The 575209-nt window shown below is 49.6% G+C and overlaps 5 protein-coding genes and 3 long non-coding RNA genes across 10 annotated transcripts in view; 4 read left to right on the top strand and 4 right to left on the bottom strand.

Annotated features, from left to right (window-relative positions):
- Positions 1-141604: 141604 nt before the first annotated feature.
- WDR1 (WD repeat domain 1) lies at positions 141605-186354 on the top strand. The gene is made up of 15 exons (XM_043572966.1): positions 141605-141863; positions 142311-142432; positions 155136-155226; positions 159874-160021; positions 161063-161243; positions 168774-168851; positions 169421-169501; positions 169725-169958; positions 172550-172637; positions 174367-174523; positions 175802-175889; positions 179386-179496; positions 181635-181808; positions 183539-183683; positions 185248-186354. Exons 1-15 carry the CDS (start codon positions 141848-141850, stop codon positions 185352-185354), a joined length of 1821 nt encoding a protein of 606 aa, XP_043428901.1. The 5' UTR covers positions 141605-141847; the 3' UTR covers positions 185355-186354.
- Positions 186355-199901: 13547 nt separating this feature from the next.
- On the top strand, positions 199902-456815 carry SLC2A9 (solute carrier family 2 member 9). Of its 3 annotated transcripts, none has more exons than XM_043572969.1 (13): positions 199902-200246; positions 234482-234582; positions 241881-241979; positions 267763-267923; positions 284298-284422; positions 298285-298430; positions 337968-338100; positions 371675-371862; positions 383588-383698; positions 397819-397920; positions 401070-401145; positions 434589-434716; positions 454952-456815. In XM_043572969.1, the coding sequence occupies exons 2-13, from the start codon at positions 234520-234522 to the stop codon at positions 455204-455206; spliced, it is 1587 nt and encodes a 528-aa protein (XP_043428904.1). In that variant the 5' UTR covers positions 199902-200246; positions 234482-234519; the 3' UTR covers positions 455207-456815. The 3 variants fall into 3 exon arrangements, with proteins under 3 accessions (XP_043428904.1, XP_043428903.1, XP_043428902.1); XM_043572968.1 differs by lacking the exon at positions 199902-200246 and adding an exon at positions 221740-222279; XM_043572967.1 differs by lacking the exons at positions 199902-200246; positions 234482-234582 and adding an exon at positions 239267-239412.
- LOC122479041 lies at positions 332713-334834 on the bottom strand. Its single transcript, XR_006296217.1, has 2 exons — positions 334640-334834; positions 332713-333018 (listed from the first exon to the last, which is right to left on the bottom strand). It is a non-coding gene; the product is annotated as an uncharacterized LOC122479041 (long non-coding RNA).
- A 35743-nt stretch (positions 456816-492558) lies between the features above and the next one.
- On the bottom strand, positions 492559-494707 carry DRD5 (dopamine receptor D5). Its single transcript, XM_043572970.1, has one exon. The coding sequence runs from the start codon at positions 494526-494528 to the stop codon at positions 493104-493106; it is 1425 nt and encodes a 474-aa protein (XP_043428905.1). The 5' UTR covers positions 494529-494707; the 3' UTR covers positions 492559-493103.
- A 14203-nt stretch (positions 494708-508910) lies between these two features.
- Positions 508911-543500, bottom strand: OTOP1 (otopetrin 1). The gene is made up of 6 exons (XM_043572971.1): positions 543051-543500; positions 532493-532629; positions 528515-528573; positions 521766-521896; positions 517119-518047; positions 508911-509401 (listed from the first exon to the last, which is right to left on the bottom strand). Exons 1-6 carry the CDS (start codon positions 543445-543447, stop codon positions 509231-509233), a joined length of 1824 nt encoding a protein of 607 aa, XP_043428906.1. The 5' UTR covers positions 543448-543500; the 3' UTR covers positions 508911-509230.
- Positions 543501-544970: 1470 nt separating this feature from the next.
- LOC122479045 lies at positions 544971-546837 on the top strand. Its single transcript, XR_006296218.1, has 2 exons — positions 544971-545292; positions 545709-546837. It is a non-coding gene; the product is annotated as an uncharacterized LOC122479045 (long non-coding RNA).
- Positions 546838-555270: 8433 nt separating this feature from the next.
- Positions 555271-566414, bottom strand: TMEM128 (transmembrane protein 128). The gene is made up of 5 exons (XM_043572977.1): positions 566282-566414; positions 564620-564761; positions 560520-560678; positions 557343-557451; positions 555271-555903 (listed from the first exon to the last, which is right to left on the bottom strand). The coding sequence occupies exons 1-4, from the start codon at positions 566376-566378 to the stop codon at positions 557352-557354; spliced, it is 498 nt and encodes a 165-aa protein (XP_043428912.1). The 5' UTR covers positions 566379-566414; the 3' UTR covers positions 555271-555903; positions 557343-557351.
- An 8-nt stretch (positions 566415-566422) lies between these two features.
- Positions 566423-575209, top strand: part of LOC122479050 — a 16473-nt gene continuing 7686 nt past the window's right edge. Inside the window, exons 1-2 of the long non-coding RNA XR_006296219.1 lie at positions 566423-567456; positions 567879-568035. This is a non-coding gene — a long non-coding RNA (uncharacterized LOC122479050). The remainder of the gene's footprint in view (positions 567457-567878; positions 568036-575209) is intronic.

Raw genomic sequence — 575209 nt, forward strand, 5'->3', positions numbered from 1 at the left:
GCACTGAGTCTATAATGATAAAAAAAAAAAAATTAAAAACCAGCAAGCCCTAAGGGGGAGTAACTGATTTACAAAATAAGCTCATCAGTAAATTCAAATGCCCAGTTTTCAACAACAAAAAAAATCACACAGGGTACAAGAAAAGCAGGCAAATATTGCCCGTTCAAAACGAAAAAATACCCCAGAAACACACCTGATGGCAGATCTACCAAAGATCTTAAAACAATGGGCTTAAAGATGTTCAAGGAACTAAGGGAAGATGTGGAGAAAGTAAAAACCCATTAACAAAATGGAATTATCAACAAAGAGAAAAGCTAAAGAGAAGTCCCAAGAATTCTGGAACTGAAAAGTATAGCAACAAATGAAAAGTTCACTAGAGGGATTCAGAGGCAGATTTTAGCAGGCAGAAGAGTCAGAGAACCTGAAGATAGGACAATGGAATTATCAAGTCTGAGGAAGAGAAGGAAAAAAGAACAAAAGAGGTTAAGGCCTAAGATGGCAACATAGGGGGCTCTCCTACCACAGACACACCAAACTTATAAGTATACATGGGAGCAACTCTCTGAAAGGAATCAAGAAACTCGCTGAGTAACTTTTACACATCAGGCAAACAAATGACCACATTGAAATGGGCCACTGGCATCTCTCTGGATGGGCCTTGTGTACATCTGGTCCCCTGGCTTTTGCAGCTGCCACCCAAGAAACAGACCCTTTAATTACCAGGCTCCAGTGGTGAGCAGGGCTTGCTTTCATGAGCTCAACAGGACCATGCTAACAAGAAACAGTTCTTAACTAGCTACCCACTGGGGGCTCAGAGCAGGGATAGCAGACAGAAATTCCCACCTCCTAGTATTTCCCTAAAAGAGGGCTATTTACTTACTCTAAAAGCTGTTGCATACAGATCAGGTTTCTAATTTAGCACACAGAAAGGGGCTGACTGCTATCATATCCAGAGACCAGAGACATCAGGGAAGCCAGATGCTATCTCCTCTTTCTCTTCATAGCCCACTTCAAAGTGCCAATATTTCTCAGTAAGGAACTTGTGCAAACATCAAGCATTCTAGCTTTTGCAGCTGTCACCCCAGGGATGCATCTCTTGATCACCTGGTTCTGCTGAGCGCTGAGGCTTGTGTTGACTGGTCCTACGGGACTGTACCAAACAAATCAACAGTTCTTAACCAGCAATACCAGGGTTCAGTGCAAAGCAGACAGAAACTCCCATCTTTCCAATAAGGAGGTCTATTCACATACTTTAAAAGATGCTGAGGGTAAGTCTTCTAAGTCAGCACAAATCTAGGTACTGAAATACTTTCCTTGGGGGTATTGATAGGGTCTCCTAGTAGTTCAGGGTGTGCCAAGACCTAAGAACAAAGAAGCCAGCTTGTATAATCACAAAGGATTGAAAAACCACCAAGAATAGCCAGGAGAGACCACTAGAATAATTAGACACCAAAAAAACAACCTAGAAGAAATTAACTCCTAGAAATTTGTAATCTTCCAAGACTGGATCATGAATAAAGTCTGAGTAGACTGATTATTAGTAAAGGTAGTAAATCAGTAATCAAAAACCTCCCAGCAAACAAAGGTCCAGAACCAGAGGATTTCACAGGTGAATTCTACCAAACAGTCAAAGATTTAATACCTATTCTTTTCAGACTCTTCCAAAAATTGAAGAGGAAGGAAACTTTCTAAACACACTTTACAAGGTAGCAATATCCTGATACCAAAACTAGACAGGACCACCACAAAAAAGAAAATTACAGGCTGGATTTCATTCCCAACTCCCCCCAACAGCAGGTGTCTCCATAAAGAATATAACCTGCACAAAAGTACACAAGTTGGTCCTGCAAGACTCAGAAGTCACACCCTCCCAGCACGATTTCCTCTGGATTCAGGGGCAGGGTATAAGAAGAGGCCTCCTCTTCAATCATCATGATACTATGCTGGAGGAGATCTACTGGTTAAGAGCACAACCATTTCACTCAGTCCCTGGTGGCCAAATTAGAGGTTCAATCCATTTCTCTCATTTATATCTAGTCATCATTAGACCCACAGTGAGTACTGAAGGCTGATTGCAGTCCAGTGCTGACATGTTCAAGAAGATAAAGAATTAGTATTTACTTTTAAAACTTATTAAGCTTTCTAAGTCAGCTTCTACTCAAAATTAAATCCAAATTCCAAGCAGCCCACATTCAACACCCTCTATAAACGAGACAGTAAAGTGATTTCAACATGGAGTCATGGAACATCACAGGGCAATCCTTCCATGATGTCACAAAAGGCACCAAGGGGATGTGTAACGCCCACCTTCAACGGACACTGAACACAAGCATCAGGGCAAATAACATGGTCATGTTGAAATACATGTGCCATACAAAATACAGCAATCAAACCATGAAATAGACGCTTGGCCCAAAGGATATTTATATATATTATTAGAGACCAACACCTACAGAAGAACAGAAGGAAGTGTATTTGTCTGAGGGAGAGGTCAACTGTGACACAGACCCAACCAAGTCTCAGCCCGTCACAGTTGTCCCAGTTGGACAGAGGTCCCTGACCTTTATAACACAATTTCAGTCAGTAGATGTGCTAGGAAGGGCATTGCCTCAGTCGGGTGATTTTCTCCACTGGAGGAAAATCCTGAAATATCCCTTGCAGCTGCTGGAGCAAGTAAGTCTACTGCTGGGGGGTCTGGGCAGTGTTGTCCTTGCCCACCATGCCAGAAATCCCAAATAACAAGATAAATTTTCCCTGGGAATCTTGTTGGAGGCTTGTCCACAAATGGCTAAAATAGCTTCTGATAAAAAGGAAACAGCAGGTCCCCAATAGAGTGAACTTATGCTAAACCCCACATCAGCCAACCAAGGCTTAATACCTAATTACAGTCATCCCCATCCCCAGGAATGTAACTTTTACCAAGTCAACCCGGAAATACCTAAACAGCACTACCGAGGTAATCCACCTGCTAGAGCTCATTTCTGTTACTAGATGGGATGCTACCCAATGCATGATTCACTGCACAAAGCCAGATTAATCTGTAGGTGTACTCAGTTGAATTTGTCATCTAACACCTCCCAAAATTAAAATTAGTATCTCCTGTCCTTCAAATGGTGAGCATATAAACTGTGGTATATTCACACAGTGAATACTATCAGTGATTTAAAAATGAGCTATAAGCCACAAAAAGACATGGAGGAATCTTAAATGCATATTACATAGTGAAGGAGACCAGTCTGAAAAGGCTGCATACTATATGATTCTAATCATATAACATCCTGAAAAAAAAAGCTAGGGAAACATAAAAACACATCCGTTGCTGCCAAAAGCTGGCATGGAGAAGGGGAGGAGAAGATGAACAAGTGGAAGAGGAGAGTTGAGGCAACTATTCTATAGGATGCAGCTGAGAAGTACCAGAATAATGTCCACGACATGCTTTGGCATATGGATTGTTTTGAGCTAAAGGTCACAGAGAACCAGTAGATGCCTGAAAAGCTCTAGAAACCAGGTATGTTTTCCTTTTATAACAGAAATTTACATTTTTAAAGAAAATATCAATTTGTAGAGATGTCTCCTTCTCCTATAGCAGGAAGAGTAAGACCTAATAACTCTTGCCAAAGACTTAGAAATTTGCCAAAGAAAGCAGAGCTTAAATCTGCATGATAAATGTTACTAAACAACCCCTGTGTACCCCACTTATTTCCAATCACCTTCACATACCTTACCCCCCTGGTCCAGAAGCCCAGGTCACTTTCCCTTTGTTTTTGCCTGCAGGAGATATAAGCCCAACTTCAGCCACACCTCTAAACTTGGTTCACTCAATCTGTTTGGCCAATCTCATCTACAGGGCCCCAACTGGAGAACATGAGTGGGTAGAGGAAGAGACTTTTTTCCTCTTGGTAAATGTGAAACCAACACATTAGCAAATTCTTGACCATTCTACCCTAAAGCAGCTCTGGCTAACCAGATCAACTTACCCAACAGCCCAGATTCCCCTAGGCACCTGCCTAAGTAAAGAAATTGAAGTCAACATAAGGGTAACTTATCAATCAAGGTTTCAGCCAGACTTAAAGCTTCACCTGAGAACCTCAGAATTAAACTCACCACACACAGTATCCATCAGATACTCTGTTACCTTGATGATAAGCTCTTCAGAGCTTGCCATCCCTGTGGACACATGATGCCCATTCTGTCTCTGAACACTCACTCTGTGGACACTCTCATGTTTCACTCTCCTCAGCTTCTAGCTCCTGCTCTCTCAGATTACCTCCCAATGGTTACTAGCACACAAGCTCTCTTTTCAGGATTTGCTATCATGGAAAACCCAGGCTAAGATATTTGGATACAGGAGTGCCACAGAAAGCAAACCCCTGGGACAAGATTTTAGAACAATATTACTGATAAGGATCCCACTTCTGATGGTGAACACCACAGCTTGTGGTAACATCACCATTAGTGAGATTCGTGGTAGATTGGGATGAAGAGCAGCGAGAAGGTAAAATGTTGACTTGCAAGATAGCTAAGTCACCTGAAAGGTGTGGGGCAATGATTTCTAGATCACGGTTTCTAAATCAACAAATAAGACTCCTTGTAACTAACTCCACAATCCCTGTAACTAAGACAGTGACAGACTCAGGTTAGTTGACTTTTAATAAAAAGCACAGTATACAAGAGCAATTCCTGGGGCGCCTGTGTGACTCAATCGGTTAAGTGTCCGACTTTGGCTCAGGTCATGATCTCAAAGTTGGTGGGTTCCATCTCCACGTCAGGCTCTGTGCTGACTGCTCAATCTTGGAGACTGCTTTAGATTCTGTGTCTCCCTCTCTCTCTCTGCCCCTCCCCAGCTTGTGCTCTCACTCAAAAAAAAATTTTAAGAGTAATTCCTGCAGCTCCTAAAGTTCCAGTCCAGAATTTATTTGTATGAATTCCCAGAATCTGGAAAGAAATCGTTTATCCATGGAAATAATTTCAGGACTTGGCTAACGTGTCCTGGCAATAACAACCTCTAGCTTCAAGACCCATTAAGAGGTGACACATCTATAAACAAAGCTGACAGGTCTTTTATTTTTCCAACTAGCCAAACAAGACAGCCTATGTAGTCACAGGTACAAACTGAGTGAAGGGCACTAATTTAACACTGATGGGTTTAATGGGAGTCTGGGTCTTACCAAATGGATCACCTCTGGGCCTGACAGTATGACCCAATAGGACAGAATCCCTAGTTCTAGGTATGTTCACTTGTTGTCCTATGGCCAAGTGTTTCACCTCTATTAGGAACCAGTAACACACCTCAAGCTGTTTCTCAAGTAAAGTACAATTCCCTGCTATAGACATCAAGGATTTCCTCCAGAATCCTAGGGACCTGTGCAGTGATTCTCCCACTGAGGTTTGCCACAGCTCCATGCCACATCTTTCCAAACCAATGACCTCTCCAGCACGAGAGGATCTGCAAATCTCCCAACTAATCCATAGCCTGGTCTGCCTTTCCACAGAGGAGAAAAGAACCTTTTTATGAACTACCCCATAGGCCCTCCAGCTCTTACACTTAGCTACTAGCTGCTCACCAGTAATGTTTAGGATCTCATGATCTGCTTGGAGATTCTAAGCAGCAGCCAACCCACTCCACTGTCCCTGTAGTCTACTTCCAGGTCTTTCAAATGCCTGAATCATGCAACTGAAACAGCATTTCTCTCCACCAGGCCATATTCTCAGACCACCACCAATAAAAGTTTTAGCCATGAATATCTACCTTCTTCCATGGACTATCCTCCCTCCTCACAGGTAAATCTGAGTAAAGAGGAAGTCCGCTCATTTTTTTTCTTAAATTCTACCTATAAGTGAAATCATATGGTATTTATCTTTGTTTTCACTTAGCATTATACTCTCCAGTTCCATCCATGTCATTGCAAATGGCAAGATTTCATTCTTTTTATGGCTGAATAATATTCCATCATATATATACACACATCTTCCTTATCCATTCATCAGCCGATGGACACTTGGGCTGTTTCCATAATTTGGCTACTGTAGATAACACTGTTATAAACATCAAAGTACATGTGTCCTTTTCAATTAGTATTTTTGTATTCTTTGGGTAAATACCCAGTGGTGCAATTGCTGGATCATAGGGTAGTTCTATTTTTTGAACTTTTTTAGAGATTTCCATACTGTTTTCCACAGTGGCTGCACCAGTTTGCATTCCCAACAGTGCAAGAGGGTTCCTTTTTCTCCACATCTTTGACAATACCTGTTGTTTCTTGCTTTGTTTTTACCCATTCTGACAGGTGTGAGGTGATATCTCATTGTAGTTTTGACTTGCATTTCCCTGATAAGTAACAGCATCTTTGCATGTGTCTGTCGACCATCTGTAGGTCTTTGGAGAAACATCTGCTCATATCTTCTGCCCATTTTTTGTTGGATTGTTTTTTGGGTGTTGAGTTTTGTAAGTTTGTTATACATTTTGGATGCTAACCCTTTATCAGCTATGTCATTTGCAAATATATTCTCCCATTCTGTTGATTGCCTTTGAGTTTTGTTGTTTCCTTCACTGTGCAGAAGTTTTTTATTTTGATGAAGTTCCAATAGTTATTTTTGCTTTTGTTTCCCTTGCCTCCGGAGACATATCTAGAAAGAAGTTGCTATTGCAACGTCAAGGGGAGGGGGGAGGGGAAAAGGAAGATCAAAAAAGACTCAACTACAGAGAACAAACTGAAGGTTACCAGAGGGGAGGTAGGTGGGAGGATGGGTGAAATAGGTAATGGGAATTAAGGAGTGCAGTTGTTTTGATGAACACTGGGTGGTATATGCAAGTGTTGAATCACTACATTGTACACCTGAAATTAATATTGCACAGTATGTTAACTGGAATTTGGAGGAATTCCAAAAGAGGAGGAAGTTTGAATGGAAACATCTTAGAACTAGAGTCAATTTGTCCAGCACCTTTGAAAAGCCAAAGGCAATTTGGAGTTAAACTTGTATGAATCTGGTTAGGGGAAACATCTATATAAGAGAAAACAGAGGGAAGGCAGCTGGAACAGACAAGAGGCTCCAGACCATGACCTTGAGTGAAGGAGAAAGGGAAAGAAGATTGGGTGAAAACAGTATGGACAGGGTGGAATTGAAGGAAGTTTCAGCAAGGTTGCTGAGGAGTCCTTGAGCCAAAAATTGCTACCAGAAGAATTGGTTTACCAAGAACAGGAGTGTTGGTGCCTCTGCCAAGCTCAGCTGGGAGTAGTCTTTACAAAGTGCATCCTTCAGGATAAATGCTCTGATGGACTTCAGAGCTCAGAGGCTGGAGTCCTTTGTCATTTATACTTCCTGTACACTCACAGTCACAACAGCAGTATAAGTTTAAGATGATCTTAAACCAGGCCATTAGGGAGTTCTCCCCAAGGTTGCCCCTCAGAGGAGTTCTGCAACTCCCAGAAATGAGTGTACCTTAGAATCACCAGGGTGCTCAGTGATTGGCCAGGAGCAGCCCATGAGGAGAGTATTCTCAGCACAGACACAGTGATGGAGAGGCTGAGGCTGCTAGTCAATAACACTCCAAGCAATCAGGGATATGGGAAGTACATTCTTACGATCTCACAATGAATTTCCTTCAGACCACTATGAATCCTAGAGTCCTAGCTGGGATAAACATACACTGAGCCACATTCTGACCCTTACATCTGCCCTCACACATGGAAGCTAAGCACTAATGGCCCCTGAGAACTAAAAAAACAAGACAACAGATTCCTGGACATCTGCACTCCAACCAAAGCACATTCCCCAATAAGGGACCTATTAAGGCAACAGGATGGCAAAATCAGGAGGCACTTGTTATGATTGACCTTTGCCAACTTGCTTAGAGTTCTGTGAGAGTGGGAATCTTAAATGCATGACTAAGAACTATGGCAAATAGGCAATTATATGTTGGGCATTTGTTCACTGATGTATTATAAACACTTAAGACCTCTTAGACACTTAAATAATACAGGAGCAGGCCTAATAAGTCTTATCACAGAATACATACTGGAGAGAAAGGCTAGGGGAGAAAATCTTCCAGCCAAAGCATTGAAGTGTTCAAGTCATTTCAGTCACCATTCTAGAGAAAAATGGCAATGAACATAGGAAAACCTTATAGCTGGTTAGATATCTTAGTGACTGTTTAAGACTGTGTACTAGACAAAAGCCCTATGCACTAAATGTCCATCAAAAATTCTTCAGTCATGGCTCAAATTGAATACCAGAGAACTTCTACCAGGGAACAGGTCTTATCCAAATGTTTCTCTTCATTTTGGCAACCACACAAAAATTCATAGTGGATTGAAATCAAATGTAATAAGTTAAATATGGCCATTTTTAGACATCAAAATATAGGCAGAAAAGTAGCCAACTTGTGTCCCCCCCCCCCAAAAATTTAATAAAAATGCTAAAGATCTAACCTATAGAGTAAGGTAATATTTGGAAGTGGGGTCTTCGGAAGGTAGTTAGGTTTACATGATGTCTTGAGAGTGAGGCCCACATGATGGGATTAATGTCCTTATAAGAAGAGAGACCAGATCAGGCTTTATCATCACTGTGAGGACACAGTGAAAAGACAACCCTCTGAAAACCAGGAAGAAGGCTCAGTCTCACCAGGAACTTAACCTGCCTTCACCTTCATCTTCATCTTTGACCTTCTAGCCTCCAGAACCATGAGAAATAAGTTTCTGTTAAGCCACCCAATTCATAGTTTGAGTGTGGGCTGGCCTTGATGACTTGTTTGACCAACAGGATGTGGATTTCCTTGGACCTCCAAAGTTACATCATACAAAGCCTTGCAGCTTCTGCCAACCCTCTTGGGTTCCAAGGATGAGCATTCCAATTGCCATGTTGTGAGAAAGCCCAACCATCCCCCAGGGAGAAGTCCACATAGGAGAGGGCATAAGACCTCTGGGCCAAGAGCCTCACTTCATTCCCAGTTGACAAGCAGCACCAATCTGCCATCCCTGTTAGTGGGCCAACCCACTAACCCCTCTGAACCATTCTAGCTGATGCCACATGGAACAGAGACCAGATGCTCAGCCGAGCCATTCCTAAATCACAAGATTGTGAGCAATAGAAATTTGTTTTAGGCCAATAAATTTTCCTGTAGTTTGTCACATAGCAGTGGATAACTGGACCAACCTATAAATGTAACCACTACAGAGAATCCTTCAGAAATGATGCACCCTTGGGGCGCCTGGGTGGCGCAGTCGGTTAAGCGTCCGACTTCAGCCAGGTCACGATCTCGCGGTTCGTGAGTTCGAGCCCCGCGTCAGGCTCTGGGCTGATGGCTCAGAGCCTGGAGCCTGTTTCCGATTCTGTGTCTCCCTCTCTCTCTGCCCCTCCCCCATTCATGCTCTGTCTCTCTCTGTCCCAAAAATAAATAAAAACGTTGAAAAAAAATTTAAAAAATAAAAAGAAATGATGCACCCTTAGATATGACAGAGTATGCTAGAGGAAAAACTTCAGGAATAGAAGGAATACAGAAGAAACTTACGCCATAGTTTAATTCAGTTGGTTTTTTACAACATACAAGACAAAGTGATTTTCGAGCATATTCCCCAAAGGTTAACATGAAAAACATTTATACTAGAGGGAAACCCTCTAAATTGATGGAGCTAAATTTTTTAATTTGATGAAACAATCTGAAATTTTTAAATAAAGTTTTACTCATGTCCTTAGCAAAATTAAGAGTATCTCTTCCTTCTGACCTCTCCACAAACAAAACTTTTACTAATAAACCTCATAGGAAATATCGCTAATGCCAAAATATAATCTAATCCTATGATAAGCTCAATCCTTTCAATTTTTTTAAAAAGTCATAACTTTGGGGCCCCTGCGTGGCTCAGTCAGTTAGGTGTCCAACTTCAGCTCAGCTCATGATCTCACAGCTCTTGAGTTCAAGAGCCTGCATCAGGCTCTGTGCTGACAGCTCAGAGTCTGGAGCCTGCTTTGGATTCTGTGTGTCTCTCTGCCCCTTCCCACTTTTACTCTCTCTCAAAAATAAATATTAAAAAAATTCTTAAGTCATAACTTTGTCATTACTTTTCTGATCTTGCATGGTCTATAAAATCTTTCTGGTTTTATGCTTGTGTGGACCAAGATTTGGGAATCTGCTTAAAATATCTTTTAAACACAAGAATCAAAAAGATTCCTCATTTAAAAGAAAATATACTCTATTAACTCATTTCTCATATAAATACTATAAAACAATCATTGTTCAAATTTGAATCCAATTGAAAAAATTCCACGAAGATGTTTTATTATTTCTATTCATGGTCTGTTTTATATTCCACATATATAAAAAGTCAAAGTATAGTAACAGCAAATGATGCTAGGATAAAGTAGCTAAGTGAGAGATTAGAAATAGAACTGTAGCTCTCCCCCGCCCAAGGGGGCACACACAGGAGTGGGGACAAAGGGGAGGGAGAGAGACTTTTAAGCAGGGTTCACACCCAACACAGAGCCTGACTCGGGGCTCAATCCCACAGACTGTAGGATTATGAACTGAACTAAAATCAAGAGTCAGATGCTCAACTAACTGAAACACCCAGGCGCCCCTCTTATTTCACTTTTTATGGCAAAGTAAGTTCAAGTTACAACAGATTTTAACCATAAAAGACAAAGGGTATAAGGACTAAGAAAAGCTAAAAAAAAAAATTTTTAAGTCTGTGAGTGGGGAACAGCTTTTTAATTATGAGAGAAAACCCAGAAGGCACACATTTTCAAGTTGTAGAATTTTCAAGTCTTTCAACGAACAAAAGAAAGATTTCTTTAATAAACCATAAAATAAAAAAGAAACCAGCTGAGGAAAGTACTTGCAACTCAAATGATAAAGGACTTTATTTTAATGTTTATTTTTGAGAGAGAGAGAGGACTCGAACGAGCAGGGGAGGAGCAGAGAGAGAGGGAGACACAGAATCCGAAGCAGGCTCCAGGCTCTGAGCTGTCAGCACAGAGGCCGATGTGGGGCTCAAACTCATGAACCATGAGATCATGACCTGAGTGGAAATCAGAGGCTTAATTGACTGAGCCACCCAGGCGCCCCTAGGACAACTTTAGTTAGCATATAAACTGCACCTCCAAATCAATAACGACATGACCACACAATTCACATAAAATAAAACCCATATAGCATATAAACTGCACCTCCAAATCAATAACGACATGACCACACAATTCACATAAAATAAAACCCAAGTGGATTTTAATTATATAGAAAATACTAAATCAGGGGAAATTTATTAAAACTAAGAGTACATGTGGGACCCAGGCAACCCGGTTGCCTCCTGATATTTCCCTATCCCACTGTGACTGACTGGCCATGTACAACAGCCAAAGGCATCTGTTTAGAGCTGGTGGTGGTCTCCAGCTCCCTGACCATGTGGAACTGAACCCTGTGGAGGTGACAGCTGAGGGGAAGGGAATGAAGAACAGACGTGGCAAGGAAGGACGTTAAATACCGGTTAGTTTTTGTTCAGCTACAGTGATGGAGGCTGCCATTGATCCCAGTAACCTTTTCTAGAGTTTCCGAGTGAGACATGCGCTGGAGCCAGAGAGGAAATGCCTCCACACTTGTGGATCCTGGGTCACAGGTATCTGGGATCTACTGCAGGTGCCACAACTGATGGAAAGCCGGAGCTGTTCTACTTGGAGCTCTGTGGCTGCGAGGCCACGCCCCCCAGTCTGCTACAGCCAATGACGGGGTGCAGCAGGGATACTGAGGCCCACCCTTAGTCCTCTGATGGCTGCTTTGACTCAAGGACTCTCAGTTGGGGCTTGAACCTTGCCTGGGCTCTCTGGGTCAGACTTTCCAGTATGGTCTGACGCCTCTTCCTTCCTGTGCCCTATTTTCTCATTCCTTCTATTAAAACTCTTGTTCCTTTAATCTCTGGCTAGGCCTCTCAGAGAACCCAAACACACTCAACTGAGAAAACAGTAGGAGCCAAAAAAGTCAAGGATTCTGCCTTCTCATTTAATTCATCTTAGGCACATCCCACGTTCCTTCCCACAGAGCTGTTTATAGACACCTAGAATAGCTCGTTAGCATTACTAAAACTATAGACCAAGCAACCATTTGCAATGGGGCCAGAAGGCATTGTGGTACATAATCCCATTCTCCTGTGCTTATCTGAAATTTCTCAAGTGAACATCTCCTTCAACAAACATGTGGTTGGCACTAAGAGTATTAAAATTCCCATTTTTGGAGATCTAGGCATTGTACATGTTTTTTGTTATATATCACCTGCAAAAGTCAATAAAACATCTGTAGAGTTTGGAAATAATGAAATTGTAACTGTGGCAGGGAATGTACAGATAGAAGAAAAGTATCATGGAATCAAGACTCATAAAAGGTAGGTCTAAGCATCTGTGAGGATTGGTTCAGGTAAGCCAGGAGTGAAAGTGCCCATCAGTACACACCCACTTAAAACTCTGGCCTGAGACTTCACCTGGGAGCATTCTGGCTGTGTTTCCTCCACCTGGAGTTCCTCAGGAGGATTTCCACAGGCAAAAATGGTTGACCTTGACAACACTGTGACATAAAGGTCCCAAGGAGAAAGTTGGTCATTTCACTAGGGTGGTCCCTTAGGAAGCCAGGGACTCACCTCCCCACTTCTCCAAAGAGGATTTCACAAGACAGATGGTGGTTCAGAACCTCCTGGCCTTTCTTCCCCATGTTCCCTCAAGGGCATGAGGCTGGTGATTTAAGCACCTATGGACCTTGCTATTCTTGGGCAGCTTACTTGCACATTCTGAGGTTATGATAAAAACTTCACAAGGAGTAGCAGTTTGAAGTGAGGCATCTCATGTATAGTATGCTGCAGAAAATATATTGTCTGAATATAAAAAACATCACCTTGCTCAATTAGCTTGTAGATGCTGATTGATATAACCAAGAAATCAGGGCTAGTTTATTAAATAATATGGACAGAGAAGTACACTTCAGGATCAATGCCTATTATAGGATGAAAAAAATAAAGGAAAACAAGAATATCCAGTGTTGAGTTACTGATCTAGTTACTCCTGAAACAGGGCAAACACTGTGAAGATGAGAAAATCCTCAACATACATCGCTCTCTCACTTAAGGAAAGCCATTACTCAAAGGAAACTATAGGGTAAGGCTTTCCGACAGAATAATTTCTATTATACAGCCCAATTACTTCTGGAAAAGACAGCACAAAGGACAACTGCCCAATCAGGAAAGACGAGAAGTGGCAAATAGCATTTACCATCTGAATGTCTGAATGCTAGGAGCTTACCCAACAGTTTAAATATCAAAGATCATCATCGAGGAAAGATTTTCCTAGTTTTCTACTAACCCCTGTGGACCATCCTTCAATGGGACAAATCTGATACATGTTCTAGGTTGATGTCTCCCCACAAAATCAAAACCCATGAAAAATAGACCCACCTCCCAAAGAAAATATGTTACTTGAAGGTACAACCACATATGAATCCCCTACCAACAAAGACAGGATACTTCCATGGGATCAACTTCCAATGACTGAGAACTCAAGATACAAGAGCCTTGGGTAAGTACCTGAATGATGTAGGCTCACAGAAAATACTGCCACATAACCAGCATCGAGTCAATGTGTCCAGGAGTAAGTTGGAGCTAAACTCCGTTCCAGGACATCCAAAGGTTAATGCTCCTACCTGTAGCTTCACAGAACACAGACAGAAAGGACCCATCTGACAAATGGAACAGGAGTGTCAGGCAGGCAAGTGTTAAAGGATGACCCAGGCTATCTCCAGCAGGGCTGGTAGGATGAGAAGCACACTCCAAAATAAGACCCCTGCAGGCAGAGTCCAGCAAAATAGCTCTGAAAGCCTTTGCCTTCGTAGGCCAGGCCAGTCACTAGTGCAACCCCACCTCCAGGTTTCAAACCCATCCCACATGTCCTTCTGATTCAATTTTGGGAGTTTCAAGTGGGAAGGAAGCACTTCCCAGACCAGGCTTCACCAGAACACATGGGTAGCAGGAAGAGCACAAGATCATAGCATGGAATAAACTCTCACAAACAAGCATCATTTGTTCACATTCAAGTGACTGACCATTCTTAGAAGCTCAAGAAATGGGGATGTGATTCACTGACAAACGCTGAAAGATACACCATTTTGATCATATATCCTAAATGAATAAGAATATAATAAAGTACATTTCTGGAAGGGGAAAAGGATGTCCATGTAGTGACATGTGTACCATTAGAAGGGAGTCAGATATAGTGTAATATTCACACAGGAATGGAACACCTTATTGTCCATTCCATTCCAACTCAGGAAGGGAATATTGTAGATTTATTCCACAATGTTCTTTGCAAATTCATATCAAATTTTTGGTAATACTCCAATATAACCTTATTTTCATGAAGGAATAGGAAGTTTGAAAAAACAGGAAAATCATTCATAGATATCAAGGTAAACAGATTTATCAGAATTCGAAGGTGCCTTGATTTTGGCTGACATACTGAGAGGCAGAGATGGGGGTCTGTAAAGAATCTCTTCTCAGGAGAGGAAAAACAGAGTCCATCACAAGATGATGTCCACTCACCTATGCTATATGGATAACCTTGCTAATGTAGACCTGTCCCATTTCTACTGAAATGGGAACTCAGGAGGTTGGGTATTCTTCAGGGATGGGTGGGCATGTGTGGCAGAGACTGGGGTGCTCTGGGATACACCCTCCAAACCCTGTGCTTTCAGCACATCTAGAGGGCAGCACCAGGCCTGTTGCCCATGTTCCACCAGAAGACCCTCTTGTGATGTGTGTCAAGTTCTGTCCCAAAGCTCTGTTGGAAGTCTTCTATGAGAGATCAACCCCAGGCACAAGGTTCTTGTCAGATGTGCAGGGCGAGTACCACCTCCACCAATGGTATAGATGGAGTTACAGGTGAGTACTTGGCTCCTGTCCTTCCAGGAAGGATATCTTGCAACACATTATATATGATTGGGGAGACAGTGCCTGCTGGAAATTACAGAGTGAGATGACCAGCTCAATGCTGTGTCCATTACTGGCTGTTCTCATTTAATCCCCCATTCATCACTCCAGCCCCTGTGCTACCTGGGTAACTTCCAGTAGAGTATATGCCCTAAGTCCAGGTCTGAGATTCAGAACTCCAAGTCCAAACTAAGATATTCAGAGTTCAATTCAGGTTTCAGAAAAGAGGACTCATTCATTTATTGACATGAAACATTGGGTGTAAAACAACAGAAGGAACAACTTGGGGGAAATTATAGAGTATCAAGAAAAATAGAATGAGGAAAATAAAAAAAACATTTGATGAAAACTTTGGAATGACAAGAAAAACAGGAGACTAGCCTGGAATCTTGTCACCCAGAGATGGGTGACATTACTCTAACTCCAAGCTACTTTCCAAATGATCTTTGTGACCAGAGTCTGAAACCTATAAAAGTCAGGGCACTTGGAAGTTGGTACCACAGAGAGTTCACAATATATACCCACTAACAGGCCCCTGTTTTGGACAATGTGGACAACCTCTTACTTCCAGGACCATCCTCTAACCTCCAGCATAGCTTGGGCACATGAAAATGTAAGTAGCTCTTTGCTGGGATAATCCCATCCACTGGACACCTCTTAGAAAATGCGTCAATGTTGAACAACAGCGGTGATAGTGGACATCCCTATTGTGTTTCTAACCTTAGGGGGAAAAGTTCTCATTTTTCCCCATTGGTGATTACATTATCTGTCAGTCTTTGTTAAATGGACTTTAATTATGTTGAGGTATGTTCTTTCTATCCCTATTTTGAGGGCTTTTATCAAGAATTTCAGATGCTTTTTCTGTATGTATTGAAAGGATAATATGGTTCTTATCCTTTCTGTTATTAATGTGATGTATCCTGCTGATTTGTGGATATTGAACCACATTTGTAGCCCAGGAATAAACCCACTTGATCATGGTAATTCTTTTAATGTATTCTATTTAATGGATTCAATTTGCTAGTATCTTGAGAAGTCCTAGCATCAGCAACAAGACACCAAAAAGAAAGGCATATAAACTGTCAAGGAAGAAGTCAAATTTTCACCCTTCACAGATGACATGATACTCTATGTGGAAAACCCAAAATATTCCACAAAAAATCTGCTGGAATACAGGAGTTCAGCAAAGTCACAGGATATAAAATCAACATACAGAAATCGGTTGCGTTCCTACACACCAATAATGAAGTAGCAGAAAGAGAAATCAAGGAACCAACCCCATTTACAATTGCACCAAAAACCATAAAATACCTAGGAATAAACGTAACCAAAGAGGTAAAAGATCTGTATGCTGAGAACTATAGAAAGCTTATGAAAGAAATTGAAGGAGACACAAAGAAATGGAAAAACACCCCATGCTCATAGACTGGAAGAATATTGTTAAAATACCTACACTACCCAAAGCAATCTACGCATTCAAGGTAATTCCTATCAAAATGACACCAGCATTCTTCACAGAGATAGAACAATTCTAAAGTTTGTGTGGAACCAGAAAAGGCCCTGAATATCCAAATTAATCCTGAAAAAGAAAACCAAAGTTGAGGCATCACAATCCCCGACTTGACGCTGTATTACAAAGCTGTAACCAAGACAGTGTGGTACTGGCACGTGCGCGAACACACACACACACACACACACACACACACACACACACACACAGGAATCACATCACCTCATGAAAACTGCCTTTGGCAAACAGTTCACTCTCTGCTCATCTACATTACATACAAGTTGGGGGCAAAGGCAGTTGTGTTTATAAGTTTTCTCTGACCATGAAGAAATTCTAAGAACACAGATGACTTACAGCCATCATCAGACCCAACATTTCCTCACAGCCATATCAGACCTAAACGTTTCATATCCTACTTAGTGGACGACCCCAGTGAGACAGGAATGAAGTCACCAAGATACCTTAAATAGCAGCAAAGGAAAAGCAGCTACATCAAAAGCAAACTGAGTTATCACTGGTGCTAATTTCTTTGAAGGACTGGTTGAGATCCCAATGAGGGCCTCCTTCAACAACCTAAAATGCCAGTGAAACATGAAGAGAAATCTTCTAAGTCACATGAGAGTTATACTTTGAAAGGGATGTAGTGGGAAATACCTACACATTGGGTGATTCACTTAACCACTTGGTGATCAGCCAATGGCACATGCCAGGAAATGGACAGTTTACACTAGGTCCCATCTATGGCCCCAGGGGATTACACAAGAAAGCTGGTATCATACTGTCTAAACAGACCCACATCTACTGAGCACGAGTCCCCACATGTTCAGTGTTTGGAGAACTCAACAAAGACCAGCTCAGTTCTCTTAGCAGTTAACAGGGAACATTCGTACATAGAACATGGTCTCCTGTCATAAAGAGGAGGACTGTGCGTTTTGGGGGAGGACTATTCACACAGAAGTTGATTAGTCTCTTATTTGCCATCTTTAAGTGACACACGGTCTGTTGAGTGGTTTCTAAATCTAGGTTTTTGTCACTACAACTGAGAAACCATCTTTGTTCAGCAAAAGAACATCACACATCAAAGCACAAACATTCCAGGGGCCCTTTTAGGTATGTGGTTAGTGATGAAATATAGTGACTGGGAGTGAGCTGCTGCTCCCTCATTTTCTTGCTGAAGGACTCACAGCTTTTTACAGCCATTTCAACTTTGGACAGAGACACAGGAGCTCTTATTTTCCATTGACAAGCATCAGAGAGCAAGTGTGGGTTATTATAACCTTCCAGTGAATTTTGACTCTAGGGCTCTCTCCACTCTACACAAAGGAGGACTAACTTTCCATCCTGAGACACAACATCAAGGAGAACCATCACCAGCAGTAGAATCAAGGTACAATAGACCAGTGATGACAAAGATGGCTAGCTGAAGCAAAAATAGTCTGAAAGGCTCTATTCTTGGATAAGAAATGAGTAAAAGGCAAAAAAAAAAATCAGAACACAAAAGAGAACTCAAGCACCTTACTGGGAGACAAAGAAGAAATCAATGATTGGAGCTATAGCAGGCCAAGACTTCACTACAGCTTACCATTGAAGACTCCAAATAGGCTTATGGTGCTTCTCTTTAAGGCATGAAGAATTCCAAGTACACACCAGGAGGTGATTACAATCTCCCAAATCTATGGAAACATTAGCAACTGGAACTCCCACTCAGCACAGTTGTCTAAGCTGAATTGATCTGGTACCTTCTGTGAGGGAGATCAGGACACTGGGCACTCCAGACTGGCAGCGGTCTCATCTGGGGTCCAAGTAAACTCTGTCCACTGGCTGAACTCTCACCAGTTTTACCATTCTGAGGGGCTAAGATACATAATCTCCTCCTCCCACGAAAAGGTTTATTATTTCCATTTGGTTCATGGCTTGGGAGAAGGCCCCAGAATGGATAAAAAGCTGCCTAGTGGCTGCGGGGGGGGGGGGGTCTCAGGCAGCAGCTCTGACACCAGGGGGGGCCTCTAGGGGGACCCCTCAAAGGCTGCTGGGTTCCAGAAGCTCCTAGTGTTACTTGAGGGTGAACCTCTCAAAGAGAGACTTACCCAGCCCATCCTGGGGCTAGGCAGCCTGCAGTTTGTTCAGGTGAGTGTCCATGTTTCTTGATTAGTTTCACCTCCTTATCTAGGAAGTGGCTCCCCAGGAAGTAACACAGGCAAGAGTCTGCATGGGCAGAACTCATGGGATACAGATCCAAAAGGGCCTTGTTCAGGTTCTTCTCCAGGACCATGGCAGCTTTGATGGTGTCTAGGGTTTTACCCAGTCATCTTGGGATGGCTTCTGCACATCTTGGATACCATGTTGATTTATCTTCAAATGATGCTAGGTACACTCACATTTCTCCTTGGCCAACTCATGGAAGAAGTGATCCATGCCCTCTAGAGTATATCATCACAGTTGAAATAGAAGCCCAGAGAGAGGTGCAAGAGGCTCAAGATGCATGTTGACCACGTAGTTGATAGCAGCTGCCACTTGGGTGGGAACACTTCTGAGGAATTAGCAGCTCATGACTGATTGTCAATAAGGAGCAAGGCTAAAAAAAAAAAAAAATGGTGTCCCCTGCTTCTGAAGGCCAAATGATGGCTAAGAAGGATGGTTTTAAAGGTTAGAAAGGAGGTTGGGAGGGTGATCAGAGACTAGAAGAAGGGACATTCATGGGTCTGTTCCATCTAGACACTGTTGAAGAGACAGATCCATTGAGCCACCAGATGCACTGTTGGTGCATGATTCTTTGTATTACAGGTCAGTGAGGTTTCTGCTTCACAGTCTTGTTGACCAGCAGGAGGGGAGATCTTCATCCTCCTACTAACAGCATGTTCCTTATGTAAAAACAGTCCCAGCATTATTTTCCTCTTATTACAGCCATTCCTCAGGACCTGTGAACCATTCTCCCCAGAAAAGCATCACCGAGAATAAACCACAAGGGACCTAATACCTAGAAGGTATGACCAACTGCTGCTTCTCCTACCGAGAAAAAGGTCTCTGGCTTGTGGTTTGGAGACTAGCTCAGTTTGTCCCAACAGTGTGACACTGTGGGATTGTGATGGTTTTAGAATTCATCTCAAATGTATCAGACAAGCCTGAGCACAGAAAACAAGATACAGTTGGTCTATGATGAGCATTGTCTCTCATCTGTCAGACACGATATAATAACCACTGGTGCCAAAAGAATTCAGAAAAGTTAGAGGACATCCAATCTAACCTTCTAACATTTAGGGATTTGCTTCTTCTGGGGGAAATTTCAAGGCACAGCACCTGAAACATCCCAGCTTTGGAGGAAATCCAGGTACAGTACAAAATGGTATTAAACCCTTGTGAATGTACCTTAGTCCATTAGAAGGCAAATATTTTAAACCTAGCACCACTGTGACTACACATGTTCAAGAATAATAGTTACAATAACTCAAGGTCCAAGAGAGTCACCTTAAGGGCACCATATTTTAGAGATAACCTATCCTCTACTCTGTAAAAAGATTAATAGGTTGAGAAATTAAAATATGCAGTCAGTATTGTCAGAAAAATGAGTGGATATTAGCCCAAAAACCATAGACAAAATATAGAAGGAAACACTCAGCATTAATATAGTAATGTGGGGAAATACAGGCAATAGAATGAACGTGGCTGAAGATCACAAAGGAGTCTCACAAGAGTTAAGAGAAAACTAAGAGCAAAAGTGTGGAAGACAAAGGGGCAGATTTTTTTCTTATTGCTCATTCAAAAACCCTTCTCCAGGGGCTCCCAGAGTGCAAGGGGAGAGGGTGATATAGTACACTCAGGCCTTGGGGTTCAGGATCCCATCCATGGCCATGGATTGTGGTTAATTCACCTATGGACCCTATTGTGCTCAGAGAATTCATTTGAGTTACAGCAAGCATCATTAGGAGTAGAAAGAAATAACAGACTGTTCTTTATGTGTTTAGGAAACAATGGGTTTCCATCAGTATAAAATGGCATCCTTATTAAATAAAGCAAATGCAGACTTTTGATCCAGATCCTATTGACAAATCAGGACTGAGTGTGTGACTAAACCACACTTAAACGCTGGCATTTCTAAGGACTAAAAATTGGACCTGGAATATCCGGAGTTGAATTCCTGACATAGTCAGTCCTAGAACATGGCAGATAGCACAGAAGATCATGAAAATCCAGAAAATGGTTCTGTGTCTCTTGTAAGTCCATCAATGCAGAAGAACCACAGGACTGGGTGTACAGATGGAAAAATTTCAGATGAAAGCCACCATTTGCAGAAAAGGCAGTAATGACAAGGAATAATCTGTGGCCCTTGATTAAGGCAGTCACCTTCCACGTGACTTATCTCGAGACCAGGAAGCTCAGACCTTGTCTTTGCATCACAAGTAAGCATCAGACAAGGGATTGCCTAATGAGTCGAGTCCACCAATTCATCTTCAACTAACTCATCCCCACAAGGAAAGTCAGGACTAGTTTCATTAAGAGGACACCTGTGTCAATACCTCCAGGCAATTATATTAAGTGTTATAACTAAGAACATCATGGCAGGATCCACTAGAGGGTCAGCCCTGTACACAGCATGGATATATCCTGAACCTTAGACCTTCACCAACCCAAAGGGAAGTCATGACAGAAAAGGCTGAATACCTATGGTCCATTTACCATGGATGGACATGTCTGGGGAAGAAGATCCAGTTGACCCAGGTCTATGAAAAATGCTGCCAATGTAGTAGACGTTGAGAATTCTGTATAAATTGGAGTACTCACCTCTTCTAAGGCAGCTATATAGTAAGACCACTCACCTTGGCCACCCCAAATATGCAGGGAAGGACTCATTTTTGTGATGTGGGAACAATGATATCCATTAGACAAATATTAAACTCCAAGACTGTGTCCATCAAGGGCTCAGGTGGTGTGTATGAATTCCCATCTCCCCTCCACAGATCTGTGAACAGAAGTCAAAGCAACATTTCTTTGGAAAGACTCCCCTTAGAGCATCAGCACAGGGTCTAGTGAGGCCATGCGCTCAGGTAAGGCTGTGCCAAATTTGTATGTGAGACACGATGGAAAAAAACATCTTAGTCCCCCTCATGACTCAACCATGGGAGTTTCAAATGGGAGAACAGGATAGCCCCATTAGAAATAAAGTGAGCTGAAGGGGAAGGTGTAGGCTAGAGAACAGATTACAATCTTCCCTATCAAAGTAGAAGTTGTTCAAATTGAGTTCTAGCAAGAAACAAAGCAAAGCAACCTCCACGCCCAGTCTGGGCAAGATGAAAGCTTCTCTCCCATATGTAACAGTTCTTAACACTGAGAAGTCTTCACTGTCCCCTGGTGTCTGGAGAACGATACATTTCAGGACATATGAAATTTTTAGGTATGTTTGGAGAAGGAAACTATTGTTTCCCTGATCTGGCTGTTATAAGCAACCTATTCCACCTCCAGGACCCATCAAGATGGGACCCATCTTGGCCCATCAAAGGTAGCTCAGGACTGTGAATAGAAAGCAGCTCTTTGTTTGGAAGCCCTATCCCAGTGGATACCTCTTAGAGGGTGCACCAGTGAAAATGCTCCAGGAACATGCCTTGGCTTTTGGTCTGACATTCCTAGAGTTCAGACAGTTAGCCTCAGTCAGTAACAAGGATAATTAAAGAGAGGAAGCCACCTCCTTTAAAAGAGTATGATCCTGAAGGTTGTCACTTCTGCTTACATTTGGTGGCCAGTACATAGTTATAATAGCTAACTGACATAAGCCAGGTAAGTCATCTTTATTCATGTTGATTCATGAGCAGCACAGGTGGCCCAGTAAGATATTACAGGAATACAAGTTCCTTCTCCATCACCCTTTAAGGTCTTCTCCTGGATCAGGTAGTACAGGATAGGTTAGCAAAAAAAAAAAAAAAAAAAAAAAAAAATCCCAAAGTAGAAATCCAACTGTGAACAATCACACACTGGCCATCTCACCTTCCAGACATGTCCAAGTTTGAAAGGTTTCACTCAAAAGTAGTCTACAGTTTAGGGGAAAGAGTATAAGCTACATGACCCCCCTCAGTATGGTACAGGTGTCTTCACTAGTACTGCCTCTCCCCAAAAGGAATTTCCTTCTTCTAAGCTATATTATTTCATGCAAGTTAGGCTGGGGCATCAAAAATCTCCATGGACTGGGGAAAATTCTAGGAACCAATAACTTGCAGTAAACAATGAACAGCTAAATGCATAAAATTCCTCAGATCTGATCAGTAGAGGTTCCTATGGAGACAGGAGAACATTACCAAAGTCCCTGTAGACAACTAGAGAACACATCCCTTCAAACACTTGATTTTATCAAATGACACTAATTTGTGTGCGTGTGTGTATTTTACTTTTTAACTTACACCCAAGTTAATTAGCATGTAGTACAATGATGATTTCAGGAGTGTATTCCAGTGATGCATCCCCTATGTGTAACACCCAGTATTCATCTCAACAAGTATCTTCCTTAAAATGCCCCCCACCCATTTAACTCCTCCCCCCACCCACAACCCTTCCAGCAACCCTCAGAGTGTCCTCTATATTTAAGAGTCTGTTTTGGCCCCCTCCCTGTTTTTATATTTTTTGCTTCCCTTATGTTCGTCTGTTTTGTATCTTAAATTCCACGAGTGAAGTCATAGGATATTTGTCTTTCTCTAATTTTGCTTAGAATACACTCTAGTTCCATCTACATTGTTGCAAATGGCAAGATTTTATTCTTTGATTTCCAATACTCCGTTGTATATATGTACCACACCTTCTTTATCCATTCATCTGTCGATGGACACTTGGGCTCTTTCCATGCTTTGGTTATTGTTGATAGGACTACTATAAACATTGGGGTGCATGTGCCCCTTCAAAAGAGCATACCTGTGCCCCTTGGATAAATACCTAGTGATGCAATTGCTGGGTCATAGGGTAGTTATATTTTTAACCTTATGAGGAAACTCCATAATGTTTTCCAGAGTGGCTGCACCAGTTTGCATTCCCACCAGCAGCGCAAAAGAGATCCTCTTTCTCTGCATCCTTGCCAACATCTGTTGTTGCCTGAGTTGTTAATTTTAGCCATTATGACTGGTTTGAGGTGGTATCTCATTGTGGTTTTGATTTGTATTCCCCTGATAAGTGATACTGAGCATTTTTTCATGTTCTGCTAGCCATCTAGATGTCTTCTTTGGAAAAGTTGTCTATTCATGTCTTTTGCCCATTTCTTCACTAGGTTATTTGTTTTTTGGGTGTTGTTTAATCAGTTCTTTATAGATTTTAGGTATTAACCCTTTATCTGATATGTCATTTGCAAATATCTTCTGCCATTCTGTTGGTTGCCTTTAGTTTTGCTGATTGTTTCTCTTACTGTGCAGAAGCTTCTATCTTGATGAGGTCCCAATAGTTCATTTTTGCTTTTGTTTCCCTTGTCTCCAGAGACATGTTGAGTAAGTAGTTGCTGCGGCCAAGGTCAAAGATGTTCTTGTGTTTTCTCCCCTAGGATTCTGATGGTTTCCTGCCTTACATTTAGGCCTTTTTATCCATTTTATTTTTGTGTATGGTGTACAAAAGTGGTCCAGGTTCATTCTCCTACATGTCACTGTCCAGTTTTCCCAACACCATTTGCTGAAGAGACCATCTTTATTCTAGTGGATATTCTTTCCTGCTTTGTCAAGATTAGTTGGCTATACATTTGTGGGTCAATTTATGGGTTCTCTATTCTGTCCCGTTGAACAAGTGTGTTTTTGTGCCAGTACCATACTGTCTTGATGATTACAGATTTGTAATACAGCTTGAAGTCCAGGATTGAGATGCCTCAAATTTTGGTTTTCTTTTTCAGGACTGCTTTGACTATTCAGGGTCTTTTCTGGTTCCATACCAATTTTAGGATTGTTTGTTCTAGCTCTGTGAAGAATGCAGGTGTTATTTTGATAGGGATTGTAGTGAATATATAGATTGCTTCAGGTAGTATTGACATTTTAACAATATGTGCTCTTCTAATCCATGAGCATGGAATATTTTTCCTTTGTGTCTTCAGTTTCTTTCATAAGCTTTCTACAGTTTTCAGTGTCTAGATTTTTCACCTCTTTGGTTAGGTTTATTCCTAGGTATTTTATGGGTTTTGGTGCAATTGTAAATGGGAATGATTCCTTGATTCCTCTTTCCATTGCTTCATTATTGGCATATAGGAATGCAACCGATTTCTGTGCATTGATTTTATATCCTGAGACTTTGCTGAATTCATGGATCATTTCTAGAAGTTTCTTGGTGGAGTCTTTTTGTTTTTCCATTTAGAGTATCATGTCATGTCCAGTGAAAGTTTGACTTCTTCCTTGACGATTTGTATGCCTTTTCTTTGTGCTGTCTGCTGAGGCTAGGACTTCCAATACTGTGTCGAATAACAATTGCAATAGTGGACATCCCTGTCGTGTTCCTGACCTTACAGGGAAAATTGTCTTTCCCCATTGAGGATGTTATTAGCAGTGGGTCTTTCATATATGGCTTTTATGATCTTGAGGTATGATCCTTCTATCCCTACTTTCTTGAGGGTTTTTAATCAAGAAAGGATGGTGTACATTGTCAAATGCTTTCTGTCTATTGAGAGGATCATGTGGCTCTTATCCTTTCTTTTATTGACGTGATGTAGCTCATTGACTGTTTTGCAGACATTGAACCAGCCCTGCATCCCAGGTATAAACTCCACTTGGTCATGGTGAATAATTCTTTTAATGTATTGTTGGATCCTGTTGGCTAGTATCTTCAGGATTTTGCATCCATGCTCATCAGGGAAATTGGTCTGTAGTTCTTTTTAGTGGGAACTTTGTCTAGTTTTGGAATCAAGGTAATGCTGGCTTCATAGAATGAGTTTGGAAGTTTTCCTTCCATTTCTATTTTTTGGAACAACTTCTAAAGAATAGATGTTAACTCTTCTTTGGTAGAATACCCCTGGAAAGCCATCTGGCCCTGGACTCTTTTTTGGGGGAGATTTTTGATTAGTAATTCATTTTCTTTACTGGTTATGGGACTATTCAAATTTTCTATTTCTTCTTATTTAGGTTTTGGGAGTTTACATGTTTCTAAGAATTTGTCCATTTCTTCCAGATTGCCCAATTTATTGGCATATAATTGCTCATATTATTCTCTTATTTTTGTTTGTATTTCTGCAGTGTTGATTATGACCTCTCCTCTTATTTTTTTAGATCCTTTCCTTTTCCTTTTTGATCAAACTGGCTAGGGAGTTATCAATCTTGTTAATTCTTTCAAAGAACCAGCTCCTGTTTTCACTGATGTTTTCTACTTTTTTTTTTATTTCAATAGCATTGATTTCTGCCCTCATCTTTATTATTTCCCATATTCTCCTGGTTTGGGGTTTTACTGTTCTTTTTCCAGCTCTTTAAGGTGTAAGGTTAGATTGTGTACCTGAGACCTTTCTTCCATCCTTAAGAGGGCCTGGATTGCTATATGCTTCCCTCTTGTGACCACCTATGCGGCATCCCAGAGGTTTTGGGTTGTGGTGTTATTTCCATTGACTTCCTTGTACTTTTTAATTTCCTTTTTAACTTCTTAGTTAGCCCATTCATTCTTTCATAGGATGTGCTCTAGTCTCCAAGTATTCGTTGTCCTTCCAAGTTTTTTCTTGTAGTTGATTTTGAGTTTCATAGAGTTGTGGTCTGAAAATACACATCAAGATCAATATATCTTGATCTTTTTTACTTGTCGAGGGCTGATTTGTGTCCTAGTAGGGGATCTTTTCTGAAGAATGTTCCATGTGCACTTAAGAATATGTATTCTGCTACCTGAGGAGGAAATGTCCTGAATATATCTGTTAAGTCCATCCAGTCCAATGTGTCATTCAAAGCCATTTGCTTTCTTGTTGGTTTTCTGCTTAGATAATCTGTCCATTGCTGTAAGTGGGGTGTTGAAGTCCCGTACTATTATGGTATTGTTATCCATGAGTTTGTGCTTGATTTACATATTTAGGTTCTTTCACATTGGGGGCATAAATGTTTACAATTGTTAGGTCTTCTTGGTGGATAGAAATCAATTTTGTTGTTTTTTTTATAAATACAGGAATTTATTTCTCATAGTTTGGAGATGGGAAGTCCAAGATTGGGGTACCAACATGGTCAGGTGAAAACCTTCTTCTGGACCGCAGATTTCCACCTTGTGTCCTCACAGGATGGAAAGCGTTAGGGAGCTCTGTGGGGTTTCTTTTATAAGGCACTAATCCTATTCCTGAGGGTTCCACCCTCATGAATTAAGCCCTTCTCAAAGTCCCCATCTACTATACCATCACCTTTGTGGATTAGGATTTCAACATATGAATTTTGGGGGAGTACCACATCATCTTTAATTGATACCTTAACTTTGACATGCTTCTATAAACTGTCTCTATTAAATTCCTTTCAGTTAAATATAGTCGATCTCTGAACAACATAGGTTTGAACTGAGTGGGTCCATTTGTATGCAAATGTTTTGACAAATACAGTATGGTACTGTAAATGTATCTCACTTCATTTTTTAATATGAAGTTTACTGTCAAATTGGTTTTCATACAACACCCCATGCTCTTCCCAAAAGGTGCCCTCCTCAATACCCATCACCCACTCTCCCCTCCTTTCCACCCCCTCAACCCTCAGTTTGTTCTCAGTTTTTAAGACTCTCTTATGTTTTGGCTCTCTCCTTAACTTTTTTTTCTTCCCCTCCCCCATAGACAAGTTTCTCAGGATCCACCTAAGAGTGAAAACATAAGGTATCTGTCTTTCTCTGTATGACTTATTTCACTTAACACTCTCCAGTTCCATCCACGTTGATACAAAGGGCCATAGTTCATTCTTTCTCATTGCCAAGTAGTATTCCATTGTGTACATAAACCACTATTTCTTTATCCATTTGTCAGTTGATGGACATTTAGGCTCTTTCCATAATTTGGCTATTGAGAGTGCTGCTATAAACATTGGGGTACAAGTGCTCCTATGCATCAGTACTCCTGTATCCCTTGGGTAAGTTTCTAGCCGTGCTATTGCTGGGTCATAGGGTAGGTCTATTTTTAATTTTTTGAGGAAACTCCACACTATTTTCTAGAGCAGCTGCACCAGTTTCTTTAACAAATGGTGCTGGGAGAACTGGACAGCAACATGCAGAAGGATGAAACTAGACCACTTTATTACAACATTCACAAAAACTCAAAATGGATAAAGGACCTGAATGTGAGACAGGAAACCATCAAAACCCTAGAGGAGAAAGCAGGAAAAAAACCTCTCTGACCTCAGCCACAGCAATTTCTTACTTGACACATCCCCAAGTGCAAGGGAGTTAAAAGCAAAAGTGAACTATTGGGACCTCATGAAGATAAACAGCTTCTGCACAGCAAAGGAAACAATCAACAAAACTAAAAGGCAACCAACAGAATGGGAAAAGATAGTTGCAAATGACATATTGGACAAAGGGCTAGTATCCAAAATCTATAAAGAGTTCACCAAACTCCACACCCGAAAAACAATCCAATGAAGAAATGGGCAGAAAACATGAATAGACACTTCTCTAAAGAAGACATCCAGATGGCCAACAGGCACATGACAATATGCTGAACGTCGCCCCTCATCAGGGAAATACAAATCAAAACCACACTCAGATATCACCTCATGCCAGTCAGAGTGGCTAAAATGAAATCAGGAGACCATAGATGCTGGAGAGGATGTGGAGAAACAGGAACCCTCTTGCACTGTTGGTGGGAATGTAGACCTCTTAATTTTGATATACTGCCCTTCATCTTGTTACATTCTTTAAGATATAGATCGTCTGCTATCAGTGTGGCTACTCTTTGTTTTGGCGACCATTAGCGTAACATATGGTTCTCCATCCCCTTACTTTCAATTTGAAGGTGTCTTTAGGTCTAAAAATGGTCTCTTTTAAACAGCATATAGATGGATCTTGTTTTCTTACCCATCCTGTTACCCTGTCTTTTGACTGGAGCATTTAGTCTATTGACATTTAGAGTGAGTACCCAAATATATGAATTTATTGCCATTACGTTGCCTGTAAAGTTAGAGTTTCTGGTGGTGTTCTCTGGTCCTTTCTAGCCTTCATTGCTTTTGGGTTTTTTGTTCCCTCTCCCTCTCATTTTGAATGACAGCCTTGCTGAATAAAGAATTATTGGCTGCATATTTTTCCAATTCATCACATTGAATATATCCTGCCACTCCTTTCTGGCTGGCCAAGTTTCTGTGGATAGGTCTGCTGTGAACTTGATCTATTTTTGCTTATAGGTTAAGGACTTTTTTCCCTTGCTGGTTTCTTGATTCTTTCCTTGTCTGTGTGTTGTGTCAATTTGACTATGATATGCCTTGTTGATAGTTTTTGTTGAATTTAATGGGAGTTCTCTGTGCTTCCTGGATTTTGATGTCTATGTCTTTCTCCAGGTTAGGAAAGCTTTCCAGTATCATTTGCTCACATAAACCTTCCATACCCTTTTCTCTCCTCATCTTCTGGGGTTCCTATGATTAGGAAGTTATTCCTTTTTAATGAGTCACTGAGTTCTCTAATTCTTGTATCATGTTTTTCCTTAGTTTCCCTCTTTTCTGCTTCATTATTCTCCATAAGTTTGTCCTCTGTATCATGGATTCACTGCTCTGCTTCACCTATCCTTGCCACCGTGGCAACCATTTAAGATTGCATGTCAGTTATAGGATTTTTAATTTCATCCTGACTAGATTTTACTCCTTTTATCTCTGCAAAAAGGATTCATGTTTTCAAACCCAACTAGTATTCTTATTATCATGACTCTAAATTCTGGTTCAGACATCTTGCCTATATCTGTGTTGATTAAGTCCCTGGCTGTAATTTCTTCATGTTCTTTCTTTTGGGGTGAATTCCTTCCTTTCTTTTGGGTGAATTTTATCTCAGATGGGGCTGTTTCCAAACCCCTCACTTCTGAGGGCCCTGCAGCATGGGCCCACTCCAACCCTCTGATGGAGGGTCTGAGTAATGGCCAAGTGCCAGCCCGCCCCCCAGGAACTTTCACATGACTGCACTGTGGTAGATGCTCAGAGACTGTGGCTGGGTACCAGTCTGCCCCAGAAAAAGTTCACACAATCCTGTAACAGCAGCGTTTCAGGAATTATGATAAATCACAACACACATCTGGCACCAGGCTTCGCCACCCCTTAACCCTTGTTCCAACACCAAACATGGCTGTTCTTTGGGGCCCACTGGCACTTTGCTTGTGGGGAGGCTGCATAGCTTCTACCAAATATCCTCTCAAGAGAGCTGCCTCTCCCCATGTGGCCTGAGGACCCATCAGACCTTGCTGTCTGCTCCTAGGGATTTGTCCTTCCCACCAGAGCTCCACCAATTATCAAGCTGAGGAGTTTCAGATTCTGCACTCCCCCATTTATAGAGTCCTAATGGGATTCAAACCCTCTCCTTTACCCCTTTCTTGTTCAGTCCTTTACGGGTGCTTCCACTCTCTCTCCAGCTGCTTTCAGAGGTAGTGCTTTTCCTGTACTCTCCCCTCTGTCTCCATCCTCTCTCAGCAAGCAAACACAGCTCCCTACCCTCCGTGGCTTCTCTCTCCCTCAGTTCACTTCTCTGCACCACAGACCTGCCAAGTTCTGTGGCTCAAGTTATACAGATTATTGCGTTAATCCTCAGATCAATTTCCTAGGTGTGCAAGATGGTTTGGTGTTGATCTAGCTGCATTTCAGGGATCAGGGAAGCAGAAGAATTCCATGCTGCCCCACCATCTTGGCCCCTTGCCCCTCAAATGACACTAGTTTTTAATTTCTCATCTCTAAAATTGAGAATTAAAATAAATTGGCTTTGTTGAAGCCAAAAATTGGTGGTCATTTGTTATAGCACCAGGGAGATTACAGTACTGGTCTAAAATTCTTATTTCACATTCTACATTCAGGGGAATCCATACTGACCACTGAGGTTTACTATATTTTTGTAATACTGGGATCATTCTTTCATAGGCAGCACTAATCAAGAGGAGAATAGTCACAAGATGATGATACTGGTTAGCATCCCAACCTAGAATATTAAAAAGGTGTTATGTACAGTATCCATTTAAAATGCGGAGACAAATGCCTTGAGATAAAGCTTGTTTAAGAGAAAGTAAATATTGAAAACCCAAAGTTTAATTTTTTTTTAATTTTTGAGAAAGCACGCACAGGTGCTAGTGGGGAAGGGACAGAGAAGAGGGAGCTGCTGAATCTGAAGCAGGCTCCAGGCTCTGAGCTGTCAGCACAGAGCCTGACACGGGGCTCAAACCCACAAAGCACAAGATCATGACCTGAGTTGAAGTCGTTCACCTAACGGAGCCACCGAGGTGCCCCTTGAACACCCAGAGATTTAATGATAACTAAATATGCATTGAAAACCTTCCCACAAAGTATTCTTCCTCAGCCCAGAAATTTCATTCCTAGATTCCACCATGAGTTCTGACAGAAACATACCTATCACATGCAAATCATTCCAGTGAAAGGAAGTGATTTCCCAAAATTTTTCTTCCCTGACTACCAAGAGGATTAAGATGTTGGTGCTCATCTTGTGCAGGTTTATCACCAGTAGCAACCAGAATCACAGCTGCATTGGCCCATCCCTGAGAACATCACCTTATGCACTGAGTGTGGGATACAAGGGAGTCACTCAGATTTGGCTGTACAAATCCTCCAGATCTTCTGGGGGTTGGAGTGGTGTCCAGTGGGCAGGGACCCATAAGAAACTGCACTCTGAGTCAACCTGGGAGGATTCCTGAGTCCAACCCAAGGAACCTTTACCTCTCAGCACCCAGGGAAAAAGAATGACTAATACGCAAATTGAGAACACTTTTAATAACCCTTAAAGTTACATTGTCAGCATAATTATCAAGGGACTGGGAATAAAAAGGGACAGAATGTTTGCATTTCAATCGTTCAAACTCTCCTCAAGTATCCCCACAGAGCACAGTGGAAGGAGGTATAGACTTTTAAGTTGTTTGGTTCAGTTTCCTTGATGGTCCTTGACATGATGTTCTAACCTGTGGACCTGCATTCTCAGAGTCATCACTCACAATGGAAAAAAGAACCCACAGATTAAGTAAGCCATTGCCTAAATGTTTCAACACTTGAAGATATGTAACTTAGTTCCCCAAAGAAACACTGGAAGAAGGATCACAGCTAGTGCTGTGAAAACCAGAGACCTGAGATTCCAGGGGTGCCAGCCTTGGGGGCAAGATTGGATAAGCCCAGGCTCCCAATGTACACTGCCCATGCAGTAAACATGCTGTAAGACTTGTCTGGGCTTAAATCAGAGATAAAATCTCCTCAGCATCCAGAAAATAAGAGAGCCCACTGGCCAATCTCAAGTACTCTGAGAATGGGATAATCTCAGTTCTGACACTTAACAAGAACATCAGACAAATTAAAGAGATCTTAGACTGGGACATAGGGGGATTGGCAGGAGGAGGATCACAAAACCTTCATGGACTCCTGTGGGAAAGTCAACCCCAAATAGCCATGGGAGCCTTCACTTTGGTCTATCAGCAAAATGTATAAACCACTGTGATCCAGGGTTAGTCCTTGCAGCAAAGGCAGCAGGACAAGCTTTTAAGACACCCCTCAACTGTGCTTCTGAGTCAGTCCTGAGTACTTTCCATGCCAGGCTTTATTAGTATTCATAGGATGAAATGTAAAGATAAATGTCAGAATAGGGAATTAGATTCTTCTATCCAAGACCATATATTAAATTGAAGAGAGAAGTGGACAGTTCTGAGAAGCTCAAGAACTAGAATTATTAAACTAAAATGTAACAATTTTAGATCACATTATCCCCTAAATAAGTTACAACTAGAAATATAGTAGTAACTGACATATTGAAGTTTACACAGGAATTAAACCTAAAACCCCAGTATCCATTCCACTGCAATGTAGGAAAGAGATAATGTAGATTTCTCCCATAGAAGACTGCTTCAAAAAAAATCACTACATTTGAAGCCAATTAAACATTAGCTAGTACAACATCGTTATATTCCTAGACATATATTTTTTAAAAAAAGAACCGACTGAGCCACCCAGGTGCCTCCGTTAAGTGTCCAGCTTTGGCTCAGGTCATGATCTCACGGTTTGTGGGTTCAAGTCCCATGTTGGGCTCTGTGCTGATAGCTCAGAGCTTGGAGCCTGCTTTGGATTGTGTCTTCTCTCTGCCCCTCAACTTGCCCTGTCTTTCAAAAAACATTGAAAAAAAATTTTTAAAACAATAAAACTACCAATAGAATCCAATGAAAGCTTATGAATCTTTTCCTTTCATTAATTGTTCCTATTGCTGTACAGATGTTGGAGTTTGCTGTAGTCCCATTTGATTTTTGTTCTTATTGGTTGTGCTTTTGAAGTAATTTCCAAAAAAAAAAAAAAAATCAAGACATTTGTCAATGAACTTAAGTTTTTTTTTCCTAGGATTTCTATGGTGTCAGGTCTTACGTTTACATCTCTGATCCATTTCAAGATCATTTCTAGGAGTCATGCATCAAATTTAATTGTTCTGCATGGTTTTATCCAGTTTTCATAGCACTATTTGTTGAAGACACTGTGCTTGGCTCCCTTGCCAAGTATTAGTCGACCATATATGCTAGGATTTAATTCTGGGCTCACTGTTCTGCTCCATTGGTCTCTACATATGTGCTATGTACCATACAGTTTTTATTACTATGGTTTTGTAGTATTAGTTTGAAATCAGGAATAGGATACCTCTCACTTTGTTCATTTTCCTTTTAAGTGCTTTGGCTATTCAGTCTTTTGTGGCTTTCACACAAATCATAGGATTTTTTTCCTTCTATTTCTGTGAAAAAATACCTTTGGTATTTTGATGGGGATTACACTGTATCTGTAAATGGGAACATGGCCATTTTAACATTTATTCTTCTGGTCCATCAACATGGGATGCCTTTCCATTTGTGTCTTTTAAAATTCATTTCAGCAAAGTCTTATAGTTTTCTTGTACAGATCTTTCACTTCTTTGGTTAATTTTTAATATCTTATTGTTTTGGGTGTTACTGTGAATGAGAAACTTTGATACCGCCTTCAAGCTTCATCATTAGTGTAAATGAATACAACTGATTTCTGTGTGTTCATTTTGTATCTACAGATCGAAGGAGGATTTTGCAAACCATATATTGAATAAGGGGGATGTATCCAAAAATCTATAAAGAACTTTAACAGAAAAACCATCTGATTAAACAGGAAAAACTAAATACACATTTCTTCAAAGAGGACATTAAAATAGGCTAAAAGGCACGTGAGAAGATGCTCAACATCAGTCATCAACAGGGATATACAAAAAGCAACAATGAGAGAGCACCTCACACCTGTTAGAACAGCTAATACCAAGTCAAGAGGAAGGTTTGACCAAGGATGTGGTGAAAAGGAACACTTACGTTGATGGGAATGTGAATTGGTCTAACCCTTAGGGCCAACAATATGGAGGTTTCTCAAAAAATTAACAGGGCTACCATACAGCCCAGCCGTTACATTTATGGGAGTATAGCCAAAGAATATGAAAGCAGAAATTTGAAATTTTTATACAGATAAAAATACATTCTCATTTACCACAGCATTAGTCACAATAGCCAAGATGTGGAAATGACCCAAATGCCTATCAATGGATGAACAGATAAATGGATGTTGTATATACACACGATGGAATATTATTCAGCCATGAGAAAGGAGGATATCCTGCCATTTGCAGGATGGACCTTCAGCACATTATGCAAAGTGAGAGAAGTCAGAAAAAGCCTAGTATGTATCACTTATATGTGGAATCTTAAAAAGCCAAACTCCTAAAACAAAACCAAAGTTTCACCACCACCAGAGAGTAAAGCAGTGGTTACAAGGGGACAGGGGTGATAGAGAAGACTGATGTCTAAGGGCACCAACTTGTAATGAATACTAAGTAAGCCATGGGGATCTAATGTACAGTACATTGACTATAGACAACACTGTACTTTAAGCATATGTGAAAATTATAATGGAAATCATACCAACTTGTAATGAATACTAAGTAAGCCATGGGGATCTAACTGTAGACAACACTGTACTTTAAGCATATGTGAAAATTATAATGGAAATCATACCAACTTGTAATGAATACTAAGTAAGCCATGGGGATCTAATGTACAGTACATTGACTATAGACAACACTGTGCTTTAAGCATATGTGAAAATTATAATGGAAATCATACCACTATATGTATCAAAATAAAACTATATTGTGTACACTCTAACACTATATACCTTAAGTTTTGTCAAATTATATCCAATTAAAAAAAAATCTCCAGTAAGTAGAATTCTAAGTTACTCAAAACTCTGGCAGACAACATTAAGACACAGAGATGGGAACGAGTCTGAGTGGGCTGAGGAATCTATAATAAAACTTATCATAGGAGCAGGAAACAGACACTATCACACCAAAAAAAAAGGATGTCAGAGACCTAAGTTATAGAACTGAAATATCCTTGCTACAGTGTGATTCATCTTTACCTTTCCTACTCAAAGGAAAACCTTGGAGCATCTGCATTCTTCTGGTATAGGTATGCAAGTCTGCAGAAGCTAGGGTGCTCTGTGACATCTTCTAGATCCCTTGACATAATACATCAGTGAGATATTTTACTTCAAAAAACTGAATAAAATTAGAAAAAAAAACAGAAAAGACAAACTTTCCACCTGTTTTGGTACACCTGCAGCCCTCGTTCCTGGATGTGCCTATTCTCAGGTTAACTCCCAGCCACCTTCCTTTCCACCTGTGTGACTAATGATTGAAGACTACCGTTCTGGATCACACGAGAATGGGTACTCTTTCAGGAATGATAGACACACCCAAGTTCCTATCTGTGTGTCAAGAACATGGTCTTATAACCTCTGGGACCACCTTCTCCCCCTTCAAATGTAGCTTATCTATGGGAGAATAGATCTTTGCTGGGACATTCGGTGATATCATGTAGAAAATACACAAGAACCCTCAAGGTACACTCCTGTTTTGTGCTGCCTCCCCTAGCCAATAAAAACATTGGAAGAGGGAGTCTACCCCCTTTTAAAGGGACCAGTCTTGAAGATCAGACATCACTTTACCCACACCCCATGAGCAGTCCTTATTTATGTGACCCTAGCTGAGAATAGGGACACATCAGCTTTATACAATTTGACTCATGAGGAACATACACAACTCTAAAAAATATAGAAATAGTCCTTTTTTCATCCCCTCTTTAGCTGCAAATACAGCTGTTTTCTTCTAAATCAGGCCACAGGGAGAAGGTTAGAAAAAAAAATAGACAAATCCACCGGAGAATCAACACCCCACTCATCCCTTCTGGCTGACCTTTCTCATAGATTTCACTCCAAAATAGATGGCTGTAATTTCAGGTAAGGAATAGACCTCTCATTTCCAGTTTGGTGGGAGATTGCTTTGCACTATTGCAAGAGGGAATAGGTCTCTTCACTAATTTCTTCTGCAAAGATACAACTTACTTTACATACGTACATTGTTCAAATTTGAAAGTGTGGGTGGGTCGACAGTGATAACCATAAGGTATCTTACAGGGAAGAATCCTAGGAACCTACAGTTCTTCATGGTCTGAGCCTAGATTATCCATAAAATTCTACATATCCTATTTACAGGTATCCTCATGGAACAGAGGGAACAATGTCAATGTCATGTCAATATGGAACATGTAGTATGTACCCATACTTTACAGAGCTGCTACATCGTTAGAAAGGTAAATATATGGTGACATTTGTGCTCACTTGTAGCAGTGATGCAGGTCAGCACGTCCTCCTTAAGAGGAGAGTAGAAAAATGGTCCAGTCCCATTGGAGAGTAATGCTCTGAAAATGGCTGTAGTGGAAATTAACCACATGAGTAATTCTTCAAACTAGAGGGTTACTTCTCACTGATAAAACATTCAAGAAAAAAGGCAGAGTTTACATCACACAGCTATCAGATATAAGGGGCATATAACCCAAATTTTTCCTCACAGTGATTATGGTGCTTAGAGGAAGTTTCCACCACCCCCCACATATGGTCTTCTACAAAGAATTTCATTTTTCATATAAGATGGGGAAAGGAACAGGGGGAATGGCCATAATCGCTGATGGAGAACGAATTCCAATATAAAAAATAACCAGGATCTAAGAGCATAAAATTCTCCAAGTTCTATTCAGTAGAGGACCCCAATGATGTCACCAAGGTACTTTTAATAAGAAGCAGATAGGGTGGAAACAGGAGATAGGGCACAGCTACATCAACATGACAAGGTAAAATATGATCACTTATATTCTTTTGTCACTGTGTGAGGGGTTAAGTCCCAATCAAGTGCTCCCTGTGCAGTCAGTCACAGACAGGAGGGCAGGGCCACCAGCAGCACCAGCTCTGGAGACCCTGGAATAGGCTAAACGATGGCTTTAGTGAAAAATACTCTGTTTCTCTATAACAAACCACCACCTACTTAGTGGCTGAAGACAATGCCCATTATCACATGGTTTCTGTAGCTCAGATTCTGGGCACAGATTAACTGATTTCCTCAGGGTGTTACAAGAGGCAAAGTTGATACCTGCACTACATTTCCATCTGGAGGATGGACTAGCCAAAATATCACTTGTAAGATCAGTTGTTGGCACAGTTCTTTGTCACTGTCCCGTTAAAGCCAGAGTGGGAGACAGCATCTCCATTGATAATGGAGTATCCATCCTCAGCAAATACCTAATATGTCTTTAAAAGATTTCTTACTGGGGCATCTGGGTGGCTCAGTTGGTTAACGGCCGACTGTGGCTTAGGTCATGACCTCACAGTTCATGGATTCTCCAGGTCGGGCTTTGTTGATAGCTCAGAGACTGGACCCGCTTCAGATTCTGTATCTCCCTCTCTGCCTGTCCCTCACTCACACTCAGTCTCTCAAAAATAAATGCTAAAAAAAATTTGGGGGGTTGGGGCAGCACGCCTGGGTGGCTCAGTCAGTTGAACGTCTGACTTTGGCTCAGGTCATGATCTCACAGTTGGTGGGTTCAAGCCCCAGGTCGGGCTCTGTGCTGACAGCTCAGAGCCTGTAGCCTGCTTTGGATTCTGTGTCTCCTTCTCTGCTCCACCCCCGCTTGTGCTGTCTTTCAAAAATAAATAAATGTTAAGGTTTAAATTGTTTAAGATTTCTTACTACATAAGTCAGGCCTACCCAGGATAACCTCCCTTTTGGCTATTCAAGGTCTTCTGATCTGGGACTGCAATACATCTGCAAAATCCCATCACCCTTGTATTACAAGGTCATCTAATTGTGTTCCTTACAAGAAGGGGCAGAGATCCTGAGGGCCATCTTAGAATCCTGCATACAATAGCAAATGTTCCTTGATAATGGCATTATCTTAGCCTTGACAGAGGCGAAAATCACTATCTAAAGGAGAAGAGCTGGGGGAATATATAAGGGTATAAGGTGATGACTTCAAATGTCACATGAGACAGTAAATTGAGTCAAATTGAGAAGTGACCCAGCTGATTGGTAAACTCCTGGATGAGTGTTACAGCAGAGTCTCAGTGTGCCCATCTGAGTCACAGTCTTTATTGATGAAGACTTTAGAAAGATGTGCTCAGCAACCCCACATCCAGATTGGGTGTTCTGAAGAAACCACTTCAATTCAATCTTGAGTCAATAGTTCAAGCATTGCTACATATAATGAAGGCAACATCCCAGAATTCAGCTACAGCCCTCTTTAGAAGCACCAATCTGACTGCTTCAGTGGAGGAAGGAAGAGGTTCCATCAACCATAACTGCTACAAACATTCATCCCAGGAGTCCTGGACTTCCCAATGCCAAGGGCCCTCACAAACCTGAGTCTCCTGGCACCTGAAGGACTGCCTCTGTAGGAGATTCACTGCCTCAGGAGAACCACTAGACAAGGGTGGGGCCCTTTAGACCTTATAGGGTCTCCACATTCTGAGACACACGTTAGTTTGTGCAACTCTACACCTTCTCCAGGGAAGAAGATCCTAGGTAATATCTCTTCCTTAATGTCCTACCTGATGAAGTTGGTACCAATCTTCAGTATGGCTCAGATACAGCTATGCAAATCCAGAGCACTGTGCTCAATAGGAGGACAGTTTCCAAACATCTGTAACAGGTAAGCCTGAGTCCAAACAGACTAGAGCTCAGAAATTTAACTTTTACTTTAAGTTTCCTTCACCCCTCCTCCACAGACTGGCCCCTGGACAGAAGTCAAAGCAACTTAACTTTGGAAGGATCCCGAGAGCATCACGACAGTGTCTATTCAGTCCATGCCACTAAGTTAGCTTCTGCCAAGATTTGCATATAAGGAAATTCTCAGTCTCCCTTCTGACTCAACTATGGGAGTTTCAAATGGAAAGACAGTATAGCCTCATTACACATCATGGGAGTTGGAGAATGTGGAATGTCCTAGACCAAATCTCAATCTTTTCTTTGAGAAGTGTATGCTACTTTAAAACACCAATTAGTGCCAGCAAGGAAAGGCAACACAACCTCCATTCCCTGTATGGGGAAAAATAAAGACTCCCCCAGATGTAGTGGTTTTTCACTTAACACCGAGATGCTTTCAGTATCATCTTGCAATTGGCGTCTGAAAATCATACCTTTTAGGAAACACGAAACTGAATGGGTGCTTCGGAGGAACCAATAAGGATGTAGGAGTTTTCCCTGACGCGGATGTTACAAGCACCATATTCTACCTGCAAGACCATCTTCTCCCATCAAATGTAGCTCAGCACCATGAATAAGCAGTTCTCTCTCAGTCGGGACACAGACTCCCTGGGCTCATAGTGTGCTTATCACTAAGGAGCAGAGATTCAATTCCACTGGAGACTCACACTTTACTGACAGTAAAGCTAATGGGAATGGGACTGAGTAAAGCAGATGGGAATGAGACTTCTTAGATCTGGCTAGAGAGGATTCCTGCCTCACAGTCAGCAGTGTCCCAGAAAAGTAGAATGCTTATCATCATGCACCAGGAAACCAAGCCTAACATGGTTGGATAAGGATTTTCTCCCAAGGGACCCATCCTCCAGGACATCAGAAACCCATTCCCCAGAAAAAGAACCACCAAGCACAACTAGAGAAGGATTAATCTGGGAAGGCACAAGTACAGCACATACCCTACCTAAAGACACACACGTAATTACCTCACAGGATATAGTGAGGCCCAAGTGGGGTGGTACTGTGACCACTGGTACAGTTAGAGCACTGCTTCATGTCTCCAGGGCCTGGCTACCTGGAACAGACAGCAGTGCCCTCAGCCTGTATCAAAACTATCAAGAAACAAACTTCAGAGGCACCTGGGTGCAACTTTCTTACTTTCAGTCCTGTACTTCCTACATATACTCCCAGGAGATACAGCTGGCACATGGCAAAGATCACCCATTATTTAGCAAAATCTATTTGCTAACAGGCTGGAGGTCTGATCCATGTTTTTGAGCTCTTACTCTAACACACATTTTTAGACAGTAACCAAAGCCAATGAAAAATGGAATCCACAGATCAAAAAAGGCCACCATGTGTAAGTACTACCACATTATGATAAAGACTCTTTATCAATGAATACATTGCACTATGAGATCAACTTCCAGTGACTGAAAAGCCAGATATTTGAGCTCAGGGGGTATGAGCCTTAGGTAAAGGCCTGAATGTCATGGCCTCTGGTAATTCTTGCCATGTAGTCAAGGTCCAGTGAGTGTGTCCAGGAAGAAGTTGGAGCTAAACCCCCATCTAGGACATCAAAAGGTTAATGCTTCCACCTAAAGCTTCACAAATACTTATGGATGTACAACACCTCTCAGACAATAGGAGTATTAGGCAAGTGTTCTCGGATGACCTACATGATCTACAGCAGGGCTGTCAGGATAGAATCCTGTTCCAAAAGGAGACCCCTGTAGGCAGAGTCTGTTAAAATAGTTGTGGAAGCAGAAGAATGGGAGAAGAGCAGAGTGAATAAGAAGTTTGAGGAATAGGACAAAAGGTGACATGATGAAACTTAGAATCATAGCAAATAGGACATTTTAGTCTCTTCTGTCTGGGCCATCCTAGAACCTTCTCTCAGACCTGGCTGTTTTTACTCTAATTTTGAGTCACTTCCCATTCCAAATGTGTAACTGGTTTCTGAGGCCTGTAAAACTTAGAGCACATGAGTGTGGGGGGTCTGGACGGACCTACTAACAAACCCACTAAGAGTGTAACAACACTTCAACTGGTCTTAAAGGTTAACTTGCTTCAAGCTTAGGCACTCTGCTTGCATACCTAAGCCCCTTATAGTTTGTAGAGCTTTGAGATTTTGTAGACCACTGGCCTTGAACAAAGGCATCAGACTTTCCCAGAAAATAAGGCCTGATCGCATTTGAAAAACACTGCCATGGATGCCAGTAAGTCCGTTCAGGGTCATGTCAACAAATGATTAACTACTGAGCACTGTCTTCTCCTGCACATAGCCCCCTCACCATTTCCCATTCCTGCTCCTTTAAAAACACGCAGCTTCACCTGGAGGGACAAGATGGTCTTTGGAATGTTAGTCTGCCATTTTTCTAGGTTGCTGGCTTCCAGAATAAAGCAACCTTTCCTTTCGCCCCACCATGTCTCTTGAGTATGAATTTAAGTGGCAAACAGCCAAACCTCAGTTCAGAACCTGTCCTCTGTCCAGTAATAACAGGTCCTTGATATGTAGGTTGCAGACTCCTAAATCCAGGACCATCTTCCCCCTTCAAATGTAGCTAGGGTGCATGAAATCTATAGTATCTCTTTGCTCAGATGTCCCAGAGTCCACTGGACACCTTAGAATATGCACCACACTATAGGCCACAATTTACTGGCCATTCCTAGAGATAGTAATTCATAGACTCAAGGAGGATATTGGAGAAAAGAAACTACTACCTTTTCAAGTACAGGATACTAAAGGGTCAGACATCATTCATCTAACATAGCTAGAAGCTAATTACCTGATACTACTAATGAGACATAAGCAGGGAAATCTTTATTCTGTTGACCCACAAGGAACTAACATGATCCCGTAAGAAAAGATATGGGGATATAGGTTCCTCTGAGATCTCTTCTTCCTCTTCTGTCTTATTACCTTCAGTCTTTATCAGGCAGTACAGAGCAATTAATTACCTAAGAGCAGCCAAAGGATATTTCTATCTAGGAGATGATACCACATACCTGTCATGAGATATAGAGGGAAAGGACATGCTCTCATTTCTACTTCAGTGTGGGATTGACATGCTTTATAAATGGAAATGCCTTCCCTTCCTCTGAGTGATTTCCAAGATGCATCATCCACCAATGTCTGAGGAACTGCCGGACAGTTTCAAGTGTGTGACCTTGTGGAACAACCTGTTCTTCACAAGACAAGCTGTAACTCAAGGAAGTCTGCATTCTGCTCAATCCAAAAGGAAAGAAACAGCACCAGAGACAAAACCCACAAGGCACTGATGGCTTTGTGGGAGCTGGGCAGTGACTATGTCAGAATCCCACATGATGCTTCACCAGCAAAGTATTTGTAAGGATTCACTTGGCCCTTAGGATATCCATCCTGTGTTACCACGTTACAAAATGAACAGGCTATTTGAAGCGAATGTTACTGAAGTACCTTTTATGTGCATAATGATGTATCAGATTCTCCTATCCCATGACCAGTTCCTAGACCCTGACCCCAGCTGCAAACAAGAACATCAACATCAGAACAAATGGTCTCATGAGGAATCTACCTGACTCCGAGGCATAGGAATAGTCCTCATTTTTAGTATCTCCCTCTTTATGTCAGCTTGAAGTACAACTGTTTTCTTTTAGAGGAGGTTGTATGGGGAAGCGTAGAAAGAGGAGGCCCAAATATAAATCCACTGGAGAATGAATACCACATCTCTCATCCCTCCTTGCTGATTTTTTTTTTAACTTCTAAATATTAGGCCACCTAATATTTCAGGCAAGTTTCTCTGTCAAGTATATTTTGGTAGGAGATTACTTAACAGGAAATAGGTCTCTTAGTATCTTTTGTAAAATGTAACATTCTCTGTCTTATTTTGACTCAAATTTGGAGGTGCGAATGGGTGAGGACCATCATAAGCCATCTCTTATAGGGAAGACTCCTGGAAACAATCAGTTTGTCATGGCCCAAATTAGACTTAACAAAATTCTCCCCTATTTGCAGAGATCTTCATGCAACACCAGTAACAATGCAAAGATCAGGTCAGTAACAGGCCTGTAATTGGACTTAAAGAGCAACTACATCAGTTGCAAAGGACTGTGTATGGTATCACTAGTGCTCACTTCTCATATGAGTGAGTTCCATGTAACGTCCTTGGGAGGATGGGAAAAGAGTAGAAACTGACAAAGGAATTCTAAGCACAGCCAACCACAAGGGACTAAACTCTTCCCATTTCGAGGAGGATCCCATAGGACAATGGTGCTGTCACCAAGGTACTTTGAATAAAGAGCAGATAGGGTGAAAATGGACAAGGAAGGGGAAAAATGATTAGGTCTCTAATGTAAGAATTCACCATGGGATTCTTCACCTAGAGAACTTGCCAACATGTGTGGGGCTTCCAGTTCTTGTTAGGACCTCCATTTTCTGAGACTAAGGTTAAATTGTGCAACCCTACACCTTCCCCATGGAAGAGGAGATCAGCATTGTAATAGCTTTTTCCAATGTTCCACCTGATGGAGTTGGCACTCATTTTCAGTATGGCTCAGATACAGCTATGCAAATCCTCGCGAAAAACTCAACAGAATGACACTTCTAAACAACCTTAATGGGTAGACTTGGTTTGAAACTGATCAGAGCTCAGGGATTTGCATTTCACATTTGTTAATCACAGACAGCCTCAAGGGATTTAAGTAGCAAACCAGCTTTTCCTAGATCTCACCATATCCCAAGTTGAGCATGGAAACAACCCAAGTCAATACAGCTTAAGAATCCCTGGTCCCCCTGTTTAGCTCTTTTAGTACTCATGTAGGTTATCATCTACTAGAAGAGTGTTGTCCAAAGGCCAGGAGATTACAGAACTAAGTATCCCAAGGACAGCCACAGAAAATTTCTCTGCTTTATACTCTTTCATGTCTCCTTTACCCCCTTACCAGAAATCAGTGCTAGTTCCATTAAGACATGTATTTTAGCTAAAATCAACACAAGAAACAACAGGTGTTGGTGAGGATACAAAGAAAGGGAATCCTTGGGGCGCCTGGGTGGCGCAGTCGGTTAAGCGTCCGACTTCAGCCAGGTCACGATCTCGCGGTCCGTGAGTTCACGATCTCGCGAGATCTCGAGTGATCTCGCGTGAGTTTGAGCCCCGCGGCGGGCTCTGGGCTGATGGCTCGGAGCCTGGAGCCTGTTTCCGATTCTGTGTCTCCCTCTCTCTCTCTGCCCCTCCCCTGTTCATGCCCAAAAATAAACGTTGAAAAAAAAAATTAAAAAAAAAAAGGGAATCCTTTTACACTGTTGGTGGGAATGCAAACTGCTACAACCACTATGGAAAACAGTATGGAGGTTCCTCATAAAGTTAATAGTTAAAAATAGAACTACTCTATGATTTAGCAATTGCTCTACTGGGTATTTACAAAAAAAAAATCACAAGAACACTAAATCAAAGGGATACATACACCCCAATTTTATATAGCAGCATTGTCTAAAATAGCCTAATTATGGAGACACCTGGCTGGCACAGTTAGACATCTGACTCTTGATTTCTGCTCATCATGATCTCACAGGTTCATGGGATTGAGCCCGGCATCAGGCTCCATGCTTATAGCAAGGGGCTTGCTTGGAGTTCTCTAAATGAACTTAAAGTGTTTTTAATAAAATAAAATAGCCTAGTTATGGAAACAGCCCAAGTGTCCCATCAGCTGATGAATTGGTAAAGATGTGGTATGTGTACACACACACGCACAAATATTACTCAGTCATAAAAAAATGAAACCCTGCCATTTGCAACAACTTGGATGGAGCCGGAGTGTTATGGTATTTGTCTTTCTTTATGTTGCTTAGCATAGGATTTCATTCCTGTGGAATTGGAGAAACAAATGAGCAAAGGAGGGAAAGAGTCAAACTAAGACACAGGCTCTTAACTATAGAGAACAAACGGATGATTACTGGAGGGGAGGTAGGTAGGGACGGATTAAATAGGTGATGAGGATTAAGGAGTATACCAGTTATAATGAGTACTGGGTGTTGTATAGAAGTGTTGAGTCACTATATTGTACACTTGAAACCAGTTATACTATGTTAACTGGAATTTAAGTAAAAACTTAAAATTTTTTGAATCAAGTATCAAATATCCAGGATTCCTATAATAGAAACTAGATACAGAGGGCCCTTGAAAAACATGGCTTTGAACTTCATGCGTTGTCAGATACATTGGAAAATATGAGATTTTAATGGAAAATTTGAGATGTGCAACAATTTGAAAAAAACTACATAGCCTTGAAATATCAAAAAATTAAGAAAAAGTGACTTATCTCATGAATGAATGGATACTATTTTATCATGGGCTACCAGGATACACAAAAGTTATAAAAAGTTAATCACATGCACAAACAAACAATATCTGGCACTGCAGCTGAAATGTAAACCTGAAGATACAGTATTAAATCACACTGTATAAAAATAACTTTAGTCGATACTGTACTCATGTAATAATTTTGTGGTCATCTATTGCTACTGCAGTGAGCACAAGTGTCCCAAGTATCTAAACATGCCATGTGATGGTAATCATCTCTGCATGATCAGTTGGTCTCTCCAGTAAATTGGCATGGCAGTAATAATGTGATCTTTTGTGCATCTCATATTTTTCATCATGTTTAGTGCCACACCATAAACCTGGAGTAACATACCAGGTAACCCATACAAAGTGATACTAGTGATGCTGGAAGTGATCCCAAGCAGCAGAGAAAATTCAGGACATTACAAGAAAAAGTTGAATTGCTTTAGCTGTCCTGTAGATTAAGGTTATACAACAGGCATGGAAACCTTGAGCTTTTTGCCAATGCCTTTTTATCTTGTAGTAAAAATACAACTTTTTTTTTATAGGTACAGGATGGCTAGAAGAAAAGCATACTATAGACTCCAAGATGACTCAAGAAAGTTATTACAGGACAACTTAAGGCTAAAGGAAGGTGAAGGACCTAAAGCTGGAGAATTTAAGGTCAACAAGGGATGGTGTGATAAGTTTAGGAAGAGGTTTAGCTTAAGAAATGTCAATGTAACAGGAGAAGCAGCTTCTGCAAGAGGTAGTTCCCAGAAGCCATCAAGAAAGTCGAAGAAAGGATATCTGCCTGAATTGGTTTTTAAATACAGACAAAAGTGCCCTATTGGGGGGAGGGGGTGGGTGGGAATGCCCCAAAGGCCATTAGCAAAGAAGAAAAGCGAGCACCAGCATTGAAGACCAAAGAGGTTAGGCTAACTCTGTTTTCTGCAAATGTAGTCAGGTTTCTGTTCAGGATTGCCCTTATCTATAAAGCCAAAAATGCCTGAGCCCTGAGGGAAGTGATAAACACCAGCTGCCAGTCTTCTGGTTGTATAACAAGGCCTGCACACCAGAACACTTTTTTCTGCACTGGTTCCATTGATGCTTTGTCCCTAAAATCAGGAAGTACCTTGCCAGTAAGGGACTGCCTTTTAAAGTTCTTTTGATCATGCCCCTGGCCACCCAGAACCCCAGGAGTTCAACACCAAAAGCACTGAATTATTCTACTTGCCCCAAACTTGTCTCTAAGTTAGCCGCTTGATCAGGGGGTCATGAGTACCATGAAAGTTAATGAGCCTTCTAAACATAGTACTGTATGGAAAATATTGTCAATGTTATGGAAGAGAACCCCAGTACAGAGATCATAGAAGTCTGGAAAGACTTTTTCCAGATTCAAGATGCTAATGTTCCAGAAAAAGCCAAGAAAGCTGTCAGGCTTCCAACAAATTCCTACTGGGGAAAACTGTCCAGATATCGTGTAAGACTGCACAGTATCGATGCCAGAGCCAATCAAAAACGTCATGATAGATTGTGGATATGCCAAAAAAAAAAGTGGGGGTAAAGGATTCTAAGATATAAACCTTGGAGGAATTTAAGAACTAATAGACACCAAACCACAGGAATTAGGTTACTTGATGGAGGGGAGTGCTTCCAAACCATTAGCAGACAGTAAGAAAACCTAGAAGCTGTGCCAGAAAACAGACATTGGATAATCTGGCAGAAGGGCTGTGATTACTCAAAGCTGCTTTTGGCTTGTTATGGCACAGACAAAAAGGCCACCAGCCCAACTGGACAGTCATGAACTAAGAACAGTGCATGAAAACTTTCACCTAAGCACAGTGCTCACCTTATGCAGATGCATTACCTATAGGGACAAGAGTAACAGATGTATGTGCCATTCCTGGGGATATCACTATACACTGAGTGTGGTGGCAAGAGAGCCATTCAGATCTGACTACATGAACTCCCTCCTCATCCACCAGAGGATTTAAGTTCAGGTTCCCTCTATGGTCTTTGACATGTGATTTCAACACATGTGGACTCACATTCTCAGAGTAAGCACAAGTGGAAAAGAAACTCCACAGATTAGAAGGACTGTCACCTGAGTGCTCCACCCTTTAAGATATTACATTTAGTACCAAAAGGAAAACCATTGGAAGGAGGATCTCAAGACAGTGTGATGAAGACCAGAGATCTGAGATTCCAGGTATGCCAGCCTTGGAGGGAAGACTGGAATGGCCCAGGATCCCAATACACTGCCCATGCAATCAACATTCTTTGGATTTGCCTGGGCATTAGTCATAGAGTCTCGGCATCCAGAAGAAATCCCACTCAGCCAATCTCAGTACTCTGGATGGGAAAGACCCCTGTACTGACATAGGAGAATTAGGCAGACAAAGGACATCCCAGGCTGTTCCATGGGGGATTGGCAGGATGAGGATCACACAAAACCTTCACAGACACGTGTAGGAAAGTCCACCACAAATAGCCTTGGGAGCCTTCACTGTGTCCCATCAGCATGGTATATAAGCCTCTGTGACCCAGGGTTAAAGACTGCAATGAAGGCAGCAGGACAAGCATTTCCAACACACCTCACCCATGCTTCTGAGTCAGTCCTTGGGGTTTCAAATGATACGACCATCCCTCTCAGCCCAGGCTTCATTGGAATTTACGGGGCTAAGATGAGTGACAGGATGGTATTTAAGCCCTTCCCTCCACAGAAAGACCATAAATTTTCTTCAACACTTCTTAGAAGCTCTAGGATAAGAATCCTTTATCAAACTAAAAGGTACCAATTTTAGATATTCTTCCAGAAGTGATAATATAATGATTTGCATTCTACTAGGGAAGCAGTAATTGGTATTAAAATAATCACACATGAATGGTAACAAACTTCAGCAACCAATCCATTGTGATATGGGAAATATTTTTTAATGTTTTAGTTGACAGAGACAGAGAGACAGAGAGAAAGCAGGGGAGGAGCAGAGAAAGACAGAATCCAAAGCAAACTCCAGGCTCTGAGCTGATAGCAGAGCCTGACGCAGAGCTTGAACTCATGAACCATGAGATCATGACCTGAGCCAAAGTCAGACACTTAACCAACTGAGCCACCCAGGTGCCCCAGGGGGAAAAAATATTTACATTTTTCCCAGATTAATTCTTGAAAACCTTATTACATTCAAGTCAAATTATAGAAATTTGTGATGGAAATAAATGATATTTGAAGACAAAGCAAAGCCACCCACAGAACCCAATGAAAGCAAATGAATCTCTAATAATCAGAATTCTGAGGTACTTGATTCTGGTAAACATTACTGGGAGGCAAGACACACTCAAATCTCAATGAGATTAGGAGTCTAAGGAAATTCTTCTTGGGAGAGGAAAAGAGACGCCATCACAATATGGAAGTTATAGACCTCAGCTATGGAATCGGAATAGCCTTGCTGCAGGCAGACTCGTGTACCTTTCCTACTGAAAGGAAAACCTAGGAAGACTAAGACCATGTCCTCCTAAAACAGTCACCAATTTTCAAACTCTGAAGAAAATTGTTGAGCATGTGAAAAATAGATCCATGGAGGTGTTGGCAGTAGTGAATGAGTCTTTATTCAAAGCACATGGAGAAATCCTTTAATCAAGGATTCCTGTGTCAGATTTGAAGTCTTACAGGAGGTATCTGACCATCAAGAGGAGAGGGAAGCTTTGAGGCAGAATTTATGGGAGTGGGATTTCTATGACCCTTGCTTGGCCCTGAGTGACCAAAGAAATGCAGAGGTCATTCTCTCAAAAAAGAATATTTACATTTTTGCTTACCTCCCCCACTTCTCCAGAGGCCTCTACAAGGCAGAGGGTGGTTCAGGAGACCTCCCAGCATTTCTACCTAAGTTCCCTCCAGGGGACTAGGCAGGTGACTTATGCACCTATGGACCTGCCTACTCTTGGGCAGCTCATTTTCACATTCTGAGGTTATGATAGAGACTTCATAAGGAGTAACAAATGTAAGTGAGAAGTCCCAACGTATTTCATACTGCAGGAAATCTTGACCAGCATCTCTAAGCTAATTGAGAAAGATGGTACTTTGTATATTCAGATAATACAACTAAGAAATCAGGGTAATTTATCAAAGAGAAAGAACGTACACTTCAGGATCGATGTCTATGTGATTCTACTGTGATGACTGAAAAAGAGTAACAGGAATATCCAGTGTCGAGTTCTGGATCTAGCCACTCCTGAAACATGACTAACCATGGGAAGATTGGAAAACATACATCACTTTCACCTAAAGAGAGTCACAGGGTAAGGCTTTCAGGTAGAATTCCATGACACATGCCATTTACTTCCAGGAAAGGCAACACAGAGGTGGGGGTAGGGGAGTACACTGCCCAATTAGAAAAGGTTACAAGTGGCAAATAGTACCTACTTGAGTATTGTCTGGAGGCCAGGAGACTACAGAAGTATCACAAGAACAACTTACAGAAAATGTTTCTGCTCTACGTTCCCTCATTTCTTCCCCACCCCCACCCCCTGGCCCCTTCAAGCAAAGTCAGGGCTGGTTTCACTAAGACAACACCTGTGTAAACATCTCCAGGCAATCCCATCAGGAGCCAACCTACAAGGTCAAAGGGGAAGTTGCTTTGTCAGAGGTAATATTTACCAGTGGGTCAGCCCTACACACAGAATGGACATCCTGGGCCAAGAACCTCAGCCCTTCTCTCTCTCTCTCTCTCTCTCTCTCTCTCTCTCTCTCTCTCACTCACTCACTCACACTCACAAAGGGAACCCATGGCACAGGAGGTGAAATTTTGCAGCCTAAGAGCCATTGGTGTGGTTTCCTGGGGAAGACCTAGTTGATCTGGACCCATGACAACTACTGCCCATGTAACAGACATTCTGAGATTTTAATGGAATTAAATTTAGTGTATCTTCAACTCTTCCTTCCACAAATAGAGCATGAATAGATCATATTCAAGAGAAGTAGACAGTTCTTAGAAACTCAAGGAAGAAAACCACATATAAAATTAAATTTTTCAGTCCTATTCTCCTCTAAATGATAGGAATATAGTAGTGTGCCCCATTAAAAATGCAGTAACTGACCTATTAAAGCATTCATGCATGAATGGAAACCTAAAACCTCAGCATCCATTCCCCTACCATAACAAAATGTTTTTCTGAATAGATAGATATTGTAGCTTTCTCCCACCATGTTTAAGATTAAATTTTAGATAACAGTGTTCTAATTGTGAATGAAATAGAAAGCAATGATTCCTTGGAAAGGAAGCAAAACCACCCCTATAGAATCCAGAGACAGCAAATTAATCTCTATTAGGATTCTAAAGGTACTTAATTCTGGCGGACATTATTGGGAGGCAAAGATGGGAACAAGGCTAAGGGGGTGAGGAATGTACAAGGTATCTGTTCTTAGAAGAGAGAACAAGATATCACAAGAAGATTAGAGGTCAGAGATCTTGGCTGTGGAATCAGAAATAGTTTTGCTGCTGTAGGACAGACGAAAGGAAATTTCCTAGTGAAAGGAAGATTTAGGAGTACTTCAATTCTTCTGGAATCTGGACATTTCTGCAGCGGCTGGATTCTCCTATGACACATCCTTTAGATCTTTTTGGCATGGTAGGTATGGTTCCCCACCCACCCCCCAATATTTTGAGAGCACATATGCAAGTGAGGAGAGGGGAAAAGAGTGGATAGAGAATCCCAAGCAGGCTCCTTGCTGTGAGCATGGAGCCCAACGTGAGGCTCAACTCCATGAACCACGAAATGATGATTAGAGCTTAAATAGAGTCAGACACTTAACGGAGCCACCCAGACACCCCAACAGGGAGGTATTTTAGTTGAAAGGAGACACTACCTAAAACCAGAGAATCTCAGGAAATAGGACAGAGTTCTAAGAATAGACCTTTACTTCAGCCCTCTTTGGGCAGTTGATGCATAATCAGACTTGGGATCAGGCACCACACCACAGGGAAGCTCAGACAAGGAGGGCCACACAGAAGTCCACTGGGAAATAAGCCAACACAGCCCTGTCATACCTCTTTATAGACATGCCTATTTGTTAAATGTGTCCCTCTAGGCTAGTCTGCTAGGATTTCAGGTTAAAGAATATGTCCCTCATTTCTTCTTCCTGGGTGATTGTTATATGAAAGTAAAAGATGTCTTCATAAGAGGAGAGGTGGAGGGAATGTGTCCACAGCCATTATAAGCTGCACCTGACCAGGAAGAATTTCAGAAAATATACTTTACAAACTTAGAATTTTGTGTGGGAAGTCTATTTGTGGGGGTCATATCAACAATAGAGTACAGAAAGTGTCACCAGAGGTGTGAGTGACAACCACATCAAAATGGACAGTAAAACATATGGTGTATCCCTAGTGCTAACTTCTTGCTATAGGAAAGCTGAAGTCCGTGTGAAGTCCTCAAACTAAGATGGGGAGAAAAGGAGACCACTTTGAAGTCACATTGGAGTAATGTTCTGAAAATGGTTGTAATGGAAGTTAACCACATCAGGTGTACTTTTCTAAACTAGAGTATCACCTCTACTTGATGACACACATCAGGTAATGTACACAGTTAAATACTGAGAGCCTACCTGTGGACCATCCATACTGAGATGGATTATCTAGGACCAGCTGATATCATCTTGCTTACCTACGCCGAGAGAATTTACTTTCTATCCTGAGTGCTTCAAAATATCATCAATCTCCATAGAACCAAGAAACAGATTCTGAAGGTCTGATGTCATAATCCTTATACAGGAGAGTCTCGGAATAGGCAGAGCATACTGATGTACCGAGCCAACAAAGTCAGCAGGGAGAACAGTCTTCAAGTTGACCCTGGGGTCCTCTGTAAATGAAGCCAGGGGAATACAGGATCCTCCTTGAGTTAGCTACCTCCAGTCTTCTCCTGGATCAGGGAGCACAGGACATTAACTGAAAGAGGCCAAAGCAGAAATCCACCGGGGGAACAAACCATCACCGATCTGTCATCAGATCTAAGGTAGATGCACATATCCCTCATTTTTTACTTCAGTGGAAGACTGTTGAAGATTGTTGTTCTTATGTAAAGAAAGGAATTGGTGTCTTTACAAGTATTTAAAGAAATCCTGTCTTCTACAAAAAGGCAATTTATTCTCTCCTCACTTGTATTACATTCTTGCACAATGGGAAGAAGGGGAGTGCCAGGAACTCTCTGACCAAAGAAGAAGTATAACGAACTACCCACTAGGGTCTAAAAGCATAAATTTCTCCATATGCTATCCCTTGGAGTCCCCTAATGAGACAACAGTGATGTCATCTGGGAACCTTCAACAAAGAACAGATAGAAAATAGTTAAGAGCAGCTACATTAGCACAAGAAAAAAAGTCATCAGTAGTGCTAACTTGCCATCCTATGAGTGGTTGAGGTCCCAATGAAGAGCTCCTTCAACAACCTAGGGAAAACTCCAGTCTCTTGAGGTTTTACTTTGAGAAGGGCTATAGCAGAATGTAAACCCCCCCCAGTGGCACACCTAATTACCTGGTGTCCAACAGCCAATGGCACGTGCCAGCAAATAGAGGTTACATTATGATGCTACTAAAACCAGTAACCAAAGGGCTAATGGCACTAGTAAGTACAGCTGCAACATTTCACCCAAACTTTTGTTTGCTTTTAAATATTCCTGACTCTCCTTCCTTGGGCAGAATTTGAGGCCTGCTCTCCCATCTCCTCATTGGCTGCCTTGAACAAACACTTCCCTTGCTGCCCACTCCAGTGATTGTCAGCCTAGCATGCAGCAGAGCCATAGCTAGTTTCAGTTACACTACCTATGGGCCCATGGGATTGAACAGGCCAGAAGAACATCCTTTTATTGTTCAGAACAGACCTTAAGCACATCAATCTCCTGATGCCCACTGACAAGAAGATCAAGACCAGCATTGTTAAGTCTAACAGGTCTCCTCACAATGAACTCCCCCGATTAAGATGATCGAGGCTTCTGGGGGAGAACCACTTTACAACTCCTGACTCTTTCCATCTTTAAGTGATGTACAATCTGTTGTGTGCCCGCTACAGCTGGGTTTTCCCTGTAACAACTAACAGACCTTTTTACCAGGTACTGAACATCAGTCACCGGGGTGTGAGCATCTTAAGGACCCCTCCCCCTAGGGCTGTGTATTAGGGACATGAGGGCAATGGGAACAAGCTTCTGTTCCCACATCTTCATGAAGGACCCAAAGCTTTTCACAACCACCTCAGCTTTGGACAGACACTGAAACTGGAGTTCTCATCTTGACAGACTTCAGGGAGAAACATGGATGTGGTCACAACTTTCTAGTTAATTTTGACTTTAAGACTTTCTTCTAGGGGCGCCTGGGTGGCGCAGTCGGTTAGGCGTCCGACTTCAGCCAGGTCACGATCTCGCGGTCCGGGAATTCAAGCCCCGCGTCGGGCTCTGGGCTGATGGCTCAGAGCCTGGAGCCTGTTTCCGATTCTGTGTCTCCCTCTCTCTCTGCCCCTCCCCCGTTCATGCTCTGTCTCTCTCTGTCCCAAAAATAAATAAACGTTGAAAAAAAATTAAAAAAAAAAAGACTTTCTTCTAGCTATACAAGAAAGGACTAACTTGACATCCTGAATATGACATAACATCAAGGTAACCAGTCACTAGCAGGATCAAGGAACAAGAGATAAGTGATGACCAAGATGAAATAGAGTGAAAGTAGTCGAATGTGCTCCCACCATCCTTAAATAAGTAAGGAGTGTCCAGCAAAGACTATATGCAAAAGAAAGCTGAAGCACCTTACTTTGAGCCAACATGTACTCCATTTGTTGGAGCTAGGACATGCCAAAACTTCCTCACAACAGCCTATCATTGAAGATGCAGAACCAGCTCTGTTCTCTAAGGAAGAAGGAAAAGTTTGGAATATACACAAGGATGCAATTATAAGCTCTGAAGTCGGTTTCCATAGGAACAAGACAATGTGAATTTTCCCCTTAGCAAAACTATCAAGGCTGAATTGATCTGGCCCCCTCCTTCGGGATGGTCATGACAGAGAACCCCAGACTCAAAATGAGTCTATCCCTGAGGACCAAGTAAGACCCTCAGTCCACTGGATGAATTCTCACCCACTTTTCTACCAGAATAAGATATAGGAGTCCTCAGAGCCCACAGCCTGCCCAGTGAGGTCCTGGCTTCACAGATGCTCGCTGGTCAGCAGAGCTGCCAGGACAAACCAAACCCTTTACCCTTACAACACCAAGATTGTGGAACAGGGGAAAGCCCTAGAACTGTTCATTTCCTTATTATAGCATCCTTCAGGACTTTTGGTCCAAGCTTCATAGGAAAATATTGCCAGGAATAATCCAGAAATGAACTAGAGCCCAGAAGGCATGACCAGCAGCAATCTTTCCTGTTAAGAACAGGCCTCCCATCAGTTTGGGGTAAAAGGTCAGTTATTCCCAGAAGTGTGACACTGTGTGACTAGGATGGTTCCAGAATTATGTTCATGTCTCCCAGATGGGTCCTGGATGCTCAGAGGAGGTACAAAGTTGCCCATGAGTACTGTCCCCCACCTCTCTAGAAATTTATATTGCTATTGATCATACCAAAGGCATTCAGAAGAACCACAGGGGGCATCCAGGTCCAATTTTCTAGTATTTAGGTCTCAGGTTCCTCCCAGGGAAAGTGAACAAACAGCCCCTAAAACCACATCATCTGAGAATACCCAGGCACTGTACCTTTTTAATTTTTTTAATGTTTTTTAGAACCTGTACCAGAAACAGGGAGTCTTGTCTAAAGCAAAGCCTGAGCATTACATTTTTTCGTCTTCTGACATCAATCCCGGAAACAGGCTTTCCCAAGAAGGATCATAAAACAAACCCAGAAAGGTGGTCAGATCTTCCAGGTTTTAGGAACAGTAGCTTCCTCGACAGAACCAATGACTCATGCTTCCTAGAGTCTGAAACCTAGCAGGGTAACATTGACGGCTTGAAAGGGATTCCTAATTCCAGGCCATGTCTTCAGATAGAGTCCTAGATGCCCAGAGCAGAAAGTACTGCTGTTGACCAAGAGGAGCACTGTCCTCAGCCTGAAACAATTATGTTGCTGGTGGTGTCAAAAGCTCACCTTAATGCACATTTGGCAGCAACCTTCCCACATTCAAACTGCACTTCCTATTGTACTTTCCAGTAGGCACATCTTAATGACACTTCACCAGTCTAATAACATCCATCAGCTTAGCAAATAGATTTACATCAAACCCGTAGTCAACACCCTGTGGACATTCCCCATGTAAGTGAGCTAAAATCTTTTAGAGCATCAGGAAAATAAAAAGCCTCACTGAAGAGAATTTGAGATGGTCCAATGAAGATGATGCATAAGGTCATTTAAACAGAGTGTCAGAGGAGGTAAAGGGATTCCTGGACTGTGGCCGTTAGGCCCTTAGACTCCTGGCAGGATGGGGATCATATACTCCCCAAAGACCTACAACATGGGAAAAACCAAAGCAAAATAGCCTGAAGTTTTCTCCTTGGCCAGTGTCTAGTACAAACTTATACTTCAGGTGAGACTCTGCATGGCACATAGCTAGCTTCCTTCTGATTCAGTCCTAGGAGTTCTAATGAGAGGTCAACCTCCCAGGTCAGGTTTCACCAGAATTCAGGTGGTTGAAGATGAAATGTGGGAGAACAAGACTTAAACCCTTCCCTACACAAAAAGAGCTTAAATCACACACAAATGAGAATTCAACAGGTCTTGAAGCTCAGACGACAAACATATCACTAAGTGATGACTTCACATGGTCTTCCCATCTAAACCATTACTAATATAGTGAAGCTGGTACTAATAAAATGCATTTATGTATTGAAATATTCACACAGGATCCTAAAACTAACATTCTATTCCAACATAAGAGATATTGCAGAATTCTTCTATTTTTCCTTGATATGTCCTATCATTTTCATGATCAAAGAAATATTGAAATACACATCGCTCAAAATATTATCTCCGTTTAAAGGAGACTTTGTTAGGACTAAAACTTGAGAATCACAGGAAAAGAGAAGACAAAAATCCCCTATGCCTGTGTGAGTAAAACCTTGAGCCTGTTCTCCTGAATGGGGCTATTCTCAGGCTACCTTTGAGCCCCATTCCACTCCGTCTGTGTGGCTGGCACCAGAAGACCATACACCTTGGGGCACATGAAAACAAGGGCTCTGGAGAGAATATAGACGTACCCACTAACTTGTCCATGATCTAGAGGTTACAGAGGATCTTTCCACCTCCAGAACAATCTTCTTTCAATTGTGAGTCAGGACCATGAGTGGAGGAATAGCTATTTGCCAAGAGGCCTAGACCATTGAACACCTCTTAAAAAATGAAAGAACAAGAAAGCTCAAACATTCCTCTCCCTTTTGATCTGCCATTCCTAGAGGAGATCACTCTTGGCTTCAGTCAATAAGGAAGACAATAGAGAGTAGAGGCGACCTTCCATAAAGGAGCACGATCCTTAAGTTCAGACATCATTTCTGCTGCTACTCTATAGCACAGCATGAAAAGACTGAACTAAAACTAAGTGCAACAGAGCAAAGGTCTTAATTCAAATAGACCCACAAGGAACTAAGAAGAACCTACTAAGCAGAGGACTATCACTGATATCCTTACCTTCACTCCCACCTGCCTTTACCACCTGTAGTCTTCTGGATCACGTAGCACAGAGCACACTAGCCAAAGCAGAAATCAAAGAGCAACACACACACACTCACACACACACCTTTCCTTCTTACAGACTTCCTAATGCTTGGATGCCTTACTCAAAGCTAGTCTACAGTGGTTTGGGAGTAAGGGATGTAATGCTCATTTCTGCTTCAGTTGGGGGATTTCTGTGAATGACTATGTAAAGACAGTATTGTGAAGAAAACAACCTGCTACAGAGAGACTGTATTCTAGTCCACTTAAAAATGATCCCAATTAGAGGAGGATCATCAGAAGCCATCTCTGGCTAAAGAATTCTGGAAACACAGTTCCTATGGCTACCAACCTAGATCTCGACACAAAATTCTCCATAACTTACCTAGTGCAGGTTCTCCATGAGACAGGGGTAATGACACCAATGTTCTTCAGAGCAGAAGATCAGGTAGAGTGCAATCATAGGTAAGAGACGCATAAAGATGAAAATGACAAGCAAAAATGTGGTTATCACTAGTTTAAATCTGTTACTGCATGAGTGGTGGAGGAAGGGATGAGGTTCTCCTTGAACAATACAAGACGATAGGGAGAAATAGGAAACTAATCCGGTGGGAGGATACTTTGAGAACAGTTGTAGTGGAAATTAACTACATCTTATGTGATTTCCAGATAAGAGTGACCTCCACCTAATGCCATGTACAAAGTTTAAATCCTGAGATCCCTTATGTGGGCCCATAGGATTCACTGGGACAAGTTGATATCGTGTTACTGTTTTATACAGAACCTAGTCTCCTGGGTACCCAGGGTTGAGGTGCTCAGTGACCAAAAACCATTTAGTCCTGTTCTCTCAGCAGTTGACAGGCAGAAGCTCCCACACTCAACAGGTCTTTGATGAGGACTAGGTGCTCTGGAGATTACTCAAGTTCCTGTAACTTATACACAGAAAATGTGAGACAGGGTCTTCTAAACAGATTTTCCCCAATTAACTGAAAGACCTCCTCAAAGTCCTGTTGAATATCATTTGTGAGAGCTAAAGTGTTTCAGGGATTCTCCCAGGGATGTTGGTTAGTGGTAACCTAACCTAGAGACTGAGACTGAGTTTTCTGCTTCATCTTCCTGCTGAAGGACCTACAACCTTTTGCAGCCATGTCAGTTTTGGACAGATAGGATTTCTTCCACTCACAAATATACATCACCAAGCAAGTGTAGGTATTTACAACATTCCTGTTAATTTTGATTCTAGGCTTTCTATACCCTAAATAACAGAACTAATTTTCCATCCTGAATGTAACATCAAGGTCCAGTGGTCACCAGGAATAGGATCAAGGAACAAGAGACAAATGACGACAAGATGAATAGCTATGTCAAAGTACTCTAAACAAGCTTGATTCTTTGTCTGGGAAACGATTTCTCCTTCTATCCTGAATGACAGCCTTGCTGGATGGATTATTCTGGCTGCAGACTTTTCCCTATTCAGCACATTGAATATATCATGGCACTCCCTTGTGGCTTGCCAACTTTCTGTGGAGAAGTTTGCTAGCCTTATGAGTCTTCCCTTGTAAGTTAGGGACTTCTCCTTTGTCTTGCTTTTAGGATTTTTTTCTTTACTGCTTATTTTGCAAATTTAATTACAATAGGTCTTGGTGTTTGTCTTGCTTTTGGTGATTTTGATGGGAATTCTCTGTCTCCTGGATTTGGAGGATTGTTTCCTTCCCCAGGTTAGTGAAGTTTCAACTACTATTTCCTCGAATGAACCTTCTGTCCCTTTTTCTCTTCTGGAACTCTGTCCCTTTATCTCTCCTTCTGGAACCTCCTATGATATGAATGCTATCTTTAATGGAGTTCTTGAGCTAACTCTATTTTCATGATCCATTATTCTTTTGTTCAGCTTATTTTCCATGATTTTATCTTTATCACTTATTCATTCCTCTGCTTTTTCCATCCTTCTAGTCATGACATCCAGTTGGTTTCAAATCTTATTGCATTTTTGATTTCTGCATGTTTACTCTTTTCTCTACAATGAGGGTCTCTCAGGTTTTATATGCTTTTCTCAAGCCCAGAGAGTGTCCTTAGGATGGTTGCTTTAAATTCTCTATCAGGCATTTTATGGATATCTGTTTCGATTAGATTCCTGGCCATGAACTTAGGTTATTTTGGGACAAATTCCTCCATCTTGGCATTTTGTCTACCTCCATTCTTGAATGTGTAATGTTTAGCTGCTAACAAAGACAATATGCAAAACTGAAGTGCCTTGCTAGGAATCAAGGGCTCCATTAGGTGGAGCTATAACATGCCAAGATTTTTGTTCACAAAAGTCCACCATTTAAGGTTCAAACTTCTAGCTCTGTTCTCTAAGGCATGAGGAAGAATTACAAGTACATACCAGGAGGCAATTACAAGCTCAGAAATATGTTTCCAAAGAGTTCATAAGCAACTTGAACTCCCTCAGCAAAATTATCTAGACTAAATTGATCTGGTTCCATATATAGGGGGGAGTCATGACACAGGACACTTTAGACTAGAAGTAGTCTCATCCCTGAGGACCAAGTAGACTAAAGTCCAGTGGTTGAATGTTCACCAACTTTACTAAAGCCAGAGGAATTAAGATGCAGGAGTCTTCAGACTCAGATGTCCAGTGAGGTCCCTGCTTTGCACAAGCTGGTTGGGCAGCAGGACTGCCAAGAGAAGCAAACTATCTGCCCTGCACACTAGCAAAACAAGTTCTTTGTGAAAAACAGCCTCTTATGAAAATTACAGCTCTAGTATTACCTTCCTCTTATTACAGCCATACTCGCAGCCATTCTCCACAGAAAATCATTGCCAAGACTAAACTAGAAATGGCTAATGCCCAGATGGCATGACCAACAGCTTCCTCTCCCACCCAGAAAGTCTCTCCTCAATCAGATTTTTGGGCCAAGAGTCGAGTAATTCCCATCATTGTGATCCTGTGGGACTTTAGTGGTTCCCTAATTTCTATCCATGTCTCACAGATGCACCTTGTCTTCCCAGAAAAGGGATAAGGATGCCGATGATGAGCACTGTCCCACTCCTGCCTTCTACATTCATATGCTATTGGTGCCAAAGAAATTCAGAGAACAGCAACAGAGGGCATCCAGCTCCAACCTTCTAGCCTTTAGGTCTTTGCTTCTCTTGGAGAAGTTCCAATAAACAGTATCTGAGATTTCATTTTCAGAGGACACTCAGGTACCACAGAGTTTCACATTTAACCCAAGTGGACATCACCTCAGCCAAATACCAAAAAGTAGTAGTATTTATCAATAGAACCTTTCTGCCAAGATATATGCTCAGGTAGGGGCCACCACAAGCACTCACAGCACAAGGTAGCAAGTACCTAAAGGGCATCAATTTAAGAGAACTTAACCTATTCTCCATGAAGAGGTTAAAAATCAAGAAATTGAGATAGAGCCACAATCCTCAAAGCAGCAGATATTAGCCAGAGAATATGAAGTCATAAAGCAGATGGAAATATTTAGTTAATGGGGCACCTGGGTAGTTCAGTCAGTTAAGCATCCGACTTCTGCTCAGATCATGATCTCACCACTTTTCAGTTAAAGCCCTGCATCGGGCTCTGTGCTAACACCTCAGAGCCTGGAGCCTGCTTCAGATTCTGTGCCTGTCTCTCTGCCCCTCCTCTGCTCACACGGTCTCAAAAATAAATAAAAATTTGTAAACAAGAAATATTCAGCCAATACCCTATAGAAAGACATGGATAAATGACAGAATAAGTGTGGCTGAAGATCATTTGAAGGAACTCTGTTCAAAGCATCAGGAAAAGTAAAGGCTAAGATTTACAAGACAGTGTTTTCACTTCAATCACTAGACACCCGTCAGGACATACCCAGAGTACAAGGTAGAGGACAGTGTAGATTTTCAGGCATTTGAAATTAGTGTCCCATCCATGGAAGACAGTTCATCTATGGCTCATGTTGTACTGAGACAAGTTATCTGAATTCTGAAGAACTTTAAATACAAGTCACAGGAGGATATTTCTCTATATCCTATGTCTAGAAAATAATCTATTTCTATCAGAAGATATCATTGTTATACAAGGAAATAGGTTTTTATTTTGATTTAGAAGGACAGACAGAGTTTAAAACAATAGCACATTCAAAATAGTTAGCTTTGTGAGAACTAAAAAAGAGACCTGGAAAATCCAGTGTTGAATTCCTGATTCTAGTCAAACTTGATTGATGCCAAGTCACTCAGAATCAGGAAAACCTGTATGGAACTGAACAAAGATACATAGATCAGTAGAACAGAGCCCAGAAACACACCCAAAATTATATGGTCAGTCTATGACAAAGAAGGCAAGAATATACAATAAGGGAAAGACCATCTATTCAATAACAGGAACCCTTGTACACAGTTGGTGGGAATGCAAACTGGTGCAGCCACTCTGGAAAACAGTATGGAGATCTCCTAAGAAGTTAAGTAGAACTATCCTACGATCCAGCAATTGCAATAGTAGGTATTTACCCAAAGAAAATGAAAACATTAACTCAAAAGATATATGCACCCTTATGTTTACGGCAGCATTATTTACAATAGCTAAGGTATGGAAGCAACCTAAGTGTCCATCCATAAATTGATGAACAGGTGGTATATATATGTATATACACCCATATATGCACACACAATGGATTATTCATCATAAAAAAGAATGAAATCTTGTCACTTGCAACATGGATGGAACTAGAGAGTATAATGCTAAGTGAAGTCAGAGAAAGACAAATACCATAGGATTTCACTATGTGGAATTTAACAAATGAACAAACAGTGGAAAAAAGATACCAAAAAGCCCAGACTTTTAAATACACAGTACAAAGTTGTGGTTGCAAGAAGGGATGTAAGTGGACAGAAATAAAGGGGATTTAGAATACACTTGTCTGGGCATCTGGGTGGTTCAGTCGATTAAGCATCTGACTTGGGCTCAGGTCACGATCTCACAGTTTGTAGGTTTGAGCCCCGCTTTGGGCTCTGTGCTGACAGCTCAGACTGGAGCCCACTTCCAAATCTGTGTCTCACCTCTCTCTCTCTCTGCCCCTCCCCGCTCACACTCTCTCCCCTTCAAAAACAAAAAGAAAAAAGAAAAACTTTAAAAAAAGAACACACTGGTCTTGATGAGCACTAAGAAACAGATTTTGGGGGAACCTCCATGTTGTATACCTGAGCTAATATAACACTATGTTAACTTTATACTTCAATAAATGGTGCTGGAAAAACTAGACAGCTACATGTAAATGAATGAAACTGGACCACTTTTTAATGTAATATACAAAAATAAGCTCAAAATGGATGGCACTTGTGATGAGCACTGGGTGATGTATGCAAGTGATGAATCATTGAATTCTACTTCTGAAACCAATATTGCACTGTGTATTAACCAGCTAAAATATAAAAGTTTAAAACATGGATTAAAGACCTAAATGTGAGACCTGAAACCACAGGAATTCTAGAAGATAACACAGGCAGTGATTTCTCAGACATGGGCTGTTGCAACATTTTTCTGGATAGGTCTCCTCAGGCAAGGGAAACACAAGCAAGAAATTAAACTACTGGGACCATACAAAAAAAAAAAAGCTTTTGCAGAAAGAAACCAACAAAAAGACAACTTACTGAATGGAGATCTTTGCAAATATATGATAGAATGTATTTGCAGATGAGATTTGATGAGGATTAGTATCAAAAATATATAAAGAACATGTACAACTCAAATGATCTAATAAGTGGGCAAAGGACCTGAACATTTTTCTGAAGACACAGATAGCCAACAGAAACATGAAAAGATGCTTAACATCGCTAATCATCAGGGAAATGTAAATCAAAACCACAGTGAGATATCACCATGTACCTGTCAGAATGGCTAAGAAAAAGACAAATGTCCAGGATATGGAGAAAAAAAACCTCTTGACCTATGCTCTTGACAATACAAATTGCTACTGCCACTGTGGAAAACAGTATGAAAGTTCCTCAAAAACTGAAATACTATATGATCCAATAATTCCACTATTGGGTATTTACCCAAATAACATGAAGACATTAATTTGAGAATATGCATCCCTGTCTATTGAAACATTATATATTATAGTCAATATATGAAAGTAACTTAAGTGTCCACTGATAGACAAATACACGATGGATTACATAGCCATGATAAAGGATTAAGGAGTCCACTTGTGATGAGTATTGGGTGTTGTATCGAAGCATTGAATCACTATATTGTACACTTGTAATATCATGTCAGCTGGAATTTAAAAATTTAAGTTTTTAAAAAGAGATTGTGCAATTTGTAACAAGAATGGATGTAGTGGGTTTTATGCTAAGTGAACTAAGTCAGACTGAGAAAGACAAATACCATGTAATTTCACTCATATGTGAAATCTCAAAGTGATAAAGCAGAATCAGACCTACAGAGAACTGATGGTTGCCAGAGGGGAGTAGTACGGGGATGGGCTAAATGGGTGAAGGGGAGGAGATACAGGTTTCCAGTTATGGAATGGAGTAAGTCATGGGAATAAATGGTACAGCATAAGGAACATAATTATATTATAATAGTGATGTATGGGGAACAATTGGGAGCTACACTTGTGAACATAACCATGCATAATTTAGTCAAATCACTATGTTATATACCTGAAACTAAGGTCACATTGCATCAACTTTATTCAGAAAAAAATTTTTTTAATCAAGAAAATCTGAGAACTAGCTTTTCTAAAACATACCATCAATCAAGAAGGACCACAGGACTGGGCTTACCAATGGAATAACTTCTGGTGGAAATCCCCCATTCTTAGAGAAGACAGTTCAAGGGGAACCTGCCTACTCACAAAAAAAAAAAAAAATGAACAGCATTCTGTGGCCCTTAAAGAAGGCAGACACTGGCCACATGACTTGTCTGGAGGCCATGAGATGCACTGTTCCTTCCTCATAGGACATCAGGCAACAAGTTTTCCTAACTGGATAAATCCTTCATCAACCAGCTCACTCCAACAAGGAGAGTCAGGTTCCATTAAGATGATATACATGTGATAAGACCTCCAGGCAACCATGTCTGGAGTCCAAATCAAGATCATCAGAACAGAGGGGGAAATGCCATCAGATACAGGATTTGCCAGTGAGTCAGCCCTGTACACAGCATAGACATTGCTGGACTTTAAACCTCAACCACCACCACCACCCTCAAAGGCAGTCCAATGTACAGAGGGTTGAAAAGGGAGATCTGGATCCACAAGTTTCATAGATAAGAGAAAGATCACTTGAGTGACCCAGGTCCACCTTAAATCCTGCCCAGGTCACCAATATCCCTGGGGGTAAAATGAAAGGTCTCTCTCCAAGAACAGACATGTGGTAGGAAACTCCACCTGGACCATCTAAGTACTTTGGCTTAAAAATGATCATTTATGGGCCCTAAGGAATAGGAGTTTCAGGAAGACATGGGTCAAAGAAGGACCTAGGCTTTGTCCAGAAAATAGGAACTAGGATGATGGGGAGAAGGGGGCAAACACCACCCACAGCTGTGGGCAAAGTCAGAGCCAAATATGCTTGGCAGCTGCTTCCTCTACAGGCCATCACAGGGCCCAGTCAATCCCAGCACACAGCCTAGGCCTGCCAGAGACTGCAAACAGGAGAAGCTTACATATACTTTTCCTTTCCCATACAATCTTAGTTTTAAAGGAGGGGAATGGGGTAGCATGCCCAGACTAGGCTCACTAGAATTAATGGGAGCTAAGGTAAAACATCAGGAAAGAATGCTTATAAAATAAACAGCATCAATTGTTCACATTCAAATCAGATCTAGACCTTTCTTAGAAAACAGAAGTTGTAGATCACATTTCACCCTAAATACAGAGGCATATAACAGTGAAATGCAACAGTTGGCATATTACCATATTTGCATGAATATGGAAATCTAAACTTGATCTCTATTATATGCTAAGAAATCAGAGTTGAATTCTTTTATAACATTTATCTTAGAATAATCCATGACTTGTAATGAAGATCTTAGATGAGGTGTATTTAGCTTTATATCCTTAAATATATAGTAAAACCTTGGACTGCAAGTAATTTGTTCTGCGAGTGTCCCGCAAGATGATCAAACATTTCTAACTTTAGCTTAATAAATGAGCCATGTCTTTCAATAGGAGTGGTAGTGATGCTGAACATCACATGACCATAAATGAGCCAATCGCTCTTCTGATTGTGGGTGATCACCTTCCATGCTCAGATGCTTGGTCTCAGACCTCAGTGTTTGGCAGAAATCAGTGTTTGTTTTTGTTTGTTTTTTTTACAATGTTGAAAGGTGCCCACAACTGGCACTAGTTTATTTTTTTGTCACTTCGAAGCACCTATGGACTGTCCTTTGCTTTCCCATTTCCCCTAAGCATTGCTTCGGAATGCTTTGCTTCATACTAGGTCAGGCTGTCTACAGATATAGACCCTTTCCTCTGCTGCCTACTTGCCAGTTACATTAAATACAGTATGTGACAAGAGTTTATTAATACTGTAGTCAACACCCGTGCAAGCATATACAATGGCCGCCATATAGAAAAAGATTCCACTGAGCCAACAGATAGCAGTGATTCCATTAGTGAAAGTTGTCCTACACAATAATCCTCTCTTGTCTCCCTCACACCAGCCACGAAGGTTTTCAAAAGTGTAGGAAGTGTAGGTTATTTTTCTTTATATTTTTTATTTTCTTCCTTGCATTACAGTGTTATAGTCATTTTTATAGGGTTTTTTTGGATTGTGGAACAAGTCAGTTATTTCCTATGGAAAATTCACTTTGATACACAAGTGCTTTGGATTACAAGCTTGTTTCCAGAACAAATTATACTTGCAAGCCAAGATTTTACTGGTATTTCCATTTTCTTTTAACGTGGAAGAGAATGAATCCTAGAGACCAGTCATCTTTTGAATACAATGAGAATCTGTTGTTCATTTTTGGCATCCTAAGATACTTAATACAGGCAGGCACTGTGGGACACAGAGGGGACAAGGCTGAATGTGATCTAAGAGAATGTAAAGAGTATCTTCCCATAAGAGGGGGGGAAAGCCCTGATCACTGGAAGATAGTATAGGGAACACCTTGCCGTAGTAAATACTGCACCAGTCCCTCCTCTGCCTAAAGGGAAATGCAGGAGGTTGGCATTCTACTAGAAGTGTTGGCTGGCCCAATGCCACACCCTGACCATCTCGGTGCCCTTGTTTTCATGCAAAGCCACAATTCAGCAGTGCAAAGAAATGGATGGATGACACAAGGAGTAATTGCAAAGAACATAGTCAATAGAGTTACTGGTAAAATACCAGACTCTTCACCCCATTAGGGACAATTATGAGATGCATTCTACATAATGCCTCCTAAAGGTCCCAAATGGGGCTGAGCTCCAGTCACCTCTGTAGGTGACCAGCTTAATACTACCCACTTCGGTAGGTAACTCCCTTCAACTTCCCACAGGTTCAACTCTGGGCTTCCTGGGATCACTACAAATAAAATACTATCAAGTAGACCCATATCATCCCCCCAGAGTGTTGACATCCTAATCCTCTGAACCTGTAGACCTGTCAGGTTACATGACAAAAAGAATTTAAGCAGAAGGAATGAGGGTTGCTAATCAACTGACCTTAAATCAAGGAAATCATCCTGGATTATGCACATGGCCCAATGTAGTCACAAAAGCAAAAAGGTCTAAGGTTCAGATGCACAGGTCCAGAATTTTAAGCTAAAAGAGGCCACAGCCAAAGACTTCTGAAGGCTTCTGTAAGGTGCAGGGAGGAGAAACAGTCCTCTGATGCCACTAGAACAAATGTCACTTTGCCCACACTTTTTCTCTAAGAGACCCATTTCAGATTTTGTACTTCCAGAACTCTAGGATAAATTTGCCTTCACTTATGCCCCTAACCTGGTGGTCATTTGTTACACAAACACAGTAAGTTAATCTAGTACCTGTCCAAAATTCTTATTTCAGGATCTATGTTCAGGGGAATCCATACTAACTCAAATTTATTTCAAACAATAGGCCTCCTAACTATTGTTTTCCTGGCAGCACTGATGAAAAAACTAAGACAATAAAAATAGCAACATAACCTCCTAGCATCCCAACCTAGAAAGGAGTTTCATGGAGTTTAGTTCAAACATGCAGGCTTAAGTAACTTGACTCAAACTATTGAAATTTACTGTAAACATTTTACATGAGTAACTAAACACACAACTAAAAACCTTCCCAAATCTCTGGACCTGGGTTATTTCCTTATAAGATTCTATGACCAGTTCAGCTAGAAATGCATCCATTATATTCAAATTATTCCAGAGAAATTAGTCTTTTTCTATTCCTTAACAGGTACTCTTCCCAGGTAACCAAGTGAATTGCCTAAGACTACTAATCTCATTCTCAATTTCTCCCCCAGAGCAGCTAAAATGTACAAGAGGTCTTGTATTTGACAGTGGATGGTGAGGTCCCTACTTCGCAGCAGTGGATCAATATGCTCTGACAAACAGCTTTGAGTCTTTCTCTAACCTCAAAGAAATCTCAGAGCACAAACGTGAAAGTCCTGGAATGCAAGACCAGCAACTGTCAGCACAACACAGAAAGTAGTGCTAACTCACATTTTACCCCATCGGCAGGCCCAGGGTTCCAACACAAAGATGCTAAGGATTGACTCAGAATGCTACTCTTTGGAGCACTGGGCCTTCCTACCTAGAGAAGACACTGGTGTTGACCACCATCAGCACTGTCCCCAGACTCCTGGAAGTTTCAGTGTCTCTAAAGGAATCAGAGATAAAGCAGGAGCTTCTACTCTGTGCTTCCTACATTCAAGCCTTCACCCCCTCTGGGTGAATTTCCAAGATGCAGCACCTACCTGTGACCTGAGAAACTGTTAGGGCAGATTCACATCTGTCACTTCAAGAAACAATCTGCTACTCACAAGGTGAGCTGTGATGAGGGCATATCTGCTCATTAGTCTAAGGAATCACATAAGGATTGAGGTCATGGACCAGACTTGCTTAAAAATGGCAAGGCAGTTCTTTGTCTAATCATAGAAGGGTGATGGTTTCAGGTCTCTCCATGTACATCTACTTCCCCAGTCCTGATGGAATAGAAATTCATAGGATGGGTGGGGAGAGGACGACAGTGCAGGAAGCCTGTGATGAGTAGACTTCAGCAGACTCTGAAACCAGGCTGCCGAAAAGTTTACCAGGTCCGGGCTAAGAAATTACCCTGCATGTGTGCACCAACTTGAAAATGCTCAAACGAAATTCAAAGAAGCACTTCACTGCAGAGCTGCTCACTAGGAGATGGGCAGTGACTATGTCAGGATCCCACAGCATGCTCCATCAGCTATATGGCTCCAAGGATTTACCCATCCCTTAAGAGATTCCAACCTGTGTTGTCATGGGTTAATGAACAAAGGTGTTTTTAAGGCCCATAGGACTGGTGTAACTTTTCAATATAGCATAGTATTGGAGCCAAAGTATCTTACTCTGAAGGTAGAATTGCCTGCTCATTTTAAGAGACTACAGATCATTACAGCCTCCACAGAACCATCTAGAAATTATTCACATCAGAAACAGGAAGAGGTCTCAGGGAAGAATATTTTTTGATGGGCAGATTTAAGCCCTTCACCTTGAGTTGCCTGCTGTTCTAGCAGGTGAAGCAAAACTCAGGAACCTTCTTTGACAGCCTCTGGTCATCATGCAATTCTTCCCTGGGTGGTTTTATGTTCTGGTTCTCACAGGGCTATTGAGGGTGCAAGAGTGCTCTCACTGGTGCTGACCATCTGCTGCTTACCTATTATTTTTCTGCACAGAGCCCGTACTGCAGGCTAATAGAGGTAGGACCTGAAATCTACCTACAGCTCAATATCCTCCCTACAAGCTATGTGGAAACCCAAGCATTTCCCTATTCACTGTATGCAAGAAGAGGTCGTTGGGCTTAGGGTAAAATGCAGTGAAAGAGGCTCAAAGCTCTGTACTTTGGCAAAGCTCAGTTTTGTATAAACTGCTTATACATTGGATGAGATTGGCAATTCTTATGTCCATAAAAGAAGTTTTCAGTCCACCAGGGGAAACATCAACATTGGACTCAGAGCTAGAGTCTGATAGGGATATCAACACTGGACATATCACATGAGACTCCATGCTCAGCCCAGCATCACAGCCCCGTATGCCATGCCCTCCATAGGTCATAATCTTCTATGCACTGAGGTGTGAGATTCCTGGGAAGCCACACACAAACTGCCTTCATGCTGAGGCAGAGGAATCTAGCAGACCAAGCTCAATGAGCTTATACTGCAGTGTGCAGACAAGGGCTGGGAGAGAATCTTCCCAGAGGACTCCTTCAGTCAGACCTGCAAGTCCCACATATTTCTAAGCAACAAGAGGGAAGACTGGAGTCTGAACTTAGGGGAAGTAGCATTTGAATAACCTTAGGTTGTCACCACCCTCAATGATTATTTAAGAAAAGCAAAACAGTTAATGTGACAATGCTTCATTTTGAACCCTCAGCTGCCCCTGTCAACAGGTCCCCAGTTAAGATAAAGGGTGGCCAAGGACTTTATAGCATTTTGGTAGTAGGTTCCCCTCCACAGCATTGGCAGGTGGTGAACACCTATATGCCCTGCTGTGCATGACCACTCACCTGACTCTCTGGGTTATAGAGAGCTTCATGAGAGTAGTAGTTGGCAATTGACTGGGTCTTCTGTTTTACACATTCAGAAAATACTTGATATCCATCAGCATTAAATGTCATCCTTATTGGCAGAAAATATATCTGAAGAAATAGCTGAAAGCTTCCCAAATCTTGGGAGGGAGACAGATCCAGATTCAGGAGGCACAGAGATCCCCCACAAATTCAACCCGAGGTCCACACCAAGACACGTAATTAAAATGGCAAAAGAAATAGTGACAAATAATTTTAAAGGTTGCCATAGATAGAAGAGACAGTTACAGATAAAAGAAACACTATAAGGCCATCAGTTGATTTTTCAGAAGAAACTTGGCAGGCCAGAAGGGAGGGGCACAATATATTCAAAGTGGTGAAAAGGAACAATCTGTAGCCAAGAATACTCTAACCAGCAAGGCTAACGTTCAGGATAGAAGGAGAGAGATACCCAAGCAAAAAGTTAAAAAGGATTTATGACCACTAAATCAGCTCTCCAAGAAATGTTAAGGGGGACTGAGTGGAAAACAAAAACCATGAGTAAAAAGAGTAGGAAAAACACAATGTATCTGTAAAATTCAGTCAAGAGAAGCACAAAATTAAAGGGTGTAAAATAAGATACCAAAGAACTGAAGCATGGAGAAGAGAGTAGTAAAGAATGGGTTCAAAATAAAGTGACCATCAGCTTAATATACAGTACTATATACAGAAGAGGTTATATATAAACCAAATGGTAACCACAATTCAAAATACAATATAGAAGCAAAAATAAGGAATTCAAGTATTTTGCTAAAGAAAGCCAACAAATCATAAGAGCAAGAAAGGACGAGAGAGGAACTACAATAAGACTCATCTATATGCTGTATACAAGAAACTCATTTCAGACCTAAAGACATAAATACTATATGATTTTACTCATGCGAAATGTAACAAATGATGGGGGGGAAAGGCAAACCAAGAAATAAACTATGAATTAAAGAACCAAATGATGGCCACCAGAGGGGAGGTTGGCGGGGGGAGGGGAGGATGGGGACTAAGGAGTTCACTTGCTGTGATGAACACCAGATATTGTATATAAGAGTTGAATCACTATATTGTACACCATTTGTTAATTGGAATTTCAATAAAAACTTAATAGAACTACCCTATGATCCAGCAATTGCACTACTGGGTATTTACCAAAAGAATACAAGAAACAGACTCCTACCTATAGAGAGCAAACATAGTCACTAGAGGGGAGTTGCGGTGGTGGGGGGGGGAGAGATACAGGTGAAATATATGATAGGGATTAAGGAGTGCACTTACAAGCACTGAGTAATGTATAGATTGTTGAGTCCCTATATTGTACACTTAAATACAACCCTGTATGTTAACTATACTGGAATTAAGTTTTATAGAAAAAATTCCTTAATTGGTTTACAGATTTTGATCCAAGCTTAGTTATAAATCAGGGTTGACTTATCCTCAGTCTGGGCCTAGGAGTACAATTCGAGATCATTAACTCTCTTGAGCACAAAAACAGGAAAGAACTGGAATATCCAGTGTTAGTTTTCTGATTTAGTCACTCCTGAAGCATCCCTAACTGCTAAGATCAGAAAACCCTAAACAAAAACATCCTTTTCTGAAATAGAAGTAGTAAAAGTCATGATTGACTTTCAGATGGAGTAACTTCAATAACTCATCCAGAAAGCAGCACAATTTCTTTCACTAAAATTGGTCTGCGGCCCTTATCACTATCACATGGCATAGGACTCTTCTGGTAGCCAGTAGACTACACAAATTGTTCCTGAACCAGATGAAAATCAAGTCACAAGCATAGATAGCTTTACCTTCATTCAGTATCCTCAACCCACTCATACTTTGAAACATCAGAGTTGGGGTTCCATAAGGAAGACATCTGTGTCAAGGCCTCAAAGCAACCGAGGCTGTGGCTCCACTGGAGATCAGCTCAAACAGGGAAGCCCTTCCTGATTGTTGGATGCCAGCATGACCAACTCAGACTATCGCTGGGTTCTTGACTTTTACTCTTCACCACACCAAAGGAAGGACACTAAATGCCTAGAGTCAGCCACAGGTGTGGAAGTTGACTCTGATGACCCAAGCCCACAATATAAATATCCATGTTAATCAACATTCAGTGGGTCTTGTTTAAGGTAGATAGGTGGAATGAAAAAAAAAAACAAAACACTTTTTGGACCATGAAAAGGTGAACCCGCACTTCCCCTCCCCCATGATCTCAGATAGTCTGGGATGAAAAGAACTTTGGGAAAAAAAGGAACAGGACTGTCTGGTAGAAAAAGAGGACCTAGGCTTGTCCAGCCAGGGCTCAGATGAACATCAGAACTCTGCCCTCATATATACACACCTCAGTGAGCACAAGTCCAAGCAAAATAGCTTTAGCAACATTAACCTTAGATGGTCACGACAGGATCTCAGCCAACCACACACCTGGGTTAGGCCCTGCCAAGGACTACAAGTGAAAGAGGCTCTGATCATGTTACTTCTTCCTCCTTGATTTAACACATGGGCCCTTCAGTAGGAAGGGAGCACACCCCAACATGGTCTCACTAGAAGACAGGAGCTGGAGGTAGTAGAGAGGCAGAAGACTTCAACTCTTAACCACACACCAACACCCACACACCTATAAAATGCTCGAGATCCACCTTAGATAAGAGACTACGTATACATCTCTGAACAATGCACATTCATCATTTAGATTTAAACGGGAGACTGGAGTCAAACAATCCTTAGAATCCAAGGAAAGTAAAGATATTCTCCCATTATCAGAATTATGAGTCATTGCTTTCCAACAGGCATTGCTGGGAAGCAGAAATGGAGGCAAGGCTGAATGGGATGCTTAGCCTCAAGAGACTCTTTGTAGGCTAGAGGAAATGCCACCATGAGAAAAGGATGGATGTTGTGGAGTCAGCTGTGGAGTCATGTAGAGCCTTACTCCAGCAGGCACTGAGCCCATCCTTTCCCTGGAAGGAGAACCCAGCAAGTTAGGCATTCTTCTATAATGACTGGGCAGATGTGGCCAAGGCTAGGCATGTACCATGCCCCACTCTGCCCACTTGTTTTAGGTACAGCTGTTATGGACAGTGACATGCCTGTTGCCTGCATCCCACTAGCAGCTCTTCAGTTTTGTTTTGTTTTTTAAGCCTTTGGTTCAACAAAACCTCAAGATTGCTCAGCCTTAGGCACAAAGTACATCCCTTTGAGCCAACCTTGGTAGGAGTGGCAAACAACTCATTACTGAGGCTACTATTGAGTAAGACTCAGTATGTAGCTCTGATCAGAGGAAGAGAAATTCAGAATCAACATGAAGAACCACTTTCCCACCTCAAAAATCTCACCTCATCGTGCTAAATAGCAACCTCAAACTCCTTGTGATGAAAACTGTCCAGGCTGAATAGATTGGACTCCTGAAACAGGAAAGACACAGGACACCCTAAACATATAATGGTCTTCTCCCTGAGGACACAAAGGATGTATGGATCTACTGGTAACATCTCTGTAGAAGTGTTCCTGGCTCACAATTTTGTCTCACTGTACTTAAGCCTAGATCAATGATACTATGGTGACTGGAATGGTTTCATAACTCTGTTCCAGGTCTCTTGGACTCCATCTTCTCAGAGGAGGGGCTGAGACTGGCCATGTCAGGCACTACCCCCAAACTGAGGCAATCATATTTCTGCCCAAAGCAAGTTTAAGGGGACACCTAGTTCAACTTTCTGCATTCGGTCCTTTGCTTCCTCCGTATAAATTTAAGGTACCACCCTTAAGACATTATAGCCCCTTCAGGTCTGAAGGCAAATGTGTGGGAGCCCTGAGAAGGAGAATGCCCCAGGGTAACAGTCAATATTCCCCCACAAAAATCAACATCTAGTAACAATGTCTGGGGTTAACCTGGAGTGCTAACCTCTTTTATAGTACAGCTCTGATGAAAAACATCACCTTGACCATCCCAAGTATTCTGGAATGGAAAAAAAAAAAACCCTTAATGAGACAAAGATAAGAATGTCAGATAGGCAGGTTGAAACACCAACCCAGGCTGTATCCAGTGGCGTCTCATGATGTGTGTCACACACACCCTACACACAGAGACCTGGGATTTTAAGTCAAAACAAAATAGCTTTGGAAGAATTTCCCCCTGCAATGTCAGCACAGTGGAAGACACACTTCCAGAATAGCAGGGAAATGATCTCCAAAAATCTACACCATAGCAGGGAGAACATGACCCCCCCAAAAAAATTTTTTTTAGAAGTCACAACTTTTCCAGGACTCTGGAAATTAACCAGATGCTTGCAACAATCTAAGGAGTATTAAGTACATTTTTTTTCTTGAATTCTTAAGAACAGTGAGCTTTGTGGCATTTTAACTTGTCCTATTTCAATTATTCCAATCTTCTCCCCAGCTCTGCAGTAAACTTGAAAACTAGCACCTTACAACCATGGTAGCTGTGGAAAACAGCCTATCAGCTACTCCAGGGGGGAAATTGGATCTTCAGGGTCTTGGATCTTCATAAAAATTCCTGGCCCCAGAAACTAGGAACTATTTAAGATGTCTGGCACTTTCCAGTCCTATTCTTAAAAATGGACTTTAGTTGACCTTAAAGTTGGCTTACTAGAAACAGCCCTATCCCTTCTGTGTTTGTCAAAAAAGAAAAGTCAACAGTAATTAACACACTTCTGAGGCCACATTACCAGATGGGGCAAACAAGATACTAATCAAAAACTTAGAAGATGAGCAGGAGATGCTCACAGGGGACTTTGAAATCCTCTAACATACTTCTGGTACTTTAGAAGGCCATATACATATGCATGGCCTTGCACACCTTTAGGAAAGACCTGAGAAAGCCCTAGTCCTCTCCTTGCTGACCTTGAGGTTCTCACAGTGCAAAATAAAGGCTAAGGCAGAGTTATAACTGACACATACTTAAAGCTGTACCCCAACACACACAGAGCTCCTCATCTACAACTGAAAGACTTCTTGGTCCAAAGCATCTGAGGAATTAGTTGTCCAATCTTTAGGTGATTAAGGTAACTGAGCAGAAAGTTCAGGGTCTGAACATAATAAAGACCTCAAATAAGAAAAGTCACTGAACACTGGGGGTAGATGAGTCTAATTTCCCAGAGTTACCAATAATCTCTAGATTTGCTGATCATTTAAAATATCCAGGTTAACAAAGTTAAAGCATACAAAGAATCAGGCCCATACAGGAAAAATTTAGTCAGTAGACACTGTCCCTAAGAAAGCCCAGATGTTATCCTTACTATATTAAACTGGCTATTTTAAATATTTTCAAAGCAAAGGAAATCATTTGTAGAGTATGAGAACTGCATGTCATCAGGTAGATCAATAGGGGTTTGGTTTTTTTTTTTTTTTTGGTAGTTTAAGGTTTATTTTTGAATGAGAGAAAGCGAGCGCACACAAAAGCAAGTGTGCACGAGTGGGGAAATGGGCAGTGAGAGAGGGAGACAATCCAAAGCAGGATCCAGGCTCTAAGCTGTCAGCACAGAGCCTGACATGGGGGTTGAATCCATGAACCATGAGATCACGACCTGAGCCAAAGGCAAATGCTTAGCCAACTAAGCCACCCAGGTGCCCTCTACAGAAGTTTTTTTGCGTTTTTTTTTTTTTTTTTTTGGTTTTTTGTTTTTGTTTTTGTTTTTTTTTACAGAACCATATGGAAATTTTTAGTTGAAAAGTTCAATAAATTCACCTAAGAGGCTCAATAGCAGATATGAACTGATAGAATCAAACAAAGATAGGTGTTGAGATTATAGTCTGAGGATGAGAAAAAGTGAGCAAAGCCTCAGATACCTGTGGGACAACCAAACATACTAGCATATACATAATGCTAGTCCAAGGAGAGGATAGAAAAGGGAAGAATATTTGAAGAAATGGTTATAAACTTCCCCATTTATCGACACATCCAAACTATTCAATGAACTTCAAGTAGAATAAATGTAAAGGGACCCAGAGCTATACATGTCTGTTGAAAGACCAAATCCTGAAAGCTAAACACTAACCCATGACATACAAAGGATCCTTAAGAAGCTTGAACCAATTTCTCATCAGAAACCAGGGACACCAGGAAGTGGAAGAACTACATATTCAAAGCATTCAAAGACTTTCAAGCAATAGTTCTTTATCTAATTAAAATGTCCTTGAGAAGTAGAGCTAAGACACTTCTAGATAAATAAAAATGGAGATAACAGAGGTGACAATCCCTTCTCTCATCCTACTTTCCTTGACTAGACCAGTTGTGGCACAAAACAAGACCTTGCATATTACCTATAATGGCTCCTTGATTAGACACAGAGCATGGAATAATGCAGTCCTTGAACTGAAAGTCTTCCTCAAATCTAATTTATTCCTTCACAGCAAGACATGCCAGACAAAATGAGGAATGAAGATGAACTCAGGCTGGGCTTGCGTTGTTGACCGTTTCTGCAAGAAAGGAGGCATAGTTATTCCCTCGGGGGACAAGCAAGTCATGGTAGATGAGGTAATGTGGAAAACAGTGCTTCCTTTGCATGCCCTTTTCCTTATTCTTCAGTAAGAGGGAGCCACATAAGCATATTTACTCTTGCTTTAAGTACTAAGACATCTATCCCTGGGTTAAAATAGAAGATTGGATTTCAGTTCACTCCAAGTAAGAGCACCTGCACCTGGTCCTGATGCAATTGAAGTGAAAAGAGGGAGTATCTACCCTGTCAGGCAAATTGGAAAAACAGAGCATCCCACTGACCAGGACTGAGGGTCATTTCTAGGAAAGACTCATAACTGAAAAGTTATTTTGGATAGAGTTCCTCTTGTGGTATCGAGCCATCAAGTTCCTCCTTGCTCAGTCTGGCTGCTTCATGTTACTGGACAGTTCATTCCCACAGAGCATGCTGAAGAAATAACAGGACAAACCCAACAGTGCACTTCTCTTGCTTGGAAATCGACCAAGTACATAATCTGGATCTCAGGAGAGCACATGAACAGAGCTGCCCCTTCCAACTCATCGGCCTATGAGGAAAAGGAGTCATTGTTGTCAAACAGATCTTGGCAGCATTTGCTAACAGACTCAAAAGCGGTCTATGAGAGCATCTTGTCATCTGGCACTGCTGCTTCATGGAGCTGTGGTTCATGCTTAAGTACTGGTTTCTCCCAGGAAGGACTAGTTTAAAGAAAGCTGGGCAGGCACCCAATACAAACATGCCCTGGACAACAGCCTAGCACATGAGCCCTCTGGTGTTCTCAATACCACACAATTCAACATTTGGTTGTGAAGTTAGTTTTTACCCTTTGGGAAAGGCAGGACAGAATAGAGACACTCCAGAGTAGAATGAAGACAATTCTGGGAGGCAGTAGGTAGGTCCCTCTCCAAATGTCTGCTGAAAGATGGAGAAATGCAGAGCTGATCTTATGGCTTCAAGAGAAAACCTTCTTTCTGGTAATTGTGTTTCCCTGTTGTCCCCAGGAGATTCCTGTGCCCTTTCACAGTGCACTCTGGTCCTTGAGGAGCCTCACCTTGAGGTTTTCTTGGTGTCTAACTGATAAGAGCCAGTCATTCATATCCTACAACTCAAGAATGGTAGTCCCCTAGCAGGGGAATTCTAGGAGAATTTGAGGAGAAATATTGACATGTATCAGTTATTACCATCTCTTGACTAACTCTGACTAGTCAGGAGAACTTGAGCCAATTTGCATTGATTTCACCAGTGGATAGCCTACATCAGGAGAGTCTGGGCCAAGGAAATCCAAACATTTTCCCATGTAGAATTCCGGGAACGCATTACATTGCCATCAGCCCTAACTACTAGACTCTATGTTTTAACAGGGTAATGTTATCACTTCTCTCCACTTTATAAACTTTAGTTAAAAAAAAAAAAAAAAAAAACAAAGCCACTACAATTATACCCAGAAGATATGACCCAAATGATTAGCTGTCTGTTTTAAAACTAAGATAATCTCACCAGAGCATTTTTGTAACAACACAAGTATCTGGGCAACCCTGAACATCTGGGGATAAAGTTATTAAATGCCTACAACTCTAAGATTGATTTTAAATTTTAAAATATTTTTGAGAGATGAAGCACAACCAGGGGAGGGGGCAGAGAGAAGGAGACACAGAATCCAAAGCCGGCTCCAAACTGTCACCACAGAGCCCGACATGGGGCTTGAACCCACGAACAAGATCATGACCTGAGCCAAAGATGCTTAACCGACTGAGCCACCCAGACACCCCTTCAAAGAAAGAAATTTGAGTCCATTGATCAAAAGCCACTCTAATCTCAACTGAAGTCCAACTGACCAGCACCTTCCCCCTCCCTCTGCATGCTTCCAGAGAAGGAGATCTCCCACAGTGAAGTTGGATAAGAATGATAACATGGTTAGGTCCCTGATTAGCTATCTGGCTCTGATGCACATGGCATCCAAGATATACCCCAATTCTGAGCTTCTGTGCTGGGTCAAAAGCAACTTTCAATGGCTTCTCTTGAAGGCAAAAGCTGGAAATTTCACCCAAAAAAACAGGTCTCCCTCTGAATTTTTTGGATCACTCACTTTAAAATACATTCCTAGTCAAGGATTGAGTCCTTTGGGCAGGTTTTTACTACGTAATAACATACTTTATTCTGTGGGGAGGGGGTTTCTCCAAGTAGATAAGAACATAGAGTGCACCTCCTTAAGTGGTCTCTGGTTCATCTACTCTATATCCAGGTAAGTATTGGTTTGATACTATTCAAACCTTATCCTCAAGATCCTCTGACCATCTTATCCTCAAGTCCAAAAAGTTACATAAAGAATACATATTCTGAGCTGATCATCTGGACAGAAACTGGTTCAAATTTTAAACACAGAGGAACCTATGGTCTAAGCGTCACCAGCCATCCAGGCTGTAAGATAGCCCGAGAGGTTATAATGAGACTTTAGGGACTCATCCAGACCTGATAGGGATAAGGTTACCCATTCTGGCTACTCCTCTCACACAGTGGCCAGCAGTAGCCATTCCCCAACCTCCAAGGTCTTATAGTCAGACACTTGAGCTCCTCATGGTACCAAACACAAACTTCTGTAGGTCCATCTGCTAGGAGGCCTACAGGACACAGACTATCACAAGCTCCCAGACAGGGTCGGAGTACTTACTCCAGACTGAGATGCTAAGAAGTCTTTACTATAGCCCCCAGCTGCAAATAAGAAAAACCAGCACCTCATGGGCCTGACTGCCTGTTTCTCATACAAACACTGGGTTACACCCTTCATCTGGTTGCCTGTACCTCTGAGCCATTCTGCTTGCTTTGACTCAATGCCGACACCTTCTCTTGAGCCTATGCTGAGCATATTCTTTCTATCCAGGGCTTCCTACACAGAGCAATGTGGGATGCTGATAAGAGCCTGCTCTTCAGGCAGACATGCATGACCTACAAATATCCAGGGGATGTTAGCATTCTCTACCAGCCAGTGAAAGAGAGGCACTTCTTCCCATTGATCTTCAGAGGAAAACAATCATTCTAGAGGCTTCTGGAAGGTTCCAAGAAATCAAGTCCCTCTCAGCAACCAGCTCAGTATATGCCCATGTTGACTCCTCTCTTCATTTCCATTTCCTCAGACTCTCCATTCCTGTCACTGGGAACTGCCTGTGAAGCCTTTGGGGGTCAAGGCTTAGCTTTTAGTGAGGAGACCAGGCTAGGACTTTGTAGCAAAGTTTATAACCTTGATCTTTTGAAAGTCACTCTAGTAAGAGGATGTGCATACCCCCAGGAGGTCCCATTTTTATGATAAATAATGCCTCATGAAAGCAGGTGGATAGATGTGGTCTGTTGAAAGGCAAAATACTCTACAGGGAGCTGAGGCTTTTCTGTAGCCACCCCCATCCCCACCTCAGTCATTGCTACCAGGAATCCCCCAACCATGAAGGCTCATGCCCAAGGCTGTGGTTAAGCAAGGGGGAGGACTTTCATACTCCCCTTCTAACCAGCATCATGGTTTAGAACTTGAGTTCTCCCAACATGTACCAGGTATTTTTCCCCACATAATGTCCTTGGGTACACATCATGGATATCTACTCTGCCTTAAAGACTTAAGGCTGAAGTTCCGGGTGGCCAGTGTTTAAGGAGATTCCAGTGCTAGGTAGCTTTCCTGGCTCAAAGGGAAATCATTCTCTGACCATTCCAAAGTTTACTTTGACCTCTAGATCATCTTGAATATTGAGACCATAATTTACATTCATGAACTTCTGTGTGGTTCATTTAGAGCTCAAAGGAGGCCAAAGGCATGTAGGTCAGAGCACAATGTCAAACCATGCAAGCAGCTTTTTCTGTAGACCTGCATTCCCAGGGGCTGTTTGGACAGATTGGAGAAAGCTCTAGATCCCAGAGTAAAAGCATTAACCAAGCAGAAGAGTCAGAAGACAAGGAGCCACTTGTTTTCCTGGGACCTCAAAAGAAAAGTTATGAGACAAACTTTTTCCATGTAAAGTCTAAAGTTAATTCAAAGAGGAAACATGTCATGGTACTGAGATTGCCTCATTTTCCATTTGCTTCCTAATTTAATCCTGTGCTAAGTTCTGCAAGTTGCTCAACATCCTTGTCGTTGAAAGCATCACCAGCACATGAAGAGAACAAAAGCTCTGATTATCTCCTACTGAATCTCTTAATGTTTGAGAGCTTCAAGTCCTGACTCACACCTGTAAGCTGGACTCCCTGAATTCATTCATCCTTGCAAAACCAAGCGTTTACCCACAGCAATCCACGTGAGAGTTCCCCAGACAAGGTGCTACTGCTGCCCCACGACACTGGTCATCTGCTGAGGTAATAAAAGCTCAGGTTTGGACAAGGAGTGTTTCAGAATATAAATATAGGTCTTAGTAAAGCGTAATTTCTAGGGTACCTGGGAAGCTTAAGTTCCCATTATAAAATTGACATGATATCCAGATCAGTTCAAATAAAGAATACCATAAACATTTTAAAAGGTGGCAGAACACGTACCCCAATGTTTATAGCAGCACTTTCAACAATAGCCAAGTCACGGAAAGAGCCTAAGTGTCCAACTGATGAGTGGATAAAGAAGTTGTGGTTTATATATGCAACACATGTGGTTTATACTACTTGGCAAGGAGAAAGAATGAAATCATGCCATTTGCAGCAACATGGATGGATGGAACTGGAAGGTATTATGCTGAATGAAGTCGAAGACATCACGTTCTCAATTCATATGTGGAACTTGAGAAACTTAACAGAAGACCATGGGGGAAGGGAGGGGGAAAAGAATAGTTACAGAGAGGGAGGGAGGCAAACCATAAGATACTCTTAAATACAGAGAACTGAGGGTTGATGGGAGGGTGAGGGAGAGAGGAAAATGGGTGATGGGCATTGAGGAGGGCACTTGCTGAGATGAGCACTGGGTGTTGTATGTAAGCGATGAGCCACGGGAATCTACTCCAAAAACCAAGAGCACACTGTACACACTATATGTTAGCCAATTTGACAATAAGTTATATTAATAAATGGTGGCAGGACTACTACAGTGCCATGCAATCCTTTTGAAACTAAAGCACTAGGAATCTAGCACTGAGTACTAGGAATCACTAGGAAGCACAGACCTAGCTTCTCTACTGGCTTCTTGGAAGAAACATTCCATTATTTTGAGATGCAGAAAAATCATTTCTCAGTTTCTATAGTGTGTCAAGGACCTCTGGAAGTGATTTGACACCAGCATTCAGATTCTCAAGCAGAACACCGTTCAGAAGCCCACATACATGCATGACTTCACTTCAGAAAGTCTGTAAGCCCCAGACAGATATTATCTATTCAGAAGTAGGGATAACAGGACCTCCCACTCCAAAGATGCCTGCTCTTTCTGAAGTATCAATGAATTTGGCAACAAACTCTAGTTTGTAATGGACAATGAGGGGCTTTTTCCCAGATCCCCTCAGATCCCGTTTTACCAGGAGGTACCGGGAAACTACTGGCAAAGACCATAGAGCTGTTTAGCCACTGTCAAGTTTCAGTTATACAAGAGGAATAAGTTCTAGAGATCTGTTGTACAACATCACGCCTAGAGTTAAGGCAGCATTATGCACTTAGAACAAGACCTACTGTAACAAATTTAAGTTTTAGCACAACAACAGAGGAAACCTGCAGATGACCTAATGTTGGTTAGGACTTCACACAATTGGTATTTGTACCAAAACACTATATTAGTCCTGCTACTGAGGGAGGGAACATTCACATGGCCAAACCTTAGGAAATAAAACACACAGGAAAAGTCCAAGTGAGAAACAACAAGAAGTTGACTCTTGAGCAACACAATCCTCATTCACGTGGTGTAATCCCAACAGTAAGATAGAAGATAAAGTCAGACTTGCAAGACTAGTTTCAGCAACACTCTTGTTGCAGTTGCCTTTAGTTGGCGTGTACCACAGCACACCTTCACTAAGTTCGTGGTTATGCCAACTGTCCTCCATGGCAAGAAGTCCACAAGGATCTTGTCTTGGTGCCCCACCTGCCACCACACTGCTATATGGTATTAATGGCATTTGTAGGAAATAAACAGCAAGAAGCAAGCACCTTAGAGGACTTAGCAATACGTATCAGTACCAGAGGCTGGAGATAATCACCTCCTGGAAGTCCAGGGTTGACACATCAATTGAGCAGATCAGAACACTCCCTCTAAGGTGAAGGGCAAGTTACTAAGACCTTCCACCACGCACCAAGAAGTAGGTGATCCAATTCCTGGTCCACCTCTTCAGGCTTTGGAAACAAACTTATGAGTACCACTCAGACTCATTTACCAGGTTATCTACAAGCTGTCAAATAAGTAGAACCCAGAGCAAGAGTACACTCTGTAGCAGGTGTTAAGTTGCTCTGCCTTGGGCCTTATAAGCACAGCACTCAGATACTGGACTTTCCATGGTTAACAGAGGTTATATAGAGCCTCGTACAGTCCTAGTGATTAAACAAAACACACACACACACACCCACAGATGAGTAGGGTACCGAAGCAAGACCATGCCTTGTTCTTGTGAATAACTGCTGGATTGCTGTGTGACTCCATTAGAAACCAAATCTTGACCATGGGACACCACATGACCCTAAGATTTGATAGATCAGATAAAACCCAGTACATGGATGTCTCAGTTCAGAGTTAGGCAAGCACCACAATGTTACATCATAAAAACAAGTATGACATTAAACACCAAATATGAATAACTCCAAAAAGCACAGTGTATTCCATTAACAGGTAGTTCAGACTCTCCTAGTACCCTTTCCCTCCCCCATTCATTTGCCAGCCTTCTCTCAAACCACCTATTGCCTCTTGGGGTATTAACAAGGAGGAAAACATGCAAACCTGGGTTATGGCTGCATTCAATGGAGGGTTTGAAAGGGAGTGGGAAATGGAAAGCCCTCCCAGTGGCAGATGGTCAGGCAGTTTTGCCCACTTCACAAAAGGAGAGAGAGGACATAGTCTATTTTTGTAAGCAGAGATCTGAAACAAGCAAGATTGAGGATATTAGCCAGTCTCTCAAGCCAGCCCATGCTTACTCACAGGGGATCATGGAGACAGGAATGAGAGCAGTCACAGGGTAGGCTCCCTAGGAAGATGGAGAAAAATGTAGGAAACTTAGAGAATCCTCTTGGGGCATTACTACCTGGGGAGGGAAAGGAAGCCAGATTGGCAGAGGGTGAAGTTGAACTGCAATGCAACCTCATTAAGGCTCAGCCATAGGACATGCTAAATCTAGGATGGCCTTTCAGGGTCATCCCAAGTTACAATGGCAGGGCCAGGCTATCCTACTTCCACACTGATTGGGGCTGGATATGGGTCAGGCACAGTGCCCAGGGGTAGAGGGGGGCTAGGGGGAGGACACTCAAGGCAAGCACAATGGAGGGTTATATACAATGCTGGTCTGCCAACTATCATTCCAGAAGAGAAGGCAAAAATGTCTTCAACTGTTCAGCTAGGATCTGATCAGAACATCACAATGCCTACCACAAAGGCCATACATAGGCCTCAGTGGCAGAAGCTCTTCCTCTGTGCTCAACTCTAAGGACTTAACGGTATACTCATGTCTAGGGTCTAGAGTAGCCTCAGTAAGAGGTTCTTCTGGCTCTGTTGCCCCAACCTTGTCCTTGAACAGTGGTAAACACCATGGTAGAGCATTCCATGGGGCACCTGGGTGGCTCAGTCAGTTAAGTGTCCAACTTTGGCTCAGTCCATGATCTCGTGGTCTGTGGGTTCAAGCCCCGCATCAGGCTCTGAGCTGATAGCTCAGAGCCTGGAGCCTGCTTTGGATTCTGTGTCTCCCTCTCTCTCAGACCCTCCCCCAAACATGTTGTAGGTCTCTCAAAGATAATATTTAAAAAAAAAAAAACAAAACACCATGGTAGAGCATTCCAGACCTGCTTAGGTAGGCAACCAAGACTTCATGTTATTTGTGAATAAAGGACAGTTTTGTGCTCAGGTCTCCACCCAAGTCTATATGCAGGTCTCCCTCTGGAGACATTCAGGAGGCTGCAGCCTGTGGCTCTACTAAGCAACTTGATTTTTAAAGGAGGAACACTCAATTAACAATGTTACTGGAGTGTGCCCAGTAGCCCCATGGACCTGCCTCTTGCTTCAACAGTGTTTGGAAGGAACAGACCTGGAGACACCGCTTTTTCCAGCCTCTGGCCATCCTCCAACCTCTTTTCTAGTTGCAACAAGGACAATTTTCTCAGCCATCCTCGGCCTCTGCAACCAGCCAACATGGTTTTGAGCTTTGCTCCTTATTACCAGTCAACCATGATTGTCAGAATTAGTCCACTGAGGTGAAAGTCACCAGCAACTACCTAGTCAATCTGTACCTGCAGGCCTCCTACACCTACTCTGGGTTTCTGTTCCAACCACGAGGACAGGGCTTAGAGGGTGTGAGCCATTTCCCTCATGAATTGGTCAAGGAAAAGTACAAGGGTGCTGAACGTCTCTTGAAAATACAAAAGCAATGCAGTGGTCACACCCTTTGCCTAGACTTGCAGAAGCCATCCCAAGATAAGGAGGGTTAAATCCTGGACACCATGAAAGCTGCCATGATCCTGGAGAAGAACCAGAATAAGGTCACTTTGGATCTGTATGCATGGGTTCTACCCGTGCAGACCCCCTAATGGAGTTACTTCATAGTTAAGGAGGTCAAACTCAAAGATGTGCAATCCTGGGTTTCTCTTTAAAAAGCTTCTTCTCAAGCATGACTAGGAGCATTCCAAGCCCAGTGGCCTTTGAGGGGCTTCTGTAGCATCCCCCCTAGTGTAAGGGCTGCTGTCTAACCCCTCCCTGTCACCACTAGGTAGCTTTTTTAAAGTTTATTTTGAGAGACAGAGCACAAACACCAACACTAATGAGCATGTGGGAGAGGGGGGAGAGAGGGAGAGAAAGAATCCCAAGCATGGTCTGTGAGCCCGAAGCAGGGCTCGATCTCACGAACCAGGAGATCATGACCTGAGCCAAAATTAAGAGTCATATGCTTACTCCTCTGAGGCACTCAGGCACTCCAACCACTATGCAGCTTTTTAACTACCCTGGAGCCTTTTCTCAAGCCGTGGACCAAACGGAAGAGCTTTTAGCAGAGGAAAAATAAAAGGTGACCAGAATAAAGTCATGCTATTATTTGTATGGGCCATGTTTTCTGAAGCACATAAGTATCTGAGAAAAGTGGATTTTACCCATGCAGATTCTTTTTCTCATTACTCACCTCTGTGAGAGTTGACAGGGGTAGGACCCTGAGGTCTAGAACCACAAGAGCTCTTATCCCAACTGTACTCCCACTAAGTGAATGACTTAGTAGAAATTTTGTAGTATTGCCCAGCTGAGTATGGGGGTATCCTTGCCACTTCCAGGGAGAGTAGATCTGAAACGTTGAGGGGACTCCAGCCTGTGTTACTCTAGAAGCACATTCTCAGGCAGGGTCACCTACTAACTGACCCCACACAGGAGTGATGACCAGAACAGTATTGTGGCCCCACCTCCTCAAGTTTAAATCCCCTCTAGATGCCACCTGTTTCTCTGCTCACCTTTATAATATTCCAAGAGACTCTAGGGCACCATGCCTAGTTTTCATTATTTTCTTTGAAACCAATTACACCTCTTTTCCTAAGCTCCATGAATCAAGTTTCTTCCTTTAACCCTAAACTGTTCAGTACTAAAATCAGTTATTTCTATTCCCTATTATCTAACCTATCACAAATACTTCATGTGACTGACCACTGCTTCCTCCAAGAACCACTTTCTGGAGTTGACTTCAAGAACACACTTTGGTTCTATCGCACTTACCCTGCTTCTCAGCACTGTTTAGTGTCTCCTACTACTGCAGATGTCTTAAAGGCCATAAGCAAAATTTGTAGTGTTTTACCAACTAAACAGCAATTCCAAGTTTACTTGTGATCCAAATCATAGAGGAAGTGGGGAGATAAGCCCCATCAGTGGGAATATTTGAATCTGATAGTAGAGATTCCTGCTTACAAAGTTTCATGTTAGTAATTGTGAGCAGGTGAAAAAAATCTCTTGAAGTTATAACTGCTGTCTACTCCATCTTTGAGATGTCCCATTATAGGAGTATTTATTACATCTAAACTTCTACTAACTATAGTCCCTTATAACTGCTATACAGTTTGCCTTTTCTTTACTGAGGTCTCTAGAATTGTCCCTTCAGTTGAACTAAGATTTTCCACATTTTCTATTTGGCTACAAGACCCAATGTAGCAATATAGCATTTGGCTTAACTTGCATGAATTTCAACAAGATATATACAGTCACCCACCATAAGTGTTTATAAGGCCTTTTAAAAACCTAAAGTCAACCTAAACACATGTCCAGGAGGCAATTCTGGGCAAGGCACTGTATCTAATCTGGAATTCACTGACCAATGGAGACTCAAGGGATGGCCAAGCAACTTTAGGTAGGTAACAAAGGAATTCAGAGTTACCTGCAGAGAGCTTTCTAGAAACTTTAGAATCAGAAATTGGGAGGTATTCAGTTATTTCAGATACTTCTGAAACCAATAACCTCATTAGATAATTACATCTATGTGGTATTCATGTCACCCCCTCTTTCACAGGACTTTTCCAGAAAGGGGAGTGAAATGCTAGTCATCAGGAAAGCAGAGGGCTGAAGTTCCTTTCCAGTTCCACCAATGCTCACAGAACCTCTTTGTGGTGACAGCAAGAGCAAGCAGGCCCTATAAAGGCCTATCTGCACCGCCCCCCCCCCCAAAGCCTTATGTAGCTCCCATCCAAAACTAGACAGCTGGGGTCCCAGAGTTCCTGAAGGTAGACAAGGTAAGCCATTGCCAACTAGAGGCTTCTCTCCTGCACATATTCCATCTTGAGCCATGGAGTGCAACTATTAGGTATACTCATCTATAGCCACAGCTTATCTCACTTTGGGACACCCATAGAGGTACATGCCTATTTCATAATGGCATCTATTTAAGGAAAACTTCCAAAATCCTTCTATGAAGGCAGCATTACCTTGATTCCAAATCATAGAAAGACCCCACTATGGAGAATAACAGGCCAATATTCCTGATGAATATCCCTGAAAACTCGCCTAGGCATTTCCACGGCCTTGCTTTAGTGTATTTAAGCTACATTAACAGGTTGCAGCAATTCTCATACTAGCAAATCAATTTCAACAGTACATTAAAGGCATTATTCACAATCAAGTGGGATTTATTCCTGGGCTTCAGGGCTGGTTCAATATTTACAAGTCAACATGATACACCACGTTAATCAATCAAAGAAAGGATAAAAACCAGATGATCCTCTCAATAGATCAGAAAAAGCATTTGACAATACAGCATCTGTTCTTGATAAAAACCCTCAACAAAGTATGGATAGATGAAACATACCTCAACATCTTAAAGGCCATATACAAAAGACCCACAGCTAAGATCTTCAATGGGGAAAACTGAAAACTTTTCCCCTATGGTCAGGAGCAAGACAACGATGCCCACTGTCACCATTACTATTTGGCATAACACTGGAAGTCTTAGCCTCAGGAATCCCAAAACACAAAGAAATAAAGGGCACACAAATCAGCAAGAAATCAAACTGTCTTTGAAGACATGATATTCTATGTAGAAAACCTGAAAGACTCCACCCAAAAATTGCTGGAACTGATACTTGAATTCAGGAAAGGATATAAAATCAGTGTACAGAAATCTGTTGCATTTCTATACACTAATAATGAAGCAACAGAAAGAAATCAAGGGATCGATCCCATTTACAATTGCAACAACAAAAGAACCCCACAGAAAATACCTAGGAATAAACCTAAGAGAAAAGATCTGTGTGGTGAAAAACTATAGAATGCTTATGAAAGAAATTGATGCAAATGGAAAAATACCTTCCATGCTCAAGGATTGGACAAACATCATTAAGATGTCTATACTACCCAAAGCAATCTACACCTTTAATGCAATCCCTATCTAAATACCACTAGTGTTTTTTAGAACTAGAACAATCCTAAAGTTTGTAGGAAACCATAAAACATCCTGGATAGCCAAAGCAATCTTGAAAAGGAAAAACAAAATGAAGCATGATTCCAGGTTTCAGGCTATACTACAAATCTGTAGTCATCAAGACACTATGGTACTAGACAAAAACAGTCACACAGATCAATGGAAGAGAATAGAGAACATGAAAATGGACCCACAACACATTTTGGACAAAGAAAGAATATCCAATGGAAAAAAAAGAATCTTCACCAAAGGTGTTGGGGAAACTGGACAGTAACATGAAACTGGACTACTTTCTTACACCACACACAAAAATTCAAAATGGATGAAAGACCTAAACGTGAGACAGGAAACCATCAAAATCTAGAGAACACAGGCAGCAACCTCTTTGACCTTAGCCGCAGCAATGTCTTACTAGACACCTCACTGTAGGCAAGGGCAACAAAAAGCAAACGAACTATTGGGACCTCATCAAGATAAAAAGCTTCAGCACAGCAAAGGAAGCAATCACAACTAAAAGGCAGCCTACAAAATGGAAGATGTTTGTAAATGACATACCAGATAAAGGATTTGTATCCCAAATCTCTGCAGAACCTATCAACCTCAACACCCAAAAAACCACCCAGTTAAGAAATAGGCAGAAGACATGAACAAACATTTTTCCAAAGACATCCAGATGGCTGACAGATACATGCAAAGATGTTCAACACCACTCATCAGGGAAATACAAATCCAAACCACAAGATACCACCTCACACCTGTCATCATGGGTAATATTAACACAGGAAACAGGTATTGACGATGTAGACAAAAGGGAATGATCTTGCACTTTGGTGGGAACACAAACAGGGGCAGCCACTCTGGAAAACAATGTGAAGGTTCCTCAAAACTCAAAATAGAAGTACCTTACAGTCCAGCAATTGCACTATTAGATATTTACCCAAAGGATACAAAAATACAGATTAAAAGTACATGCAACCCAATGTTTATAGCAGCATTATCAACAATAGCTAAACTATGGAGACAGCCTAAATGTCCATCAACCGATGAAGGATAAAGATGTGGTGTGTGTATATACGTATATGGAATATTACTCTGATCAAAAAAATGAAATTTTGCCATTTGCAAAAGTGTGGATGGAACTGGAGGGCATTATACTAAGGAGAATAAGTCCAAGAAATACAAGTATCCTATGATTTCACTCATACATGGAATTTAAGAAACAGATGAACATGGGAGAGAAGGAAAACCACAAGAGAATCCTAATGCCAGAACAAACTAAGGGTTGATGAAGGGAGGTGGATAGGGGATGGACTAAATGGGTTATGGGTATTGAGGGCACTTGTGATGAATCACTGAATTCTCCTAAAATCATTTCACTGTATATTAAAATTTTTAAATGGCATTTCTTAATAGCAGTAACATGTGATTAGTGTTCCCAGGTTAACTTGGTCAAAAAGGCCAGGGTCTTGCAGGATTTTAGAGGAAATAGGAGTAAACACACTCTTGGCCTTGTGCTCATAAATCAAACTGACCCTTATATTTCTAAGAAGAAATAACTAGAGGCATGCCAAGGACCCCCACAAATAGGGTTAGCTGCACAGAACCCATGGATTGGCCACCAACGGGAAATGGGAAGGTTCACACAGCTACAGAGTCTACCATGGTTTGGAAGCTCACCTATGTTTTTGGTTACAAAAGAAAACTTTACAAGGAATTGACAGGACATAAACTGAAAGATCTAACTTTCTCCATTCTCGGTCAAAGTGATCTAGTTCAAAGTCGTGAGCCCTGATTACTCAGAACAAATGTTTTTATGTAATTTGGATTTACCTTGGAAAGATGACTTTGTCACTGGGGAGCCTGGATCTCAAGGATACCTTGAGACCACTGAGTATTTAAGAATCAAAAAGATCTGGAAGACCAGGAGTGACTTCTTGTACTATAGAGTGGTATAGTCACCATGAGGGTTTAATTGAATTATGAAATTTCTGGATGGAACTGATGTTGTCACCTTAGTAAGAGGATCTTTATTCCAAAGGGACCCTCAGCAAGAAGTCTCCCAGATAAAATCATCTCAAAAAAAAACCTACCTGCTTGCTCAGGTAAGAGATAAATGAAGAGGATAGGAAATTGCCTCCAGAAAAGTTGGAGGTGTGGGACCTAGGCAAATGCCTTGATCATCATCTCCTGGTGACTGAAGAGCAGGACCTTTGCTCAACAATGCTGTTCATTCCCCATGCCCCGAAGAAAAAGGGATATGTTTTCATGACAAGGACTTCCCTGAGTAATGACTTCCAGACAACCTAACTGGTAATGGCTCAATCTGAGATAAAAAAGCCATCCACTGACATGTCCAGCATGAACACTAACAAGGGGTTCTTTCCTAGGCCACTCTCAGACATCACTAACTCTCAAAGTTCCTCTTCCTGCTCTATCCCATCTTCTTTTGAGTGATGTTAACATAGGTCATGCAGAGAAAACATTGTTTCCAAATACTTGTCATTAATATTCCCTGTACATCCAACAGACTGGTTTAACCAGGGATTGATCAGAGCTGAAGACCCTTATGGGACACTGAAGATGTAGGAGGCCCAAGCTGTTTGAGAGTGAAGCAACTTTTATGAACCATATGGAAATGAAGAGGGAGAGTTAACATCAGCATCAACCCAGCCCTCAACAGACCCAAGTCTTGGATGCCATTTAACTCATTTGCGAGTCCCATCATTTGGTGCCACTTGTGGCCTTAAAATAGGTCTAGAGGCTGGAAGTCCTTGTGAACAGAATCTGGCGTGTCACATCCCAACCACGATGGACTCTGTACGATATGGCAGTCAAAAGACCTCAGTATATACTTTCACAAATCCTAAGAACTTTTAAAGAAGCCATGACTTAAAGATGGAATGAATCTTGGATCTTGAAATTTTGAGACAGTCATTCCTCTAAAGGAAGTATAGATATAAAGAGGCAATGTTTCACGACAGTCTAGTACCATAGCAAGAGAAGAAACCCTTGAGGAAACAAACATGACCAACCCATGGCTCCCAGGCAAACGAAAGCAGGGTTGGCTGAAGCAAATTCTCAGGGGCCCATGAAGGCTGGGAAGTGGCCTCATTTTAGGGTAAATGAGGTTACCAGAATTTGCCAGAAGTCATTAAGACCTGGTAAGATAGGTCAGATGGCTTGCCTAGTGTTTCTGATCTGAGAACATTTCTTCATACTCCAGATTAGGATTTTTAAAAAATCTTATTTCAGGGGTACCTGGGTGGCTCAGTTAAGCATCCAACTTCAGCTCAGGTCATGATCTCATGGCTTCTGAGTTTGAGCCCTGTGTCAGGCTCTGTGCTGACAGCTCAAAGCCTGGAGCCTGCTTCAGATTCTGTGTCTCCCCTTCTCTCTGCCCCTCCCCTGCTCACACACTGTCTCTCAAAAATAAACATTTTAAAAAAATTAATACTATTTCACACTTGTATTAGAAGACTTTTAAAGGGGAGAAGGGAAACTAGTTAAAGACAACAGCAGCTACCTAGGTCCATGTCCCTATTTGCTTCAAAACCAATATAGAACAAGTGAAACTACACAAAAACATGCCTCTAAAGTAACTGGAGGAAAGAGTGCCTGAGGTTAGTCATTTTTAAGATACCAAAGGCTGGAAAGCAGTTTCTCCTGCTACTTCACTATTGTGAGCCTCTACAAGGAGCATGAGCAGGCCCAGAGAAATGGTGAAGGAGAAGAAACTGGTAAAGGCTCAAGGAGGATATAAAACCACCATCAGAAGATCTAAATGCACCTCAAGTGTGATCAGACTTAAGTGGCCTAGCAGGGCAGGGCACCATCAGCAGTATACACGATTTCAAGGGTCACTCGTTAAGAAGACTAGCTTCTGGAGAGAAAAATAGTAATGGGAAGAGTAATAGTAATGGGCACTGTTTGACAATCGAGTGATAATGGAGAAAAAAAAGACATGTAGTGGGAAAAAAAGCTTCCAAAATCTCCCAGCCGTCGATATAATCATCTGGCAGCTACAGCACGTCATTTTCTGAGCAGTCCTCTTGGACTATTGAGGGTAGACTGAGCCCTACTGTTTTTGGAGATACTTCCTCAAGTGCAGGGATTTTATCCCGTTACCCATGATCCAAGGATTCAACACATTCTCTGTACTGAGGCTCCAGATATCGTATATATGCCTTTGTTAAAAACAATATAAGATTCAGAAATGGTTGTCTGTTCAACCTGAAGTTCATAGAAGGAAATCCTTATCCTTTATACTCCCAGAAAAGTCCCCAAATCAGAGGTCTTCCATTCAGAACAATTTGGCCAGAAGAAAGTTGGCAAACATTCACAGCCAAGCACCTGTGTCTATCATTACTTGCAGTTGTGTTGGTAGATTGTTTTAAAAGCCAATTGTAGGAACAGAAATAGGGTTGGCAGGAGAACAGTAAGAGGGGTTCCCCTGAAGGATGTAGGGTGTAATACAGTAAGTCCTGATGATCAATGGTAGTGCTCAGAAAGGCATCACCTAGATTCCTCAAGGAAGAATGTGATGCCCATTGCTGCTTAGAGTGCTGTCAGCCCTTTCAGATCTGAATTACCTTTGTTACAGAGCACGATCTTGCCCACAGTCAGTCCCTCTAGGGATGTCCCACATGCAGTGACCTATCAGTGAGTATATAAAAGCCAGGTCACTTCAGCCCAATGTGGAATATTTACTCAGGCAATTTTAGCTACAGTACCCTTGTGGGATCATTTGAAACAGGTCATACAACTGAGCAAACTATAGTACTAAGGTTAGAAGTGATGGGGGGGGGGGGGGGAATGGTACATAGACACTATGAAATGCTCCAATGAGAAAACAACAGGTTTCTGGGGTTCTGAAACATGCCATCTTCAGAGAATTCTTTTGTTAAAGAACTCCTACTGTTACTGGGCCTTGATAGAGAGGAAAGGTCCAACCACACAGCCACAGTTTATCGTTAGCTGGGTTCTGTCAGACCTATGGCCTAAGGCTGGATGATCCCAGCCACAGTCTGTCATGTTTTGGAAGTAGTATATATGGAACTGAACACAAGAAGGGCCAGGACACAAGCAATCTTATACCTGGTTATATCTGAACAGGTATCACAGACCCCCATGTCTCTACTATTGCACTAGACACCCCTCCCACAGTTCACTCCTTTGCCCAAATGTGAGATCCACTACAAATAGCTTAATGAAGGAGAAAAGGCTGGATTTACAAATGGGTCATCTCAGTAAGTGGGTATAAGCTGTCAAGGAGGCCTGCTGTTCCAGAGCCTCACTCAGGAGTGGCCTTGAAAGACCAGGATAAGGAAAAGTCATTCCAATAGGCAGGTACATTGCTAGAAATTCTGCCTATTTTATGTGGAAAGAGATGTGACCAAAGCTGGGTCTGGGTGTATTTATGACGCATGGGTAGTAGCAAATGGCCTAGCCAGCTAAGCAAGAACATGAAAGGAAAAGTTGGAAGACTGGAGAGAAGGCTGTCTGGGTAGAGGATAGATAGATATATGGGAGTAGGCACAGATGAAGATGTTCAACTGATTTTGCCAGTTGATGTTCATCACACTAGCAAGTACCATGGTGGCCAAGAACACAATAGCCATGGATGCAGAGATAGTCGCTGTTCGTGGGCACAGCAGTGAGGGATTCCACTGGGCAAAGTTGATTCAGCTGCTTCTACCACCTCTGAATATCTGACTTGCTAGCAGTATTTATCAGTGCTTAACATCCCAACATAACATATACCTTATGATGGCAAAACAACTCACCAGCTGACTGGTTTTAACAGGAAAAACACATTGGCCAGCTGCTGGCTCAAAATTTGAATACTTCATATGTGCCCTTGGCAGACCACCTCTGACAATGCTTTAAGGACAGGATGACGTCCTCCAGGATGAAGCACACATTTTAATTCAAGTACTTTTTATGGCACTTTGTCACCAATAAGAATACTTAGAACCAAGGGGCAAAAGCAAAAGTAGCCCCACTTGCCATCATTCCCAATGACCCACTTGAAGAATGTGTGCTTTCCTTCTATGCACTTTTAGGGACCAGGAGCTTTAACTCTACAGAGCCCCCAGGAATACTTCCTTCCAGGGGTCATGGAGTTCTTCATATCCATACCACCAGGAAAGGAGAGTCCTCTTGTCACAGATAGTTGACTGATCAGCCTGAGAACATAGGGCTAGTGAGACACAGGTGGGATAGAAGGAATAGGTTTGGCATATCAGTGGCCACTTGGACACTAGTTGGTACTCCTTTCCCAACTGTGAGAAAAGGCAGTGAGCAATCTCAACCCGAAAAAGACACGGTGACCAGGGGCTCAGACCTCCACGGGAGAATACTTGGCACCACCTCTGGTTGTCAGCCTACCAAAACAGCAGGTCTATGGGGTTGACTTAATGCTGGTTAAGTCTTATAAAATGTTTTGTTCCTCTTGCAATGGCCATTCTAGACAAAAAGCTGTGGATAGAGTAGGGCATGACTGGCAAAGAATGTCAAGTTGGAGCTGCTAGAAAGGATACACTGATTCTGTGATAGCACAAGGAGAGAAAAAAAAAACCCAGGCACCTTGTAGGGGATCACCTCAGACCCTGGGAGGTACAGGGGGAGTGGCAGCCATAACCTTCACCTTTCAGGACAGCTTCTGGGAACTTCCTCCACAAGAAATACACCCAGATCTGTGAGCACCAGGAATTTAATGGACTACCAAGTCTGCCATCCCCTGCCAGAAAGCTCTGACCACAAGACAGCAAGGGATGGTCCCTGCCACTCAACCCCCCATGAAAAAGACCCTTCCAGATGCCATCCGCACCTGCATTCTCAGTCGTGTCATGGGGTAGATGAACAAGAACTAGATTCCAATGTCCAGACCAGGACCTTAGAGCTTGCCAGCTGCTGGGAGGCCTGGTGGATGACCATGGTCCTACTGTACTTTGACTAATGTAATTCCCACCTGGGGCCAGGGAATATACAATTAAGTAATGACTGTTTCCAGGGGCACCATGTATGCATTCAGGACTGTTTACTGGGTGAAATTCAGGCATTAGATTCCTTTCCTCATGCGAAAACACTGATTTGTGCCCCTTCCAGGGAAGGGGGGGGGGGGGCGGAAAACAGACTTTGGCTCTTTCCAGAGTCCCATGTCTCAATATTATTTGAAGAAGGACAAAGTTATACAGCTATGTTTCAAAATAGTTGCCCATTCTTAGCTCTGTACAAGTAAATATCTTTGCTACAGCCACCTCCTAGGTAGCATGGTTGCCCCACTCTACAGGTTCTCCCTTGGTCAGCACCTGCTCCAATTCTCACTTAAGTACAAGAATGGGAATTCCTGAGGAAGATCAGAATTGGTGGTTAGAAACAATTGAAACTAGTGTTTAGGGACAATTTAAAAGAAAATGCTTGGCTAATGGCACCATCTCTGAGAATGATACCTGTCCTTTCACCTGCTGTGATGAGTGGTATGGCCATCAAGGCCAGGGGTAGAGGTAGCAAGAGGTATGCCCCTTTATTCCATCTTCCTTCCTGGCTAGAAAGTCAGCAGTCATTTTGGATCATGAAGTGACCTTAGCAATAGAATCCACCCAGAGTAAAACAACAGAATAGAGGAACTGGGAGTCTCCTTTACTGTGCAATGCTGTACTCACCTTCATATTCAGGAAATCTGGATATAGAATTCTTAAAGAAATTACACAATCTCCATTAGGATTATAAAAGTGTTTCCCATCCTCCCTGAAGTTGGTGAAAAACAGGGGAAGATTTATGTTACTGGGGTGATAAGGGTCTCTTCTTTCTAAAGGCAAAACAGACCCATTTGGATGGGTAAAATTTGATGTATGGCCAATGGGTAGGAGAGATCCCTTCCCAGCCAGACTTCCTGCAAATATGAACTACATAGGTCTCTGAAGGAGGATGCAGGTTTTTAGGGTGCTTTTGAGAAATCTTTCTTATGGCCAATACTAGAAATAACCAACCTTGAAGCCACCAAAAAGGAGGATTGGTGTGCTTCATGCTATAATGCATGCTACCAAGCATCAACTCTGTGGTCCCTCCCAACGTGGGTACAGAGCTTGGAATCTGCCATCTCCCCCACATCCTTTTGGACACATGTCAGTATTTATGGCAAACAGTCGAGTTAAATGAAAATGCTCAAGTACATATACACATAGCTTACATTAAGATGCTTGGATAAAAAATGGTCCCAGTTCTAAGTCCCAACCACCTGACAGAAGAACTCTTCATAGACTTCCAGCATGGACCTAAACTTTATAACCTGGGACTTTGTTGGCTACACATTTGAAGGGGGTGGTTAGTAATCACCAGCCCTGCTAGAAGCTGCAGAAATATGCAGTTAATGCTAGAGGCATCATGGCCTACAAGTATCTGTTCATCTCCAGAGGTGGCTCAGTACCTGGACGGCTCCCAGAGTCCTTGGCCTTCATGTGGGTTGGCAGAGAGAAGCACACAGGGTTTTCAGGCTCAATTCTCACTCTCTAGGGTCCAGGTTCAGTGTGACTATGATGTAAAATGATCTCAGAGTCCTCTAGACTTCAATCTATGCATCCCATAAAGACCAGGTGAAAATACAGCAGCTTCCCTCCAAAACTTGTAGCTCAACTATCTAGATTCTCCCAAGAACGTGGCCACAGGCCTAGAAGTCTATAATTGCAGAGGAGGGGAGAGTGGTAAGGGAAGAAAAAAAAGGGAGTCTTTGTACACTGAGAATTCATCTTGCTCACTCCTTTGAAGGGTTTGGGCTGATATCTACCTGTTCCATTGATTCTAGTTGTAGACCATGTGCTTACAAATGGAAGTTCACACAGGTGGTTCCTTCCAGTCCTCTCTTGTTAGAGAATTAGTGGGGCAGAGGAGTAGGAGCTATAGCCACAGTTGTGTGCTCTTCCTTGAGAGCTTCCAGGGACAACTGGCTTCCAAAGTTACCTTTGGGTAACTTCACCCAGAAGACGGCAGCAGACCAGACTCTTGAATTAGCTAGATGCCTTCTTCCCTTTCTGCAAAGAGGGGCCTTCACATTTGGGACAAGAGAACATAACAAGGGATCCAATCACTTAAAGACCTTCTCACCATCCCCAGCCACACTAAGTGACCAGAACCAGACTTTTCTGATTACTAGAACTTGGAAACTGGAGAAAATAGGACGAAGAATAGTGATGTCTTTTGACCCTTATTGCCCCTCAATGTTCCAAAAGAGAGGAAAACCTCTAAAGACACAGATTAAAGAGTCCTCATTGAATGTAACAGCTGCTAGTTGTATGCACAAGCTAGCTAATGCACTTGTTATAGCTTGGCTATCTCTAGTGTACATGTGACCAAATGAAAGATATCTAGAAGTTGTGCTGTATTCTTCAGATCTTGGTCAAAGGTTAGAACAGCATATTTTTAAGATTATCCTTTTAAGATGCAAAAAAAAAAAAAAAAAAAAGCTAGGTGGATAGTGTAGTCTCTTATCCAATACCTATTCTTCTTGCATAAGATTCAAACTGTACAGTTTCCCCCCCAAAATGCTCTCATGCCCTTGTGCACACTATCTACACTCCTTCCCCACAGCCTGTTACCTCCCTAATATCCTACAAGGGTTGCGTCATATGGACAACATGATCTTGGGCATTCCTTGGAGTAAAGAATTAAACATCTCCCTCCTGCAAGCTCAGGCTTTGGTAAAGGTAGTCAAACCCTCATTTCAGTTCACAAAACTCCTAGTCCTAAAAAACTGAGGCGACATGTATGAAATTAAAGCATCAAGGGAGGGGGCAGAGATTTCTTCAAGACGACTTGGGACACTAGAGAAACACATCATAAACTGCCTACCAGTGCCAGGGGAGTGATGACGCTCTCTTCATCCCCTTCTATGTTAAACATGGAAATCTGGATGTGGCTTGAACCCTCAGGAACTTACATCCAGGCACAAAATTCTCCTATCTCCACCTTTCTGAGGTCAGAGATGAAGGATGAATGTCCAGGTTGAGGGGACAGGTCTCCCTTCTGGCCCCAGGTTCTGTAGGGAAGGCAGTGGATTATCAGGTTCACTTTCTAGGTACCTCCATCAATGAATCTTTCAGAAAAGGGTGCTATCAAAGTCTCTAGTGCCTAGAACTACCTGGAGACAGCTTGGAATGGGTATCAACCAAGGCTAGTTAACATTTTACATCATTAAATCCCAGTGACAGAGGATCTACAATTGAAGCTGAGAAAGCTAAGAAAATATGCAATGAACTCTGGTGTTGCAGGAGAAGCTTTAAATTCAGGCTCAAGTCCACTAGGATATAAACGAATTTTTTTTTTTTTTTTTTTTTTTTTTTTTTTTAACACACCTCCAAGAGCACAGAATAGCAACAATGCCAATCACGTAAACATCAGACTCCCGGTAACAGAAGGCACAGTTAGCATAGGGATGGGCGTATCCTCAAGATTTGGCACCTGACCCAAGTAGTAAAGGCTTGACTCTCGTGGGAAGCCAGAAGTTGTCAGATTCTTGACATTAAGGTGACATTCCCCCACAGGAGACTATGCAATGAAACTTGCCTGGTGACCAGGCAATGTCATGGCAGTTTAAGCTGCTCTAATAAAGCACATTGAGAAGTGCGTGCACAAAAGCTGTACATTAGTAAGAGCAGTCCACTCTACTGACCCTAGATATGTACTTAGTTTTGTCCTCTGCCTGCTTCTATGAAATACTGATTTTACCATTCTAGGGTCTAACTCACCCTGTAGTAGTCCTAGTTTTCCTCCAGTCTCAGTACCAATCTCACCCACTGCATGCCTTCAGAACAAGATTTCCCCTAGGCATGTGGTCCCCACCAAACCCTCAGATGTTCAAGAGCTACAACTCCATCTGCCACAGAGGTCTGGAACATGAATCCTGGGAGAAAACCCAGTCCAGCAACCAACTGTTGGTCAGCCAACAGCACAGACTTGGTCAATGAACAGGACTGGACATAAGGAGTGATGGGGAGAAGTCATGCATTTATCAAAAAAAGAACAAGGGCTAGCACTGGAGCTAATTCAACTGGATAGGTCCTCAGAGTTCTAGAGGGGGCAAGCTGTAGCAACAAAAGGCTAATGAGAGGCAGCATGACCCAGTCCAACTACAGATTCAATCCAGGAGAATTGGAAAAAAGCGCTACTTCTTGATGCCTTCAGACTAACATTGATATCATTTTAGCTCAAGTGCAGAAATCTTAGACAAGAAAGAGGCCATTAAAGGTTTAGAACCTTCTCACAAGTATCATATCTGTGATACAAGATTAAGTTCATGGGTTGCACACTGTCTTCAGTAACTCTTGCCCTATCCCCCCACCCAACTTGGAGGCTAACTAAGATGCATAAAAGACTGAGCAACTAACAACCCAGTTATTTCTGGTCTTTCAGAACTGGGATTTATTAGCTACAGAAGTTCAAAGACAATATTTATCTTTCATTCTTGTTGTGCACACCACCTACATTGCTAGAATACTGAGGATCTCTCAGTGTAACAATTATGCTAAGGAAACTTGCACCAGTCTCCAGTCCCACAAAGATGAACTAAAGCTTTGGAGAAATTCATCTGGGACTAGAAATTAAGTATTGCAAAATGAGGGTAACTCAGCCAAAAAGCCCTGAGAATCAGGGCTAACAGATTAGTGTTAAAAGACTACAACTATCAAAACAGAACTTCTGTGAATGTTGTCATCTATAGGTTTCCATATAAAGTCCTGTCAATGGCATCATCCTGCAGCCATCTCCAGCACTGAAGCAGAAGTTGGAAGGATTCTCAGACACCACTGGCCAGGCCACTTCAGAGAGGAAGACCCATGTGGGTACAACAGCCCAAGTTGAGTCCACCAGAAACCCATGCAGGATAGCATTTTTCATCCTGAACCAACACTCTTGAAATCACACTTAAAAGTCACCAACTCCACGTGACAGAACTAGCTACTGCTGATAGAAATCCAGATATGCCTAGTTTTGAGCAGCCCCCACCACCAGGCCTCTGCACAGACCTTCCTGTCCCTTGCTTCTCCCCTTGCCCTGAAACCCCCACCTAGCACTCAGCATGCCTCCACACCTTGCTTTCAAGGCATGACACTCCTTCACCCCTCAGATGTTGGGATTTCAGGGATGCACCCCCACATCCCTAGAGCCTTCATTCACAGCTGTGAATTGCCAAACTGCTCCCTGGACCTCCATAATGCACTTTTCCTGAAGAAAAGAACACTCAGGATAGGTAGACATTGGAGTAAGGACAGGTAAGTTTGCCAGGGGGAGGAACAGCCTCTGATGTCAGCCCCTGCTAGGTGCAATTTTTTATTACCCCAAGACTCCTTTTAAGAATCAAGAATTTAAGAGGTTTCTACAAAGCTCTCAGTAGTAAACATTCAAGGCAAGACTCATGCCTTATGGCTGCTCCATCATTGCACACCCAGGCAAGAAAATACTGGAAAATCCAGAGAATTCATTCATTCAGAAGACAGGTCTAATATTGGAAACTGCTGACAGAAAACAGGGTCTAACTATTAGGTCAGGAGCACTAGGGCCAGTCATGCTTTCCCACCTGGAGCTAAGTTCTGGTTCCAGGTCAGTCACTGGATTGATGTCAAGGAAGTTTTTCACACTGCAACATCCCACAACAGAAGCCCTATGGAGGACAACTTCCATAGGCCTAGAGTGACTTAGCACATCCGTCCGATGCCAAGGACCAGTAAAGGGTGAATGATAATTCTAAATGTTACAATGTAGGGAAAATCCCCACATGCCTGGTAAGCCTCTGGTCATTTACAAAAGCAGCCCTGTTCTCCATCCTTCACAGGAAGGCAGGGGCAGGGGTGGGGGTGGGGGGGCAGTCCTCAAGATCAAACAATTATCTCCCATATCTGGGCAGATAGGCCTCTTATTTACAAGACAGCAGTAATACAGCTAAGGGAGATATTTAAAAAAAAAAAAAAATCAAATGCCCAGGAAGAACATGGGTACCTCTTTCAGGGAAGGAGACTAACATGGGAGTTTTTCCTTAGCTTTAAAGCCAAAATATTCAAGAGGTGACCATCGCAAACTGAGGATTGAAGCTTCAAGGCATTCAGACAAATGAACAAAACCAATCATGTCAAGTGCTTTGGAAATTCTAAACTCCTGCTACCGCACATCTCATGTCCCCGAAGTCTCAGTGGGCTCTGTGTATTGCCCAAACAAAATTTCATCGGAGCATTTATGGTGAAGTTTCCAGCATTCATCTGGGTCAAGGGATATTTACCCCATTATTTTCCCCTATTACCACAGCCTGGTCCATCATGGACAAACCAGAGGTTGGCCATGGGCCATCTTCTCTGGCTCTGCAAGAAGCTAGGAAGCTCCAAGTACCACAAGTGGGCCTCCCAGTCAGACCCCACCACCCCACAACTGCTGGCACCCCTTGCCCAGTCACACCTATACTTCACACTGGCCTCCACAGTTTTGGATACACTGCGGGACATGTGACCAGCCTACACCTAATAGTAGGTCTTTCAGAACAGAACTCTGATGGCCAACTACCCAAATACGGGGGTCTCTTTCCATGTGGACCTTACAACAAGAGCAAGGATTTCAGGGATATGAATGAGGCATTCATGATTTATAACTTATGCCATAAGAATAACATCTGCTCAATGGACATTATCTGGAGGCTGTAGAAATAGCAGCCAGTGTTGGAAACCAGGAAAAACAGGTTTTTGTACAACTGTTCTTTCTAAGACCCAACCAGAGATTGAGAATTGAAGTCTCCAATTTCCTGAGAGTAGTCAGAAGTTATCTGAGGTTGGCTATCATTAACAGGGGCCATCACTCATGCCACCTCCAAGGATACATGTACAGTACCATCAATGAAAGTGGTTTCTCTCCACATCTTCCCATGCCAGCTAAATGCCCACACAGCATCCCACACTAGGACACAAAGGCCAGAGTCAGATACTTAAGTACTAAGAAGCAGATATGGTCATATATATATATGAGGATGTGAGGACTTTGAGCTACAAGTTGCAGGACACAAGAGGTAGAAAGGGATTTCCCAAAGTGAGAAAAGGGGTAGAGACAGTTCTCAGAATGCTGATGAGCCAAGTTTAAGGTAATCATCCTAAGAGGTAGACAGCCTGTTTCTCTTGGGGAGTTCCCACAGCCTCTGACCAAGGATGTCTGAAAGTTCCCATGTTCTAAAATCAGTGGAAAGCCAATTCATCAGCAGCCAACATTCTGCCATCTAACCAGTGCAAGAACTGCAAGGCACCCTCTAGTGTTCCTAGGAAAGACCTAGTCAGTGATCTCCAATTGGGAATGATCCTATTACAATGCAGGGAGAGGGTTCATGGTCACAATTTGTGGAAGAGCACTAATGGCTTTAAGAAGAGGCTGGGTGCTGCTAAAAATCCTGGTGTGCAGTGCCCCCCAACAAAGAATCATCCAGCCTAAAATATCAACAGTCCTGAATTGAGAAACACAGAATAAGCTGGTGCTTTTGCAAGAAAATATGAACAGTCTGTAGCCTTTGGTGTCTGTTCAGGAGCATAGGTAAGACTTTCAGGATTTTGAAGTATTCATGACCTGAAGCTGCACACAAACAAGTCCAACCCAAATCGCCAGAGTTTATTACCCAAAAGCAATAAAGCATATTCAATCTAGCTCTTTGAGCTTTCCCTAGAGACTACTGCAATGCACTATTGCCTTCAAGAGTGTGTACACAGATGTTGAAGGTAGGTTGGCTTTTCCTTTTCCCTGCTGGGGCCATTAGCAATACAGAGGCTATTTGACAACATCTAGAAAGCTATGACTAGGAAACCAACCTAGTCATCATTCTACTGGAGGCCAAGTCTGCTGTGTTGGGTACAGGACTCAGACCCCAGAACAGCAATCTCTGTAGCCCTGCCCAGGTTCCTTTTCCATGCTCAGATTTGTGTTCACTCTCTGTATCCCTTCTCTCAATTAGCAACAAAGCAGCATGGACAAGAGTCTCACTGATGTGAATGTAGACTAAGCTTGAGTAAGATCAGGGTGCTCATGAAATATGCTTTGGTCTCCATGGAATTATTTTCCTTTATGCAGAGTGATTTAAAAAATAACATGGGGTTCTGACACCTCAACCATGGGAAATATCTCCACAGCCTCCATTTTGCTGTTGTCCTACAGATCCTGTAGGCAGGCTACATTCTGCAGAAGAAAGAGACCCTGATGGAGCTTTAACAGATCAACATGGATTGAGATTACATGACCATTGTGAACACAAACTCCAGGTGTAAGTGTCTGAATCAAAGAGCTTTTTACACCTAGATGAGCAAATTGGGCCACCTTCAGGAGCTGTATTTAATCTTGCTCCTGCCCACCCACCAGCTATCACTGATGAAGGCCTTGGAACAGTGTTGCAGCAGAGTCTAGAAACCACCTTCTAAATCTCTCAAGAGATGGTCCTCAATAACAACTTCAAGTCTCATCAAATCCTTGACTTTATGATGGAGAACCTCAGAGCCTTGGAGCACCTAAAATTCAAGGCAAGCCTGCCCATGGTGTCTAACATCTCTGATGCCCTCCAGCCCAAAAGCCCCCTTGCCACCTTCCCTTCTTTGCTTTCAGTCCCATTGCAGTATCAGTTCTTGAGCTATGAATGCATTTAGCAATGATTGAGCTGCAGGCGTGGCATACCCAGCTCTATTGAGAGGAATCTGTCCTGCTGGAGGGAAGCAGCCAAGGTGGTGACATTCATATGCATGTACCCTAAGATCTAGTGGCCAGGGGCAGAGGGTCCGGTGCTACACATGGCCATGAAAATACTCCATGTTCCAAATGAGTTCTAGAGAGCTGGGGTAAAGATGGGGACTGTCACCATCCTGTGTCTTCCACAAAATCTGTATTCCAAGAGGAAAATTAAGGTATCAAATGAAATGTCTTGGTCTGCTATCTCCCACCTCAGGACTAGACCAGGCACTCTGCCTGGTTGTAGGTGGTTCCTGAAAACAAGCTTGATTGTGGACTTTCAAGAAACAGACTCTCAAGGAAGTTGGACTGTTCAGCTTGGGGCGACTGGAAAACAGGAGACTGCATTCACAAAACAGCAGATGTAATGGGGAAGAAGAGAGCTCAACCAATACAGAGGAGCCTGAGAATGGAATGTGGCCTAAGGCCATGCTAATGGCAAACCTGAACAGACCACCTGGTTGACCTTCAGGATCCCCATCATGGGAATAAGCAGCAGCCTTTATTATGTGCCACAGTCACCTAGAATAGAGCCTAGCATATGAAGATGCTCAATTTTTTTTTTTTTTTTTACTGGAACTAAGGAAGACACTGGAAAGGGAACCACACCTTATCAAAAGGCTCCCTCACCCTTACCAGAACCTCCTATTCATAGGACATCTCTGAGCATTACCATAGAGAAGATGCACCCTGATCAAACAAGGCCAGGCTTCAGCATATCCATGACCACCACTCCAAGCTGACATCTACACACAGGCAGACCCATCACCTCTCCCATCAACTCTACAGCAGCCTACTCCTTCTGGACAGAGCATAGGATGGATGTATACATCCGATAAGCAAAATCAGGAAGGACGGAGGAGAACATTCCATGACACAAAGCACACAAAGGTCCTATTATACAAAGAGGAACAAGCCTGAGGCCATCTCTCTAGAAGATGGATGCCTGATTAGATATGAGCTTACGTGGTTTATTCTGATACCTTGAAGCCCAAGAGAAAGCCAACTGAGCCTGCCTTAGGATAATCTAGTCACTGGCTCAATCCAGATAGCACTGTGTATTGAGGGCAAGAATCACCAATGACCAGCTATCCCAGTATCACCAGTCCCTTCACCGGCAAGTCAACCTGCCAGGTGCCAGTAGTTAATGGCCAAACACAAGGTTGATGATAGATGTATAGACATTCCCTATATAAAAAGAAAAATGATCCCTTCCACAGGAAACATCCTTTCCCTCATTTGAATTACTCCCAATTGCTCTGAAATATCTATAGTTACCTGTGGTTGTGACCTAGATTCCACGCCAATGATCCAGAAGTTGGACTTTGTTATCAGATAATAGGAAGACATCTAGTAAAACACATGGAGGGCAAAGATCTGCCTCTCAAACTTCACTGTACCATCCACCTCTCCAGATCCAGGGAGGCCTATAGAACTTACATGGGCCATAGCAGCACATGGAATAATTCAGGGAATTTATGAAACCCAGAACACTTTGCAGCAGCTTACACTGTATTTGCAGCATGAACGGGACATACTGCTATATCAGCTCTGAGTATGAATATCTATTGGTATTTCTGACTTCTGCTTTGGGAAAAAGAGCATCCCATGATAAAGCTACTGGAGGATTTCAAGAGATTAGTATATAGAAGTTTCATGTTGAACAAAGGATCCGTTTTCTAGTTTTTAGCATTGGACTCCTTTCTTCAGAAAGAAGATATCAAGAATGTGATAAGCAGTTTTGTCAACTTGGTAGGCTATAGTCCTGTTATTCCGCCAAACACTAATCTAGGTGTTTCAGTGAAGGTATTTTGTAGGTGCAGTTTAAGTTCACAACCAGTTGGATTTAAGGGGAACCAGCCTAGATAATGGGGGAAGGCATAATTCAATCAGTTGAAAGGCCTTAAGAGCCGAGCAGAGGCTTCCCTGAAGAAGAAATGCCCCTTCAAGACTGAAGTCTCGCAGTTCCTGCCTAAGAGTTTCAGACCACATTTCCCAATGGACTGCCCTATGGATTTCAGGATTTGACACACCAGTCCCTGCAATCACATGGATCTGCTCCCTGCAATAAGTCTCCTGAATAGGTCTTTTTTTAGTGAAGCCCTGAATTTTACCTCAACTCCAGAGGGTATTCAGAAGTTTTCTGAAGGTGGTTTTGGCTCCAGGAGGACATGGTCCAGGTACAGCCCTTTAGGTCACCTATAGAGGTGGAGGCCACTGCAGACATCAACAGGGCACACCAGCTCTTAGTATCTACTCAGATGAACTAAATATGAACCAGAGGATGCTGGACATGACCACATAGTCAGGTTCAGACCCCTGAGTAGTAAGAAGTCCATAATGGGGTGTGTACAACACACAGGATGTTTAGCCTCAAGTCTGATGGCAAAAATCAGTGATGGAAAGGATTCCTCATGAATCAAGTGCTGGGCTGTTGGAACTGACCTATGGGAATCTATTCAAGGCGGGAGAGAGTTGGCTTCCGCAGGGGAAACAATCCCATCCCTTCCCTGAAAATCTCTCCTCCCAAGGAGTCCCTAAGAAAAATATTCAAGCATCCAGCACTCCAACCACAAAGTCCCAACAGGGAACTACAAGATGCCATCAGGTGTTCTTGAAAGACATAGCTCAACAGCTCTCAAACAGAGGACATTTTGTTCCCCAGGAAGACAGGGCTATGTCTGGGGACTAGTCCAAATAGCATCCTTGGATGCTGTATAGGACAAGATAAATCTTCGAAATCTAGGATTCTTGGCACTGAAGAAAAAATATAAATGAGTCCTACCTTTGTTGAAGCTTATTTTTGGGTGGAGATTAACTTCCTTCCACCTATTCCCCTCAAACTTTTCCCAAAGACCCCTCCCCTCTGCCAGGCACTGTCACCTAGAGGGCTTTTCACAAAGATGCTGAAAGTTTCGTGTTGCCCAGTTTCTGGAGACACCGACAACATGGTTGTCAGGTTGTGACATCTTGAAAGTTATGACTGGAGACAAATATGTCCACTTTTTATACTGGAGGACTGGGCATGTTGGGCGCAAGCCTCAGATGCCAGGACTTCAGTCTCTGTGGTCCTGCCCTGGCACCCCTTTCTTGGCTAAGCTTTGTGTTCACTTTCTGCATTCCTTCTACAAATAAGCAGGCCAGCAGGGATAAGAGCCTCAGGCTATAAAACTAAGCTTCAGTGACCATGAAATAGAGATTTTAGCCTTAATGGCAAGTGACAAGACAATTCTATTTCTTTGCACAGAAGAACTTCAAACACTGGGTCCTGGCTTCAACAGTGGGGGAAACCTCTGCAGCCTATACAAGTGGGCCTCAGAAATGCTGTGTACGACAACTGGAGGTGCCTCTACTGGAACTTCACTGGTCAACATGGATAGAGGTCACTAGACCCTGGATACAAAGCAGCCTACTTCTACAGGATCAGGCTAAGATGTCCCCTCTCTATCTAATGAGGTTCATAGATCCTTCTTATTGTTTTGAAGTTTAAAGACCACAATCTCACAGATGCCAGCAGCCATGGCCCTGGCCATGGAGAAAAGCAGAGAGTAGAAGCAGAAGTTCAACCTAACTGGATGACTTCCCTCTAGAAAACTCAAGAGGTCAAGGGTAAAGTGAGTCAAGGCTCCCAAACACTCCCTGGCTCTTTTCTCATGGGACTTCATTTTTTGATTCAACCTATAAAAGATAAACAGATCCAGTACAATATACCAGAACAGAGGTCCTCAGGAGATTAACAATACAGGAAAAGAGCCATAAAGCAAGTCAGGGGAGGCTCTAAGAAACATGCTCAGCCTTAAAGGAGAACACTCTTTCTGACCAAGTAGTTGAAGATAACAGGGGAATAACAGAATCCACCTACCAAATCACAAATGACCCTATCCATTCACTAAACTGCTGTACCTTCCAAGGGTGACTAAGGACACCTCTAAGACAGGAAGGACAATAAGAACAATGTGAGGACAATATCTTGATCAAATGCTATCTGGTTGTCCCAGAAAAGGGTGATACATCAAGTATGTGCACTTGAGTCCTTCAAGAGTCAAGTTCAGAGTGCTTATGGAACTTCAGGGCAAAGAATATGTGTTGCTCCAGAATGATCCCAATTTACGGGCTGATAACTTGTGGATGATTTCCTAGTAAAGGGTATGTCCCCTTGTTTTCCATGAAGAGCCACCTTGCTCCATTTTATAGTTCTGGGTACCTGCACCCATCATCATGGATGCTAGCATGTCTTTGTTAGCAGGGAGAATTTAACTTTCCCCACTAAGGCCATCTTGGGCATGCTGGGGCCTAGTATGTGGTGAACCTACTAGTTATCAAACCTAAAGCCTGATAGTACCAAAATGCCCCAGCCTATGGACAATCCATCCTTGATACCAGATTTTGGTACCCAGCTACCTGGTGCTGGAGTCATCTGCAGGTGCACTGTTCTCAGCACATCCACTGCCCTGTGGCTCAAACAGGTTGGGTCTCAGATCCATTTCAATCAAGGAATAGAAACCAGATGTGAAAATCTTAGTCTCTGAAGAACTTCCAGAGTGGGGAGATGTTATGGTGCCAATTCTTTTTTTATGGAGTAATTTGTACAACATCTTATTAGAGGATGGGACATAAAGAAAACAAGTCTGAAGCATGCTAAATTCCCTGAAAACACTACACAGGCTCTTAAAGTACCCCTTGCACCTCAGTAACAGACTGGAAGTGGCTGTAGCAAGGGAAGGCCTCATGCTTCATTACCACAATCCCGCCAGCAAGGTTCACGGAGCCATGGATTTCCTAATCCTGACCCCTTATCTAGATTATTCCTTGGGGTAACTATATGGATGCCATCCAATAAATAGGTGTAGGCCTTCTCCCTGAGAAAGGCACAGACATGGGGAGTCCCTTAAGCTGCAACCAGAGGTTACAGAAGGTGGCAGCATCTTCAGCTCCCTACAAATAAAAGGATTTGCAGAACGGAACAAAAATCATTGTGGCTCCCCTTAAACCATTCCACGACACCCCCCCCCAAAAAAAAAGCCCTCACTAGGCTATGCTTACTACTCCAACCTCATTGGAACAATTTTATCACTAAGTTACCATTCATTTCGGTCATGGGGCATTTATGCAAGGATACACCTACATAACTATACACAGCCTGTCCTATTGCCTGTAAACCAGAGGCCAGGCAGGTATCCTCGCCCTCCCTACTTTGTGGCTCCAGGAAGAGCCTGTGAAGCCTCAACATCACGAGTTTGGACTTTTTATCCCAGTTCCCATAACCCCAGACTTTTCAGCACTCAGGTTTGTGACTCCTCATGTAGCTACACTCACCTCACACCGGCCATGGACTTGTTCTAGGAAGTTCCAGAATATGTTCTACTCATACATAGTAGCAGGTCTGAGTACAGAAATCTGATGGCCAACTGCCCAAACACCAGCCTAGCCTACTTAGGACCCATACTTCAGGGTTAAACCATGAAACAGGCAGAACTCTAGATCTTTCCCAAGAATCCATCTACAAACCTTTCATCAAAATTACCGTCCCTTCTCTCCTTTTCTCTAAGTTTGTCTTTATTGGTATTCATCCACATGTCAGGCAACATTAGAGCTCAGGTAAATGGAGGAGACAACCCACAGCTTATGAAGACAGCATCACCATGTGGGACTCCTGAACCACTTGGACACCATCCACCTTTCCATGTTTTCACATAAAAATAGGATTCTATAGTTTTTTTATGTAGCAATTCTGCATAAGAATCAAGAGGAAAGTTCAGAAAAGCATTCTATGGTCTAGAGCCATTGAGGCCATCCAGGGATCAAGTCACCTTCAAGTACCATTTCATGGCAAACTGATCAGTCTTCAAGTAACCACAAGATCAGTTGTCTATAAAGGTGGAGGCTGGGATCCTGATAACATACTTCCTGTATCCTAGATTTCCCCACATAGACTTCTTCCAGGTGATCTTTGTGAGCCTGACCCCTATTCTATCTGCTGCAGACAGTCCTAGGGACAAATGTGTGAATAGAATTACAGTCACCAGTTTCATTGGTCACCACTTGACTTGTGGTCAATAAGCCTCAAGCAAAGAGTAAAGACCTGGAGTCAAATTGTTTCTTGGCTTGGGAAACTAGGTGATTATACCGGATTCATGGTGCAAGGACCTAGATAAACTGAATCAAGGACCTTTATCTGCCCACACTATCTCCACCTGCCACCCCACACTGGCTTGACAGATTGTCTAGGTGGGGAAGCATGCAAACTGGCAGCTATTGCTGATCCTCCTTGTGGTTGCTCCTAGGGCATTGACCTTTTCCTTTTGCTGTATGATCTCCCGTACCTGGGGCAACGGTTAAGGCCAAGGAAGCAGGTCTCTTTCCTCCCTCTCCATCTAGCATCTTGGGCTGAATTCTAGTTTTCCCGAAGAAACCTAGATTTCTAGGTAAAGAAGCTCCAGTTTTAAAAATACCTGGCTCAAGAGATTTATGACAGATACTCAAGGGCCCATATCTTATAGGAAATTGGAATGGTTCTGGAATGTTCCCCAGAGCACAACTCGGTTCCATTTCAGTGAATGACCTAGGAAGACTTCTCAGCACAGAAAATTCACACCGACCAAGGCAGGTTCAAGTTCACCAGCTAAGATCAGGGTCTTTCACAGGCCTACTCTTCACTTGGCTATTAACTATGGAAATCACTTCACATGTGACTTGAAGTCTTCGAAATTCTTTGTTTCAGTTCAACATTTGGGCTGCATATTTACTATATTCTGCATAACAGCTATGATAGGTTATCTTGACTATTAAAATCACTATTTTGTATGTAGCTACTGGTCTAGAGAATACATTTCTTAATCCTCTGAGGGAAGTGTATTTGCTTTTTCCCACGGGAAGGTCAGCAATATGCATTTACAGCCTTATCTTAAAGGTTACGTTAACATTCCTCATCTTTGCCATACAATCTGTAGGAATCTTGATTATATTGACATTCCCCGGAAGACCTTGCTGGTATACTTTGCCATTGTCATTCTGCTGGACTTAGAAATCAGGAAGTAGTAAGTACTCTGGAGAACACCTACATGCCAGAGTGTGAAATGTAAACTTACAAAGACTCAGGGGCCTAACGTGTAAGTGATGCTTTTAAATGTTAGGGCATGCAGGGATAGCACTCCCAGTTACAAATTCAAGAACAATGCTGCATCTCCTCCCCTGGACTTCCAAATTGGTAGCCCTCTTTGGATTGTAGCAATAGCACAACGTCACACTTAGGAACAATTTCCATTGGGCTCCAAAGACGAGTCTTGCGTAGGACTTGGAGCAAAACATGGCCCCGCAACTGGTCTAGGTTGTAGCACCTATGGCCTCACCACCCAAAATAGAACTTAGCCAATCTCTTAGCATTAGGTATACCCATGGTAGAAAGGTAGGTCTCTGTAGGACTCAATAGGAAAAGTGTACAACAGACCCTTAAGATTTCAAGATTGATCTATGCATCTGCCAGAAGACAACTTTAATCTGGAAGTTGGTCCCAAACATGTTACTAGGCTTTAGTAGAGACTGTACCCCACCCATGAAACATCAAATAACTGTTTAGCTCTTCCCATTAGATACTGGATGCTTTAAGGCTCACAGACATAAGGGAAGGGGCCACAATTAGTTCGGTGTGGGAAATAGTATACTTATGGTGAGTCACAAATCTGATGGCACTTTTAAGTCACAAGAATGCATGGCTCAGACTCCTCTTCCCCTACCTCTTGATTCTACAGTGTCTCACAGTTCATACTTATGGTCTCATAGGTTAGATTCCTAGGATAAGGATGGAAAATTAAAGCTCTGCTTCATAGGTGGATTAGTTCAGCATGTAACCAGGAATTGTAAAAGGACTATTGCAATACTAGGACTCCTTAGAAGGTACCCTAGAACCTTTCTGAGAGAAAATCCTCCCAACAGGCAGAAGTCCAGTCAGTACACTTGGTCATCTTATCTAAAATAAGGGTCTAAGACAAGTATTCAGAATCCCATGCATTAACAAATGGGTTGGCTGGCTGGAAGAGACAAGATTAGAATAGAGATAAGATCTGGGAAAAGAGATGCAGGAGGGGCCTATAGAAATAGGCACAAAGCTTGAGGATTTTTACATCATGAGACCATGCCTACCATAGCATTTGCCATGGAAGATGTAGTTCATCAAGTGGACAGGAGACCCCGGTCTGGTAGAAGTTAGCCAGTTTCTGTGTTCAGCCACCTAATGTGTACAAAGACAGCCTACACACTACCTGGGTCCAACACCTTGGGCTCCTCTCATCACGGCCAGTCTAGCTCTTGCCAATGCTTTAAACCTGACCTGTCACCCACCAGCAGAAGCAGATATAAAGCCCTCCATGTGGTGCTATCCAGCCTCTTGTTGGCAAGGTGATTACATCTGACCCTTCTGCCCCAGAGAAGGATGCATCCATCCTATTGTGATTGGTAACTATTCTGAATGCGAACTTACCTTCCATTCTCCAACATTTTCACACATAGTGCCTGTCCTAACACCTCCAAGGGTTTTCAGACTACCTAACTTACTGCATAAAAGCCCATTAAGTCACCGAGAACAAGGGACTCCTTTTACAGTGAAAATAGAACAATGGACTGTCATAAAAACATTGTTATTTAGAAGCTGTCAGCCTGACATACTAGAATGACCTTAAATGATCAGCTAAAACACCAGATTGAGGGTGAGCTGCAGAGATGGGATGTACCACCCAGATCACCCTTCAAGGCAGGACATGTTACTTGGTCCTTGGATCAAGGACTGGGAAGCTTGGATAGCTTCCAGTTAGCTGTCAGTCCCTCCAAAGGCAGCCCACATCCAGGTCTGGAGAAGTCAGTTGTAGAAATCCCAGCCCCATTAGCCTAGGTGTGACAACTCTAACAGAAGATAGCAACTATGGAGCCCCCTACCTGGCTCACCAGGGTTCGGCCAATCTTCCATGCTTGACTTTTGCCTAGTTCCTCCTTCCCCTTCTAACAAACATTTTATAAGTCAAACTCCCTTGCATTCTTAAGTTAGCATCTCAGAATATCCTTCCCAGAAAACTCAGCTGCACAAATACCACAAAAGATAATAGACAACATGGTCCAAGGGGTGGAAGGAATCAGATCTGTGATATCCACTGTTCACAGTCCTCCTGAGGTCACTAGCAGTTCCAAGACCACTCATAAGAACTGCAACTTGAATGCACTCAGTCATAGGTTGGGATTCTCTGCCAGCAAACTAATGGCTGCAGTTGCATCCCAACAGCTAGAGTAGAGGTCTGGGAACCAAGCAGTGGAATTAAGTTTCTCCCTTTTAACATCTTGTGACTTAAGTTGAGAAACCTGTGTTTTCCATCCCCACAAGATTGAGGACCTCTTGACCTGCTGAACTCCATCTAGAAGCTTTCAGCAGGGGACTCAGACTGTGCCGCCAGGCCATTTTGGTCTCCTTATTCCAATAGACAAGATCTTCTGCCACACAAAAAGGGAAAAGGAATATGGAACCTAGGCTATTCATTAGGGCACTGCTTGGTGCTCCCATGCCCAATGTGAGGAGGATGTAGGCAGTTGTAGCAAACATGGCAGGATAAGGTCACCAGGGGTTCAAACCTCTTAATGAAGGTGGTGATCACCCACCAAAAAAGTGAAACAATGGAAATTCTGGCCAACAGTGAAGGACTCTAGGATTAAAAGGTAGGAGAAACAGTGTATTTTATATTGATGGTCCTTTAAGACCAGTTTCAGCAGCAATTAAAGGTGGAGGGATTGCAGCTACCCATTATACTTTTGAAGATGTACCATACAGCACCCCCACACTTCACAAAAGGTGCTGTCCAGCTTGAGGATCCTCGTTCTTTGATAGCCTCCAGCTGTTAGCTCATTCTTAGGGTGGCTCTAAGCCAACAACCGGGCATGCTCTGCCACAGGGCTGTTGGGCTGGCAGAAACCATCAGGTTCACATTATGGTCTGACCTCTCCCTCTGCAGAATCCAGCCTCTTCCCTGGTCTTTTCATAGGTAAGTCTTGTACATTCCTAGTCTTCTCAGTACACGGTGTCACCACTGAGAATCAGGGGGAGGGGGGTGGATTCAATGCGTGCCAGGAGTGGGATGCCCTCCCTTCCACAGCCCACCAGCTGTTTCAGGAGGTACCTCCATCATACCCACAGCCTCCCTACCTCAAGTGCCTACATCTGACAGCTGAGGACAGTCTCTGGTGCCACATGAGCTAGCTCAGTCAAAAACACAACTCTGTCTCACAGTGGGCAGTTTGAGCCCCATGTTGGGGACGGAGCCTCCTATGCAAAAACAAATGTAAACTAGAAAGCTCAAGGGAGATAATGCCCCTGCGGGTACTTCCAACTGCTGAGGGCAAGACAGTCCTTGAATGACCACCTCACACCAAGCAGGAGGGTTCTTAGGTGTGCTCTGCATAGACCACACACTAGAGGCTCCCACAGCAGGACTGAATCCCTAGCGGTAAACCCACTTATAGCCACATAACCTTCAACTTCATCCTTTCCTAGTCCTGCTTTCATCACTGCTTCACTCATGCTTCCGGAAATCATCCAGCAAGCGAAGTCCTGCTCACAGAGCCTTCTCTCCATCTGCTCTCTGGAAAGTCAAGCCAAGAAACCTGGGTCGAACTATGGAATTCCAGTAGGTGGGAGTCCAAAATCCAGTGACTCATTGTTCCACACAATGTTTGTGCCCCTCTCTTCCAAACTTCCTATGAAGTTCTAGCCCCTAGTATGCTACTATTAAGAGGGGAGACTCCGGATTAGGGTCTTTCAAAGAGACCAGAGATCCCTTGCTCTCCATCCATTTGATGACACCAGAGAAGACAGCTGTCTGCAGGCCAGTAGGGGAGCTCCCACCAGGAACCAAATCTGCCAGTACCTTGATCTTGGACTTTCCAGCCTGCTCATCCTTTTCAACCCAGCAGGCGTCTGGCTTGGCAACTTTCTTCTCTCCCCACTCCACCCCCAGAAGGCTGTCGTGTCTCAGCTCTACTCCTCAGTGGTTTCCACACGCACATCTCTGCTTTGCTGGATGAAGTATGGCTCTCCCAGTGAGAGGTGACCATAGGAACAAGGATGGAGGTAAAGCAGATGGAGAACATGGCCTTGTGCTTCCTGGTACTGAGCGCAGTACCTGGACACATGCCTGTTTCCAAGTCCTTTCTGTTCCTTTGAGTCTGAGCCGGTTTGACAGGGAGTTTGACTCCCCTGTCAAAGTGTGAATCTCTGGATCTAGTATCCTATTAGTGCACAAGACAAAAATCCATGTTCAAAAGAAACTTATGTCTCCAGATCAGAGAAGCAGCCAAGCAGAGTTTGAATGGGGGAAAACGCTAATATTCTTTGATCAGGAAGTCACTAACTACAGATGAGTAGGTTAGACATTCTGTAAAGATGCTATCTGAATGTTTTTTTTCTGCTTGTCCTTTTTATGTCCCTTTAACTTGGTTAAGACCACTTATTCTGTCCTTACCTCTGCTAAGGTATTTAGGGTACCCTCAGTCTGTTAATAAAGGATAGACACCAGCCTAAGGTTGTTTTGCTAAGTTCTTAGAAGTTCATAGTCCTTAACACGTTGTCCCTCAGATTTCTCGTGAGGCCTGGCCTATGGACTCAAGCAGTTGGAAGATTACAAGTCCACTGGAAGGTTAGACCATGAGCTTAAGAAATTTAGCTCCAAATGGAAGAACTCTAGAGAAAGACTTCTAGGTCATCCTGAGAACCTAGCAACTCAAATGTAGTTGTGGGTCACCGGGTATGTTACCAAGGTTTTATGTAAGATGTTGTTTCAAGAAAAGCTTTAGTTTTAGGCTCACCATATGTAACTGCTAGTTAGGTATTCATTAGTCTTGAAGGCAGTTTTATGGTTTATCCCTATACCCCCAATACTCACAAGTCAGGTTTAGAATCTAAGATGTAATTGCTACCTCATGAATCACTGCAATCCGTCAAGGTAGGCCATTTGCTTGGCCTTCATTATTGTGGAACTTGCCTTTGCCAGTTTCTAAGTTTGGTGCTTAAGTTTTTACTTTTATATTAATGCTTTAAATAAAAATTTCTCAAATCCTTGTGTGTGAGGCCATGTAAGATCACAAGAGCAAGATGTTCACATGATGAGAGAAGAGCTTACCTGCTTAGTGCACATACCCAACTTGGCAGACAGGGGGAGGCCTTGGAGGAAGGCACCCAGCTCCCTGGAAAGGTCCCATGCTCCCCTGCTCATCAGGAGGGCTCCCCACACATGCACAGCATCACCTATGTTTTGAACTCACAGCAAGCTTGGTATGAAGAGATAGGATGAGATGGTTCACAGAGGAAGGAGTTCTCCGAAGGCAATTAGGACAAGAGCAAAGGAAGTGAGGCAGAGGAAAGGCTCCCCATTGATGTCCTCTGAATCCATTCTTGGTCCCCAGCGTGCCCAGGACTCTCCTGGTTTCAAACACCACTGGCAGAGGGGAGTCCTTTAGCACCACCTGGTGGCCTTAGGGCATCACAACAATGACGCGAGTACAGAAGCCAGGGAAGCTTAATATTCTGCTTCTCAACATCACCCTGGAAGATCCCGAGCACCCTATGGCCGTCCTACTTCTAGGAAAGGAAGACAGACATCACCCCCATTAGAGGGGAAAGTCAGGCAGTAACTGGACCTTTGAGAGGACGAAATGGCGTGGCTGTATTTAAGCAGCAAGAAGCAGGATCAGGCCGTGGCTCCTTAGGATGTGAGAGCACACAGCAGCCAGCTCAGCTCCCTGGCCTCCAGGCAGACAGAGGCAGAGCCTCCACAGGGACCCCTCTCCCCCTAGGACGACCCTCACTCCCTGGTCAAAGGGTTGGCCAAAGAGAGCGTGTACCTCCCCACAGGGCTCTGGGCTCACGGTGTATGCTTGTCTACTTTCTGATGCAACACAGCTCTTACTGAATTGTGAGAAGAGAAAATTTACACTGGTGTTGGGGAAATAGCTTACAGAGGTCGGTTATAAGGACAGGCACCAAATGACATATATTGAAGGATTTCTATTAAAAGATCACTTCCTAGGATGGCTCCTTCCCCTGGAGTCCAAGGTAACATGTTCCCATCGTGCCCCCTTACCCTTCTATCACAGATCCCAGAGCTCACACCCAGGCCCCAAGTAGCCCAGCTGTCATGCTCACCAGCCAGTTCACTCTCACCCCCCAGCCACCCCGAGGATGGACAGAGGAGCCAGTCCCAGGTGGCTGACCACCCCACAGAGGAAGCCACAGTATTGAAACACATTGATGTCCAGTTCCCTGAAGAATGTGCCTATGCACAAGCCAGTCCTCAGTTCTCAGGTCTTATGCAAGAACTCACCTACTTACACAACAGGCTCCCGTATAATTGCTTTGCTCTGGAAGACACAGGGAGGGCTCTGCTGCTGCTTCTGGAAAAAGCAGGTCATTCTCAAGCCCCCAGGGCCCTCCCCCGTGGGGAGAATCATGGAGCAAACTCAGCCTCTGCATCTTATAGATCAGTGACCACAGCCTGCCAGGGAACCCCCTCGGCTTCACAGAAGGTCAGGGCGATTGCTGATTTTGAACAGGAGGAGGTGGAGTTGAACGTGGAATGTGTACCTGAAAGGGTGCATTCCTGCTAGGAAGGAAACCTCCCCACTGTCCCCCCAGAACACTCCTTGAGCTCTGGCTCCGGTAACTTCAGCCTCCTAGCTGGTTCCGTGGGAGTGAACATTTGTACGTTGTCCTTCCTTTGATCTGATGACCACTCAAAACCACCTCTCTGGAGTCTCCCCTTCACATCAGACAACCCAAAAGGTCAGGATGGGCCGGGACTAGGAGCCGTTTTCCTCTCCGAGCCCCGTCTCGGAACACCCAAGGTGTCTCAGGGATACACCTGGGCAGGTGTCTTCCAGCCACAGCTTCTCAGCTGGCCCTGAACCCGCCTCGTGGCGAGGCTGGCCCCGGCCCACCTGGCACAGGCAGCCAGCCTGCTCACTACATCATCTTCTGGCTAGAGAGCACCAGAACAGAGACCCCAGCCCCCACCCCAGCCCCACTGCCTACCCAGAAGCCACCAGCCACATCCACACCAAAGCAGCTGGGAGAGCCAGGAAGGATGTTCAGAGGAACCAAGACCCATCGAGAGGACACAGCCCCAGAGAGGTTCTCATCTCTGGACATAAGCATGTCCCTGTCTATGGACACATCTCTGGACACTAACATGGCCCTCTTAGTGTAAGAATGCTAACAGCACCAACTCCAACTTTGGCCCTTTATCTTGTGTCTATACAATGACCCTCCCCCCCACACACATACACTGGGCCTACACATTAAAGGCCCCATGGAGATTAATGTATGCCCTGACCAGAATGCAAGAAGGCTCGTTCCAATGTTCCCTAGAATTGTTCAGGGAACCAGTAGAGATCACCAATTTCTTCCCCTCCCCCCACTCAGGCACAGATGGCACCAGGAGGTCTGTTAAAACGTTAAACCCTCACCATGGTCCTGTTGTTCCATGAAGCCTGCACATCCAGGTCCAAGCTTTGCAGACAACAGCTGCAGGACACCCGGATTGTCATCTACTCAGTTCCCCCCCCCCCCCAATCAGTACATTACCCTGAAGACAACTGCCAAAAGGTACAGAGTGGCTAGCTTCATCTTTGGCTTCAAAGTCTAGTCTCCATTTGGAGGGTACTTTACTGTCCCTTCTCCATCTGACAGTTGGGGACGTGTGCTCTTTGACGTGAGAGAACCCAGCTATCAGCTAAGCAGAACCTGAGAGAAGTCCTCTGCCAGATCCAACGTGTAGATACAATAGCCCTGGTGACCCGGCTCTGGTGGTTTCTATGCTCATTGGTTGCTAGACCAGCAAGGGATACAGGTCATCTGCTTAGTACAGGAAGCATCCCATGATCACCACCAGTACACCCACCGCCTCAGAGAGGGGACTCAGGACAGCATCCAGTAAACACGCAGAGTCTAGGAAATCATGCTGTGCTCCTGTTATGCTTACTACATAGGTCTCAACACATTCCTCACAAGCTCTTAAAACTGCCATTGCAACACGATAAAGTGGTTTCTACAGTCGATTCCCTTTTTGGTAGCAAGGGATGAAGAATTCAGAGTCAGAAATGTGGGCCACAGCAGCATTTATACTCTCCGTTCCACGTCAGACAAGCAGAGGATGGTCTAGTCAAAGCCCAGGACCTTGACAATCTGACAGGTGTTCCAGGAGTGGCTTCAGTTTGTGTTTAAAACCTATTACAGAATACACCCACCGTAACACGAACAGAACTGAATAGCCTAATAAGCAAGCCACTTAAGGGGACAATGTTGTCAAGTCCACTCTATGTGACACACATGAATTTGAGTTGAGGACAGGCAAAAGTCTAGATGCTTCAAGTCCTTGTTAGACACTTAAGTCAAAGGGTTTTTACAGAGTTTTCCTTTTGACCACACATGATTGCCAGTCCAGAACAGCAGGCCTGACTTCTCACAGGACCCTGATGAAGACAAACCTGGCTGACCCACAGGTTGCTCTCATAGTCCCTACCCACCTGGACCCCACAAAAGCAGAATTCCAGCCCAGCCTCTGGCAATGCTGGCACCTGACTGCAGAATGGATACCAGCAGCGGACACCTGAGACTAGTTCTAGTCCCCTGGGTGCCCCAAGTGTCTCCTTCCCTCCGGGAGCATAAGGGGTTCATTCTCCTCTTTAGTCTCTTGGCCAACAGCTTCATCTGACCAGAGCACTACAGCATAAGCACTGGCCTCCCCTTCTCTGAGGTACCCAGGACTACTCAGGAGGCAGGAGTTTTCTAGAAGCGTGAACTCTAAGGGACAATAACTGGAGATTCTGAGCTCTGAGGTGCATATGCCCAAGGATAAGGATGCTCCATATTTAGTTCTAGGGAGTAAGCCATCAGGCCGTGCAAGCCTTCCCTGTTCTGCACGGCCAATTTAGGCACACTATGCCTTCAGATGAGAGGTACATGCATAGCTTATGTTTGAAGATGACCTACAGATGGGCAAGCCTAACTTTTCATGAGTTTTGAGGTCTTGGGACATCCTACTTTACGGTTTTAGGTGCCTAAGATTATACTAAACTATCTTGATCAGAAGATGCATCAGTGGCTCACATAACTCTTTTGGCACATTTCTCACCAGGGATGATGTTTCTCACCAGCCACAGGTGATCACCCAGGATCCTCCTGGGACACCCAACAGACTTCCTCACTCCAGGGCAAGTGGGAGTCCTGCTCCTCACAGCCCTTCTATCAAGGCTAGTTTCAATGCCTTAGAACTGACCCTGTCAGGATTACCCTAACAATGTAGACTTTCTGCAGCCAGTCCTTCTCAGAAGGACTTTAATAAGGTGATAAAAGCATTCAAGTCTTGATTTTAAAAGATAGGATGAAAAGCTGAAACAACAAAAAAAAACCTTTGTCTTTAATCACCAGATCTACTCCCAGGGATCAAGGACAAAGCCTAGAAATATTCAAGAATCACACAGATAAGCATCATGGTGAACCACTCAAGGTTTAAGATTGGCTGCCTAATGGAAGTTTGGCAGGGCATGCTGGACAGGTTGGGTACCTTCTTGAAATGTTTTCATGAACATAAAATATCCTGAGAAGGTAACAAAATCATATTGAAGAGATCCCACATGGTTCTCATTCTCTGGAAAAGGATAAGGGTCATAAGCTTCAAAATATAAGCTTACTGATTAATAGGGCAGATATTTAACTGTCATATTCAATTTGGGAAAAGGACCAGTTAAGCTTTCAACTATCTGTGGAGTCTTAACAGTTAAGTGTCCTTGAGGTAAAAAGGATCTGGACCATCTGGGTGGGTAGGTGGGCTTCTTGATCTATATGCACTTATGTAGCAGATAGGACCTTCCTGAGTATAAGGACTTCCTAAGGAGTTCATTTTATCTAAAGTGAGGGGTAGCAGAATATCCAAAAGGACCTCAGGAAGAAGTCTTCCGCAGAGAACCACCTCCAGAAACAGTTCGTGGTCTGCCATTTCCTCAAAATGCTAAACCCAGAATTACCATCTGATCCAGGAATTCCTGTGAGGTAAACATCCAAAAGAATTGAAGCCAGGGACTCAAGCAGATACTTTCATGCCAACGTTCATCACCAGATTTGCAAGAGCCACTATGTGGAAACCCCAGTGCCTACCAGATAAAATGGAATATTGACAAGATCATTCATACAGGAGAATCAATGAAATTGATACATTGTTATAACAGACCTTGAAAATTCTAGTAAGTCACAAAAATTTCAAGTTATAGGAAATCTCAAAAATGGGCAATAGACAAGCTAGAGATTGCCAACAGCTAGGAAGCAGGGGGAATAGGAGCTATTACTTAAGGGCTGCAGAGTTTGTGAGGTGATGCACCAACATCACTGACTTGAAAATTTGCTTAGTATGGACAGCCTAATGCCACTGGTTGCACACTTAATAAAGATGGTTCAGTTGTCAAGGTTTATGTTCTGTAGATCTTACCACCAAAAAAAAGTTGATGGGGGAAATAGCCATTCATCTACTTGGTGGGCTTTAAAAAATATATATTCCCCAGGTATAGACTGAAGGTCTCCCCCATCAAGTTCCTATGTTGAAGACCTCACACAGCATGAGGGTATTTGGAGGTGGGACCTGGGGATGGTAATTAGGTTTAGGTATAAAGGTAGCACTCCCATAACAGCGTTAGCATCCTTCGATGGAAAGGAATGGACCAGAGCTCACTCCACCACGAGGATACAACAAGAAGGCCACTGTTTACAAGCCAGGAAAAGAGCCCTTAGCAGAATTTGCTGGTACCTTTGTCTTTGCTCAGCCACCAGAACTGTGAGAGTACCATTGTTTAAACAACCTCATCTATGGTATTTTGGTCTAGAAGCTTATAGGAAGGTTAGGAAGTTTCCTCTCAGGATGGGACATGTGAAGAGTTTGGAGGTCAGCTTTTACTCCAGAAGAGTAGCAAAGTGACACCAAATGAACCAGAAAAAACTTCAATCCCAAGAGGTCACAGGCTAAACTGGTGCCCCAACAGGTGGGGAACCAAACAGGATAGAGTCTCCCTTTATAAGCAGAAGACCAGGAGAAGTCTGGGCAGAGCCAGTACCTTTAGAAACACATTAAACTAGAATTGACAAGTTGATCCAGGCTCAGTATCAATTGGTAGAGGGTTAAGAACTCCAGTGGGAGCCCAGTCTCAGGAGACCAACAGTTTCATGGCTTACCTGTAAGCTTCCCCCCACCAAGTCTCACTGCAGGTCAGAGGAAAATCCCTGTGCTTCCAGCAGACAGGGGAGAAGAGCCATTTTGAAATATATGCAGAGCTTGGTTTTCAACAAGGCCTGCAAACTACTTTACCTGAACTATTTTTACCAAAGCCTAACCGATCTAAGGGATAGGTGATACACAACCCTCAGCCCCCTCAGACTTTCCACCTCCCCTGAAGAATATTTGAAGCAATAATGGGTAAGAATTTTCCAAGGTTAGGGACAGACACTATGCCCTGATCCAAGAAACTCAGAAAGTCGAGATAAATACCAGAAGATCTCTACCTCTCCATACCATATTTGAGCCTCAGGGTCCAAGACAGAGCCAATCTCAAGTTCTATGACAGGAGAGAGACAGGGCAGAAAAACAGGCCACAAGCCTGTTCCCCACCAGGAACCTGGTGAGGGGCTTCCCCAGCTGTGCTCCTGTGTGCCTTCCCATCATGGGGACAAAGCCAGGAGTCCAGGAGAGCTCCCCAGACTAAAGACACCCCAGGCAGGCTCTGTCTGCTGACAGCTCAGTGAGAGTCTCCACAAGCATGTGCCCTGAATGCCTTTTGGAAAACCCCTCCCACTAGTCTGACATTCTTCCCTCTGCCTAGAAACAGCAACACTATCCACCTATCAGAGCTTGGGGACCAGGAGCCTTGAGGAGACATCCTGACACCCAGCCCCCAATCCTCATGTCCCTTGTGGTTCTGTGGGAACAAGTCCCAACAGAAGACCCTTCAGGACACCTGATCCCAGGAAGCCCCCCCAGGAGTTGGGAGGGTAAGGACTAGAGATAAAAGAGACCTGTGGGGCACATGAAGTTATAAGACCACCCCAGCTGGGTCCAGGATATGAAAAGATCAACCCCAATCAACTGAAACTGGTAGCCAAAGGGCTCATGGACTAAGTGCAGCAACTTCTTACCCAGACCTATTTTCATTTGCCCTTAAATTTCCCTGACTCTCCTCTGGGGAGGTGGACTTGAGGCTTACTTGTTCATCTCCTTTGGCTGCCTCTCGAATAAACCCTTCCCTTGCCACATATTCCATGTCTCAGGAATTGGCTTTGCTGCACATTGAGCAGACAGACTAGGGGCCCATGCTAGTTCAGCCTGGCCCCAGAGCTCAGAAGAGTCTCCAAAGTTTGGCAGGGGAGGTAGAGATTGAAGAAAACCTCATTTTCTTCCAAGTCAGCCTGGGTGAGTTCACAAATGCCCAGGTCAATCCTGGCCCAGTCTCTGCTCCCTAAGCTCCTTCCCTCATTCACCACAGTCCAGGGATGACCCTTACTATAGGGGTGAGGAACCTAATGCAGGAAGAGGCCTTCTCACTCTCGAACAGAAGGTGAAAACTCACGGGAACGAAGTGGATGCAAGTACTCCATTCTCCAACCCAGAAGCTGCCGGGTTCAGGGATGGTGGAGACTAGGGAACACAACAGGAGATGCCACTTCCTAAAAGGACCACCCCCTGCAACCAGGAGCCCATTACAGACCCCATGAGGTTTTTCAGACTGTCCTAGACACATGGCCACTGATGGGCAGTATTCCCCACTTGGTGCAGGCTGTAGACCTGCAAGGTAGAATCCAAGGACAGGTCAAAGAACCAAGAGAAACAAAAGCTACAAGCGAGTGGATGAAACTTCAATCTAAATGAATCTTGCCAACTCAGTGGCAGTGTCTAACTTGACCATACAAGGAATCCCCCAATTCAACAGATTGCCAGTGGATGAAGATTCATTGGCATCAAATCAAAGATGAGTGCTTGATAGGGCATATCCTATTTGATTTTGTGAAAATGAATAAAGACCTCATTTTAAATGGAGTCAGAAAGTACTGAAGAGGTTTCATGCACTACCACTGCCATTGGCAAACCCCAGCAGGAAACACTTTACCTCCTCCCCCAGCAACAACCCAACCAATGGGAAGCCACCATAGCCCTGAACTCTTGCTCTCCTCTAGTGGATTTCCATTCCAGACAGCCCCTCCCAACTTCCTTCTACAAGAAGAATTCTTCCCTTCTCTGGATTTGCCTTTTGTTTTTCTATAGTTTTCTATAGTTCCAAATTGTAATTCTATCCCTGAATAATTCCTTTTGCTGGTAATGTGGCTATGTTTAAGATTGACAATATACACAAGGACTGGTTGCTGAGGGGTCTGTTGAATCTTAACAGCAATGACCCTGCAGTGTCCTTGAGGTAAGGAAGGATCTTGACAATTGGAGGGGGGAGGGGGAGGGGGAGGAGGGGCAGGAGAGTCTTCCTGATCTAGACCCTGAAAAACCAGATTGCCTTTTTCAGTGAATTCCAAGCATGAAACCAAGCAGTGGATTTTATCACCTAAGGGGAGGGGGGATATTCTAAAAAGACCTCAGGAAGAGATTTTCCACATAGAACCAGTTCTAGAAACCATCCACGATTTGGCAGTTCCTCAAAGTGCTTATGATGCAGCAATTATTTTACATACCTCAGGAACTTAAACTAGGAACTGAAGCAGGTAAGTGAGCATCAGTATTCATTGAAGAATTCAAAGGAACCAAAGGAAACCAGTGTCCTTACCACAGAACAAGGATATGTGCATGTAACGTGTTTTTCAGCCATGGAAAGGAACCAAGTGCCCACACCTACAACATGGATCAACCTTGAGAAACCTTAAGTGAAACAAACCAGACGCTAAGACAAGCGTCTTATTCCACTTTTGCCAAAGTCCAGCAAGGAGTTTCCTCTGCTGCACTGCTCATATGCCCTGAAGCCACATACTCCACAATGGGGACATAAGCTCAAGAGCCCATGAAGCACACGGGCAAGACATCAAGAAAGCTATCTGGTGACAGCTCAGTGATAGAATTACCCAAGTCATCCCCCACCAATGCATTAAGTCCTGAATACATGTTTGAAAGCACTTGCCATTCTTCTCAGTGATTCAGACAGTCTGTCTCTGTTTAACAAAGTGGTAACTTGGTCCACAAAAAAGCTATGAACATGTCAAAGCTGAGGGACCAGAACCCTGGAGAAATTCCTGGTACCCAGCCCTGAATTCACAAGACACCCCCCCTCCCCCCGGACAAGAAGTAGACATTTCTGGCACTCAGGGTTACAAGACAACCCTAGTGAGGTCCAGCCAAGGAGGGAAATGAAACCCCATCCTCCCCAACTTGTGCAGCATGGGCTTAGGCCCCACCACTATTTGGTTGGAGGGGAAGGAGCTAAGAAAAACCTCCCTTCCTTTCCGAATCAATCATGATGGGTGTACAAGTGAGCCACTAAGCAAGGCCCAGTTTGATCCTGAGAACAGAAAATCTAACGACTGAACCTACAGTAACCCTATTTATAAGAAATTCCTCCTCTAGCACCACGCTGGGATACCACTCCATGTAAGAGGAGCCCCACACCTCAGGGAAATGTGTGTGAGGACTCAAGGCTACCAATGACCCAAGGTCTGGCATGTGAGTGCAGAAAACTGTTGACTTCTATCAAAGACCACTGCTTCCTCACATACTAATTCTGTAGCTGATAGCTAACTAGACAGGGACTAGGCCTTCTCTCTGTGGGTAAGGCTTACACATCACTTCCAACGGAAGATCAGCATAGGTCATCAGGGGGAAAGCAAAGAGGGAACTGGAGTCTAGCAAAGACTAGTTGCTCAAAGATCAAGCCCCCTCAAAAGTCTACATGGGAAAAGTCAATGAAAGGCCCCTCTGTGATTAAAGCTTTTTAATAAAGTACAGATGCCACAGAAGAGAGGAGGTTCCTGGTCCTAAGGCTGAGATCATCTGGTCCAGGTAGTTCAGCAAAGTGCAGAGCTATCTGGTGAATAGGAAGAGTCTACAGATGGAGGGTATTAAGTGATCAGAATGCATACAGCAGGCCACTGGGCCCCCTTCTCAGGGCCAGATCTGTGACCCCATTCTTTCTCCCCACTTTCATGGCACCCTCACCAAGGACAAAGTAAACCACAGATCAGGAGTTTGGGAGGTTTCAGAATCGAGCTTCCACGCCAGACGCTAGGTGGTCATCCAGCAACTACCAGCCTCACCCCACTCATGGCAGATCAAACTCCACTATCAAGTGCCTGTGGTTGAGCACACTGTCCACCCTAAAGGGTGAAATCTCAGTTTGAACAGGGGAACAGAACTTCCAAGTGTCCCTAACTGTTCTTTTCAGTAGTATGCATACTTGGAGAATCCAGAGAACACAGTTTACCAGGAATTACTGTTTAAAAGGCCTACATCCTAAGCTGTAAAATGGAAGCAGGTTTGGCTTCATTGCTAAGAGCCAGAAACACATCCATCAGCATGTTTCCTCGCCCTCATTGAGCTTCTGGTCTGGCAGAGACTCCATCTCAGAAGATAGAACTTTGACATCCATCAAGTGAGAAGAGAATCAGCATGTCCTGCAAACTCACAAGCATGGCCTAGGTGTGGGTGTGTAGGAAGGAGCCCATGTCCACTGGGGCAACCACCAAGCCAAGCATGCTGCCCCCAAACCTGCTTCCATATTGCCCAGCACCCCCACCTCAATCAGCCGGCCAAAGCCCCCAGAGGAAGCCACAGCATCATTGGTCATGGCCCTCTAGGACATCAGGTATTACCAATAAATCTCATGAGCAGATTCCCCAATGTCCCTTTTCTAAGCAGTCCAAGAAGCCCCTTGGACTGTGGCCCATCCCAGACCCTGTGGTGCAGCTTTAGGAACTTCACAGGAAGCAAGCAAGGTCTCCCTGCTTTGCCCATTTGGAGGCTCCCACCTGTAGGCCCTTAGGAGGCACTGGGCACCCAATGATGCTGGTCATCCTACAGAGGTCTTTGACATTGGACACCCTGGTTTAGGTAAGGTTCCACACATACACAGACAGGAAAGTGAAGGGCTGAAGAGGCCATTCCTAAATTTTCTCTCCCATTTTCAACCAGTTACCATGAAATCTGCGTGGGCTCTCCAATGTGATAACTGACAACATCCCATTTATGCTCTAAGGATTTATGTGGCAATCTCCACTAGAGCCCAGAAATGAGAAACTCAGTACAGGTTTATAGTCTCCAAATATACCTGTATGCAACCCCATCCTGTGCTCACAGACTCCAGCTTCTTGTCCACATCCCTGTGTGACCCTACCCCAAGGGCTCCCATACCCACGTGCAAATCCAGACATTATCTCCTGAATTACGCCAGGCACCCAGGTTTCAAGGATTGTTCCTCAAAAGTTACAGGACATGTTTGCTGGATGGGACCTGAGAAGGACACCACTTGGCACTAGGTTACAATTGGGAGTCCTGATTCCCACAGGGAGGACTTGGTCTTGGATTCCAGATCGTCAGGACTGGGTATTTTGCTTCTCCCAAAGTAACTGGGAGAAGCTGACACCCTTCTGCCCACCTTGCCCAGTTGGCAAAACCCTCCCGGGATGGATGCCTGATCTCTCCCCGTCCCACTGTTGTCCAGATCCCAGGGCCTCCTTGTGGGAAGGGTTGGCAGCCCACTTAAGCTCCATGCTCTTGTGCAGAGCTAGTTACTTTCCCACTCATGTCTCCTTCAGACACCCTATCACATTTGGGGCTCCCTGTTCATGGACTAGGGCCCCTAGCTTGTGGAGACCAATACAGACTTCAAGAGCAGGTGTGTCAAAAAGCCCTACAGAAGGAAGGTCAACTTGGGGAAAAGCTAAGATTCCAGGATGTTGGGCCAGGAGAAAGGTAAAGCCAACCTTCTCTGCACCCCCTCAAAAATGGTCTTTTCACTTTTAAAGAGATGTTTGTTCTTACTACAGTTCTTTTCTATTTGACTTGACTTAACATTTCATTCAGTTTTGTCGAGTACTTCATTTGAGCCCATCACACAACCTAGTAGTATCTGGATTCCCATGGCCATTCATGTTGTTCCTCATGGTCTCCCCTCCCTCCCACCTCTAGTGCACCTGCAATATTCTAGGACATCAAATCACATTTGGGAGACAAGATGCCAAGAGTGAACAAACATGAGTGCAAAGGAAAGTTGAAATACCCCCTGCCCCCCTTCTAGGCCAACCTCCTGTATCCATGCCCCTCCCAGAATGGTAGGACTTCCTGTAGAGGAATAGAGAAGGCTGCAGGACTGGAACTTAAGACCAGGGCAAGGCAGTCTCCATTTAGGGGCTACCAGCACAACAGTACAGTCCCCACAGAAGTCACCCCTGACCACCAAGTCCTCAAAGCAATAAACACAGGCCCCGGTCTTCCATCTTAAGGTCTTCTGTATAACCGGTTGAGTAGATGCTGTGACCAAAACACCAGGAATCCCACAGCCCACCTAAAGGGGCTATTCAGGATGGCTTTAGGCAACTAATGGAACCTTCATTGTAGTCTTGCAAAAATATTTCTTGGAGAACCCGACCAACTCATTTACAACAAACAAGGGAGACACGTTTAAACCTCATCCAGATTTACTCAAAATTCAGACTGACAAACATTGAGACCATACTGCCCTCCAGTGAGACAGATGCACACAAAAGAGAAGACCTTGCTTACCTGTTTAGCACACTTAATGCACAGAGTTTCTCTCCAGTTAGAGCTGATTTTCCACCAAGGGATACAGGAAAATGTGAGGCCAGCACAGAAAAGACTTTTCTCCATGGTCGAGTGTCACATGTCAAAGGGATAAGGACCCTTCAAAGGTGTTCCACAATTACCACATTGAGCTTCATCAGAGAGCCATCGCCCTACACTCCTGGTGTTCTCTCTAGTGCTGAGGGCACACTGAAGGCTACTCATGCTGTTGACATTTGGGGAATTTCTCTCCATGACCATTACCCCCAGGTCTCCCATAGGATAAGGAGGCACTGAAACCTCAGTTGCATTCCCAGGGTCCTCTTAAATCCAACAGGAGCCAAGTTTGCCTGCTCTCATTGATCCAGAGACTCCATCCCCATAGCTCAAGCATCTCTATAGGGTGAGAGAGGCCCAGCAAGGCTTTACCCTCTGGTGAATTCTACAGCCATGGCCCCATAGGTGGCACTGGCTTAGCAGCAGCCCCCATGGGACAGGCTGAGTCTTGAAAAACTTGGCACAGATGGGGGACAGAACACGGTTGCTACTGAGACAGTAACTTTGTTTGAACAGGGTGTTGAGGCCATCCCAAGTCAGCTCTCCAAGTTACTCAGGACTGAGGACGGCACACCCAGAGATGCCAGGCCAGGAACACACCACCACACTCCTGGAGCAGCTCCCCCCTCCCACTCTGGCTCCCAGAGCAGGCTCCCAAGTTAGCCAGCACTGCATCAACCAAGCAAGTTTCTAGCTAAGTTCCACGCTCAGGTCATACTCTAGTTCACTAGGCTCAACCTACAGAGGGTTCCATAAATAACAGACAACACTCCTGGCTTCATTCCATGCTCCACTTCTAGTCTAACAAGTCTGACTTTTCCCAGTGAGCATGGCCCCAAAGGCATCAGAGGCTTGGGCTGGTCAAAGAGCTAGCTGAACCTCTGTCTGGGAGACCAGCTCTGGTGCTGTGTCTGGCATCCCCACCTCAAGCCTCTTCAGACCCCAGCAAAGAAATTCTCCACTCAAATCCTAGAGTCTGCTCAAAGTGGGGGTGCAGATGGGTGTACCTTAACGAAGATAAGTTTTCCCAGCCCAGCTAGAGCCTCGTGCCTGAGGGTTTCAGTCAACGTCATGTTTGATACTCTAGCGGTTCTAAGACTCCACACGGCTAGGCACCCTAAGGCCAGTTGTAGCCATAATAGAGGCTGACTTCACTCAACACAGCCAGGGTGGCCCACAACTGCCAGGAATTTAAGCGGAGAACACCAGGACCTCTGTGGCCATACCAGGAAGCACATTCTCCAAATTGGCCCTCAGTCTCAACCCAAAGACGACCATGCACTTGAGAAGTTAGAAGTCCTCTATTAAACTGGAATATAAGTTTTCTCCACTGAACTTTACCATTACAAAAGGGATTCATCTATTGCCATTTGTTAAGAGTCCCTGGAGTGTGCTGCCTTTTAGAGACCCCAAGGGCAAGGAGATGAAGGTTGGATTTAGGCACCAACACTCCAAGTATGGGAAGTTCTGATTGGGTGAGCTTCCATGAGGAAGTATACTGCAGGACTTCAACAGCAGCCATGTAGATCCAACACCAAGAAAGCAAGAGCCAGAAGCCAGGGTACACAAGACCAGCGACCTTACTGCCCAGAGGAATCTGTTCCCTGGTGGTGAGGACAATGGTGAATAAGAGTGAGAAGGTCAAAGGGCACAGCTCCCTCCTGTAGGATGGTAAGAGTGCCCCCCCACCCCCGCCCCATAGGGAGGTAGCTAGTTCTTGACCCTTCACCCTCAGCATCCCGGAATAGATTCCATCACAGAAGCCAAGGAAGCTTCTCTTAGAGCTTAATGCACACCACCTATGACCCTAGCACCAGGTTTCCAAGAAACCTCAAGAAACAGCTAATCTTTTTGCTCAGCTGGAATCAGCACTTAGAACTCTACAAGTTCTGGAAAGCCAGCAACATTCTGCCATCAACCAGCATTTGAAAGAATGCTGTATACAGCTGGGCTTTCTAAAAATGGACACAGCAATTGCCAAAAATGGCGAGATGCTCCTCTCCTAACTCCAACTTCATAAAGCAGCAAAAAAAGGCCTCGGCTATATGGGAACTAGGAGACAGTCGAGCAGCAAAATTTCCTGCCAACAAGGGTTCAAAAGTTCAGAATTTCATGCTGATTTGTGGTTCTGAAAGTCGGAATTCAAGGGTCTTTTCACATGGGGTCATAAGTGTTACAGAAGACAAGCCCTCAGTGACAGGATCAAGTCTTGTACCCGGACTGATTTAGGTCTGGCCAGTTCTCACTGTAAACTGGGGCACCATTGTTGGCTTAGGGGATCAAACGCCAGCCACCAGAACATGCAAACACTACCTTAAGTACTTGACATTAAGGTGATTAACCTGAGGAGGCCATGAAAGGACCAGTGTCTGTCTATCCAAAGCAGTTCCTACCCACTGACTTGAACTTGGCTGTGGCCACAGAACTGAATGCTCCTATAGACTCAGAGGCCCAACTATAAAGGTGTCCCCATAGATGCACTAATGCAGTCCCTGTTCCCATGCTCATTAGCACTATCCACCCTGTCTTTAGAATGAGCATCCACTGCCAGTCCCTAGGGACAGGAAGAAACAGGTCTTCAAGCAGTAGTCTGATCAAGTTTCCTTGCTGAGAAGCTTCAAAAGGCTTACCCACCATCCCCTCAGGAAAAGCACAGCACCTCACACAGGCCAGCCCTTCCCTGGCCGGCTCTCTGGATAGTCTCTTAGGGCAATCCTTAGCACTAATTCACCCGGCACCTGCTGCCAGACTTTATTCTGCTTACCTTCTGCAGACTTCTGTATACTAAGCAATCTAGCTTCAAAGCCATTTTTACCGAAAGTCCCTTCCAATCACAAGAGGTAGGAACAGCCGCTCCCTCATCTGAACTTATCCACCAGACTTCCTTTGGTTACAGACTATCATCCTTTTACCTCCCCCACAAGTAATTAACCTCGTTCCCACAATGAAATCCTGGCCAGAGCAAAAGTCGGTCTCCCAACACTAGGCCTTTGGAGTCCTTACACATCCTAAGGCAATAGTTATGAGCAAGGACCCAAGCATCAGACAGCCCTGGGCCCTAACGCCACCGAGGCTTTTAGCTGGGAGGTCTTGGGCCCTCAGCACATCATCTGAACACAGGAAGAACTTTAGATGCATAGTCCACATTAACTTGTTACATCTGGAGAGAAAATTTTGACAGTTTACAAAGCACCTTTAGGTCCACGCCTCAAAAAACAATTACATCAGTGTGGCAGAGACTCACTGGTACGTTCTGTCCGGTGAAGGATGCATCTGAAGCAGCCTGTTCCTGTCTGCAGAGCAAGATTTGGTACATTGAGTTAATCTGGAATTAGGCCAACAATACAGATAGGGAGATTCAGTCTTGTCACTTAAGTTTTAGGAGTCCTGTGTGCACAGGTGACTTAAAGCAGCAGCTGATTTAAGAACCGCGATTTCATTTAAAGGTCTTAGTTTCGGTGATGTTAGTGACTGGGTTTGCCAAGGGAATAAGGTTACACAGCCGAGCTATCCTCTTAAGTCTGGAGCTAATTGTAAGGTTTCTTTTGTACAATCAGCACTATTAAAGCTCAGCCAATTCTCTTTACACTAGGTATGATTTAGCCATCATCAACAAGTCAACCACAGAAGGAGTTGACCTGCTACTAAATCAGACAGCTTTATGGGAAGTAACTTTGGGATTCTAGGTCCTCTCCAACGTCAGGGTTAAAGGCCAGTTCTGTCCAGGTTGAGAAGTCAGGAAGCCCGCAGTGTGTCTTAAGTCTAGATGTTTGCATCAGATAGAAATACAAGAACTGACCTCTATTCGCTCAGAGCCATGTCCCAGGACTCAACCTCCAGAAATTCAGGTAGAACTGGGTTTTCTAGCCACTGGGATACACCCAAAGGACCCAGACCACAGCCCAGAGCAGTGTACCCAAATGATACTATCATTTCCGGAAGTCTTAACTGTATGGTTAGGACCTTGACCCCCACCATCCCCAATAGCTGTAACTCCTCTGTATACCTGAAGAGGAAACCTCTATTTGAGAGAGTCAGGAGACCTAGGCTCCATGACTTGCCCCAGGAGAGTCACGGTCTAACTGCAGTTAAGAATATCCCATGTTTAGCATGTGCAGTGTTTATAATGAGACTGACAATTTTAAGCACTACCAAAAAAAAAAAAAAAAAAAAAAAAAAACAGATTAGCCCCAGCTAGTTTACTCCTTTACAGTATTGGCAGGGGTCCTGGGAGCTGGTTTGCAATTGCTGGTTCTGGGGAATGCCTGATGGAAACATCCAGAAGCGTTGGCTTGATTCCTCAACAGTCAAGTATCTTGAGACTAGAAAGTGGGGTGTAGTTGGTGGGCACCAAGAGAGGGTTGAAATCAGCTCTTTGCGAGCAAATACTGATATACTGTGCTACACAAGCAGCCATTCGCTAGAATAATGGCTCTGTCTCTGCTCTGTAACAAGGCATTTGCAACTAAGGTGCAAAGGTTGCAAGGACCACCACTAGGAACACTGGACCCCAACACTCTTGGAATTTAAAATCTTCTTCCCCTTTGGTTTCTAGTGGTCCAGGAGGGAAGTCCTCTACTCAATATCCACACCATACCAGGCAGACACTAGGTGCATGGCTAACATGCAAACACACTGCCTGACCTTTATCATTTCTAACCGACAGGGGCAGGCATCTTAAGGACCCACACTCCCTATCCCACGTTCAAGTCTCCACAGTAGCCAATGCTGCACCATCGTCCAGTCTGGGGCTCTCTCAGACATGTAAGTACCTGCCCAATCCTGAGAATAGGTGCAGCCCAGAGACCCGTAGGGCTTGAATGGAACAGACATATCCAGAGAAGACTGCAGACCTTATTTTAAGAGGGGGAAGAAACCAAAACTGGAGAATTTGAGTAAGCTCCAAGACCAACATGGGGCTTTAACTCAACACCAAGGAGGAAGAGTCGCATGCTCTAGCAACTGAACCAGACAGGCACCCTTATAGCCAAACTTCAATCGTCTTACAAAGCTGTAGTACTCACACGGTATGGTACTGGCACAAAAATGAACACATTAGGTCAATGGAACAGAATAGAAAAACCAGAAGTGAACCCACAACTATACGGTCCATCAAAGCAGGAAAGAATATTCTGCGGGAAAAGGATAGTCCTTTCAACAAATGGTGTTGGGACAACTAGACCACAACATGCTAAAGAATGAAATTGGACCACTTTCATACACCATACACAAAAATTCAAGATGGATTCACTCACGACCTAAATATGAGACCTGAAACCATAGAAAATCCTAGAAGGGAACACAGGCAATACCTCTTTGAGACTGGCTGTAGCAACTTTTTAGGTAGGTCTCCTGAAGCAAGGGAAACAAAACCCAAAAAAAAAGTGACTTCAAAGTAAAAGGCTTCTGCACAAAGCAAACAGAACTAAAAGGAAACCTATGGGATGGGAGACGATACTTGCAAGTGAGACCTGATGGTAAAGAGTAGCTGTAAGTTTATTTTTATAGATTTTAAAGCTCAGTAGCCCTAGGGTGGCTCAGTCAGTGAAGCATCAGACTCTGGATTTCAGCTCAGGATCTCAGTTTTGGGAGTTTGAGCCCTGCACTTGGGGTTCTCCCCGCTCCCCTGCTCACGCTTGCTCTCAAAGTAAACATTACAAAAATCCAATTAAAAAATGGGCAGAAGCCCTGAGTAGACATTTCTCCAAAGACCTGCAGATGGCTGACACGTGGAAAGATGCTCAACACCACTCATCAGGGAAATACAAATCCACAAGGGGATACTCCTCACACCTGTCACAATGTCTAAAAACAAGACAGCTGTTGGCAAGGATGTGGAGAAAGGGAAATCCTTTTGCACTGCTGGTAGGAATGCGAACTGATGCAGCCATTGTGGAAAACCGTGTAGAGGTTTCTCAAGATAGAACTACCCGACCATCTGGCAATCGCACTACTAGGTATTTGCCCCAACACCACAAAAATACCAATTCAAAGGGATACACGTGTCTCCGTATTTATAGCAGCACTATCCACAATAGCCAAGTGATGGAAGCAGCCCACGTGTCCACCAACTGATGGATAAGGATTTATGTCCAGTGGAATATTACTTAGCTATCAAAAAGAATGGAATGTTGCCATTTGCAGAGACATGGATGGAGTTAGAGTATCATGCTAAGCCAAGTCAGAAAGGCAAAGATCATACGAGGTCACTCAGGTAAACTTAAAACAAGCCAAGGGGAAAAAGAATCAAACTCTTACAGAACAAGCAGTTATAAGAGATGGGGGGATGGGTGAAACAGGGTAGGGATTAAACACTTGTGATGAGCACCAGGTGTTGTGTGGAAGTAATCAGTTATACACCTGAAACAAATGTAACCATCAATTGAATTTAAAAAAAATCAAAGCCAGATGCAAGTTATCCCCAATTGTATGTAGTGGTGCTCCTTGGTCCATTAACTGATGTCAGAGTCGGAATAAAATCAAAACCAGATGCGAATCATCCCCCAATGTAGTGGTGCTCCTCGATCCGTTAACTTTGATGTCAGTTGGAACACCGTCATCTCCAGCCTCACTCTGGAGTGTCCCTTTAGAGCTACTGCCTTGGAAACGGACATTACGATACGGATCAAGTTGCCCACGTACACAGAGGCCGACTACCCTAACTCAAGGCCACTGGTGGGGACTAGAGCCCACCCAGCCAGGACAAAGGGTCTAATGAAGGCCTTCTGCAGGCCCAGACTTAAGCACGGAGGCCAAACGGCTCCCGGCCATCCACGGTGGCCTCCACCCTGCGGCTGCACTTGGACGCAGAAGTAACTTCATGGCTATGCTAGGTCAGGTCGAGGAATTGGGCTCACAGTCCCAAGGGCAGCCAGTAACTACCAAACACGCCCAAAGTATTCTCTGGGGTCTGTTCCAGAGGCAGCTGTTTAAGATGCTACATTTGAGCATTTTAGAATGGAATGCCAGATCAGGGGGTGGGACAGACAATAGCTGTTTTATCATTACTTTGGAGACCCTTTGGTAGGGCACCTGCCCATGGATCTGTTCGTAAACCCTAGTTGGTTTTCCCCAAGGGCAGGTGCTCCAAAGACGGGTGGTGAACCTCTCGTGTCACTGCGGTCATTGCCAAAGCATACATCTGCACACTACAGCATCTTATGTCTTTCTCTCCAAGGGGGCCTCAGGACATCAATCAGGGCTCAGGGTGGGAGGACGGTCAAGTGAAAGTAGCAAGCTTACCTACTGTTACAGAGATGTATCCCCCCAATGATACATTCAAGTCCTAAACCCCAGTACCTCAGAAGGTGAATTGGAAATATGGTCATTGCTGACAATCTATTACGATGAGGTCCTACCAGAGTAGGTAGGCCTCAATCCCATATGGCTTGTGTCCTTATGTAAGGGTTAAACTGTAGTGTAGGGCTAACCTGTAGCCTTAAGAAATAACAGCTTTAACACTGTAGATTAAAAGATAACAGCCTTATCCTATCAAGAGATGGATTAGTGTTGGATTGGATTGGGGCAAGGGCCTGTTTGAACTGTTTCCACCTGGGAACTATTCCTTTGTTCTGTTCCCAGGTGATAAGACGATGTGGTCAGCTATAAAACCTCCCATACGCCGGCTGTTCGAGACCGCACTCGGGTCAAGAGTGTCGGTCCCGATCAATCGGTGTGCCTTGCCTCTCATTGCAATAAAGTTTGTTGTGACTGTCACCAGTGCCCGTAGCATTCTGTTTCAGGAGTCGTGTGGATGCAACAAGACCAGACACCCCAAGCACTGCAGAATGTCAAGGGATCGCATAGCCACGTGCCTGCTTTAGGGTACAACCTGGACAGAGGTCCCCAGAGCCAGAGGGTGACTGAGACAGCCGGATCATTTTCTGGTGTAAGTCCGGGAAAAGGCCACATTGTAATTCTAAGTATCTGTCCCAGAAGGACAGAGCGTTTCAACTAGAGAGTGACGGACATCCTTGCACTTGCCCGAAGAGCTACGGGATTGCACCGCTCACTGCAAGGGGATAAAGCGGTCTATTCATCAACACCAAGATCCGCGAACGCTGCGCCGGTCTTGTTCAGCCCTTTCCCCACGAAGGGCAACAGTTGTGCTCTGGAGAGCAGACCCAAGCTTGAATCCTGGCTGTAGCCTTTTGCTTTGAAACTTGGGCAAGTCCTCACGGAAAGATCAGGGAAGTCCAAGAAAGCCCTTCCTTCAAGGGAGGCGGAGGTGAGGACGGGGACTCTACCTCCCTTCAGGGCACCATTTCACCTGCTGTGCCGAGTAGCAGGCAGAAGAGAAAAGCAAGAGCAGCGGCTGTATTCATCCTACAACTTACAGGAGGTCAGTACAGAGAGCAAAGACTGGTGGGGAAGCGGAGGGCCTGGCCCAGAGCCTTCACAGTCCTGTGCTCAAAGAGTGAAGTTGTGCAAGTCCAAGTCTCGAACCAGGTTAGGACAGATAGCGGAGGTTTAGCGGTCCATGAAGCATGGCTTTGAAGAACGAAGATCAGTAATCAAGTAAGAGATGTTCCCTGAACTGTGTTTAGTCTGGAGCTACGCAGGAACAGAGTTCTCCTAGAGATAGAGGTGCTATAGAGAAGCTCAAATGGCAAAACAACTTATGCACAAGTTCCTACAGCTTGCAGAAATCTGAACACTCTTGTCTCACTGGTTACAGGTGTTAGGCAGTCATTTGGCAAAGCGTGGTTCCCCCACGGGGCCATGAAATACCATTGGTTTTTGATTGAGCAGCTTCACAGGAAGCATCCACAGCAAGGCGTGACACTCAGGGCTGGAGAATTTACACACCAGAGGTTAACACTCTTCTATAGGTTTAGAGAGACAGGCCAGGGTTTTGCATTATCAACCCTCTTTGACAGGACAAGCAGGAGAGCTCGTTGGGTGATGGCCCCACTCCCAATAGTTCTCCCTTCTAGGAGGGCAGCCCAAAGCCCTGCCGCCCCAGGCTCCCAGGATCATGGGGTGGGTAGCCTATAGCTAAGTCTGCCCCATGTCATAGGTAAACTAGGGTTTGACCCTTGAGCCAAATCTGGACGTTTCCCTGGCCATTTCCAAGTGAGGGTCTGCTCATGGCAGATTGGAGAGAATGGTGGTATGGCCAGCTTAGAGATGGAGACGTTATCTATTGCAGCAACATTTCAGAGATAATCGAGGGTGGTTTACCCAAGCTGGCTTGCAAATGGTAGGATAGGACCCAGGAAAGAGACCAAGATTTCTAGAGAAATCTGAGCCCGTGATGGGGAAGTTCCCCTACTGTACAGGACCCTGCCTCCAGGAGATGGACTAGTCCAACCACAAGCTCTTCTAGAGGATCAGCACCCATTCTTGGGCTCTTGCAGCATCTGGGCACAGTGCCCTTTGCAGGGGCCCGATATTCTTTAACAGGAAGGAGATCCCTTTCCAGATCCTTAAACATGAGAACAGGAGGGTCGGAAGTGTGTAAGTAGGTTTACAGGCCTTGCCCACAAGGCCGGAATTCCTGCGATTCCTTTGTTTTTCTGCAAAGCTTCTGGAAGCAGGAGCCTCAAAGGTCTCCTGTAGGTTCCTCATTTATGGAAGGGGTAACCAGGATGCCTGGGCTAAGCGTGCCACGCATTCGGAACCCTTATTTTCACCACAAAATATTTGTCAGAACAGACTTGAAGCGGCGAGGCCTCGTACTTACTCCTGGAAGCCCGTGGAAGGGTTTTGTCAGTTACCCCACTCAAGCAACTGCAACCAGGCTACCCTGGGGTGTCAGGGAAAGCTCAGAAACCACAGGTGCCACAGCTCCCAAGCAGCCGCCGTGCAGAGCAGCAGAGCTGAGAAGCCCTGAGGTGACCCCTGTGGCTGGAAAAGACCCAGGGACAGGGCTACTGGAGAGCCAACCAAAGCCTGGGTCCCCCAGGGCCTTAGAGACCAACATCCTCCCCAGGCCTACATGTTGAGACAGGTGTGGGGGTTGCTGACAAGGTTTGAGGTTACTCTGGCTCTGAGTGGATACAGCAGTTAGGAAGTGGTTAAAGTAGCCCAGAGGAGGTGAGAAAGCTTGAAGGCCAGCCGTGTTTAGATGGAAGGGTTGGATTTAAGAGATGCAGGCATTCAAGGAACGAGATTTGGTGAAGGGTCGAATGTAGGGGTGAGATCGGGCTGAGTAAGGTTTCTGACCAGTGCAGCCAGAGGCAGGGATTACTGGTCGCTGTGGGAAGGGAGCCCTCAAAGAATCAGCCCTGTGTAGGAGAAGGGGGGGGGAGGAGTTGGTCTTAGACTGGTTTAGTCCCAGGAAGTGCCCTTGGGACTTCCCTGAGATGCCAGGGAGGCAGTTGGGAACAGGAGTTGCCAGAAGTGGCTGGACCACCATGTAGAGTAGGAGTCACCAGGATGCAGACATTCAGGGTCCTCACTGGAGACCAAGGGCAGGCTGTTAGGTGGTTGTATTAACCAAGGTGTACATAAGGGAGGAGAACCCGAGGAGAAGCACCGGAACTACGGTTAGGCACAGCACATATCACCCAGGGGTCACTGAGTCCTTACAGCTTAGACAACCAAACAGAACGTTCCAGATGTGAGAAGAGGAGTCCTTTTCACAAGGAAAAGCAGTGCTGTCAATAGGTTTACAACCTATTTGAAATACATATGAACCTCCCCTCTCCAAGGGTTTAGAACTCCCCCCCCCCCCCGGGAGTTCTAAACCCTTGGATACTTCACTTCCTGGTTCTTCCCCTCTCCACTTTTGCAGGCTTACTTTCTTGGGCTTTGCAATGAGCATGCACCAAAAAACGAAGTCTCTGCGCCCCTCAAGGACTGTAGTTTTTGCCTCACGTGGGCATAGCTGACTTCCAGGTAAGACTATAACCTCTGTAGTATTCAGCCAATGAGGAACCAGGGGAGGGATTTGCACCCTAGGAGATCAATTGCCTGTCGTAACTGCCCCATTGCGTCTATCCAGTTACCTGCTCTTGCAAGAACGTTCATTACAGCCTCGCTTCACTGTGCTCCCAGTCTCCGCGTCCCCCTGGATTGGGTCAGCGGGTTTCTCACACTAGAGACGAACCAGAGGAATAACACCCTGGTATCCCAACTGCCTGCCAAGTCACGTTGTCTGTAAACTTTTAAGCTAGTGGCAGCACCCCCATCCCCACCCCCAATTTAAGTCCGCAGATCAACATCACAAGCTGGCAGCAAGACCTCGAGCCAGGGTTTGGGGAATGTTTTACTTAGGTTGGCTTTCCAAGTAGCATCAAAATCCAACAGAAGGCTTTATATACATGTTAAAGCTTGCAAGTGCTTGACGTTGGGTACCTTAGTTTTATTTCCACCGGGGTCCTTCCACGACGTAAATATCCTAGGGGTGAACTTAAATTCACCTGTTCTGAACCTTAAGTCCCATTAAAGTCTGATCATTAAGTCCTGGTTTCTCTAGTTAATAGCCAACACTTGCTTGACCACTTGTTTTAGGAATCCTCATTTGGTACAAAGATTTAATTTACGTTTCTATAGTCCTGTTCATAGAACTACCTTAACATCCCTTGTTTCTTGATCCAAGATTGCACGTGGGGTGCAGGGGCATCCATTTGGACATCCGATGTGGGCCAGATGGATCTACTCTAGACAAACCACAGGAAAGGGAGGATTCAGGAATGTATTCCTAAGGGCTGGAAGCTTGTGATTTAAAGCAAGGTCGTCAGGGAAGGTGACGTTTATTGAGGAGACCCTGAAGCAGTTAAGTACTTCTGGAGAGAATAATTCAAAGTAGAAAACAAATCACCCAGGCCCTGGAGTAGGAATATGCCTGGGACATTCTGGGAGCAACAAAGCAGCCGGCGTGCGGAAGAAAGAAGATAGAGCTAAGGGCAGTAGATGGAGTCTTTTGTAACCCAGAGACTTTTTTTTTTTTTTAATTTTTTTTTCAACGTTTTTTTATTTATTTTTGGGACAGAGAGAGACAGAGCATGAATGAGGGAGGGGCAGAGAGAGAGGGAGACACAGAATCGGAAACAGGCTCCAGGCTCCAAGCCATCCGCCCAGAGCCTGACGCGGGACTCGAACTCACGGACCGCGAGATCGTGACCTGGCTGAAGTCGGACGCTTAACCGACTGCGCCACCCAGGCGCCCCCAGAGACTTTTTACTTAGGGCCTAGTCGGCCACTTTGAAGCCCTCAGCTTTTGAGCCTAAGAGCTTTGAGTTTTGTAAAACAAAAAATAGGTTTCAGCTTCTAGAAAAAACGCTCAGGCTGCAATCTGAAAGACAGACTGAGTTGAAGGGGAGGGAGGATAGGAGCTTAACAGACTAGATGACAAGCACCTGCAATTACCCAGGTGAGCGTTCAAGGCTTGGTTCTTGACTAACAGCCAAGGAAGAGAGAACCCGGATCCAGTTCGAAAACAGAGCCTACTAGGCTTCCCAGATTAGAAAAATAGGAATTCAAGCATCACACTTAGGTTTTCTAGCGCAGGCTTCAGACGCTTACGTACCCACAGGTGCTTCACAGATTCTCGTTTGGCACCCCCCCCCCCCGCCACCGCCCCCATCTCAGGAAAACTACACCCCCTGCTGAAAAGTGAGGCTCAGAGCCGCTGCCTCGATCTTCCAAGTTCCCCTTTGCCTTCCCCCTCCGTCATTGACCCACTCTGGTATTCTTAGAACCTACGTTCCCTTTTGCTCTCCTTGGCTTCTTAGCTTTCTGAAGTTTTGAGAGAGAGAGAGAGAGAGAGAGAGAGAGAGAGAGAGAGAGAGAGTGAGTTTGGGCCCGGAAAGACACATCCCTAAGGTTTCTGCTGCGAGACAGTTTTTTGAGGAAGGGGGACTCCCACTCATCTAGCTTCCAAGAAAAAAAACAGAAACCCACTATGTTTGCAAAACCCGAACGGGCGCCGACTCAGCCTCAGCAGGAAGGCTAGCGGCTCGGGGACGCCCGCTACGCCAACACAAGCACGGAGAGGGCTTCCGCGGCCCCCCGCTACAGCACGCTCGGCCCCCGCAGAACTCCAGCGAGGAGCCGCCCGAAAAGCCCGCCCTCCCTTCCCCCCCGAAGAACTCCGCAACCCTCCTCCAACCGCGGCCAGGACCACTCTGATGGAGTGGGCGCTCCCGCGCCGCCCTTTTACAGGACCGTGTGTAACGTCACTTCCGGGGGCGGGGCGGCCGGGGCAGGCCTCGCGCGGGGCGGGGGGAAGGGCGGCCCCGTCCGCGCAGGCTCACGCGGGCTGCAGCCGCCGAGCCGAGCGCTTGACTATATATGGTCAAAGCTGGGGGCGAGCCGCGCGCGGGGCCGCGCTTCCGGGTTCGGCGCGTCCGCAGCGGCAGCGCGCAGGGCAGGGCGCGAGCCGGCCTCGGAGCCCCGGCCTCGGACCGCCCCCTCCGCGCCCGGCACGCCCGGCGCCGCCTTTCGGCCCCCGTCCCCCGGCCCGGCCTCCGCCAGTCTGCTTCGCGGCGCGGGCGGCCTCGGAGGCTCTCGGCGAGCGCGGCGCGGTAACAAGTGGGCAGGATGCCGTACGAGATCAGTAAGTACCGCGGCCCCGTGCCCCCGGGGTGGGCGCCTATGTCCCCCGTCCCCTCGGCCATCGGTGGGGCGCGGGCGGCCCGGCGGGGTCCCGGGCCGCGGGGGAGGGGTGAGGGCGCAGGCCGGCGAGCGCCCCGCCGCCCTCGGGGCGCCCGGCGGCGATCCCCGGCCCGGGAGGGGGTGCCCCAAAGTTGGCGCTGCGGGCTGGGCCCGTGGGAGCCCCCGCGTCCCTGAAGGGCCTGGTCGGGAGCGCAGACCAGGAAGTCGCGCCGTCCCTTGCGCTCCTTCAAAGTGGCTGCCGCCCCTCCCGGTGGTGGCAACAGGTGACCGGCTGAGACCGGTCCAGGGCCCCTCTCTAGTCCGCTCCCACCCCTCCGTCCTCAGCCCGGCCTGGGGGATGAGGCGGGGGCTGCCCCTAACGTGATCTGCTTGATTTGTGTCTCCGCAGAGAAGGTGTTCGCCAGCCTCCCCCAGGTGGAGAGGGGCGTCTCTAAAATCATCGGCGGCGACCCCAAGGGCAACAATTTTCTTTACACCAATGGGAAGTGCGTCATTTTAAGAAACATCGACGTGAGTACCTCCTCCCCGTATCCCCCCGCCCAGGCGGGGGTTCCTATCTTGGGCGCGACTCTCAGGTTAATTCCTCTTCCCCTCTACGGCTTCTTCTCCCGCTCTCGGCAGCCTGAGGAGGGTGAGGACGCCACGCCCCCTCAGCCTTGGGACCACACCTCGGAAGCCTAGCCGACTAGCAGATGGTTTCAAGGTGGCCAGGCCCACTTCTCACTCTTTTCGTGGGGAAACTGAGGCTCAGATTAGTTCAGATCATAAGTATAAGCGCTCTGGATTAGGGGGATCGGACACACCCGGCCAGCTGCTGCTTGACCTTGGGGTAGCTGGTGACTTGGGCCTGGGAATCCCAGTGCCCTCATCTGTAAAATGGAGGTGATGACACCAGGCTCCCCCCCCCACCCCCCACTTCCCCTGACTGCCTGTGCCCGCTGAATGAGATGATGCGTCCCTCCCACCAGCTCGCCTGGCACACACCCAGTGCTTGGTAAATGGCCCTTGTGTATAATCATTACCAACACCCAGGGGCTCTCAGTGTGAGCGGCCAGGACTCACACTCAGGCCTCTCTGCACACACCATCCGGATCTGAGCCCCGGCGCAAAATCAGGAATGGTTTATTCCCATGAAGCATTGAGACAGACATTCTGTACTCAGGCCAAGAATGCTTGTCGAGCCAATGTCGTGGGGAATCCTGTTACTCCTCTGTAATTACCCAAACGACCCAGTCTGCTTGTTGGTCTCCCCACCGCCGAGATTGCACACTGAAATCTTTCTTCACCCTTCCCCAGCCTGAGTGACGGGATGAAAGGGGAAAGTGCCAGCACAACCATTGCGGGGGGGGGGGGGGGGGGGGGTGTTCTCCTGAACTGTGCTTGGGGTCGGGCCTCGTGCACAGTATGTAGGTAGATGATTTTGATTGGCCGTGCTCCCAAGGGATGTCAGCTTAGATGCACATCTGTTGTGAGTGATTACCCCTAGTGGGTTGGGATTGTTGCTGATCGGGTGCACGTGCCCTCAGGAACCTCACAACTGGCTGAGGGAGCGAAGGAGCTGTGTGGGCCTCCGCTTTCTTGCCTGTAAAAGGAGAGGCCTCTACCTGGTCTCAGGTGCTTCTGGCTCTGCCCTCATCTCTGGGTAAGCCAGCCTGTCACCATTGCCCCTCTGCTCAAGGACTGAGCCCGTGTGACAGTTTCAGCCCTGCCCGGGCTTGCTGGGCACCTCAAATGAAGGGGGTGGGTGGGTGTGAATGTTCTCCGAAAGTGCTAACAGCTATTGTGCTAGTCACACGGATTCCTAGAAAGCTGATCTGGCCTCGCTCAGAACTGGGGGAAACCTTGCCAAGGACTTAGATGGTAATGATCCGGAGGTCTCCAGGGTGAGGTCCCGAGATTTCGAGTAAAAAAAAGTTCAGACGACCCAGAGTAGATACTCACTGGCAGTTTGGCAAACAAAGTGCACTAAAGCGTTCTCAGGGATCCAGCGCATTGGAACACCAGGCCTGCCCCTAGCAGTCATGCTCATGTCCCTGCAGTCTGCGTGTACTTCCAGACGGGAGGCCTCCCGTGAGGTGGCCACTGTGTGTCTGGTACCAGGGAGGGTTCTTCAACTGCAGCCTCTCTCTCAGCACCACCCCCACCCCCCGCCACTGGGCCCATTGCCCCGAAGAGAGGTGAGGCCAGTGATCAGAGTTGTTTCCACCGGAATTGTTCACAGTCGCACACGGGCACCCCCTTCGCCACCATTCCCCGCCTCGTGCAACTCATTCTGCTCGTTCTTCGGAAGTCTTTCTTTTTACCAGTACCCCAGGCTTCACCGTTCTCTGTTGAGGGTGCCTCTGTTCTTCTTTCCCACCTATGTGTAAGTTTCTGCAGGGCCCAGGACAGCACGGTGCTGCTAATGCGTCCCTTCCTGATCTGGATGTACATCAGGCACCCCAGGCTCTTGTTGGATTGAGGGACCGTTGGTACTCAATTAAGGATGGGCAGCGTTTTTATTAGGGTACAGCATTCCTGGGAAAAAAGACGTGAGCCCTCGTGAACGTTCAGGGAACAGGAAGGAAGATGGTCTGGTTAAATTACAGGCTCAAGAAGGAGAAGAGATCCGAAGGAAAGGTGGAGACCCGGTTGTGGAATGTCCAACAGATGTCTGATTGGCTTCTACTTGACGTGTCCTAAGCACAGCAGGGTTTCCTGTGTGTCCTGTCCCCCAGACAGCAACGCTATCGCTCCAGCTGTTCAGGCCCCAAACCTTGAACTTCTGCTTGATTTCCCTCTTTTTCTTCCACGCCATGTTTAATCCTCCAGTGAATCCTAGTGACTCCTCTCAAACTAACTTCAGAATCCGGCATTTTTTCTACCTGCTGTTTCCACCTCCTCCAAGCTACCATCCTCTCTGGGTTGCAAGACAGAAAACCCAAACTGGTCTCCCTGATTCCGTGCTGGCTGTCCTCCAGTCTGCTGTCAGAGCACGGCTGGGCGGGGTTTGGTAAGATAGGAGGTGGCATTCATTGTCCTCTTTGCCCTCCCTTACTATGGCTGATGCGGCCTCACCATCGAGCCTGGTACCTCGGTCTCGCCCCCAAAACCCCACCCCACCCTTCTCACTCATCTCCAGGCACCCTCGCCTCCGTGATCTTCCTGAAACATGCCACACATCTGTCTCAGGACATGGGAACTAATAGCACTCCCATCCTGGCCTTCTCTACCCCGCAGCTAACATGGCGGGAGCCGGTGGGCAGGCCGCCACATCCTATGACCAGATATGCCCATCTGCCTGTCTTCTGTAACCAGACTGGAAGCTCCTTGAAAGTAGGACTTTGTTCTTCTGTTTCTTTCACCTCTGTGTCTTCCCCCAGGAGAGTACCTGGCACATAACAGGTGCTCAGTAAGTATTTGTCACAACGCCTTGAAAGCCAGGCTGTGCCATGGAGATAACAGGCAGCCATTGAAGGTTTTACTGCCTAGAAATAAGAAAAGCTCCATCTGCATAAAGTTGCTGGATCTTTATTTTGTGGCGTCTCCCTTTCATACCAAACAGGTATCCATACCCTTGTGACTTCCCATTTGGAAGTTCCCATTCGTTGTGTGGACTTAAAAGTTGTTTTGTGAACCCAGCACACTGGCACTTCATAAACTTGAGGAAAGAGTATTTATTTCCTATCAGCACATCCGTGGCCACACCTGCAGAATTAAAAGTTTGCAGTGATGTGGCCATCTGGAATAGAAGGATCCAGGGGCGGCCTGGGTGGCTCAGTCCGCTATGCATCTGACGCTTGATTTTGACTCAGGTCATGATCCCAGGGTCGCGGGATGGAGTCCCGTGTTGAGCTCCGTGCTGAGTGGAGCCTGCTTAAGATTCTCTTTGTGCCCCCTTGTGCTCTCTCTAAAATAAAAATCAGAAAAAAGAAAACTCCAGAAGGGGAGAGCCTGGTATATTCTTACTTCGAGGCCAGCGTCGCCATTGCCCCTGCCTATTCTGCAGAGACAGGGAAGAGCTTTCTCCCAGGGGCAGTGAAGAAGCTTCTCCGTGATTCTGAACTGCCCAGTGTCAGAAGCCCCTTGAAAGCTGCCACAAGCAGTCAGCAGATTTGCTACAAGGGCGAGTTTGGGGCTTGCTTTTAAAGGACCCGGTCCCAAGGGGCGCCTGGGTGGCGCAGTCGGTTAAGCGTCCGACTTCAGCCAGGTCACGATCTCGCGGTCCGTGAGTTCGAGCCCCGCATCAGGCTCTGGGCTGACGGCTCAGAGCCTGGAGCCTGTTTCCGATTCTGTGTCTCCCTCTCTCTCTCTGCCTCTCCCCTGTTCGTGCTCTGTCTCTCTCTGTCCCAAAAATAAATAAACGTTGAAAGAAAAAAAATTTTTTTAAAGGACCCAGTCCCTAGATTCCAGAACTGAAATCTGTATATTTGAAAAAATTAGGTGCATGAAATCAAATTCTAGGAAGTGAAATGTTTGTTGCAGTTCGACACTCTCTGCTTCCAAGTGCAGTATGAAGTTCAGGGTTGTTGAACCTGAGTGCTGAGCTTCTCATGGTGCGGTCTGCAGCCAATCATGTGTAGAAGGACCACCTGTGCATCCCCCCCGTGGGGGAGGGGGTATGTAAAGGGACAGATGGCTTGAGAAGGGCTGACGTTGTCCCTTCTGTCTGTCTGCACATGCCTCCTGAGTCCCTGCTGTGTGTGCTGGGAGCACAGATCCAGGGGAGGCCCCCTCCTGCACGGAGCTCGTGGCCTCGCTGGGAGTGAAACAAGCCAGCAGGTGACCGAAGGGAGCAGTGTGCTGGGTTAGCACCTGTGCAGAAAATGAGCAGGGTAGCACATGCGTGAGCTTAACCCGGGAGAGACCACGGGGAGGGTCTGATCTTTAAGAGGAGTCAGGCCCAGACAAGGCCCCGGAGCTGTGTGGACCAGTAACGTGATCAGGTCTGTAGTAGAGCTTGTTCTGTGCCTCAGGTTGGAGGTTCAAGACAAACGCACTCCGCAAGTGCTGATTAGCTGCTAGAGCCAGCCCTTGCTTCCTGTTTTCCCCCACACGTTCACCAAGCTTGTCTTGCGGAGCCCTGCCCACGGCCACCGTGTCCAAGATTTAAATCAGTGGCTGGGAGGAGGTTTTGCCCCCAGCCCCACCCCCTAAGAGCTATCTGGCAATGTCTGGAGACATTTTTTTGTGCTACTGGTATCTATCTAGTGGGCAGAGGCCAGGGATGTTGCCAGGATCCCACAGTGCTCAGGACTGTCCTGTAAGTTATGTGGCCCAAAATCTCGGTAGCGTTGAGAACCTTGGTGAGTAACATTCTAATGCTCTGGTTAGGCGCTTTAAAAGAATCTTCTGAGTGATTTGGGGGCACCTGGGTGGCTCAGTCGGTTAAGCTCTGACCCTGATTTCGGCTCAGGTCATGACCTCATGGTTTGCGAGTTTGAGCCCTGCCTTGGGCTCCGTGCTGTGCTTGGGATTCTCTCCCTGTCTTCTGCCCCTCCCTAGCTCGTGCTGTTTCTCTCAAAAATAAATAAACTAGAAAAAAAAAAGAAAAAGAATGTCCTGAATGATTTGGAAACAAGAGGGAAGAACCAGTTGCACCACAGAGCAACAAGGAAGTTTCCTGGAGAAGGGATACCTCTGAGTTGCGTTTTGGAGGATGAGTAAGAGTTCTCTGGGAAGAGGAGCAAGACAGAGACCTAGCAGAGATGGGGGAGAATCTAGACTGGGAACTTAATGTGCACAGAGGTTGGAGGAAGTTTGACACGGGCTCTGGGCGGTGGCTTCAGTACATTCCTTAACCCTGTCTGTGGGGGTGTAGAGCGGGCTCTCAGAGCCTTGGAGCTTAAGTCAAGGTTGCCGCCTCATGTCTGAGGCCAGCGGAGAGGTGGTCCTGGTTCCCGTTGGGTTGTGGAAGTCGGCCGTGCCCCAGAACGGTTGGAGGTGCCCGTTTGGATCCCTGTGCCGCACCCAGCCGTCATCCCCCACGGGGCCTTGTTGCAGATGACGTGTAGGCTGTGCACTGGAAAGGGCCCTTTTTTGCTTCTTTGCTTCTCTTCCAGAGTCTCGGTAGAACCTGCCCGGCTTTGGTGGTGGTGGACCCCCTAGAAAGACCTGGATCCCAGGCTCCGCTCAGCTTGCTAGTAGCTTCCACCCACCAGTTTTATCTCTGCTCCCTGGAACCTTACCCAGAAAATGGCAGTTTCTCCACCGCAGGCCATCCCAGCCTGGGCATCCCCAGCCCCAGCCCCAGCCCCGCCCGTGTTCAGCCCTTCTCTGCGGGGACCGCAGGCTTCTGCTGGTCCAGCGCGCTGCCCTGAGCACCGCCTCTGGTAAAGGAGCTCATCTTTGTTGAGCACTTGGTATGCTGGGCAGTGGCCGAGCACTTCACGTACGTACTTCATCCAGTTTGGTTTTCTTATCTGTAAGAACAGGGAGAACGGGTAACAGGGTCACTGTGGGATGTCACAGAGTCCTTTCACAAGTATTCCCGGAGGGTTGCCTGGGCTGTGACGGTACGCGGTGCCGCCTTCTTCACATCCGCCCTGGTGGCTCAGTGCTGTCTCTTTCTAGAGGTGCCAGACTGAAGCCCCAGGGGTCCCTTCATGACTGCTCAGTGAGGCCCTGCGCAGGCAGAGGGAGAGGAGGGACAGGAAGGGAGGTGGTGGTGGCCTTGTCTGTGCTGGGGTCCCTGCTCTAAGGCTTGGTTTGCTCCATTGGGAAGGGGTTGAGCTGGGAGGCAGGAGGGAAAGTCACTCCGGGAGGGGTGGGCCCTGTAGGACCACTGAATGACCTGGCCCCACACCGTTCAGAAACCTGTGGGCTAGACAGAAGTGCTACTCTGAGTTAAAAGAATCAGGCTAACGATGGTTCCAACCATAAATGAGAGGCCAAAACTCAGGAATGAAGGCTCTTACCTGACTTCAGGTCCCCACCTCCACCGCTTACCAGCGGTTAGCCTTAGGCACGTCATTCGTTCTGGGCCCACGTCTCTTGGCCTGTGAAGTGGGTTGGGAGGTTACCTTCCTGTGAGGTTTCAGAGGACTCGGCAGAAGGGTCCACTGGCCAAGAGTGAACCCTCCATACACAGCGATTTCGCAAACGGCCCTCAGGGTCCAGCGAACCCTGGTCTCCTGGGGCATTTGGAGGCTGCCATGTTGGATCAGATACAGGCCCTGCCCTCTGTGGAGTCTGCTTAGCGTGAAGCCTTGCGGATGTCAGAATGGCCCGTGGTACATGGCGGAGAGTAGTAAGGGTGGTGGGGTGGGAGGTTGGATGGGAATAGGCATTGGGGGTTGGGGGAGACTGTCTCCAGTTGTGAGCATCGGGGAAGGATTCTCGGAGGTGGCTTTCACCTGGGTGTTAGAAGGTAACAGGAGACATCATCAAGGATCAGGAAGGAGCGAAGGCGTTCCAGGCCGAGACAGATAAAGGGAAGAAAGTCACAGCGATTTCATGGAGGAAGGAGCAGGGCATCATGGAAAGTGGACCTTGGATTGCTGGGGGAGGGTGCGTTTCCTGCAGGCGAGAGGGAGCCTCCAAGGTCAAGCAGGGCGGTGCTCGTTGGGTGCAGCTTGGGTGGCAGGTTTTATTTCTGCAAAGCATTCGCTCACCATTGGATCCCCAGGGCCAGCCGAGATTCTTGGAAGGAGTAAATGAGCCATCCGTCCGTGTTCTGTGTGTCTTTCGAGCCTGTGTGGAGGGGCTCGGCTGCTGGGTTCAGCCTTGCCAGTCGGGAAGTACAAATGTCTTGTAGCTGCTTCGGAGCCGGGTTACCGTGCAGTAATTTGAGTTTGTCCTTGGTCATCAGTGAACAGAGGCTCTTGCAGATCATGTCTGATACACGGGTCCAGCTACCGGTTACTGCTTTTAGGAACTAGAAGAATTTAGAAAGCTCTGAAATGCAATCCTCCTGGAAGGTCACGCTCACTTTGCCTGGTCCAAGTTTGGAGGAGCCTAGGGCTTTCTCTGGAGGCTCCAGGGGACATCGGCTGCTGCAGGAGAGCCTGGAGGCCCCTCTCGCAGAGCCCTGTCCGACAGCTTCAGCCCTTGTGGGCTGGGGAGGCCTTTCCAACCTCCTGATGCGTCCGCCACGCTCACTGTGGCTCAGGAGCTGAGGTGAAAGCTGCCACTCCCTGTGACCTGGGCCAGTCACCAACCCCACTATACATGGTGTGATGGCCTCTGACCCCTCCTTGGCACTAGATAGAGCCTGAGCAGACATGGGGACGTGAAGGAGCTTTGGGGAAGCCGGTGGCCCATATGCTGCCCAAACAAAGTGACTTTCAGGAACCCCCCCCCCTTTTGTTGGTATAGCGAATCTCCCGGATGGGGCGGGGCCTGGGAAGATATGGGGGTTAGTCTCCTGGCAGAAGGTCTGGCCCTGGGGAGGGGTCTTGGCACAGGTGGGAGGCCAGGGGGTGTCTGGTCCGCACGGAGAATGGGCCTCCTGAGGTTCGGTTGAGAGGTCTGCTTTCATCTGGCCCCGCTGGGCCCCAATCTGGCACTCTGTCAGCAGCCCAAACACCCTCACCTTGCTGCCCCCGCAGGCCTTTGGGTCTGCAGGTGCGTGATGGCCGGCCATGGCCCGTGTCTTCCGTGAGGCTCCCTGACCTCCCAGGCACGGGGGCTGCATTCCGGGACTGACCCCGGGGCCTCACCAGCCCCGAGCTCTGTGTGTCACTCAGTGATGTTGCTGAGTGCCCACTGCCAGACTCTGAGCTGGGGGTGGGTGGCTCCTGTTCTAGTCCCCACGTGGGCCTGGGGAGGGAAGGGGCCCTGGCCAGGTAAGGCCCAGGGAGCAGCTCTTCAGCCCGGGAGGGCCTGAGTGGGGCTGGAGTCGGGGGTCCTGTGTGTGCTGGGGGGTCCGGAAAGAGTGCAGTTAGTGGGGTCGGGTTCCGCCGCTCCCGAGGGAAGGATATCAAGCAGGGGAACCAGACATGGGACTTAGAGACGGGGGATGAGGGGTGTAGCGGTCCACGGAAGGTAGAGAGCAGTCCAGAAGGTACTGTCGTGGTCCCCAGGAGGGACCTGGACGGAATCTGGCAGGGGCGGAAAGAGGAGGTGGGTTTGGGAACTATTGAAGAAGACTGGCGGGGGTGTGGAGGGCCAGGAGCAGGCCTGGGGTCGGGGGCGAGTAGATGGAAAGTTGCGGCCAGCCAGCCATCAGCCAGCCAGCCCACATCCCCTCGGCACCCGGGTCTCGCCCTGGTCTGTGTCTCAGGTCTCCTGTACCCTGGTGGCAAGCACCCACACTGCCAGTAGAAGTGCAGGAAGGCCTGGGGGAGGGGCGTCCCAGCCTCAGCACCCTTTGGGGGGTGACCCCAAGGCTTGGCCTGAAGCATCTCCCAAGGCCCCGAGGGAGGCGGAGCTCCTGCCGCCACAGGGTTATTCCTTGGTGCACCCAGAATTGGCTTCTTTCCCTTCCGTGCCTCATTTCCTCTCTTCCCTAGCCCTGCTCCAAATAAACTACTCACCCAAGTGTATTCTTCACCGAGGCAGCAGGAGAGGGACAAGTGAGGGGGATCTGCCACCCCCTGTGAGGCAGGGGAGTGGGTGTTGGGTCCCAGTCCTGGGGCCTTACAGACTCCAGATTCCGCTGATCTGGAATGAGCCTGAGCTGGCAGGACACAGTGGGGACAGGGGACCCGTTATTTCTGCCTCTAGTAGCCAGCCTCCCTGTGTGTGCCGAGCAGAGCTGGGGAGGTTGGCACACACTCAGCTGAAATCATCGTGTTCAGTTGGAGAATCTGGCCCCTCGCTCGCTGGCTCAGTTGCATTTGCAAGGCAGACAAGAGCCATGTCTCATGCAGCCTGGGATTCTGGTGCCGAGCCTGCTGGGGATGACCTCGGGCGTTTCACAGCCCCTGCAACTGGCAACCCTGACCGATTAGGGGCAGAACTTCTGCCCAGAACCTCTACCTACTCATCTGGTGTCCCTGCCCTGGGTCCTCGGAACCCCCAGTGGGCCTGAGTGCCAACATATTGGCAAGTTGTCCTTGGGATGGGTTTCTCATCTGTAAAGTGGGCTGGTGGTGCCCCCTCAGTCAGCCTTGAAACAGACGTCTGGAGAAGGATCTTGGTAGTGGTGGCCTGTCTGAGCACCTCTTTTGGCCAGTTTCTGGGCAAGGGGTCTTGTCCATAGTCAGGTTTTGAAATTTTCTTTTTAACGTTTATTTATTATCAAGAGTCAGACAGGCATGAGCATGGGAGGGGCAGAGAGAGGGGGAGACACAGAGTCCAAAGCAGGCTCCAGGCTCTGAGCTGTCAGCACAGAGCCCGACGTGGGGCTCAGACTCACGAACCGTGAGATCATGGCCTGAGCCAAAGTCGGACGCTTAACCGACTGAACCACCCAGGCGTCCCATGGTTGGGTTATAGAACATGAAGCACTAATTTGGGCCAGGAGTGGGTTGGATACCAGACATCTTAATTTTACTGAGGCATAATTTAGATATAGGACGATCAGGAAGATTCCTCTGCTGCACAGCTTGACAAATGTGCACGGCCTGTAGCCACCACTGTAATCTGGACACAGGACCTCCCGTCATTTCCAGAAGCGCTCCCCTAACCCGTTGCGGCCAGTGGGCTCCCTTCACCCCAGCACCCAGCAAGGACCAATCTGCTTTCTGTCCCTTTAAGTTTGCCTTCTCTGGAACAACCTGGAGAAGGAGCCACGCAACCCAGGGTGGTCTTTTGTGTCCTTTTCACTTAGCATAATGCCTGTAAGGTTCACTGGAGTTGCCGAGTGCGGTTGCTGAGTTGGTAGTCGGTCGTTTGTTCCCCCTTATCGCAGGGTTGTATCCACTGTATGGATCCAGCGCGGCGTTTCTTCATTCGCCTGTTGGTGGACCTTTGGGTTGTTCCCAGTTTGGGGCTATTAATGCATAAAGCAGCTATGAACCCTCACGCATGTGTCTTTTTGTGGACGTGTGCTTTTATTTCTTGGGTACGTACCTAGGAGTGGAATTGCAGGGTTTTGTGTGGGAAGCCTCTGCCTAACTTCGTGCAGAACTAGCCAGACTATTTTCCATCCGCGTCGTCTTGCGTTCCTGCCAGCAACCCGTGAACATCCCAGCGCCCCGCACCCCTGTCCTTGCCAGCATTTGGTGATATCGTTCTTTTGGTCTTGCTGATTCCAGCGGGCATGTAGCAGTATCTTATTGTAGTTTTGATTTGCTTTTCCCAAAAGGCTGATGACATCGAGCACCTTTTCCTGTGCCTGTTTGCCATTCATGACATCCCATTTGAATACATCGTACCTTTCTAATTTCACTAGCAAATGATTATTCTCAGATGGATTAATCTGCGAAGAACGTGTTATCAACTGCCTGCTACGTCACTTAATGCTAAGCGTTAAGTCTCGGGGGTAAAAGGGACTCCGTCCACTTTTCTTTCTCCAAAAAACTGTTTATTGAGCACCTGCTACTCGTTAACTGCCATCATGGCTGAAAAGATAAATGCCCTGGAAGCAGGTTGCAGAAAAACAGATGAGAAGAGATGACAAGAAGGTTCAGGACTACAGCTCTCCCCGCAGTCCAAAAACACGGTGTTCTAGGAAACGTTTTGTGAGCCAAAATGGCCTAAAGCAAAGAAATAGTTATCGTTACTTTATAATGAAAAAATTTTTGAGTGGTCCTAGGCCCACCCCCAAATCACCTTTCTCAGGCTTTTCTGGGACCTTAGGACACATCTTGCTAACAGATGCACGAAATAAATTGAGATAAAGCGCAGATGCTCTCAGACACAGCTCGGAGCTCTGGCAGCTTGACGCTGAGGTGATGAGTGTGGTTCCCAGGGAAGGAGCTGGGGGGCGCCGCTCGCTGCTCCGGGGGGGGGGGCACAACCGCCCCATACCGGCTCATCTCGCTGTGGCACCGATGCCGAATGCTATCTTGGCCTTTTACCTTTCGTCATGAAAGTGAAAAATGCTGTTCAGATTTCTTTCAGTCAGTGGAAACAGGTACTTAATGTACGTCTTTTGGAAAAGAGAGCGGCACAGCGCAAGCGTTGGAGGCACCGAAGAGAGAGGAGGCCGTCCCGGGAGGTTTCATGCAGGAGACAGGTCTTTGGTTAGGCCTCATAAGTAGGTGTCAGCAGGCAGGAGGGCTGCTCCTGGCCAGGGGAACAATGTTTGCAGAGACACGGGACTAAGAGGAGAGCCAGAAGGCGGCTGGCGGTGGGCGGGGCTAGAATTCAGGGTGCACCCGTCCGGACTCAGTCTTGAGGGATGGGGATCCCATAGCCAGAGGGCGGAGAAGAGTGCCGGCCTCTGATCTTGTGGTCAGGTCGGGGAGAGGTGGGGGCGGTTGGGGATCAGGTTAGGTGTACCTGCAGCAGCCGCCTCTGGAACGCTGGGCATCCCACACTGGGACCTGCCATGGCCTCAGTCTCCAGCCTGTGGGAAGCTGCCTCTTTCAAGAGCCCTCGGTTTAGAGAAAGTGGACGGCGGGAATCAGGAGTAGATGACCGCGTCTTTATTCCCCCCGAAAGAAAGCCCGGCTGCTGAAACGAGTTGAGAGCATCTCCGTATGCGTTTGTCGGGTTCACTGAGGCCTCTCGGCTGTGTGTGCGAGTGGGGGACGCCGTGCTCTACTTTTAGTAAGTTCTACGTTAAAACCTTGTTGCTGAGTAGTAGAGGTACTCCTGCTCCCAGATGCCGGCCCCGTTCTTGGTGCCAGTCCAGCCAACCCTCCATCTGTGCTGTGAAGCGAGCGGGAAGCCCACGTTTCCCGGCAAAGGTTGTAACAAAGAGAGGCTCCCACCCGCACGCCCCACTGTGCTCCTGGAGCTCGAAGCAGGGCCCCGTGACAGGCCGTCCAGTGGCAGCCGGGGTAGAGATGCTTGTGAACAGGGGGACCACAGGTGCCTCAAGAACGCAGCTGCCGATGGCACCCTCCCGCCAAGGGAAGTAGGACAGTCGACTTTCCGTGCAACTTCTGTCTCGTGTGTGTGTTTCACAAGTACGTAGTGGTACTATGGCAAGTGTGGAAAAGCAAAAGACAGACCATCCTCTCAAGTTCTACGGCTGCAGGCTAAAGAGAAAGAGACGAAACTACCTGGATTTCTGTCGCCCGAAGATGTGCGGGCGGGTAGAGGTGCTGCTGAGATTTCTCTTTATGGAGGTTTTGACTTGGGTGCTTGTGTGTGTGTTATCCCAGTCCCCACGCCCCAACATCCACTAGCCGGGAGAGTGAGAAGCATTCCTTGTGTTCCTTCTGTCTCCTCCTTGCAGAACCCAGCCGTTGCTGACATCTACACGGAGCATGCCCATCAGGTGGTGGTGGCCAAGTACGCGCCCAGCGGGTTCTACATCGCCTCTGGAGGTACCTGTGTGTGTGCGTGCGTGGCTCACGGATGCATGTGGTGGGGTCCGGGAGGCCCCCAGGTCAAACTGGGCTTCGGGCTTGGGAGGGTAGGGTGGTGGGAGGTGGGGGGGGAAGGGGGGGCAGCAGGTGGAACCAGTGTGATTAGTTCCACTTGGGGCTGACAAGGGATGTAGAAGCCTCTAAAAAGCCCCATGGCAGGACTTTGTAGTTGGCAGTGTTCCAGCTGGTTCCGGCTCCGAGGTCAGCAGAAATGCTCACTTGAGGCTGGCCAGAGGCCTTTGTGGGCAGCTGTATCATGATGTTTTGGAGCTCATTTTGTGTGTGTGTGTGTGCTTTCTGAATTGCAGCTTTGTCTCGCGTCACCTTTATTCATGAGCTGCTCCTTTCCCAGTCCCTCTCAATGCTGGCCTCGGGCAAGCGCTCTGGTCCGTGCCTTTGCTCTCTCTAGCCAGGCTTTTGTGTGGCTCTGTGGGAGGCTGGCTAAGCGGAGGGACAGAAAGATCTTTGCCACGTAGGATGCTTTGTTTACCCCGGGTCTTTGGGGTAGATCTTTGATGAGAAGGGGAGGCACAGAAGTTAGCGTGGCTTACCCGTGTCTCGCATTCATTCACTCACTCATTCGTTCCTGTGCTCTACAAGATGCTTATGGCTGCCTTGCCTGTGCCCAGCCCTGTCTCCAGCCCCAGGGAGAGCCAGGCAAGTGAGCTGATGCGGGCCTGGGCCTTGTCAGCCTCCCCAGAGAACAACAGATGAAGGAATGGCTGGAAGAACTAACCAGCCAGGAGAGGAGGCTGGAGTTCATACACTCCGGGAGCCGTTTGGTCTGCACTGGGTCGCTCCCTGTCCCTGGAGGGTGTGCCCCTTACTGACTGCGCAGGCTTCCTTGAGTAACTTACCTTCCTGGGCCTTGAAGTTCTCTCCCAGAAACTGGACAGAGGCTCCAGAGTAGCAATGGGTGTGAGAGGCCTACGATGGTCTTGCCCTGGTGGCCACCTGACAGCAGGTGACCCAAGTGTCTGCCACTAAAAGTAGGACATGCCAGGGCAACAGGTGTGCTGGCTGATGACAAATGCCGGCAGTCAGGGTTGTGTGTGAAGGGCTCCGCCAGGAGTCTGGCCCATAGTGGGCACTTAATGACGCTTGTGTTTAGATCTACTCCAAGGCTATCCGTAAACCTTTCATTTATTTGTTTTTATTTTTATTTACTTATTTATTTTTTTTAACGTTTATCTATTTTTGAGAGAGCGAGAGACAGAGCGTGAGTGGGGGAGGGGCAGAGAGAGAGGGAGACACAGAACCTGAAGCGGGCTCCAGGCTCTGAGCTGTCAGCACAGAGCCCGACACGGGGCTCAAACTCATGGACCGAGAGACCGTGACCTGAGCCATCCAGGCACCCCTCGTAAACCTTTGATTTATATTCCTTGATTTATTTTCGCCCTGCAGTTCTGCCCCCTGTTCCTGCTTGCCAGCAAAATACCTTTTCCTTGAAAGCCCCAGGATGTGGCCCTGGTGCCGGGAGCCACAGGTCTAGCCGCTGAATCACTTGGGAGCCCCGGGCGGGGTGCTGCACCCGCTGGAAATCTGGGCGCTTCAGACCCCAGCGCTGAATTGGTGAGGGAGGCTGGCCCAGAGACCGTGGCAAAGGACAGTCCACAGAAGTAAAGGATCGGTTTGATCTTGACTTTCTCGGAAAAGTGCCCTGACTTGGCAGAGGAACTGAGGGAGGTTTGGGCCGTGTGCAGATCAGGTGTTCCTGGGCGGAGATCACGTTTTCGTTTCTAGCCTGCTGCTCCTTTTAATCGAGTGCACACAAGGAAGCCTCCACTGCAGAGATTAGGTCCTGGGCTAAAAATAGTGTGGTCGTGTAGTAGGGTTTGGAGTGTGCAGGAGGGAGGCTGGGAAAGTGCGTGCTCTGGTTAACTGGGTTACCTGGAACCTGGGGTGCCCAGGTTCTGCAGGGGAGGGGCCTAGTACCCCAGGAGGCCTGCAGCTCGCTCCCAGATGGGGTTCTAGCTTTCTGCGGGACCTTTAGATTCCTGTAAGTCTGAATGGTCTGTGTCTGCTCAATGATCAAGCCTTCCAGAAGGCCTGAGTAAGGAGCCCATGGCAGGGGCTGGACCCCCAGCCCCACAAAACACAGTCAGTCTCTGCCCCGGGGTTGATGTAGCCCACGGTGCCATGTTCTCAGTGCAGAGCCATTTCCAGGGCAGGCCCAGTCCCCTCCAGCAGTGTCTTCCTTGTGTAATTTTGATGCTGGCGGTCTGTGCCCCACGCTCAGTCCCTGGGGCACCCCCCGGGCTGTGAATCCCAGGCTGCAGAGTGGCGGGCATCCAGGAGAGGGCCCCATGCCTAGAGGAGAGGAGAGGAGAGTTGCTCAAGTGAGGAACATAGAGGAGAGGCCTTGATGAAAGGCACTGAAGGGCCCTCACACTCCCTGCTCCCTGTCATCGCCCCCCCCCCCCACCATGTTACTAAGCTGCTGGAGAGAGGGGGCAGGCTCACCCAGACTGCCCCCCTCAGTTCCCCCCTCTTACTGCCTGGAGGGGGAGACGCCTTCCAAGTGGCAGACAGCAGGCACTCTTTCCCCATCGTCTGTGGCCTCCTGCAGGTGTCCTGTATCCCAGGGAAGGTGTCTTTGCTGTGCCCTCAGCACTTAGCATGGGCTTGGGGCTCGTGGGCCCTTGATCAGTATCTCGTGACTGCACAGGGTGCTGCCTGCCCCAGTTGGGCCTGAGCACCTGGCCTTCAAGTCCCACTGTCTTCTTTTCTAGTCCCAGCTGCTTCCAGAAAGGATTAAATGTATGGAAGCAAGCTAAGGGTCTCTCAGTAGATGAACGGATACAGACAACGTGGCGTGTATATGTATGTGTATGTATATATATACGTATACATGTATATACATATGCACATATGTATGTATACACACACACACAGCGGAACACGACGCAGTCATAAAAAGGATGAGACCACGCCACTTGAGATACCACGGGAGGACCTAGAAGGTATTCTGCTAAGCAAAGCAGACTGAGAAGGAGAAATACCATGTGATTCCTCTTAGGAGTGGAATCTTAAAAAAAGGATGAATTAACAAAAAGCAGAATCAGACCTATAAATACGGAGAACGTGCTGGTGGTGGCTAGAGGGGAGGGGGTGCGGGTGGGAAAATGGGTGGAGGGGAGAGGGTTGGTCATACGGGCTTCCAGGTGTGGAGTAAGGAAGTCACGGGAACGAAAGGCACAGCTCGGGGAATACAGTCGGTGACCCTGCGATGACGACGTGTGGGGACAGAAGGTAGCTACTTGTGAGCATGGCGTAATGTGCAAACTTGTCACATCCCTGAGTTGTACCCCTGAAAGTAACGTCACGTCGTCAGTTATACCGGACGAGCAGGGCCCGTGGGAGGCGGCTGGTGGTCTGGTGAGGGAGGCGTGGGGTGAGCAGCTGGTGCCGGGCCTGGGAAAGAGCCTGAGCCGCCCAGGAAGCAGAGCCCAGGGAGGCGGGAAGGCTGGGTCCGTCCTGGTCGAGCGGGTGGGACACTGTCAGCCTCTGCTACACTCAAGTGTAGATGCTGATTCTACGTGACTCCGTAGAGCCCCCTGGACCGGCCTGGGCACAGCCGACCACAGCCTGGTGTGTGCATGAGTGTGTGCGCACGTGTGAGCGTGAGTGTCCGTCGTGCACGCATAGCCTCTGCTTTTTCCTTTCCTTTCCTGCTGGCTGCCTTGTTAGGGACGCCCCTGGCTGCAGGTCCCCTTTGCAGCTCACCTCGGCCAGGCAGCCTTCCCAGACCTCGCCCAGAGAGCACCAGGTCCCCAGGACCCCCACGTGGTGCTCTCCATGTGGAAGTCAGCTTCTCCCTGTCTGCCGCACAGGACTGTGGGCCCCCGGGGTTTGTTCATGGGTCAGGCTCTCCGGCAGCCTCCTGCGGAGCCTTAGTTCGCTGTGAAGCGATGACTAACTTGGTGACGGGACCCTGGCGGGGAAGGGAAGGATGTGCCGCTTCCCCTTCCAGGACCCTCGTTGGACTCACATGGGGATCCTGCAGCACCCAAGTCGTCTGGGCTGTGGGGTGTGCCTTAGATGCCAGAGGGCGGCACGGGTGGGGTGGAGGGGAGCCCCGGTGGGGGCCACCGTGCGCATCACGACATGCATTAGCTGCACACAGCTGCGCTCCTTGTCTGTGTGAGCACGGCCACTGCACGGGAGAGGTGGCTGTCACTAGTACTGTCACACTTTGGAAATGAAGAACTTCGGTCCCAAGCGTTAAGAAAGCTGCCTGAGACCCATGCGCCGCTTGGATCCCCCTACGAGGAAACCACAGTCCCAGAACCAGACCGCTTCCTGATGCCTCGGAAGTGCGCCTCCGCGTGTCTCTGGGCGTTCTGATCCACACCCAGGGTGCGTCATCCAGGTGACTGCTGGCACCCCCCAGAGACCCGGTAGTGGCCCTCACAGAGGCCACGGGCTCTGGTTGACCGGTGGCGGGTTTTGCTTACCTGAGACACGTCCCTCCTCCCAGCAGCAGCCTCGGGCAATGCCAGCGAGCCTGGGAACCCTGGGCGGTGCTGTCCGGGCGTGCCTTGTGCCCACACGGCCCTGCCCCAGGGGGTAAACTTGGCTCTCGCTACCCCCTTGTGTCCACAGATGTATCTGGGAAGCTGAGGATCTGGGATACCACGCAGAAGGAGCACCTCTTAAAGTATGAGTATCAGCCTTTCGCTGGAAAGATCAAGGACATTGCTTGGACGGAAGACAGTAAGAGGATCGCAGTGGTCGGGGAAGGAAGGGAGAAGTGAGTCTCTGGCCTCGGCCCTCCCTGCCCGTGTCCCTTGGCTTTGCTTTCTTTCCGGGTGCCCCCGGTGGGAGGGGAGCAGTGACACCTGTGCCAGCTTGGACTCGTGTGGAGTCCCCCCGGGGCCCTGGTACCTTCCCTCTGTCTCTGACATCCGTGGCCCCTCACCTCTTGGAGCTCCAGCCGTCATGCCCACAGTCCAGGCTGCAGGAAACGAGAAGGTGAAAGAGTTACAGCTCTCAGGAGCGTTACTGGGGTCCCTCCCAGCATGCCACGGCCACACCTGGCTGCAGGGAGCTGTGCACCCCACCTGAGATGGTCACTTAACGAAGGAAGAGGGGGCAGGTGGCCCGCAGTGGCTGCCGCGCTCACGGCTCTAGTGACCGGTGGGGTCAGTACCGCGACTCAGGTTTCCGACTCCGAGCGAGGTCAGGGTTCCCCCCAGGGCACCACGGCCGCCGTCAAGCACTTGGAATTTGGCAGGCACACATCTCCCCACTCAGAGGCTATTTTTACTGCGTGTTCTGACAGGTATTAATTCTGCCATAGCTTTTCCAGTCATCCTGTTGGTCTCAGCAATTCCATTTTCATTCAGTCACACGTAGTAACCCCCGCGGTACGTTTTTATCAGATGCCAGCTGAGCGCAGGACATCCTCGCCTTTCCAGCAGGGGTGGCGGCTGCTAAATATCTTGGTCCCGCCCAGTAAAACTGTTAGGAAACTGGTAAGCCATAGGGCTACTCCCCTGGCAGGTGTTTCTAAGGCACATTCCACATGGGAGGCCTGTCGGCCTCAACCATATAGACCGGATAGGGATTCCAGTCCCTTCCCGAAGGCACTTGCTCTCGGATTCTCCAGCAAATACTGTGCAGAGCTGAAACCATGGGAGGCCTTCAGCGTTGACTCCTTTAACGAGCGTGCGTGAAGTGTGGCCACGAGCACTGCCCACCCCCACCCCGAGCACTGGCCACTCAGCTGCCCACATCTCATTGACTGTCCCCAGGGTTGACTTTTTCCTGTGACTCCTCTCATTGGGTCAAGGTTTGGAGCCGTCTTCCTGTGGGACAGTGGCTCTTCCGTGGGCGAGATCACGGGACACAACAAAGTCATCAACAGCGTGGACATCAAGCAGAGCAGACCGTACCGGCTGGCAACGGGCAGTGACGATAACTGTGCCGCGTTCTTTGAGGGGCCACCGTTCAAGTTCAAGTTCACAATCGGCGTAAGTGGACTTTCCCCTGGGGGTGGCTTCCACGCGAAACCAGCAGTCTAGACCTGCAGCTATGGCAGCCAGGTCGCAGGCACGTGCCATTAACGCCGTGACGTGTTGACGCGTGGACGGAAGTGGAGTTTACAGGGGAACTTCACACATGAAGCGCGTGGGGCAGCACTCGAGCCCCCGGCCCGCCTAGTCCTGCACTCAGGCCCGCCTGGATGCTTCCAGCAGGGAGGCGCTCGCCCCGGAGGAGGTGTATGTTTCTGGGGTTGCAGGGAGGGTGCATCTCTGATGCCGTGTGGCCAGGTGAGCGTTCTGGCTGGAGGAGCCTTGTCAGAAAGGGGTGGCCCAGGCCTGGCTCTGGTGGTGCCAGCTTGAGACCTGCTGAGCCCTCAAGCGATAGAGGTGGCGAGCTTCCGGGGATACCTGGATTTGTCTTGTCTGGTGAGGTGATGAGGGCAGGGTCCCAGCTGGAACGTGACATGTGATGAAGAGAGTTAGATGCTTCAACTCTCAAAGACTCATGCTCTAAATGCCTTAGCGGAGCATGTCCTAGCCCTGCACGTGCTCCCTGACTGCGACGAGGGTCTAAACCTAAGCCTCCCTTTTCCCGTCTGCAAGGTGGGTATGGAGGCATTGATACCAGAGCATTTTAACCATGAACTTTACTGCACACCTGCCCGCGGGTCCAGAGCGGTTCCTTGCCCTACCTCATGGAGGATTAAATGAGAGAATGCCCTTAAAGAGACTCACTGGGGCCTGCTCTTAACCCCGGTGACTAACCGCAGTGATTCATAGATAGCGGGCAGGGTGTGGCTAGAAAGGATGATGACACTTCCTCAGCAGGTCCCCCACAGGGCAGCACTGAGGCAGTGGGCGGAATTTGCTGTCGGACACTGAAGGGCTCTGCTGGGGTTCCTGCTGGTAGTGAAACAGGCTTCCATCCATCCCCGGGGCCCTTGAGCAGGGCCTGGCAGGCTGTGTGGGAAGCACAGCAAGGCTTTCTGTGCCCTGCAGAGCGTGCAGCTCAGAGGTCCCTTTGCAGCAGTCCGTGTGGCTGTCTCCTGTGGCTGCTGCCTGGCTTGTAGGTGGTGGCGGCTTTATTGAAGGCTGTGGCTCGAGGTCCGTGCTTCCTACGTGCAGGCAGACGTACCATGGGATACGGGGTGAGCAGTGGGTGCTGAGTCAGATGGAGTCAGATAACTGAGCATCCTGCCTCGCACCCAGGAGAGGAAGGAGGACGGAGACAGGAGGTTTCTGTGGCAACAGGAGGTCGTCCTAGCTGGTCTCAGTGAAGCTGTCCCTGCCCCCAGGTACCCCTCTCCGCTTCCCCCGCTGTTTGATTTCACTTGGCTGTGATCTGGGCTCTGAGCTGGTGGGGCTCCCTTCCCCGCCCCGGGAGGGATGGTTTTCTCTTCGCAGATGGAGAGAAAACCCGGCAGGGAGCAGCTCAGTGGCAAGTAAGCGGAGCCAGGTTTTGAGTCCAGTCAGCTTGAGCCTGTGACTTCACCCCACTGCCAGCCTTCTCCACGTGCTCACTTGGGGCCTCGGCCGGAAGGCCCTTCCTCATTCCGTTTTCCTTTCTAATCTGAGAACACAGCCCTCGCCCCAAAACCCTGGCCCAGGTTGGGGGTCAGGTGCGGACGTTTGCCCGGCTGGCACCTGTGCCCAGAAAGGGCACACAGCTCGTCCCCACAGTCTGCCTGTGGAACCTGTCACCCGCGGGTCCTGCGTAAGGACCTGGGAGAGGTCCGAAGGGCTGTGGGCCGGGAATGGGGGGCACTGGGTGGCAGACCAGCGCGGCAGCTGGCTGGCTCTGCGACCCTCGGGTGGGCGATTGGTGTTCTGGGTCTCTTCAGGAGACGGATGGTGATGGCCCTCCTCCGCCGGCCCCGCCGAGCTGTGGGCGCACGTGAGCTGCTGGTGAATGTCTCCGTGTCCACGAGGAGTTCCTTGGGCTTCCGTTGGAGAAGATTCTAACAGGCTCAGTTGGCCTAGAGAGTAAAGGATGGGGAGAGCACTTGCCCCCTGGGCACCCACCCAAAATGCCTTGTAAAGTGTTGACAGCTTTGTAGATGAGTCTGACTTGTGCACGTGTGTCTGCCCTGGAGCCTCAAAACCCCGGAGTAAAGCTGGAGTGGATGGCTGGCTGTCCGCCCGTCCAGGCTCCAGCTTCTTGCCGTCTTCCTCTCGAGCACGTTTAAGGCCATGGGATAAGGGGTGGGCACGTCGGGAGCACAGAGGAGCTGAGTTCCAGTTGCCCTGAGAAAGAGGAAGTTGTGCTCTCAGTGTCAGCACGCACTGAAATAAGAAGCCGACGGTGCTCATACCCGAGGGGAAGTGCAGGGGTTTCTGAGACAAACCAGAGCGACCATACTCAGGTCAGACCACCTGCCCGTCCTGCTGGCCTGAGGAGGGGAATCAAATTGCTTTCCTTTTTTGTTCTCGCGTTTATTGGTTTAAACCAGCCGCTCATGTCGTACAGAGGGAGTATAGACTCCTGGTTCCTCCAGGCCTGAGTCCTGGATCAGCGTCAGCCACCCTCTGCTGAGCCCTCAGACTCTGGGTTCAGCGTTAGTGTTCCTTCACCTAAAACCGCAGTGAGCCCAGGAAGCTGTAGAAACACAGGGTGGGGGAACCTTCACCTGAATAGGCCCGGGCCCACCCATATTCAGAGGCCATGGGCCCCCCCGGACCCCCAGGACCATAGGAGGCCAGGTGTAGGACAGAGGCTTTGGGCATCGCTGTCTCCGCCCCTGGCCCTGGCGTTCTGTGGGTAAAGGTAGAGGTTCCCTTTGAGGAGCTAAGAAAGAAGGGGCGGGTGGGCCCTTGCTCACTCCTCGTCTACCGCAGGCATGTCTTCCCCGCCAAGTGCGTCCCCGCAATGGATGCGTCTGGACGGGTGAGAACCGGCCCAGCTGAGCATCGTCCGCTGGCCTGCCGCACCCGTGCACCTGCCCGCTGGGGTGCTCTGCGAGTCTCTGGCCCCGCGCTTCCTCCTCCGTCCGGTGAGCAGGTTGGCCGCCCTGGGCCGACCGTGGACGCCCCTTCTGGAGCAGGCCCTTCGGAAGACTGCGTCCACATCCTGACCCACTTCCAGGTGTTGTGGTCGCTAGGGTAGTTTGTCTAACTCAATGATTGCCGAATCGGCACTCCTGTGCCCCGGGCCTGCTTCCGCAGGCTGCGGCCGGCCGACCTGGAGGTGGAAACTTCCCGCCCGAGTGTGTGAGAGCGGAGGGAGCCCCTGCGGCGGGGGGACACCTGGTCTCCTCTCCTCCCAGGTGCGGGTGCAGTGCGGTCGGCTGCTCTGGGAGCGGCTCTCCCCTGCCGCCCGTGGCGTCTCCCCCTCCACAGGCGGCTCCAGGCGGGGGCGTCCCACGTCCCTCTACACAGCGGGAGGGGACGTGAGCTACAAATCTGTCTTCGCTATTATTAGAACTGCTGCCTTTCCAGACCGTGAAGTAAAATTGGAGCTCTGATATGCAGGATTTTCTGGTGGTGGTTCTCCTGTTTCCTGACTCACAACAGGGCACGAAGCAGCCATATGGCTCCTTCGAAGTGTATCGGGGGCCTGGGCTGGGCCCACAGAATGCCCTGCCTGGTCAGGCCTAGCCTTTCTGCCCTCATGTGCGTTGGTCTTGCTTTTCAGAGAGCTGTGGGTGCGTTCGCGACGGGTGTGCTGGGGGGCAGCAGGGCACGTCCCCTCCCCCGTTTCCTTCCTGGCTTCCCGCACAAGCTGTGGCCGACAGCAGGGTGACTGGCCCAGCCAGGCTCACACGGAGAAGCTTGCCGTCGCCTCCTCTAGTCCTCTTTCTCCGGAGTCCGCGGTAGCTGAACCAGTCTGTCCAGGGTGGCGGGAGAGGCAGGCAGAGGGTAGGGGTCACTTTGGTGCTTCTCAGCCAGGCTGAGGCTGGCGAGGAACTTGGCGAAGGATGTGGAAGACTTCAGAGCGGGAGGGGGGGAGCCGGGTGCGGAGGTGACACAGACCGAAGCAAGGCGAGGCCATGTTTCAGGTCCAGGCAGAAACCCCTTCTCAGAGCACTGGCTGTGGAGGCTGGGCTCGGGGAGGGGGAGGGCACCAGCGTTGGAGCCTGTTCCTCCCTCCACGAGCTCATGACAGGGAACAAGGCAGGTGGGCCTGGGGCACGTCGCTGTGAGTGTCAGTAGCAGTCGTATGTTCAGGGGACAGCTGAGGCCAGCGGAGCCAGGGAGGGCTCCCAGAGGGGACATCTGAGCTGACCAGCTGGAGTCAGGCCAGGGCGCCCCATGGTGCTCTGACCCTATCAGTGACGTGGGCTCAGGTACATTACTTATTACCTAATGGCTTCAACGACTCCGTGTTCTCAGTGTCGAGAGGGGGTGATGGGGGGGGGGTCAGGTGATGATGGGGAGATAATGACAGTGGGGCGTTCTGGGGAGGATCCACTGACAGGGTCCCCGCCAGAGCTCCAGTGAGTGTTCGCCGTGACTGATGGGCGGACAGGATTAGACCGGACCCCGAGGGCCTTCCACATCAGGGGATGGGGGATGGCCTGTGCCGCGACTCCTCTGGGGGGTTGGGGAGGGGCCGGGAGCCCCCGCGCAGTAGGTGGTGGCTGGGTTAGGCGGCCGCAGGAAGCCTTCGGGTGTCTGAACCCTCCCTGTGAAGTTTCCCCAGACCCGGTCCTTCTTGCACTCAGGCCTCACCTCCCCGTGGAGCGGGCTATTTTTAGCCCTCACTTTTTTGGTTAACGGGCTGTTCACTGCCGTCTCCCTTTAAGTGGGCTATTTCAGGAGCAGACATCAGTCTCCGGCTCATTTGGGCTCTTGGCTCAAGCTGCGGGAAAAGCTGACGGGGAGGAGTTTCTAAAGCCCGAGGCCTTGGGTTCACACAGCGCATGGGCCTCAGCTTGTCTGCCGTGCCTGGCCCGCGCCAGACCGGCCGGGGCTGTCCCACAACCTGCCTTGTTCCCGGGCCTGGGGAGGGGCATGCTGCGTCCCAGCAGGGAGAAGGGCACAGACCCTGTGTGGTGTCCCCTGTAACATCAGGGGTGCTGAGTGCTCTGAGAGACCCGATCCAGAGAGATGGGGCAGAGGGTCTGGGGAGAGGCCGTGGCAGCACAGTGGGATCGCTCCAGCTGTTGGCTGGACCTGGGCAGGTGTGGGGCTTGGGTGTCCGGTGCCCTTCGGGGGGGCGTCCTGACTAAGGCCAGCTGGGGTTGGGATATGGGGACGTTCCTGTTCTCTAAGGGAACCGGCAAAACTGAAGTTTGTTACGAGGCGGAATTAAACGATGGCTGGCCAGCTAATTCATAGTATATTCCTTACGCCCAGTAAAGGGGAATCAGCACCCCACCGTAGCCACCTATTTAGCCCTGGGTCTGCTCCATTTGTCGTGCGTGCTTTTGGTGTCCCAGTCTGGGGGGCCCTGCTTCCCTGGGCCGGCCGCGGCTGGATGGATAGCACCTGGGTGGCTCCCCGCCGGAAGGCCCCAGAGCCAGTGCGGTCAAGTGCAGAGCTCTGGAGGAGAAATGGGAGCCCCGGGTTCTCTCCCAGCCCTGTTGTCTCCTGGGAAGTGCCTGGAGGCTCCCTGAAGCCCTCGCGGTGGTTAGGCGGTGGGTGACCGGTGATGGTGGTGGAGGCAGAAGCAGCCAGGAGGGCTCGTAGGATCCTGGTTTGGAGAGCAGTTTGGTTCCGCTGTGGCTCACGTTGCCGGACTGCTCCTGCTGCTGGTCTCGGAGCACAGACCCGGGAGCAGGGAAGGCCAGCCTTAACACAGATGAGCACACACAGCAAACTCAGGTCCCTGTCACCCTGGTGGAAGCTGGGCCCCGGGAGGCGGGTGGGTGGCCTGTTCGTAATAGAGACCGCCTCCCAGCGGTCGCACAACCAAAGCCAAGTGCGGGCTGAAGCCGTGAGCCCGTCGTGTCTCCGTCAGGGGCACCGGTGTTGGTGCCCCAGAGGACAAGCTCTTCGGTCAGAGCCAAGTCCCAGCCCTACGGAAGGAGGCAGGAAGGAAAGCAGGCTGTGTAAACCAGCCACCAGCATCACCCCCCTCGGTGCTCAGGCTTTCTTGTCCCAGCTGGTCTCTCCTTTCTTGTCCCAGCTGGTCCCTCGAGGGTGACCGGGGGTCCCTCCCGGTGAGATGCGGCTTTGGCTGCTTCTGGCCTACAGCTGAGGGAAGGGGAGGAAGTGCTGAATAGGAGGTGCCGGGCCTGCTTTGGGCTCCAGCTCAGGACGGGGACCGCATCTCATGGGGCCTGAGTGCCTGGCCTGGAGCCAGATCGCAGTCATGTGGTGCTGCGGAGCGAGGGCTGCCTCCACCAGGGAAACCCGTCCTCCCCCTCCCAGCTGGACTTTGCAGACACATGGATTCCTTTGATCCCGGCTCTGGGGCTCCACTGCCCGGGAACCCGGCCCCGACTTCTCCTTCCTGGCCTGGGTTTCTTCATGAGGACAGTGGTCACAGTGTCCGTGAAGGGTTGTGAACACAGCGTTTCGGATGACGCGGTCCACGTGCCCTAACGAAGTTCGGCAACCCGCGGCATGATCGCCAGGCATTTGTTCTCGTTTCTGGAAGCCAGAGCCTGAGATCCAGGTGTCCCCAGCTTTTGCCCCTACCCCCTGACTCCTTCCCGATTCTGTTACCTCTGGGGTTCTTTGGCTCAAGGGAGCCTAACCCCAGTCCGCCTCCATCTGGGCTTGTTCCGCCCCCCTCCCCCCCCCCCCCCCCCCCCCCCCCCCCCCACCCGTCTGGGTCATTGCATTAGGACCGTGCTAATGACCTCATCTTGATTGCTTCTGGAAAGACCCTCTTTCCAAGTGAGGTTTCCATTCAGATAGCACCAATTCACCTTGTGTCTTTGGGGCATAATTCAACCCATAACATGACAGACACACGTGCGGACCCCTCGCACGCAGCTCCTGATTAAGTTGAGTCAGTGCTTGGCTTTGGAGGGCACTGTGGGGGCAGGTGATGAGTGGGGTTTTTTCCTGAAGGTTAGCTGTTTATATCCACAGAAGCGGTTAACCCTTCCTACCCTTGGGAGAGCTAATAGTGCTTGCCAGGGTGGGGAGGGGCAGGGGGTGTTTAGAGGATGTTTTCTTATACGAACCCTCAATTTGGGAAAGAATGAGTTGTTCCTCTAGGAAAGGGACTCACCCCTGAAGGGTCACTTGAAGTCTTACTCCCAGGAAGTACATGACCATCGTTGAATTTCTGGTTGTTAGCTCCAACCCAAGGTGCTGCACCCTGGAGACTCAGCCAAGAGGCCTCCAGGTTCTGGACTGGAGTTCTCACTGGGCCCCTGAGGGAGGAGGGCGGGTTGTGTCTGCCAGAGGGGAAGGAATGCACCCTGAGTGTGGGAATGGGGAGGCCTGGCCCTCCCAGTGAGTCAGGGGCTGCTTCAGACTTGTTTATTTAAGCCCTGAGGTCGTCCTGTGACCTGGCAGTTCACATCGGCAGCCAGAGTGGATGTGTGAAGCAGACTGCGTATTTCATAAAGAACTTTCCAGAACCTCCCGTCGTCAGGTGGATAACTGTACACTTTCCCACAGGACCACAGCCGCTTCGTCAACTGTGTGCGATTCTCTCCTGATGGGAACAGGTTTGCCACAGCCAGCGCGGATGGCCAGGTGAGGGCTGAGGGCAGGGGCGGGGGCTCATCCATGGCCTCCCAGCGGTTCAGGGCAGGCAGACCCTCCAAAGCCCATCTTCCCATGAGGAACTAGAACTCCCCCTCCCTCCCGCTCCTGGGAGGCACTCGGGTTACTGGGTTGGTGGACCCCTTTTCACCTCTCCTTTTGTTTTCTATTTTTGGAGAGAGTGTGAGTGGGGTGAGGGCAGAGGGGGAGAGAGAGAGAATCCCAGGCAGATTCTGTGCTCAGTACAGAGCCTGATGTGGGGCTCGATCCCACAACCCTGAGATCACGACGTGAGCCAAAATCAAGAGTCAGGTACACAACTGACTGAGCCACACAGGCGCCCTACCTTTCTCCTTTTTAATAGAGCTGGAAATCCCGTTAGCACTCGTTTTAGGTTGCTTTTTTTTAGGAGTCACGGTAGCAAACTCTTGACGGTAGAGCCGTGGCAGGAGGGGCTGGTTTCACACACAGCTGTGGCAGGAGGGGCTGGTTTCACGCACAGCTGGCGAGAGCATCCTCACACCTGTGACCCATGTGTGTGTGTGTTTATTCCTCGAAAGATCTACATCTATGACGGAAAGACGGGAGAGAAAGTGTGTGCCCTGGGAGGAAACAAGGCTCACGACGGAGGCATTTACGCCGTGAGTACAGATTTGTCTGCAGCTGTGGTCAGGCGGCGTCCGTGTTTGCCGTCATCAGTGAAGAGTTGGAAGCAGGGGTGGCGGTAGCGGGCTTCAGGGTCCCGTGGAAAGGGTGTCGTGGTCCCAGCGGGTCCCTCCCGGGCTGAGGGCTGTGGACAGGCTGCTTCCTGAGGCCCCTTCCCACTCTGTTCTCTGACACGTGGCCCACTGTTCCGTTTGACAGATCAGTTGGAGTCCTGACGGCACCCACTTGCTTTCTGCCTCCGGAGACAAAACCTCTAAGATTTGGGACGTCAACGTGAACTCTGTCGTCAGCACGTTTACGATGGGCTCCACCGTCCTGGACCAGCAGCTGGGCTGCTTGTGGCAGAAGGACCACCTGCTCAGCGTCTCCCTGTCCGGGTACATCAATTACCTGGACAGAAACAACCCCAGCAAGCCCCTGCGGGTCATCAAGGTGAGGCTGAGTTAGGGGCCGGCCCTGGGGGCTTGGCAAGTGGGACGTGCGTTCAGCAGAAGTGAGAGTCCGGATGTCGAGCTCCCCTTGAGTTTCTAGAAGCACCAGGACTCAGGGCCTGGGGTGTTGGACGGTGGCCCTCACCCTGCGGTCGGGAGCCCCTCTGGCCTCCCTGGGGCAGCCTCCCTCACTTCGGAGCTTCCAGGTGTAACATAACGGAGCCCAAGGGCATCGCTACAGACACGGAGGGCCCGCAGAGAGCCTCGAGGAGGACCAGGAGGCCTTGGCGCTGGACCTTGGTGTTTAGTTTAGGTGGCATTTGAACATGGGAAGGAGAGACTTTGGGTTTTGGGTGGTTCAAGCAGGGAAGGCCCGTGGCAGGGAATGAGCTTGGAGAAGCAGGTGGACCTTAGGGTACAGAGGCCTTGAATGCCCAGCTGGGAGTTTGTGCAGCAGCAAGCCACGGGAGGTGGTAGGACCCTGTCCCCGGCTCCCGTCCTGTCACCTGCAGGCTTCCTTGGGCCAGGTGATGCCCAGGGTCTGCCCCCAGTGCCCCTCCTTTGACAGGGATGGGTGCGTCTTCTCCCGCCTCAGCCCTTGTGATCTCGCTATCTCTGGAAATCAGCAGCCAGGCAAGAGCCAGGAGCTCCCTGAGGACAGGGCGGGCTCTGCTGCTATCCCTGCAGGCCTTGCTTCTGCCCAGGAGTCAAGGGAGGCATGGTCCACGGTGGGAACCACTGTGTCCCATTCAGGTGCGGATGCTGCGTGGAGGGAGGACTGACCCACTGCAACGGCCGCATCTGTCCTCACTGCTGGCCTCGTGCCATCTGCTCTCATGAAGCTTCACCCACCTTGGCCCTGAGGACAAGGCGTGGGGACCCCTCCTTGAGTTAGGCCCCAGCCTGGCGTGATGGACGTGCCGTGAAGGTGTATCCGGCCTGACACTGAGCGTGGGGGAGCTGGGGGTGGGCCCCGCCCCAGGACACAGTCACTTTGCTGGGCCTCCAGATGTGATGGGGAGAAATTGCTTGAGACATTCAGGCATCGCCGTCAGCCCACCTGTGCCCAGGAGGGCGGTTTCCGGTAGGCCACCAGAAGCACAGGGACCACAAGTTAGGCTTCCGTTCTCCCAGGCCAGCTCAGGGAATCTTGTGGGCTTTTACAGTTCTCAGAAGAGACTCCTGGCCCCGTGCCTGCCAGTGTGTAGGTGTGTGAATCCCAACGTATCTGGTGCCGATCCTGGGCTGCAGGGGTTTCTAAGCCACATGTGGGAGCCCAGGAAAAGACTGGAGTCAGAAGAGCAGTTCTCAGCCTTGGCTGCATGTTCAGATTTAAAAAGGGCTGGTGCCTGGCTTCCCCCAGAGGGACTGAGTCATCCCCGTAGGGATGGGCCTAGGTGCTGGTACTTGTAAACACACCCAGGGGATTCTCCTGTGTAGCCGGAGCACCGATTCTCAAGGGAGAAGGTCCATCAGGCTCATCCGAGAGGGCCAGCTTGTTAAAACACGGCAGCTGGGTTCGTCCGTGGACATCTGTGGGGCACGCGAGCGCCCGGGGTTCTCACAAGTTCCCAGGTGAGGCGGCGGCCCCAGGCAGGGATTGTGCACAGAGCCCCAGGGCATCTTACCGAGTGCAGGTCCCGAGTCCCCAGGACACAGGTGGATGCCCAGTGGGGCAGACTCTGGTCTGAGGACCACACTTAAAGTGTCAGGGCTGGCAGGGCCCTGTCCTAGAAGGAGACAGGAGGTGGGAGTAGCCCAGTATGTTCCCTGAGAACTGTGCACCGTTCCTCTGAAGACACTTGCCGCATCGTGGCAACAGGAACCCCACAGAAAGCTTGGAAGTTCCTGGGTTGGGGCCTGTGCAAAATTGTGCCAACCGTCAGCAGAGCATTACTGGCAAAGGCCCTCCTCCCGCCCCTGGTGAAGGGGGATCAGTGATCAGGCCCCCCACCCCCTTAACAGTTACAGAGGGGTTACGTGTCCCCTTTGCAGCAGAGGTCCGGCTATAGAGTCCTCTGTGCCTGCCACGTTGCCAGGCAGGGAGGTTGGGGGGGGGGGGTGGTCAGAGCCCTCGAACAGCTTGTGAGTTACAGGTCTGGGAAGAGAACAGGCTGTCAGCAGCACCCCAGGACTGCCTGGGTCTTTCTGGGTGGCCCGGACGCCTCTCCACCCGCCTCTGAGTGCCAGGCCCTCCCGAGACCCGTCTGTTAGCTGCTGCAGCTCCACAGGTGTGAGCAGCATTTCCCCCTTTCGGGGGCGCTACTGAGACGAGGCTCTTGGCTCCTGGGCTCCCTTAGATCCTGTCCTTGGCCCGGGTTGAGCTGAGGTACTAGGAGGGAAGAGGCTGCACGATACGATTTTGTCACCTGCTCAGTCAGCTGGGGATAAAGCCGACCGGGGCTCCTGGGAGGTGTTTGCAGGCACGCGGGGGGCCGCCGGGTGTTGCCACTGACGTCAGCGGCACTGTCGAGGGTCTTCCGCCTCTTCGTCACCCAGGGACACGTGTCAGTCAGTAGAGGGTGGCTGGCAAGTTGCAGCGGCAGGACGCTGTGCTCCGCGCTCACCCTGCCCCGTCCGTGTCCCCCACAGGGTCACAGCAAGTCGATCCAGTGTCTGACGGTGCACAAAAACGGAGGCAAGTCCTACATCTACTCCGGGAGCCACGATGGACACATTAATATCCTTTGACTCACAGAGCTGGCTGTGGGGCCGTTGGCAGGAGAGCTGGGAGGTTTCTGTCCTCTCGGAGCCAGAAGCAAGGACAGCCAGGTGGCAGCAGCAGGGCGCAGCCAGCCCTGGCTGCTCAGACGGGCCGTGTCCACACTGGGGACAAGGCTGCAGCCCAGACCTGGCGGGTCACTTTTTCCTGGGCGGCTGGGAGTGGCTCTGGATGGAACTCTGGACCAAGCTGCCTCTCTTCCGCCTGGGCCCCTCGAGCGGCCCGATCCCTCTCATAAGCAGTGAGTCAGGAGTCTCAGAATTCAGTAGAAGCTAGAACCTTTCAGGACGGTCCCCTTGTTTTAAAAATGGAAGACCGAAGCTCGGAACGCTCCAGGGCCTTCCACAGACTCACACTGCTTGTGGGCAGCAAGGGACTGGAGCCTCTTTCTCCCTCTGGTGAGGTTCCTGATGGTCCCTGGAGACTTTCTCTGGAGGCACGTGAAGCCGCCCTCACAGCCGAGCTGTTTGTGGCCTGGGGCCGGTAGCCCCTCCTCCTCCCAGGACTGCGGTCCATAGGGTGCTGGGTGGGGCCCGGGCGGGTCATCCAGCTGCTGGCACCATGTGAAAGGTCTGCCCCTGTGTGGACTGTTTCCTAGTCTGCGTGCTTCTTAGCTCCTGGAAGGGGCTGTCCCGGAACCACGTGCTCCTTCCTCACCCCTGCAGAGCCGGCTCATCCCTCCAAGGGTCTGTGCTTTTCAGAGGAGAGATCCAGCTAGGGAGGTCTCCCCACACCCCAGGGGAGGGGGCACATAGGTCACTCTCTACCCCGTCAAATGTAAGGAGGGTGGCATACGGTGGGAGCTGCATTAGAATCAGAGGCAGAGAAGGCTCTAGAATCTGTCTCTCCTGGAGCAGCGTGCCATCTTCAGCTGCCCTGGCGTGGCCCCCCTCCCCTTCCAGGTCTGCCCCGGCATAGGAGCACTTCGACATGAACCCCCGAGGCTCCCAGGTACTAATGTTCCCTCGGGTATGGAGGGCTGGGGTCTCCATCACAAGAGCATGTCAACAGTGGAACACAACTATAGCTTTCTAATGGAGGCGATGATCTTTGTTTAAAGTGAGATTCGCGATTGTTCATATGAAAGAGAAGTCCCATAGCTTAAAACACACCTTCTACCGGAACACCCCAAACCCATGGTCTATAAACCTGCCCTGCCAGGTGGGTCAGCCCCGGGCTGTTACGTGGTGGTCCTAGCTGGCCATCGGCTTGTGTGGGGAGGGACCAGTCTCCTGCCGACAGTCCCAGGCTGGATGGCTCGCCGCAGAAAGCAGGCTGCAGCATGGGCTCAGCCGCACAGTGTCCCATCCCGGCGACAGGTTACTGGCCAGCCTCCACTGTGGCAGGGCCCCGTCCCCTCGCTGCAGGAGCCCGTCACCGGGGGGCTATGACCCGCGCACACCATCAGCTGGCGGGGACTGGTGCGGTCCCACGATCGGCTCCCGTGGCCTCAGGTTGCACTATTTGTAACTCAGCGTGTCCTCGGTGGCCCGCTCACTGCGGGCTCGCTGCGACACCAGAACACCTGTCCTGGAATTGAGACGTAAACTCGCCCTGGGCTTCCCCTCGGGCCCCGTGCCCATGGTCCTGTCCCGAATATGCCGCCCCGAACGAGGGATGGCCAGGCCTCCCCAGTGGGGCCTGCACCATGTCCTGCAGGTGGCCTTTCCTTAACCCCCCGCCCCACATTACTGGGATTCAGAGACAGGGGAGAACGACTCCTTCGCCGGCAAGGGCCACACGAACCAGGTGTCCAGGATGACCGTGGACGAGTCTGGGCAGCTGGTGAGCTGCAGCATGGACGATACGGTGCGGTACACCAACCTCACGCTGAGGGACTACAGGTGAGGGGGCCGCGGCCGGAGCGCGCGCCCTGGAACAGGAGGCCCTTTGCCTGCAGCGCTTAGTGCTGCCGATGACACGTGGCTCTTCTCAGCGCTGTCCCCAAAGGCTCCCGGGCCCAGGCCTTCGGCCACGGGCCGGGTTAGAGTCCAGGTGTAGACTCTGCCTGGGAAGTAGGCAGAACATCTCAGCCCGAGCGCCTTCCTCATTCTGTTCCTCAACAGCGAAGGAAGGCAACAGAGGAGGCGAGGCTGCCTTGTGGGCTGTTGGGAAGGCCCTCGAAGGCCCCTGGCCCGTGGCAGGTGGCTCCAGAGGACAGACAGGCACCCAGGTGATCTGAGTAAGAGGCGGTGTTGTTTGGTCTGGCTCTGGGGTCTTGAACTGGCCGGCCCCGAGCTGGGATAGCAGCTGTTAGCAAACAGCCTGTAGCTTCTCATGCACAGTGGGGAGGAAGGAGAGCAAGTTCTGGCTCGTAGAAGCACGGATGGGGCACCTGTCTCCCCCCGCCCCCTGCCTCCCCACTGCGCTCCGTGCGCGGACCCCCGTCCCTCCAGACTCCTGGAGACATGCTGGTGACCCTCACTTGGATGCGGTGCGTCCCCCGCGCCTGGCAGGACCGGGCCTGGAGTCAGCCGAGCCTCACGGTGAAGGGCAGAAGCTGGCCCAGAACCCGGTGTCCAGACCCCAGCCGCCCTCCGTGCTGCCCCGTAGTGACCCCGCATCAGCATGGCCCCCGTGAAAGCCTTCCCGGGAGCTGCACGCGGTGCAGTGCCCTGAGCCTCACCGGGGGGAGACCCCGAGCCATGTGGACCCCACATTTGGCCTGGTCACAGGGGTCTGTGTGTGCAAGTTCCCCTAGGGTGTGGTTCAGGGCGTCCGCCAAAAGCAAACACAGGATTTTCATCCATGAACGTGCCAGCTTCTTCGGAAGGGTCACCGTGCTGAGCAGAGTGGCTGTGTGGCTGCTGGCGTGAGGGGTGGGCTCAGTTCGATCTCTACCCTGGGAACGCCAGGGACGAGGGCCAACAGCTCGTCAGGGGCCCCCTTCCTTACTTCCTCTTGCCCGCCACCAGCCCCTGTGTGATCTCTGGTCTCTGTCCCAGAAAGGGTCCTTCTCTGTGGTCCCAGGTCTCCGCTCGTGGCTCCTGTGGCACGGACAGAGTAGAGCTTCCACTTCCTACCCCGAGTTGCTCGGGTGTGCAATGAGTGTGTGGTGTGCTTACCACGCACACTGAGCCCCCGTGAGGCGGGTGTAATGCGTTTTCCCTTGTCTCCAACAGCGGGCAGGGGGTTGTGAAGCTGGACGTCCAACCCAAGTGCGTGGCTGTGGGCCCCGGAGGCTACACCGTGGTCGTGTGCATCGGGCAGGTAGGTCCGCGTCGGTCTGGCCGGAGGGAGCGGCGGAGCGCCAGGTCTGAGGTCCGAGCTGTGCTGCTCTCCCGTTTGACAGGAGCTCTGACACCTGTCTGTACCGAGCACTGCACGTGTGTTCGCTGAGTCGATCCTCAGCAGTCCTGTCCTCTAGGACAGCATCATCCCCATTTTATAGATGAGGAAACAGAGGCACAAGGAGGGTAAGCTGCTTGCCCACGGTCTGCGGCGGACAGAGGGCGGAGCTGCGATTCGTACCTGGGCAGCTGTCGGGCATCAGGCACCCTGTTGCGACCGGCGCAACAAACACCGAGTCCTGAGGGTAGGGGAACGTAAGAAAAAAAAAAGAAGAGCAGCCAGTTTGGGAACAGGAGGGTCCCCTGGGCTGATGGCCCAAGTGACGGCTTTATTGTTGCCGTACACAATCTTTTATATCAAGACTCTTGCGGATCAGGTCATTCTAAGAATAAACAGGTTTCACATGATCGCTGCCAGCCAAAACATTTAGTTCTGTGTACCTTGTGAACTTTCTAAACGGGTCACAACAAGACCTTGTTGATAGATTGCTAGCAAAACACAGTTCCCATGTTTGTTTCTCTTTGACCCGGGGTAGAAAGGGGGGTAACGTTACTGCCAACACCCACAGACCACAGGCTTCAGGAATTAGATTTCTCAGCCTTGACAAGGCTTTTGTATGCCTTTGCAAGTGGAGGAATGGGAGGGGGAACCACCGGGTTGGCTGGGTCAACAGGGAGCCATTGCTCGACCCGGTCTCAGCCTGGCAACGGGGTCCGGCCTCCCACAGCAACCCCCGTGTCCATCGGCCCACACGGCCTGATGGAGGCACAGCAGGGGCGGCGTCCTCCTCACGACAGGAGTTCACATCCCAGCCCCGAGCCCTGGAGCTGTGTGACTCCGTGCACATTCCTCGCCCTCTCTGGGCTCTGCTTTTCTCCTCCCTCCCCAACAGCTCACGGGGAGGATTTCGAGGACGTGTGGGTCCGGCCCCTCGTGCCCGTGTAAGGTCGTTCGTAAACGAGGCCGAGGCAGACAGTAGTCTGCTCTCTTCCCCGAGGCTGCATGATGGCCGGGGGGCCTGGGCCATTCCAGCTGTGTAGCCTGGGTTCCTGTTCAAGACGGGCCACCTACACACCTGATCTTTCAGCATGTCAGCATCTCTGGTCTCTTGACCGAGACCCCAGCCTGACCAGCTCGATACCATGTCCTGCTCCGAAGCAGGCGGCGCGGGTCCGCACACCCGGGCGTCCCGGCGTGTAGATCAGGGAGGGCAGGAGTGACCGAGCCCCCGATGGCAGGAGCGACAGCCCTGCTAGAGAAGGCTGGCCGCTCCGAGTAGCCGCCTTCCCCCCCGCCCCCCATGCACACCAATGGACTTCCACGTCCCAGATAACAGGAACTTCGGCCGGGCGATTACCAGGCAGCCTGGGTGGTCAGTGGGAGAACTGCTGGAGTGAACCTCGTGGAGCACTGTGGGGCGGGGGAGGGGGCACGGAGAGGCAGCCTTCCAGAAGGATGGGCGGGGCTGGGCTCTGTGGCAGGGCCTCAGGCGGCAGTTTCCTGCCTGCGGAGGGCCGTCCTGACAGGCCCTCCTCCAAGCGGGTCGGGGGGCCACGGAGTTCCATGCCATGCCGCTGCTGCCCTGGCCCTGGCCCTGCCCCTCCCCCGCTCCGGGTAGGAAGCTTCTCTTGAACTCCCCAGTGCAGGCCGTAGGGTCAGCGGAACATGCCAGAAGGGGGCTGTGATTCTAGGTCAGGAAACAGCCAGGGTCCAGCCTCGTCTCAGATGCTCATGCTCCTAAGGCATCCCCTGTTGGGTAAACCCAGTGCCCGCACCTGCTGGGCGGGTGACAGGGGCAGGTTGTTCAGGTGCATTTTGGTGTCTCAGTGAGGGTACCGGCACCCACCCACCTGCTCCTCTTCCCCTGGCCCCCACCCCATAGGACACCAGAAGTGGAAGCCACTGGAGGGGAGGGACAGCTGGCAGCTCGGGCCGGGGTGCGGTGGGGTGAAGACAAAGCTGTCCCAGATCAGGGCCATGCTGTCTGGGAACAGGCCAGTGAGCTGGTGGCAAGAGGGGAGGCAAGGAGCAAGTGGGGGTGCAGGGCAGCAGAGGGTCCCCACCAGATGGCAGGAGGTACGCTGTGCTAGCCGGGGACGCTGAGGTCTTGTGGGCCCGGATGTGCTTCCCAGCTTGGTTGTTTTCTGGGTTTATTTTGGTTTTTTTCCTGTTTTTTATTAAAAATTTTTTTTTAATGTTTATTTTTGAGAAAGAGCGTGTGAGTGGGGGAGGGGCAGAAAGAGGGAGACCCAGAATCCGAAGCAGCCTCCAGGCTCTGAGCTGTCAGCACAGAGCCCGACACGGGACTCAAACTCCCGAACTGCAAGATCATGACCTGAGCCGAAATCATGGTGGCTTAACTGACTGAGCCACCCAGGCGCCCCACAGCTTGGTTTTGCGAGTTGTGAGGCCGTGGACCTGTGGCTCTGGGTGTACCCCAGTTTCTCCTCAGCACGGTGGGTGGGGTGACGGTGCCCTCTCCAGGGTCGGGGAGGGGCCCACAGCGCGTGCAGCACCATTGGCAAGGCTATGGCACACGCTGCGTGAACTTCAGGCTATTTCGCTTCTGGCGGGGACTATATTTGATAATGTTGAGGCACCTCCAGCGTCTTTTAGCCTGGGAGGCTGAGTAGGTCTGTGTGCGGAGCCCCTCAGTGGGGCTGGGACGCCCAGGCGCTCAGCCCTGCCTAAGGACTCCGTCCTGCCCCCGACGGAGTCCGAGGGAAGCAGGGACGTGCTGCCAGGGGGCGCGGTGGGGCGCCTCCAGCCGCCTCTCTGTGTGCCACCCGCGCTGTCCTTCCCGCTCCCTGGGACCAGGCGCGCTCTGGAGGAGGCCTGTTGGGGGGGAAGAGCCTCCATGGACCTGGGCCTGGCTCTGCTCTCTGCCCACTGGCGCCCACACCTGGGGCCCGGTTTTCTGTCTGCAAGATGGGTACCAACGCCATCTCCCCAGCCGCGGGGGACGCCCGTCTGACACGTTGGAGGTTTCACACGCTGCAGATCGGAGCTGGTTTCTTTGGACCTGGGAAACCAGAACTGAGAATCGTCATGTGTCCCGTTCGTTCCCAGTGTTGCCTTAGAGCCAAACGTTTGTGTCTCTTGAACCTCGTGAGAACACTGTTCGGCAAGGCTCGTTTACTGTGTAACGAGAGGAAGGGAGTTCAGATGGCAGATGGCTTCCCGAGGAGTGGGTGCTCGTAGTGGCAATGGCAGTAACGTGGTGATGGTGACAGCAGCTGGTATTGTGATACCGTGACTAGGAACTGTCACTGTCCCCAACGGCTAGCAAGGGAGGGCGCACGGGACCGGGGTCCCAGGGCCCCCGCCCCCAGCGAGCTTCGGGACAGAGCTCAGAGCAGGGCCGAGCAATCTGACCCTGGCCGCTGCACCTTGACTGGTGGACTGTGCTTTTCAGATCGTCCTGCTCAAAGATCAGAAGAAGTGCTTCAGCATCGACGACCCTGGCTACGAGCCCGAAGTCGTGGCGGTGCACCCCAGCGGTGAGACGGTGGCTGTCGGGGGCGCGGTAAGGCTCCCATGCCTCACGTCCTCTGCCCTGGCTCGTCTGGGTGGTTTGGGGGTGACACGAGCCGTATGAGTGTGGGGCTGACCCGAGGCAGGACGGGAGGGGAGTGGTGGGGGCCCCAGGCAGTGAGCTCGGGCGGGGCGGTACTGGGCCGGAGGGCCTGCGGCAGGAGCCATCGGCCACGTGAGTACTTGGGGCACACGTGACTTGGCATGTTGAGAGGACCGGCATGGATGAGCTGGGCTTGCAGGTTGCAGAAGGGAGCGTGATGAGAAGATGCTCAGCGCCTCAGAAGCAGCGCTGACCCGATAGGTTCAGGGTTTTCCTTCAGTACTGGCCCCGTCGTGCGCCGTGTGGCGCTCCCGCTCTCTAAACCTAGAGCCGCGGGCCCGGTCTTTGCCCGCCAGGCCGAGGCAAACCGGTTCCCTTCTTCCCGTCTGGTCCTGGGGGGCCCCTGGCGGAGGAGGTCTGGCAGACCTTCGTGCCTCCAGGGAAGGAAGTGGGCGTCAGGCAGCACCTGCCGTGTCAGAGACCAGCCGGGGGCCACCTGCTCCCCAGCTGCTTGAGGACCCGGGGACCAGCTGCCCACCGAGAGGCGCACGGCCGTCCTCATGGAGCCGGCGTGAGGGTCGAGAGGCTGGCCTGAGGGCGTGGCTTGCACCTGGCGCGTGGGGTGCATCAGCTCCGCGCTGGCCACTCCACTTGTCCTTGCCGCCTGTCCGTGCAGCAGCAGATGTGTCCCTGTGAGTGTGGCTGCCCCTCCACAGGGCGCACCGCATCTCCTCCCACCAGGCAGCCCAAGGCCGGGACTGGGCCACAGCCCCGGCGGTTCCCACAGGGCTCCCACCCGGCCCAGACACCGTCCCCGTCGGCCTGCGCACCTGCGGTCCCAGTGGTCTTTCCTGGGCCCGTCCCCCATTCCTTTCCAGATGCTGTCCTCTGGCAGGTTCTGAGGAACAGGTTTCACCTTTTTAGGGAGGAGCTCACAGCCATGGTCCCGGGGTAGGTAAGGTCAGATGTGGGGTTTGAACCTGGTGTTCCCCCTGCAAGGCTATACCACTGTGCCCTGCTTATCAGACCTTTACTGTTTCTGTTGAAAAGAAAGATGGCTAGTTTGTCATCCCCTCAGCTGGTACCCCGAGGCCTCGGCAGCTTCCATCTTTCCTGGTTGTCTACCACTCCTGGCCTATGAATCTCCATGATGGCACAGGACATACGTATGTCTATACCGAGTTTCCCCACGTCTCACACACACTAGCCGTCTTGGTTTATTTTGATGACCTTGCAGCAGGTGGCTGTCCCATCACGTACTTGGCCCAGTGGTGGACATCGGTGTGGGCTCCCAGGATGTGCTTCATGTGCCATCTGTTGAACATAGGCTTTTCCTTCGTTGGAATGTGTTCCTCGTGGGCAGTGTGCTCACGAGACGTGGAGCCCAGACCCCCGCTGCATTAGGCATCGGATGGGCTTGTTGCGTGAGCTCTAGGACTTCCATGCTCAGGAACCCTGCGGGGGCTGGATGTGGCTGTTCCTCCCATGTTAGAGGCAGAGAGGAGTGTGTCGTGGACATAGCTAGGAGACCTGAGATTGTCTGTGCCACACTGACAGTTCGGCTGCCCCGAGGGGGCGGGCTGGCCCTCCATCTGCCTCCCAGGGCAGCCACAGGGACATCCTAGGCAACAGCAGGCTGGACAGAGCGGGGCCTGGTCGGAGTGAGTTGGTACCTGAAGGAAGCAGGGCAGGGACAGAGCACAGGGGACAGGCAGTGTGGCCAGAGGAGACAGAGCCAGACCAAGGGCCCTCACTGGAGTGCTGTCGTGTATAGGTCATTCTCAGAGCTTGGCCTGTGGTCACCTGTGTTAGAACTTACTGGAACATTTATGAAAAAAGGCAGAATCCTGAGCACCCAAACACAGAATCAGAATTGGGGGTGCCTAGCATTCTGCATTTCAATTACCTTCCCGAGTAATTCTTCCCACTGTGCTGAGCCAGCCCTGGGAGCTGCTGAGAGGTTTTAGGAGGGTGTCAGGAGCGTGTGTGTGTGTGTGTGTGTGTGCGGGCGCACGCGCATGTGTGCACACCTGTGTGCACTCGTGTGCACACAACGGGAGGTGACCTGCCGCTCTTCTGTCCTGCAGGATGGGAATGTCCGCTTGTACTCCATCCTGGGCACCACGCTGAAGGACGAGGGCAAGCTCCTGGAGGCCAAGGGCCCTGTGACCGATGTGGCATACTCCCACGATGGCGCCTTCCTCGCCGTGTGTGACGCCAGCAAAGTGGTCACGGTCTTCAGCGTCGCTGATGGTTACTCGGTGAGTGGGCAGGCCGCGCAGCTCTGTCCCCGTGCTGGGTGGTGCAGATGGCGAGTGGGGAGCCACGGATGCCCAAGACCACGTGGCACCCATGCTCTCAGAGCTGAGTGACATAGGGCAGGGAGATACACCCTGTCGTCCAGGAGCTTGTGGCTGGTTAACGAGGCAGAACGGTTGCCAGGAGGGGTCCCGGGCACCAGCGAGGCATGCTGGGAAGACAGACCGATCGGTCACCCGGATTGCCTGGCTAAGTGACTCCTGGTCTCAGGGACCTTCTTTTTTGCCAAGGTCGAAGGGCTGAGACTAGATTTTCCTCTGGAGTCTCACTGCCATTTAAAGTCTTGGGAAGGTGGACACTGATCATCCCAGCACTGTTCGTGTGGGGACAGGGCGGGGGGAGGGGGGGGCAGTGGGTAGGAAGCTGGGCAGTGGCTTGGCGAGGGTAGAGGTGCCTGGGCCTGGGAGGACAGCCAAGGAACTTCACAGCCAAGGGGCGGGAGCGTTCATCGTGGGGAGAACTCGGGCCCAGAGCTGTTTGCTCCGGTTCACAGACAGGGGACTGAGCTCAGCTAGGGGTTCTGTCACTTGCTGTCTGTGGCCACAGCAGGGGGCACTGGCTGGGGGGTTCTGGGTCCCTGGGCCCTTCAGTGTGCCAGCCCCCGCACTTAGGATGGGTTGGAACATGGCAGAGGCTGAAGAATTTACCATCTAGATTCTGCCATTAATGTCTCGCTGTGTCCCCTCATCCATCCAGTCATTTTCATCTTCATTTTGGGTGCTTTTAAAGTAAACTACAGACATCCGTATGGTTCCCCGTAAATACTTAGGCTTATGTATCGTTAACTAGAGGGGAGTCTCCTTTTAGTTTATGTCTTTCCCGTAACGTCACTTCTGACGGCAGGTGTGAGCAAATGCAGGTATATGCTGGAGTCGGGCACACGCCTGGAACCCGGACCTCCACGGACATAACACCCCGCCTCCCAGATTTCCTTCGGCCCCCTTACCACGTTCCTCAGACTCTATGTAAATGATATCGTCTGTATACCGCCCAGGTCTGGTTCACGGCCTGCAAAGTAAGCGGTCCTCGGGAGCGGGACCAGCAGTGCACGGACCAGGCACACTTGGGAAAGAAAATCACCATCAGGTCGACCCTTTCTAGGGAATAAGAAAACGGAATGCTCTGAAGGAAAAGCATTCCTAAAGCATCAAGGGAAGCATTAGGCCTTGTCCAGCTCACAGCCTCTGTCCGGGCCCCTGCCCCCAGCCTGGGCTCCAGGGTAGAGGGCAGGTGTGAGGGGAGAGGCAGGCCGGCCTCCCTCTGCCCCGAGCATTCACTTCACTGAGTGCTGCCTGCACGGAGCGGGACCCCCTTGAGCCTGGGTGGCTGTTTCTCGGCAAGTGTTCCTGTCCCCTCACTGGGCCAAGGGCTCAGTGTGGACCGCACACACGTCTAGCACTTCAGGATAAGTGCTGTGATGCAGGGGGCCCAGGGGACGCAGTGGCTGCTGCTTGATGTTGGGGCGCTCCTTCCTGGGCCTCAGTTTCCTCCTCTCACAGAGCAGCGGGCACCGCGGGTTCTTCTGAGGCGTCCGTGAGACGTGCACGGTGCGTAGCAGAGAAAGCGCCTCTGAAGTCGACCATCATTGTCACCGCGAGAGCCGGGCGAGGTGACACATGCCACTCTGGCCTGAACCCTGACTACCACCTTTCTGTTCTCACCCCGCGACTAGGAGAACAACGTCTTTTATGGACACCATGCAAAGATCGTCTGCCTGGCCTGGTCCCCAGACAACGAACACTTTGCGTCCGGCGGCATGGACATGATGGTGTACGTCTGGACCCTGAGTGACCCCGAGACCAGGGTCAAGATCCAAGGTGACTCTCGCTCCCGCCTCAGCTCCCCGGGCCTGAGTGTCCCGTCTGTTTCCGGGGAGTTGGCCGGGAGGCACGGTTCCGTCTGCTGCGTTCTGCTGGCCCCTGCCGGACACGAGCGACAGAGCACGCTCGTGTTCCCAGCGTGAGAGCAGGTGGGCTCCGTCCACAGGGCACGGGGGTCACTCTTGACCTCTCCTCCTGTCTTAGTCGTTGGGCCTCCGTGCCAAAGCATCACAGGCTGGGCGGCTCAAACCACAGAGCGACTGCTCACAGCTCCGGAGACGAGGTCGGTGTGGCTGGAGGGGTGGGGGGGCTCTTCGAGGTCAGACACTTCTCATCGGGCCTCATGCGGGGGGGAAGGAGCAGTGCTCCCGCCCGTGACCCCAGCTCTTCTAAGGTCCTACCTCCTAATGCCGTCGCCTTGGGCGCTAGGTTTTCAATGTGCGGTTTTGGGGAGCAGATGCCAACACTCAGACCACGGCACTTCCCTTCCTCCTCCTCACCCCCTTGCACCAAACCACTGAGCAGGGTAGATTCTCCGCCCATGGCGGGCAGTGTAGTGGAGCCTCACGTGGCCTTCACGCTTTCCTAGCATTCCCCCCCCCCCACCCTTTTTAAAAACAGGTGAAACTATTCTCCATAAGTTTTATTTAATGCAACACATTTTTTCTGCCTGTGGCTCCGTAGTCACACGTGGCTCAGAGCCCTGGGAGGGACCACGCCTGTCCGAGGTGGATCTGAAATTCTCCTGCCTGGTGACCCCCCTCCCCCCACCTCTCCCTCCTGAACTGCTCCTCAGTGGCCTCCTTGTGCCATCTGGTCCCCCTCGCCCTTTTCTGCACAGCGGGCAGCCTTTCGTGTTAAAACAAATGGGAGGCTTTTCTATTTAATAATATCTCTGAGTCCACCTCGAGGCCTGTTGCGGGTGCTGTAGGCAGAGAGGGAGGGCACAGGAGGCTGCGGGCCACACAGGACAAATTCCCACGCGCCCTCCTGTCTGTGTAGTAAGACCCAGCAAGTTCCCGGTGCAGGTGTCCGTTGGGCGAGAGCGGGAGACTGGGGAGGAATCGGGTCATGCCTGGTGCACCTGTTACAGAGAGGGGTGGGGTGAGGAGACCCGCCCGCCCAGTGCTTCTCAGCCTTTATTCATTGCCACCGCATTTTATTACCGCAGACAGCCCAGGAAGCCGTTTGTGTACTGTGTCTTGTTTTATGCACAAAAAGAAAGATTTTTCGGGGGAGGAGCAGTTTTGTCTCCCAGGGGAGGTATCCGGTTGTCAGGACGGTACCCGTGTCGGGGAGGTCCAGCAAGGACGCTGCTGAGCCCAAGCGTCAGTCGTGCGGGGGGTCGGGGGGGGGGGGGTCGAGAATGCCTGCGCCCACCTTCCTTTCGCCCCCCGCCCCATGCTTCTGCGAAGCATGGGGCGGGGTCCGATGAATAGCCGTCCAACTGGGTTTCTCCGGGCCTGTTGGTGCTGGCGCAGCGGGTCTCCTGCCCTAGGCGGAAGGGGTGGTGGGAGTGGGGACGCCGGGCCCTCGCTCAGAGCGCCTTCTTTCTACCCAGATGCGCACCGGCTCCACCACGTCAGCAGCCTGGCCTGGCTGGACGAGCACACGCTGGTCACCACCTCCCACGACGCCTCTGTCAAAGAGTGGACAATCACCTACTGAGGAGCCCCCTCCCGTGGACGGACCGAATCAGGGACTAGCGCCTAACCGCAGCAGAACACGTCATTTCTCTAAATCTCTCTGTCGTGCGCCCCCCGCCCCCGCCCCACTCCAGAGGGAGGGGCCTTAGCTCACGAGCACCCGCGTCTCGTCTCTGCAGGGTGTTCCTGTCTGTACACGTCCTTCTGAAAGCTTTAGACAGTGACCGTTTGCACATGAAAAATAAAGCAAGCACTTAAACAGCGTGTGGAGCGTAACTAAAACCCACCACCCAGCCCAGCCCGAGTGCAGAACATTCCAGAGGCAGAGCCTCGAAAGCACACAGACCCGCTCGCCCACCGCCCCCCCTCTTCCGGCCCCGCCCCCGCCCCCGCGGCTCTTGCTCTCTGTCCGCCACCTGCAGAGCGCCCCCTGCCGGCGAGGAGAGGGCGCGCCCCGGGCAGCTCAGCGAAGCCAGCCTTGTGTGTAGAGCAGGTGCCGCTCGGAGCCGGGGGGCGCACTGTGTGGTGGCCTCCGCAGCGGACCTTGTGTTCACTGTCCGTTTTTGTGCTTGATTTTAAGAACGGAATTGCGGGATTTTTTTTTTTTAAGTGTATCTTAACTGTTGCCTGTCCGTGTTTACGGGCTAGTGCGCTGAGGGCGCCGCCTCCGGGTTTCAGAGCCCTTGTTAGCCGGACCCAGGTGTCTCGGCCCCCCGTTTGCTCTCCCGCTCTGATGTGTTCCTGTCTTTCTTTCCCCCTTCTGCCCTCAAGAGCAAAGGTTAATTTAAAGGCAGAGGTGAAGTCACTGTAAACTAACCTGTTATGGTTTTCACTTTTTTTTTTTTTCAGTGCAGAAATTAAAAGTAAGTATAAAGCACGGTGATCTGTAGTTCTTTTGCGTGTGTCGGAAATTGCTGGTAAATGTCGGCCAGAGCAATCGCTCCCTTTGCACTTGTGAAAACACTTTGAGCGCTTTAAGAGATAAGACCAAGAAGTGATTAAATGTCTTTCTCTTCACTGTGGATTGCTGACTCTGTGTGGTGGGGGGCCCGTGGGGGTGGGGTGGGGACGGGGAGAGCTAATGCGGGACCTTCTGGTTTCGCCCTGGCCTGCACCCTCAGAGGGAGACAGTTCCAGAACCCGGATGGTTGGATCTACCCAGTGGTGGGAGAGAAGCCCCAGAGAAGGGGCCTTCTGGATCCTCATCCCAGCTGCCAGATTGCTGCTGTGTGACCTGGGCCACCTCCTCTCCCTTCTCTGGGCCTAAATGGATTATCTGTAAACTGAAAACAGCGGACCAGATGATCCCCAGATCTCACTGATTCTCAAGTGCTGGGGCAGTCTGTGACCTTTCTGGGGTTGCTTTCAAAAGTAAGGAATAGCGTGCGTTTAGATGTCGGAAAAAAACGAAATTCCCAAACACTCCTTTTAATTGTGAAAGGTTATCTTCTTGGCTAGAAAGACAACATCGTAAAGATGTCTAAATTTGTAGTTGTTCTGGTTTCATCATACTGCTTCCGTATAGTTCATGTATAAAAAGGACCTGTGTAAGGAAGAGAGAATTAAGTGTTAAGTCTATAATCTCTAAAGCTGGGGCCACCACAAACCACAAAGTCCAGGAGTGTGGTTCATTCCTGTGTGGACTGGGGACGGGCTGCTTTTCACTTCACATCAATGGGGAAATGGCGAATTAGTCACTAAACAATGAAGATTAAGTTTGGTAACAATCTGAAAAAAATAAGATTGTGTACCTTGTTCTTACACCAGGCTAAATCAAAAGCAGATCCAAGTTTTTTATTTTAAACAACGGAGTTTCAATAATACTAGAAGAAATCCGGGGACTTTGTGTCCACACAGATATGAGTATTGCTAAGAATGAGAAAAATTATAAAGGATAAAAGAATGATACATTTGGCTGTAATTTTTTAAAGTGCACTGAAGCAGAAGAAACACAGTAAACATTTAAAAATACAGCAAACGCCACGCTTTATGCACTAGGCCCAAGGATGTGTACAGTTTTATGCTCGGTATAATTTTCCTTGAGCACACAGGGTTTTTTTTTAATGGAAATTATATGTGCATACATGAGACCGTTTTAAAATTTTTTGATAGAAAACTGATAGAATAATGCATATAAAGTGACTACATTTATGGAAAAAGACCACAGGCTTGAATCTTGAAACCAAGGCTTTCTGGTCAAGAAGACACAAAGGTGGGAGGCAGGAGGGCCGTTCACCAGACAGCGCAGGGAGTCACCTGCCTCAATTCCTCACTGGAGGCTTTGTGTTTAAAAAATTTTTTCTTTAATGTTTATTTTTGAGAGACAGAGCATGAGCGGGGGAGGGGCAGAGAGAGAGGGAGACACAGAATCCAAAGTGGGATCCAGACTCAGCTGTCAGCACAGAGCCCGATGTAGGGCTCGAACCCACAAATTGTGAGATCGTGACCAGGGCTGAAGTCAGACGCTTGACTGACTGAGCCACCCAGGCACCCCTCACTAGAGGCTTTCTAAAGCAGAGCTTGAGTTGACCCAAGATCTCTACTCCTTTCGAGGAGGGACGCCTTCATACTGCACCCTGTAAGGGCTAGTGGGGGGCACTTTCAGGCAGAGGTGGGTAAGGGCTGTGTGTTCATCTCTGCTCCCACCCTGACTGCAGTGCAAGCAGCAAATAAACCCTTATTCCATCAATCCACTGATTTTGTGGTTACCACAGCTAGCCCAAGCTGATTTAACACAGAAACAAAGAAAGACCTGCGTATCGGGGCTGTTGGTGTCTGCATCAGTTTCCACATCTGTAAATTGGGGGTAATAATGGTGCACACCTCACGGTTGTGCAGGGATTATGTGAGATACCCCAGGTAAAGCCTACATCAGTGTCTGGCCCACAGTTAACGCCATAAATGTGAGACATTGTAGATGTAGAAGGAATTAGGAAATTGATTTGCAAGTAACACACATACGGTAGTTAGCACTGTGAATGCGGGGCACCAAATGAGTACCCACCTAGTGATAACATACAACAAATAGTGACCTGTGCCCCAGGAGGAGCCCACGTGAAGTCCAGGGGGAACTCTGAGGAAGGAAATCAGGGCAGGCTTCCTGGAGCAGGTGGTCTCTCGAGGCTGGGAAGAGGCTTTCAGAAAGCTAAACGGGAAACCCGGCCGTGACTTTCCTGAAAAATACCCAAGACAGGGTTTAATGTCATCCGGTGTTCTTGCTTGGATTTATTCATTTGTCCCTTTTACGGAGATAAACAATTATAAACCTCGCATTTAATACAAAAACCTCGATTTTTTTCCCCCATGTTCTTGCATTAAGTCCTAGATTTCTGGGAGTCTGCTGTTTTCGGATTTACTCCTGGCTATCATAATCCTGTCTAAAATCAGTAATTAGCAACTACTAGGGAACAGAAACTGAGGGAAGGGGAGGTTGTTTTCATAGGCTTACTGTAAGCCAGGATTCTGAGGGCCACGGGGCATGGAGAATCTCCTTAGAGGATGAGGGAATTGAGTACTGACAACATACAGGGTGGCCCAGCTAATCTGGAAGTACAGTTTGCCTGTGAAACTTTCTGAGCCAAAATGGCCAAAAGCACAGAAGTAGTTACCACTTATTTCTACAGAAAACTTTTTTAGCGTCCCCAGGCCCCCAAATGAAACTTCTCTAAGGCTTTTCCAATACTTTCGGGCACACCTTGCTCACAGACGCACACGACAAGTCGGGATGCCGCCCGGAGGCTCACAGACAAGGTGCCAAGCTGGCGGCTTGACCATCAAGGGCTGAGTGTGGTTCCCGGGGAAGGCGCAGGGGGGCGCTGCCTCTGCACCGGCTCCCCTCGCTGCAAAACCAGCTCCGACCGCTCCTTTTGCTTCTCGCCATTTTTCACAAAAGCGCAAATCCTCTTTGGACTTATTTCCAGCTGGTGAAAACGGGTACTAATGTAGGTCTTTCGTAAAAGCGTCGTAGGAGCTTTCGTAGGAGCGTCACGCAAAGTTTGGAAAAACGAGGGATACCTGTATGTGCGTTCCACTTGAGGGGTGTAACTTTGGGGCCACCACCCAGGTGCCTTCCTGCTCAAGGTAAAGAACTCGTCACCACAGAAGTGCCCTTTCTAAGTGACTCATCATTTATGAGTTTACTATCATTTCTTTCTTTCTTTTTGGTTAATGTTTATGTATTTTTGCAAGACAGAGAGGCAGAGCATGAGCAGGGGAGGGGCAGAGAGGGAGGGAGACACGGAATCCAGAGCAGGCGCCAGGCTCTGAGCCGTCAGCACAGAGCCTGACAAGGAGCTCGAACTCACAAACTGCAAGATCATGGCCTGAGCCAGTGGCACGCTTAATTGACTGAGCCACCCAGGTGCCCCATCATTCAGTTATTTCTTGGTTTATCATCATAGTAATAATTAAAATCAATACTTTGGTTAATTATTAATGACTATTAATTATAAATTAATATAGTGAATGCAATTAATTCTTAATAACGGACTAATTTTGGGTTTTTAGTAGATTTCTTTTTTTTTAAGTTTTTTTTTTTTTTGAGAGAGAGAGAGAGAGAGAGAGAGCAAGGGAGGGGCAGAGAGAGAGGGAGAGGGAGAATCCCCAGCAGGCTCTGAGCTGTCAGCGGGCTCGAACCCATGAACTGTGAGATCATGACCAAGAATAGAATGCTTAACCGACTGAGCCACCCAGGTGCCCCAATAACTGACTAATTTTGAAAGGAAAAAAGAATCTTGGAAACAACCGACCCAGTAGGTCCCGGGATGTTAGAAACCCCGTGTGAAGAAGGGAAGCGTATAAAATAACATTTTTGTGCCCGAGCCAGACTAGCTCCAGTGACCCTAAATCGAGCCTTTTGATTTGGATACCGCTGCACTTCGTGATTGCGTTTATCTGTTCTGGTACCTTCTATGCCATAATTAAAAAAAAAAAAAATGAGGAAGATGAACACTGTCTTGCCCATCAGACTCGTGTCTCACAGGTAAATGGCAACCACGATGCCTGGGGGGGAGCCGCTCAATCATTCACATCACAAAACGGACGATCTCCCTAGCCTGGTGGGGGAGTTCACGCTCTGTCCCATTTTCAGGCGTGCGGACTAGATCTGGGGGGCAGTTGGTTTGCAGGACACAGGACACAGAGTGACCGAGCTGGCTGCCAGACAGGCCTCGGGCCCCCGCTGGACGCCTCAGGGGGCAGGTCCCCCTGCTGCTGTGGAGCAGGTCAGATGGCAGGGGCCACCGTGAGCGGGGAGGGGAGAGACCTCGTGACTTGCCTAGGGGTGCAGCAGAGCAAAGGAGGCGCCGTTGGACCAATTAGGCTTGAAGCAAGCAGACCAGAGACGCAGGAGTGCATTTCCAGGACCCACGTCCAACATCAGACGCTGATTAGAAGAGCCGTTAGGCCCTCGATCTGCCGCCCACCTCCTGAGGGGTCTGGGACAGGCTAAGTGTCCACGCTCAGCCTCCGGGTATAGGGTGGGCGTGGGGGACGCAGGGAAGCCAGATTTGGGGGGGGATTTGTATTAATAGGTCTATTGAGGGAATAATGCAAGGAACTATTATTAAGAACTTAATCCAGGACTTGTGTTCTTGTATAATAAACAAATTAGCTTAAACTATTAGAGCCTTCACCGAAGGTCATGTTGTGTATCCCCTTGTTTCCCACGCCCACGAAAGATTGTAAGAAATGCCGGGCTGGAACCATCGGCGTGGCCACCTGGGGAGCAGCATCATTTCACAGGTGGACACAGACGCCATCTTACTGGCAACTGAATTATGACCATCAACTTGCTCTCTAATGATCTGGGCATAAGTTAGACTTCCCGGCATCCCGAGGATGGTAAGTCTGAGACGTGTTAGTTTTTTAGCAAACTAGGGAGTGGGGAGGTCACACTTCTTTTAAATTTTTTTTTTCAACGTTTATTTATTTTTGGGACAGAGAGAGACAGAGCATGAACGGGGGAGGGGCAGAGAGAGAGGGAGACACAGAATCGGAAACAGGCTCCAGGCTCCGAGCCATCAGCCCAGAGCCCGACGCGGGGCTCGAACTCACGGACCTCGAGATCGTGACCTGGCTGAAGTCGGACGCTTAACCGACTGCGCCACCCAGGCACCCCAGGGAAGGTCACACTTCTGACTGCTCCAGGAGAGCCACAAGTGGCCTTGTCTTCCGCCTTTGTGCTCACCTGGGTGTCCTCTGTGCTGCATGAATGCAGGTCGAGCCTGTGCCCCGAATAACTTCTATCTTTGACTATTAACACCTTCTTTAATTCACTCCTTCTTCCTCCCTCCCTTTCCTTCCTTCCTTCCTTCCTTCCTTCCTTCCTTCCTTCCTTCCTTCCCTCCTTTCCTCTCTCCTTCCCTTCTTCCTTCCTTCCTCCCCTCTCTCCCTTTCCTTCCTCCCTTTCCCTCCTTCCTCCTCTCCTTCCTTCCTTCCTTCCTTCCCTCCTTCCTTCCCCTCGTCCCTCCCTTCTTCCTGCCTTCTTTCCATTATAGCATCCAACTCATTGCATATGGGAAGAACACTGATAATAGATGAAGGTTGCAAAATACTGTTTGTCTAGATGAAGCTAGTATTCCGGGTCTGGCCAAATTAAAAAGCCAAAACCCACAGTCTTCGGTCTGGGAAGTGCCTTTATCAGTGTATTACCTTAGCTACAAGACGCAAACACGCTTCTGGGTTTAGCCGGGATGTCCTATAGAAACAGCACGCATTCACTTGCTGACACACAGATGTACCAAATCTTTGGCTTCTGCTGATAACGCTTGTAAAATCTCTGAGCGGTCGTTATCGGTTTCAGTTTTCCAGTCTTGCTTTTGACTGGAGCAAGTTTCTCCCCGGCAGATTTAGATTTGCTGCCTCCACTTGGTACCCACAAGGTCAACACCAGCCGTCCAGCAGACCGCGCGCTCACATCACGACCTCTCGGCCTCGGCATTATTCACAGTTTGCCCGGGACACCGCTGTGTTGGGCTGGACCAGCCTGTCCATCTGGGGAGGTTTGGTGATGTTTGTGGCCTCTACACCCTAGATCCCAGTAGCTTCCTACTTCGGTTGTGATGATCCCAAGTATCTCCGGTCCCTGCCAGTTCCGACAAGAGCTAGGGATTTCATTTTGAAAGAGCCAGGGATCTGTTGTTGTTGTTGTTGCTGGCAGAAGAGTTTTATAACTCCGTGATCCTAGTGGCTTAATTCTCTTAAAGAGAGCGTGAACGAGATATTGGACTTCTTCCTTTTCGTTCAAAGTCCGCTCAATTATTTATCCATTCGTGTATTCAACTAAATATTCATCGATCATTACGTACAAGGCAACACATCCAGCTTTGGGGACATACTCAGCTTTGAGGGAAGCCAGACACGGTTTGTCCTGTTTCACTGGGTTTCTAGAGAAGTGGGAGAGAGTGTGAGGGAGGAGTCCTCCGGTAGACGACACACAGGGAGCTGTGGGGCCCGAGGGAGGGACGTGAGGCCCGGCCCGGCGGGTGGGGTGGGTGGGGGTTACCACCCACCTTGCGTGGACAGAGCCCCGGCTCTTTTGCTAAACCCACGTCTCCGTCCCCCCACCTGCCTCCAAGTGGAAGCCATTCTCCCATTTCTGGAGAAGACCTGCTCGTGTCTCCGGTCTCTGCGGCCCCTGATTGCAGTGCTCCGCTGAAAACAGCAGAGAGCAGCTTGAGATCACGCCTGGGCCACGGCTGAGCCAGCCTGCTGAGGTCACCGGAATCCGGGAGGGTGACCGGCTCCTGGCTGAGAGACCAGGGAAGCAGGGCATTGGCCAGCAGGACAGGCAGGCCCTCCTTCCCACACCCCTGCCAGTGTGCCAACACGAAGCCCTGCCTCCTGGCCTTCTGACCTCAGACAAGCTGGCTGAGTCTGTGCTGAAATGGCCAGAGTTGGCTAAAAGAGCCAGTTTTCCTATAACCGGCCTTTATTGTCAGACCTGCTGGGCACAGCAGGAGGAAGGCCATCTGTCTCATTTCCTGCAAGCCACCTCCTTTGTCAGGAGCATGGGGAAATGGCTTTGCAATTAGCTTAAGGTGAGTGGAAGGGACAGTTGTTCCTCGTAGGGACAACCCAAGGTCCCAAGCGTATCCTTTTTTACCAGCAATTAAGTGGACATTACTCTGGCTCGTGGTCGGGGTGAGCTAGGGCTTGGTTGATGGGGCACAGTGGCCTGGCTTCTCACCTTCCTACCCCCCCCCCCCCATCAAAGCTTCGCCGCTCGCAGCTTCTCGTTCTGGGGCACAAGCGGTAAATTGCAAACATTTGTTCCAAAGAGGTGCTAAGGGGTGGTAGAAATTTAATTTTGCAATTCTCCCCCCTTCCCCAAATCACTTAGCTGGCATCTCAGTGTTAACAAGCTTGTCCCCACTTGCACCCCAAGAAAGGGTCAACTCAAAGGAATGTGTTTGTTCGCGTAATGGGGCTTGTGGCTAAGTAGGGTTTCTCAAAGTGTGGTCCAAGACCACCTGCGTCAAAACTCCTTATACAAACATGGATTTCTACTATGTGGTAATGTCTACTGGCATTAGACGCATCTTGCCTTGGCAGCCCATCGATCCCACGCCCAAGTATGAACAAGAGCATGGGAGTCTACGTCCCGCAAAAGACACGGGTAAGAACACTGGAGCAGCACTCTTCCAAAGAGCCTCAAGCCTTGGGTGCCCACCCACAGAAGAATGGAGGGACTCATTGTGGCTTGTCCACCCTGGGCGATGAAAGTGAACCGACTACCTTTCCGGGGAACAACCTGGAATCCATCTTGTAAACATACCATGGAGCAGGAGAAACGAGGCGCAAAGGAGTGAATATGAGATGGTTTCCTTTATATGAAATTTAAGAACAAACTAAGCTCGGGGCGCCTGGGTGGCTCAGTCGGTTGGTTAAGTGTCCGACTTCGGCTCAGGTCACGATCTCGCGGTCCGTGAGTTCGAGCCCCGCGTCGGGCTCTGTGCTGACAGCTCAGAGCCTGGAGCTGCTTCGGATTCTGTGTCTCCCTCTCTCTGTGCCCCTCCCCTCTTCATGCTCTGTCTCTCTCTGTCTCAAAAATATATAAACATTAAAAAAATTTTTTTTTAAAAAAGAAGAATGGACTAAGCTCATCTATGTTGACAGTATAATGGTTACCCAGCATGAGGGTAGGGATTATTGAAGGGAGGGGGCGTATGGGATTTTGGAACTGTTCTATATCTGGATATGAATGGTGGTTAGACACGTATATACACATGTGAAAAAACGTATACATGCAGGTATATACGCTGGTGTATTATCTGTACGTAGTATACCATATGTATACCACGGTACATATATAGCACATATGCACATATACCCTACATGCACAGGTGTATACATGTGCATTGAGCTCATGCTTATGAGTGACAAACTTTAATATGTTTTGCACGCACGCACGCACACACGCACACACTTCTCAGCCTCGTTCCAGACCTACCAAATCTGAATCTCTCGGTGCAGAGCTTGGGAATCTGCATCTTGTGTGTTTGCTGGTGTTGATGCACAGCGAAAGTTGATGACCAGCATGGCAGGCTGGTCACACACCAGACCCCATTTCCCATCTGGGTTAGAGCATTACAAGATTTTTTTCAGAGGTCGAGTGTTAGGGAATAAGACTGGTATGAGATTTCTCACATGAAAATCGGGTGCTGGGGTCCTGTGAACCCAAGACTGTCACAGGCTCCACCCAAGACAGAAGCCCCACTCTCCTGGAAATGCAGACGGGCAACTCTTTTCCACTTTTCCTTAAAAATGGAACACTGACACCAACTGTTTCCACCCTTCTCTTAGTGGAGAAAGATGTATTTTAAACTCATAATCAGTCTATACGTGATTGGGTATTCTTTCCTCTTCCCTCTGCCTGCCACATAAACCCCATGTTCTGGGTTATTAACAAGAGGCAGCAGGTAACATTTCTCAAGGACCTAGAATACGCAGGGCTATCTTGTTTGTGTGATCTCATTGGATCCTTAAAGCAATGCTCTGAGCAGATCTGAGGCTCCAAAGGATGAAGCAACTTTGCAAAGGTACACAGCAAATTGGTAGTGTCGCTGGGATCTGACCCCGATGTGTCCAACCCCACCAAAAACCTGCCGTCTCTTTGGCGGGAAGAGTCTATCACGAGGATTCCAGTGCTGTTTTTGTTTAACGTACAGCCGTAAGAATTCATCTTTGTCATTAAAGGCTGTAAGTAAACACTCCTTAATATCTGCATCGTATCGGACAAGCGGATGGCTATACCATAATTTGTTTCATGATTCCCCTGATATTCACTCTGTTTCCATCTTTGCCAGTGCAGATGTCCTGATGAACGTGTTTTAACATCAGTCATTGCATTTGTGATTCTCGCTCGGGACAAATGGTCACAAGGGATAACTATAACAAAGACTATGCACATTTTTCAAGATATAGGAACGATTTGTCCACACTGCTCCCCAGAAACATTCTTTTCATTTGCATCGCTCCCAACAGTGAGGGGACGCCTGTCTCCCTCCACCCCTCACCAACTTTGGGAACCATCACTCCAATTTTGCCAATATGGCACTGCAATTCCATTTGCACTCGTGACGTTGACCATTTCTGATAGACTCATTATTTTTGCTTTTCCTTATGTGAATCTCTAGCGTTTGGAGCGTCAGTGTGAGCTCCTGGCATATCTCAAGAAGTTAATACTGTTTCATATTCATGGGTTATTTTTTGTCTTCCAACTTCATTTAGGTTGCTTTCTGGTAAAAAGAGTTCAATCTTTATGCAGTCAAATTTATCAATAAATGTCATGATTTTTTATTGCTTCTAAGCTAAAACAATCTTGGGAAATTTATTCTCAAATCAGAGGAATATTTACCTTTAGGTTCTTCTGTGTTGTATTTCACTTTTTTTTTTAATGTTTATTTAATTTTGAGAGAGAGAGAGAGAGAGAGAGAGCAGGAGTTGGGGAGGAGCAGAGAGAGAGAGGGAGACACAGAACTCGAAGCAGGCTCCAGGCTCCGAGCTGTCAGCACAGAGCCCTATGCGGGGCTCGAACCCACAAACTGCGAGATCATGACCTGAGCCAAAGTCGGACACTCAACCAACTGAGCCACCCAGGTGCCCCCAAACATATCCTATTTACTGATACTTACATAGATGGTAAATCTACAAAGGAAGGCAAAGGAATGATCAACAGAAAAATTAGGATAGTGCTTTCTTCTTGGGAGGAGGGAAGTAAGGTGTTAGGAGAGGCACATGGGGCCTCTAAAGCATTGGAAATATTCTATTGCTTCACTTCTGTGGTAGCACATTAGCTATCTATTGGTAATAACAATATTTTCCCGAATTTAGCAGCTTAAAAACATATATGCCTGTTATCTCATGATTCTGTAGGCCTGGAGTCTGGGCAAAGCTTAGCTGTGTCCTCTGTGGGGCTACAATCATGGTGTCGATTGGGGCTGTGGTCTCATCTGAGGCTCTATTGGAGAAGGGTCTCCTCCCTTGCTCATGTGATTGTTGACAACCCTCAGATTCCTGAAAGCTGCTGGGCTGAAGGCCTCAGCGTCTCTCTGGGTATGCGCTGGAGGCTGTCCCCAGTTCCCGGCCTTGTGGCCAGCTCACAACACATCATTCTATGGAGGTTACCATCTTATGTAACATAATCACACACATGCAATCCCATACACCCCCTCACTCTTGCTATATTCTCTACGTCCAGAACCAGGTCGCAGGTTCTACCCATGCTCAGGGGGAGGGGTCACACGAGTACATGAAAGCCGGATCATGGGGCCCCCTTAAGAGTCTGTCAGCCCCAAATGGTACACAGGTAGACATTTAACTATTTGTTAAAGTGTGGGTGTGTGGATAATATTTGTAACCCTATAATATGTTTTGCAACTTAAGATTTTAAAAACTGTAAAGCCATTTTTTTTGATAAATCAGTTTGGATCTGAGTGTGCCCAGGCATAGCCAAGCAAAAAGAATCTCATGGCCTTAGGTAACTGAATCTAAAAGGAAGTCTGGAAGTGATTCAAGAGCTCAGGAGGGCTGACTTTTCCTTTTGAGATACTAGAGTTGCTGGGAACTCAGAAGGCACTCTGTATTAGACCTGAGAATTTTTGAATTGCTTCAAAATTACGTCAATGCCTAATTTTTATTTGAAAACAAGAAAATTGTTTTAACCTCTGACTAATTTGAAGAGAAGTGGCATTTTTACAGTACCTACCATGGGCACAGACCATCTCTCCGAAGGTCGAATCTTCTCTAATATCCCTTAATAAAATTTGGTAGCTGTGTTCATTAACCTACCTCACCCCTCGTGCTAAATGTATTCTCAGGTATTTCATGGTTTTGTTGCTGTTATGAATGGGATCTTCATTTTTAAATATGATTTCTGCTTCCTGTCTTAAATATGATTTCTGTCCCTGCTATTCACCAGGAACATGACTGAATTTTGGACATGCACCAACATTTTTGTCAAGTGACTTTGTTTTTAAACAAAAGCCTTTGTGAAATGGCTAATGACTATGCTCTCATATTCATTTCAATTTCTATTTTCTTAGGTTCTCTAGGTACACGATGGTGACATCCAGGAATCCTGGCATTTTTGCCTCCTCTTTTGTGGCTGTAATCCTGATCTAAGTCTCTTGGAAGCAAAGTTCCTAAAAACCCTTAACCTTCAGGGGTGCCTGGGTGGCTTGGTGGGGTAAGCATCTGACTCTTGGTTTCGGCTCAGGGCATGACCTCATGGTTCGTGAGTTCGAGCCCTGTATCAGGCTCTCTGCTGTCAGCACAGAGCCCGCTTTGGATCCTCTGTCCCCCTCTCTCTCTGCCCCTCCCCCACTTACACCCTCTCAGTGTCTCTCTCAAAATAAATAAATAAACTTAAAAAAAATGTTAACCTTCAGAGTCAGATGAACTCAAGACTGTCAGCAACTTTCTTGGGCAAGTCACTTACCTCTCTGTGCCTCGGTTTCCTCATTTATAGCCTGATTAGTTGATTTTAAAGTAAGGACATTTGTTGTTCTCTGATTGGGCGTCCTTTGTCTGTCCTTTGGCGGGAAGGCTTTGTCCCTTACTTGTGGCGGGAGGAAAAAGGGGGAAGGGGGAAGGGGGTAGGCTAGGTGAGGAACGTGCTAAGCAAGCAGGTTTACAGAAGCGAGAAATGCCGGTTAGTTTATGTACAATCACTCATTCCATCACATATCAGACTACATTTAGGGAGGTTTACAACCCATTCTACGACACAGCGGGTTACATTCAGGAAAGGCCTCACCATGCTCGTAGCAAACAGCAAGCAAAACAGACTTCTCAGCAATTGTATTTCTTATCAAAGATCCATAATAAGCAGAAAAGAGAACTTTAGCTTTAAACTAAGGCAGGGCTGTCATTTGGATTTAAAGCTGTTCTTTTCAGGCCCATCATACACTCTACCTCATTGGGTAATTGTGAGGATAAGATAATATCTTTTTTTATTATTATTTTGTTTTATTTAAAAAAATTTTTTTTAATGTTTATTTATTTCTGAGACAGAGTGAGACAGAGCATGAGTGAGGGAGGGGCAGAGAGAGAGGGAGACACAGAAAACCCGGGCGGGCTCCAGGCTCTGAGCTGTCAGCACAGAGCCCGTTATGGGGCTTGAACTCACGAACTGCAAGATCATGACAGGAGTGGAAGTCCGATGCTTAACTGACTGAGCCCCCAGGCACCCCTGACATCTGCATCCTTTCAAGGCTGCCTAGGTGATTGTAACGGCCAGGGTTGAGAATCGCTGATGGCCCCAGTGTGGCACTGACATTTCAGACAATAATCATGGAAGCCCACATTCCAGATGAGTTCAAGTACATCCTCCCTTTCTTTGTCATACATTAATTCATCCTTGCTGACTATGCTGATTAATTTTACGTGCCAACTTAGCTGAGCCATCGTGCCAAGATATGTAGTCAAACGTCCTGGATGTTTCTAGGAAGGGGTTTTCTGAAGGAGATTAACATCTCAATCAGAGTAGACCTTGCATAAAGCTGATTGCCCTCCATAATGCTGGGGACCATCTAATCAATTGAAGGCTTTCAGAGGGAAAAGACTGACCTCCTTTGAGCACGAAGGAACTCTGCAGCAGACAGTCTTTGGACTTGGACTTCAACTCTTCTCTGGGTCTACAGCGTGCTGGGCTGCCCTGCAGATTTTGGACACATGCCTCCATCAATCATATGAGCCAATTCCTTAAAATAATCTCCCTCTCTCTCTCTCTGGTTGACTCTTGTTGAACACAATCATAAATAAAGCACCCCACTTCGTTTTCTTTGGAAATGCACAACTAGAGAATGGATGATGCAGAGGCATGGGGAGAGGAATACGGATCACCAGATCCAGTTGAAATGGTGGCATAAAGAGAGAAATAACCCTGGGAGACATCTGGCAAATGTCTGGAGATTTTTTTGTTGTCTCAAGGGGGTGGAGGATGAGGGGCTGGGCCTGGGGCTGGGGGTGTAAGAGGGATATGGGCATCAAGTGGGCAGAGGGGCAGGGGATGCTACTAAACATCCTGAAATGCATGGAATTATCGGAATTATCGTTAAAATGTAACAGTGCCATTGTTTGCGAAACCCAGACTGGAGTGGGGCAATAGTGAGTCATTAAGGAAATTAACATCTCACCCCTTGAAAGGAGGAGGATTGTGGTCAGATGGGGAAGGAGCTCCGAAGAGGCAACAGGCATCCAGTCAGCAGATCGGACAAACAGCCTGGGGGCAGCTAGTACTGAAAAAGCCACGGGACTTCACGGAAACTCTTGAGAGACCAGCCCTACCGAGGAGGTAGGACTGGCTGTCCAGCCAGCAGGAATCTCAAGGCCATCATGTGGCTCCAATTAGTTCCTAAGCGGCCGTGAGCTCAGAAGCTCTCCCCAAGGTCTGAGCCCAAGACCGGAGGTGGTGAGTAGCCGTCTTGTGTTTTGTGGCTGCAGCTCATGTTGTTGTTTGAAATATTGGGGGGGGCGGGGGCCCAGTGGGCAGAGCGGGGGGCCAGAGTTCTGGGCTTCTCTCCCTACGGTGCGGACTGAAGTGGGCACACGGCGACCCATCCTGAATTCTCAGGAACTGGGGTACGTGGCCGGGGGGGGGGGGGTGGGGGGGGAGCGGCTGGGTGTCATGTCCTGAACACAAGGCTGCATGTAGACAGCCCTCAAGGAGGGTTTCTTAAAGCGTTCACGAAGACGTGGAAAGGGTGAATTGGTGATAAATTAATGACACTTCAGTTCTCTCATCCGCAAAAGGGGGAAAGTAAGACGGCGGAGGTGGTCGCGTGAGGCCAGTGGGGTGATACAGTAGCATGATTGAGAAAGTCAAGTGTCCTTTAGAAAACCCCCCGTGTGGGGCACCCGGGTGGCTCGGTCGGTTAAGCGTCAGGCTCTTGATTTCAGGTCAGGTCATGATCTCACAGTTGGTGGGTTCGAGCCCCGCGTCGGGCTCCGCACCTAACAGCGAAGAACCTGGGTGGGATTCTCTCTCCCTCTGTCTCTGTTCCAACCCCCACTTGTGCTCTCGCTCTCTCTCAAAATAAATAAATAAAAATAAATAGCACCCCCCCACACACACAGATGCTACTCTCCTGTGGGTTTTATACCCCAGAGCATGTTTCCAGGACAGCATTAAAAACAAACAAACAAAAAGTCACAGCAAAGCAGGGCCACACCGAGATGGAAGGCAACCAGCACACGTGACCGAGGGCAGCAGAAGCAGGTGGGACACACACGTCGGTGGTCGGCCACAGGGCACTTTAAGGGAAGGGGTCAGTGAACCGGGAGAAGAGGTCCTTGGGTCAGGAGTGCATGTGCACCCTCTTCAAACGTGTGAGTGTCTGTCCCGGGGAGCAGAGGTAGCCTTGATCCTCGCTGCCCTTAGATGCCAAACACAAAGCCCAGCGAGGGACAGACAGAGAGGCAGATTTCAGCGCACCTAGACATCCTGGGAGGGAATTGGCACGAGCCGCGGGGTCCGAGGAAGGAGCACGCAGCCTTGACTCTGTTTTCTTTGGCAGGGTGGTGGGGACAAGTTATTTCAACTTTTTGAGACTCCATTTCAATATCCCTTAAACAGGAGCATTGTAATTCTTCCATAATACTAGCAATCATGGCAAAAACATTCGTACCGTATCTTCTCTGTGCCCCGGGCCCTGTTCTCACCTCTTTTCGTGGAGTAACACACTTGCGACTCACAGCAGCTTGCGATACAGGTGCCACTATCATTGCTGTAGTCAACAGAGAGGAGGCTCAGAGAAGGGGAGTGGCCAGGGTCACACGGCAAGTACGGGGTACAGTCGTCGTACAGGGTACGATCTCTGTAGGACACGGGGTCTCTGCAGGACACAGCATGGAATGTGGCTCTCCTTGATCTCCCTCCACCTATCAGATGTCAACCAAACCACAGCATGTATGATTATCAGTGTGCCGTGATGACACCGTGCTGTGCAGTTTCTGGATCAGAATTGAACAACCTCAGCAGTCTGAAGGTGCGGACAGAAGCCAGCGAGTTGGCGTAAAACGGAGATCGGCGGCAACGCCATTCTGCACTTACTCAGATTCAGTCACCCAGACTCTCACTGCACTGCTCGGACCGCTTCTGGAATGTTCCGGTGCATGCTGGGAGCTCCTCTGTTGAGAGGCATCCCAACAAGCCGATATCTACTCGGTGAACTGACGAGTGAGATCACATCAAAACAGAGGATGTCTGTTGCATGGGAGGTCACCAGGGACAAATTCATAGATGACAGATTGCAACAGAGTATTTGTAATATCTGAAACTGACGTGACCACGTGCACCTTTGGGGGGCAAACCCCTCTACACAGTCGAAAATCCACATATGATTTTTGACTCCCTCCCCCCAGTTTAACTACTGATAGGCTACTGTTGATGGGAAGACCGATGGATTCATAAATAGCCCATATTTTACATGTTATATGTGTTTTATGCTATATTCTTACAATAAAGTAAGCTAGAGAAATGTTACTAAGAAATTCACAAGGAAGAGAAAATACCCAGCGCCATAGAAGTCCACTCGCACAGTTCAAACCTGTGTTGTTTAAGGGCCAGCTGTATACCCACAATGCACAAGGGACTTCTCTGGAAATTACCAAGAAAGACAGGAACGACTATGGAAATGGACCATGGAAACGACTATGGAAACGGAACGACTATGGCAAAGGATCTTGATGGACAAATCACAGACGTGGAAAACAGGAAGCCTGACCAATGCTTTGAGGAGATGCCGCTGGGGCTAATTCCCAGAGGCTTGCCTGTGAAATCAGTGCACCCGTTAGACGGGTCGTGCTGGGAGCACGCGGTTGACTCACTGCTGAGTCGAGGCCCTCGTGTGTGAGGCACAGGAAGGTCTAGCCGCTTGGGGGGATGCTTTCTCAGTGTGCGATGCTCAGTGTCGGTGGGGATGTGGGCTTGGGCACCCACCTCCCTGGAGGTGGGGAGGTGGCCGGGGCAAACATTCTCTGGTTAAATGTACTGGGAGGCTCGGTCGGTTAAGCATCCAACTTCAGCTCAGCTCATGATCTCAAGGTTTGTGGGTTTGAGCCCCGCATCGGGCTCTGTGCTGTCAGCTCAGAACCTGGAGCCTGCTTCAGATTCTGTGTCTCCCTCTCTGTCTTATTTATTTATTGAGAAAGGGAGATAATGCGAGCAGGGAGGGGCAGAGAGAGATTGAGAGAGAGAGAATCCCAAGCAGGCTCCACACTGTCAGTGCAGAGACCATCGCAGGGCTCGATCTCACAAACCATGAGATTATGACCTAAGCTGACACCAAGAGCCGGACGCTTAAGCGACTGAGCCACCCAGGCGCCCCTGACTTTCTAGCATTCCGACTTCAGTTAAGATTCTTACCCAACCGTCCATGACGTTTTGCGGAATACAAATTCCTAGAAGAAAAATAACCGGTGGCATATATTAAGCCCAGTTGCCAAGCACGACGCTAAGGATGTTACGTCTGTGTCAGGTAACCCTACGGCAACCCCACGAAGCAGGTAGGATGTTTATCATCTCCGCTTTACCGATGAAGGAACAGAAACCAGAGAGGTTGGGTAACTTTCCCAAGGTCACACAGCTGGACTATAAACCCAGGCTGTCTGAGTCCAGGCTCCACACTTCCGGGAAGCTGGACTTAGTCTGGGAGGCCGTGCAGAACCCCTAGCCTGGCGTGGGCCCTGCTCTTCTCCTGGCTAACTTCATTCTGGATGGATCAGTGAACCACCCTGGGCCTTGGCTTTCTTGGTGTCTGCGGTGGATTGAGACGGTGTTCCCTCCTGCGGTTGTTATGAGGTGTAACATCTGCAAGGTAGTCAACAAATGACTGTCATCAATGTGTCATTGTTGTTGCACTGCTCACGTGTTCCCTCGAGGGGTCAGGGCCCAAGGTCCTGGAATGAGCGTGGGATGCTGTGTTCCGTGCGTGGGCCCATTGGGGTGGCTAGAGGATCCCCAAGGAGCGGATGTTGGAGGGAGGGTGGTGGCTGCAGTTAAGAGGGGAGAAAAGGAGGGCTGAGACGCTGGGCCCTGGCAAGGAGACCGGGTGAGTTCAGCTGATTGACGTGGGCCCAGAAAGTCCAGCCAGGGCGCTCGCCGGCCAGCCAAGCACATGTGAGGCTCCGGATGCTTGAACAGGGGAGGGAAAGACATCGGGGAGAGGCAGCCCCCAGGCCTTGGCACCAACAGATCTGACTTAAGAGTCTCACTTCCTCTCGGCCCGCGTCTGACCTCGACACCGTCCTCAGGCTTTCCTTGCTCAGACACGGGCTCTGGATGGTGCCCTTGCAGAGCGCTTGGGGACTGGGTGACATGAGCTCAGGCATACAGGGTGCCTGGCAGGTGGCCGTCACCACCCCGCCTTCCCTGCACGTCGAGGGCCAGGGACGCGGGGGCCTGGGCGCAGCTGGCCTTGGCCCCGGGCTTCCCTCGTGACCGCAGACAAAGGGTCCAATTCGCCTTCTTGGGTTTCCTGCTTTCTTCTTTACAAAAACAGGAAGGAACACTGCTGCTGTCCCTTATCAAATCCCCCACATGGGTTTCAGTCAAGGCAGCCATTTCTTACAAGAAAGATGTAGTTTTTGTTTTTTTTTTTTTTTAAATCTTGACTCTTAGAAGATCAAAATGGCTTTTTTAATGAAATGTTAAAAGCCAGAACTGGGAGAAAATAGCACCCGACAAAAGAGGGGAGACCTCTAAAATTTGATTTGTTTCCCTGTGTTCCCGTCTTGCTCTCCCACCAAAACCCAGCGGAAGAATGGACCCACGTTATGACTGACCTTACAAATGGGGTCCCGGCTCTCTTGGGAGCCCTTGCAGCCTCCCGGGTCTCTCGGGAGCCCTTGCAGCCTGTCCCCAGGAAGTAGCTCGTCTTTGATTTTTATGCATGTGCATTTCAATACGGGGAAACGGAAGGAAAAGGGGTAATCGTGAAGCATTGTGGGAGGTAAGCATTGGGACCGGAGAGGTTGTCAGACATTAATCGGACGGGCTGATGGGCTGGGTTCCCCTGCATCCTTCCCGGGCTTCCGAGTGGACAATTTTCACGGGAGGAATCAGGATATAATTTCCTGGCTGAGGACCTTGGCTCTGCTCTCAGTGCTGCTCCAACCTCCAGATGAAATTGCCCTGCCGGTGATTTCCAGGCAGCGGATGGGAGCAGACCCAGGCAAGAATTTCGTCTCAATGTGGGGTCCTCGCCTGGCAGGTTGCCTGTCCTTCCTCTGCCCTCTGGCACTGCACTTACCACGACTGTGTTTGACTTCACGAACTGGTGTTTTGGAAACGTGGGTATAAGTGTTTGATTCTCACGGTGTGGACCGGTGCTGTCCGTATCTAAGTGCTGCGCGCAAACGCGCTCCAATCATAATAGTCCAGCTGGCCGTTAATGCGCCTTTAGCGCTAAGTCAATGAGCTTTTGTTGGGCACTTTCTATGAGTCAGCCACCATGCTGACTGTTGGGGGTACGCAGACAGGGACAGACACACAGTCCCCGCTTGGGGGAGATAGCAAACATCAGGCGACAGACAGAATGATCGTAAAGGGTGACAGACACCTGGAAGGACGCAAACCAGGGGCTGGATGGAAAGACGGCATGGTGGCAGCGAAGGGGGTCCTCCCAGTGCGGGGGGAAGCCGGCGGTGACCCCACAGGAGAGGTAGCTGAGAACGGTGGCAGCCAGGGGAGAGGAGAGGTGGAGGTGAGAGACAGGTTGGATCTAGAACCAGTGCGTGTTGCTGATGCACGGTGAGGTCGAAAGGGAAGCGAGGAAGAACCAGGATGCCACCAAGGTTTCTAGCTACCCAAGGGAGCTGGGAGAACTGCATCCTGAGACGGGGCGGGGGGCCCAAAATGGGGGAACGTTTAGGAGAGAAACTCAAGAGTCTGTGAGTCACCCAGGTGACGAGGTCCAGTGCGTAGCTGGATGTGTGGGTCTGGAGCTGTCAGCCTACAGGGGCCTCGACCTTCGAGGTGCATGTGATCTGGTGGGGATCAGTGTTTGTAATGAACTGTAGCATGCATGACAAAGCCAAGACTTCCATTGGGCAGAAAACAGGGACATTAGGCGAACAGAGGGACACCCGCCAACCCTGTAGGGGAGGTGGGTAGTGTAAGGAAAGGACACTTGGACGGAGTCGTGAAGGATGAGTACATGGAGAAGGCATTTAGGTGGAGGGACAGCCTGGGAAAAGACTCATAATATCTGGAGAACGGTGAGGAAGTGCCTGGTGCCGCGTGGGTGGGCAGCCAGGAAACAGGACGCTGGAGAGTTATGCAAGGGCCACCTGCCAGACAGCCTCTTAAGCCATGCCGTGTGCCCCGACTTTGGGCCACAAAGTAGATGACCAGACGCACCACCTGAAGTCCTGGCAATGGACGCTGTCCTCCGGTCATTATCTTTCCGGCCCCCTGGGAGTGGCTGCAGGTCAGCTGTAGACCATTTGGGCTTGCCCCCGGGCCAAGCTGATGCACCCGCGAGCTGAGCTCAGATTACTCTCTCGCTCTATCAGCTGGAGCTATGGGCTGAATGCTCGTGTCCCCCTGTTGAAGTTCTGCCCCCGCTGCAATGGTATCTGGAGACAAAGTCTTCAGGAGAGTAATTATGGTTAAATAAGGTCATAAGGGGTGGGGAGGGGCTCTGATCTGATAGGACCAGTGTCCTTAAAGCAGAGACACCATGGAAGTGGTCCTTTCTCTCTCTCCCTCTCTCTCTCTCTGTGCTTCTGTGCTATGTGAGGACACTATAAGAAAGTGGCCATCTGCCAGCCAGGAGGAGAGCTCTCACGAGAACCCGACCCTGCTGGAACCTTGATCTTGGACTCTCCAGCCTCCAGAGCTGTGAGAAGGCAAATTCCTGTGGTTTGTGTCACTCATTTATGGTATCGTTGGCCAAAGGTGTCCACTGCAGGAGAAGCATCAGCTGAGAGAGAAGCATCAGTGCCATAGAGGCAGATGACCTGGGGCCTGGGGCACCTGTTCATGCAGTTTGCAGGGCTCTCTGGACCTTCAACCCCCTATGTTCCTCTTCCCAGGGCCTACCCGATCCTAGCAAATGTCAAGGCCATGAGTGGCCACATGCTCAGATGGCGTGGCATCCTCAGATACAGTTTCTACTAAGGCCCAGCAGCATGCCGGGAGCTGTTTTCAAACAGTGCCCAGTCCTCTGCTGTGGATGGCACAGTCTTGCTCTAGACTCTTGGGGGTCTGCACCGTGCCTCTCCCAGTGGGGCCTGCAGGGTCTCCATCTGACATCTTTCCCCACAGATGCCTGTGGTTCTGCGGGATCTACTGGGCTGGACAGCACAGGGGCGAGGCTGCTTATGCCTCTTCCCGGACCCGTACACGGGCTTTGCCTACCTTGGGGTCCCACGCAAACCTTCGACATCTGACACATAGGGGGAAATCATATCCCCAGTTGTGCAACGTGTGCCTCTCAAACCTGGAGAGGTTGAATGTCTTTCCCAGGGGTAGGAGATAGACGTGCAAGACTCCGTCCTTTACCCGGATTTTCCAGCATGGTCTCCACCGGTGGACCCCTAAGAGCTTCACTGATGTGACCCTTGGCCCTTTGGGCTCTAGGCCTTTGGGATCTTGTCTGGTTTACCTCCCTCCCACCTTCCAGAATGAATATGCTTTACCAAAGCACAGAATTAGTACTTCATGCTTTTCAAGGGCACTTAACACAATGCCATCGACATGGCAAACCATTGCCATGTCCCGTAGGATGTCCAGATGGTCTAGGTCCCTTTGCGCTGCCGTCACAACAACAGAAGAATGAGTAGAGCCCTAGAGGAAGGCCATACGTGGGTACCATCTTGTCCCATGTGGATGTAAACTGCTTCTGATCGTTCTCTCTCATCAGTGTAGAAAAAGATCTAGTTGCCCATGAATAAGCTGCATTCAGCGTACTCAAAAGCATCCACACTAGAAGACTCACCATATCAGTCAGTAACTACAGCTGGGCATCTACTACTGGGTTAAGTTCCCAAAGTTCCAGGGTCTTTTGCTCTGACCTGTAGAGTTCTGGTAGGGTCAGCCTGGTGAATCACGTGGGGATATCACAGGGACCACTACTCCTGGATGCCTCAATACTCTGAGGGGGGCGCTGACCTCTGCATATAATAATCGAACACATTTTGTGAACAATGTAATATTGTTTCTCATTTACTATCTTGGCAGGGGGTGGAAGTTCTCGGGCTTTCTTAGGCAATACCTCTCACTCTGCAGGTCAAGGAACCAACGTGAGAGTTCTTTTCCAGGGTCTTAGCGTGTCTTTCCTAAACACATTCAGGACCCAGGGAAACGACTGCGGGGTGGGTTTGGCGACTCAGTGTACCCACTATATGACATACCTGGGCCGGAACGATACTGACTACTTGATTCCTGTATAGCTGATTCTAATGGGGGGCTGTGACCATTAGAATAGCAGTGCCAGCCCAGAGCCTGTATCCAATGCCTGGTGGCTAATTTGGCCCAGTGTATGGTTACTTGAGTACATGGCCACAGAGTCTTTGGGGGATTAAATGGGGGAATCCCTACCATATCCACCTGCCGTCCCACCTGAATTCAAGGGAACCTGCTCTTTGTACCCTTGTATCAGATAGGCGTTGGCTGAGTCTGGGGGCCACCACAACCACCTGCTGAGAGCAAGGGGCGGACGGGGAGGTTACGGGACCAAGGAAAGTAAAGGAGGCTTGACAAACACTATGGAGAGTGAGGTGCTGGGAGCACCACCCCTGTTTGAGCATGGCGCCCCGCCCTAGGGACTGAATCCACGGGCCGGCTAGCCCATCCGTGGGGCAGAAGAGAAAGTGGAGACTTAGCCACCCAGGCTTGGGGTTCTGCCAGAAGACGGTGAAGGCAGACAGGGAGAAGTATTGTTTAGGACACTGGTATGGGACGTTGAGTTCAAATCTCAAGTCTGACTCAGACGAGGACACTATAGAACGGGGAAGGCTGCCGGACCTGGAAGAAGCTGGTGACCACGGACTACGACAGTCAGAAATGGAGCAAGATGAACGCATACTGGATTCGCGTCCTGGGGCTGCCACAACTCTCACCATCCTGGGTCCAACCCTCCACCTGTCAGGCTCACCTCCCTTGTCTCCGCCCACTCTTGGCCCCACCGGATTCTGCCTTTACTTGAAATGTTAACACGTCGTCAGCATGGACTTCTTTGGCATTCATGCGGACTTTTAAAAAATGTTGCATTAGATATTTATCTTGATGATTGAGGGTTTTGGTGCCTCCGGAGGTTTTGCTGCCAACACGAATGCCTCACCTACCTCACCCTAGCCCCAGCTCTGAGAGAAGGGGCAGCTAGAGAAGTAGAGGAAACACAAGAACACAGGATCTTGGAAGCCAAGGAAAGAAGGTTTATCAAGAAGCCGATACAACAGGATGAGGGGCAACATCACGTGAAACAAATCAAGCCGGACATAGAAAGTCATGAATTATAGAATCTCATTTCTATGAGCTGTTTGTAATATCGAAAAAGGGAAAACAAACATACCTGACCGACTGGCTAAATGACATGTGGTCACCGCAAAACTAGAAGCTAAAACAGCCATTGAAAATGATGCTGGGGACGCCTGGGTGGCTCAGTCGGTTAAGCATCCAACTCTCGATTTTGGCTCAGGTCATGATCTCACAGTCATGAGATCGAGCCCCGCATTGGGCTCTGTGCTGAGTGTGGAGCCGGCTTGGGATTCTCTCTCTCCCTCTCCCTCCGCCCCTCCCTGCAACCCCCCCTCAAAACACAGCGATGTTAGTGAAGAGAAATCTTCTGGAATGTCAACTGGAAAAAGCGGGATGGGAAAGTATAAACAGAGTAGCAACAACTGTTTAGAATTCTATGCAAAATAGTTACACACACGAAGAAAAGAGGGCATCCTGTATGATTCCACTTCCATAAAACTCTTAAAAATGCAAACTAATCCGCAGGGACAGAAAACCGATCAGTGGCCGGGGGTGGAAGGATCACAAGAGGCACCGGGCAAGCTGATACACATGCCCACTATTTTAATGGGGTGATGGGTTCACCGATGTGTCAACATGTGTCAACGCTAATTAAACAGGTAGACTTAAAAATATGGTAACACAGTTAAGTATCACATTCTCCGTTTCCCAGATGAAGATGTTAGGACTCAGACTTCAGGAACCTTGTACACAGAGAGAGTCATGCAATTTGCAGAGGAGGAATCCAGACTTTACTCGCCCTCGTGTCTGTGCTCGGATCTGTTATGCTATCTCTTGGGATAATAACAGTAAACCCGGGGTGCCCGGGTGGCTGTCGGGTGAGCGGCCAACTCTTGATTTTGGCGCAGGTCACGATCTCACGGTTCGTCAGTTGGAGCCCCACGTCGGGCTTGGTGCCGTGCAGAGGCTGCCCAGGATTCTCTCTCTCTGCCCCTCCGGCCCCACTCTCAAAATAAATACATAAATATTTTTTAAAAAAGCAAAACAGTAAATGCCTCTCACCACCTCTCATCATCCTTGGCAAGGCTCATTCTGGCCACCCCAGACAGTCTCCTGGGATAACACTATCGATGAAGGCTGGCTGTTGCTGGAGCTCATAACCCAATCCTTTCCACTGAAAGCCAGCAAAGAAGACTCGGTCCCTTAGAGATGGAGAAAGGATTTGGCCATTCAGGGCTTCTCGATGTACATATTTTAGGAATGCTAAACCGCCACGGGTACCTGGCCTCTGCAGAGCCAAGTGTGGGAATATCTGGTCCAGAAGCTTGTCCTAAATGAAATCTCTGCCATTTGCAGAATCGCCCCTTTTCTGCTCTCATCACTGCCTCCCTTGTGATTAAAAGTGCCCATCAGTAGAGGATGAGACTGCCATCATAATTCCCTCCCCGAGTCACTGGGCTCAGTAAGGCCTCGGTGCTGGCAGCACCCGGTGCAGAGCCCTAGGGCCGGATGCAGGAGTCGTTAATTCCTAAATTGGCCGCGTTGGACCAATCCAGGAAGCAGGTGACACTTGGATCAGGTGGGGGTGACCAGGCAGAGAAGGCAGAGGAAGTGGGCGGGTGCACACAGGCCGGGTGGTGTCACACACTCACCTCACAGAATCGAGTCAGTGGTGAGGGCCAGCAGGTGGCCTCTCATTCAGAAACCCCGATGCCCGGGTCCCGCTGCAAGCCTGTATCTGGGCTCAGCGGGGAAAGGCTGTCGCACTCATTAACGACGTCTGCCATGGCAGTGGGAGGGGAGAGTGACGGTTCAAAAACCCTGCATTTGCTGCTTCTTGGTCAATAAAGGCTAGAACCGGATGAGGAGGCCAGGTGGTGGAGGCTTGCACGGTCTGCGGAAGAATTTGGGCTTTGGGTGGATACCAGAGATTTTAAACTTAGCTTCCCCATTTTTATTTATTTTTTTACTTGTTCATTAAATTTTTTTTTTTAATGTTTGCTTTTGAGAGAGAGAGAAAGAGACAGAGCACGAGCAGGGGAGGGGCAGAGAGAGAGGGAGACACGGAATCCGCAGCAGGCTCCAGGCTCCGAGCTGTCAGCACAGAACCTGACGTGGGGCTTGAACTCATGAACTGTGAGATCACGACCTGAGCTGAAGTTGGACGTTTAACCGACTGAGCCACCGAGGCGCCCCTAATATATATTTTTTGAAGTTGATTTTTATTTATTTTGAGAGAGAGAGAGAGAGAGAGAGCGGGAGAGGGGCGGGGGGGGGGGGGTTGGGCAGAGTTCCAAGCAGGCTCTGCGGTCAGTGCGGAGCTTGAACTCACGAACCGTGAGATCATGACCTGAGCCCAAATCAAGAATCGGATGCTGAACCGACTGAGCCACCCAGACGCCCCTAGCTTAGCTTCTCTATTCTTAAAACAGAAAGTACCACATCCAGAAGATTTCAGGGTAGATACTGAGGATTTCTTGAAAAAGGCAAGACTCAGGTTGAATTTAGAGAGAGGACTGTGGTCCAGAGAAGCAGAGGGTGGAAAAAGCGTGTTCTGGAGGGACACGGTGTCCGCTGGGACGCGGTCGGAGACGGAAGGAGACTGTCGCGGCCAGGTAGACACGGGGTTCTGGCAAAGCCGGCTTGGTGTGGCGCACTGGGGCTGGCGGACGGGGTGACGGGTTACAACCACACACCCGCCTTACTCACCTCATCGCTGCAAGACAAACAACCTTGGAATTTTCCAGGCATCTCGTGCAACGCGAGAGGCTCCAATCAGGTACAATTAGCCACAAAGGGCGGCAGTTGGCTTTTCACAGAGCGTTGGACAAAAGGAGCAGATTGAGTTGGGTGTTCATCTCTGGCACTCGAAGATGATACAGGAATATGTGTTACCAGGAAGCGGGAAGAATATGTGTTACCTTCCTCACCTGCTCCCCAGTGGCTGACTCTGCATTTTAGTTCACTGAAGTGCTTGTCCTGCTCGGGGAGGTTCGAATTTTTCCTTCCCAAAAAGGGAATCGGGGCTCGGCGTGCTTATGTAACTTGCCCCGCGTCACGGGGCTAAGTCATCAGAATTGGAACCGCAGCCCCGTGCCCGTGTGTCTGAAGACAAAGTCCCTGGGCTGCCCACCCTTCCCGGAGCGTTTGAAGGAGGACAGTGGGGTTGCTTCAGCACAGGCTGAGGGCACGGGCCAAACGGCGAGCCAGCGAGGCCCGGCCTTCCCCGTGCGCCAGGCCACCCTCGCAACTGCCGTGCGAGTGGGTCGCTACTCCTGGCCTCACCCTGGTCTAAACCTCCATCATCCCTCGTGTGGACCAGCCTGGGTCTTCCTGCGGCCACTTCATCGCCACAGCACCGCCTCCCCCCAGTGCTGACACCCCAGGCCGGCCTGCCCTGCTGATCTCATCGTCCCCCACAACCCCTGCCCAAGTTTGGAGACCTTCAGCCCTGCCCACTGCTCTTAGGATTCAACCCCACTTGCCTAACGTCGTCTATTAAGGCAGGCCTGGCCCAGCCCCACGGTCGGTCCCTCAAACCCTCTCCCCCACCCCATCCACACATGTCAGACTAACACTCCTCAGCTTAGGTCAGCATCTCCTGCCGTGGCCTCTCCTACCACCTTACACCACTTTCTAGAATTTTCCATAATCGCACGTGAACATCTATTCAAGCGTGTGTGTGTTTAATGTCTGATTCCCCAGGATGTGTAAGGGCCAGGAAGGCAGGCCCCTTTTCTGCCTGGTTCGGTTCTGGTCCCATAGAGGGGGCCTGACACAGAGCGGAGGCTCACTTACATCAGTCCGTACCGTTGAATGAATGAGTGAGTGAATAAACGAATGCATGAATGGGTGACCCTCAAACAGCACAGCTGCACGCCTCCTCTCCAAGACCCTGTTCTACCTCTGTTGAGGTATGCTGGAACATTCTCTGTCTGTGACTGTCCCCCACCCCCATCCACGGTGCATCCTAGGGGATAGGAACGAAGCCTTATTCATCTGAGTATCCACGGCTCTCAGAATGGAGAATGAAGTCGGCCTCAGAGTATGTGGTATTTTCCTCCCCCAGTTCTGGAACCAGCCACGGCGCTCTGAGTCATCTGTGTCTTTATTTCTAAAATGAAGTTCTGTAACATGACTCCCCTGATCCCTTAATTACTAGGGCTGATATTCTAGGCTTTCAAAACCAGAAGGATTCACTGTTTCCTTTAGACATGAGATCATTTTGGCAGTTCCTGTTAGGGACCTACTGTGCCCATCAACAGAGGCTTTGGAACCCCTCTGAGAGTCGACCTCCAAAACGCAGCTGTCTTGGGCCACCCCGGGAGCAGAGAGGCCTCCGCATTTGCTTTGGAAAATCCACAACAGCATCTCATTGGTCATTGGTCCTTAGTTGGTCAGGAAATCTGAAGCTAATTAGATTAGGCTCAGCAAACAAGGCAGTCTGTTTGCAAACTGCTTTCTTTTTATTTAAAAAAAATTTTTTTACATCTTATTTATTTTTGAGAGAGAGAGAGAGAGAGAGAGAGAGCACAAGAGGGGGAGAGGCAGAGAGAGAGGGAGACACAGAACCCGAAGCAGGCTCCAGACTCTGAGCTGTCAGCACAGAGCCCGATGCGGGGCTCGAACCCATGAACCCTGAGATCATGACCCGAGCCAAAGTCGGACGCTCAACTGACTGAGCCACCCAGGCGCCCCTTGCAAACTGCTTTCTTGCAATTAGGCTTTGCCAGGAAAGGCAAGGTCATGCACTGACCTATTAGCCACACAAGTGATTGAATGACGACAGATCTGATCTTCCTAATGCTGATTAAAAACTTGGCTTCTCAAATAGAGATGGAATCTTATTCCTTCTTTTCTAATCTTACAAGAAGCCAGAAGGAGCTAACGGCAGGGGTGAGCGTGGTGAAGATAGACTGGATGGGGGGTGCTCACGCACACGCACTTGACCCCGATGCCCAGCCTTTGGAAAGCCTCTTCCTCAGCTGCTGTCACAAACCAGTGCACATCTAGAGTCCCGACACCCTTCAGTCCAACGTCGCTGGAAGGCAGGTGGCTCACTTCTCTGCCCCAGACACAGCAGCCAAAGTGTGATGTTCCGATCCAGCCGCTGAACTAACTTCCCAGCAGTGGAAGAGTCGGGATTTGGGGTCCTGTAAGCCTCAGTTTCCAAATCTGTAAAATAGGGATAATGGCCTCCCGCAGCGAGTTGCTGTGGAGATCACGAGGTCACTCACATGATGGGGCCCAGGGGGGCCTAGTTCATGCGGGATGCTCAGTGAGAAGAATTCTGTCTTTCTTTGGACGTGGACCCAAAAGACCAGAAGGGCCTTTACATCTAGTCCAGGGTTGCTCAAAGCACGGGACTCAGGGTCCTTCTTGGTTGCCTGCTCGAGCATGCTTTTATTTACGTGTTTATGCCTATATTTCCATGCCTATTAGGTTGCTTGCCTATCATTGCTTCAGGCGGTGGTCCTCAACCACAACCACACCTTCCCGTTGCCCGGGGAGCCTTTAAAATGCTCCAGCCCACAGAGGGGCGTGGCTTTGAGATTTTATACAACATCCTGCGAGCACCATTAGCGTGACCAGCCAGGATGAGAACGACTGGCTTAGGGCAAAGCTGGGTAAAAACTAGAAATAACTCAAAAGTAACATAGCGTCAAGGCGCCAAGCTAAGGCTGAAGTCTGGGGAACACGAATCAGCCAATGGTTTGTTTGAAGGCCACGTATTGGGATCATCTGCGGATGGAGGGGTTGGGGGCGCGCAGTGGTGCTTGTGAAGTTTCAGATGCCTTGTCCCCTGCCAGGTCCGTTAAGTCAGAATCGCGAGGTGTGGACCTGGAAGATCTGTGTTCCCGTCAGTCTGCCTGGCCCTGGTTCTCTGGAGGGCATTTAGGAGCTACTCATTTTGTGAAGGTCAAGGCCCCGCTCAGGAGGAAGGGAGGCAGGGCGTGGTCTGCCCGACAGTGGAGAGAAGGGGACGCTGACCAGCCAATGTCAGTTAGTCACACTGCCAACTGTAGGGTTGAGCCTACATTCACTGCAGGCAGCCAGGGGCACCGAGGGTGCGATTCTGGGTGCACTGGGGGGTTCTTTGGGGAAGGAGGGGTGGTGAGGCTTCTCTGAGTATGTCCAACCAGGTCCCTAGGACTTGCAGGAGACAGAGAGTGGTAGGTCCAGGAGGGTCCGTATGGCAGGAGTGTTTCCTGGGTGGTAACTTGCGGGTAAGCTTCGTGTTCAGACGGGTAGCGGGATGGTGAGTCACTCCCTGTCTAGAACCTCCAATATTTGCTGCCCAGAAGGCACAGGTGGATCATCTGGAGAATTCCATACCTACTCATCCCGCCCTTCCTGCAGCCTGGTCGCAGTACTCGCTGGGAGACTGTGGAGAGACCCAAGAGGAAGGAAACCCCTGTGTGCTGAGCAACCCCCCCCCCCGCCCCACCCCGGCGAGGGTCTACACCAAAGGCCGTGGCCGAGCCACTTAGCCTCTGAGTCTCAGTGTACGCATCTCGAAAATGGGTTCTCACAGGATGGTCAGGGGGGATGGGATGCAAGAGTGTATCTCGGCCCCGGCCCAGGATAATCTCCTGATAATAACACGTGGTTACCTGTCACAGGACAAACCTGGAGCATCCTGATATCCACCTTTGCTTCTGCACCGAGCTCTGGCTTGGCTGCAGAGCCCAGCTAGCTCATTTCAGGGACTCTCTCTAATGCCTTTGAAGTGACCCTTTCAGAGGCGCCTGGGTGGCTCAGTCGCTTAAACGTCCAACTTCGGCTCAGGTCACGATCCCGCGCTTCATGGGTTCGAGCCCCGCGTCGGGCTCTGTGCTGACGGCTCGGAGCCTGGAGCCCGCTTCGGGTTCTGTGTCTCCCTCTCTCTGCCCCTCCCCTGCTTGCACTCTGTCGCTCTGTGTCTCAAAAATAAATAAATATTTAAAACATTAAAGAAAAAGATGTTTTGTAAACAATGACCCTTTCCGTTCAACTCCGTTCAAGATACTCTGACTTGAGAGCTGTCCAGGAAGTGGTGGTAGCCTCTCGTGGCTGGAAGGAAGCCAGCTGGGGGGGCGAGGTTGAAGCCTGTAAGAGGGACAGGGGGGGCCCCCTGTTCCTTTGAGCATCCCTGCTCCGAGTCTGGTCCAGTAGAACCCCACCGGACAGGGATGGTGGCAGCTCTTGACTTTATTCCAGCCTTCCAGCCTGGCGGGGGGACACTTGCCAAGGCTCATTCACAAGCTCTCGTTGAAAACAGCTGAGACAATGCAAATGAACTAGTAACCAGAATGAATAAAAATGTTATTGAATATAGCCACTTACTTATATACTTACAGATGGATGGATGGATGGATGGATGGACGGACGGGGGAGGATGGACTGAGTGTGACAACTTTGAGAACTGCAGACGGGAAGAGCCATGGGGAGTGTGAATGCCTCACTGTCATGGGAGAAGTAGTGGGGAGAGTCCCGAGCCGAGAACCAGGACGCCCAGTGTCGCTGTGACTCATTTACAGTCCAGTTTCCTCCCTGCCCTTCAGTCTTCTCACCAGTACACCGTGTGGGTCGATCCAGCCCACAAAATTCTGGGCAGGGCTCTCTCTGATGATGAATGTGAAGGCATTCTGTAAACTGCACAACTCTCTAAAACTGTGATTTTTTCCCCCCCAGTTATCACTTAATTTGCATTACATCATTGGTTCCCCACAACAATCTGTGCAACAGGGAGGGGCCTCCCCAAGTCCAGAAGGTCCCGAAGTCACACTCCCACATCGCTATGCAAGCTTTGCTTGATGGGGTCCTTTCTAGGCAGCCCAGCCACATTCCTGTAAAGATACAGGGAAAAGCTCCCATGGGAGACAGGAGTCCAGGCACTCGGTGAAATTCAGTCCTCTGTGCCTGCACCCTGTCTCTACTGGAAATGTCTGCTACAACCCTGCCTCCCTCTCCACTTGATGGGTCTTACTCATCACTCATTCATTACTTCTTAGCATATTAGTCCTGTTTTGTCTGTTTTATTTTAATGCCTGCGCCCTCAAATCTTCCCAGAATCAGACGGGTCATAACAACAAATACGTACGTGGAGGGAACCACCAAGGCTTGGGTGGTGTGGGCGGAACGGCATCTTCCAAAAAGACGTGTTGATGTCCTAGCCACCCCATAGCTCAGAGTGTGAACCTATTTGGAAATAGGGTCAATCCAGATCTAATTGGTTAAATAAAGTCATACTGGAGTAGGGTGGGGGCCTAATCCAATATGGTGGATGTCTTTATAAGGAGAGGACGCCCAGGGAGAGGGCCGAGGGAAGACACAGAGAGACCGAGGCTGGAGTTATGGCTACAAGCCAAGGAATGCCAAGAATGGTCAAGGACACCAGACCCTAAGAGAAAGTCACAGAACAGATTCTCCCCTAGAGCCTTCAAGACAACACCTTGATCTCAGCCTTCTAGCCTCCGGAACTGTGAGGAAGTAGGTTTCTATTGTTTTAAACTCCCCCGTTTGTGGAATTTTGTTATGCAGCCTGAGGAAATGAATGCCCTCAGGAACCGAGGGCTCCGATGCCCAGCCCTGCCTCCACTGCACACACTGGCTGTGCATCCTTGGGCAAGTCCCTGGACAGCACATTTCCCGTCTGCAAAGAGAACGAGTTGTGTCGGATTGGTATTTGTCAACTTTGCCATTAATTAGAATTACTTGCGACGCCTGTTAAAATGATAGCTGATTATTTTTTTTAATGTGTATTTATTTTTGAGAGGGGAGCGCAGGGAGAAGGAGACACAGAATCCAAAGCAGGTTCCAGGCTCCGAGCGGTCAGCACAGAGCCTGATGCGGGGCTCAAACCCACGAACCATCCGATCGTGACCTGAGCCGAAGTCAGACGCTTAACAAACTGAGCCCCCCGGGCGCCCCTAAAATCACGGCTTATTAGTCAGACCCTTCCTCTGGATTTTCGGAATCAGCAGGTCTACGTTTCGAAAATCTACGTTTTTGAGAAACTCTCCAAGTGGTAGCAATGACTGGCGTCTTGCTGTTGCTGCCCTCTGGTGTTCTAGATTTCTCAAGGGTCAAGCTTTGCCCCTTGACCCCACAGGCTCTAGGGTAAGCCTACCGTGGATGGTGCGTGTGGAAACCTGTGTCCGTGTCCGCGTCTCTAGCACATTGCCGGGAAGATGGCCAGTGTGCCTGGGCGGGGTGGGGGGGTCCGGCACCGATCGAAGGGCAAATCATCTCTCCTGCAAACGTCCTGCTCTGGGAGGTGCCATCAAGGACCCCACTTGCTTCTCTGGGATGATCCGTCATCCTCCTCACCCACTGAATGTCCTTCTGTTGGAAACTCCTCTGCTTCACGTGCAGGGAGCTGTCCCTCTGGGCTGCCGGGGAGTGAGTCTCCGGTGCGTGTGTGTGTGTGTGGCTATCATAACACACGTTGTAAGTATTGTAACTCGTCCACATGGCTCCACCCCTCCCTGCCCTCACGTCATTGTTCACATGGGTACCTTCCAGGTGAGGCCTTCCAGAACCATCTTTTTAAAATTTGCAATGTTCCCCCCACACCCACAGCCCTCCATACCCCCTACGTTCTGTTTTTTCCATGGCACCTATCCAAATCCAATAAACTAGACTTGACTTTACTTACATGCGTGGTCTACGATCTGACTCCTTTCCCTAGAACGTAAGCTCACGAGGGCAGGAAGTTTTGTCCGTGCGTTCTCATCGCTCCATCCGCCGTGCCTGGAACAGTGTCGGGACCCCGGCACATGCTCCCGTCAGTGCCTGCCGAATGAGTGACAGAGCCTTCCCCACTGCTGTGTGTCTGTCTCCCTCCTCCGAGTGTGAACCCCTTACAGGAGGGGCTTTATCTGATTCGTTTCTGTACCTCCGGCAATTAACTCAGGACCTGGCTCTCAGTACGTCCTCGGGAAGCCTTTGTCGAAGAAATGAACGAGGAAACGAACGAACAAATGAGCGCGTGAGCAGGGTTTGCGTGGCCAAATGCAGTGAAAAAGTGTCCATTTGTGGCCTCCCCTGTGGCTGCTTCTCAGGGTGGAATGAACCCCCGACATAGCCTCTGGCACATTCAGAGCCCCAACAGGTCATGCAGGGCTGTAAAGGTTGAACTAAGTGGTCAAGTCCGGCCAGCCTGGGCACAACAGTGACGTCAGCGGGGGTGTCAGTCCTGCCCCTGCCCCTTCTCCCTTCGCCAGATGGAGCACATGACTTCCCCTGACTTTGTGCAAGAAACTGGCCTCTTGGCCCCAGCCCCGCGGAGGGAGAGCCTCTGTTTGCTCAGCTGTCCCCAGCAGCTGCTTCTCAGGGAACAGAGAGACAGAAAGGGGCACCAGCTTCAAGTTCACCGTCCATGCCCTGTGTTTCCTGGCCCAGCTGCACGTGGATGTGCCATTTTGTGTTCTTTTCCCCCCAGGCCCCTCGCTCTGGCCCAAGCTTTGGCAGACCCAGCAGAGCCACGGCCCGCCTTGGAAGGCTAAGGTGCTTGTGGGTCTCTCTTCCAAATCCACTGCTGCTCCTCCAGCCTTAGAGTTGTCACAAGCCAGGAGAGGACCGCCTGCCGGCAGGCGGCAGGGTGAATGGGGGAGTCTGGCCGGCGCTCCTGCTGAGCAGGCGAGGTCTTCTCTTGCTGCAGAAGCCGCTGGGGTCCATTTCCTCTCTGTGGTGCAGGGGCATGGGCCCTGCAGACTTCTCCTGAGCAGGGAAGAGTCTTTGCTGCTTTGGACAGAGGGTGAGCCTGAATGGTCCATGCACGACCTCAGCCTGCGTGCAGCCAGGCCGGGAGAGTGGGGCCGGCAGCTGGGGCTCCAGGGTCAAGGGGATCTCCGAACCCTCATCCATCCGGCTGGGGGGGAAAGGGCCTGTAATCTTACCCTTCGAGGTAAGAGCCAGTGCAGGAGACAGATTCAGAACGCTGCTAAGCACACAATTCAAAGGAACACATGGCTTCTGTTCATTTTTTTTTTCTGTTTAGGCTTCCTTGGAAGTTAGTTCATTGGCTTCATTCATTCTCTCCTTCACAGAAACAAAGCGGCCTGCTCTATTCGTTGATCTGTTCATTCCTTTAAGTAGCAGATTGGTTTCCTCCCATTCATCCTTCTGCTAATTAATTCATTAGTTAATGAATTCATTGGAAGTATTTATCGAGCACCGTGTTTCAGAATGCATTCTAGGTGGCAGGCACAGCAGTCAACGTGACTGGGTGGCTGGGCTAGGGTTTCGGGAGGAAACAGAACCCACCCCAGACAAGTCTAGGGACTTACCAAGGTGTGGGGAGGGGTAAAGGAACAGATGGACAATGGCCGGGCTCTCCATGACGCTGAGGCTCACTCTGGGCGCAAGGGAAGGAGGTGGTGTTGAGAAGGAGGAGGGCCATCTCCCCTTGGGGAGGGTACAAATGTCGCCAGAGCTGCTGAACTGGGGGGACTGGGCCGCAGGGGAGATGCCCGACCTCCTTGTCTTCCCACCCTTTGACTTCCTGCCCACACCTCCCTTGGGCCGATGGCTTCTTGCAAGGGAGTCAGCCGATGCTGTCCGTTAGGGCCGGCGTCCCAGGGCAAGAGCAGGACAGGGAAGGTGGGAACTGGAGCCACGGGGGCAGGAAGGGTGGCCAGCACATGACCCGATCCCAGCTCTCTGGGCTACACATTCTAGCCGGAGGATCCAGGTCGACGAACAGGTGAACACTCATCGGACGGCGACTGGAGCCCTTCAAAAGTAAACCAGCGCAGGATAGATGGGAGATTACGGGGGTGATTAATCACGAGCTTGCATTTTATATCGGGTGGTCAGGGGGTCCTTTCCAACGGCCCCTGTTGGGGTGCAGACCAGAGCAAAGTGAGCTGTGAGCCCTTTGCAGATCTGGAAGGTTGGGGGTGGGGGGGGGATGTTCCAGGCAGAGGAACAGCAGGTACAAAATGTCCTGAGACAAGAGTGTCCTAGAGCCAAAGGGATCCAGTTGGCCAGAGTGGAGGGGCAGGGGGAAGAGAGAGGGGGGAACAGCATTAGCGCGAGTCATCAGAGTCAGAGGCTATAGCATTTGCTGAGGCCTGAGGACATAATCCTGAGCTGAGAGGGTCGGGAGCCATGGGGAGGGGCATTTTCTGAGCACAGGAGGGAGGAGATCCAACCTACATTATAAGGAGCTCTTGGCTGCTCTGTGGGGAAGTGGGGGGGCAGGGGCAGGGGCAGGGAGAGCAGGCTGCAGGGGAGGCCGAGGCAGTGGCTCCTCCCAGGGCTGGCAAGACCGCTCGGACTAGGGCTGAGAAGCAAGAACTGATGGGAGGCGGTCAGATTCTGGATCCAGGAAGAAGGGTGTGGACAGCAGGTCCTCCCGGGAAGGGTGATGCCACTGACCGGCGCGGGAGGACCGTGGAGGAGCTGGTTTGGACAGGGCGGGAGGGAGGGCGGCAGGCTGGGGACCTGGCAAGTCTGAGATAATAATTCTTCATGCGGGTGTGGGAGCTCAGCCAGCCCAGGGGGACCGCCCTGGCTCCAGACGCATGACTGTCTCCGAGCACTTGCCGTGCTAGAGACCGACCCGGCCGCTCCACCGGCGTCATCTGGTCACTTAGTTCTGAGGTTCCTCTCAGTACCCAAGTGCCCATGTCCTGTGGGCTGGCCAGGAACGTGGCACACCTGGGCTGGGGTAGGACCTGGGCGTCATCAGCAGGCAGGTGGGAGCAGAGCCGCCCAGGCAGCAAGTGCAGAGGGAATAAGCACGGGGAAGGGGAGGAGGCCCCGGAGAAGAATGTGGAAGGTGGCCAGAGACGCGGGAGAGAACCAAGCGGTGGCTCGGCGAGCAGCTCCGACGAGCGTTTCCGGGTCGCAGGAAAATCCAAGCAACCGGTGTCTGGTCCACAGCCTGTCCTTTGACATCTAAGCCACGTGCTGAGTGTCCCTGGGGAACGCAAACTCACGGAGACCTGCTCCGGGCCGCCGGAGGCTGTTGCTCTCGTTGGTCAACTCTGCTCGAGCTGAGCACCAGCCTGGGAGAAACTCTGAATGAACAGCTAAGTATAAATATTTGCTTGGACTCGCTGCATTTCATAAACGATTAACTTGGACGTGTTAAAAATAGGCACAAGTTTCAGGTGTTGAGTATTATGTCCACATGTTACTGATCTCCACGGAGAGACATGGTGTCCTGGTTATGATTACGGGTAAGGAAGTTGAGCTCAGAGAGGTTGAGTAGTTTGAGGTCACACTGCTGGCTGGTGGCAAGCTGGGTCACTGTGTGGGTGCCAGAGCCCTGTTCCTTCAGCTTCAACCAGACCCGTGAGCCAGGACGAGGGTTTGTATCTTAGAACATTCTGCTCCCCACCCCCCCGCTTTTTTTTAAACAGGTCGATATTTCAAACTTCTTTCACAGTGGTAATTAAACCATGCATGGGTCTGACCATGCTTTTTTTTTTTTAATGTTTATTTCTTTATTTTTAATTTTTTAATGTTTATTGTTTATTTTTGAGAGAGAGAGAGAGAGAGAGAGCATGCAGGGGAGGGGCAGAGAGAGAGAGACAGAATCCGAAGCAGGTTCCAGGCTGTGAGCTGTCAGCACAGAGCCCGACCCTGGGTTCTAATTCACGAACTGTGAGATCATGACCTGAGCTGAAGTCGGACGCTTAACTGACAGAGCCACCCAGACCCCCCTGACCATGTTCTTCTTAAAGGGCTTGTGAGGTCTTCTTAAAGGGCTTGTAACAGTCCCACGAGGGCTCTGGTAAAACCCAAAGTGATACCAAGCCACCGCGTGATAAGCAGAGATAGCCTCTTTAAACTTTGAGCTTTCTTTCTTTCTTTCTTTCTCTCTTTCTTTCTTTTTTTAAAGTTCTGTACCCTAATTTCTGACTTTCATAAAAGTAAAGAACACTCCTGTCAGTTTTCTTCCGGAAGTATTCTCAGTGACAAATGGAACCCCTTGTTTGCCTTTAGTTTTGAGTGTAGAAGTTGTATATTACTTAAAATTAGCTCTAGTCTTCGGTGAAGGCTCAACTCTCCCACTTTTTTATGTATTTAAATTCAAGTGAGTTAGGGGCGCCTGGGTGGCTCAGTCGGTTAAGTGTCCGACTTCAGCTCAGGTCACGATCTCGAGGTCTGTGAGTTCGCGGTCTGTGAGTTCGAGTCCCGCATCGGGCTCTGGGCTGATGGCTCAGAGCCTGGAGACTGCTTCCGATGCTGTGTCTCCCTCTCTCTCTGCCCCTCCCCCATTCATGCTCTGTCTCTCTCTGTCTCAAAAATAAATAAACGTTAAAAGAAAAAAAATTCAAGTGAGTTAACAGACGGTGGAGTATTGGTCTCAGGAGTAGAACCCAGTGATTCATCATTTCCATATGACACCCAGGGCTCATCCCAAGTGCCCTCCTTCATGCCCATCAGTACCCATCACCCATTTAGCCCATCCCCCCGCCCACCTCCCCTCCAGCAACCCTCAGTTTGTTCTCTGTTGTTAAGAGTCTCTTATGGTTTGCTTCCCTCTCTGTTTTTATCTTATGTTGTTTTTCCTCCCCTTCCCCCGTGGTCATCTGTTTTGTTTCTTAAGTTCCACATATGAGTGAAATCCTATGGTATTTGTCTCTCTCTGAATTATTTCCCTGACTCAAATTCTGAGAGCGTCTCTGGTGCTGCATTGGAGTTCACTGACTTTTCTCATCAAGAAGGGTTCATTTGGGGGATCAACTGTCCACATCAGGACCAGCCCAGTCCTGGGGGCTTCCTGGTGGACCTTCCAGATAAGGGAGCCGGGTGTGGGGAGGCCCAGATGCAACCGCTAGAAGGGGCCAAGCGGACAAGGGTGATTGCTGGTCACATACCGGCATGGACTGGGGCAGAAAAGCTGTGTAACAGGTGGCCCCTGGGAGGTTGTGACTGCATCAACGGAGAGACTGTGCATCCCGGTTCTGGAAACACACAGAGAGCGTGGGATGCAGGCAGTGAGAGAACAGCCTGGTTAGGAGGGTCCCTGACCCACAGCTGCTGGACGCTCAGTGCCATCGCCACCAGACGCAGGCTAGAGAACGCTTCGAGTCGCTCCGTGTCGGCCCCGGGGAGCCAGGCTGGCAGGAGCCCCCCCGCAGCCAGTCCAGGCTGAGCACTCTTATGGGAGTTTTCTGAGGGCAAGAGAGAGCTCAGCGGGCATTGTGGCTTTTCTGGTCAGTTAGTCACCAAATATGCATTAAGTGCCTACTCTGTGCCGAACTCTGTTCGGTGCACTGGGACAACAGCAGTGTTAAGAGACAAGGTCCCTGCCCCCACCCCCCACCCCGCCATGGGGTTGCATTCTGCAGGGGAGGAAAGACAAGAGCCCCCAAAACAAATAGACAAAAAGGGTAACTTCAGGTAGTAAGTATGTGGAAGAAAATAAAAGGTAATGGAAGAGAGAAAAAGAGGGAAGGAGGGAGAGAGAGGAGCAGGAGAGGGGAAAGGAGGAAGAGGAGGAAGGGAGGGACGGACAGACAGGCAGGCAGGCAGACTTGGGGTCGGGGTGGGGTTTGATGGGGTATTGGGGTGGTGAGGGTCTGGAGTCGACGGCCAAGAAAGAATTCTTGAGACGTCTTTGGTGCAAGAATGGTGATTTTATGAGAGCACGGGGACAGGGTCCATGGGCAGAAAAGCTACACTGGGTTGTGAACAGTGGCTGGTTATACACTATGGATGGAGTTGGGGAGGTAAAGTCAAAGGGAGGCCCCCAGAAGGACTTTCATGCGCTAAAGAGGACTCAGGAGACACCGGAGGCATTGCTGTGGTCAAGCCAAGGTTGTTTTCCCTCTAGTAAGGCATTAACATTAGGACAGTAGGGTTTCCTGGGGAAAGGATACACTCTCTTTGCCTCAAGTATTTGTCAAGGGGCTGCAGGTTATAAGGAAGTTTAATTTTACCTGCCATTTCCTTCTTGCCTCTGTTCCCCACATCACCGTGGAGGGGAGGGTGATGCTGGGGCTCCAGGAAACCCAATCTGTAGGTTTCTGGAGATTGGGTTATTGTTACGATTGCCTTTTCCTTATAATTTACTAAGCTATTTGTAAACGGATGGAGACTCTGTCCTGCACGACTGGGATCTCTATCAGTTAACCTCTTGCCTTCCCCTTTCCTTTGTTCTTGGGCAGCCGGGAGAGCCTGAGGAATGTCCCACACCTCCCACCCGGGGGGGAGGGGGGGCTAGCTGGTGCATGGCCCTCAGTTTGCCTTACGTTCCCTCATCAGGGTCGGTTCAGCCAGGGAGGTGAGGGAGAGCATCTCTAAGGAGACGTTTGAGAGAAGACCCCACAGGACAAGAGCCATAAGTGGTTTGAGGGTGGACCCCTGGGCAGAAGGAACAGCAGGTCCAAAGGCCCCGAGATGGTGGAATTTGGGTGTTTGGGAGGAAAGGAGAAGCCAGGGTGAGGGGCCTGTGGAGGCGGAGGGACAGAGCGGAGGGAAACGTTGGAGAGGCAGACATGGGCCTGGTCACCAAGGACCTCATGACCTGTTTAATCCCACAGTCGGTTGGCAGCAGGACCAGAATTGGAACCCAGGTCGGGAGGTGCTCTCGCTGCGTGACATGGGGGAACGAGGAGGGGAGTCTGACTCTGAGCGAAGGGAGCAGCAAGTCAGGACTCGATCTAGGACAGACACCCGGAGGCTCGGGGCAGGGAGGGTCCCTCGGCCTGGGTGTTTGCGGACGAAGTCGCCTTGGCCACCTCTGGATGGAGGGGGTCTGGAATGTGGGGTGAGGAGGGCAGCTGTCTGGAGGCTGTGGCAAGCCGTGTCCCTGGTGTCCCCGGGGAGAGGTGCGCCATCTGCCCGGGTGTAACTGAGAGCTGACGTGGCGAGAGATGTGGTTCCAACAGGCACCAGGAGGGAAGTCAGAGGGAGGAGGGAGTCTTGCTCTTTGGCCTAGGAACTGGGATGGGGGCCACAATAGGGGAGACGGGGAGGCCGGAGCAAAGAGGGCATTTGGACAGGGACGTCGGAAGTTCAGTTTGGGACCTGTTCGGCTTGAGAAGCTTAGCCAAGCGTCAGCACTGACGGGGAGGTGGGCGCATGAGTCTAGATCTCAGGGGAGAGGTCCGAGCGAAAGGGGTAGGTCGGGGGAGTTGGCATCGTACAGATGGTTTGAAGGCTGTGGATGGACGAGTCTGGATGAGTTTGCAGAGCAGTGAGGAGGCCATTGGGCCGAGTCTTGGGACATTCTGCCATGAGCGGCCTCGCAGGCAAGGAAGAGCGGCTGAGCCGACTAAGGAAGAAGCAGGCGAAGGAAAACCAGGCCAGCGTGTTGGCTGGAAGACAGGACAAGGAAGTTTGTTTGTTTGTTTGTTTCTCTCATGTGTATTTATTCTCGAGAGAGACAGAGACAGAGCATGAGTCGGGGAGGGGCAGAGAGAGAGAGGGAGACACAGAATCCGAAGTGAGCTCCAGGTTCCGAGCTGTCAGCACAGAGCCTGACGCGGGGCTCGAACTCATGAACCGTGAGATCATGACCTGATCCAAAGTCAGAAGCTTAACCGACGGAGCCACCCAGGTGCCCTAGGACAAGGAAGTTTCTAGAAGGACCCAGAAGGAAGAGGAGTGGTCACCTTCGCCAAAGCTGCTGGGAGGTTATAGGGAATTGACTAGTGACTTTGGATGGTTGATGTCCTCAATAAGAACAAGTTGGGTGGGGTGGCGGCTCAAAAACCTTCTGCACCAGCGAGAATGGGCAGCGCAAAGGAGAGACTGTGAATTCTCTTTGGGACACTTTAGCTGTGACAAAGAGCAAGGAAATGGGGTGGTAACAGGAGGTCACGGAGTCGAAGGAAGTCTTGTTTTCCACCGGGGTGAACTTCACTTAACCTCAAACGAAGCATTTTAAAGTGAACAGTTAGGTGGCATCGAGTGCGTACACAATGTTGTGCAACACCGCCTCCGTCTAGCTCCAAACCATCTTCATCTCCCCAAAAGCAATCCCCTCACCTGTAAAAGAGTGGTTCCCTAGCAACCACGGATCCGCTTTCAACCTCTGCGGATTTGCCTTTTCTGGACATCCTATTTATTTATTTATTTATCTATTTTAATGTTTATTTATTTTTGAGAGAGAGAGAGCACAAGCAGGTGAGGGGCAGAGAGAGAGAGGGAGACACAGAATCCGAAGGAGGCTCCAGGCTCCGCGCTGTCGGCACAGAGCCCGACACGGGGCTCGAACTCACGAACCACGAGATCATGACCTGAGCCGAAGTCGGACGCTCCCCTGACTGAGCCACCCAGGGGCCCCCCCGACCCCCCGGACATTCCATGTAAGTGGAATCAGAAAACACGTAACTGTTTGTGTCCAGCGTTTTAACCCCAGCATAAGGGTTTTGAGGTTCTTCCATACTGTAAACGTGTGTCAGGACTTCATTCCTTTTTATGTCTGAGTAATAACAATCCATTATATGGGAGACCCTAACTCTTTATCCATTCATTAACTAATGGGCATTTGGACTGTGTCCACACTACAAACTGCCGTAAGGAGCACTGCTGTGAGCGTTCGTGTTCAAGTTTTATTTGAACACCTGTTTCCAGTTCGCTTGGGTCTGTACCCAGGAGTAGCGTTGCTGGGGCAGAAGGTGATTCTATGTTTACTCTTGGAGAAACCGCCCGACTGTCTTCCACGGTGGCTAAACCAGTTTACATTCCCACTGGCAATGTAGGAGGGCCCCAGCTTCTGCACATCCTCGCCAACACGTCTTCCTTTCGAGCTCCTTTTTTAAATTGATGGCACAGAGACACCCTTGTGTATGGCCTGAAGCGATCCGACGGAGAAGGAGAACTTGATGATGGCAAAGGAAAATGGGATAATGGCTGGAAGAAGACCCTTGACAAGAGGGATGTGCCCACAAGACCCACCATGGCAGAGCCTCCCGAGTGGGAAGTCTTTCTGGATGCTGCACAGCCACGCATGGCCCGGAAGTGAAAAGAGAAGTGTGTCTGACAGCAAGATCCCAAGGCTCACTCCAATGGGCTTGTTGATTTTGGTGGGGGGTGAGGGGCCTCCCCACGGAGCAGAAGTGAATGGTAACATGGCGGGGAGAGTGGTGCGGAGTGGGTGGTCTTGCTTTAAACGTCAGTCCTCATCCATAAGTCGTGGTGCTTGAGGCAAGTGGGGTGACCTGTGGGACCCCAGTACGCTCGGCCACAGAACGGAGATAACAAAAGCTTAGTGGCTGCTCTCAGGACTAAATGAGGCTTTGCCTAACCAGTGCCTGGCACACAGTAGGTGCTTACTAAATGCGGGTATCGTCCATTGGCTCATCCTTCCAACTCCATTGTGAATTACCCAATGGAAGTAACAGGTTTAACCCTTCTTTGCAGCCTTCTCGGGTTCCAGCACTATGTGGGCCGCATAGTAGGTGCTCCAAAAAACACTTGAAAAAGAATAAATAAATAAATAAATAATAAAGAATAAAAATAGTGATCAAGAAAGAGACTTCCCAAAACAATAGCCGTAGTGAATATTCACTGGGTGCTTGCTACATGGCAGGTATTTCCAAGGGCAACATCTCGTTTGGTCTATATGACATGACCTTGAGACAAGTACTCCCTTATCCCCACTTGGCAGACAGGTGACTTGTCCTGTGTGACACGGCTGGGGAGGGGCAGGCTGGGGGTGGAGGTCTGACACGAAATCCCAGGCTTAGTCATCGTATTATACTATCCACCTAGACGCTGCTAAACCAATGGTTGAATAATCCTGGTTCTGAGAATGATTTGCCGCAGCTAAAAACATGTCAAGAGAGAGGTCAGGTGACTGATTGGGAAAAGGAAGGGTTGGTCACCAAATGGATAATTGTGGAAGCTTTGAAAACTCCAGGGGAGCCATTGCGTTGCCCAGGTGTGTCTGCATTTCCTTGAGCACAGCTGAAATCACCCCGGGCACAGAAATGTCATCTTCCTGATGGGCAGGTTGGGTCGGACACTGGAAGTTGGTTGATAAAGGCACCTGGGGTAGGAGCTTCTTAGGGATCAGGTGGTTTCTTCCCGTTCTCCAGTCCACTGTTTTGTCAACATCAAGGTTGGGAAACTGGGGAAATGGGGTTAGCCATGAGAAGGCTGCCCGGGTGCTCCGAGTTGATGCCAAGGGAATCAGAAGGGCTTTTCCAAGTTCCCCGAACGGTGCTACCTCCCAGGGTCCAAGCATATGCCTGAACCAGGCACAGAGTCCCTTTTCCGTGGTGGGTAGGACTCCCAGGCGCCATCTTTCTACGATTCACCCCAGAACCGTTCCACACTCCCCATGCCCTCAGCTCTCTCTGTGAACTGGTCAGGAGGAGGCTCTGATGCCCTTGGCCGAGCTTAGATCTGGCCCCGAGCCGCTCAGCCATGCTCTTGCATTCCTCACTTCTTCTCCTCACACCCCTCTGCTGCTCCAGCCCTCCATTTATCTCAGAGTCCTGAAGATAGAGTAGGGCTCGCACGTGGGCATCTCTTTCGAGCTACCGGGACAGGTTGGGGGGACGTTGTGGCATTCGTAAACTGCCACCAACAGCAGTGACCACCAGTGCGGCATTTCAGAGTTGACGGCTCTCCTGTATTTGTCCCGGGGCTGATTATAGTCTGACATTGACAGAGTAGCAAGACTAAACTTTTCGTCTTGCCCATTTGGGCTTAGAACCCGATCGACGTGCACCATTCGTGTCCTGCTTTACAGCTGTCGTGTGTCATGTCACTTAACCCTCACCGTGGCCTGGGCAGATCCTGCGCTGGTCATATCCTCGCATTAGCAGGAAGCCATCGGACACGCAAGAAGGTCAGCCCGATACTCAACAGTGGCTGTGCCGGAACACCTCTGCCTTTGACTCTGGTCCAGAACTTGTTGACCCCCTGGCATGTTTTTAATAAGCTGAGCTTGCCATCAATAGTTGGCTGTTAATCATTTATCTCTCGTGGGGATAGACATTAAGGAATGTTTATAGTAATAGCTGGATGCCATTTAATCATTAGTGCTGTTTTCTTTCACAATTTCCCAGGCTTATATCTGATTATATGGGGGGGCTGATTCATCTATGAAGCATATTCTGTTTGTTCTTTAGACCGTAACAGGCAAGGGGGGCTCCAGAAACCAGGTGAGTTATGTGCACAGACATGGACCAGCTTTGGGGAGGATTTCAAGAATTTCTAAGACTCTCGGAGAGCAGCTGGAATAAGGGAATTGAAAAGTCAGGGATTTGAACATCAATTTAGGTGAAGATTAAGTGAGAAAATGCACATAAAGTGCTTAGCGTGGGGTTTGATGAATGCTGCTATAAAATGAAATGGATAATGAGTGATCATGGCTAAGGCAATTATTCCAATGGCTGATAACCCAGTTATCTCCTTCTGCCTTCCTTCCTCTCGGTCTCTCTCCTTCTCTCTCCTCCTCTCTCTCAAAGCTGCTCTATCTTCCACATTCCTTTCAGGATGTTGTTTTAGGGTTAGCTTTAGCTCCATGCCAAAGTCAGCAGAGAATTAACCCTGAAAATAAAGAATAAAGCCCTAGCCAAATATTGCTCAATCAAAACGTGGGGGGAATAGGAAGTATGTGGCATTTCCTGTTCAGAGCTGTGAGCCAGGTGCTGGTTGGCACCACTGGGCTCGTGTGGCAGGCTGAATAGCAGCACCTGCAGGCATTTCAAGGGAGGTGACCCCCAGCTTTAGGAGAACAAGTCCACCTGGGCCGTCTGCTGACATTCTGCGGTCTACGGATGTCAACAGCGCCTTTTCTTTGCCTCTGTCTTTCCAGCCAACCCAGGCTCGCGAGTGAGGATTTGACCAGAAGCTGTCTGGGCTCAGACCCACCCTCTGTGACAGGTTGGGTGGGTAAAGATACTTCCCTAAGGCTTGCTTACTTTATTTCTAACAGGGTTGGCGCTAGTGACAGACACATGGCGACCGCGAAGGTTTTCTTATCGGCAGCGAGGTGATTTTCTAAACATTTAACCCCAGGGACAACCTAGGTGGAGGGCAATCAGATTGCCAGGAACAGAGTCTTGGGGCTCGGTTTTGGTAGACGTTAACTCTGTAGCTGCTGGGTTGTGGCAGGTGGGCACTCTGGGGCCTTGGGATGTGGCTGTTCACCAATGGCTGCGGTCGTTTGACCTTCTAAGAACTGGCATGGCCACACGAGTGGACGCCAGAGTGTTAGACTCGAACAGCAGCACGTTTGGTATTATTACCGCGGACCGAAAAGATAGGGAGCTGGCAAGTTTGGAACTTCACGCAGAGCGGATATCGGTGTTATATTTATTCACGATTCCATTTAAGCCTTAGAGGATTCTTTGGAAGCAGTTTAGGGCTCTCTGCTCGCATGCCCAATGGTTCCCCCTCTCGTAACCAGTTCTAAGACACCATCTCAGAATGTTGTTCCGTGAGGCCCTTACAAATGAAATGCCTCATCCGTGCTCCACAGGGGCCATTTGCTGGGAGAACGGGGATGATGATGATGCCATTTAGCATTTACTATGTGCTTCATACACATTGAGTCATTTAATCTTCACAAACGCCCGATGAGATGTGTCCTGTTACTATTCGTTACTTGACATGTAGAAACAGAGGCCCAGAGAGGTTAAGTGACTTTCCCCAAGTCACACAGCCAGTAAGCTATTGAGCTGGGATTTGAACTCATGGCTCCATACTGCCTGGGGTGCAAGCTGTCTGCCTTTGGCCTTGTGCTGGGCAGGTGGGCACAGAATCTCACCTTCAAGGCTCACCTCCGCTTGACTGACTGTTCCTTCTGAGAACTCAGAATCACTTCCTTCTGTGCATGGGAAGGAGGAAAGGCATTCTAGGATCAGGGACAGTCCAGGGAACACAAGAATGGCCTGGAAATGGAGGTCCAGTGGGCTGGACTGTCCCTGAGCGTGTGCTGAGTGTGTGGCCCTCCTCAGGGGAGGGCCTCGGATGTCACACTCGAGTGTTGACTGTGGAAGCCTGCCAACCAACATCCTCGTCAGACAGGCTCAGATGACATCTGGATCGCAGAGCCCGTCATCCTATAAGGACTGGGTATTTTTCCAGAATTGTATTGCTTATGTCTCCTTCGCTACCCAACACCTTAAGGACTCCATCAAAACAGAAACATTTTTTTTAAACTTAAAGCAACTTTTAAAACTTGCTTTTCTAGTTATAGAAAAAAAATTTTTTTTCAGTGTCGAAAATCGGAGAAGTCTAGGAAAACACACCAGATAAAAATGGGCTAAAAGACAGCGGCCAAGGGAAACTGCTGTCTCTCTTGCCGCCTCCAGGGAGTCTATTTTCTCTGCACATAAATATGTGATTTGTCCTCCGCTCCCCTCTGCGGCCCAGTCCCCTCCTGCTCTCCTGTCTGTGCTGGGCCAGGACACTCGCCTTCCGTGTGCCCCGGGAACAGACCGTATAGTCTCCTAGAGTGCAGGCTCCATCAGGGCAGGCCAAAGTCTGTCTTGCTTTTACCTAGGCATTAGGGGCTTAATGAATACCTGCTGAATGAACAACGTGATGTACAAATATTTTGAAACCTTGAATTTCATATTAAAAAACGCACGGGCACAGTTTAAGTACATACATCCTTTAAGAGCACGCGTCTATTCCTAAGTACATCTAGTTTCAACGTTAACTGGTGGATAGACTTTAATATATCTTCCTCTGTTTGTCAAGGAAGATTATGAGCATTTTCCCATGACATTAAATATTCTTTTAAAAAATTTTTAAACCCTTAAAACAATTTTTTAGGGGTGCCTGGGTGGCTCGGTCGGTTAAGCGTCTGACTCTCGGTTTCAGCTCAGGTCACAATCTCGCATTTTGTGGGGTCGAGTCCCACATCAGGCTCTAAGCTGACAGCATGGAGCCTGCTTGGGTTTCTCTCTCCCTCTCCCACTTGTGCTGTCTCTGTCTCTCTCTCAAAATAAGTAAGTAAACTCAAAACATTTTTTTAAAGAGTTTATTTATTTTTGAGAGCAAAACAGAGCTCGAGCAGGGGAGGGGCAGAGAGAGAGGGAGACACAGACTCCGAAGCAGGCTCCAGGTTCTGAGCTGTCAGCACAGAGCCCGACGCGGGGCTCGAACCCATGAGCTGTGAGATCATGACCTGAGCTGAAGTCAGATGCCCTACCCACACACCCCGAAATGTTCTTTTAAAAAATGTTTATTTATTTTAAGGGGGGGAGGGGCAGAGAGAGGGAGAGATCGAGAATCCCAAGCAGGCTCCATGCTGTCAGCGCAGAGCTTGATGTGGGGCCTTATCCCATGAACCATGAGATCATGACCTGAGCCGAAATCAAGGGTTGGACGCTTAACCGACTGAGCCACCCAGGCACCCTGACGTGAAACGTTCTTTAACACAGTTTTTAATCGCTGCATGAGTTTCCATATACGGATGTACCATAACTTATTTAAACCTCCCTGCTGGATTTTTTTTTTTTCTCTTGTGAATACCATTTTTTTTTTAAATTTTTTTTTTCAACATTTATTTATTTTTGGGACAGAGAGAGACAGAGCATGAACGGGGGAGGGGCAGAGAGAGAGGGAGACACAGAATCGGAAACAGGCTCCAGGCTCTGAGCCATCAGCCCAGAGCCCGATGCGGGGCTCGAACTCCCAGACCGCGAGATCGTGACCTGGCTGAAGTCGGACGCTTAACCGACTGCGCCACCCAGGCGCCCCTGAATACCATTTTTTAACGTGAAAAATGCTGTAGTGAAGGTCTCAGGCTGGACTCTCTGTGCACGTTCTTTATCGCTGCTTTAGGATAACTTTTTATAGATGGAGTAGTTGGCCCAAAGGGCCTAAATGTTTTTATGCCTCTAGAAACCTATTTCCAAACTCCAGGAAAGCTGCATAGTTTTCAAGGTCTGTCCTGCCAGTGATTCTGTTAAAATTTTGGTGAACTGTTTGCAATTTGACAGGGGAGATTGGCACTTGGTTTTGATTTACACTGCTTTTATTTTCCCATCTTGGGAACAGAAACTTTGGTATTTCCAAGACGTGCCCTACCATGAGAATGGCTGTCTGAATGAGAATGTTCTGGGGAGGGGCCTGTATCCAATAAGCAATGTGGCAAGTGTGGAAGACACGGAGGTAGTTCAACACCACCATCTCACAGATGGAGACACCGCGTCCAGAGAGGAGCACAGAGCTGCTTGGGTCTCCGGGGGAGCCGGGCACCCCCGTCCTGGTGTCCTCACCATGCCCGCTCCTCTGGGCCGCCTCCCCTAATTACCCATCAGTGACAGCAAGCGCCTAATGACTTCCTTTTTTCTCTTTTTCAGGAACAAGGAAATCCAGTCCAAAATCTGACAAATAAGCCATGACGGTCAGCGAACAGGACTCCACAGATTCCAAAGAAAGTGATTCGGTGAAAGAGACATTGGTCAGTCCTGGTTTCCTTATCTGTCCCTGTTCTGGTGACTCTGGGGCAGTCCCTCCTGGCCCCCTCGCTGCTCCCAGGGACATGTAGGTTGAGGCGAGGTCAGGCAGAGAAGAGACAGCAGGGGATAAAAGCAAAGGCATATGGCAGGTTGCTTTGTGAACCACAAAGCATGTGTCGTGAGGCACAGCCCACTGATGGCATTGTACTTCGGCTGATGATAACATATCACCTGCTGGTGGCCTTCAGGACTTGTTGTGGGGGGTGGGGGTGAGTCTTCGCTCCAAAAGTCATTTTGCAACAGGGGGACACCGATGTGTGAAAGCAATGATGTTGATGTCCTTAGGACACACTGAAACCCCCCCCTTATCCCGCCACGAGGCTCAGTCCTCTGTCCCTCCTCCAGGATGTCCTGGGCATCTAGAGAGACTCTCACTGCTCAGGAGTCCTTGGATAGTTATTTATTTACTTATTTAAATGTTTTTTTATTTTGAGAGAGAGCATGAGCACACAAGGAGGGGAGGGGCAGAGAGAGAGAGAGAGAGAGAGAGAGAGAGAGAGAGAATCCCAAGCAGGTTCCATGCTGTCAGAGCAGAGCCTGACAGGGGGGCTCAAATCCATAGACTGTGAGATCACAACCTGAGCCAAAATCAAGAGTCAGACACTTAACCCACCGAGCCACCCAGACACCCCAATATATGTCCATATTTTCCATAAACCTTATTTAGCAGGAAAAGATCCACACAGGTGTATTTACCAAGCTGCCAGGGAAGTGTGGAATTGGCAGACTGATAGGGGTGAAATGGAGGTTCGAGGAGGCCCAGCCACCTCCTCAGGTCATCCGGGGACATGGCGAAGTCACATTAAATAAACAGCGATTCCCTCCACACGGACACTATATTTTTCTCGGTGCCCATATTGGGTTGAGTCAAGGCTCTGCTGTCTAGACATTTGGTGTAATGAACGAAGAGCTGTAGTCATCTCAATCATTCTGCTTAAATGATATTCAATAGAAAAACGCCCCCTTTTTTCCTTTCCTGCCCTGTCCTGGAAGAAAATGTTCATCTTGTCCAAGCTGACTTTCTAGCTTCAGGATACCATCCGGAGGACAGTTTGAGTTCAGTGCCAGAAGTATCTACCGGGTCCCAGCCCTGAGCCAGGTGGGAAAAAAACTGGGAATGCCAAGAGGCTCAGGACACTGGATTAGCCTGCTCAGGCCGTCATGACAAAGTACCACAGGCTGGTGGCCTAAGCAACAGAGATACACGTTTTCACATCTGGAGGCTGGAAGTCCAAGATCAAGGACATCAGAAGGGTTCATGCCTTCTGGGGCCTCTCTCCTTGGTTTGAAGATGGCTGTCTTCACCCCCGTGTCCTCACATGAACTTTCCTCTATGTGTGTCTCTGTCCTAAGCCCTTCTTGTAAAAACACTGGTCGTATCGGATTAGGGTCTACCTTGGTGACCTGACTTCACCTCACTCTCCTCTTCAAAGAACCTGCCCCCAAATACGGTCCATCCTGAGGTTGTGGGGGGTTGACTCTTCACCATATGAATTTGGGGGGGCACAGGTCACTCAATACCAGACATACACATAATGCCTGCCCTTGGTGAGCTCCTGTCCAGAGGGACAGGCACACATGAGAATAGACACTTATAAGTACGGGCGGTCGTAGACAGTAAATCTGTGAGCAGCTTATGGAACACAGAGGGGCAGAGAGAGGCCCAGGGGAGATTCTGGGAGGAGGTGGTCAGGGGACTGAGTACTGAAGGATGAGCAAATTAAGGGTCCTCAGAGGAGAAGCCTGAGCAAGGGCCAGGAGAACCGGCACAAGGAGATACTCCACAAATATTGGTGAATGGGTGTGTGCATGCCGGAACAGGTGTCAGAAGAGGGTGATGGTGCCCCAGCCTCAGAACACCTGGGAACACGTGTCTAATGACCACATCCTTAATTGAGTTCATCTTCTCAGGCTCTGCCGGGAAGCTTGGGGCCACAGGCCGTGCAAATGCGGGGATGGCACCAGCTCTCCCCAACTCCACTGGTGATATCGTGGGTGTGAACACACCTGGCCACGTGTAGACATGTTCCATGAGGGGCAGGAGGAGGGTGCTCCGGTAATCAGGAGCCCCGGTTAACTGCCTTCCGGTCCAGGAATCTACCACACATCATGTTCACCACCAAGAGACCAAACTTGAGCACTAGAACAGTCCTCAGCAATTGTCCAGTGGCATCAAAATGGCCCCAGACCTCCCCTTCTACCGCTGAGGACACTGATTCCCTAGAGGGGGGCAAATCTTTGTCCACAGAGTTTGCGTGATGGCACTGACTTAGAAAGGGATGAGAACATTTGGTCCAGATAGAGCACATTATCTGGGGACAAGGTGATCTAAAAAATCACCTTGTATCGTGTTCGTTGTATCGTATGCTTGCTGTATGCTGGGTGTTGTAGATGCCACGATTCTAGGTGTTTTTCCAGTATAAACTCACGGAATCTTCCACAGGTCTATGAGGTGGTGGCACTGTTATCATGCCCTTGCTACACACGAGGACATGATGCCACAGAGAGGCCAAGTGACTCGTGCAAGAGCTCACAGCCTAAGTGGCTGAGCAGAGGCTCAAACCCAGGCAGTTTTGAACCGCTAAGCTGGGGCAAAGGGAGGGGGCCGCTCCTATCAGCTTCACCAAGCGTTTCCAGAAATCAGAGCCGTTCACTGGGTCACCCTGAAAAGCCCCGGGGGGCTGGGATCACTTACCTGCCTGAAGGAAGGGGGGTGCAGTTGACTTGAAGGCCAGGCTCTCGGCATAGCTGGAGCCCGGACACTGCTGTGTGACTTTGGCCAAGTCGCTGCTCACCTCTGGGCTGGTTTGCGGGCTGGCCGGGGAGGGAATTAATGGACAGCTACCTCCACCAATGAGAGGAGCTCTTCAGGCCAAGCGCCGCCTCCAGACTGTGGGACAGAAAGGACAGTGAAGTCTGCACAAGCCTTGCTGTGTGGCTGGACAGATGTGTGTCTGGTCTTCGGTTCTGGGACAGGTGCAGGGCTGGGGCCGGGGCGGCCGCTGGCAGTTGGTCTCTTTCCACCCCTGGGATCTGCATCCCCTCTGGGGACCTCAGAGGTCAATTTCAGCAGGTTTTGGGGCAGCAAAGTTAAGGCAGGAGAGGCGTGCAGGGACAGCTTTGAGGGGGGCCTCAAGTCCACACCCGGGTACCTGCTGGCCGGTGGACAATGCTTGCTGACTTTGGAAGCCTTCATAGCGCAGGGGCGTCCCCGACACCAGTGACCACCCCTCCTTCCTCCTACTTTGTGTACATTTGTGTTGACCTCCTGGAGCCTGGGGCCTACTGAGTTTTCAGCCCCAATGAGGAAGCACAGAACAATTTCCAAGGGGGGGTGGGGGTGGGGAGAGAGCACCTGATTCAGATTGAGTTTTAGCAAGATCAGATGAGACCGCCTGTTACAGATGAAGCCAGGCAGGAAGGGCCTGAGCTAAAGAGGGGGTAGGGGAGGAAGAATGAGGGTGAGTATAACGTCCCCATCCGGACAGCACAGCGAGGGTCCTCACGACACAGGGAGGCAGCTGTCCCTTCGCTGCCCCTTCCCGTCCTTCCGGGCCCAGCCATCCTCAATTACCTTCCTCCCCCGCCTACTCCAGGGTATCTGTGCCTGGAGGCCTTGGCTCGATGCCCTCCCACCCCACACCCTCTGCCTGCATGCTTCCCAGGGCTACTCAGAAATCACCTCTTCCGGAAAGTCTTCCGTGATCCAGCCCCAGTTTCAATGCCTGTGTTCCACTACACCTAGTTTCTTTGCTTCCCGTCTCTCTTTGCGGACTTGAGGCCTCCCTGGCCTCCTAGGGGTTCTGAATTCCCCAGTCAGGCCCTTGCCCACCGGCCTGTGCCCCTGCTCTCTGCCTCTGGGTGCAAATGGCCGAGGCAAGCTGTCCTAAACCTGTCACGATTAAAGGTACACTTCTCCGACATCCAGGACAAGTTGGCCACGTGGTGAACAAATTCTCATGACGTCTGGCGTGCATGAGAGGTCTTGCCTCCTTAATGCTTTCCCTGAGCTGAGCCAGCCTGGGGAGGGCACGTGGGAGGTATTCCCCGGGCCAATGCTGAATGAGAAGCATAGAGGAATGACCGACTGGCAGGTTCTTTTTCTTCCAAACCCAGAGCCTCCCCATTTGTGCCCGAGCTAAGGGCGGCCACGCCTATGTCCAGCACGCTGGCCGGGGCTGTGTGATTTCTACCTGAGCCTCAGAGGAACTGCAGGGCAGTCCAGGCGGGATCGGTCTTCCGTGTTGCCCTGGTAAACGCAGCAGCTCAGAGAAGCCAAGTGACCAGGTTAAGGCCACGCAGTTAGAGAGGCAGGGTGGGGACCCCAGCCGGCTTTCCCTGCCGTCGGTGACCTGGCATTCTGTGCTGATCCTGGGAGAGGCGCCCCGGCTTTATGGCCAGCGCTCCCCTCCCGGCTCGCTGGCCTCGTTGGCCAGGAAAATGAAAGGTGCTGATGCCAAAGGAAGAATCCATACCCTGAGTGGTGGGTCCCGAGAAGGCCAGTTTCCCTCCAGGATTCCTCGGTGCTGCTATGACAGCAGGGGCGAAAGCGCACGGTGCCCGTTTCCTGTTCAGACAAGACAGAGCGGCCGCGTTTCCTGCCAGGCCCCGCCCCCTCGTGGACTCTGCCTCCTGCACCGAGATGCCCCGGGATGGCCTGCGGGAGCATGGACTCCCGGGCCTGGGCTCCCCTGACGTGCAGCCCCGGCCATCCGGGGGCCGCGGAGTGTGGCCGCGCCCTGAGAGGGACGCCGGGCGGGAGGACCAGAAAGGTAAACGCAGAAAGCGGCCTCAGGACCTGCCAGGGGGTGGGAAGGCCCAGCGTGGGCGGCTGCGGCTGCCTCCGCCGCCTGGAGCCCTGGGTCACAGAAGCCTGCCGTGAGAGCCGGCACCCAGGTCCCCGTGACCTTGGCCGTGGAGTTCCAGCTCTGGCAACGTGGCCGTGCTCGTGAACAGCCTGGCAGGTGCTGGGTGGTGTCCCCTTTCCTTCCCGCCCCCACAGCAGGTACCTCTGTCCCCGGGGCCGGTGGTGAGAGGGGGTGGGCAAGGGCTGGCCAAGCAGCGGCAGGGGCTCCAAGGAGAGACACCCACCTGCCTTTCTCTAGCTTCTGATGGGTACAGACAAGGGGACAGGGCAAGGGGGTCCAGGAAGAGAAGGTGTCCGGGGCGGGCCAGGGAGTCAGGCAGTGTGACATATGAGCTGAGACCCAGAAGATAAGTGCGAAGATAAAAGACCGCGGAGGATGGGCACTTCGTCCAAAATGCAGTTCTTGTTCTAGCAATGAATCTCTTTCAGTTCAGGCTCTTCTTCCTGTAGAAACCCATTCTGGCCCCACACCTGGCAATGTCTGCCCCTGTGGCTTATAAACCCTTTTTCTCCCCTCCGTCCTCTCACTGGCATTTACTGAATACCTTCTCTGCCTCAGGCTCGGTGCCTGGAAGCAAGACCCCCTCCCCTCTAAAAGTAAGACCCTTGGGCACCGCCCCGACTCTGCTGCTAATGCTCACAGGCACCTGCCACAGGACAGGAGAGGCCTTGTCTGCCTTAATTAACTCTTTTTTCAGCATAACAGCCTGTGAAGTGGGGTCTGTTATCATCCCTGTTTTCAGATAAGCACACTGAGTCACAGAGCAGTTATGCCACTGGCCCAAGGTTCCAGTCATTAAGTGGCAGAGCTGGGGGTAGGACAGAGTTGAACCAAAGAGGGGGTGGAGTTTTCATTCAGAGGAGAAGGCGTGGGGAAAGGGTTGCAGGTGCCAAAGTCTCTAGAAGGGGAATTTCGGGCACATGTATCTGCACGGGCAGGGCCAAGAGGCAGCTTGGCACCTAATTCGAACAACAGCCGTTCTGTATGGCGGGGCCAGAGGCAAAGTAAAACGAATAAACGGCCTTTCCGAACGCTCCCTGTGTGCGTGCGACATTCTAAACATCCTCATCCGGCAGCACATTGATTCCTCAACAACCCTATGTGGCCAGTGTTGTTATTAGATCCATTTTATAGCCGGGCAAGATGAGACCCAGGGAGGTGAAGAAAGTGGCTCAGGTTCCCACAGCTGACTGGTAGAGCCGTCCATCACCGTGTCCCCTGCTAGAGGAGACTACTGACGTGGGCAGATCCGGGAGTTGGCTATCGGGGTCCAGCTCTCTCCTCCAGACAGTATTTGACCGACACAGTTCCCTGAACTGTGGACCTTGTCTGTTTTGTTTCCCGCTGTATCTCTAGAGCTTTATCAGGGCCTGGCCCGATACACGCGCACATTTTATATGATAACAGAGAAGGTGCCTTCCAAGAGCACCTGGGTCCCCTCCATCCGGAGAGTGGCCCACATTCCGCTGGCCAGCCTCGGATGGGAACCCCTTCTGCCTCCAGCCCCTGCCAGCTGGTCAGCTCCGGCCAGGGGGTTCAGATGTTTCTCCTGCATGGTCCTGTCCTGACTGTGACCACGCTCGGACGAAGGACAGGGTCACATGGGGGCAGATGCCCTGTTCTCCAGGCTGAGCCCTGTATCTCTCTGCACGTCCTTGTCCTGCGGTGCTCATGGTGGCCTGGAGATTGACAGCTCGGCCTGGAAGGCCGTGTGCAGTGGTGTGCATGCGTGCATGTGAATGTGTGTGCACCTGTGCAGCTGTGAGCAGCCTCAGGCCCCTAGACACTGTTCCCAGATGACGAGGCACTGGGGGACAGGCAGTGCGGTGCAGTGGGTGACTGCATGGGCTCCAGCCCCCATCCCAGACAGCACCACGGACGTCTCGGCGCGTCTCTTTCCCCACCTATCAAATCGGGATGAAATAGTACTGATCTGAGCGTTCCGTGAGATAATACCCTGAAAGGGCTCGGCTCAATGCCTGGCCCATACCTCTTGTAAGTGCCAGCCGCTACCATTGGCGGCTAAGTCTGGCTTTGCTTTTTGCTCCTATGTGGTCCAGAAAGTGGCCACATTCAGCTAAAATAATAGTGTGTGGCTGCTTACCGAGCACCTGCTAAGGACTGTGGGTCTGTGAGTCACAGGTCTGTGGCAGCAGGCAGAAGCAAACTGAACTCCGTGGGCTGACCGCATTCCCCCAGTGTCCGCCTGCGCAGTAGTCGTGGACAGCGATCCCACCTGTCAGCGGGTTCCGGGAACTCGGGCAATTCTCTAGGTCCCCTTCCCCAGACAAGGGGACAGCCCAGGTGCGTCCTGTGGGCCCCTAGCTCTGTGCCCAACGGCCAGATCTGACATGCTGTCCTCTCCTTTCCAGGACTGGTCCTGCTGGCTCATCGTGGCCTCTCTGGTGGGCGCCTTCGGCTCCTCCTTCCTCTATGGGTACAACCTGTCGGTGGTGAACGCCCCAACTCAGGTGAGTGCCCCGCGGTTGCGGGATGCGCCCGGCAGAGGGCGCTGCGCCCACGCGGAAAACTTCGGGAGTGTTCCCAGGCTGGTTCTATGCCAGCCCTTTGCGGGACACTGGGACCTAGGAGAGGGAGAGAGAGGAGTGAGACCAGCCTCTGCCCTCGAGGGGAGGATGGGAGGTACAGAAACAGACAATGGTGACAATGTGGAGGGTTCAGTTCCCTGCCTTGGAGGGTCCTGGGAGAGTGCAGGGCAAGGACAGGGGTCTCCGGAGTTCCCAGGGGCCAGTGCTTGAGGATCTTATCCTCGGCACAGAGCCACGGAGAGACCTTACGCATAAACATTTTCTTGATCTGTTCTTTTTGGGTTTATGGCTTTCCATTACCGCTAGTGGTCATTCGGGTGTCTGTTTTGTCTGGCTTTTGTTTCGGTCTGGAATCAAGTCATTAGGTTACGTCAATCAAGAAGAGTCTGTAAAGCAACCAAAGGTGTTTATCTGGGGTCGTAGGACTTGCAGCATGGGAGACAGAGAGGGCGGAAATGGACCTTGTGCTCAGAATTGCAGGTGGAGTGGGCAGGCTCCTAAAGGCAGAACCCACAAGGTTACCAAACTTCTTCTGAAGGAATGATGATCGGTGCTGAGGGAGTTACACTGAGCACCGGATGCAGGATTGACTAGGTAGCTAACAGGTGTTATGTTGTCTCTATTTCAGTCCTCAGTAGAGGAGGCCTTCCAAGAGCTGGCCACGTTGTAATTGCCACAAGCCGAGAGTTCATGGTGTTCCCAGAATTGAAACAGGAGCCCCTGCATGGGTCCTGCTTCCTCAGTGTCCTCCCATCCCCCTTCTGAGTGAGGGTCTTAGCAATACTTACTTCGCTTTTGGAGCTTCCTTTTATAGGTGCAATCCCCAGGCCCTCCTAACCCCTCCCTGCTGGTTTGCAGGTTCAGATTTGGTTCCGCCTACCTAGGCTTTTAGGTAGCTATCCATGCCAGGGGGTGCTGGCTCCTGCTTGTCATAGCTGCACCTTCGTCCACCTTACCCTGTAATGGCGAGGTAGGTCAAGGCTACCTGGAGGCTTTCTGGAGGAAGTGATGTCTCAGCTTCACCTTAAAGGTAAAACAAAGGCACGGAGGCTTGCCATTTGTGACATGTTTGCAAGAATGCAGGCGTGATGCAGTTGGAACGCAGAATGCCTTTTGGGGAGCACAGGGCAGGAGCTAAAGGGGCAAACGGAAGCCAGGCTGTGGACCTTTCTGAAGGCTTTTCGGGCCCCGTTTGGAGCCCAGCATCCCCATGTGCAAACCACAAGGGAGGCTGGACCAGGGGGTCCTAAAAAGTTCCCAGGAGCCCTGAACGTGGCAGAATTGCCTTTTAAAAATTCAGATGTCCTTCGACAGTCCTTCAGAGGTCTTTTATAGCTGGTTTGTCCAAATTAGGAGACAAAAAAAAAATCAGTGCTATATTCGTGACAGAAATACAGAAAAATAATGACAACCATAAAATCCAGATGTAGGTGTTTCTGTTCTATTCCCTTACTTTCCTGTGCATTTGGAAAGTTTTACAGCAGAATGTCCAAAATAAGTACATCATTACATCTTTGCAAATGCGTCTATATATGTGAAAGGAGAGGGAAGTTTCTAAATCTTGCTGCTGAGCCCTGTTCTCTTCAATGTTGTCACCAGTTATTTGGACGATAATCTGGAAAGGATGTCTACACATTTCTCGGTTGATGTGCTGGGAGGAATAATGACTGTATTTGAAAATGCAGTGTGTCAGAATCGAGTGCCAGGACAGCTCTAGTTTTTGTTGAGTTTGTTTCATTTTGTTTGAAACCCTTCTACGTTTTGGGCCTCTGTGTAAGTTCATTTGGAAAATGGGCTCTGATGCTAAGACCCATTTGAAAGCCAGGGACCTAGATGGCCTCCCCAAACTCTTACTGAAGCCAGTGGCTTTGATTTCGTCGTTGTGACCTCGTCCTGACACGAGGATCTGATTTGTCCATATTCGCCTATAAAAGAATATTGGAGGGGCGCCTGGGTGGCTCAGTCGGTTAAGCGTCTGACTCTTGATTTCGGCTCAGATCACTATCTCCCAGTTTGTGGGTTCAAGACCCACTCCAGGCTCTGTGCTGTGTGGAGCCTGCTTGGGATTTTCTGTCTGTCTCTCTCTCTTTCTCTCTCTCCCTCTCTGCCCCTCCCCGGCTCGCTCTCTCTTTTGTCTCTCAAAATAAATAAATAAACATTAAAACAAGAAGACTGGAAATTTACACTCTTGCCTCATCATGACAGTTCAGCAGAAACTCCAGCAGAGGGTGGAGAACCTTTGCATTCATGGTTTGTGGACCAAAAAGCCATGTGAAACTTGAACCCTGAATGAAATGATGTGGATGGAAAAACAGAAGTTCAAGCCATGACTGTGGGAACAGGAGGAAGGAGCAATTTGGTCATTTAAAACTTGTTTTCGATTAAGAAACTATTTTTTTAGATCAGTTTGAAAGCAGTTCACAGCAAAATTGTGCAGGAAGTACAGGGAAGCACTCCCCCCTCCGTATCCCTCACCCCCAAAAGCTTCCCCCACTATGAGTTTCCTCCAGGTCCTTTCATGGCTCGAAAGCTCCTTTGTTCTTTACAGCTGAATAATATTCAATACATTAATGCATTGTATTAATACAGTGTAATAACACCTTGTCTGCATGTACCGGTTTATTGAGCCACTCACCTGCTGAAGGACATCTTGACTGCATCTAAGTTTTGGCAACTATGAACAAAGTTGCTGTAAACATCCATGTGCGGGTTTTTTTTGTAGACATAAGTTCTCAGTTCATTTGTGTAAATACCAAGAAGCACCATTGCTGAATCAAAGAGGGAGAGTACGTTTAGTTATGCAATAAACAGACAAAACCTCGTCCTGAGTGGCTGTCCTGTTTTTCATTCCCAGAAGCAATGAGCAAAATTTCCTATTGCCTCCCATTCTCACCAGCATTTGATGTTGTTAGTATTTTGGATTTGGAATGTTCCATAGGTGAGTACTGGTATCTCGTTTCCACTGCAATTCCCTAATGACATATGATGTTGGATACCTTTTCATATGTTTTTGGGAAAGATAGAAACATCTTTTCAAACGTTCACTTGCCGTCAATAAATCTTCTTTGGTGAGGTTTCTGTTCACATCTTTTGCCCATCCTTTAATCAGATCGTTTGTGTTGTTTTGGTTGAGTTTTAAGAGTTCTTCGTATATTTTTAGATTACAGATCTTTATCAGATGTATCTTTGCAAATATTTTCTCCAGGTCTGTGGCATATCTTCTCATTCTCTTGACATTGTCTTTCCCAGAGCAGAAGTTTTTAATTTAATTGAAGCCCAGATTATCAATGATTTCTTTCACAGATCGTGTCTTCGGTGTTATATCTAAAGAGTCATCACCATAGGGCACCTGGGTGGCTCAGTTGGTTAAGTGCTGACTGTGGTTCAAGTCATGATCTCACGGTTCATGGGTTTGAGCCCTGCATCAGGCTCTGTGCTGACAGCTCATAGCCTGGAGCCTGCTTTGGATTCTGTGTCTTTCTGCCCCTCCCTTGCTCATGCTTTCTTTCTCTCAAAAATAAATAAACATTAAAAAAAAAAGTCACCACACCCAAGGTCATCGAGATTTTCTCCTGTTCTTTCTTAGGAATTTTATAGTTTTGTGTTTTACATTTATGTCTGTGAACCAATTTGAGTTAATTTTTGTGAAAGGTATAAAGTCTGTGTCTAGATTTTTTTTCTGATATGTGCATATCTATTGTTCCAGTACCATTTGTTGAAAAGACCATCTTTGCTCTATAGTATTGCCTTGGCTCTTTTGCAAAGATCAGTTCACTGTATTAATGTGGGTCTGTTTCTGGGTTCTCTGTTCTATTCTATTGATCTATTTGTCTGTTTTTTCACAAATACCATGCTGTCTTGATTATTGTAGCTTTATCGTAAGTCAAAGTGAGATAGTGTCAGTCCTCCAACTGTGTTCTCCCTCAGTGTTAGGAGTTGATTATTCTGGGTCTTTTGTTTCCCATATAAACTTTAGAATTAGTTTGTAGATTTCCACAAAATAACTTGCTGAGATTTTGATTGGGATGGTATTGCATCTATAGATGAAGTCAGGAAGAACGAACATCTTGACAATATTGAGTCTCCCTATCCATGAACATGGGATATCTCCCCATTTAATTAGCTCCTATTTGATATCTTTCATCAGAGTCTTTATTTTTGATATAGATGTTACATAACTTGTGAGATTTACACCTAAGTATTTCATTTTCTTTAATACTAATGTAAATGGTAATATTTTAAATTTAAAATTGCATTTTTTTCATTACTGGTATATAGGAAAGCAATTGGCTTTCAAATTTTTTTTTTCAACGTTTATTTATTTTTGGGACAGAGAGAGACAGAGCATGAACGGGGGAGGGGCAGAGAGAGAGGGAGACACAGAATCGGAAACAAGCTCCAGGCTCTGAGCCATCAGCCCAGAGCCCGACGCGGGGCTCGAACTCCCGGACCGCGAGATCGTGACCTGGCTGAAGTCGGATGCTTAACCGACTGCGCCACCCAGGCGCCCCCTTTTTTTTTTTTTTTTTTTTTAGCAATTGGCTTTCATATATTAATCTTGTTATCTTGCAACTGTGCTATAATCAATCACTTCTTAGTTCCAGATTTTTTTTGGTCAATTTTTTCAAATTTTCTACACAGATGACCATGTCATCTGTGAAATAGACAGTTTTATTTCTTCTTTTTCAGTACGTGTATCTTTTATTTCCTCTTGTTGTCTTATTGCATTAGCTAGGACTTCCAGTATGATGCTTACTTTGGATTTAATCTGCTTTTCTTTTTCTAGTCTCCTACAATGGAAACTTATTGATTTTAAATCTCCCATCTTTTCTAATATATTCATTCAATGCTATAAATGTTCTCCTAAGCACTGCTTTTGATGCAACCCACAAATTTTGATGAGTTGTATTTTCATTTTCATTTAGATCAAGTTATTTTAAAGTTTCTCTTGAGATTTCTTCTTTGATCCATGTGTTATTAAGAAGGGTGTTGTTGGGGCGCCTGGGTGGCGCAGTCGGTTAAGCGTCCGACTTCAGCCAGGTCACGATCTCGCGGTCCGGGAGTTCGAGCCCCGCGTCGGGCTCTGGGCTGATGGCTCAGGGCCTGGAGCCTGTTTCCAATTCTGTGTCTCCTTCTCTCTCTGCCCCTCCCCCGTTCATGCTCTGTCTCTCTCTGTCCCAAAAATAAAATAAACGTTGAAAAAAAATTTTTTTTTTTAAAAAAAAAGAAGGGTGTTGTGCAATCTTCAAGTTTGGGGGATTTTCCAGCATATTCTGTTATTGATTTCTAGTTTAATTCCATTATGGTCTGAGACCAGACACTGTATGATTAGATTCTCTTAAATTTGATAAGGTGTGTTTTATGGCCCAGAATGTGGTCTATCTTGCTGAATGTCCATGTGAGCCTGAGAAGAGTGTATATTCTACTGTTGGATGAAATAGTCTGTAGACGTCCACTGTATCCAGTTGGCTGATGGTGTTGTTGAGTTCAGCTATGTCCTCACTGATTTTTGGCCTGTTGCATCTATCCATTTCTGACAGAGGGGTGTTTCAGTCTCTGACTTTAATAGTGGGTCATCTATTTTTCCTTACAATTCTGTCAGCATTTGCCTTATGTATTCTCATGCTCTGTTGTTAGGCACATACACATTAAGGCTTGTTATATTTTCTTGCAGTATTGGTCCCTTTAACCATATGTAACGCCCCTTTTTTCCCTGTTAACTCTTCTTGCCAAAGTATCCCTTGTCTGAAATTAATATCGTTTTTATTGCTTTCCTTTGATTCATGTCAGCATGGTATATCTTTGTCCATCCCTGTACTTAAAAAAATTTTTTTTGATGTTTATTTATTTTTGAAAGAGAGAGAGACAGAGCGTGAGGGGGGAGGGGCAGAGAGAGAGGGAGACACAGAATCCGAAGCAGGCTCCAGGCTCTGAGCTGTCAGCACAGAGCCTGATGCGGGGCTCAAACCCGTAAGCCATGAGATCATGACCTGAGCCAAAGTCAAAGGCTTAACCGACTGAGCCACCCAGGCACCCCGATCCCTGTACTTTTTAAAATCTATATGTGTCTTTATATTTTTGTAAAAAAAACTTTATTTATTTTTGACAGAGAGAGAGAGAGAGAGAGAGAGAGTAGGGGAGGGGCAGAGAGAGAGGGAGACAAAGGATCCCAAGCAGGCTCTGTGCAGAGCCTCATTTGGGGCTCAATCTCACAAAATGTAAGATCACGACCTGAGCCAAAATCAAGAGTCAGATGGTAACCGGCTGGGCCACCCAGGTGCCCCATGTGTCGTTATATTTTAAGTGGGTTTCTTATAGACAACATATAGCAATAAACAGTTTGTTCTCTTGACCCAGTCTGACAATCTCTGTCTTTTAATTGCCATATTTTATACCATTGACATTTAAGGTGATTACTGATACAGTTCAATTAATATCTACACTGTATCTGTTCCTTTTTCTATTTGTCACCCTTGTTCTTTGTCCCTATTTTTGTTCTTTGTCCCATACTTCTGCCTTTTGTGGTTTTAACTGAGCATTTTGTATGATTCCATTTTCTCTCTTTTCCTAGCATATCAATCCCCCCCCCCCTTTTTTTTAACTTTCTTTAGTGGTTGCTCAAGGTTTATAATATGCATTTTCAACTAATCCAAGTCTACTTACAAATAATACTACTTTACTTCACTGGTAATGTTAGTTCTTTATAATAACAAAATATTTCTAATTCCTCCCTCCCACCCACTTAGACATAAGCATATTATATAGATAATCGAATACATTACTATCATTATTATTTTGAACAAAATTAATTGTGAGATTTATACCTCAGTATTTCACAAATATTCTGAACAAAATAATAACCTATTGATTGTTAATAGATAATAGTCAATAGATAATATTAACAGATAATGGTCTGTTAGATTAATTAAGAACAAGAAAAAAAGTTTTCATTTTTACCTTTACTTATTCATTCTCCTGTGTTCTTCTTTTTATGGAAGGCTGAGTTTCTGACCTATATTTGGTTCCTTCGAAGAATTTCTTTTAACATTTCTTGCAAGGCAGATCTACCGGAGACCAGCTCCATCAGGTCCAGGGGTTCCCAAAGGAAGAACAGCATCGGTGAAAATAAAACAAAACTAAAATAAAAAACTAAAACTAAAATAAAATGGACACAGACAACAGCAGTGTGTTGAACTGGCCAATTTATTGTAGCAAACATGACATCATTTTTGCTAGTGATTTCCTTGTAACATACGTCATCTATGTTTTTCTAACATTACCTAATTTTGAAAATGTTCCTATGTACAGACAACCTTTAAGAAATAACATGATGATTTTCCCCTAACTTTCCCGCATACCCTTTGTAATATCACAGATTAATCTTTTACATTTTTCCATTATCCATCTGTGTTTATCTATAATCTACAAAGCATTTGCTTTGCTGTTCTCGTGAAAGGCCCTCCATTTCTCAACACCTCAAGTGGAACAGTTACAGGGGCATGACCTCCTAACCACATGAGGCCAGAAGAACAATGTGTTTGCCTCGCTCTGAGGTGCCAGAAAGGGGCTGAAAAAGCCTTAGAAACCCATGCCTCATACATTCTCAGAGAGACAATGCACCTAGAAACTAATGAACCATTCTGTACCTTAACCAACTAGGTTCAGTCATCATCTGGAATGCCTCCGGAGGCCAGGTGGGCCTAGGGGTTGAAGTCACCTGTGCCCAGAGATACACTCCTTAGTTGCTGGAGTGGGGCTTTAAGATCCATATGTCTCTTCTTTACAGGCCCTCTTTGCTGGCAAAGGGATAAGGCTATCCTTCCTGTAAGTAGAGGAGTCTCCATAGGGGATGGCAAGGGCTAAACATAAGGCCACACAATTTCTTGTGGAACCTTATTTTTTTTTCCCTAATGGTTCTTTTCCCAGGGGGGCTGCAGAGGGCAATTCCCCAACAGACAATACCCCAGGTACTTTAATAAGGCCAAATTACCTAAAAGCGGGAGTACAAGAAGCTTCACTGTTGGTTGGGCCGCCCTGCAGTCATCAATCCATCCACAGCCCGGGTCCTCCCACTCAGGCTGGGATAGCTCGGCTTCCAGCACAGATCTACTGGCAACAAATTCACTCAATGTTTGTCTGAAAAAAGTCTTTACTTTTCATTCATAGTTTGGAAAAATTTTTTAATGTTTATTTATTTTAGAGAGAGAGAGAAAGAGAATGTGAGCAGGGGAAGGACAGAGAGAGAGGGAGACACAGAATCTGAAGCAGGCTCCAGGCTCTGAGCTGTCAGCACAGAGCCTGATGTGGGGCTCGAACCCACAGACTGTGGGATCATGACCTGAACCAAAGTCGGAGGCTTACCTGACTGAGCCACCCAGGCACCCTTACCTTTCATTCGCTCTTGAAGGATAATTTTGCAGGGTATGGAATTCTAGGTTGGTAGGTTTTTTTCTCTCTCAATATTTTGAGTATTTCACTTCATTCTCTTCTGGCATGGTTTCTGAGGAGAATTTGGGTGTAAATTTTATCTTTCCTCCTCTGTAGGTAAGATTGTTTTCATCTGGCTTCTTTCAAGAGATTTTTTTTAATCTTTGATTTTCTGAAGTTTGAATATGATATGCCTAGGTGTAGTGTTTTTTCTTTGTTTGTTTTAGAATTTATACGTTTTGGTGTTTTCTGAGCTTTCTGGATCTGCAGTTTAGTATCTGATCCTAATTTGAGGAAATTCTCAGTCATTATTGCCTCAAATATTTCCTTTGTTTCTACCTCTGTCTTTTCTCCTTCCAGGTGTTCCCACTGCATGTATATTACATATTTTGTATTTTTCCCACAGTTCTTGGATACTCTGTTCTGTTTTTTTTTTTCTCTATATTTAAGTCTCTTATGGTGTGCCTCTCTCTGTTTTTATTTTATTTTTCCTTCCCTTCTCCTATGTTCATCTGTTTGACTCTTAAATTCCACGTGAGTGAAACCACATGATATTTGTCTTTCTCTGACTTATTTTGCTTAGCATAATACACTCTAGTTCCATCAACGTTGTTGCAAATGGCAAGATTTCATTCTTTTTCATCACTGAGTAGTATTCCATTCTATGTATGTACCATATCTTCTTTATCCATTCATCAGTCAATGGACATTTGGGCTCTTTCCATAATTTGGCCGCTATAAACACTGGGGTGCATGTGTCCTTTCGAATAAGCATTTTTGTATCCTTTGGGTAAATATCTAATAGTGCAATTGCTGCGTCATAGGATAATTCTATTTTTAAGTTTTTGAGGAACCTCCATACTATTTCCTGGAGTGGCTGCACCAGTGTGCATTCCCACAAACATAGCATCCTTGCCAATGTCTGTTGTTTCTGGAGTTGTTAATTTTGGGCATTCTGACAGGTGTGAGGTGATATCTCATCATGGTTTTGATTTGTATTTCTCTGATGATGAGTGGCATTGAGCATCTTTTCATGTGTCTATTAACCATCTGGGTTTCTTCTTTGGAAAAGTGTCTGTTCATGTTTTTTGCCCATTTCTTCACTGGATAATTTGTTTTTAGGGTGTTGAGTTTCATAAGTTCTTTCTAGATTTTGGATACTAACCCTTTATCTGATGTGTCATTTGCAAATATCTTCTCCCATTCTGTCAGTTGCCTTTTAGTTTTGTTGGTTGTTTCCTTCACTGTGCAGAAGCTTTTAATCTTGATGAGGTCCCAATAGTTCATTTTTGCTTTTGTTTCCCTTGCCTCTGGAGACATGTCTTGTAAGAAGGTTGCTGTGGCCAAAGTCAAAGAGGTTGCTACCTGTTTTCTCCTCTTGGATTTTGATGGATTCTTGTGTTACATGTAGGTCTTTCATCCATTTTGAGTTTATTTTTGTGTATACTAACCCCATTTCATAGATGAGGAAACTGAGGCCCAGGGAGGTTAATGTATCCTACCTAGTTCCTGGGGTGGGATGGGCGGCCCTTTAACCTCCACTCCCTAACTTCCCGTTGGTTTCCCATCTGACTACTTATGCCCCATTTGGAAGAGAACACCCACATGCCTTGTGCATCCATGATAGGTCCTTGGCCAACTGTGGACAATTGGATCTGAGCAGAAGTGAATATAAGCCACTTGAGGCTTAGCCTTGAAGTGAGGAATCCAGAAGTTTCCTCAGTTTTTTCTTCCCCCAGATGGCATAGGTACTAGACAGCAGAGAATGGTCTGGCAGGCACTAGGCATGAGCTAGCATGAGGTAGAAAGAAGTCTTTACTATCCTTAGCCACTGAAGCTTCAGAGTTTCTGTGCTGTGGTGGTGCATTGATCACCATCATACCCCAACATCTACCCTTCAAGGAAGTCCAGCCTGGCCCACTGCAGGGTCTTCTAACTGGTTTTCCTATTTCCACTGTGGCTTCTACAATTTATTCTCAGCCCCAAAGCCCAAGGGATCCTTTAAAAATTGAGGCAGATCATACTGTGCTTCAGCTTCAAACCTTCCACAGCCACCCAACACACCTAGAAGTCAACCCCGATTGCTGTGGCCTATGCCCGGGGTCTGGTGCCTAGTGACCACTCTGCTCTTATTTCTGGCATGTTCCCCTCACTGCCTCTTCTCATCCCCATGACCCCCTCCCCACCTGCTGACCCTCAAACACACATGCACTTGGTACCCCAGGACCTTTGCACTTGCTGTTCCCTTTAGTGGAATGCTCTTTCCCAGATATTCCTATGCTGTCTCCTTTGATTACTTCTGGCCTCTGTTGAAACGTCCTCTTCTCAGAGATTTCTTCTCAACCAGCCCATCCATAACAGCATCTCTCCATTACTCTCTAGCCCCTGCCTTAACTTATCTCTCTTTGTAGTATTTCACCAACCTGAGGTGTTATATATTTATTTGCTTCTTGTCTACTCTTCCTTTTACTTTAGAATCTAAGCCCCCCGTAGACATAGTGTTCACAATTGTCTTGCTTTTGTAATGCCAGCACCTAGAAAAGGGTGTGGCACACAATAAACCTTTGTAATGAATGTTTGATGTGTAATGAGTAAATGTATACATTTAAGATTTTTTAAAAAGTTCTTTATGTGCAAATGCACTTCCAAGGCAAGTCTGCTAGACCTCCTCACCCTCAAGCAAATTCCCATCTGCCCTATGTAAAAATTCTAGTTCTACCACATTCACACATCTATCCATCCATCCATCCATCTACCTAATTCTCTTTACGCATCTGTCTACCTGTCTCCCATCTATCTTACCTCTCTTCCACTTATCTATCTACCTACCTACCTACCTACCTCCCTCCCTCCTATCTACCTACCAACTGCTTACCTATATCATCTACATACCTACCTCTCTAAAGCATTCTGATGCCTTTGTAAAAGCTATGCAGAATCCAAGGCTAATTTACATACCAATCACATGTAACATGATGCCTGAAATTTTTAAGCAGGCATGCATGCTGCTGGCCCAAGATGCCAATCTGAAACCTGGCAAATGGCCTCAGATTTGTGCCATTCTAAGCCTTGACCTTTAGTAGGAGAATGCTGCTTGCCTGCGATCTGCTCCATGAGTACAGCTACAGTGGTCCATGGTGGCCGGAATTGTGGTGGGAGATTTCCCCGTATTGCCCAAGGGCCTGCAATGTTTGGCTCCCACCTGAGAACCCACTGAGGGTTGCCTGGAAGTATCAGAGGCAGGATGGGGATTTCTGGGTCCCTGGGGTTGTTATCTGGGAAGGCACCCACCTTTCTGGGCAGACAGGGCTGATGTGTCGGGTGAGTTGATGTATCGGCCCAGAGCATGAGTCAGAACTCCTCTTGCTCATGTGTGTTGTTCGGAGAGCCTACAGGAAGATTCTGGAAGCAGTATTCTAAAGAAATGCAAGGTTTGAGCCTCAGTGGACAATACCGAGCCTGGGCTCCAGTCCCAAGGGGCCGCACGAAACTGAGGATGGCACCAATGGGGATGGGGCCCAGGTGTGGCTCCACTGGAGGAGCATCTGGTGAGGAGGGATGGGTCAGCAGGATGCGCCCACAGGCACGTGCAACGGGCCGGAGAGAGTGGACGGCCTTGAGCAGGATGACCACTGGGGCGGACATTAAGGAGAGTCACTGAGAAGAGCCAACGTTGAGCAAGTGAGCGTGTTGGGTGGGTACCATGAGTGACAACGGAAACTAGAAAGCAGACAGGGGTTGGGGCGTCCGGGTAGCTCAGTTGGTGAAGTGTCCGACTCTTGATTTGGGCTCAGGTCGTGATGTCACAGTTCATAAGTTTGAGGCCCATATTGGGCTCTGTGCTGACATAGCCAGGGAATGGGGATTCTCAAAAGAAGAGACACATCGGGTGAGGTCTGGGGCTTTGACACACTAAGCTTCTGGTGTTCTCTCTACGGAGTCCAGACGCATTACCCTCCCAGTACATGGGTGTGTAACAACATACACAGAGTACTGTCCACCAGGCATGCTCACCCAAGCCTCTGTGTCCAGAGTTATTACTGGGGTTTCATTACAGAGGCATGATTGAGTCAATCCCCAGGCCCCCTTCCCTTCTTGGAGGCGGGGCTGATACCACCTGGCATGACGCCCCACCCCTCTCATCACTTGGTTGGCCAGCCTCTCACTCGAGTTATCTCATTTGCATAAATTATCAGGTGGGGGCTGAGAGGCCTGCCACGAATAACAAAGACAGTCCCGTCACTCAGGACATCCCAAGGGTTTAGAGGCTATTTCCCAAGCATGGGGACAAAGGCCAGCCAGATTCTTAATTATCCAACGGCATATGTGGGATGTATGGCATACGAAGGTATGTTCTCAACATAAAAGTACTCAAAAACGTCTGTTAAATGAATTAGTGAACAAGAAAGAATGAAAAAGAGAACTTGGGGCTCTCACTTATCACCCCACTCTCACACCATGTCAGTTAGGACTCCCTTGAAGCAAAACCAGAATCCAACAAAAGTAACAGCGAATGGCTTGGCTTTTATACTGAATTAGTCACTGTTCCATTGATTTCTGAGTTGGCGATGTTTGGTCTTCTCTTGGGACGGGAGACAGAGTTTGCCCCCCCGGTGTCAGTACAGCAGCACCCCCTCCCCTTATCTGTGGTGTCAGTGGCCCTCAGTCAGCTGTCGTCTGCAACAGAGGACTCTCCTCCTGACCCATCGTCCGAGTCCGTAGTCGCCTCACGCTGCATCATAGCGACTCTGTCCTCACCCCACTTCGTGTCCCCACCCAGGCATTTTATCATCTCACATCCTCACAAGAAAAAGAAAGGTGAGTACAGTACCGTAAGACATTAGGAGAGAGCGCGGGGCCACATTCACATGATGCTTATTCCCATGTATCGTTATAGTTGTTCTACTTCGTTACCGTTAATCGTTTACTGAGCCTAATTCATAAATTAAACTTCATCATAGGTATGTAGATATAGGAAAAAACATAGTATATGTAGGGTTCAGCATTATCTGAGGTTTCAGGCACCCAGCGGGGGCCCTGGAATGGATCCCCTGTGGATAGGGGGCGGCGGGGGGGGGGGATTGGCTACTGTATTTAACCCGGGGCTTCAGCAGAACATTAATTTGACTCCCCACAAGTTCCCAGGAGAAATGGTACATTTCATCGTTTTCCTCTCCCGATCCTCCCCTGAGGGCAGGTAAACAAGCACTGGTAAAGGATAAAACCATCTCTCTCTACAAGAGCAGATCCGCCCCAGTTAGCTGCAGATGTTAGATGCTGCTCAAAGGAAAAGTTCCAACGGACCAGCAGACAGAGAACCCAGAAGCGACTTCTGGTTCTTTTAATTAACCCCACCCCACGCTGCGGTTTTAGTGACTGCTCCGAGGGCCCCGGCACTCTTAGGGGAGCAGAGGCGCCTGGCGGGGCACCTCTGTGCAGCCCCGGGCCTGGTCTCAGGCAACCGGGTAGGGCACGGGGAGCGCGGATCCTGCCAAAGACATCAGTGCTGGACGGGCGGACAGGGAGGCGTAGCGGCTTGGCATCTTGGCAGGAGACAGCTGGCACTGAGGGAGAAACCAGCACATCTTGTCATTGCAGAAGCAACTGGCAATGATTTTGATGAGACAGGTTATCTCTGGTTAATTTCAGCATGCACCAGGACTGCCTGTGGTATTGAAATCCCCAAGTCTTTCCTTTCCGTTCTTTCTCTCTGTCTCTCTCTCGTTGGCCTCACTTTGTCTCAGTAGTTACATAAGCCAAACAGGTTTCTGTTAGCAAAAGCAAACAGCACGCATTTAAATGTTAATAATTTAATAATAAAACGACCGCTATGAATCACCATCTGTAGTTCTCGTTTGGACAGCGGCCCACGTAGCAGGCGCGGAGATAATAATCCCGCTATACAAATAAAGGAGCCTGGAAGAGAAAGACTGAGGAGCTGGCCCAAGGCCGCTCAGCTCATGGGTGGTAGCCTGTCCCTGAAGAAGAGAGTCCCGACCTCCGCCCCACCCAGGGGCCATTTTTAAGGCTTTTTCCAAAAACCATCCATTTCTGCCGTTTTATATCCTGCTCTTTTTTTTTTTTTTTTTTTTTTTAGCTTACACTTATATTGGAAACATTTTTCCATGTTCTTGAAAATGCCCCATCACCAGGATATCTCATAGCTGTGTGCTGTGGCATCACGTGACTGTCCTATCTTCCTAATGTGGGTCTCTTAGATTGTTTCCAGTTTTTCTCTAGGGCAGGGCACTGCTACATTGTTTAAATTGGGGCTTGGGAGTCATTGTTTGGTTTGGCATCTGGCTTGGATTGAATCAAGGTCCAAGCCAGGGAGGTTGGTGTCTTGTGTGTTCTACACGGAGGGTGACCCCTGTGCCTGCTCTCCATCCTCTCGGGACCCCAGCTTACTGGAGCAGAGAAGCCTGCATCTTTGATTCAGAATTTTCCCATATCACAAAGTTTCTCTGGGAAAAATGCTTGTGTTGAACCTAATGGAGAAGGGAGCACGGCCCTATCAGGGCTCGGGGAAGCCCTGTGTACAGGGGTGGGCGCCTTATTTTCTGCAGCCAGGCAGGGGGAACAGAGGTGAGGTTAGCCCAGTGAGGCAGGCAGTCGGGAAAACTTGGGAGGGGGAGTGTCAGAGTTGGGTCTGCTGGTGTGAACAAACCCGACAAATCAAATTAGAAACATTGTGTTTCTGACCCATAGGAGAGAGGCACTGAGATTAACTGAGTGTCTGCTACGTGCTGGACATCATGCTAGGGTCTACACGCCTTCATTTAATCCTTCCAGTGGCCCCATCTGCAGGCTAGGGTTTTTAGTCCTTTTCTGTAAATAAGTTATTCCAGAACTGGTGCTCAAAACCATCACCCTGAACTTGGAATGGATCAGATGCCCTGTGAAAGCCCCCCATGCCTCAAGACTGATTTTTAGGAGCCAGAAACAATTTGAACAGAAGTGAAAACACTCATCATTTTTATTCCAGCCACCCGGGAGACCTACAGAAAGGAGTGGGAAGTGTTATTTCAGAGCAAATGACAGACATGTCAGTGTGAAGGCACTGTCCGCCCCCCGCCCCCCTCCGGAAACACAGCCACACAATCTCTCGAAAGAGTGCTGCAGCAGGAGAGAGGCTCAGGAGTAATTTTTGTTGAATAAGAAGGATATTTGCGAGTACACACACTCCACTGCCCTCGCCTGGGGCAGAGAGAAAGTGAAACTTTCCTTCTTCGTTTCCTATATAATTAAACTCAAAGTTTCCCCCTTCGCATTGCAAAAGTGGTTGGCAGGAGAACCCGGAAAGCTCTCAAGGTCTTACCTGCCTGACTATTGCTTGCAGTCAATACATCTTCTTTCGTTAGGTTCAGCTTTCATTGTGGAAGCCGGCTGAGGGGGTAGAGGGTAGAACATATTCACGCATCTGTATGTACAGAGGCCTCTTTCCCACCCCGTCGGGGAGCTGGACTCCTCCAGGAGAATCACACAGCAGGGAGAAAAACCCCACCACAAACATGCAGCCTAAACATCAAGCCAAGTCAGAAAGGGACCTGGGTGTTGTCCTTAGGGCTGGGAGGTGTCTCGGGTCCCCGGGACCACCCCAGGTCTGATGGTTCACTAGGACTCACAGGACTCAGAATGTCAGGACTCCCTACTCTCCACCCATGGCTGGGATTTACTCCAGTGAAGGGATTCGAAGCAAAATCGTCAAAAGGAAAAGGCACACGGGGCAAAGTCCAGAGGAAACCAGGAGCAAGCGTCCAGGGTCCTCACCCGGTGAAATCACTTAATCCTCCAGCAATGAGTGTGACGACACAGGGGGCATGTTGTCCACCAGGGGACCTCATCAGAGCCTGAGTTCAGAGTTTTTATTAGGGACTGGTCGCAAAGGCACCCTCTGCTCGGCATGTACATGACTCCTGACTCCCAGAGACAAAGGAGGTGTTCGGCATAAGCCATCCTCTGCATACTGTAGACTTTGGGAGTCGCTTTCATCAGATCTGGGAGTGGTGGGAGCCCCCCCTCCCAAAATCCACGCTCCCCAACACCAGCCTCGGGCCAAGCTTGCATGCAGGCCTCTCAGAGGAGGGAAGCCTCAAGCCAACGATGTTGACTTCTGCACGGGAGGCCTTACCTCTGTTAGATGGCATCAGGTGGCCCTGCTGGGCTTGAGGAATTCTGTCCTCGAGTGGTCCTTCTTTCAAGGAGCCCGGTTTGGCGGTGGGCACTTTGTAAGGGACTTTCATACAGATTTACTCACGGTGCCAGCGTCTTCAGTGGCGTCAATTGTCTTTACAAATCCCGAAGGAGTTATGGGCGTGACCTGGGCATGAGCTGCTCAGCTATGCAGAGTGTGTGCTCTGGCCCGTCCACGAAAGTGCTCTATTTGTGTGCATTTTTATAGCACCCCTGAGAATATTTTTAGATGAATTCATGACAGGCTCCGTGTGAATCAGTAAGGAACATGAATATTGCAAAACAGGCGACAGGGTAATTTGCCTCCCATTGTCTGGCAATTTCCTGCCATCATTTGGAGGTGTTCTAGGCCTCTCTTCCTGGCTGGGAATTGTGTGCTTTCGATTTGTGGCCAGAAGCTTGGCCTCTGAGTTGTTGGCTGGGGAGTTAGTGGTGAGTTATTCATGGCTTCATAGGCCTGAGAAATAAACACATCTAGGCCCTTTATTTTACAGATCAGGAGTAATGTTATCCGCACCACCAGCGGCCACCCCAACTTCTGATTTTTTTTTTTAATTTTTTTTTTCAACTTTTATTTATTTTTGGGACAGAGAGAGACAGAGCATGAATGGGGGAGGGGCAGAGAGAGAGGGAGACACAGAATCGGAAACAGGCTCCAGGCTCCGAGCCATCAGCCCAGAGCCTGACGCGGGGCTCGAACTCACAGACTGCGAGATCGTGACCTGGCTGAAGTCGGACGCTTAACCGACTGCGCCACCCAGGCGCCCCCAACTTCTGATTTTTATTGTGTGCTTCTTGCGGACCCTGCTCTGTGCTTTATTTTCGTTCTCATGTCAAATCCTCATAGTAACTCTTTTGAGGAGGGAAGGGACCTAGCAGATGAGGAATTGAGGCACAGAGAGGTTAAGTAACTTATTCAAGATCGCCCAGCACACAGCTGAAGAAAGTGGATCCCAGGGCCCTTAACCACTTAGAAGCCTTTCCTCAGAGGCAAAGCCACGTGTGGGACATCACGGAGGACTCAGTGGTGGAAGCAAGTCTTGAACCTGAGACTCTTGGCTTACCTTTAACCGTGGCTCTCCAGCGCCCACACGATTATGTGTGGGCTCCTCAGGCTGACAGTCAAGGCCAGTGATGACCACTCTCTGGGCCTTCGAGGATTCGCTTTCCTCTGTTGACAACTGTCCAACCCAAGCCCATCCCCACCTGCTCATGATGCGGTGAGCGTGGCATCGCCTTTCTCGGCTTCCCGCCATCACTGTACCTTCACTGTGTGTTATAACTGCGTGTTTACTCTACTCTTGTCTCTACTAGACTGCACGCTCCTTGAAGGCAGGGGGCTGCGGCACTTGTATCCAGAAGACAGGCTGGGATCCCGGGTCCCTGTTGGTAAGGAAGCAGGTGTGTAGAGCCCGAGAGAAGACAAGCCTGGGCCCTTTGTAAGTGGACCCAGTGGAAGGTGAAATGTGGAATCCATGAATGAGATGGCCCAAATCAGGCCTAGAGATTAGCTAGCACAGTCATCTTGAAACTCTCACTTTATTGCATGGGGCACCTGGGCGGCTCAGTCGGTTGAGCGTCCGACTTCGGCTCAGGTCATGATCTCACGGCTCGTGAGTTCGAGCCCCGCGTCGGGCTCTGTGCTGACAGCTCAGAGCCTGGAGCCTGCTTTGAATTCTGTGTCTCAACTCTCTCTGCCCCTTGCACCCTTACTGTCTCCCTCTCTCACTCAAAAACACACATTAAAAAAAAACCCATAGGGGCACCTGGCTGGCTCAGTCTGCTGAGCTTCCGACTTCGGCTCAGGTCATGATGTCATGGTCTGTGAGTTCGAGCCCTGCGTCGGGCTCTGTGCTGACAGCTCGGAGCCTGGAGCCTGCTTTCAATTCTGTGTCTCCCTCGCTCTCTGCCCCTCCCCCACTGGCACTCTGTCTCTCTCTCTCCCTCAAAAATTAAATAAACGTTAAAAAAATTTTTTTAAACCCTCATTTTATTGCAGAATACGCTTTTCAAATGGAGCCTTACAAGTTTCCCAAAACATAAAAGGAATCCTCTAGCAGAAGGCTCATATCTCCTACCTACCCTTTATGACTTTGCTGAAATCTTCCCTCTTTCTTGAAGACTCATGGCATAGTAATCGTGACGGCATGGGCTTTGGCCTCAGGTTCATTGTCTTTGGGTGCTATGACAAGGAACCCCTAAATCTCAGTGGCTTAACGCCGTGAAAGTTTATTTCTCATTTATGCCACCTTAAAAGGCCAGGTGAGCAGAGACACTCTGCTACATGAAATCATTCGGGGACCCAGGCTCCTTCAGCTCCCAGGCTTCGGGAATGGTGCCTCCACCAGAGTCTATGTCTCTTCTGGTCTGTCTGTGCATGATCAGACAATAAGGAAAGGGAATGAGTGAAGAGAAGGCACACAAACTCTTAATACCTTGGCCGAGGTGACACGTGTCACTTCTGCTCATGCTCCTGTGGTGAGAAGTAGCCATGTGGCCGCATCCAGATGCAAGGCACCGAGAAGTGTGGGTGTGCCCAGGAAGAGGAGGGCTAGACGCTGTGAGCATGGAGGAGGAAGGGCTCTGCCATTCCACTGGATTCTCTATGGCTTTCAGATGCATTTCTCAACTGCTTTTTCTGCTCTTAATGAAACTTCACAGGATGGCTGCCAAAGGTTAAACAAAGTGAGGTATATAGATGTCTAATGCATACTGAGCAGTCAATCAGTACTCGTTTTCTGTCCCTTCTTCTCCCCGACTCCAGTCTTTCAATATGCAACAGAGGTACTGATAGGATCACGTTTGTGTTTTCTATACTGAGTTGGACTACAGTAGTGGTTAAGAGATGGGCTCTGGAGTCTAACTACCTAGGTTTGAGTCCCGACCTTCCCACATGCCAATGGCGTGACTTGGGAAATGCCCCTATGGCTCTGTTCCTAAGGTTCATCAGCCCACAGAGAAGTTACAAACAGTACCTGGCTCATAGGGTTGTGAAGACGATGGAATGATTTCAGACGTGTCCAGTTCTCAGGGCAGTGGATGGTATGTCGCATCTATGACCTATTTTTATTATTACATGGTGATTGATACACAGCAGAAACTGAATTTTAAACATTGTTTTAATGTTTATTTTTGAGAGGTAGTGCGTGAGCGGGGGAGGGACAGAAAGGGAGGGGGACAAAGAACTCAAAGCAGGTTCCAGGCTGTGATCTGTCAGCACAGAGCCCAAGGGGGGGGCTCGAACCCACAAACTGTGAGATCGTGACCTGAGCTGAAGTCAGATGCTCAACCGACTGAGCCACCCAGGCGCCCCGGCAGAAACTGAATTTAAAACACAAACCCTTATTAAAGCGCCTGCTCTATACTATGCAGTACCAGCCGGTGTTCACATAAGTCAGGGCCACACATCTCAAACTCAGTGAATGTTTGTGTAATGAGTGGGCAGAACAGCCCTCATCGGCTGGCTCCTACTATCACATAAGCCTTCAGGCTGCCTTTCATCTAGGCCTCTGCTGAAATCATTCCTGGAGAAGACAAACATTAAATCGTTACAGCCATCACTTGGAAACCAGCTTTCAGGACGGCTGAGGAAGGCGTCTCTGCAGGGGGGCGCAGGCTTGGCTGTGTCTTTCAGCTTTCTCCAGCCCTCTGCAGAGGTTCCTTCCATCCTCCAGCTCTCCCAAACTGAGATACAAAATCTCCGTAGAGATGCCCAAAGCAACACCTAGGAATAAGTGATATGAAAGCTGCCCCCTTTCTCACCAGGCTCCTGAATGCCTAGAAAGGAAGAGATTTCTTCCCCGGCAGCATCCGTCTAGTTTCTGCACATCAATTCTTGGACACTGGTCGCTGCCGTAGGCATGGTGATAAGAGGCTCTCTAAAAACTTTTTTTTAGCGTTTTATTTCTTTTTGAGACAGAGAGAGACAGAGCATAAGCAGGGGAGGGGCAGAGAGAGGGAGACACAGAATCTGAAGCAGGCTCCAGGTTCCGAGCTGTCAGCACAGAGCCTGACAGGGGGTTCAAACCCACAAACCGTGAGATCATGATCTGAGCCGAAGCTGGATGCCCAACCGACTGAGCCACGCAGGCGCCCCAAGAGGGTCTCTAGAGTGGGCATTAGCAAGGCTCATGGAAAGGTGGCTATAGTTGCTTGAATCACTGTCAGTGCTGGATCGCATTAGGGACCAAGGTCACATCCAAGAATAACCTTCTACGTGGGGTGAGGGGAAGGGTCCTGCTTATTGGGCGGCAAGAGGTGCCCGTGCAGTCCTGGGTACTCACTCCTTACACCGGTTTCTCTGAAGGTCTTGCTGTTGCCCTAGGGAGGGGTGGGGTAGTTCTGTACCTCTGCCTTCCTGAGGCCTGTCCAGCCCCTGGCTTAGCAGTTTATCACACTTTCTCCCACTATGCTCTGTGCTTGTTGGTTGTCACCCTAGTACTTAAGGGCATGGCAGAGTGTGTAGCCCATAACAAAGGCTTAACTGACATTTTTTTAAACGTTTATTTATTTTTGAGAGAGAGTGAGCAGGGGAGGGGCAGAAAGAGAGGGGGACAGAGGATCTGAAGCAGGTTCTGTGCTGACAGTAGTGAGCCCAATGTCCACTTGAACTCACAAACCATGAGATCATGACCTGAGCCAAAGTCAGACGCTCAACCGAGTCACTCAGGTGCCCCAGATACTTTTAAATCAATAAATGTGCCATTGTGCTTGGCTGCTTAACATTTCCACCTTGACTGTGAAGTTGGGAGCCCGGATAGTGCTCTTGTCCTTTAGGGCTCCAACGTGAGGCGGGCCTTGCACAACCTCCCCCCATCCACCTGTTAGCCACCTGGCCAAGTTGGCAACTCTGGGCTCCCTGGTCTGTAAATGAGCGTTTCTGCCCCCAGGGCTGTTGCGAGGCTGAAATGGGATAATTTACGTGTTTTGGGAGAGTTTCAGCAGTTGCAAGCAACAATAATTTTGTCTGATCAAAGCTAAAACTGTTGTTGCCAAAATCGGGAGCAGCTCGCAGGGCTGGTGGCAGGGCTGGTGAGCCGGCCCCGAAGCTCTGCAGCCTGGCCAGTGCCACCCCCGCGCAGCGGCCGCCAGTGTGAGCTACCGCATGGCTGGCACAGGACACCGCGGCCATCAGGCTCCCACTGCCCCCAAACCCCAAACCCTAAACTGCTGCGAAAGGAATTCTGGCCCCGCCGCTTAGCGCCCCGCCTCCTGCAGAGTCCAGGCCTCTGATTGGCTGAGCCCGGGTCACATGGCGCTCGCTAGCTGCAGGGGATGCTGGGAGACGGGCGCCTGGCGTCGTAAAGCCGCGTAGGGAGGTCTGGGCTGTGTGTGCCGCCGGGGCTGTGAGGAGGGAGCCCCCCGAGGGGAGAAGGGGGCTCCTGATGCTGGGCAGCCACCAAGTACACTGTAACCGGGGGTCAACGTTGATGTCCAGCCACGGGCAGCACGCGGCTCCTTGGTGAGTCGCCGGGGCGGCTGCTCTGGTGGCCCCAGGAGGGGAGGGGATGGTGGCCCGGATCGGCTTGAGCGGTCTAAGTGGTGACAAGTATTTTGGAGATAAGGCAGTGTGGCGGTCCGCTGGGGCCGCCAGAACAAAGTACCCCAGGCAGCCTCTCAGGGAGGGGGCGGAAACTGAGGTTTACCCAGCAGGGGGTTATTCTGTGACAGCCCTGCGGGCAGGCCAGAGGCCTGAGATCAAGGTGCTGGCGGAGCCCGTTCCTTCCAGGGCCTGTGAGGGAAGGCTCTGCTCTAGGGCCGGCTTCTGGGCTTGCAGGTGGCTGTCTTCAGCGTGTGCCTGTCCTCCTCCCTCCACGCTTGTCTCTGCGTCCACGTCTCCCCCTTTGATAAGGACATCAGTCACTTTGGATCGGGCCCACCCAAATAACCTCATTTCAACCAGATTCCCTCTGTAAAGACCCTTGTAGCAGGATTCTCGCTCAGGTAGATAGTCGGGGCACCGAAGCTTTTCTTTCCAGGAAGCAACTTCATTCGTGCCGGCACCGCTCCGTTGGGTTCGTACGGAAGACCTGAACGCCACGTGGTGTAGTTTCTTATATATTTTTTACTTCCTTGTCTCCCATATATGGTAATACACAAACATGTCCTCTGATTAAATGGCCTCATGTTACACGGTCATTAGGGATGTTGTCACGTGGGCGTACAGTCAGGCTGCCTTGAGCGTTTTTTCTTTTCTTTCCTTGGGAGGGGACCCTACCACACCTTGTCTCCAAATACCTCACATCCTGAGGTCCTGGGGGTTAGGGCTTCCACTTATGAACGGGGGGCGGGGGGCATGTCACAATTCAACCAGTAACACCGGGAAGAGTGTAGATACACATGGGAAGAGAATAGATATCACATAGGGATAGGATGCTTCCCTCATCTCCTGCCATCAGCCCATTTGCCTAGGCCAGAAACCTTGCGGTCTTCTCCGTTCCTCTCAGGCGTGTCTAGAACCCTCCCTCCCAGGATCTGGGGCCAGTCCCCAGTTGGTCTTGTCCATCCTACTCTCAAAACATATCTCGGATCCACCCCCTTCTCTCCACCTTCACTGCTGGGTCCAGGCCACTGAGCTCTTGGGACTGTTGCTGTGCCTCTCAACACAGGGCCAGCTTCCTCCCTAGCTTCCTTCTAGGTCCCTCGCGACTCTGAAGCAGAGCAGTCCGCTGAAAATGTAAACCACTCTGTGTCCTCGCCTCACTTAAAACCCTCCAATAGCTTCCCATTCCACTCGGGGCAACACACACACACACACACACACACACACACACACACAAAGTCCAGGCAACAAGCAAACTGATTACCATGACCTCTAAGATCCCATATGACCTGCCCTTTCCTGCCCCTCCAACCCCAGGCAGCCCTTCCTTCCCTTCCTCATCCCATTCCACCCCCACTGGCCTCTTTTCAGTTCTATGGACTTTCTTCTTTTTTTTTTTTTTTAATTTTTTTTTTCAACGTTTATTTATTTTTGGGACAGAGAGAGACAGAGCATGAATGGGGGAGGGGCAGAGAGAGAGGGAGACACAGAATCGGAAACAGGCTCCAGGCTCTGAGCCGTCAGCCCAGAGCCCGACGCGGGGCTCGAACTCCCGGACCGCGAGATCGTGACCTGGCTGAAGTCGGACGCTTAACCGACTGCGCCACCCAGGCGCCCCTCTATGGACTTTCTTCTGCCATGCCCTCCTGGCTTTTCCCTCTGCCTGGAATACTTTACCACCTTAAAAAAAAAAGTTTTAGATTGGTGGAATGCATTATGCTTAAAAAGAGTATATAAGATGCACATGTATGCATTGCACACACACACACATACACACACAGAGTTTAGAGGATGATTATAAATCTAGCACCCAGCTAAGAATAAGATTAAGAATAGAAGATCCTGCCAGATGCCCCTCCCAGATCATCTCTCCACCCCGCCCCCAGGAGCGACCACTGACCTGACATTTGCAACAATTATTTCTTTGTTTTCCTTTGTATTTTATAATCTATATGTAATTCCCCCCAAAATGTTTATATTTTGTATATTTTTGGATAGAAACATGGTGTCATACTGTACGTACTGTTTTGTTTCTGGCTTATTTTGTTCAGTGTTGTATTTTGTGAGGTTTAACTGTATGTGTTTGCACGTCGCTGTAGTTGGTTTGTGTTTGTGGCCGTGGGGTTTCATATGATGATTCTTCCACGATTTGTTTATCCATTCTGCTGGTGGGCATCGGTTGTTTCCCGTTTGGGGCTATTATAAGCAATGCTACGTGGACATTTGGGTAGATATGTCCTCGGGCAGGTGGGAAAGAGTTTTTTGGAGGAACTTTCTAGAAATGGATTTGCTGGGTTGTAGGTTAGGGGCATCTTCAACTTTGCTAGATGATGCCAAACTATTTTCCAAGATGGTAGTCTAATCTCAACACAGTGCATGAGAGCCTACTGCTGATCACTACTTGGTTTTACCAGACCTGGTAGAGTTGAGCTTCCTGGGGATTGTGTGAGCTTTGCCCAAGCCCTGGGCACTGCTCCAAACTCTTGCGTGACCCTCCTGATAGCCCTGAGACATCAGTGTCATCATTCCCATTTTGTAGATGAGGGAGCCAAGGTCCAGCTGGCTTAAATCATTAGTACTTTGTTGGCTTAAATCATTAGTACTTTGTTGTGCTGGGATTCATGCTGTGGTCTGTGTGTCGCGAACCTGTGTTTATTCTGCAGTGACGTATGCTGGCTCTGGTGTCTGGTGTCAGTGGATAGCTATGAACATCTTGGGGATGGAACTCCTTGAGGAGCTTAGTGCCATGACCCCAGTCTTTGGTGCACATCAGAATCACCCCGTCACCATCTGAAACCCTCCAAATCACAAAAGACAATGATGGGGATCTAGAGAATGCAAAATAGTGTCTTGTTGGGGTTTTAATTTGCATTTGCCTGTTGACTAATGACATTGAGCATCATGTGATTAACTTACTGGTCATTTGAATCTTCTGAGTCAGTTCAAGTCTTTTGCTCAATTAATTGGGTTGTTTGTCATATTGACTTGTTAGAGTTCTCTGTGTTTGTCATATTGACTTGTTAGAGTTCTCAGCCTGTGGCTTGCCTTTTCATTTTTTTTTTCTGAAGTATCCTTTGAAGAATAAAACACTTTAATTTAGACGAAACCCAAATGAGCATTTTGTTTTTCTTTTGTGGTGTTTTTTTTGCATCCTGTATCTTCGTCTACCTCAAAGGCAAAGATTTCCTCTTATCTCAGATATGTGTGTTGTTAACACACTTCCCAGTTGGTTCTGCTGTGCACCAAAGTGGGAGAAGCCCAGGTATAATCAGTTACCCTAGGTTTGGGGTCAGATTTGAGTTTGGCTTTCAGATTTGCCACTTACTGAGCAAGTCACTTTGTCTCTCTGAGCTTCAGTGTCCCTCTCTGCAAAACGAGGTTAAAAGTAGGGCCCCTCCACACAATTTGTTGGAAAGGTTCAATGAAATAAAGCTCAAACAGAACTTAGCAAAGTGCCTCGCATGCACAAAATGCTCTGTAAAAGCTGTGTTCGTTTGTAACGAGCAGCAGAATAGAATAACACGTTTCGTTGTTTGTTTTCAGTACATCAAGTCCTTCTACAATGAATCGTGGGAAAGAAGGCACGGACATCCAATAGACCAAGACACTCTGACCCTGCTCTGGTCTGTGACGGTGTCCATATTCGCCATTGGTGGTCTCGTGGGGACATTACTGGTGAAGCTGATCGGAAAGGTTCTTGGGAGGTTAGTGGGACATCTCTGCTTGGGGATCCCCTCTGTAATGTTCACAATATGTATCAAAGTCAGGATCCCAGAAGGCAACAGAACTCCACTCAGACAGTCCAGCTGGAGAGATTTTAATGCCAGGAGAGGAAGGGGAGGAAATAGGGCACCTGAGGCCAAGGAGAAGCGAAGCCACGGACAATGGGCCGAGTTGTGGAGGGCTGTGTGGACTGGGCTGCGTCCGACTGTATTGTCCAAACAGGGAGGGGGTAGGGGGGAAATACCCTGGCTTCTCTCTCCTCACACCCTCCAACCCACTGTCAGTGCCTCTCATTGGTCAAACCCAAGTAGAAGCCAGAAACACCAGGAGCCTTTTGGGGGCAGTCCAGGAGGACCAGGTCCCAGGGCTCGGAGCAGGACAGGAAGGGAGGAAATGGATCTGGCCACCAGAGCAAGTGGAGAAGAGCCTTAGAGTGTCTTAGAGACTCTTCCACGTATGTCCATATAGATCTGCTTTTCAAAACGTGGGAGCTCAGACAGTGTTTTCTTACGGGTCTGAATGATAACTTATTAAGCCAGTCTCCTATGGATAGACATTTAGGTTATTTCAAATCTTTCATATTACAAATACAGGATGGTAGGTGTCAAGCAGTTCATGTTGAGATTTCCCATCTGGGCCCTCTCGGGTCAGATCCACTTTACCTCCTGAGCTTCGTGCCTCGCTCATTTCTGTCCTGTGAAGAGTTCTCTGAGATCAGATTGATTTATCAAGAAACCTCCCCAAATGTTTTCTCTGTATCTTCGCTTGTGACTTCTCGGGAGATACGGAGGTGTTAGTGCAGAAGTAGAATCTGCAGCATTCATGTCTGAACTTGACTCACGAGTGTTCCACTTTCTAGTGCCTTTGGCCAAGTCGTTTGATGTATTTGAACCTCAATTTTCTCCTCTGTAAGATGCAGGAAATGTTACAGGGACTAGAGAAAATGAATGGGGGCAGAATAGCACATCAGCAGGAACTCAGGAAGTAGAAGCTATTATTTACCGTATTACTTACTTACCATCCTTCTCCTCATTATCCAGACACCCATATACTTACCCATACATAGTAAGTGCTCAACACATCTCCATGTTGCATTGACCTGAATTGGAAAGGACCCAGAAAATCTTTCCACTCCTCAGGGCTCTAGAAACCCTACTTAAAAAGGTGCCCCCCCCCCCCCACCGCCCTGCTTCCTTTACACTTGGCCTCACATCTGCTCCAAGGAGTAAGTTAGAACTGATGCTATTTCGGAGCCGACTTTCACAAGGCTGGGGCAGGAAGCCATCCTGAAAACACGCATGTGGCGCTCAGGAAAGTCTGTGGTATCCGGTGAGGCAGGGGAGGTGCTGATACTTTCCTTGTGCCCAAGGCCACTTCCAGGTGGTAACAAATGGGAACTCCGTACTCCAGAGAAGTACGGCGACGGCAGAGTGGAGTGAGGGCTGCCATTTTCTGTGGTCCCCCAATGTTCCGGGCGCTCCCACATGCACCCTCATTCCATTTCTCCACTCTCTGGGGTCTTGGATGGGGGATGGATTGAGAGCTTACACAGAGCTCGAGCTCAGGTTGGAACCAGCTCCACCACGTCATGATCCTTCCATCATGCCGAGCAGATCTGAGTAGGGGCATGCTGGCAGTGGCTCTGTAAGTCCATGACTGTTTGACCACAGGTCAGTGACTGGCTGGCCCCCGGATTGGCATCAATGGCCAGGGTCCGTGAGGCACTGTTGCTAAGCCCCTGGGCCAAGCCAGTTTCTAACGCCAGTCCTCTTGTCTATTCTAGTTAGATGGAGTCAGCCCCGGCCCCAGGATTTGTGGCCTGTGACATATACCTGCCTTTTATCTGGCCATGGCACTGACACCCCAAGGCTGCCCCATAAGAAGGCTCTGAACCCAGGCAGACGGTACAGGGAAGTCCACACTGTAGCCGGGGTCAGGGTGCCATGGCCCCACAAGTCCTGACTCCCCAACTTGCCAGTGTGTCACGTGGGACTTTGCCACCTCACCTCTCAGCCAACACCTCTCCCACACGTACAATGCAGGCAGTGGAAGTGGCTTTGCAGCTCTTGACGGCGTGGTGCAAAAAAAAAAAAGCAGAAGGAATGGAAAAGAGACACATTTGACAGATACTCCTTTTCTAAGAGAAGGAAGGGTTTTAGGCCGGAGAGAGATTCCATCAAAAGGTGTTGGTCCGTGTGCCCCGGGCAGCTGCCGGTTCCCTTTTTTATCATTGTGGGAAGAAAGGTTGAGCCGGGATGAAGCCTCAGCTTGAATGGGAACTCCGTAGGGAGGACAAGGAGCAAACACCGAGAATCTACCCCCGTTTCTTCACCTCCTGCTACATACCCGTGCTCGACCTACCAACCTCGTTTACGTCCACAGCTCCGTATTGTTGTCCCTGGTCCACAAGCCATGAATCCGAGGCCCTGAGAGGCCTTGTGGCTCGCCCGAGGTGACAAAGAATGAGGTTGATCCGAAACTCAGACCGGAGCCCGTGCTTTTCCCATCACATGGTGTCTGTTGAAACCTTTTCTTGATGCTTCATTAATTGTCTCTGGGAGGCCGCTGGGGAGAAAGAAGAGGCTGGCTTAATGTGCAAGGCTGGGGTGGGGTCTGATGAGAGGGCTCACACACATGACTATGGGGGGAATTTGGGTGGAGTTGAGGGTCCTCAGAGTCAGGCGGGTCTGGTCACCAGCAGGTCCAGCAGGGGGCTGACCCTCGCTAGGCCATGACGAACTCGACTGTGGTTTGGGAGAGGGATGAGGACGGGGGAGCATGAGGGGCCAGGAGTGGTCTCTGGAGATGAGGCACCCCCATTATCTAGTCTCAGGGGAGCAGGTTCCTTGTCTCCTCGAGCCTCTGGCTTGGAGAATTCTGGTTGACTCCCTCCCCTCATTTGGGGTCATCCCTCCTCTTCTTACATGGCTCTAGTGACAGAACCCTCCTTCCCTCATGAGACAGGACGGTGACCATGTTGGTGCATGGATGCCAGCTAGAGGACCCGTGATGCTCCTGGCTCATGGAGCCACGTATGAGTTACTCAAATTCTCCAAGCTTTGCTTAGTTGGTGACAAGATGAAGATAAGGCAGTGGCCTGTTGGAGGGTTGTGAAAATGAAATGAGAGTGTTCCTCTCCGTGGTTGACACGGAGTCAGCACCCATCCTACGTTGGCCAGCGTCCCTGTTGTCCCTGTCCCCATCCTCATGAGCTCTTCTTGAGACGTGTCACCCCATTACTCGACAGAACTGGCCGTGAGTATGTTCTAGTTGCACTGAAACTGGCCTCCTTACACATATCACCGGATCTAGTTTTTCCCTCCAGAGCAGAGCAGAGCAAATATGCAAAAAACCATAGGGAAACTCACATGGGCTTTGAAATCGGATCCTTAGGCCTGTTCTTGAGCAAGCCATATAACCACATCCAGCTGTGCAGCAAATACTTTTGAACACCTACTGGGTGCCAAGCACTGTTTTGGCACTCGGGCACCAGCAGCAAATGGCATGGCCCGAGCCTGCTGCCTGGCTGTGAACAATGCATCGTGCACGACATCATGGCGGTTGGAAGCACGGTGGGGGGGTGGACGGGTAGTGGAGGGACAAGAGGAGGCAGTTTGAAATCTGTGGAGCTCGGATAAGCACGCTCACCCGAGGGGGCAGCTCTGAGGGTTGCAGGAGAGCCTGTTTACAAAATGGGTCCTGTCACTCATGCCTGTGACGGGGACTCAAGCCAAACTGGCTTAGGGCCAGAGGGAGCTAATTGGCTGACATAACTGGAATGTAACTCAGCCGAATCCACCTGTCTGTCTTCTCTGTCTCTCAGCTCTACCTTACTCTGTGTTGGCTTCATGCGCAGGCTGCCTCTCCCTGTGTGGGGGCAAGATGCCCCCAGCAGCTCAGGGTGACCCTGTTCCCGCTTGGCATCCCCAGAACACACTTCTCCTTCCAGTAGTTCTAGCCAAGTCCCAGGCCTGAGTCTTATTTACTTGTGTGAGGTCGCATACCCTTGGGGCTTCTCAACCAGGGGCAATTTTGCCCCAGCAGGGGACGTTTAATGACAGTATCTGGAGGCGTTCCTGGTTGTCACTGCTAGGGGGTGCTGCTAGCATCTAGTAGGGGCCGAAGAGGCTGTGAAACATGCTACAATGCCCACGACAGCCCCCACCACAAAGAATTTTGTGGCCGCAAGTGTTAATAGAGCCCAATGTGCGAAATCCTGGTGATTAGTGCACTTTAAAGGTACTGTATCATGTGCCCGTTCCTGGAGCCACAGTGGGGTGGGGATGGGACACAGAGTGCAGGCAGGAATGTTTCTTGGAGGAAATCCTACCAGAAGAAGGAGGGTGGGTGTTTTTTTATTTTATTTTTTATTTGAGAGAGCACGTACGCGCCAATGGGAGAGGGACAGAGGGAGAAAGAGAATCTTAGGCTCTACGCTCAGTGCAGAGTCCAATGCAGGGCTCGATCCCACAACCCTGGGATGGTGACCTGAGCTGAAATCAAGTCAGAGTCAGACGCTCAGCTGACCGAGCCACCCAGGTGCCCCAGAGGGATGGGTATTGAACGAGTAGTACATCATGCCAAGCAAATAGCAGGTTCTCAAAAGTGCTATTTTTCTTTTCTTTTTCTACTTCAATATTTTGAAATCTGTGTTTATTTTCTAAAAGTTGGAAGGAACGTAAGCTCTCTAGGTGCCTGCTGAAGGAGCCTGCAATGCATATGGCAAACCTTTACTAGGCTTGAACAATAGAAATCTCTCCTCTCACAACTGGGGAGGCCGGAAGTCCAAGATCAAGATGGCAGGGGATGGCAGGGGAGGGTTGCTCCTGAGTCCATTCTCCTTGGCTTATAGGTGGCTTTCTTCTCACTGTGTCCTCACACGGCCTTTGTCTTTATGGGAGAGCAGGCCTGGTGTCTTTTCTTCCTGTCTGTTCCCGTTGGATGAGGGCCCCGCCCTTACAACCTCATTTAACCATAATCTCCTCTTTGAATGCCCTGTCTCCAAATATAGTCACCTTGGGGGTTAGGGCTTCAGCTGAGGAATTGGAACATAGTTCAGTGCATAGTAGAACGCTTACACTGGTCGCTGACCTCCTCCTCTTCCAGGCTGGAATTGCCTTAGGAAGGTGAGTTCCCCAGAAGCAGAGCCTATGAGGGAGCTTGGGATACATACGTTTTGTTGAGGGAAGGCTCTTCAGGAGTTCCCTTGACGGCGATGCAAGCAGAAGAGAGAAAAGGGGAAGAGAGCCAAGCCAGGCCGTGCTCTCAGGGCATGAATCCTGCCCCGGAGGGATCCCATCTGGGCAGGGGGGCCGCATTCTCTTCCCACCACTCTCCAGCCATTGGCTGCAGGCTGCTCTGGGGGAGGGGGTTATCTTCTTGGGTGGCCCTTCTGGAGAAGAGCCAACCAGGAGCCTTGCTTGAGCAGCCACATGTACAAAGTGGGTGATGGAGGAGAGAGCTGAGGGACAGAGGGGTACCTGCCGGGACTCCTGATCCCCCACCCCCATTCTGCCAGCTTTGGAGCCTTGCCTAGCACCGTGAGGGTGCCAAGGATTCTGGGAGAAGGAAGCTGTCTTGGGGTTCGTGCCAGAAGGTAGGAAGAGAGACTGGGCGTGGTGGATGTAGACTTCAGGAAGGCAGAGTTCCAACGTCTCAGAGAGTCTGCCAACCCCAAACACGCAGCAGCTTTGGTACGAGCTGTTTCTGCACGATCTGTTTGTTGTGTTACAGATGCATGAGCTGGAAATTATGATTGAAAGTCAACAAGTTGTCACTCCTGCCCCACACTGCCCACCACACATCTATTAGAACCAAATAGTGGCCTCCCCTGGGCCCACGTCAGACCTTCTGTTTCCCTCTCTTACATCACTTAGCATTTTGTGCTGTAACCACTTACTGACATTTCTGTCTCTTCCCTGAGGGGAGTTCCTTGCGGGGAAGCTCCTTGAAGCTCCTTGATGCAAGAACCACACGTACATGTGAGCGCCAGCACCTGGCACAGAAGCTTGTGCACACTAGGCAAGCAAGCTTGTTGGACAGATGGAAGGGTCGATGGAGGAATGCCTGATGCTTGAAGGTTTTCTACCGTAACTTCCCAAAGTGGCCGTTTCTCTCCCGCTTGCGTACTTCCATTCACTCGTGCGTTTATTTTCCCAACAAATATTTCTGGAGCACCTGCTGTGTGCCAGGCACTTAGGGGTGAACAAAGTGGACAGAGACAGCTCTCTGGCAGAGGGAACAGCAGCTGTAAAGGCCCTGAGGGACGACTGGGCTTGGCTTCTTGGGAGATAAGACAGGATGTCAGCGTGGCCGGGGCCACGTCAGTGAGTAGAAAATGAAGCTAGAAAGAGGTCACTGAGCTTGGATCCAGAGGGCCTTGTGGGGCAGGGTTGGGACTTGGGCTTTTCTCTAAGGTGGGAAGTTACTGGTGTGTTGTAAGAACTGGCCCGATTTGCAGCCTGAAAGGGCTTCTGTTATCAGTGGATCTGGGCAGGTTACAGCATCTTGCGCTGATAGGGTGAGGTGACCTGGTTTGCACCAGGTTTGTGACAAGACACAGTGAGCGGTAGTGGCGGTTTTAGGAGTTTTGGACATATTTTAGAAGTAGAAAAAACAGGCCTTAGAGATGTATCGTAATGTGGGTGGGTGAGGGACAGAAATAAAAAATTATGCTAACGTTTTCTGGCCTGAGCAACGGCAAGAAAACTGTGGTGTCGTGGTGTTGTGGGTTTTTTGTTTTTGTTTATGTTGTTTTTTCTGAGGTAGGAAGTCTTTGGGAAGAATAGGGTGGGTTTTTTTTTTAATGTTTATTTCCTTTGGGGGGGGCAGAGAGAGAGAGGGAGACACAGAATCTGAAGCAGACTCCAGGCTCTGAGCTGTCAGCACAGAGCCTGAAGCGGGGCTTGAACTCACGAATGGTGAGATCATGACATGAGCCAAAGTTGGACACTTAACTGACTGAGCCACCTAGGCGCCCCAGGAAGAGGATTTGGGGAGGAAGGAGGCCAATGTTATGAATTCAGTTTTGGGTATGTTAACCTTGAATTGTCTGTAAGACTCCCTCGTGAAGAGGTGAAGCAGGCAGTTGGATATATGGGTCTAGCACTCGGAGGAGAGCTCAGAGCTTGGATGTAAGTCTAGATGTCATCAGTACATAGGTGAAACTTGAAGCCAGGACACAAGACGAGATCACCTGGGAAGTGTATAGAGGCCAAAGAAATAGGCTCAAGGGCTGAGGCCGGGAGCCCCCCCGTCTTGAGAGGGTTGGGAAGATGGTAAGGATCAGCCAGTGAGGTAGGAGCAGACTCACCACTCAGAGCTGGAAAGCAATGAAGGAGGGAAGTGGTGATCACCTGTGTTCAAACGGAGACAAGGCCCGAGAGTTGGTGGATTTAGCAATGTGGAGATCTCTGGTTACCTGACAGGAGCTGTTTCAAGGGCACAGTGGGGGAGACAGCTACTGGAAGGGGCTTAAGAGAGAAGAATAACTGGAGACAGTGAGTGTAGATGGGTGTACCTGGGTGTAGTTTTCCTTTTAACAGCATGGTAATGAGATGTTCCAGCAGAGAGGGGAAAACTGGTGGGCAGGGGCCAGAGATGAAACTTGCTGCAGCAACATTCTTGTGCAGGTAGGAGCGGGGTGGGGAACTGGTCGGTGATTGGAGGGATTGGCCTCAGGTGGGAGCACGACAGTATGTCCTCAGGAAAATGAGGGAAGACAGTGTGTGGGCACAGAAGCAGGGAGGTCGATGCATGTGGAGGGAACACGTGAATTCCTCTCCAGATTGCTTCTGCTTTCTCAGTGGAGTAGAAAGCAAGGTCATCAGCTGAGAAAGAGGATAAGGGGATTTGAAGACAGAGAAGTCGTATGAAATTGTCCTCGAGGAGAGCAGGACATTGAACAAACCAGGGAACTATAGAATGGTTGCCTGGAGGCCCCAAAGCCCACTTGAGATTGGTGGTCATGAATTTCAAGTGACACCAGTCAATGTAGTTCGGGTTTTTCTCCAGCCAAGCTGAGCTCTGTGGTGCATGTGTGAGGCAGGTCAGGATCTAACCAGGGTTGGGGTTTGCCAGGCACATATGATGAAGGCAGGTGGGTCTGTGGGTCAAGGAGTTGAGGATGTGATGGCTATTTAAAATGATGGACCATGGAATTCAGGCGGAGTAAGCAGGAATGGACAGACATGAGGAAGGTGATGATTGGTGGAAACAAGGTACGATCTCGGTTTATAGGCCAAGCTAGACTTAAGGAATTGTTGGAAGGCTGGGTGATGGAAGCTGTATCCCCAGAGGTACCCCAGTTCACTAATCCCTTACAGAAGTACTTTCTAAATTCCCTGTATCTTCCACCACTTGGTCGTGTGTGATCAAGTTAAAGCATGACACAGCGGAAGCTCTCACATTTCTCCTGAGCCTTCTCGTGTCTAGGCTCAGGTTGCTGAGTCCCTTTGACCATTTCTCCAGTGACGTGCTCTCCACTCTCCTCATCACCTTATCACTCGTCCTCGTGTTTGGCCCCTTTTGCCAAGAGCTGATAATCTTCTGGGTTGCCCACGCACATTCTGCAATATGGGAAAGCTCAGAACAATGAGTGCGCTGTCCCAGGTGGGGTTCAGGGGTCACTGGAGTTCTGTGCTCAGAAATGGCGTGTCCCTGGTCTCCCTTGTTTTTGTTGCCATGTTCATCCCCGGGGAAAAAAATGGAAACACAGTCGTTAAAATCCACGTCTCTGAACCCCAGTGAGTCAGCTTTGCAAATTATTTGCGAGTAAGGTTTCCGTCCTCACCGGGACACTGTCAGGCTGGGGGTTATTTTGGGAAGGAATACATTAATATGATGTACTTGCTTAGAGGGTGTGCAGCCCTGTTTGCAAATGTTCCAAGTCAGACCTGAATGGGATTTTAACATTCTCTGCATGGCACAAAATACACCATCGCATCCAGTGCAGGACCTCAGGCCAAAGCACTTAGGGGCACCCTTAACTCTTCTTTCTCTGTACCTCTGTCCAATCCAAATGCAAAGCCATCAACTGTCTTCAAAACACACGGGGCTCTGACCACGTCTCGCCACCTCCACTGCTCCCGTCCTGGCGCGAATTACTATTGGCACTTGCCTGGTGTCCGCTGCAGGAGCTTCCCAGCCAGTCTCCCTGTTTCTGCACTTATTTCCTCAGCTCACGGTCGACACAGAAGTCTGCGCGATCTTGTTAATATGTTACTCAGGTCATGGCACCCCTCTCCTTAGAATCGTCCGGTGGCTGCCCATCTCTCTCCAGGGGGGAACCCAAGTTGCCATGGTGGCTCCTACAAGACCCTTACTAGCTCCCCCTCCAGTCTCTCTGCCCTCACTCCTATTTGCTTTCCTGTCCTCCTCTGCTTCCAGCTGTGCTGGCCTCACTGGTGTACCTGAAAATGACCCATGTCTGACTGTTAGTACCTCCCTGCCAAGATTGCTGCTCTCTGATATCCATATGGCTGGTCTGTATTCCTTCTTCAAGTCTGTGCTTAGATATCACCTTCCCAGATGTCTCCCTGAGTAAAATTCCTCCCCTCTCCTGTATTAGTTTTCTCTACAGCCTTTGTCTTTTACTTGTTTATTGAGAACATGAAGAGTAGGGACTGGGTCATGGTGGCAGCTATATGCCAGAACTTAGAATGGTGTTCAGCACTCAGTCCACACTTAGACGTTGTGTTGAGTGCATGAATGTCAGTTGAACGAGTGAACATCTGTTGAAAGAATGAATGACTGTGAGTAAATATAGCAGCCGCCATTGTGGGGAGCTTAGTATCAGGGTGACTGGAATGCTAAACCTCCCATTTCATAGTATGTGAACTTGACCAAATACTCAAGTTCTAGATCTATTTCCTCACGTGGGACATGGGGTAGCAAGATTACCTAATGCGTAGGGTGTCCAGTGAGTATAAAGTACTTAAAATAGTGCCTGAGACATAGTAAGTACCCAGTGAATGTTAGCTGTCACCATGGATTGGTTTTCAGTTTACTGAGGCCCCAAATAAGTTCTAGATGCCATCCTAAGCACTTTGCGTAAATCATCTGATTCTTACAGGAGACTTAGAAGGTAGACATTGTTACATCCATTTCACAGGGGTGGAAACCAAGGCTCAGGGAGGGTAGGAAACCCGCCCACAGTTGTTCAGTTAGCATGTGGCTGAACTGTCCAAGCAGGAATAGTATTGGAGGTGGATTCAGGAGAACAGCGTGTGTCCTGCCCACAGACCTAGAAGCTAAAGTAAGACTCAGAACGGGCCAGAGCTGGGCCACGTGGAGGAAACCCGGCTCAACATCTAGAATTTACTCCTTCATTTATGCAACAAATTTGAATGGGGCACCTGCCTGTACCAGCAACTGGCTTAGTGCCTGGGGCTACAGTGACAAGATAAAAATCTCTGCACGCATGGAGCTTATAATCCGGTAGGGGCACGTGCCAACATAAACACAAATAAATATGTAAGCTAAACTCCCGTGTTGTGGGGGCTGCAAAGAAAATAGAAAGGGTGATAAGATTGTGGGGGATGGGCTCTGCAGCTGGGGGAGTAGTCACATCAGATAGCGTCAGAGGTGGCATTTCAGTCACTTCAGTGAGATAAGACGAATGGATCGAGGGGCACCCATGACACGGGTCGTGAGTCAGGAAGCTGCCCGGCACACCCAAGAGATGGCGGGAAGCCTCGTGAGCACAAAGGCACGAGTATCGGACGGTGTGGCCAAGGCCATGTCATGCAAGGTTGTTTAGGCCCTGGCGAGCGGTTTGTCCCAAGCGCAGTGGGAAGGTTTTAGGTAAGGGGAAGTGTGTCGGTGTTTGCTTTGCAAGGATCACTCTGGCTGTTCTGTGGACCCTGAATCCTACAGGAGGGCAAGAGTGGAAACAGGAGCCACCTAAGCCATCCTGCGTCCGTCTGAGTGTGAGATGGTGGTGGCCTGCCCCTCTGCCGGACTGTGGACCAGAAACGGAAGAAGCGCTCTGCTCAGGGATATACTCTGGAAGCAGCGTAGGCGGGACTCAGCGATGCAGGCAGGAAGGAAAATAAGAGATGTAATTATTATTCCCCTATTTTTGGTCTAAGCCCCTAGGAAGGTGGAGGTTTTATTTACTCAGATGGGGAAGACTGTGGAAAGAGGGGTTTGGATGCATTTGTGGGGGGCGGTTAGCAGTGGGGATGCATGAGTTCTATTTTTTTTTTAATGTTTATTTGTTTTGGGGAGAGAGAATGCAAGTGGGGGAGGGGCAGAGAGAGAGGGAGACACAGAATCTGAAGCAGCCTCCAGGCTCTGGGCTGTCAGCACAGAGCCCGACGCAGGGCTCGAACCTACGAACTGTGAGATCATGACCTGAGCCAAAGTCAAATGCTGAACTGACTGAGCCACCCAGGTACCCCAAGAGTTTATTTCATTTCATTTCATTTCATTTCATTTCATTTCATTTCATTTCATTTCATTTCATTTCATTTCATTTCATTTCATTTCAAAGTTTATGTATTTATTTTGAGAGGAGAGAGAATGTGCACGCATGCACCAAGGAGTGAGGAAGGGCAGAGAGAGAGAGGGATGAGAGAATCCCAAGCAGATTCCACACAGCGCAGAGCCTGATGTGGGGCTGGAATTCACAACCCTGAGATCATGACCTGAGCCGAAATCAAGAGTCAGCTGCTCAACCAACTAAGCCACGCAGGTGCCCCAAGAGTTCTATTTTAAAGATACATGGCTTCAGATGCCTGCAGGACATGCAAGTGAAAATGTCTAGGAGGCAGTGTGGCATGTAAGTCTGGATTGAGATGAGTCCAGGCCAGAGATACAGTTGGGATTGTCATCAACTAAGGTCACAGCTGGGTGAAGTCACCCAAGGAGGGAGTGGAGAGAGAGGACAGACCAGGCTTGACACTGAGAAGGGGAGGCTGGTAGGCAGAAAACAGGAGAGGGCGTGATCCCTGATGTCCCGGAGAAGACTGTGTTTCCAGAAAGAGCCCGTGGCTGTCCATATCACATGCTGCTGGGAGGCTATACCGGGGGTGGGGGGTGGGGTGGGGGTGCAGAACTGTCAGTGGTGTTTGTTGAGGTGCGTGATCCTGATCGTCTTCACAAAGGCAGTCTCCCCGGAGCGGTGGCAATGATCCAATCAGAGAGGGACAAGGACAGAAGGGAAGGCAAACAGACGATAGTCTTCAGGGAGTTTCACTCTAAAGGGGAAGCGGAGATAAGGGGCAGTGGCTGCAGAGGGCTGAGGGTCAAGGGAGACCATAGTCTGCTGTGTTCGCTCGGAAATGATGGAGTAGTTAAGGGATGGATTCTTCTAGGTGGCGGACAGCCAGGGTGCAGGAGACTGATGCCTCTCACCCCCCAGGGTGGCTTTAGCCAAATGCAGGTGGGCTGGTGAACTTGGTGCGGTGGGGGGGTGGGGGTGGAGCAGGGTGGGGAGTGAGGTGGTCCCCACCTGTGACACCTCCACCTCTTCCTCTGTGAATTGCCCAGCTCGTGAATGCTGCCAGCTACAGGTGTGAGAGATGAAGTGAATGACACGAGACGATTTATGTAAAAGCCATGCTCTTTCTAGATTCTTCTAAAGGTCTCTTGTGGAGTCTGTGTCGAGGATTGGGATTCTCTAGGGGTGGACCCAAGAGTCTCTCTTCTTATGTGATGTCGTTGAATCTGATGAGCAGCTATAGCCTTGAGAACCACTGAGTAATGCCAGTATTAGTGCCATGAATATCATTACCATCACTCTAGCATCAAGGGCCCAGTTTCACTGGAGTAGGAGCCCAGGGGTCGGGTCTGCTTCCTGGTCAAGCCCTTTATTTCTCCCTGTCTACGGGTCATGGAACATGCTGTCTTGTCCAACACCCAAGAACCCCCTGAGTCTGGCCAGCCTAGCATTCCTGTCCCGCTTCCCCTCTCTCGACAACCTCTTCACATCCTTGACTTACACTGGACTCTACACCCACAAGATTTGGGCCGTGAGGTCTCGAGGAGTAGAACTGGGGTCAGAGATGGACCTACAGGGAGAACGTTTTGACTTGTTGGGAGAAATCACTTGTCACACACAAGCCACTACCACACCTGGGATGGAGGGCAGAGACAGCGTTGCCAGGGCCCCCAAGCCAGGCCCGCTCCGCGGAAGGGGGCAGGTTGCTGGCACCACAGGGAGAAGGCTGGGGCCAAGGAGCAGACGCACCTGCCAAAGTGGGAGTGGGACCATAGGGAGATGCCCAGCCTCTCCTCTTCCCCACAGAAGACAACATCAGACCTCTCATTGGCCAGTCCTGCCAGGGAGCTGGGAAGGAAGGGAGCCTGGGAAATGTAGTTCTAGTTCCCTTTGCAACAACAGAACAGAGAAAGGGTCCCGGGGTAGCCAGGCAAATGACACACAGTCCCCACTTATACACTCTGAGACCCGATATCTTTACTTCTAATTGATTTCTGTGTGACAGTTTATTCTTCTGTGTCCCTAACTAGGTTTTAAAGCCCCTAAGGGTGAGGATGGGGATTGACTTACTCCCTGTGGCAAACCCTGTGTCTTACGCTCACTACGTGTTTGCTGAACAGACACGCCAGTGAAAGCCCTCGCCCCCGTGAGGGCACAGGTCTTTTCACCACTGCCCTGCTTCCTTCCTAAGTCAGACCCTCAGAGGACTGAGGGAAGGGCCGTGAGCACTGCGCACACACGGGCCACCAGAGTATTCTCATTGTGCTCTGAAGCCTCGCTGATAGCAAAATTAGTGCCCTTGGGTTCGTCTTCTTGAATCCTGAGACTGCGACCTTCTGTATCACAATAAGGGAGGTCAGGGGCGCCTGAGTGGCTCAGACGGTTAAGCGTCTGACTTCAGCTCAGGTCATGATCTCGCGGTTTGTGGGCTCGAGCCCCATGTCGAGTTCTATGCTGACATCGCAGAGGCTGGAGCCTGCTTCAGATTCTGTGTCTCTGTCTCTCTGCCCCTTCCCTACTTGTGCTCTGTCTCTCTTTCTCTCTCAAAAGTAAATAAACCTTAAAAAAAAAAAGAATGAGGGAGGTCAGCCTAGATTGGAATTTCTGTTTTAAGTCTTGGCTAAATCATAATTTTCCCCTCATGGCATCCACTTAAATTAACTTTTTGACAGTGAGATTGTATTTATGTTTTGAATAAATAATACATTCGTATGGCATAACTTTTAAAAGGACCAAACGAATGTAAAGTAGAAGGCTTCCATTGTATTTCTCTCCCCCAGCCAATCAGAACCCCTTCCTGGGGGCAACCTGTGATACCAGTTTTTTTGTGTACCTTTTCCAAGGTTTGTGTCTGTTTTTGCATGCATGTGCATGTGCGTGCGTACACACACACACACACACACACACATTCCTTTATCACACAAATTGTTGCATATTCTATGCAAAGTTCTGTACCTTGTTCTTTACACTTGACAATATATCTTGGAGATCTTCCTGTATCAGAATATAGAAAGCTACTTCTGTTTTAATGTCTATGTAATGTACCATTACATAGATGTATCATAATTTGTTTAAATAAGGGAGACCTGGGCTTTTTCAGTTCACATTATAGAAGATGTTGAACCAGTCTTTGTGCCATCATGAAAGTGTGATTAGCTTTGGGATTCTCCAAGAAGATGTAGGCAGGCGGAAAAAGTTTAATGGAAAGTTTGAGATAAATAAGAAATAGTGGAAAGAGCCCCAGCCTGGAGTTTAAGGCCTCTAACTCCCAAAAGTAATAACAAAGTCCCCTTTCAAGTCTCTAGCTTCTTCCAATTTACAAAACAATTTAATATTTGTTAACTCATTGATTTGTTAGGGAAAAAATATCCTGTGAGAAGCTATGATTTTTTTTCCAGCTCTTAACTCACTAGTTTTATGGCCTAAATTTCTAATTTGTGTATATCCTGGTTAACTTATCTATAGAATAAGGATAATGAAGTATCTACCTCATAGGGTCATTTTGAGCAGGACATGAGCTACTCCTGTAAAGTGCTTAGAACAGGGTTTATCATAGAGCAAGAATTTAGTAAGTGTGAGCTATTATCATTCTGTAAATGAGTAAAGGAAAACACAGAGCAATAAATAAAGTAGAGTCACCTAGCTCATAAAAGTACAACTGGTGCAGGGACCCAGGTCTCCAGGCCCCAAACAAGTCATGATTCTCAACCATGAGGTCTTAGAGACATGTTACCAGAACAGTGACAGCAGTCCTGGCACAGAGCAGCTATAGGAATAATTGCCATAGGAATTTGACTGACCTTGTTCAAGAGAAATTAGTTCATCCTCACACTTAGGGCTGTAATTTATCAAATCGAAGATGTCATCGTGTATAAGAAGCATTGTTACACGAAATTCAGAGAAGGAAGGATGGAAGGAAGGAAAGAAGGAAGGAAGAGAGAGGGATAGGGAGAAAGAAAGGAAGGAAAGGGAGGGAGGGAGGAAGGAAGGAAGGAAAGAAGGAAGGAAGGAAGGAAGGAAGGAAGGAAGGAAGGAAGGAAGGGGGAGAAAGAGAAAGGGAAAGGCTGCTAATTAAAGCTATAGGACACTGTGCTGGTTTTCAGACTGTGGTCTCTCAGCTCCAGACTTACCCTCGATGCTCTGCCCTGTGATGCAGGGGCTGGGACCTGCATGTCTCATCTGCCCTTTGATAAGAGGCACACAAGAGCCACACTAGAGGAGGAGGGGCAAGGGGCTTGGTCCTGTTTGGCTGAATTTCCTGCTAGTCCCAGCAGTGAGTCTAGTTCCCAGCCTTTGTCTACACCTCAGAACACTGTGCCCCTCAGAAGAACAGCCCCAATGGGCCAGTGCCCACCCTTGAAGATAAGCCAGGTCTTGAGGGCCCTTCTTCCAAGCCCCCAAAGTGTCAGCACCACATGGGCAGCACCCCATCTTCAGAGATCCCCCTTTTGACATCTGAGTTCCCCAATACCTGCTTAACCAACTCCCTATGTTAAATTCTCTCTGCTAAAATCACTAGAGTGGTTTCCATTTTCATGCTTGAACTCTGACTCAAGGATTATAAGGCACATCTTGACTTTAGAAATGTTAAGTGAAGGTCTTAGAGTTGATGAAATACAGTATTGCATCAGGGAATTCGTGAAATGTGACACTGCCTTTGAAGGTGACCTAATTAGCCTTAGTGGTGAACCCAGGAGGGGGAAGTGCCTTGCTCAGGGTCATACAGCCAAAGGTGGCAGTAGGGATCAGTGGGGTTCTGGGCCCTGTTCCTGACCCTTAGGTCAATGTTCTTTCCACTGTGCCTGAATCTCACTCTGCTGACCCTTCTGAAGGGCGTGACCCCTGCTCCTGGGATGGATAGGTCAACATCCTCACGGTGGGCCTCCTCATCAAACCACTCCTTTTTTTCCAGGAAGCACACTCTGCTGGTCAACAATGGGTTTGCGATATCTGCTGCACTGCTCATGGCCTGTTCTCTCCAGGCAGGAGCCTTTGAAATGCTCATCGTGGGACGCTTCATCATGGGCGTGGATGGAGGTAAGCCTTAACCGTTACTGCAAGAGGCAGTAATGCGTGCCTCGGGGGTGCTTCGAAATGTGAGTGGTGTTTGGAGCTGTCACAGGACTGGGCTCCTACTAGTGGTGAGTTGCCAGGGACCAAAGATGCAGAAAGTCTGCATGAAGGGGACAGTCCCATGAGATGAACCACTCATGAGGCTCTAGCAGGCTAATTGAGAAACACTGCCTGGTAGAAACCCGAGTCAACTCCAAAGACCTGGATGGTTTTCAGTACGTCATGCCTTTTGCTTTGTCATCTTCACTGTAAAATTCATATTCTGAGATTGTCTGTGGTTTCCAGGGGAGTTTTAATGAGGGTTGTGTTTCCTGTCCGGACTCTGACTTATTCATTCCTTCATGTATTCACTGAGTATTTGTGGAGCCCCTGCTGTGCCTGGCATTCTTCTCCATGCCGGGGACACAGTGGTGAGTGAAATGCCCCAGTCCCTACCTGTGCAGCTTACATTCTAGTGGGTGGACAGACACATAATTAGATACATAAGGTAGGTAGTGGCAAGCCCTAGGAGAGAAATGAAGCAGGGCAGGAGGAGAGTGGGGACTATTTTAGGTAGGGCAGTCAGGGAGGACTGCTCAGAGGAGGAAACACATGAGCAAAGACCAGCATGAACCAAGAGTGAGGACCCAGTAAATGTCGGGGGAATGGGGTTCCTGGCCAAGAGAACAGTGCACTGGCCCTGTGGTGGAGTCGTGCTTGGAGAGTGAGGAGGCCAGCAGGGCTGGAGCTTGGTGAGTGGGAGGAGAGTTGTAGATGAGGTTGAAGAGGGGCCGCTCAGATCACGTAGGGCATTGTAGGATTTGTGCCGAGGGTGACGTGACATGAGCTGGTTGTTTTTTCCGTAAGATTCCTCCTGCTTCTGTATAGAGAAGAGTGGAATCGGGGAGCCAGTTGTCCAAGGGGAAGAGCTGTGGTGGGGTGAGATGGCGGCCGCGAGGCTGCGAGGTGCAGCCGGCTGCTGGCTGTGGGCTGTGAGAGCAGGGGCCTCCAAATATATTATATTAGTAAAACCAGCTGACCGGCCAACCGACCAACCAACCTTGCTTTCTTTCTAAATACTGTGAGTGTGGAAGGTAATACTTTCAGGCATTTGTGGGAAGCTTGCAAGCTTTTGGATTAGAAATCTCTGCCTTTGCTCTGAGGTCTGCTGCTTACCGATCACTGACTTCTGACAAGGTGCTTAATGGCCTTGGTTTCCCCATTTGTAAAACAGAAATAACACCTGCTTTGAAGGGCTGTCACAAGACTGACAGGACGCCATATACACATATAAAATCTGCCAAACTTGTGAGCTCATTAAAGGCTCATTCCCTTCCTTGCTGATTCTTGCAGGCTGCAGGCCCCAGGCTTTGGGAGTGAGCTGAACAACAAACGTGCCTCAGGCAGAGGTGAGCAGGAGAGTGAGGGCCTGAGGAAGGTCAGGGGGCGAGACTTCCCACCCCTCCCCTGCGCTGCTGGTGGGAAATACTCAGGATCAGTAATAACCCAGACTCAGGGTGAAATTACTCCTCTGTCTTGGTATTCAGGTAGAAAGACATGGCTCTAGAAAATGTTCATTGGTAAGAATAATGCCTGGCTTTACGTGGTGTCTCGCAGTTAACCAGTGATGGTTAACTGGGTTGTTGTGCTCTGATCTAATGCTGAAGGACTGTTACGTTGTTGTCATTTTACCTGGAGGACACTGAGGCTCAGACACATGTGATTGTAGCATGGTTAAGGCTGAGGGCTATGGGTTTGCACTGTCTGGGTTCTCCCACTCACCTAGCTTATTTCATGGCTTTGAATCACTTAGGTTTTGCTACCAAAAATAAAATATAAAAAACTGAAACATAAGGGCTTAAAGCAGTAATTTTTTTAAATGTTAATTTTTGAGAGCAACAGAGCATGAGTGGGGGGGGGGGGGGGGGGGAGAGAGAGAGAGAGAGAGAGAGAGAGAGAGAGAGACAGAATCCAAAGCAGGCTCCAGGCTCCGAGCTGTCAGCACAGAGCCTGACGTGGGGCTCGAACTCATGAACCATGAGATCATGACCTGAGCTGAAGTTGGACGCTTAACCCACTGAGCCACCCAGGCGCCCCAGCAGTAATGGTTTTGGCTGACTTTGTAAGTCTATGGGCTGGTGGGGCAGTTCTGATCCGGGCCAGCTCTGCGGCTCTCCTCTGGGCTCTCTCGAGCGCTGTGGGGCGACTTCAGATGGCCTCACTCGCCTGTTTGGTTGTCGGCAGCTGAGTTGGGGCCGCAGGGGCCAGCTCGTCTCTGCTCCACAGGGTCTCTTCCCAGGGGATCCTCAGAGTTCCAGAGAGTGGCAACCGGGCAGGACCCGCCGTGCAAGCACTTGTGGCACGTCTGTCGGGGTCCCCTCAGCCAGGCCGAGTCTCATGACCAGGCGCACAGTCCGTGTCAGAAGGACCTAAGCCCCCGAGGACGCAGAGGGACCTAAGCCCCCGAGGACGCAGACTCAAGGACTGTGAAGAGCAGCCTTCTGCTCGCTGTCTTAGCCTCTGAGTCTTCATCGCGAGGCCCCGCAGGTGGGCGCGTGAAAACGAACCAAGAGGCTGCGTGGGTGGCGCTTCGTACATTCCAGGCATCTCGTGCCTTCGCCCAGCTCTGAGAATGGTGACGGCATCATTGCCCTTAGTGCTGCCATTGTTTTTATTCTCAGTGAATAAGGTGTAGATCCCAGATTTGGACCGAGATGTCTGGTTTCACAGGCCCGATGAGAAAGGCCAGGTGAGGTGCAGCATGAGGGACCTTCCCCCGCGGAGGGCGTCTCTGGCAGGTTTAGATTTTATCCATCACCCTCTCCCAGTTGTCTTCCTCTCCAGCTATTCTGGGGGAGGCCACACTTACTACACATAGTTAGCTGCTCTCTGAATTTCCTTAACTAAGAAAAAGCCGGATTTGAAGAGCGATGCCATTTTTACAAGGCCACGTATTCAAGACACGTGTCTGTTAGACCCCTTTTCTGAGGAGCTTTTCAAAAAGAAGCAGAAGACAAAAAGTAAGAACAAGGAGGGGAGAAAAAATCAGACCCTCTGACTTCTGGAGAATAGCCTGTTGGAGCTGGCCCACGATGTGGAAGCTTCAGGTCATTTATGCTCACCAAGCCCTCTCAAAGCAGAGACGGGGACCTGCTTTTGAGCAGGCATTTGAGGTGAGGCAGTTGGTCAGGAAGAAAGGAAAATTGCTGGGCAGGAGATGAGTGGACTGTCTGTCATTTAAAGCCGAGTGATGAGCCTAGAGGCTTTGCAGAGGCTGTGCTGCTCAAGCCGGGTTTGCGGGCAGTATTTGGAACCACAGCAGAAACCCACGATGCCTTCCTGAAGTGTCCTTTCTCTAAAAAGCTTGGCCAATAAACAAACAAACAAACAAACAAACACATTTTTACATTGAAAATGTTTTGTGTTTGTGGAAGATTGTGTCGGACAGGTTCCTGCCAAGCCCTCCCAGTGCTGCCCACACTCCTAGGGGTGCAAGCCTGTGTCCATGCATTAGGAGCTCTCTGATGCGCCCCCCTGCTGCATTAGGAGCTCTCTGGTGGACAAATATGAACAGTAGCATTTAGAGAAGCATATGACATGGAAAGAATATCAAATCAGGGTCAAGGAAGTGACTTTAAGTTCTGGTTCTACCATTGACTTGCCAGCTGACCTTGGCACCATCATTTCACCTCTCTGGACCCTAGTAATGTCATCCAGAAAATAAGGAGGAGTGGACTCTGGTGGCTGAGGTTTCTACCAACTCTACAAAAAAATCTGCTTTGGCTCCTTTGTACTCACCTTAGACCTACTATCTTGAATAGTCTCTTGAAACTTCTGGACCTCGCATGCCACACGGAGCTATATCGTTTACTCATTAAACAACATCAGACAATAGGAGATTGTGAAGTAAGAGCATATGTTATGATTGGAGTCCAATTTTAACATGACAGAGAGCATGTAAGGTGTTCTGAAGGATGGATTCTGGTCCCAGCCCTGCTACCTACCATCTGGGTGACCTCAGACAGACTTCTCTATCCCTCTATCCCTGTCCTCACATGTACAGTACAGATAACAGCATAGCTACCAGACGATGTTCAGGTACCATACGGGGGGGGGGGGTGTGCATGTCTGTGTGTGTGTGCCTGTGTGAAGAGAAGAAGACAGAAAAATTAAAATACACAACTAAAATAGCATATAAATCAGGAAGGGAGTACATGAAATTGGAGTGTATTAAATTCTTTGCATTATCTGGGAAATACTAAATGTACTACTTTATATTAGATTTCACTAAGACACAGATTCATGAAATGACCTCTAGAGCAATAATTTAAAGAAGAGAAAATAATATAACAATCAAATGACTTAAAAATACTTAATCCTAAAGAAGGCAAGAGAGGAGAGAAAACCAAATATAGGAGAGTGCCATATAGAACAGCAAATGGTAAGATGTTATATTTAAACACAAGAATAACACTAAATAGACTCAGTACTCCAATTAAAAGATAAAAATGGTGGGGCGCCTAGGTGGCTCAGTCGGTTGAGCGTCCGACTTCGGCTCAGGTCATGATCTCGCAGTCTGTAAGTTCAAGCCCGGTGTCAGGCTCTGTGCTGACAGCTCGGAGCCTGGAACCTGCTTCCAATTCAGTGTCTGCCCCTCTCGCTCTGCCCCTCCCCTGCTCATGCTCTCTCTCTCTCTCTCTCAAAAATAAATAAACATTAAAAAAATTTTTTTTTAAAAGATAAAAATGGTTACACTGGATAAATCAAATACCTGTGTATATGCTGTTTGTATCTTAGATGTAAAGACATAGGAAGATTGAAAATAAAATAATATAAAAAGCAATCCCAGGCAAACCCAAGCCCGTAAATATGGTTCGGCAGTACTGATAAGAGCCTAAGTAGATCTGAAGGCAACAAAAATTACTAAAGACAACGAGAGAGGTTTCATGATGATGAAACATTCAATTTGCCAGGAATATAATAATTCTAAATTTGATATGCACTTAATAAAAAGCATCAAAATGTATAAACTGAAAGTGAGTATAAGCTAAAAGTTAGCCAGACTGAAATGAGAAATACTGTCTCAGCCATTGATAAAACGAGTGGACAGAAACATCAGTAGTAGCTAGAATGTTTGAATGACACAGTTAACAAATATGAGCTAATCAACATATTAACATTAAACTTTAGAACTGTTAAACACACGTTTCTTTTTAGCTTTCATGGGCCATTTACAAAAATCAACCATATGATGAGCCATAAAGCAAGTCTCAACACATTTAAAAGGATTAATATTAGACTATGTTCTCTGACCACAGCAGAATTAAGTTAGAAGCTAATTAAAAAAGTATAAGTAGAAAATCTTCACAGGTTTGGGAACTAAGATGTAAGTGACATACACTCCAAGTAATGAACGTGTATTTCTGAGTAACCAGAGGGACAAAAAGAAATCACAATGGAAATTTTTAAATAGTTTGGATTAAATGATAATGAAAATACTACACAAGACATCTCAAAATTTGTGGACTACAGCTACAGCCATACTTCGAGTAAAATTTATAACCTCAAATGCAAAAGGCTAAAAATCAGTGATCTAAATTTCCATCTCAAGAAGTTGGAAAGGGAATTTTCATTGGAGTGCATCAGCAAGATCAAAGTGAGTTCTATAAAAGATTAATAACATTGCTAAACCCTTGTGAGACTATTTATAAAAAGAGAAGGAATTAATAACTAATATTAGGGTTTAAATGGCCAGCTCCTGAAGCATTAGAGAGATAAGAATATATTGTGATGTGATATATTTGAAAACTTAAAGTGTACAAATGCCTAGAAAGAGAAATCTTAACCAATAGTGATGTAAGAATAATTAGAGTATCTAATAGTCCTATTCTATTAAATAAGTTGAACATATAATTAAAAACCTCCCAACAAAGGTGATTCAAAGCTTCCTTAAGAGAGAACAATACCAATTCTGTATAAACATTTCCAGGGGGGATATTTCCCAGCTCATTTGATAAGATGAGTGTATCCTGGATAGCATATCCTTACAAGAACTCTACAGGGAAGAAATTACAGGCCAATATCATTAAGGAACATAGATATAAAAATCCTAAGCAAAGACTTAGCGAACAATTTCAACGATAAACAACATAAAACATAAAAAGATAATAGGTCAAGACCTAGCTGAGTTACGCCAGCAGTGGAAGATTGGATTAACATTTGAGAATCAGGGTGATTCATCATATTTACAGAATACATTTGAAGACAAAATTATATGATGATTTTGACATATGCAGAAAAAATAGTTGATAATGTTCAGTATCCACTTACGGTAAAAAAAAAAATGTAAAAACAACTCTAACCAACGAGGAATAGAAGAAAATTTCCTTATACTAATGAAGGCTGTCTACCCAGACCTACAGCAGTCATCATACTCAGTACTAAGATGTTGATAGGTTTTTCTCTGAGCTCAGGAGCGACACAAAATACATGCTGTCACCACTCTGAGTCAACATAGTACGAGAGGTCCTAGCTAATGCAACGAGGCAAATAAATTTTTTTTTAACACAAGGTATAAAGATTGGAAAAGATGAACTAAAACTGTCATCTGTCACCGATGTCATGAATGCATAAAACATCTAAATCTATAAATAAACTTTAGAATGAGGGAGTGGATTTGGCTACCAGGGTCTCTGGATAAAAAGTCATCATACTTGTGTACTTGTAACACTAAATGCAATTTTATTTCTATACATAAGGTCAATACACTAAAAGCAATTGTATTCTTATGTAGAAAGTGAAATTTATAAACTATACCATTTAAAAGGCTGTAAAAACCGTCAAATACCCACGAATAAGTCTAGTGGGAAATGTGCAATTTCTAATCTCCTTATTATCTACACAAAAATCTATAAAATATTACGGAAAGAAATTAGACACATACATGGGGGGTATTCCATATTCACAAGTTGGAAGACAACATTATAATGATGTTCCCTCTATACTGATCTATAGATTCGATACAAACCCAAGCAAATCCAAGCAGGTTTTGTAAAATGGAAATTTCAGACTGCTTCTAAAATGTACATGGGAATACAAAGTGCTGAGAATTCACAAGATTATCTTCCAGAAAAAGAAAAATGGGAGAACTTAATCTGTGAGGCATCAACAGAAAGTTACAGTGGTTCAGACAGTGCAGATTGGTGCAAAGAGAGAGAAATACATCAGTGGACTAGAAATGAGACTTCTGAAGCTGAGCCATACATATATGGACACTTATCTATGGTGAAGGTGTAGCTGGAGAGCTGAAGGGAAGAGCGTCTTTTCAATAAATGATGTCCGGTCAGTTGGGGTCACCAGTGGTTGGAAATTGCAGCCCCTGGCAGGCTGGTACTCAGTTGTGATTGTGCTGTATGGGAACAGGACCCAGTGGTAGTCTGATGGGGACTGCAGACTCCAAGAAGGGAGCAGATGTTAATATGCACCTGTGTTTTTATGCTTGGAATATTTTATGTGAAATTTATTTTAAATGGAATGTTTCTATGTATTGCATCTTTCCGGAAACATGAGTTCCTGGGGTAACCAGGAAGGAAAGTAATAATCCCAGCAACCGTGAAAGAACCCCTTTTTGCTTATGTCTATGGTCAGGAAATTTCTACAGGTATAACTTAAGTTATTATTGGTACATCGTAGCTGTTTTTGCAAAACAGAGGCTTATTGTTCAAGAGTTGTTATCTGTATTTTTCTGCTGCTGCTTCTCTCTGGGGAGTTGTCTTAGGGATAAAGTCCAGATTGCGCCATCCAAGGTGCAATACTGCATTTGTATTGACACCTGACATTTTAATGCCATTACAAATGAAACCTGAACACTCCTTGACTTCATACGCACAATCAATCCCACGTAGATTATAGCTCTAAAGATGAGAGGTAAAACCATAAATATCCAAGAAGGTAACATACCATGTAATATTTTCATCATCTTAGGACACGGAAAGATCTCTTAAACAGGACAGAACAGCACTAGTTTAAAGTAAAAGAATTGATAAATTGAACTACATTAAAATTAAAGACTTCTTTCTATTCATACAAAGAAATCACCATTAATGAAGGGACAAACCACAGAGAGCAGGAAAATATTCGCAATGAATGAAATTGACAAAGGGCTCATACACAGAATACATTAAGAACTCTTACAAATCAATAATAAAAAGACAGAACATCTCTTACAAAAATGGCTAAGAGACAAAATAGGCATTTTCACAAGTTACATTAGTATTCCTCAAAAAGTTAAAAACGGAACTTATCTATGACCCAGTAATCACACTACTTACCCCCAAAAACACAAAAACCCTAATTCAAAGGGATACATGCACCCCATGTTTACAGTAGCATTATTTACAATGGCAAAACTATGGAAGCAGCCCAAAGTGTCTGTCAATAGATGATGGGATAAAAAAGATGTGAGATGTCATGGAATATTACTCAGCCGTCAAAAAGAATGAAGTCTTGTCATTTGCAACAACGTGGATGGAGCTAGAGAGTACTATTCTGAGATAAGTCAGAGAAAGACAAATACCATATGTGGAATTCACTCATATGTGACATTTGAGAAACAGTAAACAAGCAAAAGAAAAGAGAGAGACAAACCAAGAAACAGACTCTTACCTACATAGAGAACAAACTGATGCCACCAGAGGGGAGGGGGTGGGGGGATGGGTGAAATAGGTGATGGGGACTAAGGAGGGCACTTGTGATGAGCACTGGGTGATGTGTGGAAGTGTCGAATCACTAGATTGTACATCTGAAACCCATAGAACACTGTGTGTTAACTACACTGGAAATTAAAATAAATAAATCTCACTCGTAATTAAGGAAATGCACATTAAAACCACAATTGCTAAAAATTAAAAAGACCAGTAATGCCAAATATTGGCAAAAATGTGGAGCAAAGTATTTCATACGTCTCTTATAAAGGTGTAAGTTGGTGTGATGATTTGGGGAAACTGGATTTATCTACCAAAACTGAACATACATATCTTATGGTTGCTGTGTATATATATTTCCATACATGTGCATCTACACGCTTGTGTAAGCATGTTTATGGGGCACTGTTAGTGTTAATCCCAAACTGGAGAGCGCTGAAGTGTCCATCAATGGGAAGGTGGATGAATTGTGATATTCTCACACGTTGGAATATGACACAGCAATAAAACGAACAGATTACAGCTGTGTACTACAGCACGGATGCATTTCACGTTCGTGAGAAACACAAAAGAGATGAAATACCTGAGAAATACATCCCCTGTGATTCTGTGTACACGCATCTTTGGTGACAGCATCAGGCTGGTGGTGACCTTGGGGGAAAAGGGAGAGGATGGTGGTCCCGAGGAAGCACAGGGTGCGGCTTCCGGGGGGCTGGTATTGTAGGTTGATTCTTGTGTGTGTGTGTGTGTGTGTGTGTGTGCGTGTGTGTGTGTGTGTGTGTAGGTTGATTCTTGACCTGGGTGGGAGTTGCACAGGCGTGCGCATTTTGTGATGATTCATGAGACTACACGCGTATTATCTGCGCGATTTAAAAATATATGTCATAATTTGGGGCGCCTGGGTGGCTCAGTCGGTTGAGCGTCCGACTTTGGCTCGGGTCATGATCTCGCGGTTTGTGAGTTCAAGCCCCACATCGGGCTCTGGGCTGATAGCTCGGAGCCCGGAGCCTGCTTCGAGTTCTGTGTCTCCCTCTCTCTCTCTGCCCCTCCCCACCCCTGCTCACGCTCTGCTTTCTCTCTCTCTCAAAAATAAATAAACATTGAAAAAACTTTTTGAAAAGCATATGTCATAATTTGATTTTCAAAAGTCAAGACTTAACTACATTCAGTAAATACTTTGGACTGGACTCAAATTTTTCTTTACCCCAGTAGGAAAATGTACATTTCCAGGTGTCCCTAGAGTATTTCTTTCAGCATCTCTGATTTCCCTAGAAAATGTTTTCTGAGGTCCCTTCTGCTTTATGAGGGCTAAGAGCTGACAATCCAATTGGACTCTGAGAGGAATCGGAGAGCCTTGCTCGCCTGTGTGAGGGCGTGTGCCCTGACTGCCCTTGCACACCATCAGACCGTGCACCCTGAGGAAGGGGAAGGCCTTCTGGAAGGTGTAGCAGGCTCGGTACACTGGGACTGTTGTAATGTTTTAGATACGAGGCATGCTGCCCTCTGCTCACTTCTCGGAGTCTCTGCTCGCTGTCTGACTGCCCACCGGGGGGCCTGCTCCCACAGACCACAGTTGTAACCAGGGACCAGCCTGCCAGGGTCCGCGACTCCAGATCGCTGGTATCTGCTGACCCTGGCCTTTATGAGCCAGGATTAAACAAATAACAGTAGAGCAGGAGTGGGCGGGAACCCATTCAGTACGTGGTTTGTTTCTTTTTTATTTATTTTGAGAGAGAGAGAGACAGTAGGGGAGGGGCAGAGAGAGAGAGAGACTGAGAGAGAGGCAGAGAGAGAGGCAGAGACAGAGAATCCCAAGCAGGCTCTGCACCATCAGCGCAGAGCCCGACGCGGGGTTTGAACCTACATACTGCAAGATCGTGACCTGAGCCGAAATCAGGAGTATGACCTTAACCCACCATGCCACCCAGGCCCCCATAATACACGTTAATCAAGCCCCTGTCTGTCCCAGGGCTGGCGCTGCAGGTGCCGTGCTCTCAGGGAGCTTCACTGTGGCTGCGGGTGAGGAAACAGACGGTCGAGTAAATACCAAACAAGAAACATGCAGAAAGCACTAAGCATTCGGGGGAGCCAGGACTGGATGTAGAGACAAAGAGCTGGGGAAGGGGCCAGTTCCAGCAGGTGGCCAGGGAAGGCCTCAGTGAGGAGGTGTGCTAGTCTCCCGGGGGCAGGCCTCAAACAATAGAGATCATGCTATCAGAGTTCAGAGGCCAGAAGCCCAACATCAAGGTGCAGGCAGGCTTTGTTCCTTCTCGAGGCTCTGAGGGTGAATCTCTTCTGTGCTCTGCACCCCTTGGCCTTCCCTGACTGGCGTCTCTCTTGTCCCTGTCCCCATCTTCACATAGCCTCCTTCTCAGTATCTTCACATGACCTCTTATAAGGATGCCAGTCATTGAATTTAGGACCCACCCTTATCCGGTATGACCTCCTCTTAACTTGAGTACATCTGCAAACAACTTCCAAATGAGGTCACTTTGCTGGGGGCTTGGTAAGACAGGAAGCACAGGCGGGGGTCAGCTTATGGGGCTGTGACAACCGAGGTTCCAGATAAACAGAGCAGCAAAGGCCAATATCCTACAGTCAGTATGCTCCTGGGGTTCAGCGAACCCCAAGGCTGGGGGCCCCTGGGGAGGAAGAGTGGCAAGAGATGGGGGTCGTGGGTCGAGAGAGGCCACTCGGGTGTGGGATGCCTGGTGCAGCACTACGGGCCTCGGATGACCTACCCCCTGGTTTGCCTGGGTCGCAGGACTTCCAGTGCTAAAACCGGGACAGTCCCCAGCCAACTGGCATGTGGTGGCTTTCATGTAGACTGCCTCCTCATTCGGCCCCGGTTTAGCCACCAGCGTCGCATTTTGCCATGTCATTTCACAGCTGGGAGAGGAGAACGGCCACCACTTATCGACAGCTTACTGTATGCAGTCACCTGCAAAGCATTTCACATACATCTCACCTGTGCACAGCACCTGTGTGAAGGGGGTATAATTACTGTCCCAGCTGTGGCTCCGTGCCCTTCACCGCCACCTCGCCGCCTCTTTCCCACCAGCTTTATCATTTCCTCATTCATTTTTTGAGAGGTGATTAGCCTCAGCGGGGAGGAGGAACATCGGGGAAAGGAAACTGACAGTTTTTTAAGTGCCTGTCAAGTGACCACACGTGAGGCAGAAGCCTTATGTGTGATAATTTCATTGCCACTGCAACAGAAATAGACAGCAATTATTACCCTAATTTTATAGATCAGGAAGCCGAGGCTAGGAGAAGCTAATTGACTTGATCAAGGTCACCTGGCGAGGAAGCCGGGGCTCTGGGACTTGAGTCCTTGTACGTGTCTCCCCCTGTGGTGCTCCCCACCCCAGGCAGCAAGGTGCCAAGCTGGTCCCCGGCCAGCCAGTGCTTCCACGAGGCCAGCTGTTTTCAGCATGTGTATTTTGGATAAAAATTCAAACAGCATCTGGCTTATGTTGTGACTTTGCAGATAATTCCCATCTCTTTGTACCTTAAGCGTGTTTGCCTTTCTGATGAGGCAGGAAAAGTTGTTCTGGGCTGCGATGCAGTGAAAGAGATCCTCAGCTTATAAATTGGGTCACATAGTCCCTCTCCTAATTTTTTTTTTTTTAAAGGAAGGGCCTTTCTGACGGCTAGCGACTGGGGCGAATTCAGCTTAACTTGAAGCACGTTGATTGGTACCTAGAGTGTTTCGGGAGGTGCGAGAGGCATGGGGAGGCCAGGGAAGGAAAGAAATGTTTGATGCCCTCACAGTCTGGTGAAAAGTCAGGCAATAAGAATGAGTGCTGTCGGCACTGATTTGTAGAGCACTGCACGGTGAGCAGACGCGAACTCTCCCAGCCGCCCTGTGCAGTTAGGCTCAGTTCTTAGCCCATCTGCAGAGAGGGAAGCCGAGGCCTCATGGCCTGTAAGTTACAGGGATTCTCCCCGGGAGGCAGTGTGGCTCTGGGGTGTGCCGTCTGTGCTCCAGACGAGCCGTGAGTCAGCCTGCGATAAGGTCTATAGACCTTTGTGGGCCTGTAAAGGGATTTGAGAATAGCCTTGCCCAGGTACAGGTGGAAAACTGGGCTTCTTGAAACTGACAAGCACTCTATAAAATGTTGTAAAATGGGTATAACAGTATCTACCCTACCTGAGTCCCGTGTCTTATATAAAGAGTCACGGTCAGCTAGTGGGAGAAGCTCAAGTTCTAGAATCGGAGACCTGACCTGTTGGGCAAAATAATCTCTTCGGGCCTCTCTGGCCATCACTTGGTGATTTGGGAAAGTTACTCCATTTGTGCCTCAGTTTCCTCATATTTAGAATAAGGATAACGGTAGTACATTTACTTCAGTGGGTTACTATGAAAATACGTAAGTTAATAAACGTAGAGATAAGAAGGATCCCGCCACTTGGTAAGCACTAGGTGTGTTGGCTGCTAAACACCACCAGTACCGTCTGCTACCACTACCTCCGCTCTCATTGCCACTCTCGCCACCACTGTCACCACCCCCTCCGTCAGCATTATCACCACCATCACCACCACCACCTCTACCATCATTACCACCATGACCACCACCTCTTCCACCACCGCCATCACCTTCTCCACCATCACCACCTCTTCCACTACTACCACCGTCACCATCATCACCACCACCATCACCGCTACCACCTCCATCACCACCACCATCACCATCACCGTCATCATCACCATCTCCACCACCACCACCACCGCCGCCGTTGTCACCATCTCCACCACCGCCATCATCACCACCATCATCATCATCATCACTACCACCACCTTCACTATCACCACGACCACCACCACCATCATCATCGTCATCACCACCAGCACCACCTTCACCGTCACCACCATCACCGCCACCTTCATCGTCTGTTTTCCCTTCTATGAAATCTGCCTCCCAGCCATGCCTTCTGGATTAAACGATACAGGCCATGTCAAAGCATCAGCGATTGGTGCAGAAAGCTTGGGGTAGTGTTGTGGCTGCAGCACTGTTCTTATCGGGGCTCGGCAGAGGGGGGGCCCTGACCCATCTCCCTCGAGGGAGACAGCCCTCTCGCTGACCAGGGTGCTCCTCCCGCAGAGAAGACAGACCTCTCACAGCTGCCGTTGTTCCTTCACAGGCATCGCCCTCAGCGCGCTCCCCATGTACCTGAACGAGATCTCGCCCAAGGCGATCCGTGGCTCTCTGGGGCAGGTGACCGCCATCTTCATCTGCGTTGGCGTGTTCATGGGGCAACTGCTGGGCCTGCCTGAGCTGCTGGGAAAGGTAAGTGCGGCTCGCCGGCCAACCGTGTCTGTTGTCATTTGGTGCCACCCTCTCAGCTCCCCACATCCCTTCCGGGACCAGGGGTGGTTGCAGGTGAGCCCTTCCTCCAAAGGCTTGTCCATGGCGTCCCTGAGCACGCAGGCCCCTCACTCACCACTGGAGGACGGTTATCGAGTTCCTTCGACTGCGTTTGATTTTTTGTTTTTTTTCCAGAACATAAAGAATACATAACAAATGCAAACCTTAACAGAATGTTCAGATCCACCCACCCAATAACTGTTGTCAGCAGCTAATTTGTATTCATTTAGGCGTTTTTCTTTGCTTCTACACTCATATAAACATATAGTTGTTGTTGTTTTTGTTTTAATGGAACCATGCCACACGCATTGTTCTGCAACTTGGCTGTTTTCACTTACTGTATTTGGGGCATCTTTCCAAGATGTTTTGCTCTGCTCTACCTCACTTGCACAGTCTTCTGTTTTGGGAAGCAGGAGGGCCTGGCTTTGAATCCCAGTTCAACAGCTGACTTGCCTTCTGGCCTTGGCAGGAAGGAAAGCCTGGCCCGGGTGGGGGTGGGGGGGAGGAGGGTGATAAGGGAGGGGAGGACCTACAGAGACCAGAGAGAGGCCTGGAGGCTGTGGCTCTCTCTCCGGGTAGAGGGTAGAGGGGAAGGGGATGACTTGCTGTCGGAGCGTCCAGCCGGATGAGGAGGGAGAACGTGGCCTCCCCAAAGACAGCGGAAGGTTGGGAGGTGGGTCGGGAGGAGGTGAATCTCGGGGTGATGGGGGTGGTGCCTGCTGCCTACCACGGTCCGGTCCGGCGCTTAAGCGGAGCACAGCTGACCAGCCCCGTGAGCGGCACCCCTGCTCCAGCGACAGGAGTGCTCATGACAATGCGCACGTCTGGTGCGCTCGTTGTTCGTGCCGTCCCGAGCCTCGCGGCTGCTCTGTGGGTGGCTCCCCTCTGCAGCTGTGGACGTGGAAGCAGAGAGAGGTGAGGTCAGACCTGACTCGTGGCTGAAACCGGAACCTGGGTCTGTCTGCTTCCAGACCCATGTATGGGGCGTGTCTCACACAGCTAAGAAGGGACACGCTGGGTCCTCTGGGAGCGGGAGCAAGATCCCAACACTGATTGTTATGTGCGCGTTCTTTCCATGCATCAAGCAGTTCTCTGACACCAGCCGGGTGTCCTGTGAATCCACGCAATTCTGACACCATCTACCTGGACGCAGTGTCAGACCCCACAGGGTCAGGGCTCAGTCCCAAGAGGCTGTCCCCACTTCAGATGCCAGTTGCAAGTCTAGGTTGTCCCCTGTGCTTCCGACCGACTGGCCATAAATCAGTGGTGCCTACGACCTTCTCCTTGAGTTGGGTTAATTTGCTAGAACAGCTCACAGAACACAGGGACCCATCGACCCACGAGATGACAGGTTTCTCACAAAAGGGTAGAACTCAGAACAGCCAGAGAAAGGAGACAGGCAGGGAAAGGCAGAGGGAGGGGCATGGAGTTTCCCTGCCCTCTCTGGGACGTCACTCTCCCAGAATCTGTGTTCGCCCACCTGAAGCTCTTGGAACCCCATCCTTTGGGGGGTTTGTGGAAGCCTCCTTACAAAGGAAAGATTGATTAGATCATTGGCCGTTGGTGACTGAACTCAGTCTCTGTCCTGTCCCCTCCCTGGAAGTTCTGGGTCACTTGGTTTTCTCCACGGATACCCAGCCCCCATCCTCAGGTGCCTTCCAAAGTCACTTCGTTAACATAAATGCGGGTGTGGCTTAAAGAGCTTTGTTATGATTATTGAGACACCTTTATTACTGTCATCTCTTAGGAAATCCCAAGGGTTTTGGGAGCTCTGTGCTAGAAGTGGGCAGGAGACCAAATATATGTTTCTTTTTTTAAATCACAATAAGACAGTAAGAGCTTAGGTTGGGAGAATACGAGCCCCTTTATGCCCTACCCTTAATAAGCCGAGGGCCAGCCCCTGCCTCATTCAGGGAAGGTTTTATAAGCTGAGGATTATGATAAGATTATGGGAGCTGGATGGCATTTATCCCTTAAAGATGTTTTTGGGGGCACCTGTGTGGCTCAGTTGGTTAAGCATCTGACTTCAGCTCAGGTCATGAGCTCGCAGTTCACGAGTCTGAGCCCTGCATCAGGCTCTGTGCTGACAGCTCAGAGCCTGGAGCCTGCTTCGGATTCTGTGTCTTCCTCTCTCTCTGCCTGTCCCCTGCTCATGCTCTGTCTCTCTCTCTCTCAAAAATAAATAAAAACATTAAGAAAATGTTTTTGAATGTTTGTTAACACTTTTTATTGTGGTAAAATATACATAAGGTTGAACATTTGCAGCATTTTGACGTCTACATTTCCATAGCATCGTACATGACTTTTTATACTTCACCTAATGGAGGTCACTTCCGAAGTATCTACTTCCGATCTTTTATTATCAACCCTTTGGGGTTATTACGGCCGTGATTTTTTTTCTCTTTTGCAAAAACAGAAATAACGCACACTTAATATTTGTGGTTGCCACACGCATGGTGATTTCTAGAATTAGTGCAAGCAGGTGGGAAACAATCTCCTTACCAAAGTGAGATTCCACATTAGAGAGGCTCTTTTGCTTTTTGCTTTCAAAATATTTTAAAATTCTGAAAGTCAACGTTATGTGTGTGGCAAAAATAAAAACATTATAACAATCACAGCCTCTGTTCTTTACATGTAAAAATGTATTTATTTATTTTTTAATGTTTATTTATTTTTGAGACAGAGAGAGACAGAACATGAGTGAGGGAGGGGCAGAGAGAGAGGGAGACACAGGCAGCAGGCTCCAGGCTCTGAGCTGTCAGCACAGAGCCCGACGCGGGGCTTGAACTCGTGAGCCGTGAGATCATGACCTGAGCCAAAGTCAGACACTCAACCGACTGAGCCACCCAGGTGCCCCATAAAAACATATTTTAAAGTCAACAGAGAGACCTGTTGTCTTCCCAGAGTGAAAAAGTAAATAAGCATCTGCTTCAGTAGAGGCTAAGTTTTTCTCTTTCAGGGGGAATTCCAATTCCTCATTGGACTCCTCTCTTGTAAATCAGTGTCCGGTCCTTTCTGCCACCAGGCTGGGGTCCTGTCTCAGCTCAGGTTGTTGTCAAATACCAGAGGCTGGGCGGCTTGAGAGCAAGAGAACTCTTCTGCATGTCGCTGTCCAGTTCTCCCAGCACCATTTGCTAAAGAGACTGTCTTTTTTCCATTGGATGCTCTTTCCTGCTTTGTCAACAATTAGTGGGCCGTGCGTTTGTGGGTCCAATTCTGGGTTCTCTATTCCATTCCATTGGTCTACCTGTCTGTTTTTGTGCCAATACCATGCTGTCTTGATGATTATAGCTCTGTAGTACAGGCTAAAGTCTGGGATTGTGATGCCTCCCGCTTTGGTTTTTTTCTTCAATATTATTTTGGCTATTTGGGGTCTTTTGTGGTTCCATAAAAATTTTAGGATTGTTTGTTCTAGCTTTGAGAAGAATGGCGGTGCAATTTTTATCAGGTTTGCATTGAACGTGTAGATTGCTTTGGGTGGTATTGACATTTTAACAATATTTATTCTTCCAATCCATGAGCATGGAATGTTTTTCCATTTCTTTGTGTCTTCTTCAATTTCCTTCATAAGCTTTCTACAGTTTTCAGTGTACAGATCTTTTACATCTTTGGTTAGGTTTATTCCTAGGTATTCTATGGTTCTTGGTGCAACTATAAATGGGATCAGTTTCTTCATTTGTCTTTCTGTTGCTTCATTATTGGTGTATAAAAATGCAGCTGATTTCTGTGCATTGATTTTGTACCCTGCGACTTTGCTGAATTCATGTATCAGTTCTAGGAGTCTTTTGGTGGAATCTTTCAGGTTTTCCAAGTAGAGTATCATGTTGTCTGTGAAAAGTGAAAGTTTGATTTCTTTGCCAGTTTTGATGCCTTTTATTTCATTTTGTTGTCTGATTGCTGATGCTAGGACTTCCAACACTGTTAACTAGAGCACTTTCTTAAACTGTACACAAAAATAAACTCAAAATGTATGAAAGACCTAAATGTGAGACAGAAAACCATCAAAAACCTAGAGGAGAAAGCAGGCAACAACCTCTTTGACCTCAGCCACAGCAATTTCTTACTCAACACATCTCCGAACGCAAGGAAATTAAAAGCAAAAATGAGCTTTTGGGACCTCATCAAGATAAAAAGCTTCTGCACTGCAAAGGAAGCAATCAGTAAAACTAAAAGGCAACCAATGGAAGGGAGAAGATATTTGCAAATGACATATCAGATAAAGGACTAGTATTCAAAATCTATAAAGAACTTACCAAACTCCATACCCGAAAAACAATCCAGTGAAGAAATGGGCAGAAAACATGAATAGACACTTCTCTAAAGAAGACATCCAGATGGCCAACAGACACATGAGAAAATGCTCAACGTCACTCATCATCAGGTAAATGCAAATCAAAGCCACCCTGAGATACCACCTCACACCGGTCAGAGTGGCTAAAATGAAAAAATCAGGAAACTATGGATGCTGGCGAGGATGTGGAGAAACGGGAACCCTCTTGCACTGTTGGGAATGCAAACTGGTGCAGCCGCTCTGGAAAACAGTGTGGAGGTTCCTCAAAAAATTAAAAATAGACCTACCCTATGACCCAGCAATAGCACCACTAGGTATTTACCCAAGGGATCCAGGAGTGCTGATGCATAGGGGCACTTGTACCCCAGTGTTTCTAGCAGTGCTTTCAACAATAGCCAAATTATGGAAAGAGCCTAAGTATCCATCAACTGACGAATGGATAAAGATGTAGTTTATATGTATACAATGGAATACTACTTGGCAATGAGAAAGAATGAAATCATGCCATTTGCAGCAACATGGATGGTACTGGAAGGTATTATGCTAAGTGAAATAAGTCAGTCAGAGAAAGATATCATATGTCTTCACTCATACGTGGAACTTGAGAAACTTACCAGAAGACCATGGGAGAAGGGAAGGGGGAAAAATAGCTATAAACAGAGAGGGAGGGAGGCAAACCACAAGAGACTCTTAAATACAGAGAACAAACTGAGGGTTGGGGGGGGAGCAGGGCAGAGGGGAAAATGGGTGATGGGCATTGAGGAGGGCACTTGTTGGGATGAGCACTGGGTGTTGTATGTAAGCCAATTTGACAATAAATTGTATTGAAAAAAAAAAAAAGAACAAGAGAACTTACTCCTTGCAGTTCTGGAGGCAGGAAGCCTGGGATCAGGATGTCAGCACGAGCAGGTTCTGGTGAGGGCCCACTTCCTGCCTCGTGGACGGCCGCCTTCTCTCTGTGTTGTCAAATGGGGAGACAGATCCTCTTTCTCGTACAGGGCTCCACCCTCATGACCTGATCACCTCCCAGAGGCTCCATTCCTAACGTCATTGCCTCGAGGTGAAGTTTCAACATGTGATTTTTTGGGGGACACCAACATTCCATCCATAGCAGGCCCTTTGGTCTTTCGTGAACCTCTGTCTTCTCCTGTCATTTGCTCACTCCTTTACCTGTCCAGCACACTCTGGAACACTGAGCTGGATGCTGGAGCTGCAGCTTTGGGCACGTCCACAAGCTGGGTGTATTCTGCACCTTTATGACGACCACGGTCCGCATGGACTGTGTGACCCTGGGAAGGTCACCCACCTCCGCGAGCCAGGGGCCCCCTTGGTGGCAGGCATGCTTGCAGGTCCTCGAGCTCCACACCAGCACGCCTTCCTCTGGGGAGCTCCTCTGACAAACAGTGACACTGTGCAGCACGTCCCCAGAACAGACACCCTGCGCACGTCCCCGTCCCATGCTTTATTTCTGTTGGCTTCAGCTTCTTTTCCCTCCAGTAGATCCTGTCTTACAGACGTGTGCGTGCACAAAATCCAGAGGTTTGCAAGTTTATTCACTCATCCAGAAAGTGTTTTAGACAGCTGTTCTGTGCCACGTGTTGGACTGGTTCCTGGTAGCCGTGCACAGAGGTCAGACTAGTCCTTGCCCTTGGGGAGTTCACAGGAAAGACAGGTAACCGAAGATGACCAGCACGATGGGGGAAAGGTAGGACACTATCCTAGAGCGGGTGCCAGGAATGGTTGGTTGTCCTGTGAGAAGTGACATTTAAACTCATGCCTTGAGGGTTGGTAGGATTTACCCAGGCCAGGAGGGTGGGGGCAGACGGGAGAGTGTTTCAGGCAGAGGACACAGTATAAGTGAAGGCCCTGTCATTTGTCTAGAGGCAAAACCCCAGGGGCACTAGGGCACTGAGAGGGAGACGGGTGGGGGCATGGAAAGGCAAGTGGGGGCCACACGCTGTGAGTACAGTGAAGGGCAGGCAAGATGAGGGGCTTCAGTGGCCCTGTGATGGCTGGGGGGACATGCCTTGTTCAGTGAGAGCAGCTGCTACTGTTTCCGTGACAGATACTGGGCTGCAGGTGATCAGTTTTCTGATTTTCAAGAGAAGTTAGAATCCAGATCTTCATGTCAAATTTCTTGATTTTTTTTTAAAAAAAGTTTTACTTATTTATTTTGAGAAAGAGAGAGAGAGCAGGGGAGGGGCACAGAGAGAGGGAGAGAGAGAGAATCCCAAGCAGTTTTTGCACTGCCAGTGCAGAGCCAGACGTGGGGCTCAATCTCACGAACTGTCGTATCATAACCTGAGCAGAAAGCAAGAGTTGGATGCTTAGTGGACTGAGCCACCCAGGTACCCCTATTTCTTGATTTTTAAATATTGGAAACCAGTTGACCTTGAAAAAAACCCTCCCATTTGTGGTCTGGATCCTGCCTCGTGGGCCACTTTTCACACACCTTGATCAGGAGCGTGGGCACCTGTGGAGGCTTCTCTTCATTCGGGAGCACTGAGCCATCATCCACCAGTGGCAGTAGGACAAGATGTACACTTAAAAGAAAGACTTGGGCTGCCACGTGGAGAGCATATTGGATCCCAGCCAAACCCGGAGAGACTGCGCTGGTCCGGTGGGGAGACAGGAGCTTGGTTTCGAGTAGTGGCGGGGGACAAGTGGACACGCTCGATGGGGAATGGCGGTGTGCCTTGTTAGAGGTGGGAGGAGTCAGGATATCTCCTGGTGTGTGGCAGGTCAGCCAGGTAAAGTGGGGCACCAGATGCTGAGATAGGGAGCCCCGGAGGAGAAGCAGCTTCACAGATGCAGCTTCAAAGATGACAAGGTCACTGAAAGGAACCGTCCAAATCACAGAGCAACTTGAAGGTGGAGCTGACTTGAGGCCCCGGGTGCCTGGATTCCCAGGCAGGTGCTCCCTCAGCAACAGGTGCGCAGGCCCGCCTTCTGGCCCCGAGCCAGCTGAGCAGGTATGCCATTGGTGCCCAGGGACTGTCTTTTCCCATCAGATTGGATTTTTCCAGCATCTTGGACCTGGCCACAGGCTGTTAACTCGGTGAATGCCTTATTTTCAAATCCATGCTCCAGGAAGATGGATATTGGGCTTCTGGTACAGGAAGGAATGTCAGATCAGAACTTTCCATTCATCTCAGTGGGGATTGGTGGTATTCTGGCTACATGAGACGCACAGTTATTTCACTGAGTGTCAGAATCTCATTTTCTCTGGGTTCATCCTGTTTCTCAGTTACCTTCAAAGACAGGGACAACTCAGCTTGTGAAAAGGAAAAAAAAAAGTAAGAAGGGAAGGACTGCATTTACATGCAAACAATTGCTTTGAAATGCAGAGGTTGGAGGGAGTAGGGGGAGGACTTTTAGCACAGTCGCCAGAAGGCCAGATGGGGAAGTGAATGTGGGAATTAACACTTGTGCTGCGAATTTAATCAAACACACATTGTAAAACATGTGGGAGTTGGACATTTATGTGACATTTTATGCTTCCAAAGGATATTTTGCCAACATATTAATTAGCTATTTCTCCTGCAGTGAGGAAGAAGAAAGGCACTTCCATGAAAATTGTAGGCAGAAGTGGGAGAAGACAGGGGAACAACTTGGGGCCGTAAATGCTAGGTTTCGACCACCTGGGGAACATCCGTGGTGGGTGAGCTACCAGGCCAGGGAAGACCTGTGCCAGTTCAGGGCTCATCATTGTTCTACTGGGGACACACTTCTCCCACGACTGACATCCATTGTGTTCTTTTGTAGAAATATTGTGGGCTCAGCTCAGAAAATTTGAAACACAGAAAGAAGGAAGTAAAGCCACTTGAAATTCGGCCATGTTAGGGGAGGATGGTACTTTTAGTATTTTGGTCCGTTTCCTTCTATGTTTCTATGTATCTGTTACACGGTCGAGATTACCGTGCCTCGCTTTGTGTTCTGCTTTTAAAGAATCACTTACTACCATATCAGGTTCATTTCTCTGCATCACTAAAGATTCTTTACAAGCACATTCGTAAAGTGTAAATAAACGTTTCATTAGCATCATCGTGTTCCATCACAAAGGGGTATAGGAAGCCATTGTCCGGTATTGAACACGTTTGCCTTCTGAATTTTCACTGTGAATAATATTGAAACAAACAGCTTTTTCATAAATCTTTTTTCCCTTTTAAAAAGTTTTTATTTAAATTCCAGTTAGTTAGCCTGCACCGTAATATTAGTTTCGGGTGTGCAACATAGTGATTCAACACCTCTGTACAACACCACGACAGGTGCGCTCCTTAACCCCCGTCACCTGTTTTCCCCAACCCCCCGCCCCCACATAAATCTTTTAAGTCTTTTCTGTTAACTTATGTGCTTGATTTTTATGACCGTGATGCATCCATACCCATTGTATATAATGTGAAAGAATTTGGAAAATGAAAACATTAAAGCTTCTACACTTTACCATTTCTGGATAAACATTCTAATTTTTAATTTTTCTTTCCATTAGTTTTAATCATATAATCTTGCCCCCACACACGCATTTAGTTCATTACATGTGTATATCTTTTTATATGCTGATTATTTTGCAACATTATGTGGAGAAGTCATGGGAATTATTTGGCATGATAATGTTAGTAATTGTACAGTATTTTGTTTTATGAGTTATGATCATCTGTTTTATTGTTCTTTTATTTTCTGGACATCTGGATTGTTCTGGTGTTTGAAAACTTGAGATGAACAGTCCTCTGCACAAATCATTATTCAGCTCTCTCATTATTTATGTGGGTTAGTGCCCCAGAAATGGAAACAGTAGGTCAAAGAATATAAATTTATTTAAGGCTTTCATGCATATTATCAAATCTTTCCCCTGAGGGGCTGGCTCCATTTTCTTTCCCACCAGCAGTGTTCAAGACCATACCTGTCCCTGTACCTTTGTCATCCACAAGCATTTAAATAACGCTGGTATTTTATAGGAGAAATAATATAGCATCACATTATAGTATGATTTTGTGTTTATTAGTGAGATTAGATATTTCATAAGTGCATGAGTTTCCTGTTGGTGCTATAAGAAATCACCACAACAGAGGCTCAGATGTGTTCTCTCATATTCCCGGAGGCCGAAATTCCAAACCAGTTTCATCGGGCCAAAATCAAGGTGTCAGAAGGTCTGTGTTCCTCCAGGGGCCCTAGAGGAGACTCTGTCCCCTGCCTCTTCCAGCTGTGTGTCTGTCTGCACTCCAAGCTCTCTGTGGTCACATTTCTTCCTGGGTCTTCCAGGGTCAAATTTCCCTGTGTCTCCCTCTTATAAGGATTGCACTTAGGGCCCACCCAAGTGTTCCAGGATAATCTTCCCATCTGGAGATCCTTAACTACAAAATTTTTTTTTTGCCACATAACTTACTTCCAGTTTCTGGGATTAGACTGTGGATACCTTTTAGGAGGTCCTTGCTGAGCCTACCACAATAAGCTGGTTTTCAAATGTTTCTTCTGTAAATGGTCTATATAGTCACGCATCTTCCTTACGCGGCTACTGGGATGTTAAGGATTCTGCTAGTAACTTTTACAATCCCTTTTGCTATTAGGAATATTAACAATATCCTTTATGACATTTCCTTTTTACATTTAATTTCCTTTTTATTTTCAATGTGTGGATTATAAAATATTTTTATGTATAAAAGGCTTTCTTCTCCTCTGAGATTTCTTCTACTTTTTCTTTAAGTTTATTTATTTTGAGAGAGAGAGAGAGACAGAGAGAGAGCGAGCACACACACGCAGGGGAGGGGCAGAGAGAAAGGGAGAGAGAGAGAATCCCAAGCAGTTTCCACACTGTGGAGCCTGGTGCAGGGCTCGATCTCATGAACCGTGAGATCATGACCTGAGCCAAAATCAAGAGTCGGGTGCTTAACCAACTGAGACACCCAGGCGCCCCTCTTCCACTTGTTTTTAGCTTAGAAATTTCTTCCCCTCTCAGAAATACAATGAGTATTCATCTGTATTTATTTGTGGGTTGTTTTATGGGAACGGTTTTTACATTTAATTCTTAAAATCTTTTGAGTTATTCCAGAACATGGCGTAAAGCATTTAAATGTAGCATTTCCCCATCTCTCTTCCCACTCTTCCTCAACTACTCACTAATTCAGACCACCTTTCCCCTATTGATTTTTGGGGTTGCCTTACGCACACGTTCCATTTGTGATACACATGAGTTTCTGCTTCTGGACTGTCCACTTTGTTCCTCTTGAATTTCTGTGGTGAGGGCCCACCCCTGCTTTTGTCATTATTGTCACTTGAGTGTAGATTTCATACTGCCGTCACCAGTCTTCGTTTTCAAAACTGTGTCAGAAACATTCACTTGTGTGTTCCTCCGTGGGAACTCTGAACCTTTCCTCCTTTCCCAGCACAAACAAAAATGTCACTGGAATCGAACTTTTGATTGGAATTGTGTTAAACCGATTCGTGAATCTGGACTCAGTCGAGACTGTTTTCCCTGATTTATTACTTCCGCTGAGAAGCGTGCCTCCCTCTGCATTTAGGTTTTCTTTCTACCACTCAGTTGTTTTTGTTGCTGTTGCATTCCTAAGAACTAGAAACGGTAATTTTCTTATTAATTGCTTAGGTATTTTGTAGCAGGTTGCTGCTACCGGAGGTTTTCCCATTATGGTTTCTAACTAGTTGTTAAAGTATGGGAAAGCTCCTGATTGTGTGTGGTAATCTGGAAGTCTCTGCTGCTTGCTCATAGTTTCTGTTTCTTTGTTTGCTTACCTAGACAATTCAGATGGACGTTTATTGATAGCATCTGCAGCGAATGCCAGTTTGGCCCCTTCTTTTCTAACAGTGACGCTTCTTATGTCTTTACTGACCTCCTTGTCTTCTTGCGTTGGCTAGGATATGTTAACGGTGTTGACTGGAGGAGGCATATTTGTTTTTCCTGATTTATTGGGAACACCTGTTGTGTTTCACTACTGGGTATATTCATTTTTATTAATTTGAAATGGATATTATTTATCCTCGTTAGGAATTATCTGTCCCATCTTGGTTTTTGTAGATGATCAGCAATGCGCAAAATATCTCCTGATTTCTGTTAAGCTATTGATGCTTTTGTGTTACCAGACAGTCAATTATCAGATGTGTTATAACATTAGAATGGCTTATTTTAAACCATCCCTACATACATTCCTGGGATACGTCTTCCTTGGTTGTTGTGGAATATTTTTACATGTTGTTAAATTTGATTCACTCATATCTTGTTTAGTGTTTGTATACTTACGTCAATAGATGAAATCTTTCTGGAGCTTTTAATGTTGAACCCATATATTTTTTTTAATCTATTTTCACCTTTCACTCTTTCTAGAGCAGATTCTGTAACATTAGTTGGTATCAAAAGAACTTACTAGTAAAACAGTCTCGACCTAGAATTGTCGGGAAGAAATTCTTTGAAGAAGCTTTATCAGTTTCTTCTTTAACAATCTAATCTATTTTTTCTTGGGTCAATTTTGTTAATTTCTGCCTTTTCAATAAAGTTATATATCTCATTGACACTTTTAAATATGTCTGCAGATATGTATACAACTCTAAGTTTTAATGTCCTCTATGTCTATATATCTTCTCACTTGATCTAATTTGATTTATTGCACTTTGCTGTCTTTTTTAAAACAAAACTTCCAACTCGTTGCCTCTAATTTTGTTATTTCAAAGACTAAACTCTGTTATTGATTTTACTGCTTTCCAGTTTTATAAATTTCTGCTTTTTTATTATTATTTATACATTTTTTCCTTTGAACAGAGATTTGCCAACATTCCTGAGATTGTAATATGCCACTTTCTCAATGTGATTGTCTTCTAAATAAGTTGTCATTTTAATTTCATATTCAGAACAATTACTTAGAACAGTGTTATGAATGCTACCTCAGGTAGATAGATGTGACTTTGTTATTGTCACTCATTGCCAGTCGTGTTTTGTTGCATAAAGAGAAAGCAACCCATTATGTCTCTTTTGGTGAACAAATTGCGGTTATTCTGAGGTCGGTTTGTGATCAGCCTGGATAAATGCTGCACGTGTGCATAAGTACATAGCTCATTCTTACACCGTTATACCATGCACACCTGGCATTGTGAAATGATCATGATTTCATCACAGTAATTATCGCTGATCTACAAAATACAAACAAAGGATCTCATGGCAGAAAAATTCCCCATGAGATTAAGAAAGGGGTGAAAAATGTGATTCTGTAATAGAATGAGCTCCAGAGAGAAGGTCACGGAACAGCTCCAGCTGCCGTGTGGGGTGGTGCAGGGCGGTGTAGGGAGGGCAGTGCCGTGTGGAGCCGTGCGGTGCGGGGTGGGCAGGGCGGTGCAGCGGGCGTACGTGTTGTGGTCCCAGCACCACCACCCAAGCGCTGAGGGATTTTGAGTAGGTTACTACACCTCTCTTAGCCTGTTTCCTCACCTCTTCAATGAGGTTACAATGGCACCTGTTTCACGGGGCCTTTGTAAGATTGGGAGAAGGACATACATGCCAGGCCCTTGGAACCGTGCGTGCAGCTGGTGCTAAGTTGATGTCAGCCAACATCTCATTTAAATCACAGAGTGGCACTTGGAAATACGTATTACTACTTTCTGTTTTACAGATTATAAACTCGGGCTCAGAGAGGTTTAGTAATCACCCAGCAACTGCAGCAAGGAAGCAGTGGGGCCTAAGCTTCCTGGCGTGGAAGCCCGTGACCTCTGTGCAGTAGAACCAAAGTCCTGACTTGTTGACGGAGAGGGAAGGGGGGTGTCCCCAGAGCTTAGAGTCCCGGATAGGAAGCCAGACGGGGCACAGTCCTCTTCCCCACCCCCGGGCGCCTGAAAGCACTTACTTTCTGAGAGCTTTTGATCTACAGCTCTCTTGGCTTCAAGCCCTGGAAGGAGAGAGAGCTTGATTTTTGTAAGACTGTAAGGAGAAACTCGTTCGTCTGTGTTAAAGTGATTTCAAGCCCCAAACAGCCCAACATTTTTATGCTTCAGTGACTTCGAAATCGCACCTCTCCTCTTTGAAATGAAGAATCTCATTTTGGGTGTGACCCAGATGCTTTCTGTAGCCAGAGAACACACTCAGCGGGGCTGGGAGCAGCTCCCGGATGGGTTTCCTTTGAAGGGAAACAGGAAATGAGAAAATTGGAGACTGTCACCTCTGCACGCTCACTTCAGAGCCGCTCACAGGCTGATGTCCGTGCTCCTTCAAATGACATTCAGGGATGCAAATCTTCTCTTTTAGATAATTCAGGCTTTTCAGATGGGGCAGTTCGAGTCCTGTTAGCTTCCCGACTCAGCTGTAATTCATAGCCTGCCTCTCAAAGTGTGGTCCCTGCCCAGACCAGTGCCTTCTGAATCTGAAATTCTGGGGTTGCAGCTCAGCGATCTGTGTTTTACCAGGCCTCCAGGTGCACCTGATGCCTGGTCAAGCGTGAAAACTCCTAGAAGAGTGATTCAGAGCAAGGACCCTGGGACCAACACGCAGGTTAGGATCTCAGCTCTTCTACTTACCGGCTGTGTGTCTTGGGGCAGGTTACTCACCCTCTCTGGGCTTCAGTATCTTTGTGAGTAAAATGAAGATAAAATGTGCACAACTCACAGAGTTGTGAGAATTTATCTTCTCAGGATGATTCAGCCTGGCATTTAGGAGTCAGTCCCTCGGTATTAGCTCTGTGTCGTTGTCCTGCGGGTGTGGGATGTGTGCTGGACAGTCTACATGCATCACCTCTTTGCCGTGGACCTTCAGGGTTGGTCGTTCTCACATCAGTCTTCCCCAGACAGTCCCCTCTCAGACACTCTCTTCGTCCCGTTTCAGAGTCCAGTGGTCCTTCCCCTGCTGGTCGTTCTCAGGCACCGAGGTCAGAGACCTCATCTTTGAACTATCCTGGGTCTGAACATGGTGTCAGTGACACTGAGATGCTCCCTAAGTGTGGAAGGAATGCACAAACCTTCCGTGACCTTAGAATGGTGAATACGCCAACCCATGAATTTTCTAACGCTTCCTCACCCCCATGAACACGTGACCTTAGAATGGTGAATACGCCAACCCATGAATTTTCTAACGCTTCCTCACCCCCATGAACACAAACAGACCCCCATGCCACCTGCTGAGAAATAAGTGTATGGGCAAGACTGAGACCACGGACTGCTCAGAGTACTGTGACCTTGGGCGAGTGACCTCTCCTGACCCCGAGCTCCTCATCACTGAGAAGAGGGGCTTGGACTGAAGTCGCCCCAAGGCTCCTGTCTGCTCGAGCTTCTGGTTTGACAGCTCCAGCGGCTCGGCTCCAGCCGTGTGGTGATGCGTGTCCCTGGCCTGGGGCACCCGGGCCCCTCAGTCAGCTCAGCTGGCGTCTCACTCTGCAGGCAAGGAAGGTTGGAGGAATACAGAGATACGTTAACAGTTCTTGAAGCCATGCCGTCTGGAATCTTAAAGAAAGTCTTTGAAGCTTGCCTGAACTTCGCTGTCCTGTCTTCAAGACAGCCCAGGGAAAGCGAATATTTGAGCTGCCCTCTGAGTGCGTGGCCTGGAGTGGGTGTTGCAAGGCAGAGAATCCCCAAGCCCACGTGGGGAAAGGTGAGTGGCTCTGGAGATGGCTTGGCCAAGAGGCTCCTGCCCTGCGACTCTCGTGGCCCTGACCGCCAGTCTGGAGTTGCCGTGGGGCAAAGCCTTGAAGGCAGAGGCCGTTGGGCAAAGGTCAGGCCGAGAGCAAGGTCTGCACCTTCACACCTGGGCCCGGAGAGCCAAGAGCTGACATTTGGCGTGGGCCCCTCCGCTCTCATCTCGGTCCACGTGTTACTCGTGGAGTCTGTGCAGTGACCCTAGGAATCAGGCACCGTCGATATCCTCCCCATCTCGCAGGTGAGAACTGAGCCACAGCGTGAGATTAACGAATGTGTTTCAGGTTCACCCAGACAGCAGACAGCAGAGCTAGGTTTGAGCACAGGGTACTGGAATCCCCCCTGCTGTTGCCATTTCGGCCTTGGCCTTCCGGGCAGATCCCAACTCGACAGAAGCAGTTGCATCAAGGCGCTCCCAGTCCGTGGCCAGCTCGTCCTGAAGGACACAGATCAGAGACACATCTAGGAAATCACGCAGTAATAAATGCTCTGAAGCAGAACAAAGCCAGGAGGAGGGAGGGGGTGGCAACGGAGGCTGCTTTAGACAGGGTGGCCGGTAGGGGGAGGCCCCTGGTGCTGAGAGGAGCAGGAAGCAGGGGGAGTAGATGAGACAGATCTCTGGGAAGCAGGTCTTAGCCCTTCCCCAGAGATGTCTCTGCTGGAACCCTTTCCGAACCTGGCTTTTCCCCTCTCCCTGCTGCTCCTGCCTGTCTTCCTCCAAGTCTCAGTCTCATTCAGCCCCTTTCTCCCTTTCTCCCACTGATGCCCCCCAATTCAGGCCCTGCTCCTTCCTCCTCTGGACCACTGCAGGTGACTCAAGTCTATAATCTCCTACATCCATAGTAATTCTGATCAACTCGTTTTGCTCAAATGAAACCAGTATTTATTGAGTGTCCACAGTGCATCAGACCCCCCAGAGGTAGTAAGGCAGGCAAAGTTCCTGCCTGCAAGGAGCTCACACTGCTGGAGGGGCAGAGGGAAGGGACAGCAGACAGTGAGGCCCATGGAGGGGGGATCCCAAGGATGAAAGGATCAGGGAGCAGCCCAGCACAGTAGAGGAGGCCCAGGGAAGCCTTTAGGAGAAGGTGGTGTCCGCCCTGAGGGTTAGGGGATGGCTAGGTAGCCCGATGGGAGGGGAAACGCCACCCCAGGCCAAGCAAACAGCCGGTGCAAAAAACCAAAACAAGACAGAGAGAGAGCTAGGCATGTGAAAAAACCGACAGTGCCTCAACAAGAGTGCCAGGGAGGCCACAAGAGATAAGGGGGACGGGTCAGCTGGGGCCACACTCACATTCTGCCCGCCCCCACACGCTCCTGTCATTTCAGGCCTGCCCGCCACACCACCTTCTTCTGGCAGTGCTTTGGTGGGCTTGCGCCACGCCCCTCAGTGGGAGGGCACAGAGCATGGTGGAAAATGCTCCGACTTGGAATTCAGAAAGTTGTCGATTTCCTACCTCTGCCACTTTCTAGCTGTGTGCCTTGAACGAGTTCCTGCAGTTCTCTGAGTCCCAGTTTCTGCATCTGTAAAATGGGCACAATAGTGCATGCTCGATGGCGTTGTGAAGTGCTTATCACTGTGTTCTGAAACACTTGCCACCTGGTGACGCAGTGGATCCTGCGTCCACCCGATGAAGCCCGTTTCCTCAGCCTGGCATTCAAGGCCCCCGAATTTGGGCCCCGTCTCCAATCCTAACGCATCTCATCTCTAGCAGCCTTCGACTCTCCTGCTTTCCCGGATGTCCCTTCTGCTCTCCCACCATCCTCCCTGCCTGGTACCATTTATTCTGTCTTACCTCTTTCAATCCACATCACTTAACCTTTAAGAAAGGCCCAACTCCAGCAGTTACAAACTCCAGAAAAGAAATATGATTTAACAGCCTTTCTGAAAATAGAAAGGAGAGGCTAAACACCACTTGAGCCTGGCCTGATGCTCCCAACAAAAGCTTTTCACTCGCTCTGTTGAATTCCCATAATAGCGTTTCCCGGGCCTTCGGTCTGATAGGGCAGCACTGGGACGTGCCCTTTCTTACTGCTTCCCTCCGAGTTCACATTGACTGTAATCTCTTGAGGGGCTGAGCCTCTCTCTTTTGGATTCACCTTTCTCTCCCTGCATTGCCTGGTGGGGAGTGGACGTCACTAATATTGTTGACTGACTGAAAAAGCATTTCATCGGGGAGACTAAGTAGCCTCTTCTATTAGCTTAACCTGATGAAAGGGACTAGCAGGGGCTAGTGATGGTGGGGATTGTCTTCCAGGCACAAGGGCCTATTCTGTTTCTTTGGCACCAATCTGTGCAGTTTAATGGAGACTGAGAGACCTGGTAGGTGCAGGGCCCAGGGGAGATGCAAACCCAGACACTGTGCTTCCATAATTAGATGAGGCAGATGTTGCTTCTGGCAGATTTCAAGTCCTACTATTGGAACAATAACACTCCTCTCATGTGTAACTTGACCTCTGAGCTTCTCAAACGGCCCTCACCGATAATAATTCCTCTCTATGCTTTGAACACTGTTAGCCTGGGCCCCTGCCCAGGAGAGCTTGGTGTGGAACATAACACACACACACACACACACACACACACACACACACACACACACAGAGCTATCTGTCAGGTCCGGGATGTGGCTCAGCACCTCCCCGAGACATTCACGTTGCTCAGGCCCAGGACAGTTAGGTTGTGTGGCTGAATCACAGCAAAGGACCCTGAGCATATAGACCAGGGATTCAGCACCCAGAATCTCAGTGGGGTGCACAAAACTCCAGAAAAACATCCCAAATAAAAATTACTTCTATCTCAACCTAATACTTAAAACAAATTTTTCATTGTTTTAGTCAGAACACTACATGGAAATTGTTTAAAAAGGAATCCAGTCCTACTAAAAAACCCATAGGGAGGAGCAGGGGTCCATTACTTTACCTGCTGAGTCTCTTACAGTTCCTTTAGCTGTTATTTAACAATTCCCACATATTTTAAAATAATTTAAGCTAGTTTCATATAATAAATCTATATGCATGTATATATAATCATAATCTAAATATAAATCATTGGTTGTAACACTACTTCTGTCGTTCGTTTTAGACATTTTCATTGATGTTCTATTGTAACACTTGAGGTCCAAGCATCCTTACACCACTCTCTCTCCCCTCCCCTTTCTGTTCTTCTAATACAGTTATAGCACAATCTTTTATTAATCACTAATTAATATTTATATTATTATTATGTACCCTGATCATTTTCCTTTTTCATGCAACTTTTTGTTTCTCCTGGAGTTAGTGATACCTTTGTTGTTATTTCTCACTTGCTTCATTTTCTTTGTACCTACAGTTGATTTTTTCCAAATGCTTTAATATTGTGTTCAGCAATAAATTTGCAAAATGCTAAAATATATTGGAAATGTTCTGTCAGTTCTATTTCTGTACCTCAGTCTTCTGGCCTGTTATTTTAACCTAAACTAGCTGTCTCTAGTTTGGATCTGATGCAGGCTTGTCCTGCTGGGTTTCCTGTGTCTCTCTAGCAGGTAGGATCTGCTATTTCTTGGGTCCCCTGTCTTCCTCTTCTTGGTTTATTTTCTTCTTCTGCTTAGTCATTTCCTCTAGTACTTTCCTAAGAAAACATGAGGGAAGGGAAATCTTTTGAGATTTTCCATGTCTGAAAATTATACTATATGTATACCTAATAGAGAGTGGGGTTGGATGAAGAACTCTTGGATGAATATAATTTTCCTCAGAATTTTGAAGGGATCGCTCATTGTTCTCGAGTATCTGGCAGTGCTGATGAGAAATTTGATGGCTTTCTTATTTTACTCACTTCATAGGTAAACTATTATTTACCTCTGGGAGCTTCTAGAGTTTTATCTCTCGCTTTATAATTTTACAGTTTATATCCTTTGGTGTGGCTCTTTTTCCTTCATTGTGCAGAATTCTCCTTTTATTCTGGTACATTTTCGTATGTCACTTCTGTGACAGTTTTTTCCCTTCTATATTTCTATTTTCTCTTTCTCAAAATCCTTATAGTCAGATCATAGACTGACCTTCTAATTCTGTTTTTAATCTTTCCTTTCTTTTCCTCCATATCTCTCTCATTTTGTTCTTTATGGGAGATGTTCTCGAATTTATCAGGTGTTATTATTGATGGGGCTTTGCCCCTACATTTCCCGTTTTTACTCCAGATTTCTTTCTTTTTGTTGGTTTCTTTTGGCCTCTCTCCTTCATGTTGGGAAACTTCTCAAATGTCTGGTGCTCCTACTTCAGAGGGCTGAGCAGAAGCTCTGGGGGAGGGATGGGGTTTCACCTAGGGTGATGAGAATGTGAGCAGCATTTTTGTCAGGAGGCGTTCGGACGGCGGCGTGGGATGCCTTTTCTCTTCGGAGGTTGGTTTCTCTTCACAGAACAGGAGGTGCCTGAGTTGCAGGAGCAGGTCAGAGGCCAGGGATTGGGGGCTTTGAGGTTTGTTTACTAGTTTTCAGCTTCATGTTTTGTTACTGTGCCTGGTATGTCCACACCTGAAGTCACCATGGTCCCGCTGATTATGAGAATGAGCCAGACTGTGTGGGGAAGAGAGCTGACTGGCTGCAAGGTGAGGGCAGCAGATGAGGGTCTGTGTTCTTTCACCCCATCTCACCTGCCTTCAGTGGTCCCTTGTGCCATGCATCAGGGGTCTCGCTTCCCCTCAGTGTCCCCCGGGGGCTCAGATTGCCCCTTCCCCCACTTGGCTATCCCCCCGCTTGCCCACCATTGCCACTTTTCCTCTCTTGTTCTCACAGCAAATACCAGTGTATTCCTGGACTGTCATTCTCAGGAGTCAGAGAAGATAATGCGTGATCTGCCTTGCTTATCAGATAATTTCCATGCCTTTCTGGTTTTTTTGGTAACCCTTCAATACCCAAAACAGAAAAGGCACCCAGGAGCCTTCAAATAAATTGATTTTAGAATGATCAAATTATAAAATGCTAGATTGGGAAACAGTGTTAAGGAAAGCCTGCGGTATTCATACCAGAATGGGGGACCGAGGCCCAAATAGCACCCACTCTCCTCTTGAATGCCTCTGGTAACAAAGCTTTCACTGCTTCCACAGGTTTGTAGGAGAGGTGGTATGCACCAGAGTGCCCCATTTATTTTAAAATGCTGGGCTTGAGCCCCACCTAAGACCTCCTGAATTAGAAACTTTAGAGAATGTCTGCTGGGGTTGAAAAGGTTAATGCCTACCCATCTATGTTTGGAACCCTTAGAAATGGAGGTCAAACCTGTTCTCATTGGGATTCAACACAAGTTCTGGCTACACTAGCAGCAAGCCAGCCTGCCCTGTTCCCCGAGGGAGCATGGGGGTCTACAGAGTCGACACCTAGTCACCTAGGGGTGCAGCCGAATCCTCATCCAGGGGAAGGAGCAGAAAGAGGCCTCACCCTCTGTAAAAGCAAGCCCTTACTAGGTTAGCCCCACCCTGCCAGCCGATATGGACCAATGGCTGCCACCCAAGAACCCAGTAACTCTGCTGTGGGATGAGGAAGGGGTGGGACAGAAGGCCAGGAGTTTATAGGCAGAGTCCCCCTTCATGCAGCCCAGAACAGTGGAGACCAAGGGCGGCCTGTGCCCCCACCCAGTCTAGGTCTAAGCAGATGTAGTTTTAAACAAGTTTTCCAACAGGACAGCTATGTTAGAATGCCCTAGAACGCCCCATCATGGCCTGGCGCTCTGGGTTGTGTGAAATAGTAACAATAATAAACCCTGTGTGTGTCACTGAGAACTGAGCACCAGGCTGAACACTTTACAGTCTATTTTTTTTTTCAACGTTTATTTATTTTTTGGGGGACAGAGAGAGACAGAGCATGAACGGGGGAGGGGCAGAGAGAGAGGGAGACACAGAATCGGAAACAGGCTCCAGGCTCTGAGCCATCAGCCCAGAGCCCGACGCGGGGCTCGAACTCACGGACCGCGAGATCGTGGCTGAAGTCGGACGCTTAACCGACTGCGCCACCCAGGCGTCCCAACAGTCTGTTTAATTGTCACAACAGCCTGTAATGTAGGGTTTATTATCCTTATTTTACTGATAAAGTGAGGATCATAGAAGTTAAATAGCATGTCCAAAATTACAAAAGGGAGTACCCATGAGGCAAGAAGTCACAGCCAGATGGGCGTAGCACCTAATGCCTACACCTGGGCTCACGTGGGTTCACATGGGCTCGCGGTCTGCTCCAGCTCTGTTAAGTGACAGGATATGGTGGGGCTCTGGGACAGGCAGAGTGATGCAGTCGGGCCTCTAGTCACTGCCCAGCAGTCACACTATGGGCAAAGCACCTTCCCTCTCTGGGTTTTTGTTCTCTACCTCTGTACCCATGGCCAGCGCAAAAATAGTTTTGTGGGCATCTGTGAGACAGAATGATTCAAAGCTGAAGCTCTGCCCCATCTTGCCAAGTCCCCGGACAAGAGTAACTGATACGTAACCTGAACACCCTGAAAACTTAAAATTTTAGGATTGAAGAATTTAAGTAATGTATGAATCATAGAGACTTGCTCAAAGAACATCAAAACCATAAATGTGTACGATTGTGGGCTTTTGCAAAGCATCTTGCAATAGACATTAACAAATGTTATAGGACATTTGGATCATACAGCCCTTGAGTAGAAATCGATCATAGCAGACACTGACCTGACCCCTTCTGGAATGCAGAAATCTCTTAAACAACCCTGACTTTGTCACTGTTGCTGTTTGTCAAACACTTACCAAGTAGTCCCTCCACAGAAGGCATTCTGCTGTGTACTTAATTTTACAGATGGGCAAACTGAAGTTAATTTATTGCCACACAGTTGGGAAGTGTCAGGACCCACCCCAGGCAGTCTGGTTTTGGATTAAGTTCTCAGCTTTTCAAGCACAGAGAACTTCATGAGCTCTACCCTGGAGCTTGGAAACCAGAGCCCCCTGTACCTGTCGGCCTTCTGATCAGGGGCTCACCCCTGCTATTTTCCTAGCTACTTCAATTCTGCAGACATTCACCCAAATGTTAAATAAATCCATTGTAAATTTCCTGTCCCCTCTGACAAATATACTTTGCAAGGATTTTTGGTGTGTGTGTGTGTGTGTGTGTTTAAGATTCCTAGTGAAACATTTACATACCTTCTCTTCTCACTGGGAACAATGGAAAGAATTTGCAACATTTGGTTTCTGGCATCTTTAGCTTATTTTCTTAAAAACAAGTGCATGTCTTTGAGATAAATGAAAGTTCTCAAAAAACCCAAGTACCTATATACCATTTTTTTAAAGCCAAATTTTACTGAGCCCAGAATTACACTTTGACATTTTCCCCACAGGTCTGTGTGGAGCCTGGCAAATGTTAAGTCCTCAGAACCAAATCAGACCAATGTGGAGTTTTTACTATATTTTTCTCTTCCTGAGATGTGTGTTGTGAGACTGATGATGAATATTTTAAAAACAAAAAAGAGAATTCCCTATTCCAGAATGATTCCAAGAACAAAATAAATGTCTCCCCCAAGTTCCAGAACATGACAACAGAGATGCGGAAACTGATTCACTGTAACTAGAGACAAGAGTGGCCGTGGTTTTTGAAAATTGAGATTGTCCGCAGTCCACTAGCGTTTCATATAAAGGTGGGGAAGGAGGGAAGCAAGAAGCAGTGCATATAGGTCTAACTCAGAGCTGTTCTGGTAAAAGTTGTGGTAGGAAAGTAGTTGTAATTAGTAGCCTCTGTGCGTGTGACACTGCGACAGGGCTGGGGTAGAGACGCTGAGGAGTTCTGGGAGCTCAGTCATCCAAAGTTGCTTGTTTCTTTGACCTCCTAGCCTCTCCCAGTTGCAAGATCAGCACTTGTCCCCAGTGCCTAGACCACTACCTGAGATGGGGTGCGAGAAAAGTCACGTGTCTTTATCTTCCCAAGTTCCCCTCAGTCCAACCCAAGTTCCCCCTCACTGGGGCCAAAAAGAGTCTCCTGTGAATGGCTTCCTTGGGCATTCACTGCCTTCCCAGGGTTGTACAAGGGCCCTGAGGCTGACACGTGTTCTGCTGTTTCTCCCAGTGGTTCCTCAGTGGCTCCTTCTGCCTGGGAGGGAATCAGCTGAGCAAATTATGCATGGCCAGCCTCCTGCTCAGTCCAGCATGTCCTTGTGGTAGCAGGTGGCTCTGCTGGTGATGGATGTCCTCCCTCTGGTCAGCCAGGCTGAAGGACCCTTGCTGTTGTTTGCAGCTGTGACCCTCGGGGTCCAGTCTCCTTAGATGTCCATGTAGCCATCCCCCACCTGAGGTCCTGCCACTTCCACAGAGCTTTAAACAAGACAGGGACAGTTTTAAGCTCATCACAGAAAGTCCACACTTTTGTCTTCCTTCTCAGTCCTAAAGACTCAGGTCACTCCTATGCTTTTTTTTATTCTTTCCTCTCAAACAACACCTAGAGTTTTGGTTCCTACCTGTTCTGTCCTTGGAAAGCCTTGAATGGTTTAGGGTCTGGATTACAAAAGAACAAATTTGGAGGTGAGGAAAGTGCTATCATCTTTCCATTAGGAATGAATGACATATTTCTCTAAAGCAAAAACATACTTTCTACCTGTGCTTTTTTATCCTGGTAGTTTAACCCCTCAATGATTCTTGTTTAACTCCTGTTTAGCACACACTCTTGAAACTAAGTTTTGACTAAGAGTTACTCAGTAGCCAATAGAGAGCTACAGGTGCTGGTTGTTGGAAGTAGAGTCACATCAAGTCTGTCCTCCCCATCCTATGCCCCACCAAATAAAACATAACAATACCACAATAGGAAACATTAAAAAAGAAGTAGGTGTTACATCGATGTGGGCTCCAGCATCACCCACTCACTGGCAGTCCTGGGACGTCCTCAGGTGCTACTCCTTATCCTACTCAGAAGGCGATGAGATAGGGAATACCTGTGGGAATAGTCGAGCTTGGGTGGTCAGAGAAGGCTTCTTTGAGAGGTGGCATTGTAGGTGACTGGTCAGAAGGAGCAAGCTTACAAAGACGGGGAAGGGGTCAAGGCCAAAGGATAGTAAAGGCAGGGATGAGTGTGGCAGATTGAGGGAGAGAAAACATGGCTGGGGTACTGGAGTAAACTGGGAGAGTGGTATGCGACAGAGATCAAAGAAACAGGGGCCAGATGCAGAGAGAAAAGTGGCCTAACATTTTTCTTCCAGAAACAAACAGACTTTTGCTTTTACCCATGATTAACCCTCCCACCTCAAGCCACCAAGAAACAGACAAAATCTATGAAACAACAGTTCCTTAAAATGGATGGCTCTCAGTGCAAGACAGCAATCCCGAGAGAAGGGAAGCAAATAAAGTAGGCCCTACAACTGCCCTAGTGGCATGATTGGCAAGAAAAATGCTGGAGAGGAAGGAGCTACAGAGAGACAGAATGAACTCTGCATATCCGCAAAGAGGTCTTCTCAAGTCTTTTGTTGAACAAAATGCATCAGAAAAAGTAACCCGAAGCAGAAGGAGGAAGATGAGGAAGAGGTAAGTCAAATAACAGCGGGAGTTCACACACATCTGGAAGTGTTCCAACTCACCGGAGTGGAAAGACTTCCCAATATATTGACATTGAGTAGAGTTCTCATTGGGATTTGGCCTCAGTGGTGGGGCCGTGTTAGCCTGGAATAAAGAATGTTCAGGACCCCCTCTAGCAAGGCTGAAACACTTCTAAATGAACAAACTGATGTCAGGGACCTTGACTGCATCCAAGAACAAAGCTGGATACTACTTAAAGGGATACAGCAAAAACCCACAAGAAGCTACATAAAATTCACAATGACTGACATCCAGTAAAAAATTACCGGGCATGCAACTCAGCAAGAACCCATAATCCATAGTTAGAAGGTAAAGTAACTAATATAAGCAGAAGCAGAAATTTCAGAGATGATAACATTGGCATATTAAGGTGCTAAAACAGCTTGTATACATACATTCCATGCGCAATAGAAGGAAGGGGAGGGCACAGAGATGAAGAGAAGAATGAAGGGTGCAAACAAAGACCTGAGCCAAACTTCTAGGGTTGAAAAATGCAACACTGAGCATGAAATGCACGCAGAATGGGATGAACAGTAGATTAACATTATGGAGGAAGACAGTAGCCAACTTCAAGATGGAGCAAAAGAAACTATACAGAATGAAACAAAGAAAAAAGACTGAGAAGACTCAATCTGATATGGGCATCTACAAAAAACCTGAACACCTACAGCTAACACCACACTTCATGGTGAAAGATTAAATGACTTTCCCCAGGACTGGAAAAAAGTGAGGATATCATCTCTCATCAGTAATTTCAACATTGAACTAAAGGTTCTATCCAGTGCAATAAAGCAAATGAAATACGAATAAAATGCATCTTGTTTACAAAGTAAGATTTAAAACTGCCTTGATTTACAGAAGACATGTTTACTTATGTAGGAAATCCCAAAGATTTAACGGAAAAGGTTGATAGAACTAATAATTAAGTCTGTCCAGGTCACAAGATACAAAGTCAGTAGAAAAAGATCAATTGTATTTCTATGTGTAGCAATAAATAATTGGAAATTAAAAAGAAAATATCATTTGCAGTAGTGTTAAAATATGAAACATTTAGGGATAAATTTATCAAAACATGTACAAGACTGTATGCTGAAAACTGTAAAACAGTTGAAAGAAATTAAAGGCCTAAAGAAACATATATACCATATTCATGGACTAGAAAACAATATGGTTAAAATGTCAGTACTCAAACTCGTCAGTGATTCCAGTGTAATTCTAATGAAAATCCTTTCTCACCCTTTTTCTTAGTAGAAAACAGATAAGCTGATTCTAAAATATATATGAATATTAAAGGTCCTCGAATAGCCAAAGCAGTTTCGAAAAGAAGGAACAAAATTGGAGGTCTTGTGCCATCTGATTTTAAGATCTGCTACAAAATTACAATGTGGGGGCATTGGGGTGGCTCAGTTGGCTAAGCATCTGACTCTTGATTTCAGCTCAGGTCATGATCTCATGGTCATGAGATCGATCCCCAAGTTGGGCTCCATACTGAATGTGGAGCCGGCTTAAGATTCTCTCTCTCTCCCTCTGCCCCTCTCCCCTGCTCATGCTTTCTCTCTCTCTCTCTCTCTCTCTCTCTCTCTCTCTCTCTCTCTCTCAAAATAAACAAAAACAAAACCACAATGTTGTATCGCAAAACCATAGAAAATAGATCAATGGAACAGAACAGGGAAGTCAGAACTCAATCTAAACACAGATGACCAACGGATATCCAACCAAGGTGCCGAGGTAATCCAAAGTAGACAGAATGATCTTTTCAGTAAGTGGTGCCGGAACAATTGGATATTGAAATAGGAAAAAGTGGAAGTAGGAGATGGACTTGAGCTTGTTTAGCAATGCCAGAGGTTGGAAGCTGGTCTGGGCTCCCTGGCTTTCCCCTCCTCTCCCTCAGAGTGATTCCCCTAGATGAGAACCCATGGGGCAACATGGCCATGTGTCCCTGGGGATGTGCATAGCCTTAAAACTTGTTCTATGAAATGCATACTTTTTAAGCCACACTTTGCTTCAAGTAAACATGATGGTTTCCACTTAAAGAGCTCAGCTTTGGAAAATGCCACCTAGTGAATGGCCCATTACCCAGACTCTAGATCCTATCCTCACTCATTAAAGAAAAACAAACAAACAAATACAAAAACAGCAGGAAATCTGTTGCTTCAAAAAGCATACCACGGCATCACTCAAAATATTTATTTAGAAGCTGCTATATCCAGAAGGAACAACAGAGCTGGCATAGCCAGTGTTCTCAGTGGACTGATGAGGAAACCGTGGCCAGAGGCAATGACTCGCTCAGAGATGCACCAGTCACGAGTAACAGTAATGATCGTGATAATATCAAACGTGTGCATGACACCAACTCCATGCCAGATACATTCCAGGCGCTTTACACATACTGACGTATTTAATCATAAGCACCCTGCTGAGTAGGTACAATTGATTGGCATTGATCCCATTTTGCAGATGAGGAAACTGATGCACAGAGAATTGAAGTAACTTACCCAAGGTTTCTCTGCCAAAGAGCAGCAGAGCTGGGACGGGAATGCAGGCATCATGGCTTCAGAGTTTGTGGCCTCTGTCATTAACCCACCACCTTCCCAGGAGATTCAGGGTCTCTGGCTCAGGGCAGCCAGACCCCTCAGCCTGAGACTCCCAGCTCCCACATCCTAGACCCCAGGCCTGCAGATGCTTTTGCGTGCAGTCAGTGTGTTTTCAGTGCTGATAACTCGGCCTGCAGGTGTCGGGGCAGGCCCCACAGGGAGGCTTGAAAGGAAGAAGCAACAATTTACCCGGCAGGCCACGGGAAGTCGAACGGTTTCCAGGGGATGGAAACAGCACGTGCAAAGGCTTGGAGGTGTCAGAGAACAGGAGTTCTTTGAGAGAGCTTGAAATCGCTGGGGACGGGAAGGGACCCAGAAAGGAGCTGAGGCGACAGTGGTGGCCACATGGAGCACCTTGAATTGCCAAGCTAGACAGTATGAGCTTTATTCTGGTAGTTTCTTTCCATGACAGGGTGTGGCCTCTCCTTAGACTCCTGGACACGGGCTATGCTGGCACTGGCTAGGTCTTCACGGGCCCAACCAGCCTTTTCTCTCAGGCACAGCCACCCACCAGCTCACTTGAATCACATACATCCTAGAAGTAGGGACACCCCAGTGCTGAGTGGCTGGTGACAAGAAGCAGTGCCAGCAAATGGCCTTTGGTTTGAAGTCTCTGCATTTTCTTTGGCTTTGGTCTTCTAGCACTTAAGGTATTTGAAAGATCAGAAGAAAAGGTGAGGTTCTGAAAAAGACCTGTCTTCATGAAAAACAAGAATTCTGAGCACAGCCTCTGCTTATCAGAGTATGACAGGTGCCAGATGGGCTGGGATGCACTGGCCACAGCTTTATGAACAGAGGGCATGTCAGAGACAAGCAAGCTATGGCAGAGATTCCTTGGGAGGAGCTGAGTGCAGGCCTGCCATCTGCTACTCTGTTCCCGCTGTTACTGTCCTCAGACCTGCCCTGTCCTTCAGGACATGTGCGTGGACAGAATGGATGACAGTGTGAATAAGTTAAGGGAAGGAAATCCTAGCATCGCTCTGGAAGTCCAGCCTCACACCCCCTGTGTTTGTAGAGTCAAGGGCACTCAGGGGCACAGGGGATGGGAGTGTGTAGCCTGGTGCAGTGCAGCCTAGTGTCTCACAGATAAGGAGACGGCACCCTTTAGGTGGAGGGGTGCCATTCTCCTTCTCAGTGGGCTCAACAAAGGGCCACCAGGCTGTCTGTGTCCAGGGCAGAGGTGCCAGATGGCTGGACAGAGGCCCCAAGGGGGGAAAGAAGGAGGAGCAGTGACCAATAGATTAGATGGGGGCCTCTGAGAGCAGCTTTGCTGGGCCTCAACTCCTAGACTTCCTGCTTGGGTCTGAGACATGAGTTCCATACACTCATCCCAGACACCAAATCATAGTCTTGGGGCAGCAGATCTAACCTCAGCCTGTTGTTTGATTAGGATGGGTAACCTATACTGACTGGCTCAGGGGATCCATTCCCACAGCCAAGGGAAAAGATAACCAACATCTGTTAGCTCCCAAATATGTACCAGGCCCACGCTCAGGATATCACCTCTATCACCCTTATAGCAACCCTGAAAAGTAAGTTTTCATTACCACTCTCATTTTCTGGCTGAGACAACTGTGATTCCAGAGAGAATAAGTCATTTGCTCAAAGCCCCATAGCTTGCAAGTAAAAGAACCTGAATTTGAATTTGGGTCTAACCCCAAAGCCGAATGGAGCTGTGAAAGGCAGAGACTGACATCCAAGGTCACAGAGCTCTTGATAACTGGGGCTGGTCTCTGACTGCTAAAAATCATGCCTCAACTGTACATATGCCCCAAATGGAGGTCATCAATAGGAAAGTGCAATTCACATCGATGTCCTTATGCTTTTATTATTTGTTGTTTCAAATTTTTATTTAAATTCTAATTAGTTAACATATAGTGTAATACTGATTTCAGGAGTAGAATTTAGTGACTCATCACTTACATGTAACACCCAGTGCTCATCCCAGCAGGTGCCCCCCTTAATGCCCATCACCCATTTAGCCTATTCCCTACCCTCCGCCCTCCATCATTCCTCAGTTAGTTCTCTATAGTTAAGAGTCTCTCATGGTTTCTTTTTTTTCTTTCCCCTACGTTCACCTGTTTTGTTTCTTAAATTCCACATATGAGTGGAATCATACGGTATTTGTCTTTGACTTATTTCGCTTAACATAATACACTCTAGCTCCATCCACATCATTGCAAATGGCAAGGTTTTGTTCTTTTTGATCTCTGAGTAGTATTCCGTTGTATATATAAACCACATCTTCTTTATCCATTCATCAGTTGATGGACATTTGGACTCTTTCCATACTTTGGCTATTGTTGATAGTGCTGCTATAAACATTGGTGTACATGTGCCCCTTCGAATCAGCAGTTTTATCCTTTGGATAAATGCCAAGTAGTGCAATTGCTGGGTCATGGGGTAGCTCCATTTTTAACTTTTTGAGGGACCTCCACACTGTTTTCCAGAGCGGCTGCACCAGTTTGCATTCCCACCAGCAGCGCAAGAGGGCTCCCCTTTCTCCACATTCTTGCCAACATCGGTTGTTTCCTGAATAGTTAATTTTAGCCATTCTGACAGCTGTGAGGTGGTATCTCATTGTGGTTGTGATTTGTATTTCCCTGATGATGAGTGATGTTGAGCATCTTTTCACATGTCTGTTGGCCCTCTGGATGTCTTCTTTGGAAGAGTATCTATTCATGTCTTCTGCCCATTTCTTCACTGAATTATTTGCTTTTTGGGTATTGAGTTTGATAAGCTCTTTAGAGATTTTGGATACTAACCCTTTATCCCGTGTGTCATTTGCAAATATCTTCTCCCATTCTATCAGCTGCCTTTTAGTTTAAAGCCTTAGAACAAACCCCATTCATCTTCCTTTCTTGAGCTGTATTTGGAGGATACTATATGATGGCAGATGACCCACAGTGAGGGGTGTGGAGGTGGTAATAGACAAAGCCGTGAATGGATCTGAACAATGAAACTCAGAAACCAGAACGACTCAGCTGGAACCACGGAAGCCTGACGAAGGGAATTAATAATGGGCTTCAAGTCCGGGGAGTTTTATTTAGAAAAGAATGGCGGTGACCTAATTCCCCGGGGAAAGAGAAGGACAGTCTCTATAAGTGTAAAGTCAGGGATGTGGTCTGCCTCAGCAAAGGAGTGCCTTGTCTGTCCATGAGAAAAGTGTAGGGGTTAAGAGAACCATGCTGGGTACCACGCTGCCTGGGGTCAGTCCCAGCTCAGCCATTTATAAGATGTGTGACTGTGGTTGCATCACCTAACTTCTCCATGCCTCAGTGTCCTCAACGGTAAAATGCGGATGAAGGCAGGGGTATTGGGAGGATGAAGTTACTGTGTATGAAGCACCCAGCAGATTCCAATGTGCTTGGTGCCTGTCTCTTACTGTGGGTTGGCCCGGGAAGGTCCTCTGCGGGTCAACAACCTTTAAAAATTGCAAGGATTTCTCTGTCTAAAATGGAGAAGGGACCATCTTGATTTTATGGAAGATTTTGCTACAGGATCACCTCAGTATCCTTATCAGTAAAATGCTTGGTCAGAATCATAGCTTCTGACCTTACTTTCCAATTAGATTGCTTGAGAACTACACAAGGCAGAGGACAACTGAACCCTTTGAAAAGCAGAAAAATGTTGCAGGAAAAGGGGTGGGGATCTAGCGTGGCTTGAAAAGCCGCTGTGGGTCACTGCTCAAGTCCTTCCCTCACACCTGGAACTCACAGCAGCTTGCTGAGAGTAAGGGTAAGTGTGTCCTTGGAAGATAATTTCAGCATTATTTCTCACACAGGAAAATGCAAGGGGACTCGCGAAGCCCATGTTCTTAAGATCCCCATTATTGTTCTGTTGACATAGAATCAGAACCTGAATACATACAAAAAATAGTGATTTCTAGAACATACGTTTGCCACAATGAATTGAACCGTTTTAATGGCTGGATTGTGCTCTGCAGGGCCAGGTGGTATTGATTTCCGCACGGACTAGAGTGGAGATGGTAATAGACAAACCCGTCGCAAGGCGGTGTAGACACAGCTGGGCACAGGCTCCCCACCCCAGGGCTCTGCAAAGCTGCAGCCGGCAGGGTCCCTCCCTCTCTGAAAGGTGGCTATGGGGATGGCGTGGTCAAAGGATTCCATGCACGTTGGTTGACTGATGCTGATTCCCTTGTGAGACCCAGCTCGACAAGCAAGGGGCATTCGCAGGTCTCAGTCAGCATCCCTTCTGAAGGTGAGCACCAGTTTCCGCACTGTTTCTCCTTATGGAATGGCTGATGCTTGCTCTGGCGTCTTGCCTTGACAGGGTCCTCGTGATGTTTTGGTAATAGTAGGAGCCATTGGAGTTCAGCTTGAGTGATCTCTGATGACTTCCGTGTAGAACTCTCCGGGGGGAAGCAGGACTGGTCGTAGCTAATATGATCTGCATATAAATTCTCTATTCACCTAGAAGCCTCCATGAGGGAAGGTAATGTGGTATCGCTTTGCTCTGAGAACTGTGTCCTGCTGGGAATAATGTCACATAAGGAGCCCCATGCAGGAATCAGAAGAGCCAGGCTCTCATTCGCCTGCACCCCTCAATTTCTCACGTGGACTGTGCATGAATTGCCTGACCTTTCTGGGCCTCAGTTTTCCCCTTTATAGTCTGGAAATTATAATAGTACCTCAAAGGGGAATATTACTTATGGTATTTCAGCCCTTTAATAGGATGCCATTTGAGAAGTTGGAGCATTAAAAAATATAAACGGGGCACCTCAGTGGCTCAGTCGGTGAAGTGTCCAACTCTTGATTTTAGCTCAGGTCATGGTCTCACAGTTCATGCGTTTGAGCCCCGCATTGGGCTCTGCACTGAGAGCACAGAGCCCGCTTAAGATTCTCTGTCTCCCTCTCTCTGTCTGCGCCTCCCTGCTCCCACATGTTCTCAATCTCTCAGTCAATCTCTCTCTCTCTCTCAAAATAAATAAATAAATTTAAAGTAATAATGATAGCTAAATAAAGTACTTTAAAAGCAGAGATGTGTGTTATTTCACCGTCTCCGTCTCTCGCAGCACCATCACTGACCTGCTCCATTCACCTTACCCAGCGCTCAGTCAGCAAGCTTTAACTGGACACCTGCCATGCCCAGGCACTGGGCCGAAACGTGAAAGAACACAGCAGGGGAAGGGCCCGAGGAGCTGGTCTAGTCAGAGAGAAACACCCGGAAAGAAATCCGTTGCTACATGAGTTAACAAATGCTCTGATGGGATTCTGTACCTGGTAGAGATGTTATCTATGGGTGGGAATCCTAAACTTGGAAGGGTAGACAATTGCTGTATGGGTAAGGCGGAGGCATTCCCAGGAAAGGGAACAGCACATTCAAGGGCGTGGCATCAGCTCTTAGAATCTGGGAGGCTCACCGATCTGCAGGAGCAGAGCCGAGGCGCATGGACCTCTGTCCAGCCCAAGGCAAGGCTGGCGTCATAGCAGGGTTCTTATTAGACAGGGGTTGGGATTCCCAGCTAAGAGATTTGGGCTTGACCCTCAGGGCAGAGGGAAGCCACTGGATGGTCTTAGAGAAGTAACTTAGAACACCACATCCACTTTCCGGAAGGATCACTGAGGCTGTGAGGGATGGAATGGAATGTAGAGGGTTTGGGCACAGTTGAGATTCTGCTGCAGGAATCCAGGTGAACCGGGGGAAGAACGTGCCCCAAGGCCAGTCCTAGCAAGGAGGAAGGGGCGGAATGCATGTGAGAAAGGTTGAGAAACAGCCAACGGGGACATAGGGCAGGCAGCCAGTCAGATGGCAGCTGAGGGTCAACGGCAGGCGTGGAGAGACTAGGTTCCTGAATTGGGTTCCTGGACAGGTGGGGATCCAGGGGTAGGCCTGGGTGGGCCGGGAGGTGGGCCTGTGCTTAGATGTGGAACCAAGAGTTATCAGTGGCGCTGCCCCCAGGCGACTGGCCATGAGAGGAGCCCCAGGCAGAGACGAGGGCTGGATGTGGACCTTTGGAGGCATTGGGTCCACAGGTGGGATTAGGTTGGGTGTCCTGGCAAAGAGACCCTGAGATGGACGTTGGTGGGCAGGAAGCTGATGGGGAAGTGTGTTCAGCTCAACCCCTGCCAGAGAGTGAGGGAGTCAAACTCAGCAGACGGGGAAGGTGAGCTGCCCTCAGTCATACAGGGATCCAGGCCTGGCTCTGGACCTGGAGGGCCCCTCGATTGTTCCATTTCCAGACAGAGGAGGACAGGCAGGCCTATGTGTCCCCACATCAGCCAGCCCCTGCATGCAGGTTGCTCCTGGGGAGGGGTGGGCAGCCTCGGTGGAAAAAGCATCCTCCAAGGTCAACAGCCAACCACACTCCTGGCCGTTGGAGAATGAGCCCCTCAGTTCTGGGTCCTGCACCGCCATTCACTGCCAGTGGATGGAGGGGAGGCCCAAGGCCGGTGGCTCTCACTGCCCCTGGGGCCATCTGGAGATGGCCTGGCACCCAGCCTGGCACCCAGGCCACACTCCCAGACCAGCCAGCCTCAAATCTCCAAGTGTGGGAGACAATGGGCATGAGCAGTTTTTAAATCTCTCCAGGGGATTCCAGTGCACAGCTAAGTTTAAGACCCATCGTCCTGGGGGAAGTCCTGGAGATAGAAAGAAGGCTGGGCTCACGTTTCCAGGTGCTCAAGGAAGCTGGAGGAGAACCAGGAGAGGTGGCCTGGAAGGGCCGGGGGCTCAGAGGGAAGTGAGTGGTCGCCTGCAGCAAGAACCTGCGTGTGTCTGGGGGAGGGGTGGCCCCGCTGCCCCCAAAACGTACCTGGGATTGGCTTTTATCGGCTATGCTGAGGTGACAGACATGTGGCCGCTGCTTTTGGAAGAAGAGTTTGTTATTCACCATTCTGGTGCCACCCCATGCAGGGCCACACAGGGCGGGCACCGGGGTCCATCAGGAAGCAGGAGGGAGGGGAGAACAAGGCCTGAGCTTTGTTGTGGATTCTGCATCAAGGAATGGGCAGGGCAGGGTAGGCAGCTGGAACAAGTTTAGGACTGCATGGTTTGAATGATCTCAGGCCAGCTCTGGGCCGCAGGGGCTGTCTGGGTGTCTGTTATCTGACCTTCCGGTAACTTAGGGTGGGAAGAATATGGGCTTATGTGTGACAGTTGGATAAAGGAAGTCACTGGGGGCGTGGGCTCTGGTTGGTTTGCAAGGGAAAGACATGCTCTCAGGCAAGTTGTTTACTATGACGGGAAGGGGAAGCCTACAGGATCAGTAAGGACCCAAGATGCGAAAGCATCAGTAATACAGAAAATGAGAGGCGTAATTAGTAAGCCTGCTCCGTGGGCCCTTAGCTTGGAGACCAGCGCGGGCTGGATTTCAGTACCAGTACCGGTGCAGCTTTCACGACAGTGCACGGTAGCCTTGACCGTGGATTCCTCCTGGCTGCAGAGGAGATGCAAACTCCCGGGTCAGAGGAACTCCACAGGGAGGGGTGGTCCCAGGGATGGACCGGAGGGAGAGCACACTGGCTGGAAGTGGCAGAAGGAAGAAAGGAGAGGGAGGGAAATGAGAAGCAGCCCCCTCCCCGCCCCCCCCCTCCCAACCCCCTTTCCTCCAACTCTTTCCACCATGGCTCCAAGTCCAGAGCAGGCTTGGACTAGGAGACAGAAAACTTGCCATTCACTCAGGTTGATTTTGATTGTTATTTTGAAACTGTCACCCCGAGACTATCTGTCTCCTAAGGTTGAGGCCCCGGGGTGGGGCAGAGAAGAGCACCCCTCGCCAATTAAACTTCATTATTTTTTTAAATGTTTAATGTTTATTTATTTTTAAGAGAGAGAGCATGAGTGGGGGAAGGGGAAGAGAGAGAGGGAGACACAGAATCCCAAGCAGGCTCCAGGCTCTGAGCTGTCAGCACAGAGCCTGATGTGGGGCTCAAACTCACAAACCGTGAGATCATGACCTGAGCTGAAGTCAGACGCTTAGCCAACTGAGCCATACGAGCCACCCAGGCGCCCCCCCCCCCCCCAATTAAACTTTAAAGGAACATAGGAGATAAAAACCAGGTTGTACTTTGACGGCATCATGAATTGTGTGTCTTTAACACGTGTTGTATTTGTGGAGCACCGAGTGTGGAGCTTGGCACATGGAACGCTCCATAAACATTTAGCCGTTACCATCATCAGATCCTAAATATGATGAAATAGAAAAATACTTCATTTCATCCCTGGCTGGCTTTGTGAGACAGGCTTCCTTCTTCCCCTTCTTGCTGCCAGAAGCACTGACTTGTGGCCCCGGAGCCTGTCTCATTGGTGGCACGTGTGCCTGCCAGTGTCACTGTCCCTGTCCTGCTCGTCTGCACATGGAGGGCACACGGTGATGTCCTTCAGAAGAACTTGACTTGGGGTAAGGTCAGTGGTTCCAACTCTACTCAACATTTTGTGCAGTCGTATCAGAGCCTGGGAGGATATTGTTTATGGAAAGGCCTGAAGTCATCGAGCTCACGGGCAATGTGACCAGGAAGCCTGTTTTACAAAGGAAACCTTGCAGATTCAAGGACACGGCTGTCAGGTTATTGTGTGACCCACTCATTTTACCTGAGAGGGAGTTGAAAGTCACCCTGGCCAACAAGATGATGCATTTTTCTCTCCTCCCGAGTGAAATAAGCAGGTGTAAGAACTCTGACCTCGTGCTCTATGGAACGCAGGAGGCCCTAACCGGCATTACAAAGACTCATCTGAGATTGACTTTCCGTAGCCCCTCGTGGTCCTGTGCTAGGCGAGTGTTACATATTCTTTACAACACGCCTTCTCGGGGTGCCTGGATGGCTCAGTCGGTTAAGTGGCCCACTCGTGATTTGGGCTCAAGTCATGATCTCACGGTCTGTGAGTTCAAGCCCCGCATCGGGCTCTGCACTGGCAGCGTGGAGCCTGCTTGGGATTCTCTCTCTTTCCCTCTCTCTCTGCCCCTCCCCTGCTTGATCTCTCTTTCTCTCTCTCCAAATAAATAAATGAACATTAAAAAAATTTAAAACATGCCTTCTGTTTTGCACAGCTTCTAACAAAGAAAGTTAGAGGCTGTCCTCTGCTCTTGCCAAGGGGGTCTGTGTGAAGGTGACCAGTGCGTACAAAAGCCACTTCCCATACTCACATGTTTCTCCTGTAGATACTCTGTACTGGGCACAGTCTCTGCCCTCTAAGTGTGGTGTGAAATGCTGAGTCCTTGGCTCTGTGCAGGGACCAAATGCCCAAGAGCACCGTGGAGGGCCACTGAGGATTCTTTGGCCTGAAGCAATGGAAGAAGATCAGATCCCCTGGGTCGGGAAGCCTCGTGCCCCCGCCACTCCCCCTGCCCCCCCACCGGTGACTGAGGCACCTGTGGTCAGGCTTCATGGATTAGAACTTAGATTCTTGGGCCCAAGACCTATTGTTTAGTCATGGCTCTGTGATGGAATTGTGGCTCCGATGAACCACTTAACCTCTCTGTGCTACAGTGAATATTTCTGTAACATGAGCGTGATCCTGGTCTGTACCTCAGAGGACTATTGTGGAAATTCAGGGAGATAATCTATGTAATGTGCTTCTCACCACCGTTCATGATAAAGACCACTCTTGTGTGTTGAATGCTTGCAGTGCACAGGGTCCTGTGCTGAGCACTTGATAAATCTATTAGCTCACGTAACCCTCCTGACAACCTGTGAAGAGGCATTAGTGTTACCCCCATTGTACAGACAGGAAGACTGAAGCATAAGCAGTCAGGTTGCCAAGGGCCACAGAGAACTGGGGATCGAGGCAGAATTCAAGGTCAGACGGCTATGGGATTTTGGATTTTGTAGGCACTGAGTTCATGAACTCCACTGTTGGCTAAGCTCGGCCCTCCTTGAGTAAAATGTCGCCCGAGCTCTACTCTGAATATTCCTGCCATTCTCCTTCCCCGCTCCAAACACTGTTAGCATCCCAAGCTAGGGGTCACCCGCCCTGAGGTCAGTAATACCTGCTTTTCTCTGGAGGTAGACACCAGAGCACAGCCACCAGAGTGATGTCCTTAGGAAAGATTCTACACGTCCTTCCATTTACGACATCACAGATCACAGGCTATACCAGAGCTTGGCTTGTCAGTAATACTAGAAATCCACTCTGTGCACTCACTGACAGCATGGCAGAAATGCCGGACTGTAGACGCAAGGAAGTGGAGGGTGTGCATCCCATTTGGGTGTGCAGACCCTTGCACAGCTCCTGGATGTCCTCAGAGCCACGTCCAAGTGCCATGGAATGGCTGCAGACCACCCATGACCAGCCTCCAGTGTCTGTACTCCCGTGTCTCTAGCATCCCCTGGCCCTACATTCCCACTGCGGTTCTTGTTTCCCAGTGAATCTGGGTAGATCAGGCCTCTGCACAGTCGTATGTGCTATTCCTACTCCAGATCTGCCCTTCCAGCTCCTCTTCTTCCACCCTTCCGCAGCTCCAAGGATCTTATCCTGGAAGGTCGCCTCTCTTTAGATGCTAGGGGAAGGGCTTGGCTACTTCCTTCTCTGCACCTCCTGGCTGGCAGGCCTCCGTGTGGGCTTTTCTGTCTTCACATCTCAAACGTGCAGCAACAGCTCTGGCCTCTCTGGCTGCTGGGAGGCGAAATGAGACAATTGTGTGACAAGCCCACGCCACGCCTGGCACATTAACAGGAGCTTAATTGGGTTAATTCCCCTGTCTTCCCACCGCACCTGCCCTCCCCCCACAAGCTTTCTGTGTTTGCTGTTACTGAGACAGCAGGTAAACTCGAAGAAAAAACAGAATCAACAACAACATACTCACACCAAAAAAGGCATAGCCAAAATTCTACTTATGTGTACATCATTTTTCTTTGTTCCTTGGTCTTTCAAAAAACCTGAGATATAACTCACCTACTGTAAAATCCATCCTTTTCAAGTGGTTTTTAGTGTGTTCACAAAGTTGCAAGGCCATGGCTCTTTTCTAATCCAAAATATTGGAAGCCCATACCTGTGGGCAGTCCCTGACCATCCCAGCTCCCTCTGGCAGTCCTCCCCCCCCTCCCCCCCATAACCACTAGTCTCCCTTTTGCCCTACCCCCAACCCGGTCTTGTCTCTCACCCCGAGTTCTCACCAAACCCAGAGCTGACATTGGCCTGGAGGTTCCCTCAGGGCGGTGGTGACATCAGAGGAGTTTTGTGAACATAAATTGCTATTTTACACAGAGAGGGCAGTAGGATCGAAGGTCCCTTGAAGATCAGGACCTGGTCATAGTCCTTCTCCGGCCACTTGGCCTGCTCTGTGCTCCAGGGGTCCCCGCCTGCTACACCCTCTTGTGATTCGGGGACTGAGAACTTACCGGGGCCTCTGGCCTCAAGGGCCTCTGTAGGGAGCCAGCCCTGGGAGAACCCTAGAGGGGATTCTGTCCCCGAGGGTGCTCGGGACCCCAGGGACATGCTTCCAGTAGGACCTGACCTGAAGCCGGCTGAGCCTCCCTTGGCCCATCTTGCAAAGTCTCTTCAGGTCTGAACGTGCCTCCTTGCTGGTCTCCTTTCTCTTTCTGAGGAAATAAAGCATGTCAAGAATTTGGCACTGAGCATTTTGCTTTCTCTCCATCAGAACTGCCTCCCATTGGCATTCTCTTCCAGCAGAGGCATGGGGAGAGCTTCCTTGGTAAACTGGAGTTGAAAAACAAAGCGGCTCAGGAAGAAGCTGCCTTAATCACCTAGGAACAGCCGCAGCAGCGTTAAGGCGACTGGTGCTGCTCCCAGTGGCCCAGATGCCCCTTGTGTAGCTCAGGCTGTAGGGCCCTGCTTGCTTTCCCTGGCCCCAGACTGAGAAGAATCCCCGCCAGCCCCACCACGCTCACCCGCGGGAATCAGGGAAGCTCCAGCTACTACCTTCCCCGTGTGTCCTGGGACAGGACCAGCCTGGGTGGGGTCTCTCCGGCCTGGGAGGCGTCTGGGGACTGGCATCAATGGAGACAGCAGTTTCTTCTGTGCACCTGCTGTGCACCAGGCCCCACAGCCCAAGTGCTATCCGATTGCACTCTCGGGACAAGCTGCAAGGTGGCTGTGGCTGTCCCCATCCCACAGGTGAAGAGACAGAGATTTCGAGGGGCCACGAGCATGGTTTACAGGGCCACACGACCAGGAAGGAGTGGAGCCCGTTCAGGCTCACCGTGATGCCCTCCCAGAGTCCTGGCATTGGTCAGCTCTGATACCCCTGAGTGGTCTTGGTCCCCCTGAATCCCACAGGTCACCACCTCACAGGTGGTTCTGAGAATGGACCGGCCTCGTGCGTGGACAATGCCAGACACGTGGGGCTGGTGCTAAACCAGCGTCCGTTCCAGGTCTCGGCCTTTGTTGGTGGGGATCCCACTGGTGCTGGAGGGTCTTCTGCACAGAGCTGACACCGCTTGGCCCAGGGGCCCACCCGCAGCCGGATGACTGAAGGCCACATCCATTCATCGGCCTCCTCTTTCTCCCTTCAGGAGAGCACCTGGCCATACCTGTTTGGAGTGATCGCTGTCCCTGCCTTGGTCCAGCTGGTGACCCTGCCTTTTCTCCCCGAGAGCCCCCGCTACCTGCTCTTTGAGAAGCACGACCAGGCCGGAGCCGAGAAAGGTAGGGGACCCGTGGCCTTTCCTGCATAGCTCCAGCCTGTTCATGGGGGTCAGCGCTGCAGGGCGCACTGGGACCTGGGGCCATCCCTCTCTGCAGGCACTGTGCTGGGTGCCCCTGGACACCCTGTATTGATTCATCCTCCCGGCAGCCCGCAGCGGGGACACACATCACACAGGGAAGCTGGAAAACCCAAGACAGAGAAGGATAAGACCCAGGTCTGCTCGCTTCTGGGCGGTGTCTGTCTCCCCATTGGTCCCAACCTCAGAGACAGCCTGACTTCTTAGCGGTTTAGGTCTTTCTTGGCTCTCTCCTCACCCCTCCTCTCTTCTTCACTCCCGGGTTCTGCTGTCCTCACATTCCCAAGGAAAGGAAATACGCAAGTGCAGAAGGAGCACCCGTGTTCCGCCAGCACGGGGCTGGGTGCCAGCAGCTTGCGAGGGAGGCAGAGCGTGTTCACTTTACAGGAGAGAAACAGGACATCCACGATGGGGCTTGGGACTGGTCTTAGTTCGCTGTCCTTAAAGTCCGTAAAGCTCCTGAACGGTGAGGTGCCGGGTCGGATGCAAAGCATTCAGAATCAGAGGCGTTCCCACAGCGCCCCGGAAAGGCAAAACCATTTTGCCCAGGCACAGACAATGTAGAATGAACACCCCCGTCTTCTTGTAAAAGGAGACACTGAAGGCACCCCCGTTAAGCAGGAGGGGCTGGGTGCACCACGGCTGCCCTCCCGTCCCCAGCTCTGCCGCCTGACCTGGTCTTCTAACCTTCATCTGTGGAAGGAAACGATAGGAACCTCCCTCTGGGCTTGTCATAAGGGTGATGAAATTACATGATATATATAAGGTTTGCAGGAGCATTTGCTGTCATTCTGAGAACTCGGTCCCTTTCCTTATCCGTACCCTGTCCTCTGATCTAAATTTCACTAGTGTCCACGTCCAAGAAAAAAATTGAGAATTACATAGCCTTTACTTAATACAATTTGTGCAACCCTTTTTAAAATCCACACAGCCTCAGTATTTTCTGAATTAACAAACGAGATATTAACAATTGCCTCCACTTGCCTAGTAGTTTGTGGCTGGGATCCATTTTCTCATTTACGGCATTCCTGTAAAAACATGACATCAGGAGATATTATTATTACCTTCACTGTTTAGGCAAAGGAACTGAGGCTTACAGGGCTGAGGTGATCTGCCCAAGGCTGTGGTTCTTGGCTTTTGGTTTCTAGAGGCCTTTAAAAATATGATTATGGTGAGGGGGAGCACATGGGTGGCTCAGTCGGTAAGCGTCTGACTCCTGGTTTCGGCTCAGGTCATGATCTCACGGTTCCGTGCATACGGTGGGGGTGGAACTCGAGGCCTGTCCCCCGTTGGGGGCCCCTGGCCCTCCCCATCCCACAGCCGTGAGCATCAGGAAAAGGACTGGAACCAGAGGAGACTTTCCTCCCACCCCACTCACGCTCAGAGGGGCATCGGGGGTCGTGTTCCAGGGGACTTCCCATGGGGCCCGTGGGGAGACGAGCCATCCAGAAGTCAGGCTGCAGAGGAGGCGGCTGATTGTCAGATGGGGAAGGCTCTGGAGCGACACTAATGTGGCTGAGAAAGAGCCGGGGGATCCTGGTGCCAAAAGCAGCCAGGCTGGGGGTCCGTGGAAGGTGACGGTTCCTCCAGTCCCATCCCTCCTGGGCTCGTCGGCAAGAACCCGCAGGAAATGCATCAATTACGTACGGTTGGAATGGGCAGTGAGTGTGTGTGCTAGACAGTGAAGACGGCTTAAAAGGTTTGCTTCACAGCACAGGAGGGAGGGAGGGAGGGAGGGAGGGAGGGAGAAGTCTAGTTATTAAAAAAAAATGATAAATATTACATGTGTGCTTTATACAAAGAACAAAGACGCTGGCCTAGGTTGAAAGAGAATTTTGAAATTCGCATCTGTGCCAGTAAAAGTGGGGTTTCACTCCAGACACTCAGCAAACAACAGGTATTTACTGTGCTGGCACTCTGCCAGGTGATGGGGCGAGCGGGGAACCCAAGACGGCATCCCAGCCCCCCAGGAGGCGAGGGGAAGGGGAAGGGAGCTGGACGTCCCCATTGGTAGCTCATCTGTGTTGAGAACTATTATCATCCTGAGCGCTTCACATGTGTTAGACCCTTAAAGCCTCTCAACCGTGGAAAGCAGATCACATTATTACTCTCGTTTTAAAACAAAACAAACAAACAAAAAACTGAAGACGGGATAAGTTGACAAAGGACACGGAGCTTGCACATGGTGGCACTGACGGTCTGGCTCTGGAAGCCCTGAGCGCAAGTAAAGCACACTCCGTTGTGTTGCCTGGCTCGATGGGAGATGCGCCTTGTCTGGTCTGTTGGTAATTTGGGGGGAAGGGGTCCCGCAGCGGTCAGCGACTGTGACAACACCACAGAGCAAACCGCCTTGAAGCTCGTCGGCTTAAGACGATGGCATTTATCGTCCCCAGGGCTGCAGCGGGCTGTGAAGTTCTGTCCATCCCGACAGGGCCTGACCTTGCAGTTCCTCTTGCCTTAGCAGAAGTTGTCTGGCGTGGCTGGTGGTCAGCTGGCGGATCCAGGCCGGCCTCACCTCTGGGCCGTGTGCTCATCCTCCAGCAGACCGGGCCCCGGGCGGATTCTCACTGTGAGCGCAGAGAGCCCAGAGAGGAGGTGGAAAACACGAGCGGGTTCTCGAGCTTCAAATCAGCTAAAATCCTTCTGGCCGACGTAACTCCCGTGGTCAAACCCACAGTCGGAGCGGGAGGGGGTAGCAGTTACAGAGCAAAGGACACACACGTCGGGAGGTCGTGAACCGGGGCCATGGACGCAACCCATCCCCACCACAGCAGCCCCCTTCCAGGCTTTCCCACCCCACCCCGCCCCCATCCCTAGCTCCAGCTGGGTCTCATTTATTGACGCCCCTCTTGTCAGTTGAGGAGAAGCCCCCAGTACCTAAAAGTAGGGGAGACAGCCCAAACTTGCACTGTGAGAAACGGGGGATATTTAACTGATAGAAATGAAATGTTAGCACAGGCAATGTGATAGGGCAATGCTTCAGTCATGGGGTCAGGAAAGTTGCATTGATCAGGACCCTTTGGGTTGTAAGAGCTAGACAATGCAGCCTGAGCAAAAAGGAACCTTTGAAGTCCTGGCTCCGTGAGTAGTATTTGAGGTCCCCCCAAATTAACACCCCTCTTTCCGGCCCAAGTTTGACAGCAGACGAAAGATGGATAGAGGAGTGGATAAAAATGCCGCCTTCCGTGTGGATAAAGACTCCTCGGTCAATTGGCATTAGGTCTGAGGGCCAGGAGAGCCTCATAAGGCAGTACTCATGAACTGAGCTAAGTACTCACTCATGGGCTCCCGGGCAGGCGTGCCCTGAAAAACCGAGAACACAGAAGAGAGAGTGTGTGTTCCTCCAGCCAGGCAGATCCTCAAATGAAAGAGAGGAGCTAAGCCATGCAGACCATCTCTCTCCCCAACTTACCAGTTAGCCCACTGCATTCCCATCTCCTGGGGAAGAGTGAGCGAGGGGTGGGCAGAGACAGAGTGAAGGACACAGTGATGAAATGCCCCTTCAGGAGGACAGTAGTATCAGGAGTGAACAATAAGGGTTCTTCCTCGTGATAGGAGGTGAGGGACTGGGTTTCCTTCAGGCATGGTGGGACCCAGGAGCTAAGACCAAGCTGTGAAGGTACCATCTCCCTCTTGCTCAACAAATCCTAGACATTCTAGGATTCATTGGCTTCCTTCTTAGATGAGCTTTCTCCACCTGGCATCAAGACAGTCCTGAGTGGCTCCGGCTTTATGACACTGAGGAGGAGAGAGATTCCTTTTCACGTAGCACGCATCTCAACCGCTAAACGAAAGAACTCTAATTGGCCCTTCTTAGGTCACATGGCCATCCTTGTACTGATTGCTCCCCTGGGCATTGGAATTCCTTGATTCGCCAGTCCAGGTTACTGTCTAGTCTGGTGACTGGGGATGGAGGGCCATGAGGTTTGGCTGACATCTCTACTAGAATTACAGGGACCACGGGAGGAGAGCTTCAGGAAAAGGATACAGGCAAGAGAGGAAAGGTAGCAGATGCCCATCACCAGAAGGAGTGATACTTCTGGAAGCTCCCTTCCTGGCCGTGCTCCATCACCCCTCCCCCGTGGTCCATATTGGCCTTTGCTGCCAGAGGCCCAGTCGGGCACAGAGACTCGGCAGAGAGCTCAGATAAGGAGAAAGCGATTCACGTTGTTGTTGTTATTTTGTGGGTGGGATGGAGTGTGTTTCCGTGGCATTTAGCAGCCAGTTCTGGGCTAGGACCCTGGCCTTAACAGAAAAGGAAGACTGTCCGTTGTCGCCTGCCATTGTAATTTTGGTTGCCATCATGATCAAGGGAAGTTTGTTTCTTTTGCTCTTTTCAGAGAGAAAGGGGTGTGTGTGTCAGGACTCAGGTCCACCACCTTTTGATAGAAACCCCAGATGACAGCGTCTTAGACAAATTGGAAGTTTATTTCTCTCTCACATCAGAAAGTGTTGAAGGTAGGCGGTCTACAGCTGCTATGATTCTCCATGGTACCAGGGACCTCAATCCTTTCATTGTCTCCATCTGCCATCCTCAGAAGGTTGCCTCATGGTCCAAAGTGGCTGCTCTCACACCTGCATTCTGGCCAGGGGAAGGAGGGTGAGAGGGAGGGATTATCACTTGCCTGTCTAGTTAAGAATTCTCCTTGGAGTCTCACATACTCTGTGTCTGTTTGGTCAGAATGTGATTGTGTGTCCTCTTCTAACTGCCAGGGAGCCTGGGAGGTGTAATTAATTAATTAATGCGCCCTGGCCACAAAGAGTCAGGGCTGCTCCTAAGGAAGGAGAGAAGGAACGAGAGACTCTGGCCCCTGGTGGGCTCTGGCCCATTGTGGAACGGGAGCTCCTGCAGTCCTGTTGGCTGGGACTAGCTGAGCCAAGGCACTTTGGGCGCTCTGAAGGCTGGTGGCTCCTTCACAATGGCACCGTTGAAACAGCTGTATGATGCTTAAAGGTGAGGCCGAGTGAGCTGTGGAAATAAGCTACCAGAACCCACTCTGCTAAGCCAAAGCCCCGAAATTAATGGGAACCACCTTCATTTATCATTCATGAAACCTCCATGGAAGCCCTGTGAGGACCGTCTAACACCTTCTGGTGCAATCAGCTGTCTGCCTCCCGTTACGTTTCTAATGATGCCTAGTGCTTCGGGAAGGTCACAGTGCCCCTTATCTATAGTATGTCTCAGTGACCTGAGCTGGACTGAGGGGCTGTTCCACAGTCCAGAGATGGCCAGAAACATGCAGGAGGCAAGGTCACATGCCCAGAGAATGGAAGTGAGGCCCCATGGTGGCCTTTGTCGAAGACTGCTGATTTCACTCTTCTGTGCTAGGGGTGAAGTACCCTACCTTGGTTACAAGGGGTCTAGTTTTTATTAAGGCAAGAAGAAAGTATATCTAAATGAATTCATGTCAGAGGTGAGTGGAAAACACAAAAGTTCCCCAAACCATTGCGACAACCGCCTTCCAGAGGAGCACGGATTTCCTGGGTGGCCAGGTCTGAGGTCCAGGCTATGGGGTCTGCACGGACCCTCTGCACAGAGGCAGAGCTAGCTGAAAGCCCAGAGCAGCCACAGCCTGCAGGTCTCGGGCCCTGCCCTAAAGGACTCACCATGATGTGAGAATCCCCTGTTCCTCCTGAGGTTCTAGCACCCTCCCCAGATCCCTCCCGACTCATGGCCTAGGATGGCGGCCATCCTCTCTGCCACCAGCCTGTCCAGTTCCATGTAAAGAAGAGATGACACTGAGAGGCTCTTGAGGGGAAGAAAAAGCAGCCTTATTTGGGGTAAAAGATTCAGAACCAAGGGGAGAAGCCACAGCAAGGAGGTGTAAGAATAGAACACACTACTTACAGAAGTGGGGAGTTCTCATTTCTAGACGTGTTGAGCGCTGGGCGGGACTGGGAAGAGCCAATGGAAACTGCCAGGAGGACAGGCTCCGTCAGGTCCCAGCGCCCCGCCCACCAACCTTCTCTCGGCCTTGGTTTCCTAGTCCGGGTCCTGTTTTAGGGCGAGGTCGACAAGTTCAAGTAGGATGGGGTATGGGGGGGCAGGGGTGCCTGGTTAGCTCAGTTGGTTAAGCAACCAAGTCTTGATTTCAGCTCAGGTCATGATATCACAGTTCATGGGATCAAGCCCCACTTTGGGCTCTGTGTTGACAGGGAGGAGCCTGCTTGGGATTCTCTCTCTCTCTCCCTCTCTCCTCTCCCCTCCCCTGTTCACGTGAGTGTGCACGCGCATGCACCCATGCTGTCTCTCAAAGTAAATAAGTACACGTTAAAAAAAAGAAGAATGGCGTGTGTGGGAGGAGGGCTTTGTCAACTGTAAAGTGTTGTGCCCATAAAAGGGGATCGTCTGCTTCTGCCCTTCTGCGTCACCTTGCCTTCGAAGAAAGGGATTCTGTGGCTAAAGCGAGTGAAATTTTTTGCTCTGGGAATAAAAGAATTTGTTTAACGTTGCAGGAGCAAAATCACTCCCATCTCCATCCCTCTTACAAATCAACTGTCATTTATACCAGAGCTTTGTCTATCATTCGTGACATTTCTGTCTTGTTTACATGGGGACCATCATGGGGATTCATATACTAGGCTGCTTTTATGCACACCGCCCCTCTTGTGTCCTGAGCATGTCTCCTCATGACCGTTTTTGTGTTGTCACGTGTGGTTGGCAGAATAATGGCCCCCGCGTGGGACCACATCCTGATCCTCAGACCCTGTGAGTGGCGTGCACACGGCACTGGGGACCGTGCTGATGTGATTAACATAAGGATCTTGAGGTGGGACCGGTTTTCCCAGGTTGTCTGGACGAACCCGGGAGCGTCACAAGGCTCCATGTAAGTGAAAGGGGAGGAAAGACAGGGTCGGAGAAGGAGACGTGGCCGTGGAAGCGGGGGTCAGAGGTAGAGGGAGACCGAAGGCGTCCTGCAGGTGCACCTCTTGGGGCTGGAAATGGCCAGCAGGCCGGTTTCTCCCCTGGAGCCTCCAGAAGGGTCACAGCGCTGTGACACCCTGGTGTTAGCCCCGCAAACCCATTCTGGACTTCCGGCCTCCAAAACTGTCACATAAAAACTTTGTGCTGTCGCAAGCCCCTAGTTTGTGGTGATTTATTACAGGAGCAAAGCAAACTCATACATCAGGTTAAGTGAGGAAAATCAGTTAAGACTGAAACACTACTTTATCTCAATTTTAAAGATAGTTAAACATTTGTTTTTACTTGAACTCTCTAAATGGCTGGGCATTCTGATTGTTTCTCTTTTTCTTTACAATTAGTGGTTGTGCAAAAGGTCTTTGTGCATGAAGCTTTCAAGGGTTTTTCTTTCCCACACCATTCTATTGATGTAAACTGTCAAGTGCCTTCGATCTGCCCTCCTTGGCCGCTCGAGTCTTTCAGACGCTAGAGGCCTCCAGGAGGGACACATTCAGAGGCTGAGGGCTTGGCCTGCGGCCCGATGGCTAGAGACAGAAATGGGGTTCAAACCCAGTTTGCCTCACTCCGAACCCAGGGTCGTTAAAGTGCTGTGTGCTGCCTTGTGTGTGTGTGTGTGTGTGTGTGTGTGTGTGTGTTTGTAATTGTGACACATGGCATTTGCATACACACAAGTATATCAGCAAAACACAGTTGACTTGGTTGCTGTACTTACGGCCCAGAAAATTTCTTCCGCAGTACAGTGATTCCCTATATCTGAGCCAGGGTTCAACTCCACATTTGCATCTATTACATCACAGAAGGGTTAAGTAATTGTGTATCTGCATTCGAAACCTAAAAATTCTATCTCCCAACTTGATTCCCTTGTCTTAGCAATTATAAAACGATCATAGCATTATGAAGTCACCCTTAGGACCTAGTGCTCAGTGGGGCGAAATAGAGCATACAAAACATCCACGCGACCATGAAAGTGTGGAAATAATGCAAACAAGCAGGACAGCACAGGAGGAAGGCAGGCGTCAGTGAGATCACTGTTCTGTGATGGCTGTGCCTTGTGCTGGCTGGGCTCTTGGTGAGGGAGGACGTCTGTGCCCCTGCAGCCTCCTGCCCGCCAGATGCATCTGCCGGAAACGAAGCCATGTGCCTGGGAAGGGAGCCCTGGCCCTGCTCTTACCAGGGGACTCCTGACACGCCGGGTCCCCCGGAAATGACTGGAGAGGGGGGCGGGGCAGTTGGAGTGCCCTGTGCCCACACTTGCCAGCTGGCAAGATGGCGCCACCTCCTGAACCTGGTAGAGGGACTTGGCAGGAGGGGGAGGAAACACGGTCCCTCTGAGGTCTCATCCCCGCCCCTGGCAGCACAGTCACCTGCTGTTGGAGGATCGGGCCCTCCTCCATTGGTGCTGTCTTCATGGTTATAGTGTGAGCCGGGATGAGCCACCTCTGAGCGCCTCCCCCCATTGCCCCTGGAGTAACAGTCTCTCAGGGCTCCCTTTTCCCTGGCCGGAGAGCCTGCTCGTGGGCTGGGCGGCCCGGCAAAGGACCAGGCGCCTTCCTACAAAATGCCCAAGGGTCAAAAGGGGCAGGAAAACACAGCTCGGAAACCACCACCGGAGCTCCCAGAGCACACACGCTCATCTGGAAGTTGCCCACACACTTCATTCCAGAGTGTGACTGAGCCCTTTAAATTCAGAGAATTGCCGAGGGTTCCGGCCAAGCCGGGGATGCTTTCCGTATCGTGTCTGTGGTTGGTGCTGATCTGTGCAGCCCTGAGTCTGCTGGGGGGCTCTGTGCCCCGAGAGCTGGAGGAATTGCCTGCGGCCCCAGTTTTCCAGCACAGGGAAGGTTCCGGCACAGGGAAGGTCCACCTCTTTAAGGTATCTTGGAAATCCTGAGCATTTCTGGGCTCTGAACTGTCGTGGGCACCAGCCTCCTTGCATGCTGCTCTGGCTCGCGTCGTAAAAACCCCAACTTGAACTTTGGCCCCTACTTTGCTTTCCTCAAACACCGTTAACAGCAGGCACACACCCTGCGTCACTGGAGCATTTCAGGGCTGTATCGAAGGTTTCGGAAAGGGCCCCAGGAACCAGGTCTCTACCACTCAGCACCCTCTGCTTCCCCTCTCACCGCTACCCACTGTCCCCTCTGCCTTCCAGGTGGACCTGGGACTCCTATTCCTCTCCCACTAGCGTCCCTTCCCTTCCAAAGCTGGAATTAAACCGCACGCACGTTCATCAGACACCTTCCACTTAAGAGGTTTGTCGAGATACTTTTCTCAGCCAAGTCACTTCTTGCCCTCAGAGACACTTTGGTGTCAGCCGTTAACGCGCTTTCCTTCCTCCGCGTACCTGGCAATCTCGCTGCTGCTGTTCTGATGCGCCCTGGCTGTCTGGGGGGCCCCCGGGGGCCACGGTGCCACGCTGTGGGCCCGGGGCGAATGGAGAGTCTGCTGGGCTGGGCGCTGCCTCTGCTTCCCCGCTCGGTAGCCGCGAGCCCAGGCGAGCTGTCCATCGTCTCGGACACAGACTCGGCTCTCCCCTCTGTGAAATGGGAGGAACACGGTGCCCATCTCCAGGGCCCAGAAGGACGCTCAGATGAGATCACGGACGTGACAGTGCTTTGTGACGTGCAAAAACGTGCGGCCGCATCGGGTGCAGTGGTTATAATCACGTGGCTGAAATTGGCCAGTTGACAAACATTCATGGTGTATCAAGTAGGTCCCGGTGGAGAGGGTGAAGGAAAGAACCTCCCGTAGGGGCCACGAGCACCCTGGACCCCCGCGAAGGCCTTGGGGTCCCACAGAGCCACTGGGCGTCACCAAGGTCCTCCGGCTACTTGTGACCCTGGGCCTGCCTCGGAGGCCGGGGATGCTGCTCGTGGGAAATGCTCATCTTCCTTTCGTGCAGCTTACGCCTGCAGGAGACCCACTGCTTCCCCACGGGGCTCGGGCGGCGGCGTCCAAGTCTCTGACCGTGTCTCTCCGGGTTCTCCGAGGAGCGGATACCAAGTGGACTAAGCGGTGGGGCTTTTCTTGGAGTTCGTGCCTGTGTAAGGAGCGTGGAGGGAGCTGACGGTCCGTGATGCTCGTCGGACCCCCAGTGGGGAAGGGAGGGACCGGGCCGGCAGCGTCAGCCCCAGAGGAGCCCTGGGTCCCTAGAACAAGGATGCCTTAGTTTCCCTGCTGTGCTCTGCCATCGTCTGCGAGCAGTCCCGGAGCAGTATGGCCTGGACACGCAGGCCGTTCCGTGCGACGGTTTGCAGAGCGAAGCGCTGTGGCCCCTGTGTGTTCCCCGCCTGCGGTCGGGGGTCTGTGGGCACGTTCTCCTGGCCACCGCCCTCCTAGAGGCCACTAGAACAGTGCACTCAACTAAGGAGTGAGGTGGAGGGACGCCTTCCGTGAGGTCCCCAGCGGTGTCGGGATGGCCCTGTGTTAGTCAGGGTTCTGCAGAGAGACAGAACGAGCAGAGTGTATGTCTGCGTAAACGTAAAATATATGTACACATACACATACAGAGAGAGAGACTTATTTCACGGAATTGGCTCGTATGATTGTGGCCATCAGCAAGTCCAAATCTGCAGGGCGGCCTGGCAGGCTGGAGCCCCAGGGAAGAGTGGGTGTTGCCCTAAGTCTGAGGCCATCTGGTGGCAGAGCTCCCTCTTCCTCCGTGGAGCTCGGTCTTTTCTCTTCAGGCCTTCGACTGATTGGATGAGGCCCACTCACATTATGGGGAATAATCTGCTTTGCTCAGAGTCTACTGATGTAAATGTTACTCTCATGCTCAAAAACTATCTTCACCACAACATCTAGACCACAAACACCACATCTGGTGTTTGACCAAATATAGTTGACCGTAAAAAATGTGGGGGTTGAGCTGCCCACCCCCTGCATGGTTGAAAAGCCATGTATGACTTTCGATTCCTCAAAAACTTAACTACTAATAACCAACTGTTGACCAGAAGCCTTGCCAATAACAGGAATAGTTAATTGGCATATATTTGGGGTGTTTTATATATATTATATGCTGTATTTTTACCAGGAAGTAAGCTAGAGAAAAGAAAATTGTAAGGATGAGAAAATGCAAAGGTACTGTATTTATTTAAAAATGCACATATAAGTGGACCCATGCAGTTCAAGGGTCAGCTGTGTCTGGGTGCCGCGGCCCAGACGTGCTGGCACATAACCTTAGCCATCACGGTCCCACGCCGTCCCTTACTAGCCCAGTCATCTCCCCCGGTACTGACCACACTGTGGCATCACTGCCTCTTTCTGCCGCTCTCCCTTCCCATACAGTGAGCCTCTCCAGGGCAGGGACTGTGTCTCCTTAAGTGCCATGTCCCCTGCATCCAGAACAGACTGCTGTTGGCTACGGATTGAATAGACAAAAAAAGACATCAAGGCCTCGAAAGTGTGCTCTGATCTGTTGAAGACCATTCACCTGTGAAAGGTCATTAACAATACTGAATTTCCCAGAATTCCTGGGCAGGGCGAAGACAGCCGGGCCTGTCCTTTTTCCACAATGAGCAACTCAACCCAGAGAGGTTTGGGAACTAACTCACTTTACAGCCTAGCCTGACCATTTGTGGAGCTGGCCCCTGACTCCCAGAAGAGTTCCCTCCCATCTGGCCTCTCACAAGGTCCTGTATGAGAAGGATGGAGATGGGGTTCTGGAAGAACAGCCCCGCCTCCTAGGAGGAGGCAGCATGGAATATTTGCCCCCTCTCAGGACTCACTGATTGAGAGCCTCCCACTCTAATGAGTAGAGGGGGATCCATGGGTGTATCTGGGGAGCGGAACACATCCCAGAACAGTTCCCCAAATATCCCGTAACTCATTCTTCACAGACTGGGCATTTAATGAAATGACAAGGATGCCCATTTAATGTTTTATGAGCTGAGGAGCTCCCTACAGGGGAGAGTGGAAGGGAGACTCTTGAGCCCCAAACTCGGGGCCCCGAGACTCATCAGCTTTGACTGGATTGTCTGCAGGGGAGATCCCGCTGGCAGAAAATGCTCAACAGCACACGTCCGGAACAACATGTGCACCACCGGAGTGTTCCTGCCAGTTCTTTCCCAGGCATCCGTCTCGGCGAGCCCTTTCAGATGGCAGGTACTGAGAGAGACCGCAGAATCCACTGTTCCACACTGGCCAGGGTCAGGAGCCCTGGTCCTGTCACACCACCTCTCTGTGGCTTCTCCGCCCATGTAATCCGAACTGGGCGAGATGCTTTGTTCAGGCTAGTCCAGCACCGGCTTCTGAGGTCAGAACGTGGCATGTTGGGACAGAAGTAGTTTCGGTCCCAGGGCTCCTGAAAGCAAGTGCCAGGGTCTGCTACCCACGGGCACACACAACAGGGTGGTCACAAGTGTCCTTGATGGAGTGGCCTGCCTTCCATCTGAGGGATAGTAAGATGGCACAGAGTGATGAACACGAACTGGGTTCAAAATTGTCTCTACCATTTGAGTTCCTATCATGTGCTAGTGTGGGAGGCAGAACAATATCCCCTCTGAAGGATGTCCACATCCTAGTTCCCAGAACCTGTGGATGTCGTAGGTTACAGGACAAAGGAATTGAGATCACAGATGGAATTAAGGTTGCTAACCAACTGACTTTTGAGATGGGGCGATTAGCCTGGATTATCCAAGCGGGCCCGTGTAAACACCAGGATTCTTGTCCTGGAAGAGGAAGGCAGGCGAGAGAGAGAGAGAGAGAGAGAGAGAGAGAGAGAGAGAGAGCGCAAGCCAGACAGGGCAGCAGCACGAGAAGGGTTTGGCCCGAGGTTGCTGGCTTTGCAGATGGAGGAAGGGGCCACAAGCCAAGGAATGCCGGCCGACGATGGAATCTGGAAAAGGCAAGGATATACACCCTCCCCTAGAGCCTCCAGAAGGAACAGCCCTCGCAACACCTTGATTTTAGCGCACTGAGACCCACTGCAGAGTCTGACTTCCAGAACCGCGAGAGGATACATCCACATTGTCCGAAGTCACCACGTTTGTGGCGATCTGTTACAGCAGCGCCAGGAAGCTAACGGAGGTTAAGTATGCTGCACGCACTGCTTTAACCGTCATCAAAAACCGCCTGTGGTGTTCCTGCTCCTCCTTTCACAGATGAGGACACAAAGATGCGGAGGGATGTCGAGGTCACAGAGCTAACGCCCTGGTCGGTGTTCCACTGGGGAAGTCAGGAAGAGCACTTCAGAGAAGTACTGAATGCAGGGGGGTGTGGGGCAGGGGGAGCAGGAGGAGTCAGGCAGGGTCCCCCCACCTCACCTCACCGACACTGCAGCCAGCACGTCGTGGCTGCCAAGAGGATGCTGGAGCTGCTGGCGCGAGTGTGGCTGGTGTCGTGGCCCCAGAGGACGTGGGTCCTCTCCGACCCACGGAGACCCACGTGGGTCAGTCTCCGAGGCAGGAGCCACCAGAAGTCATGGTGCTGGGGGCTGGACCAGGGGCGGGAGAGACTCTTTCTTCCTCCTCCCTTAGGACCCACGTCAGCACCGCTCACGGATGGGCGCACCAGGAATCAGCTATGTGGGAGCCCAGGAAGTGTGGTCTGCAGGCCACACAGGGGGCAGACTCTGACGCAGCTAGGAAATGGTGGGATGCCCCAGGCAGAGCTCCCCTCGGCCCTTGGCGCGGGCTCCTTCCGCCAGAAGGCCCCTTCCCCAGACGTCTGCACGCCGGTCCCCCCCAACACCCTGTGTGGGTCTCTGCTGAAGGGGCGTCTCCCCCAGAACAGCTTCCCCAATTACGGTAACTCAGACGGCGTTCTCTCCGCTTCACTGTCACTCACCCCGGTTGATTTTCTTCTTAGCACTGAGTACCGGACATCGTATGTTCATATGCTAATTTGTTTGGTAGGTTTCCTCCGGGAGCTCTCTGAGGGCGGAGACTTCTCCTGTTCACTCCGGGCTGAAGCCCCAGCGTGGAGAGCAGGGCCTGGCACGCAGTAGGTGCCCCCTGAGCAGTTGTTCAGCCAGAGTGCACCTAGCACCGAAGGGTGTGCTCCGGTCTCTGCAGGGGCCGCTCCTTCCAGCCCTGTGCTCCGCGACAGTCAGAGGCTCACTGGCCCCGGAAACACGGAGCAGATTCGACCCGAGGACAAGGCTAAGAGGGAGAGACCAGAGTGAGGCAGCCTTATTCCACAGGCCGGTGGTTCTACCGGGGAGATGTGTCAGATCATTACTCTGGACCTTCTGATGCTTATGCCTGGGAAGTTTCTACCTCTGCACCCGAGGGGTCTTCCTGGGGGCAAGGACTTTGAAGTCCATGCAAAGCATAGATATAAAGTCTCAGCGCCTGGGTGGCTCTGTCGGTTAAGCGTCTGACTCTTGGATTGGGCTCAGGTTGTGATCTCACAGTTCGTGGGTCCGACCCCCAAGCTGGGCTCTGTGCTGACAGTGCAGATGCTGCTTGGGACTCTCAGCTTCTCCCTCTCTCTGCCCCTCCTGCATGCGTGCTGTCTCTCAAAATAAATAAATAAAAACAAAATTAAAGCCCCATTCCATGTCTTCCTTGCAGCCCCTCCCCAGGTGGCGGAAGGCATGCAGGCGGGGATGTTTGGATGTGTCCTCAGAGGGAAGGAACCGGAGAAGACGTTTCTACAAAGTGCTCAGTAAAGGCATAGGCTCTTCATGCTTTGAAGGCTCCAGTTCACAGCGGGTCTAGTCAGATGCGGAGACCGTCTGAACAATGTCTAACAACAAACTACCTGAAGGCTGCCCTTTCTCTAAACTCAAATCTCAAGCACTAGTAATGACATTAGGACGTGGCGACCTATCTTTTGGAATATAGTAGGGGCTCAATAAATGTGTGTTGGCTACATAAATAAATGATGCCAACTTAAGACACAGGCAGAGGACTGGGCGCCTGGGTGGCTCAGTCGGTTGAGCATCTGACTTTGGCTCAGGTCATGATCTCGTGGCTCAGTTTGTGAGTTCAGGTCCCACATCAGGCTTGCTACTGTCAGCATAGAGCCTGCTTTGGATCGTCTGTCCTCCCTCCCGTCCCTCCCTGCTTGCACCCTCTGTCTCTTAAAAATAAACTTCTTTTTTATAGACACAGGCAGGAGGCATCCTAAATCTATGCAGTGATGTGAGAGAAGGGAGGATAAATGGACTTGTCACGTGCTAAGGGCCTGGGGCACGCGGGCATGTGCCAGGGGCCTACCTCTCACAGCGTTCTCCAACTCTGAGAGATTATGTTCTTACCCCCACATTCCAGTTGAGAAAATAGAGGCTGGGGAGGTTGGTATGAGCTGCCAAAAGCCACTCAGTTGGTAAGTGGTGGGGCCAGTTCTTGAACTCAAGCTTGTCTGAGACCAAAGTCTGGATGTTTGTCTATAAAACCACAGAATCTGGGAAACACATGATGTGACCCAAAAGCATGAGGATGTCTGGCTCCAGTGGAATGTGACTGGAGGGGAGTAGCTGAGCTCCGCTTAGACAAGGAGGCCTCCTGTCGCCTTCAGAAATTAGAAATGAGGTCATGCCAGTGCAGTGCCTTCCTTGTGCTGAGGTGGAACTGAGACCAGCTCGGTGAGTCTCGTCTGAAGCCACCAGGCAAGTCAGGGCTTGGGCTGGGACAAAGCCCTTCCTCCTGCCCCTGACCCACCGTGCTTGTCATCGCCCCCTCCTGTCCCCCAAAGGACCAGGAGGGGAGCTTTGGGCCAAGTTTGGGGGAGGACCAGCCCACCCAAACCCTATCAGCTTCATGATGCTGTCACACATTTGATGGTGGCCCCGTTGGGGTCTAGCCTGCCGGTCAACCGTGGTTGTCTGCACCCAGCCCCTGCCATCAGCCTTCTGTTCCCGTGTCCGTGGTTTATTGGAGGAAGAGTGACAGTAACTTTTATAATCCTTCTCTCTGGCATGTGGGAGAGCACCGCAAAGCTGCGAGGGAGTCTGGACACAGGGTCCTTTTCATAGGGATGAAGATACTGGAGGGTGAAGGTCCACCCCGCCAGGCCACACCTTCCAGGCCTCTTGTTTGCTCTTTTTCATTAAGTATTAGTGACTTCATCTTCTGCCTTATAGAAATCAAGGGAAAGCTGAGACAGCTGACAAAGCACATAGGCGCTGTGTGTGTGTGTGCGTGCATGTGTGTGTGTGTGTATGTGTGAGAGTGTGTGTGTTATAGATTGACCTCAGGGCCCTGGAAGGAGAAGGAAGCACATAGGCACTGTGTGTGTGTGTGTGTGTGTGTGTGTGTGTGTGTGTGTGAGTGTGTGTGTTATACATTGACCTCAGGGCCCTGGAAGGAGAAGGAAGAGCCCCAGCCAGATTCATCAGAGCTACCAGGTGGTGGCACACGGTGCAGGTTAGGAGCTCAGCTTTTCTGAGCCAGGTGGGTCGGGCTCACAGCCCTGCATTGCTATTCTCTAGCTCTGTGCAGCCTTTCATTTGGTTCCCCTGTCTGAGGCACTAGTCTCATTGGATTGTTTTGAATTCTTAAGCGATTTGGTCCACACGAAGGGCTTAGAACAGTGCCTGGAAATTGACTATGTCATGGGAAGCATCCTGTCGTTTTTCTAGGAGACACCCAATTAGTCTCTGAGCGTCCTGGAAGCCAGGGCAAGAAAGAAAGAAAGGTTTCTCCACAGACTCTTTCTTTATGACAAGCATATCAGTTCCTCAGGAGAGAGAGAGTTGAGTTACCCACGACTCTGAAAAACGCTTATTACAAGGGACCCTCCAGAGGGAGTCTTGGGACACGTAATCGAGTCTTAAACTAAAGTCAAAGCAGTTGCAAAAAATAGTTTTCAACGATCTTTCTTTTCTCTTCTAGTTTCAATTTTTTATTTATATTCTAGTTAGTTAACATTTCTCTGATTTTCCTCATGTGGACCCTCAGTAGGAGCTGAAAGCATGAGCCTGAAGTGCAGCTCGGGAGAGGCCATCGTAAAGGAGTCTGAGTTGTGAGTCATCTCCTGGAGTCACTGTTCATTCCGTGCGCACGTATTTATGGAGTTTTTGTTGTGTGCCAGGCACAGTGCTAAACCCCAGGGGATAGAGTATGGAGCCAGACCAGACAGGGCCCCCGAGTCCTGAAGCAAGCCGTCAGCGAGGGGGTCAGATGGGAACCAGGTTCACGTCACAACGAGTGTGAGATGGCCCCGTGTCAGGAGCTGTGAAGGAAAGGGCACAGAGCTCCATGGGGCTGGTGGGGGGACACCAGCACAGCTTCCTGGAAAAGGTGGCAGTTGTGCTGGGGTGGAAGGATGAGTTGACATAAGGGGTGAAGGGACAGGGCAGGAATCCACCCACATGGTGGAGAGTTGATCAAAAACCCATGAATACATACGGCTTCTTAGGGAAGACACTGACCAGGGAGGATGCCTGTTTTTGTTGTTGCCGTTTGCTCGTTTTTGGTTTTGTTCTTATTTTTAATGAATACTTCCACTATTTCTACCTGGGAAATCTGCTACTAATAGCTGTTGTTCATCAAGGATAATCCCTGGCTTATCACCTAACAGACACATGTCAGTCGATTGATTCTCACGAGTACCCTCTGAAACGGAGTAGCCTTCTAGGAACGTTGGCTAGTCTTGTTGGTGTTGGTGCTGTTCACTCTAATTCATTGCAGAAGACAACTGAGGTTTTAGCTGCCAAGTGACTCCCCAAGTCATCTGTTGTGCCCCAGCTCTCTCTCACCCCAGTGTGAACCCTGGACCACCTTGCCATTTTGCCCATTTGAGGACCACAGCTTGTTGAAGATCAGTCGGCTGTACCACGGCGGGCTTGTTTCTGGTCTCTGTCTCCTGTTCCACTGGTCTATGTGTCTGTCTTTTTCATGCCGCTATCATACTGTTGGACGTACTGTAGCTTTGCAGTGTATGTTGAGATCAGGAAGCATGATGCATCCTGCTTTGTTCTTCTTTCTCAGGGTTGTTTTGGCCATTCCTGGTCTCCGGTGGTTTATTAATTTTTCTATTTCTGCAAAATATGCCATTGAGATTTTAATAGGATGGCATTGAATCTGTAGGTGATATGGTCATTTTAACAATATTAAATCTTCCAATCCATGAACATAGGATGTCTTTCCATTTCTTTGTGTCTCCTTTAATTTTTTTTCATCAGTGTTTTATAATTTTCAGCGTATAAGTGTTTCTCCTCCTTGGTCAACCTTATTCGTAAGTATTTTCTTCTTTTTGATGCAATTGTAAAGGAGATGATTTTTCGGATTTCCTCTTTGGGTAATTTTTTGTTAGTGTGTAGAAATGCAACTGATTTTTTTTTTTTTGCCTGTTGCTTTTGTGTCCTACAACTTGACTGAATCCATTTGTTTAGTTCTAGCAGATTTTTTGGTGAAGTCTTTATACAGTCATGTTGTCTGCAAACAAGGATAATTTTACTTCTTCCTTTCTAATTTGGATGCCTTTTCTTTCTTTTTCTCACCTAATCGCTCTGGCTAGGATATCTGAGTAGAAGTGATGAGAGTGGCTATCCTTGCCTTCTTCCTGACCTTAGAGAAAAGGCTTTCAGTCTCCCACCATTGAACATGATGTTGGCTGTGGACTGTAGTGTCTTCTGGACGCTAAATAACTGGAAAACTGGTTATCTCTATGCAAAAGAATGAAGTTGGACCCTTAGCTAACACCATACACAAAAATCAACTCAAAATAAATTGTAGACTTAAATGTAAGACCTGAAACCATAAAACTGCTAGAAGAAAACAGGGAGAAAGCTTCAGAATATTGGTTTTGGCAGTGATTTCTTGGATGTGATGAAAGCAGAGACAGCAAAAAGGGATAGGAGAACTGTGTCAGATTACAATGCATCTTCACAGCAAAGGAAGTAATCAACAGGGGGCAAAGGTAACCTATGGAATGGTAGACAATATTAGCAAAACATATATCTAATAAGGGATTAATATCCAAAAAATATAAGGAACTTCTGCAATTCAATAGCCAAATATCTAATAACCTTATTTAAAACTGGGCAAAGAACTTGGATAGATATTTCTCCAAAGAAGACATACACTTTACCAGTGGGTACATGGAAAAAAATTCAGCATCACTAAACATCAGGGAAATGCAAATCAAAACCACAGTGAGATACCACTTCACACTGACAGGATGGCTATTATCAGAAATGCAAAGGCAAGTGTTGGCGAGGATGTGGAGACATTGGAACCCTTGCACACTGTTGGTGGGAATCCAAAATGGTGCAGCCACTCTGGAAAACAGTATGGTGGTTCTCTAGAAATGAGAAACGGAAATCGCATGTGACCCAGCAGTCCCATGTCTGCACATTTATCCCAAAGCATTGAAATCAGGATCTCACAGAGATATTAGCACTCTTAAATGTTCATTGCAGGATTTAAGTATTTACTATTCACGGTAACCAAGATGTAGAAATCACCTAAATGTCCATTGATAGATGAATGGTTGAAGAAGATGTGTTATACACACACAATGGAATATTATTCGGCTTTAAAAAAGAAGGAAATCCTGCAACGTGTGACAATATGGATGGATCTGGAAGACCTCACGCTGCCTGAAATAAGCCAGTCAGAGAAGGAGAAGTGCCGTCAGACCTCAGTTAACTCTGAAATAGTCAATTCATGGATCCCAACAGCGGAATAGTGGTTGCCAGGGTCTGGGAGGGAGGGGGAAATGGGGAGCTGCCATCAGTGGGTGTAAAGTTTATGCAAGATGAGTAAGTTCAAGAGATCTGCTGTGTAACATGGTGCCTGTCCTCAGCAATACCGTGTTGTGCACTTAAAAGGTGTTCAGTGCCAGACCTCCTGTCCAGTGACCTTACCATAGTAGAATAATCTTTTTAACTTTGCAATAATAAATTATTCATTCACTAATGGAAAAAAAAACCATAAGGCACAGCTATGGAGGTCACTCCTGACAATACGAATGCAACCGCTAATTTCATCACACGCAAAAGCAATCATCGCAAAGGCAGAATTCCAGCAGACATCTACAGAGCGCTCTTGGGAAAGAGGACCTTGCATTTGCCCAATGGCACAACCTACCCTCTCGGACAAGGGATGTGTGATAGGAGATCCGCTCTCTGAATCAGCCCCTGAGTCATGCTTGCGTCAGCCCCTCAGGCGCGAAGCACCACGAGACTGGGGATGGCAGCTCGGCTGCGTGACTTGCGTGACATCACTCACCCCTCTGAGCCTCAGTTTCCCCAGCTGTTAAAAGGCAGCAAGAACACTGACCTCGCAGGGGTTTGTGTGGCTCCTGCAGGCCCCGCATCCAGCACCATCCACCCAGAGTTGAGTGAGCTGTGTTCTGTCTCCCACTGGAGAACTCCTTCTGGGCAGAATCTCCGCTCAACACAGGAAACGTTTGCATCCCCTAGCACGTAGCAAGCTCTGAAAAGCTGCAGGTTAATTGAAATGAACTGAATTTGGTTCTTTTAGCTTCTTAGCTCCGTGGTTTCTTTTCGTCATTCTCTGAGGTGCGTGCAAAGAAAGATTGGGTTGGAACACTGACTCCCTCACTTTCTACCTGGGATCATTTCCTAATTCCTCTGAGGCTCAGAGAAGGGAACACTAGGTTATCTCGCTAAGGCCTGTAAGACACCTAGTCCAATGTCTGGCACGTTGTGGGTGCACAATGTCAGCCTCCTTTCCCCTGCTTGGTCTCTTGACGGCCTCCTTGAATGAAGATGAGTCTGTAACTGGTACAAAATCTGATTACATAATGGCTCCCTCTCCCAGCCTAGAAATTGACCATGCCACCCAGAGGGTTTTCTCTCCAGTTGGGAAATGCAAGTTCTCATTCCTTTTTCAAGTTCTTTGGAATTAGTGATCAGAACGTGACCAGAAATACGAATGAGGTGTGAGCTTTGGGAAGCCTTTACTTTCAAGTGCAAGGGTGAGGATGGAAGCCTGAGCAGATCAGATGACCCAAGTAGATCAGATGAACTATTTAAGTGACTTGGGGATTCAAGGGAACAGACCCCTCCGGAAGGGTTATTTTCCATAAGCAAATGTCTTTTTGAAATGGGCTCACTGACTGTGAGTTTCCAAGGTCATTTCCCCTCTCTCCAAGGACAGCTAGTTAAAACTAGAAGTTTCTGACTCATCCGCTCCCCGCTCCCAAGATGCCATGGCTTCATTCTCCCCCAGTCTTCCATGGGACCTGCACCCTTCTTGGGTTCTCCATTTGCTTGGGAGATCTTGTCTTTCTTCCTGTGCAATGCCGGGATCCCTCCCACAACATCTCTGACAGGTGGTCATCACGCCTCTCCTTGCACACCTCCAGGGATGGGGGGCTCACTGCTCGTGAACCGCCCAATCTGCCCTTGGCCACATCAGTCATTCTTCCTTGCGGTGAGCTGACACCTGACACAGCACGGCTGCTGCCATTGGTCCTTGTTCTGACCTCAGGGCCAAGGAGTCCAACACGATCCACATCCAGGCTTCTCCTCCCAGAGGATCCCCTTCTCCACACTGAGCAAATGAGGAGGGACCAGTCACATTCATCCAGCCTGGTTTGAGCACCTGCTGTATGCCAGGCCTCGAATAAGTCCCAGCCTCTGGCATGAAGCGTCATAAGCCTTACACCAGCATAAGCACCTGCCTTAATCTGGTAGGACCACAGTGATGACAGGAGCGGCCATGACAGCCATTTGCCAGCCTCAGGACAAGTACCTGTGCTTTGTCCCCTCACTGCATGGTTTCTGCCCCTTTGTGACTGGGGTCCCAGCTCCAGAGGCAGATTCCAGGCCTTCCCCTAGAGATTGGAAGGAAGGGGCTCTGGGTAAAGAAAGACTGCAAGAGTTAGTTTCAAACCAATCCTCTCTGTGATTCCCAAGTATAATGAAATTGGTGCTGATTTACAACATAGGCATTTGCTCACTCTGGTGATGGGCCAACGGATGGGTGAGAGGAAGCCAGAGGATGCTTCTAGGCTCATCAGGAATTCTGGATATAGAATGAGACCTAGGAAGAAAGGTCGGGAGTGAGGGGAGGGAGGAAGGAAGGAAGTGAGGAAAGGAGGAAAGAGAAGGGGAGGGGAGGAGAGGGTGGGAGGACTTTGTTCCAAAGGTCTGAAAGGTCTCGTTCTAAGTTCCCAGGGAGCATAACCGAGCATCCAGAGCAGGGCTTTGGAGCCCCTGGTTGAGCTCAACTCCCAGCTGCCCCATTCACCAGTGATAACACTAGTGGCTTCCTCTGGTGGCCCCATGGCACCATCCTTCTCCCCACTCTGATTTCAGCCCAGCTGTGGGGCAGCTCCGTGTGAGCACAGACGCAGGCTGACGTTTCTGCACCTCCAACACAGCAGGTGTCTGACTGCACGCTCAGATGGCCTGGACCCAGCTCAGCCCCTCCACAGTACAATGCGCACGCTTGCAAGTTAATGCTCCCTGGAGGCAGGAGTGGGCAGACAAATGCCCAGCCTCACCCGTGGGACAGTTCGGAGAGAACAATGTTCCGTGCTCTACTCAGAAGTCCAGCACAACAGACCCCTTCGTTCATAGTGGCCTCCTCGATGACTCACCTTGGGTGGCTTCCCCTTCCCCACTTCACTCTCCCCACCCCCTCACACCTGCTTTCTGCAGCCACCACGTGTATCACCGTCTTACACCCAATCCTTGTCTCAGGCTCCACTCTCAGGGACCCTAGTGCTGACCACTGGCAAGTTGCATCTCTCTTCTCACCTGCAGAGTAGGGACCCTGCGGTGTCTCCTTCAGGGGACGGTTATATGAAAGTTAAATAAGAAAAGGCCTATGAAGCTTGTGGAACGGTGGCTGGCCCAGAGTGACCCTCAGCAAGGGTTAGTCAGGATCGCTGCAACATTGGACTTCATGGTGATGAGACCTCAGAAAGAGCTTGGAAAACAATGTGGATCCAAGTGAAAGACAGCAGCAAGGCTGGCTGAACCTAACGCATTTGGAAATTGGAATTGTCTCGCAGTCCCGTCTGCTAGGAATGAAGCGTCTGGGAAGGGGCACCTGCAGCGGGGAGATTCCCGCCTTCCCAGCAGCACTTAGCTGTTTCTGCAAAACCATGAGACAGGGTTGCCTTTTTATATTTTAACAACCATAATTCAGCCACTGAAACTCTTCATTTGGAATATTTCAATGTGTATTTATTTTTGAGAGACACAGAGACAGAATGTGAGTGGGTTAGGGGCAGAGAGAGAGGGGGACGCAGAATCTGAAGCAGGCTCTGGGCTCTGAACTGTCAGCACACAGCCCGATGTGGGACTCGAACTCACGGACTGTGAAATCATGACCTGAGCCGAAGTCAGACACTCAACCGACTGAGCCACCCAGGTGCCCCTTCATTTGGAATATTTCAAAACAGAAACACTTTTTACAGCGGTTTGCAGAGGGTTTGTTTGGGAGTTTGAACCGGCAACACGTGTGCATCCCTTGGGGTCCCAAGCAGCACAGTGGTGGCGCCTTTTCCACAGGGCGACCTCCTTTGAAAAGCTGCTACTTTCTCGCTCTCCTTAGAATGTCACCTTTACCTTGAAGAGGTCGGTGACTCATGTCTTAGTAGGTGGAACCTCGGCTAGACAGCCCACTGTCGCGAGGTCCTGAGGCTGACAACGGGCTCACGCCTGGGACAGGGGTGGCTGCTGAGCTCCTGTCTTTGCGCACGCACCTCCGTTTCACCCTAATCCGGGCCTTCTTTGGAGGATCCTGTATAAGCCGCCTGTACATTTATCAGGGTTAACTCAGTTAAAACCAGACAGTACCGTTCCCAGGTCCTCTGACCCGTGCATTGGACAAGTAGGCGGAAATGTATCGCTCTGTGCTGGAAGCGGAGGTGAGGGGCACCCTGCCGGCTCCCCCTCATGGTGGAGCCCCCACCAGCCTTATGCGGTCCCTGGGAAGGCTCCAGGATCAGTCCCTAATGCAGTGCTGTGACAGTACAAACAGGACTTCCCTGGTCTTCTGCTAGGTTCCCCGCTTTGGATCCTACTGCTGTTGGTATTGAACTCAAACTTCAATCCCAGGAGCTGCTGAAAACTAATGCTTCGGTGAAACCTCCCAGTTTCAGAAGCCCTGAGGTGTGCTCCTCTCAGAAGAGGGGGTGTGTGCTGTGCCAGGCACGTGGCTGCAGAGGGTCGTGGCCCCCCGCTCCACCTGCAGCCCCTGTGCCTGCCTTGTCACAGGGCCCCTCGGGGCCACAAGAGGGACGTCTCCAGGCTGCCGCGCGCTTCACTCTAGCTGGAGGCGATAAACGCTAGCAGGGTCGATCGGGGGCAGTGGCGACCGTAACACAGCGCCAGAAACTGGGGACTTCAAACAACAGGTGTTCCCTCCGGTTCTGGAAACCAGAAGTCCAAAGTCAACCTGTCCTCAAGACCCGCTTGCTTTCCCAGCTTCCAGTGTTTGCCTGCCGGCCTTGGCACCCTGTGGCTGTGGCTGCCTCTGTCCAGGCTCTGCCTCCGTCCTCACGTGGCCGTCTTCCCCGCGTGTCTGTCTCTGTGTCTCTTCTCTCCTTCTTATCGAGGGCCCACCCTACTCCAGGGCGACCTCATCTTAACTGAAATACTGATCACATCGGCAAAGACCCTGTTCCCAGATAAGGTCACGTTCATCATTACCAGGTTAGGGCTTCAACATATGTTTATGGGGACACCGTTCAACACCCAGTAGAACCCCGTCAGGCTAGAAAGGAAGAAAAGGAGAATAAAGTGGGGGTGTGGCAGGTGCCTCCTGGGATAGTTAACAGACCCCTGGTGCTCCCGGCCCACTGGGAGCAGCAGTGGCACTTCTGAGGACTTGGCGTGTGCTGACGTTTCATTCCGCAGACAGCCTCGCCGCAACTGTGTCCATTTTACAGATGATGAACCTGAGGCACAGGAACAGGAAGTAACTCACCTGGCCTCAGATGAGGTGACAAGGGGAGAAGTGAGGATTTGAGCCCCCGGCAGTGTGGCCGCAGAGTGGGGGCCCTTAACCACCCCATGACACCATAACACAGCTGGTCACAGGGGCCGGCAAACGACGCTCGTGCTATGGCAGGCACAGTGCAGAGTCAGGCACTCGCTCTGACCCCCCGCATCCCGAGGAAACAGAGGTGCGGGAGGCGGGCCCAGGTGCCAGGCTAGGGGCAGCAGAGGCTGGATGGAACCCAGTTCAGTCTGTGCTCCCCACCCACCTCCGCCTTTCCTCTCTGCCGCACACCTCTTCCCATTTTTTCCCTGGGGGTGGGGCATGGGGGGGCGGGTACTGGAGGGCCTGACTAGGGCTGCAGTCAGCTTCCAGCTCTTTCTCTGAGCTGGCCAGGTGCGGGCACAACCTCAGACACCACCTCCCTGATCTGGAGACTTCAGGGATGCGAGTCAGACCCGTCAAGAACACCTGCTCTTCTTCCCATCTTTGTTTCGCGTTGCCCGTGTGAAGCTGGGCGGGCAGAACGTTGGGGCTCGGCCCTCGGCGATCGTGAATGAAAGCAGCTGGACTGCACCGTGTCCCGCTCATCACCCATTTACCCGGTCGGCACACCAGCCCAATTCCAAATCCCCGAGGCCATCCGGGCTCCGGCCGGGAGCAGGCTCCCAGGCCTGTCCAGTGGAGGTCGTGGCCCGTGTCGTCCACAGAGTACAGCTAACATGTGGCAGGTGAGCCAGCACCCTGCTCTGCTAGACTCCGCCCTGACCCAGCACCCGCACCCTTCCCCACCGGACAGGGAAGACGACCTCAGGATCCATACCTGTTGAGCTCCGGGCAGCCGTGACCGCTCAGGCAGAATTAGATGCCAGGATGGTCCTGTCCTCTGTTCTGGTGCGCCCGCACAGACGCCACCCGGGAAGGAATTGCCGAGAGGCCGGACTGACCTTTAGGGAGGAAGTCCGTGGGCCCCACCCCAACAGGCACCCCCCCCCAACCGCCATAGGACACCCAGTGAGCACTTTCCGGGGCTGGGCGCCTCTCCAGGTGCATGCCCCCCACCTGGTCTGCAAGCCACAGTCTGCCAGCCAGGCATTATTAGGGCACAGAGAGGCTGAGCAGCTCAGCCGTGGTCGCCCAGCCAGGACATGGCATAACACGGGCTCAAGGCCTAGCAGCCGGGCTCTAGAGCTGTGAGCCTAAACACCAGGCTTGTGGCTGCTCAGCTGGAGTTTGTGACCCCTGTCCCTTCCAACCCCTCCCTCCCAGACCTCAGACAGCACTGGGCAGACACACCCCCAATTTTCCCTTATTGGGTTTTGCATAATGCTGGCTTATCCCCCGCAAAGGGGACAGTATGTGTTTTGCATCTGCAGTGAGCCAGGCTCTGGGCTGGTGCTCTGCAGTGTCACCCCAAGGAGCTGTCCTAATGACCGGAGACCTAGGTGACCTCAGCTCCACCTTGAGAGAGATCACGTGCTTTTCCCATGCCGCACCAGAAGTGACTTGGGGGGTGGGGGGTGCAGCTGTCTAATTAAAACAGTTTTCTGTGGCTGTTCTAACAAATTACCACAAACCTAGTGGCTTAAAACAATACAGGAATAGATGAAAGAAACTTGGCACTTACTTAGTGGTTTAGTTTGAGCTGCCAGATCGAGACTTTTTGGCAATTCCTTGAAAAAAGTACCAATTTATTATCTTACACTTCTCGAGGTCAGAACTCCAAGATAGGTCTCACTGGGCTAAGACCAAGGGGCTGCAGGGCTGCATTCCTTCTAGAGGCTCCAGGGGAGAAGTGTTTCTTGCCCTTTCCGGCTTCCAGAGGTGCCCCCATTCCTTGGCTGGTGGCCCCTCCTCCACCTTTAAAGTGTATCCCCTCCACGCTCTGTTCCCAGCACATCCTCTCTGACTCTGACCTCCTGTCTCCCTCGCACAGGGATGACGCTGGGCCCACCCAGACAATCCAGGATAACCTCCCTATCACAGGATCATTATCTGGATCATATCTGTGGCCCTAGAAGCTAACATATACACAGGTTCTGGGGATTAGAATGTGGACTTGTTTGGGAGGACATTATTCTGCCTACCGCGGGTTCTTTCTGCTTTTCAAGGTGTCCCTTCAAAGACAAAGATAGCAAGCAAACTGTGGTATTTGCCTCCACCCTCTGATCAGTGTCCTCCATGGGATTCTCCCTCCAGCCATGGGGACAGCCTAGATTCACTCCCTCTGTGACACATGTCACATAAAGTCAGAGAAAAATTTCCTGGTGTACTTCCTCAGGTGCTCCAGCAAATGGATTTAGGAACTATGGAGCAAAACAAAGTTAAACGGGTGTCTTTGTGCAGGACTTATCAGAACGTTTATTATTCTGAGATAAAGTTTGAACCAAGAGATAGAGCATACAGTGACACTGAACTTCTTTGACCGAGGAGTCTTATTCCGTGGAGCTTCCCTGGGAGTTGGTATTCCACAAAATGCATGTTGGGAAACGTGAGTGACTTTGAAGGGGACGCTGCCTCTTCAGCGTCTATAGCTTTTGCTCCTTTCTCCGACTCCTACACTTGGCACACTGCCTGGAGCTGATACGTGCTGAGAATTGGCTCTGGGCAGGGCCACAGTTTCTGTCAACCAGCCCTGAGACTGTCCCTGTAAAAAACCGATGCTTCCTCCCCAAGCAAGGGTTGTGCGTTCCTCCGGACCGATGGGAGTCTGCCATCAGCCCGGGGCACCTGAAACACAAGTGTCCACCAGTCGGCAGGGCCTGGCAGAGCTAAACCACTTTCCCCCACACGTCCCAGACGGTGGTGGGGCCGGTCTCAGGTGGGCCTCGAGGCCGAGGCAGTGAAGGATTCAAGGCCGTGTCTCCACGTGACCGCAGGAACGTGGCCTCCGGAGAAAAGAGGGCGTTAGACTTTACCGCAGGAAGCCGCAGACCGGAAGCAGTCCACCCCCTTCCCACCCGCAGGATTCTGTGGCCAGCCGGGTGCCACGGGTGGGCCGGGTCACGGCGAGGTCCTCCCGGTATGGGCAGAGCCCTGCGGGGGCCTGAAGCCCGGGAGGGTCTCCCACCCCGGATGGAGCCTGTGCCAGGCGCCCGTGAGGCGGCAAGCACATGCCCGGTGCCCTGGCAGTCTGTGTGCATTGTGGGGGTCACTGCTGCTCTGCCCCACGGGGTGGCTGAGGGTTGCGGGAGCCCGTTGCCTGTCAGCCGCACTGCACTCGGATGCTGGCTCCCTCACTGACTGCCTTCTGTCACGCTCACTGCCGTTTCCCTCTGTTCCTGTCCGCTGCGCCACAGCCCACTTCTGTGCCCCTAACGTGCCCTCCCCTGTCACCCCCAAGTCTCAGTGTTTGCTCTTCATTCAAACACGTCACTGGAAAACACACTTGGTGCCCGGCTCTGCAGAGAAGAAATAAAACAACAGCGGCAACCGTTGTTCATCGGACACCATTTACGTGCCAGGCACTTCACATACGTTGTTTTCTATTCTCAAAAACACCCCAGAGGTAGGTTTTATGGTTTCCGTTCCATGGAAGGACAGCTCAGAGAGAAGCAGCCGCTGCCTGGGGTCACACAGGTCACGCAGGAGGGCAGGCGACTCTGACCCCGCGGCCCACACACTTCCCAGGGTACCCTCCTGCTTGGGGGCATCATGGGGTGGGCATGGCAGCTGCGTGGACACGTTGTCATGGCCAGGAGTGAGGAGAAGGTGCTTAGCCGTGACCGGGGCTGGGAGGGCTTCCGGAAGACATGGCTGCTGAGCGGGTCCTGGAAAAGAATGTTCCAGACAGGCCACAAAGTGGCAGAAGGAGCATGTGTGAGGCACAGAGGCGTGTCGTGGGGGTGGGCGGAGGTCCTTCTCAGTCAGGACAGATGGGAGGGGACAGTCTCGAGGTGGAGGGGCTTGTGGGCAGGGCCACCATGGGGCAGAGTGAGTTCGGGTCCTGCTGGCTGGGGCAGGACAGCCAAGGCTCGAGTGCAGGAGAAGGTCGTCTTGGGGGATGGAGACCAGCATGAGGAGCCCACAGAGAGGTGCTGAGACTGAACTGACACAGGACCTGGGGCCTGAGAGGGGCACACGACTCGAGAACAGGAAGGTGGCATCAGTGGGGCTCGGTGACAAGATGAGACCTGTAGGCAGGTCCTCCATCCTGTGCTCTCCACCTGGCCCGCCCCTCCCTCACTTCCCACCGGGGGAAATCAGGGAAAGCTTCCCGAAGGAGAGGGTATCTGAGCTGAGGCTCAAAGAACAAGGCTACTCAAATGCAGAAAGGCCAAAAGAACGTTCTGGAGAGAGAAAAGAAGTAAAAGTACCAGTGTTTCTCCTGAGTGCCGGGATGTGTGAGGCAACTTGCTGTCTTTTGGCTCCCTGCTCAAGGGCCCTCTCTCTTCTGACAGCACGAATGCACCCCTCCCTGGTGCCCCTCAGGACTCCAGCTCGGCTTTCCTGTTACTGCTGTTTGCTGTTTTCCAAAGGACATTTGTGAGCCAGGAGTGAGGATACATTTGGGGTGGGAAGGACCCCAGAACTGAATCCCACGGGGCCATAATTATTAGGAGTGATCACCAACAGAAAGGAGTGTAGTGGGGCAGGTGGGGAGGGGGGAGGTTATCTGGAAGGTAGGGAAGCACACAGGGGCCAGGTCCTGCAGGGGAGAAGGGCGGTAGGCTGGCAGGGGTAGGACAGGGCCTGCTCTGGTGTGACGTCCTCCTGGGAGGACCCAGAAGCCTGTTTGAAACGGTGGTTCTGAACTGGCGACATTTGGCAGTGTCTGGAGACATTTTCTTAAATTATTTTGATCATTGAGATATAACGGACACTGGCATTATATGTTGGCGTTATATATGGCGTTATATTAGTCTCAGGTACAACATGGCGATTCAATATTTGTATATAACATGAAGCGGTCCCCACAAAATAGGCCCAGCTGACATGTGCCCCCACACACTTACAACTTTTTCCCTGTGATGAGAACTTTTAAGTCTGTTCTTTAAACGGCTTTGGAATATACGCTACAGTATTGTTAACTGTAGTCATGTAGTCACAATGTGTCACACCCCCAGGACCTGTTTCTTTTGTAAGTGGAAGTTTGTACTTTCGCCCGCCTTCACCCGTGTGCCCGCCCCCCCCACCCCCACCTCTGGAAACCACCAGTCTGTTCCCGGTATCTGTGAGTTTGCTTTGGGGAGGGGTTTTTGTTTTGTGTTGTTTTTAGATTCCGCATGTAAGTGAGATCATGCAGTGTTTGTCTTTCTCTGTCTGATTTGTCTCACTTAGTGTGATGCCCTCAAGGTACATCCATGTTGTTGGGAATGGCAGGATTTCCCTCTTTTTGTAGCTGAATATTCCATTGTGTGTGTGTGTGCAAGTATACATGTGCATGTATGTAAGTATACATGTGTGTGTAAGTATATGTGTGCAGGTGCATGTGTGTAAGTATACATGTGTGAATACACGTGTAAGTGTACATGTGTGCGTGTCTGTGTGTGTAAGTACACGTGTGTGTGTATTTCCGTACGCCTCCACCCATCAGCGGACACTCAGGTTTGTCTCCACGTGTCGGCTCTTGTAAACGACGCTTGGAGGCCGCTCTGATGGTCCCTGGTGCCGAGCTCCTCCGGCATCTGGTGGGTAGAGGCCAGGGATGCCGCTAAATGCCCCACAATGCACAGGACCGTGCCTGCCACAGAGTTATCCGGCCCGAGAGGTCAGGAGTGCGGGTGTGGGAAGGGCGGGGTCGGGGCTCAGATCTACAGACGCAAACCGTGCCCCTCCCCCGGCAGGCACCAGGCGCTAGGCCTCAAGGTGTGGGCAGCAAGCGGAAGGAGGAGGTGCTGGGGATGGTGCTGAGATGGGAAGGCATAAGGGACCGGGAGGACCCGGAGTGGCCAGGCACGCTCTCCTGTCCGCTTGGCCATCTGGGAGGGCGGGAAGGAGCAGCCAGGCAAGGAAAGGCTGGAAGTGTGTTCCTGGCAGAGGGAGCAGCATGGCCAGGTGCAGACAGCCGAGAAGCACAAGGGTGTAGGAAAGATGAGCCACCGATCCGCTTGGGAGTGACGCAGCAGGGTGGGAGCTGAGGGAGGGCCGCGGGCCAGGCGCCGAGCCCGGGGGACTGGTGCCGCGGCGTGGAGGACAGGTTTACGGGAGGAGCTCTACGGGACATGATGCAGCCAGACCAGGAAAGCCGTTAGTGGGCTATGGTCACAGGTCAGGAGGAGGTAGTAAGAACCAAAGCAGCTTGGCACTTTGAAAGCTGAGAACAGAGCTAAACTGGTTGTTTTTGCTTTTGAGCGGCTCATCGCTGCAGTCAGCTTCTCCAGGAAGCAGGTGCTGAGGAGGAGCCAAGAGTGCGGAAGTTTCATTGGAGAGTAACACTGAGAAAGGGAGAGGGAGGAGGCAGGATAGAGCAGGAGAGCCTCAGACCGGGACACCCCCCCCCCGGCTGAGTCTCTGCACACCCAGTGGGGAGCTCTCCCCACCGGGTGAACACGGCCGTGCCCTTGCGTCCCCACCGTGCCCACTCATGGGCCGGGAGTCACTGTGGGAACAGCATCACCTGGGCTTCAAGGTTGAGTGCATATCCACAAAGCCAAGGGCGGGGGCAGGGTGGTGTCAGTTAACCACGCGCTCACAGCTACGGTGGGGAGTCCTTTCCTGAAGGCGATGTGAGTGGTGCATCTCCGTGTCCGCCATGATACTGTCCCCCATCGGATAATCGTCCTCACCCAGTCACAGGAAACTTCGAGGAAGGGTGTGGAACAAGTAGAAAGAAACTGTCTTTCTGAGCACATATACAACAGGAAATTAAATTGATGCTTTAAAAGAAGGAGGAAAGCATGGCTTTGAAGAAAGAAGACTTTTGTTCCAGGAAACTCTGTTAAGAGCTGAGAGCTTCCTGGCAGCCAAGGGGAAAGGGGGATGGTGGAGGGGAATAGGCTGTAGATTTCTCTTTTATTTTACATGGAAAGCATGTATTTCAGGGAGGAGAGAGAAATATTTTCCTGCCCTCAGACTTCAGGATTACTTTATCATATGAGTGTTGCATTTTGAACTTTGAGGAAGTATTAGCAATACTGTAGTTAAGTGAATGACATGGAAATGTTATTCATTCAGCTACTTCTCCCGTTTATCCTTAATAAAAACTAGCAAAAGTATTAAATCATAGCTTATGAAAGAAACATTCTGAAGCAGTTTTCAGTGTACTGTTGGAAATGACACCCCAGAGTCTCACGGGCTTGCTTTTTGTAGAATCTGGAGCAAGTTTTAATAGCCTTTTTGTTTTGTTTTGTGTTTTTGTTTGTGTGCGTGTGTGTGTGTGTGTGTGTGTGTGTGTGTTGGGGATTTTGTTTTGCTACTTGAGCAATTTCATATGCCCTGTGCTGTAGTGCAGTGTTTTTAAGGATGATGCCCACTGTGTCTGGAATGGACTGTCCACGGGAGCCGCCACCACGGCCACCTTTCTCTGGAGGAGGACAAATGTCAGAGCACTGAACATTTAAACCCATGTTCTGAAAGCATCTGCTATTATCTGATTATTATGCTGTCAGGGGTCTAATCCATAAGCCCACCTTTATACATATCTATGTGGAGGTTTGCACCATTAAAGGCTTAGTCAGAAATGGCAGGTTCGCTGAGGCTGGAAATTTGCAGTGTTCAGCCTGGAAAAGGCCTAAGTCACATGGGCGAGTTTGAATACTAGGAAGATTAGCCCTTTGAGAGTATTTCCACGCAAGGTTCCTGTGTCTCAGAGGGAAAGGGCCCTGGAGGTCATTTAGTTCAGTTCTCCTTCGGATGACGGAATCTCCTCCCAGAATCCTGGCCAAGAAGCAGGCAGTCTGACCATCTGAGTGCCTCCAATGAGGAGAGCACACAGGTCCAGGCAAATGGGAGGTACTCAGTAAATACTTTTCAAAGGAATACGTCCTGTGTGTGAAGCTCTGAGCCCGTGTTTAGTGTATGTACGTCATCCAGTTACTATAGCAGCCGTGTGAGGCAGGAATGCTTACAAACCACGGACAGATGCACTGTGGTAGCAGGGGATTTGAACCCAGGGCCCCCAGGAGACCAGTGTTTCCTCCTGGCTCTTCTCCTAGCCAACCATGTGACCTTGGGCAAGTCATTGCACATCTCTGGGCCTCTGTTTTCCTTTTTTTTTTTTTTAAGTTTTTAAAAAATTTATTTAAGGGGCGCCTGGGTGGCGCAGTCGGTTAAGCGTCCGACTTCAGCCAGGTCACGATCTCGTGGTCCGTGAGTTCGAGCCCCGCGTCGGGCTCTGGGCTGATGGCTCAGAGCCTGGAGCCTGTTTCTGATTCTGTGTCTCCCTCTCTCTCTGCCCCTCCCCCATTAATGCTCTGTCTCTCTCTGTCCCAAAAATAAATAAACGTTGAAAAAAAAAATTAAAAAAAATTTTATTTAAAATTTATTTTTGAGAGAGGGGCAGAGCGCGAGCAGGGGAAGGGCAGAGAGAGCGGGAGACACAGAATCGGAGGCAGGCTCCAGGCTCTGAGCTGTCAGCACAGAGCCCGACGTGGGTCTCGAACTCACGAGCCACGAGATCATGACCTGAGTCGAAGTCAGGTGCTGACCTGACTGAGCCACCCAGGCGCTCCTGCTCTGTTTTTAAACAAAGGCTCGGGACTCCTCGGTTTCAAAGGTCCCTGCCAGCTCTGTCCCTGACAAGGCGTGTGTCTGGGTGGTGGGACCGTCCACTGCAAACATCCTAATCCCTCCTGAAAGTCTGTGATGGTCCCTGTGTGCAGCCTTCCGAACCTTCCTGGGCAAAGAGGATGTCTCCCGAGAGGTGGAGGAGGTCCTGGCAGAGAGCCGCTTGCAGAGGAACATCCACCTGGTGTCCGTGCTGGAGCTGCTGCGGAGTCCCTTCGACCGCTGGCAGGTCATCACTGTGGTCGTCACCATGGCCAGCTACCAGCTCTGCGGTCTCAACGCGGTGAGCGTCCCTGCGCAAAGGGCGGTACCAGGGGGAGGTGACGGGGGGGGGGGGGGGAGGGTGTCAGGGCTCGGGCCTCGGTGCCTGGATCCGGTCCTGGCTCTGCCACCTACACTGGCTCTGCGCCATCAGGCAGTCACGTGATCTGATCGATCCTCAGTTTTGTCATCTGTAAAATGGGCTGATGTAATAACGAAAGAAAGAATCCACGCAAAGTGTTCAAAGCAGCAGCAACACAGTCACCCCTTAATAAACACCATTGTTTAATTTAGTGATCCCGAAAACTCGTGTTTCTTAATAAAGTAGGAGTTAGGAAGCTGTAAGTGAGAGATGATTTAAATAAAAGTACTCTTGGCTGGGCTGGCTTCAACATGGGACTTTGGTGTGGGAGGACCTCAGGCTTGAAAGGAAAACTTTCCCGGGGCATGAGTTAATGTGGGCAGGGAGATCGAGCGGAGGCGGGCGGAATCTTCTGTGAAGTTCCCCAAACCCAGGACAGACGCAGCTGACCCCTTCCCTCCTGGTGGCTCTTGAGGGTAGAATCCAAGAATCCCAGGACCAGGGAGCAGGCTCGGGATCGTTATCATTGCTGCTTCTGGAAAATAATGGGTTGCATTGTGCAGTGGTGAGTTCCCCATTTACGAAGGTGTGCAAGCCAGCTGGCAGGGCAGTGTAGAGGTACTCACATAGCTCAGGAGAAGTGTGGCTGGGTCCAGAAGGAGGAAAAAGGGGCCCTTCTAAAGAGCCCCAAATAAAATAGCTCCATAAGCCCAGCATCCCCTAAAAGTCGGCATGGGAGTGTCTGGGTATGTAGGGGGAGGTGACATGAGATGAGAGGGAGGCGTCCCTGTCCAGAGAGGGCAAGGTGACAGCATGGAAAGTTACAACCACAGTGTTTTGCCTCATTTGAACCATGCTTGATTCTATTTTTGGAAACATTGGGATGAGCTGAAATCGACTTGCAACTTACTTATTTTTACCTTTTTCCTTGGTCTGTTGAAAGCCAGCGAAGGAGGAGGTGCCGGGGCAAACGGCATGGCCTTGGACACCGCCTGCTGTTTCCTGCACTTCGCAGCTCCAGGCTCAGAGCCACCCTCCCTGTTCTGAGAAGGTAGAGAGGGAGCGTCTCCGTTTCCTCAAGCTAACATTTGGAGTCGTAAAAGCCACATATGGAATCTGTATTCAATGAGGCATTTGGAGCGAGAGCCATGACATTTCTAAACAGAATCCTCTCCTCTCCCGGGACATAAATTTCTGATTCGCGTTCCCTATAAAACTTCCTGTATAAATCCCACTAGGGTGTGTCTGTAAACCCCGCTGCATAGGCCTAGGTTGGGGAAAAACCGTGTCGTCCGCTCTGGGGACCAGCGGTAGTGAGGTCTCAGCTGGGGGCGCCCCGCCCTCCTCATACTGATTGCCGTTCGTGTCTTTTTTTATTGTCGTGAGCACATTTGACACGAGATCTACCTCCTTAGCAAACGTCTAAGTGGGCACTGGAGTCTTGTTAACTGTGGGACGGGCTTTGCACAGCACATCTCCAGAGCTCCTTCATCTTGCTTGACGGGAGCTCCGTACCGTTGATTGTCAGCTGCCCGTTTCCTCCTCCCCCAGCCCCTGGCGACCACCACTCGCCCCGCTCTCTGCTCCTGTGAGTTTGCCTGTTTTAGACCCATCGTGTAAGTGGAAGCATGTGGTACCTGTCCTTCTGTGACCAGCCCACTTCCCTCGACGTAACGTCTACCAGGGTCACCCAGGTTGTTACAAGTTGTAGGATTTCCTTCTTTTCTTACTTTTATTTTTTTATTTTTTTGAGGCTGGCTAATATCCAGAGTACAGACATCTCTCCGAGATCCTGATTGCAATCCAGACCAAAACCCGGAAGTGGAATACTGACTCATGTGGCAGTTCGGTTTCTAATTCTTTGAGGACCCCCCATACTGTTTTCCATGGTGGCTGCACAAGTTTCCATTCCCACCGACAGTGTGCAAGGGCTCCAATTTTTCCACATCTTCACTGACACTTTTTTTTTTTTAAATAGTGGCCATCCTAACAGGTGCAAGATGGTCTCTTATTGTGGTTTTGGTTTGCATTTCCCTGATGATGAGTGATGTAGAACATCTTTTCATGTGTCTGTTGGCCATCTGGAAGTCTTCTTTGGAGAAATGTCTGTTCAAGTCCTTTGCCCATTTTTAAGGGGGGGCTGTTTGGAGGTTTGGTGGGGGGTCGGTTTGGTTTGGCTTTGCTATTGAGATGTAGGGGTTCCTCATATATTTTGGAGATTAACCCCTTATCAGATGTATGGTTTGCTAATATTTTATTTCATGCTGCAGATGGCCTTTCCACTCTGTCGATTTTTTTTTTTTCTTTTCTGGGCAGAAGCTTTTTAGTCTGATGTAGCCAGTCTTGTTAATTTTTGCTTTTGGTGTTGTATCCAAAAAAGACCAATGCTATGAAGTTTTTCCACTACATTTTCTTCTAGGACTTTCATAGTTCTTATGTTTAAATCCTTAATCCATTTTGAGTAAAGATAAGGGTCCAATTTCATTCTTTTGTACGTGGATATCCAATTTTTCCAACACCATTTGCCGAACTATCCTTTTCTCATTGAATGTTCTTGGCACCCTTGTCCAAGGTCAGTTGAGCATCAATGAGTTTATCTCTGGGCTCTCTGTTCTATCCCATCAGTTTGGATGCCTGTCTTTATGCCAGTATCACACTGTTTTAACTACTGTCACTTTGTAATATCTTTTGAAAAGAGGAAATGGGATGCCTCCAGTTTTGTTCATTTTCAAGATTCTTTTGGCTCTTCATTGTCTTTTATGGTTCCATATGAATTTTAGGATTTTTTTTTCTATTTCTGGAAAATATGCCATTGGGATTTTGATGGGGATGGCATGGAAGGCATTGAATCTGTAGATCATTTTGGGTGGGGTGGCCATTTGGACAATATTAAATCTTCCAGTCCATGAATGGAATATTTTTCCACTTATTTGTGTATTTAATTTCTTTCATAATGTTTTATAGTTTACAGTGTAAAAGTCTTTCATTTCCTTACTTAACTTTATTCCTAAGTATTTTTTGATGTTATTATAAATAGAATTTTTTTTCATTTTTTTTAACATTTATTTATTTTTGAGAGACAGAGAGAGACTGAGCACCAGCAGTGGAGAGGCAGAGAGAGCGGGAGACACAGAATCCAAAGCAGGCTCCAGGCTCTGAGCTGTCAGCACAGAGCCCGACTCGGGGCTCAAACTCGCAAACCGTGAGATCATGATCTGAGCTGAAGTCAGACACTTAACTGACTGAGTCACCCAGGAGCTCCTAGAATTATTTTAATTTCCCTTTTGTAATTCATTGTTAGTATATAAAAACATGACTGATTTTTGTATGTTCTGTATCCTGCAACTTTACTGAATTTGATTATTAGTTTTAACAATTTGTGCGTGTGTGTGTGTGTGTGTGTGTGCATGCACACGATCTTTGGGGTTTTCTACATATAAGATCATGTCATTTGCAAACAGTGATGCTTTTACTTCTTCCTTTCTGAATTGGGTGCCTTTTCTTTTTCTTGTCTAATTGCCCGGGCGAGGACCTCCAGTACTATGTTGAATAGAGGCAGCGAGAGCGGGCATCTTTGTCTCGTTCCTGATCTTAGAGGGAAGGCTCTCGGTTTGATGAGTGTGGCGATATCATAATATGATGTCAGTGGAGTAGGACGTTAGCTCTGGGCTTCTCCAGGATGGCCTTTATTATGTTGAGATAATCTTCATCTATTTCTTGCTGTTTTAGGATTATTTCTAATCTTTATGTCAGAAGTAACACTTGTAGCTTGGCATGCTGAATTTGACATAGAGCAACATGCTCTGGCCCAGTATCCAGAGGCCTGGCTTTCTGTCTCACTGTGGCCACAAACCTGCAGTGGGAAACCTAGGCCAGTCACTTCCCCTCACCCAGCCTCTGTCTGCTCAGCTGTAATAATAATAAAGCACACCTTCACTTAGCACTTAGCATGGGCCAGAAGTTGTCCCCATGGCAGTCCTGTGAGTTACACAGCACTGTTAGGCACAGAGACACTGGGAGACTTTCCCTAAGTCACATAGCTACAAATGGTAGAAAGGGGATTTGAGTCCCAGCCATTTGGGCACAAGGTTTGGCTGCTTAAGCCCTGAGCAGGGAAGGCCCCTAAGGCCCCCTCAGAGCATCCCCATATGGGACACTGGACTGTGTCCCCAGGTCATCCGTAGGCAGCCAGCAAGACAAGTCTTACCTCTTCTGTTTTACGTACAAAAGGACAAACACTGGCCAGCAGCAATCTCGGTGTCAGAGCCCAGCTGTCCTGGGCCCCGGTCCAGACTCTGCCCCTGCACCTCTTGCCCCCAAATCCAAATATTGCATGGGGCCAAGAAAGAATGCTAACACAGATGAAAATCTTGAAATGCCCTTCAAAACTTGCTTTATTCCCTTCATTTTGCCAGAAGTTATTTGGGGGACGTGGTCTGTGGTTTAAGACGTCACAAATACTGCTAGGTATGTCCTATTTGTCACTTTATTCCAGCCCCAAATGTCCTGCAGGAAGTGGTGCCATCCCCATTTTGTAGAGGAGGAAACTGAGGTTTACAGAGGGCCAAGGACACGCTCAGGGTCACAATAGGAGGGGTGCCCGTGCTGTCAAACTCACACGTCCTGGTTCCAGGTCTTCTGCCCTGGAGCCCCTGCCCAGGCTTGGCCAGCCCAGCTCCTAAGAGCCAGGCACCTGCACTAAACCAGCAGCTCTCAGCCTCAGCACCCTGCACACTGGGGGCTGGAAAATTCCTTGTCCTGGGGCAGGTGGTGGGGGAGCTGTCCTGGGTACTACAGAATGTTCTGCGGCATCCCTGGCCTCTGCCCATTAGATGATAACCTACCCCACCAGTTGTGACAACCAAAAATGTCTTCAGATGTTGCCAAATGTCCCCTGGGGTAAAATTGCCCCCAGTGGAGAATTACTGGGTTAAACCAACGTTACAAATTGCTCAGTACATTTTTGCTAACAGAATCAATGAATAGATTCCACAAAGCTTAGAAATCAGGCTAAAGTTGGATTTAACATTTAATTGTTTCTAAATTCCTTTTCAGCACTGGATTCTTTTTTCCTCCTTCTCACAATGGCTTTCAAATTCCCTCCTCTAAAATTAGACTTAAATCCTTCATTTTATGCAGCTGCCTTCTTCCTGAACAGTTTGTTGCATGAAAACCAGACTTGTGTGTGAATGTTCAGTCTCTCACCAGCAAGGAGCCTCCTGGTTACAGACTCCCTCCCCTTCCCTGGGGTGGTCACAGCAGCTCCTACACCCACAGCTGTCCCTCCCCTCCCCGTGACTGTCCTCGTGAGGGAAGGCCACCTCTCATGGTCCCTGGGTCTCCAGCACCCAGAACTGCCCATGGCACATGGGAGGCACCTGAACACTGGGAGAGAGTGGGGAGAGGTGAGAAGAACAGGGGCAGGGAGGGGGCTGCTTCCATCAAATGCTTGGGTTGAGAATTGGACCGACACCATTGTCACACCTGCTGCAGGAAAACCAGTTTTCTTGAGACTTCCTGAATGTTCTGGAATACCCAGGATTATAGTATCGTTATCGACACCTGGGGTTGCCCTTCCTTCCTCTGGACTCCTTCCCTCTTGAACAGAGGAAGCCAATCATACCGACTCATCTGGGCCTCGGTTTCCTATTATGAAAACGGGGGATATTAATGCTCAGTCTGCAGAGCTTCTGTGGGGGTTGATAGGAAGTTATGTACGTGGAACATGTCACAGATGGTAACCGTTGAGCTTACGTTCCATCTCCCCTCCCCTTGCCCTTATCAGCAAGACTGTTTCTAACGCCGTGTTCTTCCCTCTCTCGATGCCACTCTTTTGCAAACTTGGCTGCTCCCACCATGCGGTCTTGGCTGGGAAACAAGGCGCTGGAGCTTGTTAGAAATGGATGCAAAACAAGAGTGGAGAGGCTCAGGGCGCAGGCTGCAAATTAGCCTGGTGATGCCCATTCTGGACCCTCGGCGGCGTTTCACGGCCTCCCGGGTTGGTCCACTTGGCGGGTGCCCAAGCGTCACAGCGTTCCCGGGCAGCTCTGTGTCCCTCGGGTCTGTCACCTGTACAACTGCTGTGTAACGCATCCCTTTGCTGCTACACCAGATTTGTGAGGGCAAGGACACGTGTGTGCTGTTCCCCTGTGTGGTGCACCTGCCGTGCCTGACAGAGCACCAGACGTCCCCTCCATAAAGAACCAAATGGCAGGGAGGCAAGGCTGGGAGGGTGGAGGGAGGGAGGAAGAAGGCCTTAGACATGATGCCTTCCCCCGGGGGAGCCCGGAGCCCTCTGATGGTCTGTCTCCTTTGTCGACCCATCGTCAGGAACGCTGCAGGCCAAATCCTGTCTTGCACAAAACTTCTAATCACAGGTTGAGAAGCATTGTAAATAGCTTTTGTTTTTGAAGTTTCTTCCCAAATAACGTCCTAACTCAAATTAGAAGGATTGAATGTTCTGTTACCTCCGTAACTGAGACCCTTCACTGAAAGGATTTGCGATGTCCCCAGATGGGGAGAATGCTGCACGGAGGCCCTTTGCGTGGCTGCCCCAGCATTCTGGTCAAGAGGACATGTCCTGGAGTCTGTGGTGTTCAACCCCCAGCTCTGAACTTGCAGGCTAAGGGGAAAGTTGCCACGACTGCTCCGTGCCTCAGTTTCCCCAGCTGTAAAGTGCCCCCCCCCATATGATGGCAGGAAGATGGACGAAAGGATGTCTATAAAGTTCTCAGCACAGAGCTGCCCTGCCCTGAGACCCCGGGCGCCTGGGTTCCAGCCCACACCCCCACCTCCCAGCCCTGGAACCCAGGTTAGAAGCTTAACCCCTCTGCCCTTGGTCACTGAGATGTGACTGGGGACATGACTCAAAGGCAGTATCAGCTGGTTGAGGGCTGGGTCAGGGTGGGGTTATGTTTTTACCTGTAAAGGAAGGAGCAAGATAGGAAATCCAACACTCTTAGAAAAGCTTTTACAAGCTAGCATGTTCTGGCCACCCTTAAAATTTGAGTCCTTATTTCGTATCTTTCTGGATTTCCAAATAGAAAGAGTGAGGGGATTGGGAGGAAGCCCCTCCTTGCTGAGTGCTGGAGGCGCCCCATCAGGTCATCCAGCGATGCTCATCAGGGTGTGAAGTGGCCCAGGAGAGGCGGGGGAGTCACTCGCTCATTCCTGCACATCCATGGTCAGGTCCAAGGGGCCCTGATGGCAACGAACGGTGACACTTGAGCTCTGGATGCACCAGCTCTGCGAAGACTGGGGTCTGGGCTCTAGAATTCTCTGGAGAGCAGGGGGTCTGCTTCTCTTTGCTGCAGAGCATGTTGTTATCCTTTCCCAGGATGCACCTGCTCCCTTCCAGCCCCCGATGGAACCCTCACCCCATTCCACCTCAGGAGGGCAAGCAGAGGCAGCAGAGAGCAGGAAAGGGTTGGAAGGACCTGAGCCCACATCCCAGCTCTGCCACTCTTGGCCGTGTAGCCCTCACTGGGCCGAGCCTCACTTTCCTCATCTGTTAAATGGGGGCAAGACACCTACCCCACTGGGTTGTGTGAGGATGGAATTAGAACACGTAGATGATAGATTTGGGGGTACAATATATGAGCCTTTTCTCCCCTCTGAAATTCAGAGCAGGTTAGAGAGACTGGCACAGGAGTCGGATAGACGGGGATCACAATGTCTCCTCTACTCCAGGTGGAGCAGGATTAGAGGTTGTGACCCCAGAAGTTGCCATGAATTCTGCATTCCCAGATTCAAGGCACCTCCCCAGTCAACAGGAAGAGGAAGCAACCCCAGCCCCAACTCCACGGGTCCCTCCCTGCATGGACAGAGCAGAGGGGACACAAGCTTCCCGCGGGTGCACAGAGAGCCCAGCGGGGGCGCATGTGAGCACATGAGTGTTTCCTTCCAAGGGCCCTTCATTCCTTATGTGATTCCTTGTCCCTTGGGCTGAGAGACAGTCGTGTTCCTGAATGGGAGTAGGAAATGAAGGGAAAGGAGGTCCCTGCCCTACAGTAGGTCCAGCACTGGTGCCATCCCTGGGAGCTAGTGTTCAGTAAACGACGAGATGTCCTTTGTCTTCTATCCTTCAGCGTAGATCCCGTGCGTCACCATTGGTGGAGACAACCTGTGTGTTGACAGCTCTCTTTCTCTCTCTGACCTCTGCTCCCACCTTTGTGCCTTCTCTCTCTGAACTCCGTCCTATAAGGACCCTCATGACTCCATTTCCAGCTCACCTAGATAATCCAGGATAACTTCCCCTTGTCAGGACCCCTAAACTTAACCACATCTTCAGAGCTCCTGTGCCAGGTAGTGTAACATATTCACAGGCTCCTGGGATTGGGACACAGACATGTTTGGGGGAGCCACTATTTGGTGACCACCCCCTGCGAGCACGTGTTGAGCCCATACTCTGCCAGAATCGCCTTGTTCCGGGCAAAGGCAAATCAGGTGGTTTCTTGTTCCTGAAGGGTTAGCCAGAGAGATGGGTTAAAACGCCTCTCTCAGGAGGAGGCCAGCTGCAGGCAGGGCCCTGGGCATATATGGGATTCCGGGGGAGATGATGGCTAGAGGAGGCATTTCCAGTTAGCCAGCTGCGCTAACAGCCCAGCAAAGCCCGTGCAGCAGGAAGGACTGTGGGGCAGGAAGGGAACAGGCCTGGGTCTGCACTCTGCTCTGGTGCGACGGGCTGTGTGTGGTCTCTCTGACCACACTGTCACCTGCACAAGCTGTTGAGAGAGTTGAACGTGATTATGGTGCTATGCTTTGTCTCTAACACGCAGTGTCGGGAGTTAAGGAGGAGGGCTTTGGGGCATCCGAGGCAGGCAGTCAGGAGGCCTGCGCCCCCCTCTCCAGGCTGCGAAGCAGACCCTAAAGTACTTCCTCCCCAAGCCATGCGCACGACTGTGACATGTTTCTTCACCAAAGAACAGTGGTGTCTCAGGGGATACCTGGAAATCTTCTGGAATGATACCCACCGTCTGTTGTACACCAGCTCTAGAAAAGACGCTTTACTTCATCACTTTACAGCTTGTTTGCAACCACCCTGAAAGCCAGATCTTTTTTCCCTTCTTTAGAGACGCATAGTCCCTTGCCTACAGACCCACAGTTCACCAGGGGCCGCGCTGGGGTCAGATCCGGTACGCAGGCCTCCAGATTGCTGTCCTTCCAGTCCTTCTCTGGGGGAGGAGACGGTCGGCCACCTGAGAACCTGACTATGTCAAGGATGAGGTCAACACAAAGCACCCTCTGCGGGAGGGTTTGCTGTGGGACACGCTCCACCTTTCCTGGTACTTCTGGGTCGTCGACGCCCTCAAACTGCCTGATCAGATAAACCTCAGTGCAGGAAGATAAACCTCAGAGGCCGTTACCTTCCTGCTCTGGAAGGTGATTCAGGGGGAGAGCAATGGCTTTGGGAGCCAGCACGAAGATGCGCAGACCTCACCCCCCACCCCACCCCCGCACCCCTCCAGGGACGGGGCCAGCCCAGCAGGAACACCTCACGGGCCCTGGACTGGGGGAGGTGGTCCTCGGGCCGATTTCTGCCTATCAATGAATAGGTACATTTATATATGAAATGACTCCCCACCTTGAGCTTGTAATTTTATGCAAATGATTCCCTTTGCTAACGTTTAACCCCCTCTGGGGAAGCCCGAGGCTACAGGGGGAATTGGAAGCAGGGAAGGGGGTTGCAGGGGGTGTGAGAAGCCAGGAAGGAGACCCCGGGGCAAGCCGGGCACCGCTTCTGCGGGAGAACACAAATCCAGCGGGGTCCGAGGCTGGCAGCTCTAGGGTCCAGACTGAGGCTGAGAATACCGTGATGTCCGCATGGTTGCCGGGGGATGGAAGGGGCCATGGAGCCTTGGCTGTCAGAAATCAGTGACTTTGGGTAAAGGCGTTTCTGCTCCTCTCATCCAGCCCTGCAGATCTGCTGGGGGTCACAGTGAACCTTCAAAAGGGAGTGGAGATCATACAAACAAATCCAGCGAGGACTGAGGCTTTCTGGAATAATTTTGGCTTCTGTCACAGCCCCAAGAGCTATAGGAACTAATGAATTTATCAGGAGCCACGTGTGTACTCTGTGAATGTGAAAGCAAAAGTAGAATGTAAAATTCTAATTTCTCAGCTCAGTCAAGTGCGAGCAGGCACAGGGGAGAGGGTCCTTGTCTTACGGGAGCATTGAAACGCATTTCGCCCAGAGATGCATCAAGTCCCACAAACTCACAGAAACGCATGCGGTCCTTTTTACTGGGCTCTGAGCGTTGCCTGTAACTTTATGAAGAATTACTCCTGTCGCTAAAACATAATCCATCTGCATATATGGGTGCAGGTCCTAAATTCTGTCTTCTCCCCCGAGGCACGAAATTTTTTTTGGTAAACAAATGCTGGTAACAAGACAAATCTGTAGAAACAAGAGCTCTTTCCAAACACAAAGTAAGAGGCTGCGCTCGGGCCTGACAAGTTATAGCCAGAGCTCTAATGTTTCTTAATAACGATCAGTGTGTCAATGCTTCTGAGGCCCTTCACACAGTGGGTTTCCCCGTCAGATGTCATGGAAAGGACAGCACAGGTTTCTGTCCTCTAGCAAACCCTTGCTCTTTGAGGAACGGTTGGGATTGGGAGAACACAAATGACCCGTGTCCAGCCCCTGGACCCAAAACTTTAATAATGAGCAGTGACAATTCTTACCCAATTCCTGATACCCTCTCCTCTTTGAGGAGGAGAAGGAAGCCCAGCAGGACAGAGGTCATTGCTTGAGGTCACACAGCCACCTCAGCATGGAGCCAGGTCTCCAACCTCCAGACAGTGATTGTCAGAGGTCCCGTGAGTGTCGTTAGGATTAGGTTTGGTCTCCAGTGGCAGAAACCCCCACACATGAGGGAAGTTGGGAGGGGTGGCCCAGCCGTCCCAGGACCACGCATCCTGCTTTGCCCAGGGCGTCCAGATTTGTGTCTGTTGTCCTAGACTAATTATTAACAGTCTCAAAAGTGCCGAGATTTGGCTAGTAAATTACAGCATCACTCTAAGTGAGTGACGACACAGGCTTCTTTGAACCTCGCACTCTAGCCTCTGAACAGGTGGCTTGCATTTCAAAGCAGGGGCTCCATCTGTAGGTTTGTAAATTGTGTGTTACACAACCCTTAGGAGCGCCATTCACATTGTCCCCATTATAGATTTACTGTGACGGTTTTCTAGCAGTTGACATTAAAGCATCTTGTGGATCAGGGACCTTTTGTGTTTCTCACGGAGTTGCCATGGGGGCTAATAGCAGTGCTATCCTGTCACCTAGTGATCCAAGAAGGCTGCTGAAGCTCCAGCCATCACGTTCACCATCTTGGCAGCAGAAGGGAGGAAGGGCAAAAAATGGGATCACACGTCCTTGATGGAAAGCTCATTTTAAGGAGACTTCCAAGAAGCCTCACCAACATTTCTGTTCCTATCTCATTGCCACCATCGGCTGAGCACGTGTTGCCCCCAGTGTGGTCGTTCTGTTAGTGATGAACAAAGGGGAGAGGAGGGAGCAGGAATAAAACACATAGTTGGCCACATCATACAGCTCCACTCTGGATGCAGCTGTGAATCTCAGAGACCACCTTGGACCTGAACTTAATTTGGGAAATAGATGCCTTTCACTGACTCTCCTCCCTTGTTTTTCTTCTCTTTGTTATAGATTTGGTTCTACACCAATAGCATCTTTGGGACAGCTGGGGTCCCTCCGGAAAAGATCCCATACATCACCTTGAGCACCGGTGGCATTGAGACTTTGGCCGCCATCTTCTCTGTAAGTGAACTGACCGGTTATTCCTGAGAACGTCATAGGGGGTGCATAGCGCTGTGGGGACCCCCAGACCATAAATGTGCTGGCCTTTATCTTTTTTTTTTTTTTTTTTTCATTTTTTTTTTTTTCATTTTTTTTTTTTTTCATTTTTTATTTATTTTTGGGACAGAGAGAGACAGAGCATGAATGGGGGAGGGGCAGAGAGAGAGGGAGACACAGAATCAGAAACAGGCTCCAGGCTCTGAGCCATCAGCCCAGAGCCTGACGCGGGGCTCGAACTCACGGACCGCGAGATCGTGACCTGGCTGAAGTCGGACGCTTAACCGACTGCGCCACCCAGGCGCCCCTGTGCTGGCCTTTAAAGGAGCATGTCCTTTGTCTCTCCAAAGTTACCTGAATTTTAGGAGTTTATCATGCAACTCATGATGTTTTACCTGTCTAGAGAATATTCTCATCTATATTTTGCTCCCCTGTTATCTTTCTTTTAATAAATAGCTCCCTTCTTAGAACTCTCACCTGGTCACAGATGATACAGTGTGATCAACACCCAGTGGAAAGGGCCATTTCTCCCTGAGGGTCCAAGCGAGAGTCCCTGTGAGCCTCGGGTCCATTGCCATGACTTTAAAAGTGTTTCTAAAGCATTAGCTGTCACCTTTGTACCCCAAACATGTAGGACTTTGGAGAGAAAAGAAAGGAGAAAAGACATTCCCGTCGATCAGTGTAACAGAGAGTGACTTTATAATAAGCAAAGGGGACGCTGGGATGGTTCAGTCAGTTAAGCATCTGACTCTTGATTCGTCTCAAGTTGTGACCTCGTGGTTTGTGGGATGGAGCCCCCGCTTTGGGTTCTGTGCTGACAGCATGGAGCCTGTGTGTAATTCTCTCTCCCTCTCTCTCTGCCCTGTCCCCACTTGTGGTCTCTCTCCCTCTCCCTCTCCCTCTCCCTCTCCCTCTCTCTCTCTCTCTCAAAAATAAATGAATAAACATTTTTAAAAAAGAGTTTAACAAGAAGCAAAAGTGTCCAAAAGAAGACACAGAACTCATCACTGTCAACCTCAAAGATGCACAATAAACACACTGTAGGGAGGAAGTTGGCAGTTTCACAATTTAGCAGAAACCGCACAGGCCTGGCAATCAGACCAAACTAGGCTTGAGTCCTGGTTCTGGAACTTCTTGGCCGTGTGATGCTAGACAATGCTTTCAACCTGTCTGAGCTTCGGTTTCCCCTTTGATGAGCTGTCGGATTCTCTTCTACCTTGTTGGGGTGAGGTCCGTGCCTCACATTTTGGACACGTAGTGCACGATGGGGCTCGCTTCCAAAGGACAGAGAGGAGGCGGGGGAATCAGAGTGAGGTTCTCTGACCTTAATGGAGAAGCTCATTTATTTCCACTCGCGTGCACCGACTTCTGCTGGCAGGATTGACCTCTGCAAACAGGCAGAGCCTCCCAGTGGCACTTCTGACTCACTTCTAACAGAACGCTACTTTGCTTCTTGCTCTCAATGGGCATCCTAACAAGATGCTTCTAAAAATGGACGTCAGGAAAGCGTTGAGGACTGATGTTCTGTCTCCCTCTGCTTTCTCCCATGGCCTTGTTCTTAGAGGAAAATACCTCACTGCTTCACAATCTGGGAGTTACACAAAATTCTCCTTTTGAGTTTCAGACTCCCTCCCCAGTCTGTGGCTGTCAGTGTTTACAGTGATCCGTGAAAAAGCACAGTCAGTCTAGAATGATAATGATAGGAAGTTACAGGGTTGGTTTTGGGAGTTTTTTGGTTAAGTATTTCAGAAATCAGCATGAGCTCATTAAGGTAAATTTGTAGAATTCAGAAAAATAGAAAGAACCGAAGAAGAGATCCACAATCATACGACCCAAGGACCTTTGGTAAAATCTCCCCTTGGCCTTTCTGTGCACAGGTGGATGTTCTGTTCTTACATGTAGTTATCCTGCTTTTGTTCACATAACCTCATGCCAGAATTGCTTTCTGGTTTCCTTTCCATTTTCTTGTCTGAGAAACGTTTTGTTGGAGTGTAAGGTGTATACAGAAAAGCATGCTGATCATCGCCCCTGGGAATTAACGCTGGTTGTGGCTCTTCGGAAGTCGACGGTACCGTCCGTGCCCCAACTGCTGTCTGTGGGGCTGGGGCTGTTGGGTGTCCCCCTTCGGAGCCTGGACGGCAGAGCCTGGATTCTGACCCCAGCTCCGTTCCTTTTGAGCTGCGTGACCCTGGCGAAGTTATTCAACAGCTCTGTGACTCGGTTTCCTCATTTCTTTAACAAGTACGTTGCCCTTGCCTTATAGAGATGGGGTCAGGATTGAACAAGTGAATACATGCCAGCGGTGCCTGGCAAACGGTGTGGGCTCACAGAGCCTTAAGTACCCCATTTGTCAACACTTGTCATCTTAAGTAAGGCTGTGATGAACACGCCTGCAGAGAGCAGGGTTTTACGAGGACTCTCGCGATCTTCTGATAGGTGAGGAAACCAAGTCCCAAAGAGCTGGCTTGCTCAGGATCGCACAGCCAGTAGGGAGTGGGGAGAGCTGGCATGGAGGGCCCCCGCTGCTCCCCAGGACCCGGAAGTGCTTTACCTGGGATCTCAGGAACGCTCACTCACATCACTCCTCAAAGTCAGGTGGTCGCCCTGGTTCGAAAGAGGAGCAGAGAGAGTAACGATGCCTCCAGCCCCGTCTCCCTGACCCCACGTGCCCTCCTTCCGGTGCCCTCTCTCTGGCCCATGGATCATCTTCACTAAAAGCTGACAGTATTTGACAGAGCATTTCTTGGAAGTGCTAATCGCAGGAAGGAGGGAAAGTGACTTCCCCCTCCTGGGAGAGGCAGGGGTCAGACTGGGAGTCTGCCTGCCTCCTGCCTTCAGGTGTGGATCATGGTGGGTCGTGGTCACGTGGCATGTGTGTTCCAGAGGAACCTCCCTGCGGGCCCTCTGTGGGGAGTGACGGCTTCATAGCCGTCACGGTAGAGTCGTTCACGCACGCATGCATCCGTTCCACAAGCAGTTCCAGCACACCCATAGCATGCTTGTGCTAGGGGGTCACCAGTGAAGTCGTCGCGTTCTAGGGAGAAAGATCCAGAAACAGACACATACCACGTGCAGCCCTGGGATGAACTCTCCTGGGAGGGCTTCCTGGAGGAGGGCCCCAGGAAGGCGAGCACTGAAGGTCCAGCAGACATGAGCCCGATGATGGGAAGGGAAGTGCACTGGCAGCCTGTCGCCTGGCCCTGTGCACATGGCCCCAGTCATCTGCACCCCTCCCAGTGTGTCATCTAAAGGAAACGGAGATGCAGAAGAGTTCGTTGGGAGCAGTTCTTAACACGGTAGCGTTTAGCCTAATCTCTGGAGCACCTCGAGATTGACTCCAGCATGACACAGGGAGTCTGAGGTGGAGCTCAGAAAAAGAAGGGAGAAAGAGCTAAGGCTGTAGGGCCCGGCAGCTCTGAATTCAGAGCCCAGTGACCCACCTGCAGCTGAGTGGTCTGGGGAAAATTGCCCAACATCTGTGAATTTGTTTGTCATCTTTAAAATAGACATAGCCAGGCCTGCATGTGGTAAGAATACTGTCCCCACCCCCCAAATGTCCCTGTCGTCATTCTTGGAAGCATAAGCATGTAACCTCACATAGCGGAAGAGGCTTTGCCGGTGTGGTTAAGGTACGATCTGGAGATGGGGGGTCATCCTGCACTCACCAGGTGGCCCAGTGTCATCACAAGGGTCCTTAAAAGTGAAAGAGGCAGGGTTGGGGGCACGAGGGACAAAAGCAGATGTTGGAGTGGCAGTTGCTGTCTCTGGTAGAAGAAGGGGCCACCAGCCAAGGAGAGCTGGTGGCCTCTGGAAGCTGGAAAGGCAAGGGACGGATTCTCCCCTAGAGCCCCCAGAAGGAACACAGCCCTGCCAGCAGCTGTGATTTTTGCCCCACGAGACCCATGTTAGACTTCTGACTTCCTTCATCCGCTGAGTCTGTGCTAATCCGCTACGGCAGCCACAGGAAACTAAGCCAGCACCTTACAGAGCTGTCGTGGAGGCAGACGTCAGTGTGCATGAAGGCCACGGCAGCAGTCCTGACAGCCAATCTTCGCTAAACCCCTTGGCCTCTCCGAAGTGTTCATCACCTTGTTTCCCAAGATACGGACGGACACTGTTTCGTCCAGCCCTGTGAGGCAGCAGCCTATCAGAAAGGACTTTCCAATTTTTCTTCTTCTTACCGAGTTTTTGACAGTCTGTTAAAATGGCTTTGGGACCCAGGACACTTGAGAAAGACATTTTTGTTCATTTGATTCGCAATTAATTTTGGCTCCTGGCACTGCTCATTGGCTTGGGCAGCTGTGAATCATTGCATCTTGCAGAAACAGCTGGTTTTCCAAATCGATTTTCTTGGCGCAGCATTAACTCTGAGCGAGCCCCCACCGTGTGTCACGCAGGCCGTGGGAGCCCGAGTGTCAGCTGACACGCGGGGCAGCAGCTTGTGGAGCCCGAGCCTCATTCCTTCGAGAAGCGGAGACTGCCTTTTCTAACCAGGGGGAGCGCAATCCACATTAAGTCATTCTTACTCAGGAATGGGCTGTGCCTAGCATTCAAGTGGGAAAAAGAATCCTACTGGTTCCCCCGCCCCCCTCTGCCTCCCAACGAACACACAGTTTCGGAATCAAAACCTTCAGAGTTCACAGCTGCATCTCGAGCCTCTGGATCTGGTGCTTGTTGGAGCAGAAAGCGGGCACCGACAACCAAGCAGGATGGTGGAGTGTTTGGGCTCCATGGGCTCATGGCCCTGAGCTCAGTCGCTGGGTGACCTTGGGCCAGTTAGTTAACCTCTCTGAGCCCCTGTTTTCTCTAAGGGAAAGTGGGGATAATACAATAAGACCTCCACAGGTCTTACCATGGGAGCTATACGGTAATTCACAGCACTTGGCATAAGACAGGTGCTCAGTAAATGTTAATTATTACTATGGGTTGAATTGTCATCCCCACAGAATTTATATGTTGAAGCTCTAACGGTACCTCAGGAGGTAGTCATTACAGGTGTAATTAGTTAAGAAAAAATCATTCTGGAATAGAGGGACCACCAATCCAATATAATTGGCATCCTTATTAAAAGGGGGAAATTTACACACACACACACACACACACACACACACACACACACACACACAGCATCATGTGAATTTTGAAGGCATGCTACAGAAGGCAAGAAACTCCCAGCAGCTAGAACAACCTTGGAACAGTCTTCCCTGCACCTTCGGAGGGAGCACGGCCCTGCTGGCACCTTGATCTCTGACTCCCAGCCTCCAGAACCGTGAGAGAAGAAATGTCTGTTACTTAAACCGCATAGTTTGTGACCCTTTTGCCGGCAGCCCTAGCAAACAAGTACAGTTTTTGTTGGTTACGAGTGTTCCAGAAGAGAACCAGACAGAAGCCGTGGAAAAAGCTGAAAATGCCCTCCTGCCTTCCAAGAAAATTGGAAGATGAAACTTGGAGCCAGAGTGTTCATTCCACCAACACTCAGCAAGTGCTGGCGGGGCCCCTACTCTGTGCCCGCACAGGTGTAGGTGTGTGGGATACATCAGTGGACAAAGGAGACAAAAGCCCTTGCCCAGGAGAAGGAGAGCTCCTAGTCGGGGGACAGACCGGGAACAGCAGTGTGAACTAAGTCAAGTGTCTGGTGGCTGATACAGGAAAGGATGCGGTGAGACGCGTTGGTGCAGGTTGAGGGGGGCTGAGAAGTGGGGCAGGTTGCTGGAGTGCATTGTGGTCAGGCTCAAGGGATGAGGGCGCTGTCCAGATAGCCAGGTCGGAGGACGGATTAGACGGATTAATTCGGGTGGGTGGGTCTGTAGGGTGGGCAGGCCATCCATCGGGAGCCGTGACCTTCAGTGGAGAGACACAGCCAGCCAAAATGTGCCTGGAGAAAGGGAGCCAGGAACCAACACCCTGGCCCCCCATTCTCTTCCCTCCTGATTTCTTCCTTTCCCCTCCCCCTCCCCCTCCCCCTTCCCTTTCCCCTTCCCCTTTTTTGCCTATTTATTTTTGAGAGAAAGAGAGCATGAGCACAAGCAGGAGAGGGGCAGAGAGAGAGAGAGGGAAAAACAGAATCTGAAGCAGGCTCCAGGCTCTGAATATCAGTGTAGAGCCTGACTCAGGGCTCGAGTCCATGAACTGTGACATCATGACCTGAACAGAAGTCAGATGCTCTTTTCTTTTCTTTTCTTTTCTTTTCTTTTCTTTTCTTTTCCTCTTCTTTTCTCTTTTCCTTTCCTTTCTTTTCTTTTCTCTTCTCTCCTTTTCTCTTCTCTCCTCTCCTTTTCTTCTGTCCTCTCCCCTCCCCTGTCCTCCTCCTCCCCACCCTTCCCCCTCCTCTCCACTCCCCTTCCTTTTCCCCTCCCCCAAGGACAGCCCTTCCTCTTCTGGAGGCCAACAGTGGCCCCTGCGCTCAGGAACACATCAAGCCAGGCAGAGACTGACTTCATGGGAAGAGCAGAGCAGAAGAGGCCTGGCCTGGAAGGACAGGAAGAACAGGGCCTCCCTTAGGATCTTGTCGAGGAATGAACCCTTACAGGGCTCTGCAGCCCCTGAAATGTCAGGAATTCTGCCAGCCACCAAATGTTTCATGCCCTTTATCCGTAGGTGTAAACAAAGAATACAACCTAGGCAGATGTCTGCCTACAAAATTCATAGTAGTATGAAATTCAAAGTAATATCTGTAAAATACTATAAATGCGCTTAAGTCAGATTTGGAAGCATTGAGTCGCATTTGAAATAAGTGACATTTTAGATTTTCCTTCCCTGGGTCCCTTCCTTCTCTCCTCATGTGTTTAATCATTTAACACAACGTGCAGTGAGCTCCCCGTTAGTTTGCTAGAGCTGCATAACAAAGCACAGCGAGCAGAGGGACCTGAACAATGCAAATGCATATTCTCACCTTTCTGGAGGCCTGAAGTCTGAGACCCAGGTGGCAGAGGGCAGATTCCTTCTAAGACCTGGAGACAGTGTCTGTTCCAGGCCCCTCCCCCAGCGTCTGGTGCTTTGCCGGCAATCCGTGGTGTTCCTCGGCTGGCAGAAGCATCAGCCTGACCCCTACCTTCATCCTCAGCTGGTGTTCTCCCTGTGCGTGCGTCTGTCCAAACTTCCCCTTGTTATAAGGGCACCAGTCACGTGGGTTTAGGGCCAGCCATCGTGTCCTCATTGGCTTTGATGACCTCTGTAAAGACCTGATTTCCAAACAAAGGCACATTCTGAGGTACCAGGGGTCAGGACTTCAACATATCTTTTTGGGGGAGGTCACAGTTCAACCCAGAAGGTTCCCCAAGGGTCAGGACTCCTGTCTCCTTCTTCTCTCTGCCCTTGTGCCAGCGCCTCACCCAAAGGAAAGAAAGCCTTGGGAGACAGCATATTTCCTTTTGATAAATCTATATGTGCCAGTGATGAGAGGCAGGACCGTGCAGGGGGTCAGAACAAGAGTCTGGAACCAGTCTGCCTGGACCTGAATGCTCTTTCTGCCACCACGTGACCTTGGGCAGGCTGCTCAACCTCTCTGAGCCTCTGTGTACCCATGGAGATGTTATGAGGATTAAATTATGACTATATGCAAAGCATCTAGAACCGTGCCTGGTACATAGTAAGTGCTGTACAACGTTCACTACATAGTAACCAGGACAGCATGGTGTTGGTGTAAGGGCAGCCATACAGATCAATGGAACAGAATAGAATCCAAAAATATAAAAGATGCCAAAGTAATTCAATGGGAAAAGTCAGTCTTACCACAAACAGGACCATAAAAACTAGACATTCACATGGAAAACACAAAAGACAACCCTTCTCTCATGCCACACACAAAATTAACTCAAAGTGGACCGTGGACTGAAACATAGAGGCTAAAATTATAAAACCTTAGAAGTTTTTAAAACCTTAGAAAAATTATAAAACCTTAGAAGGAACATAGGAGGAAGTCTTTGCAGCCTTGGGGTAGGCAGAGATTTCTTAGATGGGATGCAAAAAACATGAACCATTTTTTAAAATTATTAATTGGATTTCATCAAAATGAAAAGCTGTGACTATTTCAAAGACTCTGTTAAGGAAATGGGAAGGCAGGCCAGAGCGAGGAATGTTCACAAAGCACACATCTCAAAGGGGGCTTGAATCCAGAAGATGTAAAGGATTCTTAGAATTCAATAAAAGCAAGACTATCAGCCACTTGGAAATGAACTTGGAAAAGACTTGGGCAGACACTGTACAAAAGAAAAAATCAGAAGTATCAATAAATGGATGAAAAGTTGCTGAACACCACAAGCCATCTGGGAAATTAAAACTAAAACCCACAACGAGACAGCACTGTTCACCATAAGGATGACTAATATCAACATGGCTGATGATACCAAGCGTTGATGAAGATATGGAGCCACTGGAACTCTCATACATGGCTGGTGGGAATTTCTAATAGTACAACCATTTGGAAAACTGGCAGTTTCTCATAAAAATTGTACCCATACTACCAGACATTCTTCTCGTAAGTATTTACCCAAGATCAAGCACATTTCTACACAGAGACTTGAACCCCCATGTTTACAACAGCTTTAATCATAAGACCCCAAACTGAAACAGCCCAAATGTCCATCAAATGTTGAATGGAGAAACACACTGTGGTATATCCATTCAATGGAATACTTCTCAGCACTAAAAGGGAATAATATATACAACAGGGATGAATCTCAAAAAGAGCAGTGATCACCAATGTGGAATTCTAACCTAATCTAGTCTACTCTGATCTAGAGTCACGGAAAGCACATCAGTGATTGCTTGCAGCTAGAGAAAGGGGCACAAGGGTACTTTAGAGTGATAGAAATGTTCTGTATCTTGATGTGGTCACGGCTTTATAGGTGTATAAATTTGTGAAAACATACCAAACTGCACAATTAAAGTTGGTACGTTTTATTGAATCTAAGACCTTAATCTAAGTCAATACAGCTGATTTTTTTAATGTTTATTTATTTTTGAGAGAGCACAAGTGGGGGAGGGGCAGAGATGGGGGGCGGTGGGGGGGTGTGGGTGGGAGTGGGGGGCAGAGGATCCAAAGCAGGCTCTGCACTGGCAGCAGCGAGTCCAATGTGACGCTTGAACTCACAAACTGCAAAATCATGACCTGAGCTGACGTCAGATATTCAACTGACTGAGCCACCCAGGTACCCCTATAGTTGATTTTTAAATACTAACAACAGGGGTGCCTGGGTGGCTCAGCCAGTTAAGCATCCAACTTCAGCTCAGGTCATGATCTCACGGTTTGTGAATTCGAGTGCCCGTTGGGCTCTGTGCTGACAGCTTGGAGCCTGGAGCCTGCTTTGGATCCTACGTCTCCTTCTATCTCTTCCCCTCCCCCATTTGTGCTCTGTCTCTCAAAAATAAATATTTTTTTTAATGCAGTTTAAATACAACAACAACCACAAAAACATTCTCATTATCATTCCACCAGCATCCTAGCACTGTGGGTGGGCAGTCAGCGCTGAGTAAATGGCTGCTGAACGGCTGAATGACTCTGTGGGTCAAGAGTCCCCAGAAGGGATTTCTTGGAGAATGACAGTCCATCCCCAGCTGACTTCAGTAACTTTCAGAGGCCACTGTTCATCTTGAGTTAATGTTTTCACTAATGATTTTAATGCTGAGTGGAAATACCGTGTTTACCCTAATCCCTTTCAACAGGCTGCACATTAAAATGATTTAAAAGAGGCAGAGATTTTGAAGGAAGGAGCCCTGCAGGCTGATTGGTTTTCCCACTAGGATGGACAGAGTTGTTTTTATGTCTTTCGCTTTCACAGTTGTTTCCTTGGTGTCTTCCTAGACATCTTGAGAGACTGTTTCCGAATCAGTGATGGTGCTTCCAGCTCTACCTTGGCTTCAGTTACTGGTTCATCAGGAGACTTTAGGGAAGCGAAACAACCAGATGCCCCACTCCAACCCCAGAGCACTTGATTGTTGGCATCATGATGTAAGACAGTGGTTCTCCACTGGTTTGTATTGGGGGCACGCTTGCAGACATTGAAATTGTTGGCGGTGCCTTAGGAGAAACTAAAACAAACCAGAAAAAGAAAAAAGAAACGCTAACGTCAGTGCCAAGCATACATTAATCACAGCATAACAATGCAACACGTGTTAATCTCAGGGCAGCAACTTCAGTGCCCTGTGTCTTGCAGTGACTGATTCTCGTCATGGTAATTCTTGTCGTCGTTTCAGTGCTCTGTCACTGGGCACTTAACCCAAGGAGATAACGTTGTCACACATTCTACCTATGGGCTGCCTTCGTCTTCGTGCCAGCTGAATTGTGGGCTCTGTCGTGTTAACTCTAAGAATGGCGATGCCATCCTGAGATTGTAATAGAAACATTCTACACGGTGAAGATTTACACATGTGGGTATTGGAAATCACTGGTGATGGGGAAGAGTAACAATTTGTGACTCAGGGCAGAGGGGTTTGTGTCTCCAATACTTTAGCTAAGTCTGTTTCTTAGACTTTTTTTTTTTTAAGTAGAAAAGGCTTATTGTAGGGGCGCCTGGGTGGCTCAGTCAGTTAAGTGTCCGACTTCGGCTCAGGTCATGATCTCACGGTTTGTGGGTTTGAGCCCCGTGTCGAGCTCTGTGCTGACAGCTCAGACCCTGGAGCCTGTTTCATATTCTGTGTCTCCTTCTCTCTCTGCCCCTTCCCTGCTCGCACTCTGCCTCTGTCTCTCGCAAAAGTAAATAAACATTATTTTTTTTTTAAAAAAAGGAAAGCTTATTGTAGAAAACTTGGAAAAGACTGAAAACTAACAAGAAAAAATAATAACCACCTATTCCCCCCAACCAGAGTTAGCCATTATAAGCTGTTTTTGCATATTTTTTCCAGGGTATATTCATTCAATAGAATCGCGACTTACAAAACTGCATACATGAGTATATGCAAGGTACAGCTCTGTGCCCTGCTCTTTCCCCTCAGAAGTGTAACCTCATGATTTTTCTGTTCTTTAAAATTCTTCTAAAATATGGGAATTCTGTAATTATCATCAGGATATTCCGGTATTTATTGAGCCGATTCACTTCTTGGTAGACTTCTAGATGGTTTCTATTTCCTCATTCGTATAAATTATACTACAATTGAAGGTCTTTGTCCGTGAGTCTCCCACCCAATGTCTATCTCCTTGGGATAATACCCAGAAGGTGAATGACTGAATCCAAGGCTATGGAATTTTTCAGCCGTCCCTGCAGTGTGAGGGAGCATGTATTACACTTCCTTACCTCTGAGTAGCTCTGTGTGACTTTTGACACATCCCAGAGTCTCTGATCGCAGGTGTCTCTAACGTTCCCCATCCCCCAGCCCACCCGCCACCCAGGGGCCCGGTTTCCCTGCACCTGTTCCTCCCGCCCTGGCAGCCCGTATCAGGACCTCCCCTTTGGTGGGACCCAACTCATGAGGGTTTGGGGAGGAGAGATGACTTAGATGCTGGCCCTTCTTTCTCTCTAGAACTTTCTCAGCAAGCACTGATCTTTGCTTTCTCTAGGGGTCTCACTGGGCCTAACTTCCCACTGAGTGATCTTACTGCCCTCATCGTCCTTTTCTGCAATATGTGAACTGTCGCACCTGCCTTACAAAGATAAACCTTCACTCAATCAGCAGACACTGGCTCAGTACCTGCCAGGTGTGCTCTCCTAGGTTCTGGGAAATAACGAAGCTCCCGTTCTTCAAGTGAGGAAGGAGGGGTCAGGGAACAGGTGCTATACATCCAGGTGCCACAGGAAGCTATTACAAAGTGGGGGCTTGGTCTGTTTCTAGTTTGGAAAATTGTAATGTCTCAAGAACCAGAAAAGACTTTGTAGATGATCCCAGCCGTGCCTCCTACCAGCCACGTGACCTTGGGCAAGTTCCCAAAACCTCTGTGTCTCAGTTTCTTTACCTGTAAAATCTGACAAATAATGGGTCCTACTTCATAAAATTGCTGTGAGAGTTAAACAAGCTGATGCCTGATAAGCGCTTAGTGCAGCATCTGCCACATCACAGGCACTCAGGCAGAGGTCATCACACGCTAACCCGTCGGCATCAGAAAAAAGGAGCGAGGAAGACACAGAAGGGTGACTGGCTGTCTCAAGGCCACATGGCCGGTTAGAGGCAGGAGCTGGGACCAGACCCGGTGCCCCCCTTGACTGCAAGGATATATTATCTGCCATTTGCCGGAAGCCTCTGTGGTTCCCGCGCCTACTTCAGACACCGTGAGTTCTTGGCCTCTGATTGCGTAGCTATGCTGCAAAGACAGTATTACCACTTCCGTTTGTCAGGTGGGGAAACCGAGGCTTCCAGAAACTGAGCCCCCTGTCCTGGGTGCAGAGCCAGGACTTGAAGCCAGGTCTGCCCATTTCAGGTCCATGCACATCTGGATGCCACCTGTGCTCTGCTCTGATGGGTCAGGTGTCAAGGAGGCCAAGTTGAGGCGCTTGGGTCAGCCTTGCATTCCTAGGCTGCAGAGGGAGAGGCTTCCGGAAAGGAAGTTGTAGATGCTTTTGAGACATGTGGCCGTCAGCCAAGGACGTTTCCTCCCAGGCCACTGACTTTCTGAGCCAGAGCCCCCCTCCCCAGTCCCCTCAGTGTTCATACCAAGCACCCAGCCGGCCTGGGGCTATGCCTGCCCACCTTTGGTGTGTGCTTGGCCGAGTGGCCAACAGCCCTTGCCGGCTCCAGGAGAGCTCACCCAGAAGCCTTTTTATCACCCGCCCTCCTCAGAGTAGGGTGCGAGGAGAGAGGAAAAAAGAGGAGTTTTGGGGTTTCCCGCAGAAACACTCCTTCAGGCTTTGAGGCAGGATTGGGACTGTTCAGTCTGATGCTCTGGCTTTTGAACTGTCATCTGAAGCTGGTGGACAGGAGCACCTGTTCCGGTTTCATGGCCCCCGGCGGTGGCACTCCTTTCCCTTATCCAAACCAGATGGCTCACTTGACCCACTGGTCCCTCTGCCTGACGAGCTACCGCCACTGTTGCCTTCTCCAGGAAGCCTTGCCTGATTGCCCAGTGGAGAAAAGTTGTGCATTTTTATTCAGACGCCCTTAATTCAGTACTCCCCTCCCCCAGCCCTCTCTGTTTCTCTCTCTATCTCTTTCTCACTGGCTGTGTGATGGCCACTGAGTTACTTCACCTCTCTGACCTTCAGTGTGCTCTTTCTGTGCAATGAGACGGGGGAAGAAAGAGGAGGGAAGGCACTTGACAAATTGGAAGACTTGTTATGTGTTTTGAATGCAGCCGCTTATTTAAGCACCCACCCCTTCCAGGCAGCCTTGTTGTAGCGAATTTTGGACCTCCTTGCACAGATAAAGGCCCTGGGGCTCTGGGAAGGGGAGTCATATGCCAAAGCTTACACATCTGGAAAGCCAGCGACCCAGAATATAAACCCAAGTCTGCCTGTTTCTGAAACTCGGCTACATGACTGTTTTTCAGGGTCGTTAGCAATTAGAGGAGCTCAATGAAGAGCCCTGCCTTTACGCAGTGGAGAGGTAGACACAGGGGCCAGCCGGATGGACGTCAATGACAGTCCTAGCTGTGGGAAGCTGGGCCCGAGGACACGGCTTCAGGAGCCACAGTCGCGCTGGCTTCCTGGTATCACACCCCAGAATGAAACTGACCCATCCGGGCACTGGCAGAGTGGAAAGCGTCAGAACCTTCTCTGTCCGCTCTTACCCCTGGGCCCCTGCCTTGGGAGTCTGCCCCTCTAAAAACTATAAACGGGGGCATAAGGAGTGGAGAGCCCTTGCTTTCGGCCCACAGGCTGGCTCCAAGGAGTGGGCAAAGGGCTACGGCAGCCGTATCTGCTCATTTCCTCTTGCAGACCAGCTAGCCGATGAGCCCATCCTTCCCTAACAAGAAAGATTCGGAGGAAAGGGGAACGTGTGGGCACACAGTAGGTGCTCAAGAATGGTGACTTTGTTCTCCCTCCCTTTCTCATAAAGACCTTGGCCTTTCTGGCTGTGGCCTCGGAGAATGTGACGGGGCTGTCTGAAGGTCAAAGCCGTCCTTTCACCGTGGCCCCAGTGCCGGTTCCTGGCACCACGTTCCCCTCCTCCTGCTGCTAGGAGTGAAGTATAACCACCTCTCTCTGATCCTGACTTAGGGCTTGGTCATTGAGCGCCTGGGACGGAGACCCCTCCTCATGGGCGGCTTTGGGCTGATGGCCCTCTTCTTTGGGATCCTCACCGTTACATTGACGCTGCAGGTGAGAGCACACACCCGTCGTACCCCGAGGGACACCGGCACGGAGCTGGCTTCTGGCTTCGGTACTCCGGGGCCTTGGCGTGGGAAGTTTGCGAGGCCAGCAGGCATCTCTTGCAGAACGGCCTTCCCGAGGGGCATCTCAGCTCAGAAGCAGCTGGTGGCCCTCGCGGAGGAATGTTTGGTGAGGGGCCCTGGACTCAGAGACAGAGACTGGATGGACAGTCCTGTTGCTGCCTCTAATGAGCCGTGTGATCTCGGCCAAGATATGTCCCCTCTCTGAGCCTCAGTTAACCCATCTGTGGAACAGAGGAGACCAGAGGATCCCTCAGATGCCTCCTCTGGCTCCCACGTTTCCACACAGCACAGCAGGCGCTGTCATATAAGACACTCCCACAAGTGCCCGTGGGCTCCAGCAGGAGCTCCGGCCCTCAGGGCCCCACCTCTAAAATGGGAGAGCTTTCCGTATACCCAGGGGTGTTAGGAAGACTGATTGAGAAAATGCACTTACAGTACTCGGCAGGGCCCCCGACCATGACGGGGGCTCGGAGAAGGTACCTAATCCTGGCGAGAGTGGTGTTTTCCCCTTTTATGGAGACCGGAAACTGAGGCATAAATATTAATGAATAAGCTGCCCAAGGTTCCACAGCTAGTAAATAGCAGAGCTGGGATGAGATTCCAGGATCGTGGGGTTTCCTTCTGCCCCTGCCCTGCTCAGGACAGCACGCAGTGATGGAGCACTGCCTGTCTTAGCGCCAAGGGAAGCGTGAGGCCAGGTCACGGTGGTCAGCCAATCTGGGCACTTTTCAAAAATGAATCCCTAGATGGAAAGTTGCGTGTGTTGATCATTTGCCAAATGTCTTAATGTCCCAAAAACCTCTAGAAAAAGGCAAGGTGAGCATGGCAGTGCCTGACAGACAGAAAGGACGTGCTGCTGGGCGCGCTGACCAGGCGGGAGGTGGCCACGTCTCCCTTGGGGGTGATGTGCTGGCAGTGACCTCTGCCTCCCAGCTGCCAGAGCAGGGGTGTCCTGCACAGGGTGCCTTTGCAGGCCCCTCAGACTGACCAAGCTGGCTCCTTCACCAGTTGGGCGATGTTCTGGGACATTGTGTCAGATGCCTGGAAGGGCTGCTGAAGCACGTGGGCCCTCTAGGCCTCATGCCACAAGGTTTCAGAGCTCTTCCTGGCTTGGCTGCCCTCATCTGCCCATGTCCCCCTTTCTCTGCTCTGCCAGCCCTTGTTCCCAGCAGCCCCCAAAGAGACTGCCCTTTCCTCTTCCTGGGACCTCCTCTGCTCACCTGGCTTCTCTCACTTTCCAAACCCACGAAGACCTGGATACCCCTTGGATACCTCTTCCTCTGGGAAGCCTTCCCTTACCCAGTGTCTCAGTGAGGCAACCTTCTCTGTTCTCCCAGGGACCCCAGGGGCAACCCTGCACTATCACTTACCACACAGGATTGACTTTCCCTGTTGACTCATCTCTCTTTTCCAATAGCCAGTTGTGGGGGTAAGCGCCATGCCTGTGTCATTTCTGTATTCCTACCTCCCAGCCCAGGGCATGCCACTCAGGAGGAACTAAGAACAGTCTGCCAAATAAACGAATAGATGTATGTATGGGTGGATGTATGGGTAGATGGATGAATGATGGGTGGATGGGTGGATAGGTGATGGATGGATGGATGATGAATAGTGATCGGTGGATGGGTGGATGGATGATGGATGGATGGGTGGATGAATGATGGATGGATGGATGGATGGATGGATGGGTGTGTGGATGGATGGATGGATGATGGATGGATAGATTATGGATAGGTGGATGAATGTATGTATGTATGGATGAATGGGTGGATGGATGCATGGATGGATAGATGATACATGGATCGAAGAAGGTGTGGATGGATGGATGGATGGATGGATGATAGATGGAGGGATAGATGGATGGAAGAAGGTGTGGATGGATGATGGTTGGATGAATGGATGGTTGGATAGATGGATGGATGGATGGATGAATGTGTGGGTTGATGGATGGATGGAAAGATGATGGATAGATGGATGCATGGATGGATGGATGGATGGATGATGGATGGATGGATAGATGGATGTGTGAATGGATTGATGGATGGATAGATGGATGGATGGATGTGTGGATGGATAGATGGATGGATGGATAGATGGATGGATGGATGGATGGATGGATGGATGGATGGATGGATATGTGGGTGGGTGGATGGATGGATGGATGGATAGATAGATTATGGATGGGTAGATGGATTGATGGATGGATGGATAGATGGATGTGTGGATGGATAGATTATGGATGGGTGGATGAATATATGGATGGATAGATGGATGAATGGGTGGATGGATAGGTGATAAATGGATGGAAGAAGGTGTGGATGGATGGTAGTTGGATGAATGGGTGGTTGGATAGATGATAGATGGATGGAAAGATGATAGATGGATGGATGTATGGGTGAATGATGGATGGATGAATGGATGGTAACTTAGTGCAGTAGTGAGCCATGCAGTGTGCAAGACCTCACAATGCTCTTCTCAATTGTAGATCCTCCTTCAGCAAGAGCTGATAGACTTGGACATGGAAGGGCTGCTCTCTCTTCTCTTTACCCCCACCCTCCACTCTGAAAGTTTGTTGCTTACCCCTGTGCTGTACTCTCCTGTGCCTCTGTGGCATTGCTAACGTACAACCATCTCCTGAAACTTTTTATCCTTTCCTTTTCCTCTTGTGTGACCCGGGCTCAGCCTTCAGAGGTGAACACACTCTCCTCCCATCCCTGAATCTCTCTAGATTGGACTCGGGTGCCCTGACCCTTCCTTCCTCCCATGCTCCCCATGTCCCAGCACTGGTGACACCATGTTCTGCTTATCAACCATCCAGTCTCCTAGCACAGGGGCAATTTCCTGTACATCTTTCCACACCCAGCGCCAAGCCACCCCAACCCTGCCCGACAGGTGACAGCCCATCTAAACATACTGAATGACACCAGCTAACTTATCTCATACCTGTCAGAGCTCAGAGATGTAAAGTGACCCGCCCAAGGTCACACAGATAGATCAAGGAGGAGCTGGGCTGGGAACCCAGGTCCTGTTTGCACCGCTGCCCACACCCCTGCCCACACCCCTGCTCTCTCGCAGGACCATGCCCCCTGGATCCCATACCTGAGTATCGTGTGCATTCTGGCCATCATAGCCTCCTTCTGCAGCGGGCCAGGTAAGAAGCGCCTCCTTCCTCACCACCACCACCGAGCTGGGGTGTTCTCGTTGTACAGATGGGAGCGAGGGGCAAGGCCCACCTGGGAGCGGAGGGGAAGAGAGACTTCCCTACCCATTTGAATGCAATGATGACCTTCCTTTCCATCCCACAGATGGTAGCTAGCCGGTAACAGGCTCGCCCAGAGTGGGGTGACTGATAACGTAGAGCAGCGTCACAGCTACAATAACAGTTGCAAGAGCTCCGAGCCAGATGCGCTAGCTTGGGCTGAATGGGAGATACTCAAGTTACGGTCTGTGCCCACAGAGAAGTGACCACTTAGCGTGGAAGATATAACAATAATAATAGTGATAATAGTAATGTCCAAGATTTGCTGATCACTGGGGATGTGCCAGACGTGGCCAAGCACTTGATGCGTGCTGACTCGTCTGGGCTCGTGGCAGCTCTAGAGGAGGCAGGGATGGGAACGACTTGCATGCAGAGAGCTTTGTTGGACTCGCCCGACTCCCAGGACCCCAGCCACCACCTTATACTGGAGCTGCCTGAGGGTGGAGTCTGGAGCGTTCTGAGCCTCCATGTGCCCAGGACACACTTCCAGCCTCCACTCTGCCATTTCCCTATGGGACAAGTCCTCTTCTCTCCTTGGGCCTCAGTGTCCCCATCTATAAAATGGCCCTGCCTTTCCCTGGCTCTGTGTCTGTGTGCTCAGGGACCCCCACCAGAGGCCACGCTGGGGCTGAGAAGGGCTTCAGGGCACTCTGACAGTTGTGCACATCCGTCTGGCGGGTGTGGCTGTGGTTCCTTGTTTTGGCTTCTATGTGGATGAAAACAACAGTGTGTTTCTATCAGAACAAATAGAACTGAATTTCTGTTTCTCCCTTTGTGTTGCTGCTTTTCACGGGCGTCAAGCTCCCTGTCCTGTCACATTGGTGGACAGACAGCATCTGTCCCCTGTTCAGGACAGCAGTATGTTATAGGGAGGTGGCAGAATGGGCTGTGGAACGGCTGGCAGAGGGCATTAGGCCTGCACGTGTGTGTGCACACCCGGGCACACACACCCTCACCACGTTGTGGCGGTGATTGGAGGCACCTTCCAGGCAGGGCAGCAAATTGACTGGAGGGCCACAGGGAGCACACGTTGCAGTTAAAGCAGATTCAGCGGTTAATGTGCTCAGTCCTATGGGGTCCCCCTTTGCTCCCTGTGTGGTCAGCATTCTCACGGGAACCCCTGCAGGGGGGCAGCCAGAGGCTCCCCACTAGCCCTGGGAACACCGGGGAGCAGACCAGAAGGACAGCCTCTGCTCCCACGGGGCTTATAGGCTGGAATGAAAATCAGACATCAGGCCTGGGGGAGCCTCTCTCAACCTCTTAATCGAAAATCAGCATTCACATGCATGCACGCACACAGGTACACACATGTGCATACCCACATTTCCATGCATGCACACATGTGCACATACATACACACACAGGTGCATGTGTGTACATGTTCGTGCACACACATGCAGAGCCATGTGAGCACATGTGCAACACATACACATAGGCGCATACATATACACACGTGCACACACATGCATACATGCACACGAGTACACACAGGTGCGTGTGCATGCATATGCGCGCACACATTTACATATATGTGCACGTGCACACACAACATGCACATCTACACACATGCACCACGTGTACACATGCACACAAGTACACACATGTGCACACTCACGTATGCAGGTGTGCACACACAGGACAAGTGCAGCCACTGAGGGGAAGCTTTCGGTTTCATAGTGTGATTGTAGTGTTTTGGGGTTACCTTCTTCCATAACAGCTGTTTTCCCAGCAAGAACAATGAATGTTGATGTTTTATCTCAGTGGACGTCTTCTCCCCGTCTCCTTCACAGATAGGCTAACTGGGACGATCCACAAACCTGAAGTGCATTCCTGACCCAAACTGCTAAGCTTGGTCTTGTGTTTTGTCCCAAGTCCTCACTCTTACTATGGCAGTGTCGATTTCACTGGTTTTCTTCAAATCACAGAGCCTGCTGAGTTTCTGGCAGTTTCGACCGTAAGCTCTTCCCTCAGCATCTGGGAGTCTCCCTAAAGGGAGGTCCGTCTGCCCTCCCTAATTCCACATCAGTGTGGGCTCCTACCCTCTGCTCCCCAAGCCCCACCGTGTTCCCCAGCAGCCAGGCCTCACCCGCTAGCCACTAGTTTAGCTACGAGATTGGCCAGGCTTTAGAAACTTCTCTTGAACTCACATCAACAATGTACAGCTTAAGCCCCAGGGAAATTACCCAAGGGAGGCTGCCATTTGGGTCAGGAGATCATCTTCAGTGGACAGGAGGGAGCGGATCCCAAGAGGAACCGTGCTGGGAAATTGTGGCTCAGAAATGCTGAGAGATAAAGGGCTGTGTGACTCCCCATTTGAGGCTGCCCCTCCAGGATTAAGGGAAATGGATCATCCTCCCAGGAAAGAAAGCAGGCGTTTGCCTGGGGCAGCTTCTGTGATGAGCAAATCAATTCAAGGAGGCTTGACAGGGAATTGAAATTAGGTGCAAGGCAAGACAGAAACAGGGAAGGCGGTTTCCTGCTACATATTTTATTTGTGCGCATAACCCCAAGGCAGTGGCCGAGACAGCTAATAAATGAGGCACCATAAAAGAGCTTATCTTTGAGGAAAAGGAGATGTCTCCAAAGCACGTCAATTACAGTGTGAAAAATCTTAGCTGCTGGGGCTCTGTGCCTGGCATGAAGTTAAACTCTCTAAGGCCGGTTTCGGTGCTGGGGGGGAGGACAGACACACCACCATCTACCCAGAAACACTGAATATGGTCACTGCGCTTGGAAGGTACAGTTTAGGAGCTGAACGCTCCAGAAAGCTAGAGCTACCCTGATGGGGACATACGAATGCCTGATGGGTGCGTGTGGGCAGAGAAAAAGGACTCCCCTACCTATCACATTGGTTGGATCTGGAAAGACGATGACCCACCCGCTTGCATTAAGCGGTCCAGAGCTTCGATGGGGTCAAATCAGATGACTCAGTTCCCCTCGGAAGTTAGGAAACTATGTGCAAAACAGAATGACAAGGAAATTAATTTTCTAACCATGCAGAATTCACTGGGTAGGAGAAATGCGTGTGTCTACATTAAAACAGACCTACAAATCAAGAGAGAGATCCTGACGCCAAATCAGTGTGTGGCCCTCACTTTTGAACCCGGCTTCATGACAGTTAAATGAGAACGCCTCACGAACCCGGGTTAAACACATAGCCATCATTGCTCGGGACACATCCACGTCCCTACAGTGTGTTCACACAGATGGTGGGCTCTAACTGGAGGGTTGCCAAGTCCCAGTCCCAATTCTTAGCAGTCCCAGTGCCAGCCGGAGACCCAGCCTCCACGCCCGGTACCACGTAGGATTTGGGAGATGCCCTTCTGAAAACTACCCTGTAAACGCTTAACTATTACATAAGCTTGAAATTAGGTCAAGGTCCAACAGGAAGGTACTGGGAGCTGGGAATTTAAAGGGACCTGGATGAATGGCCTGTTTGCAGAGGTGTGGGCATGGCGAAAGGACTCGGCAGAAAAGGTGCAGGTGCCTCAGCAGCAGAAGTAGGGGGAGGCGGCGGCCGACCCCCCGGCCTGAGCAAGCGCGGGATAGGCGAATTTTCATTAAAATCAATTTCTCCCTAAGAAGAGAATTAAATGCAAAGAAACAAGATTGTGTCGGGTAAAACTGAACTTTGAAGCTCCACACACCATTGTGATGCTTCAGATTTTTTGCTGCCACTCTCACCCCCCAGAACCGATTTTTACCCCAGCTGAGACCCCAGCTGAGAACGCATTTTTTTTTACCAATTTTTTTTTTTTTTACCAACTGAGAACCAATTTTTACCCCAGCTGAGAACGCATGCTGCAGACAGAGACGGGGATTCGTGAAGTCTTTTTGAGCAGTGCATTCATCCCTGGGAGCACAAAGAGGAATAAGAAGTGTCCCGCCCAGGAGCTTGGAGCCCAGGATTAGAGGCAATTTCAGGGAAAGAAAAAGAAACTATCATGGGAGTGGGGGTGGGGTTGGATAGGAAGCTGAAGCCCAGAGAGGTTGAGTGTTCTCCCAAGAGTCACACAGCTGATGAGCCAAGATTGCAGTTCAGGTTGTGTGACTCTAAAGCCTGGGTTCTTAGGACCTTTGATAGAGGGAGCAAGAACTCCTGTCCCCTTTAAGGTCCTTCCAGCTGGAGTAAGAATCAAATTGACACGAGACAGATTAACAGGAGAAAATCAAATGTAATAGCATAAGTAAGAGAAATCCCCTCAGATAGGGAAATTACAAAGACGGGCAAAATGAGAGAACAAATACCCCCAAACCTAGGGGACCGTGCGTGACCATTTACCGCTCCAAGTCTGTAGGTCACCGTGGTAGTTTTGCTGTGCGGGCCCTCACACGTCTGCGCTTGGCTGGCGGGTTGGCTGGACGCCAGTTAATCCAGCTACACAGACCACTGGTCTGTCATTGAGAAGGGTGACCTGGCCACACGTCCGTCCCCATCCACCTGACTAGCCTGGCTTGTTCACGTGATGGATCAAAGCTACAAGACCAGAAGTGTGCAAAACCTCGTGAGGCCCAGGCTTAGAACTCAGTGTCACTTTTGGATAAAACAGGTAACGAGGGCCAGCCCAGAACCAGGAGGTGGAGAGAGCGACTTTGCCTCTCACAGGAGAGGCTGCAAAGAACTGGGACCATTTTACAGTCTCTCCAGAAGTTGTAGCCATAGAATAGGGAAGAGGCGACAATTATGGACTCTCATTTTAGAGAGAAATACATATATTTCATTCATTCACCCATCTCACAAATAGTTTTTGAGTGCATACTTGGGAGCAGGCATCCTTCCAGGCCTGAAGATAGAATGCTCGCTCTCTCTCTCTCTCTCTCTCTCACACACACACACACACACACACACACACACACAGTCTGCCCCCGAGGGAGATTCTCACAAGTGAGCGAGGCCAGGGTCCCACCGGGAGGATATGGCACATGCAAGCCAGGATACGTTGAGGAGCGTTTGATAACAAGACAGATGCAATGGTAAAGGGAGATTTGGGGGAAATGTCACAGACCTGATTATTTAGATGATGTCAACATACGACACTAACGTCCTATGTCCACCCCTCCACCCAATGGCCATGCAAGAAGCGAAACAATTTGCTGAAAGTTAATTCATCAAAAGTCAACACATCCAAGGTCACATTGCTAAAAGCCAAATCATACAGAAAAACAATTTGCTGAACGTACCTTATTTCTTTCACTGTCTGCTATGAATCTACAAAATTCTGTACAGAAAAGAATGATTTTAACAGCTTCTGTAGGTTTCTGTGTTGTTCCTTATTTTGTCTGCCTAAGCGAATTTTGAAGAACTTTCCTCTTGTTTTCTTGGCTCTCTGCTGTTGCAGGTGAAGGTTACGGGGGAGCAGGAAGGCCCAGCCGAGTGACATAAAGTATATTCTCATCCAGGTCTTGCTCCCTCTCCAAATCCATTCGGTTTCAGAGATTCACGTAAAAAGTTACTGGGTTTGGATAGCAAGGAGACATCAACACATTTGTCTTCCTTTATTCTGTGTTTGGGGAACAAGAGTGTGGATAGCAAAGGTTCAGATAGCCAGGGTTCCCGCCTGTCGTGCGGACTGGTTTTTCTCATTACTGTATTCTTATTCAGTAATGTGTTTTACATCTTTGGCTTTGGGTGAATTGACCTTGAGCCAACCATATGACCTTCATCAGTCACTTCTCTGAGCCCTAATTACTGGCCAGAACAGGAGACAACACAGAGAACCCACAGGGAGGATGTGGGGCTCAAGAGAGGCCATCTGTGGATGCTTTGGAATCTCACAGCACCTTTGCCAAAATCTGCAGTGATTTGGGCAAGGCCACATTCCTCTATGGGTCTAAGTTTCTCCACCAGGGAAAGGAGGGGCTGACCCAGATAAGGAGTTCTCCGGCTGGGTGGCTACCCGTCAGAACCCCCCATCTGTGGTCAAACATAACCCTGGCACACTGTCCAGGCCACTGGGCAGGCAACAGGGATGGCATTTTTTTTTAATGTTTATTCATTTTTGAGAAAGACAGAGAGGAAGAGGGAGAGGGAGAGAGGGAGAGAGCATGAGTGGAGGAGGGGCAGAGAGAGGAGGGGGCAGAGGATCCCACGCATGCTCTGCGCTGACCGCCCAATGCGGGGCTCAAGCTCACAAACCGTGAGATCGTGACCTGAGCCAAAGTCAGACGCTTAACTGACTGAGCCACCCAGGGGGCCCCAGAAATGGCATTTTAACATGTTTTCTGGACAATTTCTAAGCAGCCAGTCCAGCCCAAACCACTCCTGTCTGTGGAAGCTTCCAGACTTAGTGAGCAGCTCCGTGGCTGCCCAAAGACCCACACCAGCGAGCTAGCCAAACAGAGCACTGGCCGTTGACGTCTCTGGCACAGACCCTCAGGGCAATAGTAAAAGTCACAGTGACAATGTCGATCACAGTGGCAGCGAGGGCAGTCGTGTATCTAGTGGGCATTTCAGGTTCGTGCTGAGCGTTTCACTCAGGCCAGCTCACCCAGCCCTCAGACCAGCCCCCCAGGGCAGACCGCCGCATTCCCAGTTTGCACACGAGGGGGCTGACGCTCCGAGAGGCTCTGCTGTCATGGCTCCCAGGTGGCACCTGCTCCTGAAGTCAGTGACAAGGCAACGTTTGTGCTCCTAATACTGCAGTAGGGCGAGTGGTGCACCCCCGAGCTTCATGTCTGCTCAGAACCTCAGAGTGTGACCTTATTTATTAAGTTTATTTATTTATTTTAAGAGAGAGAGAGAGAGTGAGGGAGCGTGCAGGGGAGGGGCAGAGAGACAGGGAGAGAGAGAATCCCAAGCAGGCTCTGTACTATCAGCGTGGAGTCCATCGTGGGGCTCGAACCCACGGACCGTGAGATCATCACCTGAGCCGAAACCATGAGTCAGACACATAACCACCTGAGCCACCCAGGCCCCCAAAATGTGACCTTCTTTAAAAATAGGTCTTTGTACGGGCGCCTGGGTGGCGCAGTCGGTTAAGCGTCCGACTTCAGCCAGGTCACGATCTCGAGGTCCGTGAGTTCGAGCCCCGCGTCGGGCTCTGGGCTGATGGCTCGGAGCCTGGAGCCTGGAGCCTGTTTCCGATTCTGTGTCTCCCTCTCTCTCTGCCCCTCCCCGTTCATGCTCTGTCTCTCTCTGTCCCAAAAATAAATAAACGTTGAAAAAAAAAAATAGGTCTTTGTAGATGTGATTAGTTAAGGATCTCAAGATGAAATCATCCTGGATTTACGGTGGGCCTGAAAGCCGATGACGGGTGTCCCTAGAAGATGGGAAGATCCCCATGGAGACACACAGAGGAAGAGGTGATATGAAGACAGAGGCAGAGACTCGAGTGACGTGGCTCCAGCCACGGAATCCAGAGACAGCCAGCAACACCTGAAGCTCAGAGAGCCTCAGGACAGTTCCCCCTTTGGGGCCTCCAGAGAAAACTAACCCTCCCGGCACCCAGACTCAACTCTGGCCTCCAGAACCGGGAGAGAATCCATTTCTGGGATTCTGAGCCACCAAGTCTGTGGTGATCTGTTTCAGCAGCCTGAGGAAGCTAGCGCAGCACAAAGTTGGCAGGAAAATGTTTCCTTCCCCCCAGGTGGCCGTAGGGGCAGGGCCAGGGGGCTTGGAAATCAGTCTTTCACCATCTAACACTTAATACCAAGCAGATCGACGGGTGGCGGGCTACTTGCCAGGCTGAGGTACACGTTCTGCTTATCCAGGAAGACCAAGGGGAACGTTGAACGTTGATATTTTCTTCCCGAAGTTGAGCACCTGTTCAGCACTCAGTACTTTGCCTCGTGCACCCTGGTCCTCCCGGCACCATGCAGAGGAGACCTCCTGTCCCCAGTGAGGGCACCTGCACTCCAGAGAGCCTGCCTTGCCCACATCACCCGGCATGCAGGAGGCCCATCAGGACTTGAACCCACGGCTCCCCAGCTCTGAGGTCTCATCTTTCCTCCTGTTCTCCCTCCCTCGTTTTCCCGAACGCTCAGTTTCCCTGCTTATCTCCTTCCCACAGTCTCCGGCAGAGTTAATTAGCAAGCTTATCTCCTGAAACTTGAAGATGGAAGTGTGGCATTGCTCCTTAGGGTTTTCTGCCAGGCCTTCTCCAGAAGGGCTCGTCCCTCAGAAGCAGTCCACAAGCAAATGCAAATCCGGAGAAAGAATCTGGGCCCTCCAGAGTTTCAATGCATAAGCCTGGGTTTTCAACAGAAAGGTGGAAATTTCCGGTTCTGCAGTTCCTGACGTGAGTGACAGGTGCCCAGCTTCTGGTTCTTTCTGTGGTGTCGGCCAGCAGCCGCCTCCCTCCTCGCTGACACTTGAGCGAACCCTGGGAACTGGCAGGGGAAGCTGACCCTTAGCTGATCCTCACAGCCCCTGGGGTGAGAGCCTGATTCGCCGTCTGAGGGGACTGTCTCCTGTGGCCGCTGTGACACAGGACCACAAACTGGAGCCTTTTAGGAACAGAAATTTATTTTCTCTTCTCACAGTTCTAGGGGGCAGAAGTTGGAAATAAAAGCGTGGGCCGGGCCCGGCTCATCCAGAAGCCCTGGGGGAGAATCTGCTCCCTGCCCCTCTCCTGGCTTCCTGTGGCTGCTGGCTTTCCTCCGCGTGCAGCCACAGCCCATGATCTCTGCCCCGTCTTCATATCGCCTTCTCCTCTGGTGTCCACCTCCCCCACCCCCCGCCGCTTACAGGGGCCCATAGGATGCACTTGGGACCCACGCTGATGGAATCCAGAGTGAGGTCACTAACTGAATCATCTTGCGCCCTATGACATGACTGTCACACCCCCAGGCACTACGAGACAGAGTGAGTGGAGCACCCTGTCCCTCTCCTGTGGTGGTGGGGGGGGTCACGACCCAACAACAACCTTCCTCCTTCCTCTGCTCCTTCACCCACTTCTCTTTTTTTATTTTTTTAAGTTTATTTATTTATTCTGAGACACAGAGAGAGAGAGAGAGAGAAGGGGAGGGGCAGAGAGAGAAGGAGCACAGAGCCCTATGTGGGGCTCGAACTCACAAACCGTGAGACTGTGACCTGAGCCAAACCCAAGACTCGGACGCTTAACCGACTGAGCCACCCAGGCGCCCCTCTCCCTCACCCATTTCTTGTCTTAAAGTGGGTGAGGGGCTCAAGAGCTGTGAGTTAATGCTGCCTTCCCTGTGCATCCTGCATGCAGAGACTCGGAAGCCGCCTTGGGTGTCTCCACCTCTGTTGCTTCTCGCTCCGAGTCCAAGTGAAGCTTCTGTTTTGAGACCCAGTTACCCCTACAACGTAGATATGAGCTAGGTGGCAGCGTGGGTGCAGGGCAAGGAACTATTGCCCCCGTCCAGGAGGCTCAGAGGGCATAAAAGGGGCACGTTCAGTGTCTAGATTTTCGGGAATCAGTAGAACGCAGTTTGGGGGGACAGGTCATGGTGAGGCAGGGCTGTGCTTGATTCCTGTAGCCGCTGCCACAAATGACCGCTAATTTGGTGGCTGAGAACCACATCAATTTCCCCTCCTACGGTTCTGGGGTCAGAGTCTGAAATCACTTTCACTGGGCAGGGATGACTCCCTCTGACTCTGGGGGGATTTGACTTCGTGCCTTTTCCCCCTGCGAGACCACCCACATCCCTTGTCTTGTGTCCCCTCCTCATCCCTCAGAGCCACCAGCATGGCGTCTTCTCTCTCATCTCTGACCCCTGCCTCCTTTGTAAAAGGACCCTGTGATTACATTGGATGGGATAGTCCAGAATAGCCTCCCCATCTCAAGTTTCATAACTTAATCATGCCTGCAAAGTCCCTTTTGGCATACCAGCTAACCCGTTCATGGATTCTGGGGATTCACATGTGGACATTTTTGTGAGAGAGTTGGGGGCCGGGATGGGGCATTCGGGCAGTGATAGCATTTCCTACGGTTCAAGCACGTGAGATTGCAGGATGTATGGAAAGTGGCAGGTGGCCCAGGTGGCCGGTGGCGTTACAGGGGAGCTGGCGTTTGAGAGGGGACTCAGAGGCATGCAGGACCAGACCACACGCCACCTGTGTACTCAGCCTGAATAGTGACTGGATTAGTCTGCTCAGCCGCCATGGCCAAGTACCGCGGACCGGGAGCTTTAAACAACAGAAATGTACTGCCTCGTGGTTCTGGAGTCTGGAAGTCCAAGGTCAAAGTGTCAGCAGGGCAGTTTCTTCTGAGGCCTCTCTCCTTGGCTGGTAGACGACCGTCTTCTCCCTGTGTCCTCATGTGGTCATCGTGTGTGTGTGTGTGTGTGTGTGTGTGTGTGTGTGTCCTGATCGCCTTCTCTTACGAGGACACCAGTCATAATGGACGGGGCCCACCCAGGTGATCTCATTTTGCCTTAATCACCTCTTTAGACTCCCTGTCTCCAAATACAGTCACACCCTGAGGCCCTGGAGGTTCGAACTTCAACATATGAATTCTGTCCGAGGGTGGGGACGAGGAGGGGATGACACAATTCAGCCCACAACAGTGATTGAAAGTCAGAGTCTTAGAACAAGAAGCCACCACGGCTTAGGCGCTAACTCTACCTCTTACGAACAGTGTGGCCTTGGGCAGGCTGCCTAATCTCTGGCCTCATCTGAAAATTAAAGATAACAATACTAATACTACCTTCTATTACAACAGTAATAGCTGGCCTTACAAAGGTTAAATCCATCTATTCATTCAAATAGTTACTGATGGAACCATGTGCCAGGCATTCCTATAGGTGCTGGGGATATAATAAAAACAAGAGACAAAAATACCTGTCACCGTGGAGCCTTTGCTATAGTGGAGGGAGACATAAAACAGTGTGAAAAGTCTTCTATAACGTGTGCTGAAATGTAGTAAGCGCTGTGGCGAAAATTAGAGCAGGGAAGGTGGGTGGGAAGCCCGTCAGGGGAGGTATTGAATTGGACCTGGGGTTGTCATGGAAGGTCTCAGTGGCAAAGTGACAACTGGGCAAAGACAGGAAGGGTGTGCGGGAATGAGACATGCAGATAGCTGGAGAAAGAGCCCACCAAGCAGAGGGAACAGGTAGTGCAAAGGCCCTGGGGCAGGAACACATCTGATCTATTGAAAGAACAGCAAGGAGGCCAGTGAGGGCAGGGAGTGAGTGAAGAAAGAACAATTGGAGACCAGATTGAATTGATGGAGGACCGGGAAACAGCAGACCATGGACTGCTCCATAGGCCGTTTCAAAGGCTTTGGGCTTTCTCTTTGGGAGAGATGGCAGCCTTCTGGGGATTTGGAGCTGAGGAGTGACAGCTTCTGTCACTTAAATGCACATAAAAACATTTTATGTTTTTAATGTGTGTTTAATTTTGAGAGAGAGAGAGCACACATGTACGAGCAGGGAAGAGGCAAAGAGAGAGAGGGAGACAGGGAGAGAGAATCCCAAGCAGGGTCTTCAGAGTCAATGCAGAGCCCAGTGTGGGGCTTGATCCCATGAACTGTGAAATCATGACCTGAACTGAAATCAAGAGCTGGACGCTCACCCACCGAGCCACCCAAGCGCCCCTCGAAGCTCCTTTTTAAAAGGATGTTCTTGGGTCGGCTTCAGCTCAAGCGGTTGCTTCGCATGTGGTTATTAAAAGGATGTTCTTGACTGCTGTGTTAAAACAGCCTGTAGGAGGCCAAGGGTAAAAGCTGGGAAACCATTCAGGCAAATGGCAGTGGCCGCTTGGACCAGGGTGGCGGTGGAGGAAGTGATGAGAAATGGTGGATTCCCAACACAGCAACCTTTGTAAGTTTTCATGGGCAGAATGCTCTGGCAGGCTGGACGTGGGATATGAAAGCAAGACCAGAGCCGAGAGACCCCAAGCATGAAGCTGCTGTTAACTGAGGTGGTGAAGCAAAGTAGATCGGGGGTCAGTCTTAGACATGGTAGTGTAGACATGACCATTAGCCATCCCCGGACGGGTGAGCTGACATGTGTAAAGTACAGGCCCCGTCACAGGGTGGCTTGTCCAGAATCCGATGCCGAGGTGCAGTTTGGGATGAGGGACGTTGGTCAGGGGTCCTCACCCATTGAGAGGCACGGAGAGGGCAGAGGGAGAGGTTGGGCTGTGATACAAGCCCAAGGGCAGCTCAGCCAGCCCCATGGGGAGTCTGCAGCTGAAATGGCCCGTTAGATTGGGCCGTGCTGTGGCCCAGGCCTTTCTACCCCTCCACCTGTAGTCGTCGGAAGTGGCCCATTCTGGGAAGGGCGTGCACGGGGGCCAGGCGGTTCTCTGCCGCTGAGGCTGACCCTAAAGGAACTGATGGCTGGAGGCATCTGCCAAAAGCAGTCCTTTCCCGAAGCCCCTCAGGATGGCGCGACTCCGTGCCGGTCGTGCCCACGTTCCCTCGTCTGCAAGTCCAAAATTCAAAAATCTCAGAAGAAACAATTATTTTTCAGAGGTTCGCACCAAAACCAGACCTGAGCAGACGTGAGCCTCCTTGCTGTCCTTCTTTCTGTCCCGTTTAGTGGGGCTCTAGGTGGTTCTCTTCCTCCTCGGACTATGGCAGCTGTGTCTCCTGCATCTTCCCCGACCTTTCTGGCTGCCCCTCCTCTGTCCCCTCCCGCCCTCCTCCTCTTCCGATCCATGGATGCTGGCCCTCCCCAGTCCTGCCCTTGGCCCGTGCACCCCTCACTGCAAACGCTGTCCCACGATGGTCTTCTCCACTCTTCTCGGAGCTCCCGCTCTTCCGCTGCACTTCCCTCCCAAGCTCCGGACCCAGGTGTCTACTCCCTTAAGGCACAACGCCACACAGAGATCATATGGGTTCCTAAAAACACGCCCAGTCCAAAATCATCACTTTCTCTCTACCTCTGCTTTTCCTCCCGCATCCCCTTATTTCAGTGGATGGAGCCACCAACGGCCCACTTGCCCTGTAGGTCATCCTGAACTCTCCGTCCTCCTCATTCCCCTACTGAGCACTTATTATGGGCCAGGCACAATGCTAAGTATATTACCCACGTTACCTCCCTTAACAAGAAACTCGAGTTACTTGAGACAGGAAGTGAGACATTTGGACGTGTGTCAAAAGTGCACGTGGACATAGAGTCCACGCACTGGGGCTGGAGCGGGGGTGGAGAGCAGACCTCTCTTTCTTCTCTCACAGTTTTTTTTTTTTAATTTTTTTTTCAACGTTTATTTATTTTTGGGACAGAGAGAGACAGAGCATGAACGGGGGAGGGGCAGAGAGAGAGGGAGACACAGAATCGGAAACAGGCTCCAGGCTCCGAGCCATCAGCCCAGAGCCCGACGCGGGGCTCGAACTCACAGACCGGGAGATCATGACCTGGGTGAAGTCGGACGCTTAACCGACTGCGCCACCCAGGCGCCCCTCTCACAGTTTTAATGGCCAGACTCTGGTGGGGGCCGAAGGAGTTGGTATTAACCTTATTTAAATCTGCATTTTTCCCACTGAGATACACTTACATGATCATGATTCACTTCTCCAGGTGTCGAAAACAAGCTGCTAAAATGGAAAAGTGGCCCACTGTGTCCACACGCTGTCCCTCGTCTTTCTGTTGATTTGAAGGAGGGTAAGGTTCCCTCTGAAAAAGGTACTTGAAGGATTTCTGCTCAGCCCATATTTGGGACAGGATGGCCAGCATTCAGAGGGGATGCTAGGCACCAAAACGTGGACTCTAAGGGAGCAAAAAGTGATGTTCCCCAGGGAGGCAACATGAGTGTGGAAGGACCTTGGCTCAGAGCGCCCCCCCTTGGTTTGAGTCCCCGCACAACTGCCAGTGTGGCCTTGACCTCTTACCCTCTCTTGTGTCACTTCCTGCACACGTAAAATGGGTCACAGATGCCCTGAGGATGAAATGGGTCAACGTACACAAGGCAAGCGTGGATGTGTGGCCCACGTGCAGACAACTAAAGGGAAGATCTTCTAGCAGAGGGAATAACCAAGGCAAGAATCTGCCTGGCGTGTTCTAGAACAGTGCTGCCCAATAGAAGCAGAATTCGGAGCACCTGTCTGTCTGTCTGTCTCTCTCTCTCTCTCTTAAAAATAAATAAATGTTAAACATTTTATTTATTTATTTAAAAAAAAAATTTTTAACGTTTATTTATTATTGAAAGACAGAGAGACACAGAGCACGAGCAGGGGAAGGGCAGAGCCAGAGGGAGACACAGAATCCGAAGCAGGCTCCAGGCTCCGAGCTGTCAGCACAGAGCCCGATGTGGGGCTCGAACTCACAAACCGCGAGATCATGACTTGAGCCGAAGTTGGACGTTCAACCGACTGAGCCACCCAGGCGCCCCAAAAATTTTTTTAAAGAGAGAGAATTCAAGCCACAAATGTAAATGCTTCTGATGGCCATGTTAAAAAAAGTAAAAAAGAAACCAGTAAAATTGCTTTTGAGAATGTGTTGTATTCAGCCCCCTATATCCAAAGCATTAGTTCAGCATGGAATCATTATATAACCTGTGTTAATGGGCATTCTAAGTTTCTTTTTTTCTATACTCAGTCTCTGGAATTGGTGTGTACTTTATACTTAACAGTACATCTCAGTTCAGACTGGCTATGTGTCCAGCGCTCAACCACCACATGAGACGAGGGCTACCGTATTAAGCTCAGTTCTGGAAAGAGTGAGGACACGTATATGGCGGGAAAAAGAAGGGAAGCGAGAGAGGAGGAGGGAACTGGAGGGAACCGTTAGGTTAGCTGTTGGATCCAAGCACAGGGGCAGAGTGTGGGAGAGTCTGACCAGAGGGCTGACGGAATGTGATTTCCGTTCCAAATGCTCACTTTGGCTGCTGTGTGGGTAACAGACTGGAGAAGGTACGCCCCAGATGTCCTCGGAGAGCTGCTCCGAGGCGAGTCTTTCAACAGTAGTGGTCGTAGTAATCGTAACACGGTAATAATAAGCAACCACTGTCACATCCATCACCCTGTTGGATCAATGCGCCCGTTTTATAGGTAGGAAAAGTGGGAGTTTACAAGAGTAAGCAATCGGCCCCCATGTCACAGTTAGTATCACAGAAAGGACTGGGGCCCCTTGCCCTGGCCACAGTTCCTTCCCACCCTCCAGAAATGGCTGGCTGGAGGGAGACAGGTCCCAGGCCAGGCACTCGGCCCTGCTTCAGGTCTCTGCATTATGTCCTTTAATTCAGGAGCCATATGCTTTGAAATACTGTGTTTGCCTGGATGGCACACCATGGGCCGTGGGGCCAGATTCCTGCAAACCAGGGTTCCTGCAGGCATCTTGAGCTGTCTCACCAATCTGGGGGGGGGGTGGATCTTTAAACACCTCCAAACACGGATCCAGCTCCCCCTCATTTCCTTCTTTTATGTTCTGGAAAAAAGAGTAGGAAACTCACCCATGCCACATGGCACTGAGAGAGAGGCATGGACTTGGGGTCCGATCAGGCCGCCCCCTCACTCCTTGTGACACTTAGCTTCCCTGAGCCCTATTGGCTCATCTGCAAAATGAGGCTACTAGCCTCCCCTTGTTTAGTGACAGTCACACTGCCTGGCTCACAGAAGGTGCTGGGTGACTTTTAATTTCCTTTCTTGCCTCCCCCTGCCCTTTATGAAGTCATATTTAAATGTATTCTATAACAACACAACCTATAAATTCAGAGTTCTAGAAAAAAATGATGAGTGGTCTGATAGAAATTTGGATTTTCACAAGTCCTCCAAGATGGTGAACACACGGTAATTTAATGATGCCCTTACGTGACTTTCTGGAGAAACTTCTAGAACTTCAGCCTCCGCACCGCCGGCATTGGGGCTGGATACTCCTCCGTGGTGCAGGCCGTCCCGGGCATCGTGCCCCGTTGAGCCACAACCCTGAGCTCTACCCCCCCCCCCCCCCGGCCACCAGTAACATCTCCTTTTACACCAAAAATGTCTCCAGACGTCGCCACATGCCCCTGGGGGCAGAGTCACCCCTAGTTTAGAACCACTGTCGTTAGCTGGTGTTTTGGAATAAATACAGGCTCCAGACTCGAACCAACCTGGCTTTTCCACCTGTTGCTGTGTGATGTGGGGCGAGTCTGCCTGTGTGTGTGTGTGTGTGTGTGTGTGTGTGTGTGTGTGTGTCCTCACTTCTCTACTTCTTTCCTTATATCTAAATAATGACCTTTTACTCAGTGGCCGCTGTGTATCATGCATTAACTCCTGTGATTCCCACCAAAAGCCTATGTGATTATTATCCATTTTACAGATGAAGATACTGAGGCACAGAGAGAAGATGCTCATACAGGGTCACACTGCCAACGTCAGGCAAGCTTGTTTTCAAGTCGGAGCATTTCAGTGCCACACCCTGTGCTCTACACCTGTGAAATCACCTGCCTAACACACCTAGAACCTGGCCAGGCACATAGTAAATGCTCAGCAAACACTAGTTCCCCTTCCCAAAAAACAGTTTCAATCAAGAAGATTCTTAGGGTCAGGGTGGCTGACTGGCTCAGTCGGTTGAGCGTCTGACTTAGGCTCAGGTCGTGATCTCACGGTTTGTGGGTTCGAGCCCTGTCAAGTGTGCTGACGGCACAGAGCCCACTTCAGATCCTTTGTCTCCCTTTTCCTGAACCTCCCCCACTCATGCTCATTCTCTCTTGCTGTCTCTCAAAAATGAATAAACAGTTTTAGGGGGCATGCGGGTGGTTCAGTCGGTTAAGTGTCCCACTTCAGCTCACGTCATGGTCTCATAGTTTGTGGTTTCAAGCCTCACATCGGGCTCTGTGCTGGCAGCTCAGAGCCTGGAACCTGCTTCGGATTCTGTGTCTCCCTCTCTCTCTGACGCTCCCCCCTTGCACTCTGTATCTCTCTCTCTCTCTCTCTCTCTCTCTCTCTCTCAAAAATAAATAAACATTAAAAATTTTTTTTAATAAAAAAAGAAGATTCTTAAGGTCCCACATTCCAAGGTTGCATCTCAAAGTGTTTGTATTGGAATAGGAAAGGAGCTTAAAATCTACTCGTGACCTCTTGTGCCAGGATACCACACCTGGAGGGGTTTGACTCCGTAAGTGGGGGTGAGGGGGGATGCCACGACAGCGGGGGACGAATCACGTGCTCTTGCTCATGTGCTCAGAAGAGGCAGGAGCAGGGTCTTCAAACCCATCCCTTGGCTTCAAGCCAAGATCTTTCTGGGCACTTTGTCTGTATGGATGCATCATGTTTTGAATCTGTATCGGGTTCCTATTACTGTTGTAACAAGTTATCACAAACTCAGTGGGTTAAATCAGCACATATATTATCTTACAGCTCCGAGCTCAATTGTCTAAATGGGTCGGCAGGGCTATGTTCTTTCCCGAAGGTTCCAGGGAGGAATTCATCCTTTGGCTTCTAGAGGCTTCTAGAGGCTTCTACACTGCTTCCCGCGTGGCATCTTCCATCTTCAAGCTTCTGCTTCTGTAGTAACATCTCTTTTTCAGATTCTGACCTTCCTGCCTTTCTCTTTTGAGGATCCTTAAAAGGATCATCCACCTGGATAATCCAGGATCTTTCCCATCCTAAAATCCTTCATTTAATCCCACCCACAAAGCCCCTTTGCCCTATAAGGTGACACATGTACAGGTTCTGGGGATTGGGGCATGGGATCCTCTGGACGGAATTATTCTGCTCTGGCGTCCTTCGTGCTCTAAGTTTGCATGAGGGGAAATAAAAACCGAGAATATGGAAGGCCATTTCCTCTATTTCCTCTATTTCATGCCTCCCGTGGGCAGCTCAATGCAGTTGAGACCCTCTGGGCTTCCCGCTCACCCAGCCTGGGGCCTGACGGCCAGAACCCCCCTTTGCACCTGTGTGACCTCGGCATTCTGAGCTGCCTCCTGTCTAACAGGTTGATGCACACCTTACCGACTGGCGTAAGTTTAAAAAAAAAAAATCTCTGTTAAGTGGCTAATCAGGTCCCAGCTCCTGGAAAGCAGTCAAGAAACAGGGGCTGCTGTAAGGATTCCCTTAGCGGGTCAGCTTCATGCTGAAGAAGGCTCACTGTGGACCTGCCTGGGAGCAGAAGCCCTGCTTTGGGCAGGTCCCCTGGGACTCTGCAATTCCAGAAACCACGCTTGGGAGACTTGAAAAACTTCCCTAACTCAAACAAGCCTTTGGCGAGAGAGCTGGCTCTGAGAGAACATCAAACCCAGTGTTTGGGGGGCTGTTTTCCTAAGGCAGTGACAGCCTCTAATGGGAAGTCTTACCTGCCGCTGAGTCTCATTTATCAGACCTTGTCAGTGCACTGCCTTGCCCTGGGGTTCTCCCTCTGTGCACCCAACTTCTTTATTTAAATACAATATGGAGAAAATAGAAAATCAAGCTTGTTAGGATTATGCCTGAAAAGGGCCCACGGGGGCTCTCTTTATGAGGAGAATAATACATGCTTTAGTGCACAGATTTTCTCTGTGTGGGCTCTTTACAGGATTTTTTTTTCTCTTTCACGTATTCTCAGTTACGTCCCAAATGAATTCATTCGACGAAAGATTTTGAACACATGCTAGGTGCCAGGTACTGCACTCCGTGCTGAGGATGCAGGACTAGAGTCAGAGACGTTTTCTTTTCATCTAGAGTTCATACTCTAATTAAGAAGACAGACACTCAAACCGATAATTATAGATCAACATGGGAAATGCAAATTTAGTGAGATTGACTGTCAAGTCTAAAAGGGAGGAATTGGAAAGATAAAGTGGATTAGGTAAGCGCATTCCTTAGTTTAAAAGTATTTACTGGGGAGCCTGGGTGGCTCAGTTTGTTAAGCATCCAAGCATTCCGGCTTAGGTCATGATCTCCTGGTTCATGAGTTCGAGCCCCGTGTCAGGCTCTGCAATGACAGTACAGAACCTGCTTTGGATTCTGCCTCCCTCTCTCTCTGCCCTCCCCTGCTCTCTCTCTCTCTCAAACAAATAAATAAATATTTTTTTTAAAAAAGTATTTACCAAGCACTTCTTATATTGATCCAGGCACCGGGGAATGACACAGGGATGTGGTCTTTGTTCTTGGACCTTATGTCTCATGGGGATGGAGGAGAGGTCTTTTTCAGACCCCAAGCTGCCCCACCACCAATGCGTAGTTATAGAACCTTGGCCATTAAACTAATAAATACTTTAAAATTCGTGACAAATGCTAAGAAGGAATAAATAGAGTAAGGGGCTAGAGTCCTAGAAGGAACGGCAGCTTTACTGAGGGTGAATGGGAAGGTCCTCTGTGAGAAGCTAGCACTGGTGGCAAGACTCAGATGCTAAGAAGGAAGCAGCCCTCTGAGGATCTAGGATGTGCAAAGGTCCTGAGGCAGGAACTTGCTTGAATGGGTCAAGGAAAGCTGAAGTGTTGTTAGCAAGGGAAGGAGATGAAGTTAGAGGGGTAGCAGGGGCCCCATGATGGAGGATCTCACCACTACGCTAAGGAGCTGGGATTTTTTTTTCTTTTCTTTTTTCTTTTTTTGTTTCAGCATAGTTGACATACAGTATCATATAGTTTCAGGTGTACAACATAATGATTCAACAATCCTGTCCTTTACTCAGTGCTCCTCAAGATAAGTGTACTCTTAATCCCCTTCACCTGTTTCTCCACCCACCTGCCCTCTGGAAGCCACCAATTTGTTCTCTGTAATTTTTAAATTTTTTTTAACGTTTATTTATTTTTGAGACAGAGAGAGACAGAGCATGAACGGGGGAGGGGCAGAGAGAGAGGGAGACACAGAATTGGAAACAGGCTCCAGGCTCTGAGCCATCAGCCCAGAGCCTGACACGGAGCTCGAACTCACGGACCGTGAGATTGTGACCTGAGCTGAAGTCGGACGCTTAACTGACTGAGCCACCCAGGCGCCCCTGTTCTCTGTATTTTAAGGTCTGTCTTTTAGACATGTGAGACATGTCTCTTTTGTATTTTGTTTGTTCATTTTGTTTCTTAAATTCCACATAGAGTGAAATCATATGGTGTTTGTCTTTCTTTGACTTGTTTTGTGTAGCATTATACTCTACCTCCATCCGTGTCATTGCAAATGGCACGACTGCATTCTTTTTATGGCTGAGTAACATGCCAGCATTCAGATACACATACATACACACACATACACGCACACACACACCCCATATCTTCTTTATCTAGTCATCTGTCAGTGGACACTTGAGCTGCTTTCATATCTTGGCTGTTGTAATAATGCTGCAAAGCACAGAGGTGCATATATCTTTTTGAATTAGTGTCTTGTTTTCTTTTTGAGAAAGAGACAGAGCCAGTGGGGGAGAGGCAGAGAGAGAGTGGGGGGGGGGTGGAGACACACAATCCGAAGCAGGCTCCAGGCTCTGAGCTGTCAGCACAGAGCCTGATGTGGGGCTTGAACCCACGAGCTGTGAGATCATGACCTGAGCCGAAGTTGGATGCTTAACCGACTGAGCCACCCAGGCGCCCCTAATTAGTGTCTTGTTTTCTTTGGGTAAATGCCCGGTAGTGCAGTTACCAGGTCATATGGTAGTTCTCGTTTTAATTTTTTGAGGATCCTCCATATTGTTTTCCACAGTGGCTGGACCAATTCACATCACCAACAGTGCACAAGGGTTCCTTTTTCTCCACGTCCTCACCAACACTTGTCATTTCTTGTCTTCTTGATATGAGTCAATCTGACAGGTGCAAGGCGGTCTCTCATTGTGGTTTTGATTTGCATTTCCTTGATGATGAGTAATGCTGAGCATCTTTTCATGTGTCTGTTGGCCATCTGTAGGTCTTTCTTAGAGAAATGTCTGTTCATGTCTTTTGCCCATTTTTAAATTAGATTGCTTTTTTTTTGGTGTTGAATTGTATAAGTCATTGCTATATTTTGGATATTAACTCCTTATCAGATATATCATTGCAAATATGTTCTCCCATTCAGTAAATTGCCTTTTGGTTTTGTTGATGGTTTCCTCCACTGTATAAAAGCAGTGTTTTGTTTTGTTTTGTTTTGTTTTGTTGGTATAGTCCCAATAGTTTAATTTTGCTTTTGTTTCCGTTGCCAGAGGACACATAACTGGAAAAATGTTTCTATAGCCGGTGTCAGAGAAATTACCGCCTGTGTTCTGCTCTAGGAATTGCATGGTTTCAGGTCTCCTGCGTAGATCTTGGAAGCTTTGGTATGCTTGGAGTTTCCGTGGTGCACCTGCCAGCCTCAGAGAAGCTCCAGAAAAGGGAACCTCACTTCTCTGTGAGGTCTCAGCTGGGGTCAGACTCAGATTCGAGCTCTTTACTTCTCAAAGGAGTGAGCTCCCTGTCACTTGAGGGATACAAGGAAGCTTATTGATAGGATTTCATGGAAAGGAGCCGGGTTGACCTGGAGTCCAGCCCCAGCTGGAAAGGCATGGCCCAAGAAGGGACAACATGATTCCTCAAGAGGCAGGTTCTAAGCCAGTCCTGCCCCTGAAACACCGAGTTTTAGTTCTTCCTTGTCTGTTAGCTCCGTCACGTACTCGTTTCTAGATTCTCCCCTTCAATTGTTCACGTGATAGTTCACACATGATCCCCCTTCACTGCACACACCCTCCCCAAGCACCTTGTCTGGGCCTCTTGACAGGAGCATCTCTCGGTGTGCAGGGCCCGTGGGCACAGAGAAGAAGGTGCCAGCAGCCTGGCAGGCAGGGGACAGATAGTGACAAGCAGTGAAGCTGAAAAGGTAAGAAGGAGTGTTCCGGGCAGACAGGGGTGGGAGGAGGAGGAAGGAGGCTCCCCATGGAGGAGACCACCAGGGTCAGGCCAGCCTCGTGGACAGCTGCAGGCCCTCTCCTTCTTCTCCTCTGTCTCAGCGGCTTTGGCCTTTTCTCAAAAAGGCTGGCACTTGAGGTGGAGGGAGGAACCCAGGCTGTGGAAAAGGGCCAGCGGGAGTTGCAGTCTGGCTCGGCTCGCAGGCAGGTAACCCTCAGGAGCCGGGCTGAGCGGAGCCAGGCTCCAGGAAATGTGGCTGGGGCCACTGGGTCCCTGGGAGCTTTTAGCTCAGCATGAGCGCCTGCCACGGCCTCAGGAGCTGAGCTGAGTGCGGAGCTGAGGAAGGCACCTGGGAAAGAAAGATAAGCTCCCCACACTGCTCAGAGAGACTCCCAAGAAAAGTCAGAAAAAGCTGCAGGGCCCAATGAGGTTGCACGCGCATAGTCTAAACTTGGCCGCATGTCACGTGTTCTGTTGTCTGGGTCCCCTGTTTTCATCATCTGAATGTGGGCTTCCTTCTCTGCTCTCCCTTACTCAGCCTCAGAGCTGGCATGGCTGGAAGACCAGGCGTCGAATCCTGTCTGCTGTGTATCAGGTGAATGACTTGGGCAGTCACCTCACCTTTCCATGTCTCGGTTTCCTCGTCTGTAAATTGGGAATAATGTTACCTACCTAGAAAGAGCCTTAGGCACATTAGAATTACTCACCGTAACTGCATAGACAGTCACGCTGTTCATGCTCAGCACAGGTGGCTGTGATGTCATTTAAGATGTTTGCCTTGCCTGACAATTTCATGGAAAGTCCAGTAGATCTGGGTTCGAATCCCACCTTCTGCCACTGCCTTACCAGCTGTGGGACCTTAGCTGAGAGTTTTTACCTTGAGCCCCCATTCTCTCATCAGTAGTCGGTTCAGATTATACCTGATGTCTGAGGTGATTCTCAGTGGCACCCACGGACTCTGAAAATGTCTGGGTTTGAAAAGCAAATCATGTGTTCTCCCCACCCGTCAGTAAAGTGGGCATGACAGCACGTCCTCGGGGACTTCTAGAAGGACGATCCAGGAAAAGGCAAAGGAGAATTCATGATAAGCCTGAAAATGCCCAGCCAGCCACCCCACCCGCCATAGCCCAGCCCACAGTCACATTCCTAGAGGTGTCAGTCCCAGCCCCATGTCCAAAAAGAAGCAGTTTAAATTCACAGCATGTAGCAAAAGTTGTTGGAAACCTTCTTCTCTTTCTCTCTTGATCTCAGCACCGCTAGCATACTGAGCTGCCCATAAAGACCACCTCCTGCCCATTAGATGCCCCCAAGTCACCCCGACCCCAAAGAAGTATTTACAGAGAGTCCCTGCAGTCGGTCCTGGGGAAGGAAGAGGTGTTAACTCTCCAGCCCTTGGGCTCGGCTCATGGAAAGGCAGACAAAACCCCTGGCTGGTGATGCGGGCAGGCAGGGGAGGGGGGCCAGCACTGAGATGCAGAAAGCATCTGTTTGGGCATTCTAGGGTCTTGAGCCAGAAAACACCGTGCACCCGCAGGATTTTAGATCCGTGTAGCCCAGGCACCGTGGCTCCTTCAGGGCTGTAGACCCGGTACCCAGCACGGCCCCAGCTTACAGCAGGAACTCAGTAACTTGTGTCCACTGTAAGAATGAACAAACCAATCCATTCTGCAGCTGGGAAAACCAAGACCCAGGCTGAGGGTGTGCTGGTCTCCAGTTACAGGTGTCCCCAGGGTCCTGGACCTTATTCCAGGCTGCCTTATACGTGCAGCACCCCTTATCCAGGCCCCCATGCTTATCTGTTTCGACACCCCCCTAGTGCCCACACAAATGAGGAAGAACGGTAAGGCGTGCCCGGAAGAATGTACCACCAAGCCCTCTGACCTCTGTCTTCATTGGAACATAGACTCCTGACCACACTGAGTAACAGACCATCAGGGTGTGGTTAACCTACCCTCCAGACCCCTTAGCGTGGGCTTATCCTGATAGACTTTACTTGTGTTTTCTGACCTGCTCATCAGCTGTCCTCACCTATTAGGATGTGGCAGCGCCTCATTTTTAATTAGAATTAGCAGAGTCAGTTTGACGTTACACGGCCCATTTGCTCCCAAGACTCTTCAAAAACATCCTCTCCCCCGGAAACTCCCACGTGGATGTTCAAACCTGAGAATTTGACTTAAAAGTCCAGATTAAAGAAATTCTACCAGAATAAAGTCTTTGTCAAAGCATGCTAATTGGAAGTCAAGAGGGGACTCAATTTATGTTTCAGTGGAGCGGAGTGTTCGGGAATGAATTTAACGAAGTCGCATGATTGATCTCATGCAAATGCAAGATAGAATCACAGAGGGTGGCTGTTAATGAGACTGAGAGGCACCAAGGCCTTTATCACAAACATTTTCCCAATGTTTTCTCACTTTCTGAGCAGCCGTCTCCTAACCAGCGTCCCTGTCTACCTGCACTCTCCCTCTGCAACCCCAGCTCCACTCTGCATCAGGGACCACTTTCCAGAGCAGTCTGATCTGCCTGCCTCCTGCTGAAACCTTCTGCAGACACCTGGGGTCCACCCAGCTCTGTATAGTCCTGTGCCAAGGATGCCTCTGCAGCCTCCAAACAGGCACCCTCTAAACCACTCTTGTGCTCTGCACCCCACCGGTTCCTTGACCACATCATGAATTTCCACTCTCCCTTAAAAGACTTGCTTAACAGCCATTATTTCCTATTTATTCATCCACTCACCCATTCAACAAACATCTATTAAGGGATACAATTTGCTATGGGGAAAGCACCAGTGAGCAAAAGAAACACGCAGCCTACCCCCGAAGAGCATGGTAAGCAAAAGCATAAAGAAGTCAAAAGATCACGAAGGATACCATCCATGGAAGGCACGGGTGGTGGCAAAGGGACCTCCTCCTTCTCTGTAACTAGACACACACTCGAGTCTCCTTCCCCTCCTAGAGCAGCCTCCCTTTAATTTCTTTAGAAGACATGCTTCATGTGGGCGAGACCACAGCCTTGGTCAGGACCTTTGCTGGTTACCTGCCTGGGCAGGTAGTTAGGCTGGGAGGGAGGCAAGACAGGTGCCATTGCTTACATATCCCATACTGAGGGCCAAGCCTGTGCTGAGTAAATTGCCCATATATCCTGGGTGCCCCGAAGTCCCTCCACTGCCGGGGGCATTTCCAGCAGTGGGCACAATCTGAGCATGGCAGGAGCTAGAAATTGCCACGAAGGACATGCACACAGCAAACAGATAGTTGGAAAGTCTGAGACAGGGAGTCTCGCTTCCCGTCTCCGGCCTCAGTCTCCCCACGTGGAAGGCAGGGATGGGGCTGGACAGAGGAAGCCTGACTTTGCAGCATCTCTGGATACAAAAGGAATGGCTTTTGCTCCTTTGGTTCAGAGCAATGACTCCTGATGACTTGTAATTCTTCTTTTTTTTTTTTCAAAAATTTTCTTAATGTTTATTTTTGAAGGAGAGACAGAGTGTGAGTGGGGGAGGGGCAGAGAGAGAGGGAGACACAGACTCCAGGCTCCAAGCCGTCAGCACAAAGCCCGACACGGGGCTCAAACTCACAGATCGCAAGGTCATGACCTGAGCCAAAGTCAGACGCTCAACTGACTGAGCCACCCAGGCGCCCCTACTTGTAATTCTTCTTTATCCAAGACCAACAATGTCTGATGCTGTCTTCCTTCTAAGGGATCCCTTCTAAGGGATCTTAGCGATGCCTCCGTCCTGCAGAGGGCAGACTTTTCAAGAACCTGGCACGTAGGAAGTTCTTGATCCATTAACTCTCGCCATTGCTGTAATTGCCCAGGAGAGATGGGGGCCAGGAGAAAGTTAATCTTGTGGTCGGTCTGGCTGTTTTGTCTCAGTGGGTTCCCAGATGCTAGAAGCCCTGGGAGAAGCTGAGCCTGCTCCTTGCTCACCACCGATGTCCGAGCACCGTGCCTGGCACGTGGTCGATACTCAACAAGCGTTTAAGTGATTGCGTCGTGGGAAGAAGGATATCTGTACCAGTTGTTACAGGGCAGCCTTTGCAACGTGTTGCACACAGTGCTGAAGCACTCTCATTTGCCCCCCCAAACAATGCTAAGAGGTAGGAACTGTCCTCATTTTATAGATGAGAAAATTGAGAGCCATCGATATGACTTGTCTGTGGTCACACAGGCTGTAAGTGAAGCTGTTTTTCTGACTCCAAAGCCAGTGCCCCTGGCCACCAGGGTGGCTGCCTCATCAAGGTGATAACGGACCGTGTGCCAAGCACGTGCCACAGGTGGCTTTACTGAGATTCTGAAGAGCTCATCAAGTGCCCAGATTACAGGTGGGGACACCGAGGCTTGCAGTAGGACCAAAGCCTTATTGGCCACAGAGCCAGAAGTGCCCACTGAGAGTCAGGATGGGACGAGCCTCTGCCGGGGATTCCTGGGCTGCACCTGCCACATGGCCCATCCTTCCCTACCTGGGAAGCACATGCCTGAAGAGGTGGACACCCCCTCTGAGGGGACAGACCTGCCTTCTCCCCGTTTGGCGGAACAGGCACCCTTCAAGGCGAGGGGCTTCCCGAGCAGACAGCCCCCCCTCGCGCTGCCCCCCTTCCTGCACCAAGTGCATGCTGGTCCCGGCTCCCTGCAAGCTGCAGGTGTGCTGATGGCTGATGGCCTGATTTTTGTCACAAAACAAAGCTGTTTGGGAAATAGTGCCTTTGCCCTCTCTCCAGTGTCTCCTAGAGAATGGGCAGGAGGGAGGATCTTTTATCGGAATCAGAAGCTCTTGGTGACAGCTTGTGTGGCCTTCAGCAAGCCGTTTTGCTGCTCTGTTTCTCGATTTCCTCATCTTTCAAATGGGTATTAGAATACCCCCGTCCTAACGTAGTTATGTGGACTCATCACATAGATTAGTAGATCCTAAAAATGCCCAGCACAGGACTTAGAATGTAAATGTTGGATGAAAATGGACAGATGAGCAGACACAAAAGATAAAGTCTAACGAAATAAGCACAGCAAAATATCCGTGAAGAATTTTCAAAATTATATTAAATTAAAAAAATTTTTGTTCTTAAAGTTTGTTTATTTTGAGAGAGTCAGAGAGCACAAGCGGGGGAGGGGAAGAGAGAGGGGGGCACACAGGATCCGAAGCGGGCTCCATGCTGACAGCAGAGGGCCTGATGCGGGGCTCAAACTCACGAACCGTGAGATCGTGACCTGAGCCGAAGTTGGATGCTTAGCCGACTGAGCCACCCAGGCGCCCCTTAAGTTAAAAAAAACTTTAAAGGTATTTTTAAAACTCCTCCTTAAGGAGAAAATGTGTTTAAAGGATTAAGTGGCATGGGGCACACCTGTGGAGACTATTAAGGAGATTTAAAAGCCCTTATTATAGGGCTTTTCAAGTTGATGATAGTGGCTCCATTCAAAGAATGTAATAATATGAATTATAGAATAGTTTGGATGGTTGCCCTTTATTTCTTTTATACAAAAATGAAATAAAATTTGACATTTTACCCAGGTGCCTGGTAAGAGCTAGAAAATAGAAGAGGAGGGGGAAGGGACTAACGGCCGCGTGGGGGGAAGCCACAAGCAGAGATGATAGAGCAGTCTTCTGGAATACTGCAGGCACACATTGCTAAGCACGTTCCATTTGGTCCTCAAAACAATGCCAAGAGGTAGGGACCGTTGCTGTCTTCATTCCGAGATGTGTTTTCCACACGGTTTCCCGAGAGGCCCCAACTGGATTAAGTTCTGGTGGCCCACAGAGGTGACTTGCTGATAACACACCCTCTATACACTTCCTTCAGTTACCCACACCCTTACCGGCATTTTCTAGAAACAACTCACACACAAAACCCATGTCAGGGTCTGCTTCCGGCGAATCCAGAATAACGTAGCCAAATAAAATAACAAGTAGGAACCAAATAAGATAACAAGGAATGTCGGCCAAGAGACATAAACACGATTTGCGAAGTGTAAGCTGCACCATACTCCTAGGCAGTAGGTATGGGTCCTGTGACGCGAAGAGAACTCCGTGCGAGGCACGCTGGATATAGAGTGGAAACAGCAGCATGAACCCACTGTCACCTTTTATCCTTTTGAGCCGAGAGGTGCAGTCAAAGGAAGGCAGGATTTTGAGTCCGAAAATCCAACTTTGCATCCTCTTTTGTGGGTGCAATCGGGGGTGATTGGAGTGGCCCAATCAGGTGGAGGCCGGCAGCAGGAGGAAGTGAAAACATTCACCCAAAGCAGAACAAAGGACATAGAAGTTTCTCGAATACAGTCACTGCAAGGGGGGCAGCGAGCAGGACAGCAAAGGAGAAACTGTCTGGCATGAGGGGTGACGAGGGGCTATAGTATTGGAGGGAGTGAGGAGGTAGAGAACAGATGGAATTTTCCTTTTTTGGTAACTGTGCCCGGTTACAAGTAGCCCGATGGTCAGTTGGGGCTTATGGCTGGTTCAGGGTGGGTCACTTAATGCACCTGTTTGCATTCAGCCCAGGGCGTCATTGGGGGCCATTGCTCAAGCCTGTTACCTAAAAGCAGTCTCCACATCTTTCATTTACAAGTGGGACCAGTAACATTAGCCCTTCGTCTTCTAGAGCCTCAGTTTCCTAATCTGCGGCGATAATTCACAACTCATAGTTGGCTTGTGAAGAAAGATCCAGTGAGATATGGCATCTAAAATCTTTTTGTAAACAACAAGATCCACAAAGTAAAGGGCCCCGACCAGAGATTTTGGAAGAAGGCACCCCCTTGTCAAAATCCTGTGCCAGAAGGGATTGTTTCCAACTGCCCTTTAATTCTGAAGCACGTTATTTTAAAATGAGTGCCAACCGCACACCTACCACAAGAAACACCAATACCTTAACTTTACAAAACGAGTTACCAAGGGATTTTAGGTAAATGTGGTCATGTACAGCCTTCTGACAGATCTTCCTCCCACAAATACCTAACAAAATGAGCTTTAAAAAAGTTGTTAAAAAAAAAAAAAACAACCAAACAAACCTTAACTTTGATACGGAAAAAAAAAATATGGCCAGCAGCAAGCCAAGAAGGAAATATACCATAGGCTGTGAAAATTGGCAACCAGGGAAGGATATTCTAGCATAGGACATCCTGTCTCCACCCTTCCGAAACAGCACTGACCAGGGAAGGGGATTCAATACCCCCTAAGAACTCTCACTAACATCCCTGATTGGTGGGGGAACTAGAGTGAGGAGGTGAGTCAGCAGTCCTGGGGAAGATACTTTCCCCCGCAGCAGTCCTCCCCAAAAGACTTCTCATTTTCCAAGACTATTCTAATTTGAGGAGACCAGTTGAAGCCCACAAAAGCTGGGTGTACCCCTGACCTCCTGGAACGGATTCTGGTGCGTGTCACTCAAAATCTCAGAGGCCAGAGCAGAGCCCAGATGCTCCAAGTTTGCTCTGCTCCCCAGCCCTAATGTTGGCCTCCATGTATGGAAAAGTTACTAAAAGACAGTACTCACACCCCCAATTGTGATTTGAAAGAAAAGACATCGTGGAAGAAGATCAGAAAAGGTGTTGATCAGGGTGGATGGCAATCTGGATGGAACAACTCATTCTACCATGGCAAGACAAAAGGCAGTGGCACAGGGAATGCACCAACATGGGACCAGAAGAAGGAAGAAAAGAGAAGAGATGAAGAAGAGAAAGAAGGGAGAGATTGCCTGAAGCATGCAGAATCTGTTTAGACACAAGATAATAAAGTCATTCAGGAGACAACAGACATGGAAGAGGGAGAAAATTAATCCAACATACAGATAACCACTGTCTGTGGAGTAGAGAGTCTAACAGGTAGAACAGAAGAGGCTTTCAAATCTAAGATAGGAAGTAAATGAAGAGTGGATCTGTAGTTGAGACGGAGTCGCTGTGTTCTAAGAAAGACTGTTATGGGGAGACCAACCCCAGACACATCACAGTTAGTAAACAGTTCAGTTAATAACTTGAAGCATAAGAAAGGATTTCTTCAGGAGAAAGCCAGTTGCCTAAAGGATAAGTATTGGACTAGCTCTAGGCTTCTCTATAGCAACATTCAATGTCCGTGCCAAGTACCAGAACACAAGTGGATATCATCTCTGGATGGAAGGTCTAGGGATGACTTTTGTTTCCTTTCATGCTTTTCTACACTGTATGCTTTCTTTAATTGTTAAAAATGGGTGCATATTACTCATGATAATCAGAAAAATAGAACAACACAATTTTCATTTTGAAAAACAACCGAAAAATAAAGGACCTCCCAGAAATCCACTCTGTTTGCATACCACACCCCATTCTTTCTCATTTTACTTTGGATTTAAAGAAACAGTGAGAGGCTCTCAGGAAACCAGGCTAACATTGCCTTCAGACAAAAGAGAAAAGTGAATTCCAGAAGTTGGTAGGGCACTCAGATAAAACCATGAGTACTCTTAAGTTCCTTTCCCATATTTTAAAAATTGTAAACGTCTTTAGTCCTGCTTGCGTCACAATGGAGTCATTAAGACTCAAACTGGCAGTTACCCAGCCTTGAGTTCGAGTCCCACTGGCGGTATGATTTGAGGGAATCAGTTAACTTTCTTACGCCTCTGTTTCTTTGCACATTAAGTGGGAAAAACAGTAGTAACAACTACCACATACTAGTAGCAATTAAATGCAATAACGTATGTCAAGTGCTTTTTACAATATGTGCCACTTACTGTCACCCCCATCAGCAGTCACAGCAGCACCATTGTCCTTTTTATAATCATCACCACCAGCATCTTCGTTTTGTCATCATCACTCTTGGCTAAGAGTCCTTGGGCATGTCACTCCCGTTTTCTGAACTTCAGCTAGCTCATGACAAAATGAAGGGAAATAATTCTTTCTATAATAATAAGAAAAAGCTAACACTTACCGTATTAATTATAGAAGCTAACACTTACTGAATGCCTCTCATGTGCCCTACTTAATACTAAGTGCTTACTAGTCATTTAATCCTCACAAATACCTCCGTGGTAAGTTCCTACTGTCATCACTGTGCAGGTGAGAAGCCTTAATTCTAAAGAGATTCGGTAGAGCTGCATTTAAACCTGTTCTTACTGACACCAGAGGCCAAGCCCTAGCCCGCTGTGCTTTACCACCTGGTTGTTAGGTTCAAGGGGCATCATGGAAATGAACACCAATCAGCAAAACAGGCTGTACAGAATTCTTATTGTTTCTTGTATTTGCCCTCAGAGGTGGCCTGAAGGGAGGAGAGAGGAGACCCAACGTAGATGTGCTGTGAACCTCACAGTGTCTTGCTCGTTCCTTGTGGGTCCTGCAGACGTTTACTGAGTCCCTAGTATCCGTATCCTAAGTGCTGTGCCAGGAGCGAGGGCCACCACCAGCAAACAAGTCGTGGCCGAGCCCTGAAGAGACACAGAGACATGCGGGGAGGCAGGTGTATCAACATTCTCTGCTCCACCGTAAGCTGATGTACCAGGATAAGGAATGTTGATGGAGCTACCGACAGGTGCTTCCAGACCACACCTAGGGAAGTCAGGGCAGGTGGCACACCAGCCTTCAGCCCTGTCCAGGCTTCACAGTAGCTGTGAACTGACCCCCGAGGGTGTGCCGCACGGCTCCCAGTGGTGGTAGCTGCGGGAACAACCGGGTGTGCGACAGACTCTCGACAAGGCAACATCGTGCTTGCTGAGACCTAAAGGCTGGTTTTCGCACGTTTCAATGCGTCACGGTTGTTCTTGCACATTTTGATAGATACCTTTAAGATATGGAAAGTCTCCTTTCTTTGTAGTAAACAATATATCAGATCTTTTCAAAATCAAATTTTGAGTGTCTAATACAAGTACGTGAATATCGATCCCATATCTACTCTCTGCCCAAGATGCCAGGCAGATGGGGACACTGTCTGCCCTGGAGGGCTCATAGTCTAATGGGGGATGAGGGGCTGGTCCATTCTGAGTCATTTTGATGTGCTGGAGGCCAAGGCTTGCTGGCAGAATAGAGGGGTGATAACAGTGAACACTCTGAAGGGACAGGCTTGAGTCGTCCTGTGACCCCTGTGGCCTTGGGCTTCTTGGTTGAACTTGATCAGTATATGTTGTTTGTAACGCTCACAGTGAAAGCTTTGCCTCCATGGGGTGGAGTCTCTGAATTCTGCCCCTTCCTTCCATCCCCACTGGCACCATGCAAGCCCTCTAGGCAACCATGGCCTCCTCCTGCCCTGGCCAGCAGCCTCCCGCAGCCACCACTCCACCCTCCGGTCCCCTCTCTAAACAGCTGTGGTCTCTACAAAATGCAGACGGATCACATCAGCCCCTACTCAAAACCCCACATTGTTTTTCTTCAGTAGCAGACCCTCTCCTTGATCTACAAGAGGCTGCTTAATTGGTCCTGCTTCCCTTTCCCGCTTAATACCATTCCTCTCTCCCCTCGCTCAACAGAGTGGCCTCTGCTCTAGACCTTGACCCAATCCCTTTCACCCTCCCGTCCCTCTGCCTGGCAGTCTTCCCCAAATCTTAGCAAGCTGTGTCTCCTCCTTCAAGTCACATCTGACCCATCGCCTCCCAGAGAGCCCTCCTTGACCGCTACGAACACCGGCTCCCTCCAGGGCTGAGTGTGTTCCCTCCATACTTAGCGCATGTTGTAATTACTTACTCATTCGTTCACTTCTTTTTCATAGACAAGTCATTTCTCCCCCCTTCCAGAAGAGGGAATGAATCCCAAGGGGGCAGGACATTGCTCCTGTCGTCCACCACTGTAGGACCAGCCCCAGCACGGTCAACAACCATGGAACCCTTAAGTGTCTTCCTAGAGTCTGGCATTCCCCTTCCACTACCCTTGTCTGTACGATGCCGGCATGTAGATCTGATTGGCACAGTGCGGATTGCATTTGGGGGGTGGTGCAAACAGGACCCCAGTGGCCATGCTGAGCCCCAGGTCCTGGGTCTGGGCACAGGGCCCAATCCTGGATCTCGCTGAGTTCAGGGAGAGTACGGTGCAGACCTTGGGGATTCTCAGCTACGTGTGGCACCCCGAGGACATTTGGAAATGGGTGCAAGCCCCTGTGGGGAGCTCCGGGCATCCAGGAGGTGAGGGGTGACAAACATCATGCAACTGCACATTATAGTCCTCAAGATAAACAACTGTCCTCCGTCAATGCCAGTGATATTTCTGCTGAGTGACGTCCCGCTGCCGGGGCGACTCTGGGACTGGGACCCACCACCCATCCAGTCACAGGGGAGATCAGGAAGACGAATGGCTTGCCGGTTGAGTGAGGGTTTCCGCCCCGTCAGGCAAGGATCAGCGGGGGCAGTGCCGACCTGTGGAGGTCGAGTCCCAAGCCTCAGTTCTGGCCCTGCTACACTGGAGCTGGGTGACCTTGAGTAAGTCAAGTAAGCTCTCTGGGCTTCAGGTTTCTCTCCCAGGGAATATGGGAGCCAGGACCTGCCTGACACAATATGCCAGTGAATGTCACTTGCCTTGGAAATCAAGTTGGCATCTATTGTAGTCATTTTGTGGCGGGTTACAGCTTGATTCAGAAGGCGTTGGGAGAGCCAACAGGATCAGTCACCTCTCACTGGGATGCACCAGGTCAGAGAGGCGGTTCGTACACTTTGAGGAGTTAGGGGCTGACTCCAGCACGCATTCCCGAAGCTGTCCCTCGCCCAGGCAAGGCCGGCTCTTACGGAAAGGGTGCCGCCCTGCCATATGGAGATGGAGGCCGGCAGCACGACCTTGTCACCTTGTCGCGGTGATTAATCATGCGCCCTTGCTCTGCCACCACAGGGGGCATCCCGTTCATCCTGACCGGCGAGTTCTTCCAGCAGCCCCAGCGGTCGGCTGCTTTCATCATCGCGGGCACCGTCAACTGGCTCTCCAACTTCGCCGTGGGGCTCCTCTTCCCGTTCATTCAGGTATGACCACCGAGGGGTCTCTTGCCATGGGATGCCCTCTGACTCGGCACCCTGAGGGCTGATCCACAGAGCAGAGGCCAGGTCTGTCACAACTGGGAAACTCACGCTCTTGGCCTAAGGATGGCAGAAATGCACCTTGGCTCAAACCCTTAATTCGCTTTCTCCTTCCTGCACCTTCCAGGAGCTGCCCAGGATGCCAAGGGCTGCCTCAGAGGGAGTGGGCTTCCCGTCGCTGAGGGTCTGCAGGGAAGCCGAGGGTAGAATCCCAGACCTGCCTTTGTGCATGTGCTTGTCACGGTGCTAGACGAGGTCCGGGTAACAGTGAGAGTGCACGCTGCAACGTGCCATGCGTCGGACATCCTCATTGGCATCGTAACCAAGCTGACGGGGTCACCGTCCCAAGGGTGACCGTGATGGACAGGGAAATGCTAACTTGGGAAATGGATACAAGTTCTTTCTGTGTAGGTCAACTCGCTCGTTTATTCAGCACGTATTTATTGAGTCCCTACTCTGTACCAGGCACTGTTTCAGGCGATGGGGATAGAGTGGACACAAAAACCTGTGCTTGTTGGTCCTGGAGCCAGAAAGGGAAGCAGCAGAAACAGATGTGCTATTTTACACCTGACAGTGACACCTCGTATTTTAGAGGCGACACCTCAAGGGAGGTGACACCTGGGCAGAGACCTGAGTGAAGTGAAGCAGCCCAGGAATGGAGAGGTGTAGGCAGAGAAGCAGCAAGTGCAAGGGTCCTGAGGCAGGGCCATGCTTGGCCTGTGTAAGGAACAGCAAAGAGGCCAGTGTAGCTGGAACAGAGTGAGTAACGATAATGGCAGAGGCAAGAAATGAGATCAGAGAGTTCTCTGGGGGCAGGAGCACGAAAGACGAGGACTTTACAGGTGTTCTGCCCAGAACCAGGGGCCCAGCTGCATGCCAGAGAGGGTCCAGCTCCTCTGCTCTAATGCCTCCAGGGCTCCCTGCTGCCCATGACAGAAGTGATACCATCAGTGAAGGTGAGAATCCATCAGATGTCCCTGAGGAAGAACCACCATCCATTCTCAGGGACCATTTCAACCCTCACCCCCTCCCCTGGGGTTAATACTTTGCTTATTAATTGACTAGCACCAAGCCCAGCACATCCCAGAGGCCCTGCTGTAAGCTCGACTGAGTCCCAGGTCAACAGGCCTGGCCACAGCACCGCATGATGGTTAAACCTGCATCCGTGGTTACAGGTCCCCTGCACACGGCTTCTTCTGTGCCCACTCCTACAGCCCTGAGCTGGGGTTTCCTGTCTTATCCACTTCACTGCCGAGAGGCTGAGGCTCAGGGAACAGACAACAGTCAGCCCGAGGTCCTGCAGTCACCACCCAACCTGGTCCCTCTGTCCCGGGGCCTCTTACTTGTGGGCATTCTCTGCCTGCGATTCACTAGTCTGGGTGAGAGGCTGACCCGCCGTGTGACTTTTAAAGCATCGCCAACTGCATCTGAGGTGCAGGCACCCTGCCTCTGAAGCGTGCATGACGTGGGGGACACCCTGGGCCCCATGCCCATTTCCTCCCGTCCTCGGAGCGGCCAGAACATAACAAGTTGTCTTTTCAATGACTTCGAACCTGAAATGGCTTTTTCCTGTTTGGGTCAAAGCCAGCAGAGCCAGGGATCAGTAAAATATTCATTATCGTGGGGAAAATTAACTTCAAACCACTTCTCTGTCGACACGGACCCCCCTACCACCCCTGCAATGTAAGTGGAGAACTCTAGAGGCTTCACCTGGCCCACCCCTAAGCTTTCTGTGCCTGGGAAGTAGGCCACTGTCTTTCGAGCAGTTTGGGGTTGGGGGACGGTGAAAGCCCCCCAACCCCAAACACGACCCCTCATTTTCCCACCACGGTTCATGAGCAAACAGCACAGAGGAGCTTCTGGAACACGGGTGTTTGCTGAGCACTTGCTGGGTGCCAGGCCCCAGTCAACCCCTGTCAGTGCCGGGAGGTCGTGCCTTCGTGTCTCCCTCGTGTGGACCAGTGGACCAGAGCTCGGGGAGATGCGGCCACTCCCCAAGGTCCTCCCCTGGGAAATGACAGAGCAGGACTTGAGCCCAGTCCCTCGTCCTCGCCTGTGAGACAAGGGGACGAAGGAGCCCTTGGTTATACGGCAGGGGATTCCTTCCTACAAGTGCATTCGAGCTGGGCCCGAGGAGTTAATTTACGTTTAAATATGCACATGCGCACATGCACACACGTGCACACGCAGGCACACACCTCAGAGGGGTCTCCAGCTGATCGGATCCATCTGACCTTTATTTCATGTCACTCGTCTGGCGAATCATAACCCATCCACAGCTTCTCCCAGCAGAGACACAGTGCTGCCTGTCCCTCGAGACGCTGCCGGGGACTCGGTGTGTACGGGCCAGGCTTGTGCCGGGTTCCTGAAGCACCTGCTGGTTCGGCCTACTCAGCTGGGTGACTTTTGTCAGGGAAGGGGTGCAGGAGAGGACAGCGACCACGACAGAGCAGGTCACGCGCGCAGTCACGCCATGGCACGCTTGGTCTCATTGCCCCCACATGTCGGCCACGATGGTTCGGGTTTGCTGCAGAAAGAAACGGTGCCCAAGTCTCAGGGGCTTTAAAGCACCCAGGACCATGTCTTGTTCATGCTAGGTGTTCACTGGGGGAGCGGCGGGGGTGGGGGGGACTGGAGATCCTGCTCCAGAACTTCCCGACTCAGGCTTCTGCCCTCTGCACCAACAGCCCCTGCAGGTGACGGGTCTCACACCTGTCCGCTAAGGCCTCGCCCGGCAGTGACACGGGCTGCCACCATGCAGATGCCCTTGAGTGAAAGCCTCAGTCACACGGTTCGCCCCAGGGGAAATGCAAAGTGCCTCGTGTCCAGAGGGGAAGAGCCAGAAATCTGTCCTTCCATAATGACGGCCATTGCCCACCCTTGGAGGAGGAAAGTCAGACTCAGCAGGCTCAGGACACTTGAAGGTCCCGTACCAATGGGAGGAAGAACATGGTCCCACCCATGGATGTCACCCCCACATGCCCTTCCTCTACCCACAGGGCTTTGGTGTGTGTCAAACTCCATTCACCGTAACCCAGTTTTTGATAGCCTTGACCACTAATTTAGGGGATCACGTTCATTCTAACTGGCTCGCTTCCAGCTGGGCGCCTGGGAGCCTGAGAGGTTTCTGGGGCCACAGCTCATCCTGGGTCACCCTGTGTGATGGACTAGAGCGTCTGAGGGCAAAGTAAGCCAGGACTCTCAGTGGTTAGAGGATCCCCTCCTCCTCCGGAGGAGTCCCCGAGCGTGCTGTCACCGTGATCAAAAATGCATCCGTTCACACTACCGGTATGATCTCGTGTGCCACATTTCGCAGAGCAAGTCAGCCCGAGGGCCACTCAGAGCCCAGCCCAGAGCAGGGGAATAAGGCCAGGGCCCAGGTAAGGACTCAGGGCCAAGAAGGATGCCACCCCCCCACAGAGCTGAGCACCCCCCCCCCCTGCAGAAATGACACAAGTCGGCATGTCTGTCTTTGAATATCCAGAGCAGCAGTCTCCTCTCAGACGTGTCAAGGGCACAGGAGTCACAGGAGAGTTGCGGGCACCATTCCTTACGGGCTGAGGTTTCAGGGTTTGGGGTAAGGCAAAAAGGAGTTGGGGCGGGGGGGCTTCACAGAAAGACCAGTGGCTGGGGAGGACCCAGCAGGCAGGTCTCTGACCCATTCCCTGAGAGGTGTTGGGCTCAGATCTTATCATTGCCTTTGGCATTTTGGGGCTAGAGCTGGAGAGATGTGTGGCTCCCACATCAGAGAGACCACCTGACCTTGACCTTGCCTGGCAATGTCCACAGCCACACAAGGGACATGGGTAGGCGGTCTGGGGGAGCCAAGGAGGAGAGCCATCTCTGCAGCAGCCCGCTGGGTCAGTGCGGCAGGGTCGTGAAAAGCTGACGGGCTATGTGAGCTACCAGGGACTGTGTGAAGGAGGAATTGAGGGGTGACAGGGAAGGAAGGGAGCCCTCAGTGAACACGCCAGGGCCATTACCACATCTCTGCCAGGCAGTCGCCAGACCTTCACTTGGAGCCGTCTGGAAACAGGGCTCTCAGGGTCCCTGGAGGAGAGTGACCCCATCATCCCCTTGTACTGGCCAAGATGGCGGGCCCATGAGTGTGTGGACGTCTGTGTCTTTCCAGAACAAGGCGACCAGTGGCTGCAGGCCAGACACTAAGCTGTGTTGTATCGAGACGCATGGCACAAGGCCTGGCCATGACCAAACGATGGCTGAGTGGGAGGTGACATGTGTCACCCGAGGGCACAAGACACACTGGGTGTGTATGATCACACTGTTACGAAAGAGTAGGGCCAACGTTCAAACCTAACCCTGTCTAGTCCCTCTGGGTCACCCCACCAAAAACCATTTAGATTTCAAAATGCACATGTTCATTCACTCATTCATGCACTCACTCACTCACTCGTTCCTCGAACCCTTGCCGAGTACCTACAACAACGCCAAGCACTGGTGGGGTGTGGGGACACACCGATAAGACCTGCACGGCCCCTGGGGGCTCTAAGCTGGGGTGACTGTCGGCTGTGGGAGAGGAGGCAGATGTGGACCCAGGGGGTGGTCCCACCAGGCAGAGCGGAGCCCGTGCCCACAGAGTGCACAAACTTGCAGCGGCTCTCACGAGGGGGGCGGTCATTCCCACGTCAGGAGTCTGCCCGGGGAGACGTCTCACAGGAGGGGCACGAGCTCAGCTTTGGAGCGTAAGTGGCAGTTAGATCCGTGGTGGCAGAGGAGAAGGGCCTTCCAGGCAAAGTCCACGGCAGGAGCCGAGGCTCAGAGCCGTGGAAACAAGTCCTGTGTTCTGAGGTACCAAGTGGTCCTAAGGAGCTGAAGCGGGGGGTGTCGGGGGATGTAGAAGGGGTGTTACTGGAGAAGGGCTGGGCAGGAAGGTTTGACCCCGATCACAAGAGACCCTAGATACCAAGTTCAAACTTTGGGGTCCAGATATAAAGGAGGACTTGACTCCAGGTTAAACGCTGAGCTGTATGTCTGGCATAAGAACTGTGGCCATAGCCTTGCCACACTGCTGCCTCCAGCCTTGATGGATAGGCTCCCCTCTTCCTTGGGCAGCAGGGTTGCCTTTGCTGGGGGTGGCCACCCATCAGTAACGAGCGTCCCCCTCACCCTGGCATCGGCCGTGGGAACTCCCGCTCACCTGCCACAGACCTGGCTCGCGTGGTGGGGGTGACAAAAGTGGAGGCGCCTTGTAGTCAAGCCACAAAGAACCCTAAACCCGTGACCCTGTGTCAAGCCCTCGTAACAGCGCATCCCCTAGGTCCCCTCCCTCCTCAGGTCTCAGATTTGTGATAGTCCACAGGTTTGCTGTATGACTAACACGAGATACCACACTGCTGTGGGCTGGGTTCCCTGGAAGCAGAAGCGGGGGAGGGGATACTCACGGGATTGTCCCTTCACCCCTCCCACGTGTATAGCTTATGGAGTGCCGTCTCCCGTGGGGAGAGGCTGGCGCTGGGCCACCTCTGTGGTTTGTCCTCGGTCATTCAGCTGTTAACAGGCAGGTTCGGGACACAAGCCAAAGTCTCCTGGTTTCGGCAGGCAGTTTCCAGCCCGGCCCTGGTGCAAATCAGAAGGGAGCTAGGGCTATAAACACAGGTGTGGTAGGTAACAGCCCCCAAAGATACCAGATCCTACTCCCTGGAACCTGTAATGTTATCCTGTATGGAAAAGCTGTCTCCCTAGAAGTGACTGAGTTAAGGATCTTGAGACAGGGAGATGATCCTGGGATGGGCCCAGGGGTGCCTTTGAGAAGGAGATTTGACACAGAAGAAGCATATGAAACGTGACCACAGAGGCAGATTGGAGTGATGAGACCACAAGCAAGGAGCGTCAGCGGCTCCCAGAGCTGAGGGAGACGGGGAGCAGATTCTCCCCGAGAGCCTCCAGAGGAAATGATTTCAGCCCAGTGATACTGATTTGGGGCTTCTGGCCTCCAGAACTATGAGAGAACACATTTCTGTTCTTTTAAGCCACCAAACTTTTGGTAATTTGTTGCATCTGGCACAGGAAACTAATCCAGTGGGAAACCCACCAAGACTGACAACATAGCCAACATTGATTGAGCGATGACCATGCACCTGGTTCTATTCCAGGCACTTGCACGTCGTAATCCACTCAATCCCACAAGCGCTCCATGAGGCGAGTGCCATTATGGCCCCATTTCACAGATGAGAAACCAGTACACAGAAAGGTTAAGTCACTTAGCCAGGGTGGCCCAGCTCACCAACAGCGGAAGTGGGATTGAAGCAGCTCCCGGGTTGTGCATCCTTAACCACTTCACTGTATAGCGTCCCCGAGAGAGTCACAAATCGTGCCCGGCCTCTCCCATCCAGAGGGCGAGAAGTGCTAAGCCGGCCTTGAACATGACGCTTCCAGGGGCTCTAAATACGGCCCTGTTCATATAAAATTCCTTAAGCGCATTATTTTGTGTAGAGTGACTTGGGGAGAAGCCAGCGATTGGGGTGAGCACACCCGTTCCCCTTGCTGACCAGAGAAATCCTGCATCCAGCTGTCCCCGCGTCCAGGTTCTGTGCAGCCTGCAGGGCAGACCTGTCTCATCACCGCGTGGTCCTGGGCTCCCCGCCAGCGAGAGTCCCAGCCAAGGGCTGTGCCTCTTCAGTGCTGACTGAGGCCGAGCCAGTTACGTTATACGTCCTTTGTTGCTGCCCGGGAGGACAGTGATCGTTTTAGGAGTTCTGTTTGTAGCACTCGATAAACACGGAGACTGCGGCTGAGGGTTCAGGATTTTTATAGTCAGAGAGCCTGAGCTGAAGTCCCCACTCTGCTCCCCATAAGCTGTCTGGCCTGCGGCGGATTCCTGGGTTTCTCCAGGCCTCTGTTCCTCACGTGCATATTGAGGGGAATCACAGGACCTGCTCACTGGGCCACTGTGAGATTACATCCTGGGATTCTTAGAAGGCATTAGGCTTGATCGGTCACAGCAGGAACAGGCCATGGCAGAGATGACAGGGGCAGGCTGGCCAATGAGTTTGAGGAGGTGGGCCTTAAGGGGGCCCGAGGGGGCTGCAGGCAGCAAGATGGAACCCCAGAATTGAGGGATGACGAGTGTATGTGTCTCTTAGGGCCGCTGTAACAAATACCACAAGTGGGGGTGAGGAGGCTTAAAACAAGAGAAGTGTCTTCTCTGCAGTTCTGGAGGCCAGAAGTCTAGATCAGTTTTCCTGGGCTAATGTGAAGCTGTGGGCAGGGCCACGCTCTATCCGGAGGCCCCTGAGATGCCGCCTTGCCTTTCTCAGCTGCATCCCTTGGCTCCCGGGCCCTTCATCCACCTGCAAAGCCAGCAGGGGAGCATCTTGCTACAGCGGTCCCTTGGCCTTCACCTTCCATGTCATACCTGCCTCTGCGTCCCTCTTAAAAGGACACTGCGATTGCAGGTGAGGTCCACCTAGATGATCCAGGATCATCTGCCCATCTCAGAATCTTAATCATATCTGCAAATTCCCTTTGGCCATGTAAGACAACGTTCCCAGGTTATCGGGGCCTGGATATCTTTGGGGGCCATTGTGCGGCTGACCGCAGGAAGTGGGGGTGGGTTTGGGAAGCAGAACCTGGTCACTCATCGGGGGCTACCCAGAAGCCAGCCAAGCGTGGTGCTGAGTCCTTGCCTCCTGCCCCCCCGCCCCCGACTGAGCACAGGATCATCCTGAGACGCCCAGGAGGCAGCATGGGGTGCCAGTTCTGGGGTGGCAGGGCTCCTGGCAGATTACAAAAGAGCCTGGAAGTGCCCAGGAATAGGAGACAGACTGGACACTCCTATATGGACTCGATCATATACTTGACCCTACTGGACTTGAACACTCTGTTAGGGAATTTGCACTTGATCATCTAGATGACAGGTGCGCAGCCCTGGAATCACACGAGGTTCACCTGGGGGGAGTTTAAGATAAATGATGATGTGTAGGATCATTGAGATTCTGAGTCGGTGGGGGAGGGGGTGGCATTATCAGTATTTTCCTATGTGATCCTAATGCGTAGCCCTGCGTGAGAACCCCTGATGTGGGTGCTGAGGAAACAGCGAAGGATACTAAGGTAGCAGCAGGACGAGCAGTTGGAGTTGTGTTTCGAGAAGACCCTTCTGGCTGTGTGGGGGCTGGACTGGAGGGGGCATATTGTAGGCAGGGAGGCCTGGTGGCTGGGATTTCCTGTCGTCTGCAGGACAAGCCGTGCTCACACTTGGGCCAGGATGATGGGCAGGGGAGGGATCAGTCAGGAAGAGAGTGGGTCCACTTCCCCGAGGGGGAAGGGGATCACGCACAAGGCAGCACCTGACTGGGCAGCCAGCTAAGCAGGTGACAGGGTAGCTCACACACCCTCGTTTTTCATCCCCTGCAGTGACAGCCAGTGTCAGCCGACTAGCAGCACAGCCTTCCGAGTTGTGCTCATAGCCCAGATGCCTCTGAACTGGTCCCAGAAAGATCTCTACGATCTATTTTTATTTTCTTTTACTCCAATAATTAAAAAAAAATTTTTTAATATAATTTATCGCCAAGTTAGCTAAAATACAGTGTATACGGTGTGTTCTTGGCTCCGGGAGTAGATTCCCGTGACTCGTCCCTTACATAAAACCCCCAGTGCTCATCCCAACTAGTGCCCTCCTCAATGCCCATCTCCCATTTTCCCCGCTGCCCCCACCCAGCTCCCCACCCCCATAAACCCTCAGTTTTTTCTCTGCATTTAAAAGTCTCTTATGGTTTGCCTTCCTCTTTGTTTGTAACTCTGTATCTTTTTTCTTGCCCTTCCCCCGTGGTCTTCTGTTAAGTTTCTCAACTTCCACATATGAGTGAGAACATATGATATCTATCTTTCTCTGACTGATTTCACTTGGCATAATACCCTCCAGTTCCACCCACATTGTTGCAAGATCTCTATACTTTAAACAAGGCTGTTGGCCTCCTCAGGAGGGGACCATGAAGACTTTATTCAGAGGAGAAGGGCCATGTGACGGCCAGAACTTCTTTCCTCCTAAAGCCTGACCCTTACAGTTCAGTGCAGCTCTTTCCCATTCTTGGTCGTCCCAATTAGTGGAAGTCCTGGTCAATCATCAGTCTGGCCCCGGGAAGGATGTCCGTGGCTGTGATGCAAACCTCACAGTCAGAAATTCAGCACAGCAGAATCTTAAAAATATATCAAGTCCTCCTTTCCTTCCTGTTCATAGAGAGGGTATTTTGTAGATCAGTAATTCCTAAATATTTTTATTTTACCTGTTGAGCCCTTTGGTTAAGCAAGAACTTTCAAACTTAAAAAAAAAAAATTTTAAAAAGAAGAGAGAGAAGGCAGGGAATAAATAGAGAAGATGTGCAAAATGACTCCAGATGGATTCAAGAGCCAAATGTGGAAAGTAAAACGAAAAATGAAACAGAAGACAAAGTAGGAAGGTATCTGTGAGACCCAGACAGGGAAGGACAAGACCCCTAACAGCACAAACAATGCAGAGAAAGGGGACGGATTTGGTGATAACAAAAGGAAGGACGTCAGCCCTGTGAGGAACAGCTCGGGCAGGGGATTGATGGCTGGAATACTAAGGAAGTCCTGCAGGTCAACAGTGAAGGCAGGAGTCCCACTGGGGAGGTAAGCAGAGAATGAGAAAGGACAGTTCGCAGAAGGAGAAACGTGGGTATTTGTCCAATTATCAACATTACGAATCTGGAGAATTACCAAGCGTTGGCCAAGACATCACGGGAATGGGCACACGCTCGTGCACCAGTGGAACCAGTTGTTAACCCCAATTTCCACCCCTAATTATGTATCCCAGGGAAATTTTTGCAAAGGTCCGTAGGGTAGATGCCCAAGAACAGTAACCGTAGCGCTGTCCGTGGTGATGAGGAGTTACAAGTAACCTGGGCGCCGTCCTCCGGGAAAGCATCAATACAGGGCTAGCAGAGGCACATGACATTTCCACTGCAGTGAGAAGCAGTGAGCTAGATCTCTATCCGCGGCGTGTACAGACCTAAACCCGGTGCTGAGGGAGCTCAAGTGCAGAGTGAAGGCTGTAGCCAGATACCATTTATGTAAGTTACATAAATTTACGTAAACACACCTATAACAACACTACGAATCGCACAGAGATAAAGAGAGATTAGAGACAGATTGATAGAGGGGCACCTGGGTGGCTCAGTCGGTTAAGCATCCGATTTCAGCTCAGGTCATGATCTTGCGGTCCGTGACTTCGAGCCCCACGTTGGGCTCTGTGCTGGCAGCTCAGAATCTGGAGCCTGCTTCGGGTTCCATGTCTCCCTTTCTCTCTGCCTCCCCCCTGCTCACACTCTGTCTCTCTCACTCTCAAAAATGAATAACTTGAAAAAACAATTTAAAAGAGGGATAGATTGATAGCTCGATAGACAATAGACATGCAGACTGATGGAAAGATAGAGGATGGGGGTAGAGAAGGACAGGTCAGCTCAAGGACGTTTATCAAACACTCACACAGGAGTTTGTCCAGAGGTGGGAGAAGGGCACGGCAGGGCAGAGGGACAAGCGCGGCACTGAGGCTAAGAAGGGAGGAAACAAATACAAACGAGAGAGGAACATTGCACAGGCCAGCAGCAAGGGTAGGTCAGGAGAGTAGTGTGTGAGCTCAGCCTGTTCCTGGGGGCGGAGTGGAGCTGGAAGGGGCGGCAGAAGGAAACGGAGGAGATCACTAGTAACTAAGCTGACACACAGTAAGTATAACTCACCACCAGGCAAGGGAGGGCAGCAGAGAGGCTGAGGACGTATCAGACCCTCGCCTTGCCCCTTGGGGCACTGTAGCAACACATCAAATTAATGAATTGTTCCCATGGTATCAACATTTCACTGGGCATCTTGCTGCTTTTTCTGTGCCAAGCACCAGACCAGATGGTTTACGTACATCTTCTCAGGATTCCTACCACAGCCCTTGTAGGGTTCGTTCACTCAGCCAGTGTTTGAGGGCCACTGAGTGAGTCCGTCTAAGAGGGCAGAACACAGGGGCGAGTTCTCTGTTGGGGACCGTCACTGACCGAGCTGTTCATCTTCCTTTTCCTCTTCCTCTCCTTCTTTTCCTTCTGTTTATTCCTCCTCCTCCCCCTTCCCCCTTCCGTCCCTTCTCCTCCTCCTCCCTCCTTGTTTCCTGTAAAGTTAGGAAGGGATTCTAATTATAAATGATTCAGGCTCACTGGAGAAACTGTGAAGCGGTGAAACCAGGCATGTTAATGGGCTAATGACACTGTTTCCTTCCTTTCTTCCAAATATATATGTAATTTTTCATATTTGTAAAAATTGGAACCAATTTTTTGTTCTTTTGCCTTTCTCAAATGCCATGATATTATGAGCATTTCCTTATGCCCGTGGGTATTTTTAATGCTCTTTATGCTCTGGAAGCAGAGCTCCTGCCAGCCAGGATGTCTCCAGGGTCTCTAGGTTTGGGGTACCATTCAGGAAACGTGCAAGGTGTGAGCACTGACTCAAGGTGAACGGCCTTTGTGGTCACCCTGATGGAGACCCTGGCCAGGTGACCACATTTAGATTCTGTGAAAGGTGGGCCCCCTGACCCACCCAGGGAAGGCAAGGAGGACAGGAGCTTGCCAGGGCAGAGGCCGGGCCCTGGGGCTGCTGGTGGCCATGATGACGACACTAGGCAAATGCAGGACTTACACGTTCAGGTTCACACCCCCACCACCCTAACCCTCCCATGTGGGTCCTTCTCCGCTGCGGACTCCACAAACGACCAGGTCTGTCCCACCACCCTTCCGGAAACCATCGCAGCCACAGGAGTATCTGTCTTAGTCTGCCTGGCTGCCACAACCAGACAGGGTCGGGGGCTTAAACAACAGACAGTTCTGGAAGCTGGAAGTCCAAGATAAGGTCTTGGCAATGTTGATGGCGTCTGAGGCCTCTCTCCTTGGTGTGTGGACGGCCATCTTGTCTTCGTGTCTTCACGTGGCCGTCCCTCTGTGTGTGTGTCTGTGTTCCAGGCTCCTCTTCTAAGGACACCCGGCACATTGGGTCAGGGCCCACCATCCAACTTCACTATAGCTTGATCCCCTCTTTAAAGACCCTACCTCCACAAACAGCCACATTCTGAGGTGCGGGGGGTTAGGACTTCTGTGAATCCTGGCGGTAGACACAGTGCAGCCCATACCAGCCCCCAAGTGCGGTTTTTCAAGACATCTTGAGTTTTTCATGTTTCCCAAAACATGTCAGTGGTAAATATATCCCAGCTGCCGAGCAGGGACCTGCAAGGAGCTACCCCAGAAAGCAAATATCAGAGCCAGCACGGCCTCAGACAGCAATGTGGCCCAAAACTTCATTGCCACACACATTAAGCAGGGGGGCCCTGGGCTAGGTCCTTGACTGCTCCAAGCCTCAGTTTCCCCATCTCTAAAATGGGAAATCCCTCACTCTCATTCACCAACGGAGCACAGAGCCTGTGGAGGTTCAGAGCAGGCACTGGGGGCCGCCGGGGCTGGGATCACTGGCCCGCCCTGACTTCCCCGTCTACGAATGGACCCCGTGGGTCACAGGAGGGCTGAGTGAGCTCACACAAGGGAAGTGCCCACAGTACCTGGCCAGAGGTGATGTCACCTCCTTTGGCTGGGATGAGGACTCGTGAACTATGGTTGTGGGACAGCTGCTGCTGGGGCCCCGCCCACACCGACTCACCCTGACCTTCTCCTCCGCAAACAACTCTGAGAATCCTGTCGTCATCCCGCCCCCACCCCCCACGTGGGGCTCCCTCTCAGCCTGTGGGAGGGGCAGGCAGACGGTCCACAGCCAGTGAGGGTGTGGGTGAATACGCAGCTTCCCCCTCCTTGTCTGTGTGGGGGCGACTCTGCTGTGTGCTCCGTGTCTCCCAGAGGCCCCAAGAAGCACTGAGTTCCAGCTGGACACGTCCCCTCCTATCTCGGGTTCCAGAGCGGCCATCACCAAGTACCACAGACTTAGCAGTTTGTGACAATAGAAATTTATTCTCGCGCGGTTCCAGAAGCTAGAAGCACACAGTCAGGAGGCGAGGAGGGCTGCTTCCTCCTGAAAGCCGTGAGGGAAGGGCGTGTCCCGTGCCTTCTCCGAGCTGCTGGAGGTTTTCAGTGCTCCTCGGCTTGCAGCTGCACTAATTACCCCAGTCTCTGCCTCCCTGGGCACGGGGCCTTCCTCCTTCGTGTGTGTCTCCAGGCCTCTTTCTGTAAGGACACCAGTGATCGGATTGGAGGCCCACCGTGGTCTCGTATGACCTCACCTTAACTTGATTACCTCTGCAAAGACAGTTTCCAAACAGCACCACATTCACGGGCCCCGGGGTGAGGATTTCACCATACCTTTTGGGGGACACAATCCAACCCACAACAGGACTGTCCCCGTAAGTCTCACCTCCCGGAGAACCACTTGGTTCTGAGCAGCCCGAGACACTTGGTCACATACCCGCAGCTCAATCCCTCCCCTACCCGTGCCCCCTGGGTCACTTGCACTGACACCCCAGAGTCAGGCTCTGTGTCTGGGGGCTCCCGGCCTGAGGCAGATGTCAGGACCATCTCCAGTACAGACCAGCCTGGTGAGTGGTGGCTGCCATAGCTGTCTGTTGTTCCTATTGCCCTGATTTGCCTGGCACTACCTTAGATATAAATGAGACACTGGAAAGACCGTACGGACTTTGAGGTCAGACGGCCTGACCTTGAATCCCGACCGTGACTTGAATCCTGACCATGCCCGTCGGCAGTTAGGTGAAGCCCATGCCGGTCAAATCTGTCCAACTTTGATTGCTGTCATTTTTATGTCCATGCAACGAAAGAATTGCCCTAGTTTTGCAGCAGGGCTCCCGAAACAATCAGAGGCGAAGTCAGGTCTTGAGCACAGTGTCTGCCCGTGGACAGTCAGGACCAGTTGCCATCGTGGTCATAATTAGTACCATAAAGGTTGCTTCCTGCCGTGTGGTCCTAGGGTCACTTGGGAAGAGGAGAAAAGAAAGACAGAGCAATTCATGGTGAATGCTGGACGCTTACACTGCCCCGAACTCGCTGAGCCGTCCAGGATGGCTTGTTGCCTTCTTCCCCCTTCTCTGCCACCCACCCCGCCCCTTCCTGCAGAGTGTTCTAGATATGGGCTGATGGCATGGGCTGCCTTGACCCGTGGGGGCATTAGTATCACTCTCTGTTTCCATGTCCTTAGCCAAAAGCTGCCTTTTCCTTGGGCCTCTGCTACCGTCAGCATCGGTGTGTCCCTTGGGCCATTGGTTATAAAAGCCTGCAGACCAAGCAGCCTCTGCCGTCGGCACCAGCATTTTCTGGTTTGGAGAAGATTGCCTGCAATTGTACACCTGCTTGACTCCACAGGCGTTATAAAATTTCATTTGAGTTCAGTAAAATCTGGAAGCGGGAAAATGGTTCTTTTCAACTTGAAAATTATCGGGTCATATCCCAAATGCCTATTCAGCGTGAGGAGGAAGCTGATGTGGACCCAGGATCGTGGGATCTGAAAGCAAATAAAACTGCCCCCTCGCCTCTCTGGAAGCTCCAGCTGATATCCTTGGGTCTAGAGGGAGGAGGAGAGAACCTTTCACTTGCTCCTTCTCCCCTGGCACCGACATTGGGGCACAATCCTGCCCTAACATTTCAGAGAGAATAGACATGATCCTTGTGGAATCAGGTGTAGGTTTGGGCTTCATGGAAGGGGGTAAAGTGGGGCCTAACTGGGCTGACCAGTGCAGGGACCTTTCAAGCTGAGGTTGAGGGAGTCAGTGGGGGCGAGGGTGGTGGGGAGCAGGAAGAGGCTGGCAGAGGCCCTGCGCAGGCCCAGAGCAGGCAGCTGAGGGATGTAGGGCGTCACAGGTAGTTGTAAAGGAGGGGAGGGGGGTGGAGGCCGGATCTGCCCAGGTACTTACTGAGGGCATGATAGGGATTTGGGGTTTTTCCAAAGGACTCTAGGAAGCCATTACATGGTTTTAAGACAGAACCATTTTGTGACTTTAAATTTTTTTTTTAATGTTTATTAATTTTTGAGAGAGAGAGAAACAGAGTGTGAGCAGGGGAGGGGCAGAGAAAGAGGGAGACACAGAATCCAAAGCAGGCTCCAGGCTCTGGACTGTCAGCACAGAGCCCAACATGGGGCTCAAACCCACCAACTGTGAGATCGTGAACCTGAGCCGAAGTCAGATGCTCAACTGACTTAGCCACCCAGGCGCCCCTCATTTTGTGACTTTAAAAGAACTCCTTGGCTGCCTGGTGGCCCGGGACAGGGGCAGGAAAAATGGAGGGTACAGTGACAGACAACAGAACGGTGGTTGACTCTATGTGTTGGGGACGGCAGGGAGGTGGCTGGGAGACAGGAGGCACTGACTAGAAGATGGCACAAAGAACTTTCTGGAGTGGTGGAAATGTTCTGCGTCTTGACGTAGGTGTTAGTTACACAGGAGAGTGCTTTTATCCAGCCTTGTTGAACTCTACACTTCAGATCTGCGCAAGTTACTTTATGTAAATTCTCTCTGGATAAAAAAAAAAAAGTGTGTATTTTTATAAAAAAGAAAAAGGATGTTTCAGGGTAAAGTCATCAGGACTTAGTAGCAGAGACAGGCAGAGAGCGGGGAAGCAGTCAGAGGTGAGTCTGGTGTCCATCTTGGCCCAGGGAATATAGCAGCGTGTGTCTGAGAACCAGTGGGGAAGAGCGGGCTTGCCAGGGAGGGAAGGGCAAGCCGGGGGCGTCCACAGGGTCCTTAAATGTGGCTTCTGGCTGGGCACGTGGAGCTGAAATGCCGTCAGGCAGCAACTCCAACAAGACCCGAAGGGTACATATGACAGCGGCTTGGGAGCTACCACGCAAGGCAGAGGCGTAAGATATCACTAAGATCCCTGCTGCCTTCCGGCCTCCCCTAGAGACATCCTAATGCTCCAACCATAGCAGCCTTGACTTGTTAAGCTCTCCGCAGAGCTGGAGGTACAGGCGGAAGGCACTTGACTCCCCATCGGTTCTTAAGTGACAGCCCAGCACTGACTCACCCGGGAGCTTGGTATGAATCACCTGTGAACCAGCATCTCACGGGTCATGGTCGTCACTGGGCAGAAGGATTCTATTTTGGTCCCGTCGTGACACTCTAACCTGGACCACCTTTGTCCCTTCATGCTTGTCCGTGAAAGTGCTCAGATTTCATTCCTTTATCCACTCAGTCAACATACTCTTATTAAGCCTGGGGGGCTCAGTCGGGTTAAGCATCTAACTCTGGATTTCAGCTCAGGTCCTGATCTCACGGTTCGTGAGATCGAGCCCCACCTGGGGTTCTGCGCTGACAGCAGGGAGCCTGCTTGGGATCCTCTGTCCTCTCTCTGCCCCTCCCCTGCTCATGCTCTCTGTCTCTCTCAAAATAAATAAACGTTAAAAAAAAATATTAGAGTTAAAAAGAAAACCCTCCAAGTTCCATAGGGAAAACTCAGATCACCTGAAAAGAAATGACAATCAGGGGACATCCTCCTCCTCCTGAGCAAGATTCCACTGCCATTGGGCAAGGAACACTGTCTTCAAATGCTTGAGAGGAAACTACTTTGAAATCAGAAGTCTGTACCTTCCCGTATGAGAGAGGGGAAAAGGCATTTTCAGACACGAGAGGCTCAGACAGCTTACCACGCGCATCGGCCAGCTGTGGCTTAGGAAGCTGGTCCTGGAGGGACGGGGTGTGCCTCGGCTGCAATGCCTGGCCACCAGGAGCCAGTTTGCAAGGCGGTTAAGGCTCAGGCCAACCAAACGGGAGGCCTTGGGCAAGACGCTTCATTCCCTGAGTGCAAAGGTCTCGGCTCAAGGTCTCGCCCCAGAATCCTCGACAAACGAGGCTCAGTTCTGATGCCAGTATTAATATCAGCAGCATCCCTCGGCTGCGGGCAGGGGCCAGCTCATGTCCCCAGCAGGAGCCAGTGGTCCTGCTGACACGGCTGTTGCAAAGACTGACTAGTCATGTAAAATATCCTTTCTTGGGGCGCCTGGGTGGCGCAGTCGGTTAAGCATCCGACTTTAGCCAGGTCACGATCTCGCGGTCCGTGAGTTCGAGCCCCACGTCGGGCTCTGGGCTGATGGCTCAGAGCCTGGAGCCTGTTTCCGATTCTGTGTCTCCCTCTCTCTCTGCCCCTCGCCCGTTCATGCTCTGTATCTCTCTGTCCCAAAAATAAATAAACGTTGAAAAAAAATTTTTTTTTTAATAAAAAAAATAAAATAAAATATCCTTTCTTCTTGGAGCACCTGGGTGGCTCAGTCAGTTGAGTGTCCGACTCTTGATTTCAGCTCAGGTCATGATCCCAGGGCCACGGATCGAGCCCCGTCGCTCAGCACGGAACCTGCTTGAGCTTCTCTCTCTCTCTTTGCCTCTGCCCCTCCCCCACTTGTGCGTGTCCTCTCTCTCAAACACAAAAATTGTTTCAATAAATAAAAATCCTTTCTTCTTGACTTACCATTCCCAGGAGCAATGAAAATATTTGAATTTGTACAAGCTTCAATTAAACGGGCTTCATTTCAAAGCAGAGACCTAGGTTTTCTAATTATTCCCAGTCGTAAAAGGATTGGATGTCAGGGCCAGTGGTATTTTGGTCAGCTCAGGCCGCCATCGCAAAACACCACAGACCCGGGCACTTAGACGACAGAAACCCATTTTGTCACCGTTCTGGAGCCTGCAAGCACAAGGCCCAGGTGCCAGCTGATCCGGTCTTGTTACCGACCTCAGGCTCTTTGACTCTCATGGATAGAAAGGGGCAAGGATGGTGTGAGTATTGCAAGTTCACACCCGGGCTGAGGGAGGCAGCCTTAGGAGGAGGGACACCAGGCTGCGTCCCAGACAACGGCCAGGGAAGGTGTTGAGGGGCCGAGGCAGGAAAGGGGTGCCTTCTGAGCACGTACAAGCACGTAGGAGCCAGGACGCACAGGTGCAGCTGACACAACACACCTTATTTTCATGTTAAATCTCCACCCCAGGCGTGATTTTGAGCATCACGATGAGGGGAAAGGCGACGAAGGCCAGGGCCCGGGCCCACGTGGCTCCGACTGGTCTGGTCTGGTCTGGTCCGGTCTGGTCCTTGCAGGAGCAACCCCATTGTAAACTGGGCCCTGGAGCCTGTTTCCAGCTTCTGGCTTCCAGCCTCCTGATGGCACACAGCCCCGGCAAGGTGGGCTAGCAAAATGGGTTTTCTGAGGGGCCTGAGGTCCTCTTGCAGTGTGTCTGTTCTGTAGAAGTGCCTCAGAAAAGAGAACTACAAAGGGGCAGGCAGGTGTTTAAAGAGCTTTCATTTTGAAAGAGATGGGAATTGTAGGATTAGGGCCCAGGGCAATGTCATCCAAAGATCTGCTTTGCCAGGTGGGCACCTCGGGACCTCTGTCTGTCTCAGTTTCCGGTGAGGGCTCCCTTCCTGCCTCACGGACGGCTGCCTTCTCCCTGTGGCCTCCCATGGTTTTTCCTCTGTGTGCTCATGGAGGGAAAGAGAGCTCTCTTTCTCCCCCTTCTTCTAAGGCCACTCATCCTGTGGGATTAGGACCCCACCCTTATGACCTCATTTCACCTTAATGACCTCCCAAACGTCCCATCTCCAAATATAGTCACATTGAGGGTTAGGGATTCAACATACGAATTTGGGGGCCACATAAGTCAAGTCCACAGCAACAGGGAAACTTACGAGACAGATTGATTTCTCTGATTGAAATCTGAGTGACAGATCGATTGATTTGTTCACTCCATAAATTATCCGCTGAGCACCTACCATTGCCCACGCACTGACCTGAGCACTGGGCCACAGCGATGAGCAAAACCAGACATTTTTGCTCACGGAGCTGCTGCCTCATGGAGCGGAGAGCCCAGCAGCAGACAGTCATTCATCAAGCAGCCACACTACTAACCATGCGGTTACCATCAACGTCCAGGGAAGGAGGACAGAACCAGGAGAGATGATAATACAGGGTCCTGGCCTGCGGCAGGGCACGTGCTTGGAGAAGGAGAGAGACAGGAGCTGAGGAGGTGGACAGTGTAGGGAAGAGGGATTAGCAAGTGCAGGGACCCCGAGTCAGCGGAAGAAGGGTGGGAGACGGGAGTGTCAAAGCCCGCGGGGAAGAGGCACAGAGAGGAGGCCTCGTGACCCCAGGGCGAGCCAAGGAAGTGGGTCCCACGAGCGATGGGAGGCAGCTGCAAGGTTTTAAGCAGGGTGCTGGCATGACCAAGATACATTTTTGCAAGACTCCCTGGGCTGCATTGCAGGGAAGAGATGGGGAAGAGGCCACATGGATGGGGGACGTGGGTGAAGAAAGCGAGAGGCAATTGCCCCTTGGGCGTGGCCGGGTTTGACGAAGTCCTGCCCACCACAGGGTTTATTGTTCTGTAAGGAAATTCTACTGGAGCACAGCCACGCACGTCCATTTATGGATCTTCATCTGTGGCTGCCTTCCCACAAGAGCAGAGTCTGGTGGTCCCATATGGCCCCAGGTGCCCCCCAGGCTGGACTTCAGGAGTGGGGACGCCAGGGGAGGCGACACCGGGGACCTGTTTGAGGAAGAAATCCAGCTGGGACTCAGTGCATGGGTCCCACATGACAGCTGAGGGGACAGAGCTGTCACGGGTGACTTTCAGGTTTCAGGTGGTAGGCTCCAGCCTCAGGCACCCTCATTCAAGGTGCGTAAATATGAACTTAAAATAACTTTCAGCAAGTATGACATGTTGCTTTCATGATGACTAGTTTCTATATGCCTAGTTTTCAAAAAAGGAAACAGAAGACTGGCATTTCTTCATGGGTCCCGGGGTTTGAAGCTGATGTGTTCATGGCTCATATGAGAATGTCTCCTGCAGATGCTTATTAAGGCACCATTCGCCTATAGAGCCTATGTCACAGGCCTGGTATGCCATCCAGGAATATTGATATAGGGATGGGGAGCCATAAAAATCCGTTGAGGGGGCACCTGTGCGGCTCAGTCGGTTGAGCGTCCCACTTCGACTCGGGTCATGATCTCGCGGTGCGTGAGTTCGAGCCCCGTGTCGGGCTCTGTGCTGACGGCTCAGCGCCTGGTGCCTGCTTCGGGTTCTGAGTCTCCCTCTCTCTCTGCCCCTCCACAGCTTGTGCTCTGTCTCTCTCTCAGAAATAAACACTTAAAAAAATATTTAAAAAATCTGTTGAGAGATGGCTTCACAGCCAGATTTGTGATTGTCTCCTTGATGTTCCTTGTCTCTCCTTCCCACAGAAAAGTCTGGACACCTACTGTTTCCTGGTTTTTGCTGCGATCTGCCTCACAGGTGCTGTCTATTTCTATTTTGTCCTGCCTGAGACAAAAAACAGAACCCATGCAGAAATCAGCCAGGCATTTGCCAAAAGGAACAAGGCCTACCCTCCGGAGGAGAAGACGGACTCATCTGTGAGCGACAATAAGGTGGCCAGAAGCCCCGAGCAAGACCCCGCCTCCACGCTGGACAATTATGTCAAAAATGGGATTGTCTAGACGGATAGTCTCACCATTTCAGGAAACCGGAGGTTTCCCTACACGGTTAATATTATTAAGTATTTAAAAATAAACTTTTGCTAATCTAACGTCACAACCATTTGGGTTTCATTCATAGCTTATCTCCAAACTCTCTGGAAGGTGGACCCCTCGTTTTTCTTATGGATCAACGGCCTGTCCTCTTCATGACTTAGCCCATGGTTTCGACATGAAATTGGGGAAATAGCATCTGAAGGCTTTCTCACCGGAAAACCATGCAGTCTAACCGGAGACGGCAGTGGGCCGAAAAGCACAGGCCAAGGTCCTGGTGCCAGATGTGCCATAAGCAGCCTTGAGCTGCCCTCAACCCGGATCCCGAAACCCCAAGGGACCCTTGGCTTTGGTCCTAGATGAAGGTGTTCAGACTTCAGTGGAAAGACTCTCTTGCGTCCTAACAAGCACCTGTTACCAGTCTTTGGCTTGGCCTTGTGGGTCTCTGGCTCAAGAAGCTGATACGAACCCACCATCATCCAGGCTGTGTCCAGCAGGGCTCAAGGCTTCCATCCATGAGACTGTCTTCACCTCAGAGCATCAGACGTGTCTCAGAAGACATAAAGAGGTTCAAAACGTGGGAGAAGTAACTTTCCAGTAGCTGGGGCAGTGACTGCGGATTGAGTTCTGCTCAACTGAAAAAACAATATTAAGAATGATTCTGAGGTGAAACCAAGGCTTGGTGGAAAGACAGGGCAGACCAGTGTAAGTGTGAGGGCAAATTCTCCTTTCCTCTGCCCCTTTGTGTTCTTTTCAGGCCCTGGACAGATTGGCTGAGGCCCACCCACATCCGGGACAGCAGTCCGCTTTACACAGTCCACCAATTCAAATGCTAATCTTGTCTGGAGGTACCCTCGCGGGCATGTCCAAAATGAGGTTTAACCAAATATCTGAAGCCCCCCAAGACCCAGGCAAGTTGACACATTAAATTAATCACAGACGGTGAGTTCAGCATTACGCAAAGTGCTCAAGAGAAGGTTGGGTGATTGCTTGTCTTGACTGCTGTTGTGGAAATCTAAGTGTCACTTATGGGAGGAGTGCTTTGGAGCAGATATGCTTGAGGACCCTTCCAGCCCAATGTGCTAGGGCTGTTTGGGTTGGATCAGTTTGCAGCCGGCTGTGAAAATGCCGGCCCTGTGGATTGGGCGATTCCCTGTACTTGCGTGCAGACTGAAACAAGTTCAGAATGCCCATATATAAATGAAAGTGCACGTGAATTAGCACGTGTGTGCTTGAATTTAGTATGTCACAGTAGGAGTGGGCCAGAGAGGAAGGGCTCTGGACATGGCGATGCCCCCGAGACCCTTTCAGCCACAATCCCTCAGGCTTTCCTGACCATTCCTGGCAAGGCCAGCCTTCGCCAAAACCTGAGTTCTGAGTTTCCTTTCCTACCGAATACTCTTCTATCGCTGGGCTTCTCCTTTGGTTGGCTTCCAACGCAATGCACCATACTACCCAGCTTTGGTTTGGCTGAAAGGTTTGGACGGTGGGTGTCGATATGGAGAGAAAGTGATATGTGGGTGCAAAAAAGTGCCTGAGAACATAAGAACATAAAAGCCAAATAAAGTGCAAAAAGATATCTTAGCTGTGGAGTGTCGTCTTTCATTTGTAGACCTGAGTATTTAGCTTCTGGAGAGGAGGTACCTAGCCTGGTCTGGGCACTAGGAAGGCATCGAGGACACATCAGTGAGCAGGAGAATATACTGCCCTTACCCGCATTTGCTCATGCCTACCACAGAAGATTGAAAATCAAAGAAGCATTAATGGCCAAGTGTCCCCTCAGGACCCGGAGGAGGGGGGACACAGGGACACAGGAACAGGACACAGGACCACCTAATCAGGGGTCAGTGGGAAGTGACAATCAGGAAAGCCCTTCCCAAAAAAATGACAGCAATGAGATGGGAAAACCGCACGACCATCAGGCAACAGGCCAGGAACTCTCCTACATGTTCCCACATTGGAAAAGTCAGCAGAACAACACCAAGTAAATGTTTGAAAAAAACCACTAAGACACCCATAATCTCACACGCTTTAGGTTCCCTACCATGATCACGTTAATTTTCATACATCTCTGTCCATCTCTGGCCTATTACCTACACCGTTATAGTCACAGAATACACAAAACACAATGTACAAACTGTCTTATCTCTTATCTCCTATTTTTTCCACTTGATATTAAATCAAACACAGCATGTCCATTCCCAAGCCTTTTGATCATACTCTGACATCCATTGCAGTGACCTCCTCATGTACGGAGTTGTTCTTCCGATGCCAAAAATAATGGGAAGTGGTGAGTCAGACAGACATTCCCATGAGCCTTGCTGCACAGGCTCTTTGCTTTCTGAGAGGTTCTAACCACTTACGGCACCCTCCCCCCACCCATATCCAATCGTGGATATGGATTCCCTAAAGGAATCGCTGCTCAAAACAACAGACCCCTTACCCCAGTTCCTGCCCAAGGATTAGGGATTAGGTCCCAGTCTTACTGTTTTACTTTATCCTTCCATTTCCAAGCCACGAGGGCTGACCTCTCCTCTTCTCAGATTCACTGAAAGAAAAGTCACTCTTCCAGCCTCTGGGTCTGGCTACGATGAAATAAGCACACTCTGTTTCTCTCACCGATTATAACCAAGACCTCTGGGCAGAACACCTAGCACAAATACCGGAAAGATAAATGATAGCAGGCAAATTGAGGAAAGCCGTCAGAACTCACAGGACAACCTCTATGGAGGTGAGTTTTCTGCATTTTTTTTTCCCTCCTGTATCTCCTGACTTGCACTCCAGGAGAGACCAGTGCCCAGAGCCACACGGCAGGGCCAATGGAAAAAGCCTCAAGAGAAAAAAACTCTCCCTGTCTGGCCAGAGGAACAGTAGGGGTGACCCTCTGGGGAAAGAATGTAGGGGGTGCACTGAGGCAAGTTCCAGTTGAGAAGGAAAGCCAGCAAAAGCAGATAAAAAAGGGCCCGCCAGATGTCCGAGGCCGGATACTCCCCTTGCCTGCTTTTGGCCTCTATAATCTTGCTTGCGTCTTGCACCAGCCAACTGCCCGCGAAGCACAACCGATGGTGCCCCCTGTGCAGCCAATAGAGTGTTGCCAAGTACCTGGAAGCTAGCCAGGCTTAAAAGAAGGCCAGCGCCAGGACTCAGGGCTTGGCCTTTGGAGGTGACTCTGCTGGGCTGGTGCCGATGTGACATAAACAGTCTTTTCCGATTCCCCGAGTGTGTGTCTCTTGTCCCTTCCTGGGTGCCGAGTATTTGCTGTAACACAGTCATGAAGCCGAACACCCAGGGCAGTGGCAGCAGTGATGGCCACAGAGAACGGGAGCCACATCTAAAATCCAAGAGAAATCCTTCTCTCCGATGACAGGAACTGGCAAGATGGGCCACTGCGGATTGGGGAAGGTAAGGGAATGCTGTAATTTTTTTTCTCGTTTTTTCTATCAATGTTTTGCCCCAGATGAAAACCCAGTTGTGAATGTGTGACACAATGGGGAGGCTAAAACCTTGGATTTGTAGCCAAATCACCAGGAGAAGTGACAACAGGAAATCACAGTGAGGACACAGCTAAACACAGGGACACCCAAAATCTGTATTGAAGTCCTGGGCTCACCCCCTGAGCTCTGCATGCATGAAACTTTCTGGAAGCAATGTAGCAGAAATTTAGGGACTGAAGTGTAAGACTTCGGTGGCTCCCGGGTAACAGACTCGACGTGGGCCCAAATTACACTGAAAAGCCTTTGAAAACCAACCAGAAACCAGAAACATGGTCCACAGAATGTGGGTCAGAACTTGCCATCTGCACATAACCAGACTAATTGCTTTAAAAGAAAAATGTTCAAAAGTTTTAATAGGACATAGACCCTCATATGATAGTATTCAAAATGTCCAAAACACAGTTCAAAGTTCTGTGAAAACCAGGAAAGCCTCAATAACTCTCAAGGGAAAGAGCAATCAACATAGGTCAACCTCAGAGAACCCAGATGTTAAGAACTACAGTAAAGTATTACAGTCATGCTCCATGGAGTACGGGGATACACTCTGGAAATGAATGGAAAGATAGACATTCTCAGCAAAGCAATCAAAACCATTTCTAAAAATCAAACCTTTAGAACTGAACGATGCAGTAACTGAAAATTAAACCTCACCTGACATCATCAGTGACAGAATGGAGACGGCAGAGGAAAGGATCGGTGAACATACTGACAAATCCCAGGAAGTACCCGATCTGAACAATTGAGAGACAGAGTGAAAGAATGAACATTGGCAAGAACATGGAGCACAGGGTGCTCCATACATCACTAGTGGGAATGAAATGCGGGACAGCCACTCTGGAGGGGAGATTAAATATCCTCCCTGATACTGACTGAAGCTGTATTCAAGAAAATACCTTAGGCATGTTTCCTGATACTGAACCTCTGAGTTGAAGATACATACACACCAAGGCCTACAGGCTTTTCACTGCCCGCCCCCCCACCACACACACACACACTCATACCTCCTCCACCACATACGCATGGGGCCAGGGCATTCACACACGCAGGAACGGAGAGTGTGTAGGTCGTGTGGCAGATCAATTCCTGAGGCGGAGAGAAAACAGTGATGCTGATAAGGATTCCCTCCTTGACGAAACTTCAGTCAGGCTCCTCTGAGCCTCTTCATTTTTTTTTTAAGTTTATTTATTTATTTTGTGAGGGGGGGAGTGCACAGAGAGGGAGAGAGAGAGAGAGAGAGAGAGAATCCCAAGCAGGCTCAGTGCTGTCAGCCCAGAGCCCTACATGGGGCTCAGTCCCATAAACCATGAGCTCATGACCTGAGCCAAACTCAAGTCAGACTCTCAACTGGCTGAGCCTCCCGGGCGCCCCTGATCCTCTCCTTGCTAAGTCTTGTCCTTGGCCTGCTGACCCCAGTTTTAGCAAGAGTCCTGCTAAGCCAGTTTAGGGAGAGTACCCCAACCTCTGACATGCAATCAGGCTCCTCTTTCCCCCACCCTTGACGCCTAACCAGAGGCCCTTAGCAGATTCCATCCATAGACCCCTCACCCTGCCTGTTGGCTACAAGTCCCCAGCTGCACCCTCTTGCATGGGAGCTGATCTTTCTCCCCTGTTCAGTAGCATCAACCCCTATTGCAATCGTCTTGAGTAACATTTTCCTTGCCTGCTTAACTCCATCTGGTGCCATCGTTCTTTGACAAAACGCTCACAGCTTTAAACCCATATACTTAACCCAGTCAGAAAACTCTAGCCAGGGAATATCAGATTCTCCACCTCCTCAATCAAAGAAAACCAGTCGTCCTCCCTTCGGGGAAGAGTGAGTATAAAACAATGAAGGCAGAGAAGAAGTTTCTATTTAAGGGACTCGAGGAGAAAGATAATGGCTGGCCCCGTACACAGTGTCAGATGGAGACGAAGTCTTGCAGAGGACTCCTCCTCGGTAGGGCTAGAGACGTCCATGATCCAGCTTCCACAGCCAGAGTGAGTGCAGACAGGAAAGGGAACTCCAGGTGTGGGCCTCTGAGAAGGAGGTGGCAAGTGAACCTCTAATTCTCATCCCCAACTGGTCCTACAGTTCAGGAAACTTTGTAAGTAACGCAGCATTGAAAGACTGCCATTCACACTGAGTTTCTGCCCAAGGAGTCATTGGTCAGTCCAACAATGCGATGCAATTGCCCAGCCAATCACCAGCAAGCAAGGACAGAAAGGCAACGTCTGTGATGGCCAGGCTTGGCTTCCTGCAGCAGCGATTGGCTGCTTTGCTCATTGCTCTGGAGGGAGTCACCCACTGGGCCCTAGTTCAGGGAGCTGGGATTACCCAGAAGCACAGGATCTAGTGGGGGGAAAAACTCCCTGCTTTTTATTGTCTAATGCGACTGAGAGGTGTTTGCACTGAGAGCTAGGGAGGTTTTCCTAATAACAAGGGTTCACTCGTCGAGAAAGAGGACACAGGGTAGGCACTCCATCGTAAACATTAGCAGTCACAATCCTGAAATGATTACTTATTAGCCGGTGCTTATCTTTAAAATAGGAATAACTGTTCCAGGAGAGCAGGGGGCATGTCTGCTGGACTCCAGCTAACATAGTTCTGGGCACATAGTAGGTACACAATAAATATTGGTTGAATGAATGGGTAGTGTGGCAGGGAGAAAAATGGCCCCCCAAGATGTCGAAGGCCTGATCCCCAAAACCTGTGAATATGTTGCTTTAGGTGGCAAGAGAGACGTTGCTGCTGTGATTTAAGTTAAGGATCTTGAGATGGGGAGATTCACATGGATTATCCAGCAAGCCCAGTGCAACCAATCCTCCTAAGAGGAGGTAAGAGGGTCAGACTCAGAGAAGGACATGTGACATCAGAAGCAGTGGGGGAGGGAGAAGAGAGGGAGGAAGGGAGAGGGAGAAGGGAGGAGGGATGGAGAGATTGGAAGAAGCTGCACTGCCAGCATCTTGAATTTGCCGTTTCTTTTTTTTTATGTTTATTTATTTCAGAGACAGAAAGAGACAGTGGGAGTGGAGAAGGGGCAGGGAGAGGGGGACAAAGAATCCCAAGCAGACTCCAGGCTCCGAGCTATCAGCACAGAGCCTGATGCAGGGCTTGAGCCCGTGAACTGCGAGATCATGACACTTGACTGACTGAGCTACCCAGGCGTCCCTTGAATTTATCATCCTGACCCTTAGGATTGTAAGAGAATAAATTTGTGTGGCATTCTGGCGCCAAGGTTGTGGCGATTTTTACGGCAGCAGGAGACTAATGCAGGCAGTGGAGGGCAGTTGTCCCCACAGCAAGGCAGGAGTAAACCGGGCACAAGATGCCTCCCTGGCACGTGAGAGGAAGGTAGTAGAAAGTTTTTATATTCATGTTTCATTTTGAAGTGAATACTCCTGGACTCATTTTCTATGATTCAAACACTGTCCCAACCCAGGCCCACCATTCCTCAGACGTCACATTGTGTTTCTCCTCGCAGACGTCTTGAAGACCTTCTCTCTGCCTCCTTCCCCCAGACCCTCCAGAGTGCTGACTTGGGACCTCACATGTCTAGCACCTTGTGACCTCCTCCTGGTGCTTAGTGGGTACCAGAGAAGTTGCCTTTATTGCAGGGAAGAGCAAATGAAAGAATGTGGCTGTCGTGACAGCAGCAGGGGCCGCCCGCCTTGGGCCCCAACGTTGACACCACCCCCCAAGGGTGCAGGGCGGTGAGCAGTAAGGACCCTGGGCCGCACCTTGTGGAACAGAACTGTCAGGACAACTCCGAATTGCCCAGCAATGGCCTTTGCTTAGGGGTCAAAATGTCCATGTTATTTAAGTTACTCTCATGTTGAGTTTCTCTTGCTCCTGACTAACCCTAAACTCCATTCACACAGGTCGCATCACAAAATCTGAAGGCAAATGAGAACATACTAAGCAAATCCAACCTTTAGACACTCAGCGGGTTGTTCCTCTGGGGCACAGGGACCCCCAGTTTAGGGGAGCGTGGATTCACATCCACGGATTCTCTGGTGACATAGCTTCATGGTGGTCTTGAAGCTGGCCATGGTGCTGACCTGGGTTTTCTGATTTATCTTCCTCTCAACTTTGCAAACTGATTTCACATTATTGACTACGGTACTGGAGGTTACCTGAGAAGTAAATACTGGATTCACTTCATCCAATTCAAGCCCTGTTCTTCCGGGTCCTAGTCCGGCCAAGTTTAGTGCTCTTGCTGCTGCCCTCCGGGACTTCAGAAACCTGGCCCCAGCCCTCGTCTCCAGATCAATGACTCTGCAGGTACCATCCCTTCCACTGTGACAGTCGGACACCTACCGACCTGTGGTCGGTTGCAACCCTGACGGCCCTGGTGAATCACGCCTCCCTGGCTGCCTGTCCTTGCGTGATCCCCAACCGTGCTGAGTCTGGACGTGGCCACGCAACTCTCTTTGGCCACGGAGACATCAGAAAAATATGACACAGTGCTCTCAGTCTTTCCCTCTTGGAGTTTTAATGTCACCATACGAGGGAGCCCAATCTAGCCTCTTTGAGGATGCAAGGGCCATGTGACAGAGGGGCCCAGCTATCTCCACTGTCCTGAGCCCTGATCCAGTGACTCTGCGGCTGAATGCAGCTGTATGGGTGAGTCCAGGAGAACACAGCAGAAGAATCCCTGAGCCATTCACAGAATCACAAGGAATAATAGGTGGTTGTTGCAATAAACTGCCAAGTTTTGGCATGGTTTGTTAAAGCACACGTAGATCGCTGATACAGACCCCATTATCTTCGGTTACGTTTTCTCATTATCCACTGGGTTTTGTGGCACTGCTAAGCGTGCACACGCAAACAAGAACAGAATTTGTGTTCTCTGGGGTAAAGTCTAGTTCATTCACCCCACAAACGTTTGCTGAGCACCTACTATGCATCGATGCCAGGTGCTGGGGATACCAACTGGATGAAACCAATCTCTTCCTTCAAGAGGCTGAGAAAATGTTGGGGAAAACAAACCACTGGGAATCAGCACCCTCTCTGGTCCCTCTCTATAGAATGCCTTCCTCTTTCTCCTCACCTGGGTGGCTTCTACTCATCCTGAAAGACTGTGCGAGGCCCTCCTGCCTGTAGGAGTGCAGACAACACTGACTCCATCTTTGGGCCCCCACCTTGTTCCTGCCCCCACCTGTTCCTGCCTGCACAATGACCCCCCTCTAGGCCCCTCGGAGGTTAATATGCCCTGACTGGAGTGTGAGGAGGCTTGTTTCGATCTTCCCTAAAGTGGCCCATATGTGGTGGGGACACAGGTGGCCCCACTTTAGTTAATTGCCCTGTGACCTCAGTGCCCTGCCCCTCGGTCTATGAAAGCTATGGGTTAGAGGCACCTGGGTGGCTCAGTCGGTTAAACATCTGACTCTTGGTTTGGGCTCAGGTCATGATCTGACGGTGGTGAGATTGAGCCCTGCGCGCTGGGCTCCAGACAGAGCATGAACTCTGCCTGGGATTTTCTCCCTCCCTCTGCACCTCCCCCACTCACTCACATGTGTATGCATGCTCTGTCTCTCTCTCAAACATTAAGACAAAAAGTGTGTGGGTTGAGGTCCCAACTTTATAGAGAATAGCTGTGTGGCGCCCAGATCGTATGCCTCCTGATCCCCCCCTGTCTGTAAGTCACCCTGAACTCAACTCTGTAAATGGTACAAAGTGTTTGCTTCATTTCTCTGTCTCAAAGTTCCTGCTCAGTCTGGAGGCTGCTTTCCTGTCTGTCCTCCAGCCTCTAACACCTGCCTCTAGCTCTTCTGGACCGGTCTTCACTGGGTTCTTCTGATTCTCGCAGAAGCCTGTGTTCACCTTTGTTGCGGGACTGAGCACTGCGTTACCATCGTGGTGATCTTTTCTCACTTGAATGCCTCCCCTCCCAGACTCTGAGATCCTACAAGAAAATGATTCCTCTCAAGCCCCCGTGTTCCTGGTAAGGGCTCGTTACACGCTTACTGAACAAATAAATGTCGTGACGAAGCGATGAGAGGAAGAGGATGCCACGGGACCCCCAGCTGCTCCCGAATTGTGAGCCGCATCTCCAGTGTGGTGTTAGGGTTCGATCAGGCTGAGACAGGGCAGGAAGGAGTTGGAGACAAAGGGGCCGATGGCACGGGAATGGCATATTCAGAGAATAGCCAACTGTTGGTGCAGCCAAACACAGTGGATGTAAGGGCGAGAGTGGGAGACCACCCTGGTCAGTGGTTTGGCTCTAGACTGAAAACTCCTGAGTGTGGGACCAACATGACTTCCTAAATATGCCCGGGACCAAACCCACCCCACACCTTCCATGTCTGGCTAAACATCGGTCTATGCAGACGATACCCTGTTCTGACACTATTTCTTACTGGAATAAACGAGGGCACTCGAGGCGGTCAGGTCATTATAATCAGGCTTCTGCCCATTCCCCTTCCAGGGAACATCCATTTGCTGGCTGTGAACCCCAAAGGATGGAGGTCGTGCTGAATGACAGGGGCTCGGCGGCTGTTTCAGAGATTTGCGGTAATTTACACGAAGATGTGGATGTAATTATCCTTATCAGAATCGCTTCCCCTGGCCAATTTGTACATTAGGTAAATTTCCTCTCATCAAATCGCAGCATTTGGGGACTGCGGTTTGTCTCCACCAAGAACCAGAGCTGGAAGTAATAAAGGCCAAGGAAATAAAAGACGCTGGGCTCTCAGCAGGACATGTGGGCGGTGAAGACAGAGGCAGTATTTCAGGAGGTGCTCTGGGAGCCCACACCTCCAGCTGCTCCTAGACTCTGTGCCTCTTGAATTTAGAGCAGGCGCTTCTCAGCCGCTCGCCGCCTCACCATGTGGCAAATCGAGGATGTTGCATTCCGTGTGAGCGCTAGGAGCAGAAAAGAGCCTCTGAGAGAAGGTATTTTCAGTGATGAGGCACATACTTCAGAAACGGCCTTCTAGTTTTATTCTGGGAGTGAAACCAAAAATGAGCAGGACACCCCTGTCAGGTGTCCCACCTGTGTGACCCCCTTGGGCTCTCACGACAAGACGGTGAGGAGGGCTGTGAACGCTCTCATAGTGTCCGTTTCTTTCTCTGCTTGGAATCTAACACAATTCTAATTAAATAGCCTGGACTGGAGTCTAGGGACACTGGACTTGTCCTACTGGTGGGGTTTGGGAGTGTTGGGGGTCCAGAGCCGACGGCTAAGAAATTCTTGGGATGTCTCTGGTGCAGAAAGGTGATTTGAGGGGCGTCTGGGTGGCTCAGTCGGTTGAGTGTCCGACTTCAGCTCAGGTCACGGTCTCACGGTTCGTGGGTTCGAGCCCCACGTCTGGCTCTGTGCCGACAGCTCGGAGCCTGGAGCCCGCTTCGGATTCTGCGTCTCCCTCTCTCTCTCTCTGCCCCTCCCCTGCTCGCACTCTGTCTCTGTCTCTGTCTCTCTCTCTCTCAAAAATAAAAAACATTAAAAATTTTTCAAAAAGATGATTTTATTAAAGCACGGGGACAGGACCCGTGGGCAGGAAGAGCCGCCCAGGGACCATGAGGAGAGACTGGTTATATACTTGGGGGTTGGGGGAGGTAAAGGCCATCCAGGAGACGTTTCCAGTGAGATTTTCATATGCTAAAGAAGATCCACAGGATACGGGAGGCCTCCCTAAGGTTATTTTTCCGTCCAGCAAAGCGTTATCGTTAAGACCTAGGGAGTTCCTGGAGAAACGTTTTACTCTGCCGGCCTCGAGCGTTTGTCCATGCGCTGCAGGCTACAAGGAGATTCAGTTCATCTGCCATTTCCTTCTGCCTTTGTCTCCCAGCACTCCCACCTGTGGGACCTCCCACAGTTACCTGGCTCACAGTAAGGGCTAAATGGAGAGTAGCTGAATGAATAAATTGTGAAGAAGATCATTGTTTTCAAACCGGGAAACTTTGACCGATAAGGGAACTAAGTTTAAGGCTATTCAACACCGCCAGGCCAACAAAACGCGGCTGACGCCTAACTGCACAGAACACACCCAGCAAACGAATGTCTGTCGGTGCCCCTTTCCCCCGAGGGAGAAGGAATCCTGACCAAACGAACTTCAAACTAGGATAGAAGGTTTTTCATTTGCTAAGCTAGAAGTCCAGGATAGGAAACGATAGGATAAAACAGGCAGAGAGGGAAAGGGTAGGGCCTGAGGTTCCCTGGGTGGGGGAAAAAACACCTATTTTGGAACGATGCTGGGAGTGTCTGACCGCAGCAAACCCCCTCAGGCGTAAGGTGCCTCCTAAGAATGTTACAGACACCACCTACTCCCCCTCAGGTTTCTCTCAGGAATTTGACAAAAGACCTGACTAAAAATAAGTAAACCATAAAACCTACGACCCATGGACCCACTAGTTGACCACAGACCGCCCCTCATACAATGGAAACGAGCCAATCAGGAATGGACAACCCAGCACCTAAAGTTACCCAGTCAATGGGGGTAGAATCTGAGAAGGAACATGGGGGGCAAGGGAAGGGAAAGGCGGGGGAAGGGGAGGGCTGGCCAGAACCTTATAAAACAAGAACCCTTGCCTACAGTTGGCGGGCATTCACCTTCGAATGTCCCCTCTCTGTAAAGACAGATTTCCCAGTATTCTTACTATCCAATCTTATACTCTAATAAACTTTTGCCTGCTGCTCATTCCGTGCCCACCTCTTCGTTCTTTGAAGGGGCGAGACAACGAACCCTGGGTATTGAGGTAAAAAATCCTGCAACACAACCAGCTTAAGTCTTGGCTTTCTGTGCTTGAGAATCCCAATATGGCAGCCTCCGCCTGGCACCTTCCCAGCCTGGCCGCCCAGTGGGGTAGGGGATGAAGGGGGAGAGAATCTCTCACCCAGTGCATTACTTCTCTATTGCTATGGAACCAAACTCCCCCAAACTTAGTGGTTTCACAAGAACAGCCATTTCTCTGCCCACAATTCTATGGGTCAGCGAATCGGGCAAGGCTCAGCTGGGCAGTCCTTTGGATCCATGTGGTGTCCTCCGGATTCAGTTAGGCATTTGTGGTCACGTGATGTCAGCTGGAAGCTGGTTGGTCTCAGGTGGCCTCAGGCACATGTCAGAGCCCTCAGCTGGGATGGCTAGAACAGCTGGGATGTCTGAGCCTCTCTCTACAGGGTCTCTCTCTGCATGAAGTATTTCAATCTCAAAGAGGTTCCAGCCTGGCTGGCTCACAAAGCAGCAGTATTCTAAGAGAATGAGAACAGAATCTGCAAGGCTTCTGGAGGCTGAGGCCTGGAACGCAGACATTTCTTCAATTGCTTAAAGTCATGGTGATGAGGGAGCAGAAGGCAAGCGAAAGCCCTGCAAACATCGCTCCTTCCCCCACCCCACGTGCCCGGTGGGCTAAGTGGGACAGTCCTTGGGCACCCCTGGCTACCCTAAAGCTAAAAGAAACCAAAGGGTTAAGTGATAGAGATCACAGTCGTGCAGGACAGAGTCTCCATCCGCTTACAAATATCTTAGTAAATTATAAGGAAAAGGCAATCATATCAATAACCGAATCTTCAGAAACCTACAGATTCGGTTTCCTGGAGCCCCAACATCACCCTCCCCTCCACAGTGATGTGGGGAACAGAGGCAAGAAGGAAATGGCAGGTAAAATTAAACTTCCTTATAACCTGCAGCCCCTTGACAAACACTTGAGGCAAAGAGAGTGTATCCTTTCCCCAGGAAACCCTACTGTCCTAATGTTAATGCCTTTCTACGGGGAAAACAACCTTGGCTTGACCACAGCAATGCCTCCGGTGTCTCCTGAGTCCTCTTTAGCACATGAAAGTCCTGCTGGGGGCCTCCCTTTGACTTTACCTCCCCAACTCCATAGTATATAACCAGCCACCCTTCACACGCCCAGTGTAGCTCTTTCTGCCCATGGACCCTGTCCCCGTGCTCTCATAAAATCACCTTTTTGGGGGGCACCTGGGTAGTTCAGTCTGTCAAGCATCCGACTTCGGCTCAGGTCATGATCTCACGGTCTGTGAGTTCGAGCCCCACGTCAGGCTCTGTGCTGACAGCTCGGAGCCTGGAGCCTGCTTCGGATTCTGTGTCTCCCTCTCTCTTTCTGCTCCTCCTCTGCTCACAAGCTGTCTCTCTCTCAAAAATAAATAAAGATTAAAAAAATTTTTAAATAAAAAAAAATAAAATAAAGTCACCTTTTTTGCACCAAAAGCATCTCAAGAATTCTTTCTTGGCCATCAGCTCTGGGACCCCATCCATGGGACCAGCCCCAATTCAAGGGGAGGGAAAATGGATTCCACCTCTTGATGGGAAGCACAGAAAGTCACATCACAAAGGGACAAATAGGAAGGGAGCGGTTGTTGCGGTGGTCAGCTTTGCAAACAAACCTCCGCCCTCAGTGTCCACGTATCAACCTCACAAAGATACTGCTTCCCTACTCAGGTCACAGGCACATCCCTGCGGCAGTCATGGTGACCTGGGAGGCTGAGTTGTTGATATGCTCACCCCAGAGTGGTGGGCAGGGGAGAGGGCAGGAGTGATGTAATCCGAATCAGGGAGGGAGTCCCCAGCAAAGCAGAAGAGGCTGGAAAAATATGTGCAGAAGACAAAACAGGAGCTGGCAAATCCCAAGGTAGCCTCGGTCCATCGTAAGGGGATGATGATCAGCTGTGAGAGCCCGAAAACAAAGCCGGAAGTATCAAAACCCTCTCAAGCATAAAGATGCTCTGACCCATAGAGTCGGCCTGTCCAATCGCTCCTGAGTTTGGAAATGAATGCACGACTCTCAACGCCAGCTGCCAGAAATAACAAATATTTCCATCAGTTAACTGCCGTGCCTCTTTTTTCTCCCTCCACAATGCCCTGGTGGCCATCTCATTAGAATGATTTCCAAAGAGCTGTTCAAACCAATTGGAGCCCTGATTTTTCTGAATTCTATATTGCACAGCAAAAAAATGGCAAATTATCATGCATGCCTGGTTTATAGAGCACTCCCTGGCGAGAACAGTAGGAATGTGTCACCCCCACTCCGGCTAATTCTCGGGTACCAAGAAGGTGGCATTTTTAAAGCTAAAAACCAGACAGTGATGAATTTGCAAAGCTCTTATCCCTTGAGACATGTTCCTGAAGGCTTGGAGGTGCCTGAGCTCTGCTGAGTCTCCCCTACCCTTGTCCGCACTTGACCTCAAAAGAAACTAAGGCTTGCCCAAGGTCACAAAACTGTCAACCATAACCCATAAAGTGGCTGCTCCCCACTCATTAATTACCATCCGTTTACTCACTGGACTCTTGCCGTGGTCCTACTATGTGCCCAACAGTGTTTGAGGTGCTGTGGATGGGATGATAAAGAAGAAAATCCCCAGCTATCACGACGTGGACATTCAAGTAGAGGGGATGGAAAATAAGAATGAAACAAATAAATAGGTCACACACAAAAAGCAAACGGTGATAAATGCAGTGCAAAGTATTAAAACACGGTGTCTGGGTTGTGACTTTAGGTTGGGTGGCCAGAGAATGATGATGTAAGAATAGGACCACACTGTTACCCAGAGATCTCAAACACCCACCTGCAAAATCGGCTGACTGGACAAAATCGTCTCCAGAGTTATCAGCATGTGCGACACATCGTAGGGGCTAAGGACTCGGTGCAGTGGGCAGTTAGCGTTGTACAGGTCGAGATCCGTTAAAACCATTAATGATGGCAGCAATACCTATAATTTAATGAGCTGTGCGGGGTGCCTAAAATGAATTATGTCTCGGGTTCATGATGACTCTGCCAGTGCAGGTGTTGGTCGCAGCCAGTGAGGAAACTGAGGTTCCCTGAGGTTGAGAAATTGATCCCAAGAAAGGTGGGAGAGGTCAGGTCACAGTGTGCAAGCCAGGCTGAAGCCCTGTTTGGAGTTCACCGTGCTGCCCTCTTCCTCTCCCCAGACTTGACCCCCATTTCTTCCTCCTCCTTCCTAAGGACTCTGCTCCCCTCACAAGACTCAAGAGACCCAAGCCCCTCCTCTCCTCTGTCACCTCCTCCCAGAGGTCAGCAGTGTTTCCTTCCGCATGGAAGAGGCATCTGTCTACCCACAGCCGGCCCGTTCCCTCCCACACTCAGGAACCAGGTGTTCCCCAGCCTCTGAGCCTAGTGACTCAGCAACCAGGGCCCAAGGACCCCCTCTCCCCTCGCCTACCCCAGCAGGACACTTTAAGGCAGAAATTCTTTGCCCATTGGTACCATTTGTATTCTGAAGTCTGGCACCTGCCCAAGACATCCTGTGGATGAACAGCGGAGTTTACATTTGAGTCTAAATACTCTGAATCCTAACCTAATGCTCATTTTATTATGCTGCGTCATGTCAAAAATATAAAGGGGTTTTCTCAACGAAGGAAATCAGAATCAACCTGAGGCGAGCAACCCCGCGTCTTCTCAGCATCAAGAGCCTCCCGAAAAAGGCCCTTTGGCCCAGACACAAATGTTACCCACCTCCAGGGCTGCAGGGGATCCACAGTGTCCAAGGCAAGAGGGAACCGATGCCTGTCCCCCGAACCAGGGTCACCTTACTGCCCCTCCTTTTGTGTGCACGGCGCCCCCGGGGGTGTGCAGGGCAGCTGCGACCCTAACCGAACAAGACAGAGGGGCGATTCCTAAGCTAAAAGACAGTGGTCCTCCGGGCCTCACATTGCGGCTGACCTGGGAAGTATGTTGTAAAAGGAGAGAGAACCAGCCTTTCTCAAGACTGGGTTCACGGGGCACCTGGGTGGCTGGGTCAGTTAAGCGCCCAACTCTTGATTTCAGCTCAGGTCATGATCTCACGGTTCGTGGGTTCAATCCCCACATCGGGCTCTGCACTGACAGCACAGAGGCTGCTTGGGATTCTCTCTCTCGCCCCCTCTGTCTCTGCCCCTCCCCTACTTGAGATCTCTCTAAATAAATAAATAAATAAATAAATAACTGGATTTATAAATAAAAGCCTTCATCCCATGTGTGGGCAATCTTTATTTGCAGGGGTGAGGCACTGATGGAAGAATTCCAATGTCTCTTTTTGATTTTTTAAAACATTTTTATTTATTTATTTATTTTGAGAGACTCTGTGTGTGTGTGTGTGTGTGTGTGTGTGTACCAGGAGGGAGGGCCAGAGAGAGGGAGAGAGAGACAATCCCAAGCAGGATCCACACTGTCAGCACGGAGCCCGATGCAGGGCTTGAACCCACGAACTGTAAGATCATGACCAGAGCCAAAACCAAGTGTGGGATGCTCAACCGACTGAGGCTCCCAGACCAGCCCCCCCATCCCCCCAAGTCTCTCTTTTAGATGTGCAACCACATCTACAATCTCAGAAAGTGGAAGGGTGTGTGAGAAAGTTGCCTGATAACCCAGACGGGACTCTAGAACGTAAGGAATTGCTCGCGGGTTGGTCACGACTGGACCAAAGAATCTCGCTCTGGCTGAAATGTTGCCGGCAAGCTCTGCCTCTTCTCCATCTTTCCATTAACTCAAAACACTGTGATTCGGAGCGCTCAGTGTGTGGCCAGCCCTGGGATCAATCCAACACAGCGTCCGCCACCGAAGAGGGCGAAGGCAGGCGAGGAAGACAGCAGGCACACAGCTTTAGTGCCAGCGGGGAGGGCCGGTGTGCGGGGAAGCGTGGACGTGGTAGAATCAAGGGAGGGCACCTAACCTGCCTGAGAGAATCAGGGAAGGCTTCCTGCAGGAGGTGGCCTCTCACGAGAGGGAACCCCAGATAAGGGAAAGAGCCACTACTCAGAGCCCAGCGGCGTGTGACAGCGTGACCCGTGGGAGCATGCGTGTGGCCGGGGTGGCCGGAGCGCGGGGGGACTTGGAAGGGTAGGAAGGGGTAGTAAGATTGTGGCCTCGAAAAGTAGGCGGGACCTTGCGGTCCATTGTGAGGAATAAGGACTTGGTGCTGAAGGCAGGCAGTTACCAGAAAGCCTAGACCCCGGGCGCCTGGGGAAGAGGGGTTCCTCCGTCGCATGAGTTTGGGAAGTCCTCCCTCTCCTCGACTTTCTGGGAGGGTCAGCAAGGGCATTCGTGCATTAACGGCTCAGAGGCGCCCTGCAGTCAGAGTCTGTTTAACTGGGTCTAACCCGGGACCAAATATATTTGGCCAGGAGAAATTGAATTCCTATAAGAGTTGCCCACAGAACATGCTGGAAAATCTGCCAGGGCCTCTGGGGAGGCTCTGGGTACTTTCTGAATCACTAGAAGGGCCGAGTCAGGTGGGGTGTTGGAAACATGCCAGAGAGGAGGGACTGTCCCTCCTCAGCCTGCCTCTGGATTCCCCCCCCGAACGTCGCAATTCCTGTAACACGTCACCCCTCAGTGTGCCCTTACCTCCTCTATTCCCTCGATGTCCCTCCTTCCTCGCCACCGCAGGTGTTTCCCAAGCTCACTTCAGCTGTCGCCTCCTCCAGAAGACTCTCCAAGCCGCCAGGGGAGCTGGATGGCCACTCCGTCCCCAGGGTGACTCCCGGGGCCCCTGGTCCTCCTCCCTCCCGGGGCGCCTTCCTGCTCACCTTCCATTGCGGACTCACTCTTCCTACTCCGACTGAGGCCCCATCTTCAGCCTTGGGTCCTTGTCACGTTCAAACGCCGTCCCTGGGCAAGATCTCCTGTCCCCCTGGTTTCAGACGTGTGTCTCCTGCCAGAGCTCCCTCTGCGGCCGGAGACCCGGTTCAAACACCGGCGGGTCGCTCCCCCTGGAGGCCCGCGGGGCGCCGCACGCAGAGCAGCCACGCCCAAACCGGAAGTGCCCTCCACCCGCCTTGCGCCTGTTCCTCCTTGGTCCCCTGATCACGACCACAGCACGCCTACAGGCTGGAGCCCCAGGGCCGCGTGGACGCTCCTGCCTTCCCTGCACGTGCAGTCAGCACCCGGTCCTGACGACGCTACTCCCTGAACGGGCGCTTCTCCCCCCGCCCCCCCCACGGTGCCCTTGACCACTGTTCCGCCTGTCCAGGCCTTCGCCGTTGCCCACGGGCGCCTCTCGCCAACCACCGTCCCCACCCCGGCAGGGCCGTCCTCCTCAAGCCCAGATGTGTGGTGTCCTGTCCCCGCACGCGACTCCACGCGGCCTGCAGGGCGCGTCACACCGCGGCTGGTGCCTTGCTCACCTCCCGTCGCCTCTGCTCTCTGCTCTCATCATCTCGCCCCTGCCCCTGCCCCGTTTCCTCCGCCTGGAATCCCTTGCCATCCCTTTTCTCCCAGGGAACCCCAGCTAGCCTCATTTCCACATGTATCTTTTTTTTTTTTAAGTTTATTTAGAGAAAGAGAGAGGCAGAGTTGTTGAAAAAAAAAAAAAGGAAAAAAGAGTTGCTCAGGCCTTGCCGGCCAGCCCAGCCTCTCAAGAGGAATACCAACCCCCCACCCCCCCACCCACCCCCCACCCCTGGCTGACTGGCTCCCCCTGGGGCTGATCCTGGCTGAGCATCACCAAAAGCCCCAAACTGGTGCTGCGAAGTTTGAATGTGATCAAAAGCCCCTGAAAGACAGGCGTGTCATACGCCAACCACGAAGCTGGCCCCGGGGTGCAAAGAACCTCATCAAAATGGAAATAGGTTTGCTGAGAAAAGCCTGGCCTGCGGTAAACGGAGGCTGTGCGCAGCTGCTGGAAAACGAATGGGCATGACGGCCAGAAGTCCAGTCCCTGCTCCAGCCAGGATGCTGCGACAGCCCAACATCCACCCGGCCAGTGACGGAGCCACGGGGCCAGGCCACCTCCCCCAGAGGGTGAGCTTTATCCATGTTCCCTCCCGGCCGTGAGCCGACCCAGCTGCTGGTGGCAGGACACGGTGGAATTGACAAGGGAAGAAGAAAGAAACAAGGCCAGGGGGAGACTGGAGCTCACGGAGACCCCTCGGGTCCCCCCTCGCTCACGGGGCAAGGATGCTCTATTAGGATGTCAGTCTAGAGCCTGGAGAGTAACAAGAAGCATTTGACCAGCCTCTCTGCATAAAACTGTCCTCCCACTGACAGCTGGCCAAGGCTTTGGGTGGCCGTGGATTCTAGCCAGATCTAGCACCAAGCCTAAGGCTGACTTGGGACAGCCTGGCCCCTGCTCTCTCACGTGATCGGTAAGATTCCTGCAGGTCTCACCTGCTTATCTGAGCGTGCAGGGTCTTTGAGCGATCACCCAGTGGACATGCATCCATCACGCACAGGTGCCCTGCACTGGGAATGGGAGGGAGCAAGGGGCAGGGTCTGCTATCGAAGGGCTCAGTCCAGGGTGGGGAGAAAGCTGATAACCAGACAAGCAGGGTCCGTGACAAATGTCAGAACAGACCGATGGAAGCTTGAAGGACAGGCAGCTGACCCAGTATTAGCAGGGAAGGTGACAGAGATCAAGGATGGCTTCCTGGAGGAGGAGACACCGCAGCTGAACCTCAAAGGCATGTAGGAATGCCCAAGATAAATAAGGGAGAAAGGGCATTCTAGAAGACAGAGGCACAGGAACACGAAACGCCGTGGTATGCGCCCGGATGCTCAGCACTTCACTGTGGCGGCAGCCTCAAGGAGGGGGGAGATAGGCAGGTGACCAGGGTCGGAGGGAGGGGTACAAAGGCCAAGAATGTGGGGCGGGAGGGAGAGGGGCAGGGAGGACCTCATCTGAGTGTGGTCCCTTGTGAACCAGCCGCCCTCGCTTTTCCAGAGTCATGATATCCCTCCTCCCTGTCCACACACCGAAAGGCTGGATGCCACTTAGGTCTTGAGTTATTTTAAGAAACGGGATCGATTTTTCCGTCCCCGGATCCCGGCACTGAAGCCCACGTTGCACGTAAGCATCCGAACAAGCCGGGCAGGTGGATGTCGTTCAGCTAAACACGCGGGTTGGGAGGGAGCTCAGGAGGAAATCGATGATTTTGGTCCCTTCCAGTCTTTAAAAATCTTACAAGCCCATCTAACTTTCTCGGGCCAGTTGGAACATCTCCCAAAAAGCTATTTGGGGTCAAGCACATCCTCTTACGTGGCTCTCACCAGCCTGACAGCCGGACAGCAGAGTGCCCCTCTCCCAGCTTTTATCTTATTTTAAAGTTGATTTACGTATTTATTTTCGAGAGAGAGAGAGAGAGAGAGAGAGAGAGAGAGAGTGTGCACGAGAGAGAAGGAGAGGGGCAGAGAGGGAGCGGACCCCAAGCAGACTCTGCCTCCGGCTTTCTGTGCAGATAGCCCGACATGGGGCTCGAACTCATGAACCGCGAGATCGTGACCTAAGCATAAGTCAGGAGTCAGATGCTCAACCGACTGAGCCACCCAGGCGCCCCTAACTCTCCCAGCTTTTCAGAGAAGTATCCAGAAGGGATGAGGAAGCCCATTTTCCTGGGTCTCCGTGCAGGCAGATTCCCCGACTCTCCCCGCTTCTTCCTCCCCCTCCCCCCCACGCATCACCCAGAAGGGAAGACAGCCTTCTCCACATTCTTTCTTCTAGAAAACCCAACGCAGCCCAACCCGACGGCGAGGCTGGAAAGAATTTAAAAAGTGCTGGCTGTGTTCAGCTGAGCAGAACACTGTTTATATGTTCTCCCGTCAGGAGCGCAGACCTCCAGAGCAGCAGCTGGAGGTGGACAGCCCAGGTTCAAGGGCAAGCGCCAAGCACGCCCTCACTGTGGGCTTTCAGTCCGCCTGCTTTACCTGCTTTGCCTCAGCGTTCCTCATCTGTAAAATGGGGATGATGACACCCACTCCTAGGACTGCGGTAAGAGTGAGGCAATAAGTTAATGAATCCGGAGCACCCAGAACAGTGCCCAGCACTTAAGAAGCTCACGGTCATTGTTGGCCATCACTCGTACGAGCTCGTCTGTAAGACAGAGTGGGGTGCCCTTATCAGAAGCAGCTGGGGGCCTGTGGCTGGTGGGCGGACTCCACTCTCCAGCCCCTCCCTGGGGGGAGGACGACGCTTCCTCAGCCGGGTGAGTGCAGGAGTGATCATGTGACTTCGGCCGGCCAATGAAGGCTCGTGGTTCACCATCTTTCTCTTGCCCCTTTGCCACAGAATCAGCGGTGTCCCCCAGAGAGGCCGCTCCACAGCCCGGGTTCTGTGCGGGGTGGGCCTGCAGCTTGAGCAAGAAATAAACCTTTGCTGCTGGGAGCCACTGAGATTGAAGGGTTGGTAATTACTGTAGCATGACCTAGCCTCGCCCAGCCGATTCGGGGGATGGATGGAGTCAGTGAAGTTAAGATGGGAACACAAAATGACACAGACATTACAACTAGTTTATTTTGTTTGGTTTTTGTTTTTTTTTAATGTTTATTTATTTTTGAGATACAGAGGCAGAGTGTGAGCCGGGGAGGGGCAGAGAGAGAGGGAGACACAGAAGCTGAAGCAGGCTCCAGGCTCTGAGCCATCAGCACAGAGCCCAACGCCAGACCCGAACCCACGAACCGTGAGATCATGGCCTGAGCCGAGGTCAAACACTTAACCAAGGGAGCCCCCCAGGCGCCCCACAACTAGTTTATTTTGAAATATAAATGTGCATTCATTCACCTTTAGTAAGGAAGTCAAGACCGTTCAGCGTTATTCTGGTAACTGGACCTCCATTTTGTCTTTCATAAGCCCCGTCTCTCACGCTCTAAAATAGAATGGTAACTCGTAGAGCAAGCTGCAGGCTTTTTTAGATTTTTACTCATTTTATAAGAGTCTACAGTTGTCTCTCCCACATTGGTTTGATGGGAACTTTTTTAGCAACTCAAACTTACGGAGCCTTCTAAAGGAGTCAACTTTCTTTCATGGAACCAACTTTCTTTCTTGGGGAGCCTGGGTGGCTCAGTCGGTTAAGTGTCCGACTCGTGACCACAGCTCAGGTCTTGACCTCAGGGTCGTGAGTTCAAGCCCCACGTTGGGCTCCGTGCTGCGCATGAAGCCTACTTTAAAAAAATAAATAAATAAAGGAACCAACTTGCTTTCCACACTTAGGTGTTGTTGGCCTATGTAAAGATTTAATTACGAGAATCCTATAACAGATGGAATAAAGGGATATAAATATACATGCGGTTCTTTGTTGTAACAGCCCTAGGAAGCTAATACATTGACTGAGGGCTCCTCTTTCCCAGCCCAGGGCCAACCAACGAGTGAAGGTGGTCTTCCCAGACTCAAAACTGTGCATGGGTCCTGTCTGTTCATCACACGGGGGTCCCAGACATTACCGTAGGTGAAAAGGAGGCCGGGGGGCGGGGGAGTAAATTTTCAAGATAAGAGTAATAACTAACATTCACTGGGTGTGAGGCTTCCATAATTCATAAGCAAAAAAAAAAAAAAAATCACCTATAAAATTGCAAATAACTCTGAGTATGAAAATGACACCCGTGATTGCAGCAGATGCGACCTTGAGGTTGAGAAGGCCAAGGACACAAGACCAATTCCTCCCTCTGCACAGGGACAAGACAGCACTGGTGGACACTCTCGTCCCTGCACGGGAAGACTGGGGGGCACCCGGCCGTCACTGGCCCACAGCGATTCTGAAATTGGGCTGGGTGCACACCGGGGGGCCCACCCAGGGAAACAGAATGGAGCCTGGAGGTGCCTTGGTTCTATTCCCTGGGAATAGCTTCCAGACCACTGGTTTTCCGTGGCCCTTCACTCTATAGTTTGGAAAATCCTTCTCTCCCCCGCCCCCGTTTCCCTCCTGGAAAAGACATTGGAGAACATTCCATTCCAGGAGGGTGCACGTCTTTCCCAGCCTGATTTCTGCATGCAGAATTTAGGAGGCCCAAGGGTCCATTTTGGTCTCAAAACGTAGAGAGCTTGGAGCTCTTATGGAAGTGGAACTCTCTCCAAAACTGAATATGTGTGTTATTACTTTATTCCAAACGGCAGTAACCACACCACAGTCCTTTGAGACACATGCCTTTCTCTCTCAGCTTAACTCCGAGCACTTAGGCTGTCACGCTTCCAAGGCACAGCCAACCTTTATTCTTTCCTCCTTGCTTCGTTGGCCTGAAGGATTGAGTACGTGCTGACTTCATCGAGTCAATGATTTAACAAAGAACATGGCGGCTGCACCCTTGATTTGGCCCTAGCCATGACTTCTAACTGGCATTTGTACGTAGGACCTTCTCAGTTCGGCCTTCTACAGGTTGGAGATGTGAAGCAGCCTTGCCTCTCTCGACCCTCAATGCCCCAGACTTCCAGCACCTTCCATTTCGCTTCACACCTGCTTACAGGTTAGCCCCTTCTTTTCTGGGCTCACCTCTTTCCTGCGGGGGCAGCCAAGACATGCTGCTAACACTGTGTTTCCCAACCCCTTCACCTCCAGTCACTGGCTCCTTCAACACGTCACCCGCCTTCCCAGTTATCCGGACAGCAGTGTCACCAACTGTTTCTCTACAGCATGGCGCACCTCGGCATCTCCCCCACCTCCAGGAATAGCTTCCTGTTGCCCGCCACCTGGACCCAGAGCCGAGGCCACACATTCCACATCGTAGAAGGCAGCTCTGTGCTCCTGATCCGCTCAAGCGATATCCAGAACCCTCTGTGGGACGTATTCTCCCCGCTGACGATGCCTGGTGTCCGAGGGGACTATGCTCTGATTTTGTTGTTATTCCTGTGGAAGCAATGCGGGGCGATAGGAAGAAAACTTCTAGCATTATCTCTTTGGCTGTGACATCACCGGGGCATCTATGAGGGCCAGACGCTCATACATCATCTCCGACCTTCCATCACAGAATAGATGTCAGTCTCCCCACCTTTCACAAAGAAGAACGTGGACCCAGAACCACCAGGGACCTGTCTCAGAATCACATATATTGTAAGTGATTAAGCATAAATTAGAACAGAGCCTCGGGTTTCCAGGCTCCGGCCCTTTCCACAATTTCCCAACGTCAACGATTAACTTCCCTCCTTTGATCCTCAAGTTTTCTATCTGTGATCCTGGGTGATTACACTAGAAAATCTCTGGGGCACCTGAGTGGCTCAGTCGGTTGAACATCTGACTCTTGATTTCGGCTCCGGTCATGATCCCAGGGTTGTAGGATCGAGCCCCACATGGGGCTCCACACCGACATCACGGAGCCTGCTTGGGACTCTTTCTGTCTCCCACTGCCCCTCTCCCTGGCTCGCACGCTGCCTCTCTCTCTCTCTAAAAAAAAATCATCTAAGGCCCCCTTTATCTTGGGGTTCTTTTTCTCCTAAAGGTAAGAATAACAAAGCTCCTTTGCCATTAGTACAAGCCCATTCATTAAGTCTGATCACTGCAGCTAGAACCTTACATGAAATAGAGAGATTGAGAGATTGGCAACCCAGGGGAGGAAATAGCCCTCTTTACATAATGATTCCCACTATGATTTGGTTATAAATAACCCACAAAGAAAATGAGGCTTCTCAGCAGCCTCTGATTGTAGTGGGTGTTGGGATGCGTGATCGTGCCCTTGCGAATGCTCGAGGCTGATTGGGAAGGTGCCCCCTCTACTTCAGCGGGGACAGGTGCTTCTACGTAAATTGAGTATTTGGGTTAATGACCAAAGCCAGCGGATAGAACACAACAAATACAACTAACACAACATCACGGCTACTTCCCAGACGATAAAAGGCGGTGGCATCACACGGCCATTGTCCCCTGACATACCCTGTGCGGGGGCCCCAGACCCATCCGGCTGAAATCCCCCACAGAGGGCCAGAGAGGAGATAGGGTCCAGCGTAAACCTCATCCACTCTCCTTCCTGGGGACTCAGCAGCCTCTACTGACCTGGCCATTCATTCACTCATTCCACACACTTCTATTCAACCCCTACTCAGTACCAGTTCCCAGGCAGGCACTCGGGGGACAGAGGACGCGAAACTGGAGGACACAGGCTTCCTGTGAGCAGTGAGTCCAGGATATACACGTAAAGAGTAACAATGGGGAAAGTGCCTGGAGGAAGTGCTCGGGCGCTGTGGACTGGCGAAGCAGGCAAAACTCCAGGCAATCAAGGATGTTTTCCAGGAGGAAACGATGGCATGGGTGATGTGGGAAGTGGCTTCTGGACAGTTCACTGGACCGGCAGTTGATAACTTGAATCTGCCCCTCAGATGGATGGAGTCACTAGCCTAGCTGTGAGGGGCTAGGCTCGTAGATGTCTCTGCCGGGGCTCACATCCCTGCAGACCAGGGACCAGACTCTTGCCAGGGTCGGGAGTTTCAGGCCGTCCTTGATGTGCTGTCCCTGTCTTCATGCTTGAGTTCACAGCTGTCATGCAAAGAGCAGAGCAAAGGGACATCCACACTGCGGTGTCATTCCAAGCTCTGCCATTTTCTAGCTGTGGGTCCAAAAAAAAGTGACCTAACTCCCTGAGTCTCAGCGTCCCTAATTTTTTTTTTAATGTTTATTTATTTTTGAGAGAGAGAGAGAGAGAGAGAGAGAGAGAGAGAGAAAGAGCATGAGCAAGGGAGGGGCAGAGAGAAAGGGAGACACAGAATCCGAAGCGGGTTCCAGGCTCTGAGCTGTCAGCACAAAGCCTGATGTGGGGCTCGAACTCATGAACCGCGAGATCACGACCTGGGCCTAAATCGGATGCTTAACCAACTGAGCCACCAGGGCGCCCCTCAGTGCCCTTATATGCAAAATACCTTATATGCAAAATTACCAGGTATATGGTAATACCTGGTTTACAGAGATCTGAGAATTAAAGTAGCTCTTGCTGGTGCTCAGGAGGGGTTAAGTTCTCTTGGGGGCCTCCTGTGGCCTCCTGTGCCAGTTCTTGCCAGTGTCGTGAGAGTGCCCTTGAGGGCAGGTCACTCACCTCTGAATCCCTGGTGCTCAGCACACTTCCTGGGAGCTGTTAGGCACCCAGGAAATCCTACTGTGGGAGACTGTATTCTTGTGGACTGTATTATCGTCCAGCACCCGTTAGGTCCCCTGCCTGCGTGGGAGGGGTGTGCGTCCCCACCCCACTGATATTGGGTTTGGCTATGTGACAGGCTTGGGCTAATGGAGTACGAGTAAACTCAGTGAATGCCACATCCCAACAGAGGCATCCAATGTCCTTGGCCTCTTGTGATCCTGTCCTCCAATATGAGATGAACGTGCCTCAGGCAGCTGCTGCCCTTTTTCCCTTTCCCTGGGTCAAGAGCCCAGTGAAAAAGACATGAGCCCAACTCCCGGCCTGGACCGGGCCCATCTGGATCTAGGCAAGCCCTGTAGAGCCCCACAGAGCCAGGCTCACCTCTGAACGTGAGAAGAAACTATATGTTGTCAGCGCTGAGATCTGGGGATTGCTTGTTACGTAGCATTATCACAACAAAACCTGACTAACACATTATATAAAATGAACTCAATACTAACAATGTGCCAGGTATTGTTCTAAGGGCTTTATACAGAGTACCCATCTAATCCTTATAGCATTACTTGGGGTGCTATTACAATTATCCTCACTCAAGAAATTGGGGAACTTAGGCACGAGTTATCCCTAGGGTCACATAGCTAGTAAGTGGGAGCACAGGAATTCCAAACTAGCAATCCAACTCCAGAGTCTGCGTGGCATAACCCCTCCACCATAGTGCCTCCTATAATAAGCCGATGAATTGATAAATTAATCTATCTATTGGTCAGCCTGGGGCTTTGCCCTGAACCCCATTTCCCAGCTCAGTGACAGGGTCTTGCCTCCTGAAGCCAGAGTTTCTGAATAACCCTTGGAAGAGATTCTATGCCTAGGTTCTCAGATCTCATGATTGGAAACTCCAGTGCCAACTGCACCCAACGTTAGCCCTGAATTTCCAGAATGAGTCCCTAGAACTGCCCAGTTTCCATTGCATCGGGTCCACCCACTACCCAGCCAGAGGCTATATTAGTCAGGGTTCTCCAGCAGAACCAATAGGATGTATACATGTATGCAAAGAGACTTGTTATAAGGAACTGGTTCTTGTAATTATGGAGGCTGAAAAGCCCTCTGGTCTGCAGTCAGCAAGCTAGAGACAGGCATGAGACCCAATTAGCACACAATATTCAATCCGATGGGCAGTATTTAAAAGAACTGAATTAGCAGTGTAATTGACCACCCCGGGAAATGACACAAATTTCTCATCGGTCAGCTCAATGATAAATCCGAATGACCAATCTTTAATCTGATTCACAATGAATATTGCTGATAGAAATCATCAATAAATAACAAAACGGGCGATCGCACAATTAAATGGTAAATTGCTAAAAAATAACTCCCTCCCCCCCCCCCCCAGACAGAAAACACAGTGGCAGGAGATATGGATAAAATTTGATATGGAGAAAAGAAACTGGTCAATAAATCACGTCTTCACTGTGAAGGTTTCCAAGAAAATAGTCGATTCAATAAGAATAAATTTAGCCAGATTAAAACAAGAAAATGGAAAGTCATGCTGTAAATGGCTTCCTCGCACCAAAGAGAAAAATGATCAATGAATTTAATTTGTTCAGTGCATTTTACTCTAGCAAGCACTTGCTAGGGGAAAATTTGTCGATGTTGATAGACTTACGGCTAAAGTGTTTGTTTCCAGGGGCGCCTGGGTGGCTCAGTCGGTTAAGCGTCTGACTTGGGCTCAGGTCATGATCTCACGGTTCATGGGTTTGAGCCCTGTGTCCAGCTCTGTGCTGACAGCTCAGAGCCTGGAGCCTGCTTCAGATTCTGTGTCTCCCTCTCCCTCTGCCCCTCCCCCTGCCCATGCTCTGTCTCCCTCTCTGTCTCTCTCTGTCTCTCTTTCTCTCTCAAAAATCAATACGCACTAAGAAAATTATAAGGAGATAAATAAAATGTTTCCAAGGGACAAAATGTCTACTCACCTTTGCTCTTTTGCAAATGCTCTTTCTTCTTCCTGCGTCGCTTTTTCCCCACCCCTTTCACCTGCTCTCCTGTCACAAGCCTTTCCAAAGCTCCTCTAAGGACTACCTTAGCTACAAGGTATTTCCTGCTGTTCCACCTGGACGGGAACTCACGCTCTTGAATTCCCTCTGTACTTTCTCTCACTCTCTTGTGGCCCAGAGGATGGCCTCTCAACCTGTGTCACACTTATCGGACTTCATCCTCCCTTCTCCCCCCACCACCGCTCCCCCCTCCCCCGCCCGGGGCTCTACCCGCCCGTATCCTGCCCCCCTGGCAATCCTGGGGCCCAGCTCCCAACCCCAGCACCCAGCAGCTAATGAGCCAATTACGGAGGAATGCCCGGGGGCGGAAGTGATCACTTGCACAGCCGCGTGAGTTCATGTCCACGAGCCACCTTTCCTACAGAGGTCTGCCTCTTAGATGGGCAGTAAAGTCACTGATCTTCCATGAAAAGGCCCCTGAACTGTGACAGCAGGTGGGGTAGATGTTGTTGGGCACTCAGGATCCATCTCAGAGGCTGGAACTCCAGCCTCCAATGTGGCACACGTTCCACTGAGGAGCCTGGTCACCCCCATTCGTGTTATTCCTCTCCACCCCGTGCCTCTGGGTGAACCAGCCCCTATGCTCGTTAGAACCCGGGGCCAGGCTCGCGGGAGAAAGGCATGGCTGGGGAGGGGATGGGAATGGTCTGGGAACAACCACAGGTGACAATGTTGGGGTCTGGAGAATGATCTTAATAACCTCAGACAGTTGTCATAGCTGTTCAAGAAAAAGATAGGGATTGATTGATGTCTCTGGATGGGATATCTGGGGGTCCTCCCCTGGCCCCCAGTACTCAGGCCTAAGGGAGCATGAGCCGCGTGGCCACGAGAGTGTTTAGTGGGGGAGAGTACTGCCCAGGTCTGAATCTCAGATCCACCATATTTGCTGTGTGACCTTGGGCAAGTCACTGGACGTCTCCATTCCTCAATTTTGTCATTTGTAAAGTGGTGGTGTTCACTGTACCTCCTGGCTCTTTGTAAACATTAAATGAGTTAATGTTTATAAAATGTTTAGGATGTAGCAAGCATCCAATGAACTGTTATCTGGGTCCTCCCCCCAGGGTGCTCTTTGGTGCCCCTGAGGTCCTCTGCGGGCACAGAGCACGAGCATGCCTGCCCTTGAGGGGGGACGTGTCTGGGAACCAGGGCCCTGCGCTCCGACCAGACCAACCAGAGCAACGCGTCCCTCACCACATTCTGGATTGTGAATCTTTCCCTGCTGTCTGGCGGATCAGGACCCAAGCTTTCGTCCCTCCTGCTTGTTTGCAAAGGCATTTCCTGAGGGTCCCCCAACTCAGCCATCACAAAAATTCTTCCCGCTCTCAGGGAGAAAACTTGGACACATGCTGGGTCCCCAAGACCAAGGGAAGCAAAACAAAAGAGGAGCTCTTACAGACTGAAAGTGACTTGAAATAGAAGGGGCGTTGGCGAGGGGCCAGAGGGGTCTCTGAACCCTCCAACAGGAGAACCCGGGACTGGAGAGAACCATTCTCCTCGGGGGTTCTAGCCTGGGCTTTGGGTGGTGGTGACCCAAGTTCCCGACTGCGCCTCCAGCAGGGACAGTGAAGGATCGTCACAGCCTCAGACTGCAAGCGGACTGAAGCTCACGGCCAGGAGCCCCTTGGCACAGTGCCTGGTGCAAATCCAGCACTCAGACCGTCTTGGGGGTGGAGGTCCCAGACCCAGACCTCTGGTCCTCATCCCCACACCCACCCGGACGGCCCTATGCACCTTCGCATGCGTCCAGCGCCGAATCCAAAAGCCTCATCGCCCCTCACCGCCACCGTCACCAGATTCCCTTCCTCCCAGACCTCTGAGGGCTCCACAGGCCATGGCATCGGGTCATGGAAGCAGAGACTGTGATGCTAACTCACCTTTAATTCCGGCACAGAATAGGCGATCCATACGTCTCTGGAGCTTGTAGGTTTGTTTTGTTAGGTTTGCGATTTATCATCCCATTCTTACCATGTGGGGTAGGGGCCAGCCAGACAGAGCCGGGCGTGAACAGTGGGGGCCTCTTAGCTGTGTGACCCGGGGCGAGGAGCAGGACCTCTCTGAACCTCGGCAATCTTCAGTTATGCGGTGGGAAGGAGCTGACCTGCTCACAAGCGCGGTGAGACCACTCTGTACAAATCCTCCCATGGCATCTGGTAAGAAGTAACTTCTGGTAAATGAGGCTTTTTTTCTTTTTTTACATTCATAACGACCCTGAGATGTAAGCATGATGGTTGTCACTATTTGAGATGAGGAAACCAAACTCAGATGTCAAATCATTTACTTAAAATCCCACACCTGGGACTTGAACCCAACTCTCCCACTTCCCCGTCTGCTGCTCATTCTCTGTTGCCTGAAATGTCCCAATGATTCCACCAGAGTGGTGGAGGGGGCCGGGGAGGGGACAGGAAGTTGCTGACGTTCTTTATTTCCTTGTAGCAGCCTCCCTCCCTGCAGGAGGAGATTTCAGTATTGAAGACCCAGCCCCTTTGAGTTTGTCCTCAACTCATTTTTAAAGTCCTCTTTTCTTCTTTGACCAGGGCTTCCTGCCACTTTGCTCAGAAAAGTCTGCTCTCTTCCATGAAATACCAAAACAAACAGAAAAACAAGCCTTTGAACTGCTGTTTCGCCCCCTCCTGAGAGCTAACTTTGTCAGTTGTAAATTACCATTCTCCACACTTCTTTTGATCAGAATTAATCAGGGTCCAGAAACCCCCTGGGCATCTGTATTTAATCCACAAACAAGTCAACAATGTTCCATCCTAACAGGGGATATTGTAGGAAAAGAATAAATCTCAACTTATTTGGCGTGGAAAGAACAGTTGGCCGTGAACTTTTTTGCACTCGTGATTTCCTTCGGAGAAAGATTTTCCCGGGACGGGGAGTGTCCTCTGTCCCCCACGGAAGGAGCACACAGGCTGAGGAAGGAACACTGATCCAGGGCTTGGAGACCTGGATTCTAGATCTGGGTCTAGTTCCTATGACCTTGCTGGGCTTCTTAGACAAGTGCCTCAACCTCTCTGGGCCTCAGTTTCCACATGGGCACAAGGAAGGAGGTGGACAGAATGAGTGCTGAAGCCTCCAGCCAGCTTTCAAATTTGCTTAAAGAACATTAAAAATTGCTAAACAAAAGAAATGATAGTGGCCATTTCTGTTCAGAAAACAATGTTCTCCGGGTCTCCCTGGGCCCAGCATTGTTTTAATATCCCACAAATGGGACACATGGGTCCCCAGGCCCCAAACTGGGAAACGTCAAAATGGCATCTCCCCAACAGTGCCAAAGCAAAAGTCTGGTGACTCTGCCCCCACTTGTGAGTGGGGATGCTCCTGGTTCCTTTGAGTCCTTCCCCAAAGTGGCCTAGAGCCCCTGGGGGGGTTCCATATGAGCTCAGGAACATTCTCTTCTTAGCTCTCCCCTGGTCTCAACCATTCCTCTCCTCATCAAGCTTGACATTGTGGCCCTGTTTCTTCCTGTCTTAGGTGTGGCCAAGTTTTATTTACTGTTGGTCCACTCCATCCGTGTCCCGGATCTTGGCCCCTGAGCTCCTGGTTTCTGCACTACCCTAAACATGGAGCGTAGGACTCCTCCCTGGACACGGAGAGGCCCGGCCCTGTGCTCTTCCGTCTTGTAGATACAATCACAGAGCTGACAGTTTTCAAACTCTCACTGTGTGCATGGCCCTCCATTCTGCGCGTATCATATCACATAACCCTGCCAGTGAACTACAAGGTAAGTCCCATTATTATTCTCTTTTTAATATGCCACAAAGAAAGAAAGAAAAAGAGAGAGAAAAAGAAAGAAAGAAAGAAAGAAAAAGAGAAAGAAAGACAAAGAAAGAAGGAGAAAGAAAAAGGAAGAAAGAAGGAAGAAGAAAAAGAAATAGAAAGAAAAGAAAGAAAGAAAGAAAGAAAGAAAAAGAAAAAGAAATAGAAAGAAAGAAAGAAACCCTTGGCAGGTAGCTTAATCTCTTTACTTCTAGCTCTCATGAACTAACAGGTTAGTGAGTCAGAATTTGAATGGGGCTGATGATTTTAAAATATGTCCACAAGGCATCAGAATAACCCCCTGGGACTTAATGGATGTACATAGCGAGGTATAGAAATATATATGTAGATACTTCTGGATATGTGCATATACACAGGTGAATATATGTGTGTGTACATCTACCCAGATCTATTTCCCAGCTCTGTCCTTTGAGGGGACCTAGAAACAAACGACCTGAGTAGCAATAACACCCTAGTGCCCAGATCTTGATTTCTAAATACCATTCTCTGCTAAAAGGAACCAAAACTCCTCGAAGAAACGGCTGATTCCAGAGCTCACACGGGAAATACACAAGATGAGTCTGGAGTGTCTTGGGCCAAAAAAAAAAAAAAAAAAAAAAAAGCAAAGTGCCCAAAGAATAATGACAGCATATCAAAAGGACACAGACGCCAATTCGAAAGTGCTCCCACTTGGCCAAATCTGAGACAATGTCAACCTCACAATAAATGTGGAGAGGAAAGGATTATAACCTATTATAAAAACTAGGAACTCAAGAGTCTACACAGGTATAAATAAAAAAAATAATAATAATAAATGCCCTCCCTTACAGTAAAAAACCAGCAATAAAACAATGATGGAATTTTTTAAGTTTCTTTCTTTATTTTTGAGAGAGAGCGTGAGCAGGGGAGGGGCGCAGAGAGAGAGAGAGTGTATATCCCAAGCAGGCTCTGTGCCGTCTGCACAGAGCCCGATGTGGGGCTCAGACTCGTGAAACCGTGAGATCATGACCTGAGCGGAAACCGAGTGTCCGATGCTTAACTGACTAAGCCACCCAGGCGCCCCAGTGATGGAATTTTTTTTAAACACACCGTCTGGCCAGCACGATAATAATTGATTCGGGGAAGGCTGATTAGTAGATGCCAAAACCGAGGGGTGAAAGTTTGAGAAAGAATCCTGGGGTGTCTTTGGAACCTCAAAGTATCTCTCCGGAGGACGCCTATCAAGTATCTTCATTACAAGTACCAAGTAACCTTAGTAACTCTGTAGTGGGTTCTGCCAGAGCGCCGCGATCAAGACTGACATCGCCAGTACTGGGCATCGACAGCGTGTGCCCCCGACGCGACGCTCTGAGAGGGTCACAGCCTTGCCTCTGTGGCGTCCCTGCCCAGAGCGCAGGTCAGAATCTACGCAGCAGGAAACGCGGCCCCCTGGAGGCCCTTTGCTGGTTACAAAAGAGCACGTCCGGGGGGGTGCCGTACTTCCTCCCACTTCCTGTGGGGACGTGCAGGCCTTTGATCAGCCCCCAACGCGAGGACCAGCACCCCGCAATGGGCAATACCACCCGGACTTGCTGCGTAAGCACCTAGCTACTTAGCGCAAGCACCGAAGACCGGTCTGCGCGTGCGCGCTCGCGCTGGCGCGCCTCCCAGGCGGAAACAGACACGTACTGAGCACCGCCTCCACCCCAGAAGCTAGCTACTCTAGGCCAAGAGGACGGCGCGGCCAAGACAGAATGGAGCTCAGCTCTTGTGGCCTTCGCTTCTAGGATGATGTAGCTCTCCACGAGCTGGGAACCTCCAAGTCCACTCAGAATGTATCGAGCCGTGGAGTTCTTTGAACAAGGAGAAAGAAGAGGAAAAAGAAGGAAACAAACAACTTCGGTATCATGCGCTCTCATTTCATCCCAACCCAAACCCCTGGGGCTAATGTACCCATTCCTCAGATAAAGAAACTGACGCTACGAGAGGGGCCCGAATGCAGACAACTAATAAATGTAGGACGTACAGTCTGAACTCGGTTCTGCGGAGCCTCAAGCCTGGGCAGTGTAACTCTGTGGGTCCAGTGCAGGCACCTGGAGTCAGCCAGCCTGGGTCAGGGCCTCTCAGGGCCGGATAATTGTTTGTGGCGGAGCCTGTGCGTGCACCGTCAGCTGTTGAGCCGTGACCCCTACCCGCGAGAAGGCAGGAGCACCCCACAGGCAGGTATGACACCCAAAAGTGTCTCCCGACATGGCCAAGTGTCCCCTGGGAAACAAAGTCACCCCGGCCGAGAACCACTGGCCTGGGTTTAAATACCGACCCCGCGACTTAGTGGTCGCGTGACCTTGGATGAGCAACGTCACCTGTCTCTGCCTCAGTGTCCTCACCGGGAAGGTGGGCGGAAAACAGCTCGTGAGGTTAGCGTGAGGACCAAACAGATTCAGGAAAGCGCTTGGCCGCCCACGGAAGGGCTCAGGACGCGCTCTTTCTCCCGCTGCCCTCTGCCACCTCCCCTCCCCGAACGCGAAGCAGTGTTCAGAGCAGGTGCGCGGTGGAGGCTGGCTGACGGGTGGATATAGGACAGTGTCCGGTAACCAGCTAGTAGCAAATGGGCGAGGAGTCGTCTGATCCCGGCGTTAGTGCCTCTGCCGACTGGGGACGCCCTGACAGCCCTTCTCACCACCGCAGCGAACACGAAAGCCTCCGTGGCCAGACTGCCTAGGTCAAGTGCAGCTCAGCCAGTCAGGGGCTGTGTGGCCCTGGGCTCGTTATTTAGCTTCCTGATGCCTTCCTTTCCTCGCCTGTAAAAGGGGGGTGAGGAAGGTCCTGCCCCGCCGGGGGGTGAGCGTGAATTAGCACGTGCGTGGTGCCCAGCGCAGGACGCACCCCTGTAGCGCCTGCTGTCGTCGCCTATTCCCGTTCTCGGCGGGAACCACCCACAGGGCTCCAGCCGCACTGACCTCCTCGCTCTCCTCCCGAGAGCGAGGCCCCGTGCGTGGCCCCGTTTCCAGACGTCCCTCTGCCAGGAGCACCCTTCGGCCTAGACCTTAGCCTCGCCCCGACCCTTCTTCTTCGTCTGGGTCTCTCTGAATTGGGCCTCTCCTTTTTTTTTTTTTTTTAGAGAGGGCGAGGGCGAGCCGGGGAGGGGAACAGAGGGAGAGAGGATCCCAACCAGGCTCCATGCGGAGCCCAACGCAGGGCGGAGTCCGATGCGGGGCTCAGTTCCACTGTGTCCCTCCTACTGAAACACAAGTTTAAGACACCAGAGCGTTTGATCGGTGACTGGATTCCCAGGACAGTGCCCAGCACATAGTAGGTGGAAATAATCACAAGAAATGATTGGAGACACTTTGCAGAAGGGACTTTCAAAGTCCCCATATAACCCATTTTTCCTAACACACAAATGGTTTGAACTGGGACCTAGAATGTTTGTCCCAGGCGTACGCACACACACACACACACACACACACACACACACACACAAACTTGCTTGCAACAACGGTTCTTTCTGAACAGATTAGCTACCCTTTAGAGACTTCCAGACCAATAAGGGTCTCTCAAACTGGGTTCCCTGCCACTGTGGTCTCCAGAGAGAAGGGAATAGGGAATTGAGCCAAACGAGGACTCACAAGGTCAAAGACATCCGGAAGCAGGGCCGAATTCTCTCCTGCTTGGGGATCCACGCTGCACAGAAAAGCCCTAAGAAGCCTTGTAGAGGAAACAGATACTGTAGCCGGGTTTTCTGAGCTTACTTCACCCGAGACCCCGTCCGTGACATCTGCATCCTGGAAAACAATTTGGGAAACAGTGTGCTAGCATAGGGGTTTCAACTTACAGAAAGTACGGCCCAGAGAGGTTACTTGCCTCACCCAAGGTCACACAGCCCCCTTCCGAATCCGAGAGCAGGGCACTCCCCGCGGCCCCCAGTGTTTCCCTAATGGTCCACGTAGCCTTCAGTTCACACGAGGTCAAAAATTGAACACAGACTGCAGATTCTGAATCCAGTTTGACTCAATCATACATGCAAATGAAGGTACCAAAGAGGACTTGGTTTCCATCTCACCGTTCCAGAAATGGTCATTCAACAAATATTTACGAAGCATCATGTGCCAAGCACTACACCTCCTGCAGCAAACAAGACGTGGTTGGGTTCAGCAGACCGGCAATAAAATTATCCCTAAAGAGACCAAAATGGATTGAACTGTCCTTGATAAGCCTGCTTCAAAGTAGGGACTTGCAAGAAATTACACATTCAGATTTCATTTGCTTCCATGAACAATGCTCGCCTTTAGATCTCGCGGTATGAACAGGCTCTCAACTGGAATGCTTCTGGAATAAAACGCTCCCCTCTTCTGTGCAGGCTGCAGAGAGGAACAGAAAGACTGGGATGCGTTGGGCTCTTTTTTGTTGTGGAATACTTCAGCTAATAGACTTTCCCATTTCAAGTTCATTCAGATATCATCCCTGGCTCCTACATTTTCATGGAAACGCGTGCCCTCATCTCCCATCGTCTACAAGTGAAAATGTCTATTTAAAACAGAGGTTTGGGGGCGCCTGGGTGGCGCAGTCGGTTGAGCATCCGACTTCAGCCAGGTCACGATCTCGCGGTCTGTGAGTTCGAGCCCCGCGTCGGGCTCTGGGCTGATGGCTCGGAGCCTGGAGTCTGCTTCCCATTCTGTGTCTCCCTCTCTCTCTGCCCCTCCCCCGTTCATGCTCTGTCTCTCTCTGTCCCAAAAATAAATAAAAACGTTGAAAAAAAAATTAAAACAGAGGTTTGTTTTTTAAAGCATGTCCGCTCACACATTTCAAAGCCTTCCAGAAATGTCGATCAAAAGCCACGTAACTCTAAAACCATGTAGGTTTGAGATTGAGAAAGATAAAGCTATTATTCTGCATGATCTTTTCAATGAACTTATATGCTAGAACTGATATGCTAGAACTATCTGCCTAGGAACTGGGAGAATTATTTCATGTTATTTTTAAAAAGAAGATTCCAAATGAGAAAACAATATTAGAATTTCAGGCTGAAGAAGTCCCTATCTGATGCCGTAGTACTGAAGCCAGCTTTCAGCACAGACGTGAAAAGTGTGTATCTAAAAAAAGAAAGAAAGAAAGAGAAAGAAAGGAAGAAGAAAGAAAAACCTGAGGAATTGGAAGCTCTTCAATTGGAAGCAATTGGAATTGCTCCTGTGTGTACCTTTAAGGCCAACCTGTCTGCTAAGAAAATAAATGTGTGCTTCCAGACCAAGCCCAAACCTTCCCTGCTTGTAAAGATGCTCTCGTGGCTTCTCCAGGAGCGATCCTAAACTCCAGTCTGGCAAAGCAAAGATAATCACCCCACAATCCACATAATTTGTGTTTATTAGACACCAGAACAAATCGGAAAGAGTTCCCCAGCTGTCCTGAAGACACACACGGAGGGCAGAAACTGCATAAACACAGGGCTACAGGAAGCAAGATACAGGAATGTCACCCGCACCCCCATCAGCACTGCACACACACAGAACCTGTTGTCTAAAAACCCACCAGACAAAAACAAGTCACTGAACAGTTCATTTGTGTAAAAGGGAGGGTGAGTATATTTTTTAAAGATCAACTACGACCTTTTTGTTTGTTTTTTAAAGAACCAAACACCGCCTTCTCTTCTCTAACTGGACCCCCCCCCCCCGTCCATTTCTGCTAGGCTGGAGTATATATTCCAAACCTTCTGCCAATTCTTACACCAACAAATCAGTCTGGTGACGTTTCTAAGCACATGGGCTCCTACACAGACACAGAAAATGTGATGAACTGAGCAGCACTGGACGTGTGTGTGAGAGTATGTATTCTGCATGCTTGTTAATGTCTGTGCAATTATATAGATCCAGAAGGGGCCTTTCTCGGGCACTCTACTGGAATCCGTTCGGGGTGAAAGGCGTTATTTTGCCTAAAGAAACCTCTCCCTCGCAGTCCAGCTCCCACACAGACTCAGCAGCAGGGTCACCATCCGGGGACGTCTGAGAGATCTGGGACATTCGATCGAAAGGGCTCTCCTCCTCCTTGTCCCCCTCCCCGTCCCCCGGGGACACGGCATTGGGGATCATATGGATGTAGGCAGCTGCGATCTCCTTGTGGAAGACGGTGTCCTGATTGTAGGAGATGAGTTCATTGCTGATGTTCACCGTCTCCACCTGGGTGCGGGAGCACAGGCGACCGCACCCCAGCAGCTGCGCAAACACCTGCCGGAAGTCAGCGTTGAAGGCGTAGATGACCGGGTTGAGGGAGGAGTTGGCCCAGCCGAACCAGACGAAGACGTCGAAGGTGGTCTCGCTGACGCAGGGGAAGCCGGCCCCAGGACCCTCGCGGCGGCCGCTGCAGAAGGGGACCGTGCAGTTAAGGATGAAGAAGGGCAGCCAGCAGCACACGAAGACCCCCATGATCACCGACAGCGTCTTGAGGACTTTGGTCTCCTTCTTGATGGATGCCCGCAGGCTGGGGTCGGGCGCACAGGCTGCGCGGCCGCGGCAGCTCTGCGCGCGCTCGGCGGCCCTCTCCAGCGAGGAGATCCTGCGGATCTGCACCTGGGCGATGCGGTAGATGCGCGTGTAGGTCACGATCATGATGGCCACGGGGATGTAGAAGCTGATGAGCGAAGAGGAGATGGCGTAAGTTCGGTTCAGGCTGGAGTCGCAGTTTTCCGCCCTCGCCTCTGGCTCCCCTGCCTCCTCCCAGGGCGTCCCGTTGGCCGGGCCGGGTGGCGGTGGCGCCTCGCCCCAGGAGCCTGCCTTGTCCCTGTGCCAGTGGAGTTGAACTGGGATGAAGGAGATTAGGATGGACAAGGCCCAGGCCAGGCCGACCATGATCAAAGCCACGCGCTGGGTCATCTTGCGCTCATAGCGGAAGGGCCTGGAGATGGCCCAGTAGCGGTCCACGCTGATGACGCACAGGTTCAGGATGGACGCGGTGGAGCACATGATGTCAAAGGCCACCCAGATGTCGCAGAAGGCCCCAAAGGGCCAGTAACCGGCCACCTCGGCGACCGCCTTCCAGGGCATGACCAGCAGCGCCACGAAGAGGTCGGACACAGCCAGAGACACGATGAAGACGTTGGTCATCTTGGCGCGCAGGTGGCGGCTGCGCACGATGGCCGCGCACACCAGCACGTTGCCCAGCAGGGTCCAGACGATGAGCAGGGTCAGGAGGCCGGCGGTGACCACCTGCGCTGCCCCCAGGGGCGCCGCCCCCTCCGAGCCCCCCAGGGAGCCCCGCTGCGCCAGCTGCTGCTGCCTGAAGCGCGCCCGGGACGCGGTGCGGTTGCTCCCCGGCGGCAGCATGTCGGGCTCGGCGGCGGGGGCGGGCTGCGCGCGGTCCCAACTTCAGCCTTGCGTCCCCCGGGTGACCCCATCGGGCACCCGGGGGCTGAGGAATCCCCGAGCCCCGGGGCGGGGGACGCTCACCGTGCGCTGCGCCGGCGCCCGAAGTGCGCGGGGACCCCTCTCGCTTCCTCCAGTGCCTCCGGGTCGGCGGCCGCGTCGCGCCCCTCCGGCGCGGGCGCCGGGGGCAGGTGGCGGCCGGTGCGCGCCGAGCGGCGGCGGCCGCGGCCGTGTCTGGTTCGCCGCCGGAGGAGCGAAGAGCCGGCCGGCACCGAGGGGGCGGGGGCCGCAAGCGGCCGGCGGCGGCTGGCACTGCCGCGCTGCCTCCGTCCCTCGCTGCACCTAGGGCCCGCGCCCCCGCGCCTCCGCGCTCCCCGGGCTCCCGCGCCGCCGCCCCACCTGTGCCGCGGCGCGCTCACTCTCCGCGCTCCGCCGCCCGAGCCTGGGGGGCGAACCTGCGGGTGCCAGAGGCGCTCCAGGGCCAGGCCGTCGCCCGTGCCGGGGAGAACGCGCCCCGCGAAGACCAAGAGGCCCCCCGGCCCAGCCCTGGTGTCCTGGCCTCATCCGCGTTTGGGGAACCGGGGAGGTGGGGTAAGGGTGGGGGCAATCGCTGACTTCTAGACTGGGAGAGTTTGGAAGGTAGACAGCAGCCTGGGATTTCACAGACCTGAGACGCCTTCGGGACTTCATTTCTGGCTGTGTGACTTTGAGCCCTCGACTCAGCTTCACGGGGCCTTGGGTTCCTCATCCACAAAATGGGCTCGTGATTCTTGCTCCTGAAGGGGGGTGTAAGGTTCAGTGAAACCAGCCATCCAGGAAAAGCGGGCGGAGGACTGTCTCCGAGGAACCACTTCTCCTGAACCCCCCACCCCCACCCCCACCCCCACCCCACAACGTGGATTCTGAAATTGGGACTTCACCTGACCTCTTGGAAGAGGCTTCCCCTCCCCCCCCATCACCCCCAATCTTTAAGCGATTCTTCCTTGGGGAAGAATTTTGGATGAACCCGGAAGGCAGGGAGGAGGAGGGGAGACTCCAAGCAGCTGGGAGCCTCCTCCCTGCTGGCCACTTTAAGTCTTTCTCCTTTACAACCTTGAGAAAAATGGACTAATAGCTCGGTGCTTGACCGAAGTGGACCCTGAGGCTTGAATCGTTGGCCCCCCAATCCAAAGTTTTGAAAAGAATGGCAGGAAACACTGCAGAGGAGAACAGCGCTCCTGGCTCTTAACCCCTCTCCCCTCCAGCAGACAAGTTCCGTGGCCGAAGGGCCAAGTCTCGGCCTGTGCTAAACTCAGCTGAAAGCGGCAGGGAGAGACTGTGATGAGGCGGCCGCGGGCCACACAGCGTCCGAGACCCCCTGGCCCGCTGACCCTGCCCTGAGGTCTAGAAGCAGGGTCTGGAGTCTCTGTCGTCCCCTCCTTAATCTCCCTCTGCGCTCAGCCCCACCTGCCACGTTCCCCCGGCCGCCATCTGCGTGCCGGACGCCAACACCTGCGAGCGTCCCAGCTTCTCGGACTCAGCCCCACGCAGCCTCTTGTCCCTCACATCTCTCCCCTCGGTGCTTTCTGCTGCTGGAGGTGGCAAGACCATCTGTCCGTCCCCTCGGAGCTGGTCCGCTCCTCTCTCCACTGATGCCCCGTCCAGGACCGCGTCTTCCCCACCCGTTCGACGGCGACACGAGGCTAGGCTCCAGGCCCTGCCCTGATCCTCTGGCCACCCTCCTCTCAATGGCAGGCAGAGTGACCTTTCTCAGAGGGAGCTATGACCCGGTCACCCGGGGAAACCCCTCAGTAACCCCCTGCGATCCCCGATCCTTGGACGGTCCCGTAAGGCCCGCGAAGTCTTTTAATCGTCTTGCCCTTTGCTCCTGAGTCTTCTCCGGCCGCACCTCCTCCACCGACAGCCCGGATTCGAGCCTCCACCACGACAACACAGAAGCAAGCAAACAAAAAAGGCACGAGTTGCGATTTCCCTCGCGGGTCTCAGGGTCGTGCCTCACCCTGGAGTGGCCTCCCTCCTTGTCGTCCTGGAGAACACCAGCTTACGACGTCAGAAGAGAGCGTGGCTTTCGGCGACCGGTTTGAATTTGAATTCCTTGCACAGTGAAACCTTGGTGTGCGAGCATAATTCGTTCCAGAAACATGCTTGTCATCCAGAGCACTTGCACATCAAGGCGAATTTCAGGAACCGTTGGCTCGCGATCGCGTGACGTTCGGCCTCGCGTTCGGAGCGCTCGATCCCCTCCTCTCCCCTCCCACCCCACCCGTGCGCAGCTCCCCTCGGGGAAGCCTGGCCGGCTTCAGGGAGGAGGAAGGGCCCCGTGTCCAGCCGAGCCCGTGTTAGCTCGTACTGCACCAGTTCGAGGCTGTAGTGTGACTCTCCCTTTACGTGCTTGTGGACCCTGAACTTCTGAGCTCAAGGAACCGTGTCTTCTTCACATCTGACCTCCCCAGACCGGCACAGTGGCTGCGTGCTTGGCCAGTCTTTAGTGGTGGAAGAGTGGCAAAGGGAGGCTCCGTGCCCAACGCTGGGACAGCAGTGGACAGACAGGTCCCCAGCAGGGGCGGGCACACGCTCGCCACACGAGTTCGCATTGGTCTCCGGATAGTTCTGAGTCCCGGAAGTCTGTCTGCCCATCCATTCATTCAACAGGGCTCGACTGAGGACCTCAGCGTGCGGAGGGGAAAAGAGGGGTATGCAAGCCACAGCCGGGCGCGAAGACGCCGAGCGCCTCTGGACTGAGCGGGTGGCTGTGCTCCGCCAGACCCCTGGGTCAGCTTATGATGCGGCAGTTATGTCACTGGAGGAGGGGGGAGGGGAAGGGAGGGAGAGAGAGACAAACAGGGAGGGGAGAAGGAGAGAAGGATGGAGGAGGAGAGGAAGAGAAAAAAGAGACAGGTGTCCTCTCTCCTGTGTGGTGAGCTGGAGGGTGAATGGCATCCACCGGCGTGCCGGGTGGAAGGACATTCCCAACCGAAGGAACAGCAAGTGCGAAGGCTCAGAGGCACGGAGCCTCATGTGCAAAAGGGGAGATATTCCAGAACTTTAAGGCTAGGCTTTCCCTCCATTATCCAAAAAGCCGTGTCTCTCGTCATTTGGGGAAACAAGAATTTTCTATCAGTAAGACACTCGTCTGCATGCAAAGTGACAGCAACCAGCCTGGTTGCTATAGCGTGTCTCTCCTGTCTCCACCAGGAGGGCTCCGGGGGTCCTTTGTCTACTAGGGACGATGGTTTCTGATGAGCAGTGACTGTCCTCTCTCACCCCGGCTCTTTCCCACATTTCCCAAAAGGCTCTGGTTGGCCTGGGAAGCCAACCTCTCAGCATGGACTGTAACCAAGTCGGCGGCCGATAAGCTCCCTGTTTTGTGCCACCCCAGCCAGAGCCCGGCCCCAGAGGAGGGCAGCGAGGCAGGGATCCTCCCCAAAGGCGGCTCCTGCAAAACTGTGCTGAGAGGATTGGCTGAGAACATTGTAGCACAAAGGGGGTTTTCCTCGCGCAGTTGGCGAACGTTCTTCCGTTGGAACTCACTGATCCTCTTTCCCCTGAAGACATTGCCAATTGGATTTGCTTCACTGAGACAAATGACAAAATCAATAGGCTGGCAGCCAGGATCTTGCTGCTGCTGCCACAGCCGGGTGTCAAAAGACTCAAGTCTGTTTTACCCCAAGAAAGGTTTGGTCCTTGGCTACGGGATGCACCTGAGCTCCCCCGATGCCAGCCGTGTCACGGTCCTCAGCTTGGCTCCGCGAGGCCCGGGCAGAGAGGTAGTGATGAGTCATCTGCATCCATCCCGTGGCTGGAAAAGTGGCCTCGAGCACATGACTGTTGGTGCTGACCTGGAGACCTCCTCTTCAAACCCAAGGGGCAGCCCCCAGGTCTCTGCCCCCTCCCAGCTGAGACACACAGGAAAAATGGAGATGAAGGGCTATCAACAGGACACGGCCACCAACATGAAGGGGCTCTCACCTGCCAAATCTGGGACAATGTGAGCATCAGAATTAACAATGTTAACGATGGATGAGGCGCCTGGGTGGCTCAGTCGGTTAAGCGGCCGACTTCGGCTCAGGTCACGATCTCGTGGTCTGTGAGTTCGAGCCCCGCGTCGGGCTCTGTGCCGACAGCTCGGAGCCCGGAGCCTGTTTCAGATTCTGTGTCTCCCTCTCTCTCTGACCCTCCCCCGTTCATGCTCTGTCTCTGTCTCAAAAATAAATAGACGTTTAAAAAAATTTTTTTAAATAATGATAATGATGGATTATAATCTATTTGTTAAAATGAGAATCTATACTGATAAAAAGATAAAAGGAAGGAAGAGAGAGAGGGAGGGAGGGAGGCAGGAATCTTCCTTACGGGAGAATGCCAATTAATAAATGTCAAAGGAATGACAGAGTTAGAAAAGCTCATTTTGCCCGCATAATAGTAATAATTGGTTTAGACAAGGGTCATCACCAAGTAGGGGCGCCTGGATGGCTCAGTCGGTTGAGTGTCTGACTCTTGGTCTCGGCTCAGGCCATGATCTCATGGTTCACGGGTTCCATGCTGGCAGTGAGGAGCCTGCTTGGGATTCTCTCTCTACTCTCTCTCTCTCTCTCTCTCCCTGCCACCCCCCAAAATAAATGAACACTTTAAAAAAAAAAAAAAGAGTCACCACCAAGTAAAAGTTTGGAGAAGAATAGGATATTCGCACGGTCTCCGTTCATTTATTGATTACAAAAAGAAAAATATGGTAACTTTACCTTTGAGAAATCTTGCAGGCCTGGCCTTACAAGTGAACAGAGTTAACACGACCAGGGATGGGACAGATGGATGCCAGGTGCCCCGCGGTTGGATGCACCGAGGACACAGCATCCGTACCTAGTATCCCTGTCCCCTGAGGAAACATCAGACGGACCCAGAAGAGGCGGCCTCAGCAATTGACCTGAACTCTTCAAAGTACTGATGCCCCAACAGAGACAGAAAGGACAAGAAACTGTTCCAGGTTGAAGGAGACCCAGAAACGTGCCAGCTGGATAAGGAGAGAGATCCTTTGGAGAACGCTATGGGGACAGTTGGCAAAATATGCGTGTGGGTTGTATATTAGGCAATTATTGGCAGTTAAAGCATTGACAATGGACAATTGTTGACAATTAGACAGTTGTATGGCATCCATCTTCAGCCTCCTGAATTCACTCACTAGACTCTCCTTGTCCTTAGAGACCACACACAAACGGTTTCAAGTATCAGGCCAAGGGGAGCAGAGTGCCCAGGCTTGGCTGAAAGAAACGAAGGCTCATCACCAAAGACGGGGCACTTTGCCTCCTCAACAAAAATCAGGGCTTTCTTAGCAAGCAAAGGATCGTCGCTGGGAAGGCAATTAACACGTGTGCCCTTGTTCATATTTCCAAAGCTCTTGCTGAGGTCAACACTGCAGGGAGGAGGACTGGGTCCCCATCCCCGGAGCCTCAGCCTGTGTGTTCTTGGGTGGTCCCAGTTACTCCTCTGCATGGCTCTCCATCCAGAGCATGGAAACCTCTTCAGAGCTCAGTTAGGAAGAGATGCTGGAAAAGGTGAGTTGATGGGGGCTTTTCCAAATGGAAAAGCATAAATAACTTCTTAACCTGCCCTGGTAAATATCAAATAAATATGTGTGTTTTGTGTTTTTTGCTTGAACTTTCTGCCATATTAAAACTACCTCCCAGTTCCCATTTTTGCCTCAAAAGATCTTCAAACATCTGTCCATTTGTTTGTTCATTCAACAGGGATGAGGAAGGGGCGCCTGGGTGGCTCAGTCGGTTGAGCGTCCGACTTCAGCTCGGGTCAGGATCTCGCGGTTTGTGAGTTTGAGCCCCACGTCCGGCTCTGTTCTGACGGCTTGGAGCTCGGAGCCTGGAGCCCGCTTCGGATTCTGCGTCTCTCTCTCTCTCTCTCTGCCCCTCCCCCACTTGTGCTCTGTCTCTGTCTCTCAAAAATAAATAAATGTAAATAAAAAAAACAGGGATGAGGACGATCTTCGTCTGCTGGCAGAGGGGGTACAGTTGGGGAATGAAACAGACGTCGCATTGTCCCTTCTTTTTGACGCTTACAGTCACGTGGTTTTAAAAAGAGAGAGAGAAAGAGAGGCTTATAGTAAGCGGTCAAACGATCCAACATGCAATTGTGTGGTTAACGGCCACAACGAAAGCAAGCTAGATGTGTCGTGAACGTTCGTAACAGGGACCTCAGACCTCGTCTAGGGGTGGGGGAAGACTTCCCCGAGAAGCTGGTGTTCGGATGGAGATCTGAATGATGAGTTGAATTAATGAAGTCAAAGGAAGAGGGAGCAGCCAGTGCTAAGGCCCCGAGGCGGGAGGGAACACAGCGCGTCCAAGGAACTAAAGAAGCTGGCCCGCGTGGTGTCAGCACAGAGGCAAAAGCAGAGCGTGAGCAAAGGCTGGAGAGGCGGGCGGCAAAGACCACACAGGACCCCGGGGCCCAAGGGGAGGATTTGGGTTTTCATCTCAAGCGGCGAGAGGCCATTGGGGGTGTTGTCTAGGGAGGGGTATGAGTGCATTTGCCCCTCTCAAGCGCGGCTCTGGCCGCAGTGAGGCGGCCACCGAGGCCTTGAAGAAATGAGGAGGCCACGTCGGGAGGCCGGGAGGAGATGATGGGGCACCGGAGTGGGGAGGGGCTGGAAGCGGGCAGAAGTGGGTGGAGCCACGAGTTTGAGGAGTGGATGCGACAGGTGTGGCTGCTGCTTGGAGATGAGACCTAAGGGCCGTGCAAAGACAGCCCTGTACGTGGGGCTTGTCAAACAGAGGCTGGTACCTCCATGGGGGGTGGGGGGTGGGGGGTAGCCAAGGAGAGGGAGGACTAGCCGAGGACTGAGACTGTCTGGGGCCAGACACCCTCGGGACACGGTGCCTCTGAGACAGGTAAGCAGGCTGCTGGAAACAACCAGCAGGGAACGAAGATACAGACCCGGGCGTCCGCAGCATCTGGACGGTAAGCAAGCCGGGGGCCGTGAGCTAGACCGCCACGGAGAGCAGAGAGGGCAGCCAAGAGGATGCAGGGCGGCCCCCTGGAGCGGCAACACCACCTGCCCAAGAAGAGGGTGAGGGGCCTGCCCGCAAACCCGGAGGGGTGGCCAGGGTCCTGGGATGAGCCCCAGGGGAGCCGCCATCAAAGCCAGGACCCTGTTCACGCGGCTCCCCCTCCCCGGCCCTCTCCCCTCCTTCTGCAGATGGGGAAGCCGACCCTCCCTCGGAGGGGCGTGATGGGTGCCCCCGCTCACTCACTTTTGCCGGGCGCACCGCGACTCCCCCGTTCTCGTGTGCTCAGTCTTCTGCTCGTGCGCGAGGCACAAAAAACAGGGTAAAGGCCCCGTGTGAGTTTCCTGCAGCCGCTGTGACAAACCGCCACACCCTTAGTGGCTTGAAACAACACAACTCTATTAGGGTTCTGGAGGTCAGACGTCCAAAAGGAGTCTCGCTGGACCAAGGTCAAGGTGTCAGCAGGGCCATCGGCAGAGATCCGAGGGCAGAATCCCCGCCCCGGTTCTTCCAGCTGCTGGCGGCTGCTGGCACTCCCTGGCCCGTGGCAGCATCACCCGGTCTCTGCCCTCCCTGTAGCCCAATTCCCTCCTGCCTCCCTCTTAGAAGGACCTCTGTGACTATGTTCTGGGCCCTCGCGGACAATCCAGATTGATCTCCCATCACAAGAGCCTCGACTTAACCGCACAGGCAACGTCGCTCTTGCCAAGTAACGTGGCCTATTCACGGGCTCCAGGGATTAGGATGTGGACATCTTTAGGGAGCATTATTCGCTCTCCCGCAGGCTCCCTGGGCCACGTAGAGGACCAGGGATGTGAGAATTTTCTGGAGCAGCACCAAGCCTGTGCAAAGACGGACATCCGCTCTGCCCTCAGCAACAACCCCAGGGGCAGAAGCATGAAATCGCTCACGTGGCCCTAACAGAGCTCGCTGCGTGCCAGACTCGCGGGCGTTAACATGCAGCATCTCGGCTCGTTTTCCAACGACTCTTCAAGGCACAAACTTCTATTGTCGCCTCCTGATAGAGGAGAAAACCAGGTGCCGGGGGACGAAAGTAGCTCGTCAGAGAGACCTGAACCTGGCCTCAAGCCTTGTGCCCGGCCCCCCCCCCCCCCACCTCTGATGAAGCACGGTTCTTCAGGGACCCGTTGCAGGGGCGGCCCCAGCTCTGCGTGCACCTTCAGGGCCCTTCCCCCAGAAGATCCCACCTTCTCTTGCTGGAATCTTGCCTGCGCCCAAGGAGGCCCCGATTCTAACACCTCATGTGTTTCTGCAGTTCACGGGCGGCCTGTGTGTGGCCTTAGCGACCCTCGTGACACATCACCTTATGCCGTTGGACAGACTGCACCCCTGAGGACAGCGCCCAATCGGGGAAGGCGAACGCTCCCCCACTCCTCCCCGAGCCGCGCTCCTGGTCCACGAGCCGCCGGGCGCAGCCACCCGCCCTTGCCCTGTGGCTCTGGGTGGCTCAGTCCAGCTCTGCGAGAGGGCCGCGCACCCGGCCACCAGGTGGGGAGGGTGAAGGGCGGCAAGCTGAGGGCAACCGGCGACACCTGTGGTTCCCTGTGGCCCCCTCCGGCACGGGCCCGGAAAAGGTGAAAGCATTCGTGTTAAGGTGATGCACTCACAGGACAACTGTTGCGATGAGGCGGAGAAGACCCTGGAGGAAACTGTGGGAAAGCAGGACTGTGGGCAGGTAGAGACGAACAGCTCAGAGGGGGCGGGGCGGGGGCGGGGTTCCGGGCTAATCCCTCCCACCCCCCCCCAACCTGTGCTGCAGACCCCGCCCCTCTCAGGCTCACCTCTCAACCAGCTCCAGGCCCCACCCCCTCCCACAACCACACACAGGCAGGGAAGAGGGCAGACCTCTTGTGCCTTGCTTTCTTAGTAGCTATCACAATCCTTTCAGAACTATCCGGCAGAGACCCCCTTCCCTCTCATCGTCAAGACCGGGGGTCAGCAGACTTTTTCTGTGAAGGGCCAGGTAGTGGGTATTAAAGAGCCATGTCTCTGCAGCATAATCTTTTCGTGTGCGTGTTTTGTTTTCGTTTCTGCCTTTTTTTTTTTTTTTTTTTTACCAGCTTTTCAAACTGTAAAAGCCATTCTTAGCTCACAGGCGGTAGTTTGCGGGCTCCTGGCCTAGCACTATTCCCACATCCCGCTCTCTACCAATCTCCAGCCAAGGGGAAGCAGGCTCATTATGTTCCGGCTTTGACCGAGCATCCCAAACCAGTGTTCCGGAAACACCTGCCACAGCTACCTAGGCAGCCCTTGCTGTCGTCAGGAAGACAGCTCCCGCCCCCCACATCCGCTGGTGCGTCCCTTCCACGGAGGGGAGCAGAACCCGCCTGTAAGCTTCTGTGGCACCCCCCCCCCGTCCCCCCCATAGGCCAGAGCAAGCGGAGGGGAGCATATCCTAATTCCAGACTCCGCGGGGACTCTGTTAAGGGCCAGGCCCAAAGCGCCGTCTTGTGCCTTAAAGGCAAAGAGGGGACTGGAGGCGTGTCCCCGAAGCGGGCGGAGAATGTCTGCCAAGGCCTTAAAAACTATTTCTGGAAACACGCCAGTCCTGAGAGCCTGCCGAGCTCGGGGCGCTTCCCCACGCCCTGCAATAGTCTGGATTGTGAGGGCGGCAGCCCTCGTGGTGAGGCCTGAGGGAGAAGGAGGTTAAGCCTCTACCCTCACAAGGCAGACAGCTGTGTCCAGGACGGATAAGCACACATGCGTAAGCAAACGACTAATGGTAATGAGGCCAAGGTGAAGCGTAAGGGGAGATGTGTTCAGGCAGATGTCCGGGGCAACCCCCCCAGCGGAGGGACCTCTACACATGGCCTGAGGGATGAAAAGAGGCCCATCTGTTTCAAGGAGCCAGAGAAGCCCTCTCCTGAGAGCGAGATTAGCACGTGCAAAGGTCCTGAGGAACAGAGGAGTCTGCAGTGTCCAAGGCGGGACAGCTGTATGTGGCTGCAACAGTGCAGGTGGGGGCACCCGGGGGGCAGAGGAGGGGACAGGATAAGAAGAAGACAAAGTAGCAGAGGCCAGACCGTGAAGATCCCAACAGACCACAGTCAGGAGTTTGTACTTTCTTCTAAAAGCAACAGGAGGGGCGCCTGGGTGGCGCAGTCGGTTAAGCATCCGACTTCAGCTCAGGTCACGATCTCACGGTCCGCGAGTTCGAGCCCCGCATCGGGCTCTGGGCTGATGACTCAGAGCCTGGAGCCTGCTTCCGATTCTGTGTCTCCCTCTCTCTCTGACCCTCCCCCGTTCATGCTCTGTCTCTCTCTGTCTCAAAAAATAAATAAACGTTAAAAAAAAAATTTTATAAAAGCAACAGGAAACCAATGAAGAGTTTAGGCAGGTGACTTGATTTACATTTTTCAGACAATGAACATTTTACTATCGTTGTGGTGTTTCTTATGTTATTAATGTGGCTGAAACACCGGACCAAAATTATCACCCTTTTTGAGCATTAAAACACTGCCCTCGGGGCACCGGGGTGGCTCAGTTAAGTGTCCGACTTCCACTCAGGTCATGATCTCACGGTTCATGGGTTTGAGCCCCGCGTCGGGCTCTCTGCTGACCGTTCAGATCCTGGAGCCTGCTTTGGATTCTGTGTCTCCCTTTCTCTCTCTGCCCCTCCCCTGCTTGTGCCCTGTCTCTCTCAGTCTCTCAAAAATAAATACACACTGGGGCACTGGGTGGCTCGGTCAGTTGGGCGTCTGACTGTGGCTCGGGTCATGATCTCACCATTCGTGGGTTCGAGCCCCGCGTCGGGCTCTGTGCTGACAGCTGAGTCTGCAGCCTGCTTCGGATTCTGTGTCTCCTTCTCTCTCTGACCCTCCCTGGCTCACATTCTGTCTCTCTCAAAATAAATAAACATTAAAAAAAAATTTTTTAATAAATAAGCCTTTAAAAAATTTAAAAAAACAAAACACTGCCCTCGTTCTTTCCCTGTCTTGTCCCTGTGGCCCCAGGGTCTGCCCTTAGTAGTAGCTGTTACTGTCCATCAGACCCGGTGAAACTGCCCTCTGTGCCCACCTCCCCAGCCCTCCCTGACCAAGTTTCACCCACTCTATTTGGGGGACTCTCCACACATGGGAACATCCTCCAGCCACGTTCCTCCAAAGCCTCGTGATGGGGACAAGGATGCCCCACGGACAGCCGGACGTGGTGGGGGCAGGTGGAGGGAACACCCCTGTTGAAACTAATTCTCAGCTTCCTTAGGGGAACTCAGAACCCACCCAGCCCTCACCTGGCAACGAGGACAGCCGTCCCTGACACACGCCACGAGAGTCCAAAGTTGTAGACAGGGTACAGACGGGGCATTTTGCACCCCTGCTCTCATTGGGGACCCTGGAGTCTGCTGCTCGCCCACCGGATCTCCCCTCACTTTGACCTAAAAGCACAGCTGAGGACTCAGCGGAAAGGCACCGGCGCCCCCTGGTGGCCGCGCTCTTCCACAGCGGTCGCGCCAGCGGTCTGTTTGCATTCTCTGTCCTTTGCCTTTGGCCAACCCTTGCCAATCAGATGAAAGGGAAATGATGGCTCATTGCTGTTCCAATTTGCATTTCTCTTCCTCTAGCCCTGAGAGCTTGACACTTGTTTATTGCACACTCCGGTTCGTCCTCCGTGGGCTGCCTTGGTATGAAGGGAATACATTTGCTTTGCTGCCTCAGTGGGTCGAGTCAAGACGCTTGGCTACCTGCGGGACAAAGCTGCCTGGCTCAAACAGCCATCCTGATGGAGCGAGCTCTGCTTGTTTAGGAGCAAGAGGCGATCCATCTTTAAGGTCACGTCTCAGAAGCTCTGAGCCCAGCAAGACTGCTTTTTCCTGCTCTGATGGTGCCCCGTGGCCACGCCTGGAGCCCTAATCCCACAGCCCCTGGGCTGTACTGATGTGCTCAGCACCGGAGGAAATGAATGCCAGCCGAAATGAAGTCCTCTGAATAGATCGGCATTCACAGGTATTCGTCTCATGCAGGGTGGTTTATCAACATGTGCACAGAGACTCAGCCATGAAAATGCTTGCCACGGTGTCGTTTGTAATAGCAAAAAGAAAGCAAAAAAGGAAGAAAAACAGAAAAGGATCACACCGTCAAATGTCTCTACCTGTCCAACGTCGGGTTCTGACTACATAAGGAACGATACAGCCCTCCATGGAATGTGCTCTGGAGCTACCCAAGGTCACATTGCAGAAGAATACACAATGTCACGGGAGGCTGTTCAGTGACTCGGGGTTCACGGACTCTCGAGGAGGTGCTTCTGGAAGGGACACGGCATCACCTGAGACGCTTCTTGAGGCACCCTGCGCCCCACTCCAGCTCAACGGAACCTGAGCTTCTGGCTGGGAAGGCAGGAGTCCTCACAAGCTCTCCAGACGATTCTTACGTATGCTCAAGTGTGAGACGTGATGCCACGGGAAACGAAAATCGTCCAGAACCACGCAGGTGTATTAAGAGGGGAAAAAGTCAGTTGCATGCAAATTCAGTATACACAAAAGCAATCCCATTCACATGTGCGTGCCTGCGTGTGCGTGTATGTAGGTGTGTGTGTGCTGATAGGTACCGAAAATTAACAGCAATTACCTCTAGATCACAGTTCCTCATGCTGGGCACTATGAACCTTTGGGGCCAGATAACTCTTTGTGGTGGGGGCCGTGCCGTGCGCTGTAGGGTGCCGACCTGCACCCCTGCTCTCTGCCCACCAGACACCTGTTGTATGCATAGCAGTAACAATAAGTGTCTCCACGCTTTGCCAAATGTCCCCTTGGAGACAGGATGGCACCAGGTTGAAAACCACCACCCTAAATAGAAGGTATGACAGATCATCTTTGACTTTGTTTTCGGTCTATCTGCCCGTTGTTTTTAGTTTTTTCCCTAGAACTTAAGGTATTTTCATCATGTAACAACAACAACAAAAAAATTGGTGTTTCTTAATGTGCCATTTGCCCGTGCTATCAAACAAACAAAATACACACAGATGAAGAGATAGTCACGTTAGTATTTATAGGAAATAAGCTAATTTTATTATGATCTTAAAATAATTATGGCAAAGCACGTAAAAAGGCCTTCCAAACGTCATTATTTCTTAAGAGGCTTTAAAATATTTACAACCTTTGGAATAGACATCCAGATTTTAAGTGTATATCGTAAAGAAGCAATTATGATATATGGGAAATGCTTTACAAAGATAGTGGATTTTTGCAGAAGCCCTTAAAAAAACCCACCAGGAGGGGCGCCTGGGTGGCGCAGTCGGTTAAGCCTCCGACTTCAGCCAGGTCACGATCTCGCGGTCCGTGAGTTCGAGCCCTGCGTCAGGCTCTGGGCTGATGGCTCAGAGCCTGGAGCCAGTTTCCGATTCTGTGTCTCCCTCTCTCTCTGCCTCTCCCCCGTTCATGCTCTGTCTCTCTCTGTCCCAAAAATAAATAAACGTTGAAAAAAAAAAATTAAAAAAAAAAAACCCACCAGGATAAACACTCTACCTCGGACAATAGGAAGACTAACTATGCCACATGCATCTGATGAACTTTAACACAGTAGCAAAATGATATTTACAAAGCCTCGGAAACCACGTGGAGGAAAGGTTTATGCTCTATTGTTAAGTGGGGGGGGGGGACATGGATACAAAATTGGACATGTCAGATCACCAGTGGCAAGCATAATAATGACAATGAAAAGAACGCCGTGAATCTCATTTCACCTCTGGGAAATACAACAAGGTGTTACAGTGATCGTCAACCCAACAGTAGTGTCCTAGGTGATGTTTTCTCTACTCTTCCAAAATGTCCACGTTTTCTGTAATAGGCATGTATGTATTTACAGTGAGAGAGAATAGTAAAATTTCTTTTTAAAAATAAAATGATCACAAAAATGTGACGAGATTTCCAGGAAGAAATAGGTCTCCGTATTGATCCGTACACTAATTTCCATCCCGGTGAAAAACGTAACTTTGTTCAAAAAATTAAACATATTCAGAAAGTACAACATAAACTAAGTGCGATTGTATCGGCATTGATCAGCTCTGGGAGGGATAAAACGTCAGGAGCATTGTACTACGCAGCCGGTCAGAAGAGTTGTAGGCAGTAACGTGACGATAGAAAACAATTGTTATGAAAAACAAACCGCATAATGTTTCTCCCCCCAACCTGGGATCACATTCTTCTAAAAAAAACACAGAGGATCCCGTTTAAAAGGAGAGAAGGGGCGCTGGGTGGCTCAGTGGGTTAAGCGGCAGACTCCTTGATTTCAGCTCAGGTCATGATCTCACGGTCAGGGACTCAAGCCCTGCGTCGGGCTCCAAGTCGGGCTCTGCACTGGGCACGGAACCTGCCAAAGATTCTCTCTCCCTCTACCGCTCGTGCTCCCTCTCTCTCTCAAAAAAAAATAAATAAATAAATAAATAAATAAAAGGAGATAAAAGAATTTGAGTTTGGTGAGAATTCACTACCCGAGACCAGATCTCAGCCGCCTCACCGATGTTGATCTAACGCGCTCACATTCATCCGGGGTGATAGACAATTCCAGCTCACGGGAAATAATTGCCGCAAAGAACCCTCCGTGCATTTGTCAGGCGATATTTGCCCAACCTGGCCATTCGCAGGTGGCTCCAGTGAATTCTCTTGTTAGGTCACTCCTCGGGCTTGGATGTGGACACAGACTATATCTTACAATAGACCTCAAAGAGAGAGGCAGCTGCGTGCATTCGGTAGAAAATAGAAAAAGGCATGGCCAGGTTGACCACAATGATCCAGGGTTCAAAGCCAAAGACAATCTCCTCTAATCCGTTGTCGTACTCGGGGCGGCAGCCGAAGGCGGGAGGGACCCAGAGCTACAAGAGAAGAGGGGCCCGTGCCAGCAGCCGCCTGGGGAGCCCCACGCGACCCCCAGGCGCCGGCCTGGACTCGGGGACTCAGAGTTACACCTGTCCCTGCAACGTCCCCCCTGGAGGTCTCCAAATCCAACGAGCCTGCCTGACTCTTCTGGCCTCCTCAGCCCCCTCCCGAGTGGATGCTGCTCACACCCACCCGACTCTCTCTGTCCCCACAGCCCTCACCTTGGTCGGGACCTCAGTATCCCCTGCCTGAACTGCCACAGTGGCTCCAAATGCCCCCGCCCCAACTCCAGCAGATGCCTTCCATCCACCCTGACCCTGCTGTGGAAGCGATCTTTATAAAGGGCACATCTGACCTTGCCATTCCTCTGCTTGTCACGCTCCAGTGGCTCCCAGGAGCCTTCAGGACAACGTCCAGATTCCCTCAGTGACGGGGCACTGAGTTTGACTGCAATTAACTACCACCACGTCCCTCACCACGCCCTTCACTTCAGCCTCCGAAGGCTGGATGTGACTCTCCTCCAAGCCTTCAGGGCTTTGCTCCTGCCTCTCCCTCTATCAAAGGCTCTCTGTCTTCCCTCTTCGGCTGAATCCTACCTTCTTCCAAGTCCTGAGACACTCCTCCTGTCAGGAAGCCCTCCATGATCTAACCAGGCTGGGAAGGAGCCCCCCGGGCTTACCTACAGCAGAGGTCACCCGTTTATCACACCCGCCTTTACATCCCAACATTGGTGCCTGGAGACCCCAGCCACGTGGGGCTTTCTGGCTTGATCTGGAGAGACAGCCCAGGCCTTGCTCACATCACCCTGCTTAGGGGAGGAGCCCCTGCTTTGGAGCCGGACCTGGGTTTGGGGCACTCACAGAGTGTCATTTAACCTCCCCGAGCCTCAGTTTCCTCAGCTGGAAGGTGGGACTACAGACACCTGTCACAGAGGGCTCACATGAGAATAAAATGGCAACTATGTTTGCAAAACCTAAAGCAGTGACCTATCGTTGCTGTCGCTTGCGGAAGCTACGCACTGGTCCTGCCTCAGTCTCCCCGCCCCAGGTCCTCCTCCTCCACCTCCCCTGCTACAGCCGGTCTCCTGGGCTTGCTTCTCTCTGACGCTGCACACTTCTGGAACTTTCTCCACCCTTGCATGGTGGCAGGCAGCCTCTTGGATGACCCCCCCTCCCCCACCGATGCCACCTCCCGGGAGTCACGTCCTTGTGGAAGCCCCTCCCCTTGGGTCAGGCTGAGCCTCATGACTCGCTTCAAACATCAGAATGTGACAGAAGGCGTGAGACGTCACCTCTGAGACTGGGTGGCAGAAGGAACGGGGAGTCCTGCAAGAGAGGAAGCTGACCGCCCTGTTGTGTGTGACCTGCCCCATGGCGAGGCCCCGCGGCCAGGAGCGGACGGAGGTCAGGAACTCACGCCCTCAGCCCAATAACCGACCAGCAAGTGAATCCCGCCAACAGCCACGTAAGTGGGTTTGGAAAGATCCCCCGGCGGTCAGCTGAGCAGAGGCACCGGCTGAGCCACGCTGGGATTCCCGACCTCCAGACTCCACAACATTAACAACCAGGTGTTGTTCAAGCTGCCGAGCTTGTGTAATTCCTTACACAGCGGCAGGAACTGATGCACCGTTTCACTAGCCTCTCCGTACGGTCCCCTCTGTATCTCTGCCCACTGGGACCTCAGGCTCCGTGACCCTTAAGGCGCCTCCAACCACCCTGGCTGGTTCTTCCCGGCTCCTTCCTGCTTCCTCCTTCGCTCAGTCTCTCTCTGTTGGCTGGAGGGCTCACCCCTGGGTGCTCTTCCCTCCCCTACACACGCGACCCCTGAACGAGCTCACCCAGCCTTGGCTGTAAATGAACACCAACTGTGGGCCGATGACTCCCCCCGTCTGAATTACTCGCCTGATCTGCCCTCGAGGACCCCACGGGCTACTTGGCGTCTCACTTGCGTCTCAAACTCCCCCATCTCACCCGCGACATCTTCCTCCTCGTGGCCGGTCACACGCCAGGCATCACCCTCGTGTTCCCTCTTTCCCTCAAGACGCTGCACCTGCCAGCCAGCCCATCGGCGAGCCCGGAGGACTGTGCCTCCACGACGCCCTGGCGTCAGTGGACCCGTTTCTGTCCACGTGCACCTGCCCGGCCATCGCTGTCCCCTGTCACCCAGGCCACCGCGGCGGCCTCCTGACCATCCGGCTTCCACGGCGCCCCTGACGGGCCCACTCACCACTCCGCTGCCAGACTGGCTCCTTCTGCGAGACCACATCCCTTCCCACCAGCCCTCACAGCCACTGAAAATGAAATCGACCCCCTACATGGGATTATAAAGCCCACTGCTGGCTGGTCCCCCACACCCGGGGTCCCCGTCACATGGCCCACCATCCTCCTCCTGCAATGAGATAAGCTCCCTGCCCCGGGGCCTGACCCCGGCTGTTTCCCAGAACACTCACCACCCAGCCCCTGTCACCCCCTGAGGAAGCCCCTCTCACCCGCCTGGGCCTTCTGATCGGAGACAGTGCCAGGCGTGACCTCGCTCCCTCTCGGCTCGTTCTCTGCGGGGGGCGCTTCGCTAGAAGGGGTCTCCTGCCTGACCGTTTACTGCCAGCCCGGACCTCTGGTTCGCAAGCCCCTAAGGCATCACTCACAGCCGCGCTGGCCCTCGGTAGCCAGCCGGTGGCTATATCTTCAAGAGAGAGAGGAACGGACGGAAGACAGTGGGCAGAGAAGGCGAGGACAGACGACTGGCCCTCTTTCCTGAGACCCAATATTTAGATCTGCCGTGGAGTGTTTTTGCTTTTCGTGCCAGTGGGAGGCGGGGCTGTGTCCCCTTCCCTTGAATCCGGGGGGCGCTGCCACTGCTTGACCCAGAGCATGTGGCAGGCAGGACTGATGCCACGCGACATCCACACAGGCCCCGAGAGACTGGCACCTCCAGTCTCGGCAGGTTGGCCGCTGGGCCCCGAGCCGCCACCTCAGAAGCCCCCCGACCCCGAGACCGCCATGCTGGGGAGCCCGTGTGTAGACACGGCAGCCGAGGGTCCCAGCTGAGCCCTCTCAGCCACCCCCACCCCAGCCACCAGACCTTGGGCCCTCGATTGCAGTCCGCCCACCAGCCTCAGTCGATGCCACGAGGAAGACGAGACTTTCCCAGCCAAGCTCTGCCAGAATTTCTAACCCACAAGGTCGTAAGACCTAATGAAACAGCTGCTGGTTTTGACCTGCACTGGGGGTCGTTTGTTACACAGCAGTAGGAAACCCAAACATCTGCTTGGATGTCCGCCTGAGGTCACAGAGGCGCCTTACGAGTGGACGCGTCCGGTACTAAACCCGGGGTCTTCCTTCCACCCCGAGCCCCTCCCGAGCCTGCCGCCCCTTCGGAGTCCCCAGTCTCCATAAATAGTGTCACCGTGTCCCCGGGAACTCGGGTCAGAACCGGGGAGTTGTTCTTGACATCTCTCCCCACCTCCACACGTTACCACGTGGCTGATGTTGGGGGACATTACGCCAAGTGGGACAAGCCAGTCGCAAAGAGACAAACACTCCGTGAACACTCGACTCACACGAACTGCACGGTGTGGTCGAACCCAGAGGTAAAACGGGATTGCGGGGGGCCGGGGGGTGGTGGTGGGGAACAGGGGCTTGTTACCCGGTTACAGAATTTCAGTTTTGCCAGGCGAACAGGTTTCAGCGATGGGTGGTGGTAAGGAATGCCCTTCGCACTCCTGGACCGTATGCTCTGGGATGGTTAGGAGGCGGGCGCCGGGTGGCTCAGTGGGTTGAGCGTCTGACTCTTCATTTCGGCTCAGGTCGCCATCTCGCGGGTTGTGGGTTTGAGCCCCGCGTCGGGCTCTGCGCTTGACGGTGAGTGTAGAGCCTGCCTGGGATTCTCTCTCCCTCTCTCTCTGCCCCTCCCCACTCGCTCCCTCTAAATCAATCAATCAACTCTTTAGAAAAATAAAATGTGGGGTGCCTGGGTGGCTCAGTCGGTTGAACGTCCGACTTCGGCTCAGGTCACAATCGCACGATCCGTGAGTTCGAGCCCCACATCGGGCTCTGTGCTGACAGCTCAAAGCCTGGAGCCTGCTTTGGATTCTGTGTCTCCCTCTCTCTCTGCCCCTCCCCGTCCATGCTCTGTCTCTCTCTGTCTCGAAGATAAATAAACATTAAAAAAAAATTAAAAAGTAAATAAATAAATAAAATTAAAAAAAATAAAATGATTAAAATGGTAAATATTATGGTAAACGCTTGTGTTACGTGGTATTGCCTACAATTAAAGGTTCGACTGAGTCAAAAAAGAAAAAGCACGAATCGCATCCTGTCACTACCTTAAAACCCTTCGACGGTTTCCTGCTGCATTCAGGATTCCGTCCTGGCTGCGGCTGTGGCTGCTGAGACCCCGCGTGGTCCACCCTGGCGCCTCTCTCGCGTCCCTCCCTTTGCTGGTCATGCTCAGCCAGGCGGGTCTCCTTCCCGCCCCAGGAGCACGTCCCGCAAGCCCTACTTGGCCATGCATCCACACGCTCCCCGCAGCCTCCCCATGCCCGTCATTCTGCCCAGACGGTCCCCTCCCCCTTCCCCCCTCTCCCTAAATCCCACCGTCCCGCCCGCCACCCTCGTCTGTCCCCACGGCCGCTGCCGTCCCCACGTGGACGTGCACACCAGCACCTCCGGCTGCGGCCTCTGTTCCGGCACCTGGTCCTGGAGGATGACGAGTCTCACCCTCTGCCAGGGGCTTCATGGCCTTGTGGGATGGACCACGGGTGCGCGTGTGGCCCATGGGGCTGCTGAGGGCCCCCCCCGGACATCACCCCGTGATGATTTCTGTCTTCCGGCTCACTCCCCGGTGAACAGAGGCAGGGCCTGGGGACACCGGGGGCGGAGCACGGAGGTGAAGAGATGACATGGGTCCCCCTCCCAGGACAGAGCCCTGAGTCCGGCCGTCGGGTCCCAACAGACCATCAGTTACCATCAGAGTCTACCATGGCCATGCGGTTCTTGGTCGAGCTGGTCCAAAACCACAAGCCAAGCGCCTCACCGGCGGTCAAGCAAAGACCCCGTGCGGAAAGTGGCTTTCCTGAACTTGCTGAGAAGAGAGAGATTCCTACCTCTGGATGTGTACAAAAACAACACATGTTAGGGGGATTCTGGAACCAACTCTGACTTTGTAAGACGTAAGCTGAGGGCGCCTGGGTGGCTCAGTCCATTAAGCATCCGACTTCGGCTCAGGTCATGATCTCATGGCTCATGGGTTTGACCCCCGCATCAGGCTCTGCACTGACAGTATGGAGCCTGCTTTGGATTCTGTGTCTCCCTCTCTCTCTGCCTCTCTCTCTCTCTCTCTCTTTCCCAAAAGAAAATAAATAAATAAAAACATTAGCAAAGAAAGATCTGAGTGGATACATGCCTCTCTGGAATACAAGTCTCACATAAAACGCAGCCCCGCGATAGTCACTAATCTGTCTCTCTCTCTCCCGTTCGGTTCCTTCATTCCCTGCTGTGCCCAGCACATGCTCCAGAAATCTCTATTCCATGAAAGACGCGGGCCCACCTGGACCCAGGCTCGCCTGGGACCCCTTCTCCCTTCAGAGCTCCTCGTAACCGTCTGCCGGGCTGGAGGGGGACCGAGGTCCGGGTGGCCCAAAGCAAGAATCAGATTTGATGGGCAGACACGTGGCCATCTCGGCTTCAGAGGGACCCTCCCAGCGTTGTGGCCTTGGCGTGACATCAAAATTGGCGGTCCCTGGGCACGCCCCCGCTGAAACTAGGCGGAGGTAGCTCGAAAGCCAGGGAGCTGACGGGGAAATGGCATAGCCCTGGCAGCTGCAGAGAGCTGACCGTGACGACAGGCAGGCGCCGTGGGCGGGGCGTCCCCACCCTCCCGTCATCCACGGTCATTTCGAGGCCCGTGTGGTGCCAGAGGCAGCTGGCCCCTCCCTTGGTCACCGAGCCCTGCCATCCTACTGTGAATCTCTAGAACGGATCCCAACAAGGCACGGGGCTCTCTCTTCCTTTGTCCTCTCTCCGTCCCCGCGGCCACTGCCCTGGCTGTGTACCCCCAGGCCACTGCCCTGCCCTGGCCCCCTGCCAGGGGGCCATCATTTCCCATCTGGGCTGCTTCAGGGCTTCCGTCCAGCTGTCCCCGCCCTTGGGCTCGCCTGTCTCCATCCTTCCCGCACACCGCTGCTAAGGGGATCCATCCAAGACACAAACCGAGAGGGTCCCCTGTGGCCCTCGGCACGAGGACCAGACCCGGCCGGGCTGACGAAGCTCCGCTCAAGCCAGACCCACAGGCGAGACCCGCCTTGCTCTTTCCCCCGCCGCGGCTCTCCCCGACGTGTGTGGAATTCATACTGAACTACTTTGCTGCTCCCCAAGTGGGCCGCGGCGGCTTCCGCCTCTGTGTCTTTGAACCGCGCACGCCCTCTGCGCTCAATGCTTGCCTTGGCCACCTGGTAAACCTCCCACCGTTCCTCAGAACCCGGGCAGCCGAAACGGAGTTACCACACGCCTTCCACGTTGCTACTTGCCATCAGAGGCTGCAGGCTGGAAACCGCCCACTTCCCCGGCCTCCCTCGCGGCTACGGGTGGCCGTGGGAAAGCCGCTGCCTGGCACTAGTCCTTCCTCGTGTCTCAAGCCCCGACGTGACGCTTGGTGCTGCTGCAGCCACTCTGTGACCGCGTGGCAGTCCGCACCACACGAAGCGTGGTCGAGTGGAAAGACGGACAGCACCTAGATCCTTGATCAAAGGGCTCAGCTGCCGGACCAACCCTGAAGAGCCAACCTTCAGGATTCTCATCTTTAAGACTGAAGAGACTGCGGGCCAAGCTTTCTGTTCTTTGCAGCCAAAAGCTCTCCTAACTGAGTCTGGGCCTCACCTCAAGCATCCCCGACTCACTAAAGTCCCTCCCTGGATCCAGGCTCCCGTTACACTTTGCACGTACTCTGTGCCAACACTTGCCCTGCTCGCTGTATGTTTTCCTTGTGTCCCTTCCCCCCTACACTGTGACCTCTCTGAGGAAGAGGTTATTGGGGAAGGTCATCTGAAAGAAGTGACCGCCGGTCGGCCCCCCGAGCCCTCCCAGGCTCCTCACCCGCCCCCCCCTTGTCCTTGGAACGTGGGTTCTCCTTGCCCTTTTCGCTCCCAGAAGCTGCTGCAAGGACACAGCCCTGAAATAACGATGTGGCGTTGACAGCACCTGCACGGCATGCGCGACCGAACCCAGTTAAGCCTCTCTCTGCATATAGACTTCTGCCATCTAGCAGGCAGGTGCAGGGACCCCACTCGTCTTGCTGCTGCCCAAGACAAGCCTCGTATGCAAGTTCCCCTCGCCTATTAAAACCGTCACCTACAAAAAATCAAAAAATAAAAACTAAAACCGTCACCTACAAAGCTGGAGTGGCCTCCTTCCGCCTCTCCCTGCCCTCCGTGGGGCAGATCTCTTACAGATCTCACCCGGGAGGGCTGCTGACCAACAGAGCTGGGGGTCTTGTCACCTGCAATCGTTAGCCCCGACCCCAGCCCCTGGCACACGGCAGTGCTCAGTAAGTGGGTTTGTGGAGGAGACGCCTTCATTCCAGCTTCATTGTTTCACCCCACACTTACATCATTTTGATAATAAGCTTCCCTCACTCCTTCTCGGGGCGGGGGGAGGGGGGGGAAGAAAAGCAAGGAACATAGATCGTGTTTAAGGTGAATAACTTAATGCACGTTACCGAAATATTGCAGAGGAACAGAAAGGCTGCGATGTTCCTCAAGACGCTTCTCTTGCCGTCGCCCTGCAAGAAACCGGGGCGGCGGGAGGGGCCCGGGGTCCCTCCCCGGCTCCCCTCGCCCCCCTCTCCGCCACAGCCTTCTCTCAGACACGTGTTGCCGTTGGCCGCGCGGAGCATCTCGCCGCCTGGGGAAGCCGCGTCCCCGGCCACAGCCCCGTTCCCGAGGCCGGAAGAGGAGAGGGGCATGGCATTGCCGCTGCAGACGGTGACCATTCGCAGGGTTCTGACGTCCTCAGACAGCGTCTCCGGCTCTCGGTGGATAGACTCAATGATGAAGAGGTTCTGGACGTATTTCTCCACAATCATCAGGACGGAGTAGGGCAGGTTGAACCAGGTGTAGGGGGGGCAGGCTTCGGCACAGAGCACGGCCAAGATGGAACCCCAGGAGATGAGCGAGGAGCTGGAGGCGGTGCCCACCAAGAGGTCGGCATCCAGTTTGCGGGCCGGGCTTCTGGACTCATCCAGCGATTTCTGGTCTACCCTGTAAATCCGGATGCCAAGCAGCCCGGCGGCCCCCATGAGTATCAGCAAGGCGATGGCATACAGGTAGAACATGATGAGTGCCGACTCGCTCTTGGATTTGGAGCGCCCGATCTGAATCAGATACACCACCACGACCCCGATCGTGGCGGCCAGCACGCTCAGGCCCAGGACCGAGCCCGCCACGACCCCGCGGAACTTGAACCGCACGCTCTGATGCTGGTGGCCGTCAACTTTGCGTCCGATGTTTTTCCACAGGACGTAGAGCATCATGGAAGCCAGGATCTGATACTCTATGTTGAAGGGATAGAGGTAGTAGATCCCGTGTGAGATGGCCGAGCAGAGCGTCGGGAGCGAGCAGTTACACGGAGGCGTGTGGTCGTCCAAGACTGGGGGCGAGAGAGAATGCACGGGAGGGAGGTTGGCATGTTGAGTGGGCAGGTGGAAGAGCATGGGTAAACAGCGTCACTGGGGAGTCATGCGTGGGTGTTCCTGTTGAATTAAAGCTTTGTGTTGTGCCTTGTTACCACGTTTAATATCGTGGCTAAATTGACGGCCATGACTACCCCCCAGTGAGCACTACCTCCATGAGTCACATTATACCCATCGATCCGTACCTACACCAGCCCTTTGAAATGGTATTATACAAATTTACTGAACATGCAAAGATGGCCACAAGATTTTGCATAAGAGAAGCTCGCTGAGGAGGAGAGAGTATAATTCCATTTTTATAAATTATAGATGTATAGATGATAGACAGACACATAGAAGAAATCTGGAAAGATAGAAGCTAAAATGTCAACAATGGTTATTTCTGGGTGGGAAAGTTGGCAGGCAAAATTTTTTTTTCCTTTCTGTTTTTCTTTCTGGGTTTTTTTTTTTTTTTCAGTAAAAGAAAGTTCTATTGTGTCTCTTTCCCCCAGCTTCATGGATTTGTGGAGATACCATTGGCATGTAACACTGTGTAAGTGTAAGGTGTGTACTGTATTACTTTCCTCCAAGTTTTGCTTCCTTGTATCCTCTAAACTTTCTATGTGCATATGACTTACATGTGTGCTTTTTAAATTATTTTTTATTTTTATTGACTTTTTTTGAGAGAGAGAAAGAGAGCACACAAGCAGGGGAGGGGCGGAGGGAGAGGGAGAGAGAGAGAATCCCAAGCAGGTTCCACATCCAGGGCAGAGTCCCATACGGGGCTTGAATTTACAACGGTGAGGTCATCATAACCTGAGCCCAAATCAAGAGTCAGATGCTTAATGGCCTGAGCCACCCAGGTGCCCCTCAAATTTTTTTAAGTAACTTTATGAGGGAAAATGCCCCTTCTCATGAGCAAAGCGTTTCCTCTTGAGAATATTGGATACTAGCACGTGTAGTGTGAGACGGGAACCATCAAACTCCAAAGCTTGGCACACGAGTTGGCACCACTTTCCAGAAGGCACTTGGCAATGGTATAAAGAGCGATTTCATAACAAGGAGGGCACGTGCTATACATAAATAAGAAAATATGTAACAGAAGCCTTAAAGATGATGCAACTGTAGTCTCGGACCTAGAATTCCAATCTGTTTTGAGGGACGAGTCAAAAATGTAATCAAAGCCAAAAGTGTAATCAAAGCATTAGGTAAAACCGTGTGTGTGTGTGTGTGTGTGTGTGTGTGCACTGGAGAGAGAAAAAGAGAAACATTTCACTGTTCAACAATTTAGAAACTGTTAAGCGAATTTTGATACATTCATACAATGGAATAGAAGGCTGCCATTAAAAATTGTAATGAAGTTGTATTTTAATGGTACAGGAAAGTGATCATGTTACATAACAATGGAAACAAGTAAGAATAAATTGTATACACAGCATTTTTAAAATGCGTGTCACAAGGGGGCACCGTTGGTTAAGTGTGCAACTCTTAATATCGGCTTGGGTCACGATCTCATGGTCATGGGATCGAGCCCCACGTCGGGCTCCAAGCTGACAGCACGGAGCCTGCTTGGGATTCTCTCTCTCTCTCCCTCTGCCCCTCCTCTGCTTGTGTGCGTGCACTCTCTCTCTCTCTCTCTTTCTCAAAATAAATAAATTAATTAAATGGAAAAAATAAATACATATCACACCTGAGGACTCAGTTATGAGATCAATTTAGTGGGTAGCTGCCAATGTATTTTTTAAACAGAAAGGACTTGTCATGGAATAGAATGGAATGGAATGGTACCAGATGCAATAGAAATTTGAAAGTGTCTCCGATACAGCAAGGTTATTATTTCGTGGCATATGCGTCCACACGTACAGATGTGCACTTGAGCTGCTGTGCAAGTTCTAGTTCTTATTGTAGGCTGTAGTCAAAAAAATAAAAAGATTGAATATATACACTCTGGCCTTAACTACAGATCAAGAAATAGGACACGACAAAGAAATAACCTAATATTAACAGCACGTAACTGCATTTCTGGGTAGGTGCTACTGTAGGTTTTTTTTTTTTTCTTTACACTTTGTCACTGCCTTAATTCGTGACTTGTAGAGACCAGTTATAAAATCAAATGGAAAGCCTGTGGCAGCACAAATCACCTTCACTTTTGGAGAACCCTGCACCTTTCACCGCACAACCGGTTTCCCACCTCTCGTAACCCAAGGCGCTCCTGTGCAAAACCAGGGGAAGAAATCAAGGAGAAAGGTTCAGATCAACGGAATGTTAGAGCTGACAGAGTCTTTTCTTTGTAGATCAATCTAATCCCATCTTTCCACAGAGGTTCCTGGAGCCAGATCAGATCTGGGTTTCATCATTTACTTGCTGTGTGGACTTGGGCTAGTTACTTAACTTCTCTGTGGTTTGATGTTTTCATCCGTATGATAAGGTCAACACTGACTACCCCACGGTGTTTTGAGAATTAAATGAGCCGCACGAAGGGACTAGAACAGCGTGCCAGGCCCTCAGCAAACACTTGGGAAGTTTGCTTTGTTTTCATTGCTATCACTGACACCAATGAGGAAACAAGAGTTGACGAGAGAGAAGGACTTTCTCAAGAGTCGGCTGCTGGTGGAGAGCGGGGGTTGGGGGTTGGAGAAACAGCGTGTGCCCTGACTTCACCATCCCCACCCCACTGGTAAGGAGAGAGAGAATCCCAAGCAGGCTCCACACTGTCAGTGCAGAGCCCGATGTGGGGCTCGAACTCACACACCGTGAAATCGTGACCTGAGCCGAGATCAAGAGTCACCTGCTTAACCAACTGAGCCACCCAGGTGTCCCTGGTAAGGAAACTGTTTTAAAGTCGCCCTGGGCGACAGGCCTGGGGTCATACAGTGAGTGTACCTGAGTAATACATTAAAGCTAAAAGGACTCCCTGAAGGAACCTGGTTCAGGTCCCCTCACTTTATGAATGAGAAAAGGGAGGCCCAGAGACGTTGAATGGTTACCAAAAGTCACACAGCCAGGACGTGATGAGAACATCCCCAAATCTGGGCTCTCCGGTTCCCAGCACATTTCCGCCCTGCACATTCCTCTCAGCCCCACTGTTCTAATAGAGAAGCGACAGGTCATAAACGCGAAAGAACTTTGGAAGGAGGTGTGGCAGGCTCTCAAACGGGAGCAGGGTGGGGGTGGGGGTTGGGGATAAGGATGGGCCATAGGTGCAAGCCGGAGAGAGTAAAAAAAAAAAAAAAAAAAAAAAAAAACCACTTCAAATGAACTCAAACCAATTAACGACAACCCTGAGACCTCTCTGGGTATTTCAAAGCTATACTTTTAGTAGAAAGAACTGGTAATAGACGCTTAATTAAAAACACAATGACTGCCAATCTTCCCTAGCTGTAAACAAAGACATTCACTTCCATACCAAACTGTACCGTGAGAAATGGTACCCTAAATGATAACCCTTGGGTCCGGCAAGTCCCTGAGTCACTGAGGAAACCATTAATTACCCTCAGCACGTCCTACTTACGTAACCAGAATGAGGGGCTTAGGAGGTTTTGAAAGACTTTCAACAACAGATGATTGTCTGGCCAACGTTGAGGTGGAAGGACCCTGCCGTTCTTTGGAACCTGCCTCTCCGACTCTGAACATTTCTGGTCTCTGCAGCCTTCTAAGAGGTTCCAGCACGGGGACGGGACAACTCTTATCACTCACCTATTGTGACGTTCCCGAAGCCCAGCGTGATGAGACGTTCCTTATGTTCATTAAGTTGGTGCTTTGACTCATTCAGGACACCATTGGTCCACAGAAGCAGGTTAGTGAACACCGAGTGGATCACCCCAAACCTGAAAAACACAAGGACTCAGTTACTGAGCCGCCCTGGGAAGCTCCGAGCCCCATGGGGTGAGATGGAGACATTGTGCACACACACTCCCACATGCACGCACACACACGCGCGCGCGTGCCTTCTTCGCTGAGAGTCTGGTTTTGCCAGGCGGTTCAGACCTTAGGTGGGTCCCTATCTGGGGAGAGGCAGTTCCGTGGGAACTTGCAAAACCAGTCTTGGCATTCTGCTTTAATCTTGAACCTGCCAATACTCAGCTCATTTATCGATGGGACAAGAAGAAACTGGGATCCAGTCATGGAAGCTTACTGAAAGCAGGCACCAACCCCACCACAGCCCGGACCCTTTCTCCCAGAAGGGGAAAGAACCATCATGGAAAGATGAAGGGCTGCACTGGAAATGTGGAGGGTTGGGCACGCCCTCACTGTTGGCTGGCCAACCCAATGGTCTTCATCCACCCCCTCTGTCTTGCCACTTACCTCTAAAGAAACTGAATCAACAATAGCCAAATATGGAAAGAGCCCAAGTGTCCATCAACCGATGAATGGATAAAGATGTGATGTGTATATATACATATACACATACGTTGTGTATACACACACACACACACACACACACACACACACACACACACACACCATGGAATGCTACTCAGCAATGAAAAAGAATGAAATCTTTGCAACAAGGTGGATGGAACTAGAGGGTATGATGCTAAGTGAAATAAGTCAGTCAGAAAAAGGGATCATATATTTTCACTCATATGTGGAATTTGAGAAACTTCACAGAAGACCATAGGGGAAGGGAAAGAAAAATAAGTTACAAACAGAGAGGGAGGTAAACCATAAGAGATTTTTAAATGAAGAGAAAAAAAATGAAGGGTGGAAGGTGTCGGGGGGTGGGGGGCGGGGAAAATGGGTGATGGGCATTGAAGAGGGCACTTGTTGGGATGAACACTGGGTGTTGTAGGTAAGTGATGAATCATGGGAATCTACTCCTGAAGACGACTAAACTGTATACACTATTTGTTAGCTGACATGACAATAAACAATTAAAAAAAAAAAAAGAAACTGAAACAAGTCAGAGACTCGCTGTCTGGTCTCCCCTGCAGCCTGGCATGGCCACTCCGGCCAGTGGGATGTGAAGTCAAGTCTACTGGGCACTCCCAAAAGCTTCTGATTTTGTGATGAAAAGGATGAGAATAAAAAAGCCTATGTACTGTCCTCCCCCCCCCACTTTGTTTCCAGCTTTGAATACAGACATGAAGGCTGGAGTTGTGGCAGCTACATTGTGACCATGAAGCAACCAGTATGGGATGAAATGGTAACCCACTAAGAAGGGCAGAGTGAAAGCATACACTTGTCCACCATCTGCCCAGAGGAAAACTGGTGTGACTGGGTCCTCAACCCTGGCCTTTCCTCTCCTCTGAGATTTAACCCCAGCTGCCCCCTCGGGGGCTCCCACAAGTGACCACAAGCCAAACTTTCCTCATTTGAACCCTGGCTTCCTGGAGCAGCTGCATAACATCCAGGCACAAGAGGAGAAGGGAACAGGTGTTTGCCCATCTGCTTGCCCCTGCGCTCGCCCAGCAGCTATAGATTGTGGCCAGCTCACCCCGGGGCCCAGCACAAATGCAGACAATGCTGTTTGCCTCGGGCTGACTGCCTTTTCTTCTACTTATAATGCACACGGCTCCTTTTCTTCTCATCTTTCCTGGTGCACAGGGCACCGTCCAATCCCAGGCCCGCTGGACCCGATGAGATAATGCCAATGCCGCCTGCAGCTGCAGAGAGTCTCCGTGAGCTGGCAGCCTCTTGTTGGTCCGACCTGGAAACTGTCCTACAAACTTAGGGCAGACACTTCCTCATGCCAGGCCGCCTTGTTCATACTCGGGTTTGATGGCCCCAGACCACAACAAACACAAGGCCTCTGGGGGCCACTTCTGATCTCAGTTTATGCTTTCAGCTCTGTTTGCACAGCTACTGTACCTCCAAACCCCACCCTTGGGAAGAGAAATGGGCCCAAACAAGTTAAGGGGAATTCTTAGATCGGAGAAAAGTCCCAGGACATACAAAAAGCATGGGGCTGTGGAATCCTGGCTCAAAAGACCAGAAAACAAACAAACAAACAAACAAACAAACAAACAAACAAACATGACAGCAGGTCTGGGAGTGGTAAGTTCTGAAGCCTTCAGGGTCTGGCAGGAAACGTCAACGAATAAAGCACGTCTGGGGTCCATTAGGGAGCGGTGGGGACTGTAGCAAACTGAGGCTACACCCCCCACTCAGCTCTGGCCCTCTGCTGCACATGCGTTTGGGACGGCCAAATCTTCCAGTTTTGCTACAGAAGTCGAAATCCAAAACCTAAAGGTGGGGAGTACCTCAAAAATGTTTAACACTTGTCTCTACACACAGAACAGGCCAAATCAAGCTCTGTGTGTTATCTCATTCAAGCCTCTCGCTGTCCAGGTTAGGAAAGAGGCCACGAGACAGGGAGAGACTTGCGTCCAAACACCCAGCAAGGAGGTGGGCACGGAGTTGTGTGTCCCATCCCTTGGAGTTCCCTCAGATGACAGACCCTGGTTGCCAAACGTCTGGGTGCCTGGCCTCAAGCCGTTCCGTCCAAAAACGGAGAGTGCAAGGCACGGATGTGAGCCACATGTAGAATTTCAGATTTTCCTGTAGCCACGTTTTTAAAAAGTGGTAAGAAAAAAAGAAAAAGGAACAGGTGAAAATAGTTTGCATCATTTTCTCTTAAACCCGATCTAATTTGCTATGACGTCAACATAGAATCAACAGCAACAAAAATTATCCCTGAGATCTTTTGTACTCGGTTTGTCGCCCGAGGCTCCGAAACCTGACGTGTGTTAGACGCTTCCCGCACGTCTCGGTTGGAAGCAGCCGCAGCTCAAGTGCTCAGTAGCCCCGTGCGGCTGGTGGCTGCCTTACCGGGCAGTGCAGAGGCCCGAGCAGAGCCAAAGACCCTTTTCCGCCTGGAGGGGAATGGGCCCGAATGTCCCGAGGCTGTGCTTGCGTGAGTGACATTAGAAAGAGAAAGACTCCGCCCGCAAAGCCAGGAGGCCACCGCAGTCACCCGGATTTACGGCCAACAATCAGAGCCCCCCAGCCGTGCACAGGCAAGTGTCTTGACCTTGGACGCTTTGCTTCATTTCTTTGAGCCTCGGTTTCCTCATCTGCTGAGTGGGGGCTGGTGATCGTATGGCCCCTAAGTGGCAGGGCTAACGTGGGAAGAAGTCCTCGTGAGGAACACGCCTCAAAGAAAGCGCTTTATGCGTGAGCATGCCCACCCCACTCAGCCAGGAGTCTCTGGGGGTAGACGAGATGTTCCATACACGTCTGTTGAAAACCGCTCACCCTTCACCCCCAACGATTCTACTTCTAGGGACTTACCCCAAGCAAATAATCAGAGATGTTCAAACACCAAAGATGTTTGACCGAGGACGTTCATCACAGTACGACTTATAACAGCAACAAAACTTTCAGAAGGACTGGGTGCCGTGGACTGGCTTGTGTCTCCTCAAACTTCTTCCGTTAAAGCCTTAACCCTGCAGCGCGACTGTATTTGGAAATGGGGCCTCTAAGGAGGTCATCAAGGTTCAGCGAGGTCATAATGGCGGGGTCCCGGTCGAATAGGACTGGTGTCCTCAGAAGCAGAGGAAGAGAGAGGGAGCTCTCTCTCCGCGAGCGCAGAGGAAAGGCCACAGCTGCGTGCAGGCCTCCAAACCCAGCCCTGCTGTCACCTTGACCTTGGACGTCCAGCCTCCAGAACCACGAGGACCGTGCGCTTCCGTTGTTTCGGCCGCCCAGCGTGTGGCATTCTGTCGCCACAGCCCGAGCAGACTAACACAAGAGGGCGGCTGGTTAGACTAACTGCGGCAGTGACCCGCGGGGCGGTCGACGAACGCCGACCGGAGGAAACGCCAACGATAAAATGGAAAGACCAAGCACAGCAGGAAGGGCAGGGCCGTGATCGTAAGTAGAAAACGGAGATGCACCGGGTGGCTCAGTCAGTGAAGCCTCCGACTCCTGCTTTCGGCTCAGGTCATGATCCCAGGGTGGTGGGTTTGAGCCCCACGTCGGGCTCTGCACTGAGCACAGAGCCTGCTTGAGACTCTCTCTCTCCCTCTCTCCTGCCCCTTCCCTGCTCTCTCTCTCTCTCTCTCTAAAAAATAAAAAAAAAATTAAAAAGAAAAAAGGATTGAAAACTGTATTCATGGAAAAACTGTCAGGAAGCAGCCCGCAATATTAAGGGTAGTTACCGCTGGGTGGGGGGCGTCTCAGTCAGCTGGGGCTGCTGTAACAAAACACTCCATTCTTTCTCACGGTTCTGCAGACAGGAAGTCACAGGTCAAGGTGCCAGCACGGTTGGTTTTGGTGAGAGCTCTCCCGTGGCCTCTCTTCTGGGTGTGCAGAGAGGGAGAGACGGAGATCTCTGGTGTCTCTTCCTCTAAGGGCACCAGTCCCATGATGGAGGACCCCACCGAGCACATCATCTAAACCTAATTACCCTCCAAACGCCCTGCCTCCAAAGACCATCACCTTGAAGGTTAAGGCTTCGGCATGTGAATTTCGGGGAAACACATTCAGCCCACAAAAGTGGCATTAAGGTGATTCTTAGGTCCTATTGTATCCTTGCAATCTTATGAGTTAAAAAGTACAATCCTGGGGCGCCTGGGTGGCGCAGTCGGTTAAGCGTCCGACTTCAGCCAGGTCACGATCTCGCGGTCCGTGAGTTCACGATCTCGCGAGATCTTGTGTGATCTCGCGTGAGTTCGAGCCCCGCGTGGGGCTCTGGGCTGACGGCTCCGAGCCTGGAGCTTGTTTCCGATGCTGTGTCTCCCTCTCTCTCTGCCCCTCCCCCGTTCATGCTCTGTTTCTCTCTGTCCCAAAAATAAAATACAAAACGTTGAAAAAAAATAAAAAAAAAAAAAAAGCACAATCCTTAAAAAGCGTCTGTGGGAGGAAGAGCAAAAGATCCACCTGTTCCTCGCTCCCCGGCATGCAAAGTGGGACAACCCGGGACAGAAATCCCAGGCCTGCCACTTGCACTCTGGAGACATGGGGTAAGTCCCCTAATCTGCTGGGACCTGTGGGCCGCACCCCTTCAAAGCAGGGAAGCGTGGTTCCCATGAATTACCCTTACAGAGCCCGCGTGCGGATCAAATGTGAGAAAGGGGCCATTAAAGTGCTCTTTGCTGGGTTCTCAGGGCCCAGAACTCATTTGTCCCTGGTTTGTCCATTTCTCTCCACTGGGCGACCACTCAGGGCCGCAGAGGATAGCATGGGCTGCCAGGGCACAGCCCCCGGGACATCCCACCAGGTGCCTGGGGTACCTCGGCCCAACGTCCCCACATATCCCCGACAGTGTCTGGCCGTGGACCCTACACACAGTAGCAGCTCATTAAATGCTTCACTGCCTGTTGAGGCTGATCCTTTCTGCATGGCGGGATTGGGGAAAGCTATTTCTATTTCAATAGGCTATTAAAATGGTTCTATCCAGGGATCATCCATAAATCCTTTCCTAAATTTTTTAATGTTTATTTGTTTATTTTGAGAGAGAGAGAGAGAGAGAGAGAAAACACGAGCAAGGGGAGGGGCAGAGAGAGAGGGAGGGAAAGAGAGAGAAAGAACCCCACGCAGATTCCACACGGCCGACCCGGGGCCCCAACCCACAAACCGCAAGATCGTGACCGAAGCCGAAATCAAGAGTCTGAGGCTTAACCGGCTGAGCCACCCAGACGCCCCCATAAATCAATCTTTTAAATATCTGTTGTCATTTCAAATGGTACTGGGGGAGTTTTCTGTTTGTCATGATCTGATAAGAGATCTTTCTATGAAACAAATGCTGATTCTTTGAGTCGGTGGTGTGTGGGCACCCAGGGCTTTCTCACGTGATGGTAACACCTTCCATCTAGTTAATTCACTCCCTATCCTATGGATTCTTTCCCTTGATTCTCACAATCACTCGAGAGAAAGGTGACGGAGAGAATGACAGACCCCACGCTTACTGAGCACTTGTTATGCACCAGGCACGTGGTTTATGTCAATCACTTCATTCAGTCCTCAGAGGCTGGCCCTCCTCTCGTCCCCATTTACAGATGAGGAAAACCGAGGATCATAAAGGAAAACGGCAGCGACAGCAGAGTCGGAATTCGAACCCACATGGTCCTACTCCCAGGGCCGTCCGTCCCCAGGAAGAGGCGGATGGCGGAGGGTCTCCTCCCCAGGCCAAGAGCGCGGGCTTTGCTCGTCGGGATGGAAGGGAGAGTTGGTCTCCCATTTAAAACCCAAGCGCAGGGGCGCCTGCGTGGCTCAGTCAGTTAAGCGTCCGACTTCGGCTCAGGTCATGATCTCGTGGTTCACCAGTTCGAGCCCCGCGTCGGGCTCTGTGCTGACAGCTCGGAGCCTGGAGCCTGCTTCCGATTCTGTGTCTCCCTCTCTCTCTGCCCCTCCCCCGTTCATGCTCGCGCTCTCTGTGTCTCAAAAGTAAATAAACATTAAAAAAATAAAATAAAACCCAAGCGCAATGGCAGTGATGAGTCTGTGCGTTCTAAACGAACACCAAGTTCAACTCCTTTACTAGCAGTTCCCACGCTTTTTACCTTTCCAGGGTTTTGAAAGACTGGATGATATCCTTGGCATGCCCCCAAAGAAAATACACCTAGGAAATAAAGGAAGAAAAGAAAGATGCATCAGTGAAAACCACTGTCGTGTTCCCATACTGAGAAGCTTTGAAACGCACAGAAGCGGAGCGGGGAGATGCTGGGACGTCCGTGAACTCCCATCCCAAGGGTCCCAAGGATGGAAAGTCACCAAGGCCCTCTCAGGCGGCAGTGCCACCCCCCCAGTGGGGACCGCGCTCCGGAGGCGAGACTGCAGGTGTGCGAGAAAGGTGTTGAAGACAGGTTGAGGCTGTCAGCAGGGATGGGGCTTGGGGAGTGGCCTGTCGCGATCCCCGTCACCCCGATTCTATCACCCGTGTTAGGCTTCCTCCGAGAAACACCCAACAAACAGTTCCTACACCAGTGGCCAAATGTTGAGGGCTTTTTTAAAAAAAAATACTTTCGGGGCACCTGGGTGGCTCAGTCGGTTGGGCGTCCGACTTCGGCTCAGGTCACGATCTCATTGTTCCGGAGTTCAAGCCCCACGTCCGGCTCTGTGCTGACAGCTCAGAGCCTGGAGCCTGCTTCAGATTCTCTCTCTCTCTCTCTCTCTCTCTCTCTCTCTCTCCTCTCTCTCTCTCCCCCCACCCCCCGCTCATGCTCTGTCTCTCTGTCTCAAAAATAAATTTAAAAAACATTTTTAAATAATAAACAAACAACAAATTTGCCCTGTTCAATCTTCATTTTGCAAGGAAGAGCTATAAAAAAGAAAATCAGATAGCACCAAAGAAAATTCACTTACACATCCTACCTCTTCCACGTTGTTTTACCTAAGACTGACTGGGCTGCTCTGAAAACACTTTCAGGGGATGGTCCTTAAAACATCTGACGTCCTAAAAAGACAGAGAGCAGTGGCTCCTGGTAAGGTGCCCTTCAGCCCAACAAGAGGGAAAACGCTTGGTAAAAGGATTTATCAGTGACTTCCAAGTTAGACAGCTACTTCACTGATACTTTCGTAAAGACCACATGGCAACCCCCAAAAAAGTTTATGATGTTTTAAAGTGAAACCTCGGAATAGGAAATTCTGCACGTTCTCTGTAAAACTTTGACAAGAATGTGCAGGGAACTACACATTGTTATCTTCCTTCCCGGTTTTTTCAGTAACGTTAAATTACATTTTATTTGTTGATTATTTGTTTATTTGTTTATTACTTTTTTAATGTTTATTTTTTGAGAGATAGAGAGAGACAGAGCATGAGCGGGGGAGGGGCAGAGAGAGGGGGGGAGACACAGAATCCGAAGCGGGCTCCAGGCTCCGAGCTGTCAGCACAGAGCCCGACGCGGGGCTCGAACTCACGAACCGCGAGATCATGACCTGAGCCGAAGTCAGATGCCCAACGGACTGAACCCAAAATAAATGGTTTTTTTAAATTACCATGTAATCCAGCAATCCCACTCCTGGGTATATATCCACAGGAACTGAAAGCAGGGTCTCAAAAAGATATTTGTACGCCCATGTTTACAGCAGCGTTGTTCCTAACAGCCAAAAGTAGGAGCAATCCAGTGTCCATCAATGGATGGAGACAGCGTGGCCCATCCATACGATGGAATATTGCTCAGCCTGAAAAAGGAAGGAAATCCTGACACCTGCTACAACACGGATGAGCCTTGAAGACATTAAGCTCAGTGAAACAAAGCCAATTGTCACAAAAGGACAAACACCGTATGATCCTACTCATCCGAGGTCCCTGAAGTAGCCAGAGTCGTAGAGACAGAAAGTCGAATAGTGGGCACCGGGGGCTGGGGGAGGAGGGAATCAGTAGTCAGTGTTTAATGGGGACGGAGTTTTAATTTTGCAAGACGAAAGGGTTCTGGAGATCGGTTGCACAACGGTGTGAATATACTCAACACTACTGAACTGTAGCTAAGACAGCAAATGTTATGCTGTATGTAGGTTAGCACAATTTAAAAATTCCATTTTTTTTTACATACTGTTTTTCATTCTCCAGTCATCTAGTGTAGCAATGCCAAGTAGTAAATGTCCGCTAGGTATAGGATGCTCGATGAATTGACTGATAAAATGCCCTAAATTAGGAAGATAGAGATCTGCAACCCACCAAGTAACAGCGTGATATTTTGAAAACTCACATCTGTCCAGGTCATTCCTCTGCCTAAAGTCTTCGATGGCTCCCCATTGCCCGCAAGATATAAAGTTCAAGCTCCTAAGTGGCCATCAGCCTTGGCCAAGTGCTCACTGCAAAGTGCTCTAACACATTAGCACCTTCAATCTTCACAAAACCCCAGGAAGCAGGTGCTCGACAGATGCGAGGCCTGAGACCCAGAGAGGTTAAGTAATTTGCCTGAGCTCACCATCGCGAGTATGAGCCAGAGTCAGATCACCTGACCAGAGTCCATGCGCTTAAGCCCTCTGCTAAACCATGGCTCCATCTGTGCCGTCGCCCCAGCCCGCCTCCCCCCACGGCCCCACACACCTTATCCCCATCATGTGGGAAGACCACACATCCCCCAATATCTCTGACACCCTGCTTTCATTGACACCTCTGGAGCTCTTCCTGGCAGAAACGACCTCTCACCCCAAAGCTGGTGCACCCTCATCACTGGGTGACTTTGGTCAAAGCATTGAGCCCTGTGTTGTCATCTATATTTGTAATTTGTCCCCATCTGACTGACACCTTGGCAGGGCTCAGACCGTGGCTCTTCACACATGCATTCCTAATACTGGGAATACTATTTGTTGGGTTCAGAGGGAAGGAAGGAAGGAAGGAAGGAAGGAAGGAAGGAAGGAAGGAAGGAAGGAGAGAGGGAGGGAGAAGGAAGGAAGGAATGAAGGAAGGAAGGAAGGAGAGAGGGAGGGAGGAGGAAGGAAGGAAGGAAGGAAGGAAGGAAGGAAGGAAGGAGAGAGGGAGGGAGGAGGAAGGAAGGAAGGAAGGAGGAGGAGGAAGAAGGGAAGGAAGGAAGGAAGGAAGGAAGGAAGGAAGGAAGGAAGGAAGGAAGGAGAGAGGGAGGGAAGAGGAAGAAGGGAAGGAAGGAAGGAAGAAAGGAAGGAAGGAAGGGGGAAGGAGGAAGGGAGGAAGGTAAAGAAGGAAGTTCTTTCTGGTCTCACTAAGACTCTCCAAATTGTCACTGGTATCACCATAAGCCTCTGTCATCATGAGATTTGACTCCCCCGAAATAAGTAGCCAATAAATAAATTGTCAGTGCTTCCATGACAAAACAGCAGAGATTGAGTGCCTTAAAACAACAAAAATGTATTTCCCACGGTCCGAGAGGCCAGAAGTCCAAGATGAAGGTGTGGGCAGGGTTCTCCCGAGCCTCCCTCCCTGGCGTGTGGATGGCCAGCCATCTTCCTCCACTGTCCTCACACCGTCTTCCTTCTCTGTGAGTCTGTGTCCCAATCTTCTCTTCATATAAAGATACCAGTTCTATTGGATTAGGACACCCCCCCCCCATGTGACCTCATTTAGCCTTAACGATCTCCGTAAAGACCAAATCTCCAAAATACAATGTTTCAGTGACCCAGAGGAGTGACTGTCATGGCCCAGGGTTTCCTTTGCGGGGGATGACAATGTTCGAAGATTGATTATGCTGATGGTCGCCTAGCTCTGAGAATACACCAAACCACTGGCTTGTACACCGCAATGGGTGAATTGTACGGTGTGTGAATGACAGCTCAATAAAACCCAATAACATATATGAAAATCCACTCCCGAGCCTTTTCTGGTAGCCTCAAGCTTGGCAAAATGTCCTGACTCTCCATTACAAGGGTCCCCTCGTAGGATCCCCACAAAGACAGCCAAGGGGACACAGAGACCCATTTGAGAGCGGAGGCAACGGAAGGACTGAGCCTCGGAGAAGGATTACGCCTCCTCTTGCTGTCTCCCACACCTCCCGTTTCGTGTGCCCTGGGATACACTCCGCAGGGGCCGAGGCGACCTACAGAAACATCTTAGGGTTTACCTGGACCAGAGTATGTGCTGCGTGTGTGACAGGGAAGACGCCTTCAGTGGCTGATAAACATTCAGAGAATCCAACGAAGTAGCCAATTTTAAAGCATCCCAGGATGATGGTGATGACCGCGAACAATGTCATGCTACCTAAATGGGGGGGGGGGGCGGGGAGAGCACAGAAACACACATGTGTAAGTGTTGACACGCACGGATGTCGTTTCAGAGTAAATGCCATTAAAACCCTCACCTACGTGGTCAAATGGTTTTTGCAAGGGTGCCAAGACCATTCAGGGAGGAAAGGGCAGTCGTTTCTACGGATGATGCTGGGAAAGTGGATAATCCAATCATGAAAGAATGAATTTTACCCTGCCTTACACTATATACAAAAATTAACTCCAAATGAATCGAAGACTTAAACGTAAAACCTAAAACATCAAAATGAAAAAACTGTCGGGCCTCAGAGGATACTATTAACCTCCATTAAGAGTGGGAGGAAATAGGGGCACCTGGGGGGCTCGGTTGGTGAAGCACCAGACTTCAGCTCAGGTCATGATCTCACGGTTCGCGAGTTCAAGCCCCACGTCGGGCTCTGCGCTGACAGCTCGGAGCCTGGAGCCTGCCTCGGATTCTGTGTCTCCCTCTCTCTCTCTCTCTCCCCTTCCCCCATTCACGCTCTGTCTCTCTCTCAAACATAAAGAAACATTAAAAAAAATGTTAACAACTAAGTCGATAAATTTTATGTTGTGTCATACATATTAGAATTAATTACATATATGCACAGCAAGACAGTATTGTGTCCTGTTTATCACTGTTCCCACCTGATGCATATCCTGGGGTCTGATAAATGATATACATTCAACAAAGATTAGCCCAATAAACAGAAGGCCTCTAAGAGCTTTTCCCCAAAAAAGATCAGTCTAAGAGTGTCACTGTTCTCAAAAAATCTGTTCTCTGATCTTAAAACCCTGCTCCCTAGAGAAAAAGATGAGGGGGCACAGGCATTTGGGAACCCTTGCACTCTCTGAGAAACTCTCCGGTAAACCTGAAACTTTTCCAAAATAGAAAGCATATTTTTAAAACTGATAGGAAGGGGCACCCATAACGGTGTCACAGAAAGGGCCTGAACTTACGGAAAGTGAAGAAAGGAAGTACTCTTTGATGGTGTATCTGGCATGGTTTGGACCAAACAATAAACACAAACAAAAAATATGCATAGGAAAAAAGAAAAAAAAAGATGGAAAGGAATATACAAAACACGTTAAAAAGAAACTTGTAACAAACGAAAATATTAGCAAGAAAAACAGAGTGGTCATGGAGACTTGATCAACGTCAAAGGTCCTAATCCTTCTTCTGGGCCAACGTTGGCCGCCATTCACGCCTCCTCTCCCACGAGCGGGAGGAAACTGGATCGTGTGTGACAAGCATTGTGGCGAGGTCGAGAGAGAGGACGGGTCCTCACACTGAGCTATAACATTACAGCTCCAACCCAAGAAGCCTCCAGTGAAAAGTAACGCAATCGCCCAGCTCCTTTATAGAAACAACTCTAAGTCACATTTTTTTTTGTTTGTTTTTAATCCTGGCAAGCTCCCAGTGAAATCAAAAGCTCAGTAAGGGTGGAGACTCAATCCCGGTGCTTTCAAAAGGTTTGACAAATGCGTGGCTCGTTTTGGTTACAGGGGAAATAGCGACAGGAGGTGAGGCAGCCTGGCTGGTGTGGCGAGGACACAGGCTGCAGCCCTGGGGACCTGGGCATTGGCTCTGGCTGTGCCCCCGGTGGCGTGCGTGAATTCAGATGAGTCACTTCCCTGCTCCTAGCCTTGGTTTTCCCATCTAGAAAACGAGACCAGTCTCCAGCACTCGTTCTCCAACTTGAACATGCATCAGGATCACCTGGAAGGCTTGTTAAACCGCAGATTGCGGGGCTCCACCCCCAGAGTTTCTGCTTCAGTAGGTTTGGGGAGGGGGGGGTCCAAATTTGCATCTCTAACAAGCTCCCCGGTGGGGCTGACCCTGTTGATCTGGGACCCCACCTTGAGAACCACTGGTCTAGAACACCCCTGTCACTGATATCTCAAGAGTTACGATAAATACATCATCTGCCTTCTCGTAGTGTTAAAAATCCTTCCTTTATCCACTTATTTATACAACAAATATTTGGGGGACGCCTACTATGCATCAGGCATTTTGCCAGGGGCTCAAAGGCAAACAAACAAGATTGCTGGAGAATCAACAAATACGCATGTATAATATTGGATAAATTGGGGTGTGCACAAAATGTAGAGGTGCACGCTGGCACCAGACTTCTCATCTGCAGAAATCGGTGGGAGAGTAGCTAGAGTCAACTTTAGGGAAAGGACTGCAACATAAGAACCCTACCTCCAGCCAGCATGTCACCTGCTTGTCAGGGCACAAGACAGAAAGAGATTTGAGGGTATGCAAAATACAATTCATTCAACAACTCTTTGTTCCAGGGATGGTCCAGCCACTGTCCCAAGCCCTGGAGACATAAAAAGGGAGCTAAAATGAAGTGCCTGCCCTCAGTGAGTTTAACATTCTAGTGGGGGAGACAGAGAATGAGCAAATAAGTAATAAACATAGAAGAAGTGTCAGGAAGTGCAAAGTGTGTGAGGAAAAGTAAAGCGGGAAGACGATTAAAGTTGACGAAGGTCAGAAAGAACTCTCTCAGAAGGTGCCGGTTGAACAGAGAACAGAGGTGGCGGGGGGGGGGAAGTCATCCACATAACTCGCTGTTTAGCCAAACAGCCTGTGAACTGGGGGAGAGTCCTCATAATTGGGGGAGACAAAGAGGAGAGGGAACAATGGCAAGCAATAAATGTAGCGACAGATTGGAGAGGATGATGGATGTATAATGAAAGGAAGAGGGGGAGGGTGAAAATGGATGGATGAATGGATGGATGGATGGATAGATGGATGGATGGATGTATAATGGAAGGAAGAGGGGGTGGGTGAAAATGGATGGATGGATGGATGGATGGATGGATGGATGGATAATGGAAGGAAGAGGGGGAGGGCGAAAATGGATGGATGGATGGATGGATGGATGGATGGATGGATGGATGGATAATGGAAGGAAGAGGGGGAGGGCAAAAATGGATGGATGGATGGATGGATGGATGGATGGATGGATGGATAATGGAAGGAAGAGGGGGAGGGCGAAAATGGATGGATGGATGGATGGATGGATGGATGGATGGATGGATAATGGAAGGAAGAGGGGGAGGGTGAAAATGGATGGATGGATGGATGGATGGATGGATGGATGGATGGATAATGGAAGGAAGAGGGGGAGGGCGAAAATGGATGGATGGATGGATGGATGGATGGATGGATGGATGGATGGATGAATGGATAATGGAAGGAAGAGGGGGAGGGCGAAGATGGATGGATGGATGGATGGATGGATGGATGGATGAATAGTCTAGTAGATAGATAAATAAATTAATAGGAAAGAAGAACAGGATAGTAGAAGTTAAACCCAAATGGATGAAGATACACCAACTGGAAATGTGTGATTTACATGGTCTATAAAAGCTTTGTGATGCAGAATAAGGTTGGGACAGACTGGGTGGGGAACAGACACAGAAAACCTTTCAAAGATCTCATGGAAAAGAGATAGAGACCAGGTGAAAACAGGGGCAAAGAAAGAAACAAATGGATTCCACAGATCTCCTCTCATTGGAGCAGAGGCAGCAATGCGCCTTCCTGGGGGAAATGTTAAGGGGTTTTCTGGATAAGAATGGAGTAAAATGCATCTGGTTGTGAGAACAGGAAAGGAAAGATGGCCATTCATTGAATAGAAAGACACAATAAAATGTTCAGGTGCTCCAGGGTTCCTGGCTGGCTCCATCCGAGGAACGTGGGACTCTTGATCTCGGGGTTGTGGGTTCGAGCCCCGCATTGGGTGCAGACATTACTTAAAAATAAGATCTTTAGGGGCGCCTGGGTGGCTCAGTCAGTTGAGCATCTGACTTCAGCTCAGGTCATGATCTCACAGTTCATGAGTTTGAGCCCTGCATCAGGCTCTGTGCTGACAGCTCAGAGCCCGGATGGAGCCTGCTTCAGATTCTGTGTCTCCCTCTCTCTCTGCCCTTCCCCTGCTCATACTCTGTCTCTCTCTCTCTCAAAAATAAAGATTTTTTTTAATAATAAAATAAAATCTTTAGAAAAAAATGTTCAAGTGCTCCAAAAAGCAAACGTATGCAAAAGGAAAATGAAACAACATGTAAAAGAAACCATAATGGTCGCAAAGAAAACTGGGTACAATAAAGTCAAGCATATAAATCCTTACAGTAAATGGGTACAGGGAATGATCTGAATCTCCCATTAGTTTAGTCAGCAAGGATGGGAATATTGGGTTAAAAGCAAAACCTAACTATCTGTTTTATGAATCACACTATTCACTGAGTAGCAAGGGCAGAAAATCAAGGTGTGGACAAAGAGACCATGCAAATGAAGAGAAAGCAGGAAGAGCCATATGGATACCCGACCACATGGAATTCAAGTTAAACGTAGTAAACAGGATGCAGAATCCCTTCATCTTTGTCATCACGCATGAAAAAAAGGCATGATGTATGAGAAAGATATGATAGTCCGTTGTGTGCCAAATAAAATAGAGTTCCCTATTTATAGTATATGTAACTGCTACTTTAAAGAGATCCAATGGAAGATTCCAGAACTAGACTGATCTGGTAGGAGGAAACGTAAGGAAGGACGCAGAAGAATTAAGGCACACAATCAGTGAACTTGGTTTTACAGCATCCCTTTGCACACCTCAAGAAGAGAATATATTATTTTGGATGCCGCTAGAATATCATCAGCAAAAATCGACTCGCCTGCGAGAAGACAGTAAGTAGGCTGTAGTGGTCAGAGCCTGGCCTCAAATCCTGTTCCCCATCAGTTATTAGTTGATGACTTTCAGTAATTACTTAACTTCTCTGTGCCTCAGTTTCCTCATCTGTAAAACGTGATAATAATACGATTGGCTTTCTCTTAGGGATGTAGAGGAGATTAAACGAGTCATTACATTAAAAGTACCTAGTGCAGTGCCCCACACGTAGGAAATTCTACAAATGGATGCTATCATCATTCTTATCATCAATCACAAAGAAAAACAATGAATTCGAACCAATTCGAAGTTTCCCACCACGTCACTTGAGAATAATCCTAAAAGGTCTCGTGTTGGCAGAGGGGAGAACCCTCCTCTGTGGTAGGCACCCAAATACCCCCTAGGAGTCTGGAACCTTGAACTGTAGACTGTCAGAGGTAGAAGGTCCCACAAAGTCAGTCTATATCCCCGTCTCATGCAAGAATGCTTCCAGTGCATTATGACTAGCGGCCAACTGGTCTCCCATTGGGACATGCCCAGGGCTGGGGGGCTCACCGTCTCTCAACGTACACCCTTCCATCACCAGCTGGGGCTCATATTAGAATGTTCTTCCCTATGCTGAACTGCAGTCAGCCTCCTAGAACTGTCATCCTCTTCCTTGGAGATTGTGTCATCATTCACTCACTCACTCATTCATTCATTCACCCATCCGTTCACTTGGCGATTCAGTAAATCCCAACTGGCACTTGCTACATGCCAGGCACTGTGCCAGGAGCTCAGGCTATAACGGGGGGCACATGCAGACAGGGGCTCTGCCTCCAAGAGCCCACAGTCTGGTGAGATTGACACACCGAATAACACAAACTCCTGCTTGATTCGCGTCAAGAAGGAAATAGAGAACCCTTTGAGACCAGACCACCTGGGGTCCACACCTGGTCTGAAGGTATCAGGAAAGGCTTCCCTGAAGAAGTAACTCTGCTTTCCTGGAGCTGAAGGATGGTCTGGGGCCGACGGGAGTGAGGTTGTCGCCTCCTCTCCCTTCTGGACTCGACACCCTTTCGTCCCTCCTGGGGCCACCCTTCTGCAGGTGCCCGTGTGATGGTCAGAGGGGGACAAGGCATTCCACGTGCAGTCTGACTTCCTTTCCAATGAACGCCAAACTGGCACCAGCCTTTCGGGCAGCCCCATTATCTTGCTGATGCTGAAATCCTGACATTATGCTTATAGTTTTTTATTAGACAAAAAAAAAAAATCTCATCCAAAAAATAATATGTAAGAAAACGCATGCAGTTAGGCAAGAGTCTGCCGTAGCGACCCCAGGCTGGGTCTTGGGGACCCACCGCTCTCCTTCCCAAGGGCATTGTTCAAACCCCCCACCCCCGACGTGTTGTTCTGCTCCAGAAATTTGCCGGGTGTCACTGTCATGCTCAGTTTGCTATAGTCTGTGTATTCTTTTATCATTTTTAAATGATTTTTAATGTTTTTTCCCAGACGCCAGCAAAAACAAAAGGCCTTCTTCTGGGGATCCTTCCCTAAGTCCCTAAACCCTCACCCCCGCCCCCAGCTGTCTTCTGCCTCCCTTCACGCATCCCCTGCGCCTACACACTACAATGCTGAATCATTTATTTCGTAAGACATTCCTCTTACCATATGCCAGAGGCTCCTAAGCATTTATGTACTAACTCACTGAGTCTCATAAGACGTGGTATCATCGTCCCCATTTTACAGATGAGGAAACTGAGGCAGAAGTAAAGCTACATGCCCAGAGAAGGGGCACGCTCTTAGCCTCTGCTGCCCCCTTGTTGTCCGCACCCCTCTGTGCAGGGCCACGTCCGAAGGTCCCGCCAGCCCCAGAGCCCAGCCAATTCTGGGAGCTCAGGCCAGGCCGTCGAACAAAACCAGACCAACAGTTCTGCCCAAGCACCACGAAAATTTCCAGGCTGTACACCCGGCTCCCTTCTCTGTTGCTCCCCACAAGTTCCCGGGAGCCTCGACGAAGAAGACAGAAAGCAAACAGGAAGGAGACTTTTGCCTTCTCTGACACCTATTAGTATCAGGCCATCTGCCCGGAAGCAAGGAGTCTGTCCCTCTTCACCTTCTCACTGTTAAACATTCCCAGTGATGGGGAGCTCAATTGTTGCATCTCTGCGTTCTGTGCCTCCGCCCCTCCCCTGGTGGCCCCCCTCCGCTGCTCCCTGCCGCCGTCCCCCGTGGCACCTGCCCCTCTTCTCGCACACACTGGGACCCACTTACTCACAAGTGGGGACAGCCTGTTTCCCAAACCCATCACCACGTTCCTGACCTTTAACTCGACAGCCGGTACAGCCACCACCCCTGAGCTGGTCTGACATAAGCAGCTCACCTCTGCCCCTTCACTTCCAGGCCCTTAAGGGACGACGAGCACGGTGCTGGGAGCAGTCCATTTCTGGGGGCAGCATGCTGGACAGAGATGTAATGTATCATACACATGGGTGGGTCTCATTTTAAGAAAAAAAGTATTGGGGCGCCTGGGTGGCTCAGTCGGTTAAGCGGCCGACTTCAGCCCAGGTCATGATCTCGCGGTCCGTGAGTTCGAGCCCCGCGTCGGGCTCTGTGCTGACAGCTCAGGGCCTGGAGCCTGTTTCAGATTCTGTGTCTCCCTCTCTCTCTGACCCTCCCCATTCATGCTCTGTCTCTCTCTGTCTCAAAAATAAATAAACGTTAAAAAAAATCTGAAAAAAAAAGAAAAAAGTATTATGCAAAAATATGATCTTAGAAAAGGAGTAAATTTGGGGATGATTACTCACAAGCATTACAAAAAAGAGAATCGCTGGGACGTATAATCGAGACAATGCTTCTAATGTGCCTGCATTCTGAACTCACTCAATAAACACAGCTTCATTTCTTATTGTCATTGTTCCCATAATTGTGTGTTGATGACGCTTCTCGGGACTTGAGACAGAACAGTAACAACAAAATCCTACCACTGGTAAGTAAACCACTACAGTCTTTAATGGAACTAGAAACAACTAGCATGTTAATTACATCGTAGTAATTAACAGCCTGAAACAGCTATTCACTGAGTGTGCATGTCAATGTACCCACTGGGCTGGCACGAGATAGCCAGGCTGCTGTCATTCCTTCCAGAAAAAAACAATCTCTTTACTTAGCAAACAGAGGAGCTGGATTAATAGCCCCTGATTTCTACTAAATATTTTAATACATCAATATTATTTGTTCCAAAGGAAATTTTCACTTTCTCATGCTCAGTAGGTGAAGCAGAACATTTTCTGCTCAAAGAAATGCCTCACAGCCCATACCAAGACCCAAAAACTTTCTCTGAAAACATCAGTGCCCCGAATTTCACACCGGTTCTTTCTCAGAGCCCCGGATGTCTAGGACTGTCACAGAAGCCAGGGCAGAGCTGAGTCAAACCTGTCCGTCCAGCTACGATTCCAAGGAAAACCCCAGGGCTGGCTGGGGCTGACGCATCTCCCATGGCCTCCCCATGTTCTTTTGGAACAGTTAGCCTCTTGCTTTTGGATGAACCGCAGCCCGTTCACAGGGATCACAGTGTTTTGCAAACTGCGTTCAGCTCTTCCCCGAGAAACAACTGGGATTCTCATTTCACTCATGAGGAAACAGGGACTCAGAAGGTGAACGTACCAGAGCTGGGACACGGAGCCAAGCCTTCCAGAACCAGCACCATGACCATTAACCACACTCCTCACCTGAATGGTTACGGTATCGTGTTTGTCTCAACGGCCGCCATTTATTGAACACCTGCTACGTGCTCTCTCTATATTTGCCACTACTGGGTGTCTAATAGACATCTGAAAAATAACATGTCCATAAGAGGAAACGGTGTCACCCCCACCCCTGTTCCTCCCTCTGTCTTCCTAATCTTGGGAAACGGCACCACCATTCAGCCGCTGACTGAGATCACAAGGCTTCGAGTCTTCCTTGGAAGAGAGAGAGACAGGAGGGAGAGGGAGAGAGGAAGGGCAGGGGAGGGAACGGTGGTAGAAGGAAGGGGCAAGGAGGGAGGGAAGAGGAAGGGAAGAGGTGAGGGAGGGTCAAAGAAAGGAACCTTCCACTACCGGAAAGCCCAGTTGGAAAGCCTACGTGTGTAATCCTTTTTAGCCTGTGTAAATCAGTGTCCTCAAAATAACATTTCATTTCCATTTGTTTGTTTGATTCAGACTCCGGCAAAGGCACGGGATTCCCCGCCATTCAGAGTCACAAAACCATGAGCCTCCCTCAAACAACCATTTGCAGAACAGGAATTCGGGCCCAGCCTGGAACTGGGTCTAGTTTTTCCAAAGGCAGGATGAACTAGCCGCAGGCCCTGAGGCTACGAAGCCTGAAATCTCACCCGGTAACGCGGCTCTTATCCAGCCAGCCCTAATACGAGGTGGAAGCCGACCCGGAGCAAAACAGGTGCACACAGAGAAAGCCACGGTGGCCAGTGGGAGTTGGGAGCGATTCCCGGCAGGGCGGGCGGAGACGATGGCACTGGGGCCAGACCTCGGAAGGGAGGTGGGTGGGAAGGAGAGGGGAGGTGTGCTGGGCGCGCAGCCTGAACCCAGCCAGCAGTCACTGGTCCCCCCAAGTGTGTGATTCCTGCTCCCCGCCTGCGGAAACGGGCAGGGTGGGCAGATTATGGAACGTGCCCAAGGTCACGCAAGGACAAGGAAAAGCCACGCTCTCGGGCAGATTTAAAGTCAGACCTGACGAGCGGTCACGTAGAGATGTGTGATGTGTGTGGTCCCCGCGCAGTGACACGTACCCGGCCTCTCCGGGGAAGGTTTCGCAGGGACTGTCTCCAAGGCGGACTCCCCACTGCCTCCTCCCTTTGACTGCACCCCATCGAGCTCCCTCTCAAGGGCCGAAGCTCCTGGAGGAGGGGAACCTTCCTATCTTGATGACGTTTCAGTCACCGCGGCCTGACTACCTGGCAAGTGTATTACCCTCCGCGGCCCCAATGCTTGGCCACTTAGCCACGATTCCATTCGCCCCAGCTGCACACTCTTAGCGTCTCCTCCACGCCAGACCCGGAGGTGGCTCTAGGACTAAGACGTGAGCCTCACAGAGCTCCCCCGGGGGGGGGGGGGGGGGGGTGGACAGAGATATCAAGAACAGGTCCCCCCAGGGCATGGTGAGGGGTGGGGGAGTGTGGTCAGACCACAAAGAGCAGGGGAAATCAGAAAAGCACCACTAAAGGGGACGGAGTGAGGCCTGAGCCCTGTTCTGGAAGGCAAGGCAGGCGGAAGGCACTGTGGCAGGCGGGAACAGAATATGCAAAGGCATGGAGACCTGAAACACCATAATGGGAACTAAGAGCCTCTCCGGAGCCCAGAACGAGGGCAAAGGAGGGGATAAAACCAGAGCGCACTGCGGGGGGGGGGGCTGATCTTAGCAGGCCGTGAATGCCAGGATGGGGAGTGCGGCCTCCCTCGTGGCTGCAGGAATTTCAGCCGAGGAGAGACGTGAGCGGGCTCGTGTAGCTGCGGCTGTTAGGACGGGATGTGTGCCGACAGCCTGACGGCAGACAGAGAGGAGGCTGCTACAACAGCCCGGGCTTAACAAAGAAAAAGAGAGAAGGCAGGGAGACGGTGAGAGCCCGAAACGCGGCGGGGGAAGACGGAGCAGAGGGAAGTCGGGGGAAAGGGCGCCGCCGAGCGGCTGGCGGGCGAGCCGGCGGGCTTCGCGCCGCACCTGCCGGCGGCCGGGAGAGACTCACCGCGGAGCCAGCGCGCGCCGGCGTGCGTGTCCTTGGGGCGGAGGAGGCGGCGGTGCGCGGCGCTGCGGCCCACGTACCACAGCATCCAGAGCAGCTGCAGCAGCATGAGCGCCGTGAGGACGCACAGCAGGTCGCTCTTGCCCACGCCCGAGGCGTGCACGGCCCAGGCCAGCAGGAGCAGCAGCCCCGCCGCGAATACGATCAGCCCGTACTGGCTGCTCAGCGCCTCGGCCAGCTTCTGCGGGACGCTGGCGCGGAGCGCGCCCCGCCGAGGGGCCGGGGACTCCCGCGGGGCCGCGAGCTGGGGCGAGGGGCCGGCCGCGGGCCCCGACGGCACCCTGTCCGGGGCGCTCCCGGCCGCCTGGGGAGAGGCAGGCGCCCCCTGGCCCCCGGGCATCACGGAGTGACCCGCCCGGAGTCTGGTTCCGGGAGTGGCTTCGGGCCCGGGGCCCCACCGGCTGTCCCCACCCCCGCCCTTGCCCTGACGCTCTCTGCCGACCGGTCCCCCTCTCCCGATCGCCCTGCGACACCTGCTCTCCCCGCTTCTTCCCCTCTGCCCTCCCTCGGTCAAGGTGCACAGCCCGGTCCGCTCACCGCCGCCTCCCCCCACCCGCTGACCCCGGGCTGACCCCGGCTGCCTCTTCGCGCTCCTGAAAGCGCACTGCCCACCTCCCGGGACTCCCCAAAGCCCGGGGGCAGCCCTCCCGCCCACTATTTGACCCACGCGGGCCGCTCCCCGCCCCTGACGCCTGGGACCCGGGCCAGCCCTCCCCCGACGTCCCCTCCCCGCGCCCGGCCCGCCCGCCCTCCGCTGTCCGCACCCCTGTCCGCTTCGTGGACGCCCGCCCACTCAGCCCTGCCCGGGCGTCACGGAAACCCTGGATGACGACAGGTGCCTCCTGGCTCCTGGGATTGCGGTGGGGGGCAAAGGGTCACCCTGAGTCAGCCGGACCGAGTAGGCGCAGGGGGCGTTGCTGGGGTCCGGCAGGGGTGCCCCACTGTTGGGACTGTCCCAGAGGAGCTGCGACGCGGACCGCAGAGGTGGTCTAGGTGAGCCTCAAAATGTCCTTGTGAGTCTGTCTGTCCTTCACCCTGTGTATTTCTACCGTATGTTTTCTCTGTGTGAATCTCTGTCTGTGTCTGGCCGTCTGTCTTAGGGGTGTGTCTGGTTGGGACAAGGAGGCGACGGTGTCTCAGCGCTCCTCCCTAGGTCTATGAATGGGGGAGGGGTGTGTTTTGTTTGTGTCTGTGTTTGTGCATCTGGTGTGCTTGTGTGTCTGCCAGATGCCCAGATGCCCAGGAGCTGCCTCCCAAGAAGAGAGATCACCTGTGCACCCCCTCCAAGGGAATGGAAAGCTGCTTCTGGAAGCAGAGGTGTTGGGGGGAGCTGCCTAGGGCCTTTCCGGAGCTACAGGTGCCCCCAGCCCGTCCCTCAGCACGCCAGCCCCTCTGAAAGCTGACCGCGTCTGCCAGGGTGTCCCGCTCAGATGCCACTGAAGAGGAGTCTCCCCACCCAGAGGTTTTTGCAAAAGAGCATCCTAAAGGCAGAGGTGGCTGAGAGCAGAGTGGGAGCAGGGAGTGGGTGAGGGAGCGGCTGGGGGGCCTGCAGCCTGGAAGAGGAAAGGTAGGCCTCCCGGGGAGCCTCCTGTGCTGTAATAGAGGGCTCCTCACCCAGGAGACCCCCTCTTCCCCTGGGTTTCACGCTCTCTGTTGCTCTCCTGAAATTAATTTTTTTTTTTTTTTTTTTTGGGACAGAGAGAGACAGAGCATGAACGGGGGAGGGGCAGAGAGAGAGGGAGACACAGAATCGGAAACAGGCTCCAGGCTCGGAGCCGTCAGCCCAGAGCCTGACGCGGGGCTCGAACTCACGCGAGATCACTCGAGAGCTCGCGAGATCGTGACCTGGCGGAAGTCGGACGCTTAACCGACTGCGCCACCCAGGCGCCCCAGTGAAATTAATTTTTGAACAAGCAGACCCACATTTTCATCTTGCAGTGTAGCCGTTCTGATTGCCAGAAGGGGCGGGGGGCGGGGGCTGGACCAGCTGGGAGTCAACCTGGGAGCCTTGTCTTGCCTTCATTCACTCATTTTTTTTTTTTTTTCACTCATTCATTGGTGTGGCCAACACTTACTTATCCAACGCTGAATCATTTGCCAGGCTCTTCTGGGTACCGGAAACTTCAGCTATGAAAGACTGCCGTCAAGGAGCCGGCACCCTGGCAGGGACATGCTGAACAGACAAGTATGTGTCGGGAATGCACTGGGAGGCTAGAGAGCATCCGATGTGAGACTCGGCCCTGTCTTCTAATCATGGCCCGCAGGGGGGACTGAGCAAGCAGCCCCCCGGGGAGCAGGGCTGCCCCGAGGGGAGGGTTGGGTGAGCCTTGAGTCTGCCAGGAAGGGTGAGACGTTCCTAGAGGAGGCACTGTTTGCTCCTCTTTGGGGAGGAAAACTGTGACTTTCAGCTGGGTTTCCCCAGACCCAGGCCAGGTGATGCTCGGTAAATAAACCGAGAGGTTAACGAAGGCACAAGTGGGGGGAAGTTGCATGAACAAGCAAGCCAGGTGTGGGTCTCACCAGACCCGCAGGACATGGGCACAATGCTGTGTCTTCCCGCATCTGCTCCGTCCCCTTCCCTTGCTTTCTTTTCCTCCTTAGCTCACACCTGGAACGTGTGTACATCCGTGGCCCATCTCTCCCGCCGTAAAGAACGCTCTAGAAGGACATTGCCTATCTCGTCCATGGCTCTAGCTCCAGCACATAGGACAGTGGTGACCAGCACACCCGAGGTGCTCAGTGAACACGTGTTGAATGCGTCCCCCCCTCCAGTGAAGCCCTAACTCCCCATCCCTGTTAATGCGACCTTATTTGGAAATGATCGATCAAGTTGAGGTCATCGGGGTGGGCTCTGATCCAATATGACCGTGTCCTTACAGAAAAGGGGAGACTGAAGACAGACACATATAGAGGGAAAGGTGATGTGAAGACACAGAAAGAGTGCCATCTACGAACCATGGAACCCCTGAGACCACCAGAAACTCGGAGGGAGGCCTGGAACAGACATCTTGATCTTGAACTCCTAGTCTCGAGAATTTTGAGCCGATATATCTGTGTCGTTGGTGGCCTTTGTTAGGGCAGCCCCGGGAAAGGAAGACACCCAGCTTATTCCTTCTGTGGTCCCCTGTGGGCGTGTCCAGCTCCCCATCCGTCCGTGCCCCACACTGTAGACTATTGTCAACTGTCTTTACAATGCTGAGCGCCCTGAAGGCAAGAGAACTATGTCTGATTGGCTCTGCTCCCTAGCACCCAAGCTGTGTTTTTATCCTACGTTGGAAAATGTGTAGTGAGCCCCTCCCAAGTGTCAGGTATAAGGCCAGGCCTGGGGACAACAAAATGAAGCCACAGTTTGTGTCAAATGCCATGGGAAACTGGGAGGGAGAGAAAGACAGAGAGAGAGGGAGGGAGAGAGACTGCCTGGCAGAGGGCAGGAACTCCACGAATGCCCCAGACTTCCGTAAAAATCACCTCTGCTTTTATTTCATTTTGTGGTTTTACAGCGCACATTAATTCATCGTCTCTTTCATGAATCAAGCTCCAGTCAGCATGGATTTGTAGGGACAGGCGATATCAAGTGGCGGGGTGGGGGGGGGGCAGTGGGTGAGTTCTAAAGCCAGGCTTCGAGGTCCGGTTTCTGGCTCCATCACTTACTGCCGTGACCCTGGACAAGTTACTGAGCCTCACTGTGCCTCAATTTCCTCATCTGTAAAACGGAGCTCTTCTTTTAGTATTTCTTGTAATGTTTATTTATTTTTAAGAGAGAGAGACAGAGTGTGCGCAGGGCAGGGGCAGAGAGAGAGGGAGACACAGACTCCGAAGCAGGCTCCAGGTTCTGAGCTGTCAGCACAGAGCCCGATGTGGGGCTCGAACTCATGAACTGCGAAATCATGACCTGAGCCAAAGTCAGATGCAAACTGAGCCACCCAGGTTTCCCTAAAACGGAGCTCTTAATACTAACAATTCTTGCAGGTTTCTATGGGGACAAAATAGCCTGATACATATAAAGTACGTGGGAATGTGCCACCAAATACAAAGTACCCGAGACACTTTGTTATTTACTGAGCACCTACTATATGCTGGACACTGAGCTGAAGCTATGCTGTAGAGGCAGCCAGCTGACCATCAAACATGGGCTCCCCTTCCACGGCGTAGAATCGTCACCGGGAAGTGGCTGTCCAGCCAGGGACTCTCCCCTTGCACCTAGGTGGAGCCAGGCGACCAGGTTCTGGTCAGGGGAGCGGAGGCAGAAGTGATGGCATCGATACCCCGAGCGCCCTCGCGAACTCCGTGCTGAAGACGCAGAGTGCGTCAGCCTGAGCCCTCCTCCCCACCCCGTGAGTGGCAAAGCAGAGTTTCCCCGCTGAAGCTGGGCCCCCATGAGTGAGAAGAAAACTTCTATGCTAAGCCGCTAACGTTACACAGTTTACCTGTTAGAGCAGTCACACTGCCCTTCCTCACTGAGAACTCAAAGACACATAACACGAAATCCCCATCTGAAAGTCAAGTGGGACTCCCTTCTCTGGGCCACCTCGATTCTTTTTAATGAGCAATGAAATGTAAGTTTCTGGACACGAAAGAGGGAGACTAAAGTCGGTCTCCTTTACTCTCTACTCAAAACGATGCTGAAGATTGACAGATTTACCCATCTTTCTGCCTCCGCTGATGTATAAGTGTTTCAAAGATCTGAGCCATACAGAACTCTCGATTTCTTTTTTTATTTTTTAATGTTTATGTATTTATTTAGAGAGAGAGAGAGAGGCAGGGGAGGAGCAGAGAGAGGGAGGGAGGGAGAGAGAGAGAGAGAGAGAGAGAGAGAGAGAGAGAGAATCCCAAGCAGCCTCCACGCTATCAGCACAGAGCCTGATGCAGGGCTTGAACTCACGAACTGTGAGATCATGACCTGAGCCAAAATCAAGAGCTGGAAGCTTAACCAACTGGGGGGCTTAAAACAACACAAATTTCTTGTCTGGCGGGTCTGGAGCCTGGAGGTTGGAAATCAAGGTGTCGACAGGGACTGGCTCCCTTTGAGGGATCTAGGAGAGGGTCCCTCTTCGGCTCTTCCAGTTTCTAGTGGCTGGTCCTAATCTTTGGTGCCCCTTAGCTTCCAGCTGCATAATAGAATCCCTGTCCCTGTCATTGTCACATGGTCATCTTTCCTCTGTGTCTGTCCGTCTCCTCTTTGTATAAGGACACTAGTCATATTGGATTAAGGGCCCACGCTCCTCCAGCATGACCTCATCTTAACTTGCATTGTAATTACATCTGCAAATAAGGTCACAGGCACAGGGACCATGGGAGGGACTTCAGCTTATCTTTGGGAAAGGGGGCACAATTCAGCCCATGACAGGCAGCCTATTAAAGCATTATTATTTGATTTATGTAACTAGAAAATCTCTAGATAAGGTAAACAGAGATCTATCCTGAATCATTACAAGACTCTCACTCAATTCCCAAACCTGAGCCAGTTCACAGACCCAGGGTCCTCAAAGGAAGAGGGGGGCGGGTCTCCTTGACAAAAGCCTTGCAACATTGCCATAAACATCCTGAGCGTCTGACTTCGGTTCCCGTCCTGATCTCGCGGTTCGTGAGTTTGAGCCCCGCGTCGGGCTCCGTGCTGACAGCTCGGAGCCCAGAGCCTGCTTCGGATTCTGTGCCTCCCTCTCTCTCTCTGCCCCTCCCCCGCTCGTGCTCTGCCTCTCTTTCTCAAAATAAGTACATTAAAAAAATTTTTTTAAATAAATAAGTGTTAAAAAAAAAAAAAAAAGAAGCAGCAGCAGTGTGGTGTGGAACTCCTTGACCGTATAAATGCCAGCAGAAGCATCATGGGAAGGAAAAGGCAAACTCCTCTTCAGAGTATGCGTCTCATCCAGGGAGGACAAGTCCCCCCACTCCCTTCATGATGGAAGGGGTCTGATAGAATCGAACCTAATTGCTTATCCAACTTGCTGGCGTGTGGCAACCATTTTTGTCGTGCTCTTGGGTCTGTGGGTCAGGATCTACAGAGGACACGGCGGGCGTTGCTTTTCGTCCCAGGTCTACAATGTCCAGGGCCTCAGCAGAAGAGACGAGAACGGCTGGGGCGTGACTCAATGGCCAGGGCTTGGAATCTCTGCAGATTCCCTCATTCACATTCTGGTGCCCCAGGGACCCAAAGCCTGGGCTCAGCTGGGTTCCCACACGTGCCCTCTTTCTGCAGCTTGAACCTCCCACAGCCTTCCATCTGAGCCTCGAGAGGGGGCCTCCCAGGAGGGAACATCTGGACAGCAAGCATCCCAGGAGCCCCAGCAGGAGCTGAATGGTCTCTACGACTTAGCCTTAGAAGCCACACTAAGGCGTCATTTCCGGCATATTCTGTCGGTGAAGGCGGTCATGAGCCCATCCAGGTTCAAGGGAAGGGAGAAGTGGCAAAAATTCAGAGCCCCTTCTCAAGTCATTCCAGAAGGTTCTGCACGCAGCGTATGTCAACCGGGTCAGCCTTGGGGAAGGACTTCTACGTTGCTGAGCGTGTGCACAGCCCCCCATGTTGCACCCTGTACATGGGCCCGTGGAGGAAACGCTGGGTGGCTAGGCAGAGGCTGACAGACACCAACAGAACATGCTCTCTTACCCCCTCCCCTGCAGGCGGTGCCCCTGGTGAACACTCACGTGACTCATGTTTCACACTCTGAATCCGTGCAGACGGGCCCCTCCACATATTATTCCCCAAACCTCCTTGTCAGTAAGTTTCCAATTCTTTTCTTTCCAAGTCACTGACCATCCAGCCACGCTGGGAGTCTGTTAGCAACCATCCACGAGTTCATGTCCATTTGTACTCCGGCCATCTCTCAATCCGGCCAAAGTGGCCAAGCAAATGTACCCCTCAACACTGAGCCCACTGGGAAGATCTTCCTTCACAGCCTTTCCTTCAGGGTCACCTCTGGGTGGGGCTGTAAGGCTGCAGCCGTCTACGTGGGGGGGACAGCGTATCGTGATGGCTGTTGCCGTCCTATCATGCAGAACCACCCGGAAACTAAGCTGGAGCTTTTTCTCCGCCACTCATGAGAAGCTTCCCAAGGGACTGCAGGTGTAGATTAACACAGACAGTGCAGGGGTGCCTGGGCGGCTCAGTTGAGCATCTGACTTCGGCTCAGGTCATGACCTCACATTTCGTGAGTTCGAGCCCCGAATCGGACTCACTGCTGTTGTCAGCACAGAGCCCACTTTGGATCCTCTGCCCCCCCCCACCTCTGCCCCCCAGCCTCTGCTTGTGCACTCTCTCAAAAATAATTTTAAAAAATTAAAAAAAAATTTTTATGTTTATTCATTTTTGAAAGAGAGAAACAGAGCACAAGCGGGCATGGGCGGAGAGAGAGGAAGACACAGAATCTGAAGCAGGCTCCAGGCTCCGAGCTGTCACCACAGAGCCCGACGCAGGGCTCGAAGTCACGAACCGCGAGATCATGACCTGAGCCGAAGTTGCTTGCTCAACTGACTGAGCCACCCAGGCGCCCCACATTAAAAACAAACAAAAAAAAATTTTTAAAAGGAGACAGTATGTAGCAAAAATTGATCTCAAAGGCCCCTGAGCCACCTGTACATGCAAATGACTCATGGTTTCCAGTTCACGTTCAAGCTTATATACCATTTCTACTCAGCAATGCATCACTGTGGGGCATGCCCAGCCTTGCTCTTGGTGGATCAGATGACATCCAGTTCATGCCATAGGTAGGTGTCCATTTCTCAAGACCTGGTCGTTCCCTGTCAGGCCCTGACTCTGGTGGATGAAATTTCCCAGACTGAGAAGTCACCCGGCTCGGATACTTTGCCCACAATTAAGTCCTGAGCCTGATCCTTCCCTGGGTCTACCCTGTAGCTCGAGGAGGTAAAGATTTCTTTAAATGCAGCCGCAGAGATGACCTCTCATTCTTTGCAAACTGTTCTTGCGGAAACACCTCCAGCTCAGACACAAGGGGAAGACGGTGCAAAATGAAGAACCCTCAGGAGCTCAGACCTTTTCTGGGCAGGAAGCAGGCTGAGAAAGCTGGATTCCAAACTGTTTTCTTCCAGAAAAGAATGACACGGAGGGCGAATAGAGCCCAGAGGGTAGAGCCTGACACCTTGTCAGAGACCTAGGAGGCAGCACTGGTCCCTAAGCAAGAGAGGGGGACCGCACCCAGCTGGATTTCTGTGGACTAGCGACTGTGTGCCTCGTTCCCCGCTTTTCGAATGTTACTGCGCGTACGTGTGCCTGCCTCACCGCTGTATGTTCGGTGTGCGATCGACAGGCAACTCGCCTGTGAGGGTGGTCAGCTCGAGGCCCCCGCACCGCTCTTGATTCAGATGATGAGATCCTGGAGCCCAAGCCTGTGTCTGATGCTGGAACAGGATGGGGCTTCCGGGATTGGGACTTTCGCGTGTGGGAGGAACAGAGAGAATTTGTGGCCAGAGACTGTGGCGGTTTTAACACCCGGCTCACACGTTCCTTGACCCTCCTCCTTTAGGATGAGGGGAAGGTATGTCCCCTTGAATCTGGGGTCTGTAACTACTTGGACAGTTTCTGAGCCCATGCTCTAAGTGGGGGCTTCCTGTCTCGGGGACACAGCGGTGGGCAGAGCGATGCCCCCAAAGGGGTCCACACCCTGCTCCCGGGAAGCTACCAACAACGTTGCGTTGCACGGCAAGAGGAACACTGATGGCAGATTAAGGACTTTAAAATAGGGAGAGCACCCGGGGTTGCCCAGGTGAGCCTGGCGTGATCACATGGGCCCCCCGAAAGCGGAAGCGGAAGGCAGAAGAGCGGATCTGGGCAATATGACAATGACGAGGAGGCAGGACAGGTGCGGCTTTGAGAGGAGGAAGAGCGCCACGAGGCGAGAAATGCAGGTGCCTCTAGAAGCTGGGAACGGCCCTCGCTGACAGCCAGCTCGGCATGGGGAGCTCCGTCCTCGGACCGTGAGGAATTGAATTCTGCTGTCCGCCTGACAGCACGGGAAATGGACTCCCCTCCTGGAGCCTCCAGAAAGGACCACAGCCCCGCCCGCACCCGTGAGCCCCACCGCAGACCTCAAACTACAGAATCGCGAGATAATCCATGTCTGTTGTTTTAGCTGCTGTCTGCGGCAGCTCGTTACAGCAGCTACCGACACCTACACAAAAGCTTTGGACCTGAGCGACTCTGCGGGGAGGAAACCCAAACTGCCCACCACCCCCAGCCCCCCGGGAGAGACCCTGTGCGGAGAGAAATCAGCAGCCAGCCACCACCTCGCCAGCCCAGAGGGAACCGCCTTGGAAGGGGACCACCAGCCTGCCGGCTGGGCCACCCCATGTGGGGAGGAAACAGGTTGTCCCTGCAAATTCCTGTCCAAATTTCAGACACACGAACAAGACCACGGTGGCGGTGGTTTTAAGCCTAAACGTGTCTTGTGATTTGTTACGCGGATGAGGGGAACACACGCATGTGGGGGTGAGGCCAGGAGGTGAGACGTGGCCCGGGAGTGCCAGGCCTTTTGTGCTGGCCGCGGTGACAGGGATGAAGGGATTATGAGAAGAGTCCGGATGGCCCTGATGGTGTTCAGGTGAGTGCCGGGGGACAGCGGGGGAGCAGTGGCTGAGTTGGGGGTCACTCCTGCCACTGGAGGTGTGTAGGCTGGGGGGCACCCAGCTCCTGAGGTCCTCTTTGACTCCTCTTTACTGTAAACACAAGGCAACGTTCTAACACTCTTTTGCAAAAGTGTGGCCTAATACACCTTTTTCAAAAAGGAGCATGACCGGAGAGCGTGGGCAGAGAGAGCTCTTTGGTGGAGTTTTGCCATCGGGGCGGGGTGGGGGGCAAAGAAAACGGCCAGTAAGTGGAGAGGCATGAGGGAACCCGACTTAGGGGGGTGTGTTCGAAGATGGGAAACACGGCAATAGATCTGTGTGCACGTGGGAAGGATGCATCTCAGGGCACGACGAACACGCCCGAAGTGAGGTTCTGAAAGGTTTGCAAAAGCTGCGGTTAACATCAAAATCCAGGCGCTCACGCTGCTTTAGAAATAAAGCAGCCATACGCCCCACTTCTGCCCAAATGGGGAAACCATGGTCCTCGGCTTGGGGGCTGAATCTGACACTCGGCTGAGGAGGGTGTGCGGCCCCCACCAACTGCCCCACCTTCCCTCGGCCCAGAACCCTGCAATGCCTGCCCCTTTGGAGTCGGTCCTCAGTGCGTGCAAAATACTCCTGCTGCTGATTCCTTTAGTTTTGATGAATCCCATGGGCCTAGAATCCACCAGACTCTTTCCCACCTCGAGGAATACTGTGCTTGAATCGGTCTTTCAAGAGAAAAATGTTTTTAAGTGGAGGCATTTATCTGGACTGGGACTGCAGAGGGCACCTAATAACTTCTGTCACCTGGCCCCAGCCTGTCCCCCCACATTAGCCCACCTGCAGACACTTTGCAACTTTCCCTAGTCCCTTCCAGTGCCTGGCTGCTGCTGAAGAGAGCTTTTACGACCAAAGAGCCCCGACACAGCCAGGGTCTTAAATCCCTTTAGTCTCTTAGAAAGACCACTGTCCCCCGAGCTGGGTCCCAGACATAGACTGGGGGGTCGGGGGGAGTCCCAGTCTGGTTTCTATCCTAGTGAGCGAAGTTAGATCCCTTGATCTTTCTGTTCCCTGCCGATTCGAAGGCTCCAGCTTCTGCAGAGAGATCTCTCCCCAGACCGACTGGAACAGGGGAGTTCTCGACCCGGGGCCGCACGCAGGAATCGCCTGGAGAACTCTTCCTGTGGAACAGCCCTGCTCCCCAACCACACCACCACCTCTGAGGAGCGGGCCTGGGCATCCGGGGTGCAAGCAGGTAGGAGACTTGGGCTTGAGGCTTGGGATGGCCGAAGTCAGGTACAGCTTTAAGAGCACGCACCTGCCTCTACCATATCGTTGGCCGTCGGGGTGGGGACTTACAAGTGCTCATTTAGTCTTGACTCTGAAGGGTGGTGCTCCTCCCACAGGATGGCCTGATACCATTTGTACTTATTTAGCAGTTACAGTAACAGGGACAGACCCCTAAATAACACACGTGGCAGTTACTTAACAGAAACAGGGACCACACATGATCCTGTTTCAAAAAACTTATTGAAAGGTCTCTTTGCAAGTAACAGCGTAATCTTCCCATCTTCTTGGCCACAGCGTCAGCGTTTGGCTCTCTGGGTTCTGACAAACCAGTGTCCAGAAATGCACAGCCTTAGCTTTCTATCCAAATGGAACTATGCTCTGCAATAAAAGATGGGGTGGGGGTGGATGGGGTGTCTGGGTGGCTCAGTTGGTTAAGCACCAGACTCCAGCTCAGGTCATGATCTCATGTCTCGTCTTGTCTTGTCTCATGTGAGTTTGAGCCCCGTGTCAGGCTCTGTGCTGACAGCTCAGAGCCTGGAGCCTGCTTCGGATTCTGTGTCTCCTTCTCTCCCTGTTCCTCCCCTGCTCGCTCGCTCGCTCTCCAAAATAAATAAACATTAAAAAAATTTAAGATGGGGGGCGCCTGGGTGGCTCAGTCGGTTGAGCGTCCGACTTCAGCTCAGGTCATGATCTCACGGTCTGTGAGTTCGAGCCCCGCGTCGGGCTCTGTGCTGACAGCTCAGAGCCTGGAGCCTGCTTCGGATTCTGTGTCTCCCTCTCTCTCTGACCCTCCCCTGTTCATGCTCTGTCTCTCTCTGTCTCAAAAACTAAATAAGTATTTTAAAAAATACTAATAAAAAAATAAAAAAATAAATTAAAAAAAATTTAAGATGGGATGGCGGGGTGGGGGGGGGGTGGCCTGACCTTGCTCCTTACTTGTGAGAAAGCCCTCACGTGTGTGTACACAGGCTGGGCATGATTCTGCCTGCTGGTCATGCCTGCCTCATCCCATCCCTGATCCTGGATCTACGTGGTCTTTCTTTCTCTCTCCATTACCATGAATGGAGTGAGCACCTACGTGTACCAGGCACTGTGGCGGGTGTTTTGTAAACATTAGCCCACATCTTTGTCGGGGAGATGATAATCAACACCACAAAGCCCGTGCCAGTGAGGTTTAAGGCGAATGTAGTTGCATTTGAAAGCGTCTGTCTTCCTGAGGTCTCCGAAGAGCAGAGCAGACTTACACGGTTAATGCAAAGTGCTAACAGCTGAAACCAAACGTCCCAAAGTCTGCAGTAACAAAACCCACAGGAAAGTTATAAAAATATTTTATTTAAATGTTAAGGAAAAAGTACGTGTACTTAAAAATGAGTAAAAGTGCCCATGTTGAACAAATGCTAGAAACCCAGTAAGTTACACATGATAAAATCTAAAGTGGCAGGAACACATAAAATGCTTTCAAGTGGTCCTGTCACCTAACAAAACTATTATAAAAATGAGATCGCAATTGCAGAAGCTGGGTCAAAGGCACATGACATGATCATTCCTACATATACACACACCCAGTGATCGCATACGAGCAAAGGGCGAACAACTCTGCAATTTGGGGAGGACACCATGTACCTATAACGAAACTCTGCTTAAATGTTTACACCAATACTTTCTCCAACGATTCATCAGATTGATGCCACAAACTAATTATTTCTATTTTGAACAGAACACTTCTATTCTGAGTGTGAAAAACTCAGTAATCACTTGAGTGTGAGGACAGACAAACGAAATCAAATTTATTCTGACTTCAACCAGACTGCAACGTTATAGTTTTTCCGAGGAAACCACTCACTTCCTAGATACGAGGACACGTTGTAGCACTTCTGTTACACCTGTGATGCTGCCAGCTGGCTGGGTGTTGAATCGTTCGCGTTGAAGTGACACGCTCTTACACCTGAAAGAAAGCCAGCATTTATATTCTGAGTGAGACAGTCTGTCTTTTAAGCAGCTGGATTTCCTGTTTAAAAAGCACAGTTCAGGGGTGCCTGGGTGGCTCAGTCGGTTAAGTGTCCGACTTCGGCTCAGGTCATGATCTCGCGGTCCGTGAGTTCGAGCCCTGCGTCAGGCTCTGTGCTGACAGCTCAGGACCTGGAGCCTGTTTCAGATTCTGTGTCTCCCTCTGTCTCTGACCCTCCCTTGTTCATGCTCTCTCTCTCTTTGTCTCAAAAATAAATAAATGTTAAAAAAAAATTAAAAAAAAAAAGCACAGTTCAGTCCACATGCCTGTAACGCTCTCTGGCTCTCCATTACCAAAAACAAACTCACGTCAAGGGTCGAAAGCTCCTGAACATGCGTAAAAATTGAAAACTGAACGGTGGAAAACGTAACGGTATCAGGGCAGAGGGGAAAAGCAGGACACGGGGTCAGATGAGGCTCCGTCCTGCGGCGACATATGCTGACCCGGACAAAGGGAGAGACGCCAGGTGGCCCCGGACAGCACAGTGTGCAGAGGGGACTCTCCACCTCTGTGGGGCCACACACCTGCTAGTGACCATCTGCAGCCTGGCAGCGACGGGATTCTGTCCGTCTCCCTTATTTGGGTACAGTGACTCCCCTTAGAACTCCAAAGGGAGCACAGGCGGTTGGCTGAAATGCACCCCAATCCTTTACTTAGGATGTTAACATCCACTTCTCTGGGCCTGTTTGCATGCCTGTAAACTGACACATGAAGAAGTTTTCCTCCCAGTTCTGAAGTCAGTTGCGTAAAGAGAGGGCCTATCTTGGCTTTTTCACCGTGTCCCTAAGCACAGAGGGAGTGCTCTCATGCATATTTATTTGATAAAGGAGTCGTCTGGTACTCGACAAACAGACCCCGCCGTGTAAGGCAGCAGGCCCAGGGAGGCAGTCGTCCGTGGGGAGAAAGAGATTCTGTAACTAACACGGAAGGAAAAGGCTGATGGGTCGTCCGTCAGATTTTTAGGAGGCAGCCAGAACGGGTCGTCCGTCAGATTTTTAGGAGGCAGCCAGAACAGGTGGAGTGGGTAAAAGTGCCTGTTCTTCCTACGTTCCTGCCCCCTAACAGCAACCTAGCCAGTCGTCTGGTGTGTATCAGGTGATGGAAGCTGACCTGGGTAGAAAGTGACGTACTGTGGGAGCTTATCTACACCGTAAGGTGTAAATACGACATCTCTGAAGGGCGGGGTGCCTTACCCAGGAAACAGTCACGGAGAACTAAATTATGCAGAAGGGGAGGGGTCTCGGTCCCTTTCATCTCAGAGTCGAAGGAAGGCACAGTTGGTGAGTAGTCCCTCACTGCTGTGCCACCTGGAAACGGTCACCAAAGACACTGGTCCAGTGAGTTCAGTGTTAGAAAGGCCGTTCCAGAACTCTTACCTCTGGACATCACCCAAGGAGTGAGATCAGCATCACAACGCCCATGAACTGAGTGAACAACACCAGCGGGGTGAGGAAGGACCACACGTGCCACAGGGCAACGTTGAAGCTGAAAAGGATAAAACACACGCGGTTGGCCCCTCCAGCTGTAATCTACGCACGTACCCCGAGATCCCACTTTGAACTCCGTTTGGGAAAGTTCTCTTAGCCAGCAACTGTGTGTGTACGTCATGTTTCCCAGAGATGTGGTTTGGCCAGCACTGGAAATATCACAAACTCTTCAGAGAGCACTTGGGACCGAACCACTGAAGGTCCTCCCCTGAGAGCTGGCCCAACAGGAACCCAAGTCTCTCAAAGTCAGTGTCTGTGGCGGCACATCGACAACAATGGCTACAGCCTACTTCCACGACCCGCACACTGTCAAACCATCAGAGTAAAGACACAGTTTCAAATAACTTTTTGTTAGAAACAGGATGAAAAACGTAATGACGTATAAGTTGCTATTAAATCTCCCTTTGAGAAAAACACTCTTCCTGTCACCAAGGTAAGAATAAGACAGCTTCTCAGTGCAAATGATCTTTATGGACTGAATTTGTAAGAGCAGAAATTAATTAAATAGTTACTGGTTTCACTATGTAATAGTTTTTTTAAATGGAACTTTAAACAACGGAACTTTTTAAATCCTACTGTTCTAAAAAAATAACCTTTCCGGGGTGATCTCACTCTTACGATGTAAAACAGCACACCCGTGTACCCACATCACTGAAGGGTCAGTAATAACACAACACAAGGTGATACATGTCAATGCCCTCCAATTTCAATGACAGAAAATTAATCATAAAAAACATTCAATTAAACGGAATTGGCACAAAATATATGGTTTTTCCAAAATCCCAATGCAATTGACATAGAAAAAGGAAAAAAGCTAGAGGAATATATACAACATAGAAAGAACAGTTGTTCTCTCTGGCTGCAGGATCGTGGGGATTTATTTCCTTTGTGTTTTTCTGTAATTAACAGATTATTCTTCAGTGAGCAAGTATGCTTTCACACACATTAAAAAAAAAAAATCAGTGTTTTTTCATCGACTACCTATTAAGAAGAAGGATATGGGTTGTGGCATTTTCCTGGTAGCAAAGCAGTAAGAACAACTGTAAGTCTAGCCACCAAAGGAGGGCAGGTTCAATAAACCCAGGTTATGTCCCTGTGATGATAACTGTGTACAATTAAGAGTAATGAGGCACATCCAGGGGTGCCCGGCTGGCTCAGTCGGTAGAGCATGTGACTCTTAATCTCAGGGTCCTAGGTTCAAGCCCCATATTGGGCATGGAACCTACTTAAAAATAAAATAAAATAAAAATAAAGAGGCGCATTTTTTTGTACCAATATGGACGAATTACCAATGATACGGCTCCTTTAAAAAAAAAATGGACAATCACTTTGGGAAAAAAAAATTTCAGCTGTTTACTGCAATTGGAGATACGTATAACCTATAAGCCAGCAGTTTCACCTCTAGAGACATGTATACACACGTGTGTGCACACATACCTCCACCAGACACGCGTGCACATGCGCATGAGACTCACACACAAGAATGTTAACAGCATCGTTAACAACAGCACCAAACTGGAAACGATCCAAATGCGATCAACAGTAGAAGCGACAAACGCATTCAGCGACGGGACGAGATGCTAACCAGCAACGAGCGGCTGTGATACACGGCTCGGGTCTAACGGGAGATGGGGTGAGGCAGGATGAGAGCGACACACTCGGCAGGAAGAAAAGCGAGGCTTTGCACACACTCTGTACAGCACCGTCTAAACTACAGCCCCGCTCGTGGGACACGTTTTCTTTCACAGTAAAGACAGCAGCTTTCTGTTTGTTCTGAAGTTTTGAGTGTGAGAACGACAAACAGGTAGCAGACATAACACTGCATGTAAACAGCCAAATGTAAAAGAATACGGAGTACCTGAATCCATTTCTATGAAGTTAAAAAAATAGCCAAAACAGGGGCGCCTGGGTGGCGCAGTCGGTTAAGCGTCCGACTTCAGCCAGGTCACGATCTCGCGGTCCGTGAGTTCGAGCCCCGCGTCAGGCTCTGGGCTGACGGCTCGGAGCCTGGAGCCTGTTTCCGATTCTGTGTCTCCCTCTCTCTCTGCCCCTCCCCCGTTCATGCTCTGTCTCTCTCTGTCCCAAAAATAAATAAACGTTGAAAAAAAAAATTTTTTTTAAAAAAAATAGCCAACACAAAAACAGAATATTCAAGAGATGCCAAAGAAAGCAAGTCCCACGTGGGTCGGGACAGTGTCTGTCCATGGGCAGGAAGGAAAGCACCCTGGCTGGGGCGGAGGGTGGGCAGAAAGGGATTACGGGGCTGGTACGGTTCTCTTTCTTGACCTGGGGGAGGGTTCGCCAGTGCAGTGGTGAACTCATTCAGCTGGACAACTTAAGTTGTTTCCACTTTCCGTATTACATTTCCCAATCAGCACGATGCAATTAATTAATTTTTAAATTTACATCCAAGTTAGCATATAGCGCTATAATGATTTCAGGAGTAGATTCCAGTGATTCATCCCCTACGTATCACACCCAGTGCTCACCCCCACCAGTGTCCTCCCTAATGCTCCTTACGTATCCATTTAGCCCATCCCCCCACCCGCAACCCCTCCAGCAACCCTCAGTTTATTCTCTGTATTTAAGAGTCTCTTATACTTGTCCCCCTCGTTTCACAATGCAAATGATTTCAAAAGCAAAACGCAGAATATATACATACAGCATGTCAACATTTGTGTTTTAAATAGCTAAATACGCGGGACACCTGGGCAGCTCCGTCAGTTAACCATCCGACTTCGGCTCAGGTCATGATCTCATGGCTCGTGAGTCGGGCTCTGTGCTGACAGCTCGGAGCCTGGAGCCTGCTTCGGATTCTGTGTCTCCCTCTCTCGCTTCCCCTCCCCCACTCACATTCTGTCTCTGAAAAATGAATAAACCTTAAAAAAAAAAATAAAAAACCATAGCTAAATACGTAAAGAACGATCCTACTAGAAAGGGCCTCTGAGACTAGCAACGACAGGAGGCCATTTTCCCATTTCTCCTTTTCTGTAAGCTTCGTGCCCCGTACATCGGCACCTGATCACAACACGCTTTATTCCCCTGGTTGTTGCAAAGTTAACTCACCAGACGCCGGCAGCAATAAAAGCGGCGGTTGTCACGGGTATCAAGGCTGGATACTTGACGTCGTAATCTTCAATCCCGCGGCACCACTCCAGATAGAGGATGCAGTAACACGCAAGCGACAGGCTGATCAGCAGGAGGGTGCCGCCAGCCACGAACCAGCTGCAGAGACCAAACGACACAAGGGTTGCCAGCAGACTTAGTGCCTCAGCGCGCGTCTGAAAAAAGGTTTTCACCGACAGCCTAAAAATCGATTGCTACGCAGATCAACTGGGCGAGGGGCCCAGAGGGGCCCACAGCTCCCCAACCCCCGCTTTCAGATGGCCTCTGTCGGGCGGGAGATGGGGTGGCACAGGACGGGGGCGGCAGGTGCAGCAGGAAGAAAGTGAGTCTCGAACAGCCGTGCGCTCCCCACGCTCCACAAACCACCACCCGAAGCACAAGTCCACTCGTGGCACCGCGTCTCCTTTCACGACACGGCAGCTTTCCGTCTCTTTCTGAAGTTTTGAGCGGGAGAGTAAGAAACGGGTGCCGTGAACTCCTCTAAGGTAAGGAGGCTTTCTGGGAGGACTGAAAATCAGATTGGAAGGTGGTTACCTCAAACTGCCTCTCGGAACAGATTTCTGAGTGAGACACCCATTTCTAGAATATTCCCAATCTCCCTCCAAGGGGCAGTGTCTTTTTCCTCACTTGGAATTCTACCCCAGTGCTGACTCAGTGTGGGTGAGGCGGGCCCTTGGCCCCTGCTGGTTGTGGGAGGAGGCCAGATTTGGGGGACGAAGCCCTCTTCCTGTCTCCCAACGTCTCCATTCTCTTTCGCTTCTTCATGGGGAGAAGACGGGCGTTCCATGCAGACGAGAGAGGGGTCAGGGGGGTCTGGAACAGTCACAGTCACACAGGCACTGAGTACACTTCCAGCCATGGCAAGCTTCCAGGTTCCTTTAAGGCACCGAATGACACTGCAGTGCTGGGATCAGTATGAGAGGCGGGATAGCTCAGTGGTTGGAGCATGGCCTTCCAAATCTGCCTGTCTGGGTTTGAAGCTCAGCCCCAGCACGACTAGCTTTGTGGCTCTGAGCAAGTTACTTAACCTCAGGGTGTTCTGGAAACGTTACTAGGACCTCACAGAACAGCTGAGAAAATCACATAGCACTCTGAAAAGTGCTTCCCCATAGTGAGCAGCATTATTCCGCTGGTGTGATTGATGGAAAAAATACCTCTAACGTTCCTCCTTCGGGGTCTTCAGAGGCCTCTCTTCTGCTACAGTGTCATTCTCAACAGGGGCGATACTGCCCCCAAAGGGAAGAAATCCTCCTCCTCTTTCTGTATGCACAGAGAAACCCCCTGCAGGACGTTACGGGGTGGGTAGGAATGAAACGTCTCACGGAGGCTCCTCGGGAGGTGGCAACAAAGGTTGAGGAACACTGTGCCAGAGTCACGGTGACCTCCTTGCTCGGTCAGGATGCTTCCGTCTGTTCCAGGTTTTAACTCCACCTGGAACCCTGGTGCGGCTACTGCGTCCAGATATGGCAGAGGACAGAAGCAGCTGGAAAACCCGCCTGAACCAAAACGCAACTGCAAGTCAGAGGCCCTCCACCCTGGCATCGGAGTCCCTCGGCAAGGTTGCCAAGGGAAGCCATCTTGCCCCCGGTTTCCCAAATTCTGACTCGGTGGGTAACGAGGAAGAGCCTGGGTACCTGGGCTCGTGATTTCCGTTGTAGTTTTAACCAGCAACTCGGCTCACAGACATGAACAGGATTTTCTTAAAAACTGTGATTTCCAACCCATCGTGACGCTTCGCTTTGTTTGTTAACATAGACCTGTGTCTCCTATCTCTGAACATCGTCTTGCAGCCTTGCGTAGACTGGAAGAACCCTAATGCCTCGAGCTTCCGAACTTGGGGGCTAACGGCAGGGCAAGAGATGAGGAATCACTTCAGGTAGATTTGTACGGTGGCAGAAGGCAGCCCGCAATCCCTCTTGGGTACGGCCCTCGTCCGACGGCCGCTCAGACTCCCCACTGCTTACTGAGGCCCTTGGCAAGAATATAGTGCCACTCAAAATCCTCAGCCTTTGAGTATCCGTTCAGGTCTTTTGTCTCTAAGGTGATACTTTTCCGAGGCCAGGCCGGTGACTTCTGTGTCCTTCTCCTGCCCCACAGCCCCGGCTCTGCTACGGGACAGCGCGGGCTCCTGGGCGGCCCAGTGACTACGGCAGGTGCCCCCAACACCTCAGAGGTGTAACCAACTGTCCCTTAGCTCAGCATTTCCTTCAACTAGCGAGAACACTTAAAATAAGGAGACAAAGGGGGCGCCTGGGTGGCGCAGTCGGTTAAGCGTCCGACTTCAGCCAGGTCACGATCTCGCGGTCTGTGAGTTCGAGCCCCGCATCGGGCTCTGGGCTGACGGCTCAGAGCCTGGAGCCTGCTTCCGATTCTGTGTCTCCCTCTCTCTCTGCCCCTCCCCCGTTCATGCTCTGTCTCTCTCTGTCCCAAAAATAAATAAACGTTGAAAAAAAAAATTTTTAAAAAAAAAATAAGGAGACAAAGAGGGAAATCCTCCTCTCTCTCCTAAAACCTCCAAAAGGTCTGCCTCCCGAGGCTGGGCTGACTAGGTGCCCCTTCTAGGTGTCCCACGGCATCCTGGGCATATGCTTACAGCGCGCACCACATGACCCATTCACCCGTCTTGGCCTGAAAGGGGCTACTGGGGGGCTGGAAGTGTGCTTCCTTGATCACTGTCACCACAGCCGAACACGTCTCAGGCTCTCGTGTCGTATCTGAATAACGAAGAGGCCGCTGCTCCCGGCAGTGTGCAAAACAACTACTCATCCTCTTTTCCCAGCCCGGGCTCTACACCGACTGAGAGACACATAGGAGTTAGGCCGATGACGTCAACTGTCAGCTCTTTTACTGACGGAGCTGCAGGAAGGTGGCTTTGGTGACCAGACGTGCCACCAGGTTCCAAGTTGACATGAAAACCTAGAGACCCTCTCGGGTTGGGGCTGCCCCCAGAAATGACGGCACAGAAAGCCAGACCAGAATCTGGGCTTCCCACAGACAGCTGGCTCCCAAGAGAAAGAAGGTGTCTTCGACACGTGGCTGGTTCTTCATCCCAAACTCGGTCAGGGAAGGGGCAAGCAGGCTAAAGGGCAGGAAGACAGGAGTGTTTAAGGAAAGTTCTAGCTCCTGGCATTAAGGCAAGAGACGAATAGGCTTTTATGGAACAACTGAAACAAGTCCCACATGCCTCCTTTCTCCTGAATGCACACTCTGTGCACCTCCCGGCTCTCCCTCCCGCAGTCAGCGTCCGAAGGCCTCTGAGGAGAAACTGTGCGTCACCCCCACGAAGACACGGGATCAAACAGTCCTATCCGCACCTTTCTAGCCCTGCTGGTCCCCGTGCTCGCATCCTGTGCAAACCACCGCTCCGAGTGCCAGCTCAAAGCTCACCAACGTCTCTCCCTCTTGGCTCTGCTGTGTGGGGGCCTCTAGAACACTCTTCAATATTCAGTGAGGACTCAGGTATGATTCACAACCTTGTCCCCCCCACCAGTTCCTGAGATTATACTGAAGAGGTCTCAATCCTCATGAATGACAACGATTTGACATCAGGCCTCAAAGCTCCCGACTCCTCCTTCGAGTGACGTCAACCCTAATTCAATCACTCCCCGTAGTTACTTTGTGAGCTGTAACTATGCTCTGCAAACAAACTCTGAGGCCCTGTTCTCACCCGCCAGGGTCCTGGCTCCCTCCTCCCGGTGCTCCTGCACTGTCTTCAGACAGACTGTCAGAATCTTTCTTCTTCCATTTTTTACACATGGATTAGGTTCTTCTTAAATTCACTACCTTCCCCATCCTCCAACACGCTTGTGCTGAAAGGCATACTGAAGTACTTTCCAGTTTCATCCGTTCGGCTGTACGTGTCCCAAGCACACACTCTCTTGGTCACTAGTGACCTGTGTGTCACTTTGTGTCACCAGTACCTCCAACACCGTGCCTGGCAGGAAGTAAGAGGTTTCTAAGCATTTGAAGAACGCAACTCACAAGACACTACGAGCGATGAGACGAGGGCGCTTAATTACGAAGCAATGAAGTTTTCTCACCTATTGGTGTGGAAGTTTTCTTTAACGGTTTTAAAGAAATCAACATAGTAGGTCACAACAATGGATGCCAGAATCCAGAATCCAGAATGGATGTTAAGTCTTGGAAGAGGTTTTTCCTTTCTCTCAACAGCGGTAGAGACTTCTGCAAATAAGGGAGATTTCAACTTATCAAATTACCATAAATTTATGAGGAAAAAGAACACCTATTTTAAGCCAGATAAAATAATTTCCTAGAGCTTTCCCCAAACCAGATCCTCTCCAATTAGAGAACAGATTTCTTCTGTACAGCCACCAAAACACGTTGATATTTGCAGAAATAATTAATAGGAACCTGCTATAAAACATATTCAGTATAGTCAATTTGTTCCCCCTAAACGAATTTAAAATCAAATTTACAATATTACCGTCTTTTGGAAAGAATGACACCATCTGGTAGTATAGGAATTTTAGTATCATGTTTCAAATAGTGCCTAGGAAAGCAATTAGTCTTGTTAATTAAGAAAAATGGAGACAGCAGACATTAGAGCACAAAATGGACTTGTAACTTCCCCCAAATACTTTTAACTACATATTTTATTTCAAACAAACACAACCTTCTGAGGCAACGGCAGGGCACAGCGGAGGTCTAGTCCTGATACAGCAGTGTCTAGACAGGTGATGGACAAATCAAATTTCTTCCAGCTGAGACCCAATCTGAAAGAATAGGTGGCTGGGGTTGGGTGTGACGAGTTATTTCTAACAAATTCCCCAGAGGAGTGACATGAACCCCCCTCTCTTAATTCTCGTGAGAACCTTTGGTATACATCTGAGACCCCCCACCTTGAACAAACCATCTGAATCCCCAGGACGCTTGTTCGTAATACAAATTCTGGGAGACAGCCTCAGAATTTGTAAATAAGAATGCCTGGGCATGATGTTTTCTGCGTTTATTTTTCAAAGGGTAGTTAAGTGCACGATTTGCAACATACAGGGCAGAAAAATCTAAAATGAACCCTCTTTCCCCTATCCTTAACCCTCGTTTCTCAACCCCAAAGCAACTAGCAACACCAACTTCTATGAATTCTTTCATATTCTATGCATTTACAGGTGAACACACATCACACGTTACCAGGTCTGTACCCAAACGGTGGTACAGCGGACTTTGTCCTGCGCCTCCCTGTGAAAATCATCCCCATAGGGCGAAAAAAGTCTGCCTGCCGAGTCATGTAGGAGTACATCCAAATGTATTTAAGCAGCTCTCTGCTGATGGGCAATTAGACATTTTCAGTCGCTCGCCACTACGAGGAATGCTGAGGTTAAACACGGTGCACATACGTCCTCGTGTACTGGCACGAGTATGATGCTTTGGTAGATTCTTAGAAATACAACCGGATGGTATTTTTTATTTAAATGGAGAATGCCAAACAGGTGTCAAACCAGCTCTCCTGGGATTCCTGAAGCGCAGCTGGGATGAAGATGCGCGGGGCTACGCGATCACTAGGAATCTCTCAGGGACGCTAAATACCCGACTTGCAAAACGGCTTGGCAAGCCTTGAATAAACGAAACCTGGTCCCTCCTGTCAGGACAGGGCTGCGGGAGGTCCGCGGGGCCGGCCGTTTCCGGGCGCCTCGACTCCGGACACCTCAGCGCAGCTCGGGGCGCGCCCGGGGGGAGCGCCTCACCCGGCCCGGCGTAGCCCTCGCTGTCCAGCGGGGCCTCGGTGTCCCGCGGGAACAGGTACCGCCGCCGGAGCTGCTCCCGGGCCCGCGACGCGTCCATCTTGGCAACGCCCAGAAGCGCGACGGAAGTGACGTAACGACCGGAACTTCCGCCATCGGCTCCCCGGCAGAGGTGCTCGCTGCTGTGAGGGGTGGAGCCTATGCAGTCCGAGATTTAGTTGGTGAGACTCTAGGGTAGGCTTGGCTTCTCGGCCTCAGTGCTCAAGTACGCAAACAGGATTTGAATTTGAAAACACTGAGCCTGGGCCCGGCGGAAGGTACCCCCAGCGGATTCCGACCTACGGAAGGCCAGGAGGACCAAGCTTCCAGACGCCGCCGAATGTGTGCCGGGCCGGGGTGCGAGGCTGTGCGGTGCCTCCTGGTTCCCTTTGATCTCGGCGGACGGAGCCTCCCCTGGCTCCCCTGTGTCCAAACTTCGTAGTCTCCGGCTTCTTCCCTGCTCCAGGAATCGCCCAGCTAGACTTGAAAGGGTCCAAGGCAGCCGCAGGAGGACCCTGTACCTGCTGCCGAGCCTCGGGCCTGGCCCCTTCCTCTGGGATGGATGGGCTTGTGCGGGAGATAAACCTCTCCGCGCCTGTCTCCTCTTTGGCACCGCGGGGGTTACACCTGCCCATCCCTGGATCTGTAGTGAGGTTTAAGTGGGAAGCACCCGTATGTGGTGCATGTTAACCCCCGTCTTCCGAGTCTGGAGAGCTATAGCCCCGCCAGGAACATGGGAGACAAGTTTGTTCTGGCCCAGAAAACTGCGTTTTCCCCCTCACTCTTGCTCACCGACCGAAAAAGACTGTGTCCCTAACTCACGATTTTTCTCCGTCAGTAGTCCCGTGAATTACGGTCCTTCCCCTGCCCTACGTGTCACGTGTTGAGAAGTTTGGGGCTCAATCATTGAAACGTTTACTGAGCACCTACTGTTCGCAGCAAACTGTTAAGACACCACGCTCCACACTAGAGATAAACATGAGTAAGACATGACGTTGCACTGGAGGAGCCCCTGGACCAAAGATGACCCCAGAGACCTACCACCACCTAGTTTAGGGCTTATAAATGTAGAGAAGAGTTTTGTTAATTCAGTCAACATTTTCCGAGCCACTGTACCTGCTAAAGTGCCGAGGACAGAGGTGAGTTAGAAACTCAGGGAGGAGACGATTTCAATACGAGGCCATAATAGAAATACTTTGGGAGGGGGGAGAGGGGGAGGGTTATGGGAGCACCAAATAAAGGGCGTTGCCCTCTGCTGGGGTGTGTGGGGAGCAGGGAGAGTGGCTTGAGGTGAGTTGAATACAGGAGTGGATAGCCCAGTAAGCCATGGAAGTCAGTTTGGTTTGGTAGGCACTCTGGTATCTTCTATATGTTGTTACGAGTATTTGCAGAAGAGATGTAATAAATATTCAAGAAAAGAATGGCAAGTTTCTGCCGGTTCATTTCTTCAGCCTTTCTAGCAAACTCATAGGAGCAAAGGATGTAACAGCTGGGCAGATCATATGGCCTGTCGACACAATACCTCCTTTTTGTTTGGTTTTGTGTTGCCTTTTCTTTTCAGACTCCTCAAGAACCAGGGTTCATCAGCTCAAAGCCACCTGGGGTCTTTGCCCTCCCCTCTTCTCTCTCTTCAAACAGGGGGTTTGAAGCCTTGTCAACAGGAAGTGAATTCCTCCGTATCACATACAGTCTTCTGTTGATTGTCTCCTTGCAAAAAGGTCAGTGCTGGGTCTCCCTTGTAACTGAATATTCCCCGGAGCATCACAGCTATGCCCGAGTTTCCATATGTAGTACGTTCAGGTCAGATCCGGTTTCCCCTTTGATGGTTTCAGGGCCTTTGTATTTGGATCCGAAATCCTTTTAGCCTTCTTTCTCGGGTATTATTAATGGCACTACTGCTTACCGTGTTGATGGTACTCAAAAGCAGGTTGGAAAAGGTCCAGTGTTTAATGACCACATCTTCATTGCTGGGGCCATTTAAGTAAGTTCCTCAATGTGTGTTCTGTGTACCCTAATAACGGATAACTGATAACGGAGTGCTACCAACCGAGGGATCTCATTTTCAATGTCAGTTACTTATGGGGAAAAATGAAATTGACTGCGACCCTTCCCAGCTCTCCTTAGTAACGTGGTTAAGTCCAGGGTGTTTATAGTCCGTTGAATCCCGGCTGCATCGTGACGGGTCCTTCGGCAAGTTATTTGATTGTTCTAAGGATCAGTTTCCTCATCTGTGACACAGTAGGTACCAGAACGAAGATACGTGTGTACTGATTGCTTAGCCTGGTGCCTGGCACGGAGTGTGCATTCAAGCAGGTAGTTAATATACACTACTGCTAATGTGTGCTTCCCAGGCCTTCCAGATCCTGCTCACCTCCTGGTCCATTCGTTATTCCCTTCTCCTTGGGCCCCAGATAGGATTCTTGTTGCCAATTTCCTTTTGCTTGTGCTCTCCCACCTGAGCGTGGGCAACAACCATGCCTTAGCAGCTCCCCAGAGCCTGGCAGGTAGCAGAAATCCCATTACCCAGTTTTCAACTTGACCCTTGATCACAGCTAACTGGTCTTCACTGCAGACACACATCCCTTCCTCTGAGAAGCCCCTCTCCCTCCTTTCTGTATTAGTTCTGCAGAGTTCTCACGAGGCCGACCCTGTCCTAGTGGAGGACACAGGGCCCAAACCAGACCCGTCAGCCCCTGGGACTTAGGCTGGGGCTGCTGGGATGGTAAGCTGTGAGGTCAGTGTGGCCTCTGGGGCTGGCACCATAGAGTCCCATGGAGGAAGCCCACCTAGGGAGGAAGCTCTGAGATGTACGCCAAGCCGAGAGGTAGCATTTTTGATAGCACTGTTCCAACTCCTGACTCCAGCCAAGGCCTGGTTAACCTAGTTAAGAACACGAGCTCTGGGGGTGTCTGGGTGGATCAGACGATTGAGCATCCTACTCTTGATTTTGGCTCAGGTCATGATCTCATGGTTCATGGGATCGAGCCCCGTGTTGGGCTCTGCACTGACAGCATGCAGCCTGCTTGGGAGTGTCTCTCTCTCTCTCTCTCTCTCTCTCTCTCTCTCTCTCTCTTTCCCTCTCTCTCTCAAAATAAATAAATATAAAAAAAAAGAGAGAGAAAGAAAGAACATGAGCCCTGGAGCCAGCCACCTAGCCCTGGCGTTACTGACTGCCATTACTGGCTGCTTCAACTTTGGGCAAGCCACTTCTCTTCTGCCTTAGTTTCCTCACTTGGAAAAGTGAGTTAAGAATGGGTTATGGACAGTATCTACTTCATAGGATTGGGTAAAGATCAAAGTCTTGATAACGTGCACAAAGTGCTTAGAACAGTGTCTGGCCCAGAGAGAGCTCTCGATAAGTCCTACCTGTTGTTACTAATCCATTGCTGAGGCATCACAGATTTCTGAGCCAAGAAAACCAAAACTCATATTTATTATTTTTTGCAGTTTATTTATTTTTGAGAGAGAGAGAGAGAGACAGAGTGCGAGCGGCAGAGGAGCAGCGAGAGAGGGAGACACGGAATTTGAAGGAGGCTCCAGGCTCTGAGCCGTCAGCACAGAGCCTGATGCGGGGCCTGAACCCGCAAACTGTGAGATCATGACATGAGCTGAAGTCGGACACTCAACGGACTGAGCCATCCAGGTGCCCCCCAATCTCATTTTTAGAAAAACGAATGCCATTTAAGTGGTTTTGTGTTACCTGCAGCCCTGACAGCAGACTGGAACAGCTGTGTTCTCCCGTCAGGTCACGTGCCTGCCCCACTGGCCCAGTGATGGGGAGCACGTCCAGGAATGAGCTCATGCAGAAGGGAAGTCAGTGTGAGTCTGACAGCGCCGTGCCGCCCCAGCAGAAGGGAAGCCCCCGGAGAACCTCTAAGGACACAGGCAGTGTGCTGTGTTGTGGGATAGGGCGTTGGGGAGAACGGCACAGAAGCCTCCTCAGGCTGCCAGTGTGTCAGGCAGCAGGGAGGTGTTCGTCTCAAACAAAATATCAGGACAGGGAAAAGGACCGTTCCTCAAGCTAGAAAGAAAAGGGGGGGGGGGCGGGGGGCGGTACTGGCCTAGAGTGGGAAACCAGGGAGGTCGGAATCCTATGAAAGCGTCCCCAAGGACTCCTGACATTTCCCGATGTGTAGCAGTTTGGGAGGAATGTTTGGATCCGTTGTTCTGTGCAAGAAAAATCTCTTGTGTTAATTGCTCACATTTAAATTGAGACTCATTGGTCGGGGGGCACCTGGGGGGCTCAGTCGGTTAGGTGTCCGACTTCGGCTCAGGTCGTGATCTTGTGGTTCGTGGGTTCGAGCCCCGCATTGGGCTCACCGCTGATAGCTCAGAGCCTGGAGCCTGTTTCAGATTCTGTGTCTCCTTCTCTGCCCCTCCCCACTCATTCTCTCTCTGTCTCTCGCTCACTCGCTCTTTCTCAACAGTAAATAAATAGAAAAAAAATTTTTTTTTAAATTGAGACCCACTATCAGGCTTGCTCACCTAGAGAGCTGAGGTGCGTCCTGACCGACTACCTCCCAGATGCCCAGAGTCCTCTAGGCTGTTAACGCCAGTCTCGTCATTGACATGATCTGAATCATGCAGTGCCTAGAATTGGCCTGTTAATGGTGTGCATGTGATCTAATAAAACAAACTCATTTTTTTTTCCTTTTAAGGAAGCCCCATATATTTTTTTAAATGTTTTATTTATTTTTGAGAGAGAGAGAGAGAGCATGCAAGTGGGGCAGGGGCAGAGAAGGAGGGGGACAGAGGATCTGAAGTGGGATCCACACTGACAGCAGTGAGCCTGATGTGGGGCTTGAACTCACGAACAGTGAGATCATGACCTGAGCTGAAGCCAGGCGCTCAACTGAGTAAGCCACCCAGGCGTCCCCCCCCCATATTTTTAATACAATATTTTGTCTCATATTATCATGCATTTCCAGTAAGTAAAGAAACTTAGATGCCCTAATTTATCAAGAAGCCATTTCTTGAAAGCTTAGTTAGAAGAAGGGATACAGGATAAATATACTCAGAAATCCAGTAACCACAAAGTACATAAATTGCATAAAACCATGAAAAAGCCTTTCTGGTCACGTGATCCATTGTGGAAACCACTTGGAAATCCCTGGCCTGGACAGTTTTTTAAAAAGCTTTACAAAGGGGCGCCTGGGTGGCGCAGTCGGTTAAGCGTCTGACTTCAGCCAGGTCACGATCTCGCGGTCCGTGAGTTCGAGCCCCGCGTCGGGCTCTGGGCTGATGGCTCAGAGCCTGGAGCCTGTTTCCGATTCTGTGTCTCCCTCTCTCTCTGCCCCTCCCCCGTTCATGCTCTGTCTCTCTCTGTCCCAAAAATAAATAAACGTTGAAAAAAAAATTTTTTTTTAATTAAAAAAAATAAATAAAAAAAAATAAAAAGCTTTACATGGAATATATTTATAATGATGAGCTAAATCATTAGTGCTAAGAAAAGGCAGGTGGAAATGAGGCGGGGGAGGGGTCCTGACCAAAGGAAAAATTTGACCAGGAGAGAAAAACTAAGTTCTCAAGGCGACACCAGAGTCCAGATCCTGATTCTACTATTTGCTATGTGACCTGGGGCAAGTCACTTAAGCTCTCTGCATCTCCTCATCCACGAAATGGGTACAGTAACACTCCCTTCCGAGGTTTGTTGAAAGATCTGTGAGGTGGATAGATATGGATACAGCGGCAGATATAAAGGGCTTAGCGTTGTGCCCGATATAAAGGATGAAGACTCCGTAAAAGGGAACCCCTGTTATCGGGGAAGGACAATCTCGGCAGCCAGGAAAGGCAGCCTGGGAGTGGTCAATACCAGTGGGGCAGCAGCAGCTGGTAGCTGGGCAGCCTTGAAGGGGTGAGCCTGGTGGCCTTCCCGTAGGAAGAGGTCAGACTGTGGAGCGGCACAGACTGTGGATGGCCGACCGTGACCAGCACCTTACATTCCCTTGATACAAGGATTAAACTATCCGTTTGGTAGTTTCATTGGAATTGCTGATTGCAAATCCCTAATTTGTCAGAGTTGAAAGGCCCCTCAGCTGAGCTCGGGTCTCTGCGGGTAGCCTCGCAGCTTATGCGATGGAGCGTGGATTTGAACCCAGGCAGGTTTGGCCTCAGAGCCTGAGCTCCCATGCTGAACGGATTCTGATGACTCAGTGTCTCAGGACATAAGCTACAGGGGAGTCAGAGTGCCCGGGGCTCATTCTTGCCAGATGCTGGCTCCAGGAGGGGAGAGTGTGGTGACCCACCTGCCCCTCTCCCACCCACACGCACGGCAGACATTGCTAATCAACGGCAGCGTTTCTTACCCTCCCTGAGCGCCAGGGGAGGGTCTCCAAATCCTGAAGAACCCAGAAAATTACCCCCGATTGACTCATGTGAGCGGGTCAGATCCCATCTGGTTGTGGTACCTGGCGTGGAGTCTCCGGGCCTGCCAGACGGTAGTGCAGAAATGCGGGCTGGGGGTTGCTTGTGTGCTGGTAAGAATCTGCCTGTCATTCCTTAAGAGACTCAACACACCAGTCCCGATGTTCTGAAAGTCCCAAAAGCACATTTTGCACAGACCCCAGAGGGAGCTCCCACCTCCCCCCCAGCCCCGCCCCCCACCAACCTCAGGAAAGTGGGGGTGTTACAGGGTGGTGCTGGAGGGTGACTCCTCACTCGCAGGGGGTCATTGGACTCCGTACCCCTCCTTGGGCATCACCCCCAACACCACGGCCACGGCCCCTGAGGAATCCTCGCGTTAGACAAAACAAGAGGGAGGAAACTCCAGCCTTCCCAGATTGGCGGTGGAGAGCGGGTGGGGAGCACCGTTTGCGAGGCCACATCACGAATCACAGCCCCCGGGGCTCTGACGAGGCTGGAAGGAGACCTGGTACCACAGCCGGGCACCGGGGACCCTCGAGATCAGTGCCTGCGGTCGTGACAGTGGTTTGGAACCCCCGGTCTCCTTAACCCACGATTCTCAGACTCTTTCAACTGTTCAACCATTGAACAGTCCCAGAGACTTCTCTCAGATCGTGGGATGCCAGGTGCTTTCGTGGAATATCATGACATGTGGACAAATTAGGTGAAAAATAGCCGAGCGCTGTAAAAGTTTCCACCCACTCTCCTAGCATCTGAGCTAGAATCGCGTGCATGGTGACAAAAGCCAAGAGGCTTAAGATCTTTTAGGCAGAGACATCTTAAAATTGAAAACGTTTTGTTGCCTTTTTTTTTGTTTGTTTTTTTTTGTTTTTTCTTCTGACACCTGGAAGAGGGATCGCCATTTCCATTTTAGCTATAAAATAGCTCTCTGTTCAGGATGAAATTTGTCAGAGCAGGGCTACCCTATAACGTTACCATTAACATCCCGACGCAAACTCAATGCCGGGTCCCCAGAGCAGTGCTGTTGGAAACTACCCAGGGGAGCTGAGGCTTTACCTACCTTTGATCTACGGTGGGGAAATCTAATATATGGACCACCGAGAGCCTGCAGCCCAATTCGGCCCGAGGTCACCAGGAAGGCAGAGCAGCAAAGGTAATGTTTCAGGAGCTCACAATACCCGCTCTGTGGCCAAAACAAAGGCCTGACCTTCCGAGCCACGTCTGACCTTTCAACTCTGACACATGTATTTACTCAGCAATTACAACTTAAACTACCAGAAGGGCGGTTCAGTCATTTATATCAAAGGGAAGGAATTAAATAAAGCTTTCCTGGATCCCGTAACAAAACAGCTGGGCCGAGCTTTGCACTCAAAGAAACTTCTCTTGCCACCAGTGGATGTGACTGCTTTGTACCCAAGACAGAGAGTTAGAAGGCAGGTCTGAGCCCAAATTGCAGAAGTTGGAAAACCTAATAAGCGGGCTGAGCAAGATCTTGAGTTTCTGTAAATGCTAAGAGGGCAGTGGTAGATTCTGTAAGAGGCAGAAACTGCTGTGCTGCTGTGACCTCACTCAAGACCAGTCTGCTGTGAGAACTGGGAGATGTCGTTCTCTACAGCGTGATAATCTAGCGGTGACCCCCAGGGGCTTTACTTAACAGCACGGGATAACAGAGCCATTTGGAGAAGAGAGACACAGAGGTGGAAGTTTGCGAGGTGCCAGACCTCGGTGCGCTTTCCGGCAAAGCAAACTCACGTACCCTCATCCACTGAGGGAGGCCGTGGAAACTGGTGAAAGCATCCTGGAAAAGCGCCGGGCTGCGCGTCGTCAGGGTGACACGCACCCGACGAGTGCGTGATCCCAGCAGAAAGGAGGAAGTACTGTGTCTGCGCCCGGAGCCTTAGAGAGGATGCCGATTTCGTCGGGGGACAGCAGAGTGTGGCATCAGCAGAAGAATGGATCGATGCTGTGCATCACAAAGCCGGCGCAAACTCCTACTACAAGGCAATGTGGCGAATCTCACGGAATGTTGGACGAAGGAAGCCAGACACAAAAGGCCACGTGCTGCCGCGTGATTCCTTTTACATAAAGTTCAAAACCAGGCCTGGCCGATCCATGCCGCCCGAAGTAAGGATGTGGCTGCCCTCGGGCTAAACAGTCTGTCTCTTTGAGTTGGGCAGTCACGGCTCGGGTGCCTGCACTTTGTGAAATTGATTGGGACTTAGATTTTTCTACCTTTCCATATATATACTTTAGTGGAAAGCTTACGTTAAAATCATTCACTCATCTAGGTTTGTTGGGCAGTTTTATGATCGCATCTGTGTCCTGGAAAATGTTGACACATGCATCGTAAACCAGAGCGTCACTTGAGAACTGAAGCAGACCCACTGGTCTCACGCGGCCATGCTGCCTGATTTGGCCGCTGTGGCTCTTCCTGCCGGGCCCAGTCACTTCGTGCAGCAAAAGGCCAGGCGCCTGGAGGATGGGGCCCGTCCCCCGGAGCCAGAGCGTCGGACCAGCCTTGGTGAACCT

This window comes from Prionailurus bengalensis, chromosome B1 (assembly GCF_016509475.1).
Source record: "Prionailurus bengalensis isolate Pbe53 chromosome B1, Fcat_Pben_1.1_paternal_pri, whole genome shotgun sequence".
NCBI classification, from domain to species: Eukaryota; Metazoa; Chordata; class Mammalia; order Carnivora; family Felidae; genus Prionailurus; species Prionailurus bengalensis.

What these genes read in the sequence shown, in the direction of transcription:
- WDR1 (XM_043572966.1), top strand. An exon ending in GTCGGGGAAGGAAGGGAGAA is followed by an intron (nt 160,022 to 161,062) that starts GTGAGTCTCTGG and finishes CATTGGGTCAAG; the next exon opens with GTTTGGAGCCGTCTTCCTGT. An exon ending in GCGTCGCTGATGGTTACTCG is followed by an intron (nt 181,809 to 183,538) that starts GTGAGTGGGCAG and finishes CCCCGCGACTAG; the next exon opens with GAGAACAACGTCTTTTATGG.
- SLC2A9 (XM_043572967.1), top strand. Translation starts at nt 239,293, where the DNA reads ATGGCCTGCGGGAGCATGGACTCCCGGGCCTGGGCTCCCCTGACGTGC. An exon ending in CGGGCGGGAGGACCAGAAAG is followed by an intron (nt 239,413 to 241,880) that starts GTAAACGCAGAA and finishes TCTCCTTTCCAG; the next exon opens with GACTGGTCCTGCTGGCTCAT. An exon ending in CTCCTTCTGCAGCGGGCCAG is followed by an intron (nt 401,146 to 434,588) that starts GTAAGAAGCGCC and finishes CTGCCACCACAG; the next exon opens with GGGGCATCCCGTTCATCCTG.
- DRD5 (XM_043572970.1), bottom strand. Translation starts at nt 494,528, where the DNA reads ATGCTGCCGCCGGGGAGCAACCGCACCGCGTCCCGGGCGCGCTTCAGG.
- OTOP1 (XM_043572971.1), bottom strand. Translation starts at nt 543,447, where the DNA reads ATGCCCGGGGGCCAGGGGGCGCCTGCCTCTCCCCAGGCGGCCGGGAGC. An exon ending in CGGCGCGCGCTGGCTCCGCG is followed by an intron (nt 532,630 to 543,050) that starts GTGAGTCTCTCC and finishes CCCCCCATTTAG; the next exon opens with GTAGCATGACATTGTTCGCG. An exon ending in CAGCACATACTCTGGTCCAG is followed by an intron (nt 528,574 to 532,492) that starts GTAAACCCTAAG and finishes TTTATTTCCTAG; the next exon opens with GTGTATTTTCTTTGGGGGCA.
- TMEM128 (XM_043572977.1), bottom strand. Translation starts at nt 566,378, where the DNA reads ATGGACGCGTCGCGGGCCCGGGAGCAGCTCCGGCGGCGGTACCTGTTC. An exon ending in CGAGGGCTACGCCGGGCCGG is followed by an intron (nt 564,762 to 566,281) that starts GTGAGGCGCTCC and finishes CCTTATTTGCAG; the next exon opens with AAGTCTCTACCGCTGTTGAG. An exon ending in TTTATTGCTGCCGGCGTCTG is followed by an intron (nt 557,452 to 560,519) that starts GTGAGTTAACTT and finishes TATCCTTTTCAG; the next exon opens with CTTCAACGTTGCCCTGTGGC.